The sequence below is a fragment of the Aquarana catesbeiana genome, linkage group LG06 (genome assembly GCF_042186555.1).
Source record: "Aquarana catesbeiana isolate 2022-GZ linkage group LG06, ASM4218655v1, whole genome shotgun sequence".
Classification (NCBI taxonomy): Eukaryota; Metazoa; Chordata; class Amphibia; order Anura; family Ranidae; genus Aquarana; species Aquarana catesbeiana.
This window is the reverse complement of record NC_133329.1, coordinates 265,669,436-266,246,151: the sequence shown is the minus strand read 5'-3', so window position 1 is coordinate 266,246,151 and position 576,716 is coordinate 265,669,436. Positions and strand designations below refer to the sequence as shown.

The 576,716-nt window shown below is 42.9% G+C and overlaps 3 protein-coding genes across 11 annotated transcripts in view; 1 reads left to right on the top strand and 2 right to left on the bottom strand.

Moving 5' to 3' along the window:
* The window catches only part of LOC141146764 (alpha-aspartyl dipeptidase), a 123,170-nt gene extending 16,668 nt beyond the window's left edge, over positions 1-106,502 (top strand). For 2 of the 4 annotated variants that reach the window (XM_073633315.1, XM_073633318.1), the window contains exons 2-9: positions 32,910-33,057; positions 33,401-33,489; positions 59,140-59,214; positions 64,797-64,876; positions 74,631-74,804; positions 79,453-79,512; positions 101,265-101,347; positions 106,341-106,502. In XM_073633315.1, the coding sequence (XP_073489416.1) occupies positions 32,954-33,057; positions 33,401-33,489; positions 59,140-59,214; positions 64,797-64,876; positions 74,631-74,804; positions 79,453-79,512; positions 101,265-101,347; positions 106,341-106,401 (726 nt within the window). In that variant the 5' untranslated portion in view covers positions 32,910-32,953 and the 3' untranslated portion in view covers positions 106,402-106,502. The remainder of the gene's footprint in view (positions 1-32,909; positions 33,058-33,400; positions 33,490-59,139; positions 59,215-64,796; positions 64,877-74,630; positions 74,805-79,452; positions 79,513-101,264; positions 101,348-106,340) is intronic. The other 2 variants (XM_073633316.1, XM_073633319.1) reach the window with 1 other exon arrangement.
* A 3,403-nt stretch (positions 106,503-109,905) lies between these two features.
* On the bottom strand, positions 109,906-480,907 carry NBEAL1 (neurobeachin like 1). Of its 6 annotated transcripts, XR_012244983.1 has the most exons (57): positions 480,756-480,907; positions 464,420-464,918; positions 372,920-373,011; positions 354,836-354,997; positions 352,355-352,436; positions 334,683-334,810; positions 331,632-331,714; positions 331,442-331,527; positions 323,450-323,756; positions 319,894-320,000; positions 310,352-310,438; positions 308,702-308,785; positions 306,990-307,088; positions 297,673-298,253; positions 295,405-295,537; positions 290,065-290,193; positions 281,432-281,732; positions 281,169-281,254; positions 278,680-278,769; positions 270,979-271,147; positions 268,960-269,093; positions 263,473-263,632; positions 262,730-262,832; positions 254,764-254,911; positions 254,510-254,668; positions 253,362-253,521; positions 234,285-234,373; positions 226,886-227,470; positions 214,548-214,723; positions 213,082-213,232; positions 212,850-212,978; positions 201,009-201,314; positions 199,849-199,998; positions 192,581-192,738; positions 181,274-181,419; positions 180,016-180,136; positions 178,788-178,936; positions 175,879-176,012; positions 175,631-175,732; positions 170,092-170,187; positions 169,821-169,945; positions 166,423-166,563; positions 164,046-164,176; positions 156,524-156,633; positions 156,328-156,445; positions 155,908-156,005; positions 149,507-149,623; positions 149,236-149,325; positions 144,828-144,937; positions 144,496-144,668; positions 142,815-142,909; positions 141,625-141,741; positions 140,537-140,698; positions 131,137-131,285; positions 128,520-128,655; positions 113,781-120,490; positions 109,906-113,538 (listed from the first exon to the last, which is right to left on the bottom strand). XR_012244983.1 is itself a non-coding variant. In XM_073633306.1 (56 exons), exons 2-56 carry the CDS (start codon positions 464,468-464,470, stop codon positions 120,392-120,394), a joined length of 8,184 nt encoding a protein of 2,727 aa, XP_073489407.1. In that variant the 5' UTR covers positions 464,471-464,918; positions 480,756-480,907; the 3' UTR covers positions 109,906-120,391. The 6 variants fall into 6 exon arrangements, 5 of the variants coding, with proteins under 5 accessions (XP_073489407.1, XP_073489408.1, XP_073489409.1 ...); XM_073633306.1 differs by having other exon boundaries at positions 109,906-120,490; XM_073633307.1 differs by having other exon boundaries at positions 109,906-120,490; positions 181,274-181,398.
* A 23,629-nt stretch (positions 480,908-504,536) lies between these two features.
* On the bottom strand, positions 504,537-559,851 carry LOC141148063 (cyclic nucleotide-binding domain-containing protein 2-like; the record flags this gene model as incomplete). Its single annotated transcript, XM_073635218.1, has 9 exons — positions 504,537-504,810; positions 509,417-509,574; positions 510,909-511,008; positions 526,843-527,005; positions 528,412-528,511; positions 531,800-531,938; positions 537,490-537,641; positions 542,683-542,839; positions 559,661-559,851. Coding segments are annotated over 9 exons (1,434 nt in total), but the record flags the coding sequence as incomplete, so codon positions are not given.
* Between the last annotated feature and the right edge of the window lie 16,865 nt (positions 559,852-576,716).

The following is a 576,716-nucleotide window of genomic DNA, read 5'->3' as shown; positions in this document are numbered from 1 at the left end:
TAGTGTGGGGCGTGTACTAAACCCCCTGAGCCATAATTGGTCAAAGCCACCCTGGCTTTGGCCAATTACGGCTCTCTGTACAGACGGTGCTGTGATTGGCCAAGCATGCGGGTCATAGTGCATGCTTGGCCAATCATCAGCCAGCAATGCACTGCGATGCCGCAGTGAATTATGGGACGTGACGTGCCACTCGAATTTGGCACGAATGGCCCATAACATTCGAAATTCGATGAACGGTCGAACATGCGATGTTCGAGTCGAACATGGGTTTGACTCGAACTCGAAGCTTATCCCTACTCGCCATGGTCGACCAAAGAAGTTGAGTGCACGTGCTCAGCGTCATATCCAGAGGTTGTCTTTGGGAAATAGACGTATGAGTGCTGCCAGCATTGCTGCAGAGGTTGAAGGAGTGGGGGGTCAGCCTGTCAGTGCTCATACCATATGTCGCTCACTGCATCAAATTGGTTTGCATGGCTGTCATCCCAGAAGGAAGCCTCTTCTAAAGATGATGCACAAGAAAGCCCGCAAACAGTTTGCTGAGGACAAGCAGACTAAGGACATGGATTACTGGAACCATATCCTGTGGTCTGATGAGACCAAGATAAACCTATTTGCCTTAGATGGTGTCAATCGTGTGTGTTGGCAGCCAGGTGAGGAGCACAAAGACAAGTTTGTCTTGACTACAGTCAAGCATGGTGGTGAGTGTGTCATGGTCTGGGGCTGCATGAGTGCTACCGGCACTGGGGAGATACAGTTCATTGAGGGAACCATGAATACCAACATGTACTGTGACATATTGAAGCAGAGCATGATCCCCTCCCTTCAGAGACCGCAGGGCAGTATTCCAACATGATAACAACCCCAAACACACCTCCATGATGACCACTGCCTTGCTGAAGAAGCTAAGGGTAAAGGGCGATGAACTGGCCAAGCATGTCTTCAGACCTAAACCCTATTAAGCATCTGTGGGGCATCCTCAAATGAAAGGTGGAGGAGAGCAAGGTCTCTAACATCCACCAGCTCCATGATCTCATCATGGAAGAGTGGGAGAGAACTCCAGTGGCAACCTGTGAAGCTCTGGTGTACTCCATGCCCAAGAGGGTTAAGGCAGTGCTGGAAAATAATGGTGGCCACAAATAAAATTGACACTTTGGGCCCAGTTTGGACATTTTCACTTTTGTTGCCAGTGGTTTAGACATTAATGGCTGTGTGTTGAGTTGTTTTGAGGGGACAGCAAATTTACACTGTTATACAAGCTGTACACTCACTACTTTACATTGTAGCAAAATTTAATTTCTTGAGTGCTGTCGCATGAAAAGATATAATAAAGTATTTCCAAAAATGTGAGGTGTGTACTCACTTTTGTGAGATACTGTATATGTAGAGAGAGAGGGGGGATATGGTATATACAGAGAGAGGAGGATACAGTATACACACATAGAGAGAGGGGGAGATCCAGTATATACTGAGAGAGAGAGGGTGGATACCATATACAGAGAGAGAGGGGGATACAGTATATACAGAAAGAGAGGGGATACAGTGTACAGAGAGAGGGAGAGATACAGTATATACAGAGAGAGAGGAGATGCAGTATACAGAGAGAGGGTGGGATACAGCATACAGAGAGGACGATACAGTATATACAGAGAGAGGGGGGATACAGTATATACAGAGAGAGAGAGGGGGAGATACCGTATACAGAGAGAGTGGGTGGGATACCGTATACAGAGAGAGAGTGTGGGATACCATATACAGAGAGAGAGGGGGAGATACCGTATATACAAAGAGAGAGGGAGAGATACAGTATATACAGAGAGAGAGGGGGATACAGTATAGAGAGGGGGGATACAGTATACAGAGAGAGGGGGGAGATACAGTATACAGAGAGAGAGGGTGGGATACCATATAAAAAGAGAGAGAGGGGGATACAGTATATACAGAGAGAGGGGATACAGTATACAGAGAAAGAGGGGGGATACCGTATATACAAAGCGAGAGGGGGAGATACAGTGTATACAGAGAGAGAGGGGGAGATACAGTATATACAGAGAGAGACGGGGAGATACAGTATATACGCAGAGAGAGTGGGTGGGATACCGTATACAGAGAGAGAGTGTGGGATACCATATACAGAGAGAGAGGGGGAGATACCGTATATACAAAGAGAGAGGGAGAGATACAGTATATACAGAGAGAGAGGGGGATACAGTATAGAGAGGGGGAGATACAGTATACAGAGAGAGAGGGTGGGATACCATATAAAAAGAGAGAGAGGGGGATACAGTATACAGAGAAAGAGGGGGGATACCGTATATACAAAGCGAGAGGGGGAGATACAGTATATACAGAGAGAGAGGGGGAGATACAGTATATACAGAGAGAGACGGGGAGATACAGTATATACGCAGAGAGAGAGGGTGATACAGTATACAGAGAGAGGGTGGGATACCATATACAGAGAGAGAGGGGGAGATACCGTATATACAAAGAGAGGGAGAGATACAGTATATACAGAGAGAGAGGGGGATACAGTATAGAGAGGGGGGATACAGTATACAGAGAGAGGGGGAGATACAGTATACAGAGAGAGAGGGTGGGATACCATATAAAAAGAGAGAGAGGGATACAGTATATACAGAGAGAGGGGATACAGTATACAGAGAAAGAGGGGGGATACCGTATATACAAAGTGAGAGGGGGAGATACAGTATATACAGAGAGAGAGGGGGAGATACAGTATATACAGAGAGAGACGGGGAGATACAGTATATACGCAGAGAGAGAGGGTGATACAGTATACAGAGAGAGAGGGTGGGATACCATATACAGAGAGAGAGGGGGAGATACCGTATATACAAAGAGAGGGAGAGATACAGTATATACAGAGAGAGAGGGGGATACAGTATAGAGAGGGGGGATACAGTATACAGAGAGAGGGGGAGATACAGTATACAGAGAGAGAGGGTGGGATACCATATAAAAAGAGAGAGAGGGATACAGTATATACAGAGAGAGGGGATACAGTATACAGAGAAAGAGGGGGGATACCGTATATACAAAGAGAGAGGGGGAGATACAGTATATACAGAGAGAGAGGGGGAGATACAGTATATACAGAGAGAGAGGGAGAGATACAGTATATACACAGAGAGAGAGGGTGATACAGTATAACAAAAGGGGCGATACCATATACAGAGAGATAGAGATACAGTATATACAGAAAGATAGGGGGAATACAGTATATACAGAGAGAGAGAGGGGGAGATACAGTATACAGAGAGAGGAGATACAGTATACAGAGAGAGGGGGAAAAGTTATACAGCGAGAGAGAGGGGGATACCGTATACAGAGAGAGAGGGAGGATACAGTATACAGAGAGAGGGGGATGCAGTATATACAGAGAGAGGAGGATGCAGTATATACAGAGAGAATGGGGAGATACAGTATACAGAGAGGGGGAGATACAGTATATACAGAGAGAGAGGGGAAGATACAGCATAGAGAGAGGGGGAGATACAGTATACAGAGAGAGAAGGGGCGATATAGTATACAGAGAGAGGGTGGGATACAGTATACAGAGAGAGAGAGGGGGATACAGTTTATACAGAGAGAGAGAGGGGGAGATACAGTATGCAGAGAGATGAGGGGGATACAGTATACAGAGATAGGGGGAGATACAGTATATACAGAGAGAGGGGGTACGGTATACAGAGAGAAGGGGAGATACAGTATATACACAGAGAAAGGGGAGATACAGTATACAGAGAGAGGGGGGAGATACAGTATATACAGAGATAGGGGTGCAGTATATACAGTGAGAAAGGTAGGATACAGTATATACAGAGAGAGGGGGGATACAGTATACAGAGAGAGGGGTATATACAGAGAGAGAGGGGAGATACAGTATACAGATAGAGGGGGAGATACAGTATACAGAGAGAGAGAGAGGAAGATACAGTATACAGAGAGAGAGGGGGATACAGTTTACAGAGAGAGTGGGAGATACAGTATACAGTGAGGGGGGATACGATATATAGAGAGAGGGGGACATACAGTATACAGAGAGAGGGTGGGATACAGTATAGAGAGGGGGAGATACAGTATGCCGTGAGATGGGGGATACCGTATACAGAGAGAGAGGGGGTACAGTATACAGAGAGAGAGGGGGAGATACAGTATACAGAGAGGGGGGCATACAGTATATACACAGAGAGAGGGTAGATACAGTATACAGAGAAAGAGAGGGGGAGATACAGTATATACAGAGATAGGGGGGTGCAGTGTATACAGTGAGAAAGGGGGGATACAGTATATACAGAGAGAGAGGGGGATATATAGTATATGCAGAGAGAGGGAGAGGAAAATACAGTATACAGAGAGAGAGGGGGAGATACAGTATACGGAGAGGGTGGGGAGATACAGTATACAGAGGGAGGGGGAGATACAGTACAGAGAGAGAAGGGGAGATACAGTCTATACAGAGAGAGGGGGTACGGTAAACAGAGAGAAGGGGAGATACAGTATATACACAGAGAGGGGGAGATACAGTATACAGAAAGAGGGGGGAAATACAGTATACAGAGAGAGAGGGGGAGATACAGTATATACAGAGATAGGGGGTGCAGTATATACCGTGAGAAAGGGGGGATACAGTATACAGAGAGAGAGAGGGGAGATACAGAGAGAGGGGGAGATACAGTATACAGAGAGAGGGGGAGATACAGTATATAGAGAGAGAGGGGGATACAGTTTACAGAGAGAGTGGGAGATACAGTATACAGAGAGAGAGAGAGGAAGATACAGTAAAGAGAGAGGGGGATACGTTATATAGAGAGAGGGGAACATACAGTATACAGAGAGAACGGGATACAGGTTATACAGAGAGAGAGGGGGAGATACAGTGTGCCGTGAGATGGGGGGGATACCGTATACAGAGAGAGGGGGGTACAGTATACAGAGAGAGGGGAAGATACAGTATACAGAGAGAGGGGGAGATACAGTATACAGAGAGAGGTAGAGATACAGTATATACACAGAGAGAGGGTAGATACAGTATACAGAGCGAGAGGGGGAGATACAGTATATACAGTGGTAGGGGGATGCAGTATATACAGCGAGAAAGGGGGATACAGTATATACAGAGATAGAGGGGAATATACAGTATATGCAGAGAGAGGGGAGATACAGTATACAGAGAGAGAGAGGAACATACAGTATACAGAGAGAGAGAGGAACATACAGTATTCAGAGAGAGAGGGGGAGATACAGTATACAGAGAGGGTGGGGAGATACAGTATACAGAGGGAAAGGGGGAGATGCAGTATACGGAGAGGGTGGTGAGATACAGTATGCAGAGAGAGAGGGGGAGATGCAGTATACGGAGAGGGTGGGGAGATACGGTATACAGAGAGAGAGGGGGAGATACAGTATACAGAGAGAGGGGGAGATACATTATACAGAGAGAGAAGGAGATACATTATACACAGAGAGAGGGGGAGATACAGTATACACAGGGAGAGAGAGAGAGGGGGAGCTACAGTACAGAGAATGTGAAATACAGTATACAGAGATATGCATTGAAATGTTTTTTTTCTCGATCTTATCTTCTTAACATTTGGTAGTCCTATCCCAAAAAATTCTAAGAAGTATCTTTTTTTATCTCATGAACAAAATGTGAGAAATAATGTATACTGTAGCTGGTAGTAGATCCTCACTAGTGATGGGCTGAACACCCCCTGTTCAGTTCGAACACGCAAACTCTATTGAAGTCTATGGGACATAAACATGAAAAATCAAAAGTCCTCATTTTAAAGGGTTTTATGCAAGATATTGCCATAAAAATTGTATGAGGACTGCCCTAGGGCAATTTATTTTTTTAAAAAAAAGATCATTTTTAAAGGAGCAGTGATTTTAATGCTGCTTAAAGTGAAACAATAAAAATGAAAAATTCCTTTAAATGTAGCGCCTGGGGGTGTCCCCTTAGTCTGTCTGTAAAGTGGCGCATCTGTACAATATATAGAACCTGCTGCAGCAAAACTGACATTTCTAAAGGAAAAATGTAATTGAAACTTTCTCGCGGCTGTAATGTATTGCAGGCTCCTGGCAATACAGATGAGAAAGAAAGAAACAAAAAAAAAGATTAAAAAAACAACGGAGTCCCCCTCCCAGTCCATACCAGGCCCTTTGGGTCTGTTATGGATTTTAAGAGGAACCCCACGCCAAAATGTAAAAAAACAGCATAGGGTCCCCCCCAGAATCCATACCAGACCCTTATCTGAGCTTGCAGCCCGGCAGGTCAGGAAAGGGGAGGGGATGAGCGAGCACCTCCCCCCCTCCTGAACCATACAAGGCCACATGCCCTCAACATTGGGGGTGGGTGCTTTGTCCCCATGTTGATGGTGACAAGGGCCTCTTCCCGACAACCCTCGGCTGTGCTTGTGAGGGTCTGTGGGTGGGGGGCTTATCAGAATCTGGAAGCCCCCTTTACCAAAGGGGCCCCCAGATCACACCACCCACCCCCCCCATGTGAATGGGAATCGGGTACATCATACCCCTACCCATTCACCAAAAAAGTGTCAAAAAGCATTAACCACAGGAAACATTTTTTGACATCTTTTAATAAAAAATAGCATCCCTTGATGTAAATCCATCGTCAATCATGGAAAAAAACAAAAACTGCTCCGCCTCCTGGGAGGCCACCCACCGTCTGCCTCCTCTCCGCTTTGACAGTTTGTATATAGACAAGGGGCGGGGACACCCGGCTACACCACCCCCTTCTGACATCATGTGATGTCAGAAGGGGGTGGTGCCTCCGGGTAACGTAGACTGTATATATGGCAGACCCCCCCCCCCTCACAACTGTATACAGATACTCCTCGTTTAATGACTTGTTTAACTCGGACTTACGACCAGCTCTCTCCACCCGAACGACGCGATGTACAATACCATTGTATTGTACAGTACAGAATTTTCGTTTTTGTTCTGTACTTATGCAAATTAACCACTTCAGCCCTGGAAGGATTTACCCCCTTCCTGAACAAATCACTTTTTACAATTTGGCACTGCATCGTTTTAACTGCTAATTGCGCGGTCATGCAATGCTGTACCCAAACGAAATTTGCGTCTTTTTTTTCCCACACATAGAGATTTCTTTTGATGGTATTTGATCACCTCTGCGGTTTTTATTTTTTGCGCTATAAACGGAAAAAGACCGAAAATTTGGAAAAAAAATGATATTTTCTACTTTTTGTTATAAAAAAATCAAATAAACTCAATTTTAGTCATACATTTAGGCCAAAATGTATTTGGCCACATGTCTTTGGTAAAAAAAATGTCAATAAGCGTAAATTTATTGGTTTTGCGCAAAAGTTATAGCGTCTACAAACTAGGGTATATTTTCTGGAATTTATACAGCTTTTAGTTTATGACTGACTGTCATTTCTTGAGGTGCTAAAATGGCAGGGCAGTACAAACCCCCCCAGCCCCCAAATGACCTCATTTTGGAAAGTAGACACCCCAAGGAAATTGCTGAGAGGCATGTTGAGCCCATTAAATATTACATTTTTTTGTCCCAATAAAAAAATGATAAAAAAAAAATGTACAAAAAGTTGTCACTAAATGATATATTGCTCAAACATGCCATGGGCATATGTGGAATTACACCCCAAAATACATTCTGCTGCTTCTCCTGAGTACGGGGATACCACATGTGTGGGATTTTTGGGAGCCTAGCCGTGTACGGGGCCCCGAAAACCAAGCACCGCCTTCAGGTTTTCTACGGGTGTAAATTTTTGATTTCACTCTTCACTACCTATCACAGTTTTGAAGGCCATAAAATGCCCAGATGGCACAAAACCCCCCCAAATGACCCCATTTTAGAAAGTAGACACCCCAAGCTATTTGCTGAGAGGCATGTTGAGTCCATGGAATATTTTATATTTTGCCACAAGTTGCAGGAAAGTGACAAACTTTTTTTTTTTTTTTTTTTTGCACAAAGTTGTCACTAAATGATATATTGCTCAAACATGCCATGGGCATATGTGAAATTACACCCCAAAATACATTCTGCTGCTTCTCCTGAGTACGGGGATACCACATGTGTGGGACTTTTTGGGAGCCTAGCTGCATACGGGGCCCCGAAATCCAATCACTGCCTTCAGGATTTCTAAGGGCGTAAATTTTTGATTTCACTCCTCACTGCCTAGCACAGTTTTGGAGGCCATGGAATGCCCAGGTGGCACAAACCCCTTCCAAATGACCCCATTTTGGAGTCACTGCTTTATGTATCGTGGGAGCAAAGGCTGTTGCTGTCAAGATAAATAAATCCGCGCTGCAACTGAATGGCGTACCTGCTAAGCAAATGATGGTTAACAATAAAACAAAGTAACATTACAGTATAACAGTAAGACTTACCATACCTGCAAAGCAAATAAAAAAAAAAAACATAGTAAAAAATAAAACATTTTTTAACGCAACCTGTGCCTATATATTATATATATATATATATATATATATATATATATATATATATATATATATATATATATATATAAATGCCAAATATTTATACGCCTAATATATATATGCCGAAACATGGGGGCATCCACCCGCAAAAGGTAGGAGCAAATCGCTCCTCCGCCCCTGCTGCCCCCATGCTTCGGCATATATGCTCTTTTTTTTAACTGTGGTGGTGAAATCACCTCAGACAGCGCTGGAGTCACGGCTTTATGTATTGTGGGAGCAAATGCTGTTGCTGTCAAGATAAATAAATCCGTGCTGCAACTGAATGGCGTACCTGAAAACAAAAAAATGGTTAACAATAAAACACACATGCAAAACATGCAAACATGATAAAACAATAAAACACAATAACAATAAAACATTGCAGAATAGAATACAGTAAAAAAGAGCAGAACAATAGAGAGAGAATAGAGAGAGAACAATAAAACAACAACTATTTTTGTTTTATTGATTTTATATATTTTTTTGTGGGTTTTTTTTTTTTTTACACTTTTTTTTGGAACTGTAACTTTTGTAACTGTAACCGGTTCCAGGTTGGGTCTCTCAAAATGTGATGGCATCTTGGGAGACCCTGTGAAAGTGTGCTTAGTCTGTCCAGTGCTGTACCTAACGCTAATACTCAACTAGTGTATGGTAGCATTCAAAACTTTCCCCAATGCAAATGTCACACCTATATACGCGCTTGCTGCAGACACGACATCTTTTTTGGGGGGCTCGTTGGGTAGGGGTACTCGGGAGGACATAAAGAAAATGCCTCTCATGCAGCCAGCTTACTGCATTTGGTTGGGGAAGGTGAGGTGGAGCACCGTCTGGAAACAGAAGAGCTCTGACAATCTCTTCCTGCAATTTAAGGAAGGATCCAGTCCGCCCTTAAGCTCTGTATAGCACATGAGCGTTCAGCAAAGCCAATTGAAATAAATAAACAGACACTTTCGTGTACCAGCGTCTGGCCTTACGGGCAATTAGGTATGGCGCCAACTGGTCGTTGAGGTCCACCCCTCCCATATTTTGGTTATATTCCTGGACACAGAGGGGTTTCTCCACAACACCAGTTGCTGTAGTAATTTGGGAAAGGAAAAAAGAAGTAGATATGGCGCCGTTCTAGACCTGATGGAGTTCAGGTGTGTGCTGCTCCCTTTAATGGGAGGGAGGTATAGGGTGGAAGAAAAAAAAAATATATATATCTATATATCTAGATATATATATATATATATATATATCTAGATATATATATATATATATATATATATATATATATATATATATATATATATATATATATATATATATATATATCTAGATATATATATATATCTAGATATATAGGTATATATATAGTGCCTATTAAATGGGTGTCTACTACCCAAAAACCGATGCAAAAAATAAACAAACAAATATGTACTCAATATGTAAATTCCTGAGTGTGAAAAGCTGATTGCCTGACTCAATATAAAGTGCAACACACCCCTTAATATATATAATAGGTATAAATAAATAGATGTGTGGATAAGTGCAATATACATACAGTAATCGTTAATAAACATATGCAATAATCATATATAAAAATTAAAACAATGTAAAAATTTAAGGTGATAATGTGAATAAACAGGTGAACATGTGACTGTTATATGCATTGGGTTAAGGTGCTAATGTGCCAGTGAAGGGATCCGTTCTGGTGGGATTTTCAATGAGTAAACACTCAGTGCGTGCCTTATCCGTGCTCCTATAGTGACTGCACTCACCAGATCCTTCACCCCCTCTTGAGGTCTCACGCCTCCACAGTATATGCCACTGTGTAGCAATGCAAGGTAACTCCGTCCTTAATGTAGATTATGGGGAGGTTCTATTATGGAAAGAGAAAGAGGGAGCCCACATAGCGTGATACTGTATAAAAACTAGTTTATTGATGCAAAAAAAAGGTACTCACATTCGGTAAGGATTTAAAAAGCATATATTGCTGACACAAGCTTCTGTGACAGGAAGTGATGCAAGGACGTATTCTGACTCCGCCCTGCGCGTTTCGTCACTCTGACGTCACCTGGAGCGTGCAAAGTGCTTGCTACAGTTCCTATTTATAATGATTTGGTGTTTTGCATAACGTATTGATAATTTCGGCCACCATTTTGTGAGTGATTTTTCAGACCGAAGTCCCGTCGGCCATTTTGGGTATGATTTGCAGACTGAAGCCTCTATATAAGCAGAATGGTGTGAATTGTTTACAGTCTTAATTTGGTTAGGCAATTATGGAGATATCCGCAAATGTGTATTAGCCCCTTGATAAAAAGAAATATAAAGAGATATCTCAATTAGGGGATGTTCTCATATTTGTTAGAGCGGCCGCGATGTGTGAGGACCGTCCAAGATCCCGGCGGCCATTTTGTGTGTGATTCCGGAGACCGAAGACCAAAACAGTCACCGCGGCCATTTTGTGTATGACTTCAAAGACTGAAGCCTAACCATAGAAACATCCCGGTGGCCATTTTGGATATGATAATGCAGACCGAAGTCCCTCAGATGTTGAATGCTTATGCATTATAAGTATGCTGCTGAGTCTGATCTGAATCAGCGTAGATTAAATAAATTCTGTCTGTAGACCTCCATTATTGATCTGCAATACGTTACATGCAAACTACCTATATCAACTTGACATAAATACAATAAAATTAAATATGCATAATAAATTACTATAACCAAGTATCCCGACATACATATGATCAATCAACATGTATAATATATATGTAAATAATATATACAGACACATAGTTAGAATTTATGGCAAAAATTACATAAAAACATTTTTTTTAATTAAGGTATAATAGTACGATGCTATATATGTGCAATGCTTATATGAAAAATTTATAAAAACGTTCTCAATTAAATCAAATCTTAAATTGGTTAAAAATGGTTAAAACTAATAAAAAATGTAAAAGTGTATGAAGCCTGAGACAGAGTGAGAGTCTGATAGAATATTAAAAATAATTACAAAACAATTAAGGTCTATGTCTATATTCATTCCCTTTGGCTGGAGAGTGTCTAATTGGAAGATCCATTTAGTCTCATTTTGGGAGATCTTGGTTTTCTTATTTTCTCCTCGCCAATGTCCTTTGATGTTGTCTATGCCGTAAAAAATCATGCATGTGGGGTCCTTCTTGTGGTAGTCCCTGAAATGTCTTGATACACTGTGTTTGTCGAATCCATTTTTTATGTTGTTAATGTGCTCTCGGATTCTTACATGCAGTTCTCTTGTTGTTCTACCCATGTACTGTTTGTGGCAAGGACATTCTAATACATACGTTACGTGGGTACTGTTGCATGTAATCAATTCTTTTATAGTGTATTTGCTGCCTCTTGTCATAGAGAAAAAACGGAAAATTGTATACTCACCTTTCCGTAATTTTCCTTTCCTGACGCATTTTCATGGCAGCACACACTGGGTTGTGACTCCGCCTCCACATCTGACAGGATTGGACTAGCTATAAAAGTTGAAGAGAGATGACCCCCACCATTCTCTGTATATATCATCTTAAGAACAGGGTGGGGACCTGTGTGCTGCCATGAAGATGCGTCAGGAAAGGAAAATTACGGAAAGGTGAGTATACCATTTTCCGTTTTCCTGACGCCTTCATGGCAGCACACACTGGGAAATAACTCGCCAGTCGGAAGGGTGCAAAAATTAAGGTTTTATTATTCTAAAGAGCTGTGGAATTGGCTTTAATAATGGATCTACCAAAGTCTGCTGTTGTAAGTTGAGCAGAGTCAATTTTGTAGTGGGAAGCAAATGTATGCTTGGACGACCAGGTCGCTGCTTTACAGATTACTTCTGGTGAAACTCTGCAGTATGCTGCCCATGAAGTTGCCACTGCCCTGGTTGAGTGCGCCCTGAAGCCTTCTTTGATCATTAGTTGCTGAGTAGAGTATGCCTTTTTGATGGTGCTAACCAGCCAGGATGCGATTGTTCGAGAAGTTGCTGGGTGACCTCTCCTAGGTCCATGTGGGATTATGAGAAGAGCATCCGACTTTCTGAGGGAAGCTGTAGCTTCCAGATATTTGGTAATGACAGTTTTGACATCTAATGCATGAGGCTCGCCTTGGTCGTTTGTAAGGGATGGAAGGGTGATATCTTGATTATAATGAAAGGAGGATGATACTTTGGGAGTGAAAAGCTCCGAGGGCCTCAGTACCACTCTATCTGGATAGAAGACAAGGTATGGTTCTGATATCAGTAGTGCTTTAAGTTCTGAAACTCTTCTCACAGATGTGATGGCGATAAGGAAGGTCAACTTCAAGGTCAGGTTCCAAATTGAAATAGACTCAACCGGAAAAAAAGGAGGTTTTGATAATGCGTCAAGCACTGTAGAGAGATCCCATGCCGGAAATGTGGGTCTTCTTGGAGGTCTGATTTTTAGGCAAGCTTTCATGAACTGGATCACCAGAGGGTGAAGAGCCCATCTAATGCCTGTTTTAGCTGATAGGGCAGAAACCTGGACCTTAAGGGTACTTGAGCTCAATCCTTTATTGATACCCAACTGAAGGAGTTCCAGAACTTGCAGTGGCTCTGGTGATACTGGGTTCCAATTTTTTTGTTGGGCCAGTGAACAAAACCTATTCCAGACTTGCGAGTATGTTTTGTTGGTGGTGTTTTTGCTTGCCTGTAAAAGAGTTGAGATTACCTCCTGCGAGCAACCTTGCTCTAGCAACCGAGTCCTTTCAATTTCCATGCTGTCAAGTGTAATCTCTCTGGTGCTGGGTGTAGGAATTGACCCTGAGATAGGAGGTCTGCTGTTACCGGAAGAAGCAGTGGTTGTTGCAGGCTGAGCTGTAGTAGGGTTGTGAACCAAGGCCTCCTTGGCCAAAGAGGAATCACTGCTATTACCGTGGCTGATGAACTCCGAAGCCTGGATAAGAACCTCGATATTAAAGGTACTGGTGGAAAAATGTAACCTAGCTTGAAATTCCACGGATGGGTCAGACAATCCACTCCTTCGGCTGACGGGAAAACCGCCCTTGCCAGAAATCTCCGACATTTGGTGTTTGCGGGGGTATCTGCTAGGTCGATCTCCGGTATTCCCCAAGTTCTTGAAAGGAGGGAAAAAGTCTGTTGGCCCAATGACCACTCGTTGTTTGAGAGAAGTTCCCTGCTTAAATAGTCGGCCAGCATATTCTGAGCTGCTGGGACATATACTGCTTTCAGGTCTATTAGATGTACTTGTGCCCAATCCATGATGGGGCGAACTTCCTCCATTAATGTGCGACTCCTCGTACCCCCTTGCCTCTGAATGTATGCTACAGCAACTCTGTTGTCCATTTGAATTACAACGTTCTTCCCTGCCAGGTATGGAGTGAAGGCCAGGAGAGCCTGAAAGGCTGCTCTGAGTTCCAGTATATTTGATACTATACCCTGAGCTTGAAACCTCCACTCCCCTGGGCTGCTAGATCTTGGTAATGCGCTCCCCATCCCTTCTGGCTGGCATCTGAAGTGACCACCTCTGGCTGTGGAGGAACTATAGGTTTGTACCTCTTGAGGTTGCTGGACCGTGTCCACCACCACATCGATTGCTTCACATAGCTGTGTATGTAGATTGTCTGAAGCATTGAGACTCCATTCCACTGCCTCAGAAAGGAATTCTGCAAGATTCTCATGTGCCATTGGGACCACTGGATCATGGGCAGGGTTGCAGACATAGAACCGAGGACACTCATACACACTCTGGCTGGTAGGCGTGTAGCTGAGATTACCCTCTGAATTTTATGGATCAGAAGAATGATCTTCTCCTGAGGAAGCTGTACTCTGTTCTGGATGGTGTCTAGTTCCGCCCCCAGAAATACCATCTTCTGTGTGGGCTGAAGTTTGCTTTTCTGCCAGTTCACTAGCCACCCGAAACCTTGCAGGGTAGAAAGTAAGATTTCTCGGTGTTGAATCAGGACCTGGCAACTTTCTGCTAGAAGAAGCATGTCATCCAAATAATGGTGTATTCTTAGACCTCTCTCTCTGAGGTATGCAATGAGGGGTAGAAGAATTTTGGTGAAGGTCCTGGGGGCTGACGAGATGCCGAAGGGTAGACACTGGAACTGGAAGTGATGCTGGTTGATTGAAAAACGGAGAAATTTTTGAAAGGCAGGATGTATTGGAACGTGAAGATAAGCGTCCGATAAATCTACGGACAGCATCACATCTCCTAGATTCACAGCTAATAGTATGGACTGTAGGCTTTCCATTTTGAAGGATTCTAATTTGATGTTTCTGTTTAGTCTCTTTAGGTCCAGCACTGGCCGTAAATCCCCTGTCTTCTTTTTTACAAGAAAGAGAGGGGAGTAGAATCCTCTGCCTCTCTGACACAGCGGAACCTCCAAAATGGCTTCCTTTTGTTTTAGTTCTGTTATGTATTTTAGAAGGATCCTTCTCTTGCCTAGAGAAGACGGGAGTTTTGTTGGAAGAAAGTGATTTCTGGGAATCTTGTTCAAGAATCTCCACTTGTGACCGAACTTGATCGTGGAAATGGTCCAAGGGTCCTTGATGTTTTCCGACCATATTTGAGTGAATTTTTTGAGTCTGGCGCCCACCCTCGGAGGATGGGCGGGCGTACCTTCAAAAGGACTTCTGCTGTTCGCCAGAAGGGGTGGCCTTGGTTTTCCGCATCCTCAGAAAGGATGACTGTGTGTTCCTCCAGTTTCTCTTAAACTCTTTACCCGGCCTATAGGATTTTGCTTCTCTGTACCTTTCGGGAAGGTTACCCTTGTAAACTGGACCTCTTGATCTCTTGGGTCATCTGTCAGAGGGAATGAGGCTCGATTTTCCCCCCGTCACCTTGGAAATGGCTGCATCCAATTTGGAGCCGAAAGGAATTCGAGCCATCATAGGGGATCTTGCACCAATTTGTTTTTGATGCTGCGTCAGCTACCCAGGGTTTTAGCCACAAAGCTCTCCTTGCCATAACTGAGGCTAGCATAGCCCGAGCCGAACACCTGATAACGTCCACGGTGGCTTCTGCAATGAAATCGCCTGCTAATTTAAGTTCCTGTAGAGACTAAATTACTTTCTCTAAGTCTGCTCCCTGCTGGAGAGATTTCTCAATATTGACAGTACAGCCCGAGATGGCTCTACCAACCGCTGCTGTGGTGACTGCTGGTCTACAAGCGCCTCCTGCTGTGGAGTAGGCTTTTTTAAGTTCCAGATCAATCTTCCGATCTAGAACGTCAAGGAGAAGAAGGAGACGGCGTCCTCGATGGGAAGGGTGACATGTCTTGCCAGACGCATCAGGGAGGCATCCACTATAGGAGCGTTAATTAAGGAGTTGACTTTAGGCTCTTTAAGAGGAAACATCTTGGCTAGTCTGTTGTTTAGGCTAGGCCTCTTGTCGGATCTTTCCCATTCGTCTTTGATTAAATCGTTCAACTCCTCAATAAAAGGGAAGGTCTCTGGGTGCCTCTTCAGGTTTGGAAAATACTTCCGAGTCTTCTGAGGCGCTTCCTCAGACTCCTCCCAACCTATGGCCTCCTTGACTGACTTTGCAAAGGGTTCGACCAGAGAGAAGTCAAACCCTATTGGGACTTCTGGATCCTCGTTCTCTGAAGGGGATTCTGGATCCATCCCTACCTCGATTGCTGAGCGAGGAGGAGCCATGGAAGTACCTGGGTCTGACGTGGCCGGCAGGGGTGTTGTTGATTCCATTATGGATTCTCGCACAGATTCCCGAATAAGTTTGGTTACTTCTCTGACGTCTGATTCTCTTTCTTTTGTGGCCTCATTGAAGCACGTGCAACATGCTAATTTATCTGGCAAAGCGGAGGCGCCACAAACCCAGCAGGTATTAGCTGCGGGGCGGGTGTAGGCTTCGTCCGTGACGTGACCAAGGTGATCTCCCATGACGTGATCTGCTACGTTGAGAGTGACTGTGGCGTGAGCGACCATGGCGAGAATGACTGTGGCGTGAGTGCCTGTGACGAGATGAGGAGCGTGACCGGCTCCTGCGGGATCTCCTGCTTGAGGTATGGCTTCATCTCTCTTTGCGTCTTGATCCAGACCTGGAAGGGCTGTCAGAAGGAGTCTTGTTAGAAGAAATGCTCTCTTTTTTTCTCTCTTCAATATTTACCACTGAATGCGGATAGCCCCTTACCTTATTGGCTGAGGATGGTCTGCTAGGGCAGTGGTTAACAGTGACTAAAAAGTGGCACGCTCATGTAATAATTGTCTACATATAAGTGGTACCCCTTTCCGAATAAGGGTGATACCAAGTCCTACACAATCTTTCCCTCGTAAACCATAAAACTACATGTATAGCCTGTGGCCCTTTCACAGAGCTTATACACCTTGACCCCGTATCTGGCACGCTTGCTGGGAAGGTACTGTTTGAATGACAAGCGGCCAGAAAACTTTATCAGGTACTCATCAACGCAGACAACTTGATGGGGAGTAAACAAGTCTGCAAAACGTTGGTTGAAGTGGTTTACGAGGGGCCGAATTTTGTAGAGCCAATCGTATCCAGGGTCTCCACGAGGACGACAGAGTTAATTGTTGTTGAAGTGCATGAACTGCAAGATCTGCTCGTATCGTGCCCTGGTCATGGAGGCAGAGAACAAGGGCATATGGTGAATTGGGTCAGTGAATCAATATGACCGCAACTTACTCTTTTTAGTTATGCCCATGTTGAGGGAAAGGCCCAGAAAGAGCTTAAATTTGGAAACCGTAATTGGTCTCCAATCTCTGGCAAGGGAGGACTGGGGAATAGTGGCGATGTGTTGACCAGCGTACAAATTGCTTTGGTCCACAATAGATCTATAGAGATCTTTGGTGAAAAACAGCAGATAAAAATCAAGTGACGTAAAATCAACTGTTTCCACCTGAATGCCGGGTTGGCCAGTGAATGGGGGAAGTACGGGTGCTGCAGAAGTGGTGGGTTCCCAATTAGGATTGGTGAATGCAGCAGGAAGGGCACTATGGGCACAACGGGCCTGTGTTTGTCTTCTTGGTGGCAACGGGACGCTACTTGTGCTTGCCACCTCACCAGCTTGAACTGCACTTATGGGACTCGCCACGTCACCACGTGATACTGCAGTGCTGGATTGACTACGACCAGGGTGTACTAGGCCGCTGGTGCTTACCAGTTCACCAGAAGGAATAGCGGCGCTAGTACTGCTCTGCTCAATACGAGGGACCTGCGATTCTTGCACATCAACGACAGAAGAAGAAGATTGGGGTCTGGTACGCCTGACCTTGGCAGGGACCACAACTCTGTCGTCAGAGCTATCTGTCATGGAGCCGCTGTCCTCTACAGGGTCGTATTCTGAGCCTAAATCTGACAGATGAGTGACTTCCTCTTCACTATCTATCATGCTCAGAAATGTGTAGGCCTCTTCACTAGTGTACCTTCGATTTGCCATTTTGGGCTCTAAATTTAGTGGTACACTAGTGAGACTCACGGGTAAAAAAGCTCCTGACTGTTAGCGACTGTATCAAAACGCTACCAAAAAAACTATTAGCGATCGCAGGGATCAGGCCTGACTCTGCGAACGCTGCAGTTATGTGTGTTTTTGTTTTGTAAGTGACAGTGATCGATCGATACTGGACTTGGGTGAGATGGGCTGGGCTAGGCGGAGGGGCTAAACGCAGATCCTAGCAGGTATCTGGGCTGATCCCGCTAACACTGTGTTTTTGAGAACCCTAAACTGCTTGGGACGCTAGTATAGATCTGATCGGATCAGATATTTATCCATTCAGATGCTATACCACTATGGGAGGTGTATGCTGCGTGCGTGGGTGTTAGCGGTACTGGCACTAACCTGACGCTGCCTGGGGCGATGCAGACCCTATCTGACCCTAAAACTTAACTTATATCACTGCCAGGCGATCAGGGGGTTAAACCTTTATTAGGTAATAAATGGCGGGTTCCCTGAAACTATAAAAAACAAACTAACTAACCAGCGTCACCCGTAACAGTTATATGGTGATCACTGGTGAAAGGGTTAACTAGGGGGCAATTAGGGGGTTAAAACCTTTATTAGGTAGTATATGGGGGTCCCTGACGCTATAAAACACTGACGGCGAACCTAAATATTTACCACCCTAACTAGCGTCACCTGTGACACTAATAGAGCGATCAGAAAAATGATCGCTTAGTGACACTGGCGACGGGGGGTGATCAAGGGGTTCAAACTTTATTAGGGGGGTACCCTAGACCTAAAGGGGCCTAACACTAACTGCCCTACCACTTATAACTGTCACAAAATGACACCAATGCAATAATCAGAAAAAAAAAAACTGCTATTGGTGTCACTGTGACAGGGGGTGACTGGGGGGTGAAATGTGTGCCCGGAGTGTTCTACTGTTAGTGTAGTGTTGGTGCACTTACTTGGATGTCTTCTCTCCTCGGCGCCGGAACAAAAAGACAGACACGAGGAGAGATGACATCACTTCCTCTGCCTCTGTTTACGTTACAGAGGCAGAGGAAGAAAATAAATAAGATTTCCGCGCTCACAGACCAAAGGCTTGCAGCCTCCCCTTACTCACCCCCCACAGGGATGAGATAAGCAAGAAAAATGATATGTGAATAGGGGCAGATGGCGCTACCTGAATTGGATAGGTAAAAATGTATGTTAGCTAAAAGGCTATATATCCTGTGTACTCTCCTCAAAGTGGGCTAAACAGTGCATTTGTTCAAAAAATTATATAATAAAAATAAAAATATATTGGAAGTATATTTTAAAAATGTGTGTATATGTGCCCAATGGGATTAATATCCCATACCTATAAGTGCAGACAAATATAAACAACCATGCAGAAAGAATATATATATATATATATATATATATATATATATATATATATATATATAAAGCAAGTATACAAACAATTCATCAGGTGGTGACACCAAATTATAAATACTAAGTGTGACAATAACACACCCCCCCTAGTGGTGTATAAGGGGTTAACGTAGACCAAATCCTCCTTCCAACTGTTACTAGCTGGAAATGACTATATACTCAGTCCACGGCCAGTGCCGTATATTGATTGAATATTCACACTGTATCGCCGCTGTGCACAATATATAAAGCTGGTGAGGCAAACCCAGCCCTCTTCTTTACCATGAGAACAGACAATTGTGAGTTGTGACAGCATATAAAAACCAGAATATGCCGAAAATATATCAAACGTGCCAAAGATTAAAATTAAAAAATGCAAAATGATTGGTGAAATAATAAAAGTCAGTGTTGTGAAAATCCTAATTAACAATCAGTTCATTCAGGAGTTCCTGCGTAGAGTGACTTTAGTGATGGCAACGATAATTCTCCAGTGACTTAGGTGCTCCCCCTCAAGGGTCCCCACTCACCAGCTCCCCGCACCCCTGCAGGGGTAATAGGTATGTAGTACCACCGGTGTTGTCTTGAAATCCAATGGAGTTGTTCCTAAAAGACTTCTGCTCCGGGTGTGGGTGTCCTTCACGATTAGACTTTTTCACAAAGTTCCACAGCCAAAGACTGAGCACCAGAACTTTGGAACTTTGTGAAAAAGTCTAATCGTGAAGGACACCCACACCCGGAGCAGAAGTCTTTTAGGAACAACTCCATTGGATTTCAAGACAACACCGGTGGTACTACATACCTATTACCCCTGCAGGGGTGCGGGGAGCTGGTGAGTGGGGACCCTTGAGGGGGAACACCTAAGTCACTGGAGAATTATCGTTGCCATCACTAAAGTCACTCTACGCAGGAACTCCTGAATGAACTGATTGTTAATTAGGATTTTCACAACACTGACTTTTATTATTTCACCAATCATTTTGCATTTTTTAATTTTAATCTTTGGCACGTTTGATATATTTTCGGCATATTCTGGTTTTTATATGCTGTCACAACTCACAATTGTCTGTTCTCATGGTAAAGAAGAGGGCTGGGTTTGCCTCACCAGCTTTATATATTGTGCACAGCGGCGATACAGTGTGAATATTCAATCAATATACGGCACTGGCCGTGGACTGAGTATATAGTCATTTCCAGTTAGTAACAGTTGGAAGGAGGATTTGGTCTACGTTAACCCCTTATACACCACTAGGGGGGCTGTGTTATTGTCACACTTAGTATTTATAATTTGGTGTCACCACCTGATGAATTGTTTGTATACTTGCTTTATATATATATATATATATATATATATATATATATATATATATATATATATATATATATATTCTTTCTGCATGGTTGTTTATATTTGTCTGCACTTATAGGTATGGGATATTAATCCCATTGGGCACATATACACACATTTTTAAAATATACTTCCAATATATTTTTATTTTTATTATATAATTTTTTGAACAAATGCACTGTTTAGCCCACTTTGAGGAGAGTACACAGGATATATAGCCTTTTAGCTAACATACATTTTTACCTATCCAATTCAGGTAGCGCCATCTGCCCCTATTCACATATCAGAGGCAGAGGAAGATTGTCATTCGTTGGGAGCGATCGCGAGGGGGTGGCCACGAATGAGTGGCCTCCCCCTCAGCACGGATCGCTTCCCTAATGATGCCGACCGCCTCGGGCACCAGGTACATGATTTTGCCTGCCCGTGCCATTCTGCCGCAGTATATCTGCGTTAGGCGGTCAGCAAGTGGTTAAAACACCGTTATAGAGCTGGAGATTTGTGTTTAGACCTTTTTTCACAATACAGTGCAGTAGTTAAGAGTGCTTAAAATATTGATTACTTGTGGCTCCTCATTTAATGACCAATTTTTTTAACGACCTGGTCGTTTGAACGGAACCTGGTCGTTAAGTGAGAAGTACCTGTATAGGTCAGCCCCTCATACCTGTATATACACCAGCCCCATCCTCACACTTGTATGTATGCGAGACCCCCCTTTGCACACCTGTATATACAGTAGGGCAAAAAAGTATTTAGTCAGCCACCAATTGTGCAAGTTCTCCCACTTAAAAAGATTAGAGAAGCCTGTAATTGTCATCAAAGGTATACCTCAACTATTAGAGACAAAATGTGGAAACAAATCCAGACAATCACATCTGAATTTTGAAAGAATTTATTTGCAAATTATGGTGGAAAATAAGTATTTGGTCAATATCAAAAGTTCATCTCAATACTTTGTTATTTATCCTTTGTTGGCAATGACAGAGGTCAAACGTTTTCTGTAAGTCTTCACAAGGTTGTCACACACTGTTGCTGGTATGTTGGCCCATTCCTCCATGCAGATCTCCTCTGACGTTGGGCAACACGGACTTTCAACTCCCTCCAAAGGTTTTCTATGGGGTTGAGATCTGGAGACTGGCTAGGCCACTCCAAGACCTTGAAATGCTTCTTACGAAGCCACTCCTTCATTGCCCGGGCGGTGTGTTTGGGATCATTGTCATGCTGAAAGACCCAGCCATGTTTCATCTTCAATACCCTTGCTGATGGGAGGAGGTTTGCACTAAAATCTCACAATACATGATTTCATGTACACGGATCAGTCGTCCTGTTCCCTTTGCAGAGAAACAGCCCCAAGGCATTATGTTGCCACCCCCATGCTTCACAGTAGGTATGGTGTTCTTTGGTTGCAACTCAGCATTCTCTCTCCTCCAAACACGATGTGTTTCTACCAAACAGTTCTACTTTGGTTTAATCTGACCATATAACATTCTCCCAATCCTCTTCTGGATCATCCAAATGCTCTCTAGCAAATCTCAGACGGGCCCGGACATGTACTGGCTTAAGCAGGGGGACACATCTGACACTGCAGGATCTGAGTCCCTGGCGGCGTAGTGTGTTACTGATGGTAGCCTTTGTTACGTTGGTCCCAGCTCTCTGCAGGTCATTCACTAGGTCCCCCCATGTGGTTCTGGGATTTTTGCTCACCGTTCTAGTGATCATTTTGACCCCACAGGGTGAGAACTTGCGTGGAGCCCCAGATCGAGGGAGATTATCAGTGGTCTTGTATATCTTCCATTTTCTAATTATTGCTCCCACAGTTGATTTCTTCACACCAAGCTACTGGCCTATTGCAGATTCAGTCTTCCCAGCCTGGTGCAGGCCTACAATTTTGTTTCTGGTGTCCTTCGACAGCTCTTTGGTCTTCACCATAGTGGAGTTTGGAGTGTGACTGTTTGAGGTTGTGGACAGGTGTCTTTTATACTGATAACAAGTTCAAACAGGTGCCATTAATACAGGTAATGAGTGGATGACGGAGGAGCCTCTTAAAGAAGAAGATACAGGTCTGTTAGAGCCAGAAATCTTGCTTGTTTGTAGGTGACCAAATAATTATTTTCCACCATAATTTACAAATAAATTCTTTCAAAAATCAGACAATGTGATTGTCTGGATTTGTTTCCACATTTTGTCTCTCATAGTTGAGGTATACCTATGATGACAATTACAGGCCTCTCTCATCGTTTTAAGTGGGAGAACTTGCACAATTGGTGGCTGACTAAATACTTTTTTGCCCCACTGTATGTCAGCCCCCCTAACACCTGTATATATGTAAGCCCCCTTCAAAACTGTATATATGTCAGGCCTCCCTCACACCTGTATGTCTGTCAGATTTTTTGAAAAGCCATATAACGGGATTGTGCTTAACCACTTGCTTACTGGGCACTTAAACCCCCCTCCTGTCCAGACCAATTTTCAGCTTTCAGCACTGATGCACTTTGAATGACAATTGCGCGGTCAAACAACACTGTACCCAAATGAAATTTTTATCATTTTTTTTCCCACAAATAGAGACTTCTTTTGGTGACATTTGATCACCTCTGCGGTTTTTATGTTTTGTTAAAAAAAATGTAAAAAGACCGAATTTAAATTTATTTATTTTTTTTTATATTTTGTTATAAAAATTTTAACACAGGTAATTTTTCTCCTTCATTGATGTACGCTGATGAGGCGGCAGTGATGGGCACTGATGGGTGGCAATAATGGGCACTGATCGGTTACACTGATAGGCAGCACTGCTAGGTGGCACTGATTGGCACCACTGGTGGGCATTGATAGGTGGCACTTGTGGGCATTGATAGTTGGCACTTGTGGGCATTGATAGGTGGCACTCATGGGCATTGATAGGTGGCACTGGTGGGCACTGTCAGGTGGCAATGGCAGGTGGCACAGATGAGGCATATTTGCATCTTCCTCTTCGGGACCGATGTCCCTTGCAGATGAGCCGTTGATCAGCCTTTTTTTTATCCTCACACTGTCAGCGTGTGGAGAAAAAATACAATTACCGAGCTTTTGTTTACATCATGTGATCAGCTTTCATTGCCTGACAGCTGATCACATGGTAAGGGGACGGGACCGGCCCCTTACTCAGATCGGTGATCACCCGAGTCTCAGTGACTCGGTGATCACAGCACACTCTGCGTGCGCCCTGCAGCGTGCACAGAGGAGGCCGTCGTATGAAAATTCCGGAAATTCAGGTCCGCGCTGTGGCCGTCATTCGGCTATAGCGCAGACGTCAAGTGGTTAAAGACAAAATAGAGCAATATGTCTAAAAACAATTTTTATTTCATATATTCAAAGTTAAAATCTAATATAGTTAAAACCAACACGACAAATTCATATGGGCATTGTAAAGAGGTTTCTGCTCAACATGTTTCACCAGAACTATGGCTTCTTCAGGATACTTATAAAGCCTTGTACACATTCACTATAAGTGAATAAAGAACATTTGTAAGGTCACAATACAAGTAAAGACCTTAATGGTCTACAAATTCAAACTAAATCATTACAAAAAACATTCTTAAAAACAATATTTTAATATATATGTAGACATTTATAACATCATAATATAGGTCCTCTGACAAAAGGTTCTCACCCTGGGTGTAGATATGATTTGGAAAAACAATGGAAACTCATAAGTGGATAACCTTGCAGAATATCAGTGTGTCATAGAGAGAGTGTTTCCCCTAGTGGAACCTGCAAAAGTGCGAGATCAGCTATCGTTGAGAAGAGGGGTTCTGAAGAGGTTAACTTTACTTACTATTATTTATCTTTATATTATATTATAAAATTACCAAAACCCCCATAATCAGTTGATATATTGTACCCACCATATCCAAGATGCTGATCGCAGAGATATAAAGTTTTAAGATCTCATGACCACCTTTTCCACTGCTTAAGAGCCAATATTTAAACATCGAACAATTTGATGGACGAGGATTACCTATATAAAAGTACATAGGCATAACTGTAATGCCCTGTACACACGATAGGTTTTTCCGATGGAAAATGTGTGATAGGACCTTGTTGTCGGAAATTCCGTGTGTATAGGCTCTATCACACATTTTCCATAGGAAATTCCGACACACAAAGTTTGAGAGCTTGGTATAAAATTTTCCGACAACAAAATCCGTTGTCGGAAATTCCAATAGTGTGTACACAAATCCGACGCATACGCATGCTCAGAATAAATTAAGAGACGAAAGCTTTTGGCTACTGGCCCATTTATAGTCCGACGTACGTGTTTTACGTCACCGCATTCAGAACGATCGGATTTTCCGACAACTTTGTGTGACCGTGTGTATGCAAGACAAGTTTGAGCCAACATCGGTCGGAAAAAATCAATGGATTTTGTTGTCGGAATATTCGATCAATGTAATAAATTCACTTAGGCTCCTCACACAGTCATCTCACCTCAATACAAATTGGCCTTCGATAAACAGGGAAGAGGGAGAGCTTACCATTTGCATTAAAGCAGAGTTCCAGGCTTTTTTCCGTTTATTAAATGTCAGCAGCTACAAAAAGTGTAGCTGCTGACTTTTAATAAACAGACATGTACCTGTCCCACGGTCCAGCGATGCGGGTGCCCAAAGCCCCGCTCCTCTCCGCCACGCCATTATTGGAACTGTGGGCACCCAGCCGTGACAGCTTGTGGCTTCACGGCCGGGCGCTCATTGCACATGTGCAAGTCTCGCTGCGCATTCCGAGTGGACAGGCAATCTTCTGGGACCTGTGACGTGTCCCAAAAGATTGCCTAGCGGGAGGGGCTGCCTAGGGGGAGAGGAGGAGTCGCCTAAGGGGTCGAGAAGCGGAAGAAGGAAGTGGGACAGGAAGTCCCTCTCTAAAGTAGGCACCCACCCCCTCCCCCAAAAAATGACTTGCCAAACGTGGCATGTAAGGGGACAAGGAGTGCTTAAAGCAGAAGTTCCACTTTTGGGTGGAACTCCGCTTTAACCAGTTTACTCCTGATAAGCAGAACAAACCAAACACATGAATGGTATCTTCAAACTAAGAGAGTCCCCTAGAATAAACAAATGCAATGCCATGTTGGTATGCACCTAAAAATATCTCCACCCACTGAATGTTTCTGTTATGCAGGAATCACCTACACAGATCTCATATATCGCTGCTTGCAAGTAACCACCAGGGTGAGCGGCTGTAGCAAATCAAGCGCTGCCCTGAGGGTCCTTATATACCCCCTCTATCTTGGCAGCACCAAAATGCAGACGTCTGTTTGTCACCCCCTGCCACCCCCACTGGTCTCAGCTGTATGGTAGATGAATTGCCGTACAAGCCAGATCCCGCACATTGAAAGTAGGGATGAGCCAACGGTTCGGCCCGAGCTTAAGTTCGGGCCGAACTTTCCTTGTTCGGACATTCGTTTAACAGCCGAACAAATGGGTCTTTCGACCGTTTGTTCGGCCCCCTGAACCGACCACAAGGCATTGCGGCACTGAACAGTGCATTGCAAGCCGTGATTGGCTGAAGCAGTGAAAGCTTCAGTCAATCAGGGCACAGAGCACAGTCAGAGTCATGATTGGACACTGTCATCATGACATTATCCAATCATGGCTCATTCCCGCCCCACAGTATAAAAGTATTCTTTCAATGGCAGCCATTTTCAGTGTGATTTTGGTGTGGAGAGAGATAGAACAGGGCTCTGTTCAGTGCTATTAGTTAGTGTGCTATACTGTGCTTTTTTGCTTCAATTGTCAGTGGAGAATATTAGTTTAGTGTCAGTCCAGAGATAGTGTGAGTGTAGTGAGGAGGACCATCATTCAGCTTTTCATAGTGTGCTGCTAGAGTAGGGACAGCTCAGATAGTTTCACTGTAGTGTAGTGAGACTGTGTCAGTAATCTTGGCATTAGTATATAGCTAGAGTAGGGACAGCTCAGATAGTTTCAGTGTAGTGTAGTGAGATCGTGTCGGTAATCTTGGCATTAGTATATAGCTAGAGTAGGGACAGCTCAGATAGTTTCAGTGTAGTGTACTGAGACCGTGTCAGTAATAGACATGTGCACACTGAAATATTTCATTTCGGAATTTCGTTTTCGTCCGAAAAATAACGAACATGCATTCGGATGAAAACGAATGCACATGTCTAGTCAGTAATCTTGACATTAGTATATAGCTAGAGTAGGAACAGTTCAGAAAGCTTCAGTGTAGTGACGGTTGAACACTGTCTATTTGATTGCGTTACTGCCAGTTTAACGCCATATAGTTTTGCATGCGTTACTGCCAGTTTAACGGCATATAGTTTTGCGTGCGTTACTGCCTGTTTAGCGCCATATAGTTTTGCGAGCGTCACTGCCAGTTTAACGCCATATCGTTTTGCGTGCGTTACTGCCAGTTTAACGCCATATCGTTTTGTTTGCGTTACTGCCAGTTTAACGCCATATAGTTCTGTGTGCGTTACTACAAGTTTAACGCCATATAGTTTGGTGCGTTACTGCCAGTTTAACAGCATATAGTTTTGCATGCATTACTGCCAGTTTAACGCCATATCGTTTTGTGTGCGTTACTGCCAGTTTAACACCATATAGTTTTGCGTGCGTTACTGCCAGTTTAACGCCATATAGTTTTGCATGCGTTACTGCCAGTTTAACGCCATATAGTTTTGCATGCGTTACTGCCAGTTTAACGCCATTTACTTCTGTGTGCGTTACTGCCAGTTCAACGCCATATCGTTTTGCTTGCGTTACTGCCAGTTTAACGCCATATAGTTTTGCGTGCGTTACTGCCAGTTTAACGCCATATAGTTCTGTGTGCGTTACTACAAGTTTAACGCCATATAGTTTTGTGCGTTACTGCCAGTTTAACGCCATCTGTGTGTCACTGTACGTTTGGCGCATTATATTGCAGTATATTATATTGTATCCGTGTCTGTGTAGTGTGAGTACTCAAATTCAAGGGCACCAATAACCTCTTTACATTGATTAAAGTGCATCTACGTACAGATTTCAACTTCTCCTTTACATTTGCTTATAAGCACCGCTCCCTCCCTCCTAATAATGTCTGAGAGAACAACAAGGCGAGGCAGATGTTCCCTTGGCACTGTAAGGGGGCCAGCAACAAATGTGTCCACAGGCAAAGGTGGACGTGGTGGTCAGTGAGTTTGCCCGTGCTATCCAGCCACAGCATGCAGAGGAGGTGGTGGACTGGCTTACTAAACCTTGCTCATCCTATTCATCTTCTGTCACACAAGCAGGGACAAGTTTGCAGTCCCCTGCAGTTGCCAGAGTGGATAAACCTGCCTCCTTGTCCACATCTATTCCTGCCATAGCCCTGACATCAGTCATTGAGGAGTCAGCTGAGTTATTTGACCACAGCGTCAGGCACTTGCTCCTTGATGATGCCCAGCCATTACTGGATTTAGATGCTGGTTCTGAGGTTGAGGATGACAGCCTATAGGTCTGGCTTTCAGAATACCCAAAGAGTGTCACTCTTTGGGTATTCTGAAAGCCAGACCTATATGCTGTCAGAATAAAATAGTCGGGCTCAGATCTTACCAACGATCGGAAGGGGATGTAATCCTATGTAACGAGCAGACACCACCATCGATCCGAAATCTCGGATGGACGCCGCGTCCCAGAGGATACACTAAGGCATATTATTTATGCCCTTCAGGTGAGAGTTCTGTGAGCACTTAGCGGTGGTGTGTTTATCACAAAGTTACGAGATCAACAATCAACACTGTGTTTTCTTTTGGATTATATATACTATTATTATACACTACTATATACCATTACTATTGGACTTTTATAAACTATTGGACTATCTTCACTTATACAGTCACTATTGGGATAATTTGTGTTTTCACTTTATTGTAATGCAAATATTCATCATTGTTTTTTGTTTGTGTTTTTATTTTTTTAGGTTTTGCGCAAGATCACATGTATATATATATATATATATATATATATATCTTTATATATATATATCTATATATATATAGATATATATATCTATATATATATATATATATATATATATAGATATATATATCTATATATAGATATATAGATATATATATCTATATATAGATATATATATATATCTTTTCAGTTTGCTTGTAGTAAGTGGTGTTCACTTTTGATTTTGCAGCAATTCCATTCCCACTGAATATTTAGTTTTTACTTAGTAGCGCAGAAGTCCTTCCTTGGATCATTTTGTAAGGCAAATTCTTGCTTACATCAAGAGTATCTCTATAGGGTTACGGTGGGAAGGCACCACCGACACCCAAAGACCAATTTTTGTGCACCTGTCTGACAGGTGCATATCAATGCAATTTTTTACAGCAATTCAAATTCTTGCTTTCATCAAGATTATCTCTATAGGGTTACGGTGGGAAGGCGCCACCGACACCCAAAGACCAATTTTAACGCAACCATTACTACTATCCAAAGTCAAAGTGACACCAGAATGTATCCAAAAAATCTCTAATCTTGTTCCCAGTGCACTACATTGTGGCCCCATCATACACACTGGCTCCCTTGCTGTTGCTGAGCAAAATAAAGGCAGCTTGCAGGAAAAATTTCATTTTTTTTGGCTTTATACATTCAATTATTGCTGCAGCAGATTCTAGACATGGTACAGATCTGCCACTTTACAGTTAGACAAAGGGGACCCCCCTGGTACTATATTGGAATGAATTTTTCATTTTTAGGTATTCACTTTAAAAACCAAAAAAATCACTGCTCATTTAAAAATGACATTTTTCACAAACTTTTTTTTTATTTATCCATGTCCCCAGGGCAGGACCCGGACCCCTATAACCATTGTATGCCTAATTACTTGCATTTAAGCCTTCAAAATGGGCACTTTTGATATTAAATGTTCGGGTCCCATTGACTTTAATGGGGTTCGGTGTTCGGGTGCGAACGTTCGCGGTGTTCGGAAGTTCCGGTCCGAACCGAAGAGGGGTCCGTTCCGCCCATCCCTACTCCTAGGCCCTAGCCCCTTCCTCCTGTTAAATGCCCCCACAGCAAGCAGCTTGCTATGGGGGCACCTAAGCCAAATCACAGCTCCCTGTGTCTATTCAGACACGGAGCCCCAACCCATCCTTGCCCCTTCTCTCTCCTGATTGACTAGCTGACTTTGGCTGACAGCAGCGAAAGCCAATGGCGCCGCTGCTGTGTCTCAGCCAGTCAGGAGGGAGAATCTTGGACGGCTGATACACTTGTGGACATTGCTGGACAGAGAGGGATTTCAGGTAAGTGTTAGGAGGGCTGAGGGGGGCTGCTGCACACAGAAGGCTTTTTATTTTAATGCATACAATTCATTACGATAGAAAAAACTTTTGACTTTACAATCCCTTTAATCAGTTGCCACCCGCCCACCGTCATATGACGGCGGGGCGGTGCAGCTCTTGTTCTGGGCCGCCCAGCTCTTGTTCTGGGCACCGCGGCGATCGTGGCTGCACCATGTTGCTAGGACATGGTGCGACACCGATCTGTGTAAAGAGCCGCGTCCGCGGCTCTTTAACCATGTGATCGGCTGTGTCCAATCACAGCCGGTCACATGTAAACACGGAGATGCCAGAGTGCACTGACAGAGTGCGAGGAGAGGAGAGCCGATCAGTAGCATCTCATTACAGGGGGGCAGCTAGGGAAGTAATCAGGGCACTGATCATCAGTGCCCTGATTACAAGATATAAATAAAGTGCCACAAATAAAGAAAAAACCATGCCCACCAATGCCAGCATACAGTGCCCACCAATGCCAGTGATCAGAGCCCACCAGTGGCAGCAATCAGTGCCCACACTGCCCACAAGTTCCACAAATCAGTGCCCATTAGCCATGCCAGTCAGTGGTGGCAATTAGCGCTGCCATCATTGCCCATCACTGCTGTCCATCATTGCCCATCAGTGTCGCCCACCAGTGTCACCCATCAATGCCCATCTGTACCGCCTATCCATGCCGCCTATCCGTGCCCACCAGTGCCGCCTCTCAGTGCCTGCCACTGCCACCTATCAGTGCCCACCAGTGCTGCCTATTAGTGCCCATCAGTGCCACCTAACAGTGCCCATCAGTGCCGCCTATCAGTGCTCATCAATGCCACATATCAGTGCCACCTATCAGTGCCCATAAGTGTGGCATATTAGTGCCTCCTCATCAGTACCCATAAGTGCCGCCTCATAAGTGCCACCTCATCAATGCCCACCAGTTCAGCCTACCAGTGCCCATCAGTGCCGCCTCATCAGCGCACATCAGTGAAGGCGAAAAATTACTTAGTTACAAAATTTACTGACAGAAAAAAAGTAAAAAAACTATTTTTTTTCAAAATTTTTGGTCTTTTTTTTTTGTAAAAAATAAAAAACCTAGCAGTGATTACATACCAGCAAAAGAAAGCTCTGTTTTTGTGAAGAAAATGATAAAAAATTTGCTTGGGTACAGTGTAGTATGACCGCGCAATTGTCATTCAAAGTGCGACAGCGCTGAAAGCTGAAAAATGGCTTGGGCAGGAAGGGGGTGTTCGTGCCTGGTAGGCAAGTGGTTAAGTAAGGTCGTCAGTATTTCAGGATGGATCAGCTTTCAAATATATATACCATTGTTTGTAGATGCTATGACTTCACACCAATTAATATACACTTACTTGTTTTTTTTTTTTTTTTTTTACCAAAGACATGTAGCAGAATACGATTTGGCCTAAATTTATGAAGAAATTTGACTTTATTGGATATACAGTAGTGCTCATAAGTTTGAAGGCTTGTCAAGGTTCGATCTAGGTCAGCGTCAGGTTAGTCTTAGAGTCAAGCTCTGGGTCAGTATATTTTGGGAAGATTTTTAAAGTATTTTTAAAATTTATGTCAGTGTAATGCCCCGTACACACGGTCGGATTTTCCAACGGAAAATGTGTGATAGCACCTTGTTGTCGGAAATTCCGACCGTGTGTGGGCTCCATCACACATTTTCCATCTGAATTTCCGACACACAAAGTTTGAGAGCTTGCTATAAAATTTTCCGACAAAATCCGTTGTCGGAAATTCCGATCGTGTGTACACAAATCCGACGCACAAAGTGCCACGCGTGCTCAGAATGAATTAAGAGACGAAAGCTATTGGCTACTGCCCCGTTTATAGCCCCGATGTATGTGTTTTACGTCACCACGTTCAGAACGATCAGATTTTCCGATAACTTTGTGTGACCGTGTGTATGCAAGACAAGTTTGAGCCAACATCCGTTGGAAAAAATCCATGGACTTTGTTGTCGCAATGTCTGATCAATGTCTTACCGTGTGTACAGGGCATAAGTGTGTTTTAGGTAGGATAAAAAAAAAGGAAGATGTACAGTATTGTTACTGGGCCCTACTACAAACAACAACTAACATACTGTATATGGTATCTCTGCGATCATCAGGAGCAGGAGAATGTATTCTGATGTTATCACACTCTATTTAAAACTTAAAGTGTATCAAAAGGCAAAACCTTTTTCTTTTGACGAAGTATTAGAACAAATGTCAGGTTTTATTGCTGTCTGTGCCCCCCATTAGGTAGATTTGCCCTCTCTATTTGTCCACTTTACCATTATCATCAAAAGTGAAAGTAAAAGAAAATCCCAAATTTTGAGTTGTCCCCAGAACAGTAATAGAGGGGAAATCTTCCAAAGGGGACACTAGTTCTTAATGACCCTGTTGACACCGCCGGAGTTCTTGACTTTGGAGGGATTACCTCTCACTTCCTGTTTTGGATATGGGACAGGAAGTAAAAGAAAATCTCCCCAATGGGACACATATGGCAAAAAAATATGACAGGGGAATAACCCACCTTTACTCTATCCAAAATGAAAAAAAAAAAAACGTTTTGCCTTTAGTTCTGCTTTAAACTTTGGCTGCTGTTTACCTTTAAAGTGCCATGATCTTTCACATTAAAAACACTGCAAACAAAGCATCCATCTGACCATCTCTTCCATTTCACACCAAACAGGTGCTCAGCATAGATTTATGGGTGATAATTATGCTACAAATATTGTATATTTCAAGGCTATGAATATATTTTTTGCAGTGCAGTGTTAAAATGCATAGCAGTATCTAACCTTTAGACTGTGAGACATAGTTGTTAGGTCAGCATTATCTGTGGAGAAAGCAGTACAATAAAGTAAGGAAGAAACTTTGTTCTTGTAGTACAGATGATAGGACATGCTGATCTCAGCAGTTGCTGTGAAATGAGTCACACAACTTTTTTCTCCTCCTCTCTCAGCAGCTTATACCCTCTGCAACTGTTCTGGCTGAAAACCATCATTAATGATGACGCTCAAACGGCATCTGCTGCTTATTTCCAACTCAACGCTTCATGGCGGGGGATATCTGGAACACTGCCAAGAACATATACAAAAGTTTTTAGGGGTGTAAGTGAATGCATTAATGGCTTGTGATTGTTACTACTGGTGTGGATTTTGGCGTTTTTATCTTTATTAACCAATCTAATCACTCATTCTGAAATTGTTCTGTAAGGAATCATCAACAGAATTATTGCTACCGAGTATGGGAATGATTTGCCAGATCAGACATTTGATACTGAACTGATAAATATATTATATATACAATTCCACTTCCCATGCAGCATATCGGTAGGGCTCTCCATACCATGTGACACAGAGAGCTATTTATTTACTGAGTAATCTCACATTTTAAACAAAATTGTTCTAGATGTGCACAGCTTCTGATGGTTTATATTTTTCTTCTTTTTAGACAAGTGAAACGAGTCCTGTTTGTGCCTTATGCGCTTCATGACAGAGATGACTATGCCAGGACTGCCAGGCAGAAATTTGAGAGTCTGGGTAAGTGTGAGTGACAGGGTTTTATCCTCTGTTATTTGCCTGCAAAACTGTAACAAATCACAAGTTTTATACATTCTCTCTGCCAACTGAGAAAAACAGGAAGTTTGTTCCCAGCAGTAACTTCAGCAAGTGAAAGACTTCAAATGCTTCCCTTTACAAGTTCTTACTGCATTATAATAAAAGACAAAGCACAACGCTTGCGATATCTATTCTATGTTAATTAATCGTTTTAAAATGATCCTGTTTATGTTTTGATCACATTCAATGTGATATTTCTGTACAAGAGGCATTTTCCAAATCCTTTTATCCTATGTCTGCCTTGCTTAGTTAATGGTTACTTAGCTTAGTAAAAAGGTATAGCTGTGTTATGCAAGGGAAAGTAAAAGAGCAGTAGGGTCAAAGCTTTTTTTGCCATACTTCTCTTGTGGGTCAGTAGTACACTTACTTTTGTTCACCCAGAGTAAGTTGATAGCAAGCTTTTGCCTGCTGTCAGCTGATGGAGTAAAGCCACTCCAGGCTATGGAAGGATCCTGACAGCTGGTTGTGCCTCTCAGCAAGCTGTTTTCCATGGTCTTGCTTCCTCCTCTCACCTTTGGACTGTCCCCTGTTGGCATGCTTACCTATTACCTACCTAAGGGGCAGTGTTTTCCAAGCAGCGCAGCTCAGAGTCAGGAGGGACATCACCTGGGTCAGGTTGAGAGGTATGAACTGTTCCTATGAATCACTACTCCCAAATACCCTAATTGTGAAACCAGTTGCAATGGGGTATCTGCTGGTATCGAGGCATCCGAGGAGTGCAATGCAAAGATAACAGATTTTCCCCAGTTAATGCATATGCCGGATTATCTACCAAAGGTGTTGATAAGTGATAGGGCAGCTCCCAGTGAGTTTGAAGTGTTCCTAAGGTATAGCAAGGTATCGTCTGCGTAGAGGGATATTTTCTCCTGGACAGAACCTGTCGGTATACCACTGACTAAGGGGGAGGAATGCATGAGAATTGCCATCGGCTCTATAGCCAACGTGAAAAGCACAGGGGACAGCAGGCAGCCCTGTCTGGTACCCCTGTGGAGACAGAAGGTTGGAGAGAGGGTCAATCCAGTGCGAACTCTAGCCCTTGGTGACTTATAGAGAGTCTGCACCCAGGATAAAAAATTAGGGGCCAATGCGATGCAGAACTTCCCACAGGTAATTCCATTCTACCAAATCAAATGCTTTCTCTGCATCTAGGGAGGCCACTGCATCAAATTGGGTGAGAGACTCCTTGGCGCCCAGAGCTGTATACAGTCTGCAGAGATTTATATCCATCCCCTTACCTGGCATGAATCCGGTTTAGTCTTCATGTATCAGGGTAAGAATAACCTCATTAAGTCTGCTAGCTAGAACTTTAGTAAGAATCTTGGCATTGGCATTGAGCAAAGATATGGGGCGATAGGAGGTGCAGAGTTGAGGGTCTTTACCCTGTTTGGGGATAACGACAATGATTGTTTCTACCATAGAAGCTGGGAGAGTGGTTTCTTTCAGGGTTTTGACTATCATCTCGTGCAATCTGGATGATAACTGTTCCCCATTTTACCTATAGAATTCCGGGGAGACGCCGTCCACACCCAGAGTTTTCCCCGTCTGTAATTCGCAGAGGGCCTGCTGTACCTCTTCAAGGGTAATTGTACTACCCAGATGGGTACGGGCCTCATCAGTGAGAGTAGGGAAGGTGATTTGCCCAAGTAAGGAATCCAGTTCTTCTCCTGAGTAATCTGCCTTAGAAGACTAAAGGGTGCTATAATACGAGGCAAAACGGGTGTTGATGGCTACCGGATCTACCACAGGCACCCCGTCGGCATCCTGTATACGAGCAATGGTGGCTATGGGCTGTTGCTCCTTAGCTAGCCAAGCCAGGAGACATCCAGTTTTTTCTCCCTGCTCAAAGATGCGCTGCGTTTGTGCCAGTTGCTGCTTTTTAGCCCTTGCCACCCGTAGAAGCATTACTTCTCAGTAGGCTGCTTGCATATCCAGATAGGTGATCGGGTTCTGCGTTAGGACATACTGAGATTCCAGACTCTGTGCCTTGGCCTCGGCCTCCTCAATAGAAATTTTGGCATTATGACGGGTTCGTGAGATAGAGGATTGGTAGCACCCCCTGATATACGCCTTGAAGGCATCCCACATATTGTGTAGGGGAGTAGACCCACATTTGATAACCAGAAATCAGAGACACTTGGAGGTCTCAATTTCTATTGTTTCATCAAAGATCCAGTAACGTAGTTGGTTTTTTGAGAGGAATTAGCCATGGAACAGACGTGATGTGAGCGGATGGGCGTTGCTCCAAGCTAACGATGTACCGAGACTATCCTGCTTAACGCCGACATCTCCTGGAACTAGGTCCTGTGACGCGACATCCCGCTATCCCGGTACATTGTGGAACCCGGCTGACCCCCCAATGTCAGTTTGCTAAAGCCCACAGCTATCGATACCTTGCCACCCTGCTGATGTTCTGCTGGCTGGCCGACCTCTTAAGCTGCTCCAGTGGGTTACACTATAGCAGCCGCTACTACAGCCATCAACCAGCTATTACTATGCTTCAGTTTTCAAAGCTGATACAACCGCTTACCAGTTGTCCTGCTCCAGCTGCCTGCTGGCCTCATCTTGCCACTCTGCTGTCCTGTTTTGGTTGCCTGCTTTGGCTTCCCTTTGTTCTGCACCTCATTCTGGACGTTGTGGCTGTGGATCGGTGGTGACTCCATTCCATCTGTTAACTGGCTGCCACTCGGTTCCAGTTGTCAGACGGCGCTACTCGGCTCCAGCCACTAATTAAAGGTCACCACTCGGCTTTAGCCATCAAACAGACCCCGCCACTCAGCTCCAGCCACCAAGCAGATGCCGCCACTCAGCTCCAGCCGTCATTCTGACACCGCCACTCGGCTCCAGGCGCCAATTGGACCCCGCCACTCAGCTGTAGCCGTCAATTGGACGCTGCTACACGGATCCAGCCATCAAGCGGACGCAACCACTCGGCTCCAGCCACCAGTTAGATGCCGACATTTGCCCCTTGCCGTCTATTGGACATTGACGATTGGCTTCGGCCGCCCATCAGACGCCACCTCGTGATCACCCGCCAGTTAGCTCTTACCCTCCACCAGCTGCCAACCATCTATTGGTTTTACTGTCGGTAGGGCTAACTCAGTAGGGCTAAAGGCTGATTCATTACTTACTACTTGGTTACTGTGTCTATCATTCGGCTGATAACTTGCAGGCCTCTTGTTCCTCTCCACTGATTCTATTATACCATAGGCTGAAGGACTTTTCAATTTGTCATTCAGTTGACCCGGTAATCTGTTTAAACTGGCAATCAGACCTTACCGTATGTTAGTCATTTACCAGCATTCAATCTGCTTTAGATGCCTACTACTTGCCAACCTGCTCCAGGCAAGTATACAGGCAAGTATACAAGCATACACAACTATGTAAGTTACTTTGTATACTCTATAATTGCGGCTTTAACTTGGGGAGCAAAAAAGCCATTATACCTGAGTGTTGAAATAAAGAGTGGAGGAGAGAGGAGCCCTGTTTTTCTTAGCCAATGAATTAATTGGTGGCGTGGAAATTTATAGCATAAGTGACCTGATATACGTGGGGACACTAGTATTATTATACTATATTACTATCACAAACTCCCCGGTAGAGGAAGTAAAATAGCAGCCCAGGTAATCAAAGTTCTGTTTGTGTTTGATATCCGATAACACTTAAACACACCAACATCCTAGTGTGTTTTTTTTCTATAATACACAATTGTACGTAAATGATCTGTCTGCTACAGGGAAAGTGCTGTGGGTTATGACCCGTCAAAGGAGAAGGGAGCAGGAAATTGAGGAATTGGAGAAGGCATTACAGGACACTGAAGAACCTGGTGTGGAAGGTGCTCCCAATACTTTCCATGGTAAAACCCAGGCAGCTTCTAAAAAAGGGTCTAGAGAAAATGTTGTTAAACGGGGGCTTGAATTTAATACTTTTTCTAAATCTAGCTGTATGGAAAGCATTGTCACACAGGACAAGCAGGACATACAGGACATCTCTCAAAGAAACCCCTATCGACTCCAGACTGATCCCAATTTGGTAGATTCTAATTTAACACAGGTGTCTTGGATTCCTCGGGTCTCATGGGGTTTGGAGGGGAGATCAATATCTAGTATGTCTTTAATGTCAACATTGGACTAAAATATATGCAGAGTCAGTGGGCCATCCGCCGCATGACCAGGAGGCAAGAGGCGGTTGGTAATCAAACAAACAGCAGAATGACCCACACTCTACTGTATTAACTGCGGAACCCACCTTAAGTGATGTCTTAATGGCCGTACAGGCCTGTAATAACTTGTTATTATCATTAACAAATCATATGTTGGAATTTAAGACTGATATTGCAGTTATGATGCAGGAGACTCAAAAAATATGTGAAAGTACGATTGCTGTAGAAGAGAGGGTGGATGTGTTGGAGGATGTTTTACCCATAATTAAACAGGACTTGCAGCCAATCAAAACACAGATAAAAGCCTATGGACAGAAACTGGAAGGATTGGAAAATAGACAGAGACGTAATAATGTTCGGATTTTAGGCCTCCCGGAGCATGAAGAAGGCCAATCCCGTTGGTTTTTTGAGAACTGGTTAATGGATATATTGAGGGTGGAGGGTTTTTCAAGGCTTTTTTCAATTGAGCGTGCCCATCGTATACCCAGTCATTCCCCGCCACCCGGAGGCATGCCCAGACCAATTATCATCAAGTTAATAAATTCTCGAGACAGAGATCTTATATTATCTAAGGCACGCTGTTGTGGAAATTGTACTATATGGACTCATATGGACATTTTATTCTAGGATGTGTGTTTTATAGATTGTCATCTGTCTCCCTGTGTCTGATTTAACCAAGGAGCGCTCTAGGGACCAGCGGTAAAACCATCAGTATGAAATCCTTCTCATGGGCTTGGAGACGTGTTCTCAGTGTGTGTGGTTTGTAAGTATCAAGCGCAATACGCTGGGCTTCTTGTCTTCAAATGTCTAAGCACATTAGAGAAGCGAAGTCCGCATAACGTGAGAAACATATTATATCTCTGTTGTGGCTATGCTATCCTGTTTGGATATATATCTGCTTTTATAAGAGAACATTGATATCTGCCTTGTTGATATACTTGTACCGTATATTGACAACGGCAGTTTCAATGTCCCCGCAGATCGTCTCAAGCCTGTAAGAACAAGTATTTATTTATTTATTTCAGGTACTTATATAGCGCCGTCAATTTACGCAGCACTTTACATATACATTGTACATTCACATCAGTCCCTACCCTCAAGGAGCTTACAATCTAAGGTCCCTTACATACTAGGGACAATTTAGACAGGATCCAATTAACCTACCAGCATGTCTTTGGAGTGTGGGAGGAAACCGGAGTATCCGGAGGAAACCCACGCAGGCACAGGGAGAACATGCAGACTCCAGGCAGGTAGTGTCGTGGGTGGGATTCGAACCAGCGACCCTTCTTACTGCTAGGTGAAAGTGCTATCCACTGCACCACTGTGCCGCCCAAGTGGAATGATCTTACTAGATACTGGTTACTCTGAACAGTATTGAATAGGCTCCATGCTGACCAAGATGGTGGATGTGCATGCATGTGGTTGGGCGGGGGGCAGTGTCTCAAGTGGATGAGACATGTGCACTTCTCCCCCCCACTCCTGTGGATGCCCTCCCCTTTACTGTTATCATTTCCTGTGATCTAATTTCCTGTGTTGTCATTTCCTGTGATGCCAGTTTGCATGGAGGAATCAATTGGCTGTTGGGGTCATGACTTCCTGTTTGTTTATTTATGGGCAACAAAGGGAATGACAAAGTGCCTGTGCTCGTGAGGACAGACACTTCGAGACTCCAGCTTGAAGCAGCATATTTTCTGATTCTATCTGGTGCTACTGACTTACTTAAATTTCCTTATACAAAAGAGCTTGATACAAATGTGCTTTTAAGCACGAAGGAATTGTTTTGTGCATTTTGACGCTGAAAGTACACATTTTGGCACGGTGTGGATTTGTGTGCAAAGCCCAAGAAAATTTCCATGACAACGCCAACGGGGTAATATTGAATGTAATGGTAACAAAGTGTCTTTCTTCCCAGATTTTTCAGCTGAAGTGCAGAAACAAAGGCCGAAATTTGTTGAGGTTAAACGTGGATTATGATTGCTGAAAATTACTTGTTCAAAGTTTTTCCCAGCTAGATTGTGCATTACTGATGGAGATATAGTACAGTTTTTTGATACTCCGGGGGCAGTAAATGCGGTGTGTGTGGGGGGGGATTCTGGGTGTGTTTATCTGTTTTTTGGGGTGGCAGGTGTCCAAATGGGGCCGGGGAAAGGAGATTGGAGGGAGAGGGAGGGGTGATGGTTTGCCACATTATCTCGGGTTCGTCACTCCTCGCTCTCTTCAATTTTCTTAAGGTACTAATGAGAATCTGTGACCAGCTACTAATGGGTCCTCTGTATGTGTCCCATGAGGACAAGGTTTGCAGAGCTGAAATCTCCCCTATCATTTTTTTTTCGGGGAGGATTTTCAGCTGGTTTCAATTGCTCTCAGGCACAGGTTGTATGCGGGTTGGGGGATGGTTGCATCCCTTTTTTTTCTCTCTCTCTTCACCTCGGGTGGTCCTATACTATGGAAGGTAAAATACATCAAAATGAATTATGTTTTTTTTTTTGGGGGGGGGGGGCTTTATCCTGTTTTTTTTCATCTGATAGAAGATGCTGATGATGTTAAGTAAAATAAAGCTGATTTCCTGGAATGTGAGAGGTTTGGGGGATAGGAATAAACGACAAACAGTGCTGGAATCTTTTGAATTTTATAAACCTGAAATAGTGTGTTTGCAGGAGACTCATTTGGGGGGGAACATATAACATTGGTTGGAACTTCTAGATATAGGTGTCAGTATTATGCCACCTATTCTACATATTCACGTGGAGTAAGTGTCTTGATTTCTAGTTCTCTCCGTTTTTCATGTACACAGAGCATCAAAGACCCCAATGGTCGTTATTTGATGCTTATGTGTACTTTGGAGGGAAACATTTTTTTACTGGTAAACATTTATATTCCTCCTCCTTATAAAGATGATGTATTGAAAATAGAGTTTAATAAAATGGCACAATGCTCGGATATCCCAACGCTTTTGATGGGAGATTTTAATAATCTATTAAATGAGGAAGAAGATAGACAGAGTATTAATAAGATTAATAGGAGGGGAAATGTAACTAGATTTGCTAGTCAATTACAGGAAATGGGGCTGGTAGATATGTGGAGATTTAGACATCAATTAAGTAGAGAATATTCACGTTGTTCCAGCACCTACGGATCTTTATCAAGAATTAATCCGGCCCTGGGGAATTTTTTTCTTTTTTTCCGTGGCTAGATTCAATTCAATACGGCCCGAGAGGTCTCTCAGACCATTCTCCTATGATCTTATCCCTGAGGACCGGGGTGCAACTACCCAGATTACTGTGGAAAGTCAATCCACAGTGGTTATCCTTGATAGGGGAATAAAATTGAGTATTTGCTATCAGCCTTTTTTTGCAAGAATAAGAACTCAACCTCATTGTCAGTAGTGTGGGACACTATGAAAGCTTATTTGCGAGGACTGATAATCAAAGAAATTTTTAAAATTAAGAGATCAACAAGGCAACGAGAGGTAGAAGTAATGCAAAAAGTGAACCAGGTAGAGCAGGAGTTTATACTGGATCTTACGGAAGATACACGTTTAGCTTGGCAGGAAGCGCAAAAAATTTATAGAACATTATCTTTATCGAAACCAGAGAATAGTAGATTTTTTCAAAAACAAAAACATTATGAAATGGGGGATCAGGTAGGTCATATTTTAGCAGTGATAGCCCGTAATCAAGATGGCCCGCCAGGTATAGCTGCTATTGAAAATATAAATGGAACAATTGTACACGATACAACGAATATTCAGAGTACATTGGTAGATTACTACACTTCATTATATCAATCTAGAACAGTAAATGTAAAGAATTAAAGTGAAATATTTTTGGAAAAATTAGCGATCCCAAAACTTAATGTAAATGAGAGAGAAATATTGAATAGTCTAATAACTCTGAAAGAGTTAGAGGAAGCAGTATCCCAAACTCAGAACAATAAGGCTTCTGGACTAGATGGGCTACCATCTGAAATTTATAACAAATATGGCCAGATCTTACTTCCAGAACTTCTTGAAGTGCTAAACGAGTCATACAATATGCAAGAACTCCGTAAAGCAATGCAAGAAAGAATAATTACAGTAGACCTAAAATCAGGTAAAGATCCATTAAAACCAGACTCTTATCGCCCTACTTACCTCCAATGTTAAGATTCTAGCTAGGGTACTTGCAAATAGACTATCTATGTATATTAATTCTTTGATTCATAAGGACCAAACAGGGTTTATACTCACTAGACCGGCCTTTATAAATATCCGCAGACTTTTTTTGAACATGCAACTACCCAGGGATATAATGGAGGGACTAGTGTCATATTGTGTCTGGATGCCCAAAAGGCTTTTGATATGGTGGAATGGGAATATTTATGGACTGTATTGTCCACTTTTGGAATTGGTCCGGGCTTTCTAGCCTGGCTGAGACTGCTGTACAAAGATCCCAAGGCAAGGTTGAGAATCAAATAATGTCCCCATTCTTTCCTTTATCTAGATGAACCAGACAGGGATGCCCTCTGTCCCCTATGCTGTTTGCATTGACGATCGAGCCTTTGGCCATCGCCATCAGACAGTCAGAAGGGATAGTAGGGTTCTGTCACTCAGGCAGGGAGGAAAAAATTGCCCTTTACGGAGATGATGCGTTGATCTTCTTGGTAGAACTAATGACATTCATCTCTGTGTTTGGGCAATTTTCAGGATTCCAAAGCAACTGGGAGAAATTGACATTGTTGCCATTGGATGATATGGAAATCCCTCTGCCTGATCAGGCATTACAAATACAAATTAAACATAGGTTAAATATCTGGGGATTGAGGTTACTAGAAATGTGAAGGATTATATTGACTTGAATCTTAAATGATTAATGCTTAAATTTAGGGGAAAATGTCGGAATTGGTGTAAACTCCCATTGACAGTGATAGGCAGAGCAAATCTTATTAAGATGATCTGGACCCCACAGCTACTTTATATCCTTCATAATTCCCCTGTTTGGATTACATCGCATTGGTTCCGGAGGTTAGAATCTCTTTTCCGAAAACTTATTTGGCGGGAAAAACAATCTTGTATAAAATTAACCTCTCTAATGCTAGCAAAAGATGCAGGAGGGCTTGCAATTCCGCATATAAAAAGTTACTTTCTAGCCTCACAACCACAGCAATTTTCTGGTTGAAAGGAAATATCGGAGTCTGACCCTATACAGGGTCTGCTGTTGCCGTTATGTAGGGATCACTCACTTGTCTCTTTATTAGAGACAGGGAATTTTCGAAGGGCAAAAGGGTTTATGACAGGCAAATTAGTTGATAGTATGGCAAGAAATGAAAAATATCACCAATATAAAGGGGTATACATCCTATACCCCACTATGGGAAAATGTATACTATGAGGAACTGGGAAAACTGGAAGGATTTAATCTGTGGCAAAACTGGGGGTAAGGTACCTGAGTCAATTATTTCAGGAGGATACTTTAAAATCTTTTACCTAAATAATGGAAGAATAGGAAATCCCGAAGAATAGGTATTTTCAATACCTCCAGCTTAGACATGCTATAAAAGCACACAGTCCCGCTCTTGTGATTTAAAATTAAGATTAAATAAGTCAACAATAAGCTCCCTATTAGACAACATGGAGTACTATATCTTAAATTTCAAGATTTGGTAGTTATACCATCAAGGGCTCAATGGGTACGTGACTTGGGTCCAATATCAGACGACCATTGGTCAATGGCCTACAATCCCTGATGTATCTTTATCTACCACACAAAAGTTAACACAACTATTCAGGGCAGTTTCCTTTTTTTTTTTTTTGTTCAAGAGTGTTTTTATTTGAAGGCAACTGTATCTGGATTGTATGCAGAGTCTGTGTGTAATGTACTGTATTTTTTTTGAGCATGTAAAAATCAATAAAAAAGTTAATGGATTTAAAAAAAGAGATCCAGTAGCGAGATAGTTGCCACAGTCTCTCTGAGGGGATTGTCTGAGTTTGTAGGCAGAGGAGCATAGGTGCATGGTCCGATATGTCCCTCGGGAGTATAGTGACTTCACGCACTCGGGGAGCAACCTACCACTGACATACACCAGATCAATTCTAGACTTTATACGATAAGAGGTGGATTGGCCCGCCAAACGTCTGTCAGACCATAGAGAGATGCCCACCTATGCAGGTGAGAGAGTCACTGCCAATGCCTGGAGACAGCCTATCTAGGGACGGGATCGGAGCCATATTGAAATCCCCAGCTATAATAAGATTATCTGTAGGGTATCTAGGCAGGATAGGAGTCAAACACTTTAAGAGGGATATTGTAGCTGGTGGCTTGTATATATAAGCCCAGTATCAACATCTCAATAGTGTAGCAATACGTACCTACCCTCCGGGTCAACCCTAACATTGAGCAAGATGTAAGACAAGGTCTTGTTAATTAGTATGCTAATCCCCCGGGCGTACCCAGATGACGTAGCCTGGTGAAAGTGTCCCACCCACGTTTTTTTCAAGCTAAAAACCTTACTTCCCACTAGGTGAGTCTCTTGTAATATACATAAATGAGGGGTATATTTCTTAAGATAGGCCATGACTGGGGATCTCTTGATCTTATCGTTAAGTTCCTGGACATTCCAGGAGATTAATCTAATGGGGGTCATGTCGGTAATAGCAGAATATGACCATCAGGGGAGCAGTGACACGGTTACCCCGGAGCGAGGCAAGCACCACACAATATAGAACGATCTACTTCTGAGGCACTGGACAGCCAGCCTTTGGTTATGACAAGGGCTGGGAAAGGTATCCAAGGCAAACCACTGCATACAGTAACAGTAAACTCAAAAAACTGAAAACGAACAGCCATAACATATAAACCCAACCCCGCCCACCCTGCACTTCCATTGGGGAGTTTGGAGTGCTTAAACCCAAAACTAGACCCATCACACACTAGGAAAGTCTCCTATGGGGCAGATGGAGAAGCGAACGACCACCGAACACTCGGGTGGCCTGCAAGTTCAGTGCCAGCCAAAGGCCTGCAAACCTGTATAAAAGAAAAGGGTAATAGGGATCTACGTATATGTGAAAAATAAAAAAACACTTAGTGCTAGCTAGGGGCACACACTTAAACAGTTCCTTGTCAAAAGAAGTTTATTGAGTATACAATGTTATAAAGATACATAAAGATACATAAAGTAAGTTTACAAGGATCTATAAAGTAAGCTCATTGTTTTACAGTAGGGTTTATATAGGTAAATATCATGAAATTTCAAATATTAAACATTGGGTTCACGTAAACCTAAATTAAAGATATATATCATTTCCTTAGTTACTTTTGTAGGTATTTAAATGATTTATACCTACTATACATATTGTTTACAAGTAGAGTGTACATAGGTCAAATAAATTCTGATAATGAGCTTTAATCGTAAGGAGGAGAAAAGGAAAGAGAAAGAAGAAAAAGGGTTGAAAGGTAGAGGTATGGTCCACAAGGTTGTCCCGCTCGTCAGTTTATTATTCTTTTTAGTTCTCTTTGAAGCCTTAGAATGGGTGTCTCTGTAAGTCATTTAATCTGTTACCATGGCAACAGGACAGAGTCATTGAAATTTGACAGGAACTGTTGTTTTATCCAAGGATGCCAAAGTTTTTCAAATTTTGGAATTTGATTTTGATCGATGGCTATCATCTTAGCATGGGACATTGTATTATTCATTCTGTGAATTGTTTCTGCTAGTACCAATGTAGGAGATTTCCATGCCTTGGCCACTGTTTGTTTTGCAGCCGTTATTAGTTGGATCATAAGTTTGAATTGAGAGAGTGTTAACCATTCCGGTTTTAGATTAAGTAAAGTTAAATATGGATCTGGTTGTATTATTTTTTTAAATATTTTAGATGCAATCACGAAGACTTCCTTCCAGAAGGTTTGGATTACTGGGCACGTCCACCATATGTGTAAATATGTGCCTATTTCTGGGCATCCTCGAAAACAAAGAGTTGAGGTATTAGGTGAATATTTTGCCACTCTAGCGGGTACAAGGTACCAGCGAGTTAGGACTTTATAATTTGTCTCCAGTGCTAAGATGTTGGGTGAAGATGACTTAGATGTGAGCCATATATTAGACCAGTCCGTGTCTTCTAAAGTTCGTCCCAGGTCCTCCTCCCACCTCTGAACGTAAGAGGGTCTATTAAGATTTGCTACTCCATATAATTGATTATAAAGTGATGAAATTGTACCTTTAGCAAATGGATCTTTTGTACAGATTGATTCAAAAATGGATAATTGGGATAATGGTGTATCCCCCTTTAGGAATGGTGTATAGAAATTTTTGATTTGGAGATATCTAAATATCTCAGAGTTTGGTAGATCATATTTTTCTCTAAGCGATGGGAATGAAAGGAATGATTTAGATGCTATGAAGTCATTTAGTGTCTGAATGCCTGATGTTGTCCAAGCTTTAAAAGAATTTGGGTAGATCCATGCCGGATAAAAGGCCGGATTTCTGATAAAAGAAAGGAGAGGATTGTGTGGAGATTGTAACTGATATTTGGTTTTTAGTCTATCCCAGAGAGATAAGAAGTGTTTAGTTATGGGATTATGAATTTTAAAGCGGTCTTTAGGATCAAGCCATAATAAATTTGATATTAATAGAGGGTCATTTTCTGAAGCCTCTATAAATACCCATAATGGGATTTCCTGTTTTGCATGGTATTTGGACAGACTGGCCAAATGTGCTGCTCTGTAGTAGTTAGTAAAATTAGGGTATCCCAGGCCTCCTTTATTTTTGGGAAGATGTAGTGTGTGTATAGGTATACGTGGTTTAGAAGAGCCCCATATAAACGAAGTTGCTCTTTTTTGTACTATTCTCAAAAAATAGGAAGGAATTGGAATAGGGAGGACTCTGAATAGATAAAGCAATTTGGGTAGAATAGTCATTTTGATTGCATTAATCTTCCTTATCCAGGATAAAGGAAGTTGCGACCATTGTTTTATTAGATTTGTGATCTGTCTTAATACAGGAGGATAATTGGTTGAGAATAAGTCAGAATGAGATGCTGTTAAATGAATTCCAAGATATGGGATTGATTTTTCTGCCCATGTGAATGGGAGTGCAGCCCTAGCCGGGATCAATTCCATGTTTGTGAGTGAAATATTAAGCACTAGGCATTTCTTAGGATTAATCATAAGGCCGGATAGGGCTGCAAATCCATCAAGAGCTGGTATTAAGTTAGGACCAGAGACCTGTGGTGATGATAGAAAAAGTAATATATCGTCTGCAAATATACATAATTTGTGTGTAATACCTCCTACTTCAATGCCAGTTATAGTTTGGTTTGTTCTAATGTATTGGGCTATGGGTTCGAGTATAAGGGCAAATAATAAGGAAGATTATGGGCAACCCTGTCGGGTACCTCTTTCGATATTAAAGGCTTCAGATTTGTATCCAGCATATTTTATATAGGCTTTGGGTTTATTATATAATGCTTTGATCCATGTTAAAAAGTGGGGTCCAAAACCCCATTTTTGTAATGAATATTGCATATATTGCCAGGATACTGTGTCAAATGCCCTCTTAATATCGAGAGATAGAAAACATAAAGGGATTTTCCGTTTTTTGGCAATGTGTGCCAATAACACTGCCCTGCGTATATTATCGCCTGCCTGTCTATTTGGCATGAAGCCTACTTGATCTCTATGTATTAATTTTCCTATAATGCTATTGAGGCGTTTTGCTATTATTTTTGCTAATAATTTAATATCGAGGTTTAACAGAGAGATAGGCCGATAATTCACACAGGAAGTATCATCATAAAGGGGTTTTGGGATCATACAAACAATTGCCATTAGTGTTTCTTGCCGAAAAGAATGTCCATCTAGAAGTTTGTTAAAAGTTTCAGTGAGAATGGGAGAGAGTATTTCTGAGAATCTTTTATAGTATAAAGCCGTGTAGCCGTCTGGGCCTGGTCTTTTGTTAAGTTTTAGGTCTTTTATGGCGTTAGCAACTTCATCTATAGTTATAGGCTCATCCAAACTGCTTTTTTGATTCTGAGATAACTCAGGTAAGGTTATTTTTGAGAAGAAGGATTCAACTTCTGTTGGATTAAATTCATTGTTTGTCTTGTATAAAGTTGCGAGATGTGAGTGAAATTTATGGACTATTTTAACTGGATTACAAGTGTAAACATTTTTTGATAATTTCAAACGTATTGGTTTGAAAGATTTGTTAGTTGAATTTAATGCCCGAGCCAAATATGTACCTGGTTTGTTTGTATTCATGTAGAAATTGTGTTTGGAGCGTTTGAGGGATTTATCAACTGACTCAGTGAGAAATAGATCGTATTCCAATCTAGATTTTTCCAGATGAGATTTTGTACTCTGAGATGGATTATCTTGAAATGATATGTAGGCTGCATTAAAATTGAGTTCTAGTTTTTTTGCTAGATTTTTGCGTTCCCGTTTAAATAGTGCCATTTGTCTTTGTATTGTACCACGCAAGACAGGCTTATGAGCTTCCCACAGTGTTATTGGGGAGATGTCTGTTGTGTTATTAATTGATATGTATTCCTTTAAAGCTTGTTCAATGGCCATCTGATGTAGTGGGTGTTTGAGCATTATGTCCGGTAAGTACCACGTTGGGTCATGCGCTTTTGGTATGGCTGAGGCTATAGTAGTGTATACTGCATTATGGTCAGACCACGGAATCGGAATTATATCTGATGCAATAATTTCTGGTATCATTCCTATTGTTAGAAAAATATGATCTATTCTGGTGAAGGTTTGATGAGGGTGCGAGAAATATGTGAATTTCTTTTTCATTGGGTTACTTTCTCTCCATGAATCTACCAGATTGTATTTGGAAAGAAGTTGAGAAAAAGGTAATCTAGAGGTTATTTTGGATGGTGTAAAAGGTGATTTATCTAGAAATGGGAGGAGGACCCGGTTCGAATCCCCACACATTATCACTGTTCCTATTTTGTGTGTATTAATCACTTGTAATATATGTGAGAGGAATGGTGTAGGTTGTTTGTTAGGAGCGTAGTAGGAAATCACCGTGATTGCTGTATCCATTATATAACCCATGAGTATCAGGTATCTACCTTCTGGGTCTTTAATTTCTGATGATAAGGTGAATGGTGTGGATCGGTGAAATGCAATTAGAGTTCCCCTTTGCTTGGTACAGGCAGAAGCCGTGTAAATTTGTTGATAAAAAGGAGAAATATATTTTGGAGTAGAATCTTTGGTGAAGTGTGTTTCTTGGAGGCATACTATGTGAGCCTTCTTGTTATGGAAAGTACGGAAGGCTTTGGTCCTTTTTTGAGGGACATTTATTCCCTGAACATTCAGGGAAAGTATATTCAGTGGTGCCATGGCAATAGATCAAATAGTTTTGACTTACTTTTTGTTATGCAGAGCTGACTGCGCAGATCAACCTGTGTGGACTGAAGGGATGAATAAATAGAAAAGAAACCAGTGAATTCTGGAGTAAAGAGTAAACAAAAAACATATGAGATTAGATGATACATTGTATAAATTATTTTTTGCAAGTAATCACAATTTACCCGTGAAAGAGAATAAATATCTCTCTCAGGGGAATAAGTGCCTTCGTCACACTCCCACATAATATGATTGGGAGAATGAGGAGGGCTAATGGGGGTACACGGATCTTCCGCTTACAGGAGAGAAGTGCTATGTCAAAAGACATCAAAATGATGTTTCATTAATTGGAGTGCAGAATATAGTTTTTGTTGAAATTATTTATTCCAGGGTGGTTGTATATGGTTAGTCTTGCCCTAGGCTAAATAATTCAGTTAGAAAGGTACTGTTAATAACTTTGGTATTGATGAAGATAGTTTGAATTATTTTGGGATTTTAACCCTTTTAGAGTAAACAATTACATATTTTATTCATATGTAACTGTTTAGATATGTTAACTCATAAAATTGAGGTTGTATTGCTTCAGATTAGAATAAACAAAAACATAATTCTAGGAACTAGTTAGGTAATAATATATTTGTTTTAAGAAAAGAAAGAAAAAGCTTCCATTACTTCTGGATTATTGAACATATTTGTCCTAAAAAGTAATAAATCTATTGTTATTACCTGATAATATATAACTGAACAAGAATTTCCTTATTTCACTTATATATTCTAAGGCTATATGAATCAGAAGTAATAAGAAATATAACTGGAATGTAACATGATCCCACACAGTGTGTGACTATCAGAATGCAGTTACATTCAGTTATAAATATAGGTTTTTATAGAGAACCCTTTCTTAGTATAATAAATGAAGAGATATCAGGAATTAGGATGTCAGTCCATTGAATCTTCTTGGTCCATGGATGATGTGGCATAACGGCCTCTTTTGTGAGAATGATGATTTCCATTTTGTTCTGAAATTTTCTGGGTGCTGCCTGAAGGTGAAGATGACGCCATTCTTCTGCGTGTGGGAGTGTTGCTGCTTGTGGGTTCTGTCAGATTTAATTTTAAAAGGGTTTGTTGTAGTTCATCTGCTGATCTGCTTCTGTAAATTGTACCTTGGTAGTTAAATCTGACTGAAAAGGGGAAGCCCCATTGATACATAATGTTGTGGCGTTGCAGTTCCATTAGTTGGGGATTCATGGATCGTCTTTTAGTAATAGTAAGTTGGGATAGGTCAGCAAAAATTTGATAATTGTGTCCTTGAAAATTAAGTTCCTTTTTTTCTCTTGCAGCAATTAGTATTTGTTCTTTCGTTCTGTAATAATGAAATTTTGTGATTATATCACGTGGGGGTCCATCTTTCTTTTTAAATATATCAACGGATCCGCGCTCGTGGACTGACTCCCACCTGCAGCCCCCCTAGATAGGAAGGGAACACCTAAGTGGTCCCCCAAGAAATATAAATCAAAGGATAGGGAGTGGCGCTGTGTTAGGAGTGTAAATAAAAATTAACAAGAAATGAAAATGTGTGAATAAAAGTGTAAAGATAAAACGTGTGAAATTCTTTGGTGTGATCCAAAAAATTACTTCCAATAAACTTTTTTATATATATACCCTTGTGTTATTGCAAAAACACCTTGATCTAGTGGAAATTAATATTATATGTGCAAAGAATCGCAAATATCAAGCAGCACCTCTAAATACCATAAATACATGAATAAATATAAAGTGATAAAGTGCCAAAAACAATAAATGTCCAAAAACAATAATTGTCCACCAATAATGTGTAAATGTGCAATAATTATAAGTAATAAAAATTCATTGATAATGTGTCCAAATCGCAGCTAAAAAAATCGCAAAACCATATGCTGTTTGGTAAGAGAAAGATTCATAACCAACAATGTATAAACGTGCACTAATTTATAAGCATAAAAAATCGTTAATAATGTGTTCAAATCGCAGCTAAAAAACGCAAAGCCATATGTTGTTTGGTGCAAGAAAAGTTCATAACAATTGTGCAAAAAATCTTCTTAAATGATAAAGTGCCGTGCTGTGACAACCAGTGGTCCCCCCAATGTGGTTGCACTCACCAGAGCGCTCCACCCCTGCAGGGGTACGAGCGTATAATGCTGGTCCTCTCACTCCAGTCCAAAAGATGTCAGTTTCCTTCCACGCATCCCATTCTTAAAACGCAGCTGTATACACTGAGAGGTGGGGACTTCCTGTCCCTTGGTTTTAGAAGACCCCACTCGATATCCGCTTGAAAAAAATGTTTTAGAGGAAAAATATCCACATAGCGTAATTCTGTTTTCCAAAAAATATCTATTTATTTGCAGTCCGGGGCCGCAGCATCGGCGGTTCACGCTGACGCTGCGGCCCCGGACTACAGGGAGAGCATAGGAGACTGTGTACTCCCCCTCCTAGCTTTGTTACACTTTTCGAAAACTTTGTAACACTTTTATCGCTAGTGTGTCTCCAGCTTATAGCGACTGGACTGTTTTTTATGCAAATCAATAGATATTTTTTGGAAAACAGAATCACGCTATGTGGATATTTTTCCTCTAAAACATTTTTTTCAAGCGGATATCGAGTGGGGTCTTCTAAAACCAAGGGACAGGAAGTCCCCACCTCTCAGTGTATACAGCTGCGTTTTAAGAATGGGATGCGTGGAAGGAAACTGACATCTTTTGGACTGGAGTGAGAGGACCAGCATTATACGCTCGTACCCCTGCAGGGGTGGAGCGCTCTGGTGAGTGCAACCACATTGGGGGGACCACTGGTTGTCACAGCACGGCACTTTATCATTTAAGAAGATTTTTTGCACAATTGTTATGAACTTTTCTTGCACCAAACAACATATGGCTTTTCGATTTTTAGCTGCGATTTGAACACATTATCAATGAATTTTTATTACTTATAATTATTGCACATTTACACATTATTGGTGGACAATTATTGTTTTTGGACATTTATTGTTTTTGGCACTTTATCACTTTATATTTATTCATGTATTTATGGTATTTAGAGGTGCTGCTTGATATTTGCGATTCTTTGCACATATAATATTAATTTCCACTAGATCAAGGTGTTTTTGCAATAACACAAGGGTATATATATAAAAAAGTTTATTGGAAGTAATTTTTTGGATCACACCAAAGAATTTCACACGTTTTATCTTTACACTTTTATTCACACATTTTCATTTCTTGTTAATTTTTATTTACACTCCTAACACAGCGCCACTCCCTACCCTTCCATCTTTCTTTTTGGCTGTGAGGGCTCTGTGTACTCTGTCCAGTTCTAAACGTTCAATAGGGATATCTGGCTTTAGTTCTTGTAATAGAGCAGTAATAGTAGATTGCAGGTCTGTCACAGTTTCAGGTATTCCCCTTATGCGCAAGTTTGAATGTCTGGCTCTATTATCGTAATCTTCGAGCTTAGTTTGAAGTATTAAATTCTCTTCTTTTAATTGTTCCAATTCTGTTATATTTTCTTGGGTTGTAATTTCAATTTCATCCATTTTTATTTCTAAGGCTGCGGTGCGGTTTCCCAGCTCTCTTATTTCTTTGGTTAGGCTTTTTGTTATTTGGTCTGAGGTTTGTTTTAAAGCCTTATGAAGCATCTTTTCAAATTGTAATAATATTACTGGGGATACTGAGGAGGCTTGTGGAGAAGTTTGTGAGAGGATTTGTTCTGTATCTGACTCAAATGGAGAGTCTTGCTGTGACATTTTCTGTCTGTGAGAGCGCCCTGATGCTGTATCTTGTGAGGTGACTGGAGCTGCTTCAGCTGCAGTGAGTGCCTGTGAGCTCTTTGTGAGGTGATTTTTATTTCTGCCACGGTTTCCTCCCAGTACCATATTTCCTGCCCAAACTTTCACAGTTTGTTCCCTGGGGCAAAAAGGTTCAAATGGATACCTTTTGAGCCTGCAGGCTCCGCTTTGTCCTTCTCTTCTCTCCTCAGCGGTGTGGAGCTCTAACAATGCATGTCTGCTCTGCTAGGCTCCGCCTCCTGCCCCTCTCACACTTAAACAGTTCAACAGTATAAAACAGTTGTAACTTCAAACTCCCGGTACACCCTCCAGTCTTCCACGAGGGGGAGCTCCCCAGGAATGCATCAGCAGCAATAGGGGAGAAATAATGAGTGGCCAAGAGGGGTCAAGGACTGGGTACAACATTCTTGAGTGCCGCAAGAGCAGCTTCAAAGGGTGAGGCAGGTATGGTAATGGCTAGCTCCAGGATTGCTGGCCCAGTGTCCCAGGACAGAACCAGTGCTGCAGTGCAGTAAAAAAATAGAGGAGTTTCGCCTGTGTTCTGTGCCAAAGGTGCAGGGACCAAACATCAATGTGACTGACAGTCTCGGCCAGGCACAGCCTTGAGGGAGAAAGGGAAGCATGGGGGGTAGTGCCTGGTCATAAACAGGAGAAACATATACAGTTACCGGGCCCGGGGCAGGGTATCCAACCACTGAGAGGCATCACTGGGCGATGTGAAATAGCAGGTGGATTCCCCATCCACAACCCACAGGTGAGCCGGGAACAGCATGCTGTACTTCAGGCCTGTGCTACAAAGCGAAGTTGAGCTTTGACGTGATCGAAGGTTCTGAGGCCCGGGGGAGGAGGGTGCTGAGTAGGGTCTCTGTAAAAGGCTGTAGGATCTTGACCCTCGCCTCCCTCCAGCATTCCCACCACCCTCAGGTTATTCCTGCGGCTCCTGTTTTCACTGTCTTCCGCACATGACTCGAGGGCCTTCATTTTCACCTGTAGGGTGTGGATAGAAGCACGGTGATCCCGGATGGAGTCCTCCGAGTGTCCCATTCCTATATTCATAAAAGGCCTTGCATTTACTTTCAGTGAATGCAAGGCACTATGCGATTGGAGGTGTGGATGGACATCACGATACACCCTTCTTCAACCACAGAACACCTTCAATCACAGTACTTATGCCCGGTTCACACTAGTGTGACTTCTGAGTTGCACAGAATCGCATTACAAGGGAAATCACATTGTTTTCAATAGTGCCCATACTAATCAATGTGGCTCAGCACAGTGCGGTTTTGGAAAAGAATCCTGCACTACTTTGGTGCAACTCCAGTGCGATTTCAACACCAAAGACTTCTTTGTTAACGCACAGAAGTTGCAACAGCATTAGATAAGTGTTTCCTATACGGCTCTGATGAGATCACACATGCATGCGGAGCACGTTTCTATGCGATTCCTGATGTGAACAGTACAAAGAAGAAAACAATGCAGCCACCACATTTAAGGATTGTTAAGCTGCAATATATTACATTTTTGGTTTTGGATTTAATACCACTTTAACTATACATACAAATGCCTTTGTTATAGCTTAAAAAAAAACAAAACATGCATAGTAGTCTTTCACTTAACCACTTCAATACCAGGCACTTTTGCCCCTTCCTGCCAAGAACAATTTTCAGCTTTCAGCGCTGTCGCAGTTTGAATGAGAATTGCGCGGTCATACAACGCTGTACCCAAACTACATTTTTATCACTTTCTTCCCACAAATAGAGATTTTGGTGGTATTTGATCACCTCTGCGGTTTTTATTTTTTGCTAAACCAACTAAAAAGACCAAAATTTTTGAAAAAAAACGTTTTTCTTAGTTTCGGTTATACAATTTTGTTTTCTCCTTCACTGATGAGGCGGCACTGATAAGGTGGCACTGATGGGCACTGATGAGGAGGCACTGATATGTAGAATTGATGGGCACTGATAGGTGGCACTGATATGCAGCACTGATGGGCACCGATAGGTGGCACTGACAGGTGGAACAGATGGGCACTGACAAGCGGCTGTGATGGGCACTGACAGGCTGCACTGATTGGCACTGATAGGCGCTACTGATTGTCACTGACAGGTGGCACTGGCAGGTGGCACTGATAGGCAGCACTGATGATGAGGTACTAATGAGGTTTTGACAGGTGTTACTGTAGGGCACTGATTGGCAATGTGATGGACACTGACTGGAACTGTGGTGGGCACTATATGGCACTGATAGGCGATCCTGAGGGTGCCCTGACTGGGTACCTTTTTGGCACATCTGATGGGGCTGTGCTGATTATCAGCACAGACCCTCCCTCTGACAGGGAGAGCTGCCGATTGGCTCCGATCAGCTCTCCCTGTCAGTGCGAACCGAGGAATGCCATTTACCGGCACTTCCTGGTTCACGCGATGATCAGTTGGGATTGGTCACAGCTGATCACGTGGTAAGAAGCCTCTGACAGAGGCTTCTTATCACGACCGGAGATGCGGCGTGTCAGACTGACACGACACACTCGCGATGGGCGCACACCGGCATGTTATCCTGCTGGACGTCATATGACTCCCAGTCAGGATAACAGAACCACTTCCCGGATGTCAATCTGTTATGGACCGGGCGGGAAGTGGTTAAAGAGGAACTGCAGCCTGCTCACATAATTTGTAATAAAAACATCTTTGCCATTGTGAAGCTTCCCTCCAACCACTTTGCATATTATTTTATATATACCGTGATTCTGTACTTGCCAAATATGCTGCAGAAATCTCCATCCACTGAGACTGGCTGCATCCATTTTAACTGTGGGTAGCTGAAGCTGCTACCTGTTCACTTCCTGGATTTACACAGACACGCCTCCAGCCCCGCAGCTCTCATTCGCCCTCTTATGATTTATCCCCCCTCCCTTCCTGGCAAACTCTCACGAGAATGAGAGAGAGAGCTGTGCATGATATCATTAGCCTAGGCTTTTTTTCCAGACAAGAAACAGGAAGTGGGCTGTATAAAGTATTTACTGGCAGAAAAAAAAATGTTTTACTATCCAAAGTTAAAACAACAAGGGTAGAAGATTTAATAGATGGAAAGATGAAAAAATGACTGAAGTTCCGCTTTAAAGGCTAAAGTCACCTTTTGCACCATGTTACACGTAGCACCCATATTTAGGGTGTAACGTTACAATGCCCAATGCCTCTACCTACCCTTCCACCCTTAAACCATAGAAATCATTTAAATGAATAAATTCCTAGTCCCAACTGCAGACGGACTTGTAGTTCTCATTAGACTACCAGTGTGGTAATAATAACACTCATAGCTCATTGAATCTTCCCCCAGCTTTCCAACTGAAAGCCCATACAGAGGTATGGCCAGAGAACTGGAGATTGCATTTGCTGGAGTCTGACATTGCATGTGTATCCACTGATCACTGGTGCACTGCTTTGAGGTTCCTGTAAAAAATAAATACACATTTTTTCCTGCCAAAACATGAGCATTTATTTTTATTTTTTTCAACGGTGAACCTAACCTTTAACCACTTTTTTTTACTCGAACACATGCTAAAATCTAGAATATTTTTCTGGAAATTACTTTAAACTACTACTTTACTATACCCCAAAAAATTATATAGTTTCTGAAAGCAGAGACCCTAGATAATAATTTGCACAGCTATTTATCAAAAGCATACTTTCAGAAAAAAATACATTAAATGAATTTTAGTGCAAACAAAAGCAATATAATACAGTTTTTTTGGTAAAATACATGGGTTTGCATTGAGTAAATGGATACCAAACATCTCAAGCTTTAAAAGTGCGTATGCTCATGAAATCGCAAAAAAATTATTGGAACTCAAAATTGGCCATAGGAAACAGTTTAAAAGCCTTTACAGGTTTTTAGTTTAGAGTTAACTGTGAATTATGGTCCTAGCTCTTACTCTGATTTTATGGAGATATATCACATGCGTGGCACAATTTATTCCTTCACTGCACATTTGCATTAAGGTGTGTACACGGTTGACGGGGATGCTTTAAAAAAAAGTATTGTTATTTATTTTATATATTTGTTAAACTTTTTTTACTCCATAACATGATCTTAGAGTTGGTTATTACTTGGGTGCTGAAAATGTCTTGCAACAAATGCCATAATATATGAATGGCAAACCATGACACTACAACTCTTTTAGGCTACTGAACTTTGAAAATGTATTATATTTTAGTAATACTACATTTCTTATGAATGACATAGACGTCTCCTTTAAAGATCAATCTAGGATTGCTTTGATGTTGCATTAGTTAAGCAAGCACAAATTGTGCTTCATGGGCTGCATCCCAGGCTACAGTAGCTGGTGAATGACAGCTGTGAACCTGAAAGTGACATAATACATGTTCGTTACACAGTTCATTATTAGTCTTGCTGTGCACCCAGAACTGAAGTAGCACATGTACTGTATGTTTTACCATTTCCATGCTATGTACTGACACTTTGCAATCATTATTGATAAATGGTCTTAATCCTTTTAAACTTGTCTATTTTGGTGCTTGATTCTTAACCCCTTTAGTGATCAAAGAATCAATTGTCTTTTATGATTTTGGTCTGTGTCTGCGGTTGGTCGTTTTTTTTTTTGACAATTTCCCCTTCCATTCAAGTGTCTCTTATCAGGTCCTAATTGATCAATTGACAAATGCCTCCCTGCACCATCTCCCTATACATTTAAGCAGCCCATACACGGAGCAAATTTCTTTCCTGCAACCCTTGGCTGTCAGTGTTGACAGGGGAATCCCTCCCGCAAAGCCAGTGATTATTGCTAGTGGCCATGCCCAAGTTGATCAATCGTTTAAGTGTTTTTTTTTTTTTCTTTTTAACAAGTTCTAAAAAGGTTTAATCAGCAGTTTAACTAAAGGAGTAAGATAATACAACAAGAACTATGCTCCAAGCCAGAAAGATTGCAAGCAAACTAACATTTTGTAAATAATTTCCCAGTCTCTTTTCACCCTAATATGCTCCTTCTACCCTTCCTTCTCATAGTAGTGTGCGCTGTCCTCAAATTCCCCTTACCTCCCCCCTCCTCTCCACCCCACAGCTTAGATATATCACCCTCACTCCTACCCTTTCCCTACAACTGTACTCATAATCTCCTGCAGATATTGAACCCACATCCTCACCTAAACATCAGAACAGTCAGTGATGTGCGCTCATTTATATCCCAATCCCATCTAACTTTCCTAAGCCTCCTTCTCCTAATCTCTATGGGCATTTCTCCTAATCCTGGCACTCCATTCTCTAACTGTATCCCTCACATCTGGCACCCTTCCTCCTTTGACAACACCTGCAATCCACAGTTTAATTTCTTTCCCCCTGCTTCCAAAAAACAACCCCCCAACTGGAATGTCCACTCTGTAAGAGTTAACATCTGTGCATTACCTTTTTATCTCCCATTCCTTTACAATACTTGCCTTTTTGAAACCTGTCTTCAAGATTCTGCTCTGCTTCTCCTGCTACCCTCTCCCTTGGGGGCATCCACTGGACTCACTCACTCAGACCCAATGGACATAAAGATGATGGAGTTGGATTCCTTCTACCTCCACTGAGCACCTTTCAAGTCCTTCCTACCCATCCCTCTCTATCCCTCTCCTATTTTGAGAGTCAATGTATTTGTCTGTTTTCTCTAATTTCTCTGAGAATTGCAGTGTTTTATCAGCCTCCTGGACTGGTATCACACTTTCCTGATTACTTCTCAGCTTGCTTATTCTATTTTCTCTCCTCTGAAATACCCACAGTTATTCTTGGTGACTTCAAAATCCCTAGATTTTATTGTATTGCAACTGTACTGTCTCCCTGTGCAAACTGTTGGTACTATATAAATCCTGCATAATAATGTAATACACAGTTCATTAGTCCTGCAGGGGGTATTGGGGAAGGTTGTTCCCTGATCACCTCCTGCTGTCACTGTGGGAGCTGTTTTCCCGGAGGAATGGGAGAGCCTGAAATCCCCTGCAGGTGCCGCCAACTGGGGCACACCTTCAAAAATCCCTAAGCTGGCTTTAAAAGTCGATAGCAAGCTCACAGCTTGCAGCAGTATCCTTAAGCTTGCTTTAACCCCTAGTATACTCTGCTGTTTGTAACCATACATTGTTAGATAACAGATTAATAATGCAAACAATTGGTTCTCTTAACATAATCCTCACATTTGTGAGCATTACACAGTCACCGTTGTGAGATTTCTTGACCTTTTTCACACATTTGTTAACAACCTCTTAATACTTTTTCAGGTTATGGCCTAGACAGCATACATGAGGCAGTGGATCCTGTAGAGGCGGTGCAGAAATCAGAAGCCATATTTATTGGTAAGTACCATTTGCAGCAAAATACAGTTACAGTACATAATGCATTCATCCAGTAGGGGAAAAAAAAACAACACCAGAAATCACAAGTGATACATATTGGTAAATTTAATTTTCAGTACAGTACTGTTATGGTATATAATTAATTTAATACAATGTAGCACTCACTCCTGCAGGAGCTCCTGGTAAATGATAGGTTCTCCTACTGTTTCCAGAAATGACCCACCATGTAACTGGACCTGAAAACCCACTGACACATCAATGGTAATAAATAGGCTTTATTAAAGCTGGAAAAATACAGCGGATCGCAAACCGTGACACAACACAATACAATAGTGGTGAGGTGAATAGTGTTTACATTTGTACTCCCGTTATCATCAGTGAAAGGTCCTGCCAAAAATGCAATGGGCGATTGCAGAACAATACTACAAATAACAATAAGAGCAAGCAACACAGCAAATATTTCTCCAAACTAAAATGAAGAATATATGGCTAGCTACTGAGGCCTATCTATAGACGCTAGCTAACCACTGGTCATTTGGAAATTTGCACACAGTCTGTTGGCTTTGGAACACTCTGACTATAACTGTGGAGTCCATGCGGTAAAAGTATCTTTGAAAAGCATCCCAAACAATTACCAGTGATAGGGTACAGAAGTCCATTTTAAGAAATTTGAATCATAAGCAGTAATGTCTCCAGTAGGTAGAAGCAAAGTTTTATATATCAAAGGATTACCAGAAGCTGCTCACTATTCTGGCACCTGACAGATGTCCTCACAGATGCAGACTGTTAATAGTCCCTGCAACCTGGAGGTTTCAGGCAGATAAGAAGAAAGTAGTGGTCTTCCCTGCAATATGAAGGAGGATGAGAGGTGTAGTCCGCACTGTCTCTAGCAGAATCTTACATCTTTGTTGGAGGAAGGAGCAGGAGCGTGCTTTTTAATACACACACAGCTCTAACTAGGATCTTGCATGGACAGGTGTCTGCTTATCAGCCGGCTAGCTGAAGGGGATACACGTGAACAGGGAGGCAGGAGCAGTGGTTAAGCGACTGGCCAGGCAACAAAGAAAGGCACATTTTCCAAGAAGAAGACTGTAATATTATGTGTAGCACCCTGGAGTTTAGGCAGGGTTGCTCCTCACAAATTTACTTGCCAGGAGTAGTTATCTTGGTTGATGGTTAGAGATCTATTGATTTCTCCCTAAGTTTGGCCTTGTTTCACTTTTCTCTTCTACCACTAGGTGGTCGGGTACTTGGTGGTACTAGACATGAGAAGGGCACCCAAGGTCAGGTCATGGGTATGTGGGGTGTCTCAGCCAATGAGCAGGGGTTTTCTAGGATCCCTTGGCCTGCTGGGAGAGCCTATATATTCGTTTGAAGTCAGGTGACCTATGTTTTGTGCCACCTGGACGGCTGTCTGGGTGGACTTGGGTTTTACTGCCCGGGCTGCTAGGACGGAGATTGGGCCTATCCCGGGCACATCTGGCTGCTAGGCTGTCTGAGGGCTTGTCCAGAAGCAGGAGAGCAGCGAAGGGTTGGGACTGTGGCTTGAAGTCCAACCAACAGTGACAGTTCTGCTGGCCGGAGAACCTGTCGTGGTCAGAGGTAGAGGGGAAGCTGTCGCCAGTAAGGGACTATCTCCCTAATTACCAGGGACCACAGTGAGTAACTGAAGCAAGTGCCCACCCAGTGGAGGTGACGCTTGCTTAGCAGCCTTGTGTGTCAAGCCAGGGACCAAGCAGGCCAGCGGGGGTGAAACTTGAGAGGTATCTATAGTGCCAAGCTAGGGACCCAGCAGAGACGCTTGAGGAAGATACCACCGTGAAGATTGGAGGAGCTCAAGGGATTCAGTGGCAGTGAATCAGTGGGTCTAGTGAGAGACCGGGAGCTCAGTGTGCTGAAGGAGTGATTGTAGTGAAAGGGAAGGAACTGTTAAGCTTTGTGTTTGGAACTGTTAAAGACTGTTACCATAGGGGACAGCATTCCTACACATGCAGATGTGGCATCTTGCTGGATGCCTTCCTCTGCATTGCTGTCCTCCTATTGAAGTCTCGGAGTCTGCCAAATAAACTTGCAACTACCTAAGGGTGTCCTGGCCCTAACCCTCTCTTCCCCAAAAAAAAAGTTTGAAAAAAAAGAAATAAACCTTCTTTTTTTATTCAAGAAGTATCTGGCGACCCAATAACTTTAACTACTCGACACCCACCATGTCTCACAACCCACTACATACAGAAGGATGTCAGCTATCCCTGGCCCTGGAGGTTCTCATTCGATCAAAGGAGGCCTGGGATAGCTGTACATATGTATGTCCAAGCTTGCTCAACTAAAATATAGAAAGCGTTTAATGAGCGGCCACCCATGCCGCTCCTTCAGAGCCCTGTGCCGTGAATGGCAGCTCCTGCATGGAAGCCACAGTCACCGAGCCGGAGTCCGCAAACACGGGTGAAGATGGCAGCGCCTGCAGCTCTGACATCTCTGTGCTGGAAGAGCTTAGTTTTAAGGTAAGTTTAACATAATGTGCTAGTATGTAATGCATACTAGCACATTATGGCTTTACCTTGCAGGGTACAAAAAATAAAAATAAAACTAAAAATACAACCGCTTTAAAGCCAAAAGCAAACATTTATTACATTGCAGCTTACCAGTTCCTAGGTGTGGTGGCTGTATTGTTTTCTTCTTTAGGCTTTCTTTTCTTTATTTTAACCTGATGATCAAGCCAGTAAGTGTGTTATTTTTCTTACAGAACAAGCTCTTCCACAATTGTAGCAGTTCAGGCTGGGTTCACATACACTATATTACCAAAAGCATTGGGACACCTGCCTTTACACACAGTGGCATTCCAGTCTTAAAGGGTTTTTAAAGCCTCATTTATTTTATTTTTTTTAAATAACAAACATGTCATACTTACCTCCATTGTGCAGTTCATTTTGCACAGTGTGGTCCAGATCACTGTCTTCTGGGGTCCCCCGGTGGATCTCGCGGCTCCTCCCCACACTGGTAAACCCCCTGGGTTAAGCGCTCTCCCGGGGGTGTTACCTTGCGGGCGCGCTCCCGAGTCCAGCATTTGCGTCTATTGAAACAGAATGCCGGACTCGACCCCGCCCCCCGGCGCCCGCATCATTGGATTTGATTGACAGCAGTGGGAGCCAATGGCTGCGTTGATATCAATCTATCCAATCAAGAGCCGAGAACTCCGGGCAGAGGGGAAGAGTGCGTCTCCGTCGAGGGATTGACGGGCTCAAGTGAGTAAAACAGAGGGGCTAGGGAGCTGGTCAGTGTCAGAAGTTTTTTCATCTTGACGCATAGGATGCATCAAGGTGAAAAAGCAGGAGGGTTTACAACCCCTTTAAAGCCCATACACACGGGAGTAGTGAAACTCGGAAGTAAAATTTCGTCCGATGGACGATCTGCTGATTTTCTGATCGTTAGTATGGTGCTTTCAACAGCCAATTATGAAGTTTCGGACGACAAAAACTGGATGTGCAGGCTCTAAAATTTTTGTCGGATGTAAACACAATGTCCAATTTTCGTTTAATCAGTACAGTTTTTTCAGCCGAAAAAAATCGTAATAGCAAGACTACGCATGCTCAGAAACAAAAGAATACATACAAAACAATTCAACAGATTACGTCACTTCTGACGTTGAATTCTGTCGTACGAGAATTTTCATATGGTGAGTAACCTTACCTCTTCACTTTGGATATGAGACTAGCAGCATACAAAAAAATGGACAAAAATTCGTCCGATAATCGGATCAAGTGTACCCAGTCTTAGTCCATAGGGTTCAATATTGAGTTGGCCCACCCTTTGCAGCTATAACAGCTTCAACTCATCTGGGAAGGCTGTCCACAAGGTTTGGCGGCAGTAGTAGTGTGTCTATGGGAATGTTTGATCATTCTTCCAGAAGAGCATTTGTGAGGTCAGGCACTTATGTTGGATGAGAAGGCCTGGCTCGCAGTCTCCACTCTAATTCATCCCAAAGGTGTTCTATTGGATTGAGGTCAGGACTCCGTGGAGGCCAGTCAAGTTCCTCCACCCCAAACTCGCACGTCCATGTCTTTATGGACCTTGCTTTATGCACTTGTGCGCAGCCATGTTGGAACAGGAAGGGGCCATGCCCAAACTGTTCCCACAAAGTTGGGGTCATGAAATTGTCCAAAATATCTTGGTATGCTGACGACTTAAGAGTTCCCTTCACTGGAACTAAGGGGCCAGTCCCAACCCCTGGAAAACAACCCTACACCATAATCCCCCCTCCACAAAATAATTTGAACCAGTGCACAAAGCAAGGTCCATAAAGACATGGATGACCTAGTTTGGGGTGTAGGAACTTGACTGGCCTGCACAGAGTCCTGACCTCAACCCCATAGAACACCTTGAATTAGAGCGGAGACTGCAAGCCAGGCCTTCTCATCCAACATCAGTGCCTGACCTCACAAATGCGCTTCTGGAAGAACGGTCAAACATTCCCATAGGCACACTCCTACACCTTATGGGCAGCCTTCACAGAAGAGTTGAAGCTGTTATAGCTGCAAAGGGTGGGCCAACTCAATATTGAACCCTATGGACTAAGACTGGGATGCCATAAAAGTTCATGTGCGTGTAAAGGCAGGCGTCCCAATACTGTTGATAATATAGTGTACTGTATGAATTAGATGTGGGCTTCACCCCTTCCAATTCACATGACAGGTGAGTGTGACCGGCTCTCAATGAAATCGGTTCACACAGGTCCGGGGTGGCCGCAGAGCGGATTGCAAAAGTGCCCTGTGCGTATTTAAGTCCGGTCCAGGTGCAAATTCAGGCAAAAATTCGGACTTGAATCGCACCTGAAACGGTGTACAGACACGCACTGGACCCCAGGCATGAACCCACAGTTGCACATATGGTAACCCAGGCCTTAAAGTATTGCAACAAACCATTTAACACTGCTGTCCAAGGTGTCCCTGTGCGCCTTCATCCAGATTGGGGGCCCTCAAATACAGTAAGTATGATAATGGCCAGATCACCAGATAAAAATAGGGGGGGGGTGAATGCAGACACCACATCAAACAAATGCTAACATACAAAAGATAACATTTTTGGTTTTGGGATTATTACCTGTTTAAACATGTTATGTGTAATTCCAAAAGTTGTTCTCGGTCTTTTTCATGAAAAGAATAACTGGTGATCCTGCAATTAAGTTGCATTTTCAGACACTTCCTTTGATGAAGTGACAACTGTCTGCCTGTGTGCTCCTGCATTATCATCCTGTCACATACATCTTTGGTGGAAACTACAAGCAGCCATGCCACCACACATAGCACAAGTGTGGGCTACCTCCATTACTATCAGAAAGCCAAAACAGCTGCTGATGCTGAAGCAAATGCTTGAAGGCAAGAAGTGCCTGAAAAGGCGGAAGAGATGCAAAAAGCAGCACTGAGATGCAAAAAAAATTTAAAAGTGAAAATAGTGTTTTTTATAACATGGCAATTGTTTAGGACACACAGTGCTTTACCAAACTAAATGTCATCCATGGATCATACGTAATTAAAAAAATACTGTATAACCCACTGTATTTGAACTGAATGTCTGTAATTTGTGTCCAGGTGGTGGGAACACTTTCCGACTTCTGAAAGCCTTGTATGATAATGGCTTGATACCAGCCATCAGGAAAAGAGTATTTGAGGTAATGTGTGCTCTTCATACAGGCTTGTACACGACATACATTTTATAGTATAATTATTTCTTCTGCTTATAAGTCATGCATAGTCATTTTGTATGTGTAAGTTGTACTGATCTGTATATTGTTTTATGGTGCAGAAGGCATGACGCTAGGTAAGACAACAAGATCTCTCCTAAAGGCCCTTCATACCATATCACTCAAGGCCATATGTGACACTAATCTAGTTCTAAGGGAAGATTAATGTTAAACACTTATATCTAGAGGTGGCTGAGGTGGTATTTTCATATACCTTTTCTTCAGCACAGCTCCGTGCAAGGCAATCCACCACATCTCACTGCGCGATGGCAAATAGAACCAAATGAAAAAGTTAACAATGAGATGTGATGTAATCGGTGCACCGGCATTGCAGTCACCCCACTGCACACCGGCTGCTGTGTTGTAAAGGAGTGGCTGATGTGATTAGATCCTAAAGCCCCATACAGATGGACAGAATGTCAGGAGACATTTGCTGGTTCAAAAAAAAAAAACAGCTGACATTCTGCCAGTGTGTATGTCAATCTGTCCGACATACCACACTGTGTGGGGCCAGTCTGTAATGTTTGCTGTAGGCACTGGATCCTGCTCACCTTGACACAAAGTGCTATGTGTGTAGTTAGCTACACTGGTCTAGGATCATGGTCCATTTCTATGGTTTCCAGACCCTGAAAATCCCTTTAGGAATATACCCACTGTGACGGGCAAAGCAGAGACTCCTAATGGGCCTGGTGACATGATTAAAGTATTAAACTCAAAAACACTAATGTATTAAATTGCAGCGTACCAATACTTAGATGTGGTGGCTGCATTAAAGTGGTTGTTAAGCCACTATGTTATGTTTATACCACCCCCTTTGTTAGATAACAACATGTGTCCCAGTGTCTGTATTATATCCTCTCCCCATCTGACAGCTCCAGCGGGAGGGGCCGAGAACTTATGTATGGCCGACTTTAGTTGGCACAGGTAATGTTCAAGGGAAAGAGTAGTACCTGCTGCTCACTTACATACACCGAGATTCCTGGAAATATGGAAACAGAGTTGTCTCGATCGTGGACTAGCAGTTCTGCACATGATTATCAATGAGGAACAAATACAATTGGATGACCTTAAAAAAGAGATTGATATCAGTGCACAACTGCTAGAGCCATATAAAAATGATCAGGATTTCAATAAATACAATGATTCGCTCAAGAAGGAGGTTGAAAAGACACAAAAAACTCTCAAAATTACTAAACAAGAGAAATTCAAACAGAATCTTTTAGATTGGGAGAAAGGAGATATTTTTGACCCCACAGTACCGCGAGGGAGGAGTAGGTCACGTAAAGGCAGGAGAAATCGATCAGGTACATCTAGACCCAGATATACATCTACTGACAGTGACCCTGAACAACCAGAAAAAACCGTAGCTTTTTTAGATCAGGAAGGGGATATTATCCCCAAGACAGGCACCCAACCAACTACATCCATGATCAAAATCCAGACTCAAACCAACAGAGGAAATCGGGGAAAGGGAAAAGAAGGAAGGGAAAACCAAAGGGAACTCAGGTCAGGGCCACGCAAGTTCTAAATAGCGAAGTAAGTCAACCTAGTGACCCCTCTGAACAAATACAACCAGATCTGAAGGTTGTTAACCTATCAGATTTCCCCCTAAATCACCATCACATTTCCCTGCTGCAAAAAGGCCTAACATTCTCTCCCACCACAACGATGAGCGAATTTGAGGTTTTTAAGGATATTAATTTGTTTTTGAGGAAATTAATTTTTAGGTACTGGCACGCAAAGAGGGACACTCAAGATATAGACATGGACCAGCTAGATAAACAAGAACGCGACTCTCTCGAGGCCCTGATTGCCCTTCTTGATGAAAATCAAGAGTGGAATTCAGAAGGGGAAGCCACCCAAGTGTCATCGAGCTGTCCCCGTCCATCCCTACTGACGATTAAATCCCAAAAAATGCCCCCCCTGTCCAAACACAGACACATTCAGCTCTTCTTGGAACAAGTAAAAAGGGATCTTACAGGGGTCAATTGGGAATACAAAGGATATGACAATCTTAGTCGGGAAGAGAGAAGGGCCCTACGGGAATTAGAGAACGCAAAAGACATTGTTATTAAAGCAAGCGATAAGGGAGGCAATACGGTCCTTATGTCACATACCCTATATGAAGAACAAACTATGCGTCTTCTCCGTGATGGATCCACATATTTACGGTTACACCAGAACCCTTTTCCTCAAATGGTATCAGATTTAAACTTTAAGCTTGAACTAGCCTTTGAGGCAGGTTTAATTATTAAAAAGGAACTCGAATACCTCAGAGTCAGTGATTTCAACATCCCCACCCTATATACCATTCCCAAACTACATAAGTCCATTACTGACCCCCCGGGGAGACCAATTGTATCAGCTGTGAAGGGTCCCCTCGAGAGGGTCGGGAAGTATGTGGACTCATTGATTAAAGAACTTGTACATGAACTACCATCATATGTTCAGGATACACGGGATGTTTTGGGGCACTTGGAAGATATATCGATACCCAAGGGCATGTTACTGGTCGGAATCGACGTGGAGTCGTTATACACGTCCATTCCGCACAGATGGGGGCTAGCAGCGACACATTTCTTTTTGGATAATAAATTTCCGTCACTAGCAGGGCAAAATGAATTCATCATTGAACTGTTGCAATTCATGTTAGAAAATAACTATTTCCAATTCCTTGGGATATATTATAAACAAATTAGAGGCACATCGATGGGTGCCCCATGGGCCCCATCATATGCATGCCTGCACCTTGGCTACTGGGAATCTGAATGTGTGTACCCCTCGTCGATGTACCTCAGCCACTGTCGCTTGTGGCTGAGGTACATCGATGATGTGATCATGATTTGGGACGGCCTGCCATCTGAATTGACACAGTTCATTGATGAACTTAATGACAATGACCGTAATATCAGGTTAACATATATGTATGACCCCAATGAATTGTCATTTTTGGACCTCACTGTGTTTGTAAAGGATGATAAGTTACATACAAAAACCTTTCGAAAAGACACAGCAGCAAATACTTTGCTGCTAGCGTCCAGTCACCATCCCACATCTCTGAAACGGGGTATCCCCGTGGGACAGTTCCTCCGCGCAAGAAGGAATTGCTCAGAGGAGGGGGATTTCCACAGGGAAATGTATGACCTACACGGGAGGTTTCGTGACAGGGGTTACTCGCATACGGACATCAGACGTGCTAGGAAAAGAGCACTGCAGACAAATAGATCGTCCCTGTTGATGAACTCCACTAAAGAAAAAGGAAAAACCTCAAGTCACCCTCCCCTCAGAATCATTACCAAATTTGGTACCCAGTGGGACCAAATCAAAGAAATCCTGGGCCGACACTGGCACATTTTATCTGAGGCCCCCATTTTGGGAAAACTTGTCAGCAAAAAACCTTTGCTCACTGCTCGTAGAGCAACAAACTTAAGGGACCGCTTGGTACACTCAGAGTATACCCGCCCTAAAAAACGTAACTGGCTTCCACCCCTTAGGGGTATGTACAGTTGCGGTAGGTGCCATATATGTAGGTATGTGGAAAGGACCGATGTGTTCGCCAGTTCTGACAATAAAAGACAATTTAGAATTAACAGCTTTATTAATTGCACAACCACACGGGTAGTCTATATGTTGACTTGCCCGTGTGGCCTTATCTATGTTGGTAAGACCAAAAGAGAGCTAAAAATCAGAACTGGCGAGCACATCCAGAGTATTATTAACAAGGATGATGACCGGCCATTGTCACTGCACTTTCTTGAAAAACATGAGGGTAAACCTGATGGCCTTAGGGTCAAGGGTATATACAAGCTTAACTTACCCCACAGACGTGGAGATTTTGACAAGATCTTATGTCAGAAGGAGAAGATGTGGATCTTCTATTTAAACAGCATGCAGCCCTCCGGATTGAATAATGAATTCAACTTATCTCCATTTTTGGAACAATGATTTAATTATTAACAACTTAATTGTTCTCACCCGGATTTCGATCGGCTCTGACCGGGGACCCACATCTTCTCCTGAATGTAATGGGCAATTTCTAAAGAAGACTGATTGTATGTAATTTTATCCACGATTATATCTTTGCCCTCTACACGGAGGTCTGTAACTGATATGTGAGACGTAATTTATGCGAAATAGCTACGTATGATCTTACCCCATTTCAACTTGCTCTAATCATCTGGCTATAAACCAATCGATTAGATTGAAGCTGCACTGCCCCCTGATCATGGAATTTCCATATCTAAAACTATAATCTGTATAACATATTCTCTTTTTACTGTTCCATGCGGGGGCAATGCTAGTGTAATGTTCACATGTAACTGTATATCCGGATTATCCGGAATTATCTTGTATTAAGTTGTTTCATGTGACTTCACTGGCAATGTTACTGGCAACAATGTCTCTATCCCATATAAGGATAACAATACATGGGATGTGAGCTGCTATTTAATCTGGCCAAAGTGATGGTTAGTTGCATGTATTCATATTTATTATCTTTTTTGATTAACTAGGGGGACATCTCTGCTTTTTGTTAGGATAATGATGTATGTTGTAATTTAATTCAATTGAAACAACAGACTGTTCCCTCTCGCCTTTATATATCATTATCATTACCATTGTATTACTATTTAATATATGGCTATATATGCACTGATTTGGTTGTAAATGCAGCACTCCCCAATAACCCCTTTTTTGTATTGAGAGCAGTTTCTTGGCAAGCTTTTCTTTACTATTTTTATGATGGTGATGGACGCAATATTCAAATCTGACTATATATACAAGCTGGTCAGATTGAATTTTTATGCATCTACTACCATCAATGGTTTTGTCTGAATGGATGTATGTATGGGTGTGATCGGCACATTTTGGTGATTGTAATTTAGGTCAAGCTATGGTATTCAGGTGCTACTAATGAAGACAGGAAATTGAACATCAGCCATTTGGCTATTTAATCATTCAGCTACCGATACCACATTAGCTCTGAAGAAGCTTGGAAACAAGCGAAAGCGCTCAGCTTTTGACCCATGTGCAGGTGGCACACAGACTCTCACACCTCAACAATGATATCCTCAAACTGGATGTGAACATTTTAGACGACCTTGATCGGATCTTGGACATCAGGTGAAGCCTCCGTGGTGAACACGGACGCTGAGCGTCTCCTCGGACTGTATATACCACTGGGTATGAAACACCAATAGTTTGAACCCTGTGACTCACCATACCTTCTGTCGGAGGATACCCGGAAGTAGCCGCTTATGTCCATAGCAAGTCTATGTGCCGCATGAACGTATCCTCAGCCTACACGAACGAGGCTATCAGCAACTCCGTTGGGCTCTGCTTTTCCTTCATTGAAGACGCCAGACGGTGAGCTAAAATGTACTCTTACATATATGAGGCACTTTACTTATGGCCAATTTCCGTCCACCTTCAATGCCCTCTATGTGAGTTTGCTTGAGTTGAAATTGTTCACCACACAACCGGGACATTTTTACCTCCTTGGTTCCTGTCGTATGACACATACATATGTTTAACCAGCTTGGCGCACATCCGAAGGGATCTTTGTTGTTCATTAGCACTCGCACTTTATCTAAGTGGGACCAAAGTCTACCACTGATATAGCCAATCCGGCTCTGGAATCCCATGGAAATTGTATAGACCCGGGTCTCCAGTGACTTTAATTGATGAGTGTGAGTGCATGAACGTATGATGTATGTGTAGTGTCTGTGGTGGCCACCAGCACACAATAGGACTTTTTGCCCTATTTTTAAATACACATGGTTGTGGATTATGTTTCTACTCAGTATTATGACACAATAAAGTTTTTTAGGTTCAATTGGTTGTTCTTGAGCGGACCATCTTTTTTAGGGGGCCTCTTCTTGACCCCTTCCCTTCTTTCCTCACATATGCCCTTATGGTCCATTGAACAACTACTTGATAGCTAGCCAGCTACACACCATTGAGCTAATTAACCAATGATATGGGTGACACTAAAGATATATTAGTGTGATTAATTACCTCAGTGGGGGGGTAAATCCCTTCCCCCCACCTGTCACCCCAGAACCTATTGCTGGATGACTTTAAGGTGTCCTCCTTCCCCCCTTTTTCTTCATAATGTTCAAATTTCGTTTACAACTGATAATTAAAGCGGAGTTCCACCCATTTAAAATTCAGCAGCTACAAAAAGTGTAGCTGCTGACTTTTAATAATCAGACACTCACCTGTCCCACGGTCCAGCGATGCGGGTGCAGGAAGCTTCGCTCCTCTTACCCTTCTCTCCGAGGCGCCGGCATTCTACCTGTGGGCACCTGGCTGTGCCTTCACAGCCGGGCGCGCACTGCGCGCTGTGAATGGCCGCACAATCTTCTGGGACCTGTGACATGTCCCAGATGATTGAAGGGTGGGAGGGGAGAGGTGATCTTCCTTCTGGCGCTGCGGAGCCAGGGGAGGAAGTGGGAGCTGGGTGCCTGTAAAAACAGGGTACCCGCTCCTCCCCCCAAAAAATTACATGCCAAATGTGGCATGTCAGGGGGTCACCTACACTTTAAGCGGAGTTCCCCCATTTTTAGGGGAACTCCGCTTTAAGATCTGCCTGCACAGTACAGACAGGGTTAATTATGACAAACAGAGCTGTCCAGCCCCTTCATAAAGAGAACTAGTAGGATTTTTAGTCTGGAATTTCCAGGACAGAACATATAAAAAAAAAAAAAAAAAGTTGCAATTTTTTTTTAAGCTTTGACATGTGAATGAGAAAGCTTAAAAGGTATTATCCCAATTTGGCTGCAAAAGTGGAATACACCTTAGGGAAATGTTTCCTCCCTTCCCCATCCTCAATCCACTGGGGCTGTTGGTGTCTCTTGAACTTTTCAGCATCAAGCATCTGTATCCCACATTTGCAAGGCCGCCACATGGTCCTCTGTTCACACACTCTCCAAGTTCAACCAGGTAGATGTTTAGGCCTTAGCCTACTGCGAGCTTCAATCACAATTTTTTTGCAAGTATCCAGTCAACTGAAGGTAGTCTTCATATAACCCATGAATGGGGTAAAGGAAAAATCCCTGCTGCTAGCTAGGCTCAAGCTAGGCCATGCCCCCAACGCATTTTTCTCCGCACCCCAGAGCTTAATTATGTAACCCATAGTCTGTTATTAGTCCTGGGTCCTATACTGTACTCCAAGATGAGCAATTTATAGGAATGTCAAAATTCCTATGTAGCACCCTCTACCTTTAGGTAGGTGCTAGAGAAGTGGGTTTTTGTGTATGCTGCCAGTGCAGGTAAATTTAGGCAGGCCTAGCTGTAAGCTAGGCCTGTTTGTTTTGATCTGGGGGCAGGGGAGTGGTTTTAGTGTAGCAGCAGGTGACTGACATGTGCCTTAGCTCTTAAGCGCCTCCTCCGTTACCTGGGAGAAGGTTCTGGTAAAGAGGCAGGGCAGAGAGCTGGGAGTGACATGGAGTGTATGTGGGAGTGCTGACTAATCCCCAACTAGGATTGGCAGGGGGCAGGCCTTCTTTATATTAGAGCTGCACAATTAATTGTTAAAAGATCGCAATCTCGATTCACCCACTCTGACGATCTGTATTGCAGTTTTTTCCGATTCTTTCATGTAACAAGTATAGAGAGTTCTCTGCTCACTCTAGCAGTCTGACAAATGGGGCAGTTTGCCAAGTTTTTAACATTGTAACTCTTCTGGCTTAGATCAAAGGGATAAAACTTCTGTGTGAATATGCAGGTAGTTTAACCACTTAAAGTCTAAAACTTTTTCTGACACTTGTTTCTTAGTTAAAAATCAGATTTTTTTGCTAGAAGATTACTTGGAACCCCCAAACATTATATATATATATTTTTTTAGCAGAGGCCCTAGGGAATAAAATGGCGATTGTTGCAATATTTTATGTCACACTGTATTTGCACAGTGGTCTTTCAAACGCATTTTTTTGGAAAAAATACACTTCAATGAATAAAAAAAACGAAACAGTAAAGTTAGCCCAATTATTTTGTTTAATGTGAAAGATGATGTTATGCCGTGAGAATCGTGAAAAAATCGTGATCTATCTTCTAAGCGAAAAAAAATCGCAATTCTCAATTTAGCCAGAATTGTGCAAATCTACTATATATACACCCATGGTCAGCCTGCTATGGGGGGAGTTGTCGGGTGGATAAACTGAATGATAGAGTGTTAGACTGTCGTGGTCTAAGTGGGGCCCCCTTTCTGGGGGGGGTGTACCTCGGGCCTGGGGCTCGGGAGCTGGGGGGAGCCACTCTCTGCACGGTCATTGAGAGGCGTCCTGGAACAGGATCGGGAAAGAGGACAGTTGGGAGCACTGCCAGGCAAGTTATTCAGGAATCCATGCCGGGGTCGGTAAGTGAAAAGCACAGTGGAAACCTCTGGAAGAGACATGCCAGGAATTAGATGTGGAGCCAGAGGGAGAGACTGTGGGGTTGTTGTGGAGTCATTGCAGCCAGGAGGGCTGGCCGGATTTGCTTTGGACGTGCTGGGATCAGTAGTCCACCAAGTGTCAGCACATTTATTCTTCTCTTCTAAAATGGTTGCTACCACAAAGGGGACTGCAAACCCCTGCCTGTAATGGGCTATCAGGAAAACGTTAGGACTTATTCAGAGTGAGGCCTAGCCATGTGTTAATGGTGACAGTCTGGAACCTAGATTTGGACAGTGAAGTGAAGCAAGTGATCTCAAGTAGTGTGCTGGAGGAGATGTGCAGAGGAAGTGACTGTCAGATTTGGATTCAAACTACATTTATTTCCATTGCTAAAGATTCATTATCTGGGCATCCCATGTCCGTTTTTTCCATCCAAGTTTAATCCCCTAATAAAAACAGAAAAACAAGCAAGAGACTGTTCATTGTCTGGGAAAGTGTGCCAAAATGAATGTCTGACCAGCAGGGTGAATTGTGTGGATGCTAGAACGTGTAGTGACCCACTGAGGGCACCGCTACACCTATTTTTCCACATTTATTTTGTAAAGTGCTGTGCAACAGTGTGTGCACTGTGGATGTGCGCTCTAGAATAAAAGTAAAATGCAATCATGTGAAGCCATCACATGATCAAAATTACCACTCACAAGGGGGTCTGACTGATGCAACTATACCCGTTTCTCCCAGGTCCTTGGCTATGTAAGTGAATTGGCCTGGATGACATCAGTGGTTGCTAAGGATGCGATGGGTGCAGGCACCTACTGCTTATATAGCAACAATTGACAACAGAAAGCTGTAAAGTTCGGGCATCCCTATTCAACATCACTTAAAGATCATATTTGGATATAGTTTTCATGTGCTCCCCATATTTGCATGGTAGCCTAATTGGCTTCCACCCAAATAATGTTCCTAGTTTGCTTGTCTGCATGTTTGATGAAGTGATATTAGATATTGAGAGCATATAGTGAATAGAGTGTTGGATGTAGTGTATAAAAGCATCAATTAGCTTGTTAATGCAAAAAAAATAAGTACAATAATAGAATCTGACCTATGTAGGTTTATTGGTAATTAATGTACAGACTGTTGTCATGCTATTGAAGTGTTGGATGTTTAAAATGTGAAATATGTTTAAGATAGTGATTGATGTGGCTGATTATACATATACACTGCAAATTTGAATTTCTGGCATGTACATCTCCCTGTAATTTTTTGCAAACATATGATTATTCATGTATTCCTGTATATGATTCCAGGATGGGATCCCTTATATAGGTTCCAGTGCTGGTACTAATGTGGCTACTGTTAGCATCAACACAACTAATGATATGCCAATTGTGTACCCACCATCTCTACTGGCTCTTGGATTAGTAGCATTCAACATAAACCCTCACTACCTGGATGCAGATGTCAACAGCAGACACATGGGGGTATGTTTATTTATTTATATTGTCAATTTAATTGAGGCTTTGTCAGTCCCCTTTCACAACTATGCATTTGGCTTGTGTAATGTTATGTGTTGCATGGCACCGCAACCCACCACATTAGCTGAATGAAAGCTGTCAACCAACAATATCTTAAAATGAAAGTATTACTTTATTGCTATACAAAGTAAGCATCAGGGTAGCACCTGTTTACACTTTTCAGCCTACATAGACATAATCATACCTGGCTACACAGAAACACAATCATGGTTTTTTTAAACAGAGAACTCCACCCAAAACAAGCGAGTCAATTAAAACCAACAAATCAGAAATAAAATAAACACAATGCTGGAAAAAAACATTGGTTGCTACATTCATTAATAAATATTGTGCATTTGTCATTATGAACTCTTTAATAAAATTAATTTTATAGAAAGGTTCAGATCCCATCTTTGATTTAAAGTGCTACTAAACCCAGGACCCTGCATTCACTATATCTAGTCTCCCACAGTATACAGAACATGGAAATGCAATTGTTTTAGTAAATATAAACTGCTAAATACATTTTCTTATCAGCGGTATATAGCAGTATTATAACTTCTATCAATGTCTAGTTAAAGCTTGTAGGAGGAGTTTTTATTCTACTCTAATTATCCTATGAGGCTGCAGGATCCCTGACCCTCTGTCTGGACTTTGCTGATTGGCCCTGTGCTGATCACATGCACCCTCCCAAGAAAAAAAAACCTCTTGCAATACACAACAAACTTAGCATGTGCAGAGTGTGGCTCTGTTCTATCAAGAGATGGATTGGGGACAGTAGAAGGGGAGAATCAAAGAAGACCGGATCTAACAGCCTTTTTACACAATGCGCAGGATCAAACCCTTAGGTTCCACAGTGAATATACAGTGCCTTGAAAACGTATCATACCCCCTTGAAATTTTCCACATTTTGTCATGTTACAACCAAAAACGTAAATGTATTTTATTGGGATTTTATGTGATAGACCAGCACAAAGTGGTACATAATTGTGAAGTGGAAGGAAAATGAAAAATGTTTTTCAAATTTTTTACAAATAAATATCTGAAAAGTGTGGCGTGCATTTGTATTCAGCCCCCTTTACTCTGATACCCCTAACTAAAATCTAGTGCAGGGGTCAGCAACCTTTTTCCACTTAAGGGCCAGATTCAATGTATGTGAATGCATGGAGGGCTGCATTCACCTGCTAAGAAATGAAGATATTCAAAATGCTAACATAGTAATAATAACAGTACAGATTTACATCACTTTAAGGTGCTCCACTAATACAAAGCCAGTTCACGCTGAGGAAGTATGTGGCTGGGGATTCAGATTTTACTGCCCCCTCCCCCATTCTGGCACCCAAGGTTGGCTGGCGCCAGCCAGCATGGTCTGGAGATGGGGTTCCTGTCCCTAGGGAAAATGGGGTTTCTGCCCTTAGGGGAGATGGGGTCCCTGTCCCTAGGGAAAATGGGATTCCTGCTCTTAGCGGAGATGGGGTCCCTGTCCCCAAGCGAGAAGGGGTCCCTGTCCCCAGGGGTAATGGGGTCCCTAATAGGGTCCCCCCTATTGCAGTGTCCTCTGTACCTCTATAGCAGTGTCCTTTGTACCCTGGGGAGTGTACCCTGCACCCCCCCACTGTAGTGTCCCCTGCACCCCACCTCACAAAGACACACTGTGTAGGTAGAACTCTCCTACAGGTGTACAGCAAGTAGAGCAGAGATCGGCATCACAGGGCTGGATGGGGGCAGGAACTGAAGTTAACTTTTCACCTTAACAGGCTGGTGATTGATTGGTAGGATCGCCTGGCAACCAATCACCCCCTGTTTAATGAAAAAGTTAACTCCAGCAGTTCCCACCCCCATTCAACCCTGTGATTATGGCCGCTGTCCAATGAAGAGGACAGCGGCAAAAATGTCCAAGGGCCAGGTTTCTGGGAATTATCACGGGCACTGACGGGCCAGACATACAGCGGTGGCGGGCCGGGTGTGGCCCGCGGGTTGCCAACCCCTGATCTAGTGGAACCAATTGCCTTCAGAAGTCACCTAATTAGTAAACAGAGTCAACCTGTGTGTAATTTAATCTCAGTATACAGGTAATGCTTGAAAACTTAGAATATCGTGCAAAAATTAATTTATTTTACTAATGCAACTTATAGGGTGAAATTAATATATGAGATAGACTTATTACATGCAAAGCAAGATAGTTCAAGCCGTGATTTGTCATAATTGTGATGATTATGGCTTACAGCTCATGAAAACCCCAAATCCACAATCTCAGAAAATTAGAATATTACATGCAATCAATAAAACAAGGATTGTACATAGAACAATATCGGACCTCTGAAAAGTATAAGCACATGCATATGTACTCAGTACTTGGTTTGGGCCCCTTTTGCAGCAATTACTGCCTCAAAGCGACATGGCATGGACGCTATCAGCCTGTGGCACTGCTGAGGTGTTATGGAAGACCAGGATGCTTCAATAGCGGCCTTCAGCTCTTCTGCATTGTTCAGTCTCATGTCTCTCATCTTTCTCTTGGCAATGCCCCATAGATTCTCTATGGAGTTCAGGTCAGGCGAGTTTGCTGGCCAATCAAGCACAGTAATCCCACGGTCATTGAAAACCAGGTTTTGGTGCTTTTGGCAGTGTGGGCAGGTGCCAAGTCTTGCTGGAAAATGAAGTCAGCATCCCCATAAAGCTCGTCTGTGGAAGGAAGCATGAAGTGCTCCAAAATCTCCTGGTAGACGACTGCGTTGACCTTGGACTTAATGAAGCATAGTAGACCAACACCAGCAGATGACATGGCTCCCCAAATCAACAAAGACTGTGGAAAATTCAGACTGGACTTCAAGCATATGGCAGTGTGTGCCTCTCCATTCTTCCTCCATACTCTGGGTCCTTTGCTCTCATCAGAAAAGAGGACTTTAGACCACTGAGCAACAGACCAGGTCTGTTTTTCTTTAGCCCAGGTAAGACGCTTCTGAGGTTTGTTGTTCAGGAGTGGCTTGACAAGACGAATACGACATTTGAAGCCCATGTCCAGGATCCGTCTGTGTGTGTGGTGGCTCTTGATGTACAGACTCCAGCCTCAGTCCACTCCTTGTGAAAGTCCCCAACACTTTTGAATGGCCTTTTCCTGACAATCCTCTCCAGGCTGCGGTCATCCCTGCTGATTGTGCAACTTTTTCTTCCACACTTTTCCCTTCCACATAACTTTCTATTAATGTGCTTTGATACAGCACTTTGGGAACATCCAACTTCTTTTGCAATTACCTTTTGAGGCTTTCCCTCCTTATGGAGGGTGTCAATGATGGTTTTCTGCACAACTGTTAGGTGAGCAGTCTTTCCCATGATTGTGATTCCTACTGAACCAGACTGAGAGACCATTTAAAGGCTCGGGAACCCTTTGCAGTTGTTATGGCTTAATTAGCTGATTAGAGTGGGACACTTTGAGCCTAGAATATTGCACCTTTTCACAATATTCTAATTTTCTGAGATTGTGGATTTGGGGTTTTTATGAGCTGTAAGCCATCGCAACTTGCAGGCTCCACATCGCAACTTACAGGATCAAAAGGATCTACTGACAGCTTGGTGCCAGATACCACAGCATACCTTCAGAGGTCTAGTAGAGTTCATGCCTTAATAGCTCAGGGCTGTTTTGGTGGCAAAAGGGGGCCTACTCAATATTACGCGGGTGGTCATAATGTTATGGCCGATTTGTTTATAAGGTTCATTGCTTTATACACCAATCAATATAAAGTGCTTGTTCCTTTGTGTCAGTCCACAATCAGAAAACCAATCCTATATAAAGTGTTTATTGCAAATAAAGTGTCCAAAGAAATGTATCTTCTAGTTCCGAATCAAAAAAATCCAAAGTGCTTGTGCCACTGTGACTCCACTCTTGTGTTGTCATCAAATGAGTAGACTACTTGTCTTACATGCTTTTTTCCACAAAAGGTCTCCCTTTTTCACATCCTCCATATGTTTGCTTGGGGAGTCATGAACCAGAAGCAGAAAGTACACTCATCACAAAAAAAAATGCTTTAGGCCTCAAGCAAACGGTGCATTTGCTCAGCTCCTCTGAGCACCTTTTTTCATGGCAGGAGAAAAGCGGTTTAAAAAATGCACCCAAATACGTGTTTTGCACACACATTCAGGCACATCAACCGTTTGAGGGTTAATAGATTCCATTTGCCAGAATAATCATTTATTCTGGCCATTGGAATGAATGAACGCTCAAGCACTAAACCATGTTGAAGCGCATTTACACAAGTTGTTTTTCTGCTTAAGCACTGCTCTCCTGAAAGCGCTGGTGATGTTTTTTTTTTTTTAGACTGTAAATGCTCCTCATCTAATATGCCTGTAAACCCCCATGTGTACATGGCCAAATAGGCTAACATAGAGGTGCTTTTGCAGGCTGAAAAACAAATGTCAGAAGCCTTTAAAAGTGGTGTTTTTTAAGCCCTGTGTGCAAGAGGCCTGAAAGCAATTGACCATTGTCTTCCCATTGTGTGAACTGTTTTCATAGATGTTTAGATCAGCTTCTGACAAGTCACTTACATGAAATTTATTGTTCACTGTGATGTTACTTAAATATGTTATCTGTACGTACTAATGTTCTGCTTTGTCTGTTCAGGAGACACGAGAGCAACGGATATCTCAGTACCACGAAGAACCAGACACTCCTCCTGTCCTTGTATGTATGAACTGAATTTAAAGGTTTACTAAACCCTTTTTTTTTTTTTTTTTTTAATAACCAAGATATCATACTTACCTCCTCTGTGCAGTTGGTTTTTCACAGAGCGGCCCCGATCCTCCTCTTCTGAGGTTTCACCAGCGGCACTGGTGGCTCCTACTCTTCTCAAGGACACCCGTGCGGGCGCACTCCCGAGTCCTGCTGCTGCGTCCATTGACACAGACAACAGGACTCAGCAGCGCCCCCTGGCGCCCACGTCATTGGATTTGACAGCAGCGGGAGCCAATGGCTGCGCATTAGAATGCATAGAATGCATTAAGGTGAAAAACCTTAAGGGTTTACAACCCTTTTAAGCATATCTTGCATTTATGAGATGCCGTAAGCAGGTTTTAGATTAACATTAACTATTAAGCTACTGAATTGGTTTTTCAACTTCAGTTTTTCTCTTCATCATACATACAGGAATAGTTATTTATTGTCATGGCTACTAAAGTCATGGAGAAAACAAATGCTGATACATCATGTCTCCAAAAACAAATGTTTTTGTTCTTCTGAAAGTCTGTCTATTGCTACAACTTTTTTTTTATACTTGCACAGTTTCATAGTTAGGTTGAGAAAAGACACACGTCCATCTAGTTCAAACAATAAAATAAAAAACTGAAAAACAAATAAATAGAGGAAATAAATAGAAAATCATTATATAGAGAATCCAATACCCACAAATGTTTTAGAGGAAGGCAAAAAAACCTCATATGAAGCGTGGTCCATTTTGCTCTAGCGGGGAAAAGAAATTAATTTCTCCCTGATCCCCCAGGAGGCAATTGGATATTCCCTGGATCAACAATCCCTGGTGTTATTACCCATAAACACTAATATCTAGTGATGTTTTGTACATTTAGGAAGGCATCTAGCTTTTTCTTTAAAACTGCTGAACTGTTCAGAAATTCTTAAGTGACCCTTTTCCACATTTTTACATCTCTTACTGTGAAGAAGTCTTTCCTTATGTAAAAGTTTAATCTCTTTTCCTCCAGCAGTAAAGAGTGTCCCTTTGTCATGACTAGGGATGAGCTTCGTGTTCGAGTCGAACCCATGTTCGACTCGAACATCGTCTGTTCGATCGTTTGCCGAATTGCGAACGATATGGGCCGTTCGCGCCAAATTCGTGTAGCGCGTCACGGCCCATAATTCACTGCGGCATCGCAGTGCATTGCTGGCTGATGATTGGCCAAGCATGCACTATGACCCACATGCTTGGCCAATCACAGCGCCGTCTGTAGAGAGAGCTGTAATTGGCCAAAGCCAGGGTGGCTTTGGCCAATTATGGCTCAGGGGGTTTAGTACACGCCCCAAGCTATATAAGGCCGCCTGCACGGCGGCCCTGTGTAGTGTGTAAATAAAAAGGGGGGTGGTGGTTGCGCTGTGATAGGAAGGGGATGAAGGGAAAAAAGGGGAGACTAAACTAAAGTGCATGTGACCAACATGCCAGGTGACCAAAAAAACAATAAGAATCAATAAACCGAGAATAAGGGAGAAAATACTGACATGTGCATATAATAAACACCGTGAGAATACTACTAAATGGTGTATAAAAAAATTGCTGATATGAAGCAACAAGAAAGATGAATTACATAGCATAACAATGAACAGTGCACATGAAATGAGGAAGGCGACCAGGCCAATATAAAACACAGGTGATAATTACATTGATGTAAAATGTGTGAGTGAAGTATGACAAAAAAAAAAAAAAAATGTGATAATTACATTGATGTAAAATGTGTGAGTGAAATATGACAACACACTGAGTGGAGCACGGGACGCTGCCACACAACAGCTGATGTGACGAGCACGGCGCTCGTGGAGTTTTTACCCCCCAGCTGTCATCTTTTGTAAGTTTATGACGTTTTAGTTTGTGTATTAAAGTTTATATCATACGGGATCACGCTATGTGCAGCTTTTTTGTTTCGATACTGCACTGTGTATATGCTTTATGACAGGTGGTGAGTAACAGGAGGCGAGAGACTTTGGAGGGTCCTTGGCCAGCAGCTGGGAATATACGAGCTCGGCGCTCGTGGGTTGAGGCTTGCGCTCATTGGTCACAAGTGAGTGCAACCCCCTCTCTCCCCCTCATCCTGCCTTTCCTCCTGTGTTCTTAAACATCAAACGGTATCACACCATATGCTGTTTTAACTTGTTTTTTCTCTGCATATCACATACCGCATCTGTGAGCTACGCCATCTGCTGCATTTTTGGATTCCATTATCTACTCGGCTTCAAACATATATGCTGTATACCTTACAGCTGTAAGGTAAGGGGCCTGTGAAAACTGAGGTGTTCCCACTGAAGATCACTCCCCTCCTTTCACTTATACCATTGTGTTTTTGGATTGTCACTCAGAAGTGTCACATTTGGTGGCGGGACTGCCTTTTACATTTTTTTCGCCATTATATATATTTTTTGTGTTATATACATATTTTCTGTTTTTTATATGCCGAGTTCCTTCTCACATTTTTTTTTTGATCTACTTGCTAGTTGCCAAGTGTTTTTGGTTTTTTACAACACTTATCATTGGGACTATTATATATATATTTTTCTGTCTTCAATTTTTGTATTTGTTTATTCATGCACTCAGTGTGTTGTCATATTTCACTCACACATTTTACATCAATGTAATTATCACCTGTGTTTTATATTGGCCTGGTCGCCTTCCTCATTTCATGTGCACTGTTCATTGTTATGCTATGTAATTCATCTTTCTTGTTGCTTCATGTCAGCAATTTTTTTATACACCATTTAGTAGTATTCTCACGGTGATTATTATATGCACATGTCAGTATTTTCTCCCCTATTCTCGGTTTATTGATTCTTATTGTTTTTTTGGTCACCTGGCATGTTGGTCACATGCACTTTAGTTTAGTCTCCCCTTTTTTCCCTTCATCCCCTTCCTATCACAGCGCAACCACCACCCCCCTTTTTATTTTCCATTGTTTTGTCTGTTTGGAGCAGTCTTTTAAGTGGTGCAGCAGTGTCCCCTTGTTAGTATAGGAGTCCGCTGGCAGCGCAGGAGTTCTTTTTATTGTTTCCTGTGTAGTGTGTGTTCCAGCATTGAGAGACAGTGTCATTTGATTTAAGGTAGATAGATTAGGCAGGACAGTCAGTGAGTTAGCTGCACTTACAGTGTATTGTGTATGTATATGCATCCCAGGTGTTATATATATATATATACACTGTAATCAGTTTAGCTAGATCCGTTCCTGTTATTATCTTCCTACTGACAGGCAGGCTTGTGTTGTTACAGTATTTACAGCTACCTGAAGATAATTGCTGGTGTTCTTCTGATCCTATTAGTACCACAGTCAGGCAGCTAGACTATTTACAGTTAGTGTAGTGCGTCCTCCTCACAGTGTTCAGCTAAAGCTACAAGTTAGTGTAGTGCGACCTCTGCACAGTGTTCATGTAAAGCTACCTGTAGAAGATTGGTGGTGTTCTCATACTACAGGCAGGCAGTTGATTTTGCTAGCTGCAGTGTATATATATATATATATATATATATATATATCCCAGCTTAGTGCAGCTACATCTCACTGGAGGCCATTAGTATGTCTGGAAGGCCAATATGGAGAGGCAGACAGTCACAAGCCAATAAAAGAGGGCAAGCAGGCTCTGTTTCTAGAGGCAACAGTCCTGTTCATGGAGATGGTGCATCCTCATCAGCACGTGGCCGTGGGACACACTTGGCCTTTTTTTCAGCAGCTGGCCGTGTTGAGCCGAAACATGCGGAAAACTTGGTCGAGTGGATGACTAAGCCGTCCTCATCCTCCTCATCCTCTCTCACCCATGCTCAGGGTACTTTGTCTGGCAAAGCAGCTGCCAACGCGGCCTCTTCCCTCGGCTCAATGGCATCAGTGACTCCTTCCCTAGCCCCACCATGTCCTCCTGAGGAGTCCCTCGAACTGTTTGACCACAGTGTTGGGTACATGTTCCAGGAGGATGCCCAGCATTTAGAAGGTTCTGATGATACTGAGCTAGATGAAGCCAGTAACGTGAGCACGGACAGAGGGGGTGCCCAAGAAGGACAGCAATCTGGCAGACATGCTCCCCCTGCTGCAGCATACTGCCAGGTTTGCTCCAGGGATGAGGAGGGAGGGGATGATGAGGTCACTGACTTAATGTGGGTGCCTGATAGGAGAGAGGAGGAGGAGGAGGAGGCACATCACCAACGAGGCAGGATCCCCTCCAGGTTCCAGCCTAAGGGCAGCACACTGACTGCATCACACCGCAAAGCTCCGCATGTGCAGGGCGCTGCTGTCTCTGCGCGTTATTCCAAAAGTTCTTTGGTGTAGGCCTTTTTTGAGACGAGTGCATCAGATTGCACGGCTGCTATTTGCAACATATGTCTCAAGCGTATCTCGCGTGGCCAAAACATCTCCCGCTTGGGAACCACATGCTTGACCAGACATATGTTGACCTGCCATGCAGTTTGTTGGCAAGCGTATCTAAAAGACCCACACCAAAGAACAAAGAGGACCTCTCCTTGCTCTTCATCAGCTGAGATCTCCAACCCCACTATACCTTCAGTCCTCTCTGAGACCTGCACTGAGAGGAATGAAGGTGTAGAATTAGGTGTGTCACAGCCAAGTACTTGTGGGCAATCTGCTTTCGGTACACCGACGTCAGATTGTACCAGGCAAATTTCCCTGCCCCAGCTGCTGCACCGCCAAAAGAAGTTCGCTCCCAGCCATCCACATGCCCAGCGGTTGAATGCTAGCTTGGCAAAATTGCTAGCTCTTCAACTGCTACCTTTTCAGTTGGTAGACTCTGCCCCCTTCTGTGAGTTTGTGGAATGTGCGGTTCCTCAGTGGCAGGTACCCAAACGCCACTTTTTCTCACGGAAGGCGATTCCTGCTCTCTACCAGCATGTGGAAGGCAATGTCCATGCCTCGCTGTACAGGGTGGTCAGCGGTAAGGTGCATATTACCACTGACTGGTGGTCCAGCAGGCATGGACAGGGACGTTACCTAAGTTTCACCGCGCATTGGGTGACTCTGCTGGCAGCTGGGAAGGATGCAGGACAAGGTGCAGTAGTGTTGGAGGCTGTTCCGCCACCACACCTTTCTTCTCCGTCTGTGGCCTCTTCCTGTGCTTTGTCCTTGCAACCAGCGATGCTCCGTAGGCGTTCAAGGGGCTACGCAAGTATGCAGGCCAAAAAGATGCCATGCGGTGCTTGAGCTGGTGTGCTTGGGGGACAGGAGCCACACTGGGGCAGAGGTTCTGTCAGCTCTGCAGGGGCAGGTTCAGAGGTGGTTGACGCCACGCCAACTTAAAGCAGGAATGGTGGTTTGCGACAATGGCACCAACCTCCTCTCCGCCCTCCGACAGGGACAACTGACCCATGTGCCCTGTTTGGCTCACGTCCTTAACTTGGTGGTGCAGCGGTTCTTGGGCAGGTACCCGGGCTTACAGGATGTCCTGAGGCAGGCCAGGAAAGTCTGTGTGCATTTCCGCCGGTCATATAATGCCAGTGTTTGGCTGGCAGACCTCCAAAAGGAATTTAACCTGCCCAAGAACCGCCTAATCTGTGACATGCCCACCAGGTGCAACTCAACGTTGGCCATGCTGCAGCAGCTGCACACGCAGCAGAGGGCCATCAATGAGTACCTGTGCGACTATGGCACCAGGACAGGGTCATGGGAGCTTGTTTTTTTTTCCCCACGCCAGTGGGCCATGATCAGGGATGCATGCACTGTCCTGTCACTATTTGAGGAGGCCACGAGGATGGTGAACAGCGACAGTGCATGCATCAGTGACACTGTCCCCCTTGTCCACCTGTTGGAGCACACGCTGCGTGGAATAATGGACAGGGCACTTGAGGCAGAACAGCAGCAGGAAGAGGAGGACTTCCTTAGCTCTCAAGGCCCCCTTTATCCAGACAGTGTTCCTGCGTGCCTGCCAATCACACAGGAAGAGGACAAGGAGGAGGATTGTGTCAGTATGGAGGTGGAGCCTGGCACTCAGCATCAGCAGCAGTCTTTAACCACTTGCCGACCGCCTAACGTAGATATACGTCGGCAGAATGGCACGGGCAGGCAGAATCACGTACCTGTACGTTATCTGCCTCCCGCGGGCGGGGGGTCCGATCGGACCCCCCCCCGGTGCCAGCGGCGGTCGGCATTTGACTGGGAGCGTTGGGAGGCGAGGGGGAGACCATCCGATCGTGGCCCCCCCCTCGCGATCGCTCCCAGCCAATCGGAATCCTCCCCTGCCTGTGTGTAGTTTCACACAGGCAGAGGATGTGATGTCATCTCTCCTCGGCTTGGCAGTTTCCGTTCCAGCGCCGAGGAGAGAAGACATGTAAGTGCACAACACTACACACAACACAGTAGAACATGCCAGGCATACTTTACACCCCCGATCGCCCCCCGATCCCCCCCCAATCACCCCCCCCACACAAACTGAGACCAAGCAGTATTTTTTTTTTTTTTTTCTGATTACTGCATGGTGTCAGTTTGTGACAGTTACAGTGTTAGGGCAGTGAGTGGTAGCCCCCTTTAGGTCTAGGGTACCCCCCTAACCCCCCCTAATAAAGTTTTAACCCCTTGATCACCCCCTGTCACCAGTGTCACTAAGCGATCATTTTTCTGATCGCTGTATTAGTGTCGCTGGTGACGCTAGTTAGGGAGGTAAATATTTAGGTTCGCCGTCAGCGTTTTATAGCGTCAGGGACCCCCATATACTATCTAATAAATGTTTTAACCCCTTGATTGCCCCCTAGTTAACCCTTTCACCACTGATCACCGTATAAGTGTTACGGGTGACGCTGGTTAGTTCGTTTATTTTTTATAGTGTCAGGGCACCCGCCGTTTATTACCGAATAAAGGTTTAGCCCCCTGATCGCCTGGCGGTGATATGCGTCGCCCCAGGCAGCGTCAGATTAGCGCCAGTACCGCTAACACCCACGCACGAAGCATACGCCTCCCTTAGTGGTATAGTATCTGTACGGATCAATATCTGATCCGATCAGATCTATACTAGCGTCCCCAGCAGTTTAGGGTTCCCAAAAACGCAGTGTTAGCGGGATCAGCCCAGATACCCGCTAGCACCTGCGTTTTTCCCCTCCGCCCGGCCCAGCCCAGCCCACCCAAGTGCAGTATCAATCGATCACTGTCACTTACAAAACACTAAACAAATAACTGCAGCGTTCGCAGAGTCAGGCCTGATCCCTGCGATCGCTAACAGTTTTCTTGGTAGCGTTTTGGTGAACTGGCAAGCACCAGCCCCAGGCAGCGTCAGGTTAGCGCCAGTACCGCTAACACCCAAGCACGCACCGTACACCTCCCTTAGTGGTATAGTATCTGAACGGATCAATATCTGATCCGATCAGATCTATACTAGCGTCCCCAGCAGTTTAGGGTTCCCAAACACGCAGTGTTAGCGGGATCAGCCCAGATACCTGCTAGCACCTGCGTTTTGCCCCTCCGCCCGGCCCAGCCCAGCCCACCCAAGTGCAGTATCAATCGATCACTGTCACTTACAAAACACTAAACGCATAACTGCAGCGTTCGCAGAGTCAGGCCTGATCCCTGCGATCGCTAACAGTTTTTTTGGTAGCGTTTTGGTGAACTGACAAGCACCAGCCCCAGGCAGCGTCAGGTTAGCGCCAGTACCGCTAACACCCACGCACGCACCGTACACCTCCCTTGGTGGTATAGTATCTGATCGGATCAATATCTGATCTGATCAGATCTATACTAGCGTCCCCAGCAGTTTAGGGTTCCCACAAACGCAGTGTTAGCGGGATCAGCCCAGATACCTGCTAGCACCTGCGTTTTTCCCCTGCGCCCGGCCCAGCCCACCCAAGTGCAGTATCGATCGATCACTATCACTTACAAAACACTAAACAAATAACTGCAGCGTTCGCAGAGTCAGGCCTGATCCCTGCGATCGCTAACAGTTTTTTTTGTAGCGTTTTGGTGAACTGGCAAGCACCAGCGGCCTAGTACACCCCGGTCGTAGTCAAACCCGCACTGCAGTAACACTTGGTGACGTGGCGAGTCCCATAAGTGCAGTTCAAGCTGGTGAGGTGGCAAGCACAAGTAGTGTCCCGCTGCCACCAAAAAGACAAACACAGGCCCGTCGTGCCCATAATGCCCTTCCTGCTGCATTCGCCAATCCTAATTGGGAACCCACCACTTCTGCAGCGCCCGTACTTCCCCCATTCACATCCCCAACCAAATGCAGTCGGCTGCATGAGAGGCATTTTTATGTCCTCCCGAGTACCCCTACCCAACGAACCCCCCCAAAAAAGATGTCGTGTCTGCAGCAAGCGCGGATATAGGTGTGACAACCGCTATTATTGTCTCTCCTGTCCTGACAATCCTGGTCTTTGCATTGGTGAATGTTTTGAACGCTACCATTCACTAGTTGAGTATTAGCGTAGGGTACAGCACTGCACAGACTAGGCACACTTTCACAGGGTCTCCCAAGATGCCATCGCATTTTAAGAGACCCGAACCTGGAACCGGTTACAGTTATAAAAGTTAGTTACAAAAAAAAGTGTAAAAAAAAAAAAAAAACACAAACAAAAATATAAAATAAAAAATAATAGTTGTTGTTTTATTGTTCTTTCTCTCTCTATTCTCTCTCTATTGTTCTGCTCTTTTTTACTGTATTCTATTCTGCAATGTTTTATTGTTATTATGTTTTATCATGTTTGCTTTTCAGGTATGCAATTTTTTATACTTTACCGTTTACTGTGCTTTATTGTTAACCATTTTTTTGTCTTCAGGTACGCCATTCACGACTTTGAGTGGTTATACCAGAATGATGCCTGCAGGTTTAGGTATCATCTTGGTATCATTCTTTTCAGCCAGCGGTCGGCTTTCATGTAAAAGCAATCCTAGCGGCTAATTAGCCTCTAGACTGCTTTTACAAGCAGTGGGAGGGAATGCCCCCCCCCCAACGTCTTCCGTGTTTTTCTCTGGCTCTCCTGTCTCAACAGGGAACCTGAGAATGCAGCCGGTGATTCAGCCAGCTGACCATAGAGCTGATCAGAGACCAGAGTGGCTCCAATCATCTCTATGGCCTAAGAAACCGGAAGCTACGAGCATTTTATGACTTAGATTTCGCCGGATGTAAACAGCGCCATTGGGAAATTGGGAAAGCATTTTATCACACCGATCTTGGTGTGGTCAGATGCTTTGAGGGCAGAGGAGAAATCTAGGGTCTAATAGACCCCAATTTTTTCAAAAAAGAGTACCTGTCACTACCTATTGCTATGATAGGGGATATTTACATTCCCTGAGATAACAATAAAAATGATTTAAAAAAAATGAAAGGAACAGTTTTAAAATAAGATAAAAAAAATAATAATAATAAAGAAAAAAAAAAAAAAGCACCCCTGTCCCCCCTGCTCTCGCGCTAAGGCGAACGCAAGCGTCGGTCTGGCGTCAAATGTAAACAGCAATTGCACCATGCATGTGAGGTATCACCGCGAACGTCAGATCGAGGGCAGTAATTTTAGCAGTAGACCTCCTCTGTAAATCTAAAGTGGTAACCTGTAAAGGCTTTTAAAGGCTTTTAAAAATGTATTTAGTTTGTCGCCACTGCACGTTTGTGCGCAATTTTAAAGCATGTCATGTTTGGTATCCATGTACTCGGCCTAAGATCATCTTTTTTATTTCATCAAACATTTGGGCAATATAGTGTGTTTTAGTGCATTAAAATTTAAAAAAGTGTGTTTTTTCCCCAAAAAAATGCGTTTGAAAAATCGCTGCGCAAATACTGTGTGAAAAAAAAAATGAAACACCCACCATTTTAATCTGTAGGGCATTTGCTTTAAAAAAATATATACTGTTTGGGGGTTCAAAGTAATTTTCTTGCAAAAAAAAATTATTTTTTTATGTAATCAAAAAGTGTCAGAAAGGGCTTTGTCTTCAAGTGGTTAGAATAGTGGGTGATGTGTGACATAAGCTTCTAAATATTGTGCATAAAATGCCAGGACAGTTCAAAACCCCCCCAAATGACCCCATTTTGGAAAGTAGACACCCCAAGCGTTTTGCTGAGAGGCATGTCGAGTCCATGGAATATTTTATATTGTGACACAAGTTGCGGGAATGAGACAATTTTTTATTTTTTTTATTTTTTTTTTGCGCAAAGTTGTCACTAAATGATATATTGCTCAAACATGCCATGGGAATATGTGAAATTACACCCCAAAATGCATTCTGTTGCTTCTCCTGAGTATGGGGATACCACATGTGTGAGACTTTTTGGGAGCCTAGCCGCGTACGGGACCCCAAAAACCAAGCACCGCCTTCAGGCTTTCTAAGGCCGTAAATTTTTGATTTCACTCTTCACTGCCTATCACAGTTTCGGAGGCCATGGAATGCCCAGGTGGCAAAAACCCCCCCCCAAATGACCCCATTTTGGAAAGTAGACACCCCAAGCTATTTGATGAGAGGTATAGTGAGTATTTTGCAGACCTCACTTTTTGTCACAAAGTTTTGAAAATTGAAAAAAGAAAAAAAAAATGTTTTTTCTCGTCTTTCTTTATTTTCAAAAACAAATGAGAGCTGCAAAATACTCACCATGCCTCTCAGCAAATAGCTTGGGGTGTCTACTTTCCAAAATGGGGTCATTTGGGGGGGGTTTGTGCCACCTGGGCATTCCATGGCCTCCGAAACTGTGATAGGTAGTGAGGAGTAAAATCAAAAATTTACACCCTTAGAAATCCTGAAGGCAGTGCTTGGCTTTCGGGCCCCGTACGCGGCTAGGCTCCCAAAAAGTCCCACACATGTGGTATCCCCGTACTCAGGAGAAGCAGCTAAATGTATTTTGGGGTGCAATTCCACATATGCCCATGGCCTGTGTGAGCAATATATCATTTAGTGACAACTTTTTGTAATTTTTTTTTTTTTGTCATTATTCAATCACTTGGGACAAAAAAAATGAATATTCAATGGGCTCAACATGCCTCTCAGCAATTTCCTTGGGGTGTCTACTTTCCAAAATGGGGTCATTTGTGGGGGTTTTGTACTGCCCTGCCATTTTAGCACCTCAAGAAATGACACAGGCAGTCATAAATTAAAGGCTGTGTAAATTCCAGAAAATGTACCCTAGTTTGTAGGCGCTATAACTTTTGCGCAAACCAATAAATATACACTTATTGACATTTTTTTTACCAAAGACATGTGGCCGAATACATTTTGGCCTAAATGTATGACTAAAATTGAGTTTATTGGATTTTTTTTAGAACAAAAAGTAGAAAATATCATTTTTTTTTCAAAATTTTCGGTCTTTTTCCGTGTATAGTGCAAAAAATAAAAACGGCAGAGGTGATCAAATACCATCAAAAGAAAGCTCTATTTGTGGGAAGAAAAGGACGCAAATTTCGTTTGGGTACAGCATTGCATGACCGCGCAATTAGCAGTTAAAGCGACGCAGTGCCGAATTGTAAAAAGTGCTCTGGTCAGGAAGGGGGTAAAACCTTCCGGGGCTGAAGTGGTTAAGGGATCATTTACAGTCCCAAGAAACACATGGACTTGTACGTGGCTGGGAGGAGGTGGCTGCGGATCATGTCGTCCTTAGTGACCCAGAGGACTCCGGACCAAATGCCTCATCAAACCTACGCTGCATGGCCTCCCTGATCCTGCAAAGCCTGCGGAAGGATCCTCGTATTCGTGGTATCGAGGAGAAGGAACAATACTGGCTTGCAACCCTCCTTGATCCACGTTACAAGGGTAAGGTTGCGGACCTTATCTTGCCGTCACAGAGGGAGCAGAAGATGAAACATCTTCGGGAGAAAGGCCTGTGCAACGCGTTCCCAGAGACTGGGAGGTTACAAACTCCTGTTTCTGGACAACGTCCAACTGAGGCTCTGGTGAGTCAAAGAAGGAGCGGTGGAGAAGGTGGCCGTCTAACCGATGCGTTCAGACAATTTTTTAGTCCGCAGCCCCAAGGTCTGATTGGTTCCAGCAACCATCGCCAGCGTCTGATTCACATGGTGCAGGATTACCTAGGGGCAAGATCAGACTTGGACACCTTTCCCACCGAAAATCCTCTGGGTTACTGGGTCTTGAGGATGGATCACTGGCCAGAGCTTGCACAGTATGCAATTGAGCTACTGGCCTGTCCTGAATCCAGCGTTCTTTCGGAACGCACAGTGCTGCTGGAGGCTTTGTAACCGATCACAGGGTGGGTCTGTCCACCGACTCGGTCGATCGACTGACCTTCATAAAAATGAATCAGTCTTGGATCACCACCAGCTACCAAGCACCTGATGCTGATGTAACTGAATACATTTTTTTGAAATGTCAGATCCCTTCAAAGACTGCCTATGCTGATGCTTAGTAATTATCCTCTTCCTCCTCAATGATCATGATGATAGCTTGTAAGAACATTTTTGGTTCTGGGCGCCGCCAGTCCCGCTACCAGTGCCTAAGGCCCAATTTTTCAGCCCCTGTTTAACAGGGGCATGTAATTAAAATTTTTCATGCAATTCTTTGCAGCAGGGCTAGTTCCTGCGCTCCAACTAGAGAATCTGTGAGGGGTTGCAGTGCTGTGGCACCAGCACCAGTACCTAAGGCCCAATTTTTCAGCCCCTGTTTAACAGGGGCGTGTAATTACAATTTTTGATGCAATTCTTTGCAGCAGGGCTAGTTCCTGTGCTCCAACTAGAGCATCTGTGAGGGGTTCCAGTGTTGTGGCACCACCACCACCACCAAAGGCCCAATTTTTCTGCCCCTGTTCAACAGGGGCATGTAATTACAATTCTTGATCTAATATTTCACAGCAGGGCCTGTTTCTGCGCCCACCAAGAGTATCTGTGAGGACTTACAGTGTTGTGGCACCAGCACCACCACCACCAAAGGCCCAATTTTTCTGCTCCTGTTCAACAGGGGCATGTAATTACAACTCTTGATCTAATATTTCACAGCAGGGCCCTGTGAGGGCTTACAGTGTTGTGGCCACAACAACACCTAAGGCCCAAATTTCTGCTGAGTATATAGGGCAGGCCCCTACTTTTAAACATCCAACTTACAAACGACTCCTACTTGCAAACGGAAGGAGACAACAGGAAGTTAGATGAAATCTACCCCTAGGAAGGGAAATTCTCTCCTGTAAGAGTTATTATGGGAAAAACTTTACTCCTTTCCACTGATGCTTTATCACCAATCCTTGTTTCACAAAAAACCCCAAATTTTCAAAAAACATTTGTCATTGGGACAAAAAGTGAGGTGAAATCTTCTGAAGAGGAGCACAGACAACAAAACAAATGTCACAGGGGTGATAAACCTTCCCTAGGTTTTCCAAAAAGCTTAAAATAGATTTTTTGGCTGGAGCTAAACACGTTAAAAATGTACCAGTTCAAAATTACAAACAGATTCTACTTAACGACAAACCTACAGTCCCTGTCTTGTTTGCACTGCTGTTCAGAGTATATAGGGCCTGGGGGCCCCACACCTTTCCTTTTTTAATTTGGGTGCGGGGTTCCCCTTAATATCCATACAAGACCCAAAGGGTTTTTTTTTTTTTTTTTACTTTAAGCATCATTAAAATCACTGCTCCCGAAAAAATGGCCGTTTTTAAAACTTTTTTTTGCATTGATACATGTCCCCTGGGGCAGGACCCGGGTCCCCAAACCCTTTTTAGGACAATACCATGCAAATTAGCCTTTAAAATGAGCACTTTTGATTTCACAGGTTCTGGTGCGAACCGAACCGGGGGTGTTCGGCTCATCCCTAGTCATGACCTTAAATAACTCCACCGCAAACTCACTATATGGACCATTTATGTTATTACACACGGTGATCATATCCTCTCTTACTTGCCTCTTCTCAAGAGAGAATAAAATCAGTTTCTCTAATCCCAGGGTCATCAACCTGTCGATTGCGATCTACTGGTAGACCGCAGGAAGATAACCAGTAGCTTGCAAATAGATCCCTGCCTTGCCGACCTAGTGATTTCCCCGAGAGGTGCCCGAATGGCACAGGTGGCAGTCACCCAATCCTAGGCTGCAGAGGCAGCTCACACCCGCACGTATGCAAAGAGGCGGGCGCTGCCTCCCGAATAGCTCGGGTGGGTTTGGGCTTTTGCCTCAACACGCCCAAACTATTACTCCTGTGAATTTTGGCCCTCAGATCTCCTCCCTGTTAACCATGTTCCTGCAAAGTTGCAGGAACGAGTGATGTGAAGATCATTGCTTTCCTCTCTCTCTCTGTACTCAGCAGCCCTCTCTTTCTAATTGATCCCTGGATTATTGGCCATTTCTACCCATCAGTTATTACTCCTCATCCCCCTGCACCGCACCCTCCTGACCCCCTTCTGCACCATGTCATCCCGACCCCCCCTGCACTGCACCCTCCTGAGCCCCCTGCACTATGTCTTCCTGACCCCCCCCTCGCACCATGCCCTCCTGACCCCCCCTCTCCACTGCCTTACTGATCCATATACACTGCTTTTCATACTGCTGATCACTGTACACTTTTTTTCATCCTATTGACCTCTGTGCACTTCCCTACATCCTAGTGACCTCTTGTTTTGCTTGCGTCTATCTAGCAAGGTTACTCTGTGGTTTAAGCAAGGAAGCTGAGATTTCTGCAGTGTGTAAATGTGCTTTACTATACAAAGATGCTGTACATACAAAAACTATTACAATATTAGGAATACAATACAAGACTGATAGATATCTATAACAAGCAAAATGCCTAGCAAACTGAACAGCCTCAGTTACATCTTATTTTGTCCCAGAGATCATGATGTCATCAATGTAGTGAAACACAGCGACTTTCAAATTCAGGGTACTTAAATCTTGGGCAATCAGTCCATGACAAATCGTTGGAGAATGAAGATAGCCTTGCGGAAGGACAGTGAAAGTGTACTGGCAGCCGTCCCACACCATAGCATACTGGTCTTGACACTCTGGGTCTATTAAAATCAAAAAGAAAGCATTAGCGAGGTCTATCACAGCATGATATTCTCCTGCATTTTTAGCAATTTTCTCAACAATTGAGATCATATCTGGTACAGCTGACTTCAATGAAGGTGCCACTTTGTTTAGACCTCTGTAATCCACAGTCATTCTATATGTCCCATCAGGTTATTTTTACTGGGAACTCCGGAGACGAGAAAGGACTTACAGCAGGATCCCTACTCTCAACAGTTCTTGAATAGTCTCCCCAATTTCTTTGTGGCCTCCAGGAAGTCTGTACTGCTTGAGACAGACTGGCTTCTCTGGTGGAGGAATGTAAACAGGGGTCCATTTTGCATGACCTCTGACCACAGCCTTCACCGCTTTAACCAGATACGCTTTATCAGGATACCCGAATGTGAATGTACCTCTTTCAGTCTGAATTGACTGACCTTTAAGTACATCCATCTCAAGAAAATTTTCAGGTAACTCCGATACCAAAACATTTGTCATAAATCCTTATCCCTTGCCAATAGCCAATTTCACCCGTATCCTAACTGCTGGTGTAGTTTGCCCTCCCAAACCTTCTACATAAATCAATTCTCCTTTGTGATAGGAAGGATTTCCTTGCAAAAGTGTAACTTTGGCTCCGCTATCAACTAAAGCCATTACATATGTAGGAGAAGATGACTTCCCCCACCATACAGTGACAGGTGCATATGGGCGTCGGTCTCCTGTTGTCACTGCCCTCACAGCTATTACAGGAGACTCACCTTCCCTTCATAAAGGATAAGGAACCTCCCAATCCCCTTTTCTGATTCTTTCTAATTCCTCCCCAGGATAAAGGGATTTGGGTTCATGTTCAGTTTTGGGAATTGGTTTGGGGCTAACAGGAGGGGTCTGTTCTGTTTCCTCTAAGTCTACGCTGATGTTATCTTCACTAGGAGTAGTGTTTCCAACCCTGACAGTTTTCCCTACTAAATGTTTCCACCTCTTCAGCATTTCTGCAGTAGAAATCCCATCTATCTCATCTTTAGGTACTCCTGCCTTTAATAGGTCCACCCACATTTCTTTCCTAGAAATAACAAGCCTGGTTTTCTCTTCACCTCCTGTCTTCTCTACCCCATTCCCTTTCTTCTCTGTTCTTTTCTGCTTGTATTCTTCCTGTCTGGCCTTGACCTTATCTACTGCCCTGACAGGTTTTGTTTTAGTCTCCTCTAGCTCCCCCAACTGGCTTAAAAGGGTTGTGGCTTCATGAATCTTGCTGATTAAAAAGCGCAGACTTCATCAGCTTAGGGCACAGAGCAGACGTAAAGGGTTCCGTATCTGGACCCATCCATTCTGGAAACGTATTTAATCCGGTTATACAACCCATCTTACGTAACCTGGAAATACCCTCTCCTATTCCTCTCCATGAGTAGGTATTTTCCAGGTCAGTAGGACTAGCGTATACTCGGACTATTCCATCTCTCACGAGGTCTAACAGTGAAAAATTCACGCTAAACTCTCGGGCTTTTCGCATTGCCTGACGCAATTGTGGATCATGGGTTAACACTCCCATAGTTACTGCTTCCTTCCCTGACAAAACAACACTGTCCACACCTTCATCCCATAAGCGTAGGAGCCAGGTCAATAGGGGCTCCCCAGACCTTTGTTTGTATTGTTTTGCCAGCTCATGGAGTTCAGTGTGTGTAAACTCCCGTACTTCTTCAAATTCAACATCTCTGGGGTTGCGATAATGCACCTCCCCATCTGCCATATCCTCTCTATCATGTTGCCGTTTCCTATGCTTAGTAATGAGAGGTGTGGCATACTTTTTCTTTCGCACTAGCAGATCATCATGCGAAATATCAAACTCTATCTCCTCATCCTCACTATCATTTGAGGAGAGCACATCCTCACCATCCCAATTTTGGGATGTGACAATGGCACATACCCTGGCTTTACTAACAGGTTTACGGCCCTTCCTTTTCCTTAAGGCATTAATTGATTTGGTCATGAGGGCTGCACACCGCTCTTCCAAAACATCAGCCCAACTAGCAGTTGAACGCACACACTCTGAAGCAACTGCTAGCTGTCTTTTAATACCTTAACTTCTGACTCTGCCTTCTCCCTTCTCTGTGATTCAGTGTAAATAGCATTAAGGAAATACCAGCCTACTGTGGACGCTGTCCTATTCTCTTTTTTACTTAAAACCAACCCCTTAAGGCTAAAATCTACAAAATGATCTGAGATTTATCACCCCAAGTCAGCTTCAAGGGAGAAGCATACTTCAATTCTTTAGCAAGAGGCTCCCACTCATTCTCTCTGGCCCAGATAGGTAAGCTGCACACTTCCTTCTGGCCACCAGAACCCTCTGCAGCCTTGCTTTTCCTAAACAGCTTACACAGCATTTTACCTAGCACAAGCTACACAACACACTACAGAAAAACAGGTCCGCTTCAATTAAATTATAGCACAGATCCCGGACGAGCCCCCGAATGTTTTGCTTGCGTCTATCTAGCAAGGTTACTCTGTGGTGTAAGCAAGGAAGCTGAGATTTCTGCAGTGTGTAAATGTGCTTTACTATACAAAGATGCTGTACATACAAAAACTATTACAATATTAGGAATACAATACAAGACTGACAGATATCTATAAAAAGCAAAATGCCTAGCAAACTGAACAGCCTATGGTCTTTAACCCCTTCCCTCCGACCGTACGCAGATATGCGTACTCGGCTTTCCGGGGTTATACCAGGATGATGCCTGCAGCTGCAGGCATCATCCCGATACCGTTGTTTACAGTGGACGATCGGCTACCCGTGTATAACAACCGATGCGGCTAAAAGCCGCTCGGTTGTTATACCGGAGGAGCGGGAGGGGACATCCCCCCCTCCCGCCGCCTCCCGCCGCTGTTACCGGGCCTCCCGTGCGATCAGGAGGCCCGGTGTCCATTCGGCTGCCTTCGGCGGCTGGGGGCGGGCTGGAACGAAGCTGTGAGCGGCTTCGTTACAGCCTTCTCGTTGTAAACGCGGAAGCGACGTCATGACGTCACTTCCCGTTTACTCGGCTGCCAATGGCGCCAAATTTAAAAAAGTACACAGTATTCAGAATCGCCGTTTTCGGCGATCTGAATACTTTGAAGTGTAAAGGAGGGATCGGGGGTCTTTAAGACCCCCAATCCCTCCATAAAGAGTACCTGTCACCACCTATTACTGTCACAAGGGATGTTTACATTCCTTGTGACAGCAATAAAAGTAAAAAAAAAAAAAAAAAAAAATTTTAAACACAATTTATAAAGTAAAAAAATAAAATAAAAAAAAAAAAAAAATTTTAAAGCGCCCCTGTCCCCGTGAGCTCGCGCGGCGAAGAAAACGCATACGGAAGTCGCGCCCGCATATGTAAACGGTGTTCAAACCACACATGTGAGGTATCGCCGCGATCGTCAGAGCAAGAGCAATAATTCTAGCCCTAGACCTCCTCTGTAGCTCAAACCTGGTAACCGTAAAAAATTTTTAAAGCATCGCCTATGGAAATTCATAGGTACCATAGTTTGTCGCCATTCCACGAGTGCGTGCAATTATAAAGGGTGACATGTTTGGTATCTATTTACTCGGCGTAACATCATCTTTCACATTATACGAAAAAATTGGGGTAACTTTACTGTTTGGATTTTTTAAAATTCATGAAAGTGTCACTTTTCCAAAAATTTGCGTTTAAAACACCGCTGCACAAATACCGTGTGATAAAAAATATTGCAACAATCACCATTTTATTCTCTAGATTCTCTGCTAAAAAAATATATATAATGTTTGGGAACTCTAAGTAATTTTCTAGCAAAAAATACAGATTTTAACTTGTAAACACCAAATTTCAAAAATAGGCTTAGTCATGAAAGGGATAATAGTACAAATACACTTAAAGGTTACTTATCTTCTGTTACTGTATGTTCGTGATCTCCATTGATTCTCCTTGAGCATCAGGCAAGTTTCTTCTATCATGAGTGGCGTCAGATGTTACAGCATGATGGTGTGTGTGTGTGTGTGTGTGTGTGTGTGTGTGTCTGTCCCTACTCACCCCCCTTATGTGTCAGGCTGTTTACCATAGTTACCAAACAGAAAACATACCTGTTTACTGTAGCTGTAGAAACAATGGACTGTTGCAAACTGTCAATTGAATACAAAAATAGTATCTACGTACCATTGTCTAATCAAGCCAACACCTGAGAGTAATCTAACAGTCATTCTTTCAGTTTGAGAGCTGAAAGAACCTCAGACAAGTACATTTCTTACTTGTTTACTGTAGCTATAGAGACAATAGTCTGTTAATTGAATACGACAATATTTACCCCCATTGTATAAAACAGCATTTGTTTGAGAAATCTACTCAAGCCAAAAAACTGACAATATCTCTATGACCAACCACTTGTGTAATGTTATGTCCCATGTATCGTAAGTCTGATTACTAAAAAAAAAATCATATTGTAACAAACACAACACACCTCTGTACACTGCCCTACATCCTACTGACCTCTATACTCTCCCCTACATAATATTGACCTCTGTACACTGCCCTACATACTACTGACCTCTGTACTCTGCACTTTATCCTATTGATCTCTATATACTGCCCTACATATTACTGATCTCTGTACATTTCCCTACAGCCCTTTATCCTATTGATCTCTATATACTGCCCTACATATTACTGATCTCTATACACTTTCCTACATACTACTGACCTCTGTACACTGCCCTACATACCGCTGACCTCTGTACACTGCCCTACATACTGATGACTTCTGTACACTCCCCTACATACCACCGACCTCAATACACTGCACTACATACCACTGACCTCTGTACACTCCCCTACATACTACTGACCTCTGTACACTCCCCTACATACTACTGACCTCTGTACACTGCCCTACATACTACTGACCCTGTGTACACTGCCCTACATACTACTGACCTCTGTACACTTCCCTATAAACTACTTACACTGGTCAGAAATAAGAGCAGACAGCCAGGCCTGAGACTAGTTGAGCAAATCAGCCCTCAGTACTAGATGTTCTGCTTTCATGATGAACTCCAGCATCAGACTTGTGGGGGTGACCACTTACTCCACAAACATGAAAAAATTGTGAATATAAGTGAATGCAGTTTCTCACTAAAGCGAAATTTTAAGGTAGACAGTTTTTTTTTACAGTGACATTAGCTTTATTAGATCTTAAAGTTTTCTTTACGTCGTCTTTAAATTTTATTGGGGGCTTGCTTGTTAATTTTTTTTTTTTTTAAATGCTGCACCCAGCAGTGATCTTTGATCTCTTCTATGTTGTCCAGGTAGATCTCCACCTCTCAAAGTTTGCCTACCACTGCTGTAATCTTTCCTCACAGCTGAGCTTCTCCATGCCTTTTATCAGTTTGCTTGCCCTTCTCTGCACTCACATTCACATTCTAAATGAGGTCCTACTAATGCCTTGTACAAGGGCAATTCTAGGCTATGCTGCCACCAACAAGAGGTTTGGAGATAAAGCCTAACTATATTTTTGATACCCTTATTTTATTTTATTTTTTTTCTTTAATTATATACTCTGTACACCATGGATATTTGTTACAATTACTTTTAGCTAAGAAGAACTAATTGAGATAGTCTCTACACAGCAGCTATATAGATTGCATATCCTCAGCAACAGCCTTGCCTACTCTGGGCTTACCCAGACTCTCCTGGACTGGAAGATTATGGGAGTCCTGCTCCAGAGCCATGACACAGCCTCTAATGTGACCCTGTCTCTGCAGACTCACTTCACTCAATATGTATGCATGGACTAAAGTTTGGCTGAGTCGATCCATGTATGGGCACTGAAGTTGTACAGATGCCGATCTTCCAGTCAATTTCTGTACAACTGCTCTGTTGGATTCTCTCTGCTCGATCATTCCCCACTGTCAAAATACAATAGCTCAGCAGGGAGGATTTCCTTATTCACAGTGAGTATGTGGATGGGGGAATCGAGTCAGTTTTTCTGTTGAACCCGCTGGATAAACAAAATTAACCCATCTTTGGCGAGCAAAACGACTTCATAGTTGGTACTGTTGGGCACCATTTTTTAAAAGACCCCCATCTTCACATCGGTAAGCGTTAACACCAAGATTGGTGTGATCAGATACTTTCCAAATATAAAAATGGCGCTGTTTACATCTGGGGAAACCAGAAGTGATGACAATATTCGTCGCTTCCAGTTTCCCATACCATGGAGTTCATTGGGAACCTTCCGGTCCTCAATGAGCTCTACGGCAAGCCGACAGAACTGCCTTCTTCAGTGCCAGGCTCGCTGGTGGGATGGTAGAGCTCGTAGAGCCACTGGCGCAGGGGGGGGGGGCTGTCCCCCCCCCCCCCCCCCCGCTGCCTGTAAAAAACATTCATCTGCCGGTTAAAAAAAACAATACCAGGATAATGCCTGTAGCTGCAGGCATCATCCTGGTAATAACCATTTAAAGTCAATCACGTACATGTAATTTGCTTTTAATCTCTCAACCATGAGACTAAATTCTAAGTCACCGTTTATAAATAAATTAAAAAAAACACATTATTTTGCTAGTAAAAACCTGTGCATTTATTGATTTTTTAAATGGAATTTGCACAGCGCTTCACCCACAACCAATGGATCACAGGTGCAATGTCAGGTTCCTGCAGACACTCACTACAGCTACCTGCCCGTACCCCCATATGCAGGAAGAGCCCATAAACTACAAGGGCTACAATAATATATACAGTATATGCACAGAAGCATATGTATTTATTTGGTTAGCAAATGAAAGGTATGACATTTTCTTCACTAGCAATTCTTCTTACTATGTTTTCAGGGTCTTCGAGAGGGTTGTATGCTTCTAGTTGAAGGGAATAAAGCAACACTTCTTGGCAAAACCAAAGCCAGACTCTTTCTAAGGTAAGAGCTCACTTAATCTGAGAGGGCAGTTTATGATTACAAATGTAAAAACACAATAATTGTTACGCTAAGGTAAGCAGGCAGAGCTGTGTCATCTGGGGTGATGAGAGAATGGTTATAATGTCAGAATACTGAACATATAGTCCAAAGTTCTGACCATTGAGCAGCAGAGAGTCAATAAATGAATAAAATTATCTTAAGAATGACTCATGGTAGGGGTACAGGGTTTTTAAGAAAAGTCCATAGCCTGGGTGATAACCACAGGGAGTATAGCTTGAACAGGGAAGGTAGCACGCTGAAGAGTAGAAGAACCTCTGGGAAGAATACAAGAAAAACAGACAAGCAGCGCCAATCTAAGTGCAGCAATATTGTAACATATTTAATTCAGTAGTAATGCACTCACTCGAAACAGGATAAAAGCAGGCACATCTTGGTGAATGTCAGATGGACAACAGGGATTCAAAGTGATTTGATTACTTGCTCAGCGGCACCAGTGTAGCCTACAGCACCTGTCAATGTGCATTCAATGGTTTGTACCAAATATAGCATGTAGCAATCATGTTTCATTTCAAGTGTCCTTCAACAAAGAATACATTGCTCATACCTACTTTCTTCTTTAAGTACATTCTCAGTGAAGAATAAAGCATTATTAAAACCACACTGGTTTAGACTTAAAGTAGAATTCCACCCAAAAATCTAACGCTATCTAAAAATGTATGCTACCTTGACTATAGTCACAACAATGTAAAGTGTCTTGAAAATCCCGCTTTAGTTTGGATCATTTACATGTCGATTTTGCCATTGCTTCTAGGAATCCTGCATTTCATATGGTGGGCCATCAAAGATAATGCTGTGTTCCTAAATTCACAGATATGTTATTGGCCTTCCAGTGTGAGTCTCAAAATGACTCACAGCCCTGACGTTATCACCTCCTGGCCTCAGTTCAGCAGACTACCTATAGAGGAAGAGCTCAAAGTATTGCTGGTCCCAGGACCATCACAATACAATTTATAAACTATGGCTATAGAATGATTTTTTTTAGATGCTTTTACTTCTTTGAAGAGGCTGTCATTACTGCCTTCAGCGTATGTTTGAGTGCATAACTTGCCGTCTACTTTAAAGTACATGTGTTGATTCTGTAACCACATTAGTGTTTTTTTGTTGACAGGTTTACCTTTCACAGGACAATTGGTAAACTTTTACAAAACTAATTTACTGAAAGCTGAGCTCCCCTCCGGCCGCTGACAGCTTTAATCCGACGGCTTCCGTATCAATCCTCAGGCATTTTAATTGCCCAGGCCACAAATAGAGCTTTCTTTTGGTGGTATTTAATCACTTCTGTGTTTTTTATTTTTCCCTAAAAAAAAAATGTTTTTCTTAGTTTCTGTCAGTAAATTTTTCTCCTTCACTGATGGGCACTGATCAGGAGGCACGAATATGCCACACTTATGGGTACTGATATGTGGCACTGGTGGGCACTGATGGGCACTGATGGGTAGCACTGGTAGCCAGCACTGACTGGCATCACTAATGGCCACTGATTGCTGGCACTGTGGGGGCTTTATTGTAATCAGGGCACTGATCATCAGTGCCCTGATTACATATCTAGATGTCCCCTGAGAGGAGATGCCGCTGATCGGCTCATTGTCACCACACACTGTCAGTGTGAGGCGAGGAGCGCCAATTACCGTCATCTCCATGTTTACATGTGACCGGCTGCGACTGGACACAGCCGATCTCATGGTTAAAAAGCCGCAGCTCTTTACAGAGATCGGGGTCGCACCGCGTCCAAGCAACATGGCGTGGCCGCGATCGCCGCACTGCGCACAAGAGTGGCCGTTCGGGGACACCGTCCTATGACGACATCCCAGAACAAGAGCCGCACCTCCCCGCCGTAATTTGACAAGTGGTTAACCACTTCAGTACTGAACACACTCACCCTCTCTTTCTGGCCAGGCTAATTTTTACTTTTCATTATTCAGTCACTGTACCCAAATGAATTTATCATTTTTTTTCACACAAATAGAGCTTTTTTTGGTGTTATTTAATCAACAGTGGGTTTTTTTATTTTTTTGCTATATAAACAAAAAAAATACCCCAAAAATTTGAAAAGAACACGTTTTTATTAATTTCGTTCATATAAAATTTTGCAAGTTAATAATCTTTCTTCATAAATTTAAGCCAAAATGTATTCTGCTACATTTCTTTGGTAAAAATAATCCAAATTAGTGTATATTATTTAGTCTGTGTGAAAGGTATAGAGGCTACAAATTATGGAATATATATTTGAAAATTGATCAATTCTGATGTACTGATGGCCTATCTTATTTCTTGAGGCTGTAAAATGCCAGTACAGTACAAATACCCCCCTTTTTGGAAAGTAGATAGTCCAAGGTGTTTAGTAAGAGGCTTGGTGAGCCTTTCGAAGTTGTAATCATTTGCCACAATTTTTTGAAATATTAAAAAATTAACCACTTCAGTACAGTGCACTTTTACACCCTTCCTGCCCAGACCAATTTTCAGCTTACAGTGCTCTTACATTTTGAATGCCAATTACTCAGTCATGAAACACTGTACCCAAACAACATTTTAAAAAATTCACACACATAGAGCTTTCTTTTGGTGCTATTTAATCGCCACTGGATTTTTTATTTTTTGCGACATAAGTGAAAAAAGAGCTTACATTTGGAAAAAAAGAAAAGTATTTGTTGTTCATAAATTTGGGCCAAAATGTATACTGCTACATATCTTTGGTAAAAATAACCCAAATAAGTGCATATTATTTGGTCCGTGTGAAAGTTATAGAGTCTACAAGCTATGGTGCAAATCATTGAAAATTGATCACACCTAATGCACTGACAGCCTAGCTCATTTCTTGAGGCCCTGAAATGTTAGGACAGTACAAATACCCCTCAAATGACTCCTTTTTCAAAAGTAGATAGTCCACGGTATTTAGTAAGAGGCATAGTGAGTTTTTTTAAGTTGTAATTTTTTCCCACAATTCTTGGGAAAACAAAGAAATAATTTTTTTTACCAAGTTATTTCTCACACACACAGCATATGCATACTTCCAATTACACCTCAAAATACATTCTGCTATACTTATCTCGTCCCGAGAATGGCCATACCACATGTGTGAGGCTTTTTCACAGCCTGGCCACATACAGAGGTCCAACATGCAGGGAGCACCATCAAGCGTTCTAGGAGCATAAATTACACATAAAATTTCCTAACGACCTACAGTATCACACTTTTGAAGACCCTGGAGCACCAGACAATGGGATTAACCACAAAATGACCCCATTTTGGAAAGCAAACACCTCAACGTATATTCTATGAGGCATAATGAGTCTTTTGAACGGTTCATTTTTTTCTAAAAGTCTTCAAAAACGTGGAAAGAAAATTAAAACTTTTTTTTACAAAATACATTCTGCTACTCCTGAGTATGGCGATACCACATGTGTGAGACTTTTACACAGCCTGGTCCCATAGAGAGGTCCAACATTGAAGTAGTAACTTCAGACGTTATATGAGCATAAATTACACATATAATTTCATTCCTTCCTATCACACTTTTGAAGGTCCTGGAGCACCAGGACAGTGGAATTACCCACAAAATGACCCCATTTTGGAAAGCAAACACCTCAAGGTATATTCTATGAGGCATGGGCTACATACAGATAGGTACTCGGGTACTCTGATGGGCTGGAGACAGGTACTCAGGTAATCTGATAGGCTGCATATAGGTACTCGTTTATTCTGATGGGCTTGTGACAGGTACTCTGATGAGCTGGTGACAGGTACTTGGGTATTCTGATGGGTGGCGACAGGTACTCAGATGGGCTGGTGACAGACAAGTCCTCTTTATTACTGGGGGCAATCAGTGTGATTGGTGTGCGCTGTAAGCTGTAACAAGCTGTTACCACGCAATCTCCTCCTCACACACGATCAGTGTTAAAAAAATATTTTTTTTCCATTTTTTTTAACATATTGTGACCAGAGCAGTACAGTGTCACCATAGTGACGCTGTACTGCTCTGGGGAGGTGGTGAGGTTTTTTTTTTCACTATGATTGATGGTCTTCATTATGGTTGAACTGATCACTGTTATAAGCGATCATTTTTATGAATGACATCCGTTTATGTGCCATTATGTACTATTGTGATAGCTGTAATTGGCGACATGGTACAGGTTCACTGTGATTGGCCCCTGTACCATGTGATCACTGTGACCAATCACAGAGATCACAATAGTACACAGTGAATGGCTATGAATGAAAATGTGTACTATTGACATGTGATTGCTGTGACTGGTCACATGGTACCAGGGCCAGACCGGTACAACAATCTGTCAACGGGCAAAAGATTGCGCTGCTGTGTGGCCCAAGGGCAGTGATGGCCAGCCTTGGCACCCCAGATGTTTTAGAACTACATTTCCCATGATGCTCATGAACTCTGCAGTGTAGTTGAGCATCATGGGAAATGTAGTTCCAAAACATCTGGGGTGCCATGGTTCGCCATCACTGCCCTAGGGCATGCATGAGGCACACACCCAGAGGTTGCATATGATATCCACCCAGGATAGTAGTGCTCCTATCTGGCCATCATTTTACATTGGGCAGGGCAGGAAGTGGTTAATGTGGAAGAGACATGGTATGTCTGTTTTGCAGTAAAAATCCTGCCTGTCCACAATTTGTTTTTCATTAAAACTCCACTTTAATCTAAGGTTTATCACAAAATTTCTGGCAGAATCAACAGGTATTTATTACACACTTTCAACTGTATATTTCACAGAAAAATAGGGAGCAAATAAGTTTAATCTTAGGGTTTACATACACTTTAACAGAGCACACCAGAACCCAGTGCAGGTTAGAAACAGGATTATAATCTGATTGGTTGCTGTCAGTGGTATGGATATACCTCCACACAATAGTGTGGATATATAACAGCGGTTATGAAACGTAACAACGTGCTCTCTTTATTTTCTTGCTGCAGAGACAAAGAGCCTACAGAACATGAGCCAGGACATGACTTCAGCTTCCTCTTGGATTACTGATGAACAAACAAAACATATAATAAAACAAACATTTTGTGCAGTCTTGTGTGTTTTTAATAAACTACAGGTTAAAACTGAAAATACAATTATATAAAACATTATACAGACTTTACGTTTTTTTTTTTTTAATTTTTTTTAATTCAGGAGCTGCAGGACAAATGCAAAGGGTTAGTGACATTATTGGTAATAGATGGGTGGACTTTATGGAGTTGATTTACTAAAACTGGCACATGCAAAATCTGGTGCAGCTGGGCATGGTAGCCAATCAGCTTCTAACTTCAGCTTGTTCAATTAGCCCCCTTTCACACTGGGGCACTTTGCAGGCGCTACAGCACTAAACATAGCGCCTGCAAAGCGCCCTGAAAGAGCCGCTCCTGTCTCTCCAATGTGAAAGCCTGAGGGCTTTCACATTGGAGCGGTGTGCTGGCAGTACACTAAAAATCTTTGGAGCAGTGAAGGAGTGGTGTATACACTGTTCCTGCCCATTGAAATCAATTGACAGCGCGGCTATACTGCCGGCAAAGCGCTGCTGCATCAGTGGTTTAAACCCTTTCTCAGCCACTAGCGGGGGGTAAAAGCGCCGCGTTAGCGAACGAATAGCGCCGCGAAATTGACGGTAAAGAGCCGCTAAAAATATCAGCGCTTTACCACCGATGCACCCACCGCCCCAGTGTGAAAGGGGCCTTAAGCTTTGACAAAAGAACCTCTGTTTAGCGGATTCTAGTTGCTCAGTGGGGGATCACTCCAATGATCCTTGCTGAGTAGGCAGATGACAGATCCATGTCTGCTCCGCTCTGCAGGACACAGTCCCACTCTCCTCTATGGGGAAATCGGATGGAAACGAACTGCCTGTTCGTTTCCATCCAATCCAATCTACCGGATGGATGGAAAATAGGACCATCATCTGTCTGTTTTTGCAGGCACGATCGGATCAGATGGCGGTGGGTGTAAGCGGACACATGTGTCCGTTGACATCTGCTGCTCCATAGGGGAGACTGGAGGGTCCGATCATGTCCACCTGAAAAACTGACAGGCAGACCTGATCGGACAGCCCGTGTGAAAGGGCCCTAAAGCTGGTCATACCGTAATAAATTTTGCAAACAAATGTTCTTACGAAAGATGCTTAGTACAATCTAAGGCTTGATGAATGTCATTAAAAAATACTTCAAAAATGTTATTTACTTGAACTCAATTGAACGCAGATGAAAAAAAAAAAAAAAATAATTGACATTCCTTGCCACAACCAAGAAATACAAATGTTGGTTTTAGGTGTACTTGAACCATTTAAGGACCAGAAGGATTTGTCCCCTTAATGACCAGGCCATTTTTTGCGATACGGCACTGCGTCGCTTTAACTGACAATTGTGCGGTCATGCGACGTTGTACCCAAATAAAATTGATGTCCTTTTTTTCCCCAAAAATAGAGCGTTTTTTATTTTGTGCGCTATAAACAAAAAAAGACCGACAATTTTGAAAAAAAAAATGTTACTTTTTGCTATAATAAATATCCCAAATAAAAAAAAAACAAAAAAAAACGAATTTCTTCCTCAGTTTAGACCGATATGTATTCGTCTACATATTTTTGGTAAAAAAAAAAAAAAAAAAAAAAAATAAAAAATCGCAATAAGCGTATATTGATTAATTTGCGCAAAAGTTATAGCGTCTACAAAATAGGGGATAGATTTATGGCATTTTTATTATTAATTTTCTTTTGTACTAGTAATGGAGGTGATCTGTGATTTTTAGCGGGACTGCTAGATTGCGGCGGTGTTTATATGTGTTATACAGTGTTTAGAACTAAAAAAAGCCACTGATTACTGTATAAATGTCACTGGCAGGGAAGGGGTTAACACTAGGGGGTGATCAAGGGGTTAAATGTGTGTCCTAGGTAGGGATGGGACTGCCTGGAGGAGGAGACAGATCGTTGTTCATAATCAGTATGAACAGCAGATCTGTCTCCTGTCTCCGGACAGAACAGGGATCTGTCTGTTTACATTGACAGATCTCCATTCCTTCTCAGAAGTGGACATCATGGCCACCGGGCACGCGCATCAGCTCCATCATCACGCCGCGGGCGTGCCCTCTAGTGGTCTTAAAGCGCCAGACGTACAGCAACGCCGATTCACCCAGGGGAGCCAACTTGCCGCAGTATAACTTTTTTTCCCCAGATTTCCAATATACCATTAATAAACTTCTTTTGCAGAATAGGAAAAGCTTTCTATTGGTCCTAGGAAAGACTTTAGTATCCGGTTAGCCTCCTGGTAACAATTAAATCCTGGTATGTGTCTTTTAGGTTGGGAAAACCATGGAGACACAAGAAGGAGTTCAGCAGCTAACCTCATTAACACACACCCTGCAACTTCCCTCCCCCTCCAGGAGATTTCTCCCGCCCTCTTCTGTACTCACATACAATTAATGTCTATGACCACCTTTCTCACTGAATGCTTTTTTGAAAGCAAAAAAATTGATCTTTTGCTTAAAGTGGAGTTCCGCCCAAAAGTGGAACTTCTGCTCATTCATCTCCTCTCCCCCTTTGGTGCCACAACTGGCCCCTTTCGGGGGGAGGGGGGACAGGATACCTGTCTTTGACAGGTATTCTGTTCCCACTTCCGGGAGTCCAGGCTGCGGCCCATGACATCACCGCAGAGCTCCCTCCTCCTCTCCCTGTCGCCAGGCCAGTAGGAGAGAGGAGCACGGCCTCGCGCGTGTGGAGTAGGGTTCCCGGCGTGAAGCTGTAAGGCTACACCGCTGGGTACCCTTACCCGCAATGGCGGCGGCAGCACCCGACAGCTGATGGAAACATCAGCTGCAGTGCCAACATCGCTGGGCTCCAGGACAGGTAAGTGTCCTATTGTTAAAAGCCAGCAGCTGCAGTATGTGTAGCTTGCTGGCTTTTAATTTTTTTTTGGGGGGGCGGAACACTGCTTTAAAGAAAAAAAAAATGATGTTCCTCTGGCCCTCTCAGATCATAGAGGTGATCATGGCCCATCTGGTCTCTGTTCACCTCTGTGACTAGCCACGCAAACCATTGGATTTAGAATGGTAAGCCTGAAAAACACCTGCGCGTGGGGGGGAACAACAGCTCCCGCTGCTTCAAATAGCGATCCAGCCGCTAGGATCGCTTTTATGGGAAACAGAATAATCGCCGGCTGAAGAAAAAAACATGCTTTAATCATAACCCCAATAAACCACTTAAAAGCTGCAACGTATATATATTTATTGCGGTCGGCAAGTGGTTCAGAAAAGTAAGGTAAGCACGCCCTAATCTGTGATGCACAAGGCAGTGAATGATGAGATATGAAGCTTCCTGGATGGTCACATGATCTACATACAGGAAGTGATGGAGGCAGAATGCGTTTTTTTTAAATGTCAAACAGAAGGGTGAAAATTCAAAGCTTCCATGAATGAGGTAAAATAGAGGTGAGCGCATTGGGATGGCATGGGCAGAAAGGACATGAGAAAAGGCTTCTATTTATTATGAAAAAAAAATAAAGGACACAGAAATGTAAGACATTCCATTTTATTCTCTGCTGCCAAACGTTACACTATATACAACAATGAATTCAAATGTATTCTGTACAAAATACTAACTTATTACAGTTTACAAATCTGAAGTTTCTAGAAAAGTGCAAAACATTTTAAAATCCACAATCACCCTGTACACAAAATAGAGCAGATATACAGAGTCCTTTCAATGGCAGAGATGTCTTTGGTTCATTGCCGTGCAAATGGCTGGGACATTCTTTGCCACTTAAAGGAGTAAAATAATTATTAAAATGTCATGTCACAAAAGGTAAGTCTTTAGAAGAAAGGCTGTACACTTCAACCTAAAAATAAAGTATGTTGCACGAAAGACACCGGGGAATTCCAGTACAAACTATTAAAGATATTATTCATTCAAAAAGATGTAACGTAAAAAGGACTTGCCAACCAGAAATATAGGGGAATGTCCAAGAAAACCGACCACATTTTCAGGGGTTGTTCAGGTCAAATGTCATATAACAAATGATAAAATCAGAAAGAAAATGAGCAGGTATCTTAAGTTAAAGAGGAAGTAAACACTGCCTCTTTTTTTTTTTTCTGTTTCCTGACCTTCAAAGTAAAGGCATAAATGTGCTAGTATGCAACGAATACTAGCACATTATGTGAAACTTACTTGCAAATGAAGCCCTCGTTGTCACCGCTAAAGGCTGCATCCATCTTCGCATTTCTTCCATCCGGGTCCGCGGACTCCGGCTGTGTGACAAGCCGGAGCCGCGTGCCAGTCAAGCATGTTAGGAGATATTTCCACTACCTATAGGTAAGCCTTATTATATTATATTAACCGCTTCTGGACCACCCACTGCATATATGCTGCAGCAAGGTGGGCCGGCTGCGCAAAATCACATACCTGTAAGTGATTTTGTGCACAAGATCTGGCGCGCGCTGCCTAAGCCCTGCTCCCGCTGTGGTTGGACACACTGGGAGCCAATCAGTGGGTCTGGCGGCCGGGACCCACCAATTGTTTTCCGAGGAGAGGCAGAACAGCGGTCTGCCTATGAAAGACAAGGCAGACCGCCGTTCTGTCAGAGAGGAAAATGGAGATCTTGTGTTTCTGCTAACCAGCAAAACGGATCTCAGATTTACCCTAGTGCATCCTTTTCCCCCCAGTTAGAAATCACTCCCTAGGAGCACACTTAACCCTTTGATTACCCCTGATGTTAGCCCCTTCCCTGCCAGTGTAATTTATACAGCGAGTGCATTTTTTTTTTTAGTACTGACTACTGTATTGGTGTCACTGGTCCCCAAAAATGTCACTTAGTTTCAGATTTGTCCGTCGCAATCCCGCTAAAAGTCACTGATCGCCGCCATTAACCACTTCAGCCACCGGAAGGTTTTACCCCCTTCCTGACCAGAGCACTTTTTACAATTTGGCACTGCATCGCTTTAACCAGTAATTGCACGGGCATGCAATGCTGTACCCATGCTAAATTTGCGTTCTTTTTTCCCCACAAATAGAGCTTTCTTTTGGTGCTATTTGATCACCTCTGCGTGTTTTATTTTTTGCGCTATACGCAACCATTTTGAAAAAATAAAAACAATATTTTTTACTTTTTGCTATAATAAATATCCCCAAAAATGTTTTTAAAAAACAAATTTCTTCATCAGTTTAGGCCAATATATGTTCTTCTACATATTTTTGGTAAAAAAAAAAAAAAAAAAAAAAAATCGCAATAAGTGTATATTTATTGGTTTGTGCAAAAGTTATATCGTCTACATACTATGGGAAAGATTTATGGGATTTATGGCATTTTTATTATTTTTTTTACTAGTAACTAGTTTACTAGGCGGTGATCTGCACTTTTTAGCGGTATTGTGACATTGCGGTGGACATATCGGACACTTTTGGGACCACTGACATTTATACAGCGATCAATGTTGTAAATTACTGTATAAATGACACTGGTAGGGAAGGGGTTAACACTAGTGTGTTCCCTAGGTGTGTTCTAACTGTATAGGACTGAGTAGGAGAGGAGACATTTCGCTGTTCTTACTTACTAGGAACAAACGACATGTCTCCTCACCTCTGACAGCACAGGGATTTGTGTGTTTACACACACAAATGCCCATGCTGGCGCTTGTGCACGCATCCTCTGGCGGCTTTTAAAGGAACCCCGTATATATACGGGGTTTCGCGTAGTGGTGCATTGTGCGGCAGTGCCGGTCGGGAACCGGTTAATAGTAAAAACAATTAAAAAAAATAAAAAGTCCATAAATCTATCCCATAGTTTGTAGACGCTATAACTTTTGCGCAAACCAATCCATATACTTTTATTGGGATTTTTTATTTTTTTTTTTTACCAAAAACATGTAGCAGAATACATATTGGCCTAAATTGATGAAGAAATTTGATTTTTTTATTGGATGTTACATAGGTACATAGTAGGTGAGGTTGAAAAAAGACCAATCCATCAAGTCCAACCTATGTTTGTCTTGTCTTGTCCTGTGTTATAGCAGAAAGTAAACAATATTGTTTTTTTTTTTTTCAAAATTGTCTGTCTTTTTTTGTTCATAGCGCAAAAAATAAAAACCGCAGAGGTGATCAAGTACCACCAAAAGAAAGCTCTATTTGTGGGAAAAAAAGGGCATCAATTTTATTTGGGTACAGCATCGCATGACCATGCAATTTTCAGTCAAAGTAACACAGTGCCGTATTGCAGAAAATGGCCTAGTCAGGAAGGGGGTAAAACCTTCTGGCGCTGAAGTGGTTAAACACAAACTGTTTATTGAGCATTGTGGTGCTCTCTGCTAGAGAATCTCAAATAACAATTTAAAGGGGGGATTAAAAACTAAGAACTGTTCTGTTTGATAGGAGCAATAGGTTTGTCTCTGCTGCTTATTCAACTCCCCTTGACTTTCCCCTAAGCCTGCCACAATCTTAGGTCATTCTAAAGCGCGTACACACGAGCGGAATGTCCAACAGAAAAAGTCAGACAGACAGAACCTTTTCATTGTCTATTCCGATCGTGTGTAGGCCTCATCGGACTTCCTTTTTCGAAAATTCTGACGGACCTAGAAATGGAACATGTTCTAAATATTTCCGACGGAACCAATTCCTATCGGCAAAACCGATCGTCTGTATGCTGTTCCGATGGACCAAAAACAACGCATGCTCTGAAGCAAGTACGAGACGGAAGCTATTGGCTACTGGCTATTGAACTTCCTTTTTCTAGTCCCATCGTAAGTGTTGTACGTCACTGCATTCTGGACGGTCGGACTTTGGGTTGACAGTGTGTAGGCAAGACCGCTTGAATGGAATTCCGTCTGAGTTCCGTCAGAGAAACCTTCGGAGTTTATTCCGAGGGCAAAACAGGTCGTGTGTACACGGCATAAGAGTATATGATAAACATTTGCGCAAGCAAAAGTTACCATCATAGCATATTCACATCAATTAGAATTCCCCTTCTTATAATACATAAAATCGTTCACTGCCATATGCTCCTCATCTTAAAATGGAAGTTTATCTTCAAATTTTAAATATTATACAAGGTGCACGCTTCACGGCAACTATTAGGATTTGATTGAAGCAATTTAAGCACACATGAGAAACATGGTATTAAATATTACCTTTATAAACTAAAGTCCTGCTTTTAAAAACTGCAAGCAGGCAGTCTCTTTGTTGCAGGAGAGATATGCAACATCTCTTGTACAATAAAGGAAACCAAACTGCCTGCTTGCAGTCTTCTTTGGAATGTACACTGAGCTGTGCAAGTGCACAGCGCCTGTGTCCCAGCATGACTGCACCCCTACAAATGCGCGGAAGTGACTTAATCCCGCTTCAGTCAAAGAGAAGGCTGCAGTCCGGCACCCAGGAGAAGCTGGGTAGAAGATGCTGGCGCCTGCAAGGGATGTCAGACTGTAGAAGGATGGCAAGTACTGTGGATTTTAGCTCCGCTTTAAATACACAGCTTCATATAAAAACCTCAACTTTTTTAGTAATAGTTAAAGCGGAGTTCCACCCCAAAGTTGAACTTCTGCTCATTTGTCTCCTCTCCCCCTCCGGTGCCAAATGTCTTTGACAGGTATCCTGTCCCAACTTCCAGGAGTCCAGGCCATGGAAAATAACGTCACAGCTTGGCTCTCTCCTCTTACCCCCGCCGCCAGGCCAGTAGGAAAGCGCAGCGGTGCATCGCACATGCGCAGTGCGGACCCGGCTTGAAGCTACACTGCCAGGTTTCTTTACCCGCATTGGCCGCGGCATCATCGGGTGAGCATATTGCTGGATCTTGGGACAGGTGAGTGTCTGTTTATTAAAAGTCTGCAGCTACAGTTTTTGTAAGCTGCTGACTTTTAATAAACCCAAAAATGACTGGAGCTCCTCTTTAAGTACTAGCAATTTTAGTAGTGGGGCTGAGCTACTAAAAATCTCTGTTGTAGCTCTATCCTTGTGAGGTGACTACAGGCGAATTGTTAAATCTCTCATTAGCAATAAGATCAAATGACCTGTGTAGCTATAGCCCTATCATCGCTATATTCCAGAAGAGTCACATAGCAGAGTGCAAGAAAAGAAGCCTATAAGAAAAGAAAATAGACACTAAGGGGTTGATTTACTAAAACTGGAGCATGCAAAATCTTGTGCAGCTCCGCATGGTAGCCAATAAACTAACTTCAACTTGTTCAATTAAACTTTGACAAAAAAAAAACTGGAAGCCAATTGGTTTCTATACAGAGCTGCACCAGCTTTTGCACTCTTCAGTTTCGGTAAATCAATCCTTAAGAAACCACAAAGCTCAAATTATTATGCAAGTCCTAAACCTACTAAGATATTTCTTTTTTCACCTGTACAACCCCTTTAATCTGATCTTGATCCTTTATGTTAATCTGCTCCCATTATGTAAGTGAAAGCACCTCCAATTTGGGAGTCACTTTGTAATAAAACAATAAGGCATAGCATCTTGCTGAATTTTGTGGTTTACAAAATATAGAGGCGCTATTATATTGTACCAGAATAAAAAAAACACAAGAAGCAACAATATGATGAATCACTGAATAATATTGCTCTTTCAAAAAATCATGATTGTAACAAAAACACAAATATAATTATATTGCACTCAGTAAAATCTTAACTTAAATCTGCTGAGAGAGTTTAGAAATCCATTGTGCTCCCAGATTTGCTTAAAAAAAGAAAGGCCACAGCGATCGTTTTATAAATCGATAACATATATGATATAAATATGAAGCCTACATCAAGATAAGTACTTAGTAGTTTAAGAAAAATAAGTAGTTAAAGCAGACCTATCATCTACTTTTTATAACCTCTAGACTCTTCATTGGTTTAAAATTACCAGCTGCAGTTTAGTGTAATAGTGCTTTCGCCATGGCTTCTCATAAAGCAATAGCCTGGCTAGATTTATAGCAGATACTTCATATAAGAAATTTATTATAATTGTTTATTGTGATTCAAATCTTACTCTGGCTTAAAGTGATCCTGTCATAACTTCACATATCTTAGGCTGAACATATCACTTAAATGCATACAATTATCACTTACTGATAGGTGTCCCCTGAAATTGTCAGAAAATTGAGAAAGCTGCAGCACTCTTTGCTGAAAATAGAGGAATCATATTGACATTCTAAAGGTACCACCAGTAAGTGCTGACGGCATACATTTAAAGCAAACATGTCACAAAATAAATACTGTGGCTGCCATTGCTTGACCTTTATCTGGAAATGTCAGTTGTCTGCCTGCATTGCTAACCCTCTTGGCTTCAGCACTTTTAATCACTGAGAAAAAATAAGAAGATGAGGAAAGTTGAAAAAAGTCTCTGTCTGCTTATTACAGGTCAGTGACTTAAATTATTCAACCAAGAAGGTCGGCGTTACAGCCAGGCATCTAACATTTTCAGAAAGGTCAGCCTACAGGATGCTCTTGTGACAGGTGTACTTTAAGTAGTTCAGTGTTGCATGATGGGTCAGCTTTAAATAAATACCCCTTACCCCTTTAATACTGGAAGACCTTACATTTTGATCCCATTAGGTGTATAGAAAACAACATAATCACATGATTCTTAATTAATACACAAAACAACATTGCTTGCAGAAAATGGGGTTCAATAATGCATACATGTCAGTTAACTGTACAAGTAATGAGAAGGGTCCCAGGTCAATGTATATAAGGACAACATGATGTAGCGTACACATACTATAAAGAATCAGTTTATTGGTAAAGTCATTTGAAATTGTACAAAACTCCTGCAGTTTACACATATATAACTAAATATTTGGTGTAGTGTGACAAATGTAGCTTTAGAATTAAGTGAAAGTAAAATAATTCGAAAATCGTTCTAATCTTGTACCAAATACAAAAGGAAGGCATACCTCTGCAGCAGCAAAGAATCATTAAACATATGTACATATAAAGCCAATGCTAGATAGTAAGAAATCTGTTTTAAAACTGTAGACATATCAATAACCAAGAAATTTAAAGTTTTGTATGCATTTTTAGAAAAAAAAGAAAACTATGTATAAACTTTACAGATTTGTGCTTTCAAACAGAATAGAGATCCTCTCTTCATTTCTGTAAAGAATGTATATAAATAGAAATAGACAAAGTTTAAATTAGATAGAATTTTTCAGGATAAAATAAAGATATACAATAATTAAAGTTAAAATGATCTATATACAGGCGGTGTATAGGATCTTAAATACAACAAATTATAAGCCACATATCTCCTATTCCCAACAGTGTTTGAGCAAATGGTAAAGAAATCTGGACAATGAAAAATAATGAATGGCTTTGTTATCATGTCTGAAAAGAAATCTAAAATTTAAAGCTTCTGGACCCATGTGTGATTTTGTACCCACTAGCAAAATAAAATAAAAAAAAATATTTAATATGACAAATATGATAAAAGAAAAAGTCTGCCTGGAAAAAATATATTTGCCATATTGTTGCATGAACCAAAACACACAAGCTTATTAACCTCTTATAAATAGGTAAATAGCAATCAGTCTGCATGTACAAGAAATATGGTATGTAAAGGGCTCATTCAAAAAGTGTGCGACACTGGAATGACAGCTACGCTGATATACTCACTGGAAAATGTGGAAGAGAAATGAAACCATGCAGAGCAGACTGACATAAACAAGGAAAATACATAATGTCAGGAAATGTAACAGCACACAGTAATCACATTATAAATAGATTAGTAAAATGCACAATCAGAGTGCTACAATGGCAAAGCATGCCAGACTGCTGGATCATCTCCAACTGAATGCATTTTGTATACAACTACTTCAAGTAAATAGAATACTACAGTATTGATTAAATCACAGTTTAAAGATGTGTTACATTTGGCAAACACATCTTTATATATAAATCAATATAGAAAAGCATTTTTGTGAGAGGAAAAACAACTAGTGTTGATTATTTTATTTTTTGTAAAGAATTAAACCTATCCTCCTATTACTAGCAGAATGTATTTATGATTAAATTACGCTATGACAGTACAAAGGAAGGTAATTAAAAGCCCTTTAACGTCTATAGATCTTAAAGTTTCCGCAATGCTCCTGTGAAAATTCATAATGGCCTTATTTAAAAAAAGATAGGGGTAATATAGAAATGGAAGTAACACAGAACAAGCAATAAAAGTACAATATATGCATTACAGGCCTGACTACAGCAAACTAGATTGCAATAGGCTCCTACAGATCACCAAATATTGCTTCCTGCTCTATTAAATAACCCCCATTGTTTTAGAAAGCTGACAACACACATCTAGCCAAAGTTTAAGGCCTCATGCACGCTGAGCACTATAAATGCTGATTTAGGGACCTCTGGCATTTTTTTGTCTGCCTCTAAACACCCCTCCATATAAGTCTATGTGTCCATGCACACATAGGAGTTTAGAGGCAAAAAAAAATCCCACTGCCAGCGTGTCCAGGAGCAGCAGCAATTTGGCAGAAAAATGTTTTTTATACATGTAAACATGTCTAAATGCGTGTTAATGCTAGGCACATCAAGGGCTTGCTTGTTAAAGAGGAGTGCCAGTCTCCCCTCAAAAAATTCAAAGTCAGCAGCTACAAATACTGTAGCTGCTGACTTTTACTAAAAGGACACTTGGCTGTCCAAGGATCCAGCATTGTCCTCATCCGAACTGATTCTTTAATCGACTTCGGGTCCAGGCGCCGGCATCTTGACTAAGGGAAACCAGCAGTGAAGCCTTGCGGCTTCACAGCCAGTTTCTCATTGTGCATGCACGAGTCGTGCTGTGCTTTGTGAATGGTCCCGGAGTCTTCTGACACATGTGATGTGTCCCAGAAGGCTGCAGGGAAGGGGGGAATTCCACTTGGATTGGTGCGGCGATCTGACAGGAAGTGGGAGCAGGTACCTGTCAAAACCAGGTACCCGCTCTCCCCTTTCCCCCTAAAAAGTGCCAAATGTGGCAGAGTATGGGGGGGGGGGATGTAAATAAGTGGCACTCCCCTTTTTGGGTGAAGTTCCGCTTTAATTCATTTCAGTGGCCAGAATAAATTATTATTCTGGCCTCTGTGCCATACTTTTGGGGATTTTGTATTTTACCTCCTCACAGGTTAAATAATAATCTTTAGTATTGTAACATTCTACTGTACTGCATTGGTACCATTGTTTGAAAACGTACTAAAAACAATGGAAATGGAAATCATTGTTCTGGCCAATTAAATGAATGAACGCCCAATGCCTAAATGCATCTAGACGTGTTTACACATATCAAGCGTTTTTTTTTTTTTTCTGTCAAAATGCTGCTGCTAGGAAGTAAGATGTTTAGGAGAGCTGGGCAAACACCCTGTGTGCATGGGGCCCAAGATATACTTGGATCAGAAAGACCTGCTCTAAAGGGGTAAATGCTTGTTAGGCAGCCAGATGCAGGGAGTAACATGGAAAGAGAAACTGAATTACTAATGAAGAGGCAAACACCACCAGTCATCCATATACAGCCTATTACTGGAACAGCAAGTTAAAAAAATTATATTACTTATACAGGCTATTAATGACAGAAATCCTAAAACAGTTGTGAACTGAGGTTAAGCTTGATTAGATGCAAACTTAACCCCCTTTGGAAATACTTGCAGGTGGACCTTTTTACCTACCAAATTATTTTAATTCTTTAAATACTGATGACCAGATTTGTGAACTAGACACCACTGCTAATACAGCCAGGTCCTTGACCACAACTGCAGCAGTTGCACAAGTTCTCATGAATGGATTACCTCTAGCCTGCTGGTCAGTGAAAGATGCACCAACATGCTGATGAGATTATTCTTCTATTCTTTTCTCCTTTAGGCCGGGTTCACACTAGAACACGCTGTGGATCGCACAGGAGCACTGTGCGTCCCTGTTCCCTGTTTCAGGGACGAATCAGGGCCGATTCTATGCCTCAATTCGGCCCTGAAACGGAGCCAAAGACGCACAGCATTTTTGTGCACTGCGCTCCGCAGCCGCCCCGGAGATATGTGAACCGGCTCCTGCTATGCGAATTAGATGCGGGGAAACGCGCATCTAATTCACATAGGTGTGAACAGGGCCTTAGTGCTGCCCCCTCCCAATACGAACTTGAGTGCTGCTGCACTTTCATAAAGGTACTTACACTAAATGCCATTAAAAATAAATTTAATGCACTAATTGGTGATATTTATGATCTACCTGGGGTTTAATTTTAAAGTAGAGGGTTAAGCTATTGGCCACCTACTACTTCAATTCAGAAGACTGATTTTCTTTATGATACATTTCTCCATATGGACAAGAAGAGCGAATTGCCATGAAAGAAATGAATATCAGCATCACTGTAAAGCAAGGCTGTCGAAAACACAGATAATGATATACAATGCTGTGGTATCTTACATAAACATTTATCAAAAAAAAAGTCAAATGAAACGTGCATTTGAAAAAAAAAATATAAAACACTTGATTGATTATGTTACAATCCAGTTACACATAAATAAACCTTTAACTGCATCTGCAGATTCTTATAGAACTGCTTATAATAAAAACTATAAATTAAATTTGTGAGTGCTTTGTTGCGTTTCTGCTGAAGAAGGAATGTAGCCCCACTTCCCTGTAGTGTTTGGAAACCCTCTACAATAAAATGATGAGAAATATTACAGAACATAGAAAGATGTAGTGCAATGAACAAAAGGAAGATATGATTAGATGTTATCTGCGATTCATTCAATGGGTTACTGTTCCGCTGCGAGACTTGCGTAAATTTCTGGCAGCAAAAGAGTTAAGCAGCAATTTAATGTAGAAAATAATACGCTTGACTGTAGAGCCTCTGAAATCGGTGGTTTATACAAGCCAGCACTGTGTACAGTACAGGAAACATCAATGCAGCTGGAGGACTTCATTTCATTTTAAATAGAAGCATGTACCCTTGAAATTCACGTTGTGAGACCTCCATAAGGCATTGCGAAGAGGCTTGTCATTAAGTGCCTTTATTCATAGTCATTTTCTATGATTACTATCAGAGTGAAGTTAAGAATCTTGTGTGTTATATTCCGTCTCTCCAGAAGAAATCTGGCTAAGTCGTCTGCTAGAACCAAAAAGCTTTCGGGATATTTGACCTGACTTTGCCTAAAAAAGAAAGCAAATTTGCTATAATATAAAACATATTATGTTACATAACATACAAGTGTTGCTAAATAATGCCAAATCTCACCACTTGAACTATTAAGTTTATATATGTTTCTAGAGGTTTATACACATGATAATACAGGAACCAGTTGCAAGACAGATAGCCACGTTTATTTTTACAAATACTCAGTGCTTGTTCACGTGTGTATGGTGACAATGCATGGTAAGCAACAAAAATGAACATCATATGTTATGTATTTTTGAAGGAAAATTTGATGGCTTTGGGCAAGTGTTTTTTTAGTTAACAATTTTATATAAATATATTTAAACTAATAAACTCACACATTTAGGGCCCGTTCACACTAGAATGCAGTGCGGGAGAGCATTTCAATCATAATGCCCTTGTGATTTGCTGTGGGGGTCAGTTCAAAGTTACCAACACTCAGGCCCGGACTGGCCATAGGCCATGCTGGGCATCTGCCTGGTTGGCCACCGGGTCGCATGTTTTAAATTTGATCCGATGTTGAAATCATGTCTCCATTCCTCTCCCTTTTGTCATCTTCTTCCAACTCCTAGGGGGCGAGGCAATGCCGAGCGAGAGCCATTCTGCCCCAGCCGTGGTTGTTAGTGACAGCTGCAAGGCCCGCCCCCAGGGGCGGACTGACCATTCAGGCTGTCTGGCTGACAGCCCGAGGGCCAGGGCCAGTAGGGGAACCTATGAGAGGCTCCTGGGTGGACGGGGCAGGATGGATTCAGCCACGGGATGGTGTCAATGGGCTCCTGGTCCTGAGAGGAGAGAGAGGGACCGAGAGAGGCCGGGGAGGAGAAGGACGCTTCCTGGACTGGGTAAGTGTTACTGGCTGTGATGGAGGGAGAGGGACCAGAGTGTGACAGCCTGCCTTCTACACGGACAGGGGAGGGACCACTCTGAGAGGAGACCTGTGTATGTGGGTGGTGATGTACTGTACTTCATACAGTATAACGGTGGGACATAGCTGACACACTGATCAACCCACCCTCTTTCTCTCAATCCCCCCCTCTCCCTACCCTCCCCTCTCACTACCCCCTCTTCTTCTCCCTTCCTCTCTCCCACTACCCCCTCTCTCGCACCCCCCCTCTCACCCCCCTCTTTCCCCCTTCCTCCATCTCTCTCCTACTTTCCCATCTCTCTCTCTCCCTCCTAGATATAGATATACGGCAGCAAGGTGGCTCAAGATCATGTACCTAGTATGTGATCTGACACTTCCGGGTAGAGAGTGCACACCGCCAGCAACCCAGCCGTGCTGTGAGTAAACACAACAGATGTTGATCACTGGGTGCAGGTGCACCCGCCGATCGTCATGGATTTACACAGGACAAAGCCCTGCCTGTGTAATAAGGCAGGGCTCTGTCCTGTCAGCGGGGAAGTAATAGATTTTCTTTACCTGCAAAGCACGGAATAAAATACATGACTTCCCTTAGTAAAAGCACCAATCACAGTACACACAAAACACTAGCTAGGCACACATTTAACCCTTTGATTGCCCATGTTTAACCTCTTCCCAGCCAATGTCATTAGTACAGTGACAGTGCATATTTTTAGCACTGATCACTGTATTAGTGTCACTGGTTCCCACAAAGTGTCAGCTAGTATCAAAATGTCTGCCGCAATATCACAGTCGCTGATCACCATCATTACTAGTAAAAATAAATAAAAATTTCAGTATATATCCCATAGTTTGTAGACACTATAACTTTTACGCAAACCGATCAATATACACTTATTGGGATTTTTTTTACCAAAAACATGTAGTAGAATACATATTTTAGATTTTTTACATATGCTTTATAGCAGAAAGTAAAAAATATTATTTTATTTTTTGTTTATAGCCCGAAAAAATAAAAAATGCAGAGGTGATCAAATACCACCAAAAGAAAGCTCTATTTGTGGGGAAAAAAGAACATACATTTTATTTGCGAACAGCGTTGCATTACCGCGCAACAGCTTCTATGGAAAAAAGCCTAATGGAAACTTCCATCAGGCTATGTCCACTCTAAATGTCCGGTCTATGCAGCTTAGCTGCAATGTGTAGGTGAGGTTTGTGTAGCTGTGGCTTGAGTGTGGGCAGGGACACAGGGGCCCCGTGATCTCCTATTGCCCCGGGGCCCCATGAGTTGTCAGTCTGAGTCTGGTATGGGCTGTTCAATCTAAAATGCCGGGCCTATTATTTGTGCCAGTCCGGGCCTGCCAACACAAGTTACAAACACAGTCTGTTTGCCCACACCGGATCGCACCGTACAAAAGAACCATGTAATGCTGTTGCCATGCGTTTAAAAAAGTAGTGCATGCACTACTTTTGGTGTGGTGCGATTTCAGCCCATTCAAAATAAATGGGCTGAAATCTGCACAGGACTGCATGTGAATTGCACAGCGGTTAAGACTAGGCTGCTAAATGTGCAAATGTGTATACAATGCTTTATATTTACCAGGCTAAAAACATGAAAAAAAAAAAAAAGAAGGGGATATTTGCGCTAACCAATCAATATATACAAAAAATATGTGCACAAGTGATATAACTAAATAAGGCGTGATTAAATGCTGCACCTCTATAGGGTCAAATACCAAACATAAAACCAATATTAAAACAGAAAAAGATGCGCAAAGAAACTGCTACAAATAACAATAAATATTGCTGTGAACAAATTCTCTAAAACATGATAATATGAAAAATTGAGTGGTGTATCAAAAAACAAATAGTCCATGTGATATAAAAAATAAATGAATAAAACCAAAAGTGAATTTATCAAAAACAGAATATCCCAAAATGATCCTTCAAAATTTAGGAGATGCAAAAGTTCTTCACTTAATCTCGAAAAGCAGGACACATATTCATTCAAATCATCTGGAATACGGAGCATAAAATGCAAATACAAACTGCTTACCAGATCCGTTGGATCTCAAACGATAGAGATCAGAAGCACTTGTGCATTAGCCTGCCGACAGGTGAACTCACAGTGATTGAAAGCAGAGAGGAATCCACCTGTTTATCTAGGAATCAACAAGGACAAAACTTCACTCTACGGGACACTCTCATAAAAGCCATGATCTGGGTATTCTCATGTAAGGAGGAATACAAGAACGCTTCATGGTGCATTATGTTCCAGCAAAGGTATTTATGCTTAAAAAACAAATCATACAAAGTCCATAAATTCAAGCAGGTAAGAAAAGCAAGTTTGAATCAGCCGCAGTATCTAACAGTCAGCTGTTCAGCGTGGTGATGTCACAGGCTCATGCTCCACCTTAGGGTTTGAATTTATGGACTTTGTATGATTTGTTTTTTAAATAAATACCTTTGCTGGAACATACTGCACCATGAAGCCCTCTTGTATTCCTCCTTACATGAGAATACCCAGATCCTGGCTTTTATGAGATTGTCCCGGTGAGTGAAGTTTTGTCCTTGTTGATTCCTAGATAAACAGGTGGATTCCTCTCTGCTTTCAATCACTGTGAGTTCACCTGCCGGCAGGCTAAGACCCCGTTCACACGAGGCGGATTCCGTTTCTACGGAGTCCGCCTCATTCCGCCGGCTCAGCGGGAGATCTGTCCGTTGATCTCCGCTGAGCCGGCGGATGACAGGTCCCTCTCTGCTCACTGAGCGGGGAGGGGCTTGTCAGGCGCCGTTGCCGCCTATGGAGGGATCGGATGAAAACGGACAGCATGTCTGTTTTCATCCAATCCCACCCGATCCGATCCCCCAGCGACGGACCTGGACGTAGGGCCATCCGTCTGCTTTTAGCGGATTGGACGGGGTCGGATGTCAGCGGACATGTCTCCGCTGACATCCGACGCTCCATAGACTAACACGGAGCGCCCGTTCAGGTCCGCTGTCAAAACTGACAGGCGGACCTGAACGGTCCGATCGTGTGAAAGGGGCCTAATGCACAAGCGCTTCTGATCTCTATCATTTGAGATCCAACGGATCTGCTAAGCAGTTGGTATTTGCATTTTATGCTCCGTATTCCAGATGATTCGAATGAATGTGTGTCCTGCTTTTCGAAATTAAGTGAAGAACTTTTGCATCTCCTAAATTTTGAAGGATCTTTTGGGATATTCTGTTTTTGATAAATTCACTTTTGGTTTTATTCATTTACATGAATAACGTGAAAAATACATATTTTTTATTTCATCTTTTAGTGCCAAGCACAATACATTCAGGACAAAACTTCATAAATTCCCATTTTCACATAATTGAATAAAGTTAAAATTCACCCTTTTTCAGTTAAAGCTGAAATCCAGGTATGGAGTTTCATGCATAGTTAACTTTTTCCAGCCTGGGCCAATGTAAGTATACATATGGCATACCTGTGAAAGCAGAGAATCACTGAAGTAACCACTGCTACTACAGTGATCCTTGCTATTTTTCGGGTCCAGTGCTGAGCAGCTACCTTGCTGCATAATAACCTCAGGATGTCACTCACTTAATACAGGCGCCATTCAGAGAACACCTTATATTTTTCTCAATAAATACAAAATGTTCTTTAATTGGACAAGGTGGAGATTGGGATGCCACTGTCATGTCACTCCACTTCATCCAATCAGAGAATGCTCTGCATTAATTGAGAAAAATGCAAGCTGTCCTCTGAATGGGCCCTGTGGCCAACCCCCTGTGGTAACTATGCAGCAGGGCACACAGAAGACAGTAAGGATCACTCTAGTACACTGAATGTTATAAAAACGCCAGTAGCATTAGCTGTAGAATGCGTTTTTCAGTGTTTTTTTAGCTGTAGCGTTTTTCTGGCAAAACTATACTCCCACAAAAGCTTATGGCTCAAAAATGATGAAACAGTGCCTTGAAAAAGTATTCATACCCATTGAAAATGTCCACATTTTGTCATGTTACAACCTAAAAACGTAAATGTATTTTATTGGAATTTTATGTGACAGACCAACACAAAGTGGCACATAATTGTGAAGTGGAACGAAAATGATAATGAGTCAATACTTTGTAGAAACACCTTTCACTGCAATTACAGCTGCAAGTCTTTTTGGGTATCTCCTACCAGCTTTGCACATCTAGAGTAGAGGTCGACCGATATATCGGCCGATATTTGGCTTTTTTTACTTAATCGGCATCGGCCGATAGCCGATTATAACTTCAGTGGGACTTGCAAATGACTTCTGTAATAGAAGTCAATTGCAAGTTGTCTGAAGTTTTCTTCTCTCCTCCCTGGGCAGCCTGCCAAGTCTGATAAGAAGATACATTGTATCTCTTCGGGTTCTTTTAACTCCGTGTGTAGAATTTCTCAGTTTAACCATTTAAAGACTAAATCTTTTCTGACACTTATTGATTGCAAGTAAAAATCCTGTATTTTCTGCTAGAAAATCACTTAGAACCCCCAAACATTATATATATATTTTTTTTAGCAGACACCCTAGGGAATAAAATAGCGGTTGTTGCAATATTTTATATCACACGGTATTTGCGCAGCGGTCTTTCAAACGCAATTTTTAAAAAAAAAATACACTAATTAAAAAAAAATAAGCAGTAAAATTAGCCCATTTTTTTTCGTCCAAAAGTTTTGATTACCTGTTTTTGTGTATTTAATATTTAAGATATAGTTATTTTTTTTAAATCTGAATTATACATACAAGTGAACTGATTGGAGGTTTGTTTTGTTCAATAAATGTTTAAATGTAAAACATTTTCTGTATCACTTATTACTTAAGGCTGCTTTCACACTGGAGCGGGCATGCGTTGACGGTAAAACGCTGTTAGTTTTAGCGGCGCTTTACCGTGATTTTAGCGGCACTATTCAGCTGCTAGCGGGGGGCTTATAACCCAGCTAGTGGCCGAGGAAGGGGTTAAATGCACTCCTGAAGTGCTGCTGCTGAAACGCTTTGCAGGTGCTTCGGCAGCGGTGCGCATTCATTTTAATGGGCAGGAGTGGTGGAGGAGGGGTATACACCGCTCCAAAGATGCCGTTTGCAGGACTTTTTTTTTTTAACATCCTGCCAGCGCATTGCCTCAGTGTGACAGCACTCGGGATATCACACTGACACTGCAGGGGAGACGTTTTACAGGCACTTTACAGGTGCTATTTTTAGCCCAAAAGCGCCTAAAAAAATGCCCCAGTGTGAAAGGGGTCTAACTGTTAGATTTTATGAGATGAAGGGGAAAAAAAGAAAAAAAAAAAAAATCGGCCTAATATATCGTCCCAAAAAAATCGGCATCATATATCGGCCATCGGCCACCGCGATTTCTAAATATCGGCATCGGCCAGAGAAAAACCCATATCGGTCGACCTCTAATCTAGAGAGTGACATTTTTGCCCATTCTTCTTTGCAAAATAGCTCAACCTCTGTCAGATTGGATGGAAAGCGTCTGTGAACAGCAATTTTCAAGTCTTCCTGCAGATTCTCAATTCGGTTAAGATCTGGACTTTGACTGGGCCATTCTAACACATGAACATGCCTTGATCTAAATTCTAAACCATTCCATTGTAGCTCTGGTTGTATGTTTAGGGTTGTTGTCCTGCTGGAAGGTGAACCTCCATTCCAGTCTCAGGTCTTTTGCAGACACTAAGAGGTTTTCCTCTAAGATGGCTCCATTAACTCTGACCAGCTTCCCTGTCCATGTTGAAGAAAAGCATCCGCACAACATGTTTCACAGTGGGGATGGTGTGTTCAAGGTCATGTGCAGTGTTAGTTTTCCGCCATACATAGCGTTTTGCTTTTAGGCCAAAAAGTTCAATTATGGTCTCACCTTCTTCCACATGTTTTCTGTGTCCCCCACATGGCTTCTCGCAAACTGCAAATGGGAATTTTATGGCTTTCTTTCAACAATGACTTTCTTCTTGCCACTCTTCTATTAAGGCCAGATTTGTGTAGTGCATGACTAATAGTTGTCCTGTGGACAGATTCTCCCACCTGAGCTGTGGATCTCTGCAGTTCCTCCAGAGTTACCATGGGCCTCTTCGCTGCTTCTCAGAATCATGCTCTCCTTGCCCGGCCTGTCAGTTTAGGTGGATGGCCATGTCTTGGTAGGTGTTTAAAGCTTGGGATATTTTTTTTTATAACCTAACCCTGCTTTAAACTTCTCCACAACTTTATCCCTGACCTGTCTGGTGTGTCCCTTGGCCTTCATGGTGCTGTTTGTTCACTAAGGTTCCCTAACAAACCTCTGAGGGCTTCACAGAACAGCTGTATTTACACTGAGATTAAATTACACACCAGAGGACTCTATTTAATAATTAGGTGACTTCTGAAGGCAATTGGTTCCACTAAATTTTAGTTAGGGGTATCACAGTAACGGGGGCTGAATACAAATGCATGCCACACTTTTCAGATATTTGTAAAAATAAATTGAATACCATTTATCATTTTACTTCCACTTCACAATTATGTGCCACCTTGTATTGGTGCATCACATAAAATCCCATTAAAAGACTATTTACGTTTTTGGTTGTAACATGACAAAATGCAGAAAATTTCAAGGGGTGTGAATACTTTTTCAAGGCACTGTAAAATGCCGAATAGCCGCGTTTTTCAGCTTTTATCAGAGTTAGAACGTTTTTACAGCGGAAAAACTCCTCTCAAAACCCACCAGTTCTGGGGTTTTTTTCCAGCCAGAAAACGCCCCTGCCAAAAACTGCTGATAACAGCCTATGAGTGCATGGATACATAGGATAACATGCTGAGGAGTTTATTGGCTGTAGAAAAAAATGCCTGCAGCCAAAAACAGCAGCTGTAAAAATGTCCATGGTGCATGAGGTCTTACACTGAACCTATGCAAAATAAAAAGAAATAAAACACACACGCACTTGGAGTTCAGCATTAAGAATCTTAACTTCCGCAGTAAAAATGCCTCATTGGACACTGCTGACCTTAATGGGTTTTGTGCACTGGAAGGTATTTGTGCATTGTCTTAGATCACAGTTTCTGAATAGACTCCATTTGGTTCAGACATGTCTTTGGATTATGACTCAAAAAAACCCCAAAAAACCCCAGTACATTTTGTTCTTAGCCGAGTTTGCATACAAATATACATACCTCTGCTGGTTTACCAACACCAACAATGATGAGTTTACCATCCTCCAGTCCGACCAGGATGTGGCTATTCTCCTTTGTCACAGAAACACAGTGGATAGGAACTCGCATGGTGAGAGGTGCGACACTGAGACTCAAGCTTTGAACAAAATAAAGTCAACTTAAGTAACTCACGCAGTTAAAGGGATATTAAAAAGTCTTATTATTTTTTCTTTCTAAAAAAACATGTCATACTTACCAGCTCTATGCAATGGTTTTGCACACAGCAGCCCGGATCCTCCTTTTTTAGGGTCCCACGCCGGCGCTCCTGGTCCCTCCCTCCTGCCGGGTGCCCCCACAGCAAGCAGCTTGCTGTGGGGGCATGCAAGCAGACGTCCTCCCGACCTGTGGCTGTGTGTCCTTTCACACATGGACAAACAAGATATTTGGGGGGCACACCCTAAAAGATGCATTAAAATGGTGCAGCCATAAGACCATACAGTAGAAGAAAATATTACAGTGCACACATGCAAAAAAGACATTTACCTCCAGCAAGGCTAGTTTAAAACACCTAAACATTTTCAAAAAAACATTATCAAAAAATATGGGGATTTGGTCACACTATATTGCTATATGGTGCTAAGCCCACTAATCATGGGGTACTTTGTCGCAGTAAGTGGGCTTAGCACCATATAGCAATATGGTGTGACCAAATCCCCATATTTTTTGATAATGTTTGTTTGAAAATGTTTAGGTGTTTTAAACTAGCCTTTCTGGAGGTAAATGTCTTTTTTGCATGTGTGCGCTGTAATATTTTCTTCTTCTTTCACACACGGAGCCGTGACTCGGACTTGCCCCCTCTGTCTCCTGATTGGCTCACTGGCAGTGATTGACAGCCAATGGCTCCCGCTGCTGCCAAAAACCAATCAGGAGTGAGAGTCCATGGAGAGATAAGGCTCTCATGGACATCACTGGATCAAGGGGGAGCTTAGGTAAGTATTAGGGGAGGCTGCTGCACACAGGTTTTTTACCTTCATGCATAGAATGCATGAAGGTAAAAAACCTTCAGCATTTACAATCACCCAACATGATACCAGAGCTGATGGGAGAAGGGCAGGGGAGGGGAAAACAGGAATGCTGTGCACATGCCCTACGTGCTCCTTATGTCATCAGTTGTTAGGACGCAGGCAGCTGGCCTGCATGTGCTCATGGTTGTAATGCTGCACAATAAAACCCATGCTTTCTGTAACAAAAAAGGGCAGGCTTGATCCACCCACCAGCTTGACAATTTTTGGGCAAATTGGGGAAATTTTTAGGCGTTTTGCCACCCCTGAAGGACTCAAATGGCACCCAAGTTGAAAAGGGCTGATCTAGTGATATAGTAGGAATGGGTCTCGTGCATTGAGGACAAATATTTTCCAACTGTGTAGAGGATCTGATCTGTTCAGGTTCTTCTCAGAAGTCTTTTGTTTATATAACCAGATCACTTAATTGTTGATAAAAAAAAAAAAAAAAACATATGGGTCCTCTGAGAGTACATTCTATACTATAGATTTCCTTTACACACATGTGCAATATTATTCACTAGGCATTTGCAATTCGTTTCGTTCCGAATTAGTTTTTTAACGAATTTCGACAAATTCGTTAATTTGGGAATATCCGAATTAACGTAAACCCGTTTAACGAATTTTTTCCGAATATTCGTAAATTCGATAAAATTGAACATTCGGAAATTCGGGCATTTGTACATTAGTAAATTAGTGAATTTGTAAATTCGAAAATTCGGAAATCTGAAATAATAGTTAACTAATAATAACTTAACTATTAGTAATTACTAGTAACTTTGAAATTATAGGTATTGTAATTTCCTTTCAAATTTGGCTGTTAGTGAACGTAACACATACAAATTTTTCCGAAGTTATGAATGATCCGAAAAAATGGAATGGAACGTAATGAATTAATAATAATAAATAACAATAATAATAATAACAACAACGTTTTATTATTATTATTTATTATTAATTTGTTCCGTTCTATTTGTTTAGATGCAGCATTCATTTTGGATAATTTGTAACTTTGGATAAATTCGTATTTGTTACGTTCACTGACAGTCAAATTTGAAAGGAAATTACAATACCTATAATTTAATAGTTAGTTACTATTTCAGATTTTTGAATTTTCGGGTTTTTGGGTTTTCAAACTTCGAATTTACAAATTTCCGAATTTTCTAATTTACAAATGTACGATTTTACGAATGTAAGAATTTACGAATGTACAAATGTAAGAATGTACGAATGAACGAATGTTCGAATTTACGAATGAACGAATGTTCGAATTTACGAATGAACGAATGTTCGAATTTACGAATGTACGAACGAATGCATTTACGAATTTACGAATGAACGAATTTACGAATCGCGATCATAACGAATGACCCGAAAAACGAAAAAAAATAATAAACCAATGAAACGAAAACGAAAATGAACAAGTTTTTTGGCTGTGCACATGTCTATTATTCACCATTGTCACAAAAAAGAACCCTTATCTCTATTCCAGTTAAATATTATTCCCACAAGCACTTGTAAATTATCACAACTTTTATTTTCTGACTGAAATATCTTTGCATGGAAAATCAGAATACCTGTATAGATCACGTATTGAAAGAAGTCCCTGGCGACTGCCAGTCACAATGTTCTCCACAGTCACACACATGTCCAGTATCTGCTCCTTCAGACTCTCAGAGCCTAGGTACTTTCCATTTACACTGTACAGATGTAAGGCATTCCTGTTCTGTAATCAGAAATGCACATAAGATTAAACCACAGCCATTAAGCAAGAACAAAGTAAAATTGTGCTCCAATATATTGATGAGGCTGTGTAGGAAATTGTCAAAATAATGGATTTAAATTGTGTCACTGAAAACTGAAGCGGCAATATGAACTCAAAATGTATCCTACAGCTATACTTCTAGTCTGGGATGGATGGAAAAATAGGATTTTTAAAAACAGCTTACCTGTAAAATCCTTTTCTTTCGAAGGACATCACGGGACGCAGAGCCTCAGTAATTACTGATGGGTTATATAGGTATCACTGGTGATTGGACACTGGCACACCCTATCAGGAAGTTCAACCCCCTATATAATCCCTCCCCCTTGCAGGGATACCTCAGTTTTGTAGCCAAGCAATATAGTGTATAAAAAGAGGGGCGGGACCTCTGTGTCCCGTGATGTCCTTCGAAAGAAATGGATTTTACAGGTAAGCTGTTTTAAAAAATCCTATTTTCTTTCTCGAACATCACGGGGCACAGAGCCTCAGTAATTACTGATGGGATGTCCCAGAGCAATGCTACCTGAGGGGGGGGAACCACGACCAAGTAGGGTGCAATCAGACCTGAGGACCCTGTACCGCTGCCTGCAGCACACTACGCCCAAAGGCGATATCCTCCTGCCTTCTCACATCCACCTGATAGAATCTGGTGAATGTATGAACTGAAGACCAGGTTGCGGCCTTGCAGATTTGAGCCATAGAGGCCTGGTGATGCACTGCCCAAGAAGCACCAATAGCCCTTGTGGAATGTGCCCTGATCTGAAACGGAGGAATCTTCCATTTCAAACCGTAAGCTTGAATGATCAACTGTCGAATCCATTTAGAAATGGTAGCTTTTGACGCTGCCTGTCCTCTATTGGGACCCTCTGGCAGCACAAACAAAACATCCGTCTTGCGGATCTGAGCAGTTGCCCCTAGATAGGCCTTAACTGCTCTTACTACATCCAACGAATGTAGAGATCTCTCTTCCGGAGAACAGGGATCTGGAAAAAAGGAAGGTAGAACAATGTCTTGGTTTAAGTGAAAATCAGAAACCACCTTCGGTAAAAAACTAGGATGAGGGTGTAGTACCACTCTATCCTTGTGTATAATCAAATAAGGCTCCTTACAGGAAAGAGCTGCTAATTCTGATACTCTTCTAGCAGAAGAGATGGCCACCAGAAAAATTAATTTCCTTGTCAACAAGACCAAAGGAATCTGACTTATTGGTTCAAAAGGCTGTTTCTGTAACACAGCCAGGACCAAGTTCAAGTCCCAGGGGTTTAGGGGCGCTTTAACCGGAGGATTAAGACGCATCACCCCCTGCATAAAGTTTCGGACCAAAGAATGCGAAGCAAGTGGCCGCTGAAATAATACTGATAAAGCAGAGACCTGGCCCTTGATGGTACTCAAGGCCAGCTTCATCTCTAATCCTAATTGTAGAAAATCAAGATTTCTACCTATGACATATTTCCTGGGATGTCAACCTCTGGATTCACACCAGGTTATATAAGCTTTCCAGACTCTATGATAAATCATTCTGGAAGCTGGCTTCCTTGCATTAATCAAGGTAGATATGACAGGACCTGACAGCCCACGACTCTTCAGAACGTGGGTCTCAATAGCCAAACCGTCAAATTTAGCGTTTGTAAGGCAGGATGGCACACTGGACCTTGAGATAACAGGTCTGGGCGTACCGGTAGGGTCCACGGGGAACCTACTGTCATCCTTACTATTTCTGCATACCAAGTCCTTCTGGGCCAAGCGGGGGCCACCAGAAGTACCGACTTCCTTTCCTGCCTGATCCTGCGAAGGAGTCGTGGTAGTAGCAGAATAGGCGGGAATGCGTAAATCAGTGAGAACCGATGCCACGGAATCACCAACGCATCCGTCCCGCATGCAAGAGGATCTTTTGTCCTTGCCACAAATCTGTCTATCTTTTTGTTGAATCGGGATGCAAAGAGATCTACATCTGGAACCCCCCATCTTTGGCATATGGCCCAAAAGACGTCGGGATGCAGAGACCATTCCCCTGGAAATAACTGCTGGCGACTTAGATAGTCCGCCTGCCAATTCTCTATTTCCGGGATGAAAACTGCCGATATGCATGGCACATGCATCTCTTCCCAGACTAAGATCTGGTTCACCTCTTTTTGAGCAGCTCGGCTCTGGGTGCCTCCCTGATGCTTGACATAAGCCACTGCTGTGGCATTGTCGGACTGGATCCTGACCGGACAACCCTGTAGCCTGATAGTCTAGGCCTTTAGAGCTAGATGTATCGCCCGGATCTCCAGAATGTTGATGGGTAAGGTCCTCTCTGTCTTGGACCATACCCCTTGGACCGCAGCATGTTCCAGAACTGCTCCCCAACCTGACAGACTGGCATCTGTTGTTACCACCGTCCAGGTAACCGGTAGAAAGGATTTCCCCTTCTGCAGGTTTTCGGGTATGAGCCACCAATTGAGGCTCTGACGCACCGCATGCGACAGGGGCATCGGAAAGTCTAATGCCTGAACTTTCTTGTTCCAGGTCGACAGAATACTGTGTTGCAGCATTCTTGAGTGAAACTGAGCATAGGGAACTGCTTCGAATGAAGACACCATCTTCCCTAGTAGCCTCATACAAAGGCGGACTGAGGGACCCTTCTTGGTCCTTACTGTCAGAATCAGCTCTCTCAAAGCAGTGATCTTTGCCTGGGGTAGAAATATTTTCTCCTGGCTTGTATCTATAATCAGACCTAAATACTCCAGTCTTCTTACTGGTTTTAGGAAAGACTTTTCTAAGTTGAGGATCCAACCCAGGTGTTCTAGATACCTGACTGTGGTCCTCAAGTTTCCATTCAAAGAGGCTACCGACCGGTCTATCAAGAGCAGGTCGTCTAGGTATGCTATGACAGCTATACCCTGAGCCCTTAATCTGGCCAGAGGAGGAGCCAAGATCTTTGTGAACACTCGAGGTGCAGTGGCTATCCCGAAAGGCAGAGCCACAAACTGGAAATGGCGCCCTCCTACCTCGAAGCGCAGAAACTTCTGATGAGCAGGAAAAATGGGCACATGCAGATATGCATCTCTGATGTCTATTGATGCCAGAAATTCTCCTCCCTGCAGGGTGGGAACTACTGTTCGAATTGATTCCATGCGGAAGGATTGAATCCTTAGGAATCGGTTCAGATCCCTTAAGTCCAGAATGGGTCTGACATCCCCATTTGGCTTTTGGACCGTAAAAAGGTTGGAATAGAAGCCCAATCCCTGGTCCTTTGCGGGAACTATCATAATGACCTCCTGCGACAAAAGTCGCTCTAACGCTAGAAGGAGCGACTGCTTTTTCTCTGGGTCTCCGGGAACACTTGATCTGAGGAACCGAGGAGAGGGGAATTCCTGAAACTCCAGCTTGTACCCTAAGGTTACCGTGGAGATTACCCATCTGTCCTGGAAGTCCTCCTGCCAGAGCTCTGAGAACTGTCGCAGTTTTCCCCCCACTCGAGTGAGCGGGGGCGCCCCCTCATGCAGAGGTCTTAGTGTTTTGCCTAGTAGGCTTCTTTTCCCAGAACTTCTTTTGTCCCTGGGGTTGACTCTTGTCTCTGGACCCCGATGGAGGCGGCCGTCGAGACTGCCTGGAGGCTGAAGCCCCCGGTGCTGGGGAAAGAGTCCGTTTGAAAGAGGGACACTTACTCTTCTTCTTGACAGGTAAGAGAGTGCTTTTCCCACAAGAGATTCTCTTGATATAGTTATCCAAGTCCTCTCCAAACAACCTTGCACCACGAAATGGAAACGCAGCCAGTAGCTTCTTACATGGTGCTTCGGCTGACCAATTTTTCAACCATAGGATTCTACGTATATGCACCAACCCCAGTGAAAGACGGGAGGTTTGCACGATAGAATCTCTAATGGCGTCAACCACAAAGCATAAGGCCGCTGGAAGGTTAGCAAACCCCTGAGCCTGCTGTTCAGGTAATACTTTGATGACCTGCTTAACATGGTCTCTTAAGTATTGACAGACTCCAATCGCTGCTACTGCAGGTTGGGCCACTGATCCTGCTAAGGAGAAAACATCCTTCAATAGGGATTCCATCCTTTTATCTACAGGATCCCTGAGCATCTGAGCATTGTCTACAGGACAAGTCAGGCTATTATTTACGGAGGAAATGGTGGCATCAATAGCCGGTATTCCCCACATTTTGATAAACTTTTCTTCCATCGGATAAAGTGTTGAAAACTTTCTCGGCGGAAAAAAACGTTTGTCTGGGTGATCCCACTCAGAATAAATGAGCTTTTCAAGTAAAGTATGAACAGGAAAAGCATGTGCTGCTTGGAAAGGTTTCAGTGACCCCAAAGCAGAAGAGGATTCTTTAGCAGTTTCAGCTATGGGCAACTTAAATGTGGAGCGGACCAATCCAGTGAGGATCTGCACTAAGACTTTCTCCTCTTGGGAAGTCGCAGAGGGTCCCTCTCCACCTGAATCCTCCGAAGAGGAATCATCCGTCCCATCCCGATCCTCTGAAAGGGATTCATCTCCTTTATCCCAGAGCTCCTCTGTCTGAGGGTCTTGGGGAACAGAGGAAAGCCTAGTGCGTTTTCTTCCACTGAGTGAAGACGTAATCACGGCCATTAATCTTTCCTCTAGACCATTAATGGTTGAGGAAAAAACCTCTTGTGTAATATATACAGGGGCTGAAGTGCCAGAAGCAGGTGTAGCCCCTGACCCCGATGGCTCTCCCTGGCTAGCCGTCCCTGGCCCATCTTTAGGGGGGGGGAGGATGCTGCCGACAGGGGGCCCTCAGAACCTGAACGAGATCCCCTAGTGTCTCTGGTTCCTGGGGTGCTTGAACCTCTTACACCCATAGTGCAAAGCAACAAGGTGTGAGGTATACAAATGAACACTGCCCGCTGAGCGATGTAGTCTGCTAAAAGCCTTGCTACCCAATGCTCAGTCTGGTGTTACTTCAGTAAATGCTGCCTAGGAGAATGCCTGTGTCCCACCTTACATGCGACCGTCAGCTCTGTGTCTCTTCCGAAGGCTGTGTGCACCTGTACAGAGTGCCTTTAATAGCCTGCAGCTGGCCTGAGTGGGAGTCTAAGCACCTGTGCTGACGTCCCGCCCCCTCCTCTACCGCCCCCCCCCCTCGAGTTTTGAAAAAAACGAGTGCTTCCCGCACTGGCCGACTCTCGTGTCATGCTTCTGGAGAAAGGCTGGGGGAGGGGGAGGGGGGAGAGAGAGGCTGGTAGCAAGATCTGCCTAAACGGCTATCTTCAGAGATGGTGGCCATTAGGCCGCAGAGCCCGGGTGGTATAACCACTTTCTAGACCCCTGTGGCCCCTCTCTAGCCTGGGGGGGAACATTCAAACATGAGAAATCCCCCCTTCCATCTTACCTTGCAGCCAGCTTGAGACGCTGGGACATAAACAGCGATGAAAAAACACTGAGACAGACAGTCAGCATGTGCAGGTTTGTGCTCTTGGCAGCCCCCGGTGGTCACAATAGGCATAGCATGCATTTACCTTAAAGGAGAAAATACACTAGAACTCAAAAATTCTGTGGAATCTCCTCTTACCTTATCCAGCTGCAGGGTGCTGTTTACACAGACCCAATCTTCACCTCTCACGGTGGGCTCCGTTGGAAAAAAACATCAGAGACTGGGGCCCCCTACGAATAGGGGGATCCAACAGTTCTGGGACCGTAAAGCACCTCGCCAGAAATTAGGAAGTTTAAAGCCATTTTCTGATCTGCGGGGTCCAGCTCTCTAAAAAGAGAAGCATTACGGGTAAAACCTCGTTTCTTCGGACACGAGGCCCGGGTACCATTCAATTCGGCCATGAAAAGACACTTTGAATGGATCCGGTTCGCCTGGCTTGCCCCAGTATAGGATCTTAGGATATTCCCTTTGGAGCTCAGCACAGGACATCTTTACACGTCCATCACCTAAGACACTGGCGTAAAAGCTGAGGTATCCCTGCAAGGGGGAGGGATTATATAGGGGGTTGAACTTCCTGATAGGGTGTGCCAGTGTCCAATCACCAGTGATACCTATATAACCCATCAGTAATTACTGAGGCTCTGTGTCCCGTGCTGTTCGAGAAAGAAAAGAATAACACAAGGACTCGCATTCTTATTTTTTCTGGCAAATCTGTTTCTCTCCAGATCCTCTACAGTGCTTGCCATATGGCTGAAGGCCTAGGCAATTGGTCAGATAAACTATGTTAAAGGCAGGGTCAAAGTTCCAAGTGGATGATCCTTCCCTCCAGCAAATATCATGTGACCCAGCCTCTAGGCCTTCAGATTTATGGAAAACGCTGAAGAGCTTGGTACAGACTTTTCTCAAGTCATCTACATAGTGGAGTGTCGCCTGCACTCGCGTTCCATTCTCTTTCCCTCCACATAGCACTGAGGAAGCATTTCCCTGCTGCTGCTTCTTGCTTGCATCGCTTAAAGTACCTGGGTCTAGTCATGGACACGCTCAGGCTAGAGTGCATCTTCCACAAGAGAAACTTTAGACTCTATAGTCTTAAGAGTCATCCAACTCTGTGCAGGAGAGTCCTGGGTGAGATGGTAGCCTCTTTCAGACAGTTCCATGTGCCCAGTTTCACTCCAGGCCTCTACTACACAACATTCTGTTGACATAGGGCAAGTTAATTCAATCTCTGTACAGACCAATTTGTCTTTCACCGAGTACTAGGTTGCCCCTTGCTTGGTGGCTCAGAAATCTTGCTCTGGATTTGGAAAGTCTTTCCTTCTCATCTTTTGGAGGACCCTCATGACAGATGCCAGCATAGGGGTTGTGAAGGAATCCTGAGTCCTGGAGGAGTCCCAGCTCCCATTCAACTTTCCGTCTCCAGTTTCAATGTCTCTACAGCATTGAGCCATTCCACTGGAGGGTCACCCAATCCAAATTTAGTCAGACCAACTGGCAACTGGCCACACCACTGGCATACATCAACCATCAGTGAGGTACCATAGGTCTTCCCACAGCACAGGAGGTAGACTAGATACTGTTCTGGTTAGCCATGTAAATTCCAGATAATTATCAGGCAGATTTCCTTTAGCCAGTAAAGCCTTGACCCAGGGGAGTGGTCCCAAAGGTGTTCCATGACCCCTACTGGGCGTTCCAATAGAAGCTATACCACACCTAATCTAAGGTGGAACCTTAACAAGAATATATAGATGTGCGGGCACTTTTCAATTCAAACTTCATATTCCAAACATGAATAATCTGATGTTTAAATATGCTTATTCATAATGAACAAATTATATCACAGTAACAGATGTGGCCCTAAACATTAAACCGCTGCCACTCAAGATAATGCTGAATCAGTTTCCCCAACTATATCATATTCATATATTATCCAGTATTTCAAACATCGTAATTACCGTATTTATAGGCATATAACACAATTTTTTTTTTTTTTACCAGCGGGGGCGGGGATTGGGTTGGTCCACCCCGGGTGCCACCTATGGGAGGGTGTCGGGACCGGCTGCCGCGCCTCTCCTGGCCCTGGGACAGCGCTGCCATACTTAAAAAAGTTAGGAAAATATTACCGACAGCTCTTTCTCATATACCGCTCCTCCTGTGTCACTCTCCATGTAAATGGTAGCTTGTAATACCTCAAGTAACGCCACTTGTTCTGGCCGCTCTCCTCCACCCGCTCTGCCTCCTCCTCGAGTTTAGCTTTTGATTGGAGGAGAGCAGTCATGTGACTATTAATGAAACAGCAGAGGAGAGTCACATGACCATTGTGACAGACCTAGCCGGGACAGAGGCTGTTGGAGAGGACTGAATGCAAGCCTGTTGCCTTTTGATTATGGACCCTGGGGTTGGTGTTACTTTGGATTCAACTCCATGTCCCCCCAAAACACACAGTCTCTGGGAACCCTTTATATGCCATATTAGAATGATAAGACTGAATTATACTGTTGGGACACATCCTGTGAGGAGATGCTGGTGTCATCAACTCCAACTACCTGTGTTTATGTTAATTGAGTGAGCTGATCACATTAGCCACCAGCACTGGCAAGGAGACGAACTGTTGATGAATAGGCTGAGGAGGGGGGAGATTGTTGTTTGTATTGTTAATTGTAATTAGCTCCAGCTATTGTGTTTATACTACTGTGTGAAGCTCGGTGCCCACAAGTCTGTCATCTGGTCTGGGTAAATGTTTTAGTAAATTAGCTCATGTTAATTAGGTTAGCTTTGAGTCAGCCTGCTGTATAAATGTGTGTGAGATCTCAAATAAAGAGTTAGTTCTGATGTACTCCAAGACTGGTGTTGTCTAGTTCTTGGGGGTTCCTATAGCCAGATCCATTGGGCTCGTGTTCCAGAACTTAGGAAGCAGTATACTGACGGAAGCACTCAAGCGGAGTGTGGGACGTTCCGTGACAACCATGTCCACGAGAGAGCAGCGTTAATTGAGATATATAGAAGCTTTTATTTACAATGATATACAGGAGGAGCGGTATATGAGAAAGTGCTGCCAGTAATATTTTTTTAATTTTTTAAAGTATGCTGGCAGCGCTGTCCCAGGAGACTGGGGGTCTCCTGGGAGTGCAGGAGGGCTTTATAATGAAAGAAGTCAGTGTAGTGTGCAGGGAAAGGGATCCGTGTGCTGTGCAGGGGGCTGTGTAATGTGCAGGGGGCCCGAGTGCTGTGCAGGGGGCTGTGGAAGGTTTTTTTTCCTGAAACTTGCCTCTTAAAATTAGAGTGCGAGTTATACGCCTGTGCGTGTTATACGCCAATGAATACGGTATTTGTCTTTTTTGTATTGGGATGTTTGTAATAATGGATAAGTACATGAATATGATATACGTGAAGAGAAGGCACTGATTCAGTATAATTATTTCATGTTTAGGGGTATATGTGCTACTATGGTATTATTTGTTCATTAAATGGACAGATTATTCATGTTTGGAATATGAAGGTCAAATTGAAACATGCTCACAGATCTATACATTCCTGCATTTGTGTTTGATTGGCACATGCATGCAAATCGGCTGCAGCACTGATCAGTGTATTCTGGCAGCAGAGGCGTTCCGCTGTCAGAATACAATAACAGCGGAGAGGATTCTTTCATCCATGTGTGTCCCTCAATGAACGCCATTAAAAGTATTTTACGATATGTGCGAAAATCCTATTTTTTAGGTGCTAATGTGAATTTAGGAAATAACTTTATTGGTTTTATAATCAATACATAACTGCATTAATTGGTGTTAAGTTCCTCTTTTATTGTTAATACATAATAACGTACCTTAAGGGTTCCTTTGCCTTCCAGGCTGCTGTGGATGACAATATGTCCATCCCAGGACACAGCTAAATTGGGAATAGTCATGACAAGGGAACTATCGCTTGGTGGCTTTAGTGTCCTCATGTACTGGCCTCGTCGGATTGTATGGATAATCACTATTCCATCCTGTCACAAAGGCAAAATGAATTAAATTTTCTTTTAGTACACCAGGGTGTGAAAATGGATCATGTGCTTAGTAAAATATCTAAATGATTGATTTATTAAAAATCAAGTAAATGGTGACTTTCAGCTAAAAACATTTCAGATGCATCAGAGCAAAAGATTCTCAAAGTGTTACAGTTCATTTTCTTTGGAAAGCATCTGTGAGTAAGAGCTAGAGCTAACCAGTCAGTAGGGAGCATGAACCTCGCTGATTGCAGAACTTTAGGAGCAGATGTGTGTCATACCTGCAGAGAGACCACTGCTTCCACATAGAGAGCAAGGGTCTATTTCTTTAGTATACTGGCAGGGAGAGGCTTTCTTTTTCAGACTGTAAAACTTAGGGGACCTTTTGTTTTGATGCTCTTAAATATGTTAAGCAAATTTAAAGGATAAGTTCACCTTTTGACAAAAAATAATAAATGCACATTTTTTTGCAGGTAAAAAAATGTGCATTTATAATTTTTTGTTGCAGGAGACTGTAAAGCATTGCACCAGCAACCAGCAGATCGCTGATGTCATGCAGGTCTCCAGCAGACCTGTCACTTCGTACGAGCAAGCCGAAACATGCTGACAGGAAGAATCAATGAACTACCACAGCGCCGTGGTAGTTCATTAGGAACTACAAGCCAACAGCTGCTAAGGCTGTCGGGCCTTGTAATTTTCCATTTACAGAGGACTGTAAATGAGTGACGCGGCCGGACAGACTGCATTTTTTCACAAATTTGACAGCATTGAAGATCCCCCACTAGCTGTCACAGTGGAGGCTGGTCCTTTCATAACATGTTACACCCTGAATATGGGTGTACCATGTAACATGCTAAAAAAGGTGAACTTATCTTTTAAACTAAAAGTTAATTTGGGTTTTAAACAGCTATTAAAAAAAATCTTACTCTGGCACCAGAAACAGCCATGTCTAGCTCAGTGCTAATGGCAACACTAGAGATTTCATCTGTGTGTCCGTACAAGATCTGCAAAGGTTTGGCCGACAGGTCACCAGCAACAGCACCCTGAAGAAAGAAAAAAATAACAATTAGCAGGTACAAAAATTGTCTATATGGTCAATTGTCACCACACAGAAGCAAAAAAATTTCAAGACTTGATTGAGACCCCTTTCACATCTGGTCTGCCTGTCAATTTTTCAGGTGGACCTGATCAGATGGTCTGTTCATCCCCATGGACAGGTGAGTGTAAAGGGACTTGTGTCTGCTTACACCCACCTATCTCCAGGTCCAATCCGGTCCGCAAAAAAAAAAAAAAAAAAAAATATGAAAGAGGATCTGTCGTCTTCGGTTTAGGCGGATCAGAGCGTAGTTGTCTATTTACATCGGGACGCCCATTGAGCAGAGTGGGCTCTGTCTGTGTCTACTCTGCAGAAACTGAGCGGACACAGATGTGTCATCCACTCGCTCTGGTCCGGATCAGCAGAGGATCTGTGAATGGATCCCCTGCTGATTAGGAAGGAGTCCATCCTGTCTGAAAGGGCCTTACAGATATCTGTACAGGACTTTTTCCCATGTATACTACTCCTATTATGTTAGTTTTCTTGCCATCTACAATGTAGTGCCCAAACCGTCCCTCTTACAGACAATTAATGTACAATACATCTATGGAATTACTAAAACTTATTTGAAACAATCATCTGGACATTTTTTTCCCATTAATCATTTGGTCATGTCACTTAAACTGACCATAAACCTTGCAATCTGATTTGTTGTATGTCTTATAGCTACCAGATTTTTATGGGAGTCTACCAAAACAATCCATTGAACATCTACATTTGTGGCCAACTTCAGAGGAGGGGAATGGGCAGGCTACACGTTTTCACATTCTAACTACATGAGTGCCTGAGGAACTCTTCCTAGGTTACACGTTTTCAGATTTTAACTACAGTAAGTGCCTGAGGGTCTCTACCTCTACACCCTTTAGGTTGTGAATCTATACCAAGATTTAGTAGAGGCATTTCTGGATTGTGGCATGATTTGGATTTTTTTTAGCCAGCCTATATTAGATGTTTTCTAAACTGAGCAAAATAGAAATCCAGTCAACAAAAAAATACTGAATAGAAAGAAATGTTACTCACTTGCTGTGAGATTTGCCAGATCATACACGTTGTATCTCGAGACCCAGATATGAGATGTATACCACAGTAATCCGTAGCAAGACAGGTCACAATGTCTATCAGACAGATAAAACAAAGGCAAACTTTAAGCTAAGAAAACACTAAATAGCCATTGTATGTCCTTAAAGTGGTATATAACCCAAAACCAAAGATGTAATATACCTCAGATTACAAATACTTAGATGTGGTGGCTGCATTATTTTTTCAAGGCCTTTTTCCTATCTGTTATCACCTGGTGATCTGGCCAGTAACACACCTCCTATAAAGGAAAGAAAGCCTAAAAAAACTACAGCCATCATAACTAAGATTTGGTAATCTGCAATATAAAAAAATGTTTGCTTTTGGGTTTATTACCGCTAAAGAGGTTGTAAACTACCACCCCCCCCCCACAAAAAAAAGATTGCATACCAGCTCATTATGAAATATTGACCTTAGGCACCCGTGCCGCCGGTCACGCAGGGTCCTAAAGAAACGGCACAAGCGGGTTGTTACTTTAGTGCGCATGCGCCGATGATGTAGGCCACAGCGTATATAGTAAATATCTCCTAAACAGTGCAAGTTTAGGAGATGTTTACAGTACCTACAGGTAAACCTTATTATAGGCTTAACTGTAGGTACAAATAAAGAGGAAGATGTTACTTCCTCTTTAAGGTCCGTTGGACACAGGAGAGTCTAACTACTATGTGCCCCTCTCAGTGTTTTACCAAGAGGGGCAGGTGCAGCATCCAGCCTCACTGTCTACAGCCTGCCAAAGTTAGACAACACATCTTTCAGAATGCCAGGCGCATGAATTACAGCGGCGGGGTTTTTTTCTGAAGCACCGGATTAGAGCCAGAGGCTCTAATAGGCTTCAAAATAGAGTGGGCTTGGGACGCAGAGCATTGCGTCTGGAGCCCACCCAGTTGTGTTGCAACAGCAAATGAATATTCACTGTTGCAACACTGATCCTCCTCCCAGCCAGCTCGAAAGCGGGTCTAATACCCGTCACACGATTAGCTGAAAGGACAGGCGATCCTATTGGATGCCTAAGAGGAGGGGAGGAGAGACGCTGACCGATGTCTGGATGCCCGATCCCCGCCGCTCCTCGGATGCCTGCCAATGTCCAATGCCCTCGCCTAGATGGGGTAAGTGCCAGTGGACCGACAGGCAGACAGCGCGGGGGGGGGGGGGGGGGGGGGCTCGGTTGTTTTCCGGCCCCCAAACAAAAAAACACACCAGCCACCACTGTTCTCCAGTTACCTTCCAAAGTTTTAGAGCCCTTTCACACGGTTGGACTTATTACATCCTCCCATAGAGGAGAGCGGGCTGTGTATGTCTGCTCTGCATAGGCGGAGAAGACACGGATCAGCCATGCACCTACACAGTGGGGATCAGAGTGATTTTGAAAAGGTGCCTGCACAACTTTGGTGTGACTTTTGTCCAGAAAAATGTAAAGCCGGAAGAAAGTTGCACCAAAAGTCGCATTACAGTAGCACTGGAAATAATGTGACTTTGGAGACGTGCTAATGTGAATGAAGCCTTATGGAAAATGTTTTCTAACACAAGAATGTGAAAAGAATAACTGAAAAATGATAGCCTTTGTGGCTAACTGGAGTGGTGTTTTTTTTTTAACAAGCCTATTAAACTGGCTGCTAACGCTCACCCATGTGACGAATGTGTTGTCCAATCACTTTGCCCTTTGTCAGTGATGTCACTCTAATACTGTTATCCCAGTGGCCTCCACTGAACAGCACTTTTCCATCATGAGACACCACAAACAGCTTGGAGGTAACCTCAAGGCCAGGGGCGAATGGACCGGACACAAAGCGCTGGGTTCTGTCATTAGGAGGAAATAACAGGTAAAATTAATGCCATTTTTAATGTGTTGTTATTTTAGAATCATTAAAGAGGGAACATTTATTATTTTATAATTGTTCATAAACAGCAATGGCCAGGTAATTCTGCCATAATCAAATGGTCGCATAGTTCACTTACTTTTGATTAGTCACAGTCTGATCCTTGGTAAAGGTGAAATAATTGGAAATACTCTTGTCATAAGGCAACCATCCGTGAGTTCCAATAATCAAATTTAGATTTATTGTCACCTTAACAGAAAAACACAAAGAAAACCAGATCTGTTAAAAAAAAACGTTACAACAAACTGTAAAACATTTTGAGGTTCTTTTAGTTTTAACCCTTTCATGACTAAGCCTATTTTTGAAATTTTGTGTTTACAAGTTAAAATCCATATTTTTTGCTAGAAAATAGAGAAAATAGAGTCCCAAACATTATATATATATTTTTTTTAGCAGAGAATCTAGAGAATAAAATGGCGATTGTTGCAATATTTTATATCACATGGTATTTGTGCAGCGGTGTTTTAAATGCAAATTTTTGGGAAAAGGGACACTTTCATGAATTTTAAAAAACCAAACAGTAAAGTTACCCCAATTTTTTTGTATAATGTGAAAGATTATGTTACGCCGAGTAAATAGATACCAAACATATCACGCTTTATAATTGCACGAACTCGTGGAATGGCGACGGTACCTAAAAATCTCCATAGGCGACGCTTTAAATTTTTTTTACGGTTACCAGGTTAGTGTTACAGAGGAGGTCTAGTGCTAGAATTATTGCTCTCGCTCTGACGATCGCGGCGATATCTCACATATGTGATTTGAACACCGTTTACATATGCGGGCGCGACTTCCATATGCGTTTTCTTTGCTGCGCGAGCTCGCAGGGACGGGGGTGCTTTAAAAAATTTTTTTTCTTATTTATTTTATTTATTTTTATAAATTGTGTTTAAAAAAAAATAAAAATTTTTTGATGACTTTTATTGCTGTCACAAAGAATGTAAACATCCCTTGTGACAGTAGTAGGTGGTGACAGGTACTCTTTATGGAGGGATCGGAGGTCTAAAAGACCAATCCCTCCTTTGCACTTCAAAATATTCAGATTGCCGTTTTCAGCGATTCTGAATACTGTGTATTTTTTAAAAATGGGCGCCATTGGCAGCCGAGTAAACGGGAAGTGACATCATGACGTTGCTTCCGTGTTCACGATTAGGAGGCTGGAACGAAGCTTCGTTCCAGCACGTCCCCAGCCGCCGGAGGCGGCCAATTGGTCATCAGGCCTCCCGATGGAACGGGAGGCCCGGTAAGAGTGGCGGGATGGGGGGACGTCCCCTCCTGCTCCTCCGGTATAACAGCCGAACAGGAAAGCCGATCGCCTGCTCTATAAAATAGTACTGGGATGATGCCTGCAGCTGCGGGCATCATCCCGGTATAACCCCGGAAGGCCGAGTACGCACATCTGCGTACGCTCGGCGGGAAGGGGTTAAACTAGATCTAATCTGGTGAGACACTTTAGCACCCTTTAGCGAGTGTGCTCTAAAAGTGCTTACTATCCAGAGCGGATTGGCAGATTGCATTCCACTTTGCACACAAGTCCTCCATCTCTTGCTACTCACAAGAAAATAACTTCAAGATCATGTCTAGATGGTACAGGGACCCTGCTACTCTACAAAAAATACTCCCATCTACCTCGTCTACCTGCTGGCGTTGTACTGCAGCCACAGGCACATATCTTCATGCCTGGTGGGAGTGTGGTCAGATTCGACCATTCTGGAAACAGGTATTTCAGGTATATGATAAATCTCTGCAATTGACCCCTGAGATAGCCCTTCTTTTCATATTTCCGGGATCAATAACGTCCCAAAAACGGTGCTTATTGGGCTTTTTTCTATCGGCGGCCCGACAACTCATTCCCCTTTTTTGGAAAATAACCATCACTCCCCCACTATCTCTCTAGGTCTCCACGATGAATGACATCATGCGCATGGAGGAGATGTTGGCGCTAGACAATAACACATAAGAAAAATATACAGATTTGTGGTCTGCCTGGCGGCGCTTCTCCTCCTCAAACACCCTGGCTGAAATGCTTCCTGTCTCTCAGAGCACAGCTTCCCCTCTACCCTGATTTCTACCCAAAATCAGAGGATGATCCTCACCTATTGAGTTGATGTCCTTCTCTCCCAGTCTCTCCCAGCAGATCCACTTCCCACCCTTCTCCTCTCTTACTCCTTTCTCTCTTCTTCTTTCCTTCCTCCTCAAACTTCTTTACTGTTTGACATAAAGTGATTATATGACTATATACGAAATCTTAGGCGCAAGCATTGCTGTGGGCAATAGCCATTTGGCTTGCTATTTGCCGCTTTTCTGTAAACAATATGTCAATTATGTCTTTGAATGATCTGCTTATCCTACCAATAAAAATATTTTCAACCCTAAAAGTGCTTACTAATGAATTATGGGGTCTGCCATTACTGATCAGTGTAACATGGCACCCCCCCATACCTGAAAGTACCCGAGGGCTTTCACACTGGAGCGGTGCGCTGGCAGGGCGTCAGAAAAAGTCCTGCCAGCAGCTTCTTTGGAGCGGTGAAGGAGCGATGAACTCACCGCTCCTCCACCGCTGCTCCCCATTGAAATCAATGGGGCAGCGCTGCAATACCGCCGCTCTGGCGGCGCTTTGAGGGCAGATTTAACCCCTTTTCGGCCGCTAGGGGGGGGTTAAAACTGCCCCCGCTAGCGGCAGAATTGTGCCGCTAAAACGTTGGTAAAGCGGCGCTAAAAATAGCGCCGCTTTACCGCTGATGCCAGTGGTGGCACAGTGTGAAAGGGGTCTTAAACACATGGTCAAAATGTAACATAATGAAAATCAAATGCAAGTATGATCATAAAGCATCAAGCCCCCCCCCCCCCCCCTCCAAGGGAACCTTCTGCCAAATGAACACTGATACTAAGTAGAAAGATAGCAGATACATGAACATCCATACATGGGACAATACCAGTATGCTATGAAGTAAAAGCAAAAAAAGTCAGACCAATGGAAAATACAATACTGGGCACACCTTTGATGTAGATAAGGCATGCCAAGTCCACAGGTCAAAATGTATCCAGTGTTTTCATGTGAAGATCTTATACCTCCGCTTATACCTCCCCTTTATTTTCACAAGTCCTTTTAGCCATTTGAGTGGCAAAGATGTGTGCTATACATCATTGCTGTACATTGGGCGGCCCCCTGATAAAATGATGAAAAGGGTGCCCACCCGCCCACCCATTCACATACCCTCCAGCATGGAGACTGCCACCTGTCTTGCTGCCTGTCTATGTACTTCTCTGTTCAAAACAGCAACCAGGGATATCAGGGAACACGATTCTCATGTTTACTGATACACTTCTGTGTGTAAATAAAGTCGAAATTGCAAAGTCATTAGTACTTCCAGATCCACCATCACTGAGGCGCTGGGAGATGGGGAAAAAAGCAGATTCCTCCATCCACACAAACAAGGTGGATGAAGGAATCCCTATCGATGGAACAGGATATTCGGACAGCTGCACCTGGGGCTGTCAGAATACACTGATAAATTGATATACTGTAAATTTATGTATTTTGATATGAATTTGTGCAGCTATCATAGACTCTACAAAATCAATAGGATCATTTATTATTTCTCTAAGGCTTGTGATTTCAAAAAACACAGTGAATTCACTTCAGCAGTGGAATGGGAAGGTGACTTCCTGAGTCCTGAGCCCTCCGCCTCCCCCTACAGGGCAGTACTAGGCAGTGCAGTACTGTAGTGTAGTGTACAGTACTGCAGTTTTTAAAGAGGATTTGTGTGTGTGTATGTATGTATATACTGTATGCGTATGTACATGTGCGTGTGTTTGTATGTATGCTTTTTAGGGCTCGTTCATAACAGTGGCAAGGATCGTCACTCCTCTGAAAACGATCCCTGCTTGGACCATTTTCAGAGGCATTTGACAGGCGCTGAAGAGGCGATATGTTGCCACCTCATGCCTGTTTTAACCCCCTAAATGTAGCATCACCATGCCGCAACTGCAGTTGCAGTGCAGCCCCATTCACCTGGAGGTATACTTCCAGCTGTGCCCACAGCATATGTATGTCCCCCACTGCAGCTAAAGTGGGAGCAGTTGGGGGTGGTAAAAATGCTCCCGTTGCACCCCCTCTGCACATGTGAAAAAGCCCTTGGTTCACATCTGTGCAACTGCATGCTGTGTGTAGGGCAGCCGAATCATTTCAAAGGGCTTCCCTACCCATAGAAACACAAGGAAAGAAGTTCCTAACTCATTCTTTAAAATTGCACCACACCAAAAATGCACTGGGGTGCCATTAAGAATAATGACACCCCTCTGCCCGTCTGCTAAGGCAGCACGTTCCCTGACCTAGTAACGTGAATCAAGCTTTAGACTGGGGTGCCTTGAGACTGAACATACTTTTCAAGGGTGCCCTGATTGCAAAAAGTTTGAGAAACACTTCTTTAGACTAAGATAGTCAATTCAAATGTTAAAAACACAAATCAAAGGAAAAAACTCACCAGCGTTTCTGAACTTCCCTGAGTTATGAAGGAACGCATTTGGTTCTTTGGGACAATGGCTTTAACAACTGGGATGTCATCGCTAATTCCCTGGAAAATAAAAGCAAACCCTGTGCAGTTTTTCAGCTGACAAAGACTATATGATAATATGAATGAAGACAGTAAGGATGGAAACATAACAAATAAGAAAAGCAAGACAAACATTTGTTCATATATGACCCTAAATTCAGCTTTAAAGTGGATGCATTTCTGTTTTTCATTATTAAGTTACCTTTATGAAAAATGATTTCATCTCTGTGAGGTTCTGGAATAAATTCAGTGGTGCGTTGTCCAGTTTAGTCTGTCTCATTAGCACTTCCTCTGCAGATAACCGAGGAGGATGAGGCTCCTTTTTCATAAAAAAAATGAATATCCATTCAGTATCATAGATTACTGCAATAAGCATTTTAGCCTACATTAAAAACTATAGTCTTTTTTTTTTTTTTTTTTTTTGGCATAGCGTGGGCATGGGTTCTGTACTAATTACAGTACTGGCATGATGACATTCAGTAGAGTGGCAACAACAAAAATGGTAGGCAACTGGCATGCAGAGCAGCTTCAGTAGACTGGTCTTCACAATTGGAAGTGTTTGGGTGGGAGATCAAGGGATTGAGGAGTACATTAAAAGGATAGTATTGTTTTCATTTTTCCTAAAAGTTTTATTGTCCGGATTGTATTTTAGACCAGTTTCTTTTGTATTCTGTATGCAACAGTCAATTCACAAAGATTATTGCATAGGTTTCTGCTTTCATTTTACCTTTTTTTTTTCTTGTGGCATTAACAGTGAGGTTCTATAGAGTAACTATCAAGGGCCCACATTTTGCGTATGGTATATGCCCATTGATTTTGTTTTAAAATATAAAAATATTAGTAGTCAATTTGTGAGTTAGCACAGCTAAAATTTAAGAACTAAAAAAGTATTTAGATGTGGTGGCCGCATTTTTTTAAGCTTTGCTTCCTCTTCTTCAGCCGGGAGAATCTGCTAGTAACACTTTCTGTCCTAGTGTGACAACGCTCGCTCACTGTACTGTATCTATGGAAAAGCAGAGTTGTCAACCTAAGCAAGAAAATGTGACAGGACTACAGGACCCCTCCTTATCTAAATAACTTGGACTGAGGGAGACAGCTAGGAACAATGTTACTAATAATGGTGCGGCGGACGTAAACAGCACAGAATGTTTCAGCCAGCAAGATTTAGGATCAACAGGTTTTTTTTGTACTTATTAAACAGCTATAATAAAATGTTTTCGATGGTATATTTAACTGAAAATGACCAGATAACAGAACCTCATTGTTAGGGTTTAAAGTGGATGTAAAGGCTGAAGATTTTTTTTTTCTTAATGCATTCTATGCAAAAAACCTTCTGCATGGAACCACTCCTCATTGGCTCAGAGACAGCAGCGGGAACCACTGGCTCCCACTGCTGTCAATCACAGCCAGTGACGAGGGAGCGGGGCAGGCCACACTTTGTATGTCTACGGACACATAGAGCTGGCTCTGGAGCAAGCCTGCACGAGTACCCCCATAGCAAGTGGCTTACTATGGTGGGCACTCAGAGAGGGGAAGGAGCCAGGAGCGCAGGAAGGAGACCAAAGAAGAGGGGGATCGGGGGCTGCTCTGTGCAAAACCATTGAGTATAACAGGTTTGCTATTTAATAAAAAATTATATTTGAAATTTAAATCACTTTGTTTCCCTGTGTTGGGAGTGCATTTGGAATGAATGTCAAACCCAGGTCAGCAAAATACCACTGATATAATTGAATAGTACACATGGCAGTTCAGAGGCTGCATTTGACCTGCTTTGCAATGTGCTTTGTTTCTTTGGAATGAGCATGTCCTAATAAGGTGCGTTTGATCTGGGTGCAAATAAGGACACATGCAGCCTTTTCTTGTCTGCAGCATTTGCAAGAATTGCGAGTCCCTAACAATTTCAACATGTTGCTTATCCGTCTCCTGCCCCCCTCTGGTGCCATATTTGGCACCTTTCAAGGGGAGGGGGGAACGGGTACCTGTTTTTGACAGGTACCACTCCCCACTTCCGGAGATGCCACCGCGGTGCCGTCTCTCGGAAGTTTGGCCCCCCTTCTCCTTCCTCCGCCGCTAGGCCAATTAGAAAGCGCAGTGTGCTTCGCGCATGCGCAGTAGGGAACCGGCTGTGAAGCCTAAAGGCTTCACTGCCGGGTTCCCTTACCAGGAATAGGGAAGGCTGCACCCAACAGTGGATCTAAAGATCGGCTGGGGTGCTGACATTGTGGGCTCCCTGGACAGGTAAGTGTCCATATATTAAAAGTCAGCAGCTGCAGTATTTGTAGTTGCTGACTTAAAATTTTTCGTGGGGGGGAGCTGGACCTCCTCTTTAAATACTTTCCCTCCAACGTTGAGATGGCCTAAAGAAAAGTTATTTGGCAAAAAAATAAAAAAATTTAATGACAGTTAAACACCGCTTTAACTATTTCAGCCCCGGAAGGATTTACCCACTTCCTGACCAGGCCATTTTTTGCGATACGGCACTGCGTTACTTTAACTGACAATTGCACAGTCGTGCAATGCTGTACCCAAATAAAATGTATGTCCTTTTTTTCCCCTCAAATAGAGCTTTCTTTTGGTGGTATTTGATCACCCCTGCGGTTTTTATTTTTTGAGCTATAATTCAATAAAACATGACAATTTTGAAAAAAAATGTTTTTTTACTTTCTGCTATAAAACACACCCAATACATTTAAAAAAAAATCAAAAACCCCAATAAGCGTATATTGATTGGTTTGCGCAAAAGTTATAGCGTCTACAAAATAGGGGATAGATTTATGGCATTTTTATTATTTTTATTTTTTTTAAATAGTAATGGCCATGATCTGTGTTCTGTCTCTGTGGGGAATGATCGCGGGCCGCTGATTGGCTCCCCCGCTGATTAGCTGTCGAATCACAGCCCAGAACCCTATTTTGACAATCAACACAGGGCTCTGTACAGAGGGAACAATCGCTTTCTTTTCCCTGCAAAGCATGGAAAAGAAACAAGTCAATCTGTAGTAAAAAGCAGCACATATTACACACTGTTATACACACAATTAACCCCTTGATTGGCCCTAGAGCTCAACCCCCTCCCAGCTAGTTTCATTAGTACAGTGACAGTGTATATCATTAGCAGTGATCACTGTATTAGTGTCACTGGAGAAGTCAGTGGCAGTTAGTCAGTTCGTGGCAGACTGCTTTCTCACTGCACTATCCAAGTCCCACTATAAATCGCTGCCTTAACTAGTATTAAAAAAATAATTAAATAAATACAATTCCAGCGTATAAACCATAGTTTGTAGACTCTATAACTTTCACGCAAACCAATATACACTTATTGGGATTTTTTTTACCAAAAGACATGTAGCAGAATATATTTTGGCCTAAGTTTATGAAGACATTTTTTTTTCATAGCAGAAAGTAAAAAAAAATATTGTTTTTTTTTTTTCAAAATTTTCGGTCTTTTTTTGTTTATATAATAAAAATAAAAAAACACGGTGGTGATCAAATACCATGAAAAGCTCTATTTGTGTGAAAAGAATGATATAAATGTCATATGGGTAGAGTATTACATGACCGCGCAATTGCCGGTTAAAGCAGTTAGTTAGTAGTTAGTTAGGTTGAAAAAAGACACAAGTCCCTCTAGCTCAACCAATAGAAAAAAAACACAACATACAATCCCATATACACAAGTATACCCACAGCTGATCCAGAGGAAGGCGAAAAATCCCAGCAAAGCATGATCCAATTTGCTACAGCAGAGGAAAAAATTCCTTCCTGATCCCCCAGAGAGGCAATTAGATATTCCCTGGATCAACTTTACCTATAAATGTTAATACCCAGTTATATTATGTACACCTAGGAAAGAATCCAGGCTTTTTTTGAAGCAATCTACTGAGCTGGCCAGAACCACCTCTGGAGGGAGTCTGTTCCACATTTTCACAGCTCTAATGCCCCGTACACACGATCGGACTTTGTTCGGACATTCTGACAACAAAATCCTAGGATTTTTTCCGACGGATGTTGGCTCAAACTTGTCTTCCATACACACGGTCACACAAAGTTGTCGGAAAATCCGATCGTTCTGAACGCGGTGACGTAAAACACGTACGTCGGGACTATAAACGGGGCAGTGGCCAATAGCTTTCATCTCTTTATTTATTCTGAGCATGCGTGGCACTTTGTTCGTCGGATTTGTGTACACACGATCGGAATTTCCGACAACGGATTTTGTTGTCGGAAAATTTTATATCCTGCTCTCAAACTTTGTGTGTCGGAAAATCCGATGGAAAATGTGTGATGGAGCCTACACAGGGTCGGAATTTCCGACAACAAGGTCCTATCACACATTTTCCGTTGGAAAATCCGACCGTGTGTACGGGGCATTACCGTGAAGAAACCTTTCCGTATTTGAAGATGAAATCTTTCCTCTAGACGTAAAGAGTGCCCCCTTATTCTCTGCGATGACCTTAAACTGAATAACTCAACAGGAAGTTCACTATATGGACCCCTTATGTATTTGTACATGTTGATCAAATACCCCCTTAATCTCCTCTTCTCAAGAGAGAATAAATTCAGTTCCTCATAGCGGAGCTCCTGCATGCCTCTTAGCAGTTTGGCTGCCCTTCTCTGCACTTTCTCCAGTTCCCCAATATTCTTATATTCTTTTTGAGAACTGGTGCCCAAAACTGAACTGCATATTCCAGATGAGGTCTTACTACTGATTTGTACAGGAACAAAATGATATCTTTCTCTCTGGAGTCCATACCTCTCTTAATATAAGATAGGACTTTGCTCGCTTTGGAAATCGTAGCTTGGCATTGCATGATATTATTAAGCTTATGATCTATCAAAACCCCCAGATCCTTCTCCACCATGGATTTCCCCCAGTTGTACCCCCCCTAGTATGTATGATGCATGTATATTTTTAGCCCCCAAGTGCATAACTTTACATTTATCAACATTAAACCTAATTTGCCATATAGTTGCCCAATGAAACAGTGCATTGAAGTTGGCGACATCCTGTAAGGACGTTATTTTACTGCATAGCTTGGTGTCATCTGCAAAGACTGAAATGGTACTTTTAATCCCAGACCATATAATTTATAAATATATTAAAAAGTAGGGGTCCCAACATTGACCTTTGGGGTACACCACTGATAACCTTAGACCATTCAGAGTAAGAATCATTAACCACTACTCTCGGAATTCTATCTTTTAGCCAGTTTTCTATCCATGTACAAACTAATTTTTCCAAGCCTGTAGACTTTACCTTACACATTTGCCATGTGTGGAGAACGGTGTCAAACTCTTTTGCAAAATCAAAGTATACCACGTTCACAGCCACTCCTTTGCTAAGGTTATACTTACCTCATAAAAAGAAATCAGATTTGTCTGTCAACTTCTGTCTTTCATAAATCCATGCTGTCTGTTGCTTAAAATATTTTTTCCAGCAGGAACTCATCTATGTGGTCTTTTATTAAACTCTTTAGTATCTTCCCAACATTAGAAGTTAAACTAACAAGTCTATTGTTACTTGGTAAAGACTTTGATCCCTTTTTAAATATAGGCACCACATTGGCCTTACATCAATCCAGTAGTACTATTCCAGTCATTAATGAGTCCCTAAAAATGAGAAACAATGGCTTTGAAATGACAGAGCTCAATTCTTTTTGGATCCTTGGGTAGATGCCATCTGGTCCAAGTGCTTTATCCACCTTTATGCTGTCTAAATATTTCTGGACCATATCAATTTTGAGCCATTGTGGATCATTTTGGGCTGTGTCAATATCATCCCCATTATGGACATGAGCTCCCCCATGCTCCTTTGTATACACAGGGCTGAAGAAAGTATTATATAAATTTGCCTTCTCTTTGTCCCCAGTCACCCACTCCAGATTATTTTGTAATGGGTCTACATGCTCAAACCTGACCTTTTTACTATTAATATATAAAAAAAAATATGTGGGGTTTGTCCTACTATCTTTTGCAATCTTTCGTTCATTTTGAATTTTTGCGCCCTTGATTTCCTTTTTACATATTCTGTTATATTCTTTGTAACATTTAAACAATTATAGTATTCCTTCATTTTTATATTTTAAAAGCTCTTTTCTTATTATTTATAGCTTTTTAAACGTTGACCGTGTGCCACATAGGTTTTATTTTTAGCCTTTTAAACTTATTGATCATGGGAATATACTTTGCAGTGAGTTTGCATGCAGTCTTTTTGAAGAATTCCCATTTCTGCTCTGTTTTCATCTATGGCATTATTCCCGCCCAGTCTAAGTCCTGAGCAGCGCTCATCCTTGGAAGATTTGCTCTCTTAAAGTTAAGTGTTTTTATATTTCCTGTATGTGTTTGTTGCTTACAGCTAACATTAAATGAAATCATGTTATGGTCAATGCTACCCAGATGTTCTTTTATATGAAAATTGGTAATAAGCTCTGAATGGTTTGAGATTACCAGGTCCAGCAGAGCATTATTCCTAGTCGCAGCCCCAATAAAGTGAAGTAGTAGTGCAGTGCTGAACAGCAGAAAATGGCCTGGCCACAAAGGGGGTAAAATCTTCCAGAGCTAAAGTGGATATACTTTATGCAATTTAACAGGCAACACAAAAATGAATACCTTTAACAACTGGCAAGGTGTTTGGCCAAAGTTATTAATCATTCCTTCTATTGCTTTTCTTTCTTTCTCATCAGCGATGGCATCTAGATCCACAGCACCTGATTTTGTATGAAAAACAGGGGAAAGATGAGAATTTGCAATAAAGAGGTGAACTTACAGTATTTACAGGAACAATACACACAGTGGTGCCAATAATGTCTAAAGGCACCCCATGCATTTATTAACGTGCGTGCCAAAACCACATGAACTCACAGCACCTTGCGGTTCAATGCAGCTCAATAGGGACTTTTTTGCGTTTCTCGCATGTAGAGCAGCCCTGAAATTAATGGGCTGCCCTACATGCGACGCAATAGAACGCACAGAAAACATACACACTCATTTTTCTTGATAAAATATAGGTTTGGTATGTATGCTCTGTACCTTCATAGCTACAATAGTAGAAAACATTGAGAGCTTCTACAGCTGCCGGTCCTCTCTGCTTGTAACCAAAGATCAAGTCTATCCATTCATGAAGATGAGCAGAAACATACTCTGACTCCTGTGAGAGAAGACTGAATTAGTGAATACATAAATTATTCCTATGTCAGCCAAAGCGTGAAATATCATAAACACGTACCAGTGCTTTCCTGTGCTTGTGGATAAAATCTTCAGGACTTTTGGCCCATTTCGGGAGAATCACCTCATCTACCCTCTCTTTAGATATCTGCAGCTTTCCCAAATCAAATCCTACAATACAAGATGAAAAATAAAATTGGCCAATGAAATAAAAAATATACACCCGTCACTGAGTCTGTTCATGTGATTGCTTCTCCCCACTAATACATACCTTGCCCTTATCACTTTTTCACCCTGACCGGCTGTTGGAGCTCTGAGTTAAAAGCCCTGTGTAAGTGCTATATTAAAGCTTACAAATGGTAATGCCCTTACCCTATGCCCACGCGACAGCACTGCATCATGGTAGGAGGGCTAGAAGGACACCAGCTCTCCCCATACTCAGAAGTGCTGGATATTTTGCATGTCTGCGGCAGTCAAATGTGGCAAATGGAGAGTGTGGCAAAGTAGACAACCAGGGGAAAGGGGTATTAAAAGTACCTATTACTTTGCCCATTTATAGCATAGTTACAGCTGTACTTTAACCAAGTTCCTACCCAGGCCAATTCTGACATTTTTCTCCTAGATGTAAAAATCTGTATTTTATTTTGCTAGAAAATTACTCAGAATCCCCAAACATATTTTTTTTTCTTTTTAGCAGAAACCCTAGAGAATAACATTTTTTCAAAACAACTTACCTGTAAAATCCTTTTCTTGGAGTACATCACGGGACACAGAGCACCATAGTAATGACTATCTGGGTTTATATGCTACCTTTAGGTGATTGGACACTGGCAACCAATAGTAAGAAGGTTCCTCCCATATAACCCCTCCCATACAGGAAGTACCTTAGTTTTTTAGCAAGCAATGAAGATCCCAGAAAAAGAGGGGAGGGACCTCTGTGTCCCGTGATGTACTCCAAGAAAAGGATTTTACAGGTAAGCCGTTTTAAAAATCCATTTTTCTTTATCGTACATCATGGGACACAGAGCACCATAGTAATGACTATCTGGGATGTCCTAAAGCAATGCCTTTGAGAGGAGGAAACATACCTAAACCCCCCTTATTTTAGGCTCCAAATTATAAAGCTGCTTGCAGCACGCTCTGGCCAAAAACTTTTGAGATCTAACATCCAGTTGGTAAAACCTGGTGAATGTATGAACCGAAAGACCAAGAGGCCGCCTTGCAAATCTGAGCCATCAACACTTGTTGGCGCACTGCCTATGACGTACTAACTCGTCTGGTAGAGTGAACCTTGAGATATCAAGGTGGAACCTTGTGTTTCAACTCATAGGCCTGGATAATGACCTGACGAATCCACCTAGAGATTGTAGAACTAGCTGCTGCCTGTCCTTTCTTAGGACCCTCAGGCAGAACAAAAAAGGAGTCAGACTTCCGAAAAGGGGCTGACATATCCAAGTAAACCTTAATAGCTCTCACCACATCCAGTGAATGGCGCAATCTTTCCTCCTTAGATTTAGGGTTAGGAAAGAAGGAAGGTAAAACGATATCCTGATTTAAGTGAAAACTGGAAACCACTTTGGGTAAAAACTCCGGACGGGGCCGCATTACCACCTTGTCCTGATGAACAAACAGAAAGGGTTTCTCACAAGAAAGGGCAGCCAACTCCGAGACCCTTCTTGCTGAGGTTATAGCCACCAAAAAAAACAATTTCCTAGTCAATAGGATCAAAGGAATATGCTTAATAGGCTGAAAGGGTTGACTCTGTAGAGCTGAAAGCACTAAGTTCAAGTCCCATGGGCACAAGGGTAGTCTAATTGGTGGCCTTAAATGTAGTACACCCTTGATAAAGGTTTGTATCAACAAATGAGATGCAATTGGCCTCTGGAAAAAAAAACGATAAGGCCGAAATCTGTCCTTTAATGGTTCCTAAGGACAAGTTTAAGTCAATTCCTGCTTGCAGGAAGGCAAGAACCCTCCTAATTGTATACTTGAAAGGGTGCCATCTTCTCTTCTCACACCATGAGATGTATGACTTCCAGATTCTATGGTAAATTTTTCTAGACACTGGCTTTCTAGCATTTATCAAAGTAGCCAGAACAGAACCACTGATACCACGGTCTTTTAGTACTCTGGTCTCAATAGCCATGCCATCAAATTCAGCGACCGTAAAGAAGTATGGTATATTGGACCTTGGGACAGTAGGTCCGGGCGGAATGGAAGACACAATGGGTCCCCTACTGCCATCCTCACAATCTGTGAATACCAAGACCTCCTTGGCCACCGTGGGGCCAGCAGAATTACTGTTTTCTGCTCCATCTGTATCCTGCGTAACAGGTGTGGCAGCATCTGGATCAGAGGAAAGGCGTAAATTAGAGAATACCGATCACAGGGAACCACCAATGCATCCGTCCCCACGGCAAGTGGATCCCTGGCTCTGGACACAAAGCTGTCCAACTTGGCATTGAACCTGGATGCCAGGAGATCCACCTCTGGCATCCCCCAACGCTGGCGTATTTGAAGGAAAACTTTGGGGTGGAGGGACCATTCTCCTGGCAACAACTGCTGACGACTTAGGTAGTCTGCCTGCCAATTGTCCACCCCCGGAATATAGACTGCCGACAGATATGGCACGTGTCTCTCCGCCTAAGTCAGTATATGATTTATTTCTTTTTGGACTGCCCAGCTCTGGGTACCCCCTTGGTGGTTGATGTATGCCACCACTGTGGAATTGTCGGACTGGACTCTGACCGGAGACCCCCGCAGCCTGGCCGTCCAGAATATGAGGGCCAAGCGAGCTGCTCGGATTTCCAACAGATTGATCGGTAAGGTTTTTTCTACCTGGGACCATTTTCCCTGTACGGAGGCCTCTTCCAATACTGCTCCCCTGCGGAGACAACTGGTGTCTGAAGTTACCACCTTCCAAGTTACTGGTGGAAAGGACTTCCCATTTTTACGTTGCTGGTGACCACCAAGAGAGGTCCTGTTTTACCTTTGGGGATAGAGATATTGGATGATCCAAGGCTAGGACAGACTTGTCCCAAGCATCCAGGATCGCTCTCTAGAACAACCTGGAGTGAAACTGCGCATAAGGAACTGCGCTGAAAGATGACACCATCTTCCCCAGCAGTTTCATGCATAATCGAATTGAGGGTCTTTCTACCCTTTTGACTTTCCTGACCAGCTCCACTATTGAGCTGACCTTCAAGGGGGGTAAAAACACCCTTTCCTGGGTCGTATCCAGGATCAAGCCTAGATATGTCAAGATTTGAACTGGATGAAGAGCCGATTAGTCCATATTCAGAATCCAACCTAGGCATCTCAGAACATGAACTGCAGTTGAAACGTTCTCTATCAGGGTGGAATAGGACTGGTCCTTCAACAGAAGGTCGTCCAGATATCCTATCACTGATATCTTCTGAGACCTTAGAGAGGCCAATACTGGAGCCAACACCTTTGTGAAGACTCGAGGGGCCGTAGCCAGACCGAATGGTAGTGCTACAAACTGGAAATGACACTCTTCCACTGAGAAGCGTAGAAACCTTTGATGTTGTCCGAAAATCGCTACATGCAGGTATGCATCCTTGATGTCTATGGATGCTAAATAGTCCCCTTTTCTTAGAGATGCTATTACTGAACGAACCGATTCCATCCGGAAGGTTCGGACTTTTAGAAAGGAATTGAGGGATTTGAGGTCCAGAATGGGCCTTACTTCCTCATTTTGCTTCGGCACTGTGAATAGGTTTGAATAAAACCCCTTGAACTTTTCTTTGTGCGGAACCTTGATAATCATCCTTTGCCTTTTTAGCTGTTCTAAGGCTAGGAATAGGTTTTTCTTCTTTTCTAGATCCGAAGGAACTCTTGATCTCAGAAATCAATTTGGGGGAAAATCGCGGAACTCTATTTTGTAGCCCTGCGTTATAGTGGAGATAACCCACTTGTACTGCACCCACCCTGCCCAAGCATCTGCGAACCGCCGCAGCCTGTCCCCCACTTTTAAGAGTGGGGGCGCCCCTTCACAAGGAGGACTTGGCATTGGCCTTATTCGGCTTCTGAGTCCAAGTTCTTTTCTGACCCTGAGGTCTTTTAAAGGCAGGTGGTTGAGGCCGTCGATACTTCTTGGGAGATTTGGGCATTATCCACTGGACAGGTTAAGCTTTTATTTACTGAAGAAATAGCAGCATCCACTAAAGGTGTATCCCACCTTTTTTTGAACTTTTCCTCCATCGGGTACAAAAAAGAAAACCTTTTAGGAGGTAAGTATATTCTGTTCGGATGTTCCCAATCAGCGTAAATCAATTGCTCCAATAATGGGTGCACAGGAAACGCCTGAGAACCTTGCAGAGGTCGCAAGGATCCCAATGTAGAACAGGAAATTTCTGGCCCTTGTACAAGGGGCAACTTGAAACCTGCTCTTGCCATTTCGGGTAAAGACTGGATAAACAGCTTTTGAGATTGCAAAGCCATCAACGGTTCCTCCGAACCTGCGTCCCCTGCAGAGGACTCCTCTGCTTCGGCATTTTTATCCCCTATGGCCACCTCCTCAAAATCCTCTGCCCATTCAGGATCCAAATCACAAGGACCCAATTGGCTAAGGGAGTCCTGGTGCTCAAGTGACTCAGCACTGGGACCAGTCTCAGGAGATGGAGATCTATTTGGTTTCTTCCCTCCCTGCGTTACTGAGGCAATCATACCTGCTATTTTGCCTTCAAGACCAGCGAGAGCTGATGTTAAGTCATCCTTAGTAACATAAGCCGAAGCAGGGATATTAGTGGTGGCCACAACGCCTGACAAATGCAATGGCTCAGCCAGGCCAAATGCCACAGGTCTTTCAGGGGAGACAGGTACTGCAGTAGCCTGAGGTTGATCTCCTGTTTTTGAAGGAGTCACTTTAACCCCTGGATTAATCCTGTTCCCTGCACCTCGTTTTCTGAAAGACATGCTTACAAGATTTTGGGGAAACTTACTGTGCTATATGGCTGTATACAAAGCCTACTATAGCCTCCTTACAGAGTTTGCAAATGCCCAACTCACGTGCCCAGCTCTGTGTCCCACTGCGACCGGCTCCTGGCTCCTCTGAGCCAAAACGAACAGCACTGACACACGCAGGCGCCTGACTTCCCTATGTATGCATGCGTCGTCACGTGACATACGCACGTCCGGGACTTACTGCGCATGCGCACGCCCGTGGGAAACATGCGGCCGCGATGCCGCCATCCCGCGCGCTAGAGCGCGCGGGTTGCGCACGCGCCGCCTGCGCACTACCCGCATGCACGCGCCTGCGACCCTACGCGCGGTCCCCAACAGGGAACCTAGTCTGTGCAACTGCTCTCTGGAACCACACAGTGGACACAAAAGGCACTACAATCTGACATAACATTATATAAATAATGTAATAAAATGGGGCCTCCAAAGGAAGCACTCACCGATCCTCGCAGCAGAGCCTGAGATAGGCCCAATCTTCCCCCATCACCGCGGGTAACACCACTGAGGAACTTCAGAGACCGTGTCCCCTTTTGTTTTAGGGTCCACACCCCTGGACCTGTAAATCACCCTTTAGGTTTCCTTGGGCAAATAAAAGACCAGGAATACCATATCACAAGGGTCCAGCTCCATAAGGAAACATTACAGGCAAGACCCTGTTCTTGAACCAGGGCTCGGGTACCATCCACTTTAGCATGATATGCCATCCGAATTGATCCGATTATAACATCCTCACTGGGACATTATCAGAAGCAAGAGCTTTCACAGCTGTGACCATCACCTTCAAGACACTGACAAAAAACTAGGGTACTTCCTGTATGGGAGGGGTTATATGGGAGGAATCTTCTTACTATTGGTTGCCAGTGTCCAATCACCTAAAGGTAGCATATAAACCCAGATAGTCATTACTATGGTGCTCTGTGTCCTGTGATGTACAATAAAGAAAAGGTGGTCGTTGCAATTTTTTATGTCACACAGTATTTGCACAGCAATTTATCAAAAGCAAGTTTTTTTGGATAAAATACACTTTAGTGAATTTAAATGCAAGAAAACACAATATATAACCCAATTTTTTGGTAAAACATAAAAGATGATGTTATGCCGAGTAAATAGATAGCGAACATGACACAATTTAAAATTGTGAACGCTTGTGGAATGGTGCCAAACTACGATACTTAAAAATCTCCATAGGCAACACAATTTTTTTACAGCTAACCAGTTTAGAGTTATAGAGGAGGCCTAGTGCTAGAATTATTGCTCTCGCTATAATGTTTGCGGCACTACCTCACATGTTTTGTGCGAACACTGATTACATATGTGGCTGCGACCTACATATGCATTCGCTTCTGCATGCAAGCACGAGGGGATGGGGGTGCTTTAAACAACATTTTTTTTATTATTATTTATTTTATATTTTTATTTTTACACTGTCTATTTTAATTACTTTCATTCCTATCACAAGAAATGTAAACATCACTTATCATAGAAATAAGGCGTGACAGGTCCTCTTTATCTGGGGTCTATAAGTCCTCAGATATCTCCTCTACCCTGAAAAGCATGAGAGCAAAAAAAAATTGATCTTTGCTTTCCAGGAAAAAAAACATAGCAGTATTCACATCTGCCAGAGCCGGAAGTGACGTTGCTTCAAGCCTTCCAGGATCATAGAGATGGCCGTGGACCAGTTAATAACCTGTCGCCTCCGGGTTGGGATCACGGGCTCTCCAATCACATGGGAGAGCCGGAGAGGTGTCGGTTGGCGGTGGGTTGTCCCCACCTGCTGCCTGCAAAAACAATCCAGCTGTTACTCAGCCGCTAGAATGGAATTTACATTATAGGGAATCAAAGGCTGAAAAAAAAGATATCTGGAGGATGCTTGTAACTGCAGGCATCATCCATATATTGTCACTTCAATTCCAGGACATCATATTACATCATACAGGCAGGAAGTGGTTAAAGACTAAAGCTGGGTATACACGTACTGAAAGTCAGCTGGTTCTGCAGGAACCGGACGACTTTCGGTACGTGTGTAACGCTGTCTGTTCAAATGAAGCTGGTCTAATGGCCGGCTTCTATGAAACGGTCATGCTAGAAAACCAGTGTTTGATCAGCTCTTGCAACCAATGGCTACAATGCTGATCTGTATATTCTGAGGGGGGAGTACCCCCTGTCAGACTATAAAGACACAGTGGGAGAGATCCCTTTTGTTTTTTGCTCAACACGCTGGTTATAGAGAAAAAACTCAGTGTGTATACCCTGCTACAGTGAACTTTTGTAAAAAAAAACAAGTGTACATTTTGCCCAATTCCCAGAGTTCAGCTTTAGGGTTGACTATAAGCTTCTTTATCTTGCCCCACATTTGACACCCTGGTGTCACTTACACAAGGACGTAGGCATAATATCTGGTCCTTCCAGCATCTGGAAATGCATTTTCCAACTTAATTTATTATATAAAAAATTGTCTCAATCCACTGCTTAACTCCTAAGGTGTACATCACCTGCACTGCGTGAGATTTATTTTCAAAGAAACCAGCAGCCATATTGACCCTTGGTATAGGGGATCTGTGTATTGACATATCACTCTCTTCATATCTTCTGTGTATTACCATTTTTGTTTTCCAAAAACTCTGGAAAGTAGAAGAACTCTGGAATGAGTTCCTTCACATCATTTGGATTATCCACAAGAGCTTGCCAAGTGCCAGGAATGGAGTGGAACTGCCGGTCAGCACAGTCAAATCTGCAACAGAAGAAATCAAGTTTGTAAGAGGGTAGTTGCTCTGCTCTTCCTTTTATTGAGATGCAGGCATGCAGCCTCTCCAAGTCAAAGTATAATGCCACTGTTATGTTACCGCTTCAACATGCATTGCTTGAGTAAGGTAATGTAGCTTTGATGTTGTACTCATGGAATTCCATGAGAGGCCACTATAATTGATGGATAAGTGATTTTATTACTTTATATTAGAGCCCTTTCACACTGTAAGCACGGGGGGCGTCGGCGGTAAAGCGCCGCTAGTTTTAGCTGCGATTTACCGTTGTTTTAGAGGCTTTCAACCGCTAGCGGGGTGCTTTTAACCCCCCGCTAGCAGCCGAATAAAGGTTTAAAAGCGTCCGCAAAGTGCTGCTGTCGAGGCGCTTTGCAGGTACTTCGGCTGCGCTGCCCATTGATTTCAATGGGCAGGGGCGCGTTAGGAGCGGTGTATACAGCACTCCTAAAGCACCTCAAAAGAAGCTGCTTGCAGGACTTTTTTGACGTCCTGCCAGCGCGGCGCCCCAGTGTGAAAGCACTCGATTGCAGATGAGGCATTTTTTAGGCGCTTTACAGATGCGATTTTTAGCACTAAAGCACCTGAAAAATACCTCCAGTGTGAAAGGGGTCTTAAAGCTGACCTTGAAAAACTACCCTTGCAGTGGGGGCAATGGTTAAATGCTCATTTTTTCCTAGGGTCCCATTAAAAAGCAGTGCTCTTCTCTTCCCTCTGACACTCCAGTTGTAGGCAGCCCCTCAACATCCTCAGTTACAATGCAGGTTTTTTGGTCCTGCATTGTACATGGTGATGTCAGAGTGCAACCGCTGGATGGAGCGCTGAAGAAAAGCGACTTCGGAGCCCAGTCGCATAAAGAGGAGGAGGTCTGCGGGAGTGAAGAATAAGGTAAGTAAAAGTTCTTTTTAATGGTACCCTAGGCAAAAATGAGCATTCAACACTTAAAAAAAAGGGGGAAGCCCAAATCCAAGGATAGTTTTTTCATTTCCAAGGAGTTCAGCTTTAAATGAGTACCAGAGCACTTTTTGGTGTTTGTGTGCAAATCGAAACCAAGCTTCCAGCCAGCGTTGGGTGTTTTGGGGACAATCCCAAAGGACAATTGATGTGAGATATTGACATTTATGGCTTAGATGGAGGGGTGATATCCTTTTTTGCTGCTGAGCACAGAAGGCATTAGAATTTTTATCTTAGTTGGATTTAAACAACATATAAACGACTCTTTAAATAAATGCATAATCAGGTTTACTTTTTTTTTTATAATATCTGCCTGGAATTTTGCTTTAATTATTCCACTGTGTGAGTCTGTCAGCTCACATTGTGTTAGAGAGTCAAAGGTCAACTAAGTCTAAGGCCCCATTCACACTTGTGCGACTTTGGACCCCATTTTTTTTCATTTATTTTTCATTGCCGGCATTCTTTTTTTTACATTCAGCTGTTATTGGGATAACTCACTGACAGCTGATGATTCATTGGCCAGCTTTCCAGCCCCCTTTTTAACAATCAGCTATTCTTCACACAGAATTGGAATTGGTCGATCAATCTTTGACTGATGCGAACAAAACTAAACAAATGTTTCCGTTCTGCACATGTCTAATGACTTTGTAGGGCACAAACAAAATGATCACATTGGTCAAAGCCAAAGTCGTAAAAAGTCACAATTACCCAAAGTCACATCAAGTCGCAGGGTGAAGTCGCACAAGTTGAATGGACTCTAAGAGTAAATCTGGCTATACACTAGTATCTGGTGGGGTCCAATCAGCATACCTTTTTTTTCTGTAGTGACGTGATTGGAAGGAACAGGATGGAAAATCTTTAGAAAGTACGAATTTCTAAAAGTCTAACAGTGAACATGTTTTTCGTTCAGGAAATTACATTCATTCTATAATTAAATGTTAAAAGCAATCAAAAACTTGAAATACTTTTGAACAACATTTGTCACGTCATTGAATGTGCTGAAAGGAATTTTCCTATGAATGTTCATTCCAAAATCAACTAGTGTATGGCCATCTTTACTGCCTTATCCCACACATTGAAAAGTACTGAAAAGCTCGGAGACAGCATGCAAGGTCAGATAGCACCTTTGACCCCTGACAAAAGCTGAAAAATCAAACTCAGCCTAAGTAAAAGAATATAAATCTTTCATAGGTAAGCGTACACAGTTATAACAATTCAAGAAATAAAATATTCTGATTCTTGCATAAGTCCAGTATAACAAAATCACCTTCCACTTTGAAGCTGGATGTGAAGTGTAGTAAAGGGTTCCACCCGAATCAGATAATGCATGACGCCAGCAGCATTGGAATAATGTGTACCATAGTGGAAACTGTCAATCTTCCCAGAAGGATCTTCAAAATTTTCATATCTGCAAATTAAAATTTTAGAGACTGAGATACTGAAAATATATATATATCTGTAAAGTATACAAGTATTTCTAAAGATTTTGCTTCAGACAGGCTTTTTGAAGTGCAGTGTACGCTTTATTAAGCTAGTCCATTTGTCTTAAAGTGGTTGTAAAGGCTATTTTTTTCTCAAAATAACAAACATGATATACTTATATACTTACCTCCTCTCTGCAAAGGTATTGCACAGAGCAGTCTCTTACCTCCTCTTCTGGGGTCCCCCATGAGCGATCTCCACTCATCCTCTTTTCAGGAGTGTCCCCATAACTCCCGCTACTCTCAGTGAAGCTTGTGAGAAAAGGGAGAGGAGAGAGAAGCCAAGCACAGCGCTGGTTCGATTCAGGATTCAGGTAAGCGTTGTAGGGAAGGCTGGGGGGGTGCTGTTACTGGAAGTTTTTTTTACTTTAATGCAGAGAATGCATTAAGGTAAAAGACATTTTGTCTTTAGAAGCACTTTAGGGTACCATATTTAAATTCAAAGTGTATTACGTTATGTTTATATTGTTAGACCAGTTTGTCCAATCAATTCTGTTATAGACCCCAGATATCTCCATAAAGAGCATGTGCCACGGTCCCTGTTATCACAAGAAGTATTGTTATTCCTTGTGATAGCAATAAAGTTGATTACAAACAAAAAATGGTACAGTGTAAAATAAATAAAATAAAAAATTAAAGCGCCCTCGTCCCCCCATGCTTATGCGCAAATAGTTCACATGTAGGGAAGCAAGAAATGGTAGGATTCAGTGCTACTTGCATTGGTATGCAAAAGAGGCCAAAGTTTCATATTATTTGCATCTCATGGATGGATATTGTCAAAAAGTCTTTTTTTTTTAAAGAGAGAGGTCTATTTCTCTAAAATAGCAAATGGATGTTGCTATAAGGTACAGTTCAGATGCAAAAGTTACTTCTAGGAGTTCTTCTTTAACCACTTGACTCCCAAGTCTATTCTGACACTTCTCATATACTTAAAAATCTGAATTTTTTTTTTTTAATGGATAATAATTTAGAACCCCCAAACATTATATATTTTTTGACAGCAAAGGCCCAGGAGAAAAAAAATGTTAATTGTTGCAATTTTTTATGTCATACAATATTTGCACAGCCATTTTTCAAATGCAAATTTTTGGGGAAAAAAACACTTTGATGAATTTTAATGCACACAGACACAATGCCCTATTTTTGGTAAACTATAAAAAATAATGTTATGCCGAGTAAATAGATGCCAAACAAGTCATGCTTTAAAATTGCGCACGCCCGCGGATTGGTGACCAACTACAGTACTTAAAAATTTCCATAGGAGACACATTTAAAGTCTTTACAGGTTACCAGTTTTGCGTTACACAGGAGGTCTGGTGCTAGAATTATTGCTCTCGCTCTGATGTTCGCGACTTAATGGAGTTTAAGTCTGGGCTGTGACTAAGCCATGCAAGGACATTCAGCTTTTTCTTCTTCAACCACTGTGTGGTCATTTTTGCTGTGTGCTTTGGGTCATTGTCATGTTGGAAGGTAAATCTTCCCATTGACATCTTTCTGGCAGAGGACAGCCAATTTACCTCAAGAATTTGATGGTATTTTGCCCCATCCATTTTTCCTTCTATCCTGACAAGTGTTCCATTCCCTGCTGCAGAGAAACACCCCCATAACAGGATATTACCACCTCTATGCTTTACTGTAGGAATGGTGTTATTTGGATAGTGAGCTGTAGTGGATTTCTGCCAAACATAATTAAATTTTAGTCTCATATGACCACCTTAAACACACCTCGAAGATTCTAAGGCCACATGGAAAAGCGTGTTATGGTCAGATGAGATTAAAATTTAATTATTTGGCCTCAACACCAAACTATATGTCTGGCATAAATCCAAAACAGCTCGCCATCCATATAACACCATTCCTACAGTATAGCATGGAGGTGGTAATATCCTGTTATGGGAGTGTTTCTCTGCAGCAGGGACTGGACCAATTGTCAGGATAGAAGGAAAAATGGATGGTGCAAAATACCATCAAATTCTTTCTGACAGAGGGCACCGGTAAAAACCGTTCCCCTCTGCCAGAAAGTTGTCAATGGGAAGAAGGTTTACCTTCCAACATGACAATGACCCAAAGCACACAGCACAAATGACCACACAGTGGTTGAAGGAGAAAAAGGTGAATGTCCTTGCATGGCCTAGTCAGAGCCCAGACTTAAACTCTATTGAAAATCTGTGGAATAAATTAAAGACTGCAGTCCACAAACGGTCACAATCAAATTTAACAGAACTTGAGCAGTTCTGAAAAGAGTGGGCAAATATTGCAAAGCTGTAGATGTGCAAAGTTAGTAAAGACTTATGCCGCGTACACACGATCGGACATTCTGACAACGAAATCCTGGGATTTATTTTCGACGGATGTTGGCTTAAACTTGTCTTGCATACACACGGTCGCACAAATGTTGTCGGAAATTCCGATCGTCAAGAACGGGGTGACGTACAACACATACGACGAGCCAAGAAAAATGAAGTTCAATAACCAGTGCGGGTCTTCTGCTTGATTCCGAGCATGCATGGAATTTTATGTGTTTGAATTGTATACAAACGATCGGAATTTCCAACAACGGATTTTGTTGTCGGAAAATTTGAGAACCAGCTCTCAAATTTTTGTTGTCGGAAATTCCAACAAAAAATGTCCGATGGAGCCTACACACGGTCGGAATTTCCAACAAGCTCCCATCAAACATTTGTTGTCGGAAAATCCGATCGTGTGTACGCGGCATTATTCCAACAGGCTAAATACTGACATAAGAGGGGTGATCCTTTTCCAACTCCATGATTCTGTTTTTCCTTTTTTTTTCTGACATGTTAGAGTTGTATCTTTCACTTGAATGTTATAAGTTGCACTAGTAAATACAGCTGGATAAAACGATAGCTGTCTGTCTTCATTTCAGGCTAGGCTAGGCAAAGCAACAAAATGTGATTTATTTTAAACGGAGGTGATTATTTTCTTTACCAACTGTGTATGGCACTAGATCTAAGAATATCACATCAGAAGAAAGGCAGCACAGATTATGGGTCACATCGAACTCACATGAACCTACTCTTAAGCACTGAGTGGAGATCTCATTCTGAGGATGGAGATGACCACTTAACAAATGAACTAAAAACAAGCCGCAAAACAAGTCCCACTGCATCTTTTTGCTCTAAAAACCTGCTACAGTCTGTTTAAATTGATGAAAACAACTCACTTCTCTTGTACACTTGCTGCATTTTTCTCATTAACAACACCAATGGGCTTAGACAGGTCCCTGAACACAGCTGGGTTGTTTAGGTCCAGCTCCTCTGAAGTATAATCTTGCAGCACCCACGGGAACTGAAACAGAAAATCATCTTAAATTCTAACAACTCTACGTAAAACCTCATTGTTTTATTTGTAATATTATTTATATGTTTAAGGCTTCTTAAAAATAAGAAAAATTGGTCAATTTTAAACATTGAATATTTATATTAGAAACTTACAACTGGGTACTGTGCAAGATCATTGTACGTTCTCCCAGCTATTGTGTTCACTTGAATGAGGTAGTCAAAATTTGAAATCTCTCTGTTCACCCATTTCTAAAGAGTAAAACAAATGAAAAAACAACTTAAGCACAAAAGTCAGAAGTTTATAAATTATTTTTTTGGAGTTCATTAAAGGGGTTGTAAACCTTCAAGGTTTTTCACCTCAATGCATTTATGTATATGGTCAGCTTTACTTTTGACCAAAGGGGAATACAGTTCAGGACTTAATTCAGCTTGGACATTTCACACATTCATTTCAACAATGCAGTGTTCTTAAAGCGGTTGTATACCTTTTTTTAAAACTTTTACCTACAGGTAAGCCTATAATAAGGCTTACCTGTAGGTAAAAAAAATATCTCCTAAACCTGTACGGTTTAGGAAATATTCCCCTCGCAATGAGCCGCTGACTGCAGCGGCGCATGCACACAGGGGATTCTCAGCTGAAAGCCCGGCAGCCGCCGGAATTTGCCGGAAAAAAAGTCTCCCGCGCGCACGCGCGGGAGTGACGACATTGCGGCTCCGGCCACTCACAGCGCCGGAGCCGCGATACCTGGAAGACACGCCGATGGTCAATGTCAGTGCATACTAGCTTATTATGCCTTTTCCCTTACAGGTGTAGGGAAAAAAAAAAGACTGCGGGTTTACTACCGCTTTAAAAACAGAAAATTTTTGCATGTCTCATTTCCATCCTTATTCCTTTTATTTTTTGCATAGTTTGTAGAGCCATGAAAATCATTGCTTTATGCACCTGAGTCCAAAATTGACACCCAGAACTGCTGGTTTATAGTACAGATACAGCCTAATACAGTGGCTAAGTGGTTAGCACTTCTGCCTAGCAGCACTAGGGTTGTCGGTTCAAATACCAACTATGGCACTACCTGCATGGAGTTTGCATGTTCTCCTTGTGCCTGCGTGGGTTTACTCCAGTTTCCTCCCACACTCCAAAGACATGCTGGTAGGTTAATTGGCCCCTGTCTAAATTGTTCATAGCAGCCCTCAAAAAATCCGCTCGCATTCTGCGAGTGGATTTTTAGGGATGGCGAGCTATATGGCTGCCTGGGAGCGGGGGGCGAGCACCGCCGGCAGCCTGGATGGAATGGGAGTCCTTCTCCCAGCGATCACGGAGGGGAAGAGAGAGAGAGAGCCGCCCAGGTGATCAGCGCGCAGGGCAGGGAACACAGCGATAACAGTTTTCATTTCAATTGCCGTGTTCCCCACCGCTCGCTGTCAGATACAGCCCATCCTCCTGGTCCCAGGACTTTGATAGACAGATCACCAGTCCAATCCCGGTGAGCGGCGGGAACACAGCAATTGAAATGAAAGCTGTTATCACTATGTTCCCTGCGCTGCGCTCTAATCACCTGGGGGACTCTCCTGTTCCTCTTCTGCCCCTCTCCTCCCCTGCACAGGTATGTTGCATGGTGGACACAGGCTGCATGGTAGGCACACGGCTGCATCGGTGGACACAAGGCTGCATCGGTGGACACAAGGCTGCATTGGTGGGCACAGGCAGCCTACATTGGTGGGCATGGATAAAGAAGTTGTTGTTGTTAATATTTATAACTTAATTCTGCATAAAACATTTAAGTGTCATTTCATGAGAATTTATGAGGGCATGTTTAGGGGCGGAATAAGGGGCGGGGCGGAATAAGGGGGGGGCAGGCTGAAGCAACTGGTGGTGCGTAACCCTTGTGGCCTGGCTAGTAGCTCAGGACTTGAAATTTTGAGCCCTGTTCATAGTATTTGTATGTATGAATGTGAGTTAGGGACTTTAGATTGTAAGCTTCTTGAGGGCAGAGACTGATGTGAATGTACAATATATATATGTAAAGTGTGGTGTAAATTGACGGCGCTATATAAGTACCTGTAATAAATAAAAATATCATGGAGCCATTTATTCCAAACTGCATACAACTGTTTAAAGTGGATGTAAACCCAATGTCATCCTTTCTAAACTACTGCCATAGGGGTTATCTATAAGGATATACATGCCTCCTGCATGTATCTTTACCTGTCAAATGTCTCCCCTCTGTCTGTTATTAGACCCTAAAAACTGCAGATTCTGTGGGCGGGTCTGTTGTCTGGAGCTCGGTGGGTGGAGTCGTGATGTCAATAGACCCCCCGCCCACCTCTACACTCCCCTTGTCAATATGCATTTTCTTCTGTCTCCTTTCTAACACTGAACTTCTGCAGAACTTCTGCTATGATCTCTAACATCCAGTGAAAAGACAGGAAAGTAACCACATGACTTCAGCATGCCAAATCATGCTGAGGTGTGGAACAGCCAATCCTTGCAGAGCTGCTGAAGAAAGGAGTGGGGGAGGAAATAAAAAAATAATACCTGTGTCTTAGGATGTCACTCACAGCAAGGGGGAGTATTTGACAAAGTTTTTATCACTGAAAAGTTTGTCAAGATTTTTCTCACTGAACAATAAAAGAGGATTGCTCAGAGATGGATTAACTCTGTGTGGCAAGACTAGGCTCAAATGATAGGAAATATTATACTCTACAGTATGATATAAAAAAAAAAAAAAAAAAAAAAGAAAAAAAAACATTTTTGGGTTTACATCCACTTTAAGGATATCTGTACTATAAACCAGTGGTTCAAGATATACATTTAGGAGCATAAAGGAATCATTTCCATTAGGGTTGTCCCGATACCACTTTTTTAGGACCGAGTACAAGTACCGATACTTTTTTTCAAGTACTCGCCGATACCGATTACCGATACTTTTTTTTTAATGTCACGTGACAGTGTTTTTTTTTTCATTTTTTTTTTTTTTTTTTTTAACAGTGCTTGCTTTTTTTTTGGGGGGGGGGGGGGGAGGGGTGAACGTTGTATGTGTGTGTTATTTTTTTTTTTTTACAATTTTTATTTTTTACAATAATATTTCTTTTATTCTTTATTGTTTTTTTTTTTTTTTTTTTTAATCAGCCCTTTTTGGGGGCTTTGGTGAGATATCAGGGGTCTTAACAGACCTCTGATATCTCCCCCTGGAGACAGAGAAAGAGACAGAGGATAGAGAATCCCCAGTCCCTTTCTCTGCAGCCTCAGCTGCACTGACAATGAATGGAGAGAAGACCGCAGCTTCTCTCCATTCATAAACTGACACATTGTAATCTCGTAATCACAGAAGATTACAATGTTTCAGTTATGTGAATGGACAGAGTCAGCTGACTCTATCCATACATAAAGGAAGGAGGAGGGGGAGGACGGAGGAACGGAGGGGGAGAACGGAGGGACAGATAAGAGCAGAACGGAGGGGACAGATAAGAGCAGAACGGAGGGGACAGCTGAGAGGGACAGAGGAAAGGAGGGGGCATGGAGGAGGATGCAGTGACAGTCAGCTGTGAGCGATCACCGCTGTCTGTCACTAAAGCTGGTGAAAGCCGCTGGGGGAGAATCTTGTAACTCCCCCACGCGCTGATCACAGCTGTCTTCTAGGTATCGGGGGAGGCATCGGGAGCATTTGCCTGAGTACAAGTACTTGGGCAAATGCTCGGTATCGGTGCCGATACCGATACTAGTATCGGTATCGGGACAACCCTAATTTCCATGGCTCTTCTCACTGTCCTAAAATGAGAAATAAACCCCTTATCTTTAGATCTGTGATGGAAGTGAGACATGCAATTACCTTCTATTTTAAGAAGGCTCTACTGTGTTTCTTAATAGGTAAGTGGGGGCTTTTTGGTTCCTTTTAGCCCACCTTCACTAAAACCGGTATAGATGTATAATTATTTAAAACATATGAAACTGAGGGCATGTAAGGCTGACAACTTGTAAAGTTGGATAAAAACTACGGACAACAATTCTATTGACTAGTGTCTAGCACTAGCTATTAGATCCACCCATAACCTGACCAACTAACATCTATCTGCTGTGTAAAATTAATAAAAAAAACATAAAAAAGCCATTCCCCTTATCTAAGGCACTTAAAGAACCTGTCAGGATAGCTGTTACCTAAAACATAGTCACATAGTAGGTGAGGTTAAAAAAAGACACAAGTCCATCAAGTCCAACCTATGTGTGTGATTATGTGTCAGTATTACATTGTATATCCTTGTATGTTGCAGTCTAATAGTTTCTTGAAGCTATCAATGCTCCCCGCTGAGACCACCGCCTGCGGAAGGGAATTCCACATCCTTGCCGCTCTTACAGTAAGGAACCCTCTACGTAGTTTAAGGTTAAACCTCTTTTCTTCTAATTTTAATGAGTGGCCACGAGTCTTGTTAAACTCTCTTCTGCAAAAAAGTTTTATCCCTATTGTGGGGTCACCAGTATGGTATTTGTATATTGAAATCATATCCCCTCTCAAGCGTCTCTTCTCCAGAGAGAATAAGTTCAGTGCTCGCAACCTTTCCTCATAACTAAGATCCTCCAGACCCTTTATTAGCTTTGTTGCCCTTCTTTGTACTCGTTCCATTTCCAGTACATCCTTCCTGAGGACTGGTGCCCAGAACTGGACAGCATACTCTAGGTGCGGCCGAACCAGAGTCTTGTAGAGTGGGAGAATTATCGTTTTATCTCTGGAGTTGATCCTTTTTTAATGCATGCCAATATTCTGTTTGCTTTGTTAGCAGCAGCTTGGCATTGCATGCCATTGCTGAGCCTATCATCTACTAGGACCCCCAGGTCCTTTTCCATCCTAGATTGCCCCAGAGGTTCTCCCCCCCAGTGTATAGATTGCATTCATATTTTTGCCACCCAAATGCATTATTTTACATTTTTCTACATTGAACCTCATTTGCCATGCAGTCGCCCACCCCATTAATTTGTTCAGGTCTTTTTGCAAGGTTTCCACATCCTGCGGAGAAGTTATTGCCCTGCTTAGCTTAGTATCGTCTGCAAATACAGAGATTGAACTGTTTATCCCATCCTCCAGATCGTTTATGAAACAAACAAGGATCCCACCACTCTACTCCTAAAGGGAATACTAGTTTTGAGGAAGGTACGTGGCTGTGTGTGGTGCTGCATAGGTGTCGGCTGCCCCAGAACTAGCAACAATTTTAGGAGTTGGGCTCTGACAACCTTTGGTGCTCAGTGGAACTCTTGGCTGTAATAGGTATCATCAGTTCAGGTGATTCCATTTAAATAAATTGCCAAACACTGAAGAAGCAGAAGGGGGATGTAACAGTACTTTTATGTAAATGCAAATAAGAAATGAATCCTAGCATTAGTCTTAAGGGCCATACACACATTTCGAATATTGGGCGTACGGCAGCCAGTTCGGCTTCTGTCGAAGGGGCGCGATCGAAAAAGGTCTGCCGATTGGCATCTGATCAGCGCTCTCAGCCAATGACTGAGAGCGCTGATCAGTGTTCTGGCGAGGGGCCACCCCCCTGTCAGAACACAATAGATCAGCAGGGTAGATAGCTGTACTAATGTCGGATTGTTAATAGGATCTCCTCCTGAGCTCTTTAGGTTTTTTTTCGTTCAGTCTGTTGGGTTGAACTAAAAAAAATTCTGTGTGCCAGGCTTTAGGCAAATTATTCTTACCTGCGTCAGGCCAGAAGCCTTAAGCAGCTCCTGCGGTGACCGAGTCCCATATATATTTGGAAGACGTAATGAAAGAATGCGGCTGTATACCTTATTCCTGACCTAAATAAGAAAAAAAAAATGGTGAGCTGGAGCCAAATATTAACTGCTCCCAATGAAAGGGGCAGACCTCTCACATGTGAGCACTCACAACAGAATTTAAAAAATCCAAAGGAAAGCTTAAAAACCAAAAACCTCAAATAACTTACCTCTTTTTTGAAATTCAAGAAGTAATTTGTTTGATCAATAAGAAAGATTTCCAAGGCTGATCTTCTTAAGTTGTATCTACGCAAGTGAATCTCTCTGATCTGAGAAAGGAGCCACTTAAAATCATAACCAACACCTATTCGCAGAAGATTGGAAACAAATCAGATTAAGCACAGACCTGCTACACAATAAACACGTTTTACTATGTAAGCAAAACTAAATCAATAACATCAAAAAAATTAAAGTGTTACTAAACCCAGTAATATGAAAATAGTTAATCTGCCCCCCCCCCCTCCAATAGTGCCCATAGCTTATAAATCTTCTTTTTACATTAAAATATTGCCACTATATACCTTTTTGGCTGATCTGTATACCACAGTGAGTGATAAACTGCACAGTTTCTCCAGTGCTTAGAGTTCAGGTAGGAGTATATTTCCACTGCAGCCTGTATACACGCCCACATGTGTGGTGTCAATATCATGTGACCTGGCTATCTCTGAGAACAAGTAATTATTATCTCCAGCATAAAAGACAAAACTGAGCATGTGCAGGTCGGCTACCCTGCCTGTGTTAGCTGGCCTTCCCCAGACAGACAGTGCAGAAGGGAAGGATCGGTGCATACAGGATAAAACAGCCTTTTTAAACACAATGCAGAGGATTAACCCCTTAAGTTCCACAGTGAGTATAACTAGCATGCTATGCTGCATATATGAATGTTTGTTTGCTTCAGAACCGCATTTCTCTATGCAAGTCATCAGAAATGCAAAAGCAGCTTGAAGCAGATAGGAACAAGGCCAACTGCAGGTGAGATGTACAGTGCCTTGAAAAAGTATTCATACTCTTTGAAATTTTCCACATTTTGTCATGTTACAACCAAAAACGTAAATGTATTTTATTTGGATTTCATGTGATAGACCAACACAAAGTGGAACATAATTGTGAAGTGGAAGGAAAATGATAAATGGTTTTCAACATTTTTTACAAATAAATATGTGAAAAGTGTGGTGTGGATTTATTTTCAGCCCCCCTGAGACAATACTTTGCAGAACCACCTTTCGCTGCAATTATAGCTGCCAGTCTTTTTGGGGATGTCTCTACCAGCTTTGCACATCTAGAGAGTGACATTTTTGCCCATTCTTCTTTGCAAAATAGCTCAAGCTCTGTCAGATTAGATGAAGAGTGTCTGAACAGCAATTTGCCACAGATTCTCAATTGGATTTAGGTCTGGACTTTGGCTGGGCCATTCTAACAAATGAATATGCTTTGATCTAAACCATTCCATTGTAGCTCTGGCTGTTGAACCTCCGGCCCAGTCTCAAGTCTTTTGCAGACTCTAACAGGTTTTCTTCTAAGTGCCAAACTTCGGTACTTAAAAATCCCCATAGGCGACGTTTCTAAAATTTTTTACAGGTTACATGTTTTGAGTTACAGAGGAGGTCTAGTGCTAGAATTATTGCTCTCACTCTAACGATCGCGGCAATACCTCATGTGTGGTTTGAATGCCGTGTACATGTGTGGGCACGACTTACGTATGCTTCACTTCTGCGAGCGAGCACGCAGGGACAGGGGCACTTTAAATTTTTTTTTTTTTTTATTATTATTGTTAATTTTACTTTTATTTTTCTATTTTGACACTTTGTTTTAATTTTTTTATTTTTTTGATCACTTTTATGCCTATTACCAGGAATGTAAACATCCCTGGTAATAGGAAAAGTGCTTGACAGGTCCTCTTTACAGTGAGATCTGGGGTCAATAAGTCTCGAGATCTCACCTCCTTCTCATGTTCGCTGATGGCAGGGGCGAGCTGGGAGAAGCACTGGAGGGCGGCGGGGGGTTGTCCCCTCTCGCCGCCTATAAGAACAGCCACTATTGATCTTTCTTATAGTGAAGGGAATCGCTGACTCTAAAAGATGATATCTGAATAATGCCTGTAGCTGCAGGCATCATTCAGATATTATCGCTCAAAGTCCGCAATGTCATAGGATGTTACGTGGGCGGCAAGTGGTTAAACTTCTCCACAACTTTATCCCTAACCTGTCTGGTGTGTTCCTTGGCCTTCATGATGCAGTTTGTTCACTAAGGTTCTCTAACAAACCTCTGAGGGCTTCACAGAACAGCTGTATTTATACTGAAATTAAATTACACACAGGTGGACTTTATTTACTAATTATGTAACTTCTGAAGGCAATTGGTTCCACTAGATTTTAGTTAGGGGTATCAGAGTAAAGGGGGCTGAATACAAATACACTCCACACTTTTCAGATATTTATTTGTTAAAAAATTTGAAAACCATTTATCATTTTCCTTCCACTTCACAATTATGTGCTACTTTGTATTGGTCTATCACATAAAATCCCAATAAAATACATTTACGTTTTTGGTTGTAATGTGACAAAATATGGAAAATTTCAAGGGGTATGAAAACTTTTTCAAGTCACTGTAGCTGTGAAAGTACTCAGATGAACTCAAACTGATTTGAAATGCAAGTCAAGTGCACCTGGAAGTATGCTACATATGCCCGTTGACACAGGCCCTTATAGATTTTAGTTAAGTACATGATGTAACCCTGAATATAGTGAGGGAAATCCCTTGTAGTCACCAGGGTCAGCAGCACTAATATCCCGAATGGAAGATATCCATCTACAGTATTTCTGTTGTGGTGACCATTAAAAAGTTGGATTTTCTTTTACTTTGGTGATAAAAGTTACTGGCACAAATAAAGCAGGAGAATCTCCGTAACAGGGACAAAGGCAGCAATAAAAACCTGACAGATGTTGTAATCCCTCTAATTACTCAAATTTTTTTTTAAGTTTTGCCTTCAGTTTAATTTAATGCTACTATAATATAACATGCATAAAATTGGTGCATGTATAAGTATGTTAATATAAAAAAAGTATACTGAAACAATGACCTTCTTCTTTTTCCGTGCTGCCATCATAGAAATATATATGTTGAGTGGTGACCTCTAATCGACCAGAAATCACATCCATTATAGTGATGAGTTCACACTCCTCGGACAACACTGTTTTCTCCTTTTGACTCTGCTCTTCTTTCTCACTTCTAAATGAAAAGATATTTGATGTCAGTACTTTTCATCTCAACATACAATTGAAATGTGTTATACTGGACAGAACACATCCATGGTAATTCTCCACGCTTACTATTCTTCAACACAAACTGACTGAGCAGGATGCATGTATATCTGTGATTCCCCATGATTCTGAAGAGAGCGTTTCATCACAAAACAGGATTGTACTACAAAAGCATTCTGCTGTTAAAGTGGTTGTAACCCTAAAAAAAAAAAAAAAAACTAAGATCCTGTTCTTTAAAGGCATGCTGTATAGAAGGACAGTGCTTGTGCTATGTAATTTTTCCCTTCCTAACATGTAAAAAACCTGGTTGATTCTGACAGTTCCTGCGTCCCCCTGCCTCTGCTGTCCACGGTAATCAGGGCTGCTGAGCCTTGATTACCGTGGTCAGTTTACGTGCCGCTGGCATCTGCTGATCACGTCAGACAGTCTTCTCCCCCTCCCTCCCTGTCATCATGAGAGCGACTCTCCTGCTGCCCCTCCTGCATAATGCAGCTAATATACAATTATCCCCTCCAGGCATAATGCCATCCACTACAGTGGGTTTGTATTTTACAAATGAAAATACCTTTTGTCACACCGCAGCTGTGCGGTTACGTGATCCCCCTGTGCTGGCCGGCCCCGATCTAAGGAGAGAAGCGGGAGAGGCCAAGATTCCCCTGTGCTGGCCGGCTGACATCACAGGAGAATCTCAGCCTCTTCCGCTTCTCTCCATAGATCGAGGCCAGCCAGCACAGGGGGGTCATGTGAGCGCACAGCTGCAGCGTGACAAAAGTAGCCTTTTTATATATTTTTTTTAAAAATCCAGAAAAAAAAAATCTGTAGTGAATGGTAGCATGCCCAGAGGGGATAGATGTAAAATCACATAGTGACTTTACAATCACTTTAAAATTATGGTGGCGGGGATTTCCATTTTAGAAGACTGTCAAACACTCTGCATACGTTAAGGCTTGGATTGCACACAAGTCAAACAGATACAAGACTTTTATAAAAATAACAACATGAGTGTGCATACAGCATGAAAATGATATTAATTAACTTTAACCATACACTGTAGCTGCGTTGTCCTCCTCAGGAAGCTCAAGTCCATCATCTTCTAGGTCACTAACTTTCACTTGCTTTACCGCTTCCAGCAGAAGTGACTCACTTGATGGTTCTGTTTGCTGAACTCCTGTATAATAAGAATAACTACATATGAGTGACAATGTAAATGAGGTCATATTTACCATTCATACTGTCCTAGACACATGTGCACAGTGACACCCTTTTGTAAAAGGTCCATCTCTAAAATTACATAAGTATTTAGGGGAAAATAAAACTATTATTCGCAGATGTTGGTTTGTATATATCTAAATATCATTGGTCTGTACAGACCACCAATGAAAAGTCTACAGATAAAAGGGGATAACTAATTGTAAACTGAAAACTTGTGTAAGTCTCTGTACCCACAGTTGCTTAGAGGTTTTTAGACAAGACAAAAAAAGTAAAAATGTAAATACAATTGGAATATCTAGTGCATCATGGTAATTGTAGCCATGTACTGTATAGATAGATAGCCATACATCATACAATGTTCTTATTCAATTCTCTTTAGATTTACCTTCAACTCTGTAGTGCAAGGGCCTGCCTGATTGCATACAAATTGAAAGTGTTTAGGTTTTACCTTATATTTTATGGGTTTGGTAAATATACAAGAAAATTGTATAATATGCAGCCAGCCTAAAGCTCCGTACACATGGGCCGAATGTCGGGAGACATCGGACGGTTAAAAAAAAAAAAAAAACGGCCGACATTCGGCCCATGCGTATGCCAGCCGGGCCAGCTTCTGTCAAATGTGCATGCTGGGTAACCAGAAGCCGACCAGCTCCCGATCAGCGCTCTCAGCCAATAGCTGAGAGCGCTGATCGGAATGTTCTGGTGGAGGGCCGTCCTCCTGTCAGAACACAACAGCTCAGTGGGGGAGACCGCTGTACTAACGTTGGATTGTTAGTACAGGGGCTCTGACCGCAGCTGACAGGTTTTTTCCATTCAACCCGCTGGGTTGAACGAAAAAAAAAAACCTAATAGTGGGTACCGGGCTTTACTATCCCATTGATCTGACAATCAATGGAACTCAACAGTCTGATAACACTAATACATGCACACCACTCTCCACTTCTTTTTTTACATGTGTATAGGGAATTAAATGACAAATTATTCTGCAGAATGATTCCAAGTGAAACTTTTGTAGATACAATCCCATTTAATGAATTCCTAGTCACCTAATGGGTACATCAATAAGCGCACTACCTTATTAGTGTAAACTTACCAAGGTTATCACGCAAATTACTTGCTTCAGAATGGGGATCAAAATTAATGTTTTGGACCAGTTTGAGCCTCATTCGGGAGTAATTCTCAACATTGGAAAGTTTCCAATGTTCCCAGATGTCTTTCCTGTCAACAGGAAATGTAGCACTAAATAACAACAAATGAAATTATTCAACACCTTAAAATATGGTCACTAAAATAAAAAAATAAAAAAGAAAGACTTCTCTTATTTTAGATATTGACTTACCTAAATTTTTTTTTTTTAAAGTACATATTGGGTAGGTGAACACAGAGACAAATGATGAAATTAGGACACTTATAAAGTTAAGAACTGCTCCTCTTTCTTTCCTCCCTCTCCTAGCATATTCCAGTTTAACGGAAACAAAGCAAAGATGCTAACGCTGGACCCAGATAAAAGATTAACGTGCAACATAAGATGATCACTTATACACAAGGACAATAACAAACAAGCCCTAGAGAACTGGTAAGTGGTTTAGGCAAAAAATATACCAATTGTACTAAAATTAAAATGCATGCCTCTCATTTCCTGAACTAGATGAGAACCAGATGGAACCACTCTAAGGGAATCATGTAGAAACCAGGTGTAGCTAGCTATGTTAAAACGTGAATCTGCAGACTGCAATGGCCACAATAATACAAGACAAACAGAAAAGATCCCAACTTAAAGCGGCTGTAAACGTGTTTTTTTTTTTAAAGTTTACAGCTTTAAGGAAAGTTAAAAAATGGTGGTTGCCCTTTGTCAGCCAATCACAAGCACTTGAAGTGTAGCAAAAACTAACATGTATACAGCATGTTATGTATCCAGGACTGTGATTATGACCTGTGCCAAATTGGGGGCAATATCTGTATAGCCACAGTCCAAGCAATAAAAAGAAAATGTTCTGCACTGCCCGTGTAAAAGTGTATGTATAGCTACAACTTCTTTTTTCTTAGAAGCCCTATTAGGCTAAAGAGATACACCCTCTATTTGTCTTTGTGGCCATTGTCACCAATACAAAAGTAAAGCTGGCCATACATTATACAATTCTCTTATTCAATTTCCTTTACCTTCAACTATGTAGTGCAAGGGCCTCCCTGATTGGATACAAATTGAAAGTGTTTAGGTTTGACCTCATATTATATGGCTTTGGTAAATGTAGTGGAACATTGTACAAGACAATTTTATAATATATGGCCAGCCTAAAGGGAAATCTAAAAATTTGGAGTAGCCACCAGAACAAAAAGTGATGGTAAATCTTTAAATAGGGAGATCTGTTCCAGTTGCAACTAAGAGGGGGAGTTCCCCTGATTTCTTCTCACTTTCTATTGCGTCTCTAGGACAGAAAGTGAAGGAAAAAAAAAAAAACAGGGTTTTTTTCAATTCACTATTTGATCTTAAAGAAAAGAAAGTTTGGGCTTTACATACACTATAAGAGCCTGTTAACACCAGAGCGTGGTGTGGGAAACCCATATTCCATGCGTGTCTCCGGCACCACGTTCAAAATTCATTGGGTGTTCAATCTGCTGTGGTTGTCGTAATTCTAACAACACCTCAAGCGCAGATCGCAAACGTAGTGCACTTGCCTACGCCAGATCACATGGTACTGCAGTGATATGATTACAGTGCGTTGTTAAAAGTAGTGCATGCACTACATTTGATGCAATCCAGTGCGATTTCAGCCCATTCAAATTAATGGGTTGAAAATCGCATTGCACTTAATGGAACAGTCACAGGAACGCTGAGCACGTTCCTGTACGATTCCATGTGGGAACTGGCACTAACAGTTGATTTCCAAGTTTGTATTGTTTATCATAGCTACATTGATCCAGCTTGGACCACTGTACTTACCATGTAAGTATGCATATTCTTCATCTGTGGGAACCCTGTGAAAGCTGGAAATCACTGCAGTAGGCTCTGCTACCACAGTGATCACAACAGTCTTCCAGGTCCATGCCAAACAGCTGCCCTGCTGCATAGTACTCAAAGGGAGTCCTGCTCTGCATGGGCATCATTCAAAGAAATGCAAGGCATTCTCTGATTGGACATGGTGGAGGGGGAGCAGTGGATTGGATCCACCTAATCCAATCAGGGAACGCCTTGCTTTCAACTGAAGGAAATGCAAGGGGTTCTCTAAATGGTGCCTGTGCCAAGCGAACAATCCCCTGTGTTCACTAAGCAGCAGGGTAGATGCTCACCATGGGACCTGGAAGGCAATGGCGATTACTATAGTAGCAGAAAATACTGCAATGGTTTCCAGCTTTCACAAGGATCCCAAAGGTTTGGCATATGCATCTTACATTGGTTCAAGCTGGAGCAATGTAACTATGCTATAAAATACATACCTGGAATTCAGCTTTAAGGCTGTTCCAGAAGGTTTAGACAGCGAGAATAAATAGATTTAGAAATGAGCTATCCTGCTGTATCCTAACATGCTGGAGCCACATATTCCAACTGATAACTGCAATGTTTTGCAGAGAATCAGAGGTAATGTATATTTGGTTTCTGAACAGATTTATATTTGATATATGTATCTCAGAAATTCTGATATTATAAAGTAAATGTGAAACACTGAAAAACTATAAAATAGGGAATGGCGCTGTTATATATGAAAAATGGTGGATGTGTGTAATAGTACAGTGACATCTACATATAAATCCCACAAAGACTAATCCTTTCTATTAGGGATGTAAAGTGGCAGGTGCTAAATATGTGCAGAAAGATATAAACCAATATGCTTTTTTTTAGTGAAAAGACAATCACTATAAACCAATATGCGAGTGAAAAAACAATCACTATAAAATAGAGAATGAAGCTGGTATATATGAAAAAATGGTGAATGGGTGTAATAGTGCAGTGACATCTGCATATAAATCCCACAAAGACTAATCCTTTCTATTAAGGATGTAAAGTGGCAGGTGCAAAAGATATAAAAAATATGGGCAAAAAAATATATAAACCAATATGCAAGTGAAAAAACAATCACTCATTAAATTAATAATGCTAATCAATCCATATAGAACAAACTGTGCATTGTATATAAACATATATAATGTATTTATCTAAAAAAAATAGGGTAAAGTGTCTATAAAAGTGACATAATGTTCCATCCAATGTGTAGAAATCCTCTTTACAATAGGTCAGAGATAAAAGGTGCTGACACTGGTGACAGTATTCCCCTTATGTGTTTGCACTCCCCAGAGCTCCCTACCCCTGCAGGGGTGCGAGTGTAAAGTGTTAATCCCGAGGTTACGATATCCTTCCAGTTCCCAGCAGCAAGGCTCAGGGTCATCCACCGGCAGGGAAGGAGACCCCACTATCTCCTGTCTGGGAGTTCCCATCATCCTCCAGAGGTGGGGGGCAAAGGTTAGAAGGGACCTAGGTTGGGGTGACTAATACCTCGTACACACGGTCGGACTTTTCAGCTTCAAAAGTCTGACAGCCCGTCCGACAGACTTTCGACGGACTTTTGGCGGACTTTCAACAGACTTTCTAACGACCGGACTTGCCTACACACGATCACACAAAAGTCAGACGGATTCGTATGTGATGACGCACACCGGACTAAAATAAAGAAGTTGATAGCCAGTAGCCAATAGCTGCCCTAGCGTCGGTTTTTGTCCATCGGACTAGCATACAGACGACCAGATTTCTGGGTCCTGCGGAGTTACGACGTAAAGATTTGAAGCATGTTCCAAATCTAAAGTCCGTCAGATTTGCGGCTGGAAAAGTCCGCTGAAAGTCCGGGGAAGCCCACACACGATCGCATTGTCCGCCGGACTTGGTCCGTCGAACTTTTGTAGCCGAAAAGTCCGACCGTGTGTACGTGGCATAAGGCTCTTCCAAAAAAGGGGTAGGGCGCTCTGGTGAGTGCAAACACATAGGGGGAATACTGTCACCAATGTCAGCACCTTTTATCTATGTCCTATTGTAAAGAGGATTTCTACACATTGGATGGAACATTATGTCACTTTTATGGACACTTTACCCTATTTTTATTAGATAAACACATTATATATGTTTATATACAATGCACAGTTTGTTCTATAAGGATTGATTAGCATTATTAATTTAATGAGTGATTGTTTTTTTCACTTGCATATTGGTTTATATATTTTTTTGCACATATTATATCTTTTGCACCTGCCACTTTACATCCTTAATAGAAAGGATTAGTCTTTGTGGGATTTATATGCAGATGTCACTGCACTATTACACCCATTCACCATTTTTTCATATATAACAGCGCCATTCCCTATTTTATAGTGATTGTTTTTTCACTCGCATATTGGTTTATAGTGATTGTCTTTTCACTAAAAAAACGCATATTGGTTTATATCTTTCTGCACATATTTAGCACCTGCCACTTTACATCCCTAATAGAAAGGATTAGTCTTTGTGGGATTTATATGTAGATGTCACTGTACTATTACACACATCCACCATTTTTCATATATAACAGCGCCATTCCCTATTTTATAGTTTTTCATTGTTGTTTGGGTTTCACCTAGGTGTTCCCTGTTTTATAGGGGGGGCAGCAGTTTCTAACATCCTAAAGCGCGGATTCTCTGATAGTATTTATTAAAACACTGCAAATATTTTTTTTTTCCTTTAGGGCTCTTTTACACTGGTGGACTCTGCCAGCGGATCCACCTTCTCGATGGGGAATCTGTCCACTGATCCCCCCTAAGCAGGTGGATGACAGGTCTGTGTCCACTCTGCTTATGCAGAGCAGACACGGACACAGCCTGCTTTCTTCTATGGGTGTAAGGATGTAAACAGACCACCTATCCATTTACATCCGAATGTCATCCGATCCAATCTGCCAGACCGATGGGGAAAGAATCCCCCATCCATCTGTTTTTAGCGGATAGGTTTGGATGTTTACATCCACTGCTCCATAGAAGGCAATGAATGGTCCGATCGGGCCTGCTGAAAAACTGACAGGTGGACCCAATCGGTCTGCCCATGTAAAAATAGGATTTTTTATAATAGCTTACCTGTAAAAACCTTTTCTTTCAATGGACATCACAGGACACAGAGCCTCAGTAATAACTGATGGGTTATATAGGTATCACTAGGTGATTGGACACTGGCACACCCTACCAGGAAGTTCAACCCCCTATATAATCCCTCCCCCTTGCAGGGATACCTCAGTTTTGTAGCCAAGCAATATAGTGTATTAGAAGAGGGGCGGGACCTCTGTGTCCCGTGATGTTCATCGAAAGAAAAGGATTTTACAGGTAAGCTGTTATAAAAAATCCTATTTTCTTTCTCGAACATCACAGGACACAGAGCCTCAGTAATATCTGATGGGATGTCCCAGAGTAATGCTATCTGAGGGGGGGGAACCACAACCAAGTAGGGTGCAATCAGACCTGAGGACCCTGTACCACTGCCTGCAGCACACTACGCCCAAAGGCGATATCCTCATGCCTTCTCACATCCACCTGATAGAATCTGGTGAATGTATGGACTGAAGACCAGGTTGCGGCCTTGCAGATTTGAGCCATAGAGGCCCGGTGATTCACTGCCCAAGAAGCACCAATAGCCCTTGTGGAATGTGCCCTGATCTGAAACGGAGGAATCTTCTGTTTCAAACCGTAAGCTTGAATAATCAATTGTCGAATCCATTTAGAAATGGTAGCTTTTGACGCTGCCTGTCCTCTACTGGGACCCTCTGGCAGCACAAAGAAAACATCCGTTTTGCGAATCTGAGCAGTTGCTTCCAGATAGGCCTTAACTGCTCTTACTACATCCAAAGAATGTAGTGATCTTTCTTCCGGAGAACAGGGATCTGGAAAAAAGGAAGGCAGAACAATGTCTTGGTTTAGATGAAAATCTGAAACCACCTTCGGTAAAAAACTAGGATGAGGGCGCAGAACCACTCTATCCTTGTGTACAATCAAATAAGGCTCTTTACAGGAAAGAGCTGCTAATTCTGATACTCTTCTAGCAGAAGAGATGGCTACCAGAAAAACTTCCTTGTCAGCAAGACCAAAGGCATCTGATGTATTGGATCAAAGGGCTGTTTCTGTAAAACAGACAGAACCAAGTTCAAGTCCCAGGGGTTTAGGGGCGCCTTAACCGAAGGATTAAGACGCGTTACCCCCTGCATAAAGTTTAGGACCAAAGAATGCGAAGCAAGTGGCCATTGAAATAATACTGATAAGGCAGAGACCTGGCCCTTGATGGTAGTCAAGGCCAGTTTCATCTCTAATCCCAATTGTAGAAAATCAAGAATTCTACCTATCACATATCTTCTGGGATGCCAACCCCTGGATTCACACCAGGATACATAAGCTTTCCAGACTCTATGATAAATCATTCTGGAAGCTGGTTTCCTTGCATTGTTCAAAGTAGATATCACAGGACCTGAAAGCCCACGACTCTTCAGAACGTGGGTCTCAATAGCCAAACCGTCAAATTTAGCATTTGTAAGGCAGGATGGAATACTGGACCCTGAGATAACAGGTCTGGGCGTACCGGTAGTGTCCACGGGGAACCCACCGTCATCCTTACTATTTCCGCATACCACATCCTTCTGGGCCAAGCGGGGGCCACCAGAAGTACTGACTTCCTCTCCTGCTTGATCCTGCGAAGGAGTCGTGGCAGTAGCAGAATAGGCGGGAATGCATAAATCAGTGAGAACCGATGCCACGGAATCACCAACGCATCCGTCCTGCATGCAAGAGGACCTTTTGTCCTTGCCACAAATCTGTCTATCTTTTTGTTGAATCGGGATGCAAAGAAATGTACATCTGGAAGCCCCCATCTTTGGCATATGGCCCAAAAGACGTCGGGATGCAGAGACCATTCCCCTAGAAGTAACTGCTGGCAACTTAAATAGTCCGCCTGCCAGTTCTCTATCCCTGGAATGAAAACTGCCGATATGCATGGCACATGCTTCTCTGCCCAGACTAAGATCTGGTTCACCTCTTTTTGAGCAGCTCGGCTCCTGGTGCCTCCCTGATGATTGACATAAGCCACTGCTGTGGCACTGTCGGACTGGATCCTGACCGGGCAACCCTGTAGCCTGATAGACCAGGCCTTTAGGGCTAGATATACCGCACGGATCTCCAGAATGCTGATGGGTAAGGTCCTCTCGGTTTTGGACCATACCCCTTGAACCGCAAACTGTTCCAGAACTGCTCCCCAACCCGACAGACTGGCATCTGTTGTTACCACCGTCCAGGTAACCGGCAGAAAGGATTTCCCCTTCTGCAGGTTTTCGGGTATGAGCCACCAATTGAGGCTCTGATGCACCGCATGAGACAGGTGCATCGGAAAGTCTAATGCCTGAACCTTCTTGTTTCAGGCCGACAGAATACTGTGTTGCAGCAGTCTTGAATGGAACTGAGCATAGGGAACTGCTTCGAAAGAAGACACCATCTTTCCTAGCAGCCTCATACAAAGGCAGACAGAAGGACCCTTCTTGGTCTTGACTGCCAGAATCAGTTCCCTTAAAGCAGTGATCTTTGCCTGAGGTAGAAATACTTTCTCCTGGCTTGTATCTATGATCAGACCCAAAAATGGCTTGTATCTATGATCAGTCTTCTTACTGGTTTTAGGAAAGATTTCTCTAGGTTGAGGATCCAACCTAGGTGTTCCAGATACTTAACTGTGGTCCTCAAGTTCCCGTTCAAGGAGGCTACCGACCGGTCTATCAGGAGCAGGTCGTCTAGGTATGCTATGACAGCTATACCCTAAGCCAGTGATGGCGAACCTTGGCACCCCAGATGTTTTTGAACTACATTTCCCATGATGCTCATGCACTCTGCAGTGTAGGTGAGCATCATGGGAAATGTAGTTCCAAAACATCTGGGGTGCCAAGGTTCGCCATCACTGCCCTAAGCCCTTAATCTGGCCAGAGGAGGAGACAAGACCTTTGTAAACACTCGAGGTGCAGTGGCTATCCCAAAAGGCAGAGCCACAAACTGGAAATGGCGCCCTCCTATCTCGAAGCGCAGAAACTTCTGATGAGCAGGAAAAATGGGCACATGCAGATATGCATCTCTGATGTCTATCGATGCCAGAAATTATCCTCCCTGCAGGGTGGAGACTACTGTCCAAATTGATTCCATGCGGAAGGATTGAATCCTTAGGAATTGGTTCAGATCTCTTAAATCCAGAATGGGTCTGACATCCCCATTTGGTTTTTGAACCATAAAAAGGTTGGAATAGAAGCCCAATCCTTGATCCTTCGCGGTAACCACCATAATGACCTCCTGCGACAAAAGTCGCTCTAACGCTAGAAGGAGCGACTGCTTTTTCTCCGGATCTCTGGGGACTCTTGACCTGAGGAAACGAGGAGAGGGAAAATCCTGAAACTCCAGCTTGTACCCTAAGGTTACCGTGGAGATTACCCATCTGTCCTGGAAATCCTCCTGCCAGAGCCCTGAGAACTGTTGCAGTCTTCCCCCCACTCAAGCGAGCGGGGGCGCCCCTTCATGCAGAGGTCTTAGTGTTTTGCCTAGTAGGCTTCTTCCCCCAGGACTTCTTTTGTCCCTGGGGTTGACTCTTGTCTCTGGACCCAGATGGAGGAGGCCATCGAGACTGCCTGGAGGCTGAAGCCACTGGCGCTGGGGAAAGCGTCCGTTTGAAAGAGGGACGCTTAATCTTCTTCTTAACAGGTAAGAGAGTGCTTTTCCCACAAGAGATTCTCCTGATATAGTTATCCAAGTCCTCTCCAAACAACCTTGCACCATGAAATGGAAACCCAGCCAGCAGCTTCTTACATGGTGCTTCGGCTGACCAATTTTTCAACCATAGGATTCTACATATATATGCACCAACCCCAGTGAAAGACAAGAGGTTTGCATTATAGAATCTCTGATGGCGTCAACAACATAACATAAGGCCGCAGGAAGGTTAGCCAACCCCTGGGCCTGCTGTTCAGGTAAAACTTTGATGACCTGCTTAACATGGTCTCTTAAGTATTGACAGACTCTAATCGCTGCTACCGCAGGTTGAGCCACTGAACCTACCAAGGAGAAAACATCGTTCAATAGGGATTCCATCTTCTTATCCACAGGATCCCTGAGCATCTGAGCATTGTCTACAGGACAAGTCAGACTATTATTTACGGAGGAAATGGTGGCATCAACGGCCGGTATTCCCCACATCTTAATAAACTTTTCTTCCATAGGATAAAGTGTTGAAAACTTTTTTGGCGGAAAAAAACGTTTATCTGGGTGATCCCACTCAGAATAAAGAAGCTTTTCAAGTAAATTATGAACAGGAAAAGCATGTGTTGTTTGAGGAGGTTTCAGTGACCCTAAAGAAGAAGAGGGTTCTTTAACTGATTCCGATATGGGAAACTTAAATGTGGAGCGGACCAATCCAGTAAGGATCTGTACTAAGACCTTCTCCTCTTGGGAAGCCGAAGAGGGTCCCTCTCCAACTGATTCCTCCGAATCATCCGTCCCATCCTGATCCTCTGAAAGGGATTCTTCTCCTTTATCCCAGAGCTCCTCTGCCTGAGGGTCTTGGGGAACAGAGGAAGGCCTAGTGCGTTTTCTTCCACTGAGTGAAGATGTAATCACGGCCATTAATCTTTCCTCTAAACCATTAATGGCTAAGGAAAAAACCTCCTGTGTAATGTATACAGGGGCTAAAGTGCCAAAAGCAGATGTAGCCCCTGACCCCAACGGATCTCCCTGGCTAGCCGTCTCTGGCCCCTCAGGGGGGGGGGGGATGCTGCAGAACGGGGGTCCTCAGAACCTGAACGAGATCCCCTAGAAACTCTGGTTCTTGGGGTGTTTGAACCTCTTCTACCCATAGTGCAAAGCAACAAGGTGGAGGTATCACAAAATGAACACTGACTGCTGAGCGATGTAGTCCGGCTAAAAGCCTTGCTACCAAATGCCCAGTCTGGTGTTACCTTAGTAAATGCTGCCTAGGAGAATGCCTGTGTCCCACCTTACATGCGACCGTCAGCTCTGTGTCCCTCCAAAAGGCTTAGTGCACCTGTAATCAGTGCCTTTAATAGCCTGCAGCTGGCCCTGTGGGCGTCTGAGCACGTTGTGCTGATGCCCCCCCCCCCCTTCGTTTTTCGAAAACCGCGCGCTTCCAGCGCGAGCCGACCCTCCGGAATCAGCATGGAGGGGAGGCGGGGGAGGGGGAGGAAGGAGAGAGGCCGGTAGAGATGGGGGCCTGCACATGGCAAAATGGCGACGGCGGTGAAATTGCGGTGTATAACCGCCTCACAACCCACCTGCGGCCTCCCCCTAGTCTGGGGGGAGATATCCCTAAGGAGAGCCCCCCATCCCATCCTACCTGAGCCGGCCGCAGGAGCTTGTGCAGCGTGGAAACACTGAGACCGACATCAGCATGAGAAGGTATGTGCTCTTGGCAGCCCCCGGTGGCGACAATAGGCATAGCATGCATTTACCTTAAAGGAGAAAACCTACTAGAATTAAAAAATATTCTGTGGAATCTCCCTTACCTTATCCAGCCGCAGGGTTCTGTTATAACAGACCCAATCTTCGCCTCTCATGGTGGGCTCCATTTGACAAAACCTTCAGAGACCGGGGCCCCCTACGAATAGGGGGATCCACAGTTCTGGCCTGTAAAGCACTCGGCCAGAAATAAGGATAGAAAACCATTTTCTGATATGCGGGGTCCAGCTCTCTAAAAAGGGAAGCGTTACAGGTAAAACCTCGTTTCTTCGGACACGAGGCCCGGGTACCATCCAATTCGGCCTAGAAAAGACACTTTGGAATGGATCCGGTTCGCCTGGCTTGCCCCAGTATAGGATATAGGATAATCCCCTCAGCACAGGACATCTTTACACGTCCATCACCAAAGACACTGGTGTAAAAACTGAGGTATCCCTGCAAGGGGGAGGGATTATATAGGGGTTGAACTTCCTGGTAGGGTGTGCCAGTGTCCAATCACCTAGTGATACCTATATAACCCATCAGTTATTACTGAGGCTCTGTGTCCTGTGATGTTCGAGAAAGAAAGTGGCTTTAAACAACAGGTGTGTAACATTTTGAGAGTCATGAAATGCTGCTACATAGAGAATAACACCTGTGGTTGTATGGATCTGGTAAAGAAAATAATGGTAATAACACAATGACCAAGCAAAGCCATCTGACACTGCTTCCTAAACCAGTCTTTAGGGATTGGTTACAGGTCATAATTTCCAGATCTCACACAATCATATATGAAATTATTAGTGTGCTGCTTCATACACACTGATGATCACAGCTGTGTATGTTTTCGGAAGTTTAGAACACATGATCTCTGTGTGGTTATTGAGAACCAAAGTTAGGAAACATTGTAAACAAATGGCATAAAACTGACCTTTCTTTCCAGGGGCCTCGCTCACAGGTGAAGTATCTTTGAGCAGCTTTCCACTGTCTTAAAGTGGCTGTACACTGGCTGTTCATTTGTTTCAGCATATTGTTGTAGCGCAAGTTCTCTTGACGGGCCTTCCTGTTAAACGGCTCCAGAAAAAACTCCTGAGTAGTAAAACAGCAGTGTTAAGACACTCTTACAGACCCTTTACTATGATGCTGAAATATAACGCTACATAACAAAAATCGTTCTTAAAGAAGAACTATGGTCAAAATGAAAAAAATCAATATGTTGCGTAACTATACAGTCTGTTAAACATCTCACTGGTTGTTTTGCAAAAAACAGTAAGGATTTTGAGATATCTGTTAAAAAAAATAGGATTTTTGAAAACACCTTACCTGTAAAATCCTTTTCTTTCGAAGGACATCACGGGACACAGAGCCTCAGTAATTACTGATGGGTTATATAGGTATCACTGGTGATTGGACACTGGCACACCCTATCAGGAAGTTCGACCCCCTATATAATCCCTCCCCCTTGCAGGGATACCTCAGTTTTGTAGCCAAGCAATATAGTGTATAAAAAGAGGGGCGGGACCTCTGTGTCCCGTGATGTGCTTCGAAAGAAAAGGATTTTACAGGTAAGCTGTTTTAAAAAATCCTATTTTCTTTCTCGAACATCACGGGACACAGAGCCTCAGTAATTACTGATGGGATGTCCCAGAGCAATGCTACCTGGGGGGGGGGGGAACCACGACCAAGTAGGGTGCAATCAGACCTGAGGACCCTGTACCGCTGCCTGCAGCACACTACGCCCAAAGGCGATATCCTCCTACCTTCTCACATCCACCTGATAGAATCTGGTGAATGTATGAACTGAAGACCAGGTTGCGGCCTTGCAGATTTGAGCCATAGAGGCCTGGTGATGCACTGCCCAAGAAGCACCAATAGCCCTTGTGGAATGTGCCTTGATCTGAAACGGAGGAATCTTCTGTTTCAAACCGTAAGCTTGAATGATCAACTGTCGAATCCATTTAGAAATGGTAGCTTTTGACGCTGCCTGTCCTCTATTGGGACCCTCTGGCAGCACAAACAAAACATCCGTCTTGCGGATCTGAGCAGTTGCCCCTAGATAGGCCTTAACTGCTCTTACTACATCCAATGAATGTAGAGATCTCTCTTCCGGAGAACAAGGATCTGGAAAAAAGGAAGGTAGAACAATGTCTTGGTTTAAATGAAAATCAGAAACCACCTTCGGTAAAAAACTAGGATGAGGGCGTAGTACCACTCTATCCTTGTGTATAATCAAATAAGGCTCCTTACAGGAAAGAGCTGCTAATTCTGATACTCTTTTAGCAGAAGAGATGGCCACCAGAAAAAATAATTTCCTTGTCAACAAGACCAAAGGAATCTGACTTATTAGTTCAAAAGGCTGTTTCTGTAACACAGCCAGGACCAAGTTCAAGTCCCAGGGGTTTAGGGGCGCTTTAACCCGGAGGATTAAGACGCATCACCCCCTGCATAAAGTTTCGGACCAAAGAATGCGAAGCAAGTGGCCGCTGAAATAATACTGATAAAGCAGAGACCTGGCCCTTGATGGTACTCAAGGCCAGCTTCATCTCTAATCCTAATTGTAGAAAATCATGAATTCTACCTATGACATATTTCCTGGGATGCCAACCTCTGGATTCACACCAGGTTATATAAGCTTTCCAGACTCTATGATAAATCATTCTGGACGCTGGCTTCCTTGCATTAATCAAGGTAGATATGACAGGACCTGACAGCCCACGACTCTTCAGAACGTGGGTCTCAATAGCCAAACCGTCAAATTTAGCGTTTGTAAGGCAGGATGGAACACTGGACCTTGAGATAACAGGTCTGGGCGTACCGGTAGGGTCCACGGGGAACCTACTGTCATCCTTACTATTTCTGCATACCAAGTCCTTCTGGGCCAAGCGGGGGCCACCAGAAGTACCGACTTCCTTTCCTGCCTGATCCTGCGAAGGAGTCGTGGTAGTAGCAGAATAGGCGGGAATGCGTAAATCAGTGAGAACCGATGCCACGGAATCACCAACGCATCCGTCCCGCATGCAAGAGGATCTTTTGTCCTTGCCACAAATCTGTCTATCTTTTTTGTTGAATCGGGATGCAAAGAGATCTACATCTGGAACCCCCCATCTTTGGCATATGGCCCAAAAGACGTCGGGATGCAGAGACCATTCCCCTGGAAGTAACTGCTGGCGACTTAGATAGTCCGTCTGCCATTTCTCTATTCCCGGGATGAAAACTGCCGATATGCATGGCACATGCATCTCTGCCCAGACTAAGATCTGGTTCACCTCTTTTTGAGCAGCTCGGCTCCGGGTGCCTCCCTGATGCTTGATATAAGCCACTGCTGTGGCATTGTCGGACTGGATCCTGACCGGACAACACTGTAGCCTGATAGTCCAGGCCTTTAGAGCTAGATGTATCGCCCGGATCTCCAGAATGTTGATGGGTAAGGTCCTCTCTGTTTTGGACCATACCCCTTGGACCGCAGCCTGTTCCAGAACTGCTCCCCAACCTGACAGACTGGCATCTGTTGTTACCACCGTCCAGGTAACCGGTAGAAAGGATTTCCCCTTCTGCAGGTTTTCGGGTATGAGCCACCAATTGAGGCTCTGACGCACCGCATGCAACAGGTGCATCGGAAAGTCTAATGCCTGAACTTTCTTGTTCCAGGTCGACAGAATACTGTGTTGCAGCATTCTTGAGTGAAACTGAGCATAGGGAACTGTTTCGAATGAAGACACCATCTTCCCTAGTAGCCTCATACAAAGGCGGACTGAGGGACCCTCCTTGGTCCTTACTGTCAGAATCAGCTCTCTCAAAGCAGTGATCTTTGCCTGGGGTAGAAATATTTTCTCCTGGCTTGTATCTATAATCAGACCTAAATACTCCAGTCTTCTTACTGGTTTTAGGAAAGACTTTTCTAAGTTGAGGATCCAACCCAGGCGTTCTAGATACCTGACTGTGGTCCTCAAGTTTCCATTCAAAGAGGCTACCGACCGGTCTATCAAGAGCAGGTCGTCTAGGTATGCTATGACAGCTATACCCTGAGCCCTTAATCTGGCCAGAGGAGGAGCCAAGATCTTTGTGAACACTCGAGGTGCAGTGGCTATCCCGAAAGGCAGAGCCACAAACTGGAGATGGCGCCCTCCTACCTCAAAGCGCAGAAACTTCTGATGAGCAGGAAAAAAGGGCACATGCAGATATGCATCTCTGATGTCTATTGATGCCAGAAATTCTCCTCCCTGCAGGGTGGGAACTACTGTTCGATTCGATTCCATGCGGAAGGATTGAATCCTTCGGAATCGGTTCAGATCCCTTAAGTCCAGAATGGGTCTGACATCCCCATTTGGCTTTTGGACCGTAAAAAGGTTGGAATAGAAGCCCAATCCCTGGTCCTTTGCTGGAACTATCATAATGACCTCCTGCGACAAAAGTCGCTCTAACGCTAGAAGGAGCGACTGCTTTTTCTCTGGGTCTCCGGGAACACTTGATCTGAGGAACCGAGGAGAGGGGAATTCCTGAAACTCCAGCTTGTACCCTAAGGTTATCGTGGAGATTACCCATCTGTCCTGGAAGTCCTCCTGCCAGAGCTCTGAGAACTGTCACAGTCTTCCCCCCATTCGAGTGAGCGGGGGCGCCCCCTCATGCAGAGGTCTTAGTGTTTTGCCTAGTAGGCTTCTTTCCCCAGGACTTCTTTTGTCCCTGGGGTTGACTCTTGTCTCTGGACCCCGATGGAGGCGGCCGTCGAGACTGCCTGGAGGCTGAAGCCCCTGGCGCTGGGGAAAGAGTCCGTTTGAAAGAGGGACGCTTACTCTTCTTCTTGACAGGTAAGAGAGTGCTTTTCCCACAAGAGATTCTCTTGATATAGTTATCCAAGTCCTCTCCAAACAACCTTGCACCACGAAATGGAAACCCAGCCAGTAGCTTCTTACATGGTGCTTCGGCTGACCAATTTTTCAACCATAGGATTCTACGTATATGCACCAACCCCAGTTAAAGACGGGAGGTTTGCACGATAGAATCTCTAATGGCGTCAACCACAAAGCATAAGGCCGCTGGAAGGTTAGCAAACCCCTGGGCCTGCTGTTCAGGTAATACTTTGATGACTTGCTTAACATGGTCTCTTAAGTATTGACAGACTCCAATCGCTGCTACTGCAGGTTGGGCCACTGATCCTGCTAAGGAGAAAACATCCTTCAATAGGGATTCCATCCTTTTATCTACAGGATCCCTGAGCATCTGAGCATTGTCTACAGGACAAGTCAGGCTATTATTTACGAAGGAAATGGCGGCATCAATAGCCGGTATTCCCCACATTTTAATAAACTTTTCTTCCATCGGATAAAGTGTTGAAAACTTTCTCGGCGGAAAAAAATGTTTGTCTGGGTGATCCCACTCAGAATAAATGAGCTTTTCAAGTAAAGTATGAACAGGAAAAGCATGTGCTGCTTGGAAAGGTTTCAGTGACCCCAAAGCAGAAGAGGATTCTTTAGCAGTTTCAGGTATGGGCAACTTAAATGTGGAGCGGACCAATCCAGTGAGGATCTGCACTAAGACTTTCTCCTCTTGGGAAGTCGCAGAGGGTCCCTCTCCACCTGAATCCTCCGAAGAGGAATCATCCGTCCCATCCTGATCCTCTGAAAGGGATTCATCTCCTTTATCCCAGAGCTCCTCTGTCTGAGGGTCTTGGGGAACAGAGGAAAGCCTAGTGCGTATTCTTCCACTGAGTGAAGACGTAATCACGGCCATTAATCTTTCCTCTAGACCATTAATGGTTGAGGAAAAAACCTCTTGTGTAATATATACAGGGGCTGAAGTGCCAGAAGCAGGTGTAGCCCCTGATCCCGATGGCTCTCCCTGGCTAGCTGTCCCTGGCCCATCTTTAGGGGGGAGGATGCTGCCGACAGGGGGCCCTCAGAACCTGAACGAGATACCCTAGTGTCTCTGGTTCCTGGGGTGCTTGAACCTCTTCTACCCATAGTGCAAAGCAACAAGGTGTGAGGTATACAAATGAACACTGCCCGCTGAGCGATGTAGTCTGGCAAAAAGCCTTGCTACCCAATGCTCAGTCTGGTGTTACTTCAGTAAATGCTGCCTAGGAGAATGCCTGTTTCCCACCTTACATGCGACCGTCAGCTCTGTGTCTCTCAGAAGGCTGTGTGCACCTGTACAGAGTGCCTTTAATAGCCTGCAGCTGGCCTGAGTGGGAGTCTAAACACCTGTGCTGACGTCCCACCCCCTCCTCTACCGCCCCCCCCCCCTCGAGTTTTGAAAAAAACGAGTGCTTCCCACGCTGGCCGACTCTCCTGTCATGCTTCTGGAGAAAGGCTGGGGGAGGGGGAGGGGAGAGAGAGAGGCTGGTAGCAAGATCTGCCTAAACGGCTATCTTCAGAGATGGTGGCCATTAGGCCGCAGAGCCGGGGTGGTATAACCACTTTCTAGACCCCTGTGGCCCCTCTCTAGCCTAGGGGGGAACATTCAAACATGAGAAATCCCCCCTTCCATCTTACCTTGCAGCCGGCTTGAGACGCTGGGACATAAACAGCGATGAAAAAACACTGAGACAGACAGTCAGCATGTGCAGGTTTGTGCTCTTGGCAGCCCCCGGTGGTCACAATAGGCATAGCATGCATTTACCTTAAAGCGGGGTTCCACCCAAATTTTGAACATTATCTCTATGCATTCTCTTCCTTGCCTAGATGCTGACATGCTGTGTAAAAAAATTTAAATCGCCGTAATTACCTTTTTTTTTCTAATCTTCTTAGCACCTCCTGGTTTTCCTCCCATGGGAGTAGGCGTGTTTCTAGCCTCTCCCAGACCTCCCACCGTCCCCTGGGAGCTAGTCTCAGGCTTCCCAGCATGCATTGTGCAACAGCATCATCACAACATCTCGGTGAATGCTGGGAGCACAGCATTCACAGCATCCAGGAAATACATGCTTGTGGGCTTCAAATGCCCACAATGAAGATGGAAACCGCCTTCAGTGAATTTTATAAGTTATTCTTTACAACGAAATCGGACACAGGTGGACTTATTACACAGAACATGTGAGTAGATAATCATGAGAAGAAAAGTTTGTGAATGAACTCAAAAAAAAAAAAACGATAGATAGGTGGACCCCCGCTTTAAAGGAGAAAAGCCACTAGAACTCAAAAATTCTGTGGAATCTCCTCTTACCTTATCCAGCTGCAGGGTGCTGTTTACACAGACCCAATCTTCACCTCTCACGGTGGGCTCCGTTTGAAAAAACCGTCAGAGACTGGGGCCCCCTACGAATAGGGGGATCCAACAGTTCTGGGACCGTAAAGCACCTCGCCAGAAATTAGGAAGTTTAAAGCCATTTTCTGATCTGCGGGGTCCAGCTCTCTAAAAAGAGAAGCATTACGGGTACAACCTCGTTTCTTCGGACACGAGGCCCGGGTACCATTCAATTCGGCCATGAAAAGACACTTTGAATGGATCCGGTTCGCCTGGCTTGCCCCAGTATAGGATCTTAGGATATTCCCTTTGGAGCTCAGCACAGGACATCTTTACACGTCCATCACCTAAGACACTGGCGTAAAAACTGAGGTATCCCTGCAAGGGGGAGGGATTATATAGGGGGTTGAACTTCCTGATAGGGTGTGCCAGTGTCCAATCACCAGTGATACCTATATAACCCATCAGTAATTACTGAGGCTCTGTGTCCCGTGATGTTCGAGAAAGAAATATCTCATCTCAAAATATCTTTTGAGATATCTACCTTGTCCCCTGCAGCTTAAAGCTCTCATGTTCACTTCCTCTATCCTGGGTTCACACTTGTGCTATGCGGGAACCAGTGCAATTACAGTGCTGTTTCCCGCATCACATCTCCCTCGCAGGCAGTTCGCACTGCCCTCTGTGGACCGCTGAGGGTGTCAATACATTGTTAATGACACCCTCAGATCTGTTTACAGATTGCAGTGCGAACTGTAAACTCACACAGGAATCAGATCACATAGGTGAGAACACCCATGCGATCTGATTTCAGTATGGGGGGGGGGGGGGGGGGAGTCCCTGCACCTTTTTTGTGCAAATTCAATGCGAGTTCAGCCATACAACTGTATGGCTGAACTCGAATTGCACAGACATTGCATGCAATCGGCCCGCAGTGCGGGTGCGAATCACATGCAATGTCTGTGTTCGCACAAATTTAGAATCTAGAAAGAAAATAAAGGATAAAAGTTGTTATATAAAAGCTACCTGAAATTTCAGCTTGCTTTCACCACGCTCTCTTTCCCTTTTGTGGATATTCACCATGAGCGCCTCATGACATTCTTTCCAGTAAAGTGCCATCTGCTCATGACTTTTGCTGAATGTATCCACTTCATATTGTTTCATGTATGGTATAATCTATTGAGAGAAAACACAATCAGACCTCTGGAATATATGTTCAGCCTACAGGAGGTTAATAACAACATTCTTCCACAACCTGTACCTCTTGTTCTCTGTCACACACAGGGTGTCTGTACCTGTTCTTTGTCACACACAGGGTGTCTGTACCTGTTCTTTGTCACACACAGGGTGTTTGTACCTGTTCTTTGTCATACACAGGGTGTCTGTACCTGTTCTCTGTCATACACAGGGTGTCTGTACCTGTTCTCTGTCATACACAGGGTGTCTGTACCTGTTCTCTGACACACACAGGGTGTCTGTACCTGTTCTCTGTCATACACAGGGTGTCTTTACCTGTTCTCTGTCACACACAGGGTGTCTTTACCTGTTCTCTGTCACACACAGGGTGTCTGTACCTGTTCTCTGTCACACACAGGGTGTCTGTACCTGTTCTCTGTCATACACAGGGTGTCTGTACCTGTTCTCTGTCACACACAGGGTGTCTGAACCTGTTCTCTGTCATACACAGGGTGTACGTACCTGCTCTCTCTCATACATAGGGTGTCTGTACATACTATGTATGATGAAGAGCAGGTACAGACGTATTTTGGGGACTTCAATAAGGCAAAGACATGCCTCGCAGTGTGCGCTTGCATCTCTGTATGTCAGCTTAAAGTTGAATTAAAATAATCACCAGTTTCCTAGTCTGCGAACTGCTGACAATTGTTTATGAATCTGTCACAGCCATAGCAAGTGTTGGTTGTAAGGATGACTTGATTGTTTTGCACGTGTTGGTACAGTTACCAAAACTGTCACAAAAGTTTGTCTGTAATGGGTCCAGGTAGTTTTAAAGAAAGTTGTTGGGAATGCTTTGTTGAATTCCTCAGAATATGTCTGTATCTGCTCCTCATCATACACAACATGAATGTGCCTGTTCTGTTAGACACAGCGTCAGATGCAGCTTACCTACACATTCTGCAATATAAACATGTTAGTAGGAAAATCAATGGCAATAAAAAAATACTTACATATTTATCTATAAAGATTCTCCATTCCTCAGAACTACAATATTCCTGGAAGTCTTCAAATAAGGAAGGGCTGCCATTAGTTATTGGAAGTGAAGGTAGATGGAGATTCATAAAAAGCAAGTAATAGATTTTAGACACCAAAGTCCTGACAATGGGAACAAGGAATGAATAGGTTTCTGATTTCTCTTGGATAGATTTGCTGAGAATCCCTTCCAGTTTGCCCAACAGAAAACAAGCTTCTTCTTGGTTCTCAATCACTTTGGTCTGCAGTAAGGTATTCAGCTTAGCTGTGGCCATAGCACATACCTATGCAAAGACATTAAAGCGTATGCATTTGCTGTCACAATTTTATGAAGTAAAAATAATAAAAGTAGCAAACATCATATTTTTACTAGTATTAGCAGTGGTTGAAAAAATAAAACTAAAACAAATGTTACAAACTTCAGAATAGATCCAGTATATGGTATACACATTACAAAAGTAACGAAATCAACACTGGGCAGTTTATTTATACATTTTCCTACAAGCTTCACACAACTTTCACCACAGAATAATGCATCTTGGGTGAAAGTTGTGTGAAAATGTTTATAAATAGCCCCCTAATGCCGTGTACACACGGGCAAACTTTTCGACCGGACTGGTCCGACGGGACGAATCCGTCGGACAATCCGAACATGTGTGGGCTTCATCGGACCTGCAGCGGACTTTTTCGAGCAAAAATCAGACGGACTTTAGATTTGAAACATGTTTCAAATCTTTCCGACTGACTCGAGTCCAGTCGAAAAATCCGCTCATCTGTATGCTAGTCCGACTGACGAAAACCGACGCTAGGGCAGCTATTGGCTACTGGCTATGAACTTCCTTATTTTAGTCCGGTAGTACATCATCACGTACGAATCCGTCGGACTTTGGTGTGATTGTGTGTAGGCAGGTCCGTTCGTTCGAAAGTCCGTCAAAAGTCCCTCAAAAGTCAGTTGAAAGTCCGTCGGAAAGACCGTCGGACCTTTGATGCCGAAAAGTCTGCCCGTGTGTACACGGCATAAGAGTTAAAGTGAAACTGTGTAAGTGTAAGATAGATGTAAGATAGGCTGGTGAGGCACTGGCTAGTATAAGAGCAAGATACACACAGGTTACGTATTTGATTCTCATTATGTGTAGGCGATTGCAGTTCTACTCATTTACCAAAAATATTTACAAACACTGTTTTTCAGTCACCCTTTTTGCTCATGCTGGAAACAATATTACTAGCAAAGATGACAATAAAGATTGTAGAAAAAATAAAAGAAGTCTCTTTATTTTTTGAAGCCAGAAATATTACAGTAATAAACAAACAATAAAGGGTTCAGGGTTATTTACTAAAAATTATTAAAAAAAAATAAAAATCAGGCTAATGTTAGCGTTTTTTTTTTATTTCATGAAAAAAAAAAAAAATGTTTGAAAAACTGCTGCACAAATACCGTGTGAAATAAAAAGCTGAAACGACCACCATTTTATTCCCTAGGGCAGGGGTAGCCAACTTGGGGCCCCCCAGCTGTTGCAGAACTACAAGTCCCATCATGCCTCTGGGAGTAATTGTAACTGCCAGCCTTGCAATGCCTCATGGGAAATGTAGTTCCACAACAGCTGGAGGGCCCCAGGTTACCTACCCCTGCTCTAGCGTGTCTGCTAAAAAATTTATATATAACGTTTGGGGGTTCTGAGTAATTTTCTAGCAAATAAATTATTATTTTTACGTGTAGGAGAGAAGTGTCGGAATTGGCCTGGGTGGCAAGGGGTTAATTACCATAAGTAATATACAAATAATTATTATATATTATTTTTAATGTCATTTACTATATTTTCAAAAATTGTACTAAAGCATGTGGCTTAACGGACAACTTACTGAACTTTGAAGTTAAAACTTCAAACCAGTAATTTCATAGTAAATAGATAAATAATAAATTATTATGTTATAACATATAGCATAATAATATATTATTTAGCTTGATTAAAAAAAGTACATTTTCAGCAGCAGATTCTCCCTCTTAACTGTGTGAGAAAAACATGGGTTTATGGGGAAACCTTATACCCATAAACCCATGGTTTTTCCTTGTAGTTAAGAGGGCTGGGCCGGAAGGGAGCATTTGTCTTTTAGACACATTACCCCTTCTGCATAGGTTCGCATTGCTGCGGGTTAGAAATAATGCAAGTTTAGCTGAACTCGCAAGATTTCTAACCAAAGTTCGCGCTGCACCGATTCAGATGGTGCCATTGCCAGCAATAGCCGCCGATTTGGCATGCAATTTGACATGTCAAATCGCATGATAAATCGTACCAATGTGAACCTAGGCTCTATCACACTTTAGTGAGAGGAGAGCCTCCACCTGCAGCATTTTTATTGGACAACTTGGACCAATGGTGCTTTACCATTGGTCCAAAGCTCCAAGCTGTCCATTGAGCTCAGTGCCTCTAACAAGAAGTCATAGGCACCGTGAGCTCATCCTCTGTCTGCTGCAAACAGCATGTGCAAGCTTGTATTTAAACTTGCTGCACTGTATATAGCTTCTGATAGGCTGCGAAAAGAGTACTGCATCTCCTGAACCATAGGTGCTAGGAGCCCCACATTTTGACCAGTGGTGGCAGGACTTCTGCTACCTACCCCCCTGGTTACCGAGCTACAACACTCAAAGCTCAATCATTTTTTTTTTAATTTTTTTTTTTTATGTTCATGGCAGGTGAGGCTCTGCCTTACTTGCCTCCCCTGACTGCATGTCCCTGATGTATACACATTTCATGCACAAATATGAAACATATGGGGTGCTAGAATTCCATTCTAAGTAGCTTGCGGTGATAGTCAGTTGAGTTGAGGCACTGAGGCTACATTCTCAATCACTCGTTGTGTCAGTTGAGTTCCTGTGAAGTACAGTAGCTCTGCTGAAGCTGCTCCCAATAAAACAGGATGCCCCTAGCTGGGGGACCCAGAGTTTAGGATACATGTGTAAAAAGTCTGAGAGCTCCAAAGGTCTAAGACTCCAAAATATTTTATTTTTACTGTTCACTCAAAGGTTACCATAGAAAAGCTATGAGTTTTGGATTGGCTGTTAAGGTAAATCTAAAGGACATATTTTTAAAAATAACAAACATGTTATGTTCACTAAGCAGCAGGGCAGCTGCTCACCATGGCACCTGGAAGGCAATGGCGATTACTATAGCAGCAGAAAATACTACAATGGTTTCCAGCTTTCACAAGGATCCCAAAGGTTTGGCATATGCATCTTACATTGGTTCAAGCTGGAGCAATGTAACTATGCTATAAAATACATACCTGGAATTCAGCTTTAAGGCTGTTCCAGAAGGTTTAGACAGCGAGAATAAATAGATTTAGAAATTAGCTATCCTGCTGTATCCCAACATGCTGGAGCCACATATTCCAACTGATAACTGCAATGTTTTGCAGAGAATCAGAGGTAATGTATATTCTGGGGGACCCAGAGTTTAGGATACATGTGTAAAAAGTCTGAGAGCTCCAAAGGTCTAAGACTCCAAAATATTTTATTTTTACTGTTCACTCAAAGGTTACCATAGAAAAGCTATGAGTTTTGGGGCTCAGGTGATTTTTGAATTGGCTGTTAAAGTAAATCTAAAGGACATATTTTTAAAAATAACAAACATGTTATGCTTACCTGCTCTGTGCAATAATTTTGCACAGAGAAGCCCCGATATTTCTCTGCTGCGGTCCTCCTCCCTGCTGAGTGCCTCCATAGCAAGCTGCTCTCTGTGAGGAGCTGCACAGGAACTGCACAGGGAAGGTTTTTTACCTTAATGCATGGAATGCATTACAGTAAAAACCTTTTATCTTTAGAACCACTTTGAATTACTGTTACTGCCAAGTTCTTCCATTAAGTAACCTAAACCAAGCTCTACTGTTTTTATTTATGCAAAGCATAAGCCCTGATTAAAGAGGAAGCACCTGGGCCCAAGAAACACATTGGATTTTCTAAGCTACCCCGTTAAGAGTGAACATTAAAATTATGGGATTTTTGTACTCACTATAAAATCCCTTTCTTGGAGTCCATATGGAGATAAAAAGGTGCGCCAATCTAAGTGCAGTATCCAAAAAAACTTTATTAAATGTATAGAAATGAACGGCCAAATGGCTACTCACAATGGATCAGTAGGGATAAGGCATGTAATAACATAGAGATGGCCCATAGACAAAACTGCAGCAGCTCTCAGTGCAGGGTCCCAAGATGGTGTGAGACGCTGTGGGAGATGTAGGCAGGCTGTCCGTGATGTGTAGTCCTCTGCTGGTGGGGCTTTGGCATGGGGGGAGCGGGATAGCTGCGATGTCATGCCAAAGCCCCCACCAGCAGAGGACTGCACACCACGGACAGCCTGCCTACATCTCCCACAGCGTCTCACACCATCTTGGGACCCTGCACTGAGAGCTGCTGCGGTTTTGCCTATGGGCCATCTCTATGTTATTACATGCCTTATCCCTACTGATCCATTGTGAGTAGCCATTTGGCCGTTCATTTTTATACATTTAGTAAAGTTTTTTTGGATACTGCACTTAGATTGGCGCACCTTTTTATCTCCATATTGCCTTCCAGAGTTTTTGCTTCTACTCTCAAGGGAGCTGCCGCTGGTGTCCAGTATCATTTTTATTTGAACTTTCCATTATCTTGGAACTTCAGCTTCCTAGCGTATATGGTTTTAGACATCACCATCTATCTTTCATATACGCTTACATTACAGTCCTATACCGCTTTTTTGGACATTTTTTATATTTCATATTTTTTATCTTGATTGTTTTTTCATGTTTGGCTGGTATTTTGCGCCATTTCTCCTTTGTTGTTACTTTCTTGGAGTCCACTCTGGGGCACAGGAAGTCTTTAACCTTTGTGCCATACTGACACCTACACTGGCAAACAAAAAAACGAACGGTAGGCTACCCTTAGATAATCGCTCTTACTATCAGCATGTCTCAGTTCTGTAGCAAAGCAGTACTGGGAGCATGATTATATACACAGATCTGTGTCTCTCAATGGACAAGAAAATAATTTTTTAGTGAGTAGCAAAATCCTATCTTCTTTCTCGTCCACTGAGGAACACTCACGCTCAAAACAAAATTGAGTCAAGGACTCGAGTGACTCAGAAGCACAACATTTTCTGCAGCAGATGGCTTGGAAGCCACCAAGGCCACAGGCAAATCACAAAAATAGGATTTTTTAAAACAGCTTACCTGTAAAATCCTTTTCTTTCGAAGGACATCACGGGACACAGAGCCACAGTAATTACTGATGGGTTATATAGGTATCACTGGTGATTGGACACTGGCACACCCTATCAGGAAGTTCAACCCCCTATATAATCCCTCCCCCTTGCAGGGATACCTCAGTTTTGTAGCCAAGCAATATAGTGTATTAGAAGAGGGGCGGGACCTCTGTGTCCCGTGATGTCCTTCGAAAGAAAAGGATTTTACAGGTAAGCTGTTTTAAAAAATCCTATTTTCTTTCTCGAACATCACGGGACACAGAGCCACAGTAATTACTGATGGGATGTCCCAGAGCAATGCTACCTGAGGGGGGGGAACCACGACCAAGTAGGGTGCAAACAGACCTGAGGACCCTGTACCGCTGCCTGCAGCACACTACGCCCAAAGGCGATATCCTCATGCCTTCTCACATCCACCTGATAGAATCTGGTGAATGTATGAACTGAAGACCAGGTTGCGGCCTTGCAGATTTGAGCCATAGAGGCCCGGTGATGCACTGCCCAAGAAGCACCAATAGCCCTTGTGGAATGTGCCTTGATCTGAAACGGAGGAATCTTCTGTTTCAAACCGTAAGCTTGAATGATCAACTATCGAATCCATTTAGAAATGGTAGCTTTTGGCGCTGCCTGTCCTCTATTGGGACCCTCTGGCAGCACAAACAAAACATCCGTCTTGCGGATCTGAGCAGTTGTCCCTAGATAGGCCTTAACTGCTCTTACTACATCCAACGAATGTAGAGATCTCTCTTCCGGAGAACAGGGATCTGGAAAAAAGGAAGGCAGAACAATGTCTTGGTTTAAATGAAAATCAGAAACCACCTTCAGTAAAAAACTAGGATGAGGGCGCAGTACCACTCTATCCTTGTGTATAATCAAATAAGGCTCCTTACAGAAAAGAGCTGCTAATTCTGATACTCTTCTAGCAGAAGAGATGGCCACCAGAAAAATTAACTTCCTTGTCAACAAGACCAAAGGAATCTGACTTATTGGTTCAAAAGGCTGTCTTTGTAACACAGCCAGGACCAAGTTCAAGTCCCAGGGGTTTAGGGGCGCTTTAACCGGAGGATTAAGACGCATCACCCCCTGCATAAAATTTCGGACCAAAGAATGCGAAGCAAGTGGCCGCTGAAATAATACTGATAAAGCAGAGACCTGGCCCTTGATGGTACTCAAGGCCGGCTTCATCTCTAATCCTAATTGTAGAAAATCAAGAATTCTACCTATGACATATTTCCTGGGATGCCAACCTCTGGATTCACACCAGGTTATATAAGCTTTCCAGACTCTATGATAAATCATCCTGGAAGATGGCTTCCTTGCATTAATCAAGGTAGATATGACAGGACCTGAGAGCCCACGACTCTTCAGAACGTGGGTCTCAATAGCCAAACCGTCAAATTTAGCGTTTGTAAGGCAGGATGGAACACCGGACCTTGAGATAACAGGTCTGGGCGTACCGGTAGGGTCCACGGGGAACCCACCGTCATCCTTACTATTTCTGCATACCAAGTCCTTCTGGGCCAAGCGGGGGCCACCAGAAGTACCGACTTCCTTTCCTGCCTGATCCTGCGAAGGAGTCGTGGTAATAGCAGAATAGGCGGGAATGCGTAAATCAGTGAGAACCGATGCCACGGAATCACCAACGCATCCGTCCCGCATGCAAGAGGATCTTTTGTCCTTGCCACAAATCTGTCTATCTTTGTGTAGAATCGGGATGCAAAGAGATCTACATCTGGAACCCCCCATCTTTGGCATATGGCCCAAAAGACGTCGGGATGCAGAGACCATTCCCCTGGAAGTAACTGCTGGCGGCTTAGATAGTTCGCCTGCCCATTCTCTATTCCCGGGATGAAAACTGCCGATATGCATGGCACATGCATCTCTGCCCAGACTAAGATCTGGTTCACCTCCTTTTGAGCAGCTCGGCTCTGGGTGCCTCCCTGATGATTGACATAAGCCACTGCTGTGGCATTGTCGGACTGGATCCTGACCGGACAACCCTGTAGCCTGATAGTCCAGGCTTTTAGAGCTAAATGTATCGCCCGGATCTCCAGAATGTTGATGGGTAAGGTCCTCTCTGTCTTGGACCATATCCCTTGGACTGCAGCCTGTTCCAGAACTGCTCCCCAACCTGACAGACTGGCATCTGTTGTTACTACCGTCCAGGTAACCGGTAGAAAGGATTTCCCCTTCTGCAGGTTCTCGGGTATGAGTCACCAATTGAGGCTCTGACGCACCGCATGCGACAGGTGCATCGGAAAGTCTAATGCCTGAACCTTCTTGTTCCAGGTCAACAGAATACTGTGTTGCAGCATTCTTGAGTGAAACGAAGCATAGGGAACTGCTTCGAATGAAGACACCATCTTCCCTAGTAGCCTCATACAAAGGCGGACTGAGGGACCCTTCTTGGTCCTTACTGTCAGAACCAGCTCTCTCAAAGCAGTGATCTTTGCCTGGGGTAGAAATATTTTCTCCTGGCTTGTATCTATAATCAGACCTAAATACTCCAGTCTTCTTACTGGTTTTAGGAAAGACTTTTCTAAGTTGAGGATCCAACCCAGGTGTTCTAGATACCGGACTGTGGTCCTCAAGTTTCCATTCAAAGAGGCTACCGACCAGTCTATCAAGAGCAGGTCATCTAGGTATGCTATGACAGCTATACCCTGAGCCCTTAATCTGGCCAGAGGAGGAGCCAAGATTTTTGTGAACACTCGAGATGCAGTGGCTATCCCGAAAGGCAGAGCCACAAACTGGAAATGGCGCCCTCCTACCTCGAAGCGCAGAAACTTCTGATGAGCAGGAAAAATGGGCACATGCAGATATGCATCTCTGATGTCTATTGATGCCAGAAATTCTCCTCCCTGCAGGGTGGGAACTACTGTTCAAATTGATTCCATGCGGAAGGATTGAATCCTTAGGAATCGGTTCAGATCCCTTAAGTCCAGAATGGGCCTGACATCCCCATTTGGCTTTTGGACCGTAAAAGGGTAGGAATAGAAGCCCAATCCCTGGTCCTTTGCGGGAACTATCATAATGACCTCCTGCGACAAAAGTCGCCCTAACGCTAGAAGGAGCGACTGGTACTTCTCTGGGTCTCTGGGAACACCTGATCTGAGGAACCGAGGAGAGGGGAATTCCTGAAACTCCAGCTTGTACCCTAAGGTTACCGTGGAGATTACCCATCTGTCCTGGAAGTCCTCCTGCCAGAGCTCTGAGAACTGTCGCAGTCTTCCCCCACTCGAGTGAGCGGGGGCGCCCCCTCATGCAGAGGTCTTAGTGTTTTGCCTAGTAGGCTTCTTTCCCCAGGACCTCTTTTGTCCCTGGGGTTCACTCTTGTCTCTGGACCCCGACGGAGGCGGCTGTCGAGACTGCCTGGAGGCTGAAGCCCCCGGCGCTGGGGAAAGAGTGCGTTTGAAAGAGGGACGCTTACTCTTCTTCTTGACAGGTAAGAGAGTGCTTTTCCCACAAGAGATTCTCTTGATATAGCTATCCAAGTCCTCTCCAAACAACCTTGCACCACGAAATGGAAACCCAGCCAGTAGCTTCTTACATGGTGCTTCGGCTGACCAATTTTTCAACCATAGGATTCTACGTATATGCACCAACCCCAGTGAAAGACGGGAGGTTTGCACGATAGAATCTCTAATGGCGTCAACCACAAAGCATAAGGCCACTGGAAGGTTAGCAAATCCCTGGGCCTGCTGTTCAGGTAATACTTTGATGACCTGCTTAACATGGTCTCTTAAGTATTGACAGACTCCAATCGCTGCTACTGCAGGTTGGGCCACTGATCCTGCTAAGGAGAAAACATCCTTCAATAGGGATTCCATCCTTTTATCTACAGGATCCCTGAGCATCTGAGCATTGTCTACAGGACAAGTCAGGCTATTATTTACGGAGGAAATGGCGGCATCAATAACCGGTATTCCCCACATTTTAATAAACTTTTCTTCCATCGAGAAAGTGTTGAAAACTTTCTCGGCGGAAAAAAAAAAACGTTTGTCTGGGTGATCCCACTCAGAATAAATGAGCTTTTCAAGTAAAGTATGAACAGGAAAAGCATGTGCTGCTTGGAAAGGTTTCAGTGACCCCAAAGCAGAAGAGGATTCTTTAGCAGTTTCAGGTACGGGTAACTTAAATGTGGAGCGGACCAATCCAGTGAGGATCTGCACTAAGACTTTCTCCTCTTGGGATGTCGCAGAGGGTCCCTCTCCACCTGATTCCTCTGAAGAGGAATCATCCGTCCCATCCCGATCCTCTGAAAGGGATTCATCTCCTTTATCCCAGAGCTCCTCTGTCTGAGGGTCTTGGGGAACAGAGGAAAGCCTTGTGCGTTTTCTTCCACTGAGTGAAGACATAATCACGGCCATTAATCTTTCCTCTAGACCATTAATGGTTGAGGAAAAAACCTCTTGTGTAATATATACAGGGGCTGAAGTGCCAGAAGCAGGTGTGGCCCCTGACCCCGATGGCTCTCCCTGGATAGCCGTCCCTGGCCCATCTTTTAGGGGGGAGGATGCTGCCGACAGGGTGCCCTCAGAACCTGAACGAGATCCCCTAGTGTCTCTGGTTCCTGGGGTGCTTGAACCTCTTCTACCCATAGTGCAAAGCAACAAGGTGTGAGGTATACAAATGAACACTGCCCGCTGAGCGATGTAGTCTGGCTAAAAGCCTTGCTACCCAATGCTCAGTCTGGTGTTACTTCAGTAAATGCTGCCTAGGAGAATGCCTGTGTCCCACCTTACATGCGACCGTCAGCTCTGTGTCTCTCAGAAGGCTGTGTGCACCTGTACAGAGTGCCTCTAATAGCCTGCAGCTGGCCTGAGTGGGGAGTCTAAGCACTCAGTGCTGACGTCCCGCCCCTCCCCCTCTACCGCCCCCCCCTTCGAGTTTTGAAAAAAAAAACAAGCACTTCCCACGCTGGCCGACTCTCCTGTCATGCTTCTGGAGGAAGGCTGGGAGCGGGGGGGGGGGGACTGGTACAAGATCTGCCTGAACGGCTATCTTCAGAGATGGTGGCCATTAGGCCGCAGAGTCCGGGTGGTATAACCACTTTCTAGACCCCTGTGGCCCCTCTCTAGCCTGGGGGGAACATTCAAACATGAGAAATCCCTCCTACATCTTAGACGCTGTGAGGAAAAAACACCAACGATGAACACTGAGACAGACAGTCAGCATGTGCAGGTTGTGCTCTTGGCAGCCCCCGGTGGTCACAATAGGCATAGCATGCATTTACCTTAAAGGAGAAAAGCCACTAGAACTCAAAAATTCTGTGGAATCTCCTCTTACCTTATCCAGCCGCAGGGTGCTGTTTACACAGACCCAATCTTCACCTCTCACGGTGGGCTCCGTTTGAAAAAACCGTCAGAGACTGGGGCCCCCATCAGTAGGGGGATCCAACAGTTCTGGGACCGTAAAGCACCTCGCCAGAAATTAGGAAGTTTAAAGCCATTTTCTGATCTGCGGGGTCCAGCTCTCTAAAAAGAGAAGCATTACGGGTAAAACCTCGTTTCTTCGGACACGAGGCCCCGGTACCATTCCATTCGGCCATGAAAAGACACTTTGAATGGATCCGGTTCGCCTGGCTTGCCCCAGTATAGGATCTTAGGATATTCCCTTTGGAGCTCAGCACAGGACAGCTTTACACATCCATCACCTAAGACACTGGCGTAAAAACGGAGGTATCCCTGCAAGGGGGAGGGATTATATAGGGGGTTGAACTTCCTGATAGGGTGTGCCAGTGTCCAATCACCAGTGATACCTATATAACCCATCAGTAATTACTGTGGCTCTGTGTCCCGTGATGTTCGAGAAAGAAATAGTATCTGCAGGAAAGGGTGCAAGACAGTGTTTGTGGCCTCTACAATCAGAGTTAGTAAATAACTGCATGAGTTGGCCCATAAATTAACTGTCCCCTTATGTCTAGAATAAGACATGCTGAGACCATATGGTAGTAAGGCAATGTATAGTCTCAGGGTAAGGCCTCAGGCACTCATGAAACCTGGACAGCTAGTGAGGATCATACTAAAGTCACTGAAGGCAGGGAGCAGGAAAGGATCAAAGATCAAAATTCCATGACACTTTGCAAGCAAAAGCAGCAGCGGGGTGATGCTTACTTGACCCTGTATGGCGGAAAAGAGAGCACAGAGCACACACATGAATCTATAGATTATGTTATTACTTAGTATCACAGTATTAACCCCTTTTGTAGCAAAAAAAGGCAGGAAAAGGGAATAAAGGCACCAGCTCCCTATGCAAATCAGACAGCTTTAGTTCAGCCAGACCTGCCCACTTACTGAGTCTTTAGAGTCAGGGCAAGTTCTCAGGCAATGCCAGCGAGTCTGGCCAGAGAGCCAGTGGGGAACACCCCAGAAGAAAAGGATTGGGGCTGCTCTGTCCAAAACCATTGCACAGAGCAGGCAATTATGACATGTTTGTTATTTCAGTTAGAAAAAAACCTGAAGCTTTAATGTCACTTTCAATGCCCTACAGACCAATCTTTCATGTAACTCTTCAAACCTTTTTAAATAATTTTCACGATTCCCATTCAAAATTTTATGCGAAAAATAATTTAGTTCAACCAACCTGTAAATTATCCTGGGCAATGAAGCCAAGCAGAAGACGGAACTCTACTTGGGAAAGGGTCCCTGATTCAAGCCCAGCTGGGTACCACACTGACAGGCTATCCATGAGAGTCACTATCTCTTCCAACAGCTGTAAAAGACAAAATATGAAAAAAAAAAAAGGTAAATTTGTCTGAAATACTTTAAAAATAAATCATTCACCTATTTAAAGCCAAAAAAAAAAAATTACAGACCTTCTCTGTCCACAAAGAGGGGTTTACATAGCCCTCAGACTGCAAGAAGTCTTGTACAATATGCAACAATCTGTTAGCATTTTCAGCATGAATCTGAGATTTGGGCTCTCTGTTTTCAGTTACAGCCCATTCTGGCATCTTCTCCAGTAAACTGTGCATAATAGGAAGCAAATACAAAACAGGTTACATAGGGACAATCACACAAGTCATTGGGAATTAAACTTCTGAATTATATGGCAAAATGTTATGGGGAATATTTACCAAGCAAAACACCTGTGTCAGTAGTTTCTGATGGAAGCACCCATTTCCCAAATCAAAAACCACATACTAGATGCTGCGCAGAGACTTTACTCACAATGAAGCTAAACAGTTTAAGTTGCACTATTTTAGAACTAGTATGTAGCTCAGATTTTGAAATTGGCTTTTTCGATCAGAGAAATTCCACACAAGAGCTAGGCTTCATGACAGATTCCCATCATTTAATTCTTTAAAGTGGTTGTAAACCTCAGACATGAAATATGAACAAAGCATATCCCTCTATAGTGTATACTTGTCTCAATCCAGAGCACTAAGTGTCATTTCTTTTTGCTGCCTCGTTCCTCTGCTATTAACACGAGTCTCTTCTGACAAGTTTTCCTAACACCAAGAGAAAAATAGTGACAGGGGAAGGAGCTCCAGCTGATTTGATGGTGTGTCCATTCCCTCCAATCAGCTCTCAGAGCTCTTCTCGCTGTAACGTCAGCTCTCCGCCTCCTTTTCATAGCTGAGAAATCCTGTGTAAACTGTGCACTTTGAATTAATGTAGAGAAGAGAAGACTGCAGATAAACAGGTACAACTTGTGGATGAGAATTTGTTTCATCTCTGTGTATCACCTGAGGCTAGTCACTTCACTGGGTATATGGAAGGGTTTACAACCACTTCAAAATAAAATATGCATTTATCAAAGGACATAAGTTCTTTCCAGTGAGACATATCCCAATTATATTATCAGGATTTTAGACCCTTTGGCTCTGCATCACCCAGGTCACTGGCTTTAAACCCAGTGCCACAAATCAGATGTGCAGGGTTCATCAGAGAAACATAGAAGCTGCCAAGGCTAAAGTCTCCTTCTGAATATTCTAGTGGCGCAGCTGTCATGCTGCCCCTCTGACTTACCAGACCCTATATGCAGATAAGGCCTGCTGACTTTCATGATCTGCAAATTTGTTCCAGGCCAACAGCCAGTCATGTATTGTTTTGTAAAGGAGTTCAGCAATGGAAGCCTCTATTTCTCTCATGGCACTTTTATACATGGAATCTATCCTATACTCTATCTTTACACCCCTGCCCACACCCCAGTTTTTTTTCAATCTAAGTCCTGCTCTAACCAAGCTTTGCACAAAATTGCAGTGTGGTGATGCAAAAGAAATCTCTCTGGGCCTCCAACTCTCAGGAATTCTGAAAATACTGTGGACAATGCACATACTTAAGCTTAATTTCATCTGAAGGCCGTAGCAGTTCATTGGACATCCCAAGGTTGGCGAGTGCTGAGAATACTTGTCCTCGTTCTATCCACGTCACATGGTCAGATTTGTCAAGGCCTTTCCACATCAGGCAGAGCAGAATATCTGTAAGCAGCTGAACAAGCTCCTCTTCACAGTCCTGTAAAGAGTGAGAAGGACTTCTATGTTAATGTTAGGTGGTTTACAAAGAAAGACCTGATTTAATTTCACCTGATGTTACCAGTGAGCGATCCAATACTTGGACCCATTGATCAATTGTTTCAAGCAATACACGTTCTACATAGTTGCCAACAGTCCTGATTTTCCTGGGACATTCATTGTATTCAGACCCTTGTCCCGATCTGTCCGCGACCCGGGAAAAATCACGGGAAATTGGCTGTCCCGGTATTCGGTAGGCAGCCCATCACCGGCCGCAGCTTCCGGCTGTGAAAACATGCCCGTGGGATCTCCCTCTGGCTAGCAGGCGTCTCCTCTGTGTAAAGTGGAGAGGGGAGGGGCCTCTGACCTGGGCAGCTAATTAACTTCTCTCTTCAGCGTACAAGCAAAGCAATTCACTTGTACACTGAAGCCGATTAGCTGTCTGGGTCGGAGGTCCCCTCCCCTCTCCACTCTCTGACCGTCTTCTGTACCATGTCCGCACAGTCTCTGACCGTCTTCTGTACCATGTCTGCACCCTCCATTACCATCTCCTGCACCCTCTCTGACCGTCTTCTGTACCATGCCTGAACCCTCTCTGACCATCTCCTGTACCATGTCTGAATCCTCTCTGACCATCTCCTGTACTATGTTCGCACCCTCTCTGACCGTCACCTTTACCATGTCCGCACCCTCTCTGACCTCCTCCTGTACCATGTCCGCATACTCTCTGACCATCTCTTGTATCATGTCTGCACACTCTCTGACCGTCTCTTGTATGATGTCCGCACACTCCATGACTGTCTCTTGTACCATGTCTGCACCCTCTCGGACCATCTCCTTTACCATGTCCGCACCCTTTCTGACCGTCTCCTGTACCATGTCCGCACCCTCTCTTGTATCATGTCCGCACACTCTCTGACCATCTCTTGTATCATGTCTGCACATTCTCTGACCTTCTCTTGTATCATGCCCGCACACTCCCCGACTGTCTCTTGTACCATGTCCGCACCCTCTCGGACCATCTTCTGTACCATGTCCTCACCCTTTCTGACCATCTTCTGTACCATGTTCGCACACTCTCTGAACGTCTCTTGTATCATGTCAGCACACTCTCTGACACGCTCTTGTATCACGTCTGCAGTCTCTGACCATCTCTTGTATCTGTTAGATGGGATCAGCCTGGGGGGGTGGTGTTTGAGTATCTTTATCTGCTGATTGTTAAACTTTCTTGAATACACATATTGCTATTGTGGTGTAGGATCTGGGCCTGCTGTCCCTCCATCATTCTTTCTTTCCTTCCTTCTCTCTCCTTCCCTCCATATCTCTTTCTTCCTCTCTTTCTCTCCCTCTCTCCTTCTCCCTTTCTCTTTCTCCCTCCCTTTCTCTTTATTCTCTCTCTCTCTCTCTCTTTCTCCCATTCTCTATTTCTTTCTCCCTCCATCCCTCTCCCTTCTCCCCTCCATCCCTCCTTTTCACCTCAGACTCTAACCACAGCCCCTTTAAGCCACACCCAATATTTAGTTTAAACCACGCCGCCATTTTTCACCATGATAAACCACACCTATAAATTAATGACCCACCCCTAATTAAAATAAGACTCCACCTACAGACAAAGTGCCCCTATTCATTTTTTCAAAATGTTGGCAACCATGGTTCTATAGCCCGACACACAAGTATAGATTATTGTACGTAATGAGCATTTCCAGCACTCTCATGTTATAATATTTTTGTGTATGAAGTTCAACATGTTTGTAGAACAGAAAAATGAATTTCATTAGCTTTTGGGTGACTTTTTTTGTCTGATATTTAAAGTGATTGTAAAGGCAGAAGGTTTTTTATCTTAATGCATTCTATGCATTAAGATAAAAAGCCTTCTGTTTGCAGCAGCCCCCCTAATACTTACCTGAGGTCCCTCTAGATCCAGCGATGTTGCAGGAGTGTCTCTGCTGCCCGAGACTCCCCTCCTCATTGGCTGAGACAGTCAGCCAATGAGGAGAGAAAGGGGGCGGGGCCAGGTCACGGCTCCGTGTCTGAATGGACACAGGGAGCTGTGGCTCGGCTCGGGTGCCCCCATAGCAAGCTGCTTGCTGTGGGGGCACTCAACAGGAGAGAGGGGCCAGGAGCACCGAAGAAGGACCTGATCGGGGCTGCTCTGTGCAAAACCACTACACAGGGCAAGTATGACATATTTGTTATTTTTAACTAAAACAAAAACAAATCTTTACAATCACTTTAATGAATCTGTGTTCATAGGACATATATGCGCAGACAGAATTCGGCACCTATAGGGAGTAATGAAGATCATTCTACATGCACTGATGTACACCATACAGGGATAAAAAGGAATCTTGTCACAGGCTCTAATTGCTTGTGGCAGAACTATTCGATTTCCAGTGTGTGGTTTTCATGTATAAGATATAGACACTGCATGATTCCCAATTATTTTTAAAGCAGCACATTCTTGTGGGATAAGGGACCCTCAGCTTTCCCTAAATTTTACAAGAAGGCCAAGTGGCGTTACCCTTGTCGAACACACCAGAATCCAGGTGTAAGGACGGTCATTTTTTTTTTTTAATAATAATTATTTTTAGGTTTAAACTAACATTATTAATTATTGGGGGGGGGGTGCTAGGAAATAAACAGACCTTGCATTGTGATGCAAGGCACACTGAAATAGGTGAAGGCATAGACCCAGGGGCTTGACAAATTTGCTTTGAAACTAGAAGCCAGTTAAAAAAGTTAGGAGCTAGCGTTTTTTAACTAACAAAGCTTATGGGTAGGTGAACTTATCTTTTAACCCTTTTTTGAGCATGTTTAAAAAGAATAATTTTAGGTCTAAAGATTACATAAAACCCCTAAAACATTATATATTTTCTGAAAGCAGATATCCTAGGAAATAAAATAGTGTTAGTTCCAATTTTTTATATCCCACGATATTAGTGCAAAAGTAATAATATTTCAGTAAAAAAAAACCCATTAAAGTTCATTCTAGGGGGCACAAAAACACAATAAACTAGCCAATTTTTTGGTAAACGATAATAGCCAAGGTTGCACCGAGTAAATAGATACCAAACATGTCAAACCTTAAATTTGCATGTGCCCGTGAAATGGCGACAAATGGCGACAAACTTCGGTACTCTTTTATTTAATTTAATTTCTATAGGCGACACTTTAAAAGCCCCCTATAGGTAATCAGTTTAACGTTTGTTGGAATTCAACATGAATATCATATTTCTGGAGTTTGTACATATATTTCCTTACTATGCCTAAGAGAAGCCAGACTCCCATGGTTTTTGAAAGACTGAAAGTTTCACACTTCCGGGAGGACAGGATGCTGCCACCCAGGTTGGAATGTAGCCTGTTTAGCTTCCATTGCGCATGACAATGCTGGCTCCGATCTGTCTATGGGAATTTCCTGATTAACTGCTATGCACACAGGTTTCAAAGGCAGCTAAACTGACATGGATGATGGATGAGGTGAGATACAGGAAATCAAGGGCCCAGGTGTTTGTGGAATTTGACATTGGTCGGATGATGGCAATTCATGGACCAACACTGCCCCCCAGAGGACAGTTATGGCAAGACGGTCCATATGATAGCCTGTTGAGGGAACGCCCCAGAGACACTGTGATTTGTCCAAAGGCAAAGTTGGGCAGGCAAAAGGGGGGGGGGGGGTCTGGATGAGGTATGTTTGTTAAAAAGAAATGTTTGCCAGAGAAACAGTCTCTTTAAGACCTGAGGACCAGCCTAAGAGGATGTGCTAAGTATCAATCTTGTATTGTGTTATGATTGTAGGCCTTGTAATATTGCAATTCCTTGTAGTATCTTTATGTTAGTTTTCCTAATTCTGCTGTTTTAGTACATTCCTATTTTATTGGGAAATAAATGTAACTTGTTTACTAAGCAGAGGTGTTTGTTATATCATTGTGTTTATCAGACTCTTACAGAATATCAACTATAGGGATTAGACAAATTAATACATGGGTGCAATAGTTATATAGGATATATTAGATTGTATAATATTGTACTGATTACTTCATTTGGCACCCACAGAGAGTGTTAATTTTATTTTTACACAGAATGCACAAAAACCTAATGTATTTTTTGTCTTGAGTCCCTGTAAGCATAAATCCTCAAGTACACCCAGAACTGGAAATCATCTCTAGTGTGGACAAGATTGGCGCTGGCTCGTGAATTCTGAAGCCACGCTTGGATGGTCATAAAGATTTTGTGAAATATTTCATCAGGGAGACGGACGCGTAGAACCTGGTGAGATCTTCGGCTGATATATATATATATGTTAAACGTTTGTATCGTTAATGTGTTTTAGGCCTGTAACCAGTAAAAGGTGCTGGTGAGTAGAGGGAGTGATCATCCCTGGTTCTGATGTAGCCTGCAGATTGACAGGGCAAACCACACATCTTTGGAGGAAAAAGTGGGAGAAATATAGATTTTTATTTTTTTTTTATTTTTTTTTATTAATTTTCATTTTTTCATTTTTATTTTTTTAGTTATTAATTTTATTACTAGTGTATTTTTTATTTGGTCCCCACGTGAGTGTGAAATAGCGCTCTGTTCCAACAGAAGTTCAATGTGGCCTGCGATCTAAGGGGTTTAAAAATCAGTGGTAATATGGTAAGGCATTGACTAAGACCCCTTTCACACTGGGGCGGTTTGCAGGCGTTATTGCGCTAAAAATACCACCTGAAAACCGACCCAAAACAGCCGCTGCTGTTTGTTCAGTGTGAAAGCCCGAGGGCTTTCACACTGAAGCGGTGCGCTGGCAGGAGAAGAAAAAAACTCCTGCAAGCTGGAGCAGTGAAGGAGCGGTGAAGGAGCGGTGAAGGAGCGGTGTATTCACCGCTCCTGCCCATTGAAATCAATGGGGCAGCGCGGCTATACTGCGGCAATAGCCGCGCTATGCGAGTGGTTTTAACCCTTTTTCGCCCACCAGCGGGGGTTAAAACCGCACCGCTAGCGGCCGAAAACAGCCGCAAAAACGACAGTAAAACAGCGCTGTTTTACCGCCGATGCCCCCACCGCCCCAGTGTGAAAGGGGCCTAAGAGTGTGCCTGGTGTTTTGTAGGCTGTAGAGCTGCAAGGAACAAAGTTGTTTTTAAACGACTTTTGGATTTGTTTTTTTTTTTTTTTTTTTTTGCTCTTGGTTGTGGAACTACAAGTGAAAGTTTGCTTTCAAACAGTTTTATCTGTGTGTGTTTTGTTGGCTAGCTGTGGGCATTGTGTAAGCAACTTCAGTGTAGCTAGGTGCAACTTAGCATATCAATGGAAGCCATTGAAGAATTTGTTAACAAGTATGGCTGTGTTAGATTTGAGTCTATACAAAAGAATGCATTAACACGCCAATACAATGATCTATTAAAACAATGCAGTACTTATAATGATGCCATAGAGTATAAAAAGTCTTCCAAAAAAGGCAAGAAACAGAGAATTGCCAATGCCATATGCATGTTGGTGAAGATGAAAGACATTGCGGAACAAAAAGAATTAGAATGGTATAGTGAGAGGAAACAATTATTTCAACAGGTACAAAGTGTAACAGAGAATATATTGGCAATGGTTGCAAAAGCAGATGCAAATGTTGCTGATCACATTCAACAATTAGTGACTGAGAAGTGTGTATTGGAACAGAGATTAGATGAGTTAGAAAAAACATGTATGTTGAAGGAACAATGTATCGCATCATTGAATCAAACAGAGGCTGAGAATTTGCGTGTTATCACACTGCTTAGGAATTACAGGGTGCACAGGCAGCCATAATGGAGTTATCCTCCAAACATGCAAAAGCTAAATGTGCAATGGTGGAGGTACTCTCCGCTCATGCACAGTGCTCAGCAAAGATAGAAGTGAAGCATGCAGAAAAAACAGACGCTCTTATTGCTGCAAGTGATGTTGCTATGACAGAAATCAATGGTGGAGATGTAAATAAAAGTGCGATAACTGTGCTTGAAAGTGATTCAGGAGTTGAAACTTCTGATGACTCCTCAGACGATGAAAGTGTAAAGTCTGCTTATTCCAAGCATAGTAATCGTAGTAATAATGTCCAGCAATGTGAGTTTCCACTGCCGTATGCTCAAAGAAGGGCCTATACAGAGAGACCAGCCCTCAAATGTTTTTTGTGTAAAAGGGGGGGTCACGTCGCTAAATATTGTTGGGCGGCAAATAATGGTATCAAAAGAAGATCGCAGTACCCCAAAACAACCCCAAGGCATTATGAAGTGTATTCTGCCCGATGGGGTAGCAACCCAAAGCATGGAGGCCATAGTTATCAAACCCATTTCCCTTTAAAGACCCAAATGCGGAGACTACAGACTGAAAATCATCAGTATGGAGAACAGTTACGTAAAGTCAAAATGGAGGTAGCCGCATGGTTATTCAAATGTAGCACTGGGGGAAACAATGTTAGCAGCACTTAGTGAGCTGCATGGATGCTCCTTGCCATATTTTATTTATATACCACGTTCACATCTAAACCTTATACATAGCAAATGTTCCCCTACATTACAATTAATGGGAAAAGGCTTGGGGGACTTAAAAAGTCAATTGTCATGATAATTGTGTGTAATCACTGTCTTTGTGTTCCTTTTTTCAGAGACCTTGGAAGAAGATAAAACTGGTTTGGATACTAATGTCTGTGTTTGTTTACAGGTTCTTCAAAGAGAGAACAACAGTGGGCACATTTAGCAAAACAGGGGTTAGGTTATGGTAAAGGCATAATCGATCAAATGGTACCATGAGCTCATTAATTAGTAATTGTTTGCAAACAATGAAAAAATAAGATAAACAATAGTTAGGCATTAAGGGTTTCAAGTGTTACAAGTGAAGTTACAAATGTTGTGATGAGGTACAGATGTTTTGTTTTTTTGTTTTTCCCATTAACTAATTGTCTTTCAGATGGAAATGAGCACTTAGTCTTCTCAGGAGGAAAATCCATGGATGTCTTTAGTTAAAAGTTGAGTGTTTGTCATTGTCTTATGGTGGTTGTCTTGTCATGTTGTTTTTGTGTGATAATGGCCAGAATTTTAATTTCTTTTGTTATTAAGTTTTTTAATATTTTAAATATTTTTGGTAGTTGTTTAGTCATCCATTTTATTTTTGTTTGTTCAGGTGGAGAAATTATTGTTTAGTCCACCTGAAAGGGGGGTAAATTGGATATTCCGTCAATTAGCAGCTGAATAGATGGTCATGGGATATGTCCTGCAGCTGAATACATTTTGTTGATTTAAGACAAGAGTTGTTGGTAGGAAGCCATTCTAGCCTCTGGAGTTCGTTTTTTTTTTTCTCTTTGTTTTATGTTCATTCAGGTGGGAAAAGTTACAAGGTGTACGCTTTGTCCACCTGAAAGGGGGGTTGGTGCGTAGGTCTGAAAGTACAGATAATGCATTGTCTTTTTGATGCTTAAATTGAGAATTTTTGAGAGTCAACATTGACGTTCGTTTTGTTTTAAAATTTTTGATCATACCATGGGGATCTATTTTAGAGTGGGTTCAGCCTAAAGAGGTCATGGTTGTGTTGATAGTTTGGTCAGAGTTGCAGATGCCAGGAATACTAAGTTCCTGGGTTCTGAGGAAGGAACTGTAAATAAACGTAGCAAGCGAGCAGATATTATGGATAAGAATTTGATTCTGCTCTTGTGTTTCAATTCCAGAGTCCTGGTGGAGCGAGATTGGAGAGGTCTCTGGAACATGGTGACAGATGTTCATCTGGTTGGCAGTTTGTTTGTGCCATACTACACCGCAAATTTGTTCTGATAAACATGAGGAGAGAAGGGACAAACGAAAAGATTCAGTTTAATACTTGTTTTTGCTTATGGACAATTTAGGGCTAATGCTAAATCTGAAGGACTGTGCCCATCAACAAGACTTGTGAAACATTTTTGCCGGAGTCTCTCCTGAAGAATGCAAACATGCTATTAATACATGTGCAATGGGTTGGAGGTTGGGGAAGGAATATACACATCCAATCTGTCAGAACATGAAATGTGAAATATATGTTTTTTTGTTGGAGGGAGGAATTGAAAGAAGAAAAGGTTTTTAATGTATGACATGTATTGACGTAACGGAAGTAATATGGTGCAGGTACCCAGGAGACTGGCGCTTATACATAATAAGGTGTCGGTTGGCCAGACTAGAGGTTGGCCAGGTGACACATCAATGGTGTGTATGGGGGAGATACGCCTGGTTAATGTCTCACCTGAGAGGTTGAAACCCGGGACAGGGAAGGCCAGTGAATACACACAGGAGCATGCTCCGTTAGATAAAGGGAACAAACGCTGGCTACCAGGGTACATGCCTTCACCACATGGCGCTGCAACATCTCACAGTGGTTGATAAAAACCTATTACCCTATATGTGCTGAGTATACACTGAATCAAGTGCAATCATTGTACCAGTGACTTGCTCCCAGAGATGTGCGGACACAGAATGAGGTTCATGCAGGGTGCGTATGTCTGAGGAGTAACCGGAAGAGGAGGGATGTATTCAGCACTATATTGGGGGAATAGGAGCTGGGATGGGTGTTGTTAATGGGGTGGACATCGGCCTCCTGAGAACAAACTCGCAGCCATAGTTTCAGAGAATAAGCGGGGCTTTGTTACTCAGAGAGATTAGTGGCATCCTTAATAACATTCAACAAAGTCACATAAATACCCAGGTTAAAGTGGTTCAAGGTTTTGTCAACCATGTTGAGAGGTTGGTAGAGAATGTGATGGTATAGGACAGGAATCTGTCATTGGCTCTTGCGTGCACGAAGTGGCAGGTGGAAGTGTCAACAAGCATTGAGGTGATTGTACAGCCTCCATATGAGGGACAGAGGTCTTATGAGTTAGCATCACCGCTCAGTAAGACTTTGCCAAACACGTCGCTTACACTGATCCAAAGTGGTGGTCGAATGCCTGGATGGGCTGTACCAGTTTGGATTGTGAAAGGTGTTATGCTGTATGATCTCATATACAGAAGTGCAGACTCGGTCTGTATATTTGGTGGCATTAATGGGCTTACTGACTGGGGATTCTATCTTGTTGCGTTTGAGGCTAATTGCCCACATATGATCAGAGAAGATGGAAGCTGGAGGCAGATTGATACTTCCCTCTGTCGGAAGCATGACCATGATGTCCTTTGTATGCCAGGTCAATACATGGTCGTGAACGAAAAATGTTGGGAAGATTTTTCATTCTGTATTCGGGATGGAAGGATCATTGCTGGGAAGGAAGCACCTGGGTATTATTTGGGACATAGACGAGTTTGTTTCCTTGTCCTAAAGAATGCCGATGTAACGTTAGTCATGGAACTAGATGGTTCTTTGAACCTAACAATAGGTAGGGGTGCATGGTATACCCTGGGCATGGTCTCTGAAATGCAGGCACAGGGATGGAATTGTGTGGGTTTTGTCATTGTTGCAGATTTATATGTGGTGTTAGACTCAATATTTATATAGAAGGGCGCCCAGTTATCTATGCAAGCTGAGGGACGAAGTGACGGTAGGGTCTCTGCGTACAAGTTAGAGACTTTGCTGCCAAATCAGAGCCCTGCAATATTGCTGACATGCCAGAATTGCGGTAGGAAAGGCCATGGTGAGCGAACCTGCCTAATCCCGGCCCGTATCTACAATGAGGAGGTATAGGAGGTTGGGAATGGGATGAGTAGTCTGATGGATAATAGGTATATATGTATATGTTATGATAAGGGTTGATTTATGTTATGGTATAGTGTGATAAAGGTGTATTTTAGGCTAACAACATGGGCCAAAGGCCCTCCTCGAGACTCTATATCAGAAAGCTGCTTGAAAGGTTGCTCTGAATGTGTGGCGGTGAATGGTGAGTAAATGGACACCCCTTGCCTGTACTGCACCCCGTCCTGAAGATATCGGAGAGAAGAAGACGCAGAGTGGTGACATGGAAGCTGTCACAGAAGAATGATGTTGGTGTGTCACCCAGTAGCAAAGCGGCACGTGTTGGGAAACACAGCACGTTAGTACTGTTATGGACTGTTCCACAGGAGCTGGTTCTGAGGCCTATGTTGGGGGGCGCAACACGCAGTAAGACCCTTATGGACTGTTCCATAGATGTTCCTGTTGAAAAACGCAATACGTTAATACAGTTAAGGACTGTTCCATAGGTACTGGTTCGGAAACACATGTTGGGGAGCAACACACGTTAAGACAGTTATGGCTGTTCAATAGGAGCCGTGTCTGAAGAAGGCTGGTATGCGCCCTTTAGGCGCAAAGCGGCGTATGTTGAAATTCAACATGAATATCATATTTCTGGAGTTTGTACATATATTTCCTTACTATGCCTAAGAGAAGCCAGACTCCCATGGTTTTTGAAAGACTGAAAGTTTCACACTTCCGGGAGGACAGGATGCTGCCACCCAGGTTGGAATGTAGCCTGTTTAGCTTCCATTGCGCATGACAATGCTGGCTCCGATCTGTCTATGGGAATTTCCTGATTAACTTCTATGCACACAGGCTTCAAAGGCAGCTAAACTGACAGGGATGATGGATGAGGTGAGATACAGGAAATCAAGGGCCCAGGTGTTTGTGGAATTTGACATCGGTCGGATGATGGCAATTCATGGACCAACACTGCCCCCCAGAGGACAGTTATGACAAGACGGTCCATATGATAGCCTGTTGAGGGAACGCCCCAGAGGCACTGTGATTCGTCCAAAGGCAAAGTTGGGCAGGCAAAAGGGGGGGGGGGGGGTCTGGATGAGGTATGTTTGTTAAAAAGAAATGTTTGCCAGAGAAACAGTCTCTTTAAGACCTGAGGACCAGCCTAAGAGGATGTGCTAAGTATCAATCTTGTATTGTGTTATGATTGTAGGCCTTGTAATATTGCAATTCCTTGTAGTAAATTTATGTTAGTTTTCCTAATTCTGCTGTTTTAGTACATTCCTATTTTATTGGGAAATAAATGTAACTTGTTTACTAAGCAGAGGTGTTTGTTATATCATTGTGTTTATCAGACTCTTACAGAATATCAACTATAGGGATTAGACAAATTAATACATGGGTGCAATAGTTATATAGGATATATTAGATTGTATAATATTGTACCGATTACTTCAGCGTTACAAAGGAGGTCTGGTGTTAGCATTATTGCTCTCATTCTGGTGTGTCTCCCCTGTGCTCCACTGAATGTAATGCAGTGCACATCACACTGCATTACATTCCTTCCCGACCTTGATGGCTGGGGAAACCGTCCACGGGGACATGGAAGTGACATCATACACGTCACTTCTGGGTCAAGAAGGGGAGGAGGGCGGGCGGACGCACGCATGTCTGCTCTCCTTCCTCCCCTTTTCCCGGCAGCACCTGCTATGCTGGTTCCGGGCCCGCAGATGTGCAAGCGAAGCCCGGGATACATAGCAGGGGGAGGGTGCGTGGCAGCCCAGGGGCCAGGACAATATTTCATACATAAAATTTGTTAAGCCCTGGTATAGACCACAATTTATTCTGTCTGTTTAGGAAACCAGTTAATTGCCATACCCTCCCAGCTTCAGAAACTGTGATGAAATATCAACAGGCTACATTTGGAGATCTAAATCATTCCAGAATAGGTAAAGATTCAAGAGTTCTTATGTAGATCACAGCACTTTTTAAAATGTTCTTTGTTTTCAGTATTCTTCTTCTACCTCTACCTGTCTCAGACCTGCTCATTAGCCTTTATTGAAAAGCAGCTTTACCAAAGTGCCAATGGTATCTGTACCATATACACAGAGCAATTATCAAACTGAAACTGCTGGCAATTAATGTCAAATATTATCAAAGGATACGTGCCAGGAATACCTTAACGGGGTCTATTGTAGATGAGCAGACAGATGGATGTTTTAAAAGCCATTTTACACATGACTGCAATATTTCTGCAGTACATTTGAGCACACACATGAACTTCTGCTTCTTTTGCTGATGGTAGGAACACGCTTCCCCCAGATGTACTGTACATCAGGGAATCTTTCAGTGCCCTGCAGAAAGTTGGTGAGACAAAAGCTTGGGACAACAATTTCTGCTCTTACATAAGAGCCAGTCTTACAATAGTTGTAAAACATGCTGTAAAACACCTATGTGGCTTCTGTAAACAATACATTTTCATTTTTAGATTTATACATTAGCCTCTGTGTTGTAATAGCCCTAAATTAAGTCTCACCTCTTTGCTTTCTAAGTTCACAGTGAGGGATAGGTCATCCCTGAAAAGTTGATTAGTAGAACTGATAGACTCTTTTTCCATTCGATCAGTAGGGAAGGATTTAGAAGACTCTATTGGTGAAGGAGTACTGGTTGGGCTTCCAGGTGTTGGATTTTCAGTGTCCCCCAAGTCAAAAGAAGCCAGTTCCAGGGTTAGATGGGAATGATCACTGGGCCACATGTCTGGGTCTTCCACTCTAAGCTGGGCCTCGCTGAAAGAAGGGTCATCGCCATCCAGCAATGTGCAAGTAGACTGGATACTTGAATTCAAGGATCTGGGTTCTTCAGAGCACCAGCTGTGATTAATATTATTTGAATTGATGTTATCCATTTTATCCACAGTCACCCTTCCTGAATAACTTCTCTGAGACTCCTCAGTTGTGCTGTTTTTATCTTCCTCTTTAATACTGTCAGGACAGTTCACTTTAGAATTGCTCTTGAATTCTGAATTTTCCTTCAGGAAGAATCTAATAAAAGTGTCTTGCCAGCTAACTTGTTGGGCAATCTGATAAGCTGCATCTGGTTGGAACTGTAGGAGCTGCAAAACCTACACAAAAGGAAAGAAAACAAAATAGAGCAATTACACACACACACTATATATATATATATATATATATATATATATATATATATATATATATATATATATATATATATATATATATAAAAAATAAAAAGTAAATAAATAAAATATAAAATCTACTATAATATATATACACACATACACACACACACACACAGTATCTCAGAAAAGTGAGTACACCCCTCACATTTTTGTAAATATTTTACTATATCTTTTCATGTGACAACACTGAAGAAATGTAAAAAAGTGGAGAGTGTACAGCTTGTATAACAGTGTAAATTTGTTGTCCCCTCACAAAAAAAAAATCAACACACAGCCATTAATGTCCAAACCGCTTGCAACAAAAGTGAGTACACCCCTATGTGAAAATGTCCAAATTGGGCCCAAAGTGTCAATATTTTGTGTGGCCACCATTATTTTCCAGCACTACCTTAACCCTCTTGGGCATGGAGTTCACCAGAGCTTCACAGCTTGCCACTGGAGTCCGCTTCCACTCCTCCATGACAACATAAAACCTGTATAATAATAACATCACGGAGCTAGTGGATGTTAGAGACCTTGCGCTCCTCCACCTTCCATTTGAGGATGGTCCACAGATGCTGAATAGGGTTTAGGTCCGGAGACATCCTTGGCCGGTCCATCACCTTTACCCTCAGCTTCTTTAGCAAGGCAGTGGTCATCTTGGAAGTGTGTTTGGGGTCGTTATCATGTTGGAATACTGCCCTGTGGCCCAGTCTGCGAAGGAAGGGGATCATTCTCTGCTTCAGTATGTCACAGTATATGTTGGCATTCATGGATCCCTCAATGAACTGTAGCTTCCCAGTGTCGGCAGCACTTATGCAGTCCCAGACCAGGCCACACCCATCACCATGCTTGACTGTAGGTAAGACACACTTGTCTTTGTACTCCTCACCTGGTTGCCGCCACACACGCTTTACACCATCTGAACCAAATAAGTTTATCTTGGTTTCATCAGACCACAGGACATGGTTCCAGTAATCCATGTCCTTAGTCTGCTTCTCTTCAGCAAACTGTTTGCAGGCTTTCTTGTGCATCATCTTTAGAAGAGGCTTCCTTCTGGGACGACAGCCATGCAGACCAACATGATGCAGTGTGCGGCGTATGGTCTGAGCACTGACAGGCTGGCCCCCCTCCCCTTCAACCTCTGGAGCAATGCTGGTAGAACTAATACGTCTATTTCCCCAAAGACAACCTCTGGATATGACACTGAGCACGTGCACTCAACCTCTTTGAACAACCATGACGAGGCCTGTTCTGATTGGAACCTGTCCTGGTAAACCGCTGTATGGTCTTGGCCACCGTGCTGCAGCTCAGTTTCAGGGTCTTGAAATCTTTTTATAGCCTAGGCCATCTTTATGTAGAGCAACAATTCTTTTTTTCAGATCCTCAGAGAGTTCTTTCTTTGCAATGAGGTGCCATGTTGAACTTCCAGTGACCAGTATGAGAGAATGAGAGCGAAAACACCAAATTCAACACACCTTCTCCCCATTCACACCTGAGACCTTGTAACACTAACGTGTCACATGACACCGGAGAGGGAAATGGCTAATTGAGCCCAATTTGGACATTTTCACTACAGGGGTGTACTCACTTTTGTTGCCAGCATTTTAGACATTAATGGCTGTTTGTTGAGGTATTTTGAGGGGACAACAAATTTACACTGTTATACAAGCTGTATACTCACTACTTTACATTGTAGCAAAGTGTAATTTCTTCAGTGTTGTCACATTAAAAGATATAATAAAATATTTACAAAAATGTGAGGCGTGTACTCACTGTTGTGAGATACAGTATCATATATATATATATATATATATATATATATATATATATATATATATATATATATATATACACACACACACACACACACACACACACGTACACACACACACACAACACCATCTGCCTGGAGTTTGCATGTTCACCCTGTACCTGCGTGGGTTTCCTCTGGGTACTCCGGTTTCCTCCCACATTGTAAAGACATGCTGGTAGGTTAAATGGATCCTGTCAAAATTAGCCCTAGATATGTTTGAATGTGTGTTAGGGACCTTAGGTTGTAAGCTCATTGAGGGTAGGGCCTGAAGTGAATGTACAATGTATATATAAAACGCTGCGTAAATTGACGGCGCTATATAAGTACCTGAAATAAATAAAATATACACACACATACATCCATACATACATATATATATATATATATACACACACACACACACACACACACACACATACAGAGACTGTGAATGATGACACAAAAACATTTTTTTCACTCATGGTTAGTGTTTGGCTGAAGCCATTTATTATCAATCAACTGTGTTTACTTTTTAAATCATAATGGCAAAAGAAACTACTCAAATGACCCTGATCAAAAGTTTACATACCCTGGTGATTTTGGCCTGATAACATGCACATAAGTTGACACAAAGGGGTTTGAATGGCTACTAAAGGTAACCATCCTCACCTGTGTGTGTATAAAAGGTCAATGAGTTTCTGGACTCCTGACAGACCCTTGCATCTTTCATCCAGTGCTGCACTGACATTTCTGGATTCTAAGTCATGGGGAAAGGTAAGGGATATAAAAAAGATATCCAAGGAATTGAGATAGTCAATCATCGGTGTTCAAACTCTAATCAAGAAGTGGAAAATGAAGGGATCCGTTGAAACCAAACCACGGTCAGGTAGGCCAACTAAAATTTCAGCCACAACTGCCAGGAAAATTATTTGGGATGCAAAGAAAAACCCACAAATAACTTCAGGTGAAAACCAGGACTCTCTGAAAACATGTGGTGTGGCTGTTTCAAGATGCACAATAAGGAGGCACTTGAAGAAAGATGGGCTGCATGGTCGAGTCGCCAGAAGAAAGCCATTACTTCGCAAATGCCACAAAGTATCCCGCTTACAATACACCAAACAGCAAAGAGACGAGCCTCAAACCTTCTGGCACAAAGTCATTTGGAGTGATGAGACCAAAATTTAGCTTTTTGGTCACAACCATAAACGCTACATTTGGAGAGGAGTCAACAAGGCCTATGATGAAAGGTACACCATTCTTACTGTGAAACACGGAGGAGGATCGTTGATGTTTTGGGGATGTGTGAACTACAAAGGCACAGGAAATTTGGTCAAAATTGATGGAAAGATGAATGCAGTATGTTATCAAAAAATACTGGAGGAACATTTGGCCATCAGCCAGGAAGCTGCGCATGGGACGTACTTGAACATTCCAACATGGCAATGATCCAAAACACAAGGCCAAGTCGACCTGTCATTGGCTAAAGCAGAATAAAGTGAAGGTTCTGGAGTGGCCATCTCAGACTCCTGACCTCAATATCATTGAGCCACTCTGGGGAGATCTCAGACATGCAGCCCAAGAATTTACAGGAACTGGAGGCTTTTTGCCAAGAGGAATGGGCAGCTTTACCATCTGAGAAGATAAAAGAGCCTCATCCAAAAATACCACAAAAGACTTCAAAATGTCATTGGTGTTAAAGGGAGCAATACACCGTATTAAGAACTGGGGTATGTAAACTTTTGATCAGGGTCATTTGGGTAGTTTCTGTTGTCATTATGATTTAAAAAGAGTAAATACAGTTGATTGATAATAAATGGCTTCAGCCAAACACTAACCATGAGTGAAAGAAAAATACACACACATACATACTCTGCTATTACAATATCTTTGTGATTTTTTTTTAAACTCTTTCTATTTAACAATTGTCAAAGAGATCAGCTCTGCGAACACTGATCGTGGGTAACACCGCAAGCATAAAGTCGATATGAAAGATAATATCACACAGCTGAACATAGTCCCTAAAATCATAGTTACAAATTTAGAAGGTTTAAAATGCAGATTCCCCTGATGAGGTCACATGATCTGTGACGCACCGCATAGGGCAAAGCCTGAGGGAGTCCTGTGGGAGATAAAGGCACCTTCATCACTACGGGCTTCCTTCTGAGGATTTCAAATTGATTGATGTGGCTTGAGAAAAATGTCTGACATTGAATGAACAAATTTAAGTTAAAGTGGATGTAAACCCCATGTTCAACAATTCGAGACAAATACACTATGTGTTAGCCCTTTCTTTAAAGAGGTACATTAATTGTATCTGCATTTTCTGATCCCTGTGCCTGTGTCGCAGCCCTCTGAAAAACGCCTATCTGTGGGCATGTCTACAGGCTGGAGCTCAGTAGGTGGAGTCCTCACATCACAGGACTCCCCTCCCATCTGTATACTCCCTCTTCCCCCAGCAATCACAGCTGAAGTCTGTAAAATCAGTTCTCCTCATAAACATGGCAGCATTTGAGGCACAGGGGGATGCAAACTTTTATAGCAGGAGAGCAAATGTCAGTAATCAGTACATGGACACTGCTTATCTGTACTTCTCTCTGCTAACAGAGGAGGAGGGGGGTAAAGGAGAGGGGGGGGGGAAGACATCACTGTCATCATTATCAACAGAGCCGAACAGCTTCACACAGATTTAACCAGTGGTGGATGGCGAAGTTTTAGGATGGGGGGGCCAGACCCTGCCCTTCCCTTTAACTCCTCCCACTTGGTGAAAATGGGCATGGTTTTATCCAAATAGTGGGCGTGGTTAGCATCTGAGATGAACGAGGGATGGAGGGAGAGGGAAGGAGGGAGGGAGGGGAGAGGGAGGGGAGGGAGAGGGAGGGAGAGAGGGAGGAACAGCAGGCGCAGATCCTACACAACAATAGAAATATGTGTATTCTAGAAACTTTAACAATCAGCAGATAAAGATACTCCAAACACCTGGTGTTAGCACTTCAATCATCCCGGTACCATGGTTGTTATGGTGTCAGGATGATTGAAGCACATTATTTCTACTATTACATTGTAATATAAAATGAAATCATTCAACTCACCATAATGCAGTCCCTCTTTACATCTGTGTCCCGTCAGCGGAGACCCTCCTTACATCTGTGTCCCCGTCAGCGGAGTCCCTCCTTACATCTGTGTCCCCGTCAGCGGAGTCCCTCCTTACATCTGTGTCCCCGTCAGCGGAGTCCCTCCTTACATCTGTGTCCCCAGTGGAGCCCCTCCTTACATCTGTGTCCCCAGCGGAGCCCCTTCTTATATCTGTGTCCCCAGCGGAGCCCCTCCTTACATCTATGTCCCCAGCGGAGCCCCTCCTTACATCTGTGTCCACCGCGGAGCCCCTCCTTACATCTGTGTCCCCAGCGGAGCCCCTCCTTACATCTGTGTCCCCAGCGGAGCCCCTCCTTACATCTGTGTCCCCAGCGGAGCCCCTCCTTACATCTGTGTCCCCAGCGGAGCCCCTCCTTACATCTGTGTCCCCAGCGGAGCCCCTCCTTTACATCTGTGTAAGCTGTAATCTGTGTAAGGAGTGCACAGCACTTCTTCAAGCTGCGTCTGTAGCTAGTTCCTGGTTTCTCCATGTGTTCAGTGGAGAGGGGAGGGGCATCCCCTCTCCACTGAACACAAGGGAATTCGTCCTCATGGCGGCTATCTTTTTTTGTAGCCCGCCAGAAGTGACTTTGTTCTCACACTGAGAACAAAGCACCCGGCCGGGAGGATGCTGCTCAGCGCGATCATTTGCGCTGCAAAGCAGCTCCAAACCCCGCCACTGAAGCACCGCGTCTGCTATCTCGTGACTGCATTGACGTGGCGCTTCCCATAGTGCACTGTGTCCAGCGCCCGAACACAGTGCACTTAAAGGACATTTTTTTCAATTTTTTTTCTTAAAGGGGCCGTTTAAAAAAAAATAAAAAATTATTTTTTATTTTTTGGTGACTAAAGGAGGGGGGGGGGGGGGGGGGGGGCGGCGCCCGAGCGTCCCCTATGGATGGGCCACCACTGGATTTAACCCTACAGCTGCCAGGGAGAAAGCCGAGCAGGAGGACACAATTAACCCCTCAATGGCTGGGCACTTTTACTGTAATGTCCTACTTTCAAGTAGTAGTTACATAGTAAAAGTGCCCAGTAATTGAGGGGTTAATTGTATTGCCCTGCTTGGCTCTCTCCCTGGAAGCTGTGGGGTTAAATCTGTGTGAAGCTGTTCGGCTCTGGTAATAATGACAGTGATGTCTCCCACTCCCCCCCCTCTCCTCGGGCTGGAGCTCTTTCAGGAGCGATCTGTGACTGGCTGTGGGACACACGCTCCTTCTCTCATGCCCATGCATAAGTCTCCTAATTAGTCTGTCGGTCACAGGAGAGGGGAGGTTAGCGACCCAAATTTTTTTGTGTGTCTGTTTTCTTCACTGTAGGAAATCGGAGAGGGTTGTAGATGACTGGCTGGTCCTTTCCTGACCAGACTCGGGGCAGATGGCTTCTATTGCTTGCTGTGTGAGGTAGACTGCTTAATTCAATTTTGATATTTCGGATTTCCATCCACTTTAATTTATTCTTACCTGGTAATTTTGTGAATAACACATTTGCTGTCACTGGGTGGCTATGCACACTCCTTCACTACATCTAGTGAGAAAGCCATGGTTATCAACAATGCCTGCCTTTTTTCCACTCCACTTCATGGGGGGGGGTTCGGTGATGGAATTAGAATTAGTGTATTTAGTGTATTTAAGATATAGAACATTTTTTTGGCTTGCAATTCACCTCACAAAAAGTAAATGGCATGATCAACAGAAATGTTCTGTACTTGCTAAAAAATGAATGCAGCCGCCACATCTAAGGACTAATGAGCTGCAATATATTAAATTTTTATTCTATGGTTTAGTTATACAGATGTGTGTTTTTGTTTAAATAAACCTTCTTACTTACCTTTCTACAGATGGCCACACGTACAGATAGGTCCGATTTGTGGGACATATGCACAACTGCTAACAGATCTTTATAGTTTACAACTGGGTCTGTAAGTCAGGGGAAAAAAACAGCAAATTACTGAAGCCATAGTTTTTAAGTCTGCATGAAAAATGAAAAACACATACAGGTGTCACAGACAAACCTCATTTAAAGAACCAAGGGCCTGTAACATGCCAAATGCAATGAAAACACAGCAATTCAACACAATGTTTATTCTATGCTCTGGACCAATGACCTCAAAACCTACAATAGGGCTAGATTAAATTTCTGCACCTGGTAACAATTTATTTACATTACTGAGATAAAAAAATGACTTGTCTTAAAGACTCAACTTGGCTTTTAACCACTTCCTGCCCAGCCTATTGTTAAACGACGGCTGGGCTGGACCTTTGTCGTTCAGGGTCGATGTCATATGACGTCCTCCCAGAACGCGACTTGCATGATCTGTCACCGGATCACAGATAGTCACATGACAATTGTAAACAATGGATGGCTTCCGTTCATGCCATTCATTGTGTACAATTGTGTTGCTAGCTGTGATTGGTCAAAGTGATCACATGGTACAGACAGGGCCAATCACAGCCCATATGTACAACAATAGACACAGAATGAATCAATTCTATTTAGTAAAAATGGTTGTTTATAAACAGTGAAATTCACTGGTATAAGCAATCATGTTGTGTAAAAAAAAAAAAATCCTGATAACTTCCACAGAGTAGTACAATGTTACTGTGGTAACACTATATTGCTCTGGTCACAGTGTGTTAAAAAATAAATAAAAAAACATAAAAAAAAAAAAAGAATGAAGAAACAATTAATATTATCACTTTTCTTTTTGTACATACTGTCACCAGTGTCCCCGATCACCACCACACCAATTATATGATGATACTGTACTGCACTGGTGACAGTATGTAATTTTTTCACCTCAAGACCCTTTTCACACTGCCAGCATTTTTCAGGCGCTACAGCACTAAAAATAGCGCCTGTATAGTGCCTGAAAAAAGCGGCTCTTTTCACTCCAGTGTGAAAGCCCGAGGGCTTTCACACTGGAGCGGTGTGCTGGCAGGGCGTCACAGAAAGTCCTGCCAGCAGCTTCTTTGGAACGGTGAAGGGTTGGTGAACTCACCGCTCCTCCACCACTGCTCCCCATTTAAATCAATGGGGCAGCGCTGTGATACCGCTGGCAAAACGCCGCTCCGGCAGCGTTTTGCGGGCAGATTTAACCCCTCTTCGCCCTCTTCGCCCGTTAGTGGCCAAATAGCGCCGCTGAAACGGCGCTAAAAAATAGGATTTTTTAAAACAGCTTACCTGTAAAATCCTTTTCTTTCGAAGGACATCACGGGACACAGAGCCACAGTAATCACTGATGGGTTATATAGGGTATCACTAGTGATTGGACACTGGCACACCCTATCAGGAAGTTCAACCCCCTATATAATCCCTCCCCTTGCAGGGATACCTCAGTTTTGTAGCCAAGCAATATAGTGTATTAGAAGAGGAGCGGGACCTCTGTGTCCCGTGATGTCCTTCGAAAGAAAAGGATTTTACAGGTAAGCTGTTTTAAAAAATCCTATTTTCTTTCTTGAACATCACGGGACACAGAGCCACAGTAATTACTGATGAGATGTCCCAGAGCAATGCTACCTGAGGGGGGGGAACCACGACCAAGTAGGGTGCAATCAGACCTGAGGACCCTGTACTGCTGCCTGCAGCACACTACGCCCAAAGGCGATATCCTCATGCCTTCTCACATCCACCTGATAGAATCTGGTGAATGTATGAACTGAAGACCAGGTTGCGGCCTTGCAGATTTGGGCCATAGAGGCCTGGTGATGCACTGCCCAAGAAGCACCAATAGCCCCTGTGGAATGTGCCCTGATCTGAAACGGAGGAATCTTCTGCTTCAAACTGTAAGCTTGAATGATCAATTGTCGAATCTATTTAGAAATGGTAGCTTTTGACGCTGCCTGTCCTCTATTAGGACCCTCTGGCAGCACAAACAAAACATCCATCTTGCGGATCTGAGCAGTTGCCCCGAGATAGTCCTTAACTGCTCTTACTACATCCAACGAATGTAGAGATCTCTCTTCCGGAGAACAGGGATCTGGAAAAAAGGAAGGCAGAACAATGTCTTGGTTTAAATGAAAATCAGAAACTACCTTCGGTAAAAAAATAGGATGAGGGCGCAGTACCACTCTATCCTTGTGTATAATCAAATAAGGCTCCTTACAGGAAAGGGCTGCTAATTCTGAAACTCTTCTAGCAGAAGAGATGGCCACCAGAAAAATTAACTTCCTTGTCAACAAGACCAAAGGAATCTGACTTATTGGTTCAAAAGGCTGTTTCTGTAACACAGCCAGGACCAAGTTCAAGTTTAGGGGCGCTTTAACCGGAGGATTAAGACGCATCACCCCCTGCATAAAGCTTCGGACCAAAGAATGCGAAGCAAGTGGCCGCTGAAATAATACTGATAAAGCAGAGACCTGGCCCTTGATGGTACTCAAGGCCAGCTTCATCTCTAATCCTAATTGTAGAAAATCAAGAATTCTACCTATGACATATTTCCTGGGATGCCAACCTCTGGATTCACACCAGGATACATAAGCTTTCCAGACTCTATGATAAATCATCCTGGAAGCTGGCTTCCTTGCATTAATCAAGGTAGATATGACAGGACCTGAAAGCCCACGACTCTTCAGAACGTGGGTCTCAATAGCCAAACCGTCAAATTTAGCGTTTGTAAGGCAGGATGGAACACTGGACCTTGAGATAACAGGTCTGGGCGTACTGGTAGGGTCCACAGGGAACCCACCGTCATCCTTACTATTTCTGCATACCAAGTCCTTCTGGGCCAAGCGGGGGCCACCAGAAGTACAGACTTCCTTTCCTGCCTGATCCTGCGAAGGAGTCGTGGTAGTAGCAGAATAGGCGGGAATGCGTAAATCAGTGAGAACTGATGCCACGGAATCACCAATGCATCCGTCCCGCATGCAAGAGGATCTTTTGTCCTTGAATCGGGATGCAAAGAGATCTACATCTGGAACCCCCCATCTTTGGCATATGGTCCAAAAGACATCGGGATGCAGAGACCACTCCCCTGGAAGTAACTGCTGGCGACTTAGGTAGTCCGCCTGCCAGTTCTCTATTCCCAGGATGAAAACTGCCGATATGCATGGTACATGCATCTCTGCCCAGACTAAGATCTGGTTCACCTCCTTTTGAGCAGCTCGGCTCCGGGTGCCCCCCTGATGATTGACATAAGCCACTGCTGTGGAATTGTCGGAATGGATCCTGACCGGACAACCCTGTAGCCTGATAGTCCAGGTTTTTAGGGCTAGATATATCGCCCGGATCTCCAGAATGTTGATGGGTAAGGTCATCTCGGTCTTGGACCATATCCCCTGAACCGTAGACTGTTCCAGAACTGCTCTCCAACCTGACAGGCTGGCATCTGTTGTTACCACCGTCCAGGTAACCGGTAGAAAGGATTTCCCCTTCTGAAGGTTTTCGGGTATGAGCCACCAATTGAGGCTCTGACGCACCGCATGCGACAGGTGCATCGGAAAGTCTAATGCCTGAACCTTCTTGTTCCAGGTTGACAGAATACTGTGTTGCAGCATTCTTGAATGAAACTGAGCATAGGGAACTGCTTCGAATGAAGACACCATCTTCCCTAGTAGCCACATACAAAGGCGGACAGAGGGACCCTTCTTGGTCCTGACTGCCAGAATCAGCTCCCTTAAAGCAGCCATCTTTGCCTGGGGTAGAAATATTTTCCCCTGGCTTGTATCTATAATCAGACCTAAATACTCCAGTCTTCTTACTGGTTTTAGGAAAGACTTTTCTAGGTTGAGGATCCAACCCAGGTGTTCTAGATACCTGACTGTGGTCCTCAAGTATCCATTCAAAGAGGCTACCGACCGGTCTATCAAGAGCAGGTCGTCTAGGTATGCTATGACAGCTATACCCTGAGCCCTTAATCTGACCAGAGGAGGAGCCAAGATATTTGTGAACACTCGAGGTGCAGTGGCTATCCCGAAAGGCAGAGCCACAAACTGGAAATGGCGCCCTCCTACCTCGAAGCGCAGAAACTTCTGATGAGTAGGAAAAATGGGCACATGCAGATATGCATCTCTGATGTCTATCGATGCCAGAAATTCTCCTCCCTGCAGGGTGGGAACTACTGTCCGAATTGATTCCATGCGGAAGGATTGAATCCTTAGGAATCGGTCCAGATCCCTTAAAACCAGAAAGGGTCTGACATCCCCATTTGGTTTTTGGACCGTAAAGAGGTTGGAATAGAAGCCCAATCCCTGGTCCTTTGCGGGAACCATCATAATGACCTCCTGCGACAAAAGTCGCTCTAACGCTAGAAGGAGCGACTGCTTCTTCTCTGGATCTCTAGGGACACTTGATCTGAGGAACCGAGGAGAGGGAAATTCCTGAAACTCCAGCTTGTACCCTAAGGTTACCGTGGAGATTACCCATCTGTCCTGGAAATCCTCCTGCCAGAACCCTGAGAACTATCGCAGTCTTCCCCCCACTCGAGTGAGCGGGGGCGCCACCTCATGCAGAGGTCTTAGTGTTTTGCTTAGTAGGCTTCTTCCCCCAGGACTTCTTTTGTCCCTGGGGTTGACTCTTGTCTCTCGACCCTGATGGAGGCGGCCATCCAAGTCCTCTCCAAACAACCTTTCACCACGAAATGGAAACCCCGCCAGGAGCTTCTTACATGGTGCTTCGGCTGACCAATTTTTCAACCATAGAATTCTACGTATATGCACCAACCCCAGTGAAAGACGGGAGGTTTGCACGATAGAATCTCTAATGGCGTCAACCACAAAGCATAAGGCTGCTGGAAGGTTAGCAAACCCTGGGCCTGCTGTTCAGGTAATACTTTGATGACCTGCTTAACATGGTCTCCTAAGTATTGACAGACTCCAATCGCTGCTACTGCAGGTTGAGCCACTGAACCTGCTAAGGAAAAAACATCCCTCAATAGGGATTCCATCTTTTTTTCTACAGGATCCCTGAGCATCTGAGCATTGTCTACATGACAAGTCAGACTATTATTTACGGAGGAAATGGCGGCATCAATAGCTGGTTGTCACGGAACATCCCACACTCCGCTTGAGTGCTTCCGTCATATACCACTTCCTCCCAGTCTGTATACAGATATCAGATATTCCAACCTCTCTGAGCACAAAACAAGGCGACACCTGCTTGTTGCTAACATGAACTCACTTTATTTAGAATCAACATTACAAGACTTTATATGCCGTTAGAACCTCCTCTAACAATACAACTGTAACCTAATTAACATGAGCTAATTAACTAATCCTTTACACAGCCTAGGTGACTGAGACATGACCTTTTGCCCAGACTGAGTTAATTATCACAGGACATTTTCTCACAATAGCAGCAGCTCCAATAGGAGTTGTCCCGTCTCCTACATTGTATAGAGGACAATGTGATCAGCTCATTCAATTAACATAAACACAGGTAGTTGGAGTTGATGACACCAGCATCTCCTCACAGTATGTGTCCCAACAGTATAATTCAGTCTTATCAGCAGGGGGCTGTTGGAGGAATCCCCCTTCCCTCTTCAGGGACACAAATCCCAAATGACCACAGCAAGGAGTCCCTAACAGAATCAAACAACATACAATATATACATATATACACGACTGAGACCGATTAGTACAGTTCAGACTGGATTTCTAATTCACCTCACAAAGAGTATTGTTCCATTGAAAATCCAGGGCCCATAATCAAAAGGCAAGAGGCTTGCATTCAGTCCTCTCCAACAGTCTCTGTCCCGGCTAGGTCTGTCACATTTCTCCCCTTTCGGCAGGAGACTAACACAGGAGGAGACCCCAGACGGGTTGACTCCGAAGTTAGTCCATAGTTCCAGTCCTCTACTGCCTGTACCCACACAGTACCCCAAACAAATTGTTCCAAACATAGTATTACTCACCCAGCCATCCTCTGCCTCTCTCAAAGAACATATCTGCTGCTGGGGAGAGGCCTGGACTGGCCCTTCTCCCTGGAGTCCTCTGGAGTCCTTTCTGCCGCTGGAGAGAAGACAGGGGGACTGGGCTCACTCCATCCTGCTGTTGGGGATCTGGGCCGACTGCCCAGCATCCCTGGGGTATACAGGTGGGGACTGAAACCCCATCCACCGACATCAGATCAAGCTGCAGTTGTGAGGTGTTGACTGCATTCTCTCCTTGGATCCTGATCTGCAGCTCGCGATAGACTGCCATCTCCTCAACTTGGGCCTCCACAATTGCTGCAGGTGTGGGGCAGAGGTCTTGGACCCTCTGTCCGGTTGCCAGCACTTCTGCTGGGGATTTGCTAGGTGGTTCCTCCTCTACAGAAACGTCTATCAAATCCTCAGTCTCTGGAATTGCTAAAAGTGTGGGACAAAGGCCTTGGACCCTCTGTTCAGATACCAGATCTTCAGCTGGAGAAGTTTGTTGTAACTCCATAGATGCTGTTGGCAGAAAATCACATGTCCCTGTCAGTGTTGTGGGAGAAAGGACGACTACTTCTTCTCTCAAGAAGGCCGAAGCCACTGTTGGTGCTGGGCAGAGCACAGTGAACTTTGGTCCTGATAGCAGCTCTTCTGCTGGAGGCTCATCAGGTTGTTCTTCCTCAGCAGAAAAGTCTATCAAATCCCATGTCTCTGCAACGGATGCCTGGGGATAGAGGTTCACCATCTCCTGTCCATGGAACCCAGAAGATGCTATCATTGCTGGGCAGAGGTTAGCAGAGCTCTGCCCTGTTGTCAGCACTTCAGGTTTGGGGACGGCAATCTCCGGATTTTCCACTGCCGATTCTCTGGCATGCTGCTGAACGTGTTCTAGCAGTTTCCTGTATGCCCTTTCCAGATGCTGTTCCTTCCTTAGCAAATGGTCCAGATCAGGTTTGAGCTCTGAGACCCCCGCAAGACCGAGCATAGCCTCTCTATATTCTCGCAGGTCCTCAAGGTCAGGTTCCCCTTCATCGCCAAACATAAAATGATCTGTAAGGCTCTCCCACAGCAATCCAGGGCCTCCAAAGTCATATCCCTCCAGAGAGCATTCTGTTGTCTCCCCTAAATATCCCTGCTCTGCGTGCCATTGCAGAGCCCGATAACGATTGTCCAGCTCTATCTCCTGCTGGACCAGCCTGTCCAACTCAGTCACCCATTGCTCCTGGGGCCGCTCTCCCAGGAATGCCATCCGCAATGCCCGTTGGTCACTGGCCCTTTGCTCTTGGGTTGGAAAGCACTTGCCCTGTTTTATACCAGCGAGCTGGAGGGCTCCAATCCAGAGCTCCACCCGAATCTGCTGCCTGAGCTCCAGGTATTCATCCTCAGACACAGTCCTGGTGTATGTTGAAAGGATGATCCGCAGCAGCCCCGGGAACTCTGATGCCAGGTCCATATCTCCGCTGGGGTGACTGAAGTCTGCTATGCTGATCTTGGATCCAGTTGGAGGTTTGGATGTCCCAGACTGCAGGAAGCTTTCCCGCTGCTTGCCACCAATGTCACGGAACGTCCCACACTCCGCTTGAGTGCTTCCGTCATATACCACTTCCTCCCAGTCTGTATACAGATATCAGATATTCCAACCTCTCTGAGCACAAAACAAGGCAACACTTGCTTGTTGCTAACATGAACTCACTTTATTTAGAATCAAAATTACAAGACTTTATTTGCCGTTGGAACCTCCTCTAACAATACAACTGTAACCTAATTAACATGAGCTAATTAACTAATCCTTTATACAGCGCCAAGTGACTGAGATATGACCTTTTGCCCAGACTGAGTTAATTATCACAGGACATTTTCTCACAATAGCAGCAGCTCCAATAGGAGTCGTCCTGTCTCCTACATTGTATAGAGGACAATGTGATCAGCTCATTCAATTAACATAAACACATGTAGTTGGAGTTGATGACACCAGCATCTCCTCACAGTATGTGTCCCAACAGTATAATTCAGTCTTATCAGCAGGGGGCTGCTGGAGGAATCCCCCCTCCCTCTTCAGGGACACAAATCCCAAATAACCACAGCAAGGAGTCCCCAACAGAATCAAACAATATACAATATATACATATATACACGACTGAGTCCGATTAGTACAGTTCAGACTGGATTTCTAATTCACCTCACAAAGTGTATTGTTCCATTGAAAATCCAGGGTCCATAATCAAAAGGCAAGAGGCTTGCATATAGTCCTCTCCAACAGCCTCTGTCCCGGCTAGGTTTGTCACACTGGTATTCCCCACATTTTAATAAACTTTTCTTCCATCGGATAAAGTGTTGAAAACTTTCTCGGCGGAAAAAAAAACGTTTATCTGGGTGATCCCACTCAGAATAAATGAGCTTTTCAAGTAAATTATGAACAGGAAAAGCCTGTGCTGCTTGGAAAGGTTTCAGTGACCCCAAAGCAGAAGAGGGTTCTTTAGCAGTTTCAGGTAGGGGCAACTTAAATGTGGAGCGGACAAATCCAGTAAGGATCTGCACTAAGACTTTCTCCTCTTGGGAAGTCGCAAAGGGTCCCTCTCCACCTGATTCCTCCGAAGAGGAATCATCCGTCCCATCCCGATCCTCTGAAAGGGATTCATCTCCCTTATCCCAGAGCTCCTCTTCCTGAGGGTCTTGGGGAACAGAGGAAGGCCTAGTGCGTTTTCTTCTACTGAGTGAAGACGTAATCACGGCCATTAATCTTTCCTCTAGACCATTAATGGTTGAGGAAAAAACCTCTTGTGTAATATATACAGGGGCTGAAGTGCCAGAAGCAGGTGTAGCCCCTGACCCCAATGGCTCTCCCTGGCTAGCCGTCCCTGGCCCTTCAGGGGGGGAGGATGCTGCTGACAGGGGGCCCTCAGAACCTGAACGAGATCCCCTAGTGTCTCTGGTTCTTGGGGTGCTTGAACCTCTTCTACCCATAGTGCAAAGCAACAAGGTGTGAGGTATACAAATGAACACTGCCTGCTGAGCGATGTAGTCTGGCTAAAAGCCTTGCTACCCAATGCTCAGTCTGGTGTTACTTCAGTAAATGCTGCCTAGGAGAATGCCTGTGTCCCACCTTACATGCGACCGTCAGCTCTGTGTCTCTCCAAAGGCTGTGTGCACCTGTACAGAGTGCCTTAATAGCCTGCAGCTGGCCTGAGTGGGAGTCTAAGCACCTGTGCTGACGTCCCGCCTCCCCCCCTCTACCGCCCCCCCCCCCTCGAATTTTGAAAAAACTAGCGCTTCCCGCGCTGGCCGACTCTTCTGAAATACTACGGAGGAAGGCTGGGGGAGGGGGAGGAGGGAGAGAAGCTGGTAGTGAAGAGCCTGCCTAAAAAATGGCAATGGTCGGAAATGGCAGCCGAGGCAGCGGTGCCCGAGTGGTATAACCGCTTTCTAGACCCCTGTGGCCTCTCTCTAGCCTGGGGGGAACATTCAAACATGAGAAATCCCCCCAAGGGTAGGGGAGGCTCTCTGTGGACCCTTATGTAAGTGTGGGGCTCTCTGGGGACCCTGATGCAAGGGAGAGGCTCTCTGAGGACCCTGATTTTAAGGCAGAGGCTCTCTAGGATCCCAGATTTAAGGGGGAGGCTCTCTGGGGACCCTAATGTAAGGGGGGCTCTCTGGGAACCCTGATGTAAGTGGGGGGACCCTCTGGGGATATATATATATATATATATATATATATATATATATATACACACACACGTATATTACTGTATACACATGTGTATGCCCGCCCAAGCATATGACTTTCTTTACAACGCTGCTATGGGCTCTAGCCCCAGATCTTTTGTAGACCTAGCAATGCCCCTGTATATATATATATATATATATATATATATATATATATATATATATATATACATAGATAGATAGATAGATATAGATAGGTAGATATAGTGGATATAAAAAGTCTACACACCCCTGTTAAAATGTTTTTGTGATGTAAAAAAAAAAGAGACAAAGATAAATCATTTCAGAACTTTTTCCACCTTTAATGTGACCTATAAACTGTATAACTCAGTTTAACCACTTGCCGAGCAGCCGCCGTAGTTGTACTGCGGCAGAATGGCACGGCTGGGCGAAACGACGTTATGTAACATCGCTTCGCCCTGTGGCCACTAGGGGGCGCGCATGCCCCCCGAGCCGATGCGAGTGCCCAGCGGTCTCGATCACCGCCGGGCTCCCGTGAACGCCTCTGAGACACAGAGAACCCCTCTTCAGATCACCCCACAGATTTTCAATGGGATTCAGGTCTGGGCCCTGGCTGGGCCATTCCAAAACTTTAATCTTTTTCTGGCGAAGCCCTCCCTTTGTTGATTTGGATGTATGCTTTGGGTCGTTGTCATGCTGAAAGATGAAGTTCCTCTTCATGTTCAGCTTTCTATCAGAAGCCTGAAGTTTTTGTGCCAATATTGACTGGTATTTGGAACTGTTCATAATTCCCTCTACCTTGAATAAGGCCCCTGTTCCAGCTGAAGAAAAACAGCCCCAAAGCATGATGCTGCCACCACCATGCTTCACGGTGGATATGATGTTCTTTTGGTGATGTGCAGTGGTGTGTCTGCTCCAAACATATCTTTTTTGGATTTATGGCCAAAAATTTCAACCTTGGCTTCATCAGCCCAGAACACATTTTCCCACATGCTTTTGAGAGACTTCAGATGTGTTTTTGCAAGATTTAGCTGGGCTTGGTTGTTTTTCTTTGTAAGAAAAGGCTTCTGTCTTGCCACTTTACTCCCATAGCCCAGACATATGAAGAATACAGGAGATTGTTGTCACATGTACCAAACAGCTAGTACTTGCCAGATATTCCTGCTGCTCCTTTAAGGTTGCTGTAGGCCTCTTGGCAGCCTCCCTGACCAGTTTTCTTCTCGTCTTTTCATCAATTTTGGAGAGACATCAAGTTCTTGGTAATGTCACTGTTGTGCCATATTGTCTCCATTTGATGATGACTGTCTTCACTGTGTTACATGGTATATCTAATGCCTTGGAAATTCTTTTGTACCTTTCTCCTAAATGATACCTTTTAACAATGAGATCCCCCTGATGCTTTGGAAGCTCCCTGCGGACCATGGCTTTTGCCATAGGATGCGACTAAGAAAATGTCAGGAAAGACCCACTAGAACAGCTGAACTATATTCGGGGTTAATCAGAGGCACGTCAAATAATGGCAGGTGTGTACTGACTCCTATTTAACATGAGTTTGAATGTGATTGCTTAATTCTTAACACAGCTACATCCCCAGTTATAAGAGGCTGTGCACACTTATGCAACCACATTATTTTAGCTTTTTATTCCCCCCCCAAAAAAAGATTTCAGTTTTTTTCAATTGAGTTGTACAGTTTATAGGTCATAGTAAAGGTGAAAAAACTTATTTTTGTCTCATTTTTTTACATCACAGAAACCTGACATTTTATGAGGGGTGTATAGACTTTTTATATCCACTGTATATATCATAGTTTGTGGACTCTATAACTTTCCTACAGACTAAATAATAAACACTGATTTGGGTTATTTGCATCAAAGAAATGTAGCCAAATACAGTTTGGCCTAAATTTATGCAGAAAGATTATTTATTTGCAAACTTTTATAACATAAAAAAATATAAACTCAGTCTTTTTTAGTTTATTTTTCAAAAAATTAACAAACCCAGTGGTGATTAAATACCACCAAAGGAAAGCTCTATTTGTGTGAAAAAAATGCAAAAAATTTCATATGGATACAGTGTTGCATGGCTGCACAATTGGCCTGGGCAAGAAGAGGGTGAAAGTGCCCAGTATTGAAGTGGTTAAATGCACGTCAAAGGAGTGATTACACTCAGCATTTCTCTGTGCTGTGCAGTGTGTGACATCAGATCCCCACCCCCTGCCTTCTGAAGCTGTGTAAAAATGCTGTGTAAACTGTGCACTTTGAGTGGCTATAGAGATGGGAGGGCTGCAGGTAAAAGGGTACAACGTATATAGGAGGTTTGTTTACAACCTCTTTAAGGTGGAAGGAAGAACCACAGTGTAGAGAAAAAAAGGCATTAGGTCTCCAGACAACCTTGTCTCTGTAAACACACTCCAAGTTTCTGCACTTACTAATTTACAATCCCCTCTCCCAAACAAGCATCTGTATATCCTATTTGAACTAAAATAAAAATTACAATGCTAGCAGCATGTTCTGGTGAGAGACCTTTTGCCACTGGAGGTGCACTTATTAAGGTGCAAAGCACTGGCACTTTAGAACAGTTTTTATGTATTTAATGTATCTTATATAAATCAACACTTTTTGTACAGTATGTAGTGAGGGGATTAAAAGGTAAATCTACTAAAACTAGAGAGTGCAAAATCTGGTGCAGCTCTGCACAGAAACCAACCAGCTTCCAGTTTTTTTGTCAAAGCTTAATTGAACACACTGAAGGTAGAAGCTGATTTGCTAACATGCACAGCGACACCGGATTCTGCACTCAACAGTTTTAGTAACTCGACCCCTATGTATTTCTTGTAAATATGCTGCTAGCACTGTCTTTTTGAGTGATATAGCATTGTCTCTGTGAAGCACAAGAAAGGGTTCTTTAAAAGACCAGGCTGCCAACTCAGAAACTCACCTTGTTTGGCAACAGGATGATGGCAACGGGAAAAGTAACCTTTTGAGAGCAGATATGGGAATGTTCCCAATAGGCTCAAAGGGAGGGTTTTAGAGCAGTGGTCATCAACCCTGTCCTCAGGGCCCACTAACAGGCCAGGTTTGCAAGATAAGTGAAATACATCACAGGTGATATAATTTGCTGCTCAGTGATTGCAGTATTCTAGTCTGCATCTCCCCAAGGTAATACAAAAAAATCTGGCCTGTTAGTGGGCCCTGAGGACAGGGTTGATGACCACTGTTTTAGAGAACTGACAGAACTAGGTTGAGATCTCACAAAGTAACTAAGGAAAGTGGAGGGATATAATGTGCGCATTCCCCTGTAGAATTTCACTAGGCAGTGAAAGACCAGCAGTATTTAATAGAGAATCACATGGGCTGAGATTTGACTGTTGATGGTACTCAAGGCCAGATGTTGTTCCAGTCCAGACTTGAGAAAAGACAGAAGTCATCCCAAGGAGCACTTACACGGCTAGAAATTCATTCCTTCCCACCATTAAAAATATGTTTTCCATGTGCGATGATCTGTGAGAAGCAGACTTTCCAGCTTTCAGGAGCATAGTGATAAAGCCAGCAATAAAGAAGTAAGATGGTAAAATGGTGCTTGGGACAGAAGATCCAGATGATCAGGGAAAGCAACTTTTTCTTTAAGCTGTGGGACTTCTGGTTCCCCTCTTGTGGTTGATGTAAGTCACTGCCAAGGCAATGTCCAACATATTCCTGGTTATAGGACCCTGAGGTCCAGTGTTGAAAGAATAACCAAATCGCTCTAAATTCTAGTTTGGTGATCAGGAATCAGGAAACAAGCTTCCTCGAGCAACTAAGTTCTATGCATCAAAAATGTGTCCAGGACTCCTCCCCTGTCCAAAAGGCTGGCATTTATCATTAGAACCTTATCATGAGAACCTTCCGGACCGGTGGTAGGAAGGATTCACAGACTCCAGGGCAGGACTTGAGAGTCAACCAGCCAGAGAAATTGTGGTTTTGGATGTTGGGTGTATGTGACGATTCAGAGGCTGGTCATTTTGTCCCACACAGCCAGAATCCTGAGCCGCAATGGTCTGAAATTGAATTTTCCATATGGAACTGCTTTGAAAAAGGCTACCATTAAGCCCAGAACATTCATGCAAAAGCAGAGTGTTTGTTGTCACCTGGACTGTAGTGTCTGAACATGGGAGCAGAGAGTATGGAGTTTGCCCGATAGGAGGAAGACCGTAGAAAGAGCAGTATCTAGGAGAAGAACTAGATACTCCAAGCAGTAAGTTGGTTTTAGCTTTATGTCCAAAATGGAGTAAATACCCCCTTTCCTTTTGGGGACTGTACAAAGGTTTGAGTATAAACAATGACTACTGGAGAGAGGAGCTGTGTGCAGTGTAAAGGTTCCTCTGTTCTTTATAGGGACATTGGCAGATTCGAAACATGACGTGGAAGAAGAGAACAAAATTCTAGCTTGTAGCTCCGGAATGGATGGCCAACAATTTAGGGAACCTCATTAGGATATTAAGGTAAGGTCTGCTCAGGCCTACAGCACACCACTCAGCGCCAAATGGATCAATTGATGTCAAAAGAGAGCAAAACTAAAGACTGGGGGAGATGATAACACTCAGTATCTATGCAGAGTGATCTAAAGGACAGCAGCCGTTTTAGAAAATCATAAGATTAAAAACAAATATTATTAATAATAGTATATATAAACCAGACGAGTAGACATATACTACAAACAGCGCTAATTGTTGAGCGAAGATAAATATAAAATCATGCGGCCAACTACGCACAAAAGCAATCAAACAGAGAGGTAGAGAGTCTGTGAAGTGCTCAGAAAAAAGTCCATCAGTGGCAATACAGTCGTATCTCAGTGTGCGCCTTCCACCGGTCAACAGAATTTCACCCTGTGTTGACACTCTCCACCTAGGGGATCGAACTCACCAGATCTACTAATTTAAAAAGCCTCCAAGAACAAAAGGTCTTCTCAGCACCACTCTCTCAGTACCGCTCCTGGGGGTTCGGGGGGGGGGCACAACTCCAAACAGATGAATGCCAGAAAGAGAAAATTGTGTGCACATAGCGTAATTCTGTTTATTAAATTGTACCCCACAATCTTCATAAAAAACCCCTCATTCTATATACGTACACAATAAAAGCAGTTAAACAAGCAAAAACGTATATGGGTAGCGTGTCACCGTTCAGAAGACCAGCCGATTCGATATCCAGGGGAACAGGTCACTTCCTGGTTGTGGATCGGGCCGTGGTGGAACGCATACCTCACTTCCGGCGTCGTGTAAGCCACGCCCTGACGCGTTTCGTCATATCCTGACTTCGACAGAGGGCGTGGCTACACGGCGTCATGCAAGGCTTATATCACCCGCCCCAATCACAGCTACCAATCGCAGAACATCCGGCCCGACGTCAGGCGCACGACGTCAGACAAGGAGCTCAGCGGTGGTTCAGCATAGGAAGAAAGGGGGGGCGTGTCAAACCTAGCTGCACATAGTCAGTGACTGTGGCGATGTGTCAGGATCAACGAGCGATCGCTCATCTCATAGGTCCACACAGCGCACAAACCTACACAGTCACTAGCCGGCATAACAAACAAATATCACTGCAATACAAACAGACATGATTACATAAACTTAAAGATTACTCAGATATCAACATAATCTTAATGATAGAGCAAACACTTACAAGCTATGATTTCATAAATATTTTCAAGCATAAGAGAAATTAGTTAAATAAACAGTATATATTAAAAATCATATCCCGATAAAGGACATGCAGGTAAAAAATAGATAAATCAATATAAGTTGAATTAATATAGATTAAAAAGCATCAGTATCAAAAAAAGGAATATAAATCTATATCCCTCGGAGATAACAGCATATCACACACATATATAATAAAGGTCATAATGAGGGTCATGCAAAAAATGACATTATAAATAAATAGTAGACATTGATTAAAAAACTCTGCTTCAGAGATAATCATTGCTCAGTTAACAGACACTGTAATCATTAAAATTACCAAAAAATATTAATACAAAATTACTTTTAGGAATCACTGATAAAGCAGTTGATGTCTAGGTAAACGTTTAACCCCTTTGGCGACAAGGTATCAGCCAGGAATATCCACTGGGTCTCTCTTTTGGAGAGATCACGAACCAGATTAGAACCCCTCCATTTCTGCTTGAGGTGGTCGATACCCCAAAACTTAAGACCCGACGGGTCCTGATTGTGCTTAAGTTTAAAATGTAAAGAGACGTTGTGGTCTTTAAAGCCCAGTTTGATATTGGCTATGTGTTCAGCAATTCTTACTCTTAGAAGCCTTTTTGTGCGCCCAATATAAATCAAATCGCACGGGCATTGGAGAGCATACACCACATGCGACGTATTGCATGTGATGAATTCACCAATGGCAAATTCTCTGCCATTAGAGGTCGACCTAAAGTTTTCCACAGCCCTGAGAGGCCTATTGACCTCTCTGCAAGCTCGACATCGTCTACAGCTAAAAAAGCCTTTTCTGTCCCAGATAGTGGGCAACCTGGACGGGGGGTCAAGTACTTTCTGCACTATTTTATCGGCAATACTCAGAGACTTTCTGTAAATAAACTTGGGTCTGCGTGGCAAGACCGAGTGTAGAACTCTATCCATCAGCAAAACATGCCAATGGGACGCAATAATGTCCTCCAGTATAGGGAGGTGGAGGACATTATTGCGTCCCATTGGCATGTTTTGCTGATGGATAGAGTTCTACACTCTGTCTTGCCACGCAGACCCAAGTTTATTTACAGAAAGTCTCTGAGTATTGCCGATAAAATAGTGCAGAAAGTACTTGACCCCCCGTCCAGGTTGCCCACTATCTGGGACAGAAAAGGCTTTTTTAGCTGTAGACGATGTCGAGCTTGCAGAGAGGTCAATAGGCCTCTCAGGGCTGTGGAAAACTTTAGGTCGACCTCTAATGGCAGAGAATTTGCCATTGGTGAATTCATCACATGCAATACGTCGCATGTGGTGTATGCTCTCCAATGCCCGTGCGATTTGATTTATATTGGGCGCACAAAAAGGCTTCTAAGAGTAAGAATTGCTGAACACATAGCCAATATCAAACTGGGCTTTAAAGACCACGTCTCTTTACATTTTAAACTTAAGCACAATCAGGACCCGTCGGGTCTTAAGTTTTGGGGTATCGACCACCTCAAGCAGAAATGGAGGGGTTCTAATCTGGTTCGTGATCTCTCCAAAAGAGAGACCCAGTGGATATTCCTGGCTGATACCTTGTCGCCAAAGGGGTTAAACGTTGACCTAGACATCAACTGCTTTATCAGTGATTCCTAAAAGTAATTTTGTATTAATATTTTTTGGTAATTTTAATGATTACAGTGTCTATTAACTGAGCAATGATTATCTCTGAAGCAGAGTTTTTTAATCAATGTCTACTATTTATTTATAATGTCATTTTCTGCATGACCCTCATTATGACCTTTATTATATATGTGTGTGATATGCTGTTATCTCCGAGGGATATAGATTTATATTCCTTTTTTTGATACTGATGCTTTTTAATCTATATTAATTCAACTTATATTGATTTATCTATTTTTTACCTGCATGTCCTTTATCGGGATATGATTTTTAATATATACTGTTTATTTAACTAATTTCTCTTATGCTTGAAAATATTTATGAAATCATAGCTTGTAAGTGTTTGCTCTATCATTAAGATTATGTTGATATCTGAGTAATCTTTAAGTTTATGTAATCATGTCTGTTTGTATTGCAGTGATATTTGTTTGTTATGCCGGCTAGTGACTGTGTAGGTTTGTGCGCTGTGTGGACCTATGAGATGAGCGATCGCTCGTTGATCCTGACACATCGCCACAGTCACTGACTATGTGCAGCTAGGTTTGACACGCCCCCCCTTTCTTCCTATGCTGAACCACCGCTGAGCTCCTTGTCTGACGTCGTGCGCCTGACGTCGGGCCGGATGTTCTGCGATTGGTAGCTGTGATTGGGGCGGGTGATATAAGCCTTGCATGACGCCGTGTAGCCACGCCCTCTGTCGAAGTCAGGATATGACGAAACGCGTCAGGGCGTGGCTTACACGACGCCGGAAGTGAGGTATGCGTTCCACCACGGCCCGATCCACAACCAGGAAGTGACCTGTTCCCCTGGATATCGAATCGGCTGGTCTTCTGAACGGTGACACGCTACCCATATACGTTTTTGCTTGTTTAACTGCTTTTATTGTGTACGTATATAGAATGAGGGTTTTTTTATGAAGATTGTGGGGTACAATTTAATAAACAGAATTACGCTATGTGCACACAATTTTCTCTTTCTGGCATTCATCTGTTTGGAGTTGTGGCCCCCCCCCCTGAACCCCCAGGAGCGGTACTGAGAGAGTGGTGCTGAGAAGACCTTTTGTTCATTAGGATATTGTTGGGCAAAATACTTGGAAAGAGAAAGATTTTTTTTTCAGGATTAGGCCAATCACCATAGAAACAGATTGTAAACGTGAGGTTACGGGGCTGAGGACACTTTAAGAGTATCCAGGCTGGTGGCCTTACCACAGCAGGGGCCCTTAGATACCTTGCAGTCCCCACCAAGTAGATTGGCGATATTAGGCAGTTTACAGGGGATATGATTTCACCCTCCCAGTGGGTATACTTCCCTTAAGGCGTCTTTAGAAACAGAGTTCAACCAGACAGATGGATCATGGCCCTGGACCTATAAAGCACTAACACACACATTACACCAAGGGTGTCTAGGAGAGAGCCTTCAGCAGAGTCCGGTACTCTGAGGACAAATTACAGACCTGCCCTACTTATTACTCATAGTGGGATTTGGGTATAGTTTCCAAGGATATGCTGTGGATCAACCAATCCAGAAAGCTGCAAAATGAGCCCCAAAGGCTCTGCAGCAACTATGAATCTTGCTGGATGAAAAATGTATCTTAATAAAATAGCAGAAAAAAAAGCAGGAATTAATTTGCTTCTCACAGTGGAGAGAAGACATTTGTTCTAGGACATTAGCTAAAAAAAAAAAATAGCAAAAACTGGAAGATGATGTGAGTAGGAGGAGTTATACTAGGCTGTCCTCACAGCTTTGCTTATGTCCAATCTCTTGAAGGCAGCAGCATAGCACTATGCAATTGAATTACCGCATTGTGTCCCTTAATGTACTATCAAGAAACATTTTGTCGAAAATTATGTTCTTTATTTCTGTTGTTAATGTGTGCTGCATTTCTGTTGCATTAGCCTGCATTTTCTAGGGAAGTGAATGAATGGGCCTTTCAAAATGAGTGCATTTTATGATGTATCTGCTGTACACTGGCAAGTTGTAAACTGCAAGCCCTTAGGATGTAGTAATTAAAAAAAGACATAAAAGTAAAGCAAATAAACTTACCTGCCCTAAGGATCTGATTAAGAAGTCCTTTTATCAGTAATGTAGAGACATGGGCTTCATTAAGTAGCAATCCTAGCCCTGAATATCCTCCTTCTCTCAGCCGAATTCGTTGTTTGCTTTTCTCATACACCTTATTGCAGTTCAGCATCTGTTCTAATATCTGCAGAGATAAAATGTTTGAATAAATCACACCATAGGTTGAAAGAGATTGTTGATATATATATTGTATATACAGACACAAAAATATTAGGAGATGCTAATTATCTACTGACTTGAAACAAGTGTTTCAATTTTGCCAGCCTACTAGGATTCTAAAACAAGATCAGGTTTGCTGGACCCAGAAGGGTTATGATTCTGCCAGTCCCTAACTCTTTTCAGGAATAATTCAAAAGCAAATATAAGCAGATCAAAAATGTAATTGTGAGGCTTAGTTCATGTATCAATGTCATGCATCTCCAGGGCCTGTTTCAGCATTGGCACACCTTGAGGTCCTAGTACAAGTACTTTCTCCTGCAGTCACTGCAGCATCAGCTGTCATCACTACATTTGTATTCAGGTGATTCTCCATGAACATCTCAAAATGAGTAAAAAATCTCCTCAATAGGGTCAGAGACAGCAAAGAAAAAAAGGAGAAAGCCTCTAAGAATTCACTATTCTATCTAGTAAAAGCTTACAGTGGAACGTCACCCAAAAGGGGACGTTTCACTTCTTTGCATCCTTTCCTCCCCCTTCTCTTTAATTATTGAAAGTTTCTGGGAGGCTGGGGGTACCTGGTTTTGAGAGGTAACTGCTCCCACTTCTGCTTGGATCACCCTGGCGATCCAAGCAGAAGTTCTCCTTACCCCCTCTCGTCACAGGTCCCAGAAGACTGCAGGACTATTCACAAAGTGCAGCGCAGCTTACACATGCACATCGGGCAGCCGGCTGTGAAGCTGAACGCTGCATAGATGGTTTCCTTTACGTAAGGTGTCGGCACCTGGACCGGATGTCGATTGAAGAAGTAAGTGTCCTTATATTAAAAGTCAGCAGGTACAGGTTATAGTTGCTGACTTTTTAATTATTTTTTTTCATTAAGCCAAAGTTTGTCTTTTAAATATTGTATTCCTTCATGTAAACATGCACTTTTCAGTAACAAATGGAAAACATACCTTGAACACAAGTTCTTTAAGTCGATCAGAGTATCTTTGATTCAACAGCAAAGCATAAAGCATATCAGCGCTCCCTGGTTCAAACAAAATCAAAAAAAGTTGATCTATCGTGGGAGTGGTTATTAGGAGTTGGTAGATAATCTCCAAAATGCCATTCAGCTAAAAGAAAATAAAATCAATAATTATTTGTCTTTTGTGTAACATTTTCAGAATATAAAGCTTTTCCAAACTAGAATTATGAAACATGCTCTTACCTGTTGTTCATCACTAGTGGCTGCTATGTAACCAATAATACTCTGAATCTCCTCCTGAGTTCCACCTTTGCTCAGAAAATATTTAATGAGTCCAAACAGAGATGTTCTAATGGTTGTTAGATCTTCTGATGCCAATGAAGTTTCTTTGCTGAATGTTTTAGATAAAGAAAATATTAAAAGTTACAAAGCCTGCAGGTTTGACCAGTCTGTGGAGAATCAAAACATTTATTAATCCAGGCAATGAGGATTTATGAATTCTGTGATACTTATTGAACATTCGAAATCAACATATACATATTCAAAAGAACTGAAGAACTCTCAATGAGTAAGAAACAGCAACACATCCTGACTGCTTCATAAATGTGGACTTTGCGACAGTGTATGTGTCAAGTAAAGATTGAGCTACCTGTTGCTAGCTATAATATGACTATCCACGTTGCAGTATAGCAAGGATCAGGGTGGATTAGCTGTACCCAATCCCAGACTTTATTTCCTGGCCTCCCAGCTCCAGCATCTAGGGGGATACAGGCTTCTCAATTATTCTGATCTGACTCACAACCTGTTGCTTTCTGGGGCTTCGAATTATACAGCTATGTCTCACTTGGAGGAGGGGTTTCCATCTATCTTAGCTTCAGGGTCCATTGTGTTTCTTTTGAAAAGGCTCTGATCTGTAGTTAAACATAGCTTGGGACTGTTGGATTTCCTGCAAGAAACACAGCTATGGCGCAATCTCATGTACACTGAACCATATAAGTTGGAGGGGTTTCAGATCTGGAAGGCTGCGGGTATCCGTTCTGTATCTCAACTATTCAGCCAAAATATATTGAAATCTTTCTCTGATCTACAAAGGGAATTTGCTTTGCCTAGACAACAGTTTTACAGGTATCTTCAACTGCAACATGTCCTGTAGGTCCAAGCTCGCTACTCCAATCTGGTGCTAACTGACCACCCTTTACTGTGATATATTAAGTGAGCACAATGAAAAAGGCATGATTTCACAAATTTACTCTACACAAGAAACACATCATACTAGATTTATGTATGTGATTTAGGCTAAAGGTAGGCTTTAAGTCATAGGGGTTGATTTACTAAAAGCAAATTGGTTGTTCACTTCCCAAGGACATTTTCCTGCCGAATTTCGAACCATGTATGGGCAGGCTGGTTGCACAAAAGTTGATCTACTGATCAACTTCTGTACAAGCGGCATGTTTGGTTTTAGCTGGTAATAATGATCAGTGTGTTCTGAAGGCAGGGAAGTCTCCCCGTTGTCAGAACACTATAGCACAGCGGAAAGGATTCTCCCATCCACCTCAAATTGTGGATGGGAGAAATCGGATCATGCGTATGGCAGCCAGGCCGACTGGCTGTTTGGAAAACCAACAGCTGACCAGCTTCCAATCAGCGCTCTCAGCCAATGGCTGAGAGTGCTGACCAGAGTGTTCTGGCAGGGAAGTCGCCTCCCTGTCAGAACACAATAGAACAGCAGGGGAGATCCTGCACTAACTTCGGATCGTTAGTATAACAGCTCTGACCCAGTGGGTTGAACGAAAAAAAAAATTGTGGTGTGTACAAGGCTTATGGGTAAAATTCCCTTGCACAGTCAACAGTCAATTTGGCTTTAGTAACTCTGCCCTTAGTGTATACCCTTTTCGTTTGATGTGTAAATATTTTAGTTTTTTCTTGCTCCTTGCTTTGTAATGAAGTTGCCTTTTATGAGAAGTCACTGGTCATCTTTTTCAATGGGTTTACAGATGCTTTCAGAGAGGCAAATACTTAGCTGCCTGGCTATCTCTGGCCTTAATACTTTTAGTCACTGATCCTTAACAAGCTTGCAGCTGTTGGAGAAAAGTCAGAATTTCTGATCTGCATGCTGGTTGCAAAACAGCGTCTTGGAACTTGAAGAATTTGGTGTCGATTTACTAAAACTGGAGTGTGCACAATCTGGTACAGCTGTGGTAGCCAATCAGCTTCTAACTTCAGCTTTTTCAATTAAGCTTGGACAAACAAAACCTGGAAGCTGATTGATTTCTATGCAGTGCTGCACCAGATTTTGCACATAAAATTTTAGCCTTGTACATGCAGTATCTCACAAGAGTGAGTACACCCCTCACATTTTTGTAAATATTTTATTATATCTTTCTTTGTGACAACACTGAAGAAATGACACTTTGCTACAATGTAAAGTAGTGAGTGTACAGCTTGTATAACAGTGTAAATTTGCCGTCCCCTCAAAGTAACTCAACACACAGCCATTAATGTCTAAACCGCTGGCAACAAAAGTGAGTACACCCCTGTGAAAGTGAAAATGTCCAAATTAGACCCAATTAGCCATTTTCCCTTCCTGGTGTCATGTGGCTTGTTAGTGTTACAAGGTCTCAGGTGTGAATGGGGAGCAGGTGTGAAATTTGGTGTTATCGCTCTCACTCTCACATACTGGTCACTGGAAGTTCAACATGGCACCTCATGGCAAAGAACTCTCTCTGAGGACCTGAAAAAAAGAATTGTTGCTCTACATAAAGATGGCCTAGGCTATAAGAAGATTGCCAAGACCTTGAAACTGAGCTGCAGCACAGTGGCCAAGACCATACAGCGGTTTAACAGGACAGGTTCCACTCAGAATAGGCCTTGCCATGGTCGACCAAAGAAGTTGAGTGCACATGATCAGCGTCATGTCCAGAGGTTGTCTTTGGGAAATAGATGTATGAGTGCTGCCAGCATTGCTGCAGAGGTTGAAGGGGTGGGGGGGTCAGCCTGTCATTGCTCAGACCATACACCGCACACTGCATCAAATTGGTCTGCATGGCTGTCATCCCGGAAAGAAGCCTCTTCTAAAGATGATGCACAAGAAAGCCCCCAAACAGTTTGCTGAAGACAAGCAGACTAAGGACATGGATTACTGGAATCATGTCCTGTGGCCTGATGAGACCAAGATAAACTTATTTGGTTCAGATGGTGTCAAGCGTGTGTAGTGGAAAACCAGGTGAGGAGTACAAAGACAAGTGTGTCTTGCCTACAGTCAAGCATGGCGGTGGGAGTGTCATGGTCTGGGGCTGCATGAGTGCTGCCGACCCTGGGGAGCTACAGTTCATTAAGGGAACCATGAATGCCAACATGTACGGTGACATACTGAAGCAGAGCATGATCCCCTCCCTTCATAGACTGGGCCGCAGGGCAGTATTCTAAAATGATAACGACCCCAAACACACCTCCAAGACAACCACTGCCTTGCTAAAGAAGCTGAGGGTAAAGGTGATGGACTGGCCAAGCATGTCTCCAGACCTAAACCCTATTGAGCATCTGTGGGACACCCTCAAACGTAAGGTGGAGGAACGCAAGGTCTCTAACATCCACAAGCTCTATGATGTCGTCATGGAGGAGTGGAATAGGACTCCAGTGGCAACCTGTGAAGCTCTGGTGAACTCCATGCCCAAGAGGGTTAAGGCAGTGCTGGAAAATAATGGTGGCCACACAAAATATTGACACTTTGGACCCAATTTGGACATTATCCGAGCATGCAGCCCGGCAGATCAGGAAAGGGCGAGGACAACCGAGAGCCCACCTCCCCCCTTCTACCCTCCTAGACCACACCAGGCCACATACCCTCAACATGCGGGGATGGGTGCTTTGGGGCAAGGGGGGCTCTGCGCCCTCCCCCACCCCAAAGCACCTTGTCCCCATGCTGATGGGGACTAGGGCCTCTTCCACACAACCCTGGCCGATGGTTGGGGGGGTCTGCGGGCAGGGGGCGTATAGGAATCTGGAATCCCCCTTTAGCAAGAGGGCCCCCAGATCCTGACCCCCCTATGTGAATGAGTAGGGGTACGTTGTACCCCTACTCATTCACCCAAAAAAAGTGTCAAAAATAAAAACAGTACACAGGTTTTTGACAAAGTAAAAATGTCCCCTGTCAAAGCTCCAACGTGTCTTCTTTCTCCAGTGAGGTCTTCTCCCTCCATTTCGTATTGCTGCGCAGATGTCTTCTTCCTTCGGTTCTTCTCACTGCGCTGATGTCTTCTTCCTCTGGTTCTTCCACCGGTTCTTCTCCTGACGCTGTCTCCCGTTGTTGTGTCGGCTCCCGCTATCTGCTATTTCTTATATAGGCATGGGGCGTGGCCATCCAGTGACATCATCTGGAGACCATTCTCCTTGTGATGTCACCGCCCGGGGCCCTGCTTAGGTGCTTCCCCCAAACAAACCCTTCCACCAGACCGAGAGCTAATACCAGCTTTTTTACCCCAACCATTGTACACAGACAATGATGTTGAGGTAGAATCCAAAAGAATGACTGTTTATTGAACAGAAAAAGTAGGTCAGTCACCACATGAACAATAACATCAAATATTTACCCAAAACATCACACAATGGTTAGATAATGAGCTAAAGTTGATACAAGGCTAATCCCACCATAAGAACCTCCAAGAGTTAGCCAAATTAAGGAAAGGAAGAGCGTTTTAAATCAAAAAGATATATAAACAAATACATGTACCATCATCCCAAATATCTTGTACCTACAGCCCCTGTGATGCTGAACAACTGAGGACCACTGCTTTGGGTAAGTGTCGTGCCCCCCACCCCCCGCTGTTCTTCCTCTTCCCCCTCCCCTCCCTCCTTGTCTGTCTACAGGCAGTTTTCTTTTCAGCCTATACGTTGTGCTGAATAGTTATCCTTGTATACTGTGCCTAGCATGTCCCCTTATACCTTTCTATGTTATTATCCCAGTAATGATTCTATACCTTGCTACCTGTACGTGTTGCCTTGTATTTGTACCTGAGCCAGCTGGCTTCACTGACCGGTGAGTCAATTTTCACATGACTCTATTATCATGTTTGTTACAGCTGTTATTAGAACTTCTTTGAGTGCATACCAAGCACTCCAGCTGTACTTGGGGGTATCCTGTTCACTGCCCAATAACAACCAGTGGCCTCATCTCATTCATTATACGATCATCTGTATTTGGTCCTCACTCAAGTCCATGTGCTTGTCTATGCACTTTAGGGATGAGTGCCAGTCTCATATCTATGTGTGCAACCCCCCTTATCTTCCCATTCCTTCTTTCCCTTTTTCCCCCCCCCTCCCTCCTCCCCCCCCCCTCCCCCCTTTTCCTCCCCCCTCTCCCCCCCCCCCTTTTTTTTTTTTTTTTTTTTCCCCCCTACCCTTTCCCCCTCCGTCTTCCCCCTCCCCTTCCCCCCTCCTTTTTCCCACCCTCCCCTCCCCCCCCCTTTTTTTCCCCTTCCTCCCCCTCCCCCCCCCCCTTTTTTCCCCTCCCCCTCCCCTCTCCCTCCCTTTCCCCTTCCCCTCCCTCCCCCTCCCCCCCCCCCTCCCCTCCCTTTTTCCCCCCCTTCCCCTCCCCTCCTCCCCCCCCTTTTCCCCCCCCCCACTTCCCTATTCACACATACCTCCCGTGGTTTTCCCCTCACTTGCACACTGTTTGAAATTCAAAATACATCACTGGCACCCCCACCTTACTCCTCCCCCTCATTGATTCCTCATTCATCTACTCTACCTCATTATACATTTTATTAATCCAGGGTCTGTTTAGTCATCCCCTGTGTTCGCCGCGGGGGGAATCACTTGGGGCCATGCGTACCCACAGACAACCTTAGAACGGGTGAGCCCATCCTTTTTCTACCTATATTGTATATTATATAATGCATTCTTCAATGTCTTTGCTGCTTTCTTTTGTTTTTGTATAATTTTTATATGATTGTATTTACTACAATTACTGTATGTTGCACCACAGATATTGCTCTCCTGAGGAAGCGGTGAAACCGCGAAACCGGTCGAGAATCCAAGCTCTATTTGTGTCTATCTCACTACAAGTTGTAATGTAATTGGTTGTGTGTATTGCTCCCGCTTTTAATTGCAACTGTATGTGTTAATGTTACAATCTTTTAATCATGTTTTCTATTAAAATGGAATTTTTATATTTTACTATTGTTTTTGTCACTATTACCTTCTATTATTAATTTTGATTATACCCGGTACCGGAATAGTCCCCTCGTTTTTTTTTCCCTCCCCTCTTTAGGGGTTATTGCCTTCAGTGCATGCGGTATTGAGATACTGGTCGACAGTGGCAGCTACCTGCGACCTCCCTCTACCTCATGCCCTTTGCCCTGTACAAGTTAGCCAAATTAGCCAACAGACAGAAACAATAGGTGACTCAATTAACAATGGGAATTCACACCTAGGAGACACCCATAACATGTACAGTCTATGAAACCAACTCATACAATGTTCCAGCAGTCTTATAGAGTAGAATTAATTTATCTTCATAAATTTCTTGAGGGAGATTGTTGATAAATATTTCTGTCCCAAGTGAAGGAGCCTCTCCAACCCAGTCTGCAGGAGGGCCACCATATTTCCCTATGACCACTGTTATTACACCTTTCCATCCACTCCAAAAGGGAAGCTTTATTGTCCTTATTCAGAGAATTAATCCAAGCCTCGCTCTCAGCGTTTATCACATGGTTGTCTATCATTGGAGAATGATCTGCTCTCTACATGGGCTATAATCAGTGGGTAGGAGGCTTGCCCCTAATCCTCTCCAAAAGCCCCTGTTCTGTTTGGGTCTGTCACACCTGCAGGGGCCCTTTTTTTTCGTGGTGGTTTACTACCACTTTAAATGAAACATGAAAACCAGGTAGAAGTGTTGCAGCACATAAATTTAATATATGTGCATAGTTTAAACGAGATGTATGGCTTTAAAAAAAATAAACAATCATACTCACATTGATGGCTGCAGCACTGATCCCAGCTGCAGTTGTCCCCGCCACCTCTAAGACTGAGAACTGAGCGATCAAAAACCAATGATCATTCAGTTCTTTATATTTTTATTTAAAGATGCACAAAAAAAGACAATCAAAAGTAAATGTCAAGCGGCTGGTGTGCCAAGAAACAATACAGTCAACAGGGTAATAACATTCAACTAAACTACCACAGTTCAGCAGTACCTGCAAATTGGACTGGATAAAGGCAGTCATGTGAATTCAATAAAGATTACGAAACATCTGTCAAGATAGACTCTAACAATGACTGAATATAATGAACGGCACCAAATCGTGACAATGTGCATCAATTTTTGAGTTAAAAAAAAGATTATGAAAGAGAGGAGAGGGGTGAATGGGCGGAGAGTAAGGAAAGGAAAAAGTAGTGGGAAGAGAAAAGAAAAAAAAGGGGGGGAGGGGTAAATGGAGAGGTTGCGGGTAGTGCCCAGATGGCCACACACCATTCGGTCCAAGATAGGCATAAGATGGTTCATAAGTATTGAGAATATTCATCAGAGAAACTAAACTGATCCTAGTAAAACCATCAGGTCAGATGCTCCATGCTTTCTATATGATTCACTCTGGCGAACCATTGGGCAAGAGTAGGAGGAGAGATTGTTGTTTCTACAAGGCTGGGATATATGCTCTAGCTGCGTTAAGTCAATGTTTAAGCAAAGATTTATGGTACTTTTTCCAGGAAAGAGGGGTCAGGTTAAGAACAACAATGAGATATCTGTGAATTTGTAAATAAATTGGTGATTGTTCTGTACTTCGCTTCAGCATGCAGCCTGTCAGACACCAGCTCTCTGCTCTGCCCCTCCAGTGCTCACTGGAGCACCGGGCTGTGCAGGGGGCAAGAGCAGCTGGCTCAGTCTCCCAGAAGCTCACTGAGAGACTGAGCCAGCTGCCGTTCCAGGCAACTGGGTGGATCCTGACTGTAAAGTCAGGATCTTTCCTGAGCCTGGACTGGCTGAGTGACATCAACCGACAGCAGGTTGAAGCCAACTGCCTGGTGACGTCAACGTGTTACAGAATTGCAAAATGTACTGCACTCCTGTGATCCATAGAAGAAGCATAGCCAAAATATCTTTGGGTATACTTTTCCCCTTAAGAAGTAATACTGTGTTGAACAGTTTTTTAGTGGAGGGCATTTCAATTTACTGATGTCCCACATCACAATAATACAACTATTTTATTCATACCTGTAGTATATCCTGATTGTGTCAAGGAGAAACTGAACACCGTACTTTTTGCGGAAGAGTTTTCTGCTGTCTTTTATAATGGTTGACAAGTACTGTATGTGCCCTACAAAGAAAGAAAGGACATTGTTCAAAACGGATGATCTATTCAAATTACAATTCGCATGAATAATTATAAAGATGTTAGCTATTTGGTTTTTCTGAATTTTTTGTGTTACAGTATTGGCTGTGGTAAAACGGCTACAGGTCTTTTTAGGCAACTCAATTATTAAATGGAAAAAAAAAAAAAACAAAGGTTTTGCCCGGACTTACATTTTAAGAAAAATGAACAGTTATAAGTCCAACTTTGGCCCCAAATTTTTGTTTAATTTTGGGTATAGCAGGGAAGGTTAGCATCTGTGCCACCTGTATTTGACTGTGTTCCTATCCTGTCAGAAAATAACAGGAAATTTCTTTAATGGGGAGAAAGACAAAAATACAGATTTAGCAGAGTTGGGGGGGCGGTTAGAACTTCGGACAATGGTTGTATTGTTACAAGTTCCGGTGAAACAGCTTCTGCCATTTCTTGTACCGCACCATAAAGACAGAAAGTGAGGTCTCGCCAATGGTGTCAGACAACTAAAAACCTGAAATACATTTTTAATTCATCCCCATTCTGTCCCAAACTAAAATAGCTGGACTGTACTGTAAACGAGAGGTCATTGCATGATATTGCACATTAACATGTGACCATATTTGAAACTTACCAATTCGAAAGGGAAAATCTCCGCGATTCCAGATACGGAAGTCAAAAAGAAGATACTGGTACATCTGCTGTAGCAGGGGGGTATTCTTTTCTACGGACACTTGCTCTATTAGTAACTGGACTGACATCAGCACATTCACATCCATTAGGTGCCCTGGTACCTGAGAAGACACAAGAGGATAGCTTAACCAATTTACAAAAAAGAAATTTTACTTTTAAAGTAAACCGGTCACTGATCCTTTTATAGACAATATTGGTGCCACAAACGAAAATACTATGTAATTCATTTTTAATATTCAAAGCAAACTCAAACTCATACAACCATCCATATATCCATGCTTTTGTCTGAGAAAAACGACCCTAGCATTTCTGGCAGTGGCCATCTTAAGTAAGGGCAGACGATTCATGTAGCATTTACTTCTTGGGATCCATCTGCCCCTTGTTCCACTTTAAGTTCTTGACACAGGAGCAGTAAAAGAAAGTAAAAAGTTCTGTTGGAAGGCAACATGGTTTAATATCCTATATTTCTGGAGTTTTACTGCCTGGTTGATAAAGCCATTTGGCCCATGTTGGTAATTGCCTCTTGGAATGCCAGTACAGCAAGTTTACCCAGCAGGGTGTTTGAAACAAGGAGTCATAAATGGGAATTCATACCCTAACAGGATGTTCTCACATAGGCCTCTTGATGTGAGGTATGGGGGAACACCAGATAAGACCTCCTGGGGAGGTTACACCATCATCAAAGGCCAGCTGTTACTGAAGGATGACCCTAGTCAAATATCGGTGATTCATGGACGAATGCTGCCCCTAGTGGAGACTACAGCATGCTTCCTGGAGGATGGTCAGAAGAATAATACACTTCCTGGTGATTAGGAAGGTCTGCCTCTTATGGATTTTTGATTGGACAGAGGGCTATACAGGGTGTTTGTGTGGGTGGTGTCTGAGTGAGCTTTAAAAGTAGTGGCTAGCTAGAGTTATTTCCTCTTTTCCATTGAGCTCAGCCAAGACAGCATCTCGAGGATGACCTTACGGAATTATTTATGTTCTTTTGTTTTATATTCTCTGTAATATTCTTTTAGTGTTTTATGTTAGCGTTTCTACTTTCTTTATAATAATTGAGATCCTTGTTTATTTAAGCAGTGTGTTTATTTTATAGCTAGCATTGTTGTTTTACCATCACCATTAACTTTATCAGAGCTTTGATAGACTAGCTAACTATAGGAATAGACAAGTTAATACACAGTTATAATAAATAGAGGGAATCCATAACCACCCCATATTTATTTCAGTCCTTATCTGCATACTTTTTCCAGATCAGTAACTTGAATATTGAAGCATGAGCGTCTGCTCAGAAGTACTTTTTTATTATTATTATACAGGTTTTATATAGCGCCAACAGTTTGCGCAGCGCTTTACAACATGAGGGCAGACATTATAGTTACATTACATTACAAGAGGAATCAGAGGGCCCTGCTCGTTAGAGCTTACAATCTAAAAAGGAAGGGTCAATTGATACAAAAGGTAATAGCTGTGGGGGGATGAGTTGATGGAGGAAGTAAAACAGTGTTAGTTAGAAACAGGATAGGCTTCTTTGAAGAGAAGGATTTTCAGGGATCGCCTATAGATGGATAGATTAGGGGACAGTTGGACAGATTGGGGTAGGGAGTTCCAAAGGATGGGAGAAGCTCTGGAGAAATCCTGGAGGCGAGCATGGGAGGAGGTGACAAGGGAGCTAGAGAGCAGGAGGTCTTGGGATGAACAAAGAGAGCGTCTTGGTTGGTATTTTGGGACTAGGTTAGTGATGTAGCTGGGGGCAGAGTTATGGATGGCTTTGTAAATTATTGTTAGTACTTTGAATTTTATTTATTGGGTGAGTGGAAGGCAGTGGAGGGATTGGCAGTGAGGGGTGGAGGACACTGAATGGTTGGTGAGGTGGATGAGTGTTGCAGCGGCATTCATTATGGACTGAAGGGGGGATAGTCTATGTAGAGGTAATCCAATGAGGAGGGAGTTGCAGTAGTCGAGTTGCAGAGGTCAAGGCGAGAGATAACCAGGGAATGAATTAGAAGCTTGGTGGTGTCATTAGTTAAAAAGGGGTGTATTCTGGAAATGTTGTGGAGGCTAAGGCGGCATGATTTGGACAGGGATTGTATGTGGGCCTGAAAGGACAGTTCAGAGTCTAAGGTTACCCCTAGCACCCTGGCATGTGGAACGGACTGATAGATGTGCCATTGATCTTGACAGAGAAGTCAGGGGAGGGGGCACGTGAGGGAGGAAATATTAAGAGCTCAGTTTTAGATAGATTCAGTTTGAGGAAGTGGTTTGACATCCAGGCTGATATATTAGTAGATCAGTGATGTGTGAGGAGATTGATGGGGTGAGCTGAGGGGCAGAGTGATAGATTTGGGTGTCATCAGCATATAAATGGTAGTGAAAGCCATGGGAGGCTATCAGCTGACCCAGGGAGGACGTGTAGATCGAGAATAGTAGAGGTCCAAGGACAGAACCTTAGGGGACCCCAACGGTAAGAGGAGTTGGAGAAGAGGAAGTGGAGGTAAAATTCGAACCAACAGAGAGTGCAGCCATAGAGACCAAGCAAATTGAGTTTTTTGAGGAGGAGGGGGTGGTCAACTGTATCAAAGACAGCAGAGTAAGAGTATGGAATAATGACCGTTGGTTTTGGCTGTTAGTATGTCGTTTGTGAGTTTTAGGAGGGCAGTTTCTGTGGAGTGCTGTGGGCTTGTGGTCAAAGTCACATCTCTTCTGTGGAAACAATGCCAAGCAACTAGCCTATGTATCAAGAATAAGAACCAATGCTTAGAAAAATGCCAGAGGGTGCTTTGGGCTGATGTCCCAATTTAAGAAATGTTTCTGTAACTAAAAGCAGATTGTTTCCCAAAGGAACAGAGCAGTATAAAGATGATTTTATTGCAGGTTTCAGAGTGGGGAATTTGGTCAGAATTATTGGTCTCCACAGTGCTGAAAAGTGCAGTCAGATACTTGTCCATAATGCATCCCTAAGGTGTCTGATGAGTCCCAAATGCATTTTGCAACAGGACAATGACCCCCAAACATACAGCCAAAGTTGTAAAGTACTGAAGGATATGGGTTGGCCACCACAGAGCCCTGATCTCAACATCTTTGAATCTGTCTGGGATTACATAGAGACAGAAGAAAATGAGAATCCACAGAAGCTCTGTAGTTCTCCCAGATGGCTACAACTAGCCATGTTGACCTGTTAAGTTCCTTAAAAGGAAAAAAACTGTGTGCATGTATACCTAGATGAATTAATGCTGTTTTAATGTTTTAAAGACAAAGGGTGGATGCACCAAATACTGATTTGATATTGTGACAGACCTAGTATGCTAGCCTCTTGCCGATCGATCGGGGGCCCTTGCATTTGGGGGAACGGTGCTCTTTGTGAGCTGTATGCCTGGGGACCCTTGAGGTGTTATTACTGTGGATTCGGGTCCTGGTCCCCCAGGACACACAGACTCTGGGGACCCTGGATTTGCCATATTGGAATAGTGGCTGATTCATAATGCTGGGACAGATACTGTTAGGAGATGCTGATGTAAATTCCAACACCTGTCTGCCTATTGTCTGCTAAAATGTGTATTGTAAATAAGTCTACTATGGGATCTAAGAGTCATTAGATCCCCATTGTTATGTGTTAATTAACTCTGCTATTGTGTGAAGAAGAGTCTATGTTGATTGTGATAATGTTGATTGGATTTTCTGAGCTACAAGATGGCCAGTCTGGCCTAACGGTCATGTCTGAGTCATCTAGGCTGTCTAAAGGGATTAGTTAATTAGCTCATGTTAATTAGGTTAATTAGGTTACAGCTGTATTGTTAGAGTAATATGAGCAGGTCTGCACCTCCACTTTGAGTGTATAAAATCCTGTATTTTGTCAATAAAGATAGATTCCTGTTTGAACTTACATACAGCCTGCCTGGTGTTTGTTCTGAGCTATCACAACTGGACTAGAACGGCACAGAGCTGTAGTTCTAGTCCCGGAGCATCGGATGACAGAACCATCAGACGTTGCAATCTGATTCAATAGCTGCAGAGGAGTGTCGGGAGAGTGGAACCGAGCGAGCAAGGGGCTCGTTACAGATATAGATTTTATTTTCATGCTGCAGCATTTTTCCACAAGTCCCGAACACTTTGCACAGCACTGTATACTGTTCAGGGCAATATATAGGCACAATTAACGTCTCTAAATGTTCCTGAAATTATAGAGAATCATCCCTTTTTTAATTCAAGTCAGCTTTAGGCCCCTTTCACACTTGTCCCGTGAATTGGGACTGCAAAGTCGCATGACAAGTCATTCCCCATGATTTCCAATGACAACCATTCACATTAGCACGACTTCAAGTCGTGCCGACTTCAAAGTAGTCCCTGCACTACTTTGGTCCAACTTTGATGCGAGTTACACAGGCATTCCCAGAAATTGCGGCAAAATCACTGGCTGCAAAATCGTGCGACTTTGAAGTTGCGGTAGTGTGAAAGGGGCCTTAATGAGATCTCAGAAAAGTCTCAGGTTCTGAGTGCTGACAATTTCATTCTCACAATGCAGTGTAGCTGATAGAAGAAGGTATTGCAGGACCACAGTGGGAAGCATGACTAGTGCTCTAAGCACAATTATATGAGGGAACATGAAACCATATGGAAGTATAAATCAAAGTGGATCTACACAAAGAAATAATACATTTTTGACCAGTTAAATAGTAAAAGGATTTACTTAAACCTGTGAGTCTTTTTGAACAGTGAAACTTTTTTTCACTGTTCCCTTCCAGTTTCCTTACCTCGCCTTCCTCCTCCCTCCCTCCTTTTTTCCCCTCTCTTTCTTTCTTCTCTTCCCCTTCCTTCCTCATTCTTTCCTTTCTCTCCTCCCTCCTAAAGAGGTTGTATACCCTCCTGTAAACTTTGTACCGATAGGTAAGCATAGAATAAGGCTACTAAGGTACTGTAAATATCTCCTAAACGTGCACCATTTAGGAGATATTTACTGTAAACGCTTGTGCCATTTAGGAGACGTTTACTGTAAACGCTTGTGCCATTTCTTCAGGAGCATATGCCGTGACCGGCGGCTCCTGCGCCCATGTGTGGGAAGGATGTCACGCAACTCCAGCAGTCACACAGCCGGAGTCCGCGGCCCCGCAAAGTAGACGGGCGAAGATGGATGCGGCATGCAGTACGGACGACGCGGGCTTCGTTTGCAGGTAAGTGTCACATAATGTGCTAGTCAGCGATGCTTGTCAGCACACAAGTTGATTGGCTCCTTATACTGCTTTTTCTCATAATCCAGCCCTTCTGCACAGGGACTGCAACAGGCTGATGATGCCTGGTCATTGTCAGATACTTACACTGCTTGTATTTAAAAAATGTATTTATTGACATATTAATGATTGCAGAGCTGCATTATTGAGTCTTTCATAGCTGTCTAGAATTCAGCTTTTAACATTACACAGCTCAGTGTTACCTTCTGTAGCAAAGCCCCCAGTGTAGCTACTCCATGGGAATGAATAAGATTCTCCTGGTTGATTGGATGTCTCTGAATAAAGTGTTTCAGCATCAAAATAAAAGTAGCAACGATATTCTTCTCCAGACGGGCTTCTGCAAAGTTAAAAACAATGTATGAAACAAAAAACTGCATAAAGTGACCAAGTATCATCCTATTTAGTGAGGCCACAATACCAATTACACAGGTTTTATCATCAGCTGAAATTTAGATCATTCTTAGTTCTTCTCTTTTGATAAAACACCAACATTTGCAGATTACTGCTGGCAGCTATAACCGCCGACAGTAATCGTATGTAAAAAATCCAACAGGCTGGTTTACCCAAGTCGACTGATGGATCGACTTGGGTACAATCAGCCTGCCCATAGATTGATCAAATATTGGCCAGTCCCTGCTCTACTGGCTGAATTTCAATCCATGTATCTCATTATAAATACCCTTTTTTCTTATTTTTTTATAAATGGTCACATAATCTCTGTTCTCCTCTGCATTAAGGGCTTAGAGAGCTGGGGGTGGAGAAGCAACACTTCACTGATCTTCCCAGCAAATGGCTGTGCAGCGGGGCATGTCAGCAGAAGTCTTGGCCATCGGAAGATAGGAATGCTGTTCCCCAGCACAGCGAGAAAACTGACCACACTGGGAGGGATATGCTTCTATGTCTAGTGTGATCAGTGTGAAATAAGAAAGTAGGGGTACTTTGTTGGGGTAGCATACTCTTTAAGTTATGGAAATGGGAAGAACATGCAACAAATATAAACTAGATGTTATCCCAATTTGGTTGCAAAAATGGATATACATATCTCAATCTAGAGTTGCACCTCTTTTAAAGGTCAAATACACTATCACAGTATAAAAATGTAATCCTAGGACTTTATGATTCCATTAAAGTACTGGCATCATCAGTTTATTTTTTTTATTTACTAAGTAAAATCAATAAACTTCTGGATCTTTATACAATCAACAGTGGAGTGGAGTACATTTTATCCAATACATGATATTTCAGAGAATATAATTAGACCATTGCATTCAGCAGTGAACACATATCTAATGCTAATCAATTCTTTTACAGGGCAAGTTGAAACTTGAAAGCCCGAAAGTAGGTGACTTCTCTATTAGAGCCTACAGGGAAATGGCTGGGATATGAAGTATGTTGGCTCAGAGCAAGCGTAGTCTGTAATGGGGGGCATGTCTATGAAATGGGGAGAATGAAGGGGGCAAGTCAATTTAATCCAACTTGTTTTAAAAGCAGAGCTGTACTTTTAAATTACTTTAGGAAACTGCAAATGTATAGTTTAGGGCAAAGGGGCAAACTGTGGCAAAGTTTAGTCCCCCAAAATGACTTTAGGGGATTAAAGTAAATCTAGATAGATTGTGTGCAGTTGCCAAGAATAGTAACCAGTGATGAGGTTATTGCTTTGCTTTATTGAATAAACCTGATAACATATATATATATATATATATATATAAAATATATATATATATATATATATATATATATATATATATATATAAACACGCACACACACACACACACACACTATTGCTATGTACACACGATAGGATTTTCCGACAACAAAACCGTGGATTTATTTCCGACAGATGTTGGCTGAAACTTGTCTTGCATACACACGGTCGCACAAATGTTGTCGGAAATTCCGAACGTCAAGAACGCGGTGACATACAACATGTACGACGAGCCGAGAAAAAAGTTCAATAGCCAGTGCGGCTCTTCTGCTTGATTCCGAGCATGCATGGAATTTTGTGCGTCGGAATTGTATACACACGATCGGAATTTCCGACAGCGGATTTTGTTGTCGGAAAATTTGAGAACCAGCTCTCAAATTTTTGTTGTCGGAAATTAAGACAACAAATGTCCAATGGAGCCTACACACGGTTGGAATTTCCGACAACATGCTAACATCGAACATTTGTTGTCGGAAAATGCTATCATGTGTACAGAGCATATCTGTGTATTTATACCTGAAGCTTTTGTAGAAGACAGAACTACAAAATCTCCTTCTGTTGGGGTTATTAGTTCTGGGGGCAGCATGACAGGCTCTGCTTTTTCACAGGCCGATTCATTTAATAAGCTGATCTGTTCCAACAGTGGAAATAATGTATTTAGTCCACCAATGCAGTTAATCATGTCCTAAAAGAGAAATAAAAGGAAGTCAGTAAAAGAATTCATTTATACTGCTGGTGTCTACTTTAAACAGCACAATAATCTCAGGTATGATGATACAGCCATAAGACTGAGAGCATACCTGTTTCCTGTACAACAATACCTCTTTGTTCCGATTCTCTGTATCACTTTTTGATGTGTAGATCAAGAGATTTCGTTCTCTGTAAATTTCTTAATGGTACTACAGATTTTTTATCTGAACACTGCTGTACATAAAATTGCTATGAAGTTCACAAGTGAGCTTAGTGGCAGCACAATGGCTTAGCTGATAGCACTTCTGCCCTACAACACTGGGGTCCTTGGTTTTAGTCTCAGAACACACTGATGGGGTGTGGGATTCGCAGCGATTCCTGTGCATTTCCCACACCACATCACAATCGTACTCCATTCATACGAACTGCAGATGGTGTCAAAGTTAAGTTAACGTCACCCCAAAAACAGGTCACAAAACGCAGTGCAATTGGCTGAATCGGATCGTATGGGTGTGGACACCCAATGCGATCTGATTCCAGTGCGGAAAAAAAAGTTGAATGCACCTTTTATGTGCAGGTGCAGTGCAATTTCGAGCCATACAAAATGAATGATTTGAACAAGAATGCGGTGATTCCTGTCCGAATCACATGTGGTTTTCCATACCGCATCAGTGTGAACCAGTACTTAATCTCAGCCAGGCTGCAATCTGCATTGAGTTCTCCCTGACAGTGTCCCAATGTCAAAATACAACTCAGCAGGGGAGATTCCCCAATCTACTTTGGTTGTGTGGATGGAATAATCCATCCTGCTGGCTGAATGAAAAATAAAAAAAAAACACTCTAATGCCGCGTACACACGGTCGGACTTTTCGTCTACAAAAGTCCAACGGACGCTGACGGACTAAAGCTGGCTGGTAATCCGATCGTGTGTGGGCTTCTCCGGACTTTCAACGAACTTTTTCAGCCTCAAATCCGACGGACTTTAGATTTGAAACATGCTTCAAATCTTTCCGACGGACTCGAGTCCGGTCGAAAAATCCGCTCATCTGTATGCTAGTCTGACGGACAAAAACCCACGCTAGGGCAGCTATTGGCTACTGGCTATCAACTTCCTTATTTTAGTCCGGTGTACGTCATCACGTAAGAATTCGACGGACTTTTGTGTGATCGTGTGTAGGCAAGTCTGTTCGTTAGAAAGTCCGCCGCAAGTCCGTCGAAAGTCCGTCGAAAGTCTGTCGGACAGGCTGTCGGACTTTTGTAGCTGAAAAGTCCGACCGTGTGTACGCCCCATAAGGCTAGCTGTAGACTGTAAGCTCCTTGAGGGCAGGGAATGTGCAATATATAAGGCGTTGCTTAAATTGTTCGCACTATATACATGTCTGTACTGCCCCTAGTATGTATGCATGTACAGTACATTGCAAAAGTATTCACCCCCTTGGCTTTTTACCTATTTTGTTAAATTACAGCCTTTAGTTGAATGTTTTTTTTAATCTGAATTATATGTGATTGATCAGAACACAATAGTCTAAGTTGGTGAAGTAAAATTAGAAAAATAGATACATAAAATGATTTTTCAGAAATAAAAAAACTGATAATTGGCATGTGCGTATGTATTCATCCCCTTTGTTATGAAGCACCATAAAAAGCACTGGTGCAACCAATTACCTTCAGAAGTCACATAATTAGTGAAATGATGTCCACCTGTGTGCAATCTAAGTGTCACATGATCTGTCATTACATATACACACCTTTTTGAAAGGCCCCAGAGGCTGCAACACCTAAGCAAGAGGCACCACTCACCAAATACTGCCATGAGGACCAAGGAACTTTCCAAACAAGTAAGGGACAATGTTGTTGAGAAGTACAAGTCAGGGTTAGGTTATAAAAAAATATCCAAATCTTTGATGATCCATAGGAGCACCATCAAATCTATCATAACCAAATGGAAATAACATGACACAACAGCTAACCTGAAAAGAGACGGCCGCACACCAAAACTCACGGACTGGGCAAGGTGGGCATTAATTAGAGAGGCAGCACAGAGACCTAAGGTAACCCTGGAGGAGCTGCAGAGTTGCACAGCAGAGACTGGAGTATCTGTACATAGGACGACAATAAGCTGTACGCTCCATAGATTTGGGCTTTATGGCAGAGTGGCCAGAAGAAAGCCATTACTTTCAGCAACAAACAAAATGGCACGTTTCGAGTTTGCGAAATAGCATGTGGGAGACTCCCAAAATGTATGTCTGGTCTGATGAGACTAAAATTTAACTTTTTAGCCATCAAAGAAAACGCTACGTCTGGCGCAAACCCAACACATCACATCACCCTAAGAACACCATCCCCACAGTGAAACATGGTGGTGGCAGCATCATGCTATGGGGATATTTTATAGCAGCCTGGACTGGGAAACTGGTCAGAGTTGAGGGAAAGATGGATGGTGCTAAATACAGGGATATTCTTGAGCAAAACCTGTACCACTCTGTGTGTGATTTGAGGCTAGGACGGAGGTTCACCTTCCAGCAGGACAATGACCCCAAACACACTGCTAAAGCAACACTTGAGTATTTGTTGTTTGCTTTACAATAAAAAACAAAGTTGTGGGCATGTTCGGTAAATTAAACGATGCAAATCCTCAAACAATCCAGGTTAATTCCAGGTTGTGAGGCAACAAAACACGAAAAATGCCAAGGGGGTGAATACATTTGCAAGGCACTGTATGTATGAATGCATATGTGTTAGGGACCTTAACCTGGCCATGGATAAATCAAAATTCAGCTTGTTCAGCAGTGATCAGCCGAATTTCGATGCATGTGTGGCTGCCCCTTCGCAGAAGTCGATCGTTACTTGACAGATCAGTGTATTCTGACAGAGGCGAGTCCCACTGTCAGAATACAATCTGAGGGAAATTCCTACATTCACCTCGCAAGTGTGGATGAAGGAATCAATCCTGCTAGCTAAAAAAAAAAAAAAAAACCCTTAAAAAAAACAATAAAAACTGTCTATGGCCAGCTTTAGACAGTAAGTTTCTAAACCACTTCCCATCTGGGCCAATTCTGGCACTTCACTCCTACATGTAAAAATCATAATTTTTTTTCTAGAAAATTATTCAGAACCCCCAAACATTATCTATGTTATTCTTTTAGCAGAGACCCTAGGGAATAAAATGGCGGTCGTTGCAACTTTTTATGTCACACAGTATTTGCGCAGTGATTTGTCATGAATTTAAAAAAAACAGTAAGGTTAGCCCAATTTTTTTGTAAAATGTGAAAGATGATGTTACGCTGAGTAAAATAGATACCTAACATGTCACACTTTAAAATTGCGCACACTCGTGGAATGGCGCCAAACTTCAATACTTAAAAATCTCCATAGGTGATGCTTTAAAATTTTTTTACAGGTTACATGTTTAGAGTTACAGAGGAGGTCTTGGGCTAGAATTGTTGCTTTTGCTCGAACACACGCGGCGATACCTCACATGTGTGATCTGAATGCCATTTACATATGCGGGCGCGACTTGCGTATGCGTTCGCTTCTGTGTGCGAGCATGCGGGAAAGGAGGTGCTTTAATTTTTTTTTTTATTACTTTTTTTTTTTTTACACTTTCTCTTTAAAAAAAATTGTATTGATCACTTTTATTCCTATTACAAGGAATGTAAACATCCCTTGTAATAGGAATAGTGCGTGACAGGTCCTTTTTATGGAGCGATGTGGGGTCAATAAGATCCCATATCACTCCTCCAGGCTGGTAAGGCTGAGATCAAAAAATAAATAAACTCTCTTTCCAGCTGTGTCCTCGGCTTTGTTTACTTCTGCCGGCCCGGACGTGACGTCATAACGTTGCGCCCGGGCCTCAGAGGGTCAAAGAGATGACTGGGGACCGTCTGGTCACCAGAAATCTCTATGGTAAACTTCCGGCTGGCCACCAATTCATTCTCCGGCTCACCAAACCCAGGGGCGAGCCGGGAGAAGCACCGGAGGGAGGCATCATTCAGATATCCCCACTCAAAGTCCAGGACATCATATGACGTACCTTGGGCGGGGAGTGGTTAAGGGTAGGGAATGTATAGTATGTAAGGTGCAGTTTAAATTGTTGCCGCTGTATACAAGTCTGTAAAAAGAATATATAATTTTACTGTGTGTTTCATGCTCATCAGACTTCTTTCAGTGACTCAACTAATAGTCAAATGAAGCACTTCCCACTCTATAACTTCTATTTGAAGCTATATCCCACATAATTTTCAGAAAGTCCTAAATAGTTCATTAGGATCAGCAGCCATTAAAGACAATCAACATTCTGCAAATGAAAGCATAAACATATTTGGTTCACTCAGTTGCAGTCACACTCTTTGCATGCCGAATGTGACTTTACTAAACATTTGCGCAGCAGCTAATGTTCTATCGTAGCATCTCTTCTGCACTAGCCAGGCATTTATTTATGAAGCTGTTCATCTCCAGGTGATGAACACACACACTGATAGAAGTCATGGTCTGAGTGAATTTTAAAACACTTTGTTTAGGAAGCTTTATCTTTAAATGCATTAGACGATTAAAGTGTATATATCCAGTAAAAATGTTTATTTTTATTTTTGGAGTGGAGAAGAGTTAGAACCTATATCAGATTTTTAATGTTCTTTGTGCCCTTGTAGAAATTTCCCTTCTACGCTTATATGACTACAGTGGACAAGAAGTGAGGAGAATCTCTTCATTGGGGTCACAGATGACAATACAAGCACATCTGTTTAGTAGAGTGAGAAAGGCAAGATCTTATAACAAGGAAAATGGTAGAATCAACCTGCGCTAATGAGCAATGCGTGATAGAAAGGTATATATATACGAAAAGTGCAGCTGCAAATAAAACTCCAAATATCTATGAAGTGACAAACATATAAATAAACTTAATTGAGCTAGCAAAAAAAAATATAAATAAATTTTTTTTCTAGTAATGAAAAAAATTAAAAGTGCTTAGGAAACACAATGTATGTATAAATAGTGAGTGCATGAAATACTTATGCAAAGGTGGAAAAATTATGTTAAAAGTCAATAATCATAGGCAAAAGCCACTTATAATCCGTCCATAATAATATGAATCATTTTAAACCAAAAAGAAGAAAGTCCGCTTCATGTGTTTCATCACCACACACTAAGGATTGGTGAGCCAAAATACTTCTGATCAGATGTGCATTGATAGCGGTGAGGGAAGTAATAGATGTGCGCTTACCCCAAATGTTGGACCTCCCCTGTGGCAAGGTCTTATAAGCTTGCAGATTTCGCCCTCTGCAGGGACAAGCTGTTAATCTCCTGGTCTTGGCAGCGTATACCGCCGACTTCCGTATGGCCGGGATGATCCAACTATTCCAACCTCAGAGGGGGGACTCAGGAATGGAAAAGTCCACATACGGGAGCAAAAGGCATAAGGAGAAAAAAAACTCCAATAGTGTGATAGCGTTTAGGATATTTATTGGTTAAAGCAAACCACAAGTGAACATTAAAAGATCTAGATAAAAAAGTATCGTTAAAAAGCCGGCATAATCAAAGGCAGAACGCCCGTGCAAATAAACTCTTCAGAACACGTGATGGCTAGCACTGCGAGGCCACGCCCTACATGTTTCGTCATACGTGACGTCTACGGGGGCATCACGTATGACGAAACATGTAGGGCGTGGCCTCGCAGTGCTAGCCATCACGTGTTCTGAAGAGTTTATTTGCACGGGCGTTCTGCCTTTGATTATGCCGGCTTTTTAACGATACTTTTTTATCTAGATCTTTTAATGTTCACTTGTGGTTTGCTTTAACCAATAAATATCCTAAACGCTATCACACTATTGGAGTTTTTTTTCTCCTTATGCCTTTTGCTCCCGTATGTGGACTTTTCCATTCCTGAGTCCCCCCTCTGAGGTTGGAATAGTTGGATCATCCCGGCCATACGGAAGTCGGCGGTATACGCTGCCAAGACCAGGAGATTAACAGCTTGTCCCTGCAGAGGGCGAAATCTGCAAGCTTATAAGACCTTGCCACAGGGGAGGTCCAACATTTGGGGTAAGCGCACATCTATTACTTCCCTCACCGCTATCAATGCACATCTGATCAGAAGTATTTTGGCTCACCAATCCTTAGTGTGTGGTGATGAAACACATGAAGCGGACTTTCTTCTTTTTGGTTTAAAATGATTCATATTATTATGGACGGATTATAAGTGGCTTTTGCCTATGATTATTGACTTTTAACATAATTTTTCCACCTTTGCATAAGTATTTCATGCACTCACTATTTATACATACATTGTGTTTCCTAAGCACTTTTAATTTTTTTCATTACTAGAAAAAAAATTTATTAAGATCTTATAACAGCTTGTTTGCTCTATATGTAGGGGGTTTACTTCATTTCCTGAACAAAAACAAGAGACAGCAACAAAAACTTTTATAAAGTTTTAACCCTCCTCCATTCTATCCAAAATAAAAAAAAATGTCTTCATTGAAGTTGAGCTTTAAGCTGGGTCCACACCTATGCGATGCCTATCTCTTTGGAGCCGGTTCACATGTCTATGGGGCGGCTGCAGTGCGTACTGCACAGAAACGCTGTGCGTCTTTGCCTCCATTTCAGGGCTGAATTAAGGCAAAGATTCTGCCCCGATTCCTCCCTGAAACAGAGAATAGGAGCGGACGGAGTTGCTGTGCGATCCGCAGCTGGTTTAGGTGTGAACCGAGCCTTAATGTGAATGTTCTGACTGGCCAGGTTGTACAAAATAAAAATTATCCTTACACTCTCTTGGCTGTTGAAATAATTATTTCCAACGTTTGCACAATTCAGTTAAAAAGAAAGGGGGGGGGTGCATCTGTGTCAAGCAAAATATTATACTTCATATCCTTCAGAAAGGCTAAATTACATCTCCCACAAAACAGAGCTTTCAAATCTATACTGGATAATATGAGTTATGTATGGAAAGTGTTTCCCCAACTCTATCCAAATCCCATCCTTCGCCAGCCCTTAGTCATAATCCAGGCAAATACAAGTTTATACTAGTTTATACTAGTTTATGAACAAACAATTGACTGAGTACAGGGACAAGTATACACTCACTAGCTTCTTTTAAGAAACTAAACACTTTAAATAAATTACTTAATTTTATAATGGTAGAAGTTGCCCTACATAATATGGAAAACAGTAACTCATAGTGACCAATCGTATCAACTTTTTTTTGTTTGCATTTTACTAAATTTCCACAGGAGGCTGCAGTATGTTAAATTGTGAATCTTCATGCTTTCCTAATATTATGCATGCAGATACTTTTATTTTTCAATCATATGTGGTTAATCTAATGCAACAGCTAAATACTGTATATCTTCTGGAAAATAGTCAAGTTACACTAGGAGGTCTGTTTAAAAATGTTTTCACAAAAGATTTACATATTTATTTACATATTTTCTAATTTAATTTGTTTGAATAATTTGTTAAAAGGTTTAAAAATAGACCCCTAGGTATAAGTTATGATATATGATTATCTGAGGAAAGCATAAAACCAGATACCTTAATGTCCCAGTTCACAACTTTGTTCCCCGTCAATCGTCCATGCAATAGATTTTGCGATAAATCGAGACAGATGGGATTTCCACAAGCCTAAGCAAACAGGTTAAATAAACAAAATCCATTATACTGACCATCAGATCATAAACCAACACAAATATTAGCATATGGCTGTATGAGTCAGATGACATCTTTGACTTTGACCTAAGCACTGCAAAGTTGATACTGTTATCCATCACACTCATTCACCTGTTAAAGTGTCTTGCTCTTTATGTTTCTATTTTAACTCCGTTAAGAAGCCTTGCGTAATTTCATAACTGCAAGGTCAGCCTTTGAAGGACTGACCCTCTGCAGGCATACATACAGTGGAAAATTTGTTCATACTCACGTCCTGTTCATGCAGAAATACATGTATACTTATGTCAACTTCAATGCATTTTAGTCTCTTGTATGCATCCGAGTAAGAATGAATTAATAAAACTTCCACTGTGTTTAGTGCACATTGCAGTGTTTTTTCACAACAGGAGCTAAACTACCGTATATACTCGAGTATAAGCCACAAAAAAATGGGAAGGAGTATAAGCCTAGGGTTGGAAATGCATCAGCTACTGGTAAATTTTCAGGATGCAGTGCGGCACGGACAACACAGAGGCTGCCGGCATCACTGTGCCCATCAATGCAGCCTCACTGCCCATCATAGCAGCCTTACCGTGCCCATCATTGTAGCCTCACTGTGCCTATCACTGCAGCCTCACCATGCCTATCATTGCAGCCTCAATATGCCCATCATTGTAGCCTCACTGTGCCCATCACCGCAGCCTTACCGTGCCCATCATTGTAGCCTCACTGTGCCCATCATTGTAGCCTCACTGTGCCCATCACTGCAGCCTTACCGTGCCCATCATTGTAGTCTCACTGTGCCCATCACCACAGCCTCACCATGCCCATCATTGCAGCCTTGCCGTGCCCATCATTGTAGCCTCACTGTGCCCATCATTTTAGCCTCACCATGCCCATCATTGTAGCCTCACTGTGCCCATCACCGCAGCCTCACCATGCCCATTACTGTAGTCTCATGCCCATCATTGCCGCCTCATTGTTCCCATCATTGCAGCCTCAATGTGCCCGTCATTGCAATCTCACTAGCAGTGACTGCGCCCATTCATGCAGTCAGTACCTGGATTGCACAGCGGGCATCTACCGCTGTATCTCGAATCTCAGTGTGAAACTTTCGTCCTCGCTGTGAGAGTCCCGCCCTCCTCCTAGACCAGCTAATGTGACAGACACAGTGTTCTGTCTATCACACGAGTTGGTTTAGGAGGAGGGCGGGACTTTTGTCACAGTGCGGCCAAAAGTTTCAGAGTCAGCTCCGAGACACAGCAGTCTCCTGCTGTGTAAGTGAGGGAGAGAGGGCGGAACTTTTGTCACAGCGCGACCGGAAATTTCAGAGTCAGCGCCGAGACACAGCAGTCTCCCGCTGTGTAAGGGAGGGAGAGAGGGGAGCGCTGCAGCCACAGTGCAATGCAGCTCCAGGAAATGAAGCCTAATGTCCAGTATCCCTGTCCTCACTCGAGTATAAGCCGAGGAGGGGGGGTTTTCAGCATAAAAAATGTGCTGAAAAACTCAGCTTATACTCAAGTATATGCGGTATATTTTTTTTTTTCTGTGTGAGTGCTAAGAGTGGTGCGACGTGTTGTAATGCATTGCACTGTTTAAATACAGCATGTTCTATTTTCACCCAGTGAACACAAACAAAGTGCAGAGGTTTAAGGTGGGCCTACTGCAAGCAACACATTTCAGCTTGTTATTGCACTGGGCCATCACTGAGCAGCGCAGTATGAATGGGCCGTGAAACAGTATAGTATGTTATAACAATATGCTGTTGCATGCATCTCTAATTTAATGTAATTTGTATAAATGAGATGCCATGTGCACATGGTGACGCTGGCTTTTATAATGCCTTCAAATTATTACCGTCATGCAAGCATTATGAAATATTCAGATTAGTCCCACTTAATTGATTTCGTTTTACTAACTGAGTCATTCTTCAGCTTCATAGTCAAAAGTGAGAGGTCACTTGAGATATGCTAGTTGGGGACCTGTCTTGCTCACTTTTTTCAGGTAGTGCATAACAGTGCCATATAACATCATGCAGTAGTTGCTTATATTCCTCACAACTACAAGGCTCTTTTATTTGACACTGCTATGCTCCCTATAAAGTTTATGTAGTTTATTGTTTGAGGGAGGAGACAAAGGCAACAATACTACCTCAGGAGACTACTCAAGTTGAACAGCCAGACTCAGACAAGATACATTAAGTAAATATAAATCTTTCATATGTAAGATTGCAATACTATTTGAATTTAGTGTCTTGCCCAGTCATGATTGGTTCTGGGAAAATAAAACAGAGCAGAGAGAGTCACATACAATAATGTAAGATGCTTGTCATACGTTTTTTTACACACAAATGAAAAAAAAATGTTTCAGCTAACCTTTGGTGTGTAATAAAGGAGAAGTTTGTTAGGTAAATCTGCTAATTCGGAGTCTCCTGATTTCCAAGGATTTAAGCTATTAGGACCTGAAAAAGGAAATGAAAAGATATAAAAATACCAATATTATTATTATTATTATACAGGATTTATATAGCGCCAACAGTTTACGCAGCGCTTTCACTTGCAATCTTCTGCATGCAATAGGTTTGGCTTCATATAAAATACTAATGATAATTATAAAAAAACAAAATGATGGCACTTACCAGCCAAATACAGTCCCTTCACATGTGTAGCTTGCAATACATCATGAAATATGAGAACTGATGCAAGCTGACCCTCAAGTGATGTCGGAGTTCCCCATTCACTATCCTGAGTACCTGCAGAAATTACTTTCAAAGAATCAGTTTTTCCTTGAGAGCCACTTCTGGAGGGTGAAGATAAAATACCACCCAGTGATGACCGGCTTGTGTTGGATGGTGGTGAAACAGGTGGGTCTGGAATCTGAGAAGGGGGTGGTGTGTTGGTCTTTTGGCCTGCAGATCCAATGCAGCAAAAAGTAAATGGCTGAAAGACAAAATGAGACAAAGTTGAGTGGCTAACAAGACCAAAAAAGATACAAATGTTACCAATAATTAATTTAAAATTTGAATAATGATGATCCAATTTTGCAAGATTCTGAAGGATAATACACTCTATAGTACCTATTATGAAAGCCTTTTTTGTATTTACAATGAAAAACAACATTCTACCAACTTACTCAAAAATAACAAAGTAAAAAAAAAGGTGTTTGTCTTAGAAATAATTTACTTATTATCAACCTTGTCTCAAGCACAATGATTAATAGCTGCCAACATTTTAACACTACAGATTATTGCAGGCCTAAACACAGAAAAATATGCTTTATCCTATTGCCCTGAGCAGCTCACTGCTCTTTCGCATGCTAACCATCCTTGTTAAATCGCTCAAAATTCACTCTGTGGGTGGCCGTGGCAGCACCACCAGAATGAAAAAAAAAACCCATCTGAAAAATTTGAAGGAGTCGGGTGGAAAATTGTGAGGTAAACAGTGACTGCATCCAATCAGATGCGATCACTGTTAAGATAGTAAAGCAGCCACAGGTGTGCGGGTGTCTGATTAAAACAGCCTCCATGCTGTTTTGTGTGGTTGGGGGATTCAAATGAGAAATCAAGACCTGTATGGCTAACCTAAAGCTGCTCATAAACGTTTTTTTTTTAACTTCGGTCAGCCAGTGGACTGGGTTTTGTTCAGCCTGGGACAATGTATTCTGACAGATGGACCCACCTTCTGTTGAGCGGGATTGACCAAACACTGATCAGATTTTGGCCAGTCCCTCTTGAATTGGATGACTATTAATCAGTGTATGGCCAGCTTTAGTCTTGCCAATTGCCAGAGATAAACATGCCGAGTGTATTTCACAAGCGCATGAACAGAGGCCCAGATAGCAGCCTTGCAAATTTGAGGAACAGATTCTTAATGCTGAAATGCCCATGAAGCACTAACAGATCTGGTAAAGTGTGCCCTAACAGAGAACCGAGTACCCCTATTCTTAAACCATACTTTTTAATGTTAACAAGTCTGATCCACTTAGCATTGTTGGAGAGAGAAGCAGTGAGTCCCATGCAGGAAAAGTACAAAGACAAATCTGTATGTCTGAAAAATTACAGAAGGTGAAAGGCAAACTCTTAAAGCGTGAACCATGTCAAGACTGCGCAGAAAAATATCCTCTTGATAATGTGGACCTGGGACAAAGGAAGGAAGTAAAATGCCCTGGTTAAGGTGGAAGGAAGAGACCATCTTTGGGAAGGAGGAGGCTTTAAGACAACAATGTTCTTGTGCAACACCAAGGCTTGCTCTTTACAGAATAAGGCCGCTAACTCAGAGACCCTCCTTGCAGTGGTAATAGAAACAAGAAAAGCCTCCCTCATCCTTACAAGTAGGCCTAACAGGTTCAAAGGTTTCTGGAGAGCCAAGAGAAACAGAATAAAGTCCCAAGGGAACACAGTAGAGGACATGGGGAAGAAACGTGTGTTACACCCTGAACACAGGCCTCAACTAGTGAGAGAGAGGGCCAAAGGTTTCTGAAACAGAACAGCCTAGACAAAGACTTGACTTTTGATGGTACTCAAGGCCAGATGCTGATCAAGACCAGACTGGAGGAAAGACAGAATGGGGGAGATTTAATAAAACTGGAGAGTGCAAAATATGGTTCAGCTCTGCAGAGAAACCAATCAGCTTCCAGGTTTCCTTGTCAAAGCTTAACTGAACAAGCTGAAGTTAGAAGCTGATTTGCAACCATTCCCAGCTGCACCAGATTCTGAGTGCTCCAGCTTTAGTTAATCTCTCTTCCTCGCTTTCAAGAGGGGAGGGATGACCAAGTTTGAAGGGCTCCTGTCCCTCAGGACCATGGTTTCAAGAGCCATGCTGGTAAAGCCTGCGACTGAGAAGCAGGATTGAACAATGGACCTTGTGACAGAAGGTCTGGACGATCCAGATGGAAGCATCTGGCAGGAGACTAAAAATGTCTGGGTACCACGTCCTTCTGCGTCAATTTGGTGCAAAAATAATCACCAGAATGCCATCCATCTTGATCCTGTGGAGCAGAAGAGGGAGAATCTGGAATATTATCATTGGAAAAAGATAGAGCGACACCTCCATAGTAAAAAGGTAGCCATCTCTCAGTAGAAAGAAGAGGTCCAATACCTAGGGACACTAGCAGAAAACTGAGGTTAGCTGGGAGTGGGAGGGGTTTTATATGGGAATATCCCTTTATGGCTGGTTCACACAAGAAATTGCACAGGAGCAATTTGAGTGCAGTGCATTTTGAACCCATGCTGAAATTGCCTTGCACCAAAAGTAGTGCATGCACTACTTTAAAAAATGCACTGCAACCAGATCACATGGTATTTCTGTACCATGCAATCCAGTGCAGGCAAACCCACTGTGTTTACGTCCTGCATTTGGGGTGTCATTAGCTTTACATCGACACCCACATTTGAACACTGTTGGAATTCAACATGTATATCAGATTTCTGGATTTTGTACATATGTTTCCTTACTCCCAAGAGAAGCCAGACTCCCATGGTTTTTGAAAGAATGAGAGTTTCACACTTCCGGGAGGACAGGATGCTGCCCCCCAGGTTGGAATGTAGCCCGTTAAGCTTCTAGCTGCGCATGACAATGCTGGCTCCGACCTGTCTATGAGAATTTCCTGATTAGCTGCTATGCAAGCGAACATCAAAGAGAACCTAACTGACAGGGATGATAAATGAGTTGGGATACAGGAAATCAAGGACCCAGGTATCTGTGAAAGTTGACACTGGTCGGATAATGGCAGTTCATGGACAAACACTGCCTCCAGAGGCCAGTTATGGCAAGACGGTCAATGATATAACCTGTTGAGGAAACGCCCCAGAGATACTGTGATTCGTCCAAAGGCAAAGTTGGGCAGGCAATAGGAGGGGGTCTGGATGAGGTGTGTTTGTGAAAAAGGAATGTTTGCAGGCAGAGCTCCCTCTTTTCAACACCTGGAGACCAGCCGATAGGATGTGTTAAGTACAAGTCTTGTATTGTGTTCTGATTGTGTAAGCTTTGTAACATTGCAATTTCTTGTAATACCCTTTTAATACTTTTATGTTAGTTTCCCAATTCCTTGGTAAATAAATAAGATATTGTTCTACTAGCAGTTCCGTGTGTTTGGTTTCATAGCTAACCTGGTATTATTGTGATATTAACAATAACATGTGCTCAGAGTTTAATAAACTAATTACAGGGACTAGACAAACTAATACACAGATGTAATATTAATTATTATATCGATTACATCATTTGGCAGCCCAGCAGAAGGCGTGTGAATTTTATTTTTACACAGAATCCACAAAAATCTAATGTATTTTTTGTCTTGAGTCCCTGTAAGCATAAATCCTCAAGTACACCCAGAACTGAAAATCATCTCTAGTGTGGACAAGATTGGCGCTGGCTCGCGAATTCTGAAACCATGCTTGGATGGTCATGAAGATTCTGTGAAATATTTCATCAGGGAGACGGACGCGTAGAACTTGGTGAGATCTTTGGCTGACATATGTATATATGTTAAACGTTTGTATCGGTAATGTGTTTTGATCATCCCTGGTTCTAATGTAGCCTGCAGATTGACAGGATAAACCACACATCTTTGAGGAAAAAGTGGGAGAAATATAGATTTTTATTATTTTTTTTTATTAATTTAATTTTTGTTTCATTTTTATTTTATTACTAGTTTATTTTTCCCCACGTGAGTGTGAAATAGCTCTCTGTTCCAAAAGAAGTTCAATGTGGCCTGCGATCTAAGGGGTTTAAAAATCAGTGGTAATATAGTAAGGCATTGATTAAGAGTGTGCCTTGTGTCTTGTAGGCTGTAGAACTACAGGGAACTAATTCGTTTTTAAATGGCTTGGTATCTGTTTTTTTTCTTTGGTTGTGGGACTACAGGTAAAAAGATAGCTTTTAAACAGTATTTACCTGTGTGTTTTGTATCTGTCTGTGTGTCTGTATGCATTGTAAGCAGCTGTTGTAAAAACAGGTTAGACGAGCTTCAGGGTGGGTGCAAATTAGCATATCAATGGAAGCCATTGAAAACTTTGTTAACAAGTATGGCTGTGTTAGATTTGATTCTATACAAAAGAATGCGTTAACACACCAATACAATGATCTATTAAAATAATGCAATACTCATAATGATACCATAAAGTATAAAAAGTCTTCCAAAAAAGGCAAGAAGCAAAAAATGGCCAATATTATATGCATTGTTGTTGAAGAGGAAAGACATTGCGGAACAAAAAGAATTATGCCCCGTACACACGGTCGGACTTTGTTCGGACATTCCGACAACAAAATCCTAGGATTTTTTCAGACGGATGTTGGCTCAAACTTGTCTTGCATACACACGGTCACACAAAGTTGTCGGAAAATCCGATCGCTCTAAACGCGGTGACGTAAAACACGTACGTTGGGACTATAAACGGGGCAGTGGCCAATAGCTTTCATCTCTTTATTTATTCTGAGCATGCGTGGCACTTTGTCCGTCGGATTTGTGTACACACGATCGGAATTTCCGACAACGGATTTTGTTGTCGGAAAATTTTATATCCTGCTCTCAAACTTTGTGTGTCGGAAAATCCGATGGAAAATGTGTGATGGAGCCTACACACGATCGGAATTTCCGACAACAAGGTCCTATCACACATTTTCCGTCGGAAAATCCGACCGTGTGTACGGGGCATTAGAATGGTATAGGGAGAGGAAACAATTATTTGAACAGGTACAAAGTGTAACAGAGAATATATTGGCAATGGTTGCAAAAGCAGATGCAAATGTTGCTGATCACATTCAACAATTAGTGACTGAGAAGTGTGTATTGGAACAGAGATTAGATGAGTTGGAGAAAACACGTATGTTGAAGGAACAATGTATCGCTTCTTTAGGACAGAGAGAGGCTGAGAATTTGCGTGTTATCACACTGCTTAGGGAGGAATTACAAGGTGCACAGGCAGCCATAATGGAGTTATCCTCCAAACGTGCAATAGCCGAACGTGCAATGGTGGAGGTACCCTCCGCACATGCGCAGTGCTCAGCAAAGATAGAAGTGAAACATGCAGAAAAACCAGACGCTCTTATTGCTGCAAGTGATGTTGCTATGACAGAAATAAATAGTGGAGATGTAAATAAAAGTGCGATAACTGCGCTTGAAATTGATTCAGGAGTTGAAACAATGGAAACTTCTGATGACTCCTCAGACAATGAAAGTGTAAAGTGTGGTTATTCCAAGCATAGTAATCATAGTAATAATGTCCAGCAATGTGAGTTTCCAATGCCGTATGCTCAAAGGGGCCTATACAGAGAGACCAGCCCTCAAATGTTTTTTTTTTGGGGGGGGGGGGGGGCAGTGGCCTTATGAGTTGGCATCACAGCTCAGTAAGATTTTACCAAAGTGCATCTCTTACACTAATCCAAGTTGGTGGTCGAATGCCTGGATGGGCTGTACTAATTTGGATTGTGAGAGATGTTATGCTTCCTCATTGATCCCATACACAAAAGTGCAGACTCAATCTCTGTATTTGGTGGCATCAATGGGCTTACTGACTGGGGATTCTATCTTGTTGCATTTGAAGCTAGATTACCCACATGTGATCAGAGAAGATGGAAGCTGGAGGCAGGTTGATACTTCCCTTGGTCGGAAACATGACCATGATGTCCTTTGTATGCCAGGTCAATACACGGTGGTGGATGAGAAATGTTGGGAAGATTCCTCACTCTGTGTTCTGGATGGAGAGAACATTGCTGGGAAGGGAACACCGGTGTATTATTTGGGACATAGGAGAGTTTGTTTCTTTGTCCTAAAGGATACTAACGTAACGTTAGTCATGGAACTAGGATGTTCTGTGAACCGGACAATAGCTAGAGGAGCACGGCGTAACCTTGGCGGTGTCTCTGAAATCCAGACACAGGAATGGAATTATGTGGTACCGCTTATTGCCAATCTGTCTGTGGATGTCAACCAGAACCGCCCTGTTAATCTGAGAGCCCTGAACCTTGGTATGGGAAGGAAGATACAGGAATGGTTAACAGATTGGGATAGAGATGAGAGCCTTATGAGGATCCTGCAGCAAGAGAGAGCTAATGCTACTTTAGCCATCTACCATGATCAGAATGTAATAAAGGTGGTAGTACATCAACTAGAAAATGATGGGGGAGGGTCTTGGTGGGAGGTAATATTCGGACATTCCAATAAGGCCAACAGTATTTTGAATTATTTGATACATCCCGTTATTATCCCGTTATATAAGTATTACTCATTATTGCTGCAGTTTCATCATTGGTTCAAGTTGATATGTGTTGTTGGACTCGACATTTATATAGGAAGGTCTCGCATTTATCTATACAAGCGGAGGGACGAATTGACAGTAAGGTCTCTTCATACAAGGTAGAGGCTTTGCTGCCAGTTCAGAACCCTGAAATACCACTGACATGCCAGAATTGCAGTAGGAAAGGCCATTGTGAGTGAACCTGCCTAATCCCGGCCCGTATCTACACTGAGGAGTTATAGGAGGTTGGGAATGGGACGCGTAGTCTGATGGATCATAGGTATATATTATGGTAATGGGTTGATTTCATGTTATGGTATAGTGTGATGAAGGTGTATTTTAGGCTAATAATATGGGAAAAAGGCCCTCCTCAAGACTCTATATTGGAAAGCTGGTTGATATGTTGCTCTGAATGTGTGTTGGTGAATGGTGAGTGAATGGACACCCCTTGCCTGTACTTCACCCCATCCTGAAGATATAGGAAAGAAGAAAACACAGAATGTTTACATGGAAGCTGTCACGGAAGAGTGATGTTGGTGTGTCACCCAGTAACAAAGCAGCACGTGTGGGGAATCGCAACACGGTAAGACCCTTATGGACTGTTCCATAGGAGCTGTTTCTGAAGCACATGTTGAAAACCGCAACGCAGTAAGACAGTTATGGACTGTTCCATAGGAGATGATCCTGTTTAAAATGCAATACGTTAATACAGTTAAGGACTGTTCCATAGTTGCTGGTTTGGAAACACATGTTGGGGAGCGACACACGTTAAGACAGTTATGGCTGTTCAATAGGAGCCGTGTCTGAAGAAAGGTGGTATGCGCCCTTTAGGAGCAAAGCGGATTATGTTGGAATTCAACATGAATATCAGATTTCTGGATTTTGTACATATGTTTCCTTACTCCCAAGAGAAGCCAGACTCCCACGGTTTTTGATAGAATGAGAGTTTCACACTTCCGGGAGGACAGGACGCTGCCCCCCCCAGGTTGGAATGTAGCCCGTTAAGCTTCTAGCTGCGCATGACAATGCTGGCTCCGATCTGACTATGAGAATTTCCTGATTAGCTGCTATGCAAGCGAACTTCAAAGAGAACCTAACTGACAGGGATGATAAATGAGTTGGGATACAGGAAATCAAGGACCCAGGTATCTGTGAAAGTTGACACTGGTCGGATAATGGCAGTTCATGGACAAACACTGCCCCAGAGGCCAGTTATAGCAAGACAGTCAATGATATAACCTGTTGAGGAAACGCCCCAGAGATACTGTGATTTGTCTAAAGGCAAAGTTGGGCAGGCAATGGGAGGGGGTCTGGATGAGGTGTGTTTGTGAAAAAAGGAATGTTTGCAGGCAGAGCTCCCTCTTTTCAACACCTGGAGACCAGCAGATAGGATGTGTTAAGTATAAGTCTTGTATTGTGTTCTGATTGTAATCTTTGTAACATTGCAATTTCTTGTAATACCCTTTTAATACTTTTATGTTAGTTTCCTAATTCCTTGGGAAATAAATAAGATATTGTTCTACTAGCAGTTCCGTGTGTTTGGTTTCATAGCTAACCTGGTATTATTGTGATATTAACAATAACATGTGCTCAGAGTTTAATAAACTAATTACAGGGACTAGACAAATTAATACACAGATGTAATATTAATTATTATATCGATTACATCAAACACAGTGCAGGAAACGTATATGGAATTGGGGTTTTCTGCATTGCATTATCATGTGAGTAGGCTCTCAGCCTTCTTTTTTTTCCCACTGTCCAATCACCTGAAAGTAGCTGCATAACATCCTGTCATCATGATTAAAAAGTCTGTGTCCTGTATGTATTGTACACTTAAATTAATCTGCCACAACACAAATTTCTTGTATGCAAAGCTACAGGTAGAAGCAGCTTCACTAGCTCACACTTGGAATCCAGTTATGTATGAGTAGCATGGCTACCAAAGCCTGTAGCCCAAGTGTTGTGAAAGTGGCCATTGGATTATTAAATGGGTATTTTATTTTCCAAAAACGTTCCTTTTAAGCTTTACTTACTTCACTCATTGAGGGAAACTTGAGAGGGGACGATAATTTTAGCTGTCCGTTAACATATATGTACACGTTGCTTTGGCCAAAGAATCCCAAAGACCTTTTTGCTGGTACATGGACAACTGTGACACTGTGCTGTTAAAAGAAAATACAAAGCCCATTAAAATGTACAAAAGACAGTTCATAGAGCAAACTGCTATTTGCAAAGTGGCACATTCATCGCAGCTAAGCAGAGTTCATCTTGGCTTGACTTAAAGGAGTTGTAAAGGCAAAGGTTTTTTTTATCTTTATGCATGCTATGCATTAAAATAAAAAACCTTCTCTGTGCAGCAGCCACCCCAGCACCCCCTAATTACTTACCTGAGCCCCATCTCTCTCCAGCGATGTCCATGAATGTCTAAGCCGTCCGGGACACTCCTCCTGATTAGCTGAGACAGCAGCGGCACCATTGGCTCCTGCAGCTGTCAGTCAGTCAATCAGGGGAGAGAGGTAGGGGGCCCAGTCGGGGCTCCGTGTCTGAATGGACACACGAAGCTCTGACTTGGCTCATGCCCCCATAGAAAGCTGCTGACTGTGGGGGCACTCGATAGGAGGGAGGGGCCAGGAGCAGCAAAGAGGGACCCGAGAAGAGGAGGATCCGGGCTGCTCTGTGCAAAACCAACTGCACAGAGGAGGTAAGTATAACAGGTGTTTTTATTTAAATGAGACAATCACTTTAAGTAAAATGAAATCTGGTTTCTAATAGTTACTGCAATTTGCAATTAGCGTTTTCCTATTTGCATTGTTTATTACATAAGCCCCAATGATTTATTAAAGGATAAGTTAACCCTTAGTAAAAAAATAAATAAATAATAAATGCAATTTTTTTTTGCAGGTAAGAAAAAATGTGCATTTTTTGTTTTAAGGAGCCTGTAAAGCATTGCACCTGCAATCAGCAGATCACGGTGCAATCTCAGGCTCCTGCAGACTGTCAGTGTATCTGCTCGCACCTCATATGGACAGGTAGTTACACAATGACAGTAGACTCAATGAGCTACCTACAGCGCTCACTAGCACCCTGGTAGTTCATTGAGAACTACAAGCCATCAGCTGCAAAGGTTGTTGGTACTTGTAATTCATTTATTCACAGAACTCTATGAATAAACGGCTGTGTCCTTTTCAAATTGTGACAGCGGATGTGGGGAGAAGATACCAGCCTGTTGTCACAATGGGAGGGGGGAGGGGGGGGGAATCGATGAGAGGCTTCAGGAGTGGGAACGTTACAGTTATTCATGATACAATTTGCTTTCTCATTAACATGCATTCTTTCCCTGCAATACTTTAGGATTTTCAATTTAGGGCAGCCTACTATTAAACTCAACCTAATACACATGTCAGAAACATACCAAACTCAAAAATTACCTTTTATTTTGCAACTGTCTCACAATTTGAAAACCTTCTAATGAATATATTTGTTAGGCAGGTCTTTACCTGTAGGATATGTTTTTTGTACGCACCAACAAGGATTGATTAGTTTGAAACAAAGTTAAATTACCACTACCAGTTTCTGTTTGACAGTCCAAATAAATCCCAAATGTAGGTACTAAGTGACGCACAAGCCTCATAATGTAAACAAAGAACTTCCTCTACCTTTCCTGACTGAGCAAAATACCCCCCCACCCCCCCCCCCACCCCACTGCAGCTCCCAGCAAGAAGGTTTCAAGAACAGAGGCAGTGCTGTCAATCCAGTAAACATTGGGCAACCGGCCTCACAACCGCAGACCACGTGTAACCACACCAGCCCAGGACCTCCACATCCAGCATCTTCACCTCCAAGATCATCTGAGACCAGCCATCCGGACAGCTGTTGCAACAATCGGTTTGCAGAACCAAAGATTTTCTGCACAAACTATCAGAAACCGTCTCAGGGAAGCTCAGCTGCATGCTCGTCGTCCTCATCAGGGTCTCGACCGGACTGCAGATCGTCATCGTAACCGACTTGAGTGGGCAAATGCTCACATTCGATAGCATCTGGCACTTTGGAGAGGTGTTCTCTTCACGGATGAATCCCAATTTTCACTGTGCAGGGCAGATGGCAGACAGCGTGTATGGAGTCATGTGGGTGAGTGGTTTGCTGATGTCAGTGTTGTGGATCGAGTGGCCCATGGTGTTGGTGGGGTTATGGTATGGGCAGGTGTATGCTATGGACAATGAACACAGGTGCATTTTATTGATGCCATTTTGAATGCACAGAGATACCGTGACGAGATCCTGAGGCCCATTGTTGTGCCATTCATCCACGACCATCACCTCATGTTGCAGCATGATATTGCACGACCCCATGTTGTAAGGATCTGTACACAATTCCTGGAAGCTGAAAATATCACAGTTCTTGCATACTTACATGTCACCCATTGAGCATGTTTGGGATGCTCTGGATCGGGGTATATGACAGCATGTTCCAGTTCCTGCCTATATCCAGCAACTTCGCACAGCCATTGAAGAGGAATGGACCAACATTCCACAGGTCACAATCAACAACCTGATCAACTCTATGCGAAGGAGATGAGCTGACTGCGTGAGGCAAATGGTAGTAAAACTGCACATTTTAGAGTGGTCTTTTATTGTGGCCAGCCTAAGGCACACCTGTGCAATAATCATGCTGTCTAATCAGCATCTTGATATGCCACACCTGTGGATTATCTTGGCAAAGGAGAATTGCTCACTAACACAGGTGTACGTTTATTAAACTGAGGAGTTTTTTCTCAGTTCAGTTCTCGGCAGTTCTCAGAGGAAAATTATCTCCTCTGCAGCCGGTTTATGAAGCTGAGAACTTCAGTTCTCAGAGGGAGAACAGAGGAGAAGTGTTTCCTCTGAAAACGGCGTAAGTGGGTGGGCTGCCTGTAATCTCGTGAGATATTGTGAGATTACGGTGCAGCCGAGTTCAAAAAGTGAAACTAAAGTTTAAAAGAACATGTGATTACATGTTTTCTGACATGTGATAAATAAAAAAGTAAATATATATATATATATTCATGTGTGTATATATATATATATATATATATATATATATATATATATATATATATATATATATATATATATACACACACACACACACACACACACACACTTGTATATATTTATATGTTGTTAATATTAATTTTTAACCCACTGGTGCTGATATTAGGAAGAAAGAAGCCTTCTCCCTCTAATCGTACCAGCTTCTCTCCCAGATTCTCCACCTCTGAGCTGGTGAATCTGGAAGGGAGATATTTCAGTGTAACGGCTGTGAGATCATCAGATCTCACTTTTATAAACTGTCCGTTTGTGACAGAACGGTCATGTACTGTGATGATAAGAGGAGAACATGTTCTCTGCTCCTTATCTCAGCTACATAAACCGGTACATCCCAGAGATCAGCCGTCATCATGGCTGATTTCTGTTTTATAAATGGACAGCTCAGATTTAGACAGATTTGTGAATAACATTTGAGAGAAATAAACCTTTTGTGTACATAGAAAAAGTCGTAGATCTTTGAGTTCAGCTAATGATAAATAGGGGCAAATGCAAAAGTGTTGATACACACACACATATACTCAGAAATATGGCTGTCCCATCCCATGTGCATATAATACAGTATCTCACAAAAGTGAGTACTCCCCTCACATTTTTGTAAATATTTTATTATATCTTTTCATGTGACAACACTGAAGAAATGACACTGTGCTACAATGTAAAGTGGTGAGTGTACAGCTTGTATAACAGTGTAAACTTGCCGTCCCCTCAAAATAACTCAACACACAGCCATTAATGTCTAAACCGCTGGCAACAAACGTGAGTACACCCCTAAGTGAAAATGTCCAAATTGGGCCCAAAGTGTCAATATTTTGTGTGGCCACCATTATTTTGCAGCACTGCCTTAACCCCCTTGGGCATGAAGTTCACCAGAGCTTCACAGGTTGCCACTGGAGTCCTCTTCCACTCCTCCATGACATCACGGAACTGGTGGATGTTCGAGACCTTGCGCTCCTCCACCTTCCATTTGAGGATTCCCCAAAGATGCTCAATAGGGTTTAGGTCTGGAGACATCCTTGGCCAGTCCATCACCTTTACCCTCAGCTTCTTTAGCAAGGCAGTGGACATCTTAGAAGTGTGTTTGGGGTCGTTATCATGTTGGAATACTGCCTTGCGGCCCAGTCTCGGAAGAGAGATCATGATCTGCTGTCTTTGTACTCCTCACATGACCTGGTTGCCGCCACACAGGCTTGACACCATCTGAATCAAATAAGTTTATCTTGGTCTCATCAGACCACAGGACATGGTTCCAGTAATCCATGTCCTTAGTCTGCTTGTCTTCAGCAAACTGTCTGCAGGCTTTCTTGTGCATCATCTTTAGAAGAGGCTTCCTTCTTGGACAACAGTCATGCAGACCAATTTAATGCAGTGTGCAGCGTATGGTCTGAGCACTGATAGGCTGACCCCCCCACACCCCCCCCCCCCCCCCCCTTTAACCTCTGCAGCAATGCTGGCAGCACTCAAACATCTATTTCCCAAAGACAACCTCTGGATATGAAGCTGAGCATGTGCACTCAACTTCTTTGGTCGACCATGGTGAGGCCTGTTCTGAGTGGAACCTGTCCTGTTAAACCGCTGTATGGTCTTGACCACCGTGCTGCAGCTAAGTTTCAGGGTCTTGGCAATCTTTTAATAACCTAGGCCATCTTTATGTATAGCAACAATTCTTTTTTTCAGATCCTCAGAGAGTTCTTTGCCATGGGGTGCCATGTTGAGCTTCCAGTGACCAGTAGGAAAGAGTAAGAGCGATAACACCAAATTTAACACACCTGCTCCCCATTCACACCTGAGACCTTGTAACACTAACAGATCACATGACACCGGGGAGGGAAAATGGCTAATAGGGCCCAATTTGGACATTTTCACTTAGGGGTGTACTCACTTTTGTTGCCAGCGGTTTAGACATTAATGGCTGTGTGTTGAGTTATTTTGAGGGGACAGCAAATTTACACTGTTATACAAGCTGTACACTCACTACTTTACATTGTAGCAAAGTGTCATTTCTTCAGTGTTGTCACATGAAAAGATAGAATAAAATATTTACAAAGATGTGAGGGGTGTACACACTTTTGTGAGATATTGTAACTTCCTATGATATATAGAAACAAGGTTTTAAAAAGCACTGATAATATTTTTTATATCAAGCTAATCTCTTATTTTACACGCATACCTAAAAAGACTATGAAATTACTATACATTCTGTTTAAACTAATTAATCAATGTAACGTAGGCTCTATATTGAACTTTATCTACAGCTCTCATTTCATACTGATGTGTAGTAGCACTTACCCACAAAGAATCACAGAAGCAGTGATCAGGCAATATAACAGTTGTGTATTCCTTTTTAGTGCATACTGCAACAACCAGGAATCCAGAGGATGTGATAAAGGCTTCAAACCCCATACCACTGCTGGTAAAGAAGCTGCAATCAAAGAAATCAGTCAAAGAAAAAAAGAATAGCTGTAAAGCAAAATCTTATTACAAGTATTCACCCACCAAATTCAGAAACCAAAACCACTGCTTTTGAGTGCCACTTCGTAACACTGAAGGTCACTAGTCAAATGATGCTCATAGACAAAAAAATAAAGGCTTAAAACCCCAGCTTCATCATCTATTACCAAAATGAATGTCAGCTACCATAGCACATTCTAATAAAATAAGTTAGAGTATGTGAAGAAAAAATCGCTGATTTTTAATTGTGAAAAGAGTGAGGGGATTAGACCCCCTGCCAAGTTTTAATTGCTGTCTGTATCCCCACTGGGGAAATTCACCTATCCTTTTGTCCTATTAACCACTGTCACAGAGACAGAAAGGGAAAATTCTAAAATATTGGACTTGGCAAGACAGCAAGTGGTGAGGGGAAATCTTATAAATAGGGACAAATGTTCTAGTGACAGCTGTCTAAGGTGGAGGTTCCCCTGACTTTGGGAAGATTTCCTCTCACTTCTAGTTTGCATCCCTAGGAAAATTGACAGGGGATTTAACCACTCAGTAAAATAGCTTTGCAAACTTACAGTAACTTAGCATGACACAATAATAAAGCCAGTATAAGTGCATATACGCTTTAAAGTGGAACACTATACTCTCCTATCCTTTACACCCATGTAAGGTGCCATCTTGGCCGCTAGATCTGCAGTGGCCATGGTGTTGCACATGTGACCAGCTATGACACCAGCCATTTAAAGGCCTGAAGGTTCAGCTGATACAAGAACACTGGCAAACCTTGAGGCTTCGTGCACACTGGGGCTTTTAAAAAAGCTATTATCCTTGCAGGAGAAAAGCAGCTTAAAGAACTTGCCTAAGCAAATGCATTTAGGGGCATCAAAAGCTTGGGCGTTTCTTTCATTGGGCAGAATATTAACTTATTCTGGGAATTAAAATTAAAAAAAGCACAAGCACTAAACGTGATTAGGTGTGTTTAGACCCGTTTACCTGTGTTTAGAAGCATCAGTCTGTTTTTATGCTCAAAACTCCTCTCTTGAATGTGACTTTGGTGGGGGGGGGGGGGGGGGGGGGGGGGGTTCTTACCTGTGAACACCTATAGTGTGCATGGACTCATAGGTCAAAATGGAGGCAGAGAAATAAAAAGCTCAAACGCCAGTAAAAGCAGCATTTTTGAGCTCAAGTGTGCATAAGGCCTTACAGCTATCATTTTAAGCTTTTAAGTTGTTACATTTTAGGGCTACTGATTTATATACATTCTAAGCATAGCTTAACAGTTCATAGGCATAGTAAATGTATAATTTGTTTACTTATTTTAATGGTTCACTCTAACCAAAACTGATATTTCAATACTGATGCATTTGAATTCCCATGCGTACACACCTTCTTCTCTACCTGATGTTTGCTACAGGTGGAGCTGAAGCAGACAAAAGTCAGTGGAGATGTCCACATCTTGCAGTCAGAAACAATAACAAGGAGATTCTCCTTTTAGAGTATGCAAAATATCAAAGTAGTCAGTGTCTGACTTCAGCATAAAATTAAAATATCACTTTTGGTGGATGAAGCTTAGAGTCAAAAATAAGAAGGATTTATCTGATCATTCCATAAAATGTATCTACAAGTTCAGGGAATTGTGACCTTCTTCTTTAATTCCACCCACTACCGACCATATTAAAAATTACACCATAATCTCATACAAACACGTATGCCCATATATGTTTACTATGTGCCACTAATATTTCATATTATAAATGTTAGTTACATGCACTCTACATCCTGTGTGTCACTAATATTTCATATTATAAATGTTAGTTACATGCACTCTACATCCTGTGTGTCACTAATATTTTATATTATAAATGTTAGTTAAATGCATTCTACATCCTATGTGTCACTAATAATTTATATTATCAATGTTCGTTACATGCACTCTACATTTTAGAATATGACAATTCTCTCATAAGCAATGCCCTTGTTACCTACTCTATTCCAGGCTGCTTTGTTTGTAATCATTCATTCTTTACAAAAAATAGGAAGAACGCCATGTAACATTTGTCATAGAAAGTAATGCAAAGTTTAGACTGACTTTGTGTTTATATTGTCCAGATACACTACCTATATAGCTGCTTTCTTTTCATGCCACTGCTGGAAATTCCAAAGGTGGACTGGTCTTGGTCAAGACAAAACCAGGCAGTAAATGTGAATGCAGAGCCAGGCCATTTCTGAATGGTGGGTATAGCAATTCCCGATGAACTATGGGACAGATTAAAGTACTGCAAGGCACTCTCAAGTCCCTGTTTACGGGCAATAGTGAGCATGGCTCGGGTGACAGGAACAACATAAGGGTGGCCCTTTTTGGGTTCACTTGTCCTCAGCATAGCAGTAAGATTAAACAATTCCTCCGAGCTCATTGACTGGCTGCCCAATGACCCCAAAAGACTGATTAAGTTTTCCGCACAGATTCGGTGCAAGGAATAGTGAGCAGTGAGTGTCTCAATAATCCGAATGACCATGCAGGCATTGACACACATAGTCCGACTCTGCTTATTTATACAGCAAATCCTTTTTAACCAGTCTGAGATGAAATTCTGTAGATCATGAGACCCAATTTCTGGTAGCCACTGTATAAGAAGGAGCAAAGGCTGGACATTACTGATGCCATAAATCCCAACGGAAGCATGTTCACCTTCCACAGCCTGAAGATGGAGAAAGAACAAAAACGTCAGCAGAGTGGAAGATTAATAAACACATACAGTATAGACCTACCATCATCTGTCTGAAGAGGACACAGAAGTGGAAAAGGGTAGCAAGCATCTATTAACCTGTGTTACAAAATGCCTCTTATATGAAATGCAATTTTAAATTTTCTTCGGCCAAATGGAATTCTTCAGTTTTTACTATTTAATAAATACACAGCTAAATACACAGGTGGAATACATAGATGAAGTGGTTCTAACTGCCAACAGATTTGAATTTCTGTCCCTATAGTCCTGAAATGTATGGAGTTCTTCCACAAAGCATTGCCCTGCCTAGCAGGGGAGGGGACTGATTTTTCAAGTCACCTGATCTTTCCTGCTAAAGTTTCAGTTTCACTTACAGGTCTCCCCACCCTCCAGAGCAGGACTGAACACTGAAAGAAGAAGCAGTACACTGATGAGGTTATCTGTCACTCTGCTCTCTCTTCCTATTATCATGATCATTGTACCGCAACACACCTGACTGGATCGCTGTGCTACTTCTCCCACCCCTTCTCGGAGCTCTGCTGTACAGTAAACAGCAAGCAAGCAGCAGATACCAAAGTCAAATTCAGGTAGTTACACTGCTTGAATTTACAAAAAATAATGATATATTATTAGTGCTGCAAATTCTTTTCACAGTTCAAAAACATACTGGAAAATACATGCTTCAGTTTGGCACAAAAGCAGTATTATGTGTAGGTCACAAACACAGAGGAACATGACCTGTGTCCCTTTATGAACACCAAGAAATGGATTTCACGTTAAGTACAAAAATTAGGATAGTTACCTTACCAGTAAAATCTCTTTTGGAGTACAGTACAGGACAGGACACTTGAACTTTAGACATTACACTGGGCTATATGCAGCTACCTTCAGGTGATTATATAAATCAAGTACCTGCACTAAAAAATATTTTTTCCTTCTCTGTCTTAATTATTTGTTTCCCAGCTTTATCCCTTAGATAATTATATATTAATATAAACATCCAGCACTCCCTTACACCATGATGCACTCAAAAACTGATAAGACAATTTATATACCCATATTTAAAAAATACAATATGAACATATTGTGCTAAATGTAATCACATCACTAATATTTGTGTGGAATAAAGTGATAAACCAATAGTACAAGGTCCACACACTTAGAAAATATAGCACAATTGCTCATTAAATCTAGTCCATCTTCAAAAGACAAAACACTTAATCCTCAGTGATAAAGGTGCAATCCCATGTACAGTACAATCCACCGGCATGCCACTCAATGCATGTAATTCATCTCAATCACCAGAAACATATGACCTCTTATCTCCCTCCATCTCAATCCTTTGGAGCAGACATTTGGAGGAGGGGAAATGCGTAGATAAGGCTAAACTGACTACACAGCATCATCACAATGTCCTCTGCTAATGCCTGGGGGGCGCTGGCAATAAACCTGTCCAGTTTGGTGTTGAACCTGGATGCCAAAAGCTCCACATCTGGAGTCTTCCACCTGTGGTAAAAGGCTTGAAATACCTCCAGATGGACTACCTATTCCCCCAGATCCAGATGATTGAGAAAGTTTGCCTGCCAATTTTCCACTCCTGGGATTTGGATGGCAGACCAGGCAGGAAGATGCAATTCTGCCCAAAAGATCTGCTTCCTTTTGAACAGCGTGACTTCTGGTGCCTCCTTGATGGCTGATTTTTCAGTTGATCCTTTTCGGGAGCTTGCAAATAAGGGGTTCAGCATTACAGGCGCAATCAAATTGCCCTGAGCTTCGGGATGGAAGGATGGACTTCCTCCAATGAACAAAAGGATACCCAGAACTGCATCCCAGTCTAAAAGGCTGATATCCATCATGAGAACTTTTCACGTCTTTGAAGAGAAGGGTTTGTTTCCCTGGTTTTGGATCTGCTGTACAGAGGGAGAGAAAGCCCTTTTGTACTAGGCACTGAAGGCTGCTGAGAACCAAGTTATTACAGTGAGACCAATGTGCTGTGCCAGGAATAAGGAGTGGGAGCTGTTGCCAGGTTGGGAGGTGCGCATAGAAAGAGGAAGGGGCAGGGCACACAGTCTCAATAACAAAACAGAGAAAATGGCTACATAGGTAAAGTGAGTGCCAATTCCTAAGGCCACGCAAGCACACTAAAACACTGTTAGGGGAGCATGCACAGGTACAGCAGCACTGCACAGACCCACGCCAAGCAAGTAAATGGGGTACATTTTTAAAATGAAAATGGCGCTCCCTTGCCCAAGCAGTAACCACCAGAGGGATGATCACCAGCTGTACTCCAAACAACACCTGGGCAGAGGTGGTTAGGCAACCTGGGCAGGAATGTTTAAAGGGCTTCCACCTGCACTTGCTGCTGGAGTTTTTACTAGAAGGGATCAGATCCCATCCTGACTTTACCCTTCACAAATTGGCATACCCCTAGCAAGGGTCTTTAGGGACAGGGCTCTGCCGCTGGCAAATCATGGCCCTGGACTTTTGTAGCACACTTTGCCCAACACCACTTGCTGCACTACATGCCAAGAGGAGTGCCTAAAAAGGACACAGTGCCATCTGGCAGGGTCCACATACAGTCCTATGGCACAGCCAAGGAGACAACCAATCTGGAAGCTGCAGAAGAAACTGCTGTGGTTATGATGCAGCCAGGAAATTTGATAGAAGAACTATTGTAGAGAGAAAATCTCCATATAAAAAAGATGAGGCTTATTAGGAGTGGGGGGGGGGGGGGTGTCATTGCAGCACTTCTTTTTGCCAGTGTTCAATCACCTGAAGAGAGCTGCATATAACCCAGAGCAATATAAAATCCTAGTTGCACAACCATGGGATAATAATAGGGATGTCCAAAATCAGTCAAACTGAGAGGTGGGCATACTGGGGGAAAGCCCGCAGTTCAGGAGACCTTACAACTGAAGCTGGCATCGGATGAGGCTTGAACATCCACCTTGAGAAACATTTGAAACGAAAAAACAGTTGCTTGATACACTCTAGACCTAGATAGAGTGTGCTTTGACATGAAAAGGTGGAACTTTATCCTTAAGGTCATAAGCCCGAATAAGAATTTAAGACTGAATAATAATTTGCCTGAGCCACCAAGAAATGGTGATTGAGATGCAGCTATTGGGGCTATTGGGAATAATAAAATAAAAAGACTTTATAACAGAAGCAATGCATGTAAAATAGACACAAACTGCATGAACAACACTGAAGCAGTGAAGAGAAGTATTTTTTGGATTTACTGGAGCAGACAAAAGATGGAGCACAATGTTCTGGTTGAGGTAAAAGTCAAAAACCGCCTTGGGAAGAAAGGAGGCACTGAGCCTCAATACGACTTTGTCCTTATGTAAGATCAGAACTGGTTCTTTAGAAAGCAAGGGCAACCAGTTCAGGGATACCCTGCAGAGGTATTGGCAGCAAGCAAGGAACATTGTGAGAGTAGAGAAAAAGAAAGGGGAATATTTCTGATAGGTCCAAAATGTGGCTTTTGAAGAGCTGAAATAACTGAAATTTAGATCCTCGAGTCACTGCTGATTGTACCAGTGGGACTACATGAGAGACACCCAGTACCATATCTGCTCCTTTAGAGCAGATGTGAAAGGAATTTTATATGAACATTTCCCAGCTGAGAATCGGCTGTGCTTGCCTAGCTCATTACAGACCAATGTGTGAATGAAACAATGGATGACGACGTTCCAAGAATACTTGTAGCTTTTTTACTCATTCAAATAGCATGGCATTTACAAGACACACCAGGAATAGAGATCTCTTGCTTGTTTCTTTCATACAGGCACATCGTCATAAGAGATCTCTCTAATTAAGTATTTGTGAGTATGAAGCAAAGAAATTCCTGGTAAGTTCTGTAGATGCTATGTTTTACTAAAGAAATAAAAAAGCTGCAAAGATTTTTGAAGCGCCATCATCCTTTGGTTCATTCAAGCACTGCTAGTGGATCTTTGCATCTGGAGATGAACCTGCACAGCCTAATGCTGATAGTGGAGGCCAGGAGATCCACATTGTTGTCATCCATCATAAGCATCTTCAAGGATAATGTAAGGAGGGCTTTCCCTGACTCCAGGGCTGGATACCTGAGCCACTAGACCAGAGATAACTGGGCTTGGGGTGTAGTCGCATTGATTTGTCCAGCCATAGCACCTTCTTGTCTTACACAGACAGGATATTGAGTTCTAGGGGTCTGAAGTGGAAATGTACAATTGGGATGGCCTTGAACGAGGTTATCTTAAAACCGAGAACTCTCATGCAGAATCACAAAGTCGGACAGCTCCTTACTGCAGATTTCGAGTCTAAGAATATAGAGTTAGAAGTTTCTCTGGAGTCAGTTTCAGTGCTGAATTTTGAAGGTTTAGCATCCAACTTTTTAGGGTCTGGACTAGGGATGAGCTTCGAGTTCGAGTCGAACTCATGCTCGACTCGAACATTGGCTGTTCGCAAGTTCGCCGAACAGCGAACAATTTGGGGTGTTCGCGGCAAATTCGAATGCCGCGGAACACCCTTTAAAAGTCTATGGGAGAAACCAAAAGTGCTAATTTTAAAGGCTTATATGCAAGTTATTGTCATAAAAAGTGTTTGGGGACCTGGGTCCTGCCCCAGGGGACATGGATCAATGCAAAAAAAAGTTTTAAAAACGGACGTTTTTTCAGGAGCAGTGATTTTAATAATGCTTAAAGTCAAACAATAAAAGTGTAATATCCCTTTAAATTTTGTAGCTGGGGGGTGTCTATAGTATGCCTGTAAAGGGGCGCAGGTTTCCCGTGTTTAGAACAGTCTGACAGCAAAATTACATTTCAAAGGAAAAAAGCCATTTAAAACTACTTGCAGCTATTGCATTGCCGGTCCGACAATACACATAGAAGTTCATTGATAAAAACGGCATGGGAATTCCCCACAGGGGAACCCCGAACCACAATTAAAAAAAAAAAAAATGACGTGGGGGTCCCTCTAAATTTCATACCAGGCCCTTCAGGTCTGGTATGGATATTAAGGGGAACCCCAGCCAAAATAAAAAAAAAAAAAAAAAACGCGGTGGGGTCCCCCCAAAAATCCATACCAGACCCTTATCCGAGCACGCAACCTGGCAGGCCGCAGGAAAAGAGGGGGGGACGAGAGAGCGCCCCCCCCCTCCTGAACCGTACCAGGCTACATGCCCTCAACATTGGGAGGGTGCTTTGGGGTAGCCCCCCAAAACACCTTGTCCCCATGTTGATGAGGACAAGGGCCTCATCCCCACAACCCTGGCCGGTGGTTGTGGGGGTCTGCAGGCGGGGGGCTTATCGGAATCTGGAAGCCCCCTTTAACAAGGGGACCTCCAGATCCCGGCCCCCCCTGTGTGAAATGGTAAGGGGGTACAAAAGTACCCCTACCATTTCACTAAAAAACTGTCAAAAATGTTAAAAATGACAAGAGACAGTTTTTGACAATTCCTTTATTTAAATGCTTCTTCTTTCTTCTATCTTCCTTCATCTTCTTCTGGTTCTTCTGGCTCTTCTGGTTCTTCCTCCGGTGTTCTCGTCCAGCATCTCCACCGCGGCATCTTCTATCTTCTGCTCCTCGGGCCGCTCCGCACCCATGCCATGGGGGGAGGCTCCCGCTCTTCTCTTCATCTTCTTCTCTTCTTCATCTTCTTCATCTTCTTCTCCGGGCTGCTCCTCATCCATGCTGGCATGGAGGGAGGCTCCCGCTGTGTGACGGCGTCTCCTCTTCTGACGGTTCTTAAGTAACGGGGGCGGGGCCACCCGGTGACTCCGCCCCACTCTGACGCACTGGACATGACGGGACTTCCCTGTGGCATTCCCCGTGACGTCACAGGGAAGTCCCGTCAAGTCAGCATGCGTCAGAGAGGGGCAGGGTCACCAGGTGGCCCCGCCCCCCATTATTTAAGAACCGTCAGACGAGGAGACGCGTCACACAGCGGGAGCCTCCCTCCATGCCAGCATAGATGCGGAGCGGCCCTGAGAAGAAAATGAAGAAGAGAAGAAGATGAAGAAGAGAAGAAGATGAAGAGAAGAGCGGGAGCCTCCCCCCCATGCCATGGGTGCGGAGCGGCCCAAGGAGAAGAAGATAGAAGACGCCGCGGAGGAGATGCCGGACGAGAACGCCGGAGGAAGAACCAGAAGAGCCAGAAGAACCAGAAGAAGAAGATGAAAAGATGAAGGAATATAGAAGAAAGAAGAAGCATTTAAATAAAGGAATTTTTAAAAACTGTCTCTTGTCATTTTTAACATTTTTGACAGTTTTTTAGTGAAATGGTAGGGGTACTTTTGTACCACCTTACCATTTCACACAGGGGGGGGGCCGGGATCTGGGGGTCCCCTTGTTAAAGGGGGCTTCCAGATTCCGATAAGCCCCCCGCCCGCAGACCCCCACAACCACCGGCCAGGGTTGTGGGGATGAGGCCCTTGTCCTCATCAACATGGGGACAAGGTGCTACCCCAAAGCACGCTCCCAATGTTGAGGGCATGTGGCCTGGTACGGTTCAGGAGGGGGGGCCGCTCTCTCGTCCCCCCTCTTTTTTGGCCCGGGGTTCCCCTTAAAATCCATACCAGACCTGAAGGGTCTGGTATGGAATTTAGGGGGACCCCCACATCATTTTTTTTTTTTTTTTTTAATTTTGGCCAGGGTTCCCCTTAATATCCATACCAGATCTGAAGGGCCTGGTATGGAATTTAGGGGGGCCCCCACGTCATTTTTTTTTTAAAATTTTGGTTCGGGGTTCCCCTGTGGGGAATTCCTATGCCGTTTTTATCAATGAACTTCTATGTGTATTGTCGGACCGGCAATGCAATAGCCGCGAGTAGTTTTAAATGGCTTTTTTACTTTGAAATGTCATTTTGCTGTCAGACTGTTCTAAACGCGGGAAACATGCGCCCCTTTACAGGCATACTATAGACACCCCCCAGCTACGAAATTTAAAGGGATATTACACTTTTATTGTTTGACTTTAAGCATTATTAAAATAACTGCTCCTGAAAAAACGGCCGTTTTTAAAAGTTTTTTTTTTTGCATTGATCCATGTCCCCTGGGGCAGGACCCAGGTCCCCAAACACTTTTTATGACAATAACTTGCATATAAGCCTTTAAAATTAGCACTTTTGATTATTCATGTTCGTGTCCCATAGACTTTAACGGTGTTCGCGTGTTCGAACGAACTTTTTTCTTGTTCGCATGTTCTAGTGCGAACCGAACAGGGGGGGTGTTCGGCTCATCCCTAGTCTGGACAGTCCACAGTATATTATCAGCCAGTATTTGGGTCTACACGAGTGCTAATACTTTGGTCAACACTTGAAGTGCAAAAGATTAGCCAAATGGCTACAAACTGATAGTGTTGTGTGCTTACCACCAATCGAAGGTTGTGTTGGTGTGCTGGAAAGATGGGGACATGCACGTAAGCATCCTTGATGTCCACAGAGGCTGGAAGGTCACCCTGATAGAGGGAAGTTATGACAAACCTGCAAAATTTTGGGGATGGAATTAACAGATATAGGGCCTTCAGATCTAAGATGGGGTCGTTGCCTCTTCTTTGGTTTTGGAACAGTGAAATAGTTTGAATAAAAACCCTAAAACCTTTCCACAGTTGAAATAATGGCAATGAATCAAAAAGGAGGTATGCTGGCCTGTACAGAGACACAGGCAGGTTTGGCAACATTAATACCAAGTACCAGTGCACTAAAACCTCTTAGGCAATCACAACAGCTGGAAACAATCTGCCACCCCAAGCAGAAGAGAAATCACTTATGTGTTAAAACCAGCACTTAGACAAATGGTATTCTCAGATTTGTCCATGAAGTGTTCCCTCATTGATCTGTATGTCCAAAAAAAGTACATTTATCTGAATCCTAAATGTCTCTCGTTGTCTTGAATTTTATGATGGAATTCCAATCTCCAGGATAATCAATCTCCAAAAGAAAAACAAAAAAACTATATAGTGTCATATGTTCCACTCCAAAAATGATCAAAATACCAATAAATGTGCTCACATTTAAATAAGTGTGTTACAACAACCGTTTGGTCTGCTCATACGACCCCTTTGTATGTACTCTTAGGCTGTGTTCACACATATGAGGCCACGGTTTCAGTGCAGCAGTCCAGTACGGATCTGTACACTGGTTCAGGTGCGATTCAGGTGCAAATTTTTACCTAAAAGCACAGGACCCTTTTTAAAACCACACCGCAGCAGCTCCACACATGTGTGAACCTGTGAAATTGAGAAGGCTTCCGGTTCACATATTATGCGATTTGGATGCGGTTAAAAATGCATTCAATTTGCATATATGTGAACCAAGCCTAACCCTCCAACTTTTAAAAGTGAGCCTTCTATATAACGCTACAGAATTTTCTTTATTCCCTTGTGACCTCTCAATATTGTGTCCTTAGAAAAAATCCTCCTCACTCACGCCAAAGTTGGTATTAGAGGATCCCAAAAAAGAAAAATACTCATAGTGTTATACCGCAAGAGATACTCCAAATAAAAAAAGAAAGGGGGTTATAGCTGGCTTGCCAATGGCTCTTTTGCTGCTGATGTTGACTTTCTCCTGAAGGCAGCGGTATAACCTATTGTCTATGAAATATTGCTGATCCTGTGTCCCTATACGCACAATAAAGGATAAACCTTTATGTATTTTTTATTTTGTTACAAAAAGCACTTGCTTAACAAAAAACATGTCCAAGAAAGAAAAAAAATAATTTGATTACCATGTTAAGAAGCTCTTCAAGTAACATTCGAGATGGTTGTCCAAGAGATTTCAGCACCTCAAGCAAATGAGTGTAACCAATTCTTTCCTTAAATACTTCCTAAAACAAAAAGCATCCAATAAAACAAAAATACAGATTTTGTACTAAAACACATACATATATATGTAGGTTACAGCATTAACATGTGTTAAACAATTTTTTTTTCTTTGTTTTGGATAGAATGTCAAAGACTTGGGACCTTTCACTGTTGCGACTTCCACAGATTTTCTCTCATTTCCTGTCTGGTAAAATGATTGAAAAACTCCTCTCCACTGCAGTTGTTGCTGGTTGCCTCGCTTGTCCTTGCAGGATTCCTCATTTACAATATGTCCATATGGCCAAAGTTGACAGGCAATGGCAGAAGGATCAGCAAGAGGAGGTGGTCATCAGAGGAAATTTAGTCATAATTGTTTACAATAAGGCGTCAAAGATGTGTCTGTGTATATTAGTGGTCTCCAAACTGCAGCCCAGGGGCTGTATGTGGCCCTCTGCTTGCCTTTATCTGGCCCTTGAGGCACTATTCCTCCCACTGACACCAACAATGGGTACTATTCCTTCCACAGACCCAAACAACGGGGCACTATTTCTCTCATGGACACCAATGATGGGGCACTATTCCTCTCACTGACACCAATGATGGGGCACTATTTCTCCCACTGACACCAATGATGGGGCACTATTTCTCCCACTGACACCAATGATGGGGCACTATTCCTCCCACTGACACCAACGATGGGGCATTATTCCTCCAACTGATACCAACAATGGGGCACTATTCCTCCTACTGACACCAACGATGGGGCATTATTCCTCCAACTCATACCAACGATGGGGCACTATTCCTCCTACTGACACCAACGATGGGGCATTATTCCTCCAACTGATACCAACGATAGGGGACTATTCCTCCAACTGATGCCAACGATGGGTCACTATTCCTCCCACTAACACCAATGATAGGGCACTATTCCTCCTGCTGACACCAATGATGGGGCACTATCCCTCCCGCTGACATGAATGATGGGGCACTATTCCTCCCACTGACACAGGGACATGTTCTACTCCCAAAGGCCAAAGTCTGGCACCAACGTCTGAAGAACAGTAAACTGACCCTTTGTTAGAAAGTTTGGAGACTCCTGGTGTATATGAAAGATAACATTTTATTATGCAAACTGATAATTTCAATTATAATGGGATGGTGGTAAGTTGACCCAATGATTTTTTTTTTTTATATTCATCAAGGACTGCAACAGTGGATCCCTGCTGGCACTATGGCACTTCCCCCTCACTGCCTACTGCACAAGCAATATTATAACATGAAAAAAATATTGGTCTATTAAAAGAAAAAAAATTGAATGAGTGGATGGTAATGAGCTGAACCATTGTAATCATATTTTATTATTTATCAAGGAGAGTGCACAGCTGGGGATTGTAGTTCTTCTCCCACAGCTCCTGCTGTGATCTCAAGAACACAATATGATAAGAAAAATCATTGCCCATGTTTGCGTTTCAAGTGCCCCTCGCTGATCGTTTTAAAGTGCAGAGTCCTATTCGTAAATACATATTGGCACAACAGTAACCTAACCAAGATGCGAAAACCAATAAACACTGATAAAGTTGTAAAAATGAAAATACAACTTGCAGCAAAGCGTACGTAGCTTCACATGCTTTACCTTTGCTCCAGGAGATTTGTGCTTCACAGCTGTAAGTGCTTTAAGTGTTGAGACACACAAACAGTCTAACTGTTCCTGAAACACCTAAAATGGTAGAAAAACAGAAATTACTGAACAGGAGATCATTTATAATGAGGCATTTGGACCTTTCAGCTGGAATCAAAAGAAAGAAAAAGTGTGATTCATTTAAAAGTTTTAGCTTTTTTTATCACTAATAAACACAATCCCACCACCAGTACTTCTAAAAAAAAAAAAACAGCCTGTAAAGCAATAAGAGAAAAGCAAGACAGAACACGCACTCAGAAATTCAAGTAGGTAAACAGGAAATCCAATTTATCACACCTGCTTAAATAAACATATTAAATATATTTTTATTGTTGATTTGATGTGTACAGAATACATATATTCTAGGGGCTAATCAATAGCTGAAGGATCTGATTTTGTGTCTCTATAAATATATATTTTTTTTATATAAAAGAGGTTACTACTAGATTGTTTGGTAATAATCGGGCTTTCTTTGGGAGGAAGGGAATGTTTTTTTTAGAGTAGGAATGCTCGCGCACACACAGATGTCCACACATACACAGAAAGCCCAGAATACCAGTCCACCGAAATGCTAAAATTATAACTTTACTTTAAATATGGAAATATTTCACTGCATCACTATGTCTACAATAAAAAACATTGCCAGCACATTGCTCCAATTCAGCCACAATGGCAGATTAATAAATACCAAGCAAAGATTATGATGAAGGAATTTGTGTTGGTGGTCAGCTTTCATATCCCTCTCACAAGTTAAATTCATAACATTTTTACAGGCAGTTAAGCAACTACCGCCAGACAAATCCCAGTGACTTTGTATATACTTAGGGGAATGAGCGCAGGAGAAAGTTACTTGCCTTACTATTTTTTTTTACATGAAAACTGGGTACAGTTTACTATTATTGTGTAGAAAATTTATTTTTTTTGTTCAGATGGGGGTAGATCTATGAGCTTTTAGATATACAAAGTGACTTTCCTGCTTAGTAGTATCAAAAAAAAAAGACAGATGTACCTGTACTTTATCTTAAGGCCAGCCATAAGCGGATCGAAATTTGGCCAGTTTGGAACCGGACAAATTTCAATCCCTCTATGGGCAGGCTGGTTGTACTGAAGATGATGCACTGATCAACATCAGTACAACCAGCCTGTCTGCTTTTTTTTTAAAGCTGATTACTGCCAGCTGCTATAGCTACTGGCAGTGATCATTGTATTCTGACAGCTGGGAACCTCCTGCTGTCAGAATACAATAGCACAGCGATAGGAATTCCCCCATCAACAATGACTGTGAGGATGGGTAACTGAACAATTTTCTTACCTTCAACCTGTGGTTGAAGGAAAGAAAGTTGTATCTGGCTTGCTTAGGAAGTACACTACAAAATATTACTGCTTTACATGGCGATATATTGCTTGCACTGCCTTGTCTTTTCTTCTTCTTTCCCAAAGCTCAGTAAGCCTTATAATTTCGCTTATTTCTATTTCGCAAAGAAAACATGTTGGTAAGAACAGGACAAATAAAGGAGATGAACAAGCTGGGTTGAAGTAAGGTGGTGGCAATGTTATTCTGGGGAGTTTTCAGTCTAGTTTTGCTGTGATGTCAGCTATGTGTACCTGATTTTCATTCATTTCTGTCAGTAATTTGTTGGCAAGGTCTTTCTCACTCTTGTCTGCCCCTCTAGTGTTAGCGTTTAACAAGAGCTGCAGGATGGAGACAAGAACATTGCAGAGAGGTGGATTATCAGTTAGCAGCAGCCATGGGGCAAGGGGGACAGGTTTCAACAGGAACATGCACATTAACACCTTTGGCACATTGCACATAATGCATATAAAGAAAACAGCTTTATTAAAGGTTTAAACATGGCACACAAACATGTTATAGAGATGATTTCAGGCGTCCTCCGAACATAGCTATATCCCAACATCAGTTACAATCTTTTTTAGTCCAATCAATTGCGAACTGGGTCATTCATTGCCCTGTAGCTCACTTAAACAAAGGGGTGGGATGCTGGTGACATCAGTGACCTTATGTGCCCATATTTATTTAACGACATGGTGTCATGTGTCTACATAAGGGCACTGATGTCACCATCATCCAGCCACTTCGTTTGCATGTGCTTTGGCCAGTGAAGGACACAGCTTGCCGCTGACTGGATAAAAAAAAAAAAAAAAAAACACAACTTTGATGTTCAGATAGTGGTGAGTTTTAAGAACTCTCAAGCTCATCCAACAGTTAAAATTCTTGGACAGTTAATACACTCCTTAAAGTGGGGTTCCACCCAAAAAACAAAAATACCTGGAAAAATTCTTAAAAAAAAAACAAAAAAACATTTGGATATTTTTTTTTTTTTTTTTACTTACCTCTAAATGCCTGTTGCTAGGTGGTCCCTCGTAGTCTGCCTGTTCCTCTGCCTGGGCTGGTGACATCACTTCCCCCCAGGCACAGGAAGGGCTCCGCTCTGCTCCCTCCCTCCTGTCAATCATCTGGGACCCATTACAGGTCCCAGGTGATTGAGCGGCCAATCACAGCGCGCGGCGCCGCTCGCGCATGCGCAGTAGGTGCCAGGCTGTGAAGCCATAGCCTGGCGCCCACAGTTGAAATGCCGGCGCCGACGAGCGAAGGGGGGGGACGAGCGGGGCTTCGATCCCCCGCATCACTAGACCCAGGGACAGGTAAGTGTCCAATTAAAAGTCAGCAGCTGCAGTATTTGTAGCTGCTGACTTTTAATTTTTTTTTTTTTTTTTTGACGGCCCCCCTGGGTGGAACTCCTCTTTAAGGAGAGCCATCAGTAAAAATTCTGTGCTGGGTCTATCAGCTGCCATAGTTAAAGTCAACTAAAATGCAGCTGTCACAATCTTGCCACCCAACTCAAATAAAATTAATGGAGTTAGCTGTAACACATGTATTTTGTGTGACTTAGAATGCAATTGGAAATGCAGCAGCTGAGAAGTATATATAAAAGATCCTGTGAGCCTCCTCTGATTATAAATTGCCTAAATGGCACCGTGAAACAGCTGCAAGCGTTAAACACGTCTCATAAAAACATGCAGATAAAAGCAGGAATAAATATATACGCTGCGCTTTCAAATATATTCTTCACATTATATATATGTAATAACCAAAGTGCAAATATGCGTGTGAATCACACATCGTGGTACATCCAGTAACTAGTGACTGTAAAAAGTGACAATAGTGCAACAAATAATGAACATATAAATGAAAATAAATAATCACACTAGTAAAAAGTGCTACAACGTGCATCCATATGGTGATTGGTTGTATCAAAATTATTATTCATAAAATCATATAGTGTTCATAAAATCATATAATGTTCATAAAATCATATAGTGTACATAAAAATATATAGTGAACTCAATCCACTAAAACATATAAATGAATAAAAAGTGCTTCTATGTGCATATGTGTCATCCAATTATTTCAATTCAAAAGTGCTTCTAAAGTCCATGCGATTTGGAAACTGCTGTATAAATAATCCAAAACAAGCCGCAGTGATCCATGCGATTTGGAAACTGCTGTGTAGATAATCCAAAGCAAGCCACAGTGATCACACTCAGGTGCCCCCTAGGTATTAAACGCTCACCTCTGAGCATGTGACTTTGCACTTAAGCTTAGTCAATACACGCCTGTGAACCACCTCTGGGACTCTGTAGTTTTAACCAGACTCCTGGACCCATCAGCACTATACCTCGGTTGAGTGAAAAAAAGACTGTATGGTGTAATAACGTTTTAACAGTTTATTAATCACAAAAAAAAACCCTATGGGGTACTCACATAGTATAGGCGCGTCAGTACGCCACTCTACATCAGGCAAACAGCAAATGGCATGTAAAAATACCAGATCGATATTGGGATGGTATGGGGTTCTTTCCTGACAGGTCACCTGCTGAACGTCCATCCTGTCCCCTCCCCAACGTGTATCGATACAGGGAACTACCTAGGGGGCACCTGAGTGTGATCACTGTGGCTTGCTTTGGATTGTTTACACAGCAGTTTCCAAATCGCATGGACTTTAGAAGCACTTTTGAATTGAAATAATTGGATGACACATATGCACATAGAAGCACTTTTTATTCATCTATATGTTTTAGAGGATTGAGTCCACTAAATGATTTTATGAACACTATATGATTTTATGTACACTACATGATTTTATGAACACTATATGATTTTATGAACAATAATTTTGATACAACCAATCGCCATGTAGATGCACGTTATAGCACTTTTTACTAGTGTGACTTTTTACAGTCACTAGTTACTGGATGTATCACGGTGTGTGATTCACAGGCATATTTGCGTTTTGGTTATCACATATATATATATAATGTGAAGAGTATATTTGAAAGCGCAGTGTATATATTTATTTCAGCTGAGAAGACAGAATGGAAATTTGGTGTCTCTTCAGGAACCACCATGTTAGGTCACAAGACATTGTGTGGTTTGCAAACCAAAATGCTGTGGAAGTCTGACTTCTCAGTGTCGGGTGGAATTGTTCATTAAAGTATATTTAGGGAAACTGTGAAATCCCTTCCACTTAGAAAGGGCTGACTTTCAGAGATTAACAACCTAGAGCGCATAGCCTCCACAGGAAACATGAAGTCTGTTTGAGATCTGAGCTCTTGGTTATACATATACACATAGATTTCTCCATCCCTGCTAAACAATATACAGGCATACCCCACTTTTAAGTACACAATGGGGTTTATTTACTAAAGCTGGAAAGTGCTAAATCAGGCTCACTTCTGCATAGAAACCAATCAGCTTCCAGGTTTTATTACCAAAGCTTAATTGAACAAGCTGGGGTTAGAAGCTCATTGGTTTCTATGCAGAACTGAGCCTGATTTTGCACTTTCCAGCTTTAGTTAATAAACCCTATTATGTACTTAAAAGTGGGGTATGCCTGTATTGTGTGAAGTCTCACTAAAATTATCCAATCATATAAAAAGAAAACCCGTTTACCTATTAAATCTGTACAACTATTGTGTGAACAATCTCAAATCATTTGGTAAACCACCTTTATATTTCAATTAAGCACTTGCAATCCCCTTTTGGTAAACCACCTTTATATTTCAATTAAGCACTTGCAACCCCCCTACACATCTCATCTAACCACTGTGCCCGCACCCCCTGTAGCCCACATCTAACTACCATGCCTGCACCCCTGTACCCGCTGCTACTGCACCAACGCACACTTTGGTATTCATCCTATTCAACAAACAGGCACCATTTTGCTAGTATGACATAAAACAAATCTTTATTTGGTTATCTAATATATTTACAATAAGTACATGACTACAAAAAAGTTATTTGTTCACATTATGTCTGTCTTCATGAGTCCTAAAATATATAAGCCTTAAAGAGCAGCTCACATTTGTTGAGAAAAAAAAGGAGCAATTCCCTCGGGGTGATCAATGTACAATAAGGCTAGGGTCACATGTATGCAGGCGTGGGACTGCATGTAAAACGCACACTTTCTTGCACCCGTAGCAAAAACACAATGCTGTTAGCAGACGTGAGGAGATGCCATTAGTTCCCAATGGCATCCCCACACACTGGAAACCACAGCGCAGTTGCTGGAAAACGCAGAGCACTCTTTGCAGACACCTTTTCCCTGCGTTTTCAGTAGACACAGCAGACTATTCAAATGAATGGGCTGCGGTGTCTGCGCAAATGTGGCCATGGGGTAATTGCACTAGTGGTAACCTAGCCTGAAGGAATTTTAACAGACTTTGTAGCAGATTCCTACTTTTCGTTGCGCTAAAAAAATAGCTTTGTTTCATCAGACTTATTGTAGACTGATTCTGAATGTGGGGGAGGAGCTGGTTCATTATAATCAGCTAGTGCACTCTCAGTATTATAATGAGAAAAGCTGCAGGGTCAACATCCCTGTAAAAGTATCTAAACTTTGGGAAGTATCTTACAAAAACTGAAATTCCTATTGCAGAGGGTGTCTAAAATTTGACTTCTATCTTTGTGCGGAGTTATGGAAAAATAAGTGAGCAAATCACACAAGCCGGAAATTACAGTGGCTGCAGATTGGAAAAGGTAATTTTTAAAAATTTTAAATTACAAAAATTACAAAATAGGCTTGTGTAGCAATTGTATATACTGTATTATTTTTTATTTGTTTTATATTTTTCTATAAAAGTAGAGATACTAAAGCTGAACTGCAGGTAAACAGCTTAAAGGGCAACTAAATTAATTATACATAACGGTCTTGCCTGCCAAAGCATTTATAATTGTGTTAAATGTTAAATTCACCTTTGGAGCATGTTACGCATTACACCCATATATAACATGTAACATGCTCCAGCTGCTGCTCCTCCTCTATGTTAGCCTATTTGTCCATGCACATTTGGGTGTTTACGTACATATTTGTAGAGGAGCATTTTCAGGCTAAAAAAAAAAAAAAACAAGTGCGTTTTTGAGAGAAGCTTTCGAGCAGAAAAAAATGCTTTACGTGCATAAACATGCCTAATGCACAGAAATGCTGCCTTTAGGAGCATTCACAGATTTCAAGTGTACGATTATAGTGAAAATGAGCACGGGGGAATGTTTTGGAAAAAACACTTATAAAAATGAATGCCCATAACCGTGCATACAGTGGCTTGAAAAAGTATTCATATCTCTTGAAATTGTCCACATTTTGTCATGTTACAACCAAAAACGTAGATGTATTTGATTGGGATTTTATGTGATAGACCAACTCAAAGTGGCACATAATTGTGAAGTGGAAGGAAAATGATAAATGGTTTTCAAAAATGTTTACAAATAAATATCTGAAAAGTGTGGAGTGCATTGGCATTCTGCCCCTTTTACTCTGATACCCCTAACTAAAATCTAGTGGAACCAATTGCCTTCAGAAGTCACCTAATTAGTACACCTGTGTGCAATTTAATCTCAGTATAAATACAGCTGTTCTGTGAAGCCCTCAGAAGTTTGTTAGAGAACCTTAATGAACAAACAGCATCATGAAACCAGACAAGTCAGGGATAAAGTTGTGGAAAAGTTAAAAGCAGGGTTAAAAAAATATCCCAAGCTTTGGACATCCTACGGAGCACTGTTCAATCCATCATGCGAAAATGGAAAGAGTATGGCACAACTGCAAACCTACCAAGACATGGCCATCCACCTAAACTGATAGGCCGGGCAAGGAGAGTATTAATCAGAGAAGCAGCTAAGAAGCCCATGGTAACTCTGGAGGAGCTGCAGAGATCCACAGCTCAGAAGGGAGAATCTGTCCACAGGACAACTATTAGCCACGCACTCCCCAAATCTGGCCTTTATGGAAGAGTGGCAAGAAGAAAGCCAATGTTGAAAGAAAGCCATAAGAAGTCCCGTTTGCAGTTTGGGGTACATTTGGAAGAAGGTGCTCTGGTCAGATGAGAACAAAATTTTTACTTTTTGGCCTAAAAGCAAAACGCTATGTGTGGTGGAAAACTAACACAGCACATCACCCTGGACACACCATCCCCACTGTGAAACATGGTGGTGGCAGCATCATATTGTGGAGATGCTTTTCTTCAGCAGGGACAGGGAAAGTGGTCAGAGTTGATGGGAAGATGGATGGAGCCAAATACAGGGCAATCTTAGAAGAAAACCTGTTAGGCTGCAAAAGACTTGAGACTGGGGCAGAGGTTCACCTTCCAGCAAGACAACGACCCTAAACATACAGCCAGAGATACAATGGAATGGTTTAGAATTCAGGGGTCTCAAACTGGCAGCCCTCCAGCTGTTGCAAAACTACAAGTCCCATGAGGCACTGCAAGGCCGACAGTTACAAGCATAACTCCCACAGGCAGAGGCATGATGGGACTTGTAGTTTAGCAACAGCTGGAGGGCCACCAGTTTGAGACCCCTGGTTTAGATCAAAGCATATTCATGTGTTAGAATGGCCCAGTCAAATACCAGACCTAAATCCAATTGAGAATCTGTGGCAAGAGTTGAAAATTGCTGTTCACTGATGTTTTCCATCCAATCTGACAGAGCTTGAAGTATTTTGCAAAGAAGAATGGGCAAAAATGTCATTCTCTAGATGTTCAAAGCTGGTAGAGACATCCCCAAAAAGACTTGCAGCTGTAATCGCAGCGAAAGGTGGTTAAAGTATTGACTCAGGTGGGCTGAATACAAATGTACACCAAACTTTTCAGATATTTAACTGTAAAAAATTTTGAAAACCATTTATCATTTTCCTTCCACTTCACAATTATGTCCCACTTTGTGTTGGTCCATCACATAAAATCCCAATAAAATACATTTACGTTTTTGGTTGTAACTTGACAAAATATGTAAAATGTCAAGGCACTATAAACTCTTGTGCAATACAAGCCACTATGAGCATTTTTATGCTTCTTTTTCTGCAGAGGTTCTGGCATTTTTTCAACCGCATTTTGTGCATGGATCCTTAACAGCTATTTAAAGATAATCTCTGAAACTGAATTACATTTAGTTCACTATAGCATATTGCATCATAAACATTTTTTTTTTTTTAAATAAAATATTTTTTTCATTCCTTGTTACACATGAGAACCGCTGATCTCTTGCAGCCTCTCTCTATCTACATACATGCATTCCAGCAACTTCTGCAGATCATTTCTCAAGGCAGGCTTGCTGGTGGTGACAGTGGACCATGCCTGTCTAATGTGAACCGACTTGGCTTATTATGGACTCCTCTGGGAAGAGTGTGTGACAAGGTGACAATACAAAAGGACACTCGAATGGCAGGGACAAAAGCATTGTTATCCTTTAACAGGGCTGCACAATGATCTTTATGATAGGATCTCCAAGGTTTTTCTTACAGGTACATTTTTCACGTACATCAATTTTTACAGGAGGGAGGGGGCCCAGCTCTAATAAACAGACCATGCATTTTATTGCAATGCCTGCTTTAACAAGTTAAAGCTTATATGAGATGTAAGCCATTTAGTTAACTCATAATGTAAAATGTTTATTTGAGAGTAAATTTCGTTTTACCAGAAAAGCAATTGCCACATTAGCCATTTTGTAATTTAAGGTTAATAAAAATTACCTATTTCAATATGCAGCTAACTAGGATTTTCTAAAATTCAGATGTTGCCCGCATAAAGATGTAACCACTGCAACGTACATGTACTGAAGCCCTATCCTTGAAATGCCTTCTTTTAATCTTGGGACTGATCTACTTAGTACACTGGAAACAGGAAGTAAGTGGGATGCAGGCGTGAATTTCTAACCAAACAGGAGGATATAATTGCAATGTTCCATATATAATTAACATGGAAAGAACCACCCTAAAAAGATTTTCACCAAGTGGGTCAGACTTAAATTAAAGTGATAATAAACCCTCGTTTTATTTAAAGCAATAGGTTTACTTTAATGCCAACCCGGCAGTAACTTATGCTCACCTTTCTTTCACTCCCCTGCCAATATATTTGCTCTGGGGAAGAAGGAAAAGCAATGTGTGAGCTCTAAAACCTAGTACACACGGCTAAATTTTCGGGGGCATTGGCCAGTTTGATAGAAACCGGCTGACATTCAGCCCGTGCGGAGAGCACTGACTGGAGTGTTCTGGTGGGGGGCAACCTCCCTGTCAAAACACAATAGCACAGCAGGGGAGATTGCTGTACTAACATCAGATTGTTAGTACAGCAGCTCCGACCTGAGCTGTCAGTTTTCTTTTTCGCTCGCTTGGTTAAATGGAAAAAAAAACTAGCACTGTGTATGAGGCTTAAAGAGGTTGTAAACCTCAAAAAAAAGTAAAAAAAAAAACCTGCAAGACAAAGACATAATGAGCTAGGCCGACATCTTTCCCAGAGTTACGGCACGCCCTGGGCTCGGGCCCTGAAGAAACAGCACGAGCAAGCCGTTCCTTCAGTGTACATGCGCAGATGACGTCGGCAGCAGCATATATAGTAAATATCTCCTAAACGGTGCAGGTTTAGGAGATATTTACAGTACCTACAGGTAAGCCTTAAGCCTTACTATAGGCTTATCTGTAGGTACAATTAAAGAGGAAGACTTTACTTCCTCTTTAATTCATGACTTGAAGATCTAAAGACTCTCCGGGTGCCTGATAAACTCATTGCCAAGCAACTGGAATGTCACACATGAGGAAGAGGAGACAGAGACATGCCCCCCTCAAACTCAGAACTACCAATTATTTTTCTTCCCTTCCAGTGGCCAAAAGGAAGAAAGATTGCTACAGGAACCAGAATGGTCAGCTGCTGCTTTGCACTGCATGGGCAAAGCACACGTTCACTTTAATTCTGAGCAAAATATCATAAAGCAAATGAGGTCATGTGTCATTAAAAAAGATAACGATATTCTAGTCTCCATTTAAAGCAGAACTTCACCATAAAAGGGAAGCTTTTTAAATTCTGCCCCTCCCCCTATTATATTATGCACTTTTTTGCACATTTTTTTGGGGAGCAGGTACCTATTTCTGGCAGGTACCTGCTCCCACTTCCGCTCTGACCATCGAGGCAATTGGAATGTAAGTTGGCGCCCCCACTCCACTGCAACGGGTCCGTTCTCAATTCGAAGTACGACTCGTGCATGCGCAGTGGGAAGCTGGATGTGAAACCACAGAATTCCTGGACAGGTAAGTGCCCTTTCACTAAAAGTCAGAAGTTACAGTATTTGTAACTGCTGACTGTTATTATTTTTACTGGCTAAAGAACTTATACTTTAGGAAAACGAATTTTGGAGAAAATAAAGTTTTGATGGGCCAAGAAAAACAAAACAATAAACAGAAGCACATAATGCTGCTTTCGATGATGGATTAGTCTTCTTAGCATCATGCACTGTAAGTTCCAGGCACTGGTTAAAATGGTTAAGTAATGTAGAACAGCCAAAGATCTTTCTGTGATCTTAACAGAACTCAAGTTGCTAACTGCACATGCATGTTAAATGAAATAGGATGGTATATGCTGCAGAGTTTGGGTTTATATTAAAGGACATGCTAACTAGCCTGAGAAGCAGAAGTTACTAATTGTCTTTCTAGAAATACTGTAACTAGTACAATGTTTTAGTTCAAATACAAAGGTCACATACTGTTTAAAAACATAACTTTACTACAAATAGTTTCCCATGTGGCAATTCACACTTGTTTACATTGACAAAATACAAAATTAGATTGCTGTCTAAAGCGACTTACCCTACAATTCTGCAGCAATCTGATAAGGTGCTCAAAGCAGTTGCTGTTTAAGAAAATAGTTTGCAGTACCGGCCTGTCTGTGCAGTTTAACATATCAGTCATACAGTCTGTACAGAAAAAAAAATATTACAAAATATAAATAAAAGTCATTATAATAATCAGAAATTAGTTCTTAAGAGACAACTCAAAACGGCCAACCTTCCAGTGCCCCTACCTAATTTAAAGTGTGTTTCCCCTTTTGCAGTTAAATTTGAGAAAACCCCACTATACGTTTGTTAGGTGTTACCTTTCACACAGTGTGCCTAAAAAAAAAAATGTAAAAATAATATTTCTGATCTTTTGGATGTTTTTCAGGTGGAGGTGTCATAGCTGACTGCAAGGTTCTTCGAACAATGTTAGAGTGAACCTGTCCCAAGTCTGTTCTCATCAACATACAATACAAAAAGCCCAGCCTCTACACCTTCAACCCTTTGTTAGGACAGGGAGTGTTCAAATCTAGTTACAACTGATAGTGAAGATCTGCCTACACAATACAGACAGGGTTAATTATGGCAAATTTTAGTTTAGGAGGGAAGTTTAAGGAAAAAACGTACATTTTAAATGCCCATCAATGCAGCCTTGCACAGCATCCATCTGCAGCCTTCCCCAGTGTCCATCTGCAGCCTTCCCTAGTGTCCATCTGCAGCCTTGCCCAAAATTGCAGCATGATGGGTTTTTTAACTTAGCACCGCCGAGATACACAGATGTTGTGTGTATTCGGCTCCTCCCTGCTGTCTCTGAAGGTAAGAGGAGCGCCGCCGTCATAGACCGAGCCAAGCCGAGTGTACTATGTACTCAGCTACTCGGCTCCGCTCGCAGTCACGCCACGTCCCGCCCCTTGGCTCGACTACTTTGATGGACACAACACCAGTCCAAAGGCTAGGAGGCGGTACTGGGCGTGACTGCGAGCGGAGCCGAGTGGCACCGAAGCCTAGCTGAGAACACATTACACTCGGCTCGGTCTATGTTGGCGGCGCTCCTCTTGCCCTCACAGACAGCGGGGATCGGCGTATAACACGCACCCACAATTTTCCCGATTTTACGGTGAAAAAAGTGCGTGTTATACGCCGATAAGTACGGTAGGTGTTATCCCAACTTGGCTGCAAAAGTGAAAATACACTTTAAGCGCTTTCTATCCTTAGGCCATATATGTACGAACTCAAGCAAGCAGTTATACCAGGATCATGGCTGCAGCTGCGACCATCATCCTGGTATTGTCTCGAATTCCTCGTACACACGGTCGGACTTTGTTCGGACATTCCGACAACAAAATCCTAGGATTTTTTCCGACGGATGTTGGCTCAAACTTGTCTTGCATACACACGGTCACACAAAGTTGTTGGAAAATCCGATCGTTCTAAATGCGGTGACGTAAAACACGTACGTCGGGACTATAAACGGGGCAGTGGCCAATAGCTTTCATCTCTTTATTTATTTTGAGCATGCGTGGCACTTTGTCCGTCGGATTTGTGTACACACGATCGGAATTTCCGACAACGGATTTTGTTGTCGGAAAATTTTATATCCTGCTCTCAAACTTTGTGTGTCAGAAAATCCGATGGAAAATGTGTGATGGAGCCTACACATGGTCGGAATTTCCGACAACAAGGTCCTATCACACATTTTTCGTCGGAAAATCCGACCGTGTGTACGGGGCATTAGACCCATTTCACACAGACGGTTTTCAGGTGTTTTAGCGCTAGAAATAGCCTCTAAATAACGCCAGAAAACCACCTCCCATTCATTTATGTGTGTCTTTTCACACAGAGGTGGTGCGCTTGTGGGACGTTAGGAAAAGTCCTGCAAGAAGCATCTATCTGTATATGAATGGGCAACGCTTCCGAAGCGCCTGAAAAGCACTTCGGAAGCGCCGCAATACGGGCATTTTTAACCCCTTCTTTGGGGTTAAAAGCGAGCAGCGCCTTAGCGCTAACGCGGCCGCGGCTCAGTGTGAAAGGGGTCTTAGAGCTGGCAATCAACTTTCATGTAAAAGTGATCCGGGCAGTTCTACATCTGCCCGATCACTTTTATAGGCTCACTTTCCTGATGAAGGCAGCATCCTTCAATGTTAATCTGTAAGGGGGTAATTCTTAAGCAATGACCACAGGTGTAAGGAATATTCTTCCCAATGGCCATCACACTAATGCCTGTGGCCCGTCAGCTGTTGTGGAACTACAAGTCCCATGAGGCATTGCAAGCCACTGACAGTTACAAGCTTGACTCCCGAAGGCAGAGGCATGATGGAAATTGTATTTTTACAACAGCTGAAGGGCCACAGGTTGCGCACCCATGCACTAATGTATCATGAGATATCACAGATATCATCATTTTAGCAGGGGTTCCCTGAGACCAGAACATTATTTAGAGGGTTCCTCTTTGTTGAAAAAGCTGAGAAAGGCTGTTTTACAGCCTCAGTGCCAAAGCCTTCTTTAGTACTGCACGCACGGTAAATCACCATATAGAGTACTTAAATAAGGCCTTACTCCCAGTGACTCTACTGTAGGAGCCCATTGCTAAGGAGGATGGTCTCAGGGTCTTTTAAAGGCAAAGTTGTACCTTTGATTTTATTCTGTTTCTATTTTCTTTTTAATGAACAACATAAATCTAGGCCAGGCTCCTGATCTCCAGTCAAGTATGTGAGAAAAGCTTTGTTCCAACATTAATAGAAAAGAAAAGAAAGTATTTTCTGTCTGCTATAATAGTAAAAAATCAATTTTAAAGCGATAGTAAACCGCAGCCTTTATAAAAAAATCTTCTCTGTAAATTAATGCCATAATGTGCTAGTCTGCATCACAAACTAGCACATTTTGAAATGCTTACCTTAGAATGAAGCCCTTTACCGGTGCGCTGTCACTCATACAGGGCTTCCATCTTCCCCTTCTTCATCTTCTTTCCTCCTTCCGGGTTTGCATGCTCCAGCCATCTAATTGTCCGAGCTGCGATGACAGTCACAGCTGCAGCACAGAGCTCTGGGGATGGCGCGGATATGCTGTCCCTTCACAGCGCATGCGTTGGTGACATCACAGATTGCATGCAGTGTGAATATCTCCTAAACAGTGCAAGTTTAGGAGATATTCACTGTACTTACAGGTAAGCCTTATTATAGGCTAACCTGTAGGTACAAGTTAAAAAAAAAAAAAGACCTTACTTCCACTTTAATACTAATGTAACATTCATCCTGACTGGACTATTAATGCAAGTTTTGTTAGAAGATTAATAACAATATTTTCATAGCAAACAAAAAACACGTCAGATTCCAATGAACCAAACTTTTATCCTGGCTGGGGTACTTGTGGAAGGCGGAGAAAATCTTTGCACTATTATGAAGCATATGTTGTATCACAATATACTGAATGTGCAGCCTAGTTATATAGATGTCATTTATTGGGAACCCATATTTGTTCTTAAGCTAATGTACAGTTTAAGTAATTACATTTTTAGTTAAATTCATAAAACTTATAGCAAACCATTGTCTTGAGAAAATAAAAACATCTGTAAACCTGGCGAGTAAACTTACTTAGCATCTTTATCTGTAGTGTGATGAACCTGCTCTCCCATTGTCTGGATCTTCTCAGTCCTGGTAAGGCTGAATGATCAGAATTAAGCAGCTTGAAGTAGTTCTCCAAGATGGTCCCAATTTCCACCTGTCTCTGGTCAGAGCTGCTCACTAGTAGGACATGTACAACTTCTGTTAGGCACTTAAGGGTTAGCTCTGCTTTACGACTCACTTCATCCGGGTCCCGCTCATCCCATGTGTCACAATCTGCTAATACACGCATCAGAACTTCCATTGTGGCAGGAGAAATGACTTGAAGGGCGTTTCTCTAGAGGAACAAAATGGATCAGATATTCTGATAAATTAGAATTTATATGTGGCCTTTAGTGAAAGTCAATTTGCTATGTATAGCTCTCACTATACATACTAAGTAAATGCCTACAACAATCATTTTCTCCTGGAGACCATTCAAGTTTTCTTGTGTTTACGGATTAGTCTGTACTTCTTACTTAGCAGTACAGTTATAAAAGTACTTTTCTACTTTTTCCAGTTTACTTGTCCCTTAACATGTCTGTTTTTTCTTACACTCCTAATGATTAACTGACCACACTACAATCTATAGAAACTTATCCTGTAATGGCTTTCTCTTAGAAGTTTGCGCTATAAACAAAAAAAAGCGACAATTTAAAAAAAAAAAAAACAATATTTTTTACTTTTTGCTATAATAAATATCCTCAAAAATGTTTTTAAAAAACAAATTTCTTTATCAGTTTAGGCGGATATATATTCTTCTACATATTTTTGGTAAAAAAATTGCAATAAGTGTATATTGATTGGTTTGCGAAAAAGTTATAGCATCTACAAACTATGGGAAAGATTTATGGCATTTTTATTATTATTATTACTTTTTACTAGTAATGGCGGTGATCTGTGATTTTTAGCAGCACTGCGACATTGCGGCGGACAGATCGGACACTTTTGACACATTTTTGGGACCACTGACATTTATACAGCGATCAGTGCTATAAAAATGCACTACTGTATAAATGTCACTGGTAGGGAAGGGGTTAACACTAGGGGGCGAGCAAGGGGTTAAATGTGATCCCTCAGTGTGTGTTCTAACTGTATGGGGATGTGACTGACTGGGGGAGGAGACATATCGCTTGTTCCTACTTAGTAGGAGTAGATGATCTGTCTCTCCTCTCCTGACAGAATACCCATTCTGTCGCTCGTGCCCGCGATCGCACGTGGTCGGTGGTCATCGTGACCGCCACGTGCGCGCCTGCTATAGCTGTTTAAAAGGCCAACGTACAGCTATGGCAATTTGTGGGAGAGAGCCAACCTGCCGCAGTATAATGACGGCGGCTGGTCGGCTAGTGGTTAAAGCATTTGTTAACCCAAAAAATAAATAAAGATCCTGTTCCTATAAAGCATGTTATACAGCACAGTTCTGGTGCTGTGTAATTTGGCCCCTTGTATCACCTGTAATACCTGGCTGATCCTGCCAGTTTCTACCCTCCCCCTGTACGCTGACCACGATATCAGGGCTGCTGAGCCGTCAGCCGCAGCCTTCTCTATGTCTCCTGTGTCCTTTCTCTCCTCCTCTCCCCCCTCCTCTCTCTGCCTGTCAGCTCAGTGTCACCCTCCTGTCCTGCTGCTCAAGTTACTGTTTATTTGTAATACAATCATTTTTTTTCTACTGTAATGTCCCCCTGTGAATGTGCTGTATAAAAATAATGCTGTATATACCTTGTTTACAGAGCGCTGATATGCACTCATTGACCCGCCGCCTATCTCCTCTCTCGGCCAGACAGATGCAGCAGGTGGGGCCACCTCTATCCTTCTACCCTCCTGACTGATGTCAGCAGGGGGATCCCTGACCCCGCCCGCTGCATCTGTCTGGCTGATAGAGTCGATAGGCGTCAGCTCAATGAGCGCAGATCAGAAGGTATATACAGCATTATTTTTATAAAGCACAGTCACAGGGGGCCATTACAGTAAAAAACTGAGAAGAAAATGTAGTTACGTTGGTGGGTTAACAAGCACTAAATATGTATATGTAATGCATTTATTAAAATATGGTGCAAAAAAAAAAAAAAGTAAAAATCTAAAATTCACAGGAGATGTACGGGGTTAATAAAAGAAAAACAAAAACATACCCACCTTTATGCTACACCATCCGTTTAATGCTGCAGCTGTCCCCCTCTCTAAGACCGAGAATTAAGCAATCGCATGATCGCCGATTGCTCAGTTTTTGGTCTTCTTGAAGCGAATAGAAGTGACTGTCAGCCCTCGTTCACACTGAACACAGCTTTGAAATCATGCGAGTTCTTCTGAACTTGCACGATTTCAAAGCTGCATTTGAGTCTGAATTCGGGGGCGACTTGAAAGCCAAAGTTGGCAAAATTATTACAAGAACTACTTTTGGAAATTAGTGCGGCGCCGCACCAACGCTTCTATTGCCGACAATAGGCTCCGATTTGACCTGTCAAATAGCGCCAATGTGAATGGGGGCTCAGTCACTGCTCTCCACCTAGCCGCTCCAGCGATCACTGAAGCGACGGGCTACAGAGGGGGGCGTGTGTAGCTGGCTTCGGTTCTCAGCTGTGCAATGAGAGCCAGACCCTGGTGTCAATAAGGCAGCTGGGTGTATCCTGACAATATGGTCAGGATCCTTCTAGAGTCTGGAGTGGCTCTGTGTCGTCAGCTGACAGCGAGCTTTAGAAACGTTTACAGACAAACAAGCAACCAATATTATAAACTACCCTTTATATCTCTTTAATATAAATTAGCTTGCAATTTAGATTAAACTGTGTTTGTTTACGAGTTAAAAAAAAATAAATTCTCTCCTTGTGTTTGCTGCAGGTCCTCCCACTCAGCATATAACACTGATAAGAGCTCTGAGAAGAAAGAATTCTGCTCCAACAATGGTTTGGCAGCTGAATTTGGAAGAGAGCCAGCCAGCATTAGCAAAAGAAGACACATTTGTTTACCCTGTTTAAACTCGTGGTGACAGGGAAATCATATGCTCAGCAAGAGCCTATAGCCAATGCTGCCTGGGCATTACTAGCACAAGCCATATGGCAGAAAACCAATAAAACTATAAAACTACATTCATTAAAAGAAACCAATCAGGGCATAGATAAAGAGGGAGCCATGGGGCAAAAAAGAGACTAGGTGCAGTCAAGGTACACAATGAAATCACATCTTTTTGGCCTAGTTTATATATGTGTTGCCGTCTGAAGACCAATCCACATTGGATCGCTCTTTAGAGGATATTTGACAGGCAGTGAAGAGGCATTATATCATCCCCACATGCCTCTTTTAAACCCTTTAAATTCTGCAACGCATTACATTTGGTTGCAAGGTGGCCCCGTTTGTTAAATGGGTCAAGTATGGCAAGAGGTACTGCCTGCTAAACGTAGTGTTGGGAATAATTCTTGTTTACTTCTTTTCACAGGAGACTAAGGCAGCAGTGGGAGTCATTGGCTCATACTGCTGTCAGTCGAATCCTGTGAGCAGTGAGTGTGGAACAAAGCCAATCACTTTAAATAAGACATATCCAAGATATTAATATTGATTAAAGTGTAACTATGGTCAAAATGTAAAATCATAAATTAATTTCCCTACTGTATTTAAACTATTTCTAGTCTACTTCTATTAAAACAAAGGATCTTGAAGTCGGTGAACTTACTTTAATGCCGCATACACATGGTCGGACTTTTCAGCTACAAAAGTCCGACAGCCCGTCCGACAGACTTTCGACAGACTTTCAACGGACTTTGGCGGACTTTCAACAGACTTTCTAACGACCAGACTTGCCTACACACGATCACACCAAAGTCCAATGGATTTGTACGTGATGATGTACACCAGACTAAAATAAGGAAGTTGATAGTCAGTAGCCAATAGCTGCCCTAGCGTGGGTTTTTGTCCGTCGGACTAGCATACAGACGAGCGGATTTCTGGGTCCGGCGGAGTTACAGCGTAAAGATTTGAAGCATGTTCCAAATCTAAAGTCCGTCAGATTTGCGACTGGAAAAGTCCGCTGAAGGTCTGGTGAAGCCCACACACGATCGGATTGTCCGCCGGATTTGGTCCGTCGGCGTCAGTTGGACAAGTCCGGTCGAAAAGTCCGACTGTGTGTATGCGGCATAAGAAGATCCCAACACATTTACTTCCTTTAAGTCTGTGACACGTATTCACTATGCCCATAGACACTGCTGACACACATTTCAAAGTGCCTGCCTTTTGAACTACAGAGGTGCTGAGAGGAGGTGTTTCAGGAGGTGGAGTCAGTACAGGAATCATTGTTTGCAGGTACCATGGGATATGTAGTCCTTAGAAACTGAGCGTAAACAGAGGAGAAGTTGCAAAGCATGAAGGAAATCTAGGATGTGGTGAAAAGAGATGGCCAGCAGATCGCTGCACTCACAACACAAAAGGAACATTTTCAAGTATGCTTATTTTGGATGTTCACTAACAACTACTGTTTGTATTGCTATTACAAAGCTGATGTTCTAAAATGAAAGTTTATGCTATAATCATAGAACACAATTAAATGTAGACACTTAAAAAACCCTTTTCAGAACAAAATCTGCAATTGTAGATATTGTTGGTGTCAATATTGGCTCATCTTTGAAGTGATTTCTCAGCTTCACATACCAAAGATTCCTAAAGCATCAAATTGTAAAGTCTTGGTTTTTTTTTTCTGTATACTTCACTGCTCTGTTTTGCACGGAGCAGCCCGGATCCCTCTATTCTTGGGTCCCTCGTCTGTGATCCTGACCCCTCCCTCCTGTTCAGTGCCCCCACAGCAAGTAGCTTGCTATAGGGGCACCAGAGCCGAGTCACAGCTCCCTGTGTCCATTGAGACACGGAGCCTTGCACCTCTCTCTCCTGATTGGCTAGCTGACTTTGATTGACAGCAGCGGCAGCCAATGGCACTGCTGCTGTGTCTCTGCCAATTAGGAGGGACGGCTTAGACACTCGTGGATATCGCTGGACAGAGGGGGACCTCAGGTAAGCGTTAGGGGGGCTGATGCACACAGAAGGCTTTTTATCTTAATGCATAAGGATAAAAAACCTTCTGACTTTACAATCCCTTTAAGTATAAAAAAAAAGTCATAGCCACTGACCAACCCCTCCATTTAATACACATTTTGAAGGGAAGTGGGGAACAGTAAGAATGTATTATTTTATTATTAGCAGGTTATTTGTGACTCTGACACCAGAGGGAAATTTTCCCTCACTCCCTGTCTCTGTGATGCCCATACAAGGTGGTGTACGGACATCACTGAGACAGAAAGGCACAGACAATAATAAAGACATTTCCATACATTTTTATCCTTTCTCCCTCACACGTGTTTTTGCTTGTGTCCCTGTTTCTGATTGCTTTCTGTTCTGACAGGAATGAAATATACTCAATAGGGACACAGACAGAAATAAAACCTAGAGAGCCTCTAGCCAGCCTTCCCCACCATCCCAATCTAGAAAAAGTCTTGGTTAGGTTTATGCTTTATATTGTTGCATTGCTATTAAAAAATCAGTGTATGTCACCTTTAGGCAAACAATGTAAGATCAAAACAGGTAGAGCACATCTTTTTTGGAAATTGAAAACACTTTCAAGGACACACCTAAAGGAACTGATTACCTAAATGGTAGTAGTTGAATTTTAACCCCAATTTCTAGCAGTGTCACTTCATAATGATTTGTCAACAGTACATGCATGATTCATACAAAGATTATTTCATTTTTACTCTTTTATGAAGCACAGGAATTCGGCGAACACATAGGGGCATATTTATAAAGCAGTGAATGTGACCTTCACCAAACATTTAATGTTGGTGAATGATTTGTGAATGTTAGATCACTACTGGAGGCAACCTGAAGAGACACACATAAATAGTTATCTAGTATTTAAAGTGGCTCTAAAAAAACAAAAACATGGTGACAGGTGGAATGTGCTTGCTATTTTTATGTACTTTTTTTTTTTTAGTGGATCTACAACCAGAAAAAGCAAAACCTGTCAAATAATTCAAAAAGTGCAAATAGGTATCTAAACAGAAAAGTGAGGGCAGATAAAAAAAAAAAAAATAGTTTGACAAGTCGCTCATTTTTTTTTTATAAGTATATACGGTATGTCTGAGCATAGATCTATGGTTGTCCTAAGTATGTATAAATTCACTTTTTGTCGACTAACTCATTAACCCTGTTTGAAGTCTGTTCCAAGCATCAACTACTCTTTAGTTAAAAAAATACTTTTAAAACAAAGTACAAATAACATTCTTTATTATTGCCCTAACATGTTCAATATGGAGCTAAAGACATACCCAGTGTGTACCCAGCAACCTCCAAGAATGAGTGAAATAAAAGAGGAGGGGGGTTCTAGGTTGGTTAAAGTGGTTTTAAAGCTTAAAGTGGATGTAAACCCACTCTCATCCTTTCTAAATTACTGCCATAGTGGTTTTCTATAAGAATATACATGCCTCCTGCATGTATTCTTACCTGTCAAATGTCAACCCTCTGTCTGTTATGAGAACCGAAATACTGCAGATTCTCTGGGTGGGTCTGGCCCCTTGGCCAGGCATTGATATTTCTTACACTGAACTTCTGCTGGTCTTGTGGATTATGCCCCATGATCACCAACATCCAGTCAAAACACAGAAAAGTCACCACATGACTTCAGCCTGCCCAATCATGCTGAGGAGCAGCCAAACCTGGGAGAGCTGGAGAAGAAGAGAGGAAGGGATCTGAAGTACACAGAATGCCTCTCTCACACTGGTGCATGAGATATGTAAATCACCTGTTACTCACAGCAAGGGGGAAAAACTGACATCTATTTCTCTGTCCTTTTTATCTCACTGAAAAAGGATAAGAGGATTGCTCAGAGCTGGATTAACTCTTCGTGGCAATACTGGGCACAGATGACATGAAATTCTATACTGTAGTGTACAATGTGCAAGCCTCAATCAAAAAACATTTTTTTTCGGGTTTACATCCACTTTAAACTTTAATGCATTCCTTCCATTAGGATAAAATTTTTTTAGGCATAAGTTTTACCCCCTCACCCCCCTTACACTTACCTGACCCCTCATTTGATCCAGTGTTCCCATCTGCAGCTCTTCTTTCCCTTCATATTCTGGTCTCTCTGGCTTTGCTGAAGCGGTTAGAGCCATTGGCTTCCGCTGCTGTAAATCAAAGCGAGTGATGTAGGAGTGGGGGGGGGGATGGCCTGTCTGTGTCAGCAGGGACGTCATAATACGCAATATCAAAAACAGCACAGCTGCTTAGATTGGTAGGCCTACATGCTTAGCATGAACAGATTTGGCCACACAAGCTGCAAATCACCTTAAAGTGATATTAAAGTCTTGTTTTGTTTTTTTGGGGTTTAAAAATAACATATTATACTGCTCTGCGCAGTGGTTTTGCACAGAGTAGCCCAGATCTTCCTCTTCTCAGGTCCCCTGCCGGCACTCTTGTCCCCTCCCTCCTGCAGAGTGCCCCCACTGCTGCTCTGTGTGTCTATTCAGACATGGAGCCGTGGCTCAGCCCGGCCCCCTTTCTCTCCCCTCATTGGCTCACTGACTTTGATTGACAGCAGTGGGAGCCAATGGCGCCCGCTGCTGTGTCCCAGCCAATCAGGAGGGAGAGTCGCGGGCAGCCGAGGTTCTCGTGCAACAACGTTGGATCAAGGGGGAGCTCAGGTAAGTATTAGGGGGGCTGTTGCACACTGAAGGCTTTTTATCCTAATGTATAGAATGCATTAAGATAAAATAAACTTCCGATTTTAGAACCACTTTAAAGACCTGAACGGTCCACTCAAAGCTATTATAGGCTGAATAGATTTAAAAGGTTCTAACTTTCAATAGTAATCTAACCTATGTATCAACAATATAGACAAGAGGACAGCAGAGATGACGACCACAAAAAATGTATCACGTAATAAGAAAATAGCAGTGGGCTTTGCCAACATCCTTATACAACAAACAGAACAGCATAAACGATACTTACTTGGCCTCCAGACAAAACCGCTCCAAAAAGATGTAACAAGCAACATTTTAAACTTTCTTTAAGATGTTCACTTTCTTGAAAACATTCTGCAATAGAGAAATTTATTATATAATGAAGTTATTACATTTTTACATAAATAAGTAAAACAATGGAGCCATGCTATTAGGAGTCATACAATGGCTGTACTCACGGTAAAAGAAGGGTATAAATTCCACTGTAAGGGGGGCCGCTTTGTACTTCTGTCTGCTCTTCTCTACTGGGCTAATGATTCTTCTACAAAACAAAAAAATATCTTTAGGCTGGCCATACATTATACAATTTTCTTATTTATTTATTTCAGGTACTTATATAGCGCCGTCAATTTACGCAGCGCTTTACATATACATTGTGCATTCACATCAGTTCCTACCCTCAAGGAGCTTACAATCTAAGGTCCCTAACTCACATTCATACATACTAGGGACAATTTAGACAGGATCCAATTAACCTACCAGCATGTCTTTGGAGTGTGGGAGGAAACCGGAGTACCCGGAGGAAACCCACGCAGGCACAGGGAGAACATGCAAACTCCAAGCAGGTAGTGTCGTGGTTGGGATTTGAACCAGTAACCCTTCTTACAGCTAGGCGAGAGTGCTACCACTACACCACTGTGCTCAATTTTCTTTAGATTTACCTTCGAATATGTAGTGCAAGTGTCTGCCTGATTGCATACAAATTGAAAGTGTTTAGGTTTGACCTCATATTATATGGTTTTGGTAAATCTAAAGAAAAATTGTACAAAAGGATTGTATACTGTATAGCCAGCCTTAGAGGATCTATTCACAATTAGACAAACAAAAAGGTGAGGCCACGACATTTAGCTGTGTCCCCAATGGAGCACATCGGCAACAACTACATAATAATGAAGACTAAATTAGACCTAGCATTATATATCATATTTAGTGTGTGCGTTCTAAGTAATATGTAAGTACAATTACAGGTATCTATTACCTCTCAAAGACCACAGTACTCTCGATTGCAATACGTCAATCTATTTTTCTCTCAAGAACGACAGTTATGTTTATTCGGGCACTATGAAGGGTCAGCATCAAACTCCTGGACTGAGATGCTGGCTTCAAAACAACAGTCATGTAAATCCTTTTGCTTGTGCAGTTCTTGGCTGTGTTCTAACACAGATCAGCCCCTGCCTCTCACTTGGTACCAAGTCACAATATTGTAATCCAATCAATAAACAATAGAAAATGATTCTTTTTGCCTGTATTTGACAGATATATAAATGCTGAATAAAGGAATAATGGACTTTGTAGGCACATATACAAATATATAACAATTTCTAATAATTCACATAAAATACATAAATATACAACACATAATATATGTGGTAGAGAAATATGAGACACGGTGGTTTATCCTAGAGGTTACACGTGACTAATACTTCCTGTGTGGCAATATTGAATAAATGGCCACACTGAGATGTATGCATTCCTCTTGGTAGTTCCCACAGTCCTCATAGATTAAAATGATTGCTAGCTCTACATGTTTCGCGACCTAAAATGTTGCTTCTTCAGGAGCTTCAATAATTCAGTCGGGGTGTACATATAGAGGAGTCAGGACGTTGTTCCCCAGGCGCTCTGAGGGAAGCTGACATCCATTCTACCCCTGGTACCAGCAAACTTGCAGCCTCACACCTGGAACCTAGAACCAGTGCATACCCAGGTATTTAACCCAGCACTTTTTGGTTTGCATCATTTTATTGCCTTAGCATGTGTATACAATCCCCTGGTTTTCATGGCATTCTTTCTTACTCTGCTCCCCAGACAGTGGATGTTTAAACCTGCCGGTACTGGATGCCTGTATTCTCCTTGTGACTGTGCACACATAATTCTGATCCAATTTCTCTATACTGGACCAGCCAATCAAGGTATTTTGAGCCCTGCTAGTTCCCTTCCTTTCCATTTACAGGGCTAGGCTTTTGCCAAGTTGTGTTACTATATGGTTAAAGACCCTAGGAGGACCAACTCTATGGTTTTTTTCCATAGATTGAAAAGCATCTGGTTTAAGGCGACACGCATATTAGAGGAAGCATACTGGCTGATATGTGAGTATGGGACCTAATACTATAGTACATCCCAATCCTAATTGAAGTAGCTTACACTAATATTCATTGCCATATCCTTTATACACAGTTTACGTGTACATCCCCATATCCTGACACCTTTGCCTTTATTGTGGCTATCGCTTGGCCAGTGTGTCCCTGGTTGTCATCTCCATTTGGAGGGGGTTGTCCTGCGTTCACAGCATTCCTGGCATAGATGAGCGTTGAGACCATTTGTTTAAGCACCACATGAATGGTGAGTTTATGTACATACACACACCTGTATCTTTATGTCAATAATTTGTACTGTATTTAATTTGAGTATGTTTCTCAAACTAGAATTATTGAAGCTCCTGAAGAAGCGACATTTTAGGTCGCAAAACATGTAGAGCGAGAAATTCTTTTTAATTTATGAGGACTGTGGGAACTACCAAGAGGAATGCATACATCTCAGTGTGGGCATTTCTTCAATATTGCCACACAGGAAGTATTAGTCAAGTGTAACCTCTAGGATAAACAACTGTGTCCCATATTTCTCTACCACATATATTATGTGTTGTATATGTATGTATTTTATGTGAATTATTAAAAATTGTTATATATTTTTATACGTGCCTACAAAGTCCATTACTCTTTTATTCAGCATTTATAGATTACATAGGATGTGGCACATTTATACCTTTGATTGCCACCTGAGGGCAATGCAATCAATTCAATTTCATGTATCTGACAGATAACAGTAATGTCATCTGCATAAAGCTCAAGGACTGCCTTTTAATGGTAAAAAATGTGGTTTCTGGTTTAAAATTATACATATTGTGATGTCAGGACTGTATTTATGCAAACTTGTAAACAACTGAATTTTATAAAAGCGATTAAAGCAGGATTACAAAAAACCTGGCAAAATGGAATAAGTGCCACAAATATCTAAACTACCACATAAGCAAAAAAAAAACATGGCCCAAGTGGAAAAGGTTTTTATTTGTAAGGCAGATAAGTAGTAATCATATATTCCATAAACTTTTACACAAGTAGTCACATTACTAAACCAACTGAAAAGGACACATCTTTAAATGGCATATTTCAAGTGTCTAATTAGCAGATCAGTAAGCCTGGAATGCTTTGTACATTCTTCAGGTAACATACCCTGACACAACATGCCGCCAATTCCGATATGGGTCATAGAGGCTTTCACAAAACACCAAAGCATGTCTTACAAATTCTTCAATAGGGGCTTGGTCTGTGACTTCTTTTTCTTTAGTTTTACTCTTCAACTGCAAACATAACAATTCAAAATGGTTAGTAAACTGTAAGTACTATTACAATCTCAGACACCGATTTCCTGCTTGACAAAGTACTGCAGATTTTGGGTCTTTAAGCCCAACTTTGGGAAACTTGAAAACTTTCACTTGCAATGGGGGTGACCACATCAAGGTTTAACTGCTTGTTTATTATAAGGGAGAGTAAAACTATTTTCACTTACCTGATCCATCACTCCCCCAGCAGATGGCACTCCTTCATGCTCTGGTAGTGTACTGTGCCCTGGTGTCATCATATCCAATGCAGGACCCTAGCCTAGATGAAGTTAGGACCATAGACTGCTAGAGCATGTGGGGGCGAAGATGCTACTGGGACCAATCTAGCAACACAGAGGAGCAGAGGATCGAGTAGGTAAATCATTTTTTCTATGCCTCCTAAACCTAAATGAGCAGTCAAGAATTCTCATGTTTCCCAGAGTTCAAATTTAAAAAAAAATAATAAATATGTCATACTTACCTGCTCTGTATAATTGTTTTGGACAGAGCAAACCGATATTTCTCTTCTTAGGTCTCCAGGAGGCGCTCCTGGTTCCTCCTCTTCATCCAGTGCCCCCCATAGGAAGCTGCTACCTATGGGAGAGCACTCGTTCGGGCTCGATCCTGAGCACCGCTGCCTGTGTCCACCATAGACATACACAGCGGGACACGGCCCCGCCCCCCGCTCCCTTGTCACAGAGTTTGATTGACAGCAGCAGGAGCCAATGGCCCCCATTGCTATGGATCTACCCAGTTAGGAGGGACAGAGCAGAGAGAAAAGCTGCTCTCATGCACATCATGATGGGGCTTAGGTAAGTATAAGGGGGGCTTTGGAGGGAGCTGCACACAGAAGTTTTTTTCCCTTCATGCAAAGAATGCATGGAGGTAAAAAAAAGTCAGGTCTTTAAAACCACGCAATTATTCAAAAAAATAATATTATGTTTACACTACTGCCAGTCCATTACTAGTTTTACTTTGCACTTTTTTTTTAACTATAATAGAAGTAAACTCTGATTGAGACAACACTTCCAGATGCTACCCCGTACACAGGTGAGACCTACTCCTTCAAGCGGGGTTCCCATTTTAAAAAAAAAAAAATGAAAAGTCAGCAGCTACAAATACTGCAGCTGCTGACTTTTAATCGGACACTTACCTGTCCCAGGGTCAAGCGATGCGGGGGATCGAAGCCCCGCTCGTCCCCCCCTCCGCTCGGCGGCATCGGCATTTTAACTATGGGCGCCCGGCTGTGGCTTCACAGCCGGGCACCCACTGCACATTCGCGAGCCGCGCGCCATCACTGGCCCCGCAATCATCTTGGACCGATCACATGTCCCAGATGATTGACAAGAGGGAGGGTGGAGAGGCAGATGATCTCCCTTCCTGCGCCAAGGGAAGTGACGTCAGGAGCCCAGGCACTGAAGGAGGCAGACTACGAGGGACCCCCTAGCAACAGGCATTTAGAGGTGAGTAAAAAAAAAATTTCTCCAAATGTTTTTTTTTTTTATTTTTTTTAAACACATTACTATTTTTTTTTTTTTTTTTTTTGGGGTGGAACTCCACTTTCAATGTACACATCTGGACAAGAGGGAAATCTAGACAATTTAGATTGATATACTGTATATTTAGGAGAGTCATTCACCTACATACAGGTATTATAATAATAAAGGTACAGCAAACATTTTTTTTTTAATATTACAAAATAGTAAAAAGAAATTAAGGCTGACCAAAGTGTAACAGTTACAAGCACGATCTGGTCATCTCACAATGGGGTTGATTTACTAAAACTGGAGAGTGCAAATCTGGTGCAGCTGTGCATGGTAGCCAATCAGCATCTAATTTCAGCTTGTTCATGCTATATTTTGCACTCCCCAGTCTTAGAAAAATAAAACGCCCACTGTTTCCAGGCCCGGAAACGCTACGGTCACACAGACAATTCCAAGAGTTCTCCAGTCTCCAAAAACAACAAGCAGGAAAAAATTTCTAACTTGTCCCAAGGGGTCAAGAACTACAGACATCAGATCTTCCACCAATCCTAAAAAAAATCATCAGGATTGGGAGACCATCATTACCTTTAAATGGAATGCATAGTAGTTTTGGGTACATTTTCTTTCTTTATTATCGTGAAGACTTAAATTAAAAAAAAAATATATGGTGATCCTAAACCATTATAGTTTGACTTTAAAGTAGAACTATAGGCTAAAACAGTTTTTTTTTTTTTTCGCCATACTTACCTGCAAAATCCTTTTTTTGAATACATCACGGGACACAGAGTTAGGCTATTATTCATTACTTAATGGGTTATATGCCATCTTCAGGTGAATGGACACTGGTAGACAAAGTCTTAGACAGGAAGTCCGCCTCTATAGAACCCCTCCCATACAGGAAGTACTTCAGTTTTGTAGCAAGCACTAAATCCTCAAAAGAGGGGAGGGACCTCTGTGTCCGTGATGTATTCAAAAAAAAGTATTCTACAGGTATGATGAAAAAATCCTTTTCTCTTTATCAAACATCACGGGACACAGAGTTTGGCTATTATTCATTACTTACTGGGACGTCCTAGAGCAATAGCCTTGAGGGGAGGGAGACATCCTGCCAAACAAAAATAGCCATCAGACTTTAACCGCTTGCCGACCAGCCGCCATCATTATACTGCGGCAGGTCGCCACGATTCCGCGAGCCGTCGTAGCTGTACGTCAGCTCCTTTAAGCGTAATAGCAGGCATGCGCATGTGCCTGCTGCACTTCGGGGGTGCCGATGTACATGGCCGGCGGTCGCAATAACTGCTGGGCATGAGAGCCAGAACAGGGATGCGAGTGTGTAAACACACACATCCCTGTTCTTTGAGGAGAGGCAGATCGTGAGTTCCTACTAGCTAGGAATTGCGATCTGTCATCTCCTCTAATCAGTCCCATCCCCCTACAGTTAGAACACACACTAGGGAACACAGTTAACCCCTTGATTGCCCCCAGTGTTAACCCCTACCCTGCCAGTGACATTTACACAGTAATCAGTGCATTTTTATAGCACTGATGGCTGTATAATTGTCAATGGTCCCAAAAATGTGTCAAAAGTGTCCGATCTGTCTGTCATAATGTCGCAGTCCCGATAAAAATCACAGATCACCGCCATTACCAGTAAAAAAAAATAAAAAAAATAAAAATGCCATAAATTAGCTTTTTTTTTTAAAAAAAATTGGGGATATTTATTATAGCAAAAAGTACAAAATTTAATGTTTTTTTTTTCAAAATTGTCGCTCTTTTTTTGTTTATAGAGCAAAAAAGAAAACTGCAGAGATGATCAAACACCACCAAAAGAAAGCTCTATTTGTAGGGAAAAAAGAACGTCAATTTAGTTTGGGCACAGCATGACACGACCGTGCAATTGTCAGGTAAAGCGACGCAGTGCCATATCACAAAAATTTGGTCATTGAGCAGCCACATCTTCCCGGGGCTGAAGTGGTTAAACGGCACCCTGTAGTACACTACGGCCGAAACATCTAACATCTACCTGATAAAATCTTGTGAATGTATGCACTGAACACCAAGTAGCAGCCTTACAAATCTAAACCACAGATACCTGATGAAACGCCCAGGAGGTTCCTACACCCCTGGTAGAATGAGCTCTCACCCTGAAGGGAGGAGCCTTACGTTTCAGACCATAGGCCTGAATGACCAACTGGCTGACCGAATTAGCAGTGGAACCTTTGGAAGCTGCCTGCCCCTTCTTGGGTCCTTCTGGTAAAACAAAAATGGAGTTGGATCTCCACCAATCTAGACAAATAAACTGCCCGGACGATGGCCCAAGGAATGCAGTTGTCTCTCTTCCGCCGAACGAGGCAAAAAGAAAGAAGGCGGCAAAACAATGTCCTGATTTAAATGAAAGGCCGACACCACCTTTGGCAAGAAGGATGGAATAGGACGCACCACCACCTTGTCGTGGTGAAGAATTAGGTATGGTTCCCTACATGAAAGAGTCGCCAATTCCAACACCCTTCTAGACGAGGTGATGGCCATCAGGAAGGCTAGCTTGTGTGAAATTTAAATCCAAAGGACACATAAGTGACCTTATGGAGGGAAGCAAACGAGTTGGCCCCTGCATAGAGGCTCGGACCAGCGAATGGGAGGCTAAAAGCCTTTGGAAGAATACCGACAGGGCTGAAGTCTGACCTCTGATTGTACTCAAAGCCAATCTGATTTCCACAGCCGACTGTAGAAGAGAGAGAATTCTCCCAATCACGTATTTCCGAGGATGCCATTTTCTGGCTTCACACCAAGCAATATAAGTCTTCCAGACCTTATGATAGATCTTCCTAGTGACCGCTTTATTAGCATTCACTAGGGAAGACACCACCGGTCCTGAGATGCCAAATACCTTCAGCACCCTGGCTTCAATAGTCACGCCATCAAATTTAGAGACAGTAAATTGGGGTGGAATATAGTACCTTGAGACGGTGGATCGAGGCGGCGTGAAAACGTACATGGCCCGTCTACTGCCAATCTCTGGGAACCAGGGCCTTCTAGGCCAGACTGGTGCTACCAGAACGTCTGGAACCCCCTCTCTCCGAATCCTGCACAACAAATGTGGAAGGAGAGGGATCAGGTGGGAAAGAATAAACCAGGGAGTACTGGGTCCATGGAACTAACAGAGCATCTGCTCCGATTGCCAGGGGATCCCATGTTCGGGACACAAACTGATGTAGCTTGTTGTTGAACCTGGATGCCAACAGATCGACATCTGGCCATCCCCAGCATTGGCAAATTTCCTGGAACACTTTCGGGTGTAGAGACCATTCCCCCAGGCAGATCTGCTGGCGGCTGAGATAACCTGCCCTCCAGTTCTCTACCCCCGGGATATGGACTGCCAATAGAACCAGCACATGTCCCTCTGCCCAGGGCAATATGTGGTTCACCTCTTCCTGAGCCAAACAAATCCTGGTACTGCCCTGGTGGGTTATATAAGCCATCGCAGTGGCATTGTCAGACTGAACCCCGATAGGGCAGTCCTGAAGCTCCACTGTCTAGGAACGTAGGGCCAGACGTACTGCCTGCAACTCCAGGATTTTAATGGGTAGGCTTTCCTCTGCCCTTGACCAAGCCCCTCTAGGGTCGCTCCTCAGCCCGAGAGACTGGCGTCTGTGGTCAGTACTCTCCAAGACACCAGGAGGAAGGATCTTCCCCATCGCAGGTTCTGATCCTGCAACCACCAGCTTGGGCTTAAGCGATCCAGAGCTTGCCCTCTCCTGTTCCAAGTCAACAAGATGTCCTGTTGTATAGGCCTGGAATGGAACTGAGAGTAGTGAACGGCCTCGAAGGAGGACGCCATCCTTCCCAGAAGACTCATACAGAGCCAAATGGAGGGTTGCCTGGTGCCCCTTATCTGATGCACCTGATCCTTCAGGGCACAGATCCTTACGCGTCGCAAAAATACCCATGCCTGGACCCTATCTAGGATCAGGCCTAAATACTTCAGACTTTGAGCTGGTCTCAAGGCTGACTTTTCGGTATTTATGACCCAGCCCAGGTTTTCTAAATACCGCACTGTGCAGGCTATGCTCTGTTCTAGGGCCTGTAGTGATCTCTGAGCAGGAGGTCGTCCAGGTACCCGAGCACCAAGATTCCCTGGGCCCTTAAAAGACCCAGAACTGGTGCTAGGACCTTTGTAAACACTTGCTGTGGCCAGCCCGAAGGGCAGAGCCACAAACTGGAAATGACGTTCCTCCACTGCAAATCGCAGGAACCTCTGATGAGGTTGAAAGATAGGTACGTGTAAATACGCGTCCTTGATATCAGTGGAGGCTAATGCCCTGTACACACGACCGGTTTTGCTGTTGGAATAAACTCTGAAGGTTTTTCCGACAGAATTCCGCTGAAGCTGTCTTGCATACACACGGTCACACCAAATTCCGACCGTCCAGAACGCGGTGACGTACAACACGTACGACGGGATTAGAAAACGGAAGTTCAATAGCCAGTAGCCAATAGCTTCCGTCTCGTACTTGCTTCAGAGCATGCGTCGTTTTTGGTGCGTCGGAACAGCATACAGACGAGCGTTTTTTCCTATAGTAGAACATGTTCTTTATCTAAGTCTGTCTGAATTTTCGACGGAAAAAGTCCGATGGGGCATACACACGGTCGGAATATACGATGATAAGCTCCCATCGGACTCTTTCTATCGGAAACTCCGGTTGTGTGTACGCGGCATAAGAAGTCTCCCATCTGGAGCGAGGCTACGACTGAGTGGACTGACTCCATCCGAAAGGACTGGATTAACAGATGCTGGATCAGGGATCTTAGATCCAAAATGGGCCTTGTGTCCCCATATGGTTTTTGAACAGTGAACAGGTTCGTATAAAACCCTGCACCCCTTTCAGATACAGGAACCTGTATAATCACTCCCTGAGGCACTAAATGATCTAGTGCCTGAAACAATAATCTCTTTTTGGAGGATCCAAGGGAACGCTGGATCTTAGAAACCTCTGAGGGGGAACCCCCTGTAATTCCAGCTTGTAACCACAGGATACTGTTGAAGTGACCCACTCGTCCTGAACCACTGTTCTCCAAATGTTCGCAAAGTGCCACAGCCTTCCCCCCCACCCAATAGAGGGAGGGTGCCCCTCAAAAGGAGAGCTTGGTGCCGGGTTTAGAAGAGTTTTAGACCCAGGGTTTCTTCTGGCTCTGGCCCTGTGGCTCCTGGTCTCTAGCACCCTGTTGGCGGTGGAACTGCCTTGGCGCTGAGACACCTGAGAAAGCGGTCCCTAAAGCTTTAATCAAGGGATGCCCGGTCCTTCTCTTAACAGGAAATAGAGCACTCTTTCCTCCGGAAATCTTTTGATATATTTATTCAAGTCATCACCAAACAAATATTCCCCATGGAAGGAGAACCCTGCCAATAACTTCTTACTAGGAAGTTTGGCTGACCAGTTCTTAAAACCATAGAAGTCTGCGCATGTGTACAGACAGAAGAGCCATCCGAGAGACTTGGTGTAGCGAGTCCTTTAGGCATCTACAGCAAAACATAGTGCTCAAGGTATATCTGCTCTGCTTTCAGCAGGATCCTCCTCTTGGTTAGGCCTATCAGGCCGTCTGACCTGATCCTTTAAGGACTGGCAGACTCAAATTGCTGCGACAGCTGGCTGAATAGCTGAACTGGCCAAAGAAAAGGAAGCCTTTAATAGTGACTCCAGTTTCTTGTCAACAGGGTCCTTCAAGCTCTGTGCGTTATCCACCTGACAAGTTAAGTTTTTGTTTAAGGAACAGACTGCCGCATCTACGGCTGGCATGCTCCACTTCTGGCCAAACTTTTCCTCCATGGGATATAAAAGGGAAAACCTCTTGGGAGGAACGAAAATCCTGTCAGGTTGTTCCCACTCAGCATACGCCGCCTGTTCCAACAGTGGGTGCAAGGGAAAGCCTGTGCAGCTTGAGGAGGCCTCAGGGACCCCAAGGAGCACCAGGGGGGCTCAGAAACCTCTGCGGGAGGTAACTTAAGGGCAGAACGAACCATCTCGGTAAGAGTCTGGATCAAAAGCGACAGAGGCTGACACCAACTGAACATCTTCTGGCCCAGATTGTTTAGAAGTAGACTCATCTGCCAGGCCCTCCACAGAATCCTTGGCATTTAGCTCTTCCCCATCAACCCATTCCTGCTCCAAGTTAGGAGGATCAGGGGAGGGGGAATCTGTCACGCTTCTTGCCACCCTGAAGATGGAGGCAATCATGCCAGCAATCCTGTCCTCTAACCCGGCTAGAGCTGAGGACAGATCATCCCTGGTGATAAAGGCTGAAGCAGCAGCGTTGACAGTAGGCACCATACCAGACAGGCCCAGCGGCTCAGATTGCTTGGAAGCCTCTGGTCTTTCAGGGGATGCAACACTAGGGTTTCGACTAGGCTCCTCAGGAGCTACTGACGATACACGTGTCTATAAAAAAATGTGCAGCTGGATGAGTGTCCAAGATGGCAGCCTGAACTCGGAGCTCCATCCCGCTCCGGCCTATTCGTTACCACCTCAGCGGGTACCCGGACACAGGGGAGCAGCCGAGAGGGGATGGAAGAGCCCCGTCTAGGTCCAGACATCCCGGCCTCATGATCCTGCCTCCAGTACGGCCTACACAATCCTGCGGCCAAGGGAGGCCGGACTCCCAGTCCTCTCCTCAGGGTTAGCGGAGCCAGACACTGCATCCTAGAAGCCGGGACTGCTCGAGATAGGCCGGGTAAGCTCCGTCAGACACAGGCCTACTCAGCCTTGCCACCGTTCCGGCCGCCACGATTCTAGCCTTCCCCGTTTCACAGCCACAGTCAGCTGGATGTTTCCCCTCTTCACTGAGGCCCAGTATCAAGGAGAATAGCTGGGCATAGTGACCATGTGCTCAGGCTCAGCCAGGAGAAACATGTCCCTCCAACCTGGATTCGTTTACTCAGCCCCAGCAGCTGGCAAGATGGCATCAGGAGCACAGTGTGAGGAGGAGGACAGGGAGGAGTAGCACAGGGGGGAGGACAGGGAGGAGGAGGACAGGGGGAGGACATGGAGGCAGGAACAGATGGAGGCCCACAGCTATCTTCCCAGTCTGGGCCAGATGCTGTGAGTAATCTGCTTCCCCAGTTGCTATCACCTGCTTCCACTGTGTCCCTCCTTGAGAGGACACTGGAGGAACTGATCACCACCCCTATGAGGAACCCCACGGCTAGCCCTGCAACATCAGAGCTTTCAGACACACACTCCCCGACACAACAAACAGAATTTCAATTTATGATGAACACTTTCTCCAAAATGCTCTCCAGGGGCCTTGCCCAAACTGTGTCTCAAATAACATCCACTATTCAAGCAGACCTCCAAAACCTGGGATCCAGGATTGAGGCCACTGAACATAAGACGGATCAGACAGTCGCCAGGACCAATCAGAACACTTACCATATTCAAGATCTGCAGGACCAACTAGACACTGCCCTCTCCAAAATCGACAGCTTGGAAAATCACTCCAGGCGTTACAATTTCTGAATCAGAGGGCTTCCGGAAACTGTCACGGATGTTCAGGAGGCAGTTCTTACCTTTAAAAAAAATTTTATTTCTTGTATCCCGAAGCACTGCTTAGAACTGGACAGGGCTCACAGAGCCCTGCATCCACCCTGCATCCCCCTCGCTCAGATGGCCTGCCCAGGGACATAGTGGTCAAACCCCACTACTACGGAGTGAAGGAAGAAGTTAAGCACACCTCTAGAAATGCATCTCAACTTTCTATCAAAGGCCACCCAATCCAAGTCTTTGCAGATCTATCCCTTTACACTATCAAACGGAGGAGAACCTTGAAACCTCTTCTCGAAGTTTTAACCCAAAAGTCCATCAAATATCGGTGGTCATTCCCTTTTCGCCTGTCCTTGGTGTATAAAGGCAAGACTCATGGACTCTCCACATTGCAGGAAGGTGAGCGTCTACTAGATCATCTTGGCCTCATCTCCCGGGACCCAGCATCTTCCTCAGGCCACAAGAATTCTGGATCGGCAAAGCGACTTGCACCACAGAGTCCAATTGCTCTGATGTGGCAGAAACAACTGCCGAAGAGATCAAAGGACTTTCACCCGCCTTGAACTTCCTGATTGATTCCTTCCCTTTTTTCTATTTACAGGAGTTGGCTTGTGACTTCTCCTTTTAGGGCTTTATACTCCTCCTTCTGGTAGTCTATTGGTTCTCCTTAGAATTAACGGTTCCTCTGTTGGTATGTTTAGTCAATTATACAGCGTGTTACTATTTTCACTGTTTGATTTATGTTTAGTTTAACATTTAATACTATGTTTAGCCCTTTCCTCATTAGCTTTATGTTAATCCAACCTGCTAGATGCCCGGGATGAGCGGGGATTTAGGCTCCGGGTAAGGGTCTCTCTCCCACAATGCCCCCCCAGGTCATCCATGAAACACAGGCAGCTATATACTTCGCTTCCGCATAGCAATTAAGTGTGTTTTCGGTCCCTTACATGTAGCACTTATATTTAATATACAGGTCTGCGGTTACTGGCTCATCTCCTTCCCGTGGGGGAGGGGGGGCTTCACACACTGATAGGGGGGTGCCACCCCCCCCCCCATAACCCACAGTCAGGGGTTTCTACATTGGTGGGGGGAATCCATACAGGCTCATTCTTACGGCTTATTTGTAATACAGGGGATTTCCCCTTCATAACCTGGTGTCAGGTGCTCGTTTTGGCCAGAGCTGTGGTTATGCTCCTCCCTCTGCCTTTAGGAGCCAAATGTTGGCTCTCCTGAAGACAGATGCTGTTCTGTAGCCCAGGCAGACTTTTACGTGGTCACACATTAGAGTGGGGGCAGGTATAACTGCTCCCATCTATTTTACACTGGGGAGATCAGTGGGAAGCTTTTCCCATGGCCTTCCCAGGCCCTTTCTTGCTGTGATTCTCCTTCTATTCCTCATTTCCTGGCTCTCCTTACCTTCTTTTTCTTCTTTCAGGCACTATGGAAGCAATATATTTACACTTCTGAAGCAGGTACGCCTCCTCTATTCTCCTACAAGGTTCTTGACGGAATTCTCTTGGGAGGAAGCTAGGTCTCTATTCAGCGATGCATGTCACTTCCTTTTTGATCCATGGCTTTATCTAACAAAACATCTACCTCCATTAAGGTAGAGGGCTAAATTCACCACTGAAGCGTCAGAAATATTTTCAGCTCTCCCACTCCCAACATCTCGAGTTACTCCTCTTGCAGGAAACACACTTCCCAAAACAATATAACCCTAAATTTATACATGCCAAGTTCCCCCAATTCTACTTGGCTAATGCGGCAGACAAGACTAAGGGGGCGGGAATATTTTTTTCCAAAAACACAGCCTTTTCTCCACATAAAGAAATCAGAGACCCTGAGGGTAGATATATTTTCTTGGTAGGAGCACTGGAAGGGACCACATTCACTTTTGTTTCATATTATGCTCTGAACCGCGGACAAGCCTGGTTATTCCACTTAATGATAAACACCCTCTCCCCCCATTTTACGGGCATCATAATTATGGGAGGCAACTCCAATATTACATTGGATAACATGTTAGAAAATTGGGAAATGGTTGAACACGCTCACTGCGTCCTCCCAAGCAAAGTCTTAAGATTGCCAAAACTTCTACACTCCCAAGGGCTAGTAGATATTCGGAGGGAATTTAACCCAGCTAAGAAAGACTATACTCACTATTCTGCTCCCCACTCAACTCTAGCGAGAATAGACCATATCTTGACAGCAAGTTCAACAATCCCGTTCATCACCAGGTCGATAATTAGGGATTCCCCACTGTCAGATCACTCGATGGTAATGTGCTCTCTTATGACACCACATGGCGCCAAGGGATCATTTCGATGGCGCTTGAACAAATCTCTTAAGCAACCCAGTCCACTGCAACATGCTAGATAATGATTAGGGGAATACTTCCGAGTTAATGACAATGGGGAAGTACCCCCCTAAACTCTTTGGGCACACAAAGTAGTGATGAGGGGTAAGATTATTCAACTCTCCACAAAACTTAAACAAGAAAGACAGGTTGATATAGCAAACTTAGAACAGGAATTTCTTAAACTATTTAAAAACCATAAAAGAAATCCGACTCCTCATTCTAAAACGTTATTGGAATCAGGGAGGGTCGCCCTAAATCTTGCATTAACCACCCAGGCAGAGAGGCATATACAGTGGAAGAATGCCCATTTCAACCTCCAAAAAGACAGAATAGGGCCCAAACTGGCTGCCAAGCTGACCCCCAGGCCCCACTATTTCTCTTTTCCTAAGAATCATGATTCTGTGGGAACTCTCACACAAACTATTTAACGGGTTATGGGCGCTTTTCACGATTTCTACGCCAAACTATATCTGGGGGAGGAAAGACTCCATCCTTCCAATTTCACTGATTTTTTGGATGAGATTCCGCTCCCCAACCTGGAATGCGTACATAGACTAGCCCTAGATCAACCAATAGCAGACTCAGAAGTACTGGAAGTGATCAAAAACCTAAAGAAGGGCTCGGCCCTGGGACCGGACGGGTTCTCTACTGGCTACTATAAGGTTTTTGCTCCTACTCTTACCCCATTCTTAACAAGGTTTTTTAACTCCCTCCATGAGGGATCCTCCCTGAACAAAGAGGCTAATCTAGCGTTTGTTTCGGTCATCCCCAAACCGGGTAAGGACCACTCTGATATCAGTAATTATAGGCCTATTTCTTTGATTAATAATGATCTAAAAATACTACCAAAAATTTTGGCTAATAGATTGTCTGCATTCATAGGAAGATATGTCCACAAGGATCAGGTGGGCTTTATCCCGGGGAGACAAGGTCCTGATCAGAAACTGATCAGGGCCGTGGATACAGTATCCCTTTTACAGTCAAACTGGGAGTTACAGAAAGCTTCCGACACGGTCAACTGGTCATATCTATTCAAGGTCCTCAATAGGTGGGGATTTGGCCCAAAGTTTGTGCCAATTTTACTGGTTCTATATGACCATCCGAGAGCCCAGGTCAAGCTTCAAAGCTGTTACTCGGATCCTTTCCCAATCTCAAAAGGAACTTGACAGGGGTGCCCTCTCTCCGCTTTAATTTTTGCCACCATAAATGAAACCCTGGCAAATGCAATTAGGGATAACCCTGACATTCATGAGGTGAGATGTGGCCAACGTACACATAAATGTGCCCTGTTTGCGGACGACCTGCTATTATTCATCACTCCCCCCCCTTATCTCTACTCCAAATATTGTTAAACTCTTAAAGGAAACTGGGAGGGCCCCGGGACTTCAAGTATCGGTGGTGGTATAAAGGCTAAAATAACATTTTGAATTTGCCTGGAATTCGTCACACATTCCTTATTTGGGTATCAACTTGGCAGAAAATATAGATCAAATATATAATATTAATTACCCTCCCATGTTTAAGAAATTGAGTGCGGATATGTCTAGCTGGGGACAGGGGAACCTGTCCTGTTTGGGTAGGGTGCACTCGATCAAAATGACCCTCTTTCCCAGGATCTTATATCTTTTTTGCTCCTTTCCCATACCGGTAAAGAAACAACAATTAGAGAAGTTTTAATCCCAGATAACAAAATTTGTTTGGGGTAACAAAGGCTATCAATGCCCTAAGAGTGTTCTCTATAGAAGACGCACACGGGGAGGTCTGAGGCTACCAAACCTATGGAAATATTACCAGGACGCTCAACTAGCATAATTTTCTACTGTCTTTGCTCTCAGCAATAAACCAGATTGGGTGCGACATGGAGAGACAGGCAGTTCCATTACACACTATCGACTTTTTGATATGGGCTCCTCACAGAGACCTCCAATTTTATCCCCCACCCTTTCACATCCAATGGCTCTATGTGACGTTTAACCAAATCTCCTCACTTGATCTCGGGTACCCACCCCTTAAACCAACTTTTTAATGACCCCCAGTTCCCTCCTGGACAAGACAGAGTGTTTAAATGGTGGACGAACAAGGGCTTATATAGAATTGGCCACTTCATGTCCTCTATGGGACCACTGACATTAGGCCACTGTGTCAGTGAGCTGGATATGGCCCCTTCCGAAAGGTTTCGCCTACACCAAATTTGTCACTTTCTATCCTCCATTTGGGACTCAAAACCCGACCCACCGAAAATTACTATGTATGAGAGATGGTGTTCTGAAGCCATGGACCAGAGAGGAGGTATATCATTAATCTATGCATCGCTGGTGGAGAACCTGGATAAACCCCATATGCCCTGAACTGGGAAAGGGATGTGGAGGTCAATTAGCAAGTGGAAATTTGGTTTTCTATATTTCAGCAATCTTTTAAAGGAATGGTAAACATCTCTTTGATGGAAGCCAATCTAAAGTTTATCACCCTCTGATATATTGTTCCCTCCTTACTGGCCAATATACTCCCAAACTCCTCCCCGCTGTCCTTCAGAGGATGTGACCTTTTGGGTTAATTCTTTCACACCTGGTGGGAATGTCCTCTGATTCAGGGGTTCTGGAAAGAAAAATTCTGTTTGCTACACAAAGTAACCGGTCAAGCTCTGCAAAAAACACCCAAATTGGCTTTACTAAAAAATGGGCCAGTCGGTTGTAATAAATCCTTACGGAAACATATTCACTTTATGTTACTGGGGGAAAAGATAACGATCGCCTGTGCCTGGAAATGACCCTCAGTTTCCTTTGCAGCTGCTAAACAGAAAATATCATGGATAATGACCCAGAAGAAGACTGCTAGTCTAATCCTGGATACTTCAGATAAATGTGACACTGTTTGGGAACCCTGGAAGAATTATCTTAAAGTGCCTTGGTGTTTTTCAGCTGTAAACTATTGCTCAAAGATGCTCCATAGTGCCCTCTTAGCCTTCCTTCCTCTTTGCCTTTCTTCTTTGCTATTCCATCTCTTTCATTCATCCTGTCCAATGATAAAGCTTTATGTGCTCTCATTTGAGTATTAGGAACTAGTCCTCTTGGTAGTTATTGTTGGCAATATAACAATGGATACGTTGTTAGATTAAAATTTCAATTGTTTAATGATTCAATGATTCTTTTACATTTATTCTATTTCTATTTATTCTATTACATATAATTCTGCACTATAGTTCAGACCGATTGTCTCCTCCTATTGTTCATAAAATTGCATGGGTACTGGGCAAAGTAGTCTCTATGAGTAGAGTTGTTATTGAGGTTTGGTGTATTGTCTATCCCCTTCAACACAGTGAGATCCCATATGGGGTGTCGGGGAGAGAGGGACGGTGCCCAATCTCATGTACTTCTCTACATTTCTCTTTTCATTATTTTTTCTGGTCTCCCCAAGCAGTACTCAATTCATGGGGGTTCTGAGCTGTAAATTGTGAATGAGATAGTCATCATACTATGATATTTATAGGACAGACAATGTTCTTATTCTGTGTGGATTTATTATTGTTAAAACTCAATAAAAACTTTGAAACAAAAATAATGTGCAACGCTCAGAAATGTATATACAAAAGTAGTAAAGTAAAATGTGAATGACCACAAAAAATATATGATTAAAAATAAAATAAAATTATGTGCTTCTACACATTCTGAGTGATGTAAATAGCCATATACAATACATTAAATAGTGGTGTGAAAAGACAATATTGAAATGTCTATAACTATAAACAGTAAGTATAATTATATAGACTAGTGACATGAATTTCAAAAAAACATCCAGTGTTCAATGAGTTCATATGTAAGCATACAAAAATATGTATAACTTCTAAACCAAAAAAGAAAATATCCACGTGACAGCAGTATTATGTTAAACAACTGTGACAAAACCACCACCAGTTGTAAGAAGGTTTACCGAAGTAAGAGGACTCAAATGGGCTTAGTCAATAAAGCTTGTGGTGTAAGACACCAATACATGAAAAGCATCTAGGTATGTAGCCAGGATCAGAGTGGAAGATGGTCCATCCGTCCAAACATCAACACAAAGCAGTAATGTGCCAGCATGATGTACTGGATTCTCTCATGCAGTCAAACAGTATAGCCAAAAAAAGAAAGAACTCCATATAGTGTGAACCAGTAAAAAAATATAATACGTTTAATAAAAGATAAATGGAACACTCACATTTAGTAGGTGTATAAAAAGCGCTTAAAAATGTACAATGTGACCAACGCAATGACATCCGCAGGGCTCGTCAAGACGCGTTTCATCTAAGGAGACATCATTTGGGGTCAACAGATGTACACAGATGTGTTCTTCCCTGTAGCGTTCATCCCACTCTTCTTTTTTGAAGACATTGCAAGCCACAAAAAGGGAGTACCTGGGTTTAGCATTTAAACAGCCCAGAAGGGAGACCCTTTAATAGGGCTCACCAAGCCCTATGCAACAATCCTGCTAAGCACCTTAGCCTGCCAACTAACACCTGGTGACTCACGTGACCGGGGTAAGGAGAAATGAACTGCTGAAGTGAATGGTTCAAAGCCTGTTCTCTGTTCCACAGCTGTCTCCTGGAAGCACCGCATCTCTGTTTAAATGTGCACCGAACACTCTGCGCATACATGCGGGGTCCCAGCAAACGCACGCAGCTGTATTCGCACATGACACGAATCTTCACGCGCCAAGATCAGGCTACGGCGCATGCACGGCTCTGAGTGTGCACAGCATCTGTGGCGAAGCCTCGTGCACTATGGCCGCCAAACAGCCACAAACACACGTGCGCCATGGAAAACCAAGATGCACAATGGCGCCCCCTTGTGCGCGGACCAACCATAAGAAGAAACAGCCAAGACAACAAGGAAAAGGTACTCTTGCAAACACCTGCAGCCAGCCCAAACTCCCCACAGTGGTCACTGCACACAAGCGTCCTTCCTCTAGCTAGTTTGACAGATTGTTACAATCCCTGGGGCACCCCACAATAAGTAAATAAGGGGGTTTCACTTATCCGTCCAGGTGCAGGGCAGCCTTAGAAACGAAGAGCCCAATCTTCACCCATCATGGCGGGTTCTGTCACTTGGGGACCTTCAAGGACTGGGTACCCTTTTCATGTTTTAGGGTCCAATCCCTTGGATCTCTACAGCACCCTGCAGGAATGCTTTAGCTCTGTGGTGTCCAGGATTCCAGTACGCAGGGTCCAGTGCTCAAAGGTCTCATTACAGGCAAAAGCTTGCAGGATCCTTGCGTCGTCTTTGAAAGGCTCGAGTACCATTTATTTAAGCATAAAAGTTTTTCTTCAAGTGGATCTGATTGGTCAATCCCTTGATTCATTATAAGAAATGTTTTGGGACTCAAGAAATGGAGCAATAAAGAGCTCAACAAACGTGCCCATCCACCTTGCCGACACTGGTGAAAAAACTGAAGTACTTCCTGTACGGGAGGGGTTATATAGGGGTGGACTTCCTGTCTAAGACTTTGTCTACCAGTGTCCATTCACCTGAAGATGGCATATAACCCAGTAAGTAATGAATAATAGCCTAACTCTGTGTCCCATGATGTATGATAAAGAAACATATTTTTTCCATTTTGGATAGCGCAAGGGAGGGTTATAACCCCTGTCAGAATTCTCACCATTTTTATCTTTTTATATTTTGAAGATTTCCCTTCACTTCTTGTCTCAAAGCCAAAACTGGATGTGAGAGGAAATCCCTGCAAATTAAGGGAATCCCTTGGGGACCCCAAGGTCACCAGAGCTAGTGTCCTCATTGGAAGATTTCACCTCTATTACTTTTCTGGGGATAACCCAAAATGTGGGATTTTCTTTTACTTTCACTTTCAATGATAATGGTAAACAGGACAAACAGAGAGGGTGAATCTCCTTAATTGGGGGGGCACGGACAGCAATAAAAACTGACAGGTGTTCTAATCCCTCTCCCCTCAAAAAAAAAAAAAAAAAAAAATATCTGCCTTTAGTTATACTTTAATACTAATGAATACCAGTATTCAGATGATATGGGCAACTTTCCTCCGCTCCACACCTTTACTAAACAATCTTCATAGCATGTACATGATATTTTAAATAATCAACATTGCTAAAGGAATGGAAAATAACTATATTGGTTAAAGGGAATATAGGCATTACCTGTTGGACATAAAGTGTTGTCATTGTGATGACATGGTTAATGTATGAGCAGCATCCGATCTCCTCCACGTTGGAAAGATTTCTGAGAAAAGAAAAAAATTATATTTAAAGGATTTCTTGTTATTTATCATCCATGTCCACAAAGAGAAAGACCAAAGCTCACAGCAATATGGAATTTAGTTTCAGAGATTTGCTTAAAGTAGAATTCCAGCCTAAACCTAACTAGTCTTAAAAATGTCCCCTCTGCCCTCCTAAAGCCTATCCTGACTAACCTTTGAAAAAAAAAAAAAGATGATGTATATACTTACCTATTTCCAGCTCGCTCCAGTCTGGTCACGTGATCTGACCCCCCCTGTGCGGTAGCTGCAGGGCAGTGGAGGGTGCGGTAGCACAATGGCTGAGACATGGTAGCCCATGGGTGACGTCAATGCTCCCAAGCATTCCTAGCCATTGACTAGCATTCTCTCCTGTCCCCTGCACCTGCTGCTGGCTGGCACATGGGATCACATGACTGGACCAGAGTGGGCTGAGAATAGGTAAGTATTTACTTTTTTTCACAGCCTAGGTGTTAGTAGGAGGAAGGGACATTTTTAATACTAGTTAGGTTGAGGCTGGAATTCTACTTTAAGTTTGCTACACACTGATAGATTCTCAAATTAATGTTTTATATGAAAATTCTTTGTATATTTGAAGACTGAATGAAGACTGAATAAAAGTTGTCTGAAGTACTTCAAAATAGTTTTTTTTAACATTGGATTTTGGAATCAATGTAATTTCCTAGACAAAAACGACATAAACTGTTAGAAATTAATTTCTTAGTGAAAAATTTCCCGACCTGCTCCTTTAAATTTTTTTATCACTACGGTCAAAAACAAACATCCATTTAACTCTACTAATGTTTAGAAAATCTTACTAAATTAGACTGTTGTATAGCAATTTTTACATTGCATTCAGGTGAGCAAATCCCTCCCTGATAAGAGGGAAGATATCTGCCCATCCTTCAACATGCCACTGGAGCATCAAGACAATACTCAGCCAACCCTGCCAGCAGTGCATGCAGAGTACTATAATTCTTTCCTTGTGAGATATGACCCTTTAGAAATCAATGTATACCAGGTCTAAACCTGACCAAAAAGGTCCTTGGGTACAGGGAGCTCAACCTGCAACATATTTAGCTATCCACTGTAACTGATGCGGGAAGGGACAATTTTTCTCACTTCTTGTTGCATCTGCAAGTAATGAAGTACAGGGAAATCACCATAATGGGACACAAATGTACAAAAAAAAGGGATTTTAATCAATCTCTTCTCTATCCAAAATGTAAAAAAATGTTTTGGCTTTAGGTGTAGTTTAAATAAAAAATATCATTCTCCTTGCCTGCTAGACATAGGTCAGTGTTTATTTGTCCGTTATATAGTTTATTTGTTGGACTTAGAGTATTTGACACTTCATAAAATTTCTCATTTCAAATATTCAATTGAGTTAACTTTCATTTAATGCTTTATAAAATTGAGCGATAGTGATAATGAAAACATACTCTTGAATATTATGGCTGATATCCCATCAGAGTATAAACTAGAGCTTTACACTTACAAAAAAAATAACTTAAAGCAGAGTTCCAGTCATTTGTATGTTTACTAAAAGTCAGCAGCTACAAAAAGTGTAGCTGCTGACTTTTATTAAACAGACACTTACCTGTCCCACTGTCCAGTGTGTACTCACCGCAGCTGTGTTCTCCCTGTGTCCTCCCTCTGTGGCACCGGCATCTCTACAATGGACACCAGGCTGTGACAGCTTGCGGCTTCACAGCCGGGTGCCCACTGCGCATCCGCTAGCTGCGCTGCGCTCTGTGACTGGCCCCAAAGTCTTCTAGGACCTGTCATATGTCCAAGAAGACTTTGGGAGAGAGAGCTTCTGCTTCCGTTCGCCAAGGCGACTGGAGCGGAAGTGGGAACAGGTACCTGTCAAATTTGGGTACCTGTTCCCTCCCTCCTCCCCAAAAGCCCCATTTCTCAAACAGGAGCCGGGGAGGAGGCCTTAAACGGAAGTTCCACTTTTGGGTGGAACGCTGCTTTAACTGTAAAGGATTGTTTTCTTTTACAACAAATATACTGTACCCCCTGCCTCAAAACAGTATTAAGTCATCAAACAGATGTGGAATGCTGCACCTTTTTTTTATATCTTGGGTGGCATAAGGTATATTTCATTTCTTACCAGGGCATTATTGTAACTCGAGCAGGGGACATTACACCAAACTTACTGGTCCTACACTGATAGCCATAACTCTTCCATGGGCTGACCTTTCTGGGTACCCTCTATGGACTGCATTCTTATGGCAAATCCATCATTGGACCAACGAGATCACAATCCATCTGACTCAAAATTACCCTCTTGTATGCCTAGTAGTATACAGGAAACATTCTTTATTGAATCAAAAGACTGCAGCAACATAATTTGCAAAAAGATTTTAAACATATCTACCTGCAAATGATTATGAAGAATTTGACGAGCAAAAGTGAAAGTGTCTGCTGTTCCTCTTCTAGCCCATCAGCGGTCTTCTGCACACAATACAGCAGCTGGAGCCTGAGCACTTGCAGTATATGATCTGGAAGCAGTGATAAACCTGGAGGTTCATCATCAATCCTACAAAACAATAATAATAGGAAATAGGATACAATAATAATAGGAAAAGCTAGTCAGATATGTTCTCATGGCCAGGTTGGTCACCCAGGGGCCCATTTAAAACTGCAGCCATATTATTGCTTTTCAAATAAAGCTTCCTATAGCGCATTTATAAAGCACTGCTAGCACAGTGTGGGGGTAAGTCCATTGATGTCCTGCAGTGTGCAAACATTTCTCTTCTATTAATGGACCACCTGTTTGTCATTATTTATGTGCATATTTTTCTTTACACCCAGATAATAAAACTTTGGTGGGCACTTCCAAGCTATAAAAACACGGTTTAAAAAAAATGCTCATCGTCATCTTTCTTGGGCTCACCTGGAACTGCAAATCTCAGGACCAATACAAACCTATCTCTTTCATTTTAACTTTGTTTACTTTTTCCATATATGATACTTTGAGCGAGGCAATATTAAAATGATAAAGCAAAATGTCACCAAGCACACTAGTAGTGGGTCAAGTTATAAAGTCACATTAAAGATTAACTTCACTTTTGTTGAGAAAAAAACATCCCCCTCTGAGTGATCTATGTACATTGCAGGGATTTTAACAAACTTTGTTGCAGATTCCTTCCTTTTGTTATTCTGAAGAAATTCCTGTGTTTTTCTGTGCCCCTGTACTGTGTGTGTTCCTAATTATTAACCAGCTGCTGTAGAATCAGGGCTCTACTGAGGAAAATTGCGCGGTCTACATCCCCTTAGATACAATTTCCTATTGGGAGTATCTTACCAAAAATGACATTTTTGTTGCAGGGGATGCCAAAAATCTGACTTGTATCTTAGTGTAGCCTTCAGGGAAAATGAGTGAGCCAATCACACAAGCAGGAAATTATGTTACTGGGAGGCGTTCTGTACACATTCTGTGTACAGAACACTTTCAGGTAGCCATATTGCATTTACAGAAAATTCAGCAGCTGCAGATTGAAATTAACATTCAACTACAATATGACTTGTGTTGCACTTGTATGTGCTATATTATTTTTTTTTTTTTATATATGCTTTTTTTTTTTTTTTCAATGAAGGTGGAGTTGCCCTTTAAAGCAAAAAAGTCACAAAATAGCCACTATATCCAAATACCATTATTCTATATATTTTATAAACCACTGCACACCTTCCTAACCATGACTAAATCTGTGGTTTAGGAAATGTGAACCAATAGTGCTCTAGTGTGTACTTTCCTCTTGTTTCAGTGGCGCTTACTTTGGAACCCTGAAGAAAGTGGATGATGTTCACAACAGGTAACCTTTTTAAAATAACAGGGGTAAGAAAAGTATGTACTGTTGTAATCATATTGAGAAGTGTTTTCTCAACCAAAGGCACAAAAAGAGCATAACAATAGAAAGGTGAACACTCTATAATATTACAGGTGCAGCTCTAAAGTACACATGGCACTTGGGATATAGCTAGAAGCTCTATGCATCTCACGGGAGATCAAGGGAGGTTTAGGGACACTCAACTAGGCCACTTACCAATAGGCACTGCTGTGACCATCACCCTTTTATCAAACTATCTCCAGACATTGATATACTTTCCGGCTCATGTGCTTCTTACCCTGAGAGGAGGAGGAGAAGGACTCCAACATGCGATACCACTCTCTGCTTCTAATCTCTGCAGGTAGATGCAAAGAACATATTGCAAAAATTGCATGCTCTACACTGTGTGGTGAAGATTTATTTTAAAAAGAACATGTGGTTTGGCCTCTATTTGTGCCACATGTGTCAAAGGATTCCCAGGGTAAGTTAGACAGCTCAGCTTATGTGATTGAAACTTCAAACTGAGCCATCCAATGTGACCCTTTCAGTTTTATGTATAAAATTTCACTTGGAGCTATTATTCTCTGTAATCAGATCAGTCTTTTTACACCATGGTAAGCATAGACCAGGAAGTGCATGAAAATAAGCCACCAACTCCACCTGGGCTGGTATAGATTTAAACCCTTCTTTATACACTTAACGTATTGGCAAAATAAAAGTACTTTCAGAAAGGCATCTTCCATACCCAGTGCCACTGCAGCTTTTAGCATATGCCAGTGCTGGCGAACCTCGTCACCCCAGATGTTTTGGAACTACATTTCCCATGATTCTCAACTACACTGCAGAGTGCATGAGCATCATGGGAAATGTAGTTCCAAAACATCTGGGGTGCCAAGGTTCGCCATCACTGGCATATGCCTATAGCATGCAAGTGTTTCAGTGTTAAACTTAAAGTGTTAACAAACCCACAACAGTAAAATCAGTCTGTATATGCAGTAAAGCATGCTTGTTATACTCACTGTGGAACCTGCATTGTGTAAAAAGGCTACTTGATCCTGTCTTCTCTTAATCTCGCCCTGTTCCACTGTCCCAATCTATCTGCTGATAGAATAGAGCCTTGGAGGCAAGCTGCACATGATCAGTTTATTGTGTATAGCTAGAGAGTTTTTTTTTTTCTTGGAAGGGAGCATGTGATCAGCACAGAGCCCATCAGCACTGTTCAGACAGAGGGTCAGGGGTCCTGCAGTCTCATAGGACAATCAGGAGAGAATGAAAACTCCTCTTACAAGCTTTAACCAGACACTGATAGAAGTTACAAGACTGCTCTAACTGCTGACGAGAAAAGGTATTTAGCAGTTTAAACTTACTAAAATAATAGCATTTCCATGTTCTGTGTACTGTGGGAGACCAGATATAGTGAATGCCATTTAGTAACACTTTAAGGCTCGCCATACATTACACATTTTAATTTTCTTTAGATTTATCTTTAACTCTGTAGTGCAAGGGCCTGCCTGATTACATACAAATTATAGGTGTTTAGGTTTACCTCTTATAATATGATTTTGGTAAATCTAAAGAAAAATTGCACAAGAGAATTGTATAATGTATGACCAGCCTAAGACTATCCTGCACAGCATCATGGGCCACAACAATAGTGCATCTTATGATACACTGACATGCAGCTCTCACTCTTTTCACAAAGAGTTGCATCATTATTATGTCCCGGGCTTTTAATGCATTACAGCTGCCTTCCCATAGGTGAAAATAGACTTTGGGTACATCAGAATGTGAGTTTAAAATGCATATGTGGCAGATTTGACTTACATTTTTTCCCAGAAGCACAACAAGAAGTAGGAGGAAATGTTTCCAAAACAAGGAGGAAATCCCCTCAGGGCACTTTCACATGGGCAGACTCCACTCAGCGGGGGGGATCTGTTCGCTAATACTCGCTGAGTAGGCACATGACGGGTCCGTGACCACCCACTTTCCTCTATGGGCGGTCGGATGTAAACAGACAGCCTGTCCGGTTACATCTGTCTTCCGATCTGCCAGACAGATGGGATATGGATCCCCCATCTATTTTAGTGGATAGGATCTGACTGGATGTCAGCAGCTGTAAACAGACACAGAGAGCAATGGATGATCCAATCAGGTCCACCTGTCAGTTTTTTAGGCAGACCCGATTGGATCAGTTCACCCATGTGAAAAAGGGGCCTTAGACAGTTGTAACCAGAACAGGTTTACCCATTGGAAGGTTTTTCCCTAAACTTCTGTTCCTGTGAAAAATCTGAAATTTCAGATGTGCCATCACTTTCTGTACCAGAGGCAATGGACATGAGGACAAATAAAAAGTGTAAATATCTCCAGTGGAGACAGCAAAACAAGATATTGAAAAAAACAAGTTTAGGATTTATATAAACTTTAATTTAAGATGTGATTTAGGGGCTTTAGCTTAAAGTAGGTCAGCCAAAACCTAACACTAAATCTATTCTAAGCCAAATTCTAAGGCTACATTCACACTGGGGTGGTAGGGGGCGTCGGCGGTAAAACAGCGCCATTTTTAGCGCTGCTCTACCAGCGGTATTCGGCCGCTAGCGATGCAGTTTTAACCCCCGCTGGCGGCCGAAAAAGGGTTAAAACCTCTCGTATAGTGCGGCTATAGCCGCGGTACTGCCGCTGTATAGCCGCGCTGCCCCATTGATTTCAATGGGCAGGAGCGGTGAATACACCGCTCTTTCACCGCTCCAAAGATGCGGCTGGCAGGAGTTTTTTTCTTCTCCTGTCAGCGCACCGCTTCAGTGTGAAAGCCCTTGGGCTTTCACACTGAACAAACAGCAGCGGCTGTTTTGGGTCGGTTTTCAGTCGGTATTTTTAACGCAATAACGCCTGCAAACCGCCCCAGTGTGAAAGGGCTCTAAAACAAATCCAGTCTCCAGCAGCGGATGCTGTGTGCAGGAGAGAACCAACAAGACTGGGAAATGCTTGGGAAGTGATATCACACAGAGTTACTATGGGGTTTCTGTTGTCAGCTGCCTCTCCTGCACACTCCCACACACTGAAGCAGCCGCTGACAGCTCAGCGTGGGACCAGAACGGAAGGGCTGCAGAACAGGAAAGGATATCAAGCAGCTGCGTGCCCCCGGGGGCGCGTATCACAGCGATCGTTGTTGCGGCGTGTCAATCTGACACACTGCAACTCCAATCTAGGTAAAGAGTCTCTGACAGAGACTCTTTACCACGTGATCAGCCGTGTCCAATAGCGGCTGATCATGATGTAAACAGGAAGAGACGTTGATTGGCTTTTCCTCACTCGCATCTGAGAGAACGAGTAGAGGAGAGCCTATCGGCTGCTCTCCTGATGGGGGGGGGGGGTCTGTGCTGATTGTTTATCAGCGCGGCCCCCCTCGGATGCACGTACAGGACCACCAGGATGCCACCAGGATGCCGCCAGGACCACCAGGGATGGCCACCACATTGGACTACCAGGTATGCCACCCTAGACCACCAGAGAAATGCCAATCATTGCCCAGGCAGCTGCCAATCAGCGCCAATGAAAAATGCCTGCCAATGCCACCAGTGATGCCTATCAGTGAAATATATCAGTGCCAGCCATCAGTGCCCATCAATGCCCATCAATCCCGCCTTTCAGTGCCCATCAGTGCCGCCTATCAGTCCCCAGCAGTGACACCTATCAGTGCCACCCATAAGTACCCATCAGTGCAGCCTTTCAGTGCCCATCAGTGTCGCCTATCAGTGCCCATCAGTGCTCACCAGTGCCGCCTATAAATGCCCATCAGTGCCACCTATCAGTGCTGCCCAGTGCCCATCATCAGTGCTCATCAGTGCCATCTCATCGGTGTCGCCTTATCAGTACCCATCAGTGTAGCTTATCAGTGTCCATCAGTGAAGGAGAAAACGTACTTATTTACAAAATTTTATAACAAAAACAAAGAAAAACTTTTTTTTTTTTTTCAAAATTTTCGGTCTTTTTTTATTCGTTTAGCAAAAAATAAAAACTGCAGAGGTGATCAAATACCACCAAAAGAAAGCTCTATTTGTGGGAACAAAATGATAAAAAATTTAGTTTGGGTACAGTGTAGCATGACCGCGCAATTGTCATTTAAAAAGTGACAGCACTAAAAGCTGAAAATTGGCCTGGGCAGGAAGGTGTGAAAGTGCCCTGTATTGAAGTGGTTAAAGGGCTAGATAGATTAGGTTTAGAATGTGTCTGAGAGTAGGTTTAGCGTTAGATAGTTTTTAGGCTCAACTTTTACTTTAAAATAACAATATTACTAAATAGAATGACCAACAAGAGGATTATTACTGATCATGGTTTTGAATGTAGTGCAGGACCCCTGACCCTGCAGCTCTCCTCCTGGGCATTCTGGATGGTTTGAAGCTCACTAGAGCCACTTTGATCTTTGTATGCTACACTGCTTTTTAGGCATCTAAAACTATACTTCTGAATTGGAAGCTGCCTGGATCCACCCACATTCTCAAGAAGGAAATCAATGGCTGTCTTGGCATTTTCTAACCTTACATATACTAGGGTCGTTTTGGCACTATGGTGGAATAGGTTTATATATGGGAGCACAGTAACCCACCTATCAGAAAATAAATAGTTATAATACACATTAGCATACAGACATTATGAGCATAAGATATTTACTAGGAAATCACTGCAATTCATATGTAATTGTGGACTACGAGAAAATGGCGGTGATCGCCACTATAAATAACATGGGAAGAAGGTCATCCAATCACAAATCCCAGAGGAAGTCACGAGATAGTGACGAACCGGTAGGAGGAGCTTGATCGGCTGACGTGGAAGGAATCAGGAAGTGCTCTGTAGCACAAGCTTAGGACGGGGTGAACGCCACTGACTGGGGCTGCAGATCCGGTTTCAGGTAACACCATCATCCCATCACACATGAATATACTAAGGCGTGTTTTTTTTTATCATGAAATGTGAGTGTAATTCTTGTGGAGTAATAAATCTTTTTAAAAACAATATCACACTATTGCAAGCCTCTGTTGTTTCTACATGTGAAATATATGAGAGGAGGTTGCTGGTAACCAGGAGGAAGTTGTTCTTGATCCGCATTTTTTAGCCAATAATTACCACAGGAAGGAGGAATCACAGGAGGATCTCATAATGCTGTTAACATTTACTACAGGCTTTTATACAAAGCCCTTAAGGTGAGGGTACATCTGGTGGGTACACAGTTGTGTGAAAAAGTATTTGCCCCCTGCCTGTTTTTTTTATTTTTTGCATATTTCTCACACTTAAATGATTTGGATCATCAAACAAATTTTAATATTACACAAAGATAACCTGTTTTTAAATCATTATTTAATTTATTAAAGGGAAAAAAAGCTGTTCAAACCTGCCTGGACCTATGTCAAAAAAGTAATTGCCCCCTCCCATGCTGAATCACAAATGAACTGATTAACCACAATTTTTTGGAAAGCTGAGTTAAATTTCACTTGCCACACCCAGGCCTGATTACTGCCAGACCTGTTGAATCAAGAAATCACATAAATAGAAGCTGTCTGACAAAGTGAAGCACACTAACAGATCACAAAAAGCCACACATCATGCCACGATCTAATCAAATTCAAGAACAGATTAGAAACAAATAGCTGAAAACCTCGTGAGCTGCTAAAATTAATAAATACAATGAAAAATAAATAATACACTAGTGTAAAATAAAATAAAAATAAAAATAGACAGTTGCCAGCACTCCCCTAAATTTGACAATACAAAATGATATAACAAAATGTGTGACGCTAAGACCAAACAGTGAATAAAAATAGATCAAAATAACTATAAAAAAATATATATATTACCCAAATCTACTAAAAAATATTAAATGAATAATAAATATATCCTGTGAAACAAATCCAAAAACGTGCAAATAAACATTCAATTATTTATAATGTCCAAAATAAAGTGCAAGTGCTCCGTGTGCTGCACAATATCCTTAATGTATATGTTGAATTAGATTCTTTGACAGTCCATCATAAAAACACAGATAAAAGTGATGCTGGAGCCTTCATGCAGTGCGCACACAATCCTCGTGTACCCCTCCACCAGATGTACCCTCACCTTAAGGGCTTTGTATAAAAGCCTGTAGTAAATGTTAACAGCATTATGAGATCCTCCTGTGATTCCTCCTTCCTGTGGTAATTATTGGCTAAAAAATGCGGATCAAGAACAACTTCCTCCTGGTTACCAGCAACCTCCTCTCATATATTTCACATGTAGAAACAACAGAGGCTTGCAATAGTGTGATATTGTTTTTAAAAAGATTTATTACAACTTAAACTCCACAAGAATTACACTCACATTTCATGATAAAAAAAAACACGCCTTAGTATATTCATGTGTGATGGGATGATGGTGTTACCTGAAACCGGATCTGCAGCCCCAGTCAGTGGCGTTCACCCCGTCCTAAGCTTGTGCTACAGAGCACTTCCTGATTCCTTCCACGTCAGCCGATCAAGCTCCTCCTACCGGTTCGTCACTATCTCGTGACTTCCTCTGGGATTTGTGATTGGATGACCTTCTTCCCATGTTATTTATAGTGGCGATCACCGCCATTTTCTCGTAGTCCACAATTACATATGAATTGCAGTGATTTCCTAGTAAATATCTTATGCTCATAATGTCTGTATGCTAATGTGTATTATAACTATTTATTTTCTGATAGGTGGGTTACTGTGCTCCCATATATAAACCTATTCCACCATAGTGCCAAAACGACCCTAGTGTGGATTACTATGTAGTACACTGGTCGCCGCCATTTTTGTTTAGCTCGCATTAATACCTGAGCAGTAGCCATTTTCTTGTAGCGGTGTTTACACTCACAATGACTGTGCTATAACGATCCCTTTGTGTGTGTTATGGTAGTGTACACAGCCACCATTAATTCAATATATGTGCACTCCCTAACCACACATATAATTATATCAAATAACTGGTATATTATCCACACTTGCATCCCCGACAGTATGGAAAAAATGATCAAATTAAATTATTTAAAAATTTAAATTAAGAATATTAAATCTATATAATACTATATTATTGCTATTCTAATCATGAGAAGATCCATATAAAACTAGGGCCGTAACAACTAATCGATTAATCAACAACTAATCGATTATGAAATGAATCAATTTACTATTTTCATAATCATTTTTTATTTTTTTTAAACTCCATTATGTTACTAAATGTCTTAGGCCTGGTTCCCACCCATGTGTTTTTTGGTGCTTTTTGCAGAAATGCACTACAGTTCATTTAATGTTCACATCTATGCTTTTTTCAGCTGCTGTGTATATGGAAAGGGTCAAGGGCCTTTTTCAATGCAAAACGGTGCTTTTTTGGTTCAATATACTTCAATGGAGAAGCTGCAGAAAAGCATGTAATATTACAGTTCTGTTTGAAAATCTGCAAAACAGTCTAGAATTTTTTTTTTCTTTAAATAAAAAAATTTGATGTGAGTCTGATGATATTTACCAGATTCAACCTCTAATAGTATATAGAGTATATCTCTTCTGTCTGTTATTCTCAGAGAGGATTAAAGATTTTACTCCCTAACCATATAGTTGGTTATTTATATTTACCCCTGCATATAAAGATATTTAGGAATAAATTGCCTTTTTTTAAACTTTACATATTAACTAAATTATACACCACACTTCTTTTTAAGGTTATTAACCGATTAATCGAAACAATAATCGGTCAACTAATCGATTATGAAAATAATCGTTAGTTGCAGCCCTATATAAAACAGAATCATTATTTATATTTGTGGTGATTATGTATGGTTAAAAATTACAAATAGATTTATTCAAAATATTAAAAAACTGACTGACAATCCTTATACGGTGACTACCCCTCTCCAGTGCCTTTAATATTTTTCTAAACCCCAAAACTTCATCCCTAATACTTTTCTATTATGTACTGTTCTGAAGTGGTGATATAGGTGTTTCTCCTTTTTACCTTCGGTTATTTGGTATACAGTGGAACCTTGGAATCCGTTTCAGCAGAATTCTTGTAATCCAAAGCACTCGCATATCAAAGCGAGTTTCCCCATAGAAGTCAATGGAAACAAAGATAATTGCATTGACTTCTATTGCATGTAATGCCGTATGTGGCCAAAGGTGGGGTGGGGGCACCGGAGAGACTCGGAAATACTCGGAGACCGATTGGCTGCACTCGGAAACCCTCGGAAAGACTCAAACACTCGGGAACTCAGTATTTCCGAAGGGTTCGGAACCGTTCCGAGTGTCACCGATGCCCCAGCACCTCTGGGCAAATGCGGTACTGCACACAGCAGAGGCTTGAATCCTCGTTTTGCGAGACAACACTCGCAAACCGAGTCAGGATTGTTACTCGCAATCCGAGATTCCACTGTACATGTTCTTTTATTCTTATACGTGGGGAGAAAAAAGAGGGCCATGCGCATATCATACCACATGGGCATTCCAGGGCATATACTACCCCCTCTGTATTGCACAATATAAAATCCCTGAGCGTATATTCCTTCCCATTCTGGCTATTAGTGAACTTATCCCTTTTCTTATTATTATTTGTGGCTGCCCTGCAACTATAGCATCTGCCACAGGCATAAAAACCTTTTCCATCAAATATAGTGATAGCATTAGCAACTGGGGGTTCCACTAAGTTTTTAACCAATCTGTCTCTTAGATTGGTGGCTCTTTTATATATGAACCTGTTTTTTTCCGGGATGAATGATTTTAGGATGTCATCATATTTTAATATATTCCGATATTTCTCAATAATCATTTCAACCTGTTTATTTTGGGGATTATAATCCATTATCAGTGCTAGGGGTAATTCCTGTCTTTCCTGTACTGGTTTATTCGCTAATAATACGTTTATTTCTATGTTACCAATATTCTGTCTCTACTTTTCAATAAAAACCTGATCATAACCTTTCATAATAAATTTATTTGCCAACTGCGTCGACTGTTCCTTATAGTCACTTGTGTTGGTACAGTTTCTTTTGATCCTGAGGAACTGTCGTCTCGATATATTAACCAGCCAGGGTGTAATGACAACTATTCTGTGGTATGTACGAATTTCTATCCGTAGCTTTGAAGTGGGTTTTCGCGATTAACTTATTATTTTCATGACTAATTTCCAGGTCCAGGAAATGGATCTTCGTATTACTAAGTTCCCATGTCAATTAAATATTTTTATTGTTCTTATTCATTCCCATCAGGAATGTATTGAGCTCATTGCCATCCCAAAAAATGATCAAACCATCAATAAATCTATTGTACATTTTCAAATGATATTGTGAGTAGTACAATGCCTCTTCTTCTTCCCATTTGGCCATATATACAGTGGGGACGGAAAGTATTCAGACCCCCTTACATTTTTCACTCTTTGTTATATTGCAGCCATTTGCCAAAATCATTTAAGTTCATTTTTTTTTCCTCATTAAATGTACACACAGCACCCCATATTGTCAGAAAAACACAGAATTGTTGACATTTTTGCAGATTTATTAAAAAAGAAAAACTGAAATATCACATGGTCCCAAGTATTCAGACCTTTTGCTCAGTATTTAGCAGAAGCACTCTTTTGATCTAATACAGCCATGAGTCTTTTTGGGAGAGATGGAACAAGTTTTTCACACCTGGATTTGGGGATCCTCTGTCATTCCTCCTTGCAGATCCTCTCCAGTTCTGTCAGGTTGGTTGGTAAACGTTGGTGGACAGCCATTTTTAGTTCTCTCCAGAGATGCTCAATTGGGTTTAAGTCAGGGCTCTGGCTGGGCCATTCAAGAACAGTCACGGAGTTGTTGTGAAGCCACTCCTTCCTTATTTTAGCTGTGTGCTTAGGGTCATTGTCTTGTTGGAAGGTAAACCTTCGGCCCAGTCTGAGGTCCTGAGCACTCTGGAGAAGGTTTTCGTCCAGGATGTCCCTGAACTTGGCCGCATTCATCTTTCCCTCGATTGCAGCCAGTCGTCCTGTCCCTGCAACTGAAAAACACCCCCACAGCATGATGCTGCCACCACCATGCTTCACTATTGGGGCTGTATTGGACAGGTGATGAGCAGTGCCTGGTTTTCTCCACACATACCACTTAGAATTAAGGCCAAAAAGTTCTTCTATCTTGGTCTCATCAGACCAAAGAGTCTTATTTCTCACCATCTTGGAGTCCTTCGGGTGTTTTTTTAGCAAACTCCATGAGGGCTTGCATGTGTCTTGCACTGAGGAAAGGCTTCCGTCGGGCCACTCTGCCATAAAGCCCCGACTGGTGGAGGGTTGCAGTGATGGTTGACTTTCTACAACTTTCTCCCATCTCCTGCCTGCATCTCTGGAGCTCAGCCACAGTGATCTTTGGGTTCTTCTTTACCTCTCTCACCAAGACTCTTCTCCCCCGATAACTCAGTTTGGCCGGACGGCCAGCTCTAGGAAGGGTTCTGGTCATCCCAAACATCTTCCATTTAAGGATTATGGAGGCCACTGTGCTCTTAGGAACCTTAAGTGCAGCAGAAATTTTTTTGTAACCTTGGCCAGATCTGTGCCTTGCCACAATTCTGTCTTTGAGCTCTTCAGGCAGTTCCTTTGACCTCATGATTCTCATTTGCTCTAACATGCACTGTGAGCTGTAAGGTCTTTTATAGACAGGTGTGTGGCTTTCCTAATCAAGTCCAATCAGTATGTTCAAACACAGCTGGACTCAAATGAAGGCGTAGAACCATCTCAAGGATGATCAGAAGAAATGGACAGCACCTGAGTTAAATATATGAGTGTCACAGCAAAGGGTCTGAATACTTAGGACCATGTGATATTTCAGTTTTTCTTTTTTTAATAAATCTGCAAAAATGTCAACAATTCTGTGTTTTTCTGTCAATATGGGGTGCTGTGTGTACATTAATGAGGAAAAAAAATGAACTTAAATGATTTTAGCAAATGGCTGCAATATAACAAAGAGTGAAAAATTTAAGGGGGTCTGAATACTTTCCGTCCCTACTGTAAATTCGCTATGCTTGGGGCAAACCTAGCCCCCATGGCTACCCCCTTAGTTTGTAGATAATATTGATCCTGGTAACAAAAACAATTATGTTTTAAACACAAATCAAGGCAATCCACTATAAACTTTTTTTTTTTGTCTATCCATATCTTTATTGTTCACCAAGGCCCATTTGGCCGCATTGATGGCCCCCTTGTGGTTGATATTCGTGTATAGGGATGCCACATCCACAGTGGCCATGATGTTTTTTTCCGAAACACTGGTGTGTTTCATAACTTGCAGTATGTGTTTTGTGCCCTTCAAAAACGCCTTGGTATTTTGTACTAGAGGCTGAAGGTAGCAATCTATTTACTGTCCCAATCTTGAGGATAAAGAGTCAATTCCACTTATAATTGGGCGGTGGGTTTGTACTATTCTTGTGAATTTTGGGGATTGCATATATAATGGGGATCCTGCAGGTTTCAGGTATGAGGTACTTTTCCTTTCTTGGAAAATTAAACCTTTATCTTTTCCTTCTTTCACAAGATTTTCTAATTCTTTTTTATATTGTCTAGTAGGATCTCCTTTCAGTACTTTATAGGTATCATTATCATTTAATAGATCACTCATCCCCGATTTATATTGAGATTTTTCCATACCAAAATCCCTCCCCCTTTGTTGGCTGGTCTAATTACCAGATCCTTTTTTCCAAAGTTTTGATCCCCTCCTTGATATGTCCCTGACCTGTGGGTTTCTTTATATTTAGCGTTTCCAAATCCTTAGTTATTAACTTTTTAAACATATCGATATGTCTATTGTTGTATTTTGGGGTTAAATATTGACTTGTTTTGTAGCTGGGTATACATCCTTGTTTCTGATTCATTTTCATATCTTTTCATCGGGTTTAAAGGCAAAATGCTTCTTTATATTGATGCTCCTTATAAACTTTTGTATCCCTACGTATGTCTCAAATGTGTTAAGGGTTTTTTGTGGGGCAAATTTCAATCCTTGATCCAGTACTTGGAGCTCCTGTTTAGTCAGGTCAACCCCACTAATATTGAATATTCCCTCGCCTAATATTCTCTTCTTCTTTTGGATCTTCCTCCCTCCCCTGCATCCCCTCTTTCTCCCCATTGTCTGGGGGGCTCCCTCTGGGGGGGGGTGTCTAGGTGGGGTCCCTCCTCTTTGTGGATTGTCTCTGCTTGGATAGCCTTTGTCCAAAAAAGGTGTTCTTGGTTCCCCATCATTATAGTGTCCCTGAAACGGGGCATACCTACTGGGAGTAGTAGCATAATGTTGCTAATACTCTGGTGGTCTTTGCCATCTTGGTCTTTGGGGTAGTGGTAATAACCCCTTCCTTCCTTCCCTGTGGGCATGCATGTAGTTATCATTATGATTAGGTCTCCATGGTCTGGGGGTGTATCCATGGTAATTTCTACCCCCATAATAGTCTTGTGTATTATTGTGTCCACCTTGTTGCCAAGGTCTCTGGTATTGACCCCAATTTCTCCCACCTCCTTTATGACCTTGATAATAATTCCCATTATTCTGAGGACGCCATGGTCCCCTAGGAGGTTGATCATTATAATAAGGTTTAGGTTGATGATTATTATTGGGCACTCTTTCTTTATCCTTTTTGTTTGGTTCCTGCTTTGCATTAGGTGCATTTTGACTTAAGGTATTTTGTACTACGTTGGCATATGTAAGTCGCTCTGGAGTGGTATATGTAGAACTGGGTTGATTCAGGGTGATTTGCTGTTGCCATTTAAAAACTTTCTTCATTTTATAATCATTACAATCCCTCTGAAATTTACACATTTTTCTTTGGTTTATTCTAGTTATATTTCTGTGCCATGTTTTTACTTAATTTTTCAGCTAATGTTTTAAACTTGTTATATAAGATTAGAAGCAAAGTAGTGTACATGTATCGGTCTAAGAAGGGTTTCAAAGCCATTTCTTAGGCTTTGGAACTCCAGTGAACCATGGGGAGAGCCATTATCCACAAATGTAGATAACTTGGAACAGTGGTGAACCCTCCCAGGAGTGGCCGGCCTACAAAAATGATTCCAAGAGCATGGCGACGTCTCATCCAGGAGGTCATAAAAGAACCCAGAACATCTAAAGAACTGCAGGCCTCACTTGCCTCAGGTAAGATCAGTGTTCACGATTCAACAATAAGAAAGAGACTGGGCAAAAATGGCATCCATGGGAGAGTTCCAAGGCCAAAGCCACTGCTGACCAAAAAGAACACAAAGGCTTGTCTTGATTATCCCCAAGACTTTTAGGCAAATGTTCTGTGGACCGAGGAGACAAAAATTTAACTTTTTGGAAGGTGTGCATCCCGTTACATCTGGCATAAAACTAATACAGCATTCATAACAAGAACCTCATACCAACAGTCAGACATGGTGGTGGTACCTTGATGGTCTGGGGCTGCTTTGCAGCTTCAGGACATGGACGACTTACCATAATTGATGGAACCATGAATTCTGAGCTTTACCAGAAAATCCTAAAGGTGAATGTCCGGCCATCAGTTCGTGACCTGAAGCTCAAGTGCACTTGGGTTATGCAGCAGGACAATGATCCAAAACACAACAGCAAGTCCACCTCCAAATGGTTCAAACAAAGCAAAATGTAGGTTTTGGAGTGGATTAGTCAAAGCCCAGACTTAAATCCAATTAAGATGCTGTATCATGACCTTACACAGGCCGTTCATGCTGGAAAACCTTCCAATGTGGCTGAGTTAAAACAATTCTGCAAAGAAGAGTGGGCCAAAATTGCTCCACTGACTCATTGCCAGTTATCGCAAACGCTTGATTGTAGTAGTTGCCAAGGGTGGCACAACCAGTTATTAGGTTTAGGGGGCAATTACTTTTTTCACATAAAGCCAGGCAGGTTTTAACAGCTTTGTTATAGAAAGCAAAAATAAAAATTTAAGTACAGCGCTATGTTTAGAAAGAAAGTGAAAAAGCAGCCAACACACCTATAGACTCAAGGCAGAAAAAAACTAAAGAAACAAAAGTGTGGCGCTATATATCACAACCACAACCGTGTGTATTACAATAAAGACATATATAAATGGTGAATACTACCAAAAAAAATGTATGACCATAATATGGATAGTGTCAAATAATTAATCAGTTTTGATCACATATAAAATAGATACACAATAATACTTAATTATCAGATGTGCCAATGATTAGTAGAAACCCGTGCTGGTTCCATGAGCCAGACACCAAACATAAAAAACATGAAACTTTAAAAGTCCATAAAAAATGTGTAGAAAAATAGTGAAGAAAACATCGGCAGAGTTCAAAGGGGGTGATGCATGGCCAGATGGTATTCACAGAATTTTAGTCGCACCAAATCTGGCGAGTGGGCAGAAGGGAGACCACAAGTGTGCATAGATTGTACATCAGTGCCGGGGCCAACACCAGGAGTAGAGGAGGCTTACCGGAAAAAATTGACCTGAAATGGCATACACCAGACAAGTCAAAAAAGCATAATAACCAATGGTTCTGGGAAATGCGTCTTGTCAGATGTCATCAACAGATGGTGGAAAGAGAAGGGGGGGTCCGCACGGCTTCCTCTCCCATAGGTATTCCAGCATATGCCAAATGTGTAGTTTCATATGTGTGATCACATGCGTCGCCAGCTGATTCCCGGTTACGTCACGTCTAGGTTTTATCAGCTTTTTTGCCTTAATAAATTAAACCTCATTTGAAAACTGCATTTTGTATTTACTCGGGTTATCTTTGTGTAATAATAAAATTAGTTTGATCATCTGAGTCATTTAAGTGTGACAAATATGCAAAAAAAAAAACAGAAAGGGGGCAAATACTTTTCACACAACTGTGTGTGTGTGTATATATATATATATATATATATATATATATATATATATATATATATATATATATATATATATATATGCTATCTTAATCAGGACACATCGCTTCAAATGCCCTTTGCCTAGTCCACTCACTATGAGAAACAATAATAGTTCTAATACATATTTGGTAAGCGACAAAAAGAAAAAATGTCTTCAGCTTTTAATTTAGCTAGCTAGGCCCATTACAGGATGCAAATATCTGTATTCTTACAGGTTTGGGTAACAAATGATGTGTTTAAACAAAACCATTCCCCATATATCATAAACTGACTGCCATGTAAGTGGTGTTGTAAATGACCTTCACATAGTGACTTCTTCAGAAAGGGATTAGAAAATTTATAAACTTTCTGTTGAACAACCCTGAATCAGATCCAAAATAAACAGAAATAAAACATTTATAACCATTGTTTCTGCATGTAATGGGATACAGCCACATGCTGAATAGTTATCAAACAACTGACAGAGCAGAAGACATCCCTCTAATGGCTTTTCATCTGCCATAAACACATCAGTGCTGGGATTTTATCTGTCCTTAGGAAAAGGGCAACACTGAAAAGAAGAACACAGGAGATTTGGAATTTGGCTGAGTTTGGAGGATACCAGAGCGCATTTCTACCAGCTGAAGGAGTAAGCCTTGAATTCACTTGTTATAGCTATAGATACGATTTTCTGTAATTTCATATGCAGTTTCACGCCATCATTTTTAATTTTTTTTTATAAATTTAAATGAAGACTCACTTAAAGTGTTACTAAATCCAGGACTCTGCATTCACTATATCTGGTCTCCCGCAGTACAGAGAACATGGAAATGTAATTATTTTAGTAAATATAAACCGCTAAATACCTCTTCTCTTCAGCAGTATATAGCAGTCGTGTAACTTCTATCAGTGTCTGGTTAAAGCTTGCAGCAGGAGTTTTCATTCTTCTCTGACAATCCTATGAGGCTGGATGACCCCTGCCCCTCTGTCTGGACAGTGCCGATTGACACTGTGCAGATCACATGCACCCCCCAAAAAAAAAACAACTCTAGCAATACACACCAAACAGCTTGTGTGGAGTGCCTTCTAGGGTTCTGTTCTATCAGCAGATGGATTGGGGACAATAAAAGAAGGGGAGGATCAGAGAAGACAGGATCAAACAGCCTTTTTACACAATGCGGAGGATTAACCCTTTAGGTTTCCCAGTGAGTATAACAAGCATGCTTTACTGCATATACAGACTGAATTAGTTATATTAATATTAGAAGTTATATTAGAATATAATTTTTTTCTGTTATAAGGCTCCATTTACACCTGAGTGTACTGGAGGGCAGGCAGAATTGCGCCATTCTGCGTGCGATTCCAGAATTGTGGCAAAAGATAGGACGAGTTTGCGTATCCATTATTATTTTTTTAATGGCACCCCAAGCATGGTGCGATTTTGCCATTGTTGGCAATCGTCAAAACGCAATTAAAGTTATGGCAAAAATCACAGCGGCAAACGCGCCTCGCTCTGTGTTTCAAAATGTGATGCATGAACTTCTTTGCTGTGTTTTTGGAGCGGAGGGAGACCCATTCAAATGAATGGTACCGCTCCAAAAACGGGCCTCAAAAACACACCGGCAAGCTAAGAAAAAAAAAGAAAAAAAAAAAAGCTTTCTGCAGTATGCGCAGGTGTGAATGGAGCCTAAAGGTTTGCATCCCATCATATCAAAGCATACAGTTTTCAACAGCACACAATCATTTTGTTGCGATTTTTCTTAGGTACCTGGTCGGAAGCTCCTCAAAGTCGACATCAAGAAACTGTTCATAGCTGGAAACAAAACTGTCTAACCACAGTCGTAGGTAGTCAGGGTCTTTCTGTAAAACAAAGGTAAACAAGAAGCGTCAGCTCCTAAGTAATGTCAAAGTGTTCATTATCATCAACAGTGACAAGCTAACAAAGTTCATTACATTCGAAATGAAACCCAAAAGGAGGCGTGTGTAGCCAGCAAATATCTAAATCTGTGCAAAAGGGCAATGGTCTGCAACATACATAATATAACAGACTCACAGGATATCTTCAGTTTGAGATACAAGGCACTGCTGACCTGGACAGCTACTCCCACCAGTGTTGCTTACAGACAATATAATTGACTAGTGATTTGCCTTCTGCCTGCTTTAGTAGGGCACATCTTCCAGGAGTTCAGTTCCTCTTTAAAAACACCAAACAATAATTGACGTACAGTTGTGCTCAAAAGTTTGCATACCCTGGCAGAAAGCATAACATTTTGGCATGGATATTGAAAATATGACTGATCATGCCAAAAACTGTCTTTTACTTAAGGATAGTGATCATTTGAAGAAATGTATTATCACATACTGTATATACTTGAGTATTAGCCGACCCGAATATAAGCTGAGGCACCTACTTTTACCACAAAAAACTGGGAAAAATTATTGACTCGAGTATAAGCCATAAGCCTAGGGTGAGAATGCAGCAGCTACTGTAAGTGGAAAAGAGGGTCAACAATGCCCATTTGCAGCCTCACTGTGTCCCCCATCTGCATGCCTCAGCCTCACCTGATTGGCGTTGTGCCCATCTGCTGTTGTGCTGGGGTTATGATCTTCTGGCGCTGTCCCCATCTCCAGCCTTATTATCTCCCCCGCTGTGATATATTCAGTCTAGTCGGCGGCCATGTAGTGTACCAAAGCCCCGCCTACTCCTTGTCCTCATCCGTGACAAAACACTGACTCAATTTCCGGGAGCGCCAGGAGGACTCGAGTATTAAGCCGAGGGGGGCACTTTCAGCACAAAAAAATGTGCTGAAAAACTTGGCTTATACTCGAGTGTATACGGTAGTTGTTTCGCTCCTTTCTATATTATATCTCACTGTCATCGGGGGCAGTAATCGCTGTCATGTGAGTGGAAGCCCATCCCCCCCCCCAGTTAGAATCACTCCCTAGGACACATTTAACCCCATGATCGCCCCCTAACGTTTAACCCCTTCCCTGCCAGTGTCATTTACACAGTGATCAGTGAATTTTTATAGCACTGATCGCTGTATAAATGACAATGGTCTCAAGATAGTGTCAAAAGTGTCCGATGTGTCCGCCATAATGTCGCAGTCATGATAAAAATCACAGATCGCCGCCATTACTAATAATAAAAATGCCATAAAACTATCCCCTATTTTGTAGATGTTATAACTTTTGCACAAACCAATCAATATACGCTTATTGAGATTTTTTTTTTTACCAAAAATATGTAGAAGAATACATATTGGCCTAAACTGAGGAAAAAATGTTTTTTTTTTTAATATATTTTTGGGGGGTATTTATTATAGCAAAAAGTAAAAAATATATATGCTTTTTTTTTTTCAAAATTGTCGCTATTTTTTTGTTTATAGCACAAAAAATAAAAACCGCAGAGGTGATCAAATACCACCAAAAGAAAGCTCTATTTGTGGGAAAAAAAAGGATGGCAATTTTGTTTGGGTGCAACGTCGCACGACCGCACAATTGTTAGTTAAAGTGACACAGTGCTGAATCGCAAAAAGTTCTCTGGCTAGGAAGGGGGCAAAATCTTCCGAGGGTGAAGCAGTTAAAAAGCACCAGAAAATCTCTCTCTTCTCTATTTATAGTGTGGACCGCTTCCCAAGAACACAGTAAACCTATTTAGAGAAAACCATACAAGTATCACTGGAATCAGAATACAAATATAAAACGAACTAAAAGGAAAATTACAATTCTTGAGCAATGAAGTGTGGTCAGCTTTAGGCTGGAGTCAGCATGAAACATTTTCAGATATGTGACAGATGAAAACAATCACTGATTGGCATCACAAATGCCTAACAACAGGATCCAGAGCCAGTTTTCCAGTGCTTTATAATAACTTCTATTATTGTATGTAGTGGTACATTGTGTTGACTACGGTAACTTATATGTACAAGTGAACAAATGGACTGCGTCATCTTATGTTATGTAATAACTGCAGTTTTCAGTACATTTCAGCATACAATGAGGCCCATGAGAGGATTCTGTATGCCCGGAATTCCTTTGTTTAAATCTTGATTGACATATCTTACAATTCTGCAGCAGCTTGCGTTACTTGCTTAAAGTGGAATTAAAAGTAAAAAAAATATGTTCTCCTACCACCCCCTCTTCTTTTACAACATATACCACAAAATTAAACAAAAGTTCCCAGCAACTATTGGTGATGTGCCATATAATGTCCAGAGGCTGCATTTATGTTTGGTGGTCTGGTCACTGATTCTATCTATCTCATTCTTTTGTTCTGTGGTTAGTTTTTGTGGTACTTAGTCAAAAAGTTCATTTCGAGGTCTTATGCTGGCCATACAATATAAAAAAAATCGGCCGAAACCATTTTTGAAAAACGAACATTCGGCCGTGAGCGCCGATAGTGCCATCATGTAATGACCGATAAATCGTTCAGTGGACATAAATGAATGCATTTTCTGTTCATTTTTTTACATATACCTAGTGCAGACAGTTCGGACGGGAAACACATTAACCTTTCAATTTATCGTTCGCTCGGCAGAAAATGTATTTTTGGCTCAAAAACGTCCCAATTATCGAATTTGTGCCCATTAACTGGGCGAAAAATGAACAAACTGTCTAAATGACTGAATTTCGCCCATTTTTTCGTATAGCGTATGGCCAGCATTAGACATTTCACAAGGCGTAAGGAGACACTATAGGTACAGTGAAGCCAACTCCCAAAAATCTGACAAAAATAAATAAATAATAAGCTGGATAGATATATAGCATTCAAGAGGAGGCATTGTACAGCAGCTCACCCTGCTGTCCAGCACATCAACATTTCTATGTTGTAATATGTTTATCTGAAACCAATTTATATAATAGTTTTGGATAAAGTGGCAAATGATTATAAACCGTACCAGGTTTTATTGCTGTCAGTGTCCCTGCTGGAAAGATTTATGCTCTATGAGCAAAGAGAGCGGGACTTTAAATGAAGTACGTGAGGGATAATAAACATAGCTGTAATATAATATAGTAATCTATAGCACATTGTTAATTATTGATAATTATATTTCATATTGGATAAAATTCATATATACATACATGAATAAATACCTGCATGATTTAAAATTACTAGGGCTGAAACAACTAATCGATTACGAAATTAATTGATTACTATTTTCATAATCGATTAATCGGGCAGTAACATAATGGGGTTAAAACTAAAATGAGCCCTTTATTGTACAAAAAGAGCAAATAATCGCTACTGTAAATATTACTTTTACAGTTCTACAGTAAAAAAAAAAATGAACCCCTTACAGTAGTGATTATCTGCTTTTTTTGTACTGTATAGGGCCAATTTTAGTTTTTTCAACCTCATTATGTTACTAAACATCTTAGACCTGGTTCACATCTATGTGTTTTTTGGTGCTTTTTGCAGAAACACGTTACAGTTCATTTACATGGTTTCCTATGGGACACGTTCACATCTATGCTTTTTTCAGCCGCTGCATATTTGGAAAGGGTCAGTGACGTTTTTTTAACACAGTTTAAAAACTGTGTTTTTTTTGGGTTTAATATACTTCAATGGAGAAGCTGCAGAAAAGCATGTAATGCGTTTAAATGCGTAATGCGTTTATGCAGCAATTTGTGTTTTTTAATCTGCCCAATCACAAGCAAACTGCCTAGGTGTGTACCAAGCCTTCTGGCCAAACCGATCAATTTTTAGACGAGAATATTCAGACGAAAAATCTTTGTACATTCGCTGAATGAAAGAATGTTGTTTGAAATTTTCACTTGTTTTTAACATTCTGTTTTTAAAATGAATGTAATTCCTGAACGAAAACCACATACACTGTCTGAAAATTACTTTGACCAAGAAGTTTTCTATTATTTCCAAATTTTCCCGTCACTGTAGTTGAAAATGAACGTCGATTTGACCCCACTAACGATTAGAAAATCGAACAAAGGTTCTTAAAATGACATTTTTTTTGAAGAAAGACATTGTTTGTTTTTTACATTAAAAAAATGTGATCTCTGAGTCTGATGATATTTACCAGATTCACCCTTTAATAGTATATACAGTATATCTCTCCTCTAATAGTATATCTCTCCTCTAATAGTATATACAGTATATCTCTTCTGTCTGTTATTCTTAGAGTGGATTTGATATTTTGCTTCCTAACCATATAGTTGTTATTTATATTTACCGCTGCATAGATATATTTAAAAATAATTTGCCTTTTTTTAAAACTTTACATATTAACGAAATTATGCACCACACTTTTTTTTAAGGTTATTAACCGATTAAACTAAACAATAATCAGCCAACTAATCGATTATGAAAATAATTGTTAGTTGCAGCCCTAAAAATGACTCTAATCTCCAATACCCCTTTCACACCGAGGCGTTTTTCAGGCGCTTTAGCGTTAAAAAAGCTCCTGTAAATCGCCTGAAAGAAGCCTCATCTGCAATCCCAACATTCAATTGGTACAGTAGAAAATACACTGATATAACACATGATTGAAACATGACATCTGTTGGCTCAATGCGTTTCGTGACTTAGCATCATTCATCAGGAGCAAGCGTGTAATGTGTTTCTGCAATGACATAGATACATTTCTAATTGATCCAGCATATTCACAAGGGGTCAAATGAACTCCGTATAATACTTACAAGGTAGTATTCGGGTGATTTAAATAGCCTTGCAGGAGTTAAATGTCATTTTTGTATGTGTGCGCTGTAATGTTTTGTTCTGTTTGTATGGTCTTATGGCTTCACCATCTTTAATGCATTTTTTAGGGTGTGCCCCCCTTGTTTGTCTGTTTGTCTATTGGACAACCCACACAGGCACAATCTAGGATAGATGAACATCCAGTAGTGAATGATGAGTGAGCATGGTGTGTGTTCTAACTGTGGGGGATGGGACTGACTATAGGGGATGAGAGATCGTGGTTCCCAGCTCATAGGAACTCACATTCTCTCTCTCCTCTCCTCACAGAACTGGGAGGTGTGTGTTTACACACACACCTCCCTGTTCTGCCTCTCGTGTCCACGATCGCTCATGGCTGGCGGTCATCGCGACTGCCGGTCACGAGCATCTGTGCAGCGGGCACGCGTGTGCGCCTGCTATCCTGCTTAAAGGGACCGACTTATAGCTATGATGGCTCACGGGATTGTGCCGACCTGCCGCAGTATAATGACGGTGGCTGGTCGGCAAGTGGTTAAACAGCTATGAAGAGAGTGAGGTAAGACTGTGTAGAATTAATGGAAAGCTAAAGCTGTTTTATTTTTGCTAAATAAATACATTTATGGATTTATTATTTTTATTTTATTAGGAGCCTGCAGATCACTGTACTCGCAATCAGCAGATCGTGGGTGCAATGTCAGGTTCCTGTGGACTCTCAGTACAGCTGTCTGCCTGTATCTCTCATATTAGCAGATGGTTACTAAAGAGCAAAGAGAATCAATGAAATATGAGGGTGCTCACAAGCACCCTCGCAGTACATCGAGAACTACAAGCCGTCTGTCACCGTGGAAGATGGGCCTTGTAGTTTGTTCATTCACAGATTACATTAATTAGGACTGCAGGTTTGAGGAGAGGATCCCCCTGCTGCCACAATGAGGGATTGGGAGGTGCGAGGCTGCCACATTAGTAAAATGTTACATGTTACACCCTGAATACGGGTATACATGTAACATGTTACTAAAGGTGAACTTATCCTTTAAGTCCAACGATGTTCATTCCATCTCGTGGACTTATCGCTTAAATTTACAATTTACATTTTTACTGCGCTCTGAAAGCATAGCTATCACTATACTCCCTGCACTCGGACGCTGGATCCACTGGTCTTAGCTCCTGCAGCTGCAGGGTCGCATGTACTTCATTCCTTCTTCTTCTGTCATGTCTTTGCATACAGCTTAAAGCTGAAGTGTAGTGTACCCACAAAATACCTTCCCTTGTTCCCCCACCTCTGCAAAATGCACATACAATTTTTCAATCAAATTATTTTGTTTTCAGAATCAGCTTTTTAGAAACCCAATGATGCTATACTATTCTTGGGTCTTTCTGCTGGCCTTTGGTGGGAGGGGTCAGCAGGCTCCTGTAAATCTTACAGCATTTTGGATATTCTTTCAAAAGCATTAAATGAAGGAACACATCTCTGGGATCCCTTTGATTGTGCATGCTCCTCCCTGCTGGCCACTGGGTGCTGCAAACGTCAGCAGTGCAGTCTGCTGATTGGTTGCTTTATCATGCACATCTATAGGGTTGCTGGGAATGTAGTCTTTTATGATGCTTGGAAATAAAAAGATTGATAGCAAAGGAAAAAATAAATAGTTATAAAACCCAAAAGGGTTATAATTTTGGAGATGAACATTTGCAAGGAATTGAATGTAATCAAGGAGAGAACATGCTACAAATGTGGGAAAAATGGTAAGGCTGGAGTTCAGTTTTAAAGAGTACAGTGAATGAATGTTTCAAACTGTAAATACCTAGTGCTACTTTTTAATAATCAAATTTGTGCCACTTTACTATTTTCCTGTCTAAACTAGTTGTTTCATGGTTATAATTAATCTGCATGGTCCCATTACAAATCATTTTAAATTCTCCTGAGGAAAAGTGAGCTGGGAGCAATGCCAAAACAGGGAGTGCAAGAAGGGCAGGGCAAAACATTCCTTCCACATTATAGTTCTACATTAATCTCAAGTACGCAATTCTCTCCGTAAGTCCAGAGTCTGTACTTGCTTCACAATGAGATCACCTAACTGAGACATTACTAAAAAGAATCCAAAGTTTAAAAAACTGAAATTTATAAACAAAAAAGCTCATCAGAAGAGCAAGCTATGGGATAAGTGAATGCATGCAATTATGTAATGCTTTACACATTTTTCCCATGAAGTTCTTGGCAATGGCAGCACAATATGTGATTTTATGAAAATCTCCAGGCAAGGACCAGACTGGAAGTTCAAATGCAATGCAAACAAAAGCAGTTGTTCCCCATACAGTACATACAAGCATCATTAATTCACCAGGTGGAGGACGTGTCAGTAGAAGGGAAGCCTAAAGACATCATTAACTGGGGAAGGGGGGGGGGGGGGAGTATGTAGTCACTGCAGCCAGGAATAATCAATTATAAAAAAACAGGAAAACATATATGAAGTATTGGGATTCAGATGTGTATAAAAAAAAAATCTGGCCTAGGACATGAGCTCACTGTCACCTCCTTTAGCTCCGGGCCAGGGTAACATTCAAAAAGTAAGCTGGCCATAGATGGATCAAATTCGGCCAGTTCAGCAGGAGCCAGACGAATTTTCATCCATCTATGGCCATTCCTGTTGAGCAGTATTGTTGGAAATCTTTTGTCCTTCAGCAAGCTGCAGCCATTGATCAGTGTATTTTGACAGCAGAGGAGTCCGGCTATCAGAATAAAATGGCACAGCGAGGAGGATTCCTCCAGCCACCTCCCTTGTGTGGATATGGGGGGGATCTGTTTTTATTTCGCTCTGCCCACTGGCTGAAGAAATATGAACTGACTATGGTCAGCCTAAAAGTTCTTCTACTGTAATAAATAAATTTAACTGCAGTTCCAATTTTATTTTTTGGTGCATTAGCTGCCAGTTTCAAGAATATCCAGATTCTGATGCATGGAGCGTGATTCTGATGCAAATGATAACCACACCAAAATAGATGGAAAACCTGCACAGCTCTAAATATATTTTATTATCATTTTACATGTTTGTAAACAAAGTGTTATTAAACCTAAAAACGTTTTTTTTACCTTAAAGTGATTGTAAAGGATCGTTTTTTATTTTTTAAAAATAACAAACATATCGTACTTATCTCCACTGTGCATCTCGTTTTGTACAGAGTGGCCCCGATCATCCTCTTCTGTGGTCCCCCAGGGAGCTCTCGCGGCTCCTCCCCGCATCAGATAACCCCCTAGGAGAAGCGCTCTCCCGAGAGGGTTACCGTGCGGGTGCGCTCCCGAGTCCAGCATTTGCGTCCACAGACACGAATGCCGGACTCGGCCCAAACCCCCCGCGCCCACATCATTGGATTTTATTGACAGCAGCGGGAGCCAATGGCTGCGTTGCTATCAATCTATCCAATCAAGAGTCGGGACCCCGTGGAGCTAGGGACAGCGCGTCCCCTCCGAGGAGATGAAGGGGCTCAGGTAAGTAAAACGGGGGGCTGGGGGGCCGGTGACTGGTGTTTTTTTCAAAAACAAGAGGGTTTACAACCCCTTTAATGCAATGCAGTCTTCACTCAGTCGTTTATAGGCAGTTAAGGTTACATGCATTTTTTTTAATGCAGAAAAATCGCATTCAGAACTGTAGTTTACCGGCATTTCAAACGCCAAATGCTTGTAACCGCGGGTAACCTTGTGTAACGGTGGTAAACCACGTTTATGAGCGTTTGTGTTTTTAAGAAATTTTTAAAGGGGAAAACATTTCTGATCATTTTTGAACATTAAAAAAAATGGTGAAAAATACAAAATTTCACCACATGCTGTTACCTGCATCAATGGATGAGTCCAGATTGACAAACTCTGGTCCTCTCACACAATTTTCAACATTTTCAGAGCCTTAGCAACATCAGGAGCATTTCCTCATACATGCTCATGATGGGATTCATAGTGAAAACACCAAAAATAAGACAGCCATCTACAAGCACACTGCTCTCTCTCTCTTTTCTCACAGAATGGCTGAAATTGTTAATAATTTACGTTTTTCATGCATTGTGGACATTTGGGAGCGTCTCCTGAGGCCATCTTTAAAAACGCTTCTAACCTCAAATGCTCATAACTGCTGCTAAACTCGCATAAACTCAGTATGTAAAACAAACATTTTTTACTGTCAGTTTCCAGCTGTCAAGTTTCCAGCTCTCGTGAGTCCAAATTCAGAGCTGTCCTGTATCTTGTGTACACACCCTATGTTATCTGATATAGAGAAATTCATTTTCATTGTTCTTTCTTGGACTAAGAATGATTACCCTTTATGCTGTAAGAATGGTAGTGATATTAGGTAGGGATATTTTTTAAAGTAATGCAGTGAATGCATTACGGTATAAAACATTTAGACTTTAGAACCACTTTAAGGCATTATTCACATAGGTGGCAGTCACTACTCACACCTGGATGCCAGTTTTGTTTTTTTTTTATCCCAAGGAGGATTTCATATGGAGCTACTGTACTGCAACCATGTGCCATGAGTTTGGCACGCAGTTGTGGTAAAGTCCCATTAACCTCAATGGTCGCTTTTGGCAGCCAAACGCAACATGTTGTATACATTTGGCAAGCTGCATGGCATTGCAGACACAAATGCATACAGCACTGTCCGGCTACAACAACTTGTCAGCAGGCAGCCATAAAAATGCAGATCAACCATCTATTCTGACCTTCCCCCCCAGGCAGCTCACGTGAATAGGGCCTAAAGACGTTATTTAGCTTTGTATGTCACACTATACACATTACTTATCAGTGTAAAATGCAGCCCACTCACCAAAACAGAGTCATAAATATTAGCCATACATACTGTACATATCTGGCCTAGGCACTGGCAATTAAAGCGGAACCTCACCTGAAAAGCAAGTTCTGCTGATCCTCCTCCATCCCCCCCTCCTCTGCCTGTATTGTCAAATTTGTTTTTTTTCTGGGAGCAGGTACCTTATTCTAGCAGGTACCTGCTCCCACTTCCGTTCAGCTCACCCCATCCCCACCTCCCTCCCGCCCACCAGGGCAAGGATAAGGGGTGGGTGGGTGGGAGGCATGGCTGCCCTGGGCACAATGGTTTACTATAGTGATGGGGGCTTTTTCCTTCTGTTACAAGGCTGTAGTGACTGAGTAGTGACAGCGGCAATGATTTTGACAAGCGAGTGACTGCTGGGCATAAGGAGGGGCAAAGTTTGACATCGTTGCTCTGGGTGTTAGATGACCTTCTCCCGGCACTGCCGCCTACAACCTCCTGGTATACATCACACGTCCCAGGAGACTGTAGAACCATTCAGAAAGCACAGGGCATTTTGTGCAGGTGCAGTGGGAAGCCAGCTGTGAAACACCAGGGGTCACAGCCGGCTTTCCGCAAGCAAGACGGCGGCACCTGTGACACAGCGAAGACTGGTGAAGAACTGATTCGGATGAGAACAGCGTTGGATCCCTGGACTAGCAAGTGTCTGGATAATAAAAGCTACAGTATTTGTATTTCTGGCTATGAAAAAACAAACTTTCTGCACACAGCTGGCTAGGATGCTCTAAATGACATCATAAAACACATTGGGAACGTGCTCAACAGGAATGACTGTAAAAAAAAGAGTTGATCTAGTTTAGAACTTCCTCTTCTTTATCTCTGCACTTTGAACTGAGCAGTTGTGTCAGTTTCCAGTTCATGGTATCATGATACCTGTAGACAAGAGTACAGAGTGAGCACAATGTCATTGTGCCAATGTGAATGAATGACTTCCCCTATCATGGGCCGACCTCCGGATTCAGACAGAACAGGTTTTCAGAGATGACAAAAGTTTACAGCAGTCCACAGCCATATTTACAAAGCAGTTTTGTTGGTGGCATAACTTCATTCCACTTGCAGATAAATGAGGCAGTCAGATCTAAAGGTCAGGAAACAGTCAGTTACGGATTTGTATCGCTCAGCACCAAGGGGAGGCATTAACTGTTCAGTTACCGCAAATGATGCTCTGTTAAAACAAATTCCCATAATTGACATGCTAACATCATCGCTAATATATATCACAGAAGCCTAAAGAAAGCCATTGAAAAAAAAAAACATTCTATATGCATAATATATGAAGCAGTGGAAGCTCCTCATCCAGCATGCTCTATGATAGATATATAAACAGAAATATAGAGTAAAAGAAGGAGATGAATGGGCCGCAAGTATTGACAATTTTAATGCAATGGCCGATGAACTTCTAACTTTTTTTTTTTTTAAATCGTGCTTGATGCATCTCTGGAGGGAATGGCCATGCGTGTAAAATGTCTAAAAAACATTGATAACACATTGCATTGTAACAACACGTAGAACACAAATGGCCTCAATGCACTGTGAATGTAGCAGGTGCATTTGTTCTGATTTTTCACAACTTATTATTTTGCATATTTCTATTCGTTTTTCTATCTCAAGTATACAAACAGGAATCAAGTGTGACCTACTGATGGGGTAAATGGTGCAGACTTGGATACACAAGCAGAAATAAAGGTTATTTTGATTTGAAACATTTGTCAAGCATGTAAAGTAATTAAACGAAACCAACGCCTTGTATGAGGCACATGCTAAAGATTCTCACATACCTGTGCAAGGGGGAATAACATATACATGTCAAAGAAATATGTAAGGTTATTATTTAAGATCACACAATATTCACTATGTGAATGTACGATATATGTGTAAAGTGCTGCGTAAATGGACAGCGCTATATTAGTAGCTGTAATAATAACACTATAACTGTAGTGTCACATACCCACAGAGGGCCATCAAACATCTGACAATAAGGACCACTGCTGTTTGATTATGTCTTTATTTGAAACTTATGGATAAAATGTTCTATGAAAACAAATTATTTTTTTTAATTTTTTTTTTTTAACAATTACAGTTTTTAAGAAAAAAACGAAATACGAGATATCATATACACCACAAAGTCAGAAAGGACAAAGCGGTCCTATTTGTTCAAGTGAGAAATATAATAATGAGTGGTAATATAGCTAAAGAAATAGTGTCTGGTTAGGATTTAGAACTCTATTCCATTGAGAAAAGAGACTCAATAAGTGAATAATTAGCATAAACATTAGGTGGCAAACAGAAGGAAACTGTGCAAAAATTGTTTCATTCGCACCTGATCATAACCAAACTACTAGACTGAAGGGGAAAAAATTAAAAAATCCAATTCAAGTTCGGCAATGGCAAAAAACGAATGTTAAACTCAGAAGGGAGTTATCATGTAATCATACATCCAGAACAAGAAAAATCTTGCAAGTTATAAAACAGGTATTAGGCTAAAGGATTACCCCATTTTTAGAGACCGGTTACTCAGGAACCCATTAATGATTTATATTCAGAGAAAATAAAAATAAACCAAGCATTCCAGGTCTTGTGGTAACCAGCTAAACGGTCATTAGCAGTGTAAATTTTGTTGACAAAAATATTTTCATCATAAATTTTTGTCAGCGACATGTTTTTGGTGATAAAAATGACATGAAAATCAATTAGAATTTTCGTCAAATTGATGAAAACTATGCCGAAAATCAATTCTAATTTTCGCCAACGAAGCTAAAACGTAACGAAAATGTGAGGGAAGGATGTTTACCCACATGAATTTCCGCTTTATATAACGGCTAAATCTGTGTCTGTATCCAAGAGTATACAGGCGGTCCCCTACTTACAAACATCCGACTTACAAACAACTCCTACTTACAAACGGAGGGAGACAACAGGAAGTGAGATGAAATCTACCCCTAGGAAGGGAAATTCACTCCTGTAAGAGTTATTATGGGAAAAAGGTGTCTCCTCTCCACTGATGCTTTATCACCAATCCTTGTTTCCACAACAACCCAAAATTTTCAAAATCCAATTGTCATTGGGACAGAAAGTGAGGTGAAATCTTCTGAACAGGGGCACAGACAGCAAAACAAATGTTATAGGGGCGTTATCCCTTTCCTATGCTATCCAAAAAGCTTAAAATCATTTTTTTGTCTGGAGCTACATTTAAAAAAACGTACCTGTTCCGACTTACAGATTCAACTTAAGAACAAACCTACAGTCCCTAACTTGTTTGTAACCCGGGGACTGCCTGTATAATGAGTTTGGAAATTGTAGCGAAATGCTTAAATAATGCATTGCAAATTAACTAAACCCATTAGATTTTAGTTGACTAAAATGTGCTGGGAATTTTAGTTGACTAAAATACGACTAAAACTAAAACAATTCAGATGACTAAAATACAACTGAAACTAAAATGGCATTTAAGTGAAAGGACTGACTAAAACAAAAAAGAAATTTGACGTCAAAATGAACACTGGTCATTAGCTAGAGGTACTTGGGATGTTTTCTAATTTCTCGGGATTAAAAATCTAGCAGCATTACGCAAATGTTTGACCAAAGATCATTTGTAACTCTTGAGGGAATAAGAGGAGATGTGAAGTAGGCAACAGGCTGTATCTAATGTCAACTCTGTGATTTTGTAAATACGGCTGCATAATAGGTTCCAAAATGTAGCAGTCAGGGGGAAAACTAATTATATACCAGTTCTTAGAGCCAATGACCTCCATGTCCTCTTCATGTAGTGCTTTGCGCCCTTACATAAGTACGGGATGATGCTAGACACAGTCCTACATTTGCAAAATTTGCAAAAGTGGCCACATAGATTGGGCAGTGGTCTGATATTCAATTTTTTATTTTTTTTTTCAGACATTCACACTCGTATCATGCAACTGTGTCTGTTTGCAGGGGTAGACAGCCTGGAACATCTGCTCTAAATATTAATAGTTTATCAATCTATATATCCCACCGTGCCAAAAGACTTTAACCCTACTACTCACTGACAAGAGTGTATCTACTGCATCCTGAGGGTTACCCACAGACTTCCCATGCTAATGTTATTATAAAAACATAGGCTGACCACTAAATATAATGAACGGGTCATACCATCCATATTTAGGCAGCACTAGCGTTCTGCACAACACAGCTGAGCCTGGCACCTTCAAAACAACACTCAAGCCAATTCAAGAAATGGTTGGCGTTACCCAGTCTGGAAAATCGTGACTGCCCAACTTCTAAAAACAGTACAATGACAAATAAAGAAAGAATGCCTTGGCTATACACACTGCAGACACAGAGCAAGATGTCTGTACTTGGATTAAAATAGAGCTATGACCAGGCAAACAGACAAAGCAACCTGTTGCATTCCAGAGGGACCTAAAATATTCTGGTAATTTCCACGTATTATACAAACAAGCTTCACCAAAAGATTTCCAATTTAAAGTGGAACTTTAGTCAGAAGATTAAAGAGGAAGTAAACCCTGATGGGTTTTACTTCCTCTTTATTTACCTGCAAAGGTAAAGCATAATGGGCTACTATGCATCGCATAGTAGCCCATTATGTGTCACTTACCTAAAACCGAAGCCTGCGATGTCACCGCTGTCCCCACTTGCAGCGAGCTTCCATCTTCACCCCTCTTCCTTCGGCCGGGAACATCGGCTCTGTGACTGGTCGGAGTCACATAACGTCACTCCTGCGCGTGCGCGTGGGAGACGTCAGTCACGGCATGACCCCCTTTAGAAATGGCACGATCTGCCCTTTCTAAAGTGCACATGCGCCATAGACATCGGCGCACGGCTTTATTGTAAATATCTTCTAAACAGTGGAGGTTTAGAAGATATTTCCAGCAGAGTGTACAACCACTTTAAGTCCTGATAGATCACTTCAGGCTGGCGCCTTTTGCAGGTATAGCTATGTAAAACATTAAAAATAAGTGTCTATACTGTTTAAAATCCAGTAATACACTGTCTCACCCTGCTCTGCAAATGCTCAGTTGATCTTCATTTTTAGGAATTTGTAGAGTCCGATCTGCTGACAGCCTAATGCCCCGTACACACGATAGGATTTTCCGACTACAAATGTTGTAGGAATTTCCGACAAACAAAATTTGAGATCTGGATCTCAAATTTTCCGACAACAAAATCCATTGTCGGAAATTCCGATCGTGTGTACACAATTCCGATGCACAAAATTCCACACATGCTCGGAATCAAGCAGAAGAGCCACACTGGCTATTAGGGGTGCAACGGATCAAAAAACTCACGGATCGGATCGTTCCTCGGATCGGAGTCACGGATCGGATCATTTTTCGGATCAGCAAAAAAAAAAAAAAAAAAAGGACAAGACAAATCTTGTTACACCCACCGAAGTTTTAGATTTCACAGTTATTTTCAACACAAAACTGAGCTTTTATGCTTAAATACAGTATTCGTAAATCCAACGGACTGTTTAGATGTTACATTTTAAAAGCAGCAGCAAACCTGCTGACCTTACATGGTTGCTAATGTGACAGAACACCTCTGATTTTCACATTTAACTGTGTGTGTTGTGTTGAAAATAACTGAAATCTAAAACTCCGGTGGGTGTAACAAGATGTTCGCTTGCCCCCTTCTCACTCTATCATTACTGTGCAGGAGTGTGGGGTGTAGCAAGATGGCAGTGACGAAACATCACTTCCCGATGAGACAGCGGCCGCCGCCGGGTGTACCAAAATGGCCGCCGCTCCGGAGCTAGGCCGATGCCGCGGCCTTTCCTATGGCAAAGGCCGCGGAGCACTCCGCGGACCGCGTGGTGTGCCGATACGAACAGGTTGACCCGTTCGGATGACGGATCGGTGACGATCCGTTGCACCCCTACTGGCTATTGAACTTCATTTTTCTCAGCTCGTTGTACGTGTTGTACATCACCATGTTCTTGACGTTCGGAATTTCCGACAAGATTTGTGTGACTGTGTGTATGCAAGACAAGTTTGAGCCAACATCCTTCGGAAAAAATCCATGGATTTTGTTGTCGGGAAAATCCTATTCTGTGTACAGGGCATTAAAGTGGAATTAAACACTCCTATCCATTACAGCCAAAGAAGCTGCTTCTGTTTAATCTGCAACTACCATGGTGCTGCCCATGTGATCAGTCATGACGCCAGTCATTTGATGGTTTGACAGTTTGGTTGAGGACACATCCAAATGTGACAGTTAGCAATTTTGCCATTCCAGCATTTTAACTTTCTTTGAAAATGTTAAATTGATGGGTTTAGTTCATGATTTGCTGCTGTTCAGGGGCTCTGGGCTTCAGTAAAATGTCAGCCTTCAGCAAGAAGAAACAGGAGTGTTGCTGGAGGCAATTTACAGGACACACTAATTCTGGTAGCATAATTATTAATGTGGAATGTATGTTCCTTGCTAAAGAACATTATTTTTTATCAAGTTGTTATGGGTAAAGTTTCACTTTCCATGCTTGATAAATTACAAAATGCAGAACAATAGGAAAGCTATATTCAACATGTTACCATGACAACAGACCCATCTGTCGGTTATGTCCAGTTTGTTTAATGGGCTGCATTAACATCTATTTATATCCAAATGGCTATATAGTAGAAACCTATTCATGTAAGAAAAATAGCAACCCTTGCTTTGGAAAATAGATTTTATAGTTTCCAAGTTTCCTAAATATTTGAGTAGAGAGCCAATTTTGCTTTCCTGCATGTTACTGCTCCAACTCGGAAAGTCAGAAAAATGGACAACTGCTGTTCACGGAAATACGAATGTTTGTCTCAGCTGAGCGTTTCTATTTACGCCTAAAAAAAAAAAAAAAGGGTGTCACTGGGCTCTGGCAACCCCACATCTGTATACAACCTCAAATCTGTCTTATTGGGGAGGGGTGGACAAAACCAAGCAGATATAATTTGTAACACCTGACTGCTTTCTCCCTGAGTTTTGTTCACCCTAGTTTGTCTACCGCTATCTAAAAGAAGGGAAAACCGTTCCTTGCCCGGCTGAAACTAAGCAGACAAGTATCACCTTTTAACTATAGCCAATTAAAGCAGCCTACGGATGGTTTGATTTTATTTCTATCCACCATCCACCAATTGCTTGATTTCCCCCACCAACAGTGAATTTTTATATATATTTTTTATATTTTATATATATTTTATATATATTTTTTACATATATCACTTTTTATATTTCTTCATTTTTTTATTATTCTTTCAACTTTATATGTTCTTCATGTCCCATGCGTTTTTATTTTGACACTCTAGAAATTTATATCTTTATGGTAGTGATGATTTTTTCCACACCTATATATAATGGTCTATTTTTATCTAGTATTAATAAATTATTATAAAATTATTAAAAATATTTCCTTAAGACCTAATAATACAGTCCTGATAGCTATTTTAATATTACCCCTTTTTTGTTGTGATTAGCCCCTTGCTTCATATGCTGGAGTGCTTTCACACATCCATTACTATTATTAATCTTATCATCATTATTTGCAATTCTATTTTGCTTCTCCTACAATGCATTGTGCTAGCCCCCTATAGTTGTGTGATTTGAAGATTTGGGAGTGATTCTCCCTTTTCTGCCTTAATAAGTTTTTGTCACAGCAGCGTTCACTACATCAATATGTCATTTTTGCCTGTTTATATATGAGTAGCCCTGGGAAAATGGCCGCCAGTTGGTGCATTACCATATATGACTGGCGGCCTCCGGGAAAATGGCCGCCGTGTGTCCATCACACGGGGACCATTTAAAAGCATGGGCTTTCTATCCCATGTTATCCTCTGAAGAAGTCACGTGACGTGACGATACGCGCCAGGAGCACGGGACGTTGCCTACACAACAGCTGATGTTACGAGCATGGCGCTCCCGGAATTTTATACCCCCCAGCTATCACCTTGTGTAAGTTTTTAGCGATTGTATTTATGTTAATAAAAGTGTTTTATACGGGATTACGCTATATGCGGTTTTCTTGTCTTGATACCACACTACCTTTATGATGTATGACGGGCGGTGAGCCACAGGAGGAGTGAGATGGTAGAGGGTCCTTTGGCCAGCGTTTTGGATTATACGAGTTCGGCACTCGTGGTTTGAGGCTTGCGCTCATCTGTCACAAGTGAGTGCAACCCCCCCTTCCCCCCTCCCTCAGCCTGCCTGTTTTTATTTCTCAAACGGTATCACACTATATGCTGTTCATCTTTTTTCTTCGCATATGATACCACAACATTTGTGAGCTTTACCATTTGCTGCAACTTCCTGGATTCCATCACCCTCTGGGCGCCTAATACTTATGCTGTATACCTTACAGCTGTAAGGTAAGGGGCCTGTGCACACTGAGGTGCCCCCATCGCAGATCACCCCTCTACCCCTGACACATCCATTGTTGGGGTTCTGGACTTTACTCAGAAGTGTCACATTGGTGGCGGGATTGTTTTCTATATATTTTTATATATTTTCATTGTTTCACATGTTTTAAGTTTTTTTTATCATGTTTATTAATGGGATTTATTTATATTACTCTACTCACCTATGCACTTAATATTGTATTCACCCATTGTTCACCATTTGCTATTATCTCATTGGCTTGTTTGCACCTTCATTATATGCATTATTTATTTGGATGCCATTTTATTTCTTTCATGCTATACACTTATTTAGTGGTTATTTTAATCACTCATCACAGGCACTAGTCAGTGGGCTATTGTTATTTTGTGTGTTATAGACCCCCTTTTTTTGGGCTACTTGGCATGTGTGTTACATACACTCCAGTTTAGTATAGTCCCCCCCCCCCCCTTCTTGTCCTCTCCCCATCACAGCGCAACCACCACTCCCCCCCATAACAGTGAATGCCTCCCCCAGTGCTATTGTGTTCTGCCTGTAGGTAGTGCGGGGAGCCTTCCCAGACAGCAGAGCGCAATGATTACATATAGCCGCCGGCAGTAATCGCATGTCAAAATAATAACAGGCTGATAGTACCCAAATCAATCAATGGATCAACTTTTGTATAATCAGCCTGCCCGTAGATGGATCGAATCTCAGACAGTCCCTGCTGAACCAGTTGAATTTCTACCCATGTATGGCCTGCTTAACCACTTGCTGACCACTCGCCATTATACGACGGCTGCTTGAAGTGGAATACCATTGTTATGGCAGCTAACCCTGGCATCCTCTAATAGCGGACGGTCCTCTATAAAGGTGGTCTCCGCGGCGGGTTCGCCGTCTTCCCGCCACTCTCCGGTCATCTCCGCGGCTTACCGGAGCCATTGGTAGTGGCGAAGATGATCACGTCCTTTTCCCTGTAAAGCTGGATGCCGAGTGAGGGAAAGATGGCCCCCGCTCGGCTCCATACAATTGGATGACGGAAGCGACGTCAAACGTCACTTCCGCCCAACGGTCTTAAAAGGGAAATTTTATTTATTTATTTTATTTATTTTATTGCATTTAAGTGTAAATTTGAGATCTGAGGACTTTTTGACTCCATATCTCACATTTAAGAGGTCCTGTCATGCTTTTTTTTCCTATTACAAGGGATGTTTACATCCCTTGTAATAGGAATAAAAGTGACCCAAAAAAAAAGTAAAATAAATAAGAGAAAAAAAAAATTGAAAGCGCCCCATCCCACCGAGCTTGCGCGCAGAAGCGAACGCATACGCAAGTCGCGCCCACATATGAAAGCGGTGTTCAAACCACACATGTGAGGTATCGCCACGATCGATAGAGCGAGAGCAATAATTCTAGTGGTAGACCTCCTCTTTAACTCAAAACTGGTAAGAAATTTTGTAAATGTCCCCTATGGAAATTTTTAAGGGACAAAGTTTGTCCCCATTCCACGAGCAGGCACAATTTTGAAGTAAGACATGTTGGGTATAAATTTACACAAAGTAACTTTCACAATATATATTATCCTTCACAATATAAAAAAAAATGGGCTAACTTTACCGTTATCTTATTTTTTAATTAAAAAAAGTGTATTTTTCTGAAAAAAAAATAAAATTTTATATACCAGTATATATATATATATATATATATATATATATATATATATATATATATATATATATATATATATATATATATATATATATATATATATATATATAATGTTTGGGGGTTCTAAGTAATTTTCTAGCAAAAAAAATGATTTTAACTTGTAAACACCAAGTCTGAAAAATAGGCTCGGTCCTTAACTAGTTAACGTGGATGTAAACCCGATTCATGAAATCTGACCTGTAGCGTTTACTTATCTCTCTCCAAAGCCCTAAGTCCCGTTTGTACCTCTGTTATCAGCATAACTTCTGACAAGTTGTCCGACACAGGAGATAAAAGCAGCTGGAAATTTGTGTTGGGCAGGGTGCTTAGCTATAGATAAGCAGAGAGCTTGTCTATTCACAGCACAGCTCTGTAAGTTTCTTCGTTCCTCTGCCTATGTTGAGGGGGGGTGCCTTTCCACCAATCAGCTCGCACACAGTGTATTTCCAGACTTTCTAAAGAGTCTAGAAAGCTGAAGACAGCAGATCTACATGTAAAACTTATGTAGGGAGATTTGTTTCATCTCTGTGTATCATCTGAGGCTGTTCACTTCACTGGGTATATGTGAGGGTTTACATCCACTTTAAGCTTTAAAACAAGAAAAATGAGTGCACCGTGAACTTTCCTAGCTTTGTTCTTGCATGAGCATTGCTGTGAATTAGCACCATGTAAAGGGGCGAATAGCCATGAGCAAAATTTGACAAAAACTTTTTTTCTCTCATTGCAATTAAAGTAGATAAGGGCTAATGAATACAGTCATGAAAAACGCAGCATTTTTATAAATAAATTTACATTTTTTTATGGATTTGAACACAGGTGCATTGTTCTATGGGCCCACGCACATAAGATGCGTGAAGATAAGTAAATTTGTGCTGCATTCAGATCTTTTAAATAAAAATATAGAAATATCTGCAAATATGAGGTCCTATATAGACTATATAATACGCTGTACACCTGTAAAAACACTTGTGCAAATGTTTACATGCGTACAGAGTACAGCACACTCCTTTGGACTTTATTCTAACAACAGAGGGAGCTAGGCAGCAAAAGCCACCTGCGTCCCAGCAATGAATATACTGCATTAAAGGATTAACAACCACTTTAAGCTGGTAATAGATGATTAGTTGCTTCATTCAGCCAACAGGTTGAAAGAAAAAAAAATGAGCAGATTCCTTCGTCCACACAAGTGAGGTGGATGGAGGAATTCCCCCGTCAGGACATTGTATTCTGACAGCGGGACTCTCCTGTCAGAATACACTGATCAGCGGCTCTAGTCGATTAACTGGATGAGCTTCGATCCATCTATGGCCAGCTTAACTTTTTTTTGACTGTCATACAGTAGCCTTGTGGTTCCTTGAAAAAAGCAATGAAAATCATTCTGGTTGTTTCATTAAGGTTTAATAAATAAATACTTCCAGAATGCTAGTAGTCATAAATGGGCTTATTGAGAAGGAAATGATAATATGAGAAGTACAAAAACCAAATAGGTTGCGTTACTGTAATCAGAGAAGAAATACAAATTCTGATTGGCTGCTGTATTATTCATCATTACTGATTATACTGTGATTACTACTGAATAAGACCAGTAATTTCACCGGGGAGCTTTCAAATTATAAAATATATATATGCAGAGAGGCTAGAATTGCAGCTTGTAACAACATAAACAAGCAATTGTCACTGAAACTATTACCCAACAAGGGACGGTTGGGAAGTTTCAGGTTCTACCTTTGGTTAACAAACCATATTCTGCTAAACTGAACTGGGCTCATCCTGTAGATCTACAGTACATGTGTTTTATTTATACAAAAACTCTTTGCATATTTTATGACTGGATGAATGTTGTTCAAAAGTACTTCAAAATTTAACATTCGATTTTGGAATGAATGTAATCTCCAGAAGGAAAGCCACATTCACTGCTAGAAATTAATTTGTTAGAAAAAAAATTTCCATCCTGCTCCTTTGAATTTTCCCATCACCGTGGTCAAAAAGAACGTCAATTTGACCCCACTAACAACTGGAAAATCGAACAAATGTTAAAATTTTGAATGAAATTCTACTAGTGTATAGTACGTAGACATTGACATTTCAGTGTCTCATGGATGTTGGCAAGTTAGGCTATATTCACACCTAGCCACATGCACCACAGTTTGACATATATGTGCATCGCCATTTATTCTGAAATGCACCCTAAGGCACGTATATAGCATGAAGAAATGGACCAGCTCATTAGCCCACCATAACACATCGATGTGAATGATCTGTGCTTTGTGGTGCACTGCGTTGCCCAAAAGTTGTGCAGGTCCATTTCTGCTTCTGGTTCTACTCATTCAAACAAAATGTGTTGCCATACAGCAACATGGGTCGATGCACAAAAAAAAGCAAGTATACACGGAGTCTGAAACCATCTAGCAGTTTCTTGTACAACTCAGGAGTTTGAGTAGTTAGAACCCAGCAGTGAAGTTTCTAGGTTCCGCATAGTCATTACAAGTACTACTCTCTCTCTTCTGGGGTTTTTTTTTGTATTTATATTATGGAGAATTCAATTGGAAAGATGGAACAACCTAGGGTGGGCAGGAACTTCATGGGCCTTAAGATGAGCTAGAACACATGTCGAATGCAACCAACCAGGTCTTGTCATGTGGCCCTCACACCCAGGTTTCCAGCTCGAATGTCACCTCCGGCTCTCTCCTCCGCTTCCGCACCCCAGTGACACTTGTAAACACAGAGGCCTTCTGCGTTTACAACAAACAGCTTTGCTCTCAGTGGCTCCCAGATCTAACAGATCCCTACACGCACTTATGGCGGGGACATATCTTCAGAATTTGAGGGAAAGAACGATCTGCCTGCAAGGTGAGGCAGAGCTGCCTATACATGGAGGTACTAGAGCCAGGTCAGGTAGGAGAGAGATGCGAGGAAGCTTTGGGGGGTTGAGGATGCGCATACCAGAACTCTGTACGCTACGCAATGCCTGAACCAGGCACTCTGTATGCAGCACACTCCTCAACCCTGCACGCAGCACACACTCCTGAACCCTGCACTCTGCACGCAGCATACACTCCTGAACCCTGCACTCTGCACGCAGCATACACTCCTGAACCCTGCACTCTGCGCACAACACACACTCCTGAACCCTGCACTCTGCGCACAACACACACTCCTGAACCCTGCACTCTGCGCACAACACACACTCCTGAACCCTGCACTCTGCGCACAACACACACTCCTGAACCCTGCACTCTGCGCACAACACACACTCCTGAACCCTGCACTCTGTGCGCAACACACACTCCTGAACCCTGCACTCTGTGCGCAACACACACTCCTGAACCCTGCACTCTGCGCGCAACACACACTTCTGAACCCTGCACGCAACACACACACTCCTGAACCCTGCGCGCAACAAACACACACTCCTGAAGCCTGCACTCTGCGTGCAACACACTCCTGAACCCTGCACCCTCCGCGCAACGCACTCCTGAACCCTGCACTCCACACACTTCTGAACCCTGCACGCCACACACTTCTGAACCCTGCACGCCACACACTTCTGAACCCTGCACACCACTCACTCCTGAACCCTGCACTCTGCATGCAACACACTCCTAAACCCTGCACACCACACACTCCTGAACCTTGCACTCTGCACGCAACACACTCCTAAACCCTGCACGCAACACACTCCTGAACCCTGCACTCTGCGCGCAACACACTCCTGAACCCTGCACTCTGCGCGCAACAAACCTGAACCCTGCACGCAACACACCTGAACCCTGCACTCTGCGCGCAACACACTCCTGAACCCTGCACTCTGCGCGCAACACACCTGAACCCTGCGCGCAACACACCTGAACCCTGCACTCTGCGCGCAACACACTCCTGAACCCTGCACTCTGCACGCAACACACTCCTGAACCCTGCACGCAACACACTCCTGAACCCTGCACGCAACACACTCCTGAACCCTGCACGCAACACACTCCTGAACCCTGCACTCTGCGCGCAACACACTCCTGAACCCTGCACTCTGCGCGCAACACACTCCTGAACCCTGCACTCTGCGCGCAACACACTCCTGAACCCTGCACGCAACACACTCCTGAACCCTGCGCGCAACACACCTGAACCCTGCGCGCAACACACCTGAACCCTGCGCGCAACACACCTGAACCCTGCACTCTGCGCGCAACACACTCCCGAACCCTGCGCGCAACACACTCCCGAACCCTGCGCGCAACACACTCCCGAACCCTGCGCGCAACACACTCCCGAACCCTGCACTCTGCGCGCAACACACTCCCGAACCCTGCACTCTGCGCGCAACACACTCCCGAACCCTGCACTCTGCGCGCAACACACTCCCGAACCCTGCGCGCAACACACTCCCGAACCCTGCGCGCAACACACTCCCGAACCCTGCGCGCAACACACTCCCGAACCCTGCGCGCAACACACTCCCGAACCCTGCGCGCAACACACTCCCGAACCCTGCACTCTGCGCGCAACACACTCCCGAACCCTGCACTCTGCGCGCAACACACTCCCGAACCCTGCACTCTGCGCGCAACACACTCCCGAACCCTGCACTCTGCGCGCAACACACTCCTGAACCCTGCACTCTGCGCGCAACACACTCCCGAACCCTGCATTCTGTACGCAACACACTTCTGATCTCTGCACTCTGTATGTAGTATAATTCTAAACTCTGCACTGTACCTAGTGCACCCCAGATACAACTGGCCCTTTGAGGGCAACCATACTGCTGATGCAGCCCACGATGACATTGAGTTTGACAGCCCTGAGCTAGAACATGGCACATTATTACTATGGTGGGAAGATCTACTGATTGGATTCTCCAATAGATATAAGCTTATAGATTCTGCAGCCCAAAAGAACCCATGTGTAACTAAAGTCTGTTGGATTGAATCACCTGCTGGCTTCTAGAATGTATTTTCTTTTGAATTCTGCTAACAAGTTACATTGTCTGCAAGCATGAGAAAATTATTTTCAAGTGAAATGTAAAATTAGATTGCCATAAAGCAAAAAATATTTGTTACAAATGCCTAGTGTTTATTACACCGCTTACTACCCACTGGTTCATATAGGAGTGCAGATGAAGTTTCAAATGTTTTTCATAGTGAATATATGAATATGGCTTCTGGCATGCCAACTGAAAATTCTTGGGCCTAACATTTGTGAGCACTTATCGGAAAATTTGAACAACTTGATATGAGCCGAGTTGAAAGCAGCTGTTTCATCCTGACAGAAAGATATGAAGATCTTTCTGGCTGTGGGTGGCATAAGAATAAAAAGAACCAAGCCTGCATTTATGTTTAAACAATAACAAAAAAAGTAGATTCAAAAGTTGTCATCCTAGATTTAGAATTCACAATTGAGTCTTTTTATAGTACTTAAAGCGGAGTTCCGCCCAAAAATGGAACTTCCGCTTTTCGGAATCCTCCCCCCCCTCCGGTGTCACATTTGGCACCTTTCAGGGGAGAGCAGATACCTGTATAATCTAGGTATTTGCTCCCACTTCCGGGCATAGATAGCCGCGGGTACCAAATCTCTCCTCTGCCCTTAAAAGCATTCGATCACACCAAGTTTTTTTTTTAAATGGCGCAGTTGACATCTGGGTAAATGGGAAGTGATGCAGGTCATTGCTTCCAGGTCCCCATAGCCGAGAGTCGATCTGGACGTTGTTTGGCTCCCTGATCACCCGGAGGAAGCACTGGCTGATCGTTTGGGTGGGGGTCTGGTAGGACTGGAAAGCCTGAGAAAGCCGCGGAAGGTGACAGAAGGGAGGGGGAGAATTGCTTTTACATGAGATCCAACCGCCAGCTGTAAAAATGGTACCAGGATGATGCATGCAGCTGCGATATAACCACGTGACGACTAGCAACATATGGGTAGGTCAGCGGTCAGCAAGTGGTTTAATAACAAACATGTTATACTTACCTGCTCTGTGCAAAAGTTTTGTACAGAGCAGCCCCAGTCCTCTTCTTTTTTGGGTCCCCCGATGGCGGTCCTGGCTCCTTCCTTCCGCCGAATGTATCAAATAGCGTACCTCTTGCTATAGGGAGCACTCCAGCAGGCTCGCTCCTGAGCCACGCTCCCGTGAATTGAAATCATCAATTCACACACAGAGCATAGCTTGGCCCCACCCTCTGCACTCTCCTCATTGGCTCACCAGCGGTGATTGTGTAAATGCGGAGAAAGAGACCCGGGAGAGCCACTGCTCTCGTGTACATCGCTGGATAGAGATGGGGCTCAGGGAAGTACAAGGGCGGGGGGGGAGCTTCACCCAGAAAGGTTTTTTTTTTTAGGTAAAAAAAAAAAAAAATACTTTGCCTTTAGAAACACTTTAAACACTGTATGATATATAAAGCATTATACACTAAGGAGAGGAGTGTTAATTAGCACTTTGAATTAAATTATCAAGGTTCTTGGAAAAGAACAAATTAACAAGGAAAACAACAGTTTCAAAGAGGGCAGTCAGTATCCAAACAAGGTGCGACAGTGCCTTGAAAAGGTGTGATAGACCAACACAAAGTGGCACAGAATTGTGAAGTATAAGAAAAATGAAAAATGGTTATCAAAATGTTTTGCAACTAAATATCTGAAAAGTGTGTCGTGCATTTGTATTAAGCCCCCGAGTCAATACTTAATAGAACCACCTTTCACTTCAATTACAGCTGCAAATCTTTTTGGATATGTCTCTACCAGTTTTGCACATCCAGAGTGAAATTTTTGCCCATTCCTCTTTGCAAAATAGCTCAAGCTCAGTCAGATTGAATGGAGAGCATCTGTGAACAGCAATTTTCAAGTATAGCCACAAGTTCTCAATTGGATTTAGGTCTGGACTTTGACTGTGCCATTCTAATACATGAATATGCTTTGATCTAAACCATTCCATTGTAGCTCTGGGTATGTTAAGGGTCATTGTCCTGTTGGCAGGTGAACCTCCTCCCCAGTCTCAAGTCTTTTGCACACTCTAACGGTTTTTCTTCTAAGATTGCCCTGTATTTGGCTCCATCCATCTTCCCATCAACTCTGGCCAGCTTCCCTGTTCCTGTTGAAGAAAAGCATCCCCACAGCATGAGGCTGCCACTACCATGTTTCACGATGGGGATGGTGTGTTCAGGGTGAAGTGCAGTGTTAGTTTTCCGCCACACACAGCGTTTTGCTTTTAGGCCAAAAAGTTCAATTTCGTCTCATCTGACCAGAGCACCTTCTTCCACATGTTTGCTGTGTCCCCCACATGGCTTCTCGCAAACTGCAAACAGGACTTCTTATGGTTTTCTTTCAACAAGGGCTGTCTTCTTGCCACTCTTCCATAAAAGCCAGATTTGTGGAGTGCATGACTAATAGTTGTCCTGTGGACAGATTCTACCACCTGAGCTGTGGATCTCTGCAGCTCCTCCAGAGTTGTCATGGGCCTCTTGGCTGTTTCTCTGATTAATGCTCTTCTTGCCCGGCCTGTCAGTTTAGGCGGATGGCCATGTCTTGAAGAGAGTATTGCACAACTGCAAATCTACCATTTTCAGATGATGGATTGAACAGAGCACCGTGAGATGTTCAAAGCTTGGGATTTTTTTTTTTTATAACCTAACCCTGCTTTAAACTTTATCCATAACCTGTCTGGTGTGTTCCTTGGCCTTCATGATGCTGTTTGGTAAAGTAAATGGGGTAAACGGCGCTACCCTAGGCTGGAGAGGGCTATCTCAATCCCTCAGTGTTATAACAATGGTGCACCACCCAGAGGCTAGTGTGCTCCTATGGTGATAATCATAAGTGTTTAAATCACATATACCTACACATGATGTGATATGTAATAGCTAATTAGACGTGCAAACCCAAAACCAAAAAACCTCTGCTTTCACATTAGTTAAATAATCAATAATTAATATCCAACATAAATAACTATATTCCATCTGTGAAAAAAAAGCACCATAAACAACCTCAAAAGCAATGTGTGTGTAACTATAAATAAAAATGTAAGCACTGAGTTATCAAAACACAATGCTAATAATCAAAAATAGGTAAAAATATGACTAATAGTTCATTGAAAAATGTTATGTGTATTGACATGAATAGTCCCCAAAACAGTGATGTGTATTCTTGCTGTAACAAATGCCAGGAATTCCAAAGTGACCAAGTGCTCAGCAGATCAGGTGACTCTTGTGCTCCTTCTTAAGGGTCCCCACTGACCAGCTCCTATTACCCCTATAGGGGTATGAATACTTTTTCAAGGCACTGTATGTACAAGAAAAAAGATGGAAAATACGCAATTTGTTGAGGGCAATGGTCCCAATCTTGGGCATAGTTCTAAAAACAGCACCAAACTCTAAAATATACTTCCCAAGGAAGGCAACAGAGTGCAATTCCTAATTTTGTAGACTGTCAAAGGCAGGGTGGTCCCTGAATGTTGCACAGTTTGGTGCTGTTTTTAGATTTACATTTGCAAACACTGGATTACCCAGATAGATTTTTATCAACTCAATGCAGTATTCATTAACACAGCATTAAATTTATCTTTTAAATGCAAGCAATCTACCAAAATTTGACTTTGTTCCAGCCTTTTGCAGTCCCTATACAATAGAGCTCAGAGAGCAGAGGGAGAAGCAGCACAAGAGGCCATTTAGGTGAGCTGCAGTGCAAGATGCATGCTGATCGGAAGAGTGACAGAGAGATGAGCTCATCAGTGTGCTGCTTCTTCTTTCACTGCCCAGTCACAGGGTTGGGGTAAGGTGGGGAACTGAAAGTGGACGACAAAATCAGGTCATCTTCTCCTGCTAGAAAAAGCTGTGTAAATCTCAAGACTGAATGGACAAAAATACAAATCCTTTGGAGAAAAAACAGCTTTCATATACATTTCATCTGTATATTTAGCCGTTTGACAGAAATTCTCCTTTAATGCAAGCCTTAAATAGTTCTTTGTTCCGGATAGCAATGTCCCTACTCCCTTCTGACTTCAGTGAACCACATGACGAAGTTCGGTCATGAACCTATACATTACCAAATTACCTGGTGTAACAATATCATTTGCATACAGTCAGTAATAATTTTGTTTTTGTGACAGGGGATAATTAGAAGTATATTATGCATGTATAAAATTACATAATCTAAATTACCATTAATGAATAATACATTTCACAGAGAAGGCAAAAAATTCCAGGAATTAAGATGTAAAATATCATTATGCCATCTTGGAGAACCATAAAGCACAATACCAGTACCAAACCTCCCCATAAAATAAAATCATCAGATACTAAACAAAGAATGCACCATTATGAAAAACTTTCTTCTGAATTATGCTAGATAAGTCCATGTGAATAGGAAGTGATGCAACTTCACACATCCCCTTGGATGTGTCCTTACCTACTGAAGTGACATCAACCGACGCTTTCTCCTGGCTCTGTATTTCTCTACAAGTAGGGGAAGTGTCATACTTCTTCTATTAAGTAGAACAGGATTGGCTTATTGTTAAGAAAAATACAGCAGGCTTGTGCATATAATGGGCGAAGGGGTGTGGGGGGGGGGGTCCATCTTGTTTCACCTCTATTCTCCACCATTTGTTGTTATGGAAAATAATTCCTCGTAGGACTGGAAGTTCGGGAATTCTAGAAACTTAAAGGAGTTGTAAAGGCAAAAGTTTTTTTATCTAAATGCATTCCATGCATCAAGATAAAAAACTTGTGTGTGTAGCAGGCCCCTGAGCACCCCATAATGCTTGCCCTGAGCCCCTTCTCTATCCAGCGATGTCCACGATTCCCTCGGCCATCCGGGACTCTCCTCCTGATTGGCTGTGGCACAGCCACGGCGCCATTGGCTCCTGTAGCTGTCAGTCAGTTAGCCAATCAGGGGGAGAGAGGGGGTGGGGCCGGGTCGGGGCTCTGTGTCTGAATGGACACACAGAGCTCCGACTCGGCTCGGGTGCCCCCATAGCAAGCTGCTGGTCTATGGAGCATTCCTCAAGAGGGAGGGGCCAGGAGCATCGAAGAGGGACCTGAGAAGAGGAGGATCTGGACTGCCCTGTGCAAAACCAACTGCACAGAGGCGGGAAGTATAACATGTTTGTTTTTTTTTGTTTTTTAAAAAGCAAGACTTTACAATCACTTTAAATTATTAGGATGGACATGCCCTAAAAACTGGCAAATTATCTATTCTTTCTCTTACTTAAAAGAGAAGTATGTTTTTTTTGTTTTACCTATTCATACTTACCTAGGTGGATGCAGCATCAGACCGATGCTGCAGCTGTCCCCCAGCATCTCTGCACTAAGAACCGAGCCAGCGAGCACCAAGCCACCGAGCACCTTCCCAAGCGGAGAGCTACTGACTGTCAGTCAGCATCTCTCCTCTCTGCTCCTCCACACTCATTGGATCGCTGAGCTGTGGAGGGGCAGGAAGAGGCCATCTCAGCAGGTCGCTAATACTGCCATCAGTTAAGGCAGCTGGTGGATCCAGATCCGAATGACGCACTGCCTTCAACTGATTCCAGTGACGTCAGCGGAGAACGGACTTCAGACCGCTCTCCGCTGAAAATGGGTCACAGGAGTGCAAAACAAATTGCACTCCTGTGACCCATAGGAGAAGCCCAGCCTAAAAAGCTCAGGCTTCTCCTTTAAAGTAAAACTATAGGCAAAACTTTTTTTTTTTTTGGATAGAGTAAGGGAGAATTATAACCCGTCAGATTTTTTTTCGCCATCTGTGTCCCATTTTGGAAATAGAGAGGGTAAATCTCCTTAACAGGGACACAGACAGCAATAAAAACTGACACTCCAATTCACTTCTAGTCTATCTGAAAATAGAAAAAAAAAAGTTGCCCTTAGTTATACTTTAAAACAGGTTGGAAACCTTCCTGTGTAACTTGTACCTATAGGTAAGCCTAGAATAAGGCTTACCTATAGGTACTGCAAATATCTCCTAAATGTGCATCGTATATGAGATATTTACTGTATACTGCTCCGATGAGGCCAGTCACAGAACCGGAGTCCGCCGGGAAGGTAGATGAAGGAAGATAGATGTGGCCTGCTGCGGGGACACTTACCTGCTTCATTTGAAGGTAAGTGTCATTTGACACTTTCCTGCTTCATTTGCAGGTAAGTGTCACATAATGTGATAGTATGCAATGCATACTATCACATTATGCCTTTACTTTGCAGGGAAGAAAAAAGGAAAAAAAAACCACTAGGGTTTCCTGCCTCTTTAAGCCGGCCATACATGAATCAAAATGTGTGCAGTTCATCAGGGACCAGCCAAATTTTGATCCATGTATGGGCACTTTGTTTATGCAGAGGTTGATCTACCGATTGTACAACTGCCCTGATGAATTTTCCCTGCTTGATCAGCACCGCGGGCTATAGCCTGGAACGTTCATCAATCAAATTCTGATGGTGGGGGAGTCAGAATTTAAAGGCTTAGAGGTGAGGACTCCTGCTTATTTAATAAAAAAAAAGACTCTCTCTCTCTCACTGCGGCGCGCTATCCCTCCATGTTTCCTGTATTCACTTATGAGCTCCTAGAGTCTCAGATGTGCATAGAGGATGATGGCATATAAAATAGGAACAGTAGGTTCCTACTGAGGAAGTCCACACCCTGGGACGTAATGCGCATAGGGGAGAGGAGCCTAAAACCTGACATCATTTCGTGCTACAGTGGTAAAGCCAATACATGTGTACATCAGCACTGCTTTAGTGCCTTTTATGTGAGCGTTTTACTTTTAGTATATGGATCACTTGTGTGTTCTGTTCCTATTCTATATGCCATCATCCTCTATGCACATCTGAGACTCTGGGAGCTGATAAGTGGATACAAGATACACAGAGGGATATCACGCCACACTGATCTCATAACATCCCCTGGGGGGGGGAAACAGCTGGTTATGACTTACTGGTAATGCAGGGGTCATAACGTGAGGTGAGTGGCTGCTGTGCACAGGTGAAGGATAGCATGGGCACTTTGTGAATTTTTTTTTGCTGACACAGCAGTGGAATAGTAATAAAATAGTACCTAATGAACTACTTTCAAAAATAAATAAATAAGGAGTTTGCTATAAATACTGACTTGGACAATTTGCACTTTAACTTCTGATTATTTGCAGATTAAGTATATTTGATTGAAATTTACACTTACGCACTGTTGCATTTTTTTTTTTTTTTTTTTTTTTTTTTTTACACAGCCGTTAAATCTATGTATTAATCAATTGAAGTTGCGGTACACTATTTCTGGATGAAGAAAAAAAACATTTGAAAAAAGCTGTTAGGAGCGTTTAAAGTTTTTTCTTATCAGGAAAACGTTACCAAAAACTACAAAGACTTTTTTTCTGCTCCTAAATGCTGAAGCTTGAAAAATGCTTCTAGCATAAAATAGTGTGCAAGAACATATAGGAAAACACCATTGGCAGAATATAATAGTTTCTAGGAGCTTAAAAAAAAGGGAGCACGGAGCCATAGGACTCATGCACAATGCAACTCAAAGAAGCGGCTCTACAGTCTTTTGAGCTTTTTTCAGCTCTCATTTTTTCTGCCTGGAAACTCCCCTCCATGTTAGCCAATGTGTCCATGCACACTCTGTCTTTTTCAGGAGTTTACAGGCATATCCTCTTACAGGCAGAAAAAAAACCACCAAACCCATGTTTTTGAGAGGAGCTATGGAGCAGAAAAGATGCCTAAGTGCCCAAAACACGGCAAAAAACACGATAAAGCTCAAAGAAGCTTGAAAACAAAAAAAAAAAAAATGGAGAACTGAGCTGAGGGGAGGGTTTGTGAAAAAAAAAAATGCTTATGCTCAAAAAAGCTCAATAAAAACGTGCAAAAGAGCCCAAAAAAGTACAAGCTTCTTCAAGCTGAAATTAAAGCTCAAATGCCTGAAAAAGCAGCTTGTTTTTTTGTGCTGATCCCTTAGGGCTCTACATGGTTGTCTCCTGTGTTTTTTTTCACTTAAATGCAAAGAAACTGATCTATCTAGGAAGTAAAAACAAACTTTATACGTACCTAAGATCACTTTCTCCTGCATTTCATGCACACCAGCCTCAAAGACAAGGTCAGCTCTGCAAAGAGCACATTCATAAACGGATCTGAATGCATCCTATGGACTTCTATGTGCGTTTGTACACTAGACATTCAGAAGAGTTTACAAGCTCAACATTTTGATATGTTTACTAAATCAAGAAAAATATGAATTTGTGGTCCGTTTAGTGTTGGTTTCGCAGATTTGTAAATGCAACAAAATGTGTGCAACCCTGCTTTGAAGCATGACATCTAAAAGCAGGAGAAGTTATTTGGGAAGAGCAAAATTTTTTTCCCAGATCACTTCTGCATTAAGAAGAGCTAAACACAGGAACATTTAGGCCTCATGCACACGGGGCCAACTAGCTACTGTGTGTCCCTCCTAACCTTTTAGTGTACCCAGGAGGCACAAGTGCAGCATCCTGCATGGCTGCTTGCAGCCTATGTTTACAGCGGGCTTTGGCTGGAAGGGGCCAAACTCTGTACTGACCAGTGGCGGCTGGTGCTCAAAATTTTTGGGGGGGCGCAAAAAAATTTTGAAAAAAAAAAATCATCAATTGCTGACACTGTGCCCATCAAACGCTGACACTGTGCTATACGCTGCCACTGTGCCCATTAAATGCTGCCACTGTGCCCATCAAACGCAGCCACTGTGCCAAACTTTGCCACTGTGCCATCAAATGCTGCCACTGTGCCCAAACGCTGTCACCGTGCCCATCAAACGCTGCCTCTGTGCCAAACGCTGCCACTGTGCCCATTGAATGCTGCCAGTGTGCCCATTAAATGCCGCCAGTGTGACCCCCGCCCGCTCACCGTCTGCCTGGCACTTACCCTGTCTTGGTGGGGCAGCGGGTGACAGTGATGATTGGTGTCCTACATGTCTCCTGCCGTCCTCATCTCCCGTCCTCTCCTTCTGATAGGCGTCCAATAGCGGCGCCTGTTGTTTCAGCCAATTGGCGGAGAGGCGGTTTAGTGTTAGGAAAGCGAATAGTCCTTCGCTTTTCTAACACAGCTGGGTGACCTGTGAGCACCCAGCATGGTGCTCGCAGGTCACCTTTGACGCCTATTAGAGCCTATGGCTCTAATCAGGCGATTCAAAACACCCCCCGCTGCTGTAATTCAGGTGCCCTGTGCCCGAAAAGGGGGCGGCGCCTGAATAGAGGGTGGCAGCAGTGGCCATACATAGATTCATGCAATGCATGAATCTATCTACTGGTGATAGAGGGGTGGCAGGAGAGAGGGGGCGGTGCCCGTGCGCCCTTAATGCACAGGCTGCCACTGGGACTGGTACTCGTAGTTAGGGCCCTATATGTTCAGGGACAAATGTTTGGCATGCTAAAGGTCTGCATTCCGGGCATTTACCCCTGAATGCATAGGGCCTTAAACACGAGTACCACTCAGTAGAACATTCAGCCTCTGCACACGTCCCTCCCGGAGTCCCGGGCGCACTAAAATGCTGGCAGGGACCCACAGCAGCTAGACCCCCCCCTCCCCCGTGGGAGGGGGCCTGAGTCATTCTGATGAGATTATTCTTGTCAAGCTGAACTTTTTTTGTTTAACTAATAAATGAAAAGACTATACATTCCCTTTAGGAAAAGCTTCCCTCTCCTGTTTAAATATAACAGCAGAATGCCACTAAAAGAACAACAAAAATAACAAAATGTTTTCTTTTCCTATAACACGATACCAACAGAGGTATCCAATGCCAAAAAAATGATATTTTTCCATTTCCCGACACACAATAAACTAAAACAGAGAATCACTTTTCTGAAGAGTTTGTTCATACTTTACCTACGGTCTCTATTTTCAGTAGTTGCCATATAGGTGTTGACCCACAAGCTCAATGAATGAGACTACACATTACTATTCAGAGGTATAAAAGGCTATAGACGGCCTATAAGTGAGGCATTATTCCCTTGCACAGCACACGCAGATCTGGAGTTTGTTATTTTTCACAGTTTTTCATCCACCCTTATGGCAATGTGATGAATTCAAGCCAGAGTTTTGCAGTGACAAAGTTTCCAATTAATAAGCTGAAAACAACAGCCTATGTTATGTAAGCCCCACATTCCTGGTATTGAGCCTGATTAAGAAACAAAAATGTCTATAAACGACAGCTCACGTAGCAGAATCAAACTGACACTTAGCTCTGCTAGTTAGCTTATAGTGGTAGTAAACTGCACCAATTTGTATTTTTTTAAACCCTGCAAGGTAAAAGGCATAATGTGCCTTTACCTATGCATTGCATAGTAGCACATTATGAAATACTTACCTTAGAACAAAACCCTCCAGCTCTGCGCTGTCACCGCCAACAGGCGCTTTCATCTGCACTCGGTCTTCCTTGACTCCCCGGGAGTCAAGAACCGTAGCACAGAGCTCTGAAGAGACGGCACGGGTATACTTCCCCTTAAGGGCCCTTTCACACTGGGGCGGGGGACAGCGTCAACGGTAAAGCGCCGCTATTGTAAGCGGCGCTTTACAGTCGGTATTCGGCCGCTAGCGGGGCGGTTTTACCCCCCACTAGCGGCCTAGAAAGGGTTAAAAACCAGAGGCGCTTTGCCAGCGGTATAGCCGCGCCGTCCCCTTGTTTTCAATGGGCAGGAGCGGTGAAGGAGGGGACTTTTTTTCCTGTCCTGCTAGCGAACTGCTCCAGTGTAAGCAGCGGCACTTTCGGGTCGGTTTGCAGGCGCTATTATTAGCGCAATAGCTCCTGCAAACCGCCCCAGTGTGAAAAGGCCCTTAGAGCGCATACTGGCTGCATGCAGTGTGAATATATCCTAAACAGTGTAGGTTTAGGAGATATTCACAGTACCCACAGGTAAACATTATTATAGACTTACCTGTAGGTACAAGTGCCAAAAAAGGGTTTACTTCCACTTTAAAAACAGCCATTAAGGTGGTCCAATTAAATAGCATTCACAGTATAAAACTAATATATATCCCCTTGTCACTCCTGTTTCAAATGCAATAAAAAATAAAAAAAATTTTAAAATCAAGAAATATAGTTAAAGGAAACCTGAGAAAAACACATAAGGCTAAGACTAGGGTTCTATAAAAAAAACCTAAGGGCCCTTTCACACAGGGCCACTCCACTCCATTCCTCAGGGGATCCATGAGCAGATTCTCTTTTGAATCAAAGCTGAACAGAATGGATGTCAGGTTTTTTACTTCCATGCCCATTCAGTTTGTGCCCACATTTACACAGCAGACAGGGGTGGACAAGTGATAGTTCTATGGTTGGCCAGATGGAAACGGATTTGTGTGTACCTCCAATCTGTCAAGTTTAGGTCCGGAAAAACGGATCTGGACAGACTCAAAGGTAGGCGTGTGTATATGGACCTTTACATCAGCCTGCTCATAGAGCAGACCTGATCGAACAGCCCATATAAAAGGGCCCTTAGGGTTCCTTCAAAGGTTTCTAGGGGTCCCTGAACCAAAAAGCTATTTCTGCCTTTCAGATAAGTAATCACTGGCACCAATTATCATTTTAGCTATCTGGATGGGGGGCATTCTTCCCAATTACCACCAATATAAGGAACATTCTTCCCACTGACCACCATTATAGGGGAGACCTTCTTCTCTGATCTCCAACTTAAGGGGGCACTCTCCACTGACCATTCAGGTGACAAAACATTTTCGACGACTATTCACTCTCGGTGTTTCTTTTCATACCATTATTAATTGTTTTATTTCATTATCATTACTGAAAATAATTTTGCCACATAGAGCATCTCTGGGTGTTAGAAACAAAAACATATTCTTTTATTTATTCTTATATCTCCAATTTGCTCATCAAGCTAATGAACCATGAAGTATAGTTATAATATTTACTTGTTATTTTGAGGATTTCTCCATGTTGAGAATGGCTGTAACAGAAGGCAGTGATAGGGGGAGAGGTTAAGAAAAAACTACTAACACCCGTTGCATACCCTGTTAATGTAATAAGTAGAACTCCAGGGGCAAAAAAACAAAAAAAAAAAACAAACAATTTGGACACCCCACAAGTGAAATAAGCAACCTCTTATGCAGTAAAATGCTTGGACAGCAGTGCTGCTAGTTACTGTAGACATGATCGCTTCAGTCATAGTGGACATCACACAACGCACCACTGCAACTGATAGTTTCAGCTTTAGTACAATGGGAATCATGTTGTTCAGTCTTTTCTACATCACCCTTCTTCCACTTAAAAAAAGCCTTGTATTCTTTTCACTAAATACAAAGTGTTCTGTGAATAAGAGGAGAGGCGGGATGGGATCTCTCCTTGTCCAGTCACAGAAGGAATACAAAGCTTTTTGTAAATAGACTAAGGGCACTTTCACACTGCCAGCATCCGGGGATCAGTGGTAAAGCGCAGCTATATTTAGCAGCGATTTACCGTCATTTTAGCGGCACTAATCGGCCGCTAGCAGGGCGCTTTTAACCCCTGCTATCGGCCGAAAAAGGGTTATAACCACCGCAGCGACGCTTTGCCGGCGGTAGGGCAGCACTGCCCATTGATTTCAATGGGCAGGGGCGCTTTAGGACCGGTGTATTCACCGCTCCTACATCGCTGCAAAGAAGCTGCTTGTAGGACTTTTTGTGACATCCTGCCAGCACAGCGCCCCAGTATGAAAGCATTCGGGCTTTCACACTGGGATTGCAGCTGAGGCTTTTTTCAGGCGCTTTACAGGCTCTATTTTTAGTGCTAAAGTGCCTGAAAAACGCCTCCAGTGTGAAAGGGGTCTTAGAGTGCCAGTAAATACTTCTGCACAAAAAACCCTAAAAACTAAACTAAACTGGTAGTATACCCCGCTTTCACATTTTTGCCTACAATAAGGCTTACCTGTGGGTAAAATGAACATCTCCTAAACCGTAAAAGTCCTCTTTCCGGCAAGGGACTCTGATTTTCTGGCAGCATTCGCCGGACCTTCAGAGCGCATGCATCTCTGACGTCACCTTGCATGCAGCCACTGACGCCAGCGGTGCATGCGCTCCGAAGGTCCGGCGAATGCTGCTGGAAAATCAGAGCCCCTTGCCAGAAAGAGGAATCCCATGTGCATGCGCAGCAGTGACGTCATCGCAGCTCCGGCCACTCACAGCGCCGGAGCAGCGAACCCTGAAGTAATGAATAAGGAACATGTAAGCTCCTACAGCAGTGACCGGGAGATGATGCCGGCCCTTCGTTCTAAGGTAAGTATTTCATAAAGAGCTAGTATGTGGTGCATACTAGCTCCTTATACCTTTGACTTGCAGGTTTTTGTTTTTTTTTAAAAACATACAAACAGTATGTACACATGTACAAAGAGTTGTATGATACTGTATGGTGGTTTCCTCATCATCGCTGCTAAAATTGGGTGATGGGTTGTTTGCTGTGACTTTGATGCGTTTCACAGGACGCTGCCCACCTTAAGCAGACCCACAAGTAGTGGAATGCATTTTAAGGATCAGGCTGAAGCTGTTTACCGTAGGAACAACTCCATACGAGACCAATTGGTACACAGCCATTACAGCAAAACGAGTAGTCCTTTTAAATGCTAAAACCCAGGTACTCACAAATGTGGTGGTTGTTCCAACTGTCAATTCCTCTGGCCCGGAACGAGACACTGGTTACCAAATGGTGAAATCTATTAGGCAAAACACTTTGAATATTGCCAAACAATAGGCATTGTCTATTTAATGACATGCAAATGCGGCAGTTATGTCGCAAGACAAAACGCCATTTTTGACAACGCATATATGATCATGTACAGTATCTCACAAAAGTGAGTACACCCCTCACATTTTTGTAAATAATTTATTATATCTTTTCATGTGACAACACTGAAGAAATTACACTTTGCTACCATATAAAGTAGTGAGTGTACAGCTTGTGTAACAGTGTAAATTTGCTGTCCCCTCAAAATAACTCAACACACAGTCATTAATGTCTACACCACTGGCAACAAAAGTGAGTGCACCCCTAAGTGAAAATGTCCAAATTGGGTCCAAAGTGTCAATATTTTGCGTGGCCACCATTATTTTCCAGCACTACCTTAACCCTCTTGGGCATGGAGTTCACCAGAGCTTCACAGGTTGCCACTGGAGTCCTTTTCCACTCCTCCATGAGGACATCACGGAGCTGGTGGATGTTAGAGACCTTGCGCTCCTCCACCTTCCGTTTGAGGATGCCCCACAGATGCACAATAGGGTTTAGGTCTGGAGACATGCTTGGCCATGCCATCACCTTTACCCTCAGCTTCTTTAGCAAAGCAGTGGTTGCCTTGGAGGTGTGTTTGGGGTCGTTATGTTAGAATACTGCCCTGCGGCCCAGTCTCCGAAGGGAGGGGTTCATTGTCTGCTTCAATATGTCACAGTATATGTTGACAATTATGGTTCCCTCAATGAACTGTAGCTCCCCAGTGGTGGCAGCACTCATGCAGCCCCAGACCATGACACTCCCACCACCATGCTTGAATGTAGGCAGGACACACTTGTCTTTGTACTCCTCACCTGGTTGCTGACCACACACGCTTGACACCATCTGAACCAAATAAGTTTATCTTGGTCTCATCAGACCACAGGACATGGTTGCAGTAATCCATGTCATTAGTCTGCTTGTCTTCAGCAAACCATTGGCGGGCTTTCTCGTGCATCATCTTTAGAAGAGGCTTCCTTCTGGGATGACAGCCATGCAGAACAATGTGATGCAGTGTGCGGCGTATGGCCTGAGCACTGATAGGTTGACACCCCACCCCTTCAACCTTTGCAGCAGTGCTGTAATCTATTTCCCAAAGACTACCTCTGAATATGACATTCAGCATGTGCACTCAACTTCTTTGGTCGACCATGGCGAGGCCTGTTCTGAATGGAACCTGTCCCGTTAAACCGCTGTATGCTCTTGACCACCATGCTGCAGCTCAGTTTCAGGGTCTGGGCAACCTTCTTATAGCCTAGGCCATCTTTATGTAGAGAAACAATTCTTTTTTTCAGATCCTCAGAGAGTTCTTTGCCATGAGGTGCCATGTTGAACTTCCAGTGACCAATATGAGAGTGAGAACGATAACACCAAATTTAACACACCTGCTCCCCATTCACACCTAAGACCTTGTAACGCCCCCTTTGCAGGCAACTAAAGTACCGGGTCTAAATTACGTGGTTAGCTTTAAACCTTTTTTGTTAAATGTTGTATATAGTAGTTGTTTATTAATGTGTTTTTGTTTTTTTTGCTGGGCTGGATATTTTTTATGTTTGACATTCATATATACTGTACATACAGTGAGGGAAAAAAGTATTTGATCCCCTGCTGATTTTTGTACGTTTGTGTTTGCCCACTAACAAAGTAATGATCAGACTATAATTTGGTACGTTGATTTTAATAGTGAGAGACAAAATTCCAAAAGTAACCAGAAAAACGCATTTCAAAAAAGTTATAAATGGATTTGCATTTTAATGAGGGAAATAGGCATTTGGCCCTTTCACAAAACATGATTTAGTACTTAGACAATTAAATAAATGCGTTTGCGCTAGAAAAATTATGATAATAAAAGTGAGAATCTATATGTGAAAAATTAAAATAAATACCAATAAATCTAAAACAATATTTCATAAATAACAATCTGTGATAAATAATTAACAAAGCGCAGCGTGCATATATGATGTTGAAAATCCAAGTGCAAACTTAGGCTAAAAAAAGTGCCCACTCTTTCCAAAGAGTGATTAATAAAGTTCATAAATGATGAATACAAAGTGCACAAATACAGTGTCCATCAATAGTGACATCCATCATGCTCATCCAAAGAGTGTAAAAAAATCATGCTCCAGTGCTCTCCGGTGACCCCAAAAGCATATGCGCTCACCTCAGGGCGTGTGACACAGTAACCAAACTATGTCAAATCACGCTTTGGAGCCACTCCTGGGCTCTAAGTGGTATGCAGGTGCTGACTTCCAACTCTGGACCTGAGCTGTGGCTTCTTCCTATATAATTCATTTATAGCTGTGCTGACAGCCAGAACAACAGCAGGATCAGTGAGTTCTGTTGTGGAGACTACAATACGAACTTTATTAATCACTCTTTGGAAAGAGTGGGCACTTTTTTAGCCCAAGTTTGCACTTGGATTTTCAACATCATATATGCACGCTGCACTTTGTTAATTATTTATCACAGATTGTTATTTATGAAATATTGTTTTAGATTTATTGGTATTTATTTTAATTTTTCACATATAGATTCTTACTTTTATCATAATTTTTCTAGCGCAAACGCATTTATTTAATTATCTCGTTATTTACACGGTTATGGAACGTGATTAGTGTTTGCAGCTGGCTATTACCATAGATTTATTTTGTAGGCATTAACCCATTTGTGGCTCGCAAGATCTTTCTAGATTTCATGATTTAGTACTTGGTGGCAAAACCTTTGTTGGCAATCACAGAGGTCAGACGTTTCTTGTATTTGGCCACCAGGTTTGCACACATCTCAGGAGGGATTTTGTCCCACTCCTCTGACATTTGGTAACTCGAACCTTTCGCTCCCTCCACATATTTTCTATGGGATTAAGGTCCAGGAGACTGGCTAGGCCTCTCTAGGACCTTAATGTGCTTCTTCTTGAGCCACTCATTTGTTGCCTTGGCCGTGTGTTTTGGGTCATTGTCATCTGTGACCCATTTTCAATGCCCTGGCTGAGGGAAGGAGGTTCTCACCCAAGATGCATACTAGCACATTATGTGAAACTTACCTAAAAGCTAAGCATTCCAGCGATGCGATGTCATCGCTGGAAGCCGCTTTCATCTTGACCTGTCTAGCTTCCGCGATGTCACTCCCGCACATGCGTGTGGGAGCCACCATTCAGGGAACAGGGCTCTGAAGGAACGACATAGACGGCCGTTCCTTCAGAGTGCATGCACCAATGATGTCATTGGCTGCATGTACACTAAACATCTCCTAAAAGGCGCACGTTTAGGAGATATTTACACTACCTATAGGCAAGCCTTATTATAGGCTTACCTATAGGTAAAATTTAATGTTGGAAGTTTACTTCCACTTTAATGATTAAACAAGTGATCTTTCTGAAGAATGTGAAGATTGAGATCCATTACCAAATGATGATTTTTATTTGGGGTGGGGGGTGGGGGGTTATTATAATGATCTCTCAATTTGGGGAGTAGGGATGCAGTTGGGACTTTTTAGGGCCCTTCATCAATTTTATGAATCCATTCTTTTTTTCCCAACAACCCCATACATATTGACAATTTCAAGCTACTTCTGAGTATTACGATTATGCCCTTCTCTATATTTCCTAGATATTTACCACTACCAAGACCTGTTATTGAAGCTTGTACCATGGCCTATGGTGACACAGTGGACATATGCTTGACAAACTGCCCTATCTGCTACGAAAGCAACAACTGGTCTTAATATTATTGTGTTTATCTTTGTATGCTTGTTTATACTGTACTTATATGATAGGTATAGTTATGTAGTGCAAGAAGCTCTATTGAATAGTCTTTGTATTGAAGTTGACCAAATATATTATATATATATATATATATATATATATACATATATACACACACACACACAATATATATATATATATAATCTCACAAAAGTGAGTACACCCCTCACATTTCTGTAAATATTTTATTATATCTTTTCATGTGACAACACTAAAGACATTACACTTTGCTGCAATGTAAAGTAGTGAGTGTACAGCTTGTATAAGCCCCCTTTCACACGAGGCGGACTCCGTTTCTACGGAGCCCGCCTCGGTCCGCCGGCTCAGCGGGAGATCAGTCCGTTGATCTCCGCTGAGCCAGCGGATGACAGGTCCCTCTCTGCTTACTGAGCGGGGAGGGGCTTGTCAGGCGCCGCTGCCGCCTATGGAGGGATCGGACGAAAACGGACAGCATGTCCGTTTTTGTCAGATCTCACCCGATCCGCCAGCAACGAACCTGGACGTAGGGCCATCCGTCTGCTTTTAGCGGATCAGATGGGGTCGGATGTCAGCGGACATGTCTCCGCTGACATCCGACGCTCCATAGGCTAACATGGATCGCCCGTTCAGGTCCGCCGTCAAAACTGACAGGCGGACCTGAATGGTCCGATCGTGTGAAAGGGGCCTTACAGTGTAAATTTGCTGTCCCCTCAAGCTAACTCCACACACAGCCATTAATATCTAAACCACTGGCAACAAAAGTGAGTATACCCCTAAGTGAAAATGTCCAAATTGGCCCAAATTAGCCATTTTCCCTCCCCGATGTCATGTGACACGTTAATGTTACAACGTCTTGGGTGTGAATGGGGAGCAGGGGTGTTAAATTTGGTGTTATCGCACTCACTCTCTCATACTGGTCACTGGAAGTTCAACATATTTACAAAAATGTTAGGGGTGTACTCACTTTACTGTATATATACAAAGATAGATAGATCTATATAGATATATAGATAGATATATCTATCTATATAGAGATATATAGATATATCTCGATATAGAGATAGATAGATAGATAGATAGATAGATAGATAGATAGATAGATAGATAGATAGATAGATAGATAGATAGATAGATAGATAGATAGATAGATAGATAGATAATTTTTCTTCCTGATGAAGCGGGCAACGACCTGTGAAACGCATCCAAGTCACAGCAAGAAACCCATCACCCAATTTTAGCAGCGATAAGGAAACTACCATACAGTCTCATCATACAACTCTTTGTACATGTGTAATGTTTGTACTGGTATATATGAGTCCTTTCAATGTTTATATGTTTTTAATTCTTGTATAATAAATATTTGATATTCTATCATATTTAATGCAGTACCATCAAAGTCCTTAATTATGGGTTTTGTGCAGATTTCTCCTAGGACGTGGTACCAGACACTGTGTCCAATATTTAGAAGGACCCTCTTGCTATTCCTTCCTCCTGTCTACTATTTTTAAATACTTCTGCACTCCGGGGCCACAAACATTTCTCTGCTGGCCTGCATGGGCTGTCAAACTTCCAACACAAAACCATAAGACAAAGCATAACTGTGCATAAGAAATATAAATATTATTTTACCAAGCAAGCTACCAATCAATATGGTTAACACTACAGAGAACAATGTAATTTGTTTTTTGTTTTTTTATTTTCAGTAAAATCAGTGTTTGATCGTTTAAAGTATTTCAACAATAAAAGTTATGACTGTTAAATCTAAATCAGCACACATCTCAGTCATTATTATGTGTGCACAAATTATTGAACTTTGAGACATCCTTTGTGTAAGGTAAAGTGCTGTGTCTAGACAAAGTACATCTGACAAGAAAATAGCACCAGGCACTCCCATATGAATCATCTGCTACGTGTACAGTGACTGCAATGGCAATATAAAACTAAGGTAACCAAATGTCCCTCGCTGGCAGGGGCATTCCTGATTTTCATTTAGTCTAAACTTCAAGTAGATATTAAAAAGACACAACAAGCTCGAGCCCTTAGGGACTCGAAGCTTTTTCGCCAACTAACTAGAAAACATGCTCTATTTGATGCCTGGAGGGCCCTCCACCCGGGGGATCGGCAGTACACCTTTTACTCAGCCCCCCATAAAACCCACACCAGGATTGACTACTTTTTTGTTAACAACTCTACTCTTAGAATAGTTCGAGAAGCCAAGGTGCTCCCAATCTCCTGGTCCGACCACGCCCCGATCACTCTTACACTAGATGTGGAGTCCCCCAACCCTAGGCCCTGTAACTGGAGACTAAACACTTTTCTCCTCCAACACCCTCAATCAGCCACGGAAATAACCTCTTCCCTGAAATTGTACTTCAAAGAAAACAATACCCCTGACATCTCCCCTGCTACACTATGGGAGGCCCATAAGGCGGTCATCAGGGGTAGATGCATAGCCCTATCGTCGGCTATGAAAAAAGATGCATTAGCCACAAAACTCCGAACTGAGAGGGAACTACGGGTTCTGGAGACGCAGCTTCAAACATCCCCTACCATACCCCTTCTCAGGAAGGTTATCAAACTTAGGACGATACTAAAGGACTTTGCATTGGGCCGAGTAGAAAAAGCCTTGCTTCGATTAAGGCAGGTGTATTATGATAGGGGAAACAAGGCACACTCATTGCTGGCAAAAAAGTTACAGGAGAACACCCTTAATGCAACACCACACCAAATTAAAAATAAAAAGGGTTCCCTGTTGTCCCATCCTAAAGATATTGCACACGCCTTTGCAGACTTTTACACTGACCTCTACAACAACCCAGACATCCCAAAAAATCCTCTCACCCCAGAGCTCTCACTTAGACTACAACACTATCTAGAACAAAGTGGTGTCCCCCACCTACAACCCGCAGACCTGGAGGCACTAAACGCACCCATTACAGAAGAGGAAATAGAACTTACAATCAAATCACTACCATCCCGTAAATCGCCAGGCCCCGACGGTCTACCATATGAATACTATAAAACTTTTCTCCCGCTCCTACTACCTCATATGAGTAGACTGTTTAACACCTTTCTTCGGGATACCCCGATCCCAGCTGACATGCAAAGATCATTTATCACCCTAATCCCCAAACCAGATAAAGACCCCATATTATGTGCCAACTATCGACCCATTGCCCTTTTAAATTCCGACTTAAAAATTTTCACGAAAATACTCTCAATCCGCCTAAATGTAATTCTCCCCTCCCTCATACACAAAGACCAGGTAGGATTCGTGCCACTTAGACAGGCGGGAGATAACACAAGGAAAGTAATTGATCTGGTGGATGTGGCGAACAGGGAGGATTCGGCGTCTCTGCTTCTAAGCTTGGATGCCGAAAAAGCATTTGATCGTTTAGGTTGGCCCTTCCTGTTCGCAACCCTACAGCACATAGGAATGAAAGGTCCCTTCCTACGAGCGGTGCAACACCTATACTCCAACCCCACTGCACAGGTCAGAACTCCCTTTGCCGTCTCGGCCCCGCTCTTAATACACAACGGTACAAGACAGGGGTGCCCCCTTTCTCCCCTACTGTTTGCATTATGCATAGAACCTCTAGCGGCCCATATCCGGGGGAATCCAGATATTCACGGAATATCAGTCCGTGGTAGGGAGTTTAAAATCTCATTGTTTGCTGATGATATCATTATGACCCTGACACAACCTAGAATATCTCTCCCGAACCTCCACGCCGAGCTTGATAAATATGGGGCACTATCGGGCTATAAAATTAACACGTCCAAATCAGAAGCCCTCCCAATAAACATCCCAGAACAGGAGGTCGCACAACTACAGACCAACTTCCCATATCACTGGAAAACTACATCCTTAAAATATCTGGGAATCCACATTACCCCAACATTCACAAAACTCTACCAGGAAAACTTCCCCCCCCTGTTTCATTCCATTAGATCCATGCTCCTCAGATGGAAAAAACATCACCTCTCCCTACTGGGACGAATAACATCCATCAAAATGACAATCCTCCCAAAATTACTATATCTATTTCAAACACTGCCCATCCCAGTCCCATCTAAACATCTCAGAAAACTTCAGACAGACCTACTTAAATTTGTCTGGAATTATAAAAGGCACAGAATCCCCCAATCAGTCCTTATGGCAGCCCGGTCTGACGGTGGCCTTGCCTTACCGAATCTGATTAAATACTATCAAGCAACTCAACTTAGAGCTATAGTCTCGTGGTCCACCCAATGGTCCTATAATAAATGGACAGAAATCGAAAAAATCTGGCTAGCCCCGGCCCACCCAAATAGCTTGCTCTGGTGTGCGGATGCGGAGGTGCCCCCTGAACGCCTACTAGGAACTATGTCCCAACTCCGTAAAACGTGGAAAGCATTGCGCTCCCCACATGGCCTTTCATCTGAAAAATCGCTGTTAACCTCCTTTATATTCAATCCCAAAGTGCCGGATAGCCTCACACATCAGATGTCCTACCCATGGTCCTCCCGAAACTTGTTCCATTTCGGCAACATAGTAGATCCTAGAACACGTAGATTACTAACCTTCTCTGAACTTCAAAATAAGCACGATATACCACGCCAAGCCTTTTATAGCTATTTACAGATCCGCCACTATGCCCTGACCATAGCGCCTGACCTGCGTTTCTCCTCCTTAACCCCCTTTGAAACCCTGGTTATGGCAGGTTTGACACAGAGGGGACTGATCTCTGATATCTACAAAATTTTAAATTCCTACTCAACAGAGACACAAGGCAAACACCTCTATATGGTTAAATGGGAGAAAGCCCTGAAGGAGGAACTCTCCATAGAACAATGGCAGGTGATATGGTCCCAGGCAACGAAAAGCTCAATTTGTACCCTATACAAGGAAAACGCTTACAAAATAATCTTCTTTTGGTACATGACCCCCGATGTACTTCATGCCATTTACCCCACTAGCACAGATCGATGCTGGAGGTGCTTGGGAGCCAGGGGTACCCTCCTCCATATCTACTGGGAATGCCCTCAAATTGTCACCTACTGGGGAAAAGTCCAACAGTTACTGACCAATCTCCTGGGAAAAACACTCCCTATGACCCCTAAATTTTTCCTGTTGGGCTTGGCCCCACTAAAGCTTTCCAAAACTAAAAAAAAATTAATACGCCACATTCTAACGGCAGCACGATGCCTCATAGCACTGAATTGGAAAAAGAAATCCCCCCCTACTTCTGAAGCACTTTATGCCAGGATTAAAGATATAGAGCTGATGGAGAGGATGACGGCCAGGATGCAGGACAGACTGGAGGCGCATGATAAAGTTTGGGAGCTGTGGCGCCTCCGGGAGGACTCCTTATAAACGAATCATTGACTCACTCAGGTGACTTTAGCCCTTTCTTCTTTCCTGTTCTTTTCCCTCTCCCTTTTCCTTCTCTTCCTTTTCTTTAGTTTTTATTACAAATGTTGTCTTTGTTACTGGATACCAGAGGTTTGCTCCGGGCATGTGGTGTTGGGGGGATGTGGTGACCGGGCTGACCTGGGGGCCATAGTCCTCCCCCGACACGCTGGGGAGAACACTGCACGTACCTGTACTTGTTTGTTTATTATTATGCATCGTGTTTCTCTAACACCTCAACCGTTGTATTCTATGCAATGTAAACTATGGTAACAGAATAAAATAAAAATGTTATTGGAAAAAAAAAAAAAGACACAACAAATGCAAATCAATATTCATTAATACATGATTGCAAAGTTAAATATGTGTAACAATCAACGTTGACGCTTGTTAGCTGCATAGGAATTTCTGGGCCTCTGGCAGTGGATTAGGCAGCAGAGGAACACTGGAAAGGAAAGAGCAGGCCTCTTATGGAGCCAGCAATGACACGACAGTGCTACTTATTGCCAGTTAATATAGTATCAATTATATATTCAGGCTAAGGTAGTTAAAGCCAATCACTAGTATGCATCTGCACGTACCCTTATCTGCATGAGAGCCTTCAAATCTTGAGTGCCCTATATGTAAATTCCACGGTTAGTAAACTGTGTATTAGAGTAACATGCCCAATTCATTTAATTTAATCCAGTTCAACAAAATACAATGATATTCATGCAGTAGCTATGTAATCTGGCACATTAGTACTGGGTTGGCCAATAGTGAAAGAACTGGCTGTTTATTATTATCAATGAAGTGGGTACATCATGAGAAAACATGATCCGTCTGCCATCCATTCATCCATCAGAGTTTGCCCAGAATAGTTTGCTAAACTCCTGAAAAAACTAGGGCACGTGTAACCATCCTTTAAGTTAAAAGGTAGAGTTTCAGCATTGCTCCCATGCGGTTGGAAGAGCTTTGATGGAGCTGTCCTGCAACACCTTGGGTGGCTCTACATGGACATTTCTGACTGGTTCGCCACACATGATGGCTTACTCGTGATACTTTCAGGCTAGTTTTTAAGGAAGGCAGTCTTGTCCTTACCATAGGCATTCGAGACATAAATAATTAGCTCTTCCTCCTTTTTCCTTGTCAAAAGAAGTTTATTGAGTATACAATGTTATAAAGATACATAAAGTAAGTTTACAGGGATCTATAAAGTAAGCTCATTGTTTTACAGTAGGGTTTATATAGGTAAATATCATTAAATTTCAAATATTAAACATTGGGTTCACGTAAACCTAAATTAAAGATATATATAATTACCTTAGTTACTTTTGTAGGTATTTAAATGATTTATACCTACTATACATATTGTTTACAAGTAGAGTGTATATAGGTCAAATAAATTCTGATAATGAGCTTTAATCGTAAGGTGGAGAAAAGGAAAGAGAAAGAAGAAAAAGGGTTGAAAGGTAGAGGTATGGTCCACAAGGTTGTCCCGCTCGTCAGTTTATTATTCTTTTTAGTTTTCTTTGAAGCCTTAGAATGGGTGTCTCTGTAAGTCATTTAATCTGTTACCATGGCAACAGGACAGAGTCATTGAAGTTTGACAGGAACTGTTGTTTTATCTAAGGATGCCAAAGTTTTTCAAATTTTGGAATTTGATTTTGATCGATGGCTACCATCTTAGCATGGGACATTGTATTATTCATTCTGTGAATTGTTTCTGCTAGTAACAATGTAGGAGATTTCCATGCCTTGGCCACTGTTTGTTTTGCAGCCGTTATTAGTTGGATCATAAGTTTGAATTGAGAGAGTGTTAACCATTCCGGTTTTAGATTAAGTAAAGTTAAATATGGATCTGGTTGTATTATTTTTTTTAATATTTTAGATGCAATCACGAAGACTTCCTTCCAGAAGGTTTGGATTACTGGGCACGTCCACCATATGTGTAAATATGTGCCTATTTCTGGGCATCCTCGAAAACAAAGAGCTGAGGTATTAGGTGAATATTTTGCCACTCTAGCGGGTACAAGGTACCAGCGAGTTAGGACTTTATAATTTGTCTCCAGTGCTAAGATGTTGGGTGAAGATGACTTAGATGTGAGCCATATGTTAGACCAGTCTGTGTCTTCTAAAGTTCGTCCCAGGTCCTCCTCCCACCTCTGAACGTAAGAGGGTCTATTAAGATTTGCTACTCCATATAATTGATTATAAAGTGATGAAATTGTACCTTTAGCAAATGGATCTTTTGTACAGATTGATTCAAAAATGGATAATTGGGATAATGGTGTATCCCCCTTTAGGAATGGTGTATAGAAATTTTTGATTTGGAGATATCTAAATATCTCAGAGTTTGGTAGATCATATTTTTCTCTAAGCGATGGGAATGAAAGGAATGATTTAGATGCTATGAAGTCATTTAGTGTCTGAATGCCTGATGTTGTCCAAGCTTTAAAAGAATTTGGGTAGATCCATGCCGGATAAAAGGCCGGATTTCTGATAAAAGAAAGGAGAGGATTGTGTGGAGATTGTAACTGATATTTGGTTTTTAGTTTATCCCAGAGAGATAAGTGTTTAGTTATGGGATTATTAATTTTAAAGCGGTCTTTAGGATCAAGCCATAATACATTTGATATTAATAGAGGGTCATTTTCTGAAGCCTCTATAAATACCCATAATGGGATTTCCTGTTTTGCATGGTATTTGGACAGACTGGCCAAATGTGCTGCTCTGTAGTAGTTAGTAAAATTAGGGTATCCCAGGCCTCCTTTATTTTTGGGAAGATGTAGTGTGTGTATAGGTATACGTGGTTTAGAAGAGCCCCATATAAACAAAGTTGCTCTTTTTTGTACTATTCTCAAAAAATAGGAAGGAATTGGAATAGGGAGGACTCTGAATAGATAAAGCAATTTGGGTAGAATAGTCATTTTGATTGCATTAATCTTCCCTATCCAGGATAAAGGAAGTTGCGACCATTGTTTTATTAGATTTGTGATCTGTCTTAATACAGGAGGATAATTGGTTGAGAATAAGTCAGAATGAGATGCTGTTAAATGAATTCCAAGATATGGGATTGATTTTTCTGCCCATGTGAATGGGAGTGCAGCCCTAGCCGGGATCAATTCCATGTTTGTGAGTGAAATATTAAGCACTAGGCATTTCTTAGGATTAATCATAAGGCCGGATAGGGCTGCAAATCCATCAAGAGCTGGTATTAAGTTAGGACCAGAGACCTGTGGTGATGATAGAAAAAGTAATATATCGTCTGCAAATATACATAATTTGTGTGTAATACCTCCTACTTCAATGCCAGTTATAGTTTGGTTTGTTCTGATGTATTGGGCCATGGGTTCGAGTATAAGGGCAAATAATAAGGGAGATAATGGGCAACCCTGTCGGGTACCTCTTTCGATATTAAAGGCTTCAGATTTGTATCCAGCATATTTTATATAGGCTTTGGGTTTATTATATAATGCTTTGATCCATGTTAAAAAGTGGGGTCCAAAACCCCATTTTTGTAATGAATATTGCATATATTGCCAGGATACTGTGTCAAATGCCCTCTTAATATCGAGAGATAGAAAACATAAAGGGATTTTCCGTTTTTTAGCAATATGTGCCAATAACACTGCCCTGCATATATTATCGCCTGCCTGTCTATTTGGCATGAAGCCTACTTGATCTCTATGTATTAATTGTCCTATAATGCTATTGAGGCGTTTTGCTATTATTTTTGCTAATAATTTAATATCGAGGTTTAACAGAGAGATAGGCCGATAATTCACACAGGAAGTATCATCAGAAAGGGGTTTTGGGATCATACAAACAATTGCCATTAGTGTTTCTTGCCGAAAAGAATGTCCATCTAGAAGTTTGTTAAAAGTTTCAGTGAGAATGGGAGAGAGTATTTCTGAGAATGTTTTATAGTATAAAGCCGAGTAGCCGTCTGGGCCTGGTCTTTTGTTAAGTTTTAGGTCTTTTATGGCGTTAGCAACTTCATCTATAGTTATAGGCTCATCCAAACTGCTTTTTTGATTCTGAGATAACTCAGGTAAGGTTATTTTTGAGAAGAAGGATTCAGCCTCTGTAGGATTAAATTCATTGTTTGTTTTGTATAAAGTTGCGAGATGTGAGTGAAATGAACTATTTTAACTGGATTACAAGTGTAAACATTTTTTGATAATTTCAAACGTATTGGTTTGAAAGATTTGTTAGTTGAATTTAATGCCCGAGCCAAATATGTACCTGGTTTGTTTGTATTCATGTAGAAATTGTGTTTGAATCGTTTGAGGGATTTATCAACTGACTCAGTGAGAAATAGATCGTATTCCAATCTAGATTTTTCCAGATGAGATTTTGTACTCTGAGATGGATTATCTTGAAATGATATGTAGGCTGCATTAAAATTGAGTTCTAGTTTTTTTGCTAGATTTTTGCGTTCCCGTTTAAATAGTGCCATTTGTCTTTGTATTGTACCACGCAAGACAGGCTTATGAGCTTCCCACAGTGTTATTGGGGAGATGTCTGTTGTATTATTAATTGATATGTATTCCTTTAAAGCTTGTTCAATGGCCATCTGATGTAGTGGGTGTTTGAGCATTACGTCCGGTAAGTACCACGTTGGGTCATGCGCTTTTGGTATGGCTGAGGCTATAGTAGTGTATACTGCATTATGGTCAGACCACGGAATCGGAATTATATCTGATGCAATAATTTCTGGTATCATTCCTATTGTTAGAAAAATATGATCTATTCTGGTGAAGGTTTGATGAGGGTGCGAGAAATAAGTGAATTTCTTTTTCATTGGGTTACTTTCTCTCCACGAACCTACCAGATTGTATTTGGAAAGAAGTTGAGAAAAAGGTAATCTAGAGGTTATTTTGGATGGTGTAAAAGGTGATTTATCTAGAAATGGGAGGAGGACCTGGTTCGAATCCCCACACATTATCACTGTTCCTATTTTGTGTGTATTAATCACTTGTAATATATGTGAGAGGAATGGTGTAGGTTGTTTGTTAGGAGCGTAGTAGGAAATCACCGTGATTGCTGTATCCATTATATAACCCATGAGTATCAGGTATCTACCTCTGGGTCTTTAATTTCTGATGATAAGGTGAATGGTGTGGATCGGTGAAATGCAATTAGAGTTCCCCTTTGCTTGGTACAGGCAGAAGCCGTGTAAATTTGTTGATAAAAAGGAGAAATATATTTTGGAGTAGAATCTTTGGTGAAGTGTGTTTCTTGGAGGCATACTATGTGAGCCTTCTTGTTATGGAAAGTACGGAAGGCTTTGGTCCTTTTTTGAGGGACATTTATTCCCTGAACATTCAGGGAAAGTATATTCAGTGGTGCCATGGCAACAAATCAAATAGTTTTGACTTACTTTTTGTTATGCAGAGCTGACTGCGCAGATCAACCTGTGTGGACTGAAGAGATGAATAGATAGAAAAGAAACCAGTGAATTCTGGAGTAAAGAGTAAACAAAAAACATATGAGATTAGATGATACATTGTATAAATTATTTTTTGCAAGTAATCACAATTTACCCGTGAAAGAGAATAAATATCTCTCTCAGGGGAATAAGTGCCTTCGTCACACTCCCACATAATATGGTTGGGAGAATGAGGAGGGCTAATGGGGGTACACGGATCTTCCGCTTACAGGAGAAAAGTGCTATGTCAAAAGACATCAAAATGATGTTTCATTAATTGGAGTGCAGAATATAGTTTTTGTTGAAATTATTTATTCCAGGGTGGTTGTATATGGTTAGTCTTGCCCTAGGCTAAATAATTCAGTTAGAAAGGTACTGTTAATAACTTTGGTATTGATGAAGATAGTTTGAATTATTTTGGGATTTTAACCCTTTTAGAGTAAACAATTACATATTTTATTCATATGTAACTGTTTAGATATGTTAACTCATAAAATTGAGGTTGTATTGCTTCAGATAAGAATAAACAAAAAAATAATTCTAGGAACTAGTTAGGTAATAATATATTTGTTTTAAGAAAAGAAAGAAAAAGCTTCCATTACTTCTGGATTATTGAACATATTTGTCCTAAAAAGTAATAAATCTATTGTTATTACCTGATAATATATAACTGAACAAGAATTTCCTTATTTCACTTATATATTCTAAGGCTATATGAATCAGAAGTAATAAGAAATATAACTGGAATGTAACTTGATCCCACACAGTGTGTGACTATCAGAATGCAGTTACATTCAGTTATAAATACAGGTTTTTTATAGAGAACCATCTCTTAGTATAATAAATGAAGAGATATCAGGAATTAGGATGTCAGTCCATTGAATCTTCTTGGTCCATGGATGATGTGGCATAACGGCCTCTTTTGTGAGAATGATGAGTCCCATTTTGTTCTGAAATTTTCTGAGTGCTGCCTGAAGGTGAAGATGATGCCATTCTTCTGCGTGTGGGAGAGTTGCTGCCTGTGGGTTCTGTCAGATTTAATTTTAAAAGGGTTTGTTGTAGTTCATCTGCTGATCTGCTTCTGTAAATTGTACCTTGGTAGTTAAATCTGACTGAAAAGGGGAAGCCCCATTGATACATAATGTTGTGGCGTTGTAGTTCCATTAGTTGGGGTTTCATGGATCGTCTTTTAGTAATAGTAAGTTGGGATAGGTCAGCAAAAATGTGATAATTGTGTCCTTGAAAATTAAGTTCCTTTTTTTCCTCTTGCAGCAATTAGTATTTGTTCTTTCGTTCTGTAATAATGAAATTTTGTGATTATATCACGTGGGGGTCCATCTTTCTTTTTGGCTGTGAGGGCTCTGTGTACTCTGTCCAGTTCTAAACGTTCAATAGGGATATCTGGCTTTAGTTCTTGTAATAGAGCAGTAATAGTAGATTGCAGGTCTGTCACAGTTTCAGGTATTCCCCTTATGCGCATGTTTGAACGTCTGGCTCTATTTTCGTAATCTTCGAGCTTAGTTTGAAGTATTAAATTCTCTTCTTTTAATTGTTCCAATTCTGTTATATTTACTTGGGTTGTAATTTCAATTTCATCCATTTTTATTTCTAAGGCTGCGGTGCGGTTTCCCAGCTCTCTTATTTCTTTGGTTAGGCTTTTTGTTATTTGGTCTGAGGTTTGTTTTAAAGCCTTATGAAGCATCTTTTCAAATTGTAATAATATTACTGGGGATGCTGAGGAGGCTTTTGGAGAAGTTTATGAGAGGATTTGTTCTGTATCTGACTCAAATGGAGAGTCTTGCTGTGACATTTTCTGTCTGTGAGAGCGCCCTGATGCTGTATCTTGTGAGGTGACTGGAGCTGCTTTAGTTGCAGTGAGTGCCTGTGAGCTCTTTGTGAGGTGATTTTTATTTCTGCCACGGTTTCCTCCCAGTACCATATTTCCTGCCCAAACTTTCACAGTTTGTTCCCTGGGGCAAAAAGGTTCAAATGGATACCTTTTGAGCCTGCAGGCTCCGCTTTGTCCTTCTCTTCTCTCCTCAGCGGTGCGGAGCTCTAACAATGCATGTCTGCTCCGCTAGGCTCCGCCCATCTCCCTCCGCTCTTCCTCCTTTTTCATCCCTCCCTGAGACACTCAACATCTCTTGTGGTTTTTTACTGTTTATTTTTCTTTCACCTACCTACTTTCTTTCTTGTTTGGTAAAATGTGCAGAAATGTGTATATGCCTATCTTTGTCATTTGGTAACTGCAAATGAGCTTGAAATTGGTATATCGTGTATTCCTGTTATATGTAATACATTTCTGTACAAAACCGAATAAAACTCTTTATGAAGAAAATTAAAAAAAAAGAAAGTAGCAGTTTGTGTAATATCCTGCTACTAAACAGTTGCTGTGGTCCAAGAAAGAGTGGGCAAATGCACGTTCACTTATAAGTCTCTATGCCAGCCTTTAACTTTTCAACATGGAGGAACCCTAGAAATAAAACTTTACAGTCTCAAGGAACTCCTGCCAATAATTACAATATCTATCTCACAGTATATCAGTGTGACGGTTACTGGGAAGAATGCTTCTTACATTTGGGGTCATTGGGAAGGATTCCCCTTTATAGATAACTAAAAAGATCAGTGGTTTCAGTGGTAACTTATCCGAGAGTTACAAAATTCTCATTGTTTAAAGAATGCCTAGCAACTGCTGGAGGAACCCTAAGGTTCCATGGAACACTGGTTGAGAATGGCTGCTCTATGCTGTGGCCAAATGCGAATTAATTCTGCCCACCAGACAAGCATCAATGAAGGTGGTTCACATTAGAGTAACTGCTCCATATTCCAGAGCTAAAGTGTTTGTTACCCCAACATTTCATATTCCTGATATGTGCTTGTTGTACTCTCTGGGGAGCCAGATGTAAGGGGGGGCTCTCTGGGGAGCCAGATGTAAGGGGGAGGCTCTCTGGGGAGCCAGATGTAAGGGGGAGGCTCTTTGGGGACCCTGATGTAAGGGGGGGCTCTGTGGGGACCCTGATGCAAGGGGGAGGCTCTCTGGGGACCCTGATGCAAGGGGGAGGCTCTCTGGGGACCCTGATGCAAGGGGGGAGGCTCTCTGGGGTCCCTGATGCAAGGGGGAGGCTCTCTGGGGACCCTGATGCAAGGGGGAGGCTCTCTGGGGACCCTGATGCAAGGAGGGGTGGTTTTGTCTGGCCGGCCAGTATGGGAGAGACCTGTCATCCGCACTGCCCATCAACTCACTTCATAGTGCGCAACCCGGCTCAGCTTCAGCATTGCTGAAAGGCAGCCAATGGCCGTACAGCAATGCCGGTTTATGACATTCCAGCCAATGAGGCTGTAGCAATGTTCCTGCATGACGTTAGCCCTCCCACTTCAAGCATTGATGTGAGAAGGAGGAGAAAAATACAGAGGAGAATAAGTGAAATAATAAAAGAGGTGAGTGAGTTATTTATGACACCTGCCACTGAACGGAGTGTAACTTACACATCATTCTAAAGGCATCTGTAGTGTTGGAATGCATCTTTTTCTCTAAATAAAAGTTTTCTAAAAAAAAAAAAAAAAAAAAAAAAAAAAGCCGTTTATACCTACAGTGGAATGTTTTTACTTTTTTTTTTTTGGGCAATTGCGTATAGCTTATATACTGTTTTTGTGCGTGTTTGCAAAATTAAAGTGGGCCAGTCTGGATGAAGTCCAGGGCCTAATTTTTGTCCCAGTCCAGCCCTGGCTGCACAGGACTTTAATCATAAGGGAGTATGTCCTCTATGCTGCTGTCTTCTTATTTCCCAGAAGCTGGCAGAAAAGACAACAAGCCCTCTCATGTGGTTAAGGTTGTGTTTGGCTGGGGCAGCATAATAACGAGACAGATCAGCGTTCCTTTCATTGTGATGCTGGGGTGTTCCAGGCAAACATTGAGATGAAGGTGTCCCTTTCTCTGCACTCTTTTGTCAACATACAGCAGAAGGTGCTGGATGGCATTCACAGACCAAATCAAAAAGTTTTGAAGATTATAACTAGGTCCCCTGCTGTGGAAGCCAATGGCCAGCCATGGAGCCTATGCATTAATTGTAGACAGTTAGGCTGCCCGTGATAATATTGTTTCAATATTAAGGCTAAAAGGTGGGAGGGACAGGACAAGGCACTCAAGCCATCAAACCATCTAACCTGTACATATAAGGCAAACCAGAGTAACTACAATGAAACCAACCTGACATACGGTTGGTTACTGGCAAATATTTCCACAAAGACTTCTATGTAGCCTTTCTGAACAGGCAGCCTGAGGAGTGCACCAGCACCCAGCTTAAGACAGTCATACTTACAGCAGCAAAAAAGATAATAGCTAGAGTGTGGAGAACCTATACAAAACGATACAATAGCCAAATTCTGTAAAATATGGGAACCATGGATTCAATCCTACGTGCCAGTTACCTTTGACCCCAATTCCTTACTGTTGAAGCTGTTGGGGAAGTGGGGTGATGTTTGGAATGGGATTACTACCTTGGTTTAGTTCCTATTTCTATTAAATGCCTCCCCCCCCCCCTTTTTCCTTTCTTTTTTTCTCCGCCCCTGTATATCGTCGTCATGCCTTAAATTTTATCTGGCTCTCAGGATGAAAAAAAGAACCTGAACCAATGTTTGCTATATGCTCTACTTTCTCATTCTATTATTCCCAATCCATTTTATTTTATACCTGTGGCTCATGTAATAAATTAAGCACATAGGTTAATCTTTTTCTGCAATGCCATATGTACCGCTGCTTGCATTTATTGGTAATGTGTATTTGATGTGATTACACCCTAATCACTAATTGTGATTAATATGTGGATTTATAATTTTCTATGGAAATGCTTTCTACTTTGGAAACTATTAATAAGTTATTGACCATGAAAACCAACCTGATGTGTTTTGCTATGAGCTTACAGCACTGAACTAGGCAAGTACTTTATGTTACTGTAACCCAAATTTAGTTGCATTTTTAAAGTGGAACTACACTGCATCTGAGAATCACAATCCAAAAATGCAATTTAATTCATTTTTAATATTCAAATTAGGGTTGTCCTGATACCACTATTTTAGGACCGAGTACAAGTACCGATACTTTTTTTCAAGTACTCGCCGATACCGATTACCGATACTTTTTTTTTAAATGTCACGTGACAGTGGGTTTTTTTTGTTTTTTTTTTAATAGTGCTTTCTTTTTTTTTGGGGGGGGGGGGGGGTGAACGGTGTATGTGTGTGGTTTTTTTTTGTTTATTTATTTACAATTTTTATTTTTTACAATAATATTTTTTTATTCTTTATTGCAATGTGTGTTTTTTTTTTGTTATTATTATTTTTTTTTGTTATTTTTTTAATCAGCCCTGTTGGGGGGCTTTGGTGAGATATCAGGGGTCTTAACAGACCCCTGATATCTCCCCCTTGAGACAGAGAAAGAGATCGAGGATAGAGAATCCCCAGTCCCTTTCTCTGCAGCCTCAGCTGCACTGAAAATGAATGGAGAGAAGACAGCGGCTCCCCTCCATTCATAAACTGACACATCGTAATCACAGGAGATTACAATGTTTCAGTTATGTGAATGGACAGAGTCAGCTGACTCTATCCATTCACAAAGGAAGGAGGAGGAGGACAGCACAACGGAGGGGACAGAGAAGGAGAGAGGAACGGAGGGGACAGCGGAGGGGGACAGAGAAGGAGAGAGGAACGGAGGGGGACAGCGGAGAGGCACAGAGAAGGAGAGAGTAACGGAGGGGGACAGCGGAGAGGCACAGAGAAGGAGAGAGGAACGGAGGGGGACAGAGGAGAGGCACAGAGAAGGAGAGAGGAGCGGAGGGGGACAGCGGAGAGGCACAGAGAAGGAGAGAGGAACGGAGGGGGACAGCGGAGCGGAGAGGCACAGAGAAGGAGAGAGGAACGGAGGGGGACAGCGGAGAGGCACAGAGAAGGAGAGAGGAATAGAGGGGGACAGCGGAGAGGCACAACAGAACGGAGGGGACAGCAGAGGGGGACAGAGATGGAGAGGGGAACGGAGGGGGACAGCGGAGAGGCACAGAGAAGGAGAGAGGAACGGCGGAATGGAGGGGGACAGAGGAACGGAGGGGGCGTGGAGGAGGATGCAGTGACAGTCAGCGGTGACCGATCACCGCTGTATGTCACTAAAGCCACTGAAAGCTGCTGGGGGAGAATCTTGTAACTCCCCCACGCGCCGATCACAGCTGTCTTCTAGGTATCGGGGGAAGCATCGGGAGCATTTGCCCGAATACAAGTACTTGGGCAAATGCTCGGTATCGGTGCCGATACTAGTATCGGTACAACCCTAATTCAAATCAAACTCCCCCATCCATGTCTCCATGCTTTATTTACTAATGCTAGCAGCATAAAGAATATAAATAGTCAATGACATTTGAGAGAGTGTGAAGTTCCGCTTTAAAGCACAGAGGCAGTCTTTAATGGATTATTATTATTATGCAGGATTTATATAGTGCCAACATTTTGGGCAGCCCTTCACAATATAAAGGTAAACAGTACACTTACAAAACAATCCAATCAAAGAGCAGAGGAAGGCCTTGTTCATGGGAACTTACAAACTAATGGGGGGGGGGGCAAAGGGTACAAAAAGGTAATAACTGTGGGGAGATGATTTGATGGGGGTGGTAAAAGTACAGTTTTTAGGTGGAGCTGAGATAGGCATCCCTGAACTGATGAGTTTTCAGGGATTGCCTAAAGATGGACAGAGTAATGCCGCGTGCACACGAGCGGACTTTTCGACCGGACAGGTCCCACGGTCTATCCGATGGACTTTCGGCGGACTTCCGACTGACTTTCCGAACAAACGGACTTGCCTACACACGATCACACCAAAGTCTGACGGATTCGTACGTGATGACATACGACTGGACTAAAATAAGGAAGTTGATAGCTAATAGCTACCCTAGCGTCGGTTTTCGTCTGTCGGACTAGCATACAGACAAGCGGACTTTTCGATAGGAACTGGGTCCGGCGAAGTTCTGACGTAAAGATTTGAAACATGTTCCAAATCTAAAGTCTGTCAGATTTTTGACCGAAAAAGTCCGCTGCAGGTCCGATGAAGCCCACACACGGTTGAATTGTCCGCCGGACTCGGTCTGTCGGACCAGTCCGGTCGAAAAGTCAGCGGTAGAAGACATAGCCGGACAGACAGATAGCATAAGTAGCTAGCCAGTTCACCAGTTGCCTGAACAGTTCAAATTTCCTGACATGGCAGTGCAAGTACTGGTGATATGTGCAGAGCAGTCATCTATAGCAGATCCTAGTTTATTTGGTTGCTATGGAATACTACAAATGTCTGCTGTATTCAATCTTTTTACTTTTTTTTAAATTGAATTCAATCATATCGCAAAGCCTTTTTTTAATAATGTGATTGGAAACTACAAATACTGTCATGCGTACAACATAGGTTGAACTGGATGGACTGGCGTCTTTTTTTAACCTTATAAACTAGGTGTATACACACAGAAAAAAAAGGACATCTTTTGGCCTTGTTGTATCTAGGGTTGCCACCTCATCCCTTTAAACCCAAACACATAAATTACACAGGTTCTGAGGCAATTTTATTGCAGATAAGGCACCAAGTTTAATTACCACCTTAAATCAGCCACTGAACCTGTATAATTAATATGTGTTCGTTTTTTATAGGGATGAGGTGGCAACCCTAGTTGTAAACACAATTCGTATTGATGTACAGATCCGACAATGTTCTTTGATTTGCAAGCCACTGAAAACCATTGAGAAAGACATTCTACTAAAATGTATTTGCCAACATTGTGACATGGCTTGGCCACAGAGTTTCCTGAATTTTCCAGTCCTCTTGCAGAGCAGCATGTTCACAAACTGGATTTTCCAGAATGGATATAACAAGAATGATATACATAGTAACAACGGCTTGTTTATCTCTGGAAGGAATGAGGAGCAGCAACAGTGTGCCTTGACTGAGGGTAAGAATTAGCGTGGAACTCCAGGCTAGCACTAAGCTTCAAACTGCTCCCATCCCCACCTTTCTAACACTTATGCCGCGTACACACGGTCGGACTTTTCGTCTACAAAAGTCCAACGGACGCCGACGGACTAAAGCTGGCTGGTAATCCGATCGTGTGTGGGCTTCTCCGGACTTTCAACTGACTTTTTTAGCCTCAAATCCGACGGACTTTAGATTTGAAACATGCTTCAAATCTTTACGTCGTAACTACGACGGACCCCGAAATCCGCTCGTCTGTGTGCTAGTCCGACGGACAAAAACCCACGGTAGGGCAGCTATTGGCTACTGGCTATGAACTTCCTTATTTTAGTCCGGTGTACGTCATCACGTACGAATCCGTCGGACTTTTGTGTGGTCGTGTGTAGGCAAGTCCGTTCGTTAGAAAGTCTGCTGCAAGTCCGCCGAAAGTCCGCCGGAAGTCTGTCGGACAGGCTGTCGGACTTTTGTAGACGAAAAGTCCGACCGTGTGTACGCGGCATTATACTAACTAACCTGTAGAAGGAAGATGCTTATACTTACCCAATTTCAGTGCGCTCCGGTCCAGTCACGTAATGGGCTCCCAGTGGCCTTCATGGGAGAGGAGGGACAGCAGACAATGGATGCCCTATTGTAAATTCCTGAGTGACGTCACCGTACAAGCATTCTATCAGTTGTCGGCACTGAAGCCAGCCATTGGGAGCAAATCACATGACCAGACGATAGGTAAAGTATATGAATCTTCCTTCTACAGCAGGGGTCTCAAACTGGCGGGCCTCCAGCTGTTGCAAAACTACAAGTCTCATCATGCTTCTGCCTGTGGGAGTCATGTTTGTAACTGTCAGCCTTGCAATGCCTCATGGGACCTGTAGTTTTGCAACAGCTGGAGGGCCGCCAGTTTGAGACCCCTGTTTTACAGAGTAGTTAGTATAGGCGTTTACAAGGTGGGTGGGAGCCATTTTAAGCTTATTTAGTACTAGCATTGAATTCCACTTTAAGATTTCATCAGATTATATTTTGCATAAGTAACATTAAGGGTGGGTTCACACCGCAGAACGGAGCTGCTCACAGCAGGGGTCCGATGCATCCTATTTACCGTTTCAGGTCCGATTTCAGCCCAAATTTTTGGCTGATGTCGGACCTGAAACGGACCAGAAGACACATAGGACTCCTGTGCAGTTTGCACCGGAGCCGCTCCGGAGATGTATGAGCCAGCTCCATAGAGAGCCAGTCACAATCTCCTGAAATGCGAAACCCGCATCCAATTTGCAATAGTGTGAACCCAGCCTCAAGCTTTGTCTGAGACCCCTTTCACACTGAGGCATTTTTCAGGTGCTTTTGGGCTAAAGATAGCACCTGTAAAGGTCCGGAAAAACGGCTCCCCTGCAGTCTCAGTGCGAAAGCCCGAGTGCTTTCACACTAGGGCGGTGCACTGGCAGGACGTTAAAAAAACTCCTGCAAGTAGCATCTTTGTAGCGGAGAAGGAGCGGTGTATACATGAATGGGCACCGCCGCTGAACCGCTGGCAAAGCGCCACAGCAGCGGTGCTTTGCGGCTGAAAACCTCTGCAAAAACTACGGTAAAGTGCCGCTAAAAATAGCAACGTTTTACCGGCAACGCCCGCCTGCTCCAGTGTGAAAGCAGCCTAAGGATTCACCCTTGAAAGATGGTTAACACTCAACTATGGCTAACACTGGAACATTGGAGTTCAAATTGCAAAACTACAAAAAAATCCCCACAGCCACACAAGTGGTAGTAGTAATAGTGGTGAAAAGTAACGGTTGTGATAAAATACTTAACACTTGCTTGCTTATGAAAACTGACCATAGACGGATTCAAATTTGGTCAGTTCAGCAGGGACCTGCTGAATTTCGATCAGTGTGTCTGTCCCTGCTCAACAGAAGCTGATCGTTAGATCGACCATCAAACAGACAAGCTGGAAAACATGTCATTCAGCAGCTGCAGCCACTGATCAATGTATTCTGACAGCGCTGGGTCCCACTGTCAGAATACAATGGGGGGGGGAATCCTCCATCCAACTAGCGTGGTTCATTTTTTTTTTTTTTTTTCATTCAGCCTGTAAACTGTCCATTGCCAACTTTAGTTGTAGGGCCAGTCAAATGAGGAAGATGTTGGGCAAAGGGGCATTATTGTAGGATGTGTGGTATATAGAAGAAAAACAAATCCATCATTTTACACAGAATAATTGACAGTCACCAAAATGAACATCTTTTAACCGCAGAAATAGAGAGAATGGTAGGAATGTTAAAATTCACAAATTTGGCCCAAACAGAACACTAATGTCTGTACTTGATTTAAAATCTAGGTCAAAAACAAATACCAGATCTGCTTGGCTTAGCTGTGTAGAACAGGCCATAAATATAACAAGAAGAAAATATTTCAATATTCATATAACTATTTAGGTAGAATTCCAGCCAATAGTTAATTTCAGTTTAGGTGGTGGGTGGGTTATCACTGCTGCCCTTGTCTCCCTCTGGAAAATTTCCCCTCACTTCGTCGGTCAGTGACCACTGACTCCGGGACAGGAAACTTCTTGTTCAAAATCAGGCAGCGTCCAATCCATGCCTTGCCATTTCCTTTGTTACATCACAAATGTGGAGTGCTAGACTGAGAGCCCCAGGGATTGTGGGATATATAGTTTCTTCACAGAAAGTGTCAGTTTTCACACTACAGACAGAGGTCATACATTATAAGAGAGAAAAAGCAAATAAAATGAGAAAAGAGTGCTACTATCTGTAGCATGTATTAAAAGTTTCAATTAAATAAAAAATAATAACTATTGCATTTAGAATTAAAATCTATTCAAAAAATTATATCCATAGGTCTTCAGCAGGTGGCAGCCTTTCCGGGTGGTCAATGGTGAGCAAACCCTCCGGTTGCCCTACCGCGAAACACATAGCTAACACATGGAGGTGAAAAACACAAGGTGCAGGTAGGAAGGTTTATAATTCCAGTTAGTACCAATAACAAAACTACCACCTGGCTTATCAAGACAATCTTCCTGTGGTAAGTTGTACCAGTCTTGGCACCAAAATAATATCAACTTTATCTAATAGTCTACCTGCACTGTCTTCCCATTATTCTTGCTACACCATGTTGCTTGCCATTCAAAACAATGCTGAAGTTTGCTATACTGTACGAAATCATGTTATCCTCACCTTATTAAAAGAGAAGTATGGGAATTGTTTTTTTTATAGAATTATATTTACCTAGGTGGATGCAGCATCGGTCTAATGCTGCATCGTTTCCCTGCCAGCTCTAGGGCTGAAAACTGAGCGATCACACACCGCCAATTGCTCGGTTCTTACAGCATTCTGAGCAGAGTGCTGGTAACTAAGTCACTAGCTCTCTGCTCTGCCTCCACCCCCATGTGATCACTGGAGCACTGGGCTGTGGATGGAGCGGCCGGCTCCAGCTCTCAGCGGCTTGCTGAAAACAGATCACGGAGACTGCAGGACACAAAGACTGCACTCCTGGGATTCACAGGAGAACTACAGCCAAATGAGCTTTGGCTGTACTTCTCCTTTAGGGCTCATTTACACTTGCTTCAGCTCAAGGCTTTGGACAGGCTTTGTTAAAGCTCTCTGAATGCTAGTCAAAGCTCCTGTCACTAAATAAAATGGTTAGCCTACAGTCCTGTTTACACCTGCTTTTGCTTTGCTTCGGCTTCGCTTCAAAAGTTATACCCCATGTAGCTTCAGTAGGGTTTCAAAGCGTCTTCAATGCCTCCATTGAAGTCTGTGGCAAAGCTCGCTTGAAGCCCCACTGAAGCAACGCCGAAGCTCCACCAAAACCCCATCAAAGCTCCACCAAAGCCTCATCGAAACACCAAGCAAAAGCAGTTGTAAAACAGGACTGTAAGCTAACCATTATATTTAGTGACAGGAGCTTTGACTGGCGTTCAGAGAGCTAACAAAGCGTGCCCGAAGCCATGTTTTGAAGCAAGTGTAAACTAGCCCTTATATACAGTTGTGCTCATAAGTTTACATACCCTAGCAGAATTTATGATTTCTTGGCCATTTTTCAGAGAATATGAACGATAACACACAACATTTCTTTCACTCATGGTTAGTGTTTGGCTGAAGCCATTTATTATCAATCAACTGTGTTTACTCTTTTTAAATAATAATGGCAACAGAAACTACCCAAATGACCCTGATCAAAAGTTTACATACCCCAGTTCTTAATCCCGTGTATTGCCCCCTTTAACATCAATGACAGCTTGAAGTCTTTTGAGGTATTTGTGGATGAGGCTCTTTATCTTCTCAGATGGTAAAGCTGCCCATTCCTCTTGGCAAAAAGCCTCCAGTTCCTGTAAATTCTTGGGCTGTTTTGCATGAACTGCATGTTTGAGATCTCCCCAGAGTGGATCAATGATATTGAGGTCAGGAGACTGAGATGGCCACTCCAGAACCTTCACTTTATTCTTCTGTAGCCAATGACAGGTCGACTCGGCCTTGTGTTTTGCATCATTGTCATGTTGGAATGTCCAAGTACTGTACGTCCCATGCGCAGCTTCCTGGCTGATGAATGCAAATGTTCCTCCAGTATTTTTTGATAACATACTGCATTCATCTTGTCATCAATTTTGACCAAATTTCCTGTGCCTTTGTAGCTCACACATCTCCAAAACATCAGCGATCCACCTCCGTGTTTCACAGTAGGAATGGTGTACCTTTCATCATAGGCCTTGTTGACTCCTCTCCAAATGTAGGTTGGGGCCAAAAAGCTCAAATTTGGTGTATTGTAGGCGGGATACTTTGTGGCATTTGCGTAGCAATGGCTTTCTTCTGGCGACTCGATCATGCAGCGGGTGATGACCACGCCCCCTAAAACGTCACAGTCCCAGCATGCCCAGGGACTGTGACGGCATAAGGGGGCGGGGTCACCGCCTATATAAGTCAGAGCAGAGCGCACAGAGAGCATTCCAGCCGGGGAGAGCGTCGTGTCAACATCGGAAGAAGAGATGAAGAGAAGAAGCGGCGAGACAGCGGCGACAAGACAGCGGCAGCAGACCGGGCCCCTCGCTGGCAATAGAGCTGGAAGAAGATAGCGGCGGGGCACGGGAGAAGAGGCGGAACACCGGGAGAAGTCGGAAGAAGATACCGGAGCTGCCCAATAAATTAATTTTGAAACCTGTGTACTGTGGTTTTTTTTATTGACACTTCCCTAGGTGAATGGGTAGGGGTACCATGTACCCCATACTCATTCACATAGGGTGGGGGGCCGGGATCTGGGGGCCCCCTTATTAAAGGGGGCTCCTGGATTCCGATAAGCCCTCCGCCCGCAGACCCCGACAACCAACGGCCAGGGTTGTCGGGAAGAGGCCCTTGTCCTCATCAACATGGGGACAAGGTGCTTTGGGGTGGGGGGCCGCAGCGCGCCCCCTCCCCCAAGGCACCAACCCCCCCATGTTGAGGGCATGCGGCCTGGTACGGTTCAGGAGGGGGGGGGCGCTCGCTCGTCCCCACCCCCATTCCTGTCCGGCCGGGCTGCGTGCTCGGATATGGGTCTGGTATGGATTGGGGGGGACCCCCACGCCGTTTTTATCGGCGTAGGGGGTTCCCCTCAAGGTCCATACCAGACCCAAGGGCCTGGTATGCTCTTGGAGGGGGAACCCATGCCGGTTTTTTATTTAAAATTTGGCGCGGAGTTCCCCCTCAAGAACATCTGAGCACAAGTCGCGTGCCGAAGTCGGATCATGCAAGACGGCAATCCGACTTTGATCCGACTTCAATGATAGTCAATAGGCTGAAGTAGGATCAAAGTCGGACCAAAGTAGTACAGGGAGCATTTCTAAAGTCGGAACGACTTGTGTCGGACCAGTTAGGACGGCTCCCATAGAGAAACATTAAATTTCACACGTCATGCGACATGAGCTCCCAATGTCGGAGCGTTTGTCGGACCAGTGTGAACCCAGCCTTATACACAGTAAGCAAACAGATCACAGGTGAGGATGGTTACCTTTATTAGCCATTCAAACCCCTTTGTGTCAACTTGTGTGCATGTGATTAGGCCAAAATCACCAGGGTATGTAAACTTTTGTTCAGGGTCATTTGGGTAGTTTCTGTTGTGATTACAATTTAAAAAGAGTAAACACAGTTGACTGATAATAAATGGCTTCAGCCAAACACTAACCATGAGTGAAAGAAAAGTTTTTGTGTTATCATTCATATTCTCTGAAAAATAGCCAAGAAATCATAAATTCTGTAAACTTATGAGCACAACTGTATATATATATATATATATATATATATATATATATATATATATATATATATATATATATATATATATATATAAATAAAACTGCAGTTACCACACCTAAGCTGCAGTACATTACTTTGAATTTTTTGTGCTTAAAAAGAAGAAATACAGCCAAAGCTCGTTTGGCTGTATGTTTCCTGTGGATCACAGGAGTGCAGTTTGTTCTGCACTCCTGTGACCTGTTTTCAGCAGACAGTAGGCTGTAGCCCACTGACAGCTGACTTCACAGAGTTGGTCCAAGCTGGGGCAAAATCGCGACAATGAAGTCAGGATTTGCCCACATGCCTGGACCAGCAACCGGCTCAGCATTTAAGCGAGCCGCTGAGAGCCTGAACTGGCCACTGCCACCCCCTCCACAGCCCATAACTCCAGTAAGAGAGGAGGGGTAGAGAAGACTGACAGTCACCAGCTCTCTGCTCAGGGAGCCCCGAGAACCGAGCGATCAGCTGTGTTTGATCGATCGATCGTTTCTCAGTCTTAGAACCAGCGGGGGACAGATGGAGCATCGGACCAATGCTGCATCCACCTAGATTAATATGATTCAGAAAAAAAAAAAAAAGAAAAACATACTTCTCTTTTAATACTGCTTTAAGCAGATTGTGACTTTAAGCAATATTGTGGCTGATCACATTTTATTAGCCATTCATACAAAATACAAAGGAATTCCAAAGAGCTCACATACTGTTTCTTGCAACTGTACCATTATATTACTTTGTACTTGAGCCAAAGTGCCAACAACATTTTCTCTCCAGAGTCTGCTTTAATATTTTTCATACATGGCTGTAGGCTTAGCGATTAAATTTTTACATACAGCTCAATGATCTTTTTTTGTTTATAACTGAGAGGTGCGACCTCAGGATCCCAAGTCAATGACTGAAATCAGGATAAACAGATATGACACTGATTCTATTAAGATTTATTGTGACTTGCATCCTTTTGGTGGTCATAAACAAACCGATCAGCAAATAAAATCGCACGCTGAAGCTTGGATATAGAAAGAAAACCATGATGCAGCTCTAATGAATACAACAATATGCAAGATGAAGAAAATAGTTTGAAACAAGACGAAGGGAAACACTTTAAAGTATAGAAGAGCCATCTCTCTCAGTGTCAAACATCTGACACATCCCAGGGCTGTCATGTTGGAACTATTAAAAGCAAAACACATGCAAATGTACAGTACACATTTATAGCACCATAGGATGAAGATAATAAGCCAACCAACCCTTAACCACTTCGCCTTTCACATCTGAACCCCTTTGAACCACATTTTTTTTATCATTTATGCTATGGACCTGTTTATTCGATTATAACTTTGTAATTACTTAAAGGGGTATTAAAGTCTTGTTTTTTTTCCTTTCAAAATAACAAACATGTTATACTTGCCATGTGTAATGGTTTTGCACAGAGCAGTCCAGATCCTCCTCTTCTCGGGTCCCTTGCCGGCCCTCCTGGCCCCTCCCTCCTGCAGCGTGCCCCCACAGCAAGCAGCTTGCTATTTGGGTACCCAAGCAGAGGCTGTGTGTCCATTCAAACATGGAGCCATGGCTCAGCCCCGCCCCTCTCTCTCCTTATTGGCTCACTAACTTTGATTGACAACAGCGAGTGCCAACGTCGCCCCTATTGTCTCAGCCAATGAGGAGGGAGAGTCCCAGACAGCTGAGTCTCTCATGCAACATCAATGGATCAAGATGGGGCTCAGGTAAATACGAGGGCGGGACGGAGTACAGAAGGGGACAAGAGCAGGACCCGGGGAGCCGGAGGACACAGGGGACAGCTCAGGACAATCGGTGCGGGAAGTTACAAGCACCGATCACCCTGTCCCTCCTCTTCTACCTCCCATGGCTGTCAGCTGCTTTACTGAAAGGTATACAGGGAGATCAGGGCCTGTAACTGCCTGTACTGATCATCTGTGAGGCTGATCAGTATGGGCAGTGCTACGCTGAGGACACCACAAGTATCGGATTAGGCATCTGAAGCATTTGCACGAGTCCAAGTACTCATGCAAATGCTCGGTATTGGTGCAACCCTAATTAGGGGCGATCAGTGTAAACTATAGTCAAGTGGTATACCGTGTTATGGTAAAACAAAAAGTGACAGTAAATAGCAGCAGCGACTACCTATGTGATATAAACATAGTAATAGGTATAGCATATAAAAGTCACGTTCTTCAAAATGAAACAAAAATTGGGAAGCGACACAGCATAAATCAATATCAGTGGTTAAATACAGTAAATCTCAATATGATCAAAAAGTCCATATACTGTACATCCATATATGATCAGTTCTGAAAATAATGTAGAAGTTGATTCCACATGATATATGAGAAGGAAGAAGAATTACTTCAACAGAGTTCCATCACCAGGGATTAAAGAGGTCCTCTTGTGACACCCATCACCCTGTTAATGGGAGCGCTTACCAGAGATGATGGACCATCTATTTCTAGAATGGTCAAGCACGCTTGCAGGTAAACCTCTGCAGTAATATAAGCAATGAAACCTTCTCTGGATCACTGAAGCGTAATATTGCCGTGGCAGTGCATCCAAAAGTGACAACCTCCCATAGGGAAGGCCAGATCAATCTCACCCACAGCTCCGGTCCTCTTCCTTCGGGCTCATCAGCCACAATAAGAGCGGACTGCAAAAAAGAAAAAAGAAAAAAAAGGAGCGGTTTGCTCTCATTGTGGCTGATGAGCCTGGAGGCAGAGGAGCGGAGCTGTGGGTGAGATTGATCTGGACATCCCTATGGGAGGTTGTCACTTTTGGAAGTGCTGCCACAGCAATAATATGCTTCAGTGATCCAGAGAAGGTTTTCGTCGCTTATATTACCCTGCAGAGGTTTATATTAAACCGGCTGATGCTGCCTGCTATTCGGCCCATGTATACAGCTCTTAAGGATTAAATAGAGAAAAAAAAAAATATATATATATATATATATATATATATATATATATATATATATATATATATATATATATATATATATATATATATATATATATATATATATATATATATATATATATATATATATAATTTTTTTTTTCTCTTTTACTTGTCAGGTTGCTTTAACTGACATCATCTGCAGATCAAAACTCATCCCTTTAATTTGCGGGATGAATGAAACAAATAGATATGAAAGAAATAGCATTACTTTGCATCTTTCTCTTTGGTATCTGAGGGTTTACACTTGGGCGTTCAGGAAGTGAAAGGGCTGCCATATGCACGACACGCAGAATTGTGTGAACATTGTGCAAACAAAATCACCAACTATAACGTGAAAGTGTGAACAGGGCCTGAAAGGTGTGTCTAATTTTTTTGCCATATGTACGCAACAACTTCTGACTTGATTTCAAGAGCTATGAATTGCTGGCATGTGGTATGTACAACATTCACCCTATATACTTTTTTTGGGCGTGTAGCACACCTTCCATTCTAAACTAGTTAGGCAGCAAATGAGTGACTATTCAGAAATATATTTAGTTCCCATATCCCACAAGACATTTATTCAGTAGCTCCCCAATACACAGGCTTGTTATTGGTCTACTTGTTGCACTTTTATCTCACATCCCCTCTGCAAAGTAGTGCGAGCGAAATACAAAGCCTGGGATAATGTCAGGGCCTGGGATAATGTCCAGTTGGTTCAAATAACTGTGCTGCAGTTTTGTCTTCACCTCTAAGCAATGACATTGTGCTTCCAGCATATTGTATGAATTTGCTCTTACCTAAAACCAGATGTGTCTTCACACTATGGGGTAGAAGATTTACAATACCTCAAGGTAGTAGATCCCTGCAGGAAATGATTTACGTTGACCCACCTGAACACTGCTATGAAATTCTAGGTGGAACAAGAATTCTGATGTCCGAAATATTTTTTTTGAACAAGTTATGTCCCCAACATACCAATATCAATAATATGCCCAGAAAGTAAAAATACAAACACTTTTCTGGACTTCCCAATGCATCCCCCACACAAGAAAAGATAAATGTTAAGTGTATGTTAAGCAGAGATCACTGCAGGTGATGGATGTAGGGACAGCAGCAATCACCGCAGGTAATCACTGGATGCACGGACAGCAGCAATCATGGCAGGTAAATCACTGGATACACAGACAGCAGCAATCATCACAGGTAATCGCTGGATGTAGGGACAGCAGCAATCACCGCAGGTAATCGTTGGATGCACAGACAGCAGCAATTATCGCAGGTAATCGCTGGATGTAGGGACAGCAGCAATCATCACAGGTAATCGCTGGATGCACGGACAGCAGCAATCATCGCAGGTAATCAAAGGATGCACAGACAGCAACAATCATCGCAGGTAATCACTGGATGTAGGGACAGCAGCAATCACCGCAGGTAATCACTGCATGCACGGACAGCAGCAATCATGGCAGGTTATCGCTGGATGCATGGACAGCAGCAATCATCGCAGGTTATCGCTGGATGTAGGCACAGCAGCAATCATCACAGGTAATCACTGGATGCACGGGCAGCAGCAATCATAGCAGGTAATCGCTGGATGCGCGGACAGCAGCAATCACAGCAGGTAATCGCTGGATGCGCGGACAGCAGCAATCACAGCAGGTAATCGCTGGATGTAGGGACAGCAGCAATCACCGCAGGTAATCACTGGATGTAGGGACAGCAGCAATCATCGCAGGTAATCGCTGGATGCACGGATAGCAGCAATCATCACAGGTAATCGCTGGATGTAGGGACAGCAGCAATCATCACAGGTAATCACTGGATGCACGGACAGCAGCAATCATAGCAGGTAATAGCTGGATGCACAGACAGCAGCAATCACCGCAGGTAATCACTGGATGCACAGACAGCAGCAATCACCGCAAGTAATCACTGGATGCACAGACAGCAGCAATCATGGCAGGTTATCGCTGGATGCATGGACAGCAGCAATCATCGCAGGTTATCGCTGGATGTAGGCACAGCAGCAATCATCACAGGTAATCACTGGATGCACGGGCAGCAGCAATCATAGCAGGTAATCGCTGGATGCGCGGACAGCAGCAATCACAGCAGGTAATCGCTGGATGCGCGGACAGCAGCAATCACAGCAGGTAATCGCTGGATGTAGGGACAGCAGCAATCACCGCAGGTAATCACTGGATGTAGGGACAGCAGCAATCATCGCAGGTAATCGTTGGATGTAGGGACAGCAGCAATCACCACAGGTAATCACTGGATGCACAGACAGCAGCAATCATCGCAGGTAATCGCTGGATGTAGGGACAGCAGCAATCATCACAGGTAATCGCTGGATGTAGAGACAGCAGCAATCATCACAGGTAATCACTGGATGCACGGACAGCAGCAATCATCGCAGGTAATCTTGGATGTAGGGACAGCAGCAATCACCGTAGGTAATCACTGGATGCACAGACAGCAGCAATCATCGCAGGTAATCGCTGGATGTAGGGACAGCAGCAATCATCACAGGTTATTGCTGGATGCGCGGACAGCAGCAATCATTGCAGGTAATCGTTGGATGTAGGGACAGCAGCAATCATCACAGGTAATCACTGGATGCACGGACAGCAGCAATCATAGCAGGTAATAGCTGGATGCACAGACAGCAGCAATCACTGCAGGTAATCACTGCATGCACGGACAGCAGCAATCATGGAAGGTAATCGCTGGATGCATGGACAGCAGCATTCATCGCAGGTTATCGCTGGATGTAGGCACAGCAGCAATCATCACAGGTAATCACTGGATGCATGGACAGCAGCAATCATAGCAGGTAATAGCTGGATGCACAGACAGCAGCAATCACCGCAGGTAATCACTGGATGCACAGACAGCAGCAATCACCGCAGGTAATCGCTGGATGTAGGGACAGCAGCAATCATCGCAGGTAATCACTGCATGCACGGACAGCAGCAATCATGGCAGGTAATCGCTGGATGCATGGACAGCAGCAATCATCGCAGGTTATCGCTGGATGCATGGACAGCAGCAATCATCGCAGGTTATCGCTGGATGTAGGCACAGCAGCAATCATCACAGGTAATCACTGGATGCACGGGCAGCAGCAATCATAGCAGGTAATCGCTGGATGCGCGGACAGCAGCAATCACAGCAGGTAATCGCTGGATGCGCGGACAGCAGCAATCACAGCAGGTAATCGCTGGATGTAGGGACAGCAGCAATCACCGCAGGTAATCACTGGATGTAGGGACAGCAGCAATCATCGCAGGTAATCGTTGGATGTAGGGACAGCAGCAATCACCACAGGTAATCACTGGATGCACAGACAGCAGCAATCATCGCAGGTAATCGCTGGATGTAGGGACAGCAGCAATCATCACAGGTAATCGCTGGATGTAGAGACAGCAGCAATCATCACAGGTAATCACTGGATGCACAGACAGCAGCAATCATCGCAGGTAATCGCTGGATGTAGGGACAGCAGCAATCATCACAGGTAATCGCTGGATGTAGAGACAGCAGCAATCATCACAGGTAATCACTGGATGCAGGGACAGCAGCAATCATCGCAGGTAATCTTGGATGTAGGGACAGCAGCAATCATCACAGGTAATCGCTGGATGTAGAGACAGCAGCAATCATCACAGGTAATCGCTGGATGTAGAGACAGCAGCAATCATCGCAGGTAATCACTGGATGCACGGACAGCAGCAATCATCGCAGGTAATCTTGGATGTAGGGACAGCAGCAATCACCGTTAGTAATCACTGGAAGCACAGACAGCAGCAATCATCGCAGGTAATCGCTGGATGTAGGCACAGCAGCAATCATCACAGGTTATTGCTGGATGCGCGGACAGCAGCAATCATTGCAGGTAATCGCTGGATGTAGGGACAGCAGCAATCATCACAGGTAATCACTGGATGCACGGACAGCAGCAATCATAGCAGGTAATAGCTGGATGCACAGACAGCAGCAATCACCGCAGGTAATCACTGGATGCACAGACAGCAGCAATCACTGCAGGTAATCACTGCATGCACGGACAGCAGCAATCATGGCAGGTAATCGCTGGATGCATGGACAGCAGCATTCATCGCAGGTTATCGCTGGATGTAGGCACAGCAGCAATCATCACAGGTAATCACTGGATGCACGGACAGCAGCAATCATCGCAGGTAATCGTTGGATGTAGGGACAGCAGCAATCACCGCAGGTAATCACTGGATGCACAGACAGCAGCAATCATCGCAGGTAATCGCTGGATGTAGGGACAGCAGCAATCATCACAGGTTATCGCTGGATGCGCGGACAGCAGCAATCATTGCAGGTAATCGCTGGATGTAGGCACAGCAGCAATCATCACAGGTAATCACTGGATGCACGGACAGCAGCAATCATAGCAGGTAATAGCTGGATGCACAGACAGCAGCAATCACCGCAGGTAATCACTGGATGCACAGACAGCAGCAATCACCGCAGGTAATCGCTGGATGTAGGGACAGCAGCAATCATCGCAGGTAATCACTGCATGCACGGACAGCAGCAATCATGGCAGGTAATCGCTGGATGCATGGACAGCAGCAATCATCGCAGGTAATCACTGCATGCACGGACAGCAGCAATCATGGCAGGTAATCGCTGGATGCACAGACAGCAGCAATCACCGCAGGTAATCGCTGGATGTAGGGACAGCAGCAATCATCACAGGTTATCGCTGGATGCGCAGACAGCAGCAATCATTGCAGGTAATCGCTGGATGTAGGGACAGCAGCAATCATCGCAGGTAATCACTGGATGTAGGCACAGCAGCAATCATCACAGGTAATCACTGGATGCACGGACAGCAGCAATCATAGCAGGTAATCACTGCATGCACGGACAGCAGCAATCATAGCAGGTAATAGCTGGATGCACAGACAGCAGCAATCATAGCAGGTAATCGCTGGACGTAGGGACAGCAGCAATCATCACAGGTAATCGCTGGATGCTCGGACAGCAGCAATCACCGCAGGTAATCGCTGGATGCATGGACAGCAGGTATTACTACAGGTAATCGTTCGATGTGTGTCAGCAGCGAATAGCTGTGGCCTCCGACGACCTGTCATTATACTGATCGCTAGCTGGATGCACAGACAGCAGCAATCACCGCAGGTAATCACTGCATGCACGGACAGCAGCAATCACCGCAGGTAATCGCTGGATGTAGGGACAGCAGCAATCATCGCAGGTAATCACTGCATGCACGGACAGCAGCAATCATGGCAGGTAATCGCTGGATGCACAGACAGCAGCAATCACCGCAGGTAATCGCTGGATGTAGGGACAGCAGCAATCATCACAGGTTATCGCTGGATGCGCAGACAGCAGCAATCATTGCAGGTAATCGCTGGATGTAGGGACAGCAGCAATCATCGCAGGTAATCACTGGATGTAGGCACAGCAGCAATCATCACAGGTAATCACTGGATGCACGGACAGCAGCAATCATAGCAGGTAATCACTGCATGCACGGACAGCAGCAATCATAGCAGGTAATAGCTGGATGCACAGACAGCAGCAATCATAGCAGGTAATCGCTGGACGTAGGGACAGCAGCAATCATCACAGGTAATCGCTGGATGCTCGGACAGCAGCAATCACCGCAGGTAATCGCTGGATGCATGGACAGCAGGTATTACTACAGGTAATCGTTCGATGTGTGTCAGCAGCGAATAGCTGTGGCCTCCGACGACCTGTCATTATACTGATCGCTAGCTGGATGCACAGACAGCAGCAATCACCGCAGGTAATCACTGCATGCACGGACAGCAGCAATCATAGCAGGTAATAGCTGGATGCACAGACAGCAGCAATCATAGCAGGTAATCACTGCATGCACGGACAGCAGCAATCATGGCAGGTAATCGCTGGATGCATGGACAGCAGCAATCACCGTAGGTAATCACTGCATGCACGGACAGCAGCAATCATGGCAGGTAATCGCTGGATGCATGGACAGCAGCAATCATCGCAGGTTATCGCTGGATGTAGGCACAGCAGCAATCATCACAGGTAATCACTGGATGCACGGACAGCAGCAATCATAGCAGGTAATAGCTGGATGCACAGACAGCAGCAATCATAGCAGGTAATCGCTGGATGCGCGGACAGCAGCAATCATCGCAGGTAATCGCTGGATGTAGGGACAGCAGCAATCATCACAGGTTATCGCTGGATGCGCAGACAGCAGCAATCATTGCATGTAATCGCTGGATGTAGGGACAGCAGCAATCATCGCAGGTAATCACTGGATGCACGGACAGCAGCAATCACCGCAGGTAATCGCTGGATGTAGAGACAGCAGCAATCATCGCAGGTAATCACTGGATGCACGGACAGCAGCAATCATCGCAGGTAATCGCTGGATGTAGGGACAGCAGCAATCATCACAGGTTATCGCTGGATGCGCAGACAGCAGCAATCATCACAGGTAATCACTGGATGTAGGGACAGCAGCAATCATCACAGGTAATCACTGGATGCACGGACAGCAGCAATCATAGCAGGTAATAGCTGGATGCACAGACAGCAGCAATCATAGCAGGTAATCGCTGGACGTAGGGACAGCAGCAATCATCACAGGTAATCGCTGGATGCTCGGACAGCAGCAATCATCACAGGTAATCGCTGGATGCTCGGACAGCAGCAATCATCACAGGTAATCGCTGGATGCTCGGACAGCAGGTATTACTACAGGTAATCGTTCGATGTGTGTCAGCAGCGAATAGCTGTGGCCTCCGACGACCTGTCATTATACTGATCGGAGCCGGTGGCTGCATCTAGCTGCTCAGAGTCACAGCAGGAATTTCTGATTCCTGACACTACAATCCACAGCGACCTAAATCTCTGGTTTGCATGTAGCCATAAAGCATATGTTAGCCCAAAAACAAAAATGTAATATATAGCAGTTTACCAGTTGTTGATGTGCTGATCACATTAGTTTCCATTTTCTGCCCACATGCACATGGACGGCGAGCAGCATAAAATCCCCAGTGCTTTCTGGAGCCCAGGGAGCAGCGTACTGCCACCATGACAAATAAATGGCTATATGCAGCCATGCTCGGGTAAAGAGTCTGCAGAGCCTGCAGGGGACCAGTCTAGGGTGACAACCCTTCTCCTCCATTGATACAGTGCAGTTAGTAAGCATTGTCACCCTAGTACATAAAATGTGTTACTGGCAGGATCATTGAGTGAAATATAAGAAAGACCCATATCAATGGAGAAGCGTTGTCACTCTAGACTGTCCCCTGCAGGTTCTGTGAATTCTCTAACACAGCAGTGCCTACCCACAGGACATAATGAATACGGGTCACAGGATTCAAGGAAGTAATGTGGGGGATCTTCACCAAGTAACATTTACAAGCTTCAAGATCATTCAGAGTAATAGGGGTAGGCTAAAAATAAAATGTAGAAACTAATATATGATTTTATATCTGGATTATAGATACGCTTTAGGCTTTAAAAAAAAAAAAAATGCTGAAAATTTGAAGTAGAACTAAAGGATATTTTTTTTTCATATTGGATAGAGTAAGGGAGGTCACTGCCAGTTTGTTTTTTTTGCCATCTGTGTCCCATTGGGGAGATTTCTCTTTATTTCCTGTTCCATATCTAAAACAAGAAAGGTAAGGAAATCCCTGCAAATGAAAGTGGTAGTAAACTCTGAATTATTATTTTAACCTACAGGTAAGCTTATAATAAAGCTCATCTGTAGGTTAAATGAATATCTCATAAACGTGCACAGTTTAGGAGATATTCTACGGAGCAGCAGCCGGTGACGTCATGGGTATGCCGTTCCTTCAGAGCCTTGTGCTGCAAACAGTGAAATCTACAGTCATTCTAGCACCAGACCTCCTGTGTAAATCTAAAGTGGTAACCTGTAAAAGGCTTTTAAAGCATCGCCTATGGATAGTAACATTTATGCGTATGTCGCTGTTGCACGGGCATGCTCAATTTGAAAGTGTAACATGTTTGGTATCCATTTACTCGGTGTAACATAATCTTTTATATTTTAACAAAAAAATTGGGTTATGTTTTGTTTTTTTGCATTAAAATTCAAAAAATATATAATGTTTGGGGGATTTAAGTAACTTTCTAGCAAAAAATACATATAAAAAAAGTGCCAGAAATGGCCTGGGGGTTAAAGTGGTTGTAAAGTCATAAGGTTTTTATCTTAATGCATTCTTTACATTAAGATAAAAAAACCTTCTTTCTGTAGCAGCCGCCCACAGCACCCCCTAATACTTACCTGAGCCCCATCTCTCTCCAGCGATGTCCACAAGTTCCTTGGCTATCCAGGACTCTCCTCCTGATTGACTGAGACACAGCAGCAGTGCCACTGCTGTCAAACAAAGTCAGTTAGCTAATCAGGAGAGAGAGAGGGGCGGGGCCAATCTGGGGCTCCGTGTCTGTATGGACACAGGAAGCTATGACTTGGCTCAGGTCCCCCCATAGCAAGGGGCCGGGAGCACAGAAGAGGGACCCGAGAAGAGGAGGATCCAGGCTGCTCTGTGCAAAACCATTACACAGGGCAGGCAAGTATAAGATGTTTGTTATTTTTAAAGAAAAAAAAAACTAGAGTTTACAATCACTTTAAGTGGTTAATATTACTTTAACTCTGCAATATAAAAAAAAAATGCAAATGGAATAAACAAAGTTAATTATAATGAAATAACATAACATCTAGAGTCTATTCACACCAGTAATCCGCGCTGAATGTATGGTTCGCTGGGAGGAGCTGTGCCCATGACCTGATCCGCACGCATTGCGCCATTTACTTTTTTTTCCCACCTTTTTTTGTTTTTGTATTTGCTGCTAGAACGTTACTGAAATTTTACAGGTGGGGTGGCATTTCATCCATTTCTATACAATGCAACAGTGTTGTGGATATGGAGTTAAAAGAAAAAAAAAAAAAAAAAAAAAAAAAAAAGTACTGCAGGTGTCCTATCAGAAAGCCGCTCATTAGAAAATGCAACCGAAGCCTACTCCCCATGCGCAATGTGTTCCACACCTTGTGTGTGATGGGTAGCGGCTTTCTGATAGAACGTATTCAGAAGATTTTGACCACACAAGCGGGGCGGGGCTGGCAGCGGCGGGAGCGTGCACCAATTACAATTGTAATACCGAACAGCAGATGACAATTAAAGAGGTTTGTGAACTATTGCAATAGAGAACATTAGAATCTTGCTCCAATTATTTGTTACAGCACCAATTCCAGAGGCACCAATGAGATTGTTCTCTATTGCGATCATTCATAAACCTCTTTAATTGTCATCTGCTGTTCTTAACATGTTCTATCAGAAAGCCCCTACCCATCACACACAATGTGTGGAACGCATTGCGCATGAGCAGTAGGCCGCTACATCGCTTTGGTTGCACTTTCTGATGGGTAGCGGCTTTCTGATAGAACGCGGGCAGTACTTTTTTCAAGCACACACCACCACAACACGGTTGCCCCGTCTTTGCGTTGGGAATGCGCTGGGCAAAACGCAAATGGTGTGAAAGAGTCTTAAAAGCACGCATTTATCCAGTGTCTCCGAAGGAAACAAAACACAAATGAACCACATTCTTTGCTTCCAGTCATGTTTATGGCTCCCACGCTGTATGTTTATACCCACAAAACAGCTTCTTTTCCTTAATCAAAGTAAATGTTCTTCCACATCAGATAAGTTAAAAGGCCTATGGCTAAACAGAGCTGCTATTCATTAGGTCACACATAACATTATTCAACAGCTATAAACAATCATTGGACGCCTAGCACACATGCCACTTTCAATAGGCATTTATTAAAACCTCTGTAATACTTACCACTGAAAATTAAAGTCTTCCACATTCACATAACTAAGGGCCCATTTACACCAGAAATTGCACATAACAGCGCGTTTTTGGCTGCATGTTTACATGCATTTGAAGAGCACTTGATGCGCGCTTGAATGCGTTTTGCATGTATTCTGGGCTGTGTTTGCAGTGCATTTTTCTATATACGTTTTTGGGCTTGGCTTTCTGGGCTTAAAGGGGCGCAGTGCAGTGCGGGTGCGGTGCGTTTGAAGCGCATTTGTAGCGTGTCTGTAGCGCATTCTTTACATTTGAGGTGCAGAAAAATGCAGCATGCTCTACTTTTTTTTTAACTGTTCTGTACTGCACACTATGCCCATAGGATTACCTTGATTTTGGGCTGTCTAAGCAGTTGGAGTGCAGTTCAAAAATGCATCCAACTGCATCCCACTGCGTTCAGTGTAAAAGTGCTCATTCCCACCATGTCCAGTTACCTGCACTTATCTGCATTGGACAAATGCAGGTCACTGCAAGGGCACATAGAAAACCATGGGTTTCAATGTGGCTAGTTCACACATTAATGCATATAAATGAAACACACATAAAAATGCATGCAACTGCGAACTCACATGCGTTTTTCAGCGCATTTTTGTAGCATGGTAGAAAGGACCCTCCAGGATGCAGGTGCTGAATTCTATTGCCCCGTACACACGATCAGATTTTCCAACAACAAAACCGTGGATTTTTTTTCCGAATGATGTTGGCTCACGTAGGACGAGCCTAGAAAAAGGAAGTTCAATAGCCAGCTCAATAGCCTTCTGCAAGATTCAGAGCATGCGTGAACTTTTGTGCGATGGGCTTGTGTACACGCGATTGGACTTTGAGAACCTGCTATCAAACATTTGTGTGCAGAAATTCCGACAGTAAATGTTCGATGGAGCATAAACACGGTCGGACTTTCCGACAACAAGCTCACATCGAACATTTGCCATCAGAAATTCCGATCGTGTGTAGGGGGCATAAGTCTGTTTCACTATGGTCACCTGTTGGTCAGCTGCCACTATTCAGAGCAGATTCAGTGTGCTGGTAATTTACAGAAGAGTCACAACTCTCCATCCTTCTGATTGACAAAGACTATGAAAGTGTTTGAAATGCCCAAAACATCTATGTAGGGAACCAACAACTCACTAAAGCACTCACTAAAAAGGAATACAACCAAGCACTATGTAGACATAAACCTATGTAATAAGAAATGCAGTGGTGGTGCATTAAGGGCACATGGGCACTGCCCCCTCTCTCCAGCCACCCCCTATATGAATAATGGATAGATTCATGCATGAATCTATTCATGGCTGCTGCCGCCGCCGCCACCCACTATTCAGGCGTCCGGCCTCTTTTCGGACGCAGGGCGCCTGAATTACAGCAGCGGGGGGTGTATTTTTGAAGAACCTTATTAGAGCAATAGGCTCTAATAGGCTTTAATAAAGGTGAACTGCAAGCGCAGAGCATTGTGCTCGCAGTTCACCCAAGTGTGTTAGATGGGCACAGTGAGGCTGCGATTGATGGGCACAGTGAGGCTGCAATTGATGGGCACAGTGAGGCTGCAATTGATGGGCACAGTGAGGCTGCAATTGATGGGCACAGCGAGGCTGCAATTGATGGGCACAGCGAGGCTGCAATTGATGGGCACAGCGAGGCTGCAATTGATGGGCACAGCGAGGCTGCAATTGATGGGCACAGCGAGGCTGCAATTGATGGGCACAGCGAGGCTGCAATTGATGGGCACAGCGAGGCTGCAATTGATGGGCACAGCGAGGCTGCAATTGATGGGCACAGCGAGGCTGCAATTGATGGGCACAGCGAGGCTGCAATTGATGGGCACAGCGAGGCTGCAATTGATGGGCACAGCGAGGCTGCAATTGATGGGCACAGCGAGGCTGCAATTGATGGACACAGTGAGGCTGCAATTGATGGACACAGCGAGGCTGCAATTGATGGACACAGCGAGGCTGCAATTGATGGACACAGCGAGGCTGCAATTGATGGACACAGCGAGGCTGCAATTGATGGACACAGCGAGGCTGCAATTGATGGACACAGCGAGGCTGCAATTGATGGACACAGCGAGGCTGCAATTGATGGACACAGCGAGGCTGCTATTGATGGACACAGTGAGGCTGCTATTGATGGACACAGTGAGGCTGCTATTGATGGTTTTTTTTCAGAATTTTTCAGTTTGTTTGCGCCCCCCAAAAATTTTGAGCATCAGCCACCACTGAAGAAATGTATAGCTTTCCATATACTGTATTGGGAGGCTGCCAATCAGGTACAGCAGCTTCCAACTCTCCAGCATGTGTTGTAGAGTACTAGAGGACGGCTTGTGTGGATAGAGGTCACATGACCTGTACATGTCAAGCTGTCCATTGGGGGAGGGGGGTGGAAATGTGTCAACCAGCTCAGTCACAATCTACATATTAAACTCTATATAAACAATAAAAGTTTAGGTTGACATTTGTGTGGGTGGTGCACCTCTTTGCACAGGTACAACAGCCCATTCATGTGAATGCGCTGCTGTACCTCCATTTCCAGCTGGAAAAAAGTCCATGACCCTTTTTTTTTTTTTTTTTTTAACGCAGCTGCATGGAACCACATAGTGCTGTTTTATGAACCCCAAAATCCACCGAATTTTCTGATTTGTGGGGCTGCCAATAAGAATTAATGGTGCCTCCGTGCATCTGCTAAAGAGCAGCGCGTTTTGGCTGCGGGTGCGGGAATGCGTCTGATTTACATACATTCCGGCACCACTGCAGTATGATCTTAGACTAACAGAAAAGTTCACTTATTTAAGGCGGCCATAGACAGCTCGAATCCTGGCTGGTTCAGCAGGAACTGGACGGGATTTGAACAATGTATAGGCATGTTGAATAGACCGATCGATCAACTTGAGTACAACTAGCCTGCCAGATTTTACACACGATTATTGCTAGAAGCTTTTATAACTGCTAGCAATAATCAGTGTATTCTCCTGGCGGGGACGGCTTCCCCAGCCGGAAAAACACAATGGCTCCACGGGTGGGAACCCCCCATCAACACTGAATGTGCTGATGGCGAAATAGAGATATTTTCTTTCTTGCAACCTATGTCTATGGTCGACCTTAATCCCTTTTGGTCACTTAATCAATACTTTTGAAATTGTTTTGTAATACAGTTTGATAAATGCAACAAGTACCTGTTAATCCTGCCAAAAATCCAGTGCTGTCCTGCAGATGGCAGGTTCAGCCAGCCACACAAGTAAACGGCTGTATGCCACCTTTTCGTATAAATGCCTCTAAACATCCAAGTGTATGAAATGTTGTGCATCCACCAAATCTAAGGACTGGTACGCTGCAATATATACATTTTTTGTTTGCAGTTTACATACACTTGTATATCATGCCGGTAGAACTGGAGGTAAGCATTCTTTATGAACTATAAAACTATTTTACAAGGTCACACGTCCACATATACAAGTAAAAAAAAAAAAAATGACAATGTCAAGCAAGCACAGGAAATGTACCCATACAAGTGTGACCCATACAAGTGTGACCCATGCAATAGTACAGAATACAGCAGGAGGAATGACTACTGATGATTTGGAATTCACTTTCAAGCCACAACTTCACCAGGACGCTTACTTGGGTTATACAAATACTACTCAGTAGAACAGCCGCCTTTAGGACACAAGCAATTGAAGAAGACAGGTTCATCTGCATAAAAGCTTCCCCTCTGTTTCTAAGCAACAAATTATGAACAGGTCAAATTTCGCAATCTGAACAGTTTTCCAGTACAAACTACAGTTTCTGTATATGGTCTCGTTCACACAGGCGATGATGCCCATATAACATAAATGGGACTTTTTTCGCAGCGTCCCAACTTCTAGGTGCTGCGTGCAGGTATATATCAAATCACATGGGCTTTCTACTAAAGATGAGCGTACAATCAGATTGTAATGTGTGTGGCAAGGTTTAACCCCAATACTGTTGCCACCTTTCACAAAGTCATTTTACCATCTCATGGAAAAAGGGGTCATTATAGTTAATCAAACATAAAGAAATGTGTGTTCTAGTAAAATAGCCAGCATTGCACCTAAGACACAGATGTTCATCACCAAGGCCAGAGAGTAACTGAAATATACAAGCTACAAGACAGAGAACATAGTGTGCCCACGACTCTCACAGTTTGCTGTCAAGCTATGACACCCTTCATCAATGAGTAAAGGTCTTGTTCCTGCACATACAGCTCTGCCCCATTCCTGTAGTGTTGCTGTAGGAACAGTTTTTAATCTTTTAGCAGCAACATAATAAGCCGAGTATTAAGACTCTGAGCTATTCATTAGCCTGAACCAAAGGGACGTGATTGTGACTTTCCCCAACATTCAAACATTCACTGGAGGTGAAATAATCACTGTCATTTAGCCAGTGGTGGCTGTTGCTCAATTTTTTTTTGGGGGGGGGGGGGGGGCGGCAAACAAACCTGGCCCCCTCACTAACCCAAACCCCGCCCCCTCCCCGTTGCTCGATAGATCGTTGCTTCGCTCGCCCGCACTTCACCTGCCAGCCCCGCACTTACCCCATCCAGGTGGCGGCTTCCCCCCTGCATCTCCTCCCGAGTCCCGGCAGTCACTTCTCCCCCCCCCGGCCAATCGGGTCTTAGAACCCTGAGCCCACCCTTTTTGAAGTCAATTAGAGCTGCTGGCTCTAATTACGTGCTTCAAAAAAAAAACAAACAATGAAATCCATGCGTCCAGTGCCCTGCATGGATATTAGGGGCCAGACGTATGAAATAGGGGGGCTGCGCCCCTGTGCCCCATATGAATGGCCGCCATTGCATTTATCCCTGGTTTACAGACTCGAGTCACAGCCACTTTGAAAAAGGTTCCTGCACTACTTTTTGTGGATTTCATTGTGACTTGCACTGACTTCTGTTAAATGAAGTCACAAGCCGCAGTGAATTTGGAGGTCCAAACCACACTGATCTGTGCTTTAAAATCACGTTGAAGTAGCGTCATATTCGCACTGGTCTCATGCACACAGGACGTTTTCAAAACCCTCCTAGAAGTCTTCCTCCTGGCAGCAACATTTTGACAAAAGAAAAGCCTGATGCTTGTAAATGTGTAACGCATTTAGCTTCATTTCCCCGTATCAAGTGTTTGGGTGTTAATTCATTAAATTGGCCAGAATACATCATTTAATTCTGGCCATCGAAACGAATTAATGCTCAAGCGATAAACGAGCCTAGTGTTAAAAAGCGGTTTGACACGTTTAGATGCGTTTACAAGCGTCAAGTGTCTTTTCTGCCCGAACTCTGCTGCTCCGAGATGCGCCGGCAGAGGGGGTTTTTCTGCCACTAAACGCTGCAAAAAGCCTTTATGTGCATGGACACATAGGCTAACATGCAGGGGATTTTAGAAACAGAAAAAAAATGCCAGACGCCCCTAGAAGCAACTGTAAAAATGTCCAGTGTGCATGAGGCATAAAACACATGTACCTGGAAGAATCACCTGCAGTGAATGCAAACATTTCTGATTTAAAAAGTATGTCCCAAAGTTCACATCCTGAAGAAAATAGCAATGATAAGAACTCTGAGCAAAGCTTTCCTAGCACAGCTTGATCTTCAGTCTTCAAATAAATGTAATCTGCAAATACTGTAGCTGCTGACTTTAAAAAAAAAAAGGACACTTACCTGTCCAAGGATCCAGTGTCGTCCTCACCCAGGCTGGTTCTTTGCCAATCCTCAGGTCCCCAGTGTCGGCATGTTTCCTAAGGGACGCCAGCTGTAAATTTTTGCGGCTTCACAGCCGCTTCCCGCTGCACTTTGTGAATGGTCCCGTAGCCTCCTGATACCTGTGATATGTCCCAGAAGGTTAAAAGTGGGGGGAGAACTTCTACTTTGATCACTTAGGCGGTCTGAGCAGAAGTGGGAGCGGGTACCTACTAAAACTAGGGTGACTAAAACCTACTAAAACCTTTTAGGGTGAAGTTCCGCTTTAACCTCACCCATATATGCGGTACCACAGAGCTGGGATTTAATGCTGGGCTGATGCCTATTTGAGTCTATTGATCTGTACTGGGAGCTCACTTGGCACTCCCAGTACAGTGACCGAGTTGTCACCGCCAACTTCTGATCACAGTTTACAATCGGGAAGCAGGGACAGCAAAGGATTGATACGTTTCACAGTTCTTTCATCAGCCAAACATTCTCTTCATTCAGCAAACAGAGAGACAAATGTGACACCAGAGCTACAGTATATCAGTGGAGATAATCCATGAATTAGTTATCTGAGGTCAGCAATTATACCCAATATCTCCTCCTCTGTGAGAGAACTATAGTTGTAGGGAAACTTAAAGCGGTGTTCTGGCCGCGATTCTTTTTTTTTTTTTAAAGTCAGCAGCTACAAAACACTGTAGCTGCTGACTTTTAATAAGGACACTTTCCTGTCCAGGGAGCCCGCGATGTTGCCCCCCCCCCCCGAGGCCGATCCGTCCATCGGATCGGCTGCCGGCGCCTCCATCTTAACAAAGGGAAACAGGCAGTGGAGCCTTGCGGCTTCACTGCCAGTTTCCTACTGCGCATGTGCGAGTCGCGCTGCGCTTTGTGAATGGCCCCGTTCTTTTCTGGGACATGTATGCAACGGGGCCGCTCGCCGAAGAGGAGGAAGCGCCGTGGAATAAGAAGAGGCAGATTAGGAAGACCCCTAGCAACAGGGGTTTCAGGTAAGTTAAAAAAAAATTGTTTTCAAATTTTTATTTTTTTATTTTTATAAGAATATTAATGCACTTTTTTATTTTAGGGTGGCCCTCCACTTTAAAAAGGGAAGCACAGACCTAGCTGCTCCGAGTTCCAAATGAAAGTTGGCTATACATGTTAAATTTGATTGTGAGTGCTTACACATTATATGCAGTTCATAGCAGTTGGTAAATTACACGTTGGAATCAAATTGTACAATCTTTGCACAATCCAATTTAGGCTCACCATACACATTAAACATGTTAAATTCCCAATCAACCTGTCTCCAATCAAGCATATACTTGTTGGTAGATCTAAAAGGAGATTGTATAATCAAATTGTAACGTGTATGATGAGCTTTGGATTCACCAACAACTCTGTTGTGCAAGATTCACCTAAACAATCCATTCAGTTTATATCCAATCAGATAGGACAACAATTACTACTCGGTCTTTGGTAAATCCAAAGCTGACTAAACACTATACAATTTTGGCTGTACAATCAGACTGAAAAATGTGTGGCCAGCTTTAGATTTGCCAATCACAGAATGTATTACAAGATGTGTGGCTACCTTAAGCCTAGTACACATTACTAGTTTTTTTTTTTTTTTTTTTCGTTCAACCCAGCAGGGCTGAGCAAAATAAAACTGACAGCTTCAGAGGAGCTGCTGTACTATTATTATTATACAGGATTTACCGTATTTATCAGCGTATAACACGCGCCGGCGTATAACACGCACCCCAAGTTTAGGAGGGAATTTTAAGGAAAAAAATCTTTTTAAGGAAAAAAACTTACATTTAAATGCCCTTCAATGCAGCCTTATCAGTGTCCATCTGCAGCCTTGTAGTGTAATTTGCAGCCTTGTCAGTGTCATCTGCAGCCTTGTCAGTGTCATCTGCAGCCTTGTCAGTGTCATCTGCAGCCTTGTCAGTGTCATCTGCAGCCTTGTCAGTGTCATCTGCAGCCTTGTCAGTGTCATTTGCAGCCTTGTCAGTGTCATTTGCAGCCTTGCCCAGTGACACTGCAGACTTGTCAGTTTTTAAATATGGCGCCGCCGAGAGACACAGAGCCGGTCCTTTCGGCGGCTCTCGGCTGCTTTCGGCTCCTCTCGCCGCCGATATACATACGTAGCCAAGTGTACTCGGCTAGGTTCGGCTAGCTCCGCTCACAGTCATGACCAGTCCCTGTGTTATGTCCATCATAGGGCGGGACTGGGCGTGACTGTGCGTGACTGTGAGCGGAGCTAGCCAAACCTAGCCGAGTACAATCGGCTATGTATGTATGCCAGCAGCGCTCGCTCCTCCGCTCACAGTCAGCGGGGGATCGGCGTATATAACACGCACCCGCGATTTTCCCCTGATTTTAAGGGCAAAAAAGTGTGTGTTATACGCCAATAAATACAGTATATAGTGCCAACAGTTTGCGCAGCGCTTTACAACATGAGAGCAGACAGACAGTACAGTTACAATACTAACCATGCAATGTTAGCACAGCGATCTCCCCTGCTGTGTTATGACAGGCGGACGGCCCCCCGCCAGAACACTCCGATCAGCACTCTCAGCCATTGGCTGAGAGCGCTGACCGGGAGCCGATTGGCAGACCTTTTTCAGTCACGCCCCTTCGGCTTCTGAAGGACTGGCTGCAGTACACGGGACAAATGTGGGCCGGTTTCTAATAAACCTGCCAATGCTGCCCGACATTCAGCATGTGTGTACTAGGCTTATGGAAGCTTGCTTGTGAGAACTACAACACACACACACACACATCACTGCAAAGGAAACTTATTGAACTGAATTATTCTATAAAGATAAAGAAAGTTGGTGCCACTGAACAGACATTGAGGGGAAACCTCACTAAAGGGGTCACAGACAGAAATGAAAATGACTGAAGTTATAACACACCATTGTGTCCACACAATATCCACATCATTAAAACATTTAAAAACACAATAACCTTTAGGCTGGGTTCACACTATTGCAAATTGGATGTGGATTTTCCACATCCAATTCGCATGTCAGGAGATTGTGACCGGCTCTCAATGAAGCTGGTTTACACAGTTTCAGGACGGCTGTGAAGCAAATAGCATGAGTCCTCTGCATCTTCTGGTCCATTTCAGGTCCGAATTCAGCCAAAAATTCGGACCTAAATCGTTCCTGAAATGGTGAACGGGGAAGCACCAGACCCCTCCTGTAAGCCGCTCCGCGTGGCAGTGTGAAGCCAACCTTAGCGTCCATTTACATTTGTGCGGTGCGTTATGTCACGCGTTAATGTGCAGAGCGCTAAAGGCAGCCCACTGATATCAATGGGCAACCGACACATAAAAACATCCCAATAATTGTCACCAAATTTTTCCTGCAACACACTATGGCTTTATGCATTGCAGTGCATTGGGGTGCTATTCAAGATAGATGGCAGCACAGTATGTCAGTGCATGTATTATAGCCATAGGCTCCATTCACACTTGTGCAACTTGTCATGCAACTTTGGGACTTGGACAAGTCGCATGACAAGTCGTTGCCCATGGTTTTCCAATGATAACCATTCATATACGTTCGGATTAAAGTTGCAACAACTTCAAAGTAGTTCATGCACTACTTTGGTCCGACTTTCATGCAACTTGAGGACCATAGACTTCCACGTTAACCCTCAAAATTTGCATGAAAGTCATGCCTGAATGTTATACAATGCAACAGTTGTGCGACAGTTGTCCATTATCACTGGTCAAAGCCAAAGTCCTATGCAAGTTGCATCCATCCAATAAATTGACATATAAAGCCAGAGGTTGCCCTCATAAGTTTCATAAAATCTGTGACTTGTGGGTGAGTTCAGAATGCACGATACCACCTAATACTCAAGGCACTGACCAGAGCTAGGGACCTACTGTGGATCCTTTTTCACTTTTTCTTGACTACTGTATTTGTATGCACCGATACACAGACATTCTACAGTTCATGTTTGTAGAGTTTGGATTGCACACTTGTTCTTGCAATGCTTGAGCTACATGTACTGAATGGACATACTATGTATTGCACAGGGCTTTTTTTCTCAAAAAATAGGTGCTGGAACTTAACCACGGCCCCACAAAACCCCTCCCCCTACACACACCCTCCAAATCATATCAAATAGTGGGTGTGTTCAGTCAAATTTCACGAAAACAGTAGGAGGGTCTTAAAGGGGCATTAAATACCAGGATTGCATTACATACAGAGTGCAGAGCTGTCACTTATAAACACAGAAACCAGACTTCCTGTGTTTACAAGTGATTGTGGTGAGCAGGCACCAAAGGGTCTGAGCCAGAGGTGGTGGAACTGAGTTCCACCAAGTTCCCCCCGAAAAAAAGCCCTGGTATTGTATATGGTGATATCTGAGCACCGTTTGCTATGTTTTCTGTGTTCTCTTTGATTTTTGTACTCACGTACAGTATTTTGTGCACAATAAAGTTACCTTAAAAAAAAAAAAGTTGTACCAATCGAAAGCAGCGTCAAAGTTGCACCACAGTTGGTGAAATTTTGGAGTCGTACAAAAGTGAATGAAACCTAAATCAGCACTTAAAGCAAAAAGTCCAAATAATGGTTGCTGCAAAAGAAGAGGTATGGTACTTTTTGAGAAGAGTTTATTTTATTTCCCATAACATTTTCGCAGTACAATCAAAAAATAAAGAAAACCTCTGTAAGCATGCATATAAACATGAAAATATCAAGTTTTGCAAGATTTCCCTTTAGCTCTGGTTCACGCTGCACACCGCATGGTTTACACCCATGCGATCCAGTTCAGGCAAATGCACTGTGCTTTGCAACCTGCTTTTGGGGTGCTTTTGGGGTGCCTTAAACTTTTGACCCCAGCAGCAGATCACATGAAAACAGTGCAATTCCTGTGCGTTTCCTGCATCGCATTAGTGTCAACCATGGCTCAAAAGTAATCATATTGATACAGAGGCAGCCATTGCTGAACTCTCCTTCTGAAACTACTACCTTGGCAGACATACTAATCCAATATATTCAGTATTTTCACCGACTGAAAACAAGTACAGTAAAACCTTGGATTGCGAGCATAATTTGTTCCAGAAACATACTTCTAATCCAAAGCACTTGTATATCAAAGCAAATTTCCCCATAAGAAATAATGATTTGTTCTACAACCATTTATTCATAGGTCCTTCAGTTTATAGTCGGTATAAAAAGATTATAGCAATGTGACCAGATTGTGTAACCATAAAATGTCCATCCACAAATGGAAGCCTCCACAAGGGGGTTAGAAGCAAAATCCAGCAGGTGCTACAAAAGTATAAAAGAGAAGAGAGGCGCCTCTAAATGTAGCAATATGTTCTAAATGTTATACCTTCATTAATTGTAACCATATTATTACACTTAGAGACGCCTCTCTTCTCTTTTATACTCAGTTGTGACATGACGCTACTTGTATAGACATCACTTGTATATCAAAGTCAAAATTTATTAAAAAAATTTTGCTCGTCTTGCAAAACACTCTCAAATCGAGTTACTCTCAAACCAAGGTTTTACTGTGTACAAGTTTCAGCTTTCCTTGAGATTCCTGATCTGCATGCTTGTTCCAGATCAGTAAATTGGAAAGTACCCCAGCCACAGACAATCATACATGGCCACCTCCGTATTCCTTTCCGTACGGACTAGACCCTCTCCAATACATCTGCAATATATTACAAAGCTAATAAAAGAGCAATACTTACTTTGCTACAATACAGCATCCATAGCTCATAGAGTCTCTCCCGGGATGCCATCCCGTGACCTCTGCTCAGAGCTTTCTCAGACAAATCTATTTCAGAACCAGTTCCTCCACATTGTTTAGAGAGTTTTATCCTCAGCCCTTCACATGTACTATGTTGCCGATGATGTACTCCCACCAAACAAACAAATAAGCAAGTTGTGCTTAGATCAAACCAGCAGAAAACCAGCTCAGCAGGACTTGGACATGCTTAGCGAAGCTAGCATTCTATTGTAATCCTCATATGGGTGGGCACAAACAGATCACTGAAACACAGGTAGTCCAGAGCTTCTCAAAATAAAATTAATTTATTGCCCTTGCATCGGATTCCAAAAGGTCTTCATAGGGCTCAGTGTTAGGTGATGTCACATGCATTGTCCGCTGATAAAACTTTTGGCACACACATCAGGAAGTTCTGTTAGTCTATGTGGGGAGGACTATTAGACACCTGGGTGCTGAGTCACCTAAAAGAAAAGAAAACAATTCCATTAAATAAAAAAACAACCAAAGAAGGAAAAAGGGACAGGAACACACAACTTTTACTCCCCTAAGTAAACAGTGTCTGCAGATGTATGTTCTTAACACACTTGAGTGTGAGAAGAGGGGAAATGTCAGCTACCATCAGTATTTAAATAACCAGCAGTTCCGCAATATAATTATTTGGTTAACCACTTACCGACCGCCGCACCACTATATACGTCCTGATTTTGAAAAGGGATATCTCGATAATGGCAGCAGCTGCTGTCTCAACCGCGGTATCCATCTCTTCAGGCGGCGGTTCGGTTAAGGATAATGGTGGACTCTCCCGCGCCCTCCGACGCTTACCGGAGCCATCGGCAGTGGCAGAGGCGATCAGGTCCTATCCATGGCCGGATATGGAGATGAGTGAGGGGAAGATGGCCCCCACCCGTCTCCATACCATAGCAGGGCGTAAGCGACGTCAAAACGTCACTTCCGCCCATACGTCTTAAGGCACATTTTTTTGTTGTCATTTTTTTCAAATTGACAAAATATTTTTTTTTCTTTTATTGAATTTAAGTCCAAATATGAGATCTGAGGACTTTTTGACCCCAGATCTCATATTTAAGAGGTCCTGCTTTCTTCTATTACAAGGGATGTTTACATTCCTTGTAATAGGAATAAAAGTGACCCAATTTTTTTTTTTTTTTTTTTAAAACAGTGTAAAAATAAATGAAAAAAACATTTTTTTAAAGCACCCCGTCTCAAACGCATACGTGAGTAGCGCTCGCATATGAAAACGGTGGTCAAACCACACATGTGAGGTATCGCCGTGATCATTAGAGCGAGAGCAATAATTCTAGCCCTAGACCTCCTCTGTAACTCAAAACATGCAACCTGTAGAATTTTTTAAACGTTGCTTATGGAGATTTTTAAGGGTAAAAGTTTGCCGCCATTCCACAAGTGGGCGCAATTTTGAAGCGTGACATGTTGGGTATCAATTTACTCAGAGTAACATTATCTTTCACAATATAAAAAAATTGGGCAAACTTTACCATTTTCTAATTTTTTTATTCAAAAAAGTGAATTTTTTCCCCAAAAAAGTGTGCTTGTAATACCGCTGCGCAAATATGGTGTGACAAAAAGTATTGCAATGACCGCCATTTTATTCTCTAGGGTGTTAGAAAAAAAATGTATAACGTTTGGGGGTTCTAAGTAATTTTCCAACAAAAAAATGTGTTTTTAACTTGTAAACACAGTCTAAAAAAGAGGCCTGGTCTTTAAGTGGTTAAAAAAGGTAATAGGTAAAACTTTTTTTTTCATTTTGGATAGCGTAAGTGGTTTATATATGGTAGTCACAAGGGAAGTGGAAAACAATAGTGTTTGACATACATAAACACCTGAAAATCAATACCCAAGGACTGCTATATATAATGGCACTTGCATATTGCTGTGTAATAATGTGTTGTTTAAAGTGCCATTAAACCCAAATCATCACAAAATGTCAATACATGTTAGTGTCATACTCTCTCAGTCACTAAAGCATTTGCTTTCTGTAGACTGCAAAAATCCTAGATCCTGTTGTTCACTGTCCCTCCCTCCTTGTCTGTGTCCCTGCTGCTGCCCAAGGTTGTGTAGACCAGCTGTTGACATCTACTGAGCATGCTCCAGTTTCAGTTCCCTTCTAAGCAGTACATTTGTTCCTTTTTCTTATTTGTGCAGCTATACTGTACAGTCACATGGGTGGGTGTATACACAGTGGTAAATGACACTCCATCTCCCTCCCTCCTTCTCCATGTCCTCATATCTAAACACTATGGGGAGTGATATAAGATGGCGGGTTCATATACCGCCAAGTCCTAGGACATAGACACAGGCTGGAGGGGTGACACAGCCTGTGATTGGCAGAACCTCCTCCAGATATCTTTACGGTGAAGAAAGCTATTGTCAGTTAATATAAACTCCATCTACACCATGTTATTGCAAAAAAAAAAAAAAAACATTTGCTTTGAAATATAGATTTGTATGAAGCTTTAAAACAATTTGCTGCTATTATTTATTTTCTCAATTCTGAAAGCCTTTATGTCATGTGAGTGACCAACACCAATCAATGCTGGGCAGACACAGATTCACACATCAGCACAGTAGGGCTGGGAAAAAAATGGATTTGAATCGAGTTGAGAGGTCAATTCGATTAAAATTTTCAGCAAAATCGTTTTTTTCTTTTTCACCAGGACACCGCGCCGGTCCTGAGGAGCTGCGGGCAGGAGTTTTTAGTTGAGGCCGCGGCTTCGGCCTAGTCCGCGAGGCCGGACGCCGTGGACTAGGCCGAAGCTGCGGCCTCACCTAAAAACTCCTGCCCGCAGCTCCTCAGGATCGGTGCGGTGTCCATCAAAAAAAAAAAAAAAAAAACTCGATTCGAATCGTGAATCGTTTTTTTTTTTTTTTTTTTTTTTTAAATATCGCAGATTTTTTGGGGGAGAAAATTGCCCAGCTCTACAGCACAGTACTAGAAACTCCTCCCTCAGAACTTTCCCCGAGGACAGAAAAGACCCAGGAAACGTCATGTGAACTCTGAATAGCAATCATTAAATAGGGTATTCGGATGATTTTTTTTATATTAAGTTAAATACAGTGGCATGATCTTTATACTTAAATAGAAGGGATGATGGCAATTAAAGTGGTTGTAAACCTCTAGGCCCCTTTCAGACCTGCGGATCCGTATTTAGCCATCCGCTTACTCAGCGAGGATCACTCCGTTGATCCCCGCTGAGCCGGCGTATGACAAGTCCGTCTCTGTCAGTCTGTGTAGGGACGGACCTGTCAGAGAGACCGCTCTCCTCTATGGGGGGTGGGGGGTGAGATGATTACGGACCTCCTGTCCATTTTCATCCGCTCCGTTCCGCCAGACGGATTGAAAATAGGACATCCATCTATCTGGATTTTGCGAAGCGGATCGAATGTCAGCGGACATGTCACCGCTGACATCCGTCGCTCCATAGAGATGTATGGAGCGACCGTTCAGATCTGCCTGTCAGTTTTTGCAGATCTGAACTGTCCGCACGTGTGAAAGGGGCCTAACATATACCCACATATACCCAGTGACGGGACTGGCCTCAGGTGATACACAGAAATGTAACAAATCCTGCTACATAAATTGTACTGGTCTATCTGCAGTCTTCCCTACATCTGTTCAAAGTGTTAAATTCTAAAGCTTGTCTGAGAGTTCAGAAAAAAGGGGGCGGAGAGGTAGCTGAAGTCGCAATCTGCAGAGCTCAGTGAGGAGAGCTCTGACAGCTGATTGGAGGGAAGGGACACACCCCCCTCCACACAGCACACAGGAACAGAGCTGAGGCTGTCAATCAGCTAGAGCTCCCTCCCCTGTCACCTTTTTTATCTTGGTGTCAGGAAAACTTGTCAGAAGTGATTCGTGCTGATAGCAGAGGAATGAAGCAGAAGACATAAAATGATACTCAGTGCTCTTAGCGGAGACAAGTACACACTATTGAGGGATGTGCTTTGTTCGTATTTCGTGTCTGAGGTTTACAACTGCTTTAGACATTGTATGTTGAGTGTCACTTTAAGAAATGATTTGGCGGTTTACCACCCTCTCTCCAACAACGCCTGTTCACCTAATAATCTATTATTCCAAACTTTCTGACTGTATGCTCTTCTAGCCAGAACTCTTGCTGTGTTTTCTATATCTGGGTAAGCTATAATGATGTCTGTACAGCCTCATCTCACTTTATACAGAACAGTGACTGCTACTAAAACATTTTGCATAGCACTGTATCACTTTCTAATATTTTACTAGTATTAGAGCTTCCAAATGCAAAACATACAGCAGTTCTGTCTCCTTGCCTATTTTCAGGATAATAATGGTCAATTAACTTTTTTATTACTTGCCTCTAGTCTTAAATTTGCAGAAACAAAAAAAAAAAAAAAAAAAAAAAAAGGAAAGCAGAATTCTTATTTGCGCTCATAAGCTGGCACCGATGTTGTTAATGGCAAACGTCCAAGCAGAGGGATAAGAAGAATTTGCTGCATCCAGAGAGACAGAGATATGCAACAGGGCAGATTCCTTTGCATCAGCTGTAAGCATGGCAGGCAGGGAACAATCCCAGCATGTGACTTTCATCTTTAACTCATTCATGGACAGATGGCACGGCTGGAGTAATTATTATTAATATTATCAGAGGTAATTAAAATATCCATGACATGTAAAAATCTTCAACAATGCTATTTTCCACATTCAGATGACAGTACACAGGTCATACTCAAGATGGAATTTGGGGATTATGCTAAACTACTTCTATTCTTTTATGCATTTTTCCTCAATGTCTAGCAAAAGCCATCACTCAGTGTTTAAATCATATCTATATTGGTCAGGAGGGCATTTATTGAGGCTAAAAAGGCAGATTAAGGGCTGTCAGTGAATATCAGTCAGTGGAAAAAAGGACCCCAGGGAAATAATATGAATAGCCAATCTGGAATTATACTGTACTGGAAAGAATGGACAAAGTGTGCATTGGGTTTATTATTGATGCTAAAGAAGCAATAGTTATAAACATATTAAAAAGAAGGTTGTTTGCAAGTGCATAGATGAGGCCAGCTGCCCTCCCTTTGACAAGAAAAAGACACTTCATATAGACTGTAAGAACACAATGCAACAAGGATCATTGCCACATTTTACACTGGTAACCTGCACTTCATATAGTCTTGAAGCCTAGATCAAATGAGCAACAACTTCACTTTTCTATGCTCCAGTCTTTAGGCTCCTTTCACATCTTGGCGTCCCGGATCGTTGGCAGAATCGTCCCAGATCATGGGCAGAATCGCCGCGATTCTACCCACGATCCCAAATTATGGCAAATCGCGGGACGCCAGTGTAACCTACGTCACTTCCAACGGCACCCCCCGATCTTGGCGCATTTTGCCATGATTGTTGCCCGGCGAATGTTGCCCAAAAGAATCACACCGATTCTGCCGGTGATCCGGGATGCCAAGATGTGAATGGAGCCTAATGCTGGCCATACACTATACGAAAAATAAGCCAAAATTCGGTCATTTAGACAGTTCGTTCATTTTTCGTCCAGTTAATGGGCACAAAATCGATAACCATTGGGACATTTTTGAGCTGAAAAAACGAAGGACAAGTTTGAAAATTTTCTGCCGAACGAACGATAAATTGTAAGGTTAATGTGTTTCCTATCCGAACTGTCTGCACTAGGTATATGTAAAAAAAAAAAACAAAACAAAAAATGCATTCATTTATGTCCACTGAACGATTTATCGGTCATTACATGATGGCACTATGGTTTGTACTCACGGCCGAACGTTCGTTTTTCGAAAATGAATTTGGCCGATTTTTCGTATAGTGTATGGCCAGCATTAGAAAGGAGTCTTTGTTATTTGCCAGATTTTGGTGAACTCTTTCTAAACTGCAGGTGAATTTAAGTACATTTGCCTATAATTCACTAATTTTATTTATAAAGAATCTGCAGCTGGAGTGAGGGGTGAATACTAATGAGGATTTTATAAAGCCTCAAGGGTTTTTTTAACCTTAATGCATTCCATGCTCCCCCCAGCCCCCTTATTCTTACCTGAGTCCGATTCGATCCAGTGACGTGCATGAAAGCAGCGGCTCTTGCCGCTGTCTCCCTTCTCATTGGACAGAATAATACCATTGGCTCCCACTCCGGTCAATCAAATCCAGTTACCAGGGAGCGGGGGGGTGGGGCCGAGTGAAAACTAAAAACCATATTCATTTTATTTGCGTACAGTGTTGCATGACCATGCAATTGTCCGTTAAAGTAGCGCAGTGTTGAACAGCAAAAAACGTCCTGGTCATGAAGGGGGTAAAACCTTCCAGGAGGGAAAGTGGTTAAACGCGGAATTCTACTTTAACATTCTGCAATCTCCTTTTTTCTTTTGTGTTATTTTATTAAAATGTGGAGATTTTGTAAGGCAAGGTAGATAAGCTTCTGTGAACGAGCTTCCTAACTGTAACTGTTGCCAACCGTTGAGATATTAGCCACACAGGGAGTGCATGGTTTTCAATGATTCAGATGACTCGAGAGAAGTAGCAGCACAACCACTTATGCAGCATCACAAAGCGGGGAGTAGAATCTAAATATGTAACAGAATCTGTGGCTACTAACATACAGTATATCAAGAAAAACTAGATTTTGTAAATTAAAGTCAATGGACAGTCCTCCAAACCCTTAATGAGTTACACTCCCAGACGCAGGTGCTGGATCTGGCCTGTAAGTCCATCTTTGCTCCTCAGTCGATCAATTTGTGATTAAAGTGACCACGCACTATCAGTATATTCAAAAGAAGGGGTTGAATCAAAGAGATACCTCTACAAATAAGCCTCTTCTTTTGGGGTGCAATGTGTCAAGAGTTACTAACCAAGTGGGGAGCGTTATCTAATCAAGTTTTAATACAGTGGATAAAATGACATTGGCCTGCAGTGTGATTTGCAAGATTTTTTTAAATGCTGGATAAGATATTGTTTTTTAACAAGAAAAGTAATAAGATTATTTACATCAAGCTTTTCTTACATGCATTATTGAAAATTCCTTTTAAAATCCTTATATGCAGCACATTCTGAGCCTGGTGAATATGAACACGTGGTAATGAATTGGAGCATGCATGTCAGGTGCACCATAGGAGGTAATGGACGAATATTGGATAAAATCAATTTGCCCTCTCCGAATGGTAAATTTCTTAAAGAGGACCCACCTTTGGTGACTATAACATTTACAGGAACAACCATTTAAAAAAAAAAAAAAAAAGTATTCAACCACAGCAATCGTGGTGTGATCAAATGCTTTTAGGGCAGAGGAGGGATCTGGGGTCTTATAAACCCCAGATCTCACCACAAAGAGTAGTTTTAAAGTCCTCCTATCCTCCCATGCTCACACGCAAAGGCAAACACACGCATCGGTCTTGCACGCGTGCAAACAGTGATTGTCCACACATGTTAGATATCACCGTGAACGTCAGATCATGGGCAGTAATTTTAGCATCAGACCCCTGTATAAATTTAAAGTGGTAACCTGTAAAGGCTGTTAAAATGTCACCTATGGATAGTAAAATTGACATAGTTTGTTGCCATTGCACGGGCGTGCGCAATACTAAAGCATGACATGTTTGGTAACTATTTACTTAGTGCAACATCATCTTTCATATTTTATTTAAAAATTGGGTTATATATTGTGTTTTTTTGTATTACAATTAAAAAAAAAAGTGTATTTTTTCCCAAAAAATTTTCTAGCAAAAAAATACCGATTATTAATTGTAAACAAAATGTGTCAGAAAAAGGCCAGGTCTTCAATTGGATAAGAAATGTATTCTGGCCATTGAAATAATTAATTAGTTCAAGCACTTGATAGGCTTAGCATTAACATGCATTTAGACGCATTGCAGCATTTTTTTTCTGCCAATAAGCTGCTGCTCCTGGATGTGCTGGCAGTGGGTTTTTCTTTTCGAACTCTAAACGCCTATGTGCGCATGGAATCCACAACAAAAGATTAGGGGGTGCCACTCCAGGCTCTTGTTTGTCCAAATCCAGTAACTCCTGCTGAGGGAACAGGCTAGGGCGTAATCATCATGATTCTGCCCGCGATTCCCGAATCTCAGCAAAATGCGAGATGCCCTTGCGATCCCCGTTACTTTCAATGGTACCCACATCATGGCGCCATTTTGTCGCCTGACGAATCACAGTAAAATCACACAAACAGAATTGTGGGACACCGGTCTCCCAAAAGAAGTTTTGGGCGACAAGCGTCCCGTGGTTCTGTTTGTGCGATTTTACCATGATTCGTTGGGCGACGATCGCAGCAAAATCATGCTGCGATTTGGGTGCCATTGAAAGTAACAGAGATTGCAAGGGCGTCCTGCAATTTGTGGCGATTTGGAATCGCGGGCAGAATCGTGGGCGGGACTTGGAACGCCATGGTGTGAATGGAGCCTTATGAAGAAGGAACACCCCAGGTGCTGTACTCTTACAAAGCCCAACAGTCTCTATGGCCTGGACAGAACCTGGGCTGAGGCTGCTTATACTTTAGAGACTGTTGGGCTTTGTCGAAGTGTGGCACCTGGGGTGTTCCTTCTTCATATGTGTGCATGGACAAATAGGCCAACATAGAGGGGCCTTTGGAGGCAGAAACAAAAAACAGGAGATGCCCCTAAAAGCAGCATTTTTAATGCTCAGTGTGCATGGGGCCTAGGGACAATTCTTCAACAGGGTTTTCATCACAATAAGCTTGGTTTTACGTCTTGTTGGCTGAACATGTGAAGCTCAGAACTACGTGACCAGCTCTTCACTGAATGGCAGTTGTTTGCTGTATTTAGTTTATTGTCATTTCCTGTTGGAATGGACAGGTGGCCGCCTACCTATGACCTCTTTGAGAAAACAAGTCATTACTGTCAACACCATTACACCTGATCTATCAATCAAGTGGACTTATACTAACACTTTAAAGCGAAGTTCCACCCAAAAGTGAAAGTTGCGCTTTAAAGACTCCTGACATGCCACATTTGGCATGTCATTTTTTTGGGGGGGGTATCTAGTTTTGACAGGTACCCAGCTCCCACCTAGGCGGCCTGAGCGGAAGTTCTTCTCTCCTCCTCCCTCCCAGAAATATTCTGGGACACCTCATAGGTCCCAGAAGATTGCCTGGCCATTTGGGACGCGCAGCGCGACTGTGACAGCCGCAAGCTGTCACAGCCGGGTGCCCACACTAGTGATGCTGGTGCCAGAGAGAGAACCAAGGCTTTGGGCGGCCGCATCGCTGGATTGTGGGACAGGTGAGTGCGTGTTTATTAAAAGTCAGCAGCTACACTTTTTGTAGCTGCTGACTTTTCACCACTTCCTGCCCAAGGTATGTCATATGACGTCCTGGACTTTGAGTGATGATATTTGAATGATGCCTGCAGGCATCATCCAGATATCATTTTTTTCAGCTAGCGATTCCCTGCACCGTAGGAAAAACAATCATAGTGACAGTCCAGCCGCTTGATCGTTCTTGCAGGCGGTGGGAAGGGACGCCCCCCCCCGTGCTTCTATCGGCTCACCTGTGCGATCGGTAAACTGCAGAAGGAATCTGCCAACGCCGGAAGTTAGCCATAGAGAAAACCAAGGGCCAGATGGTCCCCAGTCATCTCTATGACTCTTGGAAGCCCAGGCGCGACATTATGATGTCACGTCTAAGCCGGTGGAAGTAAACAATGCCAGGGACTTGGCAGGAAAGCCTGAGATCATTAATTTTGTTTTTTTTCGATCTCAGGCTTTCCAGCCTGGAGGAGAGATGTAGGATCTCCACATCGCTCGATAAAGAGGACCTGTTACACACTATTCCTATTACAAGGGATGTTTACATTCCTTGAAATAGGAATAAAAGCGATCAAAAAAACATTTTTAAAAAGGGGAAAGTGTAAAAATTCAAAAATGTTAATAAAGTAAACAAAATTTTTTTTTAAAAATTAAAGCGCCCCCATCCCCACGTGCTCACACGCAAAAGAGAACGCATACGTACATCGCACCTACATATGTAAACGACGTTCAAACCACACATGTGAGGTATCACCGCGAACGTTAGAGCAACAGCCCAAGACCTCCTCTGTAACTCTAAACAGGTAACCAAAGTTTGGCGCCATTCCATGAACGAGCACAATTTTAAAGTGTGACATGTTAGGTATCTAGTTACTCAGCGTAACAATAATCTTTCACATTATACAAATTATTATACATTATACAAAAAATTGGGCTAACTTTGCAGATTTGTTTTTTTTTTTTATTCATAAAAGTTTCCAAAAAAAAAAAATGCAATTGAAAAATTGCTGCTCTATGAACGTGTGACATAAAAAGTTGTAACAACCGCCATTTTATTCCCATGGGTGTCTGTTAAAAAAACATATATAATGTTTTGGGGTTCTGAGTAATTTTCTAGAAAAAAAAATGAAGATTTTTATATGTGGTACGACGAGCCAGAATAGACCTGGGCTGGAAGTGATTAATAAACATGGAAACTCTTGGTGCTATATAATTTCTATATATAATAAGAATACTACTTCCTTTTACTGGGGAAAATATTACTTTAGGTTCCCTCCAGCGATGCTTAAATAATCCATAGGCAGGGTATCTGGTCACATGATCTCTGCTGAAGGGCAGAGTCCGCAGATACGGTGCCTTGAAAAAGTATTCTTACCCCTTGAAATTTTCCACATTTTGTCAAGTTACAACCAAAAACGTAAATGTATTTTATTGGGATTTTATGTGATAGATCAACACAAAGTGGCACATAATTGTGAAAGAAAAATTATAAATGGTTGTCAAAATTTTTTACAAATAAATATGTGAAAAGTGTGGCATGCATTTGCTTTTAGGCAATACTTTGTAGAACCACCTTTCACTGCAATTACAGCTGCAAGTCTTTTTGGGGGATATCTCTACCAGCTTTAGGCCTCTTTCACACGAGGGATCCGTATGTCCGTTTTTCATCCTTCTGTTTTCGGATGAAAAACGGACATACATGTATCCCTATGGAGCGTCGGATGTCAGCGGCGACATGTCCGCTGACATCCGACCCGCTCCGATCCGAAAAGTGTAACGGAGGAAAACCCTACTTTTCCATCCGTTTTCGGATCGGATGACGACGGACACTACGGTCCGTCATCATCCGATCCCCCATAGGGGAGAGCGGCGCTCTGACAGGTCTGTAGCTGCACAGTGTGCAGCGATGGACCTGTCATCTTTCTGCTCAGCGGGGATCGGCGGAGCGATTCCCGCTGAGCAAGCGGGTGTTCACGGGGCGGATCATGACTGATCCGCCCCGTGTGAAAGAGCCCTTACACATCTAGGGAGTGAAATTTTTGCCCATTCTTTTTTTGCAAAATAGCTCTGCCAGATTGGATGGAGAGTGTCTGCGAACAGCAATTGTCAAGTCTTGCCACAGATTCTCAATTGGGTTTAGGTCTGGACTTTGACTAGGCCGTGGGGGGGTAAGCGATTTTTTGCAGGCAATGGCTGGTAGCGGGCTGCAGCCCGGTGGTTGGAGACCCCTGATGTACAGTGTTTGTTTTTCACCCACATAGCGTTTTGCTTTTAGGACAAAAAGTAAAATGTTGGTCTCATCTGATCAGAGCACCTTCTTCCACACATTTGCTGTGTCCCCCACATGACTTCTTGCAAACTGCAAACTGGACTTCTTCTGGCTTTCTTTTAACAATGACTTTCTTCTTGCCACTCTTCTATTAAGGCCAGATTTGTGGAGTGCACGACTAATAGTTTTCCTGTGGACAGATTCTCCCACCTGAGTTGTGGATCTCTGCAGCTCCTCCAGAGTTACCATGGACCTCTTGGCTGCTTCTCTGATTAATGCTCTCCTTGCCCGGCCTGTCAGTTTAGGTGGATGGCCATATCTTGGTAGGTTTGCAGTTGTGCCATACTCTTTTCATTATCGGATGATGGATTGAACAGGGCTCCGTGAGATGTTTAAAGCTTGGAATTTTTTTTTTTTTTTTTTTTTATTATCCTAACCCTGTTTTAAGCTTCTCCACAACTATATCCCTGACCTGTCTGGTGTGTTCCTTGGCCTTCATGATGCTGTTTGTTCATTAAGGTTTTCTAACAAACCTCTGAGGGCTTCACAAAACAGCTGCATTTATACTGAGATTAAATTACACACAGGTGGACTGTATTTACTAATTAGGTGACTTCTGAAGGCAATTGGTTCCACTAGATTTTAGTTAGGGGTATCAGAGTAAAGGGGGCTGAATACAAATGCAGCTGTAATTGCAGTGAAAGGTGGTTCTACAAAGTATTGACTCAGGGGGCTGAATACAAATGCACACCACACTCTTCAGATATTTATAAAAAATTCTGACAACCATTTATCATTTTTCTTCCACTTCACAATTATGTGCCACTTTGTTTTGGTCCATCACATAAAATCCCAGTAAATTACATTAACATTTTTGGTTGTAACATGAAAAAAATGTTGAAAATGTCAAGGGGTATGAATACTTTTTCAAGGCACTGAATCAAATCCATAAAAACTTGGCTAAGTGAGCAGCACTGAGGGGAACCTAGAGACACATTTTCTCTAGGAAGTAATTCAATCACTTATAGTAAATTATTTCACAAATAAAGATTAAAAGGCTGTAGATTTAAAGCAGACCTTCACCCTAAAGGTCATGCCATGTTGCCTCCTGTCTCCTGCCCCCTTCCCCTCTTACAATTGGCTTCAGGTCCCCATCTCTGCAAACGCAGTGTTTCCTGCCTATGTGCTATTAGGGAAGTCACAAACCTTTTGACATCTTTGCGCATTCATGGGAAATTGCTTGGAAATGTACAGATGTGCCTGCCGGGATACGAAGGCCGAAGAGAGCCCTTTGGTACTTCTGTGAACGTGCAATAACAGCAACGCGGGGGGGGGGGGGGTGCCACCCGAGAGTTGGACTGCTTTTAGTTAGTATGTAAATATAGGTCCACTTCCTTCAGTATTGATAAATAGTAGACAGCATCCATAGAACATCACTCACAGTCTGAGTTATCCATCTTGAATACAATCAAGTAACTCTTCTCCTATTATATGAACTATAGGACCACCACTAGGGGCCAATCAGGAGCGCTGCATGCATATGTGATGACCAAAAACAAGCTGACAATAGGATGAGCAGAGGGATGATCTTATCAATCCATTGTTGCTTCTACACTGTCCAGTGTGTCCATTCACAGATTGCAGGACAGAAGCAAACAAGAGGAGCTTCCCTTTTGGGTGGAGCTCTGATTTAAGAGCCCTTCGTTCACACTTTTTTTTTTTTAGTTTAGGATAGAGGGGAGAGGGATTAAAACAACTGTCAGAGTCCCAGTTAAAGGGGTTGTAAACCTCTGAAAAAAATCCCCCCCCCCCCCCAAAAAAAAAAAAAAAAACCTGCAAGACAAAGGCATAATAAGCTAGTATACATCGCATACTGGCTCATTATGAAATACTTACCTTAAAACGAAGCTGTTGCAGCGGTCACCGCATACCGCTGTCACGGTCGACATCTTCCCCGGAGCTTCTTCCGGGTTCGTGGGCTCTGGCGCTGTGATTCGCCGGAGCCGCAATGACATTACTCCTGCCGTTAACGGCACAGGCTCGGAAAGAACGGCACCCGTGGGCCATTCCTTCAGAGCGCATGCACTGGAAATATCTCTTAAACTGTACAGGTTTAGGAGACATTTCCAATATCTATAGGTAAGCCTTATTGTAGGCTTACCTAGAGGTAAAAGTTTGCAGAGGAAGTTTACTTCCTCTTTAATCACTTCAATACCACCCACTTTCGCCCCTTCCTGCCCAGGACAATTTTCAGCTTTCAACGCTGTCGCAGTTTGAATGACAATTGCGCGGTCCTACAACACTGTACACAAACTGTATTTTTATAATTTTCTTCCCACAAATAGAGCTTTCTTTTGGTGGTAACTAAAAAAATACTGAAAATTTTGAAAAAAAAAATATGTTCTTTGTTTCGGTTATAACATTTTGTTTTCTTGATGGGCACAGATGAGGCGGCACTGATGGGCACTGATGTGTAGAATTGATGGGCACTGATATGCAGCACTGATGGCCACCAATAGGCGGCACTGACATGCAGCACTGATGGGCATTGACAGGCGGCACTGATAGGCGGTACTAATAGGCAGCACTGATGATGAGGTTTTGACAGGTGGTACTGTAGGGCACTGATTGGCAATGTGATGGGCACTGACTGGCACTGTGATGGGCAGTATATGGCACTGTTTGGCACTTTATTGGGCACTTTATTGGACACTGAAAAGCGATCCTGAGGGGGCACTGACTGGGAACCTTTTTAGCACATCTGATGGAGCTGTGCTGATAATCGATGTGCTGATTATCAGCACAGACACCCCCCCCCCACCCCCACTCTCTTTTTGTCCCGTTTACCATTATTAGTGAAAGTAAAAGAAAATCCCAAATTTTGTCTCCAGAAAATCTTCCAATGTTGACACCAGTTATGGTGATCTGGGGGGGTCCCCAAGGAATTCCCTTAATTTGAAGGGATTTCCTCTCACTTCCTGTTTGGTTATGAGACAGGAAGCAAAGGGAAACCTCCGCAATGGGACACAGATGGTGAAAAGAAAAAAAAATAAATCGGACAGGGAATATAACCTTCCCTTACTTTATTCAAAATGAAAAAAGTTTTGCCTATAGTTCTACTTTAAGAGTTGGCATGGCGTGAGGAGGTGGGGCAAAGTGACTGGAGCCCTTCACTGCTGTTTGCGGTTGCTCTCTGTCTACAGCTGGAAATCCAGTGGAGCTGGTTTGTAACAAGGAATGATTTCTGTATCAGGTGTGAGGACGGGGTGACCCTACAATGTATCAGGGGTGAGGACGGGGTGACCCTACAATGTATCAGGGGTGAGGACGGGGTGACCCTACAATGTATCAGGTGTGAGGACGGGGTGACCCTGCAATGTATCAGGTGTGAGGATGGGGTGACCCTACAATGTATCAGGTGTGAGGACGGGGTGACCCTACAATGTATCAGGTGTGAGGACGGGGTGACCTTGCAATGTATCAGGTGTGAGGATGGGGTGACCCTACAATGTATCAGGTGTGAGGACGGGGTGACCCTACAATGTATCAGGTGTGAGGATGGGGTGACCCTACAATGTATCAGGGGTGAGGACGGGGTGACCCTACAATGTATCAGGGGTGAGGACGGGGTGACCCTACAATGTATCAGGGGTGAGGACGGGGTGACCCTACAATGTATCAGGGGTGAGGACGGTGTGACCCTACAATGTATCAGGGGTGAGGACGGGGTGACCCTACAATGTATCAGGGGTGAGGACGGGGTGACCCTACAATGTATCAGGGGTGAGGACGGGGTGACCCTACAATGTATCAGGTGTGATGACGGGGTGACCCTGCAATGTATCAGGTGTGAGGACGGGGTGACCCTGCAATGTATCAGGTGTGAGGACGGGGTGACCCTGCAATGTATCAGGTGTGAGGACGGGGTGACCCTGCAATGTATCAGGTGTGAGGACGGGGTGACCCTGCAATGTATCAGGGGTGAGGACGGGGTGACCCTGCAATGTATCAGGTGTGAGGACGGGGTGACCCTGCAATGTATCAGGGGTGAGGACGGGGTGACCCTACAATGTATCAGGTGTGAGGACGGGGTGACCCTACAATGTATCAGGTGTGAGGACGGGGTGACCCTACAATGTATCAGGTGTGAGGACGGGGTGACCCTACAATGTATCAGGTGTGAGGACGGGGTGACCCTACAATGTATCAGGTGTGAGGACGGGGTGACCCTACAATGTATCAGGTGTGAGGACGGGGTCACCCTACAATGTATCAGGTGTGAGGACGGGGTGACCCTACAATGTATCAGGTGTGAGGACGGGGTCACCCTACAATGTATCAGGTGTGAGGACGGGGTGACCCTACAATGTATCAGGTGTGATGACGGGGTCACCCTACAATGTATCAGGTGTGAGGACGGGGTGACCCTACAATGTATCAGGTGTGAGGACGGGGTCACCCTACAATGTATCAGGTGTGAGGACGGGGTCACCCTACAATGTATCAGGTGTGAGGACAGTGTCACCCTGTAGAAGTTCCCATACAGGAGGTCGGTATGTGAGGAGGAGGCTCTATGAGGCTCCGTACAGTCGGTGTCCCATGTCCCAGTGTAGCTCTCTGTATACAGAGCCTCTGACAGGCACTTCGTGTCCCCTCTTCTCTCCTCTGACAGTCTCTCCTCCCCCTCCACATCAGCACAGGCCGGAAGCCGACATTCGCCGTACAACTTACATCTGCTGTGTGTGTGCCGGTCCCGGTGCGAGTCCCCTGCTGCCAGTCTCCGGTCACTGTGTCCCCGGGGCGGCGCCGAGCCCTGCGCGTTCCCGCACACTCACGACCTGTCACCCTACAAGCGCGTAGCAGGCGGTCCCTCTAGGCTCCGCCCCCTTGACTCGTCCGGTCTGGACACGCCCCATTCCCCGCCCGCTGTGTGCTGTGCTGAGTGGAGTAGGTTGTGTGCTTAGTGTGAGGAGACGGGATAGTGCAGAGCAATGGGATGCTGTGTGCGTATCCAGTATATATATATATATATATATATGTGTGTGTGTGTGCGCAGACAATGTCCTTCCTCTCTGCTTCAGTGAAATTCTTGAACATGAGAAACCAAATGCATTTGTATTCAAGTGAAGGTGTACATACTAGACATGCACTGGTTATGGGGAATAACTCAGCACAGGGTTACTTACCTGCTTACTACACTTACCTTTCCAGCAGCCTGTTTGCTAAACAATACTTCTTCACTGCTCATTGACTCATGCAGGTAATATTTCTATAGTGCCCACAGTAGACACAGCAATTTACAAAATACAGGGAGTGGTGCAGACTCCCCCTGCTGATATTTCACCAAAGCCCCCCAACAGTGCTCCTATAAAAATTGTAAAAGAATAAAGTTGTAAAAAATAATATAACAATAAAAAACTACTGACACTGTCCACTGCCTTACTGTTATATATTTATAGATTTATATTATAGTTATATATTTATTACACATGAGATTTGGGCTGCACACCCTAATGCAATAGGCTGTGCACACTTATGGAGACAGCACAGTTACCATATAGGGGTTAAGAGGGACCTGCTACTGAGAGCTTACAATCTAAAAGGTGGGTGGGTTTTATACTTGTTTCCCCCACTGTACACTGTTGTTCCTCCCGCTGGCTTGTATGCCTTGCAGTGATGTATGAGGTGGTGGGAGAGACCACAGCTCTCGGTGGGAGAGGCAGGTAATACACACCCAGATAAGTGGAATAGGTAGAGCAGCCGGCAAGCACTGAAGAGATGGTAAATCTACATGTAATTAAAAATGAATAAAAACATTTTTTTTTTTTAGTTAAACGTAATTTAAAAAAAAATAAAATTACATCTTATTCATTTATACATATAATTAATCATTTCCTTTTCTTTCTTCCTTTTTTTGTCTTTTATTAATTTCTTTATTCTTATTTTATTTTTATTATTTATATTAATTTGTTTTATTTTTAATATTTTTATAATATATATATATATATATATATATATATATATATATATATATATATATATATATATATTGTATATTATGTTTCCCTTCTTTTTTCTTACATTTATGATAGGAAGGTACGTATTTTAATAAATTGAGGTTAGCAAAGTGGTTATTTATGACATTTTTTACAGATTGACGTCCTTTGCATTCATTTTAATTTTGTCCATGGAAATTTTGCTGTCATTGCTGCATTTCAATGGGGATTTATTCTAACCCATAAAATGGCCACTACAATTCTTTGATTGGTTCAACAAGAGGGAGGGGACTCCTCTCTTGTATTTAAACTCAGTTTCATTGACCGGAAATTAGGTCCTTGACAACGCCTTGTGGGAGGGCGAAACGCGTTGCCGTAATTTCTGGTGCCGTGTCCAAATGATGTCACTTCCTGGTTTCGGTGGAACGCACACTGGATGCAGCGTTTCCTGGATTTGATTCTTGCATTGTGATATGCTTGTTTTTACTTCTCTGTCTTGTAAGTACCAACCTAACTTTTGCGCAATAAACACCTGTCAACTGTACTTCACTATTAGTCCCCTGTTTTCTATTTCTTGATGTTATTACCTACATATGACCATCATGTTGTGGGAGATCTCCGTTGGACCCTTCTTTGAATTGCCATTTTTGGCCAGCAATTCAGCTTGAATAACCCCTGGACTGAAAAGCTAGGGGTCCATTTCATTCGGTGAGTGGGGAACAGGAGGGGTTTGTGTCACACCTTGAAGTTTGGAGCACTACTGCACTTGTAACGATTGGGACACAAAAGCACTTTATACATGGGACGTTTTATATATTTTCACATCACTATTTGATTCATTTTTTAATAATTCTTCACACCCTTTTTTGATCAATAATTATTCATGATGTATATATTTATTTTTTGTAATTCTTTTAATGACGTATATATTTTTGTGAGTGCTGTAGTTATTTTATGTCTATACAGTGAAGACATGGAGTTTTAACAAACAGGCCCCCAGACAGATTAGTATAGGAAGTCTGCTGTGATGACTGGGTAACTTTAAAGCTGAAATTTAGTTATGGATTTTATTATAAAGGTACAGCTTTGCATCAATCTATTGGTGGCCATACACACTTCATTAAATAATTGATTCTCTTTAAATATAAATAATTGATTGATAGTTTATTTATTTATTACAAGGACTTATATAGCGCTGTAAATTTGAACAGCACTTTACATATAGATTGTACATTCACATCAGTCCCCGCCCTCAAGGAGCTTACAATATAAGGTCCCTAAGGCCCCTTTCACACGGGGGCTTCCGTGGAACAGAAACCGCTTGCTCAGCGGGGGGGATTGCAGGTCACTCACTGTGCAGAGCGGCGACGGACATAGTCCCGCTCTCCTCTATGGGGAAATCGGGTGAAAACAAACCGCCTGTCCATTTTCATCTGATTTTGCAAATAGGATCAGATAGCGGCAGATGTCAGTAGACATGACATCCACCACGCCATAGGGGAGACTGGAGGGGCCGATCAGTTCCACCTGAAAAACTGACAGGAGGACCTGATCGGACAGCCCGGGTGAAAGGGCCCTAACTCAAATTCACCACATACTAGGGACAAATTAGGAGCCAATTAACCTACCAGCATGTCTTATGAGTGTTGAAGGAAACCGGAGTATCCTGAGGAAACCCACACAGGCACAAAGAAAACATGCAAACTCCAGGCAGGTAGTGCCATGTTTGGGACCTGAACTATATGATCCTATGTTATTGATTGTATCTGTTACCATCATGTAATTGCATAATCAAAAATACAATTGTATTCATGAGATAAGTGACTCAGTGCTGCCAATCGATGCAAAATGATCAATAGTTCTCCAACTCAGTCAAATTAAATCCAATCAAATTTTAGTTTAAATCAATAAGAAGGAAAAATTATGACTATTCAGCTTTTGGCAGATTCAATCATTCTAATCAAATCACACATCAATCAGAAAAAAAAATGGAACCATGTATGCTTGTCACCATTATCATACATATGTCATACCTGTGAGATCCATGTAAAAGCTGCAAATCACTGTAGTAGTCACCACTATTAGGCCTCCTTCACACGAGTATTTGCTCAGCATAGGACCCAGTAGACTTCTGCTATCAGTGTAAGGCCTCCATCACACGGTGGTTTGCCCACATACACGGATTCCATTGGCAAGAATCAGCAGATCCTTGCAGTTGGAATGACAGGTGCGTGCAAATAGCGATGGACACTCAGCCTGTATAAAGTAATGACAGAAGGACAGTGGCCATTACTGTTTGCATGTAGCCACACACCACGGGGTTACTTGGAGCCATGCATCCAGGCTCGGACATCTGTCCCAAATCACATGTAAATGCATGGTAGGCAGCTACATGCGAACAGTGACGGTCACTGTCAGCCTGTCATTACTTTGTGCAGGCTGAGTGGCCACCGCTATTCACAAGCACCTGTCATACCAACAACAGGAGGCCTTACACTGATAGCAGCAGTTTTTAATGTCCTGTGTGGAGTGTCTGCCGTGCTGCATAGTAACCACTGGGGTCGCTCGCTCACCACCGTCACCATTCATAGAAAGAACATCTTGGTTTTTTTTTCAACACATTCTCTGATACTGACTTTAGCCCTATTCACACCAATGTGACTTGTCATGCTATTTGATAGTTCCAAATCGCATGACAAGTCACAATGGAACCTGCAATGGAACTGTTTATATCGCCATGATTGATGATTATGAAGCAGGTCCCTGCAGTACTTTTTACTGATTTATTGCGACGAGCATCAACTACTGTTAAATGAAGTTGCAAGCTGCAATGAAATCGGCAGTGAAAATCACACTGATGTGTAGCTTTGAAATCGCGTTGAAGTAGCACGATTTCAAAGCTGCACCGGTGTGAACGGGGGGCTTAGAGATCCCCCAGAGGAAGACAATTTGGATTGCTCTTTATAGTGTGACACCAAAGCATGTTATTTCTGGAAATCAGTAGTTTACTATAAGCAAAATATTTATATATGAACTGTATGTACATACTGTATACTGTATTATAGTAAAGATGTAAATCTACCCAACATTCCTAGGAACAAATTGGATGGTGGTATACTATTAGGTCACTTGTTTTGGGGTGTCTATCTATTGTATTTAATACAAGGTCAATATACTCTCTGTATTCAATATTTCAACTACACAGCAGATGAAAAACATGAGTTCTGTGTCCAGGAGCACGAAGTTCACTCATCCCGAGCAAAGTTTATTTAGGAAATATTCAGCTTCGTTTAACGTGTTCTGAAGAAAATGTTCAGCTTTATTATGGGTGCTCTGCTTTGGTGGCCATAGTACAAATAAAGTACCAAAATATAGTAAAATGCATGAAATTTGCTACTGTTTCCCATTGTATCCATTTTGTTTTCACCCAATGTACTTGTTGAGTTGTTACATTTGATTTTCCATTTGCAGTATTAAAGCAGTTTTTCAGTCATTTTTTTCAACTTTCCATCTATTAAATCTTCTGCCCTTGTTGTTTTAACTTTGGATAGTAAAAAAAAAAAATCTGCCAGTAAATACCTTATTTAGCCCACTTCCTGTTTCTTGTCTGGTAAAAAGCCTAGGTTTATGACATCATGCACAGCTCTCTCTCGTGAGAGTTTGTCAGGAAGGGAGGGGGGTGAGTCATAAGAGGGCCAGTGAGAGCTGCAGAGCTGGAGGTGTGCCTCTGTGTGTGTCTGTGTAAATCCAGGAAGTGAACAGGCAGCACTTCAGCTGCTTACAGTTAAAATGGTTGCAGCCAGACTTAGTGGAGGGAGATTTCTGCACATATTGGGCAAGTACAGAATCACAGTATATATAAAATAATATGCAAAGTGGTTGGAGGGAAGCTTCAGAATGGCAAAGATGTTTTTATTACAAATTATGTGAGCAGACTGCAGTTCCTCTTTAAAGTGGTTGTAAACCTCTGATTGCCACTTTTACCTATAGATAAGCCTAGAATAAGGCTTACCTATAGGTAGTGGAAATATCTCCTAAACGTGCACTGTTTAAGAGATATTTACTTAGTAGGGCACCGATGATGTCATCGGCGCATGCGCTGTGAAGGAACAGGCCTCCATGGCGTTTCTTCACTTGCAAGTGCCGTGACCGACGGCTCCCACGTGCGGAAGTGATGTCACGCGGCTCCAGACAGTCACAGAGCCGGAGTCCGCGGCCCCAGAAGGAAGAGGGGTAAAGATAGATGCAGCCACCAGAGGGGACATCACGGGCTTCGTTTGCAGGTAAGTGCCATGTAATGGGCTAGTATGCGATGCATACTAGCCCATTATGCTTTTACTTTGCAGGGGAACAAAGAGGAAGTAAAACCCATGAGGGTTAAAATTGCATCTGCACGTGGAATGGCACCCAACTATGGTACCTAAAAACTTCCATAGGCGATGCATTAAAAGCCTTTACAGGTTACCAGTTTAGAGTTACAGAGAAGTTCTGGCACTAAAATTAGTTCTCTCACTCTGCCATTTGCGGAGATACCTCACATATGTGATGCGATTGCTGTGTACATATGCGTGCTGGACCTACACGTTGCATTTGCGTGCTTGTTCTTTTATTAAACAAAAAATGTACATTGAATTTTAATTTTTTTTTAATTTTTGGGCTGTGATAGATCCTCTTTATGGAGAGATCTGGGGTCTATCAGACCCCAGATCTCTCCTCTGCCCCCCCCCCTCCCCCCAAAGCATCTGATCAAATCAAGATTGGTTTCAATCAGATGATTGTTCAAGCAGGTATTGGCTTGTTTACATGAGACCGAAACTTTAAGTGACTAAATCCTTTTCGCTTCTGGTTTCTGACATCATGCAGTGAGAGGAATAACATCAGTTCCTCTTTCTGTGTCCCAGGAACCGGATGCCATCGATTGCATCCTTACCAGGCTCTCTGATCGCACTGATAGGACCCCCTTCCACCACCTGTAAAAGTAATCCAGTGGCTTCTTAGTAACTAGGATTACTTTACATTGAAAGGAATTGCCAGGCCTATATCTCCAACATTGCTGCAGCCATAACCAAGATATCACCCTTGCAATCCAGTGATGTACCGGTACGTCCCTAGAGGGCAAGTGGGTAATGCCAACTATTCAGTATGACCCAATTTACTTACATTGAAAACCCACATCCCATATGCATATGTGTAAAAAATAATAATAATAATAATGATTAAAAAGCACTTTGACCAAAATGCTAATTTATACAAATATTGGACAAATGGTAAACTTCTCCAAACTCCTGCTTTGTCCAATATTTGTTTTGTAAATATCTCCCTCTAGTGGTCAGATGCACTATTGCGCTTATTCCAAGCAAGCCCACAAGCAGGCCCAGGGTATGATTCTGTTTGAACAAGAACATGAAAATACAATGACCAGATTTGTTGGCAATATTTATATACTTACTACAGTAAAGTGTATAGCCAGCCACAACTCTTTTTTTAGTTTTGGACAGAGTAGAACTACGTTACTTTTAAAGTTACTCAGGACACATTTGAAAAGATTTTTCCTGACTTTCTGACCCAACAATGAAAAACTGATGGGGGTTTTAGAATATCCATGCTTTAAGTCCAATTCACACTTGTCTTTAGTCTTTTTGTGCTTTCTTGTGCTTGTACAGGCATTTTTGCGTGCATTTTGTATTTGAGCATTTGGGGGTTTTTTTTAACCACTTGCCTACCAGGCTAATTCTGACATTTCTCTCCTACATGTAAAAATCATTTTTTGCTAGAAAATTACATAGAACCCCCAAACATTATATATGATTTTTTAGCAAAGACCATAGAGAATACAATGGCGGTCATTGCAACCTTTTATCTCGCACGGTATTTGCGCAGCAATTTTTCGAATGTGTTTTTTTTGGAAAAAAAAACAGTTTTGTGCTTTAAAAAAAAAAACAAAACAGTAAATTTAGCCCAATGTGTTTGCATAATGTGAAATATGAAGTTACGGCGAGTAAATAGATACCTAACATGTCACGCTTCAAAATTGGACACGCTCGTGGAATGGCGCCAAACTTCGCTATTTCAAAATCTCCATAGGCCACGCTTTAAAATGTTTTACTGGTTACATGTTTTGAGTTACAGAGGAGGTCTTGAACCAAAATTATTGCTCTCGCTCTAACATTCGTAGCGATACCTCACATGTGTGGTTTGAACACCGTTTTCATATGTTGGCGGGACTTACATATGCGTTTGCTTCTGCGTGCAAGCACACGGGGACAGGGGCGCTTTAAAACATTTTTTTTTATTGTTAATTTTACTTTATTTATTTTAGCTTGACACTTTTTTTCCCCAAAATTTTTTTTAAGATCACTTTTAATCCCTTTTACAAGGAATGTAAACATCCGTAATAGGAATATGGCATGACAGGTCCTCTTTACAGTGAGATATGGGGTCAATAAGACCCCACATCTCACCTCTAGGCTGGGAAGCCTAAAATAATAAAAAAAAAACGATCCTGACTTCCCAGCTGAATCTGCGCCATTCGTTTGAATGCAGAGGTCGGGCATGACGTCATAACATCGCGCCTGGCCTCCAACGATCATAGAGACTCTGGCGACCATCTGGTCCACTGGAAATCTCTATGATGAACATCCGCGGCCGGCGGATCCTGTGTCCGACTCACCGATCATAGCAGTGAGTCGGTAGAAGCACCGGAGGACAGCGGGAGGGGGGAGACGTCCCCTCTCGCCTCCTGTAAGAACGATCAAGAGGCGGAACAGCCACTATGATCATTCTTATGGTGCACAGAATCACCGGCTCTAAAAGACGATATCTGAATGATGCCTGTAGCTACAGGCATCATTCAGATATCCCCGCTCAAAGCTGAGACGCTGAGGACGTCATTTGGCGTATGGGGGGGCGGAAATCGGTTAAAGTCAATTGGGGCCTAAAGGCGTGACTCTGCCCCAAAGGAAGCTCATGCACTTTGCGATTGATTTGATCAAATTTGTTTTCATTTTCCTTCAAATATATTTTAATCCAAACTTTTTTCATTTCGGATAGAGTAGATGAAGGTTAAAACCACTGTCATTTTTTGTTAAATCAGCAAATATGTACTGAACCATACACACTACAATCTAATTGTACAACTTCCTTTAGGTCTACCATCAACTATGTAGTGCATGGCCTGTCTGATCGAATAGAAGTTGAATGGATTGTTTAGGTATGACCTTATATAAATGTAATAGATATTTTAGGTAGATCCTCATCATACACAGTTATTGGTATTGAACAGATCAGCTCTAAATCTGACCATATACATTACAATGTGATTGTAGAATTTTTATTTTACTCTGCTTTAAAGTAACCAACAACTATGAAGTGATATGAACGTGGTATTAAAGGCAATGTTTTTTTTTAATAACAAACATGTTATACTTACCTGCTCTGTGCATTGGTTTGCACAGAGCAGCCCCAATCCTCCTCTTCTTGGTTCCCCCACTGGTGTTTCTGGCCCCGCTCTCCTTCCGAGTGTCCCCAGAACAAGCAGCTTGCTCTGGGGGCACCCAAGCAGACTCACTCCCAAGCCGCTGCTCTGCATGTCCATTTATACACAGAGCCGTGGCTAGGCCCCCCCACCTCCTCATTGGCTCACTGGCTGTCTCAGCCAATGAGGAGGGAGGGTCCCTGGAGAGCTGAGGCTCACGTGCACATCGCTGGATTGTGATGGGCCTCAGGTAAGTATTAGGGAGGCTGGTGCACACAGATTATTTTTTTATCTTAATGCATGGCATGCATTAGGGTAAAAAACCTTCTGCCTTTAGAACAACTTTAAGGTCATACCTAAACAACTCATTCAATATTTATTCAATCTTAATACATAGCATTTGGTAAATCTAGGAGATTGTACAATTAGCTAGCAATGTCTAACCATTGTAAGGTCAATCTAATTGTTGTGTAGCTAGATTTATACAGTTCCCTTACATGTTTTAACATGGACTACATACATGTCAAGCAAATTAGGGCCACAGTTAGATGCATATCAGGCTGCCTGTCACTTAGCAAAATCTTTGCAACATGTTTGCAGTGTTTTCTGGGGCAGCCAACTGCTGTAGATTTACAAGGTCTGTGACAGATTTATTATTTAGGCTTCATGTACACTGCTGCTGGTAAACAGACGTTTAGGAGCAGTTGGGGGTTCTGTTTAGCTGCCCCTGAACTCTTCTCTATGTTATCTTATCAGTACATGTACACAGGGTCATTTATAGTCATTTCTAGGCAGGTGAGTTTTTTTGTAAAGCAAAAAAATGCGTTTAGGATGGATGTTCATTTGAAATGGCAAATGCCTGTAACAGCTTGTAAACGCAGTAACTCGTGTTTAGCCGCGCTTCATTTACAGGCATTTTATTGGAGATACATGTTTGACTATTTGAAGAAAAAAAATGTTTCTAAATGCAAACGCGGCATGTAAATGCGGCATAATGGACTTTTTTAAATGTCAGTTACTATCTGTCAAGTTGAATCGTTCAGGAGAGGTTTTAAAATGTCCCGTGTACATTAAGCCTTAAGATGAGACAGGTTTTTATTCTAAAGTAACAGATGCATAATTAAGAAGTGATCAGGGTCAGCTTTCACTCCTTCACAGTGTAACTAGAGCAGCCAAGGGAAGTATTTATGACTAAAGCTGTAACCTTGTAATAAACCTGTGGCATGATCCAACTCTGTTCTGGTTTAGCTTTGCCTTGGTGTGTAACAGAATTGATAAATATCTTCCATAGTGTTTTAGGGCTTCTTAAATTGACTGTAGTCTCGTTTTTTTTTTAAATAACAAACATGTTATACTTACCTGCTTACCTGCTCTGTGCAGTGGATTTGGAGCTGCAGTTCGGCCCCGCCTCCTCTCTCTCCTGATTTAACTAACTGAATTTGAAATCAGCGGGAGCCAATGGCGCCACTGCTGTGTCTCAGCCGATCAGGAGCGAGAGTCCTGGACGGCCTAGGGACTCGTGGACATCGCTAGATAGAGATGGGGCTCAGGTAAGTATTAGGGGGGCTGCTGCACACAGAAGGCTTTTATGTTAATGCATAGAATGAATTAAGATAAAAAAACCTTCTGCCTTTACAACTCCTTTAAAGTTATGATTTGCCATAATGCATCTGCTTTAGCAAGGCACATTTCCCTATGTTAAGGTGCACTGTGTTAAAGATGTATATTCATTTTGATTTAGCTGGCAGGGCACATTGATGCACAAAAAAGTACCTGATCCTTTTTGTTTTTTAAAAGTAATCACTACTGTAAGGCTGGTCATACATAATACTATTTTCTTGTACAATTTTTCTTTAGATTTACCAAAACCATGTAATATGAGGTTAAACCTAAACACTTTCAATTTTAATGCAATCAGGCAGACCCTTGCACTATACTGTATAGTTGAAGGTAAATCTAAAGGAAATTGAATAAGAAAAATGTATAATGTATGGCCAACCTAAGAGTGCATGGGGATGCTATTCAAAATCACATTACCAAGCATTGTGGTAATTCACAGTAAATTGTATACCTTACCATGTGTTATCATAACCCATCTGATTAAGCCCTAAGTTAATATTTTATTGCTAAGATGTGGTCTCTAACATGCATATACAATCTTCCCAGTTTTATGTTTTTTTCTGTTAATGATACAATGTGACATTAGGGGACCAGTCCTTCGGAGCCACTGATCAAAGCATTCTTCTATGTGAGAATGAGATCCTTTGTGAAACCTGAGTACAGAATGGAATTCAGCTATGCTAAGTAATCAAATATCAGTGGCTACTTAAGATTGGGTATACATTATTAAAATGTCAGCAAGTGTTTGGTGGCTACAACTACACTTGTAAGCTCCTTCACCACCACCAACTCCTCCAATTATCTACAGGGTGGACATGATAAAAAGCCAAACTATAAGGTATTGCATGAAAACACATTGGCTGAATTTAATAAAGCTTTTACAACACTTTTGGTGTTTTTTGGTGATAGTTTCCTTTAGAACTACCTCCACCTAATTTAGGCAAGCATTTGCACGAGTTTTAGTAACTTTACCGAAGTTAAAATATAAAAAAAAAGTGAATACACCCCTCACATTTTTGTAAATATTTTATTATATCTTTTCATGTGACAACACTGAAGAAATTACACTTTTCTACAATGTAAAGTAGTGAGTGTACAGCTTGTATAACAGTGTAAATTTGCTGTCCCCTCAAAATAACTCAACAAAAGTGAGTACACCCCTAAGTGAAAATGTCCAAATCAGGCCCAAAGTGTCAATATTTTGTGTGGCCATCATTATTTTCCAGCACTGCCTTAACCCTCTTGGGCATGGAGTTCACCAGAGCTTCACATGTTGCCACTGGAGTCCTCTTCCACTCCTCCATGACAATATCACAGAGCTGATGGATGTTAGAGACCTTGCACTCCTCCATCTTCCATTTGAGGATGCCCCACAGATGCTCAATAGGGTTTAGGTCTGGAGACATGCTTGGCCAGTCCATCACCTTTACCCTCAGCTTCTTTAGCAAGGCAGTGGTCGTCTTGGAGGTGTGTTTGGGGTCGTTATTATGTTGGAATACTGCCCTGCGGCCCAGTCTCTGAAGGGAGGGGATCATGCTCTGCTTCAGTATGTCACAGTACATGTTGGCATTCATGGTTTCCTCAATGAACTGTAGCTCCCCAGTGCTGGCAGCACTCATACAGCCCCAGACCATGACACTCCCATCACCATGCTTAACTGTAGGCAAGACACGCTTGTCTTTGTACTCCTCGCCTGGTTGCCGCCACACCCGCTTGACACCATCTGAACCAAATAAGTTTATCTTGGTTTCATCAGGCCACAAGTCATGGTTCCAATAATCCATGTCCTTAGTCTGCTTGTCTTCAGCAAACTGTTTGCAGGCTTTCTTGTGCATCATCTTTAGAAGAGGCTTCCTTTTGGGACGACAGCCATTTATACCAATTTAATGTAGTGTGCAGCGTATGGTCTGACAGGCTGACCCCCCACCCCTTCAACCTCTGCAGCAATGCTGGCAGCACTCATATGTCCATTTCCCAAAGACAACCTCTGGAAATAACGCTGAACACGTGCACTCAACTTCTTTGGTCGACCATGGCGAGGCCTGTTCTGAGTGGAACCTGTCCTGTTTTTTTTTTTAAATTCCTTTATTTTGACACTGAGCAAGTTCAGACAGTTACATATTCTGTTATAAAACAATGTAAGAGACAAGCAAGCGTGATATAGATGAAAGGTTGCAAACAGTAATGTCGAAAAACAACAAGGTTGACAGTTCTGGATATTTAAACAAGCACCACTTCTAAGGTTTGTGAGGATAGCTCCCCGAAATATCAATACTGCCAGAAAATGAGACCTGGGAGGTGCTCTGGGATCTGAGTTGTTTGGCTTATTACTGACTTCCTTGTCTATTTATCGTTGTCACTCAGTGAAATGCAGTGTTTTCCAAATAATTGGTAAAATGGGGGTTTGAAAGACTGTATAACCCATACATGGGCCACATTTAACAGGTAGTGATTAACAAGATTTTCTTTATATCTGGACCATGAAGGAACCCAAGTATGAGGATGCATGTTATAAAGACTAGCGTCCCCCGGGGTATGAGGGGGGATGGCGGGATAGGAGGGGGCGGAGAGGTACAGACGAAAGGGGGAACAGGAGGGGAAGCAGAAGTGAATAAGGGTGAAGTGGTACAGAGGAAAGGTAAAGACAGAATGCAAAAGTACAATATAACAAGGTAGAGGGGAATGCCCTCTGCCTGGGATATGATGCTAGTCCGTTGAGTTAGCTAGATTGTGCCATTTCCTGAAGATAGGCTTCCGTGTAAATAAAGTGCTGCCAGGGTCTCCAGGTCTCTCGAAAGGTCTCCTCTCTATTGTGCAGGGTGGCAGTAAGATCTTCCATATCCCTTAATTCGTTTACTTTAGCAAACCACAGGGACATCGTCGGTGGTCTCTCCGATCTCCAGCAAAGAGGAATGCAAGCCTTTGCGGCATTCAGAAGTCGGATGGTGAGAGAGGTCTTATATTTCTTGATGGGTCGTTCTGATAGATGGAGCAAGCAGGCTGCAGGATTCCCTTCCAGGGAAACACCGGTAAGATGTCCGACCATGCGCGCAACCCCGAGCCAGAATGGGGCAAGCTTGGAACAAGACCAGAAGATGTGTAACATCGTCCCCTCCCCAGAGCCACAGCGCCAACATAGGCCGGGCACCTGGGGAAAGAAACGATGCAGGATGGCAGGGACTCTGTACCAACGTGTCATGATTTTGTAACAAGTCTCCTGGACCCTAGTGGCAATTGAGGATTTCTGAGCAAAGTAGAGAATTTTTTGTCTCTGTACGTCCGTGAATTGGACTCCAAGCTCCGCTTCCCATTTGGAGAGGAACTGGGGAACGTACCCTTCCTCTGGTTGGGTTAAGGATGAATACATCAGTGAGAGACAGTGTCTAGTCGGTTCCCCACGATGGCATATGAGTTCCAGTTCAGTGAGATTACGGGTAATGCCTGATTTCCTCAGACAGCTGCGCAAAAAATTTCGCAGTTGCAAGCCACTCCATAAATCTAGGGGGGGGTCTGTCACCAATGCTCCAGCTTCTAAGGAAAGTTGACCATTGGGTCCCAGGAAATCATGTAGGCGACATTTAGTGCCCATTGACAGTCGTTTAAGTTGTGGACTCTGGATTCCAGGTGGGAATTCCGGGTTACCTATAATCGGAACCATGGGAGATGGCTGCGGGGACACTGCAGAACGCCGGAAAGCATCTCTAACCACTGTTAGGGTGTTGCCCAGGGTAGGGTGTTCTAAAAGGTCCTTTGGCAGTGGTGAGGTAATCCAGGGCCAGCTCTTGGCTGATCCCCCGGAGTCCTCCTCCTCCATGGCGACCCAGTGCTTCGCCTCTGCGTGACAGTGCCAGTCCACCGACCTAGTTAGGTGGACTGCCCTGTAATAGGCCTTAATGTCCAGTAAACCAACCCCACCCCTGCTTTTTGTTAGGTAAAGGAGTTGGAGTCTCACACGAGGTTTGTGGTGGGACCAGACAAAAGCCCGGAACATGGAGTCGATCTGTTTAAAGAACGCTGGGGGTAATCGGATGGGAAGCGCCTGTAGCAGGTATAACACCCTCGGTAGCAAGGTCATCTTGAGGGCGCTACATCTGCCGAACCAGGTCAGCGTCAGAGAGTGCCAGTGTAGGAGGTCAGTTTTAAGGCGTAGGAGTAATGGGGCAAAATTAGCCGAGTACAATTCCGCTGGATCTAAGGTGATGTCGACTCCTAGATAACGTATATGCTTGGTTGCCCATCTCAATGGGAAGGACGAGCGTAAACGTTGGGCATTTCCCTTATCTACCGTTATGTTAAGAATGGAGGATTTCGTCAGATTAATCTGAAAGAATGATAGATTGCCATATTCTTGAAGGGATCGAAGCAGGTTAGGGAGAGAGGTAAGAGGTTCTGTTAGGAAGAAAATAAGGTCATCTGCAAAAGCAGCCACCTTGTGGGATCCCGAGGGCTTCGGGTAGCCCAGAATGTCTGAGTTTGCCCTTATCGTGCACAAAAGAGGTTCTAGGGACAGGATAAAGATCGGGGGAGAGGGGGCATCCCTGACGTGTGCCATTTCGGATGTCGAAAAAGTCCGATCTCGTCTCGTTTACCCTAACCGACACGGTGGGGTGCATGTATAGGGAAAGGATCCACTGTAGCATAGAGGAGCGAAGGCCTATGTGCTCTAGAGTTGCTCGGATGAAGGACCAGTCGACGCGATCAAAGGCCTTCTCCGCGTCGGTTGACAGCAGGAGAAGGGCCCGTTTGGTGGTCCTTGCCGAATGTATCAGGTTGATGACTCTTATGGTATTGTCCCTTGGTTCTCGTAGCGGTACAAACCCAGCCTGGTCTCTATGAATCAGATTCGGTATGTGGGGGAGCAGTCTATTGGCTAAAATTTTTGCGAAAAGCTTGAGATCCGAATTCAGAAGAGCAATTGGGCGATAGCTCCCACAAAGTTGTGGGTCTTTACCCTCTTTCGGGATGAGTGAGATATAGGCCCTAAGGGTGTCTATGGGGAATAAGTTCCCCTCCGTAAGAGTGTTGAGGGCAGAAACTAAGGGCTTCGCCAATAAGTCAAAGAAGGTTTTGTAATACACTGGGGTTAGACCATCAGGGCCAGGGGCCTTTTTTGGTTTTGAAGAGGCCAGAGCGGCTCCCAGTTCTTCTACAGTCAAGGGTTCGTCCAGTTCTTCCCTTACCTCGTCGGGTAATGATGGCATGCCTGAGGCTGCTACGTAGGATTGAGGGGTATGCCTGCCCTCCCTAGGGGAGCCCATGGATTGCGATCTGTCTAGGTTATAGAGGCCTGTATAGAAGGAGCGGAACTCCTCCGCCATGTCTGAGGAGGTATTTAGCTTCTGTCCCGTAGACGATTGTATGTGTGGGATGTACAGTATGTTTTCGTACGAGGACCCTGCAGGGCTCTGGCCAGGAGGGATCCCGGTTTGAGTACTCAAACACAGTACGACGTGCCCAAGCTAGTTTCTGTTTGGTCTTTTGGAAAAGGAGAGTGCAAAGTTCCTCCCGAGCCTTCTGTAGATCCCGAAAGGTTGTACGGGCAAGGCTAGCCTTATGTACACTTTCTAGCTTACGAATCAGTGCAATTAGTTCCTCCGTGCGTTTCAATCTGTCTCGTTTGAGTCGGGCCCCTATTTTGACCAATATCCCTCTCACAACCGTCTTGTGGGCCTCCCATGTCACAAGGGGGTTGGGGACTGATCCCTCGTTGATGGAGAAGTACTCCCGTAGCGCTTTCAGCAGCTCCGCACGAGTTTCCTCCGATTGAAGCAATACTTCATTTAGTCGCCACGAGGGCGGAGACCAAGTCATCGGTCCCAACTGGAGGGTCAAGTGAATTGGTGCATGGTCGGAGAAAGATATGACATCAATGGACGTAGAGACTACCTTGGCTAGATCTTTATGTGACAGCAGTATGTAGTCTAACCGCGAGTAGGTGTGGTGCACCTGAGAGTAAAATGTATAATCTCTGTCTTGATTGTGGAGCAGTCGCCACGGGTCAACAAGATGTAGGGTATGTAGGTCTGCCTTGAGGCGCCTCAGGCAGGAGTAGGACAGATGTGAGGCTCCCCGCGAGACGTCCATGGTTGGATCCATGGCGAAGTTAAGGTCTCCGCCAAAAATAAGTATCCCCTCCGAGAACTCCAGGAGCTCCGAAAGAAGCTTACGTAGGAATTGGGGGTGATTTACATTGGGGAAGTAAACATTTGCGAAGGTAACCCGCAGATCGGACACCCTTCCCTTTAGGAGAAGAAAACGACCCTGCTCGTCTGCTCGCTGTGCCTCAAACACCCATGGGACCGACCCGGCCAGAATAATGCTGACCCCCTTCGATTTGGAGATCGGAGAGACGCTATGGTATGCCACCGGAAAGGCCCCATTTGTCAGCCTGGGTATGGAGTCTGCACGGAAGTGTGTTTCCTGCAGAAAAGCGACATGTGTTTTGCCCCTGCGCAGGTCAGCCAAAAGCTGCGAGCGCTTCTCTGGTACATTAAGGCCACGCACATTTAGAGAGGTAATCTTTAGGTAACCCATCATGCCTTCTGGCGGGGAAATGGAAGTCGGTATACGTGTGGGAAGGTCCCAAAAGCAGAAACAATGACAGGCAGAGGGCAAGAATATGAAGAAATAGACCAGAGGGGAAGAATGGAGAGAGGGAGAAGGAGGAGGGGAGGAAGGAAGGGGTAAGGGGAGTGAATGGTTTCTGTCGTAGACTAACTATGGGCCCCTGATGCACACTAAAAGTGTTTACACAGGGGTCCGCCCTAATGTGGGGGTGAAAAGAGCATTGAAATCTACTCTAAGGTAGATAGAGTTTAGGCAGTGATTTAAATAGACAAAATATGTGGAGATGTGGGGGGGTAGCGCCTCTGAGAATTATGTAATGTCTAACATGAGAACATAACAGTTGAAAATACCCTTTGACGATTGGTACCTGCATCTTAGCTAACAAACACCCTCTGTCATGACCGTTTGGTGAAGGCGCCGCCAGGAGGCTCATGGACGCCAGACCGGCCCCCCCTGCCAATACAGGCAATAGACACTGCCAGTGGGGTCCGCACCGACGCCTCACAGCACGGCCCGCAGCACAAGCACCAAAGGTCTTTCACCTTCTCACCCGGGGGTGCCAGGGCGAATCATGAGAGGCCAAGTCAATTCCAAATAGCGCAAATATAAAATATAAAATAGTGGAGCAATAACATAATGTAGTAAAGCGGTAAGAAATTAAACAACAAGGGATAACATATAAAGTACGTCCCCAACTATTGTCACATCCCTGGGATTGTTACCCACTATGGCCCTGTACCCCCCCCCCCTCCTAAAGCAGAACAACCTGCACATCCTTCAGGAAGAAGCTAAGGAGAGTAAGGGGTCCTAGAGGTGCCCCGCATGACTAGTAAGGTGTCTAGCAACTAGGGGGGGACATAACAAACCAGAAGGGCAAATGAAGGGGAGACAAATAGACAGATGGGGCCCTCCGGACACTTATCTGGGATTGAAGGGCCAATTTTTCCAAACGGTGATAAAGTTCTGTAGAGCCATCCTAAAGTGTCAGGGCTTAGCTCCGAGTCATTGGTTTCCCTATTGCATCCGTCTCCCCCATCCTCCACTGATGGTGATCCTGTGTAAAGGGGGCGTTGTACCGGACAAAGCTTTGCAGGGATCTAGGACAGTCTGGCCCCTCATTTATTGAGCTGGTGGGTGATGACTGACATCCCATAATTCCAGGGTGAGAGTTATAAGTATATCTAAGGGTCATCATTCCTTAGGTTACACTGGGTAGGGCAGTCTAAACAGGCTCAAGGAAGTCACCCAGTAACCCAGTTTTACAGGCCTCCTGGGAAGTAGGTTCTAGTGTTCTTGGAAGCCCGGTGTGGTAATGTGACATAGGCGTTCATCTGGTCTTACCGGGTCTTGGGAGAAGATAGGAAGTTACGCTTCGGCGGACCTCGGGTGAGGTCTAGCAGTCTCTCGGCTAGTGGCTCGTGAGTGCGGTCTACGGGTTCGTTGCGGCCTGGGCAGAGGTGGGCCTAGGGCCTCCAGTGACAACAGGTAGTCAAACCAGTTGGGGACACTTACAGGAGGTTTGGCTAGGAAGCTGAATAGGTCCGGAAGTTGATCTGGAGAGCGTAGATAGAATTCTGCTCCCTGCCTCCGCACGATTAGATGGAAGGGGTGACCCCAGCGGTACGTCGCCTCTGCCGCCTGGACGACCACCAACAGTGGTCTCATAAGGCCTCGCATTGCTCTTGTTTGCCTGGAGATATCCGGGTAGATCCTGATCAATGCGCCATCAAAGTCTATGGGGCTGCGCTCCCAGGCCAACCGCATGATTTCCTCCTTTATGGTGAAAAAGTGTACTCTACACAGAACATCCCGTGGGAGGTCTGTGGCATCAGGATCCTGGGATGCTGCGGGGGGAATCCTGGGGCCCGGGATACGGTGGACCCTCTCCAGCTCCAGCTCCGCTGCCGGTGGTTTTCCAAGGATCTGGTTCAGGATAGCTATCACCGTTGCACGGAGATCTGATCCCATGGTAGCCTCAGGAATGCCGCGGAGGCGCAAGTTATTGCGTCTGCTCCTATTCTCGCCGTCATCCAGCTTTAGTTGTATGTCCACAAGATAGCGGCGAAAGCCACGCTGCTCCTGTTCCATGGCGGCAATCCGGGCATCCGAGGTGGATGCAGAGGACTCTAGTACAGTGACCCTTTCGTCCACTGTGTCTACCTGCTGGCGCAAGTCATGTAGTTCCCTGGAAAGTGCATTGACAATGGATGCCGCCATTTCCTGCAAATCTTGTCTTGTAGGCAGACCAGACACAATGTCTCTAAGAGATCCCTCCAAGTCAGGGCCGGATTATCATAGGGGCTGGTGGAGCTGCAGCTCCAGGCCCCTCCCTCAATATAGGCCCATAGCAGTGGCTTCTGAATATCTGTGTGCCTTGCTGAAGGAAGAAGAGCCCTCTGTGCACACATGGAGGAGACAAGTGTCAGTGCAGCCGAGTCCTGTCTCTGTCGATGCCTCCTGACTCCTATCACAGGATCTGTTCACTCACACAGATCCTCAGTGTCTGGGGGAGGGGCACTGATGTCCTAACCAGCAGGAGCCCGGGAGGAAGGACATCTCTCATGCTGTTGTTGAGATAAGGTCAGTACATTTGTTAGGGAGGTGTTTTATTGTGCTAGGGGAAAGACTGCTGCTTCCCCCCATGTAATGTGCTCTCTTGTACCCAGTGCCCACCATGTCATGTGCATTGCAGTGCCCACCATGTCATGTGCTGTACATTGCAGTGCCCACCATGTCATGTGCTGTACATTGCAGTGCCCACCATGTCATGTGCTGTACATTGCAGTGCCCACCATGTAATGTGCAGTGCCCTCCATGTAATGTGCTGTGCCATGCAGTGATCCCACCAAGTAATGTACAGTGCCCACCATGTAATGTGATTTGCCATGCAGTGCCCACCATGTCATGTGCTGTGCCCACCCTGCCATGTGCTGTGCCCAGCATGTAGTGTGTTGTGCCCACTGTGTAATGTGCTGTTCAGCAGTGCCCACCATGTCATGTGCAGTTCCTAACATGTAATGCGCAGTTGCATTGCCCACCATGAAATGTGCTATGCCATGCAGTGCCCACCATGTAATGTGTTGTGCCATTCAGTGCCCACCATGTAATGCGCTGTGCCCACCACATCATGTGCTGTGCCATGCAGTGCCCACCATGTAATGCACTGTACCATGTAATGTGCTGTGCCATGCAGTGCCAACCGTGTCATGTGCAGTGCCCACCATGTAAATTACTGTGCAGTGCCCACCCTGTCGTGCTGTGTTGTGCCCACCATGTCATGTGCTGCGCCATGCAGTGCTTACCATGTAATGTGCTGTACCCAGCATGTAATGTGCTGTACATTGTCCACCATGGCATGTGCCGTGCAGTACCCACAATGGAATGCGCTATGCAGGGCTCACCATGTCATGTGCGGTGTCCACCAATTAATGTGCTGTGCTCACAATGTAATGTGCTGTGCTGTGTCATGCAGTGCCCACCATATCATGTGGTTTCATGCAGTGCCCACCTTGTCATGTGCTGTGAAGTGCCCACCATGCCATGTGCAGTACCCACCATATAATATGCTGTGCCCACCATATAATGTGCTGTGCAGTGCCCACTTGTAATGTGCAGTGCCCACTATGTAATGTGCTCAGCTGTGCCCGCCATGTCATGTGCTGTGCCCACCATATAAGGTCCTGTGCCCACCGTGTGCATGTGCTGTGTTGTGCCCACCATGCAATGTGCTGTGTAGTGCAGTACCAACCATGTCATGTGCTGTGCCCACCATATAATGTACTGTGCCTACCTTGTAATGTGCTGTATTGGGCAGTGCCAACAGTGTAATGTGCTGTGCCCACCATGTAATGTGCTGTGCTTTGCCCACCATTAAATGTGCTGTATCCATGTATCCACCATGTAATGTACTGTGCTCCCCCCCCCCGTGTAATGTACTATGCTGTGCCCCCCACAGCGTCACCCCCTCACTCTCACCCCCCCTCTCTCTCTCTCTTTCACCCCCTCTCTCTCATCCCCTCTCTTTCACCCTGTTCTCTCTCTCACCCCCTTCATCCCCCATTCTCTCTCTCTTGCCCCCTTCATCCCCCTCTTTCCTACACCCCCTCTCTCTCTCTCTCTCTCTCTTTCACCCTGTTCTCTCTCTCACCCCCTTCATCCCCCATTCTCTCTCTCTTGCCCCCTTCAACCCCCTCTTTCCTACACCCCCTCTCTCTTTCACCCTCTCTCTATTCCCCTTTTTCTCACCCCTCTCTCTCATCCCCATCTCTCTCATTCAATGCCTTTCTCTCTCTTTTCCCCTCTCTCTCATCCCCTCTCTTTCAGCCCCCTATCTCGCTATCACCCCTCCCCCCCTCTCCCTCTCACACCCCTCTCTCTCTCTTTAATTTAATTCAACAAAAAATTGTTTGCGTTTTCATTTTATTTATTTTCATAAAAAGGCCCACCAAAATCCTTAGCACCAGGCCCATGTTGCTCTTAATCTGGCCCTGCTCCAAGTTACCGCCTGTCTCCCTTGTATGGCTGCAGCTAGATTGAGTGTCCGTGATGGGGATCACAGGGGATAGAATAGGAGATGCTGACCTGTCATCTGAAGCTGGACGGTCTCCTCCTGCATTCGCTCCCTGCTGTATGCTTTTCTTGGCTGAGGCGGCTGCGGTAGTCGGAGGCACTCGAGGGGGCGCCATCTTGGCCGAGGTGGCGGGGGAAGAGGCAGCGTGTTGCCTAAGGAAATAATGGGTTATTTCCGAACCCTTCTGTACCCCCAAGTCCAGCGGGTGTTTGCGGTCCCCTGGCATGAATTCCGGCTCTCTCTGACCTAGATTACTGTCCGTTCTCAGGGCTTCCCCGCACAGAGCTCCGAGGTGTGCGTTCTCACTCAGCCATCGCTTGGCCACGCCCCCGGAACCTGTCCTGTTAAACTGCTGTATGGTCTTGGCCACCGTGTTGCAGCTCAGTTTCAGGGTCTTGGCAATCTTCTTATAGCCTAGGCCATCTTTATGTGGAGCAACAATTTTTTTTTTCAGATCCTCGGAGAGTTTTTTGCCATGAGGTGCCATGTTGGACTTCCAGTGACCAGTATGAGAAAGTGAGAGCGATAACACCAAAATTAATACACCTACTCCCCATTCACACCTGAGGCCTTGTAACACTAATGAGTCACATGACACCAAGGAGGGAAAATGGCTAATTGGGCCCAATTTGGACATTTTCACTTAGGGGTGTACTCACTTTTGTTGCCAGCGGTTGTGTGTTGAGTTATTTTAAAGGGACAGCAAATTTACACTGTTATACAGGCTGTACACTTTACAAAAATGTGAGGGGTGTACTTTTGTGATATACTGTAGGCACAGAATTCAGGATGTTTTAACTACAGCCACTTTAAGAACCTGTGGATTTGGCAGCAACAGATTGTTAACTGCTTAAGGACCACCCCACATATATATACTGTGGCAGGGTGACCCTTAAGCACAAAATCTTGTACCTGTACGTGATTGCTTCCTTCGGCTCTGGGGCGCAAGTGCCACCAGAGCCCTGCTTCCGCTGTGACACGCAGGACCTGGCAATCATTCCAAGAGAGGCAGAATGGCAGTCTGCCTTTGTAAACTAAGCAGGAACACAGATCTCTGTCTTTCTTCAGTTAAACCATCCCCCACACAGTTAGAAAACACTGTTAATTGCGCTACCTATTTTTGTGTCTGTGTCAGTTCTACTTACTTTTTAGCTCTCACCTGCACCAGTGCTACACCAGGGATTGTGGGATATGAATTTTCTTCGTAGGAAATGTCTGTTCTCAGACTACAGGCAGTGGTCTTGCATTAACCGATTCAGTGCCAAGCTGCATGCCTCAAGTTTGAATACACACAGAAACTTCTGACACCTGAAAATGAAGATTGACTGTACTATAGGATGTGCATACAGGGCAACAAATGACACCACAAAACGACATGATCAATGCAAATCTTTTGCAGATAAAAAACACAACAAGGTGAAAGTAGGAGAAATCTGCCTAAATTTGCTCTGTTGGTGGACTTGTTGCCAACCTCTCACCTGAAATCCTTCAATTGAAAAACTGAAGAAGCCTAACAAAAAATTGGCTGCCAAACAGCAGCTGCATACAATCATATGCAGCCACTGTTTATTCTGACAGCCACCGGTGTCGGCTGCCAAAATATAATAGCCACAGCAGGAGTTTCATCCATTTGCGCTGTATAGCATGGATGGAGGAATCGGTTAAATATTTTCATTCAGCCTACAGACTGAAAGAAAACGATCTAGCTGTGTATAGCCAGGTTTACATTAAACTGGAGATATGAACAAACATACCTAAAGCTTTAGTAAAATACAGAATATCTTTCCTAAGGCCCCTTTCACATGGGTGGACTCATGGGGTCCGCCGCACAATTTTTCAGGCGGAGCCGATCTAACCATCCATTGCTCTCTATGGAGCAGCAGATTTCAATGGACATGTGTCCATTGACACCTGCCAACATCCGATTTGATCCTCTCTGCTAAAAACAGAGGGATGGGGATCCCTCTCTTATTGGATAATAAAGGAGCAGAAGTACACTGATGCAAACATCACTGTGCTGTCCTTTCTTGTGCAAAGCTCCCACTGCCTGAAAACATGCAACTAAATTGTTTGCAGTTTACAATTTAAAAGCAGCTATAATCTGTACATACCGCTAAAGCATTTTTTCCACAAATACATAATTGCTTAATTCATAAAGTGTTTATTGGCTGCCAAGATGCATGACTGTAGTTATTATGTGAGAACAATGACTGAACATTCACTTCTTGTATAATTTACTATCACGCTAGGAGACAACAATTTCGTCAACAAAGTGTACAGTTCTGTCAGAAGGTTTTGGTCTTTGTCTTCTTTCCTGTGTTGACACATACGTGCCCTTCGGTTTTTGAAGTTGTGCCTGTATCTTGTTTTTTTGGATAGGTATATTGCAAATCTAGAATACCAAACTGGCTTAGGCTTGGTGGAGGTCGAGCTTGTTTTGTTGTCCTTTCTTTTTTAGGCTGATGGGTGTTAAGAGGCTTAACAAGCAAGTTTACTAAGTCTCTCTTGAACATTTTCCAGTCATTCTCCTGCAGGAAGAACTTGCAGAGAATGTCGTCACTGCAAAGAACAGAAGTATTCCGTTAGCAGCAGCTTCCAAATCAGATTTTAAAAATCCGATTATTATTAATGATTGAACTTACAGTGTTAACATCATACTGGAATAGACATTTCCTGTGGTAGCTGCTACAAAGATATAATTTCATGAACTGAGCATAAAGGTGAGCCTTGTGCTGTTTAAATTTATGTAAAACATTCTATGAACTTCTACTATGCCCAACTTCATTATGCTCTACAGGCCCAGGGGATACAACAAACTGGTATATGAGCCTCACTCTCATTTTTAATCTCATGCAAAATACTACATCCACCAAAGGCTTTATATCTAATTGCTACAATATGCTCCTAATGGACTTCTTTAAAGCTTACCCCTGTAAGGGTATGGATGGTAGAGGGATGTGGGACCCATTACAGGAGAACAGTGGCAAAGTGCTCTGAACTCAGTTACCCAATGCTCACTCAACACAACCCAATGATTGTCACAACTTTACATTTCACTATGTACACATTATACAGTATGCCATTGAAATAAATACTGTAAAATGGGTCACCTCATGTGGCCTACCTGCAGCAGGTGTCAGATACCATGGCAACCTGATTCATATGCTGTAGAGATGCCCCAAATTGCAGAGCTACTGGCAATCTGCCCTTGCTATCTGAATAGCATCTTTAAGCTGACTGTCCCCTCAGGTCCTAATTTCTGTATACTGGGTATTCTAGATGACTTGATGGCAGACTAGAATACAAAATCTGTTATATACATAGCTTTATTCCAGGACAGGAAGCTTATCCCCCCCCCCAATCATATGAATGAAACCTTGAGACTCGAATGCCTTATTTTCCAACACAGTACCACTATGTTTGAGAAACTATGGGGTAGGTGGTTGGACAACCCAGGTATTTGTTCCCTTGATTTTGTAACTCCTTCAGGGCTAGAACATGTTTCCCCTCTTTGTACAGAGCATGAAATGCTGTACTGTCATAGTTGAGATGTCAGACAAGCCTGGGGGGCGATGTGATGATGCAGTTTGTATCACACGCACTGTATTGGTATTATGACAAATTGTGCTTCTACACATACACACACTATACTGTCAAAAGTATTGGGCCCCTTCTTGTTCCAACATGACTGCGTACCAGTGCACAAAGCAAGGTCAATAAAGACATGGATGGGGTGGAGGAACTTGACAGGCCTGCACAGAGACCTGACCTTAACCCAACGGAACACCTTTGGGATGAATTAGAGCAGAGACTGCGAGCCGTCCAACATCAGTGCCTGACCTCACAAATGCGCTTCTGGAAGAATGGTCAAACATTCCCATAGACACACTTCTAAACCTTGTGGACAGCCTTCCCAGAAGAGTTGAAGTCCTTATAGCTGCAAAGGGTGGACCAACTCAATATTGAACCCTACGGACTAAGACTGGGATACTATTAAAGTTCATGTGCGTGCAAAGGCAGGTGTCACAATACTTTTGACAATATAGTGTGTGTATATACAGTGCCTTGAAAAAGTACACACCCCTTGATATTTTCCACATTTGGCAATGTTACAACCAAAAACGTAAATGTATTTTATTGGGATTTTATGAGATATACCAACACAAAGTGGCACAAAATTGTGAAGTGGAAGGAAAATGATAAATGGTTTTCAAAACTTTTTACAAATAAATATCTGAAAAGTGTGGCGCGTGCATTTGTATTTAGCCCCCCTGAGTCAATACTTTGTAGAACCACCCTTTGCTGCAATTATAGCTGGAAGTCTTTTTGGGTATGTCTCTACCAGCTTTGCACATCTAGAGAGTGACATTTTTGCCCATTCTTCTTTGCAAAATAGCGCAAGCTCTGTCAGATTGGATAAAGAGCATCTGTGAACAGCAATTTTCAAGTCTTGCCACAGACTCTCAATTAGATTTAGGTCTGGACTTTGACTGGGCCATTCTAACACATGAAGATGCTTTGATCTAAACCATTCCATTGTAGCTCTGGCTGTGTGTTTAGGGTCATTGTCCTAATGGAAGGTGAACCTCCTCCCCAGTCTCAAGTCTTTTGCAGACCCTAACAGGTTTTCCTCTAAGATTGCCCTGTATTTGGCTCCATCCATCTATCCATCAACTCTGACCAGCTTCCCTGTCCCTGCTGAGGAAAAGCATCCCCACAACTAGATGCTGCCACCACCATGTGTCCCCCACATGGCTTCTCGCAAACTGCAAACTTCTTATGGCTTTCTTTTAACAATGGCTTTTTTCTTGCCACTCTTAGATAAAGGCCAGATTTGTGGAGTGCACGACTAATAGTTTCCTGTGGACAGATTCTCCCACCTGAGCTGTGGATCTCTATATCTCCTTCAGAGCTACCATGGGCCTCTTGGCTGCTTCTCTGATTAATGCCCTCCTTGCTTGGCCTGTCAGGTTAGGTGGACAGCTATGTCTTGATAGATTTGCAGTTGCTTTATCCCTGACCTATCTGGTGTGTTCCTTGGCCTTCATGATGCTGTTTGTTTACTAAGTTTCTCTAACAAACCTCTGAGGGCTTCACAGAACAGCTGAATTTATGCTGAGAATTAATTACACACAGGTGGACTTTATTTACTAATTAGGTGACTTCTGAAGGCAATTGGTTCCACCAGATTTTAGTTAGGGGTATCAGAGTAAAGGGGGCTAAATACAAATGCACAGCATACTTTTCAGATATTTATTTGTAAAAAAATTTTGAAAACCATTTATCATTTTCCTTCCACTTCAAAATTATGTGCCACTTTGTGGTGGTCTATCACATAAAATCCCAAAATCCCAATAAAATACATTTACGTTTATGTGACAAAATGTGGAAAATTTCAAGAGATATGAATACATTTTCAAGGCACTGTGTGTGTGTATATATATATATATATATATATATATATATATATATATTTATTATATAAACAGCCTCCAGATGAGTTGAGGAGTAACATTAAGGCTGGGTTCACACATGTGAAGTGCGAATTGAAGCTCCGTTTTCACAGCTAATTGACAAAGTAGTTCTTTATCAGGTCAGGTTTACATCAGGGTCAGGTCAAGTTTACATCAGGATCAGGTCAGGATTTTATCCTGTTTACAACTGAATGACATGTGCAATTCAGAAGCGTTCCCATAGAAGTCAGTGGGCCTGAATTTGTACCTGAACCGGACCGCACTGCTCAGAAAACTGACAGGACTCCTTTTCAATTCGCACTGAATCCACACTCCGGCTGCACTGGACATATGTGAACAGGCATAATAGAAAACAATGTTCTTTCACATGTCCAGTGAATTGGATGCAGTTCAAAACGCATCCAAATTGCATATGTGTGAACGTAGCCTTAGAGAAAATTAGTATTTAGTGAAAAGTGACCTGGAATTTACTGAAGCCACTTGATCAGCATGAAAATTTGTCTCACAACAAGTTTGCCTTCAAGGAATCCTACATTGAGAAGGATGAGAGGGTTGTTGTTGCAAACCCTCTTTCTGGGAATGGCAATTGCTGGCAATCTTGCTGATGCTCTTAATGTAATACTTTTTAAGTTTGTTAACAAGAACAAGTGAAATCAGAAATGCTCCCACAGATCAGTGGCACAGATAGTATTAAAGTTACATGCACATACAGTAAATTGACAATGACAGTCTTTGTGTTTTCACAGGTTTTCCTAGGCTGAATTCACATCTTTGCGTTCTCCATTGAAATCATCAAAAACCCATCAAAAGGCCTGTTAATGCATGGGTTCGTACACACATTAAAATGTGCCCCATCATGCATGCTAATGTCTATTGACCCACATTGACATGCGCTGATGTGCATCTTGACCTGCATTGACATTCAATACAAAGTGCAATGCATCGTGCATTAATAACATGTGACAATGCACATTAATGCTCATTGATGCACATTATGTGTTTTGATACATTTCCATTTATATCAATAGTAAACAGGTCAATGGAAAATGCATAGGTGTTAACAGGCACTATTCAAGGGGACTTTTTGAAATGAGTTTGATTTTGATATGAATTGTGTTCAAGATTCATTTAATTGCATTGTAAAATACACTAAACTGGCCTAGATTGAGATTTTTCTTCAATCGGTAGCTAATTGTTGCTCTGTGATAAACATTTTATTTTCGTTCACATATATGAAATGTAATTAGCTGATAACAAATGAAATAAAAGTAAGAAATGGCCTGCAGCCAAATATATATCCCTGTGTTATTAGTATTCATTTCACAAATTTTTCTACAAACAGAATATGTGCCATGGTGAGAATTATCTTGAGCCATGTAAGTCTATACATATTGAAGGTAAATCCCCGGTTGCAATCAGAACAGAAATCTCCATTTGGTAATTTTTCTCTGTATTCCTGTTCCAGTGATAACTATAAAAGGCTGGATTTCCCATCACTTTCTGACTTAGTGACAACGGTCATCAGGACAAATAGTGACGGTGAATCTCCACATTGTGGAAACAGACAGCAACAAAAAAACTCATGAGGGTTCTACTCCAAAACAAAAAAGAATTGGCTAGAGATACATTTTAACGTACAAAAGACATACATAATGTTTCAAATTTCCTTCTATTTTTACAATTTTACCTACCTCTGGTAACTCTTTTGATATTTTTGAAGTTTCTCTAGTGTTTCGAGATCACAGAATTCATTAAACTTTTCCATTTTCAGAAAAATTATTTTACAGCCTTTACTGACCAAAATCAGACTTCGCTTGTCTTTCTGGTCGTCTTGCAACTCGTGGAGGCCCTGAATCCATAAAGAAGTTCTCATCAATGTGGCAAAGGGATCAAACATTTAAATTCTGCTATGAAACAACAGGGATGCTGTGCTGTAAAAAGACTGCACTCGTAGTGGTGAAGATTGTTACGTTAAACTGTGCTGAGAGCAATATCTACATACTATTGCTGACCTTATTGCCAAAAGGGCAAAATTCTGCATTCTGGCATATGCTCCTAAATATATACGGCCTAGCATGGGTACCACATGGTACAGCATCCAGCCACCACATATATATCAGACTTTCATAGATTTTGACAGGCTGCTGGCAGTGGGGCTGGACATTGCACCTGTGCCTCTAGTTTGCCCGAAAATGCCAGCATTTGATACACATGGCCAAAACACCAGTGTGCTATTCTACTTTAGTGATATAGTTATTAGGCCTGTTATTAGGCTTTCCACCACTTATAAATCTGCCCAGTAATACCAGCTATACTTGGTATAACCATTTAGAAACATGCAACTGCTTTTGATTTTGCTGGCTGTTAAGGATGATGATGTGATGCCATTATAGCCACAGTTAGGCTTGGGCATTTTGTTCAAACAATTACAATGATTTACTTAAAGGAGTTGAGAATCTTTCCTTTAAAAAATAGTTTAAATATTTACTTCAATTATCCAACCATGTGAAGAGCATACTGAATTCTAAATCACGCGCAGATGCTTTTTACATGATTGGATAATTGAAGTGAGTATGCACACAATTTGTAAATTGAAATTCTAAACTCCTTTTAGTAAATTAGCCCAAATGCCTCTGGATACATCTAAAGCTGCGTACACACGAGCGGAATGTCCAACAGAAAAAGTCAGACGGAAGCTTTTCATCATCTATTCCGATCGTGTGTAGGCCTCATCAGACTTCTTTTTTCAAAAATTCTGACGGACCTAGAAATGGAATATGTTCTGAATATTTCCGACGGAACCAATTCCTATCGAGAAAACCGATCGTCTGTATGCTGTTCCGACGGACCAAAAACGACGCATGCACGAGACGGAAGCATTGGCTACTGGCTATTGAACTTCCTTTTTCTAGTCCTGTCGTAAGTGTTGTACGTCACCGCATTCTGGACGGTCAGACTTTGGTCGGACTTTGGGTTGACCGTGTGTAGGCAAGACGGCTTGAATGGAATTCTGTCGGAGTTCAGTCTGAGAAACCTTCGGAGTTTATTCCGACGGCCAAACCGGTCGTGTGTACGTGGCATAGGTTGTCCTATTTCTAGTAAGCCCAGACTGCTTTACTCTATATCAATACATACTGTACCACATTGGACATTATACATTATACCGCTTCACAAAAAATTCACCAAGAACTCTCTTTCATGCAATAAATCAATCTTCATTAGAACCGCTGCATCCACATAATGGTGTCCTTTTAATGGATAGATTTCTTCAGTGTTCTTAAGGCTACAAAAAAGGAGAAATGCAGGATGTTCTAATCTAAAACAAATTATTGAATCAGTCATTATTAAGGTATATTAACAAATAATTGTAGATCGTCTACCCAACCATATTTTATGAATGAATGGGAAGAATGGGGAAGAGCCAGGGGACATCTTCATGATGCTCTAACTGTTCTAGTGGTCTATAATATCCAAGGGATGTCAGACATTTTGAATGCCTAATCACGTGCAGTAGAATTAAATGAAAAAAAAAAAGAATTACCCTTTAAACTTACATTTTGGGTCTTCGCACACTTGACTTCTCCAAGAGGGCAGAAAACTACTTGCACACCGCCTCATAGCAATAAGATGTTAAATAACCCTCAAGTGGAAACAAACTTGCCCCCCTTCACTGCTTGGCTCCTATGCTACAATGTTTTTGATGTGAAAACAATAGAAAACGTAATGACAGACCCTAACATCCTGGATCAGCATTAAAAAAATGGAAACTCTTGGTTTCTCACTGAACATGACCAGTAAGTTGCAACAATCTTAAAGGCCTAACTGAAGCTCGTATCACTGTGACCCTGGCTCATTGCCTGCTTGTTTTTCCATTTCTAGCTTTCTTCACTTGTTTCTTTTGTCTAAACATGCCCTAGTTGTGAAACTATGGGCACGGTTTAGATCCTCAGTATTGTGAAACTAAAAGAAACTTTAAAGTGGATCTCCACTGCATCTGAGCACCACAAACCAAAAACATTATTTAATTAATTTTTATTATTAAAAATCCCCATCTATCCATGTCGCCATGCTTTATTTTGTTGGGAAATCAATTTGAAAAACAGCCCTCTAGCATTTCTGGCCATGGCCATGTCGAGTAAGGGCAAATGATTCATGTAGCATTTACTTCCTGGAATTTATCTGCCCTTGGCTCAAGCATGCATGTATTTTAGTTTGTCTCCAGAAAAGTAATAGAGGGGAAATCTTCCAATGGGGACACTAATTCTGGTGAACTGGGGGTCCCCAAAAAATTCCCTTAATTTGCAGGGATTTCCTCTGGCTTCCTTTGACTATGGGACAGGAAGTGATGGGAAATCTCCGCAATGGAACACAGATGGTGAAAAAAAATCTGACGGGTTATAACCCTCATTTGTTCTATCCAAAATGAGTAAACAAAAAAATTGCCCATAGTTCTACTTTGATTGTCTTATAGAACCCGCACACACAAAGCTGTATTTATTGAACCTTGACCTATACCTTATGTTTTTATTTCTTTGCATGAATACATGTTTGTGTATATGCGGGCATTTTTGGATGCGCGTATGTGTACACACATGTATATGTATGTTATCTATGAAATTTTATGATTGTTTGGGTCATGATTTTATCAGTCACACTTATATTATGTTTTGTTGTAGCCCTAATAAAGGGAGAGGTCTTTTGACACCCGAAACGCGTTGGCTGTCTTTCAACACAATATCAATAAATTAATTTGGAATCTTATCTTTTGGTCTGGCGCTTTTTCCATATTTGCATATATTTGGGGGTCTAATTTTTGAGACCACAGGGTAATTTTACTCTACTCCCCAATTATATATGTAATGATTTGGACTGCAGTCCTACTTACAGATATATACAATGTTTTTTCCTTTTTTCTCTATATACCTGGCCACCTGTGGCTACACTCAGTGGTTCCTAGGGAGGATCCCAGTGTGGAACATGTGGGGAACCGGATGTCTGTTTGGGGGTACCTGAGACACCTCAAGCTGTGGCACAGTGAATCTTCTTCATCCACTTTTAAGGATGCACATATGCTGCTCATAGAGATGGTATGCTATTATGTACCGATGTTATGTTATCTCCATGCCTTACTCTGATCATCACTATTATAGAACTAAATTTTTGTGACCTTCTCTTAAACACCCCTGAAGAAAGAATTAAACCCTTCATGAAACGCATCGGATAATATAGAGAAGACAGTGTAACCTATATGCTATATATTGCCTTTAAAGTCCCATCAGTACCTTTGGGGGTTACTTATACTTTTCCACAATTTAGGGGTGTTGGCAGAAAACATTTATGGCTTTCTGTGGTGGCTCATTCTCTTCCATATATTCATGTATTTTTCTGTTCACCTATACCTAACAGTTACATAGTTACATAGTAGGTGAGGTTGAAAAAAGACCCAAGTCCATCAAGTCCAACCTATGTGTCACGTACCTGGTAGGTTGTGAGCCTGAAGTGCAGGAAAAGACCTCCCTTACAGCTCCCACTCCCGTTCCCCTGGAATGGAGACAGAGGGCCAGGAGTGAAGAGTGGTATGGGTGCCTGGCAGGATCAACAGTTGCTGAAAGTCCAGTAGTGGTGGCACCCTCTGAGGAGTAGACTGAGGACGGAGACTGGAATGCAGGACTGGAACCAGGAACAACAGCAGGTGATAGCAGACTGGGAGCTGGACTGGAACACAGCAGAAGATAGCCTGGAACGCTGGACTGGAACACAGCAGAAGGTAGCCTGGAACGCTGGACTGGAACCAGGAACAACAGCAGGTAGCAGACTGGAACGCTGGACCGGAACCAGGAACAACAGCAGGTAGTAGACTGGAACGCTGGACTGGAACACAGCAGAAGGTAGCCTGGAACGCTGGACTGGAACACAGCAGAAGGTAGCCTGGAACGCTGGACTGGAACCAGGAACAACAGCAGGTAGTAGACTGGAACGCTGGACTGGGACACAGCAGAAGGTAGCCTGGAATGCTGGACTGGAACACAGCAGAAGGTAGCCTGGAATGCTGGACTGGAACACAGCAGAAGGTAGCCTGGAATGCTGGACTGGAACCAGGAACAACAGCAGGTAATAGCAACTGGAAGCTGGACTGGAACCAGGAACAACAGCAGGTAACAGCAAACTGGAAGCTGGACTGGAACCAGGAACAACAGCAGGTAGCAGACTGTAAGCTGATGAACACAGCGGAGGGTCAACAAGCCGGTGGTCAGTAATGTTCGGACAGCAGAGGTACCAGGGGTAATACAGAGGGATGGTCAGGCAAGCCAAGAGAGTCTGGTGCAGGCAGATAGCAGGATCGTCAAACAGGAAGCCGGGTCAGATAACAGGAAACACAGATTAGATCAGGTAACACTCACAGAACGCTGTAGAGCAGACAGCGGGGATGGAGTGTGACAGGCAGGTTTAAATAGCCCGCCGGACACCAGCGGGAGTGCGCGCGCGCGTGCCTGTGCGTGACCGCACCCGTGAACGCGCGCGCATGCGCAATGGGACCCGTGGCCGGGTTCCCGTGCGCCTGGGACGCCGGTTACTGGCAGGATCTTCGTGACATTGCCCCCCCCCAAGGGGCAGCCTCCGGATGCCCCTTTGAAAAAATCTCTCTGGATGAGCTGTTTTAAAGGCTTGTAACAGGTCTTCAGCATGAATATTATCCTCTGGTTCCCAAGAATTCTCCTCTGGGCCAAACCCCTTCCATTTTATTAAGAATTGGTTTTGATTACCTCTTTTCCTGTGGTCCATGATAGCCTCCACCTCGAATTCCTCTTCCCCATCTACCAGGATTGGATCAGGAGGATCCGTACTTCGACCTGGAAATGGGTTAGTAATAGATGGTTTAAGCAGGGACACGTGAAAAACTGGATGTACTTTTAGTGAATCCGGAAGTTCAAGTTCATATGCAACTTCATTAATTCTCCGTTTAACAGGGAATGGTCCAAGAAATTTGGGACCCAACTTCTTGGAAGGGCAGGCCAACCTAAGGTTTATGGTGGACAACCATACCTGATCCCCAGGTGCAAGTAAGAGCTCACCTCGCCTCTTTTTATCGAAGGTCGCTTTGTTGTACTCCTGGGTTCTGGTCATGGTGTCCTGTAAAACTTGGTTGTTAGAGGTAAAGAAATCCAATTTCTCCTGGACTGCGGGTACCGTGCATTCTGGAAGAGAATTTGGTAAAAATGAGGGATGGAAACCATAATTCGCAAAAAACGGAGTTTGCTTGATAGCAGAGTGAATAGAATTGTTATAAGCGAATTCAGCCAATGGTAAAACAGCAATCCAATTATCTTGGGAAAAAGAAGAAAAACAGCGCAAATATTGTTCAAGAGTCTGGTTTGTTCTTTCTGTTTGCCCATTAGTCTGGGGGTGATAAGCCGATGAAAACGAGAGTTCAATGTCCAAGGTCTTACACAAAGCCCTCCAGAATCGAGAGGTAAATTGTACCCCTCGATCTGAAACGATGTTAATTGGTACCCCATGGAGCCTGACAACCTCTTTAATGAATGCTTGTGCTGTTTCTGTAGCTGAAGGGGTACCCTTCATTGGGACAAAGTGCGCCATCTTCGACAACCGGTCCACTATGACAAAGATTGAAGTGAAGCCCCCGGCCGGGGGTAGTTCTACAATAAAATCTATCGAGAGCATTTTCCAGGGTCTATCTGGGACAGGCAAGGGTTTTAGTAGACCCCATGCCCTTGTTTTGTGCCCTTTGTTCCTAAGGCAGGTGGTACAGGACTCTACAAACTCCTTACAATCTTTGCGCAGCTGAGGCCACCAGAAGGTGCGCTGAACCAAATCAGTGGTCTTAGCCACACCAAAATGCCCAGCCAGCGCATGATCGTGACAGAGCTCTAGTACTGGAACTCGTAGTGTTTCAGGTATAAAGATCCTATTCTCATGCCACAATAACCCATCCTTAACCTGGAGTTCTGTCTTAATGGAAGATTCTATATCTGCGGAGGCCTGTTTAATCCGGGAAAGCAGGTTTCCCTGAAGTAGAAGAAAGTTCCCTGGAGACAAAATGGTGTCTGGAGGGGAAATCTCTTGAGGTTTGTGGAACATCCTAGACAGGGCGTCTGGTTTGGTGTTCTTGGAGCCGGGACGGTAAGTGACATGGAAGGAGAACCTGGAGAAAAAGAGAGCCCACCTGGCCTGACGTGGTTTCAACCTCTTTGCAGACCTCAAATACTCCAGGTTCTTATGATCTGTAAAGATTAGAACTGGATGAGCGGCACCCTCCAACAGATAGCGCCACTCCTCCAATGCTGACTTGATTGCCAACAACTCTCTGTCACCTACATCATAATTTCTCTCTGCCGTGGATAATTTACGAGAAAAGAAAGCCACAGGATGCAGCAGGGCCTTGGTTCCCTGTCTTTGGGATAATACTGCTCCTACAGCAATTTCAGATGCATCCACTTCTAGAATAAATGGCAGAGAGGAATCTGGGTGTTTCAGTACAGAGGCGGAGGTAAAAAGGCCCTTGAGAGTCTCAAAAGCCTTTTGAGCCTCGGCCGACCAATGGAAGCGTGTACCCTGTTTGGTAAGCTGTGTGATGGGTGCAATGATAGCTGAGAACCCCTTAATAAATTTGCGGTAAAAGTTAGCGAATCCAACGAATCGCTGGATTCCTTTCTTATCCGTCGGGACTGGCCAATCTAGAACAGCCGTGACCTTCTGGGGGTCCATTTTAATGCCCTTACTGGAGATGACCAACCCTAAAAATGGGATACTTTCCTGTTCGAATTCACATTTTTCAGCCTTTGCATACAGACCGTGTTGTCGAAGTCGGCCCAATACACTCCTGACGTGCCTACGATGGGATTCAAGGGAACAAGAGAAAATCAATATGTCATCTAAATAGACAATGACAAACAGGTCTAAAAAGTCACGTAGCACATCATTAATAAAGTATTGAAATGTGGCAGGGGCATTACACAGGCCGAAAGGCATCACTAGGTATTCAAAATGCCCATAACGGGTACGAAAAGCGGTCTTCCATTCGTCACCATCCCTGATACGAACTAAATTGTAGGCCCCACGGAGGTCAAGTTTGGTGAATATGGTAGCCGTTCCCAGTCTCTGAAACAACTCGGGTACTAAGGGGAGAGGGTACCGATTCTTCACAGTAATCTTGTTTAGTTCGCGGTAATCCACGCACGGCCTGAGAGTCTTATCTTTTTTCTGCACGAAGAAGATGCCTGCACCTGCGGGGGACGTGGATGGACGAATGAAGCCTCTTTTGAGGTTTTCATCAATGTATTCCTTCAATGCCCCTTGCTCCACTTCAGTCAGGGGGAATATTCTTCCAAAAGGAATTTCAGCACCAGGAAGCAACTCAATGGGACAGTCATAGGCCCGGTGAGGGGGTAACACCTCTGCCCTCTGTTTACTAAATACGTCCAGGAAATCATGATAGGCTGAAGGAATGGATTGAAGCAGACCAGGATCTGTATCTAGGCATAACAGGGTAGAGTTCTCCTGGATGTTCTGGGTTCTGCAAAACTGTTGGCAGTAAGTAGAGGAAAAGGTCACCTCACCCGTGATCCAATTTATGTCCGGATTGTGGGCCTGTAACCATGGCATGCCAAGTATTATGGGGAACAGAGGTGAAGTGATGATGTCCAGGCGCAGCTGTTCCTGATGCATGTTGGAAATGAGAACAGGTATTGGCATAGTCTCATGGGTGACAGGTCCAGACTTGATAGCGGTTCCATCAGCTAGATGGATAGAAAGTCCATGAGCTTTAGGTGACAAAGGTATTTGGTGTTGGATGGCAAAACGAGAATCCATGAAACAGCTGCAAGCTCCTGAATCAATAATGGCGGTGACTTGTAGATCCTTCCCTGGAAGCTGTAGCAGAAGAGGCAGAGCAAGGTGAGTGGTATTTTTAACCAGGGATGTTACATAGTCAGTAGATAGGGATAAACACTTACGGATCTTGAGAGGACAGTTCCTGACGTAGTGCCTGGGTTCCCCACAATACAGGCACAAGTTATTTGCACGACGACGTTGTCGTTCCTCTGGGGTGAGCGAAGGTCGCAAGACACCCAGTTGCATTGGCTCAGGTAAGTTAAACGTGGAGGTAGGTGGTGTTGATGATGGGTGATGTGGAACCTTAGGGGTAACCCAAGTTGGACGAGGAGACCCCATAGCTCTCTCCGACCTGCGTTCTCGTAGTCGTCGATCGATCTGGATAGCTAGATCGATTAAAGCATTTAAAGTCTGTGGTGTACCCACCCTGGCTAGTTCATCCTTCAGAGGATCAGAAAGTCCCAACCGAAATTGATAACGGAGAGCCGCATCGTTCCAGTTAGTATCCGCACTCCACTTCCTAAATTCAGCCACATAATCCTCTGCTGCTCTGCGACCTTGTTGCAGGGTGTGTAGAGCCGCTTCTGCAGTTACAGATAGCTGGGGGTCATCATATAGCTGACCTAGTGCGGCAAAGAAAGTGGAGAGGTTGGTCAGAGATATGTCTTTTTGCTCTAGGAGGCGATGGGCCCAGGTTTGGGGGTCACCAGAGAGCAGAGAAATCACATAGCCCACCTTTGTAGCCTCCAGGGAAAAGGTACGTGGCTGAAGAGCAAAAAATAGTTCGCAAGAATTGCGGAAGGCTCTGAACTTATGGCGATTTCCGAAGAAACGTTCAGGTGTGGGAACCTTAGGTTCCGGAGGGAGCATTACCACCGTTGAGGAAGGCCCAACTGAGGGAGCAGGAGCAGAGGAAGCTCCCTGGGCCCCAATGGGATTAGACAGGGTTAACACTCGTTCCTCCAGTCTGGTGTATCCTTGCTGCAGACTTTTGACTGCTTCAGTCAATCCTGCCAGGTGTGCACAGAGTTCCTCCATGGGAGATGTTCCCTGCTCAGGCTCAGACATGGCTGTCTGCTACTGTCACGTACCTGGTAGGTTGTGAGCCTGAAGTGCAGGAAAAGACCTCCCTTACAGCTCCCACTCCCGTTCCCCTGGAATGGAGACAGAGGGCCAGGAGTGAAGAGTGGTATGGGTGCCTGGCAGGATCAACAGTTGCTGAAAGTCCAGTAGTGGTGGCACCCTCTGAGGAGTAGACTGAGGACGGAGACTGGAATGCAGGACTGGAACCAGGAACAACAGCAGGTGATAGCAGACTGGGAGCTGGACTGGAACACAGCAGAAGATAGCCTGGAACGCTGGACTGGAACACAGCAGAAGGTAGCCTGGAACGCTGGACTGGAACCAGGAACAACAGCAGGTAGCAGACTGGAACGCTGGACCGGAACCAGGAACAACAGCAGGTAGTAGACTGGAACGCTGGACTGGAACACAGCAGAAGGTAGCCTGGAACGCTGGACTGGAACACAGCAGAAGGTAGCCTGGAACGCTGGACTGGAACCAGGAACAACAGCAGGTAGTAGACTGGAACGCTGGACTGGGACACAGCAGAAGGTAGCCTGGAATGCTGGACTGGAACACAGCAGAAGGTAGCCTGGAATGCTGGACTGGAACACAGCAGAAGGTAGCCTGGAATGCTGGACTGGAACCAGGAACAACAGCAGGTAATAGCAACTGGAAGCTGGACTGGAACCAGGAACAACAGCAGGTAACAGCAAACTGGAAGCTGGACTGGAACCAGGAACAACAGCAGGTAGCAGACTGTAAGCTGATGAACACAGCGGAGGGTCAACAAGCCGGTGGTCAGTAATGTTCGGACAGCAGAGGTACCAGGGGTAATACAGAGGGATGGTCAGGCAAGCCAAGAGAGTCTGGTGCAGGCAGATAGCAGGATCGTCAAACAGGAAGCCGGGTCAGATAACAGGAAACACAGATTAGATCAGGTAACACTCACAGAACGCTGTAGAGCAGACAGCGGGGATGGAGTGTGACAGGCAGGTTTAAATAGCCCGCCGGACACCAGCGGGAGTGCGCGCGCGCGTGCCTGTGCGTGACCGCACCCGTGAACGCGCGCGCATGCGCAATGGGACCCGTGGCCGGGTTCCCGTGCGCCTGGGACGCCGGTTACTGGCAGGATCTTCGTGACACTATGTGTGATTATATGTCAGTATTACTTTATATATATCCATATGTTGTGGTCGTTCAGGTGTTTATCTAATAGTATTTTTAAACTAGCGATGCCCCCCGCTGAAACCTGCACCTGTGGACGGGAATTCCACATCCTAGCTAATTTTACAGTAAAGAACCCTCTACGTAGTTTAAGGTTAAACCTCTTTTCTTCTAATTTTAGTGAGTGGCCACGTGTCTTATTAAACTCCCTTTCGCAAAAAAGTTTTATCCCTATTGTGGGGTCACCAGTATGGTATTTGTATATTGAAATCATATCCCCTCTCAAGCGTCTCTTCTCCAGAGAGAATAAGTTCAGTGTTCGCAACCTTTCTTCATAACTAATATCCTCCAGGCCCTTTATTAGCTTAGTTGCCCTTCTTTGTACTCGCTCCATTTTCAGTACATCCTTCCTGAAGACTGGTGCCCAGAACTGGACAGCATACTCCAGGTGCGGCCAGACCAGAGTCTCGTAGAGTGTGAGAATTATCGCTTTATCCCTGCAGTTAATCCCCTTTTTAATGCATGCCAATATTCTGTTTACTTTGTTACCAGCAGCTTGGCATTGCATGCTATTGCTGAGCCTATCATCTACTAGGACCCCCAGGTCCTTTTCCATCTTAGGTTCCCCCAAAGGTTCACCCCCTAGTGAGTAGATTGCATTCATATTTTTGCCACCCAAATGGATTATTTTACATTTTTCTACATTAAACTTCATTTGCCATGTAAAACGAGGAAATGGTTGGGACTTTATATGAGACCACGACTGTACAGTACACAGGTCTCATCCCTATCATTTACACTTATCTATGTTGTTATTTCCATGATTTTTTATTGACTTGCATCAAGTGTCAGTTTTAGGGCACTTGCTATACTGGATTGTCTTTTTATGCCCCGTACACACGAGCGGATTTTCCATCAGAAAAAACTTGGATGGTTTTTCAGACGGAATTCCGCTCAAGCTTGCCTTGCATACACACGGTCACACAAAAGTTCTCGGAACCTCGCATTTTCCGACAAAAAGCTCTCATCAGAGTTTTGCTGGCGGAATTTCCAATTGTATGTACACGGCATTAGAATTCCCTGTGAGGTCACTTATTGGGGGTTTGTAACTAGTCATCCCGGGACTTGCGACGCGCACCATGGCTATCCCCCAGCCCCCTCCAATCGCATTGTTCGCTGGGTTGGGTGCTCGCACTTGCTGCGTGTCGACGCCACTCCTACACGTTTTACGAGTGATGTCATTCATGACGCCGCACGCATATGTGGATATTATCGCGTGCACCACGAGGGAGGTCAGGCGCCTATTTAAAAGCGTTTGTCGCTCGTACATGGTCGTCCCCTCTCTCATTTGCATGCAGCATGACGTTGGTGGGGCTTTGCTGGCGGGCCGACCCTTTATTCTCACTTCTCATTGGACTACACCTTATTCGGTTTGTTTTTCTCTTTGGTACTTTCACTCACTATTGTGGTTTCCACACTACACATTAAGCCTCAGGTGATACCTATACCATGGACTCTTCCTTTGGCCCTATGGTGGAAAGTTTTTTCCTCTTTCATTCTCGTTTTAACACTTTTCACAATCTTTCATTCTTCTTTGTAGCCACTTGGGTGTCCATTATGCTCTACTTTACTTTTTACCATTTTCTCACTTCTTCTATCCTCCTTTTTTATTGGCTTCTCGCGTCAATTGATATGTCCACTAGATGTTAAAGTGGATGTAAACCCGAAATTTTTTTTTTTTTTTCTTATCATACTGTAGAGTATAAGATTTCCTATTATTTGAGCCCAGTCTTGCCACACAGAGTTAATCCATCTCTGAGCAATCCTCTTTTATTGTTCAGTGAGATAAATCTTGACAAACTGAGAAAAACTTTGTCAAATCCTCCCCCTTGCTGTGAGTGACAGGTGATTTACATATCTCGTGCACTAGCCTAAGACATGCATTATTTTTTAATTCCCACCCCCACTCCTTTCTTCAGTAGCTCTGCAAGGACTGGCTGTTCCACACCTCAGCATGATTTGGCATGCTAAAGTCATGTGGTTCTTTTCACTGGATGTTAGAGATCATAGCAGAAGTTCAGTGTTAAAAATACACAGGAGAAAATGCATATTGACAAGGGGAGTGTAGAGGTGGGCGGGGAGTCTACTGACATCACGACTCCACCCACCGAGCTCCAGACAACAGACCCACCCACAGAATCTGCAGTTTTTCGGGTCTAATAACAGACAGAGGGGAGACATTTGATAGGTAAAGATACATGCAGGAGGCGTGTATATCCTTATAGATAACCCCTATGGCAGTAGTTTAGAAAGGATGACATTGGGTTTACATCCACTTTAATACCCTTTAATCATTTATTTTTATAGAAGCCCTATGGGCTCACACATATCACTACAGACCTTTGAAGGGGGTTATTCATCTCAGGTGATGTTCTTCCATTCTTGTCTTCTTGGCCCTCCTGCATTGCTATCACCTCAGCTCCCGGGGGGGTTGCTTTTCACCTCCTAGTGTCTCCTTTATATCATCATCGCTATCTACGTTTTGTACAACCTATCTATAGGTAAGAGTGTTAGGACCATAGTTTTTGTGCTCCCTCTCTGCCTGTTTTTAATAAATTACCATTGATTATGATTTTTTAATCCATCTTAGATACACCCAGTGTATAGCTGCTCCTGATGAATGGAAACAACCCACGAAACGCGTCGAGCATTTCTATTTGATGCTATGCCACAGCAATCATGTGTTTACTATGGGTTTTACTTGTCTGAATCAATCAATTAGTTTTACTATTTATCATGTTTTTCCAGTTATTGGGTATGGTGCTGGTTCATTATTTATTATGTGCTATAATGTCTATCATGTTATTTGTATTACCATATGATCTCCTAACCATGTTTTTCATAATTCTGTATCGTACATATTGGTCTACCAATAATGTTATCCATTGCACCATGCCCAATGGTAATAATAAATATTGTATATACTATTTTTGTTTGATTCATTCTACCCAAGTGTTGTGTGTCATATAAAGTCCCATTTTCCCTCTATCCCCCTGTTTCCCCCCCTTATCATTTGCAGTAGTTGCCCACCCAATTCATTTGTTCAGATCTTCTTGCAAGGTTTTCACATCCTGCAGAGAAGTTATTGCCCTGCTTAGCTTAGTGTTCTCCGCAAATACAGAGATTGAACTGTTTATCCCATCCTCCAGGTCGTTTAGGAACAAATTAAATAGGATTGGTCCCAGCACAGAACCCTGGGGGACCCCACTTCCCATCCCTGACCATTCCGAGTATTCCCCATTTATCACCACCCTCTGAACTCACCATTGTAGCCAGTTTTCAATCTATGTACTCGCCCTATGGTCGATGCCAGCAGACCTTACTTTGTGCAATAAACGTTTATGGGGAACTGTGCCAAATGCTTTTAAAAGTCCAGGAACAGTGTTCTTGCAAATATGTTCATGGTATGTGTCATGAAACTCTATACCTTGATAATCTTGAAAACAAATAAAAAATAATAAAAGGAAAAGAGAATTTTGTTGCCCAAGTTAACATATTTTAGGGATTACTGCTGTAGTTTGGTTTGTATCTGATGTAGAAAGGAAGATTGCCTTATGGTATTTTTAAACTGCCGAATACCTGCTAGAAACAAGGAAGCTAGGAGTTACACATGGATCATGAGCAGGGAAGGACTGGGCTTGAGAGTAGGAAGCATTTGACCCCTGAACCAGTTCTAATAATATATGTTGGGATCGTGGCCCTGATTGGAGATAATCCCCTTTTCAGACCCTAATCGTGGCGGCGTCCCACAAGCAGTGACAATTGCTGGAAGTTTTATATCTTTTTTCTTCCTGTACACGCTTTACATTTTCCAACATCGACTGCCTTTGTAGCTGTGAAATGTTGACCAAATACAGAGAGCTGCAATTGAAGTCCATGCTAGAAGGTTGCAAAATTGCAAAATTGTGTTCATTTGGTAAAGTGGACCTTGCACCTAAAATACAAGGTCCACTTTTTAACCATTTGCCGACTGCCCCATATCACATTTACGGCTACAGAGTGGCCGCGCTGCACAGAATCACGTGTATATATACGTGATTCTGCTATTCTTTTGGGTGGGAGCTAATCAGCGGGTTCCGCTGACCCAATGTCCGCTGGCACCCACTGATCATTCAGTACACTAAGAGAGTGGCAGTCTGCCTATGTAAACAAGGCAGATTTCTGTTCTGTCAGAAGGCATGGATCCTGTATTTCTGTAAAGCAGAAACACTGAACCATGCCTTCCACTAGTAAAAGCACCTCCCCCACTACACTGAAACATTAGCTAGGCACACAGTTAATGCTTTGATCACCCCTGATGTTAACCCCTTCCCTGTCAGTGTCATTAGTATAGTGACAGTGCATATTTTTAGTAGACATGTGCAATTCGGTTCGTAACGAATTGAAATTCAGCCGAATTTTGCATCTTTCAGACATTCGGATGCATCCAAATGTTCGAAATAAAAAAATAATGAATTTCAACTAATGCAAAATAAATTATAGCGAGTATAATGAATGAACTTGACATGATTCAGTAATTCGTCAAAGATCTAATGAAACAAAAGGTCAGCTCAAAGTAAATCTTTGTTGTATTGTATTTGAACAGAGGAGAAGAGATATTGTCGTTGTGTTTGTTAATAGATTCAATAAACAAACGACTTTCCAAACTAGGAATCATTATCACGAATCAATACACATACATAAATATCGAATTTCAGCTAATATGAAAGAAATTATAGTGGATATAACGAATGAATTTGACATGATTCGGTAGTTCGTTAAAGATCTAATGAAACAAAAGGTCAACTCAAAGTAAATCTTACAGTCCAATCAGCTGATTAATTTTGTGCTGGAGGTTGGATTACTGGCAAAGTGCATTCCTGAGAACTGAGTGAGAAGGGTGTTGTACTGTATTTGAGCAGAGGAGAAGAGATATTGTCATTGTGTGTGTTAATAGATTCAATAAACAGACGACTTTCCAAACTACGAATCATTATCACGAATATATATACCGTATTTATCGGCGTATAACACGCGCCGGCGTATAACACACACCCCAAGTTTAGGAGAGAATTTTAAGGAAAAAAACTTTTAGGAGGGAAGTTTAAGGAAAAGAAACTTACATTAAAATGCCCATCAATGCAGCCTCATCAGTGTTCATCTGCAGCCTTGTTAGTGTCATTGCAGCCTTTTCAGTGTCAGTGCAGCCTTGTCAGTGCAGCTTTGCCCCAGTGCAGCCTTGTCCCCAGTGCAGCCTTGTCCCCAGTGCAGCCTTGTCCCCAGTGCAGCCTTGTCCCCAGTGCAGCCTTGTCCACAGAGCAGCCTTGTCCCCAGTGCAGCCTTGTCCCCAGAGCAGCCTTGTCCCCAGAGCAGCCTTGTCCCCAGTGCAGCCTTGTCCACAGAGCAGCCTTGTCCCCAGTGTCCCTGCAGCTTTGTCCCCGCCACCGCCGCCACCGCCATACACATACTAGTACTTTTAAATATGGCGCCGCGGAGTTCGGAGGGACTCGGGGCCGGCGGAAGTGAACGAACGCCGCCGAGATACACATAGCCGAGGGTTCTCGGCTCTTTCCGGCGCCGCTCACAGTCCCGCCCAGTCCCGCCCTATGATGGACATAACACAGGTCCAATGGCGGGACTGGGCGGGACTGTGAGCGGCGCCGGAAAGAGCCGAATACACCCGACTATGTGTATCTCGGCTCTGTGATTTCGGCGGCGCTCGTACAGCACCGCCGAGTCCTTCCGAACTCCGCGGCGCCATATTTCAAACTACTCGCTATGTGAATGTCGGCGGCGATCGCCGAAATTCACATAGCGATAGCGGGGATCGGCGTATAACACGCACCCACGACTTTCCCCTGATTTTAAGGGGAAAAAAGTGCGTGTTATACGCCGATAAATACGGTACATACATAAATATAGAATTTCAACTAACACGAAAGAAATTATAGCGGATATAACGAATTAATGCGACATGCTTTGAGAATATCGACACTCTACGAATAATAACGAATTATCCGAAAACGAATTACCATAACATAACGAATGTAACAGAATGAAATGATGTATTTTACGAATGACAACGAACCGAAACTAAACAAAATTTCCCATTGTGCAAGTCTAATTTTTAACAATGATCACTGTATTAGTGTCACTATTTCCCAAAAAAGTGTCAAAAGTGTCAGTTAGGTGTCTGATTTGAAATTTAATGTTTTACATTTTTTTATTGGATATTTTTTAAAGCAGAAAGTAAAAAATATTGTTTTGTTTTTTTCAAAATTGTTGGTCTTTCTTTGTTTATAGCTCAAAAAATAAAAATGCAGTGGTGATCAAATACACCCAAAGAAAGCTCTATTAGTCCTGGGGATTTTATGGGATTCCAAATCTCTTGCTCCCAGCACTGTGATGCAGTGTCTTCTTGCAACATTTGGAGTACTCAGCTTTCCCCAGGATCTCGTCAGCAGGAGGATGACATCAGCCCCTGTACTATGAAAGCTGAAGAAAAGGGGAGTATATTATCTAAAAAAAAAATCCCCCTACCTGTAATTTTTTAATACTTTTTGCAGGTTTTTAAACAACAGAGAGAGGAAGCACATTAGAAAGAAGACAATGCATGCAGTGTAAGGCCCACTTCAAAAGGAAGCTGAATGATATGGATTATTTGTGATGATAGCATGGTATTTTATTTAGGTGAGTATATAATTTTCATAAAGGAGCAGTAATCTTGATTAATTTATAAAATAGTTACTCCTTTAAAATTCATCCCTCATTATCTCCCATATTCAGCACATATACAATATGTGAAAAGGTCTGTTATGATAAACCATGCCAACCCCCCCGCTTTTCCCATGACCACTATTCATTTCATACATTGGCACACTTTGTGTGATGCACTTTCTTTAGTCCACTGTCCCTACCATGATAGAGCCAGTTTTTTGTGTTTGCCTCCCATCTCTCCCCTGTTCATGAATTACTGGTTGGGGGTCTTCACCCTTACCTCTTCTTTCCAGAACAGCAGAACTGCACAGTGTCTTTCAAAATGGCCAATTTATGAGCATACAGTTTAGCAGTGTCACTGCCTTGTGGCTGCAGAGAAGATGGCTTTACATAATGTGGCTTCAGTGGCTGTTCACTCTTGGGGTGTTTCTGAGTTGTCTGGCCTATATAAAAAAAACAGAGAACATAGTTATAATGACATACGGTATGAAGCCTTGATGTTCAAGTTGGCAACCTGAATTATCTGATTTATTCTCATTAATTATACTTTAATTAATTAATCTAAGCATATTATTTTATAATAACAAATCCTACATACTGTAAAAGGACTATATTTTTTATATAATACAATCTAAAATCCTGTGATTTAGTTGACAAGTTCGTACACAGAAGCCCTGGCAGAAATTCCATTACCTTACATTAGTCTGATGCCAGGATTTTTTCGTAAGTACAAATTATGTTTCTAAATGTATCTCTTGTGATAAAGTAGCCTTTAGCCCTGGTTCACACCAGTGCGATTTGAAAAGTCGCACTGGTGTGAACCAGGGCTTATGCACCATTACAGAGCATAATTAATACATAGTGCACGTACTTTTTAATTTTGTTTCTTTTCAGGCTCATATTTTCTTCATATGCAACTATATAGGTTTTAGTTCAAATTTTCACTTTCTCACTGCCTGTTTTAACCCCCTAAATCAGGGGTATTGAATTAAAATTCAAGAAGGTCCAGTCACTTAAATTTTCTTCTGGCTGAGGTTAGAAACTCAAGTCTATGCCGTTACGGTTTCCTCCACACACTCTGGTAAGTTCAAGTATTCCCTTCAGAGTGCCCCCTTACATCGGATGTCCCCATCAGTGTGCACCTTAATATAACATGTGGCCATCAGCGTGACCCTTAACATAAAATATGGGCATATTAGATACATATACACAAAATGGGCATATTAGATACTCCCACGCCAGGAAATGCTCCAGGGTTCATGGAGACCTGATCCATTTAATCTAGCGGTGTCCCAAAATACATATTTATTGGGTGGGAGTACTGAGTATGATAAATGCTGTATTCCAAACTTCTATCCCGCTTGACTCCCAACTAGATATCCCTGTTAGAGAAGCAGTAGCTAGAGCCCTTTTGCAAGCCTGGAGAGTGGTGCTTCGGTATTGGAAGTCTACCGATTCTCCTCCTCAAAAATGGATACAATGTATAGGTGAAACCCTTAGACTGGAGAAGTATATCTATCAACATAGGGGGAACCCTCGCAAATTTCCATGGTTGGATACCCCTGGCCTAAGCCCATTAGAACTGGTGATGGATAGGATACTAGTGGCTTGAGTTAAACTCCTCTAAAGGGTGATTTCTACCATAGTTTGGTTAGAGGATGTAGAGATTAGGGGAGCATGGCCCTATTGTTTATATGTGACCATACTGTATTGTCATTTTGTGACTGAGGCGAGCTAGATTCATACTATTGTGCTTGTTAAATGTTATATGAGAAGTTTTCTGATTATGCTTAAGAAATCTAAGTGACTGTCCTGGAATTGTTGTAGACTGTAAAAATGTAGTACATACTCTGTTTCTGTGGAAGGGATGTATGCAGAGAAGCACGCAACCAACTATGATAAGATGGACATTCAATCAATTTCACAAGCCTCAATACTTCACATGTGCCCTGGGAATGGAAACAGAAAAATAGGCAAAAATTTGTAATGCACTCAAAATCAGGAGGTTTATCTTCCGTACCCAAAAGCATCTTTTCATTATGATCTGTCATCGTCAATAAACACGTTTTTCTGAAGGAATTATTATTTTTTTGTAAAAAAAAAAGATTATGGTAATGTATCTATAAAAGTTTGTTTGACCAAGGAGTCAGCACCAATTCTGGTGTTGTGTTTAACTGTGAGTGGCCTACATGCAGAAATCATCTTATGCAGCAAAACCATAATATATGCCAGGAACAGGTAGAAATGGTTGTTTGGAGTAGATACAAGAACTGCAAAGAATTAATACATGGCTAATAGTCCCCCAGCACCAGGAAGGAATCATTTAGTATCTGTCAGCTTTTACAGGGAGTACAGTACAGAGTATAGACAATGCAACAAAATATCAAGGATAAAGCAGAACTCTAGGCAATTAGTTCAGTACAAGGTTTAACTACAGTATGTAAAAGGTTACAGATAGTGCTTTATAATTCAGTTCAGCTTGGCATGTGGTTTAAGTGTAGGGATCTGCTGCCCTCTACTTTCTGTCTTTGAAAATATCTGTGCTCCTAATTTTACACAGTTAATTATGTATGCACTTCCTGTCTCTGTGAGGCTGTGTTGAAAACCCCAGAACTAAGCCTCACAACTTTAGGAAACAGAAACTATTAGGCAGGTATTCCTATGTTCTAATAGTTTAACTGCAGCTGCCCATAGCTTCTTAAGTGTGTATCTAAATCCTTGTGACAGGCTTATCTCTGTCTGATTGTTATTATTTCACATGCACAGTGCCAGAAAGCTAGGTCTGTACTACTGTCTATGTGTAGTGGTCACGTTCCAGTATATTAGTAGGTTGCCCTGTTTATTGCAATAGTATTTATATACAGCTGTTCTTTTTTTAGTTAACCCTGTTGCTTCTGGTCTAGGATTCTAGAGCTAGTTTTAGCTTAGGGCAAAGTAATCAGCATGCTAGAGCCAGGTTAGGCATCCAACAGCCACTTCTGATAGGTAAAGGTCCAGTTACATGACAGATTAGAAACTGCTGGGAACTAAGAGGCAGATAAGATAGGCAACTCTGAGTTCCAGTGCCACACCACACCACGGTTTCTCCTGGTGAGAAACTGTGTTCCAGGCTGGTTGGACTAAGGTTGCAGGTTCTCCCCATCACCACTGAGCTTGTCTTCAGGTCTCTGACACAAGGACCCTCAGGGGCCCCAGCAACTGAACTTTTTGTACATTGGATGTATGTACTATTATTATTTTCTTTTATGAAGCTCAAAATATTTCCATACTAGTGTGCATCTTTATAATTATGGTTAATAATATATGCTGATTGCAGTAGTTTCTCAGCTTCCAATTACTTTGATTAGATTACTGGGTAATTTCCCAGGAAGAGACAGGTTTAGCGCAATATCCTGTTTGGTGAGGGCCATATCTCACAACAACCCCCAAAAGAGGACTAATTTTTTCCAGACAGCACAGCCAGACCCTGAGCTGTGCGGCAGCAGCATAACTTGGTTATAGTCATTGGACAAAATGCACTGCATCCTGCAGATTGGTCAATAAAGGAGATGCGGGCACCGATGACTTCATTCCTCTGGTCATTGTGCTCTCTTCTCCTGCCAGGATGTTCATGGTAAGCACAAGTGCACTGCAGCAGTATCTAAATTAGAATACTTATCATGCTGCTCATGTGCTTAACTAGCTGCATTTAAAATTACAACTTTAATAAATACATAACTGCATTGTTTGAGGTCTTTAAATACGCTTAGGTTTATCTTGGTTAAAGTAGAACTATAGGCAAACTTTTTTTTTTCATTTTGGATAAAGCAAGGGAGGATTATAACCCCTGTCAGATTTTTTTACGCCATCTGTATCCCATTACAGAGATTTTCCTTCACTTCCTGTCCCATAGCCAAACAGGAAGTGAGAGGAATTCCCTGTAAATTAAGGAATTCCTTGGGGCCCCCAGGTCACCAGAACTAGTGTCCCCATTGGAAGATTTCACCTCTATTACTTTTCTGGGGACAACCCAACATTTGGGATTTTCTTTTACTTTCACTTTCAATGATAATGGTAAACAGGACAAATAGAGAGCATGAATTGTCTTAACAGGGACACAGACAGCAATAAAAACTGACATGTTCTAATCCCTCTCCACCACCCTAGATAAAGGAGCACAGGGGCAAAGGAGACAGCAACACTGTTAATCTGGGGGGAGGTGAGTGTTAGATGTACTATTATTATATTATTATTATACAGGATTTATATAGCGCCAACAGTTTGCACAGCGCTTTAGCAGCTTTATATACACTAACAAATTGAAGCCAAACTCCAGCACACAATGCAGTTACACAAGCAGTTACAGCAACAGTTTTTTTTTCCTTTTGCGATAAGGGATCATGCTGTGCCTTTAAAGCGGTTGTATACCCGCACATCAAAAAAAAAAAAAAAAGAAAAAAAAAAAACCCTGCAAGGCAAAGGCATAATGAGCTAGTATGCACCGCTGCCAAGCAACCACGGATCCCTGCACTGATGCCGATCTGTATACAGATCGAGCGCTGTATGATGTGCCTGATCATCAAGTCTGCTTTGATTGTCACTGGGGATGCACAGTGCAAGGTCTGCAAAACAATACACACAGGTTGGTAAATATATCAATAAGGTATCTGGCAACTTTTGTTTTCACATAAGCCTGTGACATTTACTTTAACTTACTAAGCTTTTGGCAGGACTTGTGACATCATACCTGTCAAGGGGTTGGTGGATCTTTGTTTCTTGCTCTCTTTTGATTGGTTGATGGTTATTTAAATACTTTACACTGTTACCCCACATTTATCTAATGCCTGACGAAGGGGTCCTGCGTGACTCCGAAACGTTGCACTGTTCTTGTGATGTGATCATGCAATAAGCAATCCGTTTGGATGCTACTTCCAAAACGACTTTCTGAACCAGTTTCCAGCTGGTTGTTGCTGCTGCACCCAAACATTTGAGAGCTTATCCAGGAACGTGTGAACATGTACATATACAATCTACCCTCTGTCACTATTAAAAGGAAAATTGATAGCCATAGAGCTTGAACTATCAATACTGTATAAATGTAGGACCTTACTATGTTATGAATCCATCCCGGGGCAGATGGTGAGCAAGGGTGGTATAACACTGACCAGTACCCCCACAGGGGTAAGTTAGGTCATTTACAAAGAAAAATGTTAGAAAAATGTACATGTATTGAATGCTATTAACCTGCCTGTACTTACCTCAGTAATGAATATAATGCAGTGACTTCCCCTGGTATCCTGAGTGATCAGTTTCCCATAGCGATATTCTCTAACTTGGCAGTTTTCTGAAACGTTTGTAATGTGCTCAGGAAGCCAGTGAGAAAAGATGTCCAGAGATCTGGGTACAGTAGACAAGAAAAATAATGCCTGTTTAAAGAATCAGTGGTGAAATAAAAATATAAAAAATAGTGCTACCACATTAAATCAATATAAAGTCCATACATGATGAATTAAAGTTTCTCTGCAGTGAAATGTGAAAATCATCAATAACTGAAAGTCTCTGTATTAATCAAACAGTAAATATCCTTCGCTGTGCTTGTGCGCAAATAAAATGAAAAATCCTTCAAGTGACACCAAAACTACACACTCCACCACCACTAGATTAGATCTTTCACTCTCTAGTACAGATCACCATTTGCTGCTTCCAAAGAGATATAATTCCTGTGAAAAAAACGGGGCCAGCATGCGGACAGTGAGCCTCCAGACAGTGGGAGAGCAGCTAAACGCTCCTTCCTGCTAGGGAGTTCCAATCCTCGGTGAGGATGGTCCCACCTCTATAATCATGTGACTCGGAGCTGTGCCAGCTGACATGGGATGCTCTGAGGGTGTCAGGGCTGGGCTCAGCCCTTCCTTCTCTGAGTTGGCCGCTCAGCTGTCGGCTAATTGCCAGCTCCCATCTCTCTCCACAGTGACTCAGCTGTTGTTGATTCTGCTTGTCAGTCCTGCCTACTTAAAGCCGTCCAGCTCACTTGATCTCTGCCTTCGCCTTTGTCAACATCACAGAGACTTTCTCCTGCATTCCTGTTGAAGACTTGCTCGGCTGACGTTCCTTCTTGCTCCTGATCCTGCTTGCTGTACTACTACTACGTTTATCTCTGGCTCTCTGACATTTGCTTGGCTGTCTACCCGATCCGGTTACTGAACTCTGGCTTGTTTTGACGTTTACTCTGTTTACCTTATTATTATTAAACAAGTGTGATTTAACTATACTTCTGTCTCGGTCTGATTCATGGTTCCTGATAGAGGGTTGCTATGACAATGCGTTTCAGAGAGCGTGGCCTCCTTCTTCAGGTCTCTTAAGTTTTGTTCATTTACTCAATAAGCTGCATTGCACAAGGAGCCACTGCACTCTGCCTCTCCTTTTTGCTTCCACAGCTTCCAGGGTCCAATGGCGTCCCTAGGGGGGGCCCTGACCCCCCCCCAACATTATGCTGTGCCCCACCATGTGCCCCCCCCAATCACCTGCGGGTGATTCCTCCCCCCTCCCTCTGCTTGCTGACACTGCATAATGCGAGTGCTCACACAACCACGGCCGCCCGATCTGCTCCTTCCCCTGCATCCTCATTGGCAGGGAGAAGAGCGAGGTGCAGGAAGGACTCCACCAGGACTCTCAGTTACTGAAAAAACAGACTGATTTCTTCCATCCTTAGGACAGGAGAACCAGCCTGTAAATTCCAAGAGATGCCAGACCAGAGCAGTCAATAGCAGGGGCAGAACAGCAAGAGGAGGCTAGGGAACCCCACAGTGGCAGAACACCAGGGCCCGGAGGAAAGACAACCTATATATATAACCTGTTTCCCCGAAAATAAGACCTAGAGTGATTGTTAGTGATGGCTGCAATATAAGCCCTACCCCCCAATTAAGCCCTACCCTGTTTCCCCCGAAAATAAGCCCTACCCTGAAAATAAGACCTATAAGGACTTTAACTAGGGCTTATTTGGGGGGTAGATCTTATATTGCAGCCATCACCGACAATCACGCTAGGACTTATTTTCGGGGAAATAGGGTATATATATATATATATATATATATATATATATATATATATCTATATCTATATATATGCATTTTATAGTTGCCCCCCTACTTTTGTCCCTGTCCCCCCATGTGCCCCCCCTAAATATGAAAACTGGAGACGCCACTGCCAAGGTCCCACTGGCTGATGGAGCTGCACGGTCCTGTGCACCAGTAGTGTTGTTTAACCCTTGATTGGGTGGATTACAGACTATACTCTTGACCCCATAAACTAGTTTTATTCTTATTTGGGGCACTTAGACAGTTTAAGGGCTTGACTGGAAGAAGCCTTGTCCTTTATTTGGTTTACTGCATATTTCATCAAAGTCCTTGTTGGACAGGATTCAACTCCAGTAATAACACACACACATATATATATATATATATATATATATATATATATATATATATATATATATATATATATATATATATATATATATATATATTATATATATATTTTTTTTTTTTTTTTTTTTTTACTGACTCTTTTTCATTTGGGGTCACTCAGGGACTATAGCGCTTCCACTGGAGCCTTTTTTTTCTTTTTTATTTCAAAAGAGATATCATAGAGTGCCTAGGGATGACAGCCACAAACACAGCCCAATCCTCCCCAGTGCACGGCTCGCCTCACTTCCAAAGGGCTCTCTATGATATCCCTATTGGATGCAATAAATATTGATCTGTATGTGGGAGTGAAAGATAAAGTTTGGGACATTTCCAATCAAGTGCATTTGACCTTTAGCAATAGAGGTATAGCTGTTCTGGTGAGTGTGGTGGTGGAATGTTCACAATGGGTGCCATTTGAAGGCAGTGGTGGCCGGTGGTATTTTTTTTGGGGGGGGGGGGCAGCAAACAGTGCACAGCCATGTGGATCTACCTAATAGTTTGAAAAGTGGTTTTCGCTGAAGACAACCTATGATGATTTTTAATCAAACACCCAGTTTAAAATGCCCGGGTTTATGACAACTTTGCTAAAATAGAGCATGAAAGCATATGCTACATAACAAGTGATCTGGATCTCATATTAAGCTTTAGATATTTGGTAGGTATGGAATTCAGCTTTCAGTGTGAAGCCACTATTTTAAATGTATAGGAAATATATACTGGAAAAATACAGGAGCTGCCATTGCTTACCCCATGTGGAAAATACAATTTGCCTTGTTGTTTCTGGATTCGGTCAGGATTTCAATACTTTTTCAAAACAATTTACTTAAAATGTACAATGTATGAAAACCAATGGATCATCATGGGAGACAGGAAACTAACATTTACAGGAAAGGCCAGCAATGCCAGAATCTTTACTACCTCACTACAGGACTACCAGTACTCCCTTAAGGCAGGGGTGCCCAACCGCTGGCCCACAGGCCACGCGGAGCCCTCTGATGTGGCCCGCAACCTCCTGCTCTGCGATGGCGAATCAGCAAGCCCAGATTGCGGGTTCCTGACTCACTGTCCCAGAGTGTCAATGCTAGAGGAAGCAGAGCTGCATAAGCCGATACCCCCTGTATAGTGCTAGCTCCAATCACAGGCAGAGTCATACAAATTGCACTACGCCTGGGACAGCAACAGCCATTAATACCTGTAGCAAGGGAGATTCCTGAATGGAAGATTATCATTAAAGGTTAGTTTCTAAGATCACAGTGTATATTTGGGCATATCACTTCTGCAGCAAAAGAGAGAGGGTTTAGGACTTTGAATGAGGTAGGTCTAGCATGGCTAAAAGATGAGTCAATGTAAAAAGACAAGTTTTATTAGATCCATAATCCTTAGCCATGCTAGACCTACCTCATTCAAAGTCCCAAACCCTCTCTCTTTTTCATATAGATTTAGGGATGGAGATGTGTGATCTCACACATCTCATTTAAAGTCCCAAACCCCTCTTTTTGTTTCATATCTCTTCTGCGGTGGTTATTGGGCTGCTTTCAAACTGATCCGCAGTTGCATCGCAGTGCACCTGGGGGTAACTGCACTGTGCCATAATTTATCTAAAATGGTATTGGAGCTGGGAGACTCTAATAAATGCACCACCTCCTTTAAATATGACAAAAATAATATATACCCAAAGAGCACAAAATTGGAATTTTAAGGTGCAGATAAATCAATCAAAAGCAAAATTTACAAAAAAAAAAAAAAAGAAGAAAATTTTATTACTAGATATTGTAAAACAATTTGTAAAATTTAGGCCATAACGACCCAGTGGTCAAGGTACAAAAGTGTGATTGCCTCTACATGTTTCACCACAAACGTGGCTTCTTCTGGAGCTTTTCTAGAACCTTGTTTATTTGCCACTAAAACAAACTGATTTTATATTTTTTGTTTTAGTGGCAAATATTAAATAACAAGGTTCTACAAAAGCTTCAGAAGAAGCCACGTTTGTGGTGAAACATGTAGAGGCAATCACACTTTTGTACCTTGACCACTGGGTCGTTATGGCCTAAATTTTACAAATTGTTTTACAATATCAAGGTAATAAAATTTTCTTTTTTTTTTTTTGTAAATTTTGCTTTTGATTGATTTATCTGCACCTTAAAATTCCAATTTTGTGCTCTTTGGGTATATATTGTTTTTGTCATATTTAAAGGAGGTGGTGCATTTATTAGAGTCTCCCAGCTTCAATACCAGTTTAGATAAATTATGGCACAGTGCAGTTTACAAATTGTTTTACAAATTGTTTTACAATATCTATGTAATAAAATTTTAATTTTTTTTGTAAATTTTGCTTTTGATTGGTATATCTGCACCTTAAAACTCCAATATTGTGCTCTTTGGGTATATATTGTTTTGCACTGCGCCATAGACCTCTGTTATTACCTGTTATTTTGGTGCGCTTTCAAAAAGTGCACCACACCTGCAGGATATAATAGAAGTCTATGGCAAAATGCAGCTAACCCACAGGAAAGCCACCGATGCACTGCACTGCACTGCACTCACAGTGTAGGTAAACCACAGCACATCAGTGTGAAAACAGCCTTTTTTCAGGCGGACCCAATCAGACCCTCCATTCACCTCTATGAAGCGGCAAATGTAAACAGACTTGTTTATGTCCGTTTACACCTAATTACCTCAAATCCCATCCGCTAAGAAAAAAAAACTGGGCAGATCGGATCGGAGGGTGCATAGAATAGAGCAGGCCTGTCTGAATATGCAGAGTGGACACGGACCTGTTATCCGCCTGCCCGCTCCGCTCATTGTGGCCCGCGACCCGTTACCAAGTTGCTTACTGTAATTGGCCCTCGCTCTTCAAAAGGTTGGGCGCCCCTGCCTTAAGACATGCCACAAACACGTTTCACTTTGTTGTACACGGGAGCTGGCATACAAAAACATTTTGTTGGTGCACTTTTTTATTTTGTGCTGTTAGGATGTCTAGCAATGTCTGACAGAACCATTAGTTGATGCAGGTTCAGTAGACATGGTCACAGTTCTGGAAGGAGACAAAACACAGCATGTAAACTTAAGAGGAGTTTAACTCCGAGCAAATCATCAGTGAGTACTGACCCCGTTGCCAGCCGTTTTATGTTTATTACACAAAACTTTGGTAAAGCTAAAACACCAATTATAAAGCACTAAGTACATGAATACATCAGAGATTTGTAACCACGGGTTCTTAGGCAAATACAAATTCTGTGTTGTGCAGGGGACACTATGGAGGCTTTTCTACTGACCTAAAATGAATGGCCTTCCTCTTATGCTACCTTAATACCTTGGACATTAGATCACCAAATGTTTTGTGACAAGTCTCTATTTCCAAAGTGTAGGACAGGTACTGATGGTGGTACTGATCCTTGCTGTGTTGCAAAGTCTTTGACATAGGTACAAAACAGAAGACAGTTTTGGTAACTCAGCTCTAATGTAATATGTTTATGGAATATCACCTGAAATAGTCAAAACGGTATTTAAATTCTTTGTGCAATTGTTCATCCAGTTTATTTGCATAGAAATCTTTCTTGTCCACCACTAAAAATTCCGTTTCAGATGTGCAGACAATTGTGGCATTCCTTCTCTTGCCTTTTAATAATGAAATATCCTGAAATTTAGGAAAATATACGCTGAATTATTAAAGTCTACTATAAAAATAGCCTTATTAGCATATCCATAATATACATACATATATACAGTACATCTTCATTTAATATCTATACAATTCAGCATACCCATTGTAACCTTTGCCATCTGCCGATTGCTACCCACCTGTTCTCATTATTGATCTTTTTAGTGAGGCCAGAACTTCAAGCCTGCTTAGCAGGTTTGTCTGTTTGGTCATGCCCTGGATAGAGGAATACTGTATCTATCTGCCTAGATTTCTGTCTGTTTATGCCTTTAGATTATTCCTGTGTATTGTTTGGGCTGTATTTGTACTTGGCTTGTCTGTGGTTATCCTGACCACTGGCCTGCTACCCCTGCTATTGTCCATCAATGCACTGTTTACATGTCTGGACCTAGACTCTGTCCTCACCTAAGCTGGGCAAAAGTCTGCTGAATCTGCTACTGTCTTTTGCGCTGATCATATATGTGATGACCTGCATCACTCTAGTATTTATCCCACTTGTTACAGGCCATTGCCCTTAGCATAAAAAGTATTATTCCTAATAAAACACATTATCATATGGCATCCTGCAAAAAATACATGCATGGGGCAGAAGAGATGCATGCCCTTTGCGCCAGGTGCAAAAAATGTTGTCGACACCATTAACGGCGTGTTTTATACAGCCCTGACTCACTCCTAACCCTAAGTTGTGTATTCTAGGCCTTCAGTATGAGGAAGGTTACATAACAATGATCAAACTCATATTCCTGATCTACAAATTGTTTGCTCAAAAGTGGAACTGTCCACTTCCACGCACACAGGAACACTGGATACAAGCAGTCAATAATACCCTACCAAGGGAAGAAAAATAGTGTACAGTATCAGCACAGGGGATGCCCTAATAAATTTGTGAGACACTAGGATAGTTGGTTGGGATTGCGTTCTTCTTCCTCCCTATCTAATTCTATTAAAACACTAACAATATTTAAAAATATCAGTATACATTTATGCATGCAACTTATTTTAAATATGCCTTGTATAACTATTGGGGTTATTTACTAAAATTGCATGGTGCAAAATCTGGCACAGCTTTGCATAGAAACTAATCAGCTTCCAGATTTTATTGTCAAAGCCTAATTGAACAAGCTGAAGTTAGAAGATGATTGGTTACCATGCACAGCCGCAGCAGATTCTGAGTGAACCAGTTTTAGTAAATGTCCCCCTATGTGTCTGTTTGAAATTAGACACTTAACAACTGTATTTTTAATTGGATAGCGAAACTATTCTCTATGTGAAAAGTGCAAACGCTGTTATCGGAAACCTTTTTTAACCTTAAGGGAGCTTCACGAGAGCAGGTGCTCATATAAGTAAAACATTTGCTGGGAGTTATCACTTGCTGGTGCTGGGAGGTATTGTTGGGGTAATTGCTTGCCCTGACACATGCTGGGGCTTACTTTATTCCTAAGTCCTATTTTTTCTAAACTATAGCAAAGCAAAGGAGGGAAGGTGGCACACTATAAGTCATACACTGTGAAGCAACACCCACTTTACTGACCGCACCCACTTTTAGCTTTGCCCAAGAGTGTGCATCGAGCACCATACTACGCGCGTCACATTTTTCTTCTCATTTCCTTCAAGATGGTTTACATAACACACTGCATTTTTCCTCTCAATTCCTTCAGTGTGTCACTTGCCTGGATGAAGGGGCGATCATGGACCCCCGAAATGCATTTGATCCTTTTTGGATTGTTCTCCTGACTTTTATTGGAATAAAGTTGTATTTGAACTTTTTAGCTGAGGCGTGGTGTTTCAGCTTCGATTGCTGTTAGCTGTTGACAGTCTGTAAGCTGGTAAGCATCAGCACAAAGCCCATCAACCCTTGCAGGTTGTTTTGGTGGGTACCATGTGGTTCCTTAGACCATGCATCTCAGCCCTCTTTAGAGCCTACACCTTGCAACACAGAGGGTTCATTACCTCTCTGACAGCATGGAGTTGACTCCCAGCAGCCTTGACTGGACTCCTGACTCCCTGGGGAAGATTTATTAAAACTGGTGCACACAGAATCTAGTGCAGCGGTGCATAGTAAGCAATCAGCTTCTAACTTCAGCTTGTTCAATTACGCTTTGACAATAAAATCTGGAAGCAATTGGTTACAATCAGGGGTCAAGTCCTGGGAAAAAAAAGTGTGAGAACTCACCCAAGGTTCCACACCCCCATCTCAAAAATAAATGTATCTCCATCCCCACCCAGAATTATCTGCATCCCTTTCCACAATGTATCCCCATCCCCGCCCAGCATCATTCATCCCTCTCCACAATGTATCCCCATCTCCACCCAGAATTATCTCCATCCCTCTCCACAATGTATCCCCATCCCCGCCCAGCTTCATCCATCCCTCTCTACAATGTATCCACATCCCCGCTCAGAATGGAGTGGGATAGAGGGATGGATGATGCTGGGTGGGGATGGGGATACAATGTGGAGAGGGGTGGATGAAGCTGGGCAGGGATACAATGGGGAGAAGGATGGATGATGCTGGGCGGGGATGGGGATACAATGTGGAGAGGGATGGATGAAGCTGGGCAGGGATACAATGTGGAGAGGGATGGATGATGCTCGGCGGGGATGGGGATACATTGTGGAGAGGGATGGATGATGCTGGGTGGGGATACATTGTGGAGAGGGATGGATGATGCTGGGTGGGGATACATTGTGGAGAGAGATGGATGATTCTGGGTGGGGATGAGAACGATGGAGTTGCATTGTGAAAATGGATGAGTATGACTCTGTGTGGGGATGAGAGTTACATAGTGAAGAGGCTCTCCACAATGTAACTCTCATCCCCACCCAGAGTCATCCTCATCTATTTTCACAATTCAGACATACTACAGGAGAATAGGAGATGGTCAAAGACTGAGGACATGATACAAGAGATGGTCAGAGACTGCAGACATAGTACATGAGATGATCAGAGACTGCAGACATTAACAAAAGATGGTCAGAAAGTATGCGGACATGATACAAGAGATGGTCAGAGAGTGTGTGCGGACATGATATAAGAGATGGTCAAAGAGTGTGTGCGGACATGATACAAGAGATGGTCAGAGACTGCAGACATGCTAGAACATAGAAGAGCACTAGGAAAACCGGAGAGCACGGGGGGGGGGGCTGAAGAGCACTGGGGATCGGAAAGCGCAGGGGTGGAGAGCACTGGGGGGGACGGAGAGCACTGGAGGAGCCGAAGGGCACTGGGGGAGCTGGAGAGCATTGGGGGGGTCTGGAGAGCACTATGAGAACTGGAGAGCACCGGGGTTCAGAGAGCACTGGCGGGGGGTGGAGAGCATGTGGGGGCTGGATAGCACTGGGGGGAACAGGATAGCATGGGGGGAAGGGAGCACGGGGGGGGAGAACATGGGGGGGCCCAAAGATCACTGGGGGGCCGGAGAGCACTGGGGGGAACTGGAAAGCACTGGGGGGGGACTGGAGAGCACTGGGGGGGAATAGAGCACAGGGGGGGCGGAGAGCATTTGGGCGGAGGGCACTGGGGGAACTGGAAAATACTGGGGGGAACTGGAAAGCACTGGGGGGAACGGGATAGCACAGGGGGACTGGATAGCAGGGGGGGACTGGATAGCACTGGGGGGGAGGGAGCACAGGGGGTGGAGAGCACTGGGGGGGGAGGGAGCACAGGGGGGCAGAGAGCACTGGGAGAGCTGAAGAGCATGGGGGGGCGGCAAAAGAAGCTGGATAGGAGTGACAAGGGCAACAGCATAAAGAGGAATTGACCTTTCCATATTCCTTCTGCAGCCGCTGAATGCCTGCAAGAGGGAGAGGAGGAGAAGCGGGCATTCAGCAGTTTGCAGGAGGAATATGTAAAGATCAATTCCTCTGTATGCCGCTGCCCCCGCCACTCCTCCTATCCAGGCACACAGGGAGGCTCCTGCAGGAGCGAGCACTCACTTTTTTTCCGGTCCAGCAGGCGGCAACAGGCGATGGGATCGGGATCCATCGCAGCTCCTTCCCCCTTCACGGTCAAAAGGCAGCTGGGTAGTTTCCGCTCCCCGCGCCGCCTGCTGAACCAGGATGCTGAGGAGGAGTGAGCGGCGCGGGCTGAAGGAGCAGCCCAGCTGCTTTCCCCACATTGACGTGTGACTCCGCGGGCACCCCGTTGCGGCGCCGTCCTGACACTCCGGCAATCTGTGGCATCCCACTGATTGCATCCCTCCTGCAGGACGTGGCTGCTAATGGGAACGGCGTTCCTGCTGTAGAAAAAAGTACAGGACCGCTGTTCCCATGTGTTCCTGCAGGACTCAACTTCTGGTTACAATGCACAGCTGCACCAGATTCTGTGTACACCAGTTTTAGTAAATCCTCCCCTTGTGTCTGGTATGAAAGCTTGCTGGTTAGGTTGCCTTTTAAAATTGATAGGAAATGCTAACCACTGCCAGCACTGTGCTGACATCTCTGTACCTCCTTGTGCCACATCCCTTTGCTCCTACAACCAAATATTCTGGACTGTGAACTGCCCTTTTACTACTATGCCCCGTACACACGAGTGGAATTTCGACGGAATTCCACTCAAGCTTGGCTTGCATACACATGGTCACACAAAAGTTCTCTGAACTTTCGACCGTCAAGAACGCGGTGATGTACAACACAACGACGAGCCGATAAAAAGAAAAGTTCAATGTTTCCGAGCATGCGTCGAATTGTTTTCGAGCATGCATGTTTTTTTGTGCATCGGAATTGCATACAGACGAATGCATTTTCGTATAGGAACTTTTTCTGACCCAAAAATAGAGAACCTGCTCTCAATCTTTTGCTGGCTGGAATTCTGCCAGCAAAAATCTGATGGAGCATACACGCGGTCGCATTTTCCAACCAAAAGCTCTCATCGGACTTTTGCTGGTAGAATTTCCGCTCATGTGTACGGGCATTAACCCCATACTAGTAGAACGATTGCATAATGATAAAAAAAGTATAAAATTACAAAAGAAATTTTAAGTCTACAAAATTATTGATGTTGCCAGAGATTTCTCACCCCAAATTTATCTCCTTTATGCAGCAGGTAAGGTTCTTGATCTAGAAAAAGGCAGCTACCATCCTCATCACTGCAAATGGCCACAGAACCAGAGTAGATGAAGTAGAAGCTACTTCCAACATGACCCTTTTTGATGATCACCCTTCGACGTCCGAACCTGATGGTAAAAAGTGAATACTAACATTTACATAAAAAAAAAAGAAAGAAAACAAACTATCTGTGATTTGTGCTTGATGTACAGTGCTGTGTTAAAATTGGGATACAATGGTAAAATAAGGTAAAATTGTTCGGTAAAGAGCAATATGCTACACACACAAAAGAACAGCCCATTTATAACATTTGTAGGTTTGTAGGCGCCTTCACAATCCTGGCTGAGCTCCCCAACCAAACCTACTGTGAGAAAAGCTGAATAAAGTTTTCTAAGGATTTGACACTTCCCATAGTATTGGGTTTTTTACCTCCTCTTAAATGAGTGCAATGTGTGCCTGCTTCCTGCCTAGTCCCCCCTCTCCTGAGAGGGCAATATCTGTGAACACATGATTGAACTGATAAACAAATGCAGAGCAGAACATTACTGCTCATTGATCCAGGGTTATCATTGCTAGTGTGAAGCAGCTGCAGTTAGCTAGTCTGCCACAAGGTAGCTCTATCCTAAAATAGTATGGTAAAGGAAAAGTTACAAGCACGTGATAGCCCCCCTTTTAAAGCGGGTTCCACTCAAATTTTTAACTTAATCTTACCACCTTCAGTTAATTGCATAGATGTTCAAATGCCACACTAAATTTTATTTTATCGCTGTAATTACCTTTATATTGTACTTTATTGTGGCACTTTCTGTGTCTCCTCCCATGGGAGTTGGCGTGTTTATTGCCTTTCCCCCGGAACCGCACTGTCTCCTGGGAGCTTAGTGTCAGGCTTCCCAAGATTCAGTGCGGAAACAATGATCATGCATGTGAACAAGCTGTGAATGAACAGCATTCACCGCATCCAGGAAATCAATGCTTGTGGGCTTCACATGCCCACAAGCAAGATGGAAACAGCCAGCATCACATTTTTAAAGTTATTCTTCAGTACGAAAGCAGACAGAGGCGGAAATATTACACCCAAACTGTGAGTATTATTTTGGGGTTAACAAAGTGTCTCAATGACCTAAAAAAAAAAAAAAAAATTGGTCACCGGACTCCCACTTTAAGGTTACTTTCACACTGGGATGCCCCAGCGTTCAGCACCAAAGTGCCTTTAACCGTTAAAGCTTTTTTAACCCCCGCTAGCGGCCAAAGAAGGGGTTAAAAGTGCCCGTGGGCAGTGGCGTCACTATGGTTGGTGTCACCTGGTGCAGTAAAACATGGTGTCACCCCCCCTCCTGTCTAGGCTGCCCAGCACCATGCACGCAGAGCACGGTCACAGGGCGCACCTCAAACCAGCCCCTGTAAATGATAGTATAGGGTGGTATAGTGGCAGGTTAGGGTAGTATAGGGTGGTATAGTGGCAGGTTGGGGTGGTATAGGGCAGGTTGAGGTAGTATATGGCAGGTTAGGGTGTTACAGGGCAGGTTAAGGTGGTATAGGGCATGTTGGGATGGTACAGGGCAGGTTTGGGTGGTACAGGGCAGGTTGGAGTGGCACAGGGCAGGTTGGGGTGGAATTGGGCAGGTTGGGGTGGAATTGGGCAGGTTGGGGTGGCACAGGGTAGGTTGGGGTGGTACAGGTCAGGTTGGGGTGGTATAGGGCAGGTTGGGGTGGCACAGGGCGGGCTGGGGTGGCACAGGGCAGGCTGGGGTGGTACAGGGCAGGCTGGGGTGGTATAGGGCAGCTTGGGGTGGTACAGGGCAGGCTGGGGTGGTACAGGGCAGGTTGGGGGGCACAGGACAGGCTGGGGTGGTACATGGCAGGTTAGAACTCTATGTAGTGACACTGTGCAGTGTGCAGAGTAACTTACATAGCATGCCTCATGCCTGCAGATGAAGACCCAGGCCGCCCACCAACTTCGGCTCACTCTGGGATATTAGACTGAGTGAGGAGTGTTACAGGCAGCCTCCCCCGCACGGCTGGATGCCCTTCTCGCACCGCTCCACTACAAGCAATACAGTACAGTGTTTAGCGGGGGCCCCAGTGTCACCCCTCTGGCGGGGGTCACCTGGTGCGGGCCGCCCCCCCGCACCCCCATAGCAACGCCACTGCCCGTGGGAAAGGAGAGATTGATATACTATAGAAGGAGCCTTGTAAATCTTGACTGACAGAGCAGGATGCTTCCCCTTGCGAATCTTGGTTTTAATAGAGCAGAATGCTGCAAATATAGTATACAGGGACATGGGTCCCAACACTATGGTTCTCCCAAGGAGAGAGAGACTGAGGGAAGATGGCTTCTGTAAGTGTTGCATATGCTGTCACATGTGACTGCTACAGACCTTCCACTAAATGTGATTGATAATACACTGTCATGTGACTCTGGAATATATGTCGATGTGACGTGACAGTTTTGTCCCATTTTCCAAGTATCACCAGTAAAGTGCAGCAACCCTATTTATGTGTGGACATTCCTTACTTTGGGGATATAAAGATCAATGACCTGAAATGTTGTGTGGAGGCCTCTGGCATACATTGGGGTACAATATGGTGGAGGGTGTCGCCTCAGCAGGAGAATTAATGTTCCAGATAGGACAGGAGTGGGGCAGGAACTTGTGCTTTGGCACCAACATCCGGCTAATCACAGAGCTCCTCTTAGAAATGCATAAACACCAGCATAATGTGAGCCCTTAGTACTGCTGCTCAGAGCCTTTTCTCTTACAAAATAGGTGCAGGATCTCACCCTCCCTGCCCACAACCACGCCCAAACCCCACCCCCAACCACGCTCAAATCCCATCCCAGATACACCTTCCTTAGAGGAGAGAAGTACAGCGGCGCCAAATAATTGTAAAAAGTCAAGGTTTAGAACTGCGTATCCCACATGGTTCAGGAATGTGTAACACACAAAGTACAGGACTCAGTAATTCATAACACACAGGGCTCAGGAGTGTGTATTGTGCTGTTGTGAGCAGTGCATATCACACAAGTCGCAGAAAAAGAATCAGCAAACAGGATAGTACTTACATTTAATGCGAAGTGTCCCTTGTTCTCAGGTATATGCAGCATATAGCCCTGTATACAAAGTGCAGGGGTCAGGAATATGTAATGTAGAGCCCAGCACACAGAGAGCAGTGGTAAAGCGTATGTAATATGCAGTCCAGCATACAGAGTGCAGGGCTCAGGAGTATGTAACGCAAAACCCATTGTGCAGAGTACAGCATTAATAAGAAGTACCATCCAGAGGCCTTTAATATGTAACATACAGCACGGCATACAGAGTATAGCAGTTCTGAGTATGTAAGGTGTTACAAAATTCTCTTTCCCTCTCCTCCACCCCCCCACCCCGTTTTTCATTCACAGATTCCTCACCCCTTCCACTGCCAGTGCTCCAGTCCATATGGTATGCGCAGGCTTTTTTTTTTCAGCCGATTGAGGAGCTCTCAGAACTGTAGCTGGGCTCCTCCGCTCCCTGCTACAATGTGAGTAGAGACAGGGATGGAAGCTGCCTCCTGAATCACCACAGGCAGCTGTACAATTGCCATGCTGGGACCCGAAGAACTCAAGGGCAGCAGCCCTGGGTGCGCAGCGCTAGTGTGTGTTGCATGACAAGTCGGAGCAGAAAGGGCTGCCATAGGTGCCGATACGGTGTTCCGCCATGTTCCAGCAGAAAAAAAGCCCTACTGCTGCTCATTCACGCTGTCCAGGCACATGCAGCTGCTATCACAGCCAGGCTTTTCTTTCTCAGAAAATAGGTGCAGATACTGTATTCTCATCCCCTTGCTAACTTCCAAACTCACCCCAAGGGAGAGAAGTAAAGTGGCATGTGGGTGGGTGTGGTCAAGGCTCAGAACTGCTATCGCAGAGGGTGCAAGGTTCAGGAATGTATAATGCCCAGACTACAGGGTTCAGAAGTGCATTATCCTGCAGGGAACATGGTTTAGGAATGCATATCGCAAAGGGTGCAAGATTGAGGATCGCATATCGCACAGGGTGCAGGAGTACATATCCACACCTCCCAACATTTTGACATGGGAATGAGGGACACCTACTAACAAACGTATGTAGGCATAGGACACGCCCCCTGCCACGCCCCCTTAAAGGAGAATTAACCCAAAAAAAAGGTTCATTAAATCCACAAAGACTTTTTTTTAACACTTCTATTCCTTTATATTGGCTTTTAAAATGTATAAACGCAGCAATTTAGAAATTGGATGAAAGGTTTAGCACTGGGAAACACTTTTTGAAAAATAAAAAGTGCATTTTATATACAACTATATGGCTTAGTCCAAAATGAGGGACAAATGAGGGAGAAAGAGGGACAGAGGGACATTGCTCCAAATCAGGGACAGTTGGGAGCTATGCATATCGCACAGGATGCAGGGCTCAGGAGTGCATATTATGCAGTGCTTGGGATTGCATATTGCACAGGGCTCAAGAGTGTGTATTGCACAGGGATCTGTAGTACGAATTGCACAGGGTGCAAGGATCAGGAGTGCGTAACGCACAGGATGCAGGGCTCAGGATTATGAATGGCACAGATTGCACGACTCAGGAGTGCGAATTATACAGGATGCAAGACTCAGAAGTGAGAATCGTACAGTGCTCATCGCACAGGGTGCAAGGCACAGGTGTGGGTAAAACAGGCCAGGGAACAAACAAAAAGCACCTTCCTCCCAATTATGTATGGGCAATGATGGTTCTGGCATTATGCACAGATTTTATGAGCAAAAAACATTCTGCTTGTTTGTTTATGACCCTCTCCCAGTTGACATGTCTGAGCACTGTCACATGGGGTGCGGGGGGGGGGGTCTTTGTGGAAGGTTTCCAAAAGAATATACTTTAGGGGCACTCGCAGCAAAGGAAAATGCTTTTAAGAAAATGTGTACATTACTTATGAAATGGTCACAAGGCCGAACAGCTTTTAAATGTTTTTAACTTTTGCCACATCTGAAAAAAATGGCTGCTAGTGCCTTTTTTTGGAGTACATTTTATACAAGAATTAAAACAAGTGAGCACCAACATGTACACTGCAGAGTGATAATACAATGGGATCTCTTGGGGCAACCTCTCTTAGTACTAGTCTGTGAAACAAAGGCGAGTTCCACATTTCTATTGTGCTCAACACTGAGTTTAAATAGGGCTTTCTATTCAGGGTTGCTGCATGCAAATGGTAGGCAAAAGTATCAGTAACAGAAGAGATGGGCTGTCAAAGAAACTTTTACTTTGCCCCCTAATGGGAAAGTGACAGTATACCTTAAGTGAGACACCTGTTGTGCTATTAGGCCTATTTTTCTTTTTTTCCAGGTAACAGATACTTTACAAATAAACAATTACACTAACATGGGAAAATAGAAACAAAAGATGCGTTGATTCTCAGCTGGGAATCTTCTGAAATGCTGACAGGTATCAGCAGCAATAGTGTGATTATTCCTTGTGACCCCAAATAGGGGAATGTTCACAAAGAGACTCAGTAGAGAAGTATAGAAAAGAGAGCAATATAGTGATGAACAAGACCTGATAAAAAAAAGCATCTATTGTGTGTGCAGGTACAGAGCTCATTTTGTAGCCAGGAAAAAACAGAGATCAAAGGAATGAAGGGAAAAGAAGGGCATTTGCTGCTTTTCTCTGTTCATTTTCTGTCTAAATGTGATCAGACAAATGTCTCTGCAAATCCCAGCAGGTATCTACAGAATGTAACATTGTGTGAATACAGGCACATTCACTGGGTGGTACATGTCAAGGAGGGGAATGCAAGTAAAAGAATTAGGGGAACCTTTGAGGAGCCCTTGACAAGCATGGCAAATGTAAACCTAGTCAGAGAATTCTGCAGGGAAATTACTGGAAATTTCCTGATGTGTTTAGTTCATAGAAACAAAAGGCTAATGAATTTATCCTGAAAGATTTGCTATGTTATAAATATAATGAGTGTTATCAAAATCGGCATCTTATATGTGACAGTAAAGTACATTACAATTCAGGTGAAACATATGTCAGTGAATGTAATGGCGCGTACACACGAGCGGACTTTTCGACTGGACTGGTCCGACGGTCTGACTTTCGGCGGACTTCCGACGGACTTTCCTAACCAACGGACTTGCCTACACACGATCACACCAAAGTCCGATGGAATCGTACGTGATGATGTACGACCGGACTAAAATAAGGAAGTTGATAGCCAGTAGCCAATAGCTGCCCTAGCGTCGGTTGTAGTCTGTCGAACTAGCATACAGACGAGCGGATTTTTCGACCGGACTCGAGTCTGTCGGAAAGATTTGAAACATGTTTTATTTCTAGGTCCGTCGGACTTTTGGGGAAAAAAAGTCCGCTGGATCCCACACACAATCAAATTGTCCGACGGACTCCGGTCCGCCGGACCAAGTCTGCTGGAAAGTCTGCTCGTGTGTACGCGGCATAAGGCAAATATGGAAATTTGTAGATTAACCACTAGAGGGAGTTCCGTATTTAACTTAGCCTCATTCAGCTTCTGTGTTTAAAGCAGAGCTCCACCCAAAAAGGGAAGTTCTGCTTTAGGCACTCCCCCCTCCCCTGCCACATTTGGCATGTTATTTTTTTGGTGGGTTGAGCAGGTACCTAGTACCGAGTTCTCCTCTCCCCCTCCGTCCCTGCAGTCTTCTGGGACACGTCACAGGTCCCAAAAGACTGGCGAACAATTCAGAAGGTGCAGGACGACTGGCGCATGCACAGCGCACACCTGGGTGTGAAGCCATAAGCTGTCACAGCTGGGTGCCCACAGTTGACATGCTGACGCCGGGGACAGGAGAGGGAGAGAAGTGACGGTTCGGGTGACCACATCGCTGGATCCTGGGACAGGTAAGTATGTGTTTATTAAAAGTCAAGAGCTACACTTTTTGTAGCTGCTTACTTTTAATAAACACAAAAACAACTGGAGCTCTTCTTTAACTGCCATAGAGGTAAGAAATAAGCCACTCAGGGAGTGTATTGTTTTCAGTCAGCTGAATCTTAATACAAAACATAAGGAGCTGCGCTCACAAAAATTTGATAAGTGAACAAATGATGTGCAAGTGAATAAATCAATCTGGTAAATGAGTCCAAAAAGATAACCTGAATAAATAATCAAAAAAGAAAAATTGACATATACATGTATAGAAAAAACATATATATTATAGTGAATATGCCAAAAAAATATATCAACAGTCCTAAAGTCCTCCAAAGGTAAATGAATAAGTGATTGTAGCAACACAGTATAGTGAAATATTCCATGACTTTTGAGAGACAACATGAATCCACCACCACATAGAGTGCAAGCTTACTAGCTGCACAAGCTGTTTGAACTTGTGGCCAATACCCAGCCAGGGCCTTTAATCCTCCCAGCACCTCCAGTAGCCGATGAACCAGGTATTCCTGGAGACTGTGGATGTATTCAACTATCAGCAGCCAGCCACTGGAATCAACTCAGTGTGAGTATTCATAACAATCCGAAAATAAAATAAAGAGGAATCGCCATTGGTAAAACCGGGTGGTTTTTTATTTCAATAAAAGTTATGCTTACTAAAATGTTATCTGATCTCATATATCCTTTTTAATCCAACGAACCTTCTCCTAGATACATAAGAGCAAATAAGAGGCGCTCATATCCCTAGTGCTAGAAATCACATATGCTGTGATTCCCTCAAAAAAATAACAACATCTAAGTGTGCAAATTAATGCATAAACTTAATGGTGTTTAACAACTCTAATCAAACCATGCAAAAATACAACTAATGTGCACGTGAAAAAAGCTGTGACAACAGAATAATTAATAAATGGCTAAAAATCCCCAATTAGTGTGATTCACAAAATAAGTATTAATAAGTGCAAAACAAATTATAATTATATTACAAAAAACATTATTATTTTAAAGCATGAAAAATCAGTCCTTGAAAATCTTGTGACAAAAAATATATAACGTGATTTAATTTGTGACAAAAGAGTGTATGAAAATCGCACAAATCTTCTAAGGTGCAGTGATCTTGATAATGCTGAACTCCACGTGTCTTTCACCTCACCAACGTGAAACGTGAATCCACTCCCAAAGGAATCTCACTCACCAAATAATTTTGCCAGCACTCTCATGCACGGCAAAAAACGCTTAGTAACCACACTCCAGAGAAATCCAACACGCAGTATTCCACAGTATATAGAATCATTCCACATGTAAAAGAATTGAAGAACTCACATAGCGTAAACCAGCACGGCAACTTTATTTAAAACCACTACAATCTTCAATGGAAACACTCACATTTTAAAAGATAAAAACCAGCAGTAAAACCAATGTGATTCACAGCAACTTCAATTTTTAGTGGATACACTCAGAACAACAGGTGGTCACGGCGGACCCGAGGTGTGTTGATGCAAGGACTCACGGTCTCTCTCATCCCCCTCCGTAGCGCGCCGTGCAATAACAGACTCTCCTTCGTATAGTGCGGCTCTCAGCGTTGCTCGTCACAACTCATAGCCACGCCCCCGACATGTTTCGTCATAGATCAGACTTATTCATGGGATTGGCTAACTAGGCTGTCCCTCATCCCTTATATCTCCTCCTCCCTGACCTCCCATAGGTTGGTGAGTCCGCATGCGCACAACTCGTGTCCCCGCTCCAATAATAGACCAGAGACTACGGCGCGCCGCTGTACAGGGATGCGGTTTGCCTTTACTTCACTGTGGACTGATATTTACTGTGGACTGATTACAACAAATACCATAGATGGATCGCTTAGCCTTAATAAATCCTGCATAACAGTGTAAGCGATCACAGCATTACTACCATGGTCACGTCTAAAGCATACCTCATTTACACGTTCTGTATACCAGTGTAAGTGATCATAGCATTACTGCTATGGTCACGTCTGAAGCATACCTAATTTACATATTCTGCACACCAATGCAAATGATCATAGCATACACTGCCACGGCCACATCCAAAATATACCTAATTTTATATTTATCCAACGATATCTCATCACAAATATAATGGTCTATAATTTGCTAAATCAAAAGTTTCCACTCCGATCGCTGAAATAGCCCATCACTGGATGAACCTATACCTACAAAAAATTAAATAAATAAAGTGCGAGTGTGCTAAAACTAAATAAAAAATCATTAAAAAATCATTAAATAATCCTACAAATGTCCCCTCATTCCCAGTAGACCTAAAATTTACCAACATGGTGAGAATCTAATTAATTAAATACATTAAAGTAAAACTCCATATCATATAATACATGGATTATATTCCATTAAAAAATATATATCCCATATCAACCCCCCTGCCCCATAATCCAGGGTCTCTATACAAGAAGAAACAACCAGATAATCACAACAGGGTCACATACCTCTGAACCTACTGCTAAAGTGTTCACCCAAGCCGCAGCTCATCAAATTTAACCACCTTCAATTAAAAATTATTTATAAAGCAGTTTAAATCTAGTTCTATATTTAACCCCCTAGGGGTTAAACTTTTCAATAAAAAGATCCAGCGAGTTTCCCTCTGCGATAGATCCCTGACCCTGTTGGAACCTCTTTGTTGGGTCTGTTATGCAGGATTTATTAAGGCTAAGCGATCCATCTAAGGTATTTGTTGTAATCAGTCCACAGTAAATATCAGTCCACAGTGAAGTAAAGGCAAACCGCATCCCTGTACAGCGGCGCGCCGTAGTCTCTGGTCTATTATTGGAGCGGGGACACGAGTTGTGCGCATGCGGACTCACCAACCTATGGGAGGTCAGGGAGGAGGAGATATAAGGGATGAGGGACAGCCTAGTTAGCCAACCCCATGAATAAGTCTGATCTATGACGAAACATGTCGGGGGCGTGGCTATGAGTTGTGACGAGCAACGCTGAGAGCCGCACTATACGAAGGAGAGTCTGTTATTGCACGGCGCGCTACGGAGGGGGATGAGAGAGACCGTGAGTCCTTGCATCAACACACCTCGGGTCCGCCGTGACCACCTGTTGTTCTGAGTGTATCCACTAAAAATTGAAGTTGCTGTGAATCACATTGGTTTTACTGCTGGTTTTTATCTTTTAAAATGTGAGTGTTTCCATTAAAGATTGTAGTGGTTTTAAATAAAGTTGCCGTGCTGGTTTACGCTATGTGAGTTCTTCAATTCTTTTACATGTGGAATGATTCTATATACTGTGGAATACTGCGTGTTGGATTTCTCTGGAGTGTGGTTACTAAGCGTTTTTTGCCGTGCATGAGAGTGCTGGCAAAATTATTTGGTGAGTGAGATTCCTTTGGGAGTGGATTCACGTTTCACGTTGGTGAGGTGAAAGACACGTGGAGTTCAGCATTATCAAGATCACTGCACCTTAGAAGATTTGTGCGATTTTCATACACTCTTTTGTCACAAATTAAATCACGTTATATATTTTTTGTCACAAGATTTTCAAGGACTGATTTTTCATGCTTTAAAATAATAATGTTTTTTGTAATATAATTATAATTTGTTTTGCACTTATTAATACTTATTTTGTGAATCACACTAATTGGGGATTTTTAGCCATTTATTAATTATTCTGTTGTCACAGCTTTTTTCACGTGCACATTAGTTGTATTTTTGCATGGTTTGATTAGAGTTGTTAAACACCATTAAGTTTATGCATTAATTTGCACACTTAGATGTTGTTATTTTTTTGAGGGAATCACAGCATATGTGATTTCTAGCACTAGGGATATGAGCGCCTCTTATTTGCTCTTATGTATCTAGGAGAAGGTTCGTTGGATTAAAAAGGATATATGAGATCAGATAACATTTTAGTTTGATAGTTTTTTAAAGGGGCAGCTCTTTTTTCACTTTTTATTTAGGGAGTTATATATATTTTATTACACACCAAGTGAGCCATTCACTGGATCTCATTCCTGATTGTTGTAAGCTCTATTCACTGGCGCAGTGGGGGTAGTTTTGAATTAAGGGCGGCTTAATATTCTGATTACCCATTTTTATAAAAGTTATGCTTACAAGCATGGAGTAGAAAGGTTTAAAAGCTAGAAGGAAGCCGGCCGGCAAGCAATGGTACAAAAACACCCGTGCAAGTGGGACATAAAAAACAGCGCGGTGACGTCAGCACGTCGCTCCTCCCAAAAGGAGGTAGTAGAGCCTGGAACTTTAAGAATTAAATCAAATTCTATAGCAGACTTTCATCCCCTAGCCTAGCAGCCTCCTCTGACAATTTTAAACTAGATTAGGACAGTATAATCATACAGGTTCTTGTGTGAGGTGACTAAAGAAATCAAAAAGTCCTGCAACTGAATTAGCGTAACGCACAGAAAAGTCTTCTTAGAGCAGAAATTACTCACATTTCTCATCCAAAAATATTCCAAAAATAAGAGGATTGTTCTTTATAGTCTAATATTATAGATCCATTTACTCCAAACTGCATACAGCTGTTGCAGGTTCTTTTGGCTGTCATCAGTGCAATATATGGAAACCATGGCTACTGCGTAGGGCTTGGAAGGGGGCTTGTGAGACAGCATAACTATAAAGGTCATGGTGAAAAGGGCCTAGTTAAACCAAAAAGAGCAGAAATCAAATCAGTGTGTAGCACAGTAATAACTCCTATTTTGGGGATATACAGTTGTATGCAAAAGTTTAGGAAACCCTGACAGTTTCCATGATTGTCATTTATAAATAATTGGGTGTTTGTATCAGCAATTTCATTATGCATCAAAACGAAATTAGACAGGTGCATACATTTGGGCACCCTTGTCATTTTGTTGATTTGAATACCTGTAACTACTTAGCACTGATTAATTGGAACACACAATTGGTTTGGTGAGCTCATTAAGCCTTGAACTTCATAGACAGGTGCATCCAACCATGAGAAAGGGTATTTAAGGTGGCCAATTGCAAGTTGTTTTTCTCTTTGAATCTCCTCTGAAGAGTGGCAACATGGGGGCCTCAAAACAACTCTCAAATGACCTGAAAACAAAGATTGTTCTACATTATGGTTTAGGGGAAGGCTACTTAAAGTTATTGCAGAGATATAAGCTGTCGGTGTCCACTGTGAGGAACATAGTGAGGAAATGGAAGACCACAGGCACAGTTCTTGTTAAGGTCAGAAGTGGCAGTCCACATAAAATATTGGAGAGGCAAAGGCGAAGGATGGTGAGATTGGTCAAAAACAGCCCACGGACCACCTCCAAAGACTTACAACATCAACTTGCTGCAGATGGTGTCACTGTGCATACTTCAACAATTCAGTACACTTTGCACAGGGAGAAGCTGTATGGGAGAGTGATGCGAAAGAAGCCTTTTCTGCACACACGCCACAAACGGAGTCGTTTGAAGTATGCAAACGCACATTTGGACAAGCCAGCTTCATTTTGGAATAAGGCGTTGTGGAATGATGAAACAAAGATTGAGTTATTTGGTCATAACAAGGGGCGTTATACATGGTGACAAAAGAACACAGCATTCCAAGAAAAACACTTGCTACCCACAGTAAAATTTGGTGGAGGTTCTATCATGCTGTGGGGCTGTACTGGGAATCTGGTTAAAGTTGAGGATCGCATGGATTCCACTCAATATCAGCAGATTCTTGAGAATAATGTTGAGGAATCAGTCACAAAGTTGAAGTTACGCCGGGGCTGGATATTTCAACAAGACAACGGCCCAAAACACTGCTCAAAATTTACTCAGCATTTATGCAGAGGAACAAGTACAATATTCTGGAATGGCCATCCCAGTCCCCAGACCTGAATATCATTAAACATCTGGGGGCTGTCCATGCTCGGCAACCATCAAACCTAACTGAACTGGAGATGTTTTGTAAGGAGGAATGGTCCAAAATACATTCATCCAGAATCCAGACACTCATTACAGGCTATAGGAAGCGACTAGAGCAGGGGTTCTCAACTCCTGTCCTCGGGACCCACTAACAGGCCAGGTTTGCAAGATAACTGAAATACATCACAGGTGATATCATTTTCTGCTCAGTGATTGCAGTATTCTAGTCTGCATCTCCCCAAGGTAATACCTAAATTCTGGCCTGTTAGTGGGTCCTGAGGACCGGAGTTGAGAACCACTGGACTAGAGGCTGTTATTTCTGCTAAAGGAGGCTCTACTAAATATTGATGTGATTTTTCTGTTGGGGTGCCCAAATTTATGCACCTGTCTAATTTGGTTTTGATGCATATTGCGCATTTTCTGTTAATCCAATAAACCTCATTTCACTACTGAAATATTACTGTGTCCTTCAGTTATTTGATAGATCAAAATGAAATTGCTGATCCAAACACCCAAATATTTATAAATGACAATCATGGAAATGGTCAGGGGTTCCTAAACTTTTGCATACAACTGTATAATGAAATGAGAATGCAAATGCCTTCTGTTCTAAGAAGGATTTACTGTGCTACAACTGGATTAAAAAATACCTCAGTTCTGTGACTTCTGTGGCTGCCTAGAGATATCGCAGACTGGTTTGTTTTTTGGGACAAGTTAGAAATCTTATTCCAATCACAATTTTCCCTCTATACCAGTGGTCTCCAAACTGTAGCCTGCAGGCTAGATGCAACCCTTGGCTTGCCTTATCTGGCCCTTGGGGCACTATGCCTCTCATTGACACCAACTTTAAGGCACCATTTTTCCACTGAAGCCAAGGATGGGGCATAATTCCTCCCACTGATATAAATGATGGAATGCTATTCCTCCCAATTACAGCAACAACAAGGCACTAGGGATGAGCCGAACACCCCCCTGTTCGGTTCGCACCAGAACATGCGAACAGGAAAAAAGTTCGTTCGAACATGCGAACACCGTTAAAGTCTATGGGACATGAACATGAATAATCAAAAGTGCTAATTTTCAAGGCTTATATGCAAGTTATTGTCATAAAAAGTGTTTGGGGACCTGGGTCCTGCCCCAGGGGACATGGATCAATGCAAAAAAAAGTTTTAAAAACGGCCGTTTTTTCAGGAGCAGTGATTTTAATAATGCTTAAAGTCAAACAATAAAAGTGTAATATCCCTTTAAATTTCGTACCTGGGGGGTGTCTATAGTGTGCCTGTAAAGGGGCGCATGTTTCCTGTGTTTAGAACAGTCTGACAGCAAAATGACATTTTGAAGGAAAAAACTCATTTAAAACTACCCGCGGCTATTGCATTGCCGACAATACACATAGAAGTTCATTGATAAAAACGGCATGGGAATTCCCCAAAGGGGAACCCCGAACCAAAATTAAAAAAAAAAAATGACGTGGGGGTCCCCCTAAATTCCATACCAGGCCCTTCAGGTCTGGTATGGATATTAAGGGGAACCCCGGCCAAAATTAAAAAAAAAAAATGACGTGGGGTTCCCCCTAAATTCCATACCAGACCCTTATCCGAGCACGCAACCTGGCAGGCCGCAGGAAAAGAGGGGGGGACAAGAGTGCGGCCCCCCCTCCCTCCTGAACCGTACCAGGCCACATGCCCTCAACATTGGGAGGGTGCTTTGGGGTAGCCCCCCAAAACACCTTGTCCCCATGTTGATGAGGACAAGGGCCTCATCCCCACAACCCTGGCCGGTGGTTGTGGGGGTCTGCGGGCGGGGGGCTTATCGGAATCTGGAAGCCCCCTTTAACAAGGTGACCCCCAGATCCCGGCCCCCCCCCTGTGTGAAATGGTAAGGGGGTACATAAGTACCCCTACCATTTCACGAAAAAAGTGTCAAAAATGTTAAAAATGACAACAGACAGTTTTTGACAATTCCTTTATTTAAATGCTTCTTCTTTCTTCTATCTTGCTTCATCTTCTGGTTCTTCTGGCTCTTCTGGTTCTTCTGGTTCTTCCTCCGGCGTTCTCGTCCAGCATCTCCTCCGCGGCGTCTTCTGTCTTCTTCTCCTCGGGCCGCTCCGCACCCATGGCATGGGGGGGAGGCTCCCGCTCTTCTCTTCTTCTCTTCTTCTTTTCTTCTTTTCTTCTTTTCTTCTCTTCTTCTTCATTTTCTTCTCCGGGCCGCTCCGCAATCCATGCTGACATGGAGGGAGGCTCCCGCTGTGTGACGGCGCTCCTCGTCTGACAGTTCTTAAATAACGGGGGGCGGGGCCACCCGGTGACCCCGCCCCCCTCTGACGCACGGTGACTTGACGGGACTTCCCTGTGGCATTCCCCGTGACGTCACAGGGAAGTCCCGTCAAGTCACCGTGCGTCAGAGGGGGGCGGGGTCACCGGGTGGCCCCGCCCCCCCCGTTATTTAAGAACTGTCAGACGAGGAGCGCCGTCACACAGCGGGAGCCTCCCTCCATGTCAGCATGGATTGCGGAGCGGCCCGGAGAAGAAAATGAAGAAGAAGAGAAGAAGAGAAGAAAAGAAGAAAAGAAGAAGAGAAGAAGAGAAGAGCGGGAGCCTCCCCCCCATGCCATGGGTGCGGAGCGGCCCGAGGAGAAGAAGACAGAAGACGCCGCGGAGGAGATGCTGGACGAGAACGCCGGAGGAAGAACCAGAAGAACCAGAAGAGCCAGAAGAACCAGAAGATGAAGCAAGATAGAAGAAAGAAGAAGCATTTAAATAAAGGAATTGTCAAAAACTGTCTCTTGTCATTTTTAACATTTTTGACACTTTTTTCGTGAAATGGTAGGGGTACTTATGTACCCCCTTACCATTTCACACAGGGGGGGGGCCGGGATCTGGGGGTCACCTTGTTAAAGGGGGCTTCCAGATTCCGATAAGCCCCCCGCCCGCAGACCCCCACAACCACCGGCCAGGGTTGTGGGGATGAGGCCCTTGTCCTCATCAACATGGGGACAAGGTGTTTTGGGGGGCTACCCCAAAGCACCCTCCCAATGTTGAGGGCATGTGGCCTGGTACGGTTCAGGAGGGAGGGGGGGCCGCACTCTCGTCCCCCCCTCTTTTCCTGCGGCCTGCCAGGTTGCGTGCTCGGATAAGGGTCTGGTATGGATTTTTGGGGGGACCCCACGCCGTTTTTTTTTTTTTTTTTGGCGCGGGGTTCCCCTTAAAATCCATACCAGACCTGAAGGGTCTGGTATGGAATTTAGGGGGAACCCCACGTCATTTTTTTTTTTTAAATTTTGGCCGGGGTTCCCCTTAATATCCATACCAGACCTGAAGGGCCTGGTATGGAATTTAGGGGGACCCCCACGTCATTTTTTTTTTTTTAATTTTGGTTCGGGGTTCCCCTTTGGGGAATTCCCATGCCGTTTTTATCAATGAACTTCTATGTGTATTGTCGGCAATGCAATAGCCGCGGGTAGTTTTAAATGAGTTTTTTCCTTCAAAATGTCATTTTGCTGTCAGACTGTTCTAAACACAGGAAACATGCGCCCCTTTACAGGCACACTATAGACACCCCCCAGGTACGAAATTTAAAGGGATATTACACTTTTATTGATTGACTTTAAGTATTATTAAAATCACTGCTCCTGAAAAAACGGCCGTTTTTAAAACTTTTTTTTGCATTGATCCATGTCCCCTGGGGCAGGACCCAGGTCCCCAAACACTTTTTATGACAATAACTTGCATATTAGCCTTTAAAATTAGCACTTTTGATTTCTCCCATAGACTTTTAAAGGGTGTTCCGCGGCATTCGAATTTGCCGCGAACACCCCAAATTGTTCGCTGTTCGGTGAACTTGCGAACAGCCAATGTTCGAGTCGAACATGAGTTCGACTCGAACTCGAAGCTCATCCCTACAAGGCACTATTTCTCCAACTAACACCAATAATGGGGGGCACAATTCCTCCCTCTGATATAAATGTTGGAACACTATTCCTTTCACTGACACCAAAACAGGGCACTGTTCATTCCACTGATACCAATGATGCAAAATAAAAAGAAAAGTTGCTCCTTAACAGTCTTAAATAGTTATTTCACCTTTGACTAAGACTCAGTGACATCTCAAAACTGCACCCCTATAATGTACACAGTGGACTAGCCCAAAACACATTTCACCTCTCAAACCGGAAAACCATGGCCAGAAGCATCTGAAGATGGCAACTATATTGCTGAAAGCTTTGTAGCGTCCGCAGTAAACTGCACAGGTACTGGATTTCACCCTGTGTTCTCCACTCAGGCTTTTTCGCAACGATTAACTCAGCTGTCCTAGGAAAGCGATCCTGTTGGTAATTAGAAGAGTGAACTAGTTATTTTGCTGCAAGTAATGTAGAACTCTTTAAGCCTGTATTAACAAGTTCTCTTTCCTGCCTTAATTGTTTTCATTAAAAAAAAAAAAATATTAGCAAACATTTAAAAAGCTATACCCAACTAATCCATATCCTTGTTTAGACATGGTAGTATAGGGCTCCAGTAGTGCTCTGTTAGTTTGTGTTTCCCAGTTTGATGCTTCTCATGCCAACCCACCCTGGTACTCTCTGACTGGTGACTTCCACGTACCTCTGACTATGGCCACAAGGCGCAGTGATGCAGCTCATATGACATGTTTCCTCAGTTCTACAAAGAGTGTGATTGCTTTCAAACTTATCGGAGACACTAAGAGCAGCAATGTGCCTTAGGCTCCATTCACACTAGCGCGTTTTTTGATGCATTTTGCATTTTGCAGAAATGCATGGGAATTTTTTTAACATGGGTTCCTATGGAACATGTTCACATCAATGCCTTTTTGTACCTCTGCGTTTTTGGAAAGGGTCAGGGACTTTTTTTCATGCAAAAAGCAGCATCTTGCATGTAATAGAATTCAATGGACCAGCATCAAAAACGCAAGTGCAGCGTTTTTGCAGCGTTTTTACAGCATTTTTGCAGCGTTTTGCTTTTTTGCAGTTTTTTTTTTCTTTTTTTAGTAAAAAAAAAACTGTAAAAAAAAAACGCAAAGCGCCGCAAAAACGCTGCTCAAGAACGTGGCAAGCATCACAAAAAAAACTCCAGAAACGCTCAATAGCAACATGCATAGATGTGAATCGAGCCTAAGGCTGGATTCACACCTATGCAGTTTTAGTGCTTTTTGCATTTTGCAGATTTGCACTAGAGTCCATTTAACATTGTTAGCTATGGAACAAGATCTATAGTGCAAATCTGCAAATGCAAAAAGCACAAAAATGCATAGGTGTGAATCCAGCCTTAGGCTGGATTCACACCTATGCATGTTGCTTTTGAGCGTTTTTGGAGGTTTTTTTTTCATGCTTGGCACGTTTTTGAGCAGCGTTTTTGTAGCGTTTTTGCGGCGTTTTTGCCGCGATTTGCGTTTTGCGTTTTTGTTTTTTTTTTCTTTTTTTTTTACAGTCTTAAAAAAAAATTACAAAAAAAACGGCAAAAACGCACCAAAAACGCATCAAAAACGCATCAAAAACGCTGCAAAAACGGTGCACTTGCGTTTTTGATGCTTGTCCATTGAAAACCATTATATGCAAAACGCTGCTTTTTGCATGAAAAAAAGTCCCCGACCCTTTCCAAAAACGCAGAGATACAAAAAAGCATTGATGTGAACATGTTCCATAGGAACCCATGTTAAAAAATTCCCGTGCATTTCTGCAAAATGCAAAATGCATCAAAAAACGTGCTAGTGTGAATGGGGCCTTAGGCTCGATTCACACCTATGCATGTTGCTTTTGAGCGTTTTTGGAGGTTTTTTTTTCATGCTTGGCACGTTTTTGAGCAGCGTTTTTGTAGCGTTTTTGCGGCGTTTTTGCCGCGTTTTTGCCGCGATTTGCGTTTTGCGGTTTTTTTTTTTTTTTTTTTTTTTTTTTTTCATTTTTTTTTACAGTCTTAAAAAAAAATTACAAAAAAAAAAATAAAAAAAAAAAAAAACAAAAAAAAAACGGCAAAAACGCACCAAAAACGCACCAAAAACGCTGCAAAAACGCTGCAAAAACGGTGCACTTGCGTTTTTGATGCTTGTCCATTGAAATCCATTACATGCAAAACGCTGCTTTTTGCATGAAAAAAAGTCCCCGACCCTTTCCAAAAACGCAGAGATACAAAAAAGCATTGATGTGAACATGTTCCATAGGAACCCATGTTAAAAAATTCCCATGCATTTCTGCAAAATGCAAAATGCATCAAAAAACGCGCTAGTGTGAATGGAGCCTTAGGGAGGGCTGATTCATGCCACCAGGATTCAGCTGCACTAGGCATTTGGCTCTGCCTAATGTAGTCCCAAACCAAGGACAAGGCAAATTGCCTTATTTTTTCTGTTTTTGTTCACATCTTTGTTCACATCAATGCACTGTGTTGATCTGGGCTGAAAAAAAAATAGGGCAGGTTGGATTTTTTGCAGCATGATACAACATAATATGATGCAGGGCAGTAAAAAAAACCAAAAACAAAAACAAAAAAAACAAAAAACAAAAGGCAATGCAGCCCATGGTAAAACATGAACTACAATGCAATACAATGTGGTGTGAATGTGCCCTAAATTCCAAAGGCTTATAGCTGCTTGGAGTTTTTCTGCAAAATGCAAATGCCTTTGGAACCCTTTGATTTCACAGTGCTTCCAATACTGGAATTTTTTTGCACACAGTTGGCAGTCTCAGTACTTCTGTCAAGAAGCCCTAAAATATTTTAATGGTTGTCCAAAACATATACAGTATGTCACATTTTTGTAAATATTTTATTATATCTTTTCATGTGACAACACTGAAGAAATGACACTTTGCTACAATGTAAAGTAGTGAGTGTACAGCTTGTATAACAGTGTAAATTTGTTGTCCCCTCAAAATAACGCAACACACAACCATTAATGTCTAAATCGCTGGCAACAAAAGTGAGTACACCCCTTTAGTGAAAATGTCCAAATGTCCCCCCACAGATCCACAGATGCTCAATAGGGTTTAGGTCTGGAGACATGCTTGGCCAGTCCATCACCTTTACCTTCAGCAAGGCAGTGGTCGTCTTGGAGGTGTGTTTGGGGTCGTTATTATGTTGGAATACTGCCCTGCAGCCCAGTCTCTGAACTGGGGATCATGCTCTGCTTCCGTATATCACAGTACATGTTGGCATTCTTGGTTCCCTCAATGAACTGTAGCTCTCCAGTGCTGGCAGCACTCATGCAGCCCCAGACCATGACACTCCCACCACCATGCTTGACTGTAGGCAAGACACACTTGTCTTTGTACTCCTCACCTGTTTGCCACCACACACGCTTGACACCATCTGAACCAAATAAGTTTATCTTGTTCTCATCAGACCACAGGACATGGTTCCAGTAATCCATATCCTTAGTCTGTATGTCTTCAGCAAACTGTTTGCAGGCTTTCTTGTGCATCATCTTTAGAAGAAGTCTTCATTCTGGGACAACAGCCATGCAGACCAATTTGATGCAGTGTGCGCCATATGGTCTGGGCACTGGCAGGCTGACCCCCCACCCCTCAACCTCCGCAGCAATGCTGACAGCACTCATACGTCTATTTCTCAAAGACAACCTCTGGATATGATGCTGAGCACTCAACTTCTTTGGTCGACCATGGCGAGGCCTGTTCTGAATGGAACCTGTTAAACCGCTGTATGGTCATGGCCACCGTGCTGCAGCTCAGTTTCAGGGTCTTGGCATTCTTCTTATAGCCTAGGCCATCTTTATGTAGAGCAAGAATCCTTTTTTCAGGTCCTCAGAGAGTTCTTTGCCATGAGGTGCCATGCTGAACTTCAAGTGACCAGTATGACAGAGTCAAATTTAACACACCTGCTCCCCATTCACACCTGAGGCCTTGTAACACTAACGAGTCACATGACACCGGGGAAGGAAAATTAATTGGGCCCAATTTGGACATTTTCACTTACGAGTGTACTCACTTTTGTTGCCAGCGGTTTAGACATTAATGGCTGTGTGTTGAGTTATTTTGAGGGGACAGCAAATTTACACTATTATACAAGCTGTACACTCACTACTTTACATTGTAGCAAAGTGTCATTTCTTCAGTGTTGTCACATGAAAAGATATAATAAAATATTTACAAAAATGTGAAGGGTGTACTCACTTTTGTGAGATACTGTAGATTACCATAACTCAGCTCTCCCTTCTCTTGTGCAGACAAGTAAAAGAGCCACTTTAATTATAGGGTTCTGGATACTAATAAAAATAGGCTAATATGAATTCTTTCCTATTTTTGTGGAAGTAGCATTTTGATATGCTGCCATCATCATCAATAGGACCTTTCAAGCACATCGACGTACAAAAAAGGACAAAAAACCTAGTCATAAGCATTTTTTTTCCAACATAGATGTGAACTAGAACGATTTAAAACAATGGCTTTACCTGTTTAAATGCATTCATGGCATTAAAATGTGTGCAATCAAATGCTAAGTTGTAAATGGGAAGGTGCATTTATACCTATTTGTTTTAATGTACATTAGTGCATGTACACAGGTTAGCAATTGTTTAAAATGTTTTTGATGTGCCAATGAAAATGTGCATGAAAACACATGGGTGAGGATAATACATGTAAAAAGCACAATAATGTGCATGGAACGGTGTTAAAAAAAAAAATCATGATAAATACATTCGATAAGTATTTTACCTGTCTGGCCTTAAAAAGTGTAGGATCAAACGTCGGTTTGCCTTGCTTAGTTTCCTGAAATTAAGATTAGCAAAATTATGTGTCAGAGGGATCTGTATCCTTGGATAAAAGATACCTTTTTATTGTGCTGTTATTAAGAAAATACATTCAGTATTTACGTATAATAAGACCGCAAAACCAGACAAGTTAACTGAATGAAATCCCTATTGTGATTCAAACCATCAACGTTTGTCATTAACATTTTGGGCCCATTTAGACTATTGCTTTGCAGTAATGAGTATGAAAATGCATGTCAATGTTCAGTTTTGTGTGTGAATTCATAGTGAATGGCATTCCAAAGCACAATTACAAAAGCTGCCAACGCATGGCAACACAACACAATGCACATACCATGCTTTGTGGTGTGATCGCTGTCAAAAAAGGTGCATATCGGTTAATTTGTCAGTCCATTCAAAATAACACAACCTGCACAGACAGCAACCTACTGTAGGAACGTAAATGGGCCCTTAAAGTACTTTACTGCTAATTACAGAATGATATAATAAAGGCAAAACAAAAAATGTCTCCCATGGGACTTTGTTGCACTTAATGACACAGAAAAAATATATGTAAAATATAAATATTTTATTGCACAAACAACAGTAAAAGGTTACAAGTTAAAAATGCTGGTCTTTATACAAGTACAATATGTTATAGATAGAGTGTTACTCTCACTACATGGGCACAGTAAGCATCATTACATATTGGGATAACTGAGCCACAAAATCCCACCGCGTTTTAATTACTGGAGAAATCTTCCTTAGGAGATAATTGAGTACATCCATATACCAACAGCATAGAATGAAAGTTATGATAACAGCTTGTCTTGGGAGACCCACATGTCCAAGATGGCCTGGCCTTAAATTCCCACAGGACACTGGGATGGGTGGTCACAAAGGGCTGAGAAAAATCAGCCCACTGGTTGTCATATTTGTGATAGCCTTGAGGAAAATATATGAGTAATGGAAGGATCCAGCTGGTACACCTGTTCTGGTCAGGGATCCATTATGCACAAATCCTCAAATCCAGGCTTAACAATGGTTGCAAATCTCTATTGAGGATCCTTCCATTACTCATATATTTTCCTCAAGACTATCAAGAATATGACACCCAGTGGTCTGATTTTTCCCAGCCCTTTGTGACCACCCATCCCAGTCTCCTGTGGAAATTTAGGGCCAGGCCATCTTGAACATGTAGATCTCCCAAGACAAGCTGTTATCATAACTTTCATTCTATGATGTTGGTACAGTGAGGGAAAAAAGTATTTTATTCCTTGCTGATTTTGTACGTTTGCCCACTGACAAAAAAAGTCTATAATTTTAATGGTAGGTTTATTTTAACAGTGAGAGGCAGAATAACAACAAAAAATCCATAAAAACACATTTCGAAAAAGTTATAAATTAATTTGCCTTTTAATGAGTGAAATAAGTATTTGTTCCCTATGAATCACTAAGGTTTCTGGCTCCCAGGTGTCTTCTATACAGGTAACGAGCTGAAATTAGGAGCACTTTTTTACGCTTGATTCACACTAATCTGTTTTTTGATGCATTTTGCATTTTGCAGAAATGCAGGGAAATTTTTTAACATGGGTTCCTATGGAACATCAATGCATTTTTATGCCTCTGCGTTTTTGGAAAGGGTCAGAGACTTTTTTTCACGCAAAATGCAGCATTTTGCATGTAATAGAATTCAATGTACCCGCATCCAAAATGCAAGTACTGCGTTTTCATCGCGATTTTACCACGATTTTGCAACGATTTGCATTTTTTTATTTCTTTTTTTTACACTATATATAGCTGGTTGCTAAGGAGGGGACCGGGAAGCTGGCCGCCGCATCCTTAACTGATGAGTCATCAGCTGTCAGCTGGCTTCCCGCTCAATGTAAAAAAAAAAATGCCGGCTAAAAAAAAATCATGAAAAAAAACAGCGTGGGGTCCCCCCCCCCAGGTCCATACCAGGCCCTTGCGTCTAGTATGCATTCGGAGGGGACCCCCATGCCAAAATGTAAAAAAAAAAAGGCGTAGGGGTCCCCCCAAAATCCATACCAGACCCTTATCCGAGCATGCAGCCCGGAAGGTCAGGAAAGGGAGGGGACGAGCAAGCGCCCCCCCATTCCTGAACCATACCAGGCCACATGCCCTCAACATGGGGGGAGTGCTTTGGGGCAGGGGGGCTCTGTGCCCCCCCACCCCAAAGCACCTTGCCCCGATGTTGATAGGGACAAGGGCCTCTTCCCGACAACCCTTGCCCGGTGATTGTCGGGGTCTGTGGGCGGGGGGCTTATCGGAAGGGCCCCCAGATCCCGGCCCCCCGCTATGTAAATGAGTATGGGGTACATTGTACCCCTACCCATTCACTAAAAAAAAGTAGTGTAGTGTTAAAAAATACAGTAGACAGTTTTTGACAAGTCTTTTATTAAAAATCTTCTTCTTCTTCTCCGCTTCATCCTCCGGTCTTCCTCCATCTTCTCCCGCATCTTCATCCTCCGGTCTTCTCCTTCTCCCCCTGCTTCTTCTTCCGCTCTTCTTTGTCCGGTGTTCTTCTTCCTCTGTTGACGCTCCTGCCGACAACTCTCCTCCGATGCTGTGTCCCGCTGATCTGTTGGCAAGGATGTCCTGCATTTCTTAAATAATGATAGGGGCGTGGCAATCGGATTACGTAAACCGGAGGCCATGCCCCCTTGTGATGTCACAGTCCCATCATGCCCCACGCCCCATCATGCCTATATAAGTTGTTGCGCACCGCGCACATGGCATTACAGCTGGAGAGAGTGTTGAGTCAACATCGGAAGAAGAGAAGAGGGAAGAAGACGACGGAGAAGAAAGGGCAAGAGCTAGCAAAAGAGCGGGCAAAAGAGCAGAAGGACCCGGCAGAAAGCACTAGACAGCGGGAGAAGAACCAGGGAGCGTGGAGAAGTCAGAAGAGACCCCCGGAGGTGCCTAATAAATTACTTTTAAAACCTGTGTAGTGTGTTTTAATTTTGACACTTTTTTCCAGGTGAATGGGTAGGGGTACGATGTACCGATAAGCCCACGCCCACAAACCCTGACTACCACCAGGCAAGAGTTGTCGGTAAGAGGCCCTTGTCCCCATCAACATGGGGGCAAGGTGCTTTGGGCAGAGCCCCCCCACCCCAAAGCACCCATCCCCCATGTTGAGGGCATGCGGCCTGGTATGGTTCAGGAGGGGGGCACTCGCTCATCCCCTCCCTTTCCTGACCTGCCGGGCTGGATAAGGACCATGCTCAGATAAGGGTCTGGTATGAATTTTGGAGGGACCCCCGCGCCATTTAAAAAAAAAATTTTGTCATGGGGGTCCCCTCCGAATCCATACTAGACCCAAGGGCCTGGTATGGACCTGGGGGGGGGACCCCACGCCATTTTTTTCTCTCGATTTTTTTTTAGCCGGCAATTTTTTTTTTTTTTTTACATTCAGTGGGAAGCCCGCTGACAACTAATGACTCATCGGTTGTTAAGGACGCGGCGGCCGGGTTCCCGACCCCTTCCTTAGCAACCAGCTATATACAGTGTAAAGAAAACGTAAATTGCGGCAAAATCACGGTAAAAATGCGTGTCTGTCCAAAAACGTTGCAAGCACCACAAAAAGCACTGCAGAAATGCTAAAAAGCAACATACATAGATGTGCATCGAGCCTTTAGGGGGGTGCTCCTAATCTCAGCTTGTTACCTGTATAAAAGACACCTGTCCACAGAAGCAATCAATCAGATTCCAATCTCTCCAGCATGGCCAAGACCAAAGAGCTGTTCAAGGTTGTCAAGGAAAATTTTTAGACCTACACAAGGCCTGGAATGGGCTACGAGACCATCACCAAGCAGCTTGGTGAGAGGTGAGCAACAGTTGGTGCGATTATTCGCAAATAGAAAAAAACACTAAATAACTGTCAATCTCCCTCGGTCTGGGGCCCCATGCAAGATCTCACCTCATGGAGTTTCAATGATCATAAGAACCATGAGGAATCAGCCCTGAACTACAAGGGGGAATCTTGTCAATGATCTCAAGGCAGCTGGGACCATAGTCACCAAGAAAACAAATGGTAACACACTACGCTGTGAAGGACTGAAATCCTGCAACGCCCGCAAGGACCCCCTGCTTAAGAAAGCACATGTACAAGCCTGTCTGAAGCTTGCTAATGAACATTTGAATGATTCAGAGGAGAACTGGGTGAACGTGTTGTGGTCAGATGAGACCAAAATCAAGCTCTTTGGCATCAACTCAACATGCCATGTTTGGAGGAGGAGGAGGAATACTGCCTATAACCCTAAGAACACCATCCCCACCATCAAACATGCAGGTGGAAACATTATGCTTTTGGGGGTGTTTTTCTAAGGGGACAGGGCAATTTCACTGCATCAAAGGGACGATGAACGGGACCATGTACCATCAAATTTTGGGTGAGAACCTCCTTCCCTCAGATAGGCCATTGAAAATGGGTTGTAGATAGGTATTCCAGCATGACAATGACCGAAAACACATGGCCAAGGCAACAAAGGAGTGGCTCAAGCAGAAGCACATTAAGGTCCTAGAGTGGTCTAGTCCAGTGTTTCTCAACTCCAGTCCTGAAGGCGCCACAACAGGTCATGTTTTCAGTATTTCCCTCAGATGAAACGGCTGGGATCATTGCTAAGGCAGTAAAACTGGTCAAATCACCTGTGCAAAATAATGGAAGGCCTGGAAAAATGACCTGTTGGGGAGCCTTGAGGACTGGAGTTGAGAAACACTGGCCTAGCCAGTCTCCAGACCTTAATCACATAGAAAATATGTGGCGGGAGCTTAAGGTTCGAGTTGCCAAATGTCAGCCTCGAAAATTTAATGACTTGGAGAGGGTCTGCAAAGAGGAGTGGGACAAAATCCCTCCTGAGATGTGTGCAAACCTGGTGGTCAACTACAAGAAACGTTTGACCTCTATGATTGCCAACAAGGGTTTTGCCACCAAGTACTAAATCATGTTTTGCGAGGGGGTCAAAAACTTATTTCACTTATTAAAATGCCTTTAATTTTATAACTTTTTTGAAATGTGTTTTTTCTGGATTTTTTTGTTGTTATTCTGTCTCTCATTGTAAAAATAAACCTACTATTAAAATTATAGACTGATCATTTCTTTGTCAGTGGGCAAACGTACAAAATCAGCAGGGGATCAAATACTTTTTTTCCTCACTGTATACGGATTTACTCTCACAATTATCCCCTGAGGAAGATATCTCCAGTAATGGAAACGCATCTGAATTTTGTGGTTTAACCCCTTCCCGCCGAGCGTATGCAGATGTGCGTACTCGGCTTTCGGGGGGTTATACCGGCATGATGCCCGCAGCTGCAGGCATCATCCCGGTACTGTTTTTTAGAGCTAGCTTTCAAGGTATAACAACCGATGCAGCTAAAAGCGGCTCGGCTGTTATACCGGAGGAGCGGGAGGGGACGTCCCCCTTCCCACCGCCTTCCGCCGCTCTTACCGGGCCTCCCGATCCACCGGGAGGCCCAATCACCAATCCGCCGCCTCCGGCGGCTAGTTACAGTCTGAATCGAAGCCGTAAGCGGCTTCGTTCCAGCCTCCTAATAGTAAACACGGAAGCGATGTCATGACGTCATTTCCCGTTTACTCGGCTGCCAATGGTGCCGGTTTAAAAAAATATACAGTATTCAGAATCGCCGAAAACGGCGATCTGAATACTTTGAAGTGCAAAGGAGGGATCGGGGGTCTTTTGGACCCCCGATCCCTCCACAAAGAGTACCTGTCACCACCTATTACTGTCACAAGGGATGTTTACATTCCTTGTGACAGCGATAAAAGTGATCAAAATAAATTTTTTTTTAAACACAATTTATAAATATAAAAATAAATAAAATAAATAAGAAAGAATTTTTCGCCATTCCACGAGTGTGTGCAATTATAAAGCGTGACATGTTTGGTATCTATTTACTGGGCATAACATCATGTTTCACATTATACAAAAACATTGGGCTAACTTTACATTTTGTTTTTTTTTTTTAATTCATGAAAGTGTCCCTTTTCCCAAAAAGTTGCGTTTAAAACACCGCTGCACAAATACCGTAAAATATTGCAACAATCACCATTTTATTCTCTAGATTCTCTGCTAAAAAAATATATATAATGTTTGGGGGTTCTAAGTAATTTTCTAGCAAAAAATACGGATTTTACCTTGTAAACACCAAATGTCAAAAATAGGCTTAGTCATGAAAGGGTTAAACAGTTATCCGTCTCAATATGTAATGATGCTTACTGTGCCCATGTAGTGAGAGTAACACTCTATACCATATTGTATATGTATAAAGACCAGCATTTTTTACTTGTAACCTTTTACTGTTGTTTGTACAATAAAATATTTATCATATTTTTGCTGTGTCGTTAGCTGTAACAAAATCCCATAGGAGACATTTTTTGTTTTGTTCTAATTTAAGGGACGGAGAAGCCTGGAACTCAGGGTTCATTCCCCATATATTTTGATATAACAAAGGCAAAGCCATGACTTACTTCTTCCACGGATATTGCATTTTTGTCTTCTACAGTCATTGAGATCAGTAAATTTATGTGTTCTTTCAGCTGCTGGCGAAAAATCTTACATACTCTGCATTTAATCCTGATTTCTTCTGCAAGCCTTTTAAACATCTGCAATAAGACAATTACCTAAAAAGTGAATAACTACACAGATGATATGGGTGAGTTTTGTAGCTATACTCCTATTATTATATGAGAAATGGACGTTAGACAGTTAATACAATATAACATAGGTCAGCTAGGTGTATGCCTCAACTTTTTTTAACCAAATATACCTTTAAACAATATCCTTATTCTCCAAAAATAATCCATATACATGCGCCTCCTAATGGCCCTGTAATCTATATTTCATTAAATTGTTTCCTTATGGCGTTTCTCTACCTCCTTGTAATGTCCTTTGTGATTTATTTTCCTTATGTTCTATTCACACTACAAATTCCATAATCCATTTCGGTAGCGAGCAAGAGAGGATGGCCACATTGCTACATACAGCGGAACCATGGAGAATGAACGTAGCAATCCTCTAAAACGAAGTTGGGTCGCAGCAGCCAGAAAAAAGGAATTTGGAGATTCGGAAGAGGCTGAGAGCATTACAAGGTACTTTTTGAGTTACCAATACATACCTGAATAGAATTTTCTTTTTTAAAAACTAGTTTAATTTGACACCTTTTGGGGGGGAGCAGGTACCTGGTTTTGGCAGGTACATGCTCTCACTTTGCTGCAGTGAACTGAGACGGAAGTTTGGCCACCCCCCTCCTTCCCCCCACAGCTGGCCCATTCACAAAGCGCAGCACGATTCGCGCATGCGAAGTAGGAAACCAGCTGTGAAGCCGCAAGGCTTCACTTCCGGTTTCCTTTAGCCTAGATGGCAGTGCCAGCACCTGAGAGCCGATTCAGGAATCGGCTCGGGCGAGGACACCGCTGGATCCCTGGACAGGTAAGTGCCCTGATAGTAAAAGTCAGCAGCTACAGTATTTGTCATATATATATATATCATATTTTCTGTCACAAATTCTCCTTTTACCCTGATGACCACTGACAGTTAAAGTGAATAACATTGATTATCTAGTTATAATGGCATCTGTAAGAGGCTGGTATATATTAGGCAGCAAGTAAACATGTTGTCCCTGAAGCTGATGTGTTGAAAGCAGAAAAAATGGGCAGGCGTAAGAATCTTAGTGACTTTGACAAGGGCCAAATTATAATGGCTAGACAACTGGATCAGAGCATCTCCAAATCTGCAGCTCTCGTGGAATGGTTTGGTCTGCAGTGATCAGGACCTACCAAAAGTGGTCTAAGGAAGGAAAACCAGCGACAGGGTCATGGCACTTGATGCACGTAGGGAGCAAAGGCTGCCCAGTGTAGTCCGATCCAATAGAAGAGCCACTGTAGCTCAAATGGCTGAAAAAGTGAATGTTGGTTCACAGTGCATCGCAGTTTGTTGTGTATGGGGCTGCATAGCCGGCGACCAGTCAGGGTGCCCATGCTGACCCGTATCCACAGTCAAAATGGGCATGTGAGCATTGGAACTGGACCAGAAAGCAATGGAAGCAGGTGGCCTGGTCTGGTGAATCACATTTTCTTTTACATTATGTGGATGGCCAGGTGTGTGCATCACTTGCCCTAAGAAGGGATGGCACACAGCTGGAATATGGGAAGAAAGCAAGCTTGCAGGGCCAGTATTATGCTTTGTCTAGTGGAGTCATGTCTTGAAAGGTCAGGACTGTTTTATTGTCAGAAGAGGGATCTATTCAATATTAGGTGGGTGGTCATAATGTGTTTTTTTTGGCTGATCAGTGTATATACCAGTATTGTACCCATCGGCTGAACAGAAACAATGAAGCAGCTCTATTTTTCCCTTCTGGCACACCATTGCCCAATATACCCTCACCCCTGTCCCTGAAAATAAAGGTCCCTTATCTCCAGCATAGCGGCACTCCTGTAAATACACCATACTCCCCATCCCCAGGTCATCCCCATAGTGTCCCTGTGCTCCCAGTAGGCTCGAAATCATACTGTACATTTATATAACATCACCCCATGCTTGATTCTACAATGTCCCCAGAAATATTACTCCCTAATATTACTGCCCCCTTAGAAATGTCACTCCCCTTATATCTAAACTAGCACGGCAGTGTCATTAGAAATAACTGGTTTGGGGGCCTCAAGAAAAATGACTGCTCCCCAACACCTGATCAGTAGTGTCCCTGGAAATATACATCCCCCCATCCCTGGCTGAATAGAGCCATGTCCCAGGAAATATTACTTTTCTGTCCTGCTGAAGAGAGGATGAAGAGCTCAGGAACCATACAGCAGTATAGAGTAGTGATAATGTGCAGTATAGTAATCCATAGCAACCAAAAGTCACTTAGCTGACTCCAATAAGCTGGAACCTGATTGGTTGATATGGGATTCCACCCTGTGTACATCCATGTTGGCATTTGCACTGTTTACTGAATAAGGCTTATCATACACCACACAATTCACTTTACGCTCACCACACACATTGCAATCTGATTGTCTAATCTCCTTTAGAATTTACCAAGAAGTATGTAGTTAAAGGGCCTGCCTGATTGGATACAAAATGATGGGATAGTTCAAGTAGGCACTCATACTATATACACTCTATTACCAAGAGTATTGGGACACCTGTCTTTACACACACATGAACTTTAATGGCATCCCAGTCTTAGTCCGTAGCATTCAATATTGAGTTGACCCTCCGTTTTCAGCTATAACAGCTTCAACTCTTCTTCTGGGAAGGCTGTCCACAAGGTTTAGGAGTGTGTCTATGGAAATGTTTGACCATTCTTTCAGAAGCGCATTTGTGAGGTCAGGCACTGATGTTGGATGAGAAGGCCTGGCTTGCTCAGCTCTTAGGCTGGATTCACACCTATGCAGTTTTAGTGCTTTTTGCATTTTGCAGGTTTGCACTACAGTCCATTTAACATGGTTTCCTATGGAACACGTTCTGTAGTGCAAACCTGCAAAATGCAAAAAGCACTAAAAATGCATAGGTGTGAATCCAGCCTAAATGCAGAAAAAAAGCGCACGGAACTCCATCTGGTGTGAACTAGCACTAATTCCTAATTTATCCCAAAGGTGTTCTATCGGGTTGAGGTCAGGGCCCTGTGCAGGCCAGTCAAGTTCCTCCACCCCAAACTCGCTCATCCATGTCTTTATGGACCTTGTACAGAAATTGAATGGTCAGCATAGGCGTGCGCACAGGGTGTGCCAGATCACCCAGATCTAATCACCCCATGTGAATTAGCATTATCGCTCTGTGTGGCGGCAGGAAGATGGGAAAGATCTCCATCTTACCGTCTCTGCCATAAGAGAAGTGTTTACACACTTTTCTTTCACTGTGCTGGCAGAGAGATCAATGTGGGGGGTCATATATATGGAGACACACACACACATGTGTGTTTGAGCTTTAGGGTGCACACTCTAATCCAATAGGCTGAGCACACCTATGATGGTCATATTGTAATGTGTAGGGTGAGTTTAGGATCTGCCATCACCTATGTAGTGCAAAACCTTGCCTGATTTCATACTAATTACATTTCCTCATATGACATACTCTAAAGTGAACCACACACATTAAATCTTACTGTACAATCTCCTTTAGATTTAACAACAACTAGTAGTGCAAGAGAAATTGTACAGTCAGATTGTTTAGTGTATGTCCAGCCGTAAGCTCACCACACTCGTTACAATATGATTGTACGATCCCCTTTAGATCTACCAATAAGACTGTAGTGCAAGTGTCTGCCTGATTGGATACAAATTGATTGGATAGTTCAGGCAGGTCCTTATATTACATAGCTTTGGTAGATCTAACATTGATAAGCAGGAATTGTATGGTCAGATTGTAACATACAGTATATTTAAGCCTAAACTTATATCTGCAGGACTGGAGCTCTTTCCTCATGGGCCACTTGGTTGCCATGGTGATCTGTCCCAAGCCAAGGAATGGTAAAGGATGATACCCTTAGGTGTGCGCAGCCTATTGCATTAGAGTGTGCACCCTAAAGCTCAAACACACATGTGTATGTGTCTACATATATATGACCCCGGCACATTGATCTCCCTGCTGGCACAGTGAAAGAGAAGTGTGTAAAAAATTCTTATGGCAGAGACAGTAAGAGGGAGATATTTCCCATCTTCCTGCCAGCACACAGAGCGATAATGCTAATGCACATGGGGTGATTAGGGTGTGCCCAGACACATCCAGCACACCCTGTGAGCACCCCAAATCGTGCGGGTGGGGGAGGCTGTTGGACAAGGGATTATTCACCAGTAAATAAATAGAAAATGTTTTTCTAGGCCTGAACATTACCAGTATCTGGATAACAACAAAACTGTTTGCAGTGAATAATTTGGTTGTGTCCTCCATTACTATTCAATAAAATGGTATAAAAATCTTAACGCTGAACTCTGGGAGATGGTAAAATTCTCCCTTGCAGTGGGTCTGTAAAAGCACTTTCTCTGCTCCCATAGCAGATGGGGATCCTCTATCCTCCAGCAGCGCCCTCACATCCATTGCAGGGCTTTGATCTCTGCATTGGTCTCAATAATGTCAAGACCTTAGACCCCAGAAACATAAGGGAGATGATGCTGCAAAAACAGTGCAGAGGATCAGGTACAGCTATTTTTCTATACCCCCCTAGACCTAAATGGGCAGGTAACCCTTGTAGTGTAGGCAATATTTTCTATTTTGCACCAATTAACATAAATTTAGTGTGTAGCTTTACCAAAGTCTCATTACACGCAGGCACTCAGGTCGAGGTACTCCTTATGGTGTTCAAACATAGTGATCAATCTGGTGCAGATTAGGTAATCTTTAAACAACTGTAAAAACACACACAGGAGGGCACAAACGCCTAGTGCATTACCAAAGCTGGTGCATTTCGACGGACATGTCCCCTTCCTCGAGGAAGGGGGCATATCCCCCTAAACCCATCAGCTTTCCAACTGTATTGTTGATATCGCCTAGGGCTGGAGTCTATATATGAATAAGCCTGTTGTCTTGCAGGGGGCTAATTGAAAATCTAAAGCTATTTAGGCCTGGTCTATACTGACACTGTAGGTACATTTCTTGACCTACAAAAGACTCCTTCTCCAATTCAAAATGTACATATAGTCGTTAAAATTAGATATGATAAAGCTACATTACTATCGAGTATTCTGTATACAACCCCTGGCAAAAATTATGGAATCACCAGTCCTTGAGGATGTTCCTTCAGTTGTTTATTGTTGTAGAAAAAAGCAGATCGCAGATATGGCCAAAAACTAAAGGCATTTCAAATGGCAACTTTCTGGCTTTAAGAAACACTAAAAGAAATCAAGAAAAATAATTGTGGTGGCCAGTAACATAGAACAAGCACAGGGAATAAATTATGGAATCACTCAATTCTGAGGAAAAAATTATGGAATCACCCTGTAAATTTTCATTACAAACACTAACACCTGCATCAGATTAAATCTGCTTGTTAGTATGTAGGTAAAGAGGGTAAATCATCACGCAGTGTTGCACAAGGTGTTGGTTGTTCACAGTCGGCTGTGTCTAAAACATGGACCAAATACAAACAACATGGGAAGGTGGTTAAAGGCAAGCATACTGGTAGACCAAGGAAGACATCAAAGCGTCAAGACAGGAAACTTAAAGCAATATGCCTTGAAAACAGAAAATGTACAACAAAACAAATGAGGAACAAATGGGAGGAAACTGGAGTCAACATCTGTGACCGAACTGTAAGAAACCTCCTAAAGGAAATGGGATTTACATACAGAAAAGCTAAAAGAAAGCCATCTCTAACACCTAAACACAAAAAAACAAGGTTACAATGGGCTAAGGAAAGGCAATCGTGGACTGTGGATGATTGGATGAAAGTCATATTCAGTGATGAATCTCCAATCTGCATTAGGCAAGGTGATGATGCTGAAACTTTTGTTTGGTGCCGTTCCAATGA

Coding starts and splice junctions, on each gene's coding strand:
- NBEAL1 (XM_073633306.1), bottom strand. CDS start 464,470: ATGGCATCCCGGGAGAGACTCTATGAGCTATGGATGCTGTATTGTAGC. Junction 354,998..372,919: donor TTTGAGGAGCTTCCGACCAG/GTACCTAAGAAA, acceptor ATTGTTTTGTAG/GATTGATGATGAACCTCCAG. Junction 212,979..213,081: donor CCTCTTTGTGGACAGAGAAG/GTCTGTAATTTT, acceptor TGTCTTTTACAG/CTGTTGGAAGAGATAGTGAC.